This window comes from Loxodonta africana, chromosome 13 (assembly GCF_030014295.1).
Source record: "Loxodonta africana isolate mLoxAfr1 chromosome 13, mLoxAfr1.hap2, whole genome shotgun sequence".
NCBI classification, from domain to species: Eukaryota; Metazoa; Chordata; class Mammalia; order Proboscidea; family Elephantidae; genus Loxodonta; species Loxodonta africana.
In genome coordinates this window covers 12,514,196-13,090,911 of record NC_087354.1, presented here as the reverse complement: position 1 = coordinate 13,090,911, position 576,716 = coordinate 12,514,196, and the positions used below count along the sequence as shown (strand labels likewise).

Here is a 576,716-nt window from a genome sequence, read left to right as displayed (position 1 = left end):
GCCATCGAGTCAGTTCTGACTCACAGAGACCCTATAAGACAAAGTAGAACTGCCCCATAGGGTTTCCAAGGAGCAGCTGGTGGATTCAAACTGCTGACCTTCTGGTTAATAGCTCGGCTCTTAACCACAATACCACCAAGGCTCCAGACAAGGAAAAACAAAAACCCATTGCCATCGAGTTGATTCTGACTCATAGCGGCCCTATTGGACAGAGTAGAACTGCCCCATAGAGTTTCCAAGGAGCACCTGGTGGAATAGTACTTGCCAATGCCTTGAAGCAGGACAGAACTCGGATGCTCTACCCTGGAAGACCATGGCAGCTTGAGCACAGTGAAAGGGACGGGAGCAGATCACGTGGGGCCACAGAGGGCATAGTGGAGTGTGTGGATTTTATTCTTAGCTAAAGGGGAATCTACTACTGGGTTTTTTTTTCAAAGGGGAATCTGTGAGAAGGTCTGAAGCAGAGGACAGTGTGGTCCAATTTATGTTTGAAGAACACCACTCTTCTGTTGCTATTTGGAGAATGGACTAGAAGGAACAAGAGTGGGCACAGAGTTACCTATTAGGAGGCCTTTGGAACAATCCATGTGGAAAATGATGGACATTCAGATGAGAACGGTGATAGCAGAAATAAGAAGAAGTGGAGAGATTTGAGATACATTTGGAAGATATAAGTCAGTATAATTTCCTGGTGGGTATAGATACAGGGTAGGAAAGGAAGGGGATAATCAAAGATAACTCACACACTGCTGGTTGCAAAGGCGGTGCCAGTTGCTGAGATGGGGTGCGCTGATTGACAGTGAGAGGACAGATTAAGAGGGAACTCAGGAGTTCTGCGTTGACATACGAAGTCGTGGAACCACCAAATGAAAACGTGGAGTAATGTAAGAGCACTAGGATGTCAGCAAAGGGATCAGATCTGGACACAGAAAGGCGGAGCATCGATTCAGAGATGAACTCACCCAAGTGGAGAGGGGGGATAGACAGAAAAAGGAGGACCAGTGCCAAGCCGTGAATATTCCTCCCTCCAACTCAGAAACTGGGAGGAGGAAGACGAGCAAGCTAAGAAGATAGGAGGAGTGGCCAGAGGAGGAGGAAGAAACCAGGAGAGAAGTGTTTCAGATGAGGGGTCCACCATGACACACACTGCCAAGAGGCTGAGGACGAACGAGCACCACCCAGGGACTCAGCCATGTGGAGGTCATTGGTGACTCTGACAATTATGGTTGTGGAACAGAGGCAAATGAGAGTGAAGACTGAAAGAGAAGAGAGGAAGTGGAAACAGCAGGTGGGATAACATCTGTTAGTTTTCTGCCCACCTCAGACCTTTAGAACAGCCTCTGTTGGGGGAATTTCCCACCTTGAGAGTCCTGAGTCCCTGAGGTGGGGGTGAGAAAACTCCCTTCCCAGCCTTCTTTGCAGCCAAGACACAGGCGTGTGACCTGGGCTCCACCAATCAGATTCAACCTCAGGAGCCATCCACCCAGAAAGAGGCTCTAGCAGGCAGCAGTGATTGCAAGTGGAGCTCCAAGCCCCCAGGTGAGGCTGGCCCAGGCAGCAGTGCCAGTGGCAGTAAAGTCAAGCTCCAGGCAGCAGACACACTGTGGGGCAGCGGCAGTTACATGGTGGTATAGTTTGGGGAGCCAGTCCTTGGGGCTACTCCAGTCTTCCTCAAAATTCCTTTTGACAACTCCTGTTTTGTTTAATCATCTTGACTCAGCTTCTATTGATCAAACTAAGAGCCAAGCCTGATTTAGAAGGACAGCAACACAGCAGGAAAGGAAGAACCCAAGTCCTCATGCATGACTGGACTGTTCCGCCAGCCCTGGACTTCCTGTCGTCTGAGACAATAAATCCCTACCCGTTAACCAGGCGTTCTGTTGCTTGCAGCCAAATGCACTCTTGCTGAGCCAAAGTCCGGTATCTTTCATCATGTAAGTCGAGCTAACTAAACTCCCTGCACGTGAAATTGGAGGAACTGCAATTACCGTTACTGGCTACTACTGTGTCCCATAATCTCCATAGGGAAGCCAGGTCATGAAATACAGTGCAAAGGAGTTTAAAATCCTGTAGTGCTGCAGGAGTGGGCTGAGTGGAGGAGGAGGGGAGGACTTGAAGGCTGGAAGACTCAATAGTTCCAGGATGAAATGTGGGTAACCCCTGTTATATGTTGGCAACGCATTTGGCCAAATTGTCACCTGCCACAGGGTCACCTGCCATCCAAGGCTGTAGAGTTTGGGGAAATGTTAGGAGAAATCCAGAATGGGGCTGTTACTGGCTAGTTTTGTTACTGTCTTAAAAGCAAGGAATGAACTGGGACCAGAGACAGCCAGATATCAAGCAGGAAGAGAAGGGAATTTGACATTGCTGAGAGAAGCACCGGAAACCCTGGTGGCATAGTGGTTAAGTGCTACAGCTGCTAACCAGGAGGTCAGCAGTTCAAATCTGCCAGGTGCTCCTTGGAAACTCTATGGGGCAGTTCTACTTTGTCCTATAGGGTCACTATGAGTAGAAATCAACTTGAGGGCAGTGGGTTTGGTTTGGTTTTTTTTTGAGAGAAGCACCCTCTGCTGGTGGCCTACAATCTGAATGGACCAAATGTCCCATAATTTGGACCCTTGCAGGATTAAACACAGCTTCTTTACTCCAGACTGAAGCAACCAAATTCTTGCCTGCAAATGGCAGTCATAGCAGTAGATAAGGTTGAGGCCCCATGCTTTTCTCCAGAACCTTCTTTTAAGAATTCCATCTCTCAGAGGGACCCTCAGAAAAGAACAGATGAAGGGGGTGTCTCCCCAACAAGGCCTTTTTTTTTTAATAGATGAATTTTATTGCATCTTGAAAATATCACCTGTAAGTCTTAGGAATCATCCGGCCTTGTTTCTGTAGCTGGACAACTCTTAGCTCTTACTCATCAGCCTGTTGAATGATTCCATTTTCAGAGACATACATACCATCCAAAAATTTTTGGATATCCTTGTTTTTAACTGTCGTGGCTTGCTGAATTAATGCAGCTGAATTTGACACAAGTTCAATGTCTTTTCCTCCAAGAATTAACTCATCTTTCTGGGCTTGAGGTACTGAAAAAGCAACACCTGGCCTGCGGACGTATTTTTCACTCAAGACATCTCGGATTTCAACAAGCGATCCACCCTTCTGAATAATGACGTTGATGGGGAAGTGAGCATACACAGATCTCATCTTGTGACGGAAGCCCAGTGTAACACCCTTGATCGTGTTCGGTACGTGACTGCAGATAGTGTGAACTGTGGCCAATTCTTTTCTATTTCCCCACCATTTGTCACCGCAAAGCCTCTTCTTTTTCTTTCCAAGGAGACTGAGTTCTACATTGAGGTGATTGAATTTCCTCTGCAAGACTCCTCTGGGGTCCTTCACAATCACTGTATGTCCTTTCTGAGTGATGTCGGTATTTTCTGGGATGTCAACAGTCTGGTTGCAGAGAACGATCTTTGTTCTCGAAGTAGATGCAGCCAGGGGACAGCCTTATTTTGAAATGCCTCAGGGTAGTAACTATAAGCTTCATAAACATAAAGGACTAGGGCAAGGACAAAGCACAAAGGCCGGGGGTAAAAAATTAGAATTTTCATGTTTAAGGCTTAGTCTAGAGGAGGTCTTTTGCTATGGTTACTCACAAATTGAACTGACAAAAAAAGGGAGGAAGAAGAAAACCAGAAGCCAACCAAGTTTTTATGTAAAATGTATTACCTAAAATAATCAAGGTTCAGTGGGTGAACAGCCTGTGAGTATTTAATCCCCAAAGTAGCCCCCAGGATCCCAAGCTTCAACCAGCAAGAAGCTGTGTATCCCCAAGGATGGCATGTCCCCTGATACCCTCCCCACGGACAAGGAGGACCCCTGCAGAGGGGGTAACTGAGTCCATAGAGAATAATGGATGTGGCAGGCCCTCCAGAGAACAGCCCAGGGTACCAGGTGGTTCACCAAAGAGTAGGGTGTCCCCACTGAGTGGGACTTTAGTTATATGCCCCATTCTTCTTTTTTCTGAATGGAAGCTTTCATTCCAGCTTTCCTAGTTCTAACCAACCACTTACAGTAGGTTGGCAGCAGATAACTTGTCTTTTGGTTCAAAGGCTGCAGGACCACAGGGAGCCAGCCCCCTGGACCTAATGAAAGCCAGCCCTGGATGTAGCAAATGAGACTTTCGGCTCTCTGCCTTGGGAGAAAATGATGTCTCCTGTGTGTGAGAGGAAGGGCAAGGATAAGTGTTGGGGAGCAAAAGGGTGGACTGTGTCTGTTACTGCTAGCTGCCTGTCTAGTATCTGTCCTTCTTTTCTTGCCATTGACAGAAACCTGACTTGGGAGGGGATAAAAAAGTGTCTGTCTAGATGATGAGGAGTTCCCGTGTGGTGCAAATGTTAACACGCTTGGCCACTAACCGAAAAGTTGGTGGTTCAAGTTCACACAGAGACACCTCAGAAGAAAGGCTGGTGATCGACTTCTGAAAAGTCAGTCACTGAAAACCCTATGAGCACAGTTCTACTCTGACACAGGTGGGGCCTCCATGAGTTAGAATCGACTCAACAGCAACTGGGTTTCTAGATGATGAAAAAGTTCTGGAAATAGGTAGCAGTAATGGTTGCACAACATTGTGAGTGCACTTAATGCCACTGAATTATATACTTAAAAATATTTAAATGGTAAATTTTTACGTTATGCATATTTTACTATAATTAAAAAAAAAAACTGCCCTTGAAAATACTCATCTTCTCAGTTAGAGGTAGCCATGGAACCCAGATCTGGCCACTGAAATGCAAGAGAAAGGCAAAGAATCCTTTCTAAATAAAAAGTCAAAGATCTGCTACAAGAAAGACCACCTTTGTTCCCTTGCCCCCCTCCCCTCTTCCTGTGTGGAAAGGAGACGCAAAGCCAGCAATGGAGCAGCCATTTTGTGATGATGGGGTGTGAGGTGATATCATCAACCAGAGCGAGGGAGCCAGAAGGATGACGGAAGGCTGGGGGAGAGAGGAATGGCATGAAATGGTGGAGGACCGGGTAGAGCAGGCGTACAGGGACAGTCAGACATGCTCCGCCCTCAAGGAACCAGGGCCTGCACTGTGGGGGCTTAGAAGGAAGGAGGACAAGGAAGAGGGCAAACCAGTGAAATAAAGGTCTCACTAAGCTCTTGCAAATACCATCCATTATCCCCAACAGCAACCATGTTACTGGTGATATTCCTGGTACAGGGAGTCACACAATGTAGCTCTCCCAATCTACTTAAGTGAATTGTGGTATTAGGGAAGAATGTTGAATATACCATGGGCTGCCAGAAGACCAAACAAATCTGTCTTGAAGTACAGCCAGAGTGCTCCTTAGAACAAAAGACGGCAAGACTTGTCTCACGTACTTGGGACATGTTATCAGGAGGGGTCAGGCCCTGGAGGACATCATGCATGGTAAAATATAGGGTTAGCAAAAAAGAGGAAGACCCTAAACGAGATGGACTGACACAGTGGCTGCAACCATGGGCTCAAACGTAGTAACGATTGTGAGGATGACGCAGTGTTTCCCTCTGTTGTACATATGGTCGCTACGAGTCAGAATCGATTCAATGGCACCTAACAAGAACATTTAAGTGGAGTCAAAAGACAAAACTGAAATCTAAATATTTCACTGTTGCTTTGGCCAGTCAGGCTGACTTTCCTGTAGAGGGACGAGGTCTTGAAGGCGAGCCACTTCCTAGACGTCCTTTTTGGAATTCAGAGGTAACACTGGAGAGGAAACTGGTCCCTGCACTGGGGCACGTGCCTTGGCTTGCATGCTGGCTAGTCCCCAGGGACAGCTCAGGGGCAGAGGAGCTAAGGGCAGGAATCAGCAGCTCAGCCACAGGTCCCTGGGCAGGACAGCAAAGGCGGGGAAAGCCTCATTTTCTCCACACTTGCACAGCTCCTTCGAGGCCATGCACGGGCACTGGGTGTGCAGCACACGTCCACCTGATCTCCCAAGAGCCTCATGCGGCAGGGTGAATAGAACTGGCACCATTGCAGAGGCTGCCCCTACACCTAGGACAGTTAAGTGGTTTTCTGAGGACCACAGAGCAAGCTGGCCTTAAGCCAGGGCTCAGACCAGTGCTTGTGGCTCCTGGCTGGAATCTCTGGGCCCCACAGGTGAAAGGAAGAAGAGTGGGGAGGGGGCTCATGTCACCTGGATGTCCACCATGGCCAGGAAGGCCACGGTGCTGGGTGTGTCCTCACTTTGCCCTCACAGCCACCTTGTGAAGAGGGCATTACACCCCCATTTTACAGATGAGGTAACTGAAGCCAACAGAAATAGTTAACCAAAATCGTGGCAGTGCTGGGATTCAGTCCCAGGTCTGCCTGGCTTTAGAGCTCCTGCTCTGGCCCCAGCTCCAGCTGCTGGCACTTGCAAGTCTCATTAGGTGAGCAAAGGTGCCCTCATCATTCACCAGCTCCCACTACTGAGGGGCAGCATGGTTTAACTTCATCAACTCTGGATCCAGACTGTTTCAGTTTGATACCAAATTCCATACTCACTAGCTGTGAGATCTCGGGCAGGTTTCTTAACCTCTCTGAACTTCCATCTCCTCATCTGTAAAATGGGGATAAGAAGAGTAGCATCTACACACAGCTAGGAGTGTAATGCACTTAGAAAAGTGTCCAGCACACGATAAGTCCCATGTAAGCAAGTAAAACCTGCGAAAGCCGGAACCTGCGTAAGGTGTGAGCCTGTCAGAGACGGAAAGCTGAAATATTTTCCACTAATAGAGAGTGATAGAAAAATGGTAAGACTGAACCCTGTCAAAGGCAGAAAACTTTCGAGGCCTGGAAAAACAAGGCAGGCCCGTTAAGTTCCAGCTCTCACAGGTTTCACTGTATTAGCTCCAACACTGATCTGTCAGTTTGTCTTACTCCGGTGGTTTACATGTTGCTATGATGCTGGAAGCTATGCCACCAATATTTCAAATACCAGAAGGGTCACCAAAGCTTTAGTGCAGCTTTCAGACTAAGACAGACTAGGAAGAAAGGCCTGGTGATCTAATTCCAAAAATTAGTCCATGAAAACCCTGTGGATCACAACAGGATACTGTCTGATACAGTGCTGGATAATTTTTTTAATTATTTTTTATTACGAATGATTTTGGAAGGGGTGGAGGAGCCTGTGAAACTCCGTTGCTAAGGGAGGCAATACTGAGGGAAAGTGTCCTGAGCTCTGCCAGCTGTAGAAGCCCTGCCCCCCAGAGCCCAGCAGCGAGCCAGGCTCCAACACCCCAGGCCCACCCTGCCAGGAAGTGGTTGGGTTTTTGTCTGACGTTTGTTCTGAGGGATCAGACGCAGGTCCTTCCAGGCTCCTGTCTCCGCAGAGCCCCCTCCTGCTCCCCGAGGGAAAGTGAAATTCCCCATTCTCAGGTCCTAAATGGGCTCCTGCTGAGGTCGTGACCTCGACTTCCCTCTGGGGTAGCCAGAAGAGTGGACTTGGGTTCCAGCCAGACACCTGCAGAGGGGTCTGTGGTCCAGCCAGCATGAGGCCATGTGCCCCTCGCTGCTGAGCCATGGACCCTGTCTGTCCCTGGGAGGGCCCAGCTCCCAGTGTGAAAAGGTTCCAGGCTGGGGGTGCGGGTGGGGCATCCTGCACTGCTTGCCTGCCCTTTTGCAAAGGCAGCTGCCCCCAGACCCTGGTGCTGACGGAGGGCAGGTCTTTTCTGAGCAGGGCCCAACTCAGATTTAAGCCCCAGGGCTGGGTCACCCTGGCTGGGCCATTTCCCTGGGCTGAGACGCTGCCAGTGCCTGACCACAGTCACTCCTGCCTGCATCCCCCTGAGAGTCCAAGGGAAGGGCAATGGGTAAGCTTTCTGGACATGACTAGAAATCCCGATGGGTGCTTCACCCCTCCTCCTCACCTAAAGCAGGAGCTCCAGGAGGGCAGAGACTGGGTCTGACACAGGCAGAGCCCACAGTCCTGCCGTAGGTCCCCAGACTGAGTCTGTACAATAGGCACTTCAACAGGCCACGGCCACTCCCCAGATAAAGCCTTCCTACCTATTCCAGCCTGGCCCCACAAAAATAGAGCCACTGATTAGAACCTTCCAGAATCACTAAGGCCAGCACCCTCCTTACTAAAGAGGTATTCTGATGAGCTTTGGTACACTACTTTCTTTTTAAAAAATTATTTTGGGGTTTTGCAGATTGGCACAGCGTTTGTGAAAAGGAATTTGCCACTATCTTTAAAAGGCCATAAAAATACCCATCCCTCTTTTACCCAGCAATCCCATTTCTGAGAATGTAACTCAAAGATATAATTCAAAGGAAGAAAAAAACACTACACCCACTCCTCACTTAGCGACATGGTTAGGTTCCAAAGACCAGGTCACCATGTGAAAATTGGTGTTATTAAAAAATTAAGGATCACCACATCAGATCACAAAATGGAGGATAACTACATCATTGCATAACTGCCAAGTTACATCATTACATAACTGCCAAACCACTGAGAATCATGGCCCAGAGAAGTTGACACATAACCTTAACCATCACAGGCAGCATTACTCTCGCCTCACACCTTGGTGCTCGTTGCTGCCAGATGTTCGTCGTTAATGTGCAAAACAGATAGTAGATTTTTTATTATTGTCATAAACGCAAAATGTCAGATAATGAGAGAGGTGGTAAGTGAGGAGTAGGTGTGTGGTTAAGGGTGCCCACAGCGGTGCTTAACCAGAACGTCTAACCTCATTCTGGAAATAACCTCAGCCCAACATGGAGGAATGGCTATATTAGTGAAGGGGTCAGCTCAGTGGCAGTGGGTATGGCTGCTAAGAGAACCACAAAATGGCGGCTGCACCATGCTGTGCTGACTTGGAATGTGCCGCAGGTGAACAAGGAGGTAAAGTGTCAGGATGTGGGATTGCAGGCGACTTTTCCACCTCCTTCTTTCTCTTTTCCTTCTCCCTCTTAACTGGGGTGATCAGGTTTTCTGCGTGTCTTCAAGGGGCAGAGAGGAAAGTCCCCAAAGCAGTACCCGCTGGCCATGGAGAAGGGTAAGATGGGATCAAACAGGTCCCAGCTTTCTGCCTCGTCCCCAAGCCCTCACTCCTCCTCTCAGCCTCTGCCCACCCCATATGACAATCCAATGGCATTATCACCACCACTGTCCTTGTCATCAAAACCCACCTCTGCTTGAAAGGCCTTGGATGAGCCCACATTCCCTAAGCTCCGACCTGAGAGCCCTGCTCCAGAGAGACTCCCCTTCCACTCTTGCTGAAGAGTGGCAAACAGCAGACACGTTTGCCTTAGAAGTGTTCTCACCAGTAACCTCCAGGCACTTACTGTGGGTCTCCTTGTCCCCTTCAGGGAGCAGAGGAACTTGATTCTCAAAGGAAAAGGCATGCAGGCACCTTAAACAGAAAAATAAAACCCCAGGCCCAAAGGAGCAGGTAAGGAAGGTATGTGAGGGTGGTCTTCCCCAGGGTGGGCAGCTGAGCCACCTGAGGGAGGGTCCAGCACAGCCTCAGAGCCCAGAGCTCCTGGCAGGTGAAGGAAGGGCAGCGTCACCCGGGCTGTCCTCTGGGCTAGACCCAGAGCCAGTCCTTGGCCTTGAACAAGTTACTGGAACACCAGAACCAGTGTCTGCTCCCACGTAAAGCGAGGCGAGGGTTCTCAAGCACAACACTGAAAAACCACAGCCTGAAAGAAAAGAAGGGATTAAACTCCTAAACTTTTGTTCTCAAAAGACATCATACAGAAGGTAAAGACAAGTCACAAACTGACCATACTGGAAACAATTATAACCTACAAAGGATTAGTATTCAAAATATAGAAAGAACTTGTTCAACTAATATGAAAAGATAAACAATCCAATAGCACAATGAGCAAAAGACCACAAAGCAGCATTTACAAAAGAGGAAACACAAATGACAAAGAAACAAAAAGAAGCTTAACCTCAAATGCAAAAGAAAACCGAAGTAAGAACGTGGAGCGATGGGATGTTCTGCTGGCGGAAGTGCCACTTGGCACAGGCACTTTGGGAAACAGCTCAGTAGCATCTGATGATGGAGGAGGAGCCCTGTGGTTAAAGCGATCGACTGCTAACTGGAAGGTCAGTGGTTCGAAACCATCAGCGGCTCTGCGGGAGAAAGATATGGCGGTCAGCTTCCACAGAGATTTACAGCCTTGGAAGCCCTATTGGGTCGCTATGAATCGGAATCAACTCAACAACAGTGGGTTAATGATGGAGAATACACCCCTACCCTATGACCGAGCAAACCGCATGCACCTGACACGTCCCTGAGCGCCCACACGGTGAACCAGAGCACCCACACAGCGCACCTACACCACGCACCCAAGAACCGGCACCCAAGCACCTGCACCACACACCTGAGCACCCACACTCGTACCCATGCACCCACACCCAAGCACCTGCACCAAGCAGCTAGCACCCACACAGAGCACCCAAGTGCCCACACTAAGCACCCAAGTACCTGCACTCAGCACCCAGCACCTGCACTAAGTACCCAGCACCCTCACCATGCACCCATGTCCCCGCACCATGCACCCACACCAGGCACCTGTGCACCACTCTGTGCACCCCAGCACCCAAGCACCCACACCGAATGCACGTTCCCACTGCACAATCCAGCACTAACCCAGTGTAGGACTAGATCTCCCTGAACCCTCCCATGCTTCCTGAGGACAAATGCCATCCACATTCCCAAGTCCCAGGAAATTCCCCCCTCAGTCACGGTCAGGGTCACATAGTACCTAGAGGCTGATGCAGTCTGCACGTTTGGGAAGGGCCCAGGTCTTTGACCACTGAGACTGCCACCCTAGGCCAGTGGCAGTGATGAGGTTTCCAGCCAGGTACATCCAGTGAAAAGCAGTTAAACCGAATCCCTACTGATGGCAACCCCACAGGTGTCAGAGGAGAACTGTGCTCATGGGGCTTTCAGTGGCTGGTTTTTGGGAAATAGATCAAGAGCCCTTTCTTCTGATGTGACTCTGGGTGGACTTGAACCCCCAACTTTTTGGTTAGCAGCTAAGCAAGTTAACTATTTGCACCACCCAGGGACTCCCCAGGTATATCACCGCCCCCAACATGGGGGACTGGGTGTGGGTGGCACCACTGAGCAAGACCCTAACACCCGTCCCCTTCCCCTCTTTCTGGAGGGACAACTCCCCTACAGCCCCCACCCAAAACACTAGCCTCATCCTGCCCCCTCAGTGGTCAAGCCACTCTACACAAAGGCCAGTGGTTCTGTGGGATGGGTGGCCCCTTCAGACCCAGAGGCGGCTTCCCCTTCCTGGGCTGGGGGTGGAACCCTCTAGGGAGCATGCAGCTGCAAGAGAAAAAAGCGGCCCACTCCAAGCCTACAACAAGGAGCCCCACCAGGTCACACTTCTGTAATAGCTCACCTTTCTACACGCTTCCTCTGGAAGCCTCTGCGGAGTCCCTCCCTGAGTTCTTTGGCTGCCCCAAGGCGTGGGTGCAGGACATTTTCTCTGTCCACCCAGGGGCCTTGTGTGTGGGCCTGGGTGTGGAAGGGAGGTGCTGGGTGTTTCCCTGGTAAGGCCACGACAAACACAAGGACAATTTTTCTCTTAATGACTCACCCTGTTGCACAAGTTACAAACAGCAAGTGTACACTACAGAGGTTTGTAATGGGCAGGGAGGGCAGGTGGCTGGGAATCAGACACCTGGAAGGCCGTCCTCCACCCCCTGACTATTGGGAATCCCTAGAAAACGATCCCCTCCAGCCAGATGCATCTGAGCTGGGTCAGCATGAAAAGCAGAAAGGTGAATGGGTGGATGAACGGGGGCAGACGAAAGAATTGTGAAGCTGGTTTGCATTAGTCAGAACTTTTTCTGTTGTTAGTGACAGAAACCCAACTCAGACCAGCTTAGGCAAAAAAGGAACCTATTGGTTGATGTAACTGAAATGTTCAGGAGTGGGCCTGTTACAGGTATGGCTGAATCCAGTGACGCAAACGACGATCTCATTCTCTCACTCATCTTCTACGCTTCCCTTATCTTCACTCACCTTACATTTGTGTGTTGACCTTTCATTTCTTCCTGCAGTTGTGTTACGCTGTCAAGGGCAAGGCCACTAGTAGCCCAGGCTTATAACATCCCAGCCTGGTAAGCCAAGTAGAAAGGGACATTTCTCTAATAGCCACATAGAAGCCTGATGGGCTTGGACCAGCCCGCTCCTTGCCACCAGGGTGATGGGAGCGTTATGGTAGGACAGGCCTGGGCCATGTGCCCACCGAAGTGGCCAGGACCGGGAGGGACACCATGACCAACAGTGCCATCAGAACCATCAGTAGAGGAGGAGGAGGATGATCTTGGTGCAGACAAGCAGTCTGTCTGCTGCAGCGGTCAGGTTGTTGGAATGGTATGGACAAAATGTCAGAAGACAGGAACTCCCAGCAAAAGCAAAAATTCTGGCTGGAAGAAGCAGGAGATGAGATGAAAGATGTCCACGCAGGGCTCTGGACACCCCACAGAGGGCTCGTCCTTCAGCTCCAGCACTCTCTCACTTTGCCTTTGATCAAAATTCCCTGTGGGACAAGTGAAAGTCCAGATCCTTGGGTCCCACCACTCAAGGTTCTGATTCAACGGGCCCGTGATGGGACCCAGGATGGGCTGACCCTTCAGCACTTCTACAGACAAGTCTGGGGCACACACAGTTTGAGGTGCGCCACTTTAGGCAATGGGGAGCCATAGAAGGCGCTGGAGCAGGATAGTAGCAGGATGCAAGTGGAAGGTTATACAGGGGTGTGCAGAAGGCTAAAGAGCCATCCTGTCAGTGTGGCTGAGAGAACGGGGAGGAAGAAAGAGGAACAAATGATAAAGGGGACAGGGGACAGCAAAGGTTGAGCTCAAGGCCATTTCCAGGTAGCTGTCAGCCCCCTCCCCAAAACAGCGCCCTCGGCAGCATTCTTGGGACGTCTTTTCCTTCCAGCTTGCTCTCTCAGGATTGCCCTAACCTGGGGGCCTTGCACAGGGCCATCTGCAGACACAAAAAGAGCTGTTTTTTCTGCCGGAGGAAACCAGCCGGCGTCCCTGGGGCCTGGCCAGGGACGGAATCCAAGCTTCAGAGAGACCAGCAGGGACAAAGGCAACTGCCATGTCCCGCCAACCCCAGCCAGAAGGGAAACGAGAAACCCTCGTGGGGAACCGCGTGGCTCTGCTCCCAATCCTCTCACCGCAGATGACCGCTTATCATTTAAGAAGACAAAGTGGGCATCGAACAGCCGGGAAGGCCCTCCCCAGGCCGGCGTCTCATTTAAGCCATTTCCAGGGCCCCTGGGAGCAGCAAGGCCCCTCTCTTGTCCAGAGACATAGCAGCATCTGTGGGAGGAGGGCAGGCATGTGTCCAGGCTCCAGGGCCAAGTCTTGCGGGTGAGATAAAGAGATCCATTTCTCACAGTGGCCTCTCTCTGCTCTCTTAACACTTTCTAAGGCTCAGAACCAGCTCTACCCAGAATCATATGGAGGTGTGAGAACTCTCCAAGCCCAGAGACAGGCCCCTCTTCCTACCTTCAAGGTAAGTCCAGAGCCTGATCAGGGCCAAGTGATAGCTGGATTCAGCCAGAGAACGCTAAAAGGGGTTTGAGGGGACAAACCAGGTGGTGAAAGAAGAACCCTTGATGGTGCAGGGGCAGAAGTGTTTTTTTGTTTGTTTTTTAATTTTCATTGTGCTTTAAGTGGAAGTTTACAAATCAAGTCAGTCTCTTATAAAAATCTTAACATATACCTTGCTATATACTCCTAGTTTCTCTCCCTCTAATGAGACAGCATATTCCTTCCCTCCACTCTCCATTTTCGTGTCCATTCAGCCAGCTTCTGAACCCCTCTGCCCTCTCATCTGTTCTCCAGATAGGAGCTGCCCGCATAGTCTCATGTGTCTAATTGAGCCAAGAAGCTCACTCTTCACCAGTATCATTTTCTATCCCATAGTCCAGTCCAATCCCTGTCTGAAGAGTTGGTTTTGGAAACGGTTCCTGTCTTGGGCTAACAGAAGGTCTGGTGACCATGACCTCTCGGGTCCTTCCAATCTCAGTCATACCAACAAGTCTGATCTTTTTATGAGAATTTGAGGTCTGCATCCCACTGCTCTCCTGCTCCCTCAGGGGTTCTCTGTTGTGTTCCCTGTCAGGGCAGTCATCAGTTGTAGCCAGGCACCATCCAGTTCTGATCACAGGCTGATGTAGTCTCTAGTTTATGTGGCCCTTTCTGTCTCTTGGGCTCATAATTACCTTATGTCTTTGGTGTTCTTCATTCTCCTTTGTTCCAGGTGGGTTGTGACCAATTGATGCATCTTAGATGGCCACTTGCTAGCGTTTAAGACCCCAGACACCACTCTCCAAAGTGGGATGCAGAATGTTTTCGTAATAGATTTTATTATGCCAATTGACATAGATGTCCCCTGAAACCATGGTCCCCAAACTCCCACCCCTGCTATGCTGGACTTCGAAGCATTCAGTTTATTCAGGAAACTGACAGAAGTGTTTTTTTATAATTTTAGTTCTTAGCCCCGTCTGCCAACAAAATTATCACTTGGAAGACTGCCTTCAGAAGGTCAAGGTCTGTGCATGCAGTTCTGACCCGTGGCTTCCGATGTGTCCCCAAGACCTCTAGAAGGCCCCTGCACAGTACACTGCCAAGGCCTCTTTATGATTTATCTGCAGAGAGTGGCACGTTTCCCTTTCCACCCTGTCTTAGGCTGGGGTTTCAAAAGAAGTGAAACCAGTAAGGCATATAAATATATATATAAGGAGAAATTTATATCAAGGAAATTGCTCATGTGGTTGCAGAGGTTGGAACAACCCATGCCCACAGGTCAGGCTGGAGACTTCTCCTGATTCACATAGCCACATGGGCTGGTGAACCCAAGGTTGGCAAGTCAGGCAGCAGGGCTCTGGCTCACAGGCTGTGAAGATTGATGAATCCCCAAATCGGCAGGCAACAGGCAGGGCCAAGATGGCAGAGTACTCGGACCTTCTGGTGGTCCCTCTTACAATAAAGACCCAAAAAGAACAAGTGAATTGATTATAGGTGACAATCTAGGAGCCCTGAATATCAAAGGCAAAGCTGAGGAATTGAACTGAGTGGCAAGGGGAAGGAGAGACAGTTCAGAAGCAGCAAGGAGTTGCCAGACCTTACCCTCCAGGAACTGGCACCCGCAAGCTGGATCCACTGGCGAGGCACAAGCACAATGAGACAAGCAATGGCATTTGGGACACGTTACCCACATCAGGAGAGACCAAGCAGCTGAGAGTCTGCTCAACTCTCCAGAACCAACAAGAAGCAGCCTTCAATAGGCAAAAGATAAGTACACGTGTCTAAACCTACCAAGCGGATCAAAAAACACCCCGTTTGGGAAGAACCTCTCTCCCATTTACCTGTTTGCTCCCTGCTCTGGTCTGGTCCTGGGCCAGCTTCAGAGACTGACATGTACCCTGGGCCAGAACTAGGGCCTGTCATGTGTCCTGAGCTATTCTCCCGCCCTTAGAGAGGGAACAAATTAACAAACAGGAAAAAATAACTTTACATCTCCCCTAAGCCAGGAACTCAGGGCAGAAACAGTTCCTTTGCCTAGGCACAGGCATGAGGGGCCCACGGACTTTGAATGCCTTTCACCCCTACATAGACCTGTGTGGGCCCATTTCAACAGCACAATAGGGTATATATAAGGTGGAGTGGCAGGATTGTGACATTCGATACTGCTCTGCCCATTAAGCAGTGTCCTCACCTACCCACATCGGGGCCTGAGGACTGGTGGCTACACCCATGCCTCCTAGCCACCTGTGACAGGGGTCCAAGAATAAGTGATGCCTCCCAGTCCTTACAGCCAACAACACTGAGTGCCCACAGTCCATCTGCAAAACTCACCCACCTACACACTCTAGGCAACAGCGACACACTTTCCTCCCAGACACTCAGGGGCAACCGTCAGCCCCCTGCCTTCCTCAGTGTGTGACCCCCTACCGCAGCCAGCTACCTGTGCCTACACCAATCACCCCTGCCTGTCTAGGACTGTAGGTAACAGCCTGCATCACACACTTAAAGACCGACTATCTGGACACCTGAGCTGAATCCATACAAGAAATGTAAACAGACTCCTGGGCTCACACACCTAGTAACAAATCTAACCACCTGGTGCCAGGACTTAAGAGCTTCAAAGGGACCAATAATCAAACTAGCTCACATGACCAGCTAGGACACAGCAAGAAAACGTAAAACAAATAAATAGAATAACTTATTGATGGCTCAGAGACAACAGTCAATATCAAATCCAAGATGGCAGGAAAGCTGCTAGCTCAAGTCCCAAGAACCAGACATCAGACAAACAGCAGCCAGCTGCAGCATCCAGTGTGAGCAAAAGCCCACAAGCCTTGCCAGAAAGCCCACCTATATTGGATGCAGGCCACACCCCCAAGGAAACTCCCTTTCAACTGAGTGGCTACTCACAGCAGATCCCATCATGGAGGTGACCACATTATATCAAAACTCATCATGGAGGCGATTGCATCATTATTTGACTACCAAACTACATAATTGCAAAACCACTGAGAATCATGGCCCAGAGAAGTTGACACATAACCTTAATGATCACAGTCCACCCTTTGTCAACTTGGCACCTGTACACATCTCCTTAAACCATACATAATCTCTGAATAAAGACAATTATAAAGTCATACTTGAGCCTAGCATGATATAACAAACATACATACAATCGGAAAACACACTAGCCCTGTTGACATATATTTTATAAGTGAAGAAAACAAAAATATTTGATACACCCATACAAGGCAGAAATAATCATTTAACAATTATGGTCCTTATTTCTGTAACTGGTCACATGATCGTAAGTGGTATTTAAAACTACCTTCTTCCACCACCCGTGCCATATTTCCTTTACCCTCAGCAAGCACCTCAGCTGGTCATGTTTCTTTGCCTTGTGGGGTGATCCAAGCCTTCATTCCTGAAGGGTCTGGGCCATTAGTACTCATGTCGGAATTGGGTTACCATAGTTTTTCCATTGACTTTAATCACAGGGCATGGTAGTGCTAACAGACACTCTAAGCTATCTCCTGCATTTCAGATATACTCTTCTTTACCTCCATTATGTAATATCAATCCAATTTCCTCTTGGTAATCAGGATCAATCACACCAGATAATATGGTAACTTCCTTCTTTGCTTGTTGATCCAGAGGCATAAGGAGCCCAGAGTGGGCAAGTGGCATTCTTAATTTCCAGCTCAATGGAATCAGTGACGTGTCTCAAGGTGTGAGCATTCCTCCCTTTGGGACTAAGACCTATAGACCTGCAGAACATAGGGTCCCAGGGATAGGAAGCAAAAATTTTACAAGTGGGTCACTACAGGTAATACTGAGTGGCGCGACTCCCATTTCCCACCCCTTAATTCTTGGACCCATGAATCCTGGCTATGGGAGAAAGAGCAGCATATATTGGACACTGGTTTAAAGCAAGTACAGCCTCCTGGAGAATATTGTCCCAACCCGGCAAGGTATTCCCACCTAGCTGGCACCATAATTGTGTCTTTAGAAGGCTATTCCATCGTTCTATCAAGTCAGCTGCTTCAGGATGAGGGGGAACATGGTAAGACCAGTGAATTCCACGAGCATGGACCCCTCTGCCGTATTTCATTTGCTGTGAAGTGAGTCCCTTAATCCAAGGCAATGCAGAGTGGGATAACACGACAGTGGAGAAGGCATTCTGTAAGTCCATGGATGGTAGTTTGGCAGAAACACTGTGCACAGGGAAGGCAAATCTATATCCAGAGTGTCTATTCCAGTAAGAACAAAACGCTGCCCTTTCCATGATGGAGTTTGTCCAATGTAATCACCTTGCCACTAGGTTGCTGACTGATCACCTCAAGGAGTGGTGCCATAATGGGAACCCAATGTTGTCTCTGCCGCTGTCAGATTGGGCACTCAGCAGTGGCTGTACCAAGTTGGCCTTGGTGAGTGGAATTATGTTGCTGAGCCCATGCATAACCTCCATCCCTGCCACCATGGCCAATTTATTCATGAACCCATTGGGCAATGACAGGAGTGGCCAGGGGAAGAGGATGACTGGTTTCCACAGAACGTATCATCCTATCCACTTGATTGTTAAAATCCCCCTCTGCCAAGGTCACCCTCTGGTGAGCATTCACATGTGACACAAATATCTTCACTTCTTTGGCCCATTCAGAGAGGTCTATCCACATACCCCTTCCCCACACCTTCTTCTCTCCAATTTTCCAATCATGTTCCTTCCAAGTCCCTGACCATTCAGCCAAACCACTGGCCACAGCCCATGAAACAGTATACAGTCACACATCTGGCCATTTCTCCTTCCACGTAAAGTAAACAACCAGGTGCACTCCTTGGAGTCCTGCCCATTAGGAGGATTTCCCTTCACCACTGTCCTTTGGGGAGGTTCCAGAAAGGGGCTGTAGTGCTGCAGCTATGCACTTTTGAGTGGTGCCTACATATAGCACAGAATCATCTAGAAACCAGGCACGAATTTTCTCTTCCTCAGTCAACTGATCATAATGAGCTCCCCATGAGGCCATAGGTACAGACTGGGAGATGGAAAGTAATGTGACAGGAGTGGAGACCATGGGCATTTGGGCCTCTTCCTCATACAACTTACTTGTGCCTTCAGGTCCTGCTCAGGCCTGTTCTCATATATACCACTTCCATTTAATGATGGAATGCTGCTGTGCACATCCTACTTTATGATTCTGTGGCTAAGACAACACCCAGTACATGATGGGAAACTCAGAGCACGTGGTGACTTAGTGGCCCATGGTTAAGTTTCTACTAAGACCCAATAACAAGCCAAAAGTCTTTCTCAAAAGGTCAGAAGTTATCTGCAAAGGATGGCAAGGCTTTGCTCCAAAAATTCTAAGTGTCTGCACTGTGATTCTCCAATAGGAGCCTACCAAAGACTCCAAAGAGCATCTCTATCTGCCACTGACACTTCAAGCACCATTGGATTGGGCAGCTCATACGGCCGAAGCAGCAGAGCCGCTTGCACGGCAGCCTGAACCTGTTGCAAGGCCATCTCTTGGTCTGGGCCCCATTCAAAAGTAGCAACCTTTCGAGCCACTTGATAAATAGGCCAGAGTAGCAGGCCCAAATGAGGGATGTGTTGCCTCCAAAATCCAAAGAGGCCCACTAGGTGATATGCCTCCTTTTTAGTTGTGGGAGGGGCCAAATGCAATAACTTACTTATCCTTCACTTTAGAAGGAGTATTTGAGTATTTTGACATGCCCCACACCACTAAACCCCTAGAAATTTCACCGAGGTGGAAGGCGCCTGAATTTTGTGGGATTAATTTCCCACCCTCTAACATGCAAATGTCTTACCAATAAGTCCAGAGTCATTGGCACTTCTTCCTTACTAGGCCCAATTGGCATAATGTCATCAATCTAATGGACCAGTGCGACATCTTGTGGAAGGGAAAGGAGACCAAGATTCCTGTGGCCTAAATTAACACATAGGGCTGTGAGGTAGGACACTGAAGGTGTATTGTTGGCCTTGCCACCTGTCTTAATCATCCAGTACCGCTATAACAGAAATACCACAAGTGGATGGCTTCAACAAACAGAAGTTTATTCTCTCACTGTCAAGTAGGCTAGAAGTCCAAAATCAGGGCATCAGCTCCAGGGGAAGGCTTTCTCTCTCTCTCAGCTCTAGAGGAAGGTCCTTATCATCAATCTTCCCATGGACTAGTACCTTCTCAACGCAAGAATCTCAGGTCCAAAGGATGTGCTCTTTTACTTTCTTGGTGGTATGAGGTCCCCAGGTCTCTCTGCTTGCTTCTTTCTTTTATATCTCAAAAGAGATTGGCTCAAGACACAACTCAATCTTGTAGATTGAGTTCTGCCTCATTAACATAACTGCTGCTAATCCCATTTCATCAACATCATAGAGACAGGATTTATAACACATAGGAAAATCACATCAGATGACAAAATGGTGGACAATCACACAATACTGGGAATAATGTCCTAGCCAAATTGATACACATATTTTTGGGGACACAATTCAATCCATGACACCAACTGCTTCTGGTGGTCCTTTGAAACATGTGTGGAGAAAAAAGGCATTAGCCAGATCAACAGCTGCATACTAGGTACCAGGAGATGGATTACTTTGTTCACACAATGAAACTACGTCTTGAACAGCAGCTGCAATTGGAGTCACCACCTGGTGAAGTTTTCAATTATCCGCTGTCATTCTACAAGATCCATCTGATTTTTTTTGCACAGGCCAAATAAGTGAGTTGAATGGGGTTGTGGTGGGAATCACCACCCAATCTCTGCAGTCCCTCCGGGAATGTGGTATTGCTTTTGGTTTACTATTTTCCTAGGTAAGGGCAGTTCTAATGGTTTTTGCTTGGCTTTCCCTATCACAACAGCCCTTACTCCATTTGTCAGGGACCCAATGGGGGGGTTCTACCAGTTTCCGAGTATACCTATTCCAGTTATGCACTCTGGAACTGGGGAAACCACTACAGGAGGGTTTGGGGACCCACTGGACTCACTGTGAGACGGACATGAGCCAACACTCCATTAATAAACTGACCTCCACTGCCCCCAGTCTGTCTGGTGGGCCACAGTGATGTTTTGTGTCTCCTGAAAATAGTGTCAGTTCAGAGCCAGCATCCAGTAATCCCCCAAAATCTGATTATTTCTTTTCTCCCCAAAGAACAGTCACTCTAATAAAAGGCCTTAGATCCCTTGGGGGAAGACTGGAAGAAAGATCAACAGTATTAATTTTTGGCAGTGTAGTGCTGTCCTTCCTCAAAAGGACCCAGCCTCCCCTTCATTCAAGGGGTTATGGGTCTTCAAACTTGCTCAAGTCTGGGAATTGATTGAGGGACCCGACTATTCTGGTGATTTGAGTTAGACTGCTGTTCACTTGACCTAGAGTTCTGCTTAGACAGATCATGTAAGTATTTAGTAGATTTCCCATCTGTTTCACTCCTAGGAACATCATGACTAAGTGGTCAACACCATAAGTCCATATGAGTCAGATTATTCTGATTACTGCTTAGACTCCACTGTCCATTATGGTAACCACGCCCACCTTGTCTTTGTTGATTGTCGCCACTTGGCCCTTACCACCACGGGGTCCAATCAGCCTTGTTGTAGTTAGGTGTCTTAATTCAGTTAGGGCAGTTCTCACTGTCAAATCTGATTTACATAAAATAGCAATCATAGCAGTCTTCAAGGATGCTGGGGCTCCCTTCACAAATTTGTTCCTCACCATTGTGGTAAAAGGTGTGTCCTCTGGGCACTCGTGTGTCGGTCTATGGGTCTAACCTGATAAATCCACTCTAAAATCCCAAGTTCCCTAAGACTTCGAATAACTTTTTCAACAGTATACCAAGGCACGTCTCGTACTTCAACTTGATTTAGCGTAGGCTACTGTGTAATCCTGGAAACCTTGGTGGTGTAGTGGTTAAGTGCTATGGCTACTAACCAAAGGGTCAGCAGTTTGAATCCACCAGGTGCTCCTTGGAAACTCTATGGGGCAGTTCTACTCTGTCCTATAGGGTCACTATGAGTCAGAATTGACTCGATGGCACTGGGTTTGGTTTTGGTTTTGGTTTACTGTGTAATCCACGCTTCAGTGAACCAACCAAATAAACTATTAGATCCTTTCCTAACCTCTTGAGCTGAAAACTTGAAGAATCTGTGCTTAATGGGCCCATATCAATAAACAGAGACTGATCCATCTTTATGCTCCTTGCATCATTATTGCACAACCTTAATAGCCATCCCTACATGTATTCCCCAGGTTTCTGTTTGTACATATCAGAAAAGTCACACAATTCTTTTAAAGTGTATCTCCTCCTGGGTCACATTTTATACTTCACCTTTTGGGGCTTTCTGGGACTTAAGTCTAGTTATAGGTCTAGAAGCCAAAATGGGTGGTAGGGATGTGTTAGGAGAGCATTCGGCATTGTGTTATAAGGGATTTGCCTCAGGCTATGCCCCAGGTGATGACTCAGACAAAGTCTCTTTAGATCCACCTGGGTTAATCTCATCAGATGGGGGTGAAGTAGCTAATGGTTTTACTGGGGAGGGTGGCATAGCAGACAAAGATGGCGTGATCTCTTCAGATGGGAGTAAGAAGGTTGATTCTGTTGATAGGAGTGATTCAACAGAATTAAGGGGTTCAGTGTCACCAGCTTCCTGATTATCTGCCCGTATGTCCATCTCAAATTTCAGGATCACATTTCTTCCCAGTCAATGCCCTCACTTTAACTTCAGACACCACTTGAGGCTGGGAATTCAGTTGGCACTGTGATTCAGCTTCTCTTATGATAAGACTCTGGGTTTAGTTTCCAGCACTATCAGCTCTGTTATTATACGAAATAAAGCTTTCTTTCAAGGCACAAGTGGAAACTTCCAGGTCTTTTATGTGGTGCTTGAGCTTTGACTCAGAAGCCCTGAGCTCATCTTTTTTTTTCACCACACTGTCTAGCAAAAGTAGAACCAACCAACCAGCTTCCTTGTGCTTCTCACTGTGACAAAATTGTAGAAAGATATCAAACATCTGATCACCCAGAGTCTTGCCTTTCACCAATACCTGATCTCTTGGTGGTGATATTTTGTGTATTTCTATTGCCACCTCACACCATGGGTTAGCAGTGCCCTCTTTACTGCTGGAAGCAGAGTCATCAACATCTTTAAGACTAACCAGACTTGACAACCACTTCAGAAAACTCATCCTTACAATTGTGTTTCTCTAGAACCACTCCCAGTACCAAATGGCTTAGGCTGGGTTTTCTAGAAAAGCAAAAGCAGTAAAGCATGTAAATATATATAGAAAGAGATTTAAATTATTGCCCATAGCAATAGTTTGTTAGTTCTCATTGCTATATACCATTTCATTGTATAAATATATACATACCTCCATTTATTCATCCATTTTTATTGTTCATGGACCTTTGAGTTATTTCCAATCTCTGGCTATTGTGAACAGGCCTACTATGAACATTCTTTTCTATGAAAACTGATACATACACACGCACTTCTGTTGGGTGAATACTGAGGAGTGGAATCGCTAAATCATAGGGTATTTGTGTCATCAACTTAATTTGATAATGCGAAACTGGTATCCAACATGTTTATAACAATAAACATTCCCATCAGCAGCGTATGAATTCCCATTCCTCCACATCCTCGCCAACACTAGGGACTGTTAGACTTTAAAATATTTACCAGACTAGTGGCTTGTTATGATATCATATTGTGGTTTTAATTTGCATGCTCCTCATTACCAATGAAATTGAACATCTTTTTGTGTTTATAGATTTCTTTTTGTGTGGAATTCTTGTTCATATCTTTTGCCCATATCCTATGGGTGGTTTGTGTTGCTCTTATTTGTTTATAGGAGTGCTTTATATATTCTAACATGACCTTTGTCAGCTATATGTATTGCAAATATCTTCTCCCAGTCCATGGCTTGATTTTCATTCTCTTTATAATGTCTTCTGATGTAGATGAATTTATTAGTCTTTTCCTCACGGTTAGTGCATTTTTCTGGTTACAGCTAAGAAATCTTTCCTTACCCCAACCAAGGTCAAGAAGATACTCTCCCGTTATCTCCTCCACCACCCATCTGTCAACTTGTCACACTGGTGGTTTGCATGTTTCTATGATGATGGAAGTTATGCCACTGGTATTTCAAATACCAACAGGGTCGCCCAAGGTGGACAGGTTTCAGTGAAGCTCCCTCAGTGAAGCTCCCGGGTTAAGACAGACTAGGAAGAAAGGCCTGGAGATCTACTTCCAAAAATTAGCAAATGAAAACCCTAGGACCACAGAATATTGTCCAAGACATCAACTTGCCTACTTTGGACACATCATTAGGAGGAGCTGATGGCTGGAGAAGGACATCATATTTGGTAAAGTGGAGGAGTAGTGAAGGCAAGGGAAACTCTCAATGAGATGGCCTGATGCAATGGCCGTAAGTGTAATCAGGTGTAATGTGAGCTGTTGGGTTTTTTAGTATATACCCTTTAAGAGTTTTGAAGATGTTCCTTTCTATTCCTACTTTGCTAATATCATGAACTGGTGTTTTTTTGTCAAATGCTTTTTCTGCATATATGAAATTATGACAGGATTTTTCTAATTTATTCTATTAAGATGATAAATTCCATTGAACTGATTTTTGAATATTGTAATAACCTTACATCCCTAAGTCAACTACTACATGTTGCTGGGCTCAATTTGTTAATATTTTATAAAGAATTATTTTGTGTATATTCATAAGAGATATTGACCTGGAATTTTCTTTTCCTGTGATATCTTTGTCAGGTTTCTGTACTGGGGTTATGCTAGACTTAAAAACCGAATTGTTGAGTATCCTCTCCTCCTCTATTTTCTGACAGAATTTCTCTGAGATTGATATTATTTTTTCATTAAATATTTGATAGAATTTCTGACAGAATTTCTGTAAGATTGGTATTATTTCTTCATTAAATATTTGATAGACTTCACCAGTGAAGCCATCTGGGCCTGGAGTTTTTTTTTTTTTCTATAGTCACATTATTAATTACAAATTAAATTTCTTATTATATATAGAGTTATTCAGATTATTAATTTCTTCTTGCATCAGTTTTGTTGTGTTCTTTAAGGAATTTGTACATTCCCTCTAAGTTATTGACTTAATTCCTCTAAGTATTGGCATAAACTTAATTGTAATATTCCCATAGTATTCTTTCAATGGCTGTAGGATGGGTAGTCATAGCCTCTTTTTCATCCCCAATATTGGTAATTTATATTTTCTCCCTTTTTTCTTGATTGGTCTTTGCTTACCAATTTCTTTAATCTTTAAACAACAAGAAAAAAAAATTTTTTTTTTGCCATTTTCATTATGCCATTAAGCCCGTCCTGTGAATTCATTTCAGATATTGTACTTTTCAGAATATATTTCTCAGCTAAGATGCCCCATAACAAGTAGTCATTCACTATGATCATTTCCCTTATTTTTAAGTCTTTAAGTATGTTTCCATCAGGGCTTATATATTTACAATAGCTGTTTCAAAATCATTGCAAATTTGAACACCTGGGTCATCTCAAGGTCTGTTTCTATTGACTGATTTTTCTCTTAACTATAGGTCCAATTTCCCTGTTTCTTTACATGTGTAGTAGTCAGAAGTTACTATGCTTGTGTGGCAGTCCAGTCTGGTGTGGCTGCCAGCCAAACAGCAGACCTTGACAAGAAGCCCCCAGGTAAGTGTTAGAACTTACAGGGTTTCATGTTAAGAAGGTTCAGCATGAGGATGAAGAGTCATGATGAAAACTCTGCCCAAGGCTCTCAGAAAGGTTTGACTGACAGAGAAATTCTGGACGTTGTAGATGATCAGTTGTAGAGACTCTGGATTCTATTATCTTCCTCTGAAAAGTGTTGATTTTTGTTAAGTTCCTTGCGGATCACCTTGATTTTTGTGGAGACTTGGTTTTCGCACTTTGTTAGGGAAGGTCTGTTTTGGTTTTGCCTTTGGTCTTAGGATAAATTCTTAGTCCCGATACATAGTCTTTACTCCTAATGTGTACCCCGTTTGGGTTCAATGGAAAGTTCCAAGGTGTTTATAAAGCCCCTCTAACTTGGTGGAATTTTACCTCACAACTCTGACTCCTGTGCAATGGAAAGTAGCTGAAATCTTTGACTCACTTTTCAGTCTTCCAGCTATTGCTGTCAACTGGGATGTTTGGAGTTTTCATCATGCAAGTGCAGCTGAGGAGTCAATCGAGCCTGGGAAGGGAATTCATATGCAGATTTTGGGGTTACCCCCTCTGTATCCTTCTCCTTTCTGGGGTTCCCCTCCTCCACTTCCAGCTTCTCTGGCAACTCTGAACTCTATCCTCTGTTACCTCAAGCCAATATTACTAGAATTTTCTGCTTGAGTTCTAACCACCCGGTGTCCTGTGGCTTGGAGAGTACCCTCCGGGGAAAAGTGTATAAACAATATGCATTTCATCCAATGCCTTTCCCTTCTTTCAAGGGCCAACTCCCCTCCAGTTTCTGATTTTGGTTGGTACCTTCAAATAGGCTTTTTCTTTGTTGTGGGCTTTTTCCTTACTTTGCCCAGAGTATCTAATCTGTGGGGATGTTAGTCTGATACAAGCTACTCCATCACTACTGGAACTGGGACTCATCTGAATACTATGCATTTTGAAAAAATGCTTTTGCTGTTTCTATATTAAAATGTATATTTCTGGAATCTTAAAAAAACAACCTTTTAAAAAGCGGAGCAAGATTTAAAAGGTAACCTAGTTATGAAATCAATAGTTCTCCTGCAACTCTTAAAGCACCCTGTTCAAAAAACCCCATTCAAGGGGCTGACATTTCCTGGTAGTCTGTGGATGCTGTGAGTTGAGGCTCTTAAATATCCCCGACAAGGAGATGCACTGTATTTTTTTCCCCCAAGACAGAGACTTTGGAAAAGGCTCCTCTGGTGTGAATTTTGGATCTGCTGTTTTTTAGCTCTGTGACCTTGGGCATGTTACTTAAGCCCTCTGCGCTTCAATTTCTCATCTGTCAACTGGGGATGAGAACACTGATCCCACAGGGATTGAGGGAGCAGTAGAGGAAGTAACATATATAAAGTGCCTGGCACTTAGTAACGCTTCCATAAATATTAAGTTTATGATTCAAAAAGGAAGCATTCCAGGCCTGTGACTTATTCTTTGGGGTAAGGGAAGTAAGGTTCTCATTCTTAATGCTGGTATCTGTTTGTTTTCACCTAAAAACTGCATGTCCCAGGCTGTCTTTATAGAAATATTTAACCTGAGCCGTTATTTTTTTCTTGGCAAATAACCCAGCCTAGAGGCTACAGAAGTGACGGGAAGCTAACATTGGCTGCACACCAGGATCTACCAGGCCCTGGGTGGGCGGGTCACAGAGGTGAGCGAGCTTGGTCAAGTCGGCTGTGGTGGGTCAGCCAGGAAACCAGCAGACTGTGACAAGAGGCCCCCAGCTGGGACCCTGTAGGGCCAAATGGGAAGGGGCTTGGGAAGGGGTAGGGAGGCGTGACAAAATCTCTGCCTAAGGCACCCAGAAAGGCTTCATTGCCGCAGACTCTGCAAGTTTGCCAGAGAAGAGGGGGTGGGCATTCCAGGCAAAGGATGACACATGGGCCAGGACATGGCGTTTTGAGAAGGATTTCCTGGTTTCTTCTGCAACGGGGTTTGAGGGCTGTGTGATGGGGGCAGGGGGATTACTGAGCACAGATCAGTGTGGTTGGAAATCACGTGGGGGCTGGGTAAAGCAGAGCCTTCGGGCAGTCAGATCAAGAAGTCTGAGCTTGAGCTGTGCAGGGTCTAAGAAGGGAGTTAAGATTTGTTGTCTTAGAAAGAAGACTTTGATGGCTGAGGAGACCAGGGGAGTGGGAGATTCAGGACATGCCCCTGTAAATTCAGCTTGGTCAGGAGATGGTGGGGTGGGAGGAGGGGCCAGTTGGTGACACTACTCAGGAGGGACTGGTGGGGTTTGGTTACTCACCGGATGTGGGTCTGGAAGGAGTCTGTAGGTGGGTGACGGGGTAGGATTGACACCATAAAGGAAACGGAGTGGTGGGAGGAGAACCAGGTTCTGTCAGTGCTCCCGTCAGTCTGTGAAGTAACCTAACTGTCCCCATCTTGTGTCAGTCTGTGAAGTAACCTAACTGTCCCCATCTCACAGAGGCAGACACTGAGCTCTGGCACAGGTAACGTGTCCAGGGTCACACAGCTGCCAGCAGACTCCATGGGACCCACAGGATCGTCTGTGGGACGCTGTGCTTGTAAACCAAGCTCCAAAAAAAGGCCAAATTTGTAGCATTTGCCACTTTCTGTGGTGTAAATGCTCCCACGATGGCTAATTTCAAGTACCAATATGACATCACTGAATGTGGAGTTGGGAAGACAAGGCATGTACTAGCTGGCTCTAGTACACCCGATTCGAACCCAGCTCTGCTGGGGCCTGAAGTACATTCTCCTTCCATGGTGCCAAACCAAGCACTTCACGACTAACCCAGTTCGTTGTGTTTTTATCCATTGCCCGTCACCCAAACACGCATGGGTCTGTATTACCACGGAGTGATGTATAAATGGGACAAAGGGTAACATCTAACAGAAGGTAGAATACAAGGTAACACACTCAGCTGATAACCAAAAGGTGAGAGGTTCAAGTCCACTCAGAGGTGCCTTGGGAGAAAGGCCTTTCAATCTCCTTCAGAAAAGTCAGCCACTGAAAACCCTACAGAGCCGAGTTCTACCCTGACAGACATGTGGTTGCCATGTGTCGGAGCTGACTCAATGTTAACTGGCAGTGTAGAGCTGCTATCCTCCTCACCCCCACTCTTGGGCCCTGCTCTTTCGGGTCATTCTTCTGGAGCCAGAGTTCAAGTGGACTTTTTGCTGAGAGCACACAGAAAGACTCAAGCTCACCGCTGTCCCTCGTTTTAATACTCGCTGAAGGAGCTGCGGCTTGGCAACCCCACCCCCCCCATTAGCATTAACAGATACCTGCTCACCATTCAGAACCCAAACACAGCAATTTTTTCTCCCAAGTAGGAATTGCCTTTCTGATGTCACAATCTGCAAATGAATTCAATTTGCACAGCATCTGTCTTCAAATTTGGCAGCTCTTCACTCTCTCAGGCAATTCCGTTTTAAGGCACTGGGCAGCATTTTAGGCCCAAACCTACGAAAGCCCATATGCATCACATTTTCTCCTAAATCTTGTGGTTTGTAGATATTTTTTGTCTAACTCAGGACTGCTATGGAGGCAGAGGAAAGGCGCACACACGAATCCAGGAATCTGGCACGAGCAGTGTCTCCTCGGAGCACTTGTGTGGGTGAGGAAGGGACAGGGCATTTGGGAGGATAAACTCACTCCCAAAGGACAGGGCTGCTGGCCGTGGCAGTGACTCAGGAAAAAGGCTACGGAGCCTGGCCCACAACAGCGGGTCCAGGGGGCTGACTGGAGGGTCCCAGAATTGGGTGAGAGGTTCAGGCCAAGCATCCCCCTAGCTCCAGGTAGCCCCGACAGCAGAGACCCAGCTTCTGGGTAGACCTAGCTGTCAAGGCTGCCCGGCGACTCCCTGCAGACCCGTGGGAAGCCAGCCAGGGCTGGACAGGGCCTTCCTATGCAGCTGAGCTGGTGCAGGACAAATGTCACACCCTCCTGAGGCGGCAGCCCCCCCAGTGACTGCCCTGACCATCCACTTTATAGAAGCTGGGCCTTGGCAAGGGTTTGCTTAGCAGGCACAGAAGAAAGACCCATCCCAAATCTAACTGTAAAGAAGGCCCACAAACCATAGTCCAAACCACTCATTACCCAGTGATGGAGTTTGACCCGCCTCCGGCCATTAGCCTGCCCCAAGCCTTGGAAAACAGCCCTTAAGGTACCATGAAGCAGTGGGGGGGGGGGGGGGGGGGGAGGTCAGTGGTAGAGTTCCTGCTTTCCATGCAGGAGACCCTGGCTGGATTCCCAACCAGTGCATCCCAAGAACAGCCACCACCCATCTGTCAGTGGAGGCTGTGTGTTGCTATGATGCTGGACAGGTGCCAACAGAGTTTCCAGACCAAGACAGACTAGGAAGAAAGGCCTGCTGATCTTTTTTAATATCACATAGGTCACAACCATCCAATCGCCAGCTGATCATGGGGATGGCACAGGACTGGGTAGTATTTCCTTCTTTTGTGCATGGGGTCTTCATGAGTTGGGGGTTGGTTGATTTGACAGTAGCTAACTTTTTTTTTTAACAGTAACAACAAAAGTACAATTAAGTTGAGCTCTCTTTGAACCAAAGGCCCTCTCAGAAATTCACAGCTCAGTGATGAGACAGGTCTCCTATGGCCCTTTTTTTGCCTGAGCTTTACTCCCACAGAAGCCAAATACAATGAATAATAGTTAATATTTATATATGCTATAATGGTATGGTAAAATATTTATCTAATCTTGCCTAGAGCACAGGTAAGTGGCCAGTAATTTCATCTTTAAATACAGAAATTCATTCAAATCTGTTTTCAAATGTTCACTTTTCCCACCGATAACACAGAATGACTTCTGGCTCCACAGAGGGACCCCGTGCCCCAGTCACATCTGCACCTCTTCCAGTAGCCTGCCACCCTTGCCAAGTCTGGAAGGAGTGGCTCTTATCTCGGGCTGGCCACTTCCGCTCCTCACTCCTCCTTCTGGGCTCCCAGGATGGACCTCTGTGGCTTGGGAAGGAGGTGGACGTCATTCCCCAACAGACCTTCTGTCTGGAGCTTGCCTCTTGTCACTCCCTGAGTCACCAATAAATCTGCCTTGGTTCTCACTTCGAAGTGACTCAAGTTTTTCAGTAAAAGGGTTGAATTTCTGCAGTTGCCATTTTCACAGGCTGATGTAACCGAAATCCTGTGTGCAATATTCCCATAGCATTACTGGAAGGCCATTTAGTTAAGCTTTATTTTTAAAGGTTTTATTGGAATTGTTTGTAGGTACAAAACGTAGACCGAGTAAAATACCAGATGATTTAGTGCTATGGCAGAAATAGCTCAACACCAAAGTCCCTCAGCCCTATTAGCAGATGACCCACTTCTGGAAATCTACCTGATAATCCAAAGTACAAAAAGGGCTTCGTGCAAAAGATGCTCACTGTGACATTATTCCAGCTGGAACACGATGGCCACTGGAGAGGAGCTGTGTTAGAGGTGAGGGTAAACAATCAGTGTTTTGAGTGGAAGGAAAAACAAAGCAGGTGCCAAATGGCATGTACACCTTTACATTAAGCTCTAATAAGGTACTGGGGGTCTTTTCCTTTCCCCTTCTCTACTTTCCAATATGCATAATTTTGTATTATGGTTACATTGTTATTTGCAATGGAAAAAATAGAAATCTGTAAAATTCCCTGATGCTTCCTCCACAAATGTGGTCACTGGAGTGATTTTTAGACAGTCCGTTTCTAGCATCAGCCCTCACGGTATGCAGGTGTCTGGAGGGGCTGAGTGAGGCTCCCCTTCCAGTCACATAACTAGAAATAAGCTTTTGCCTAAAGAAAACTTAATTGAGAATTCAGGACTCTAAAGGCCACTTTGAGGTTTAGCTAGAAATGTTTTCTGTAACGGGACTGTCTATACAGCAGCAAGCTAGGTATTCATTCAGGCACCAGCCACTGGGTTTGGCAAGGAGGGTGATGAGCTCATCAGAGAGAGAAGGGGCAGCCCAGACACACCCTGACTTGATCGCCTGATGGACTGCTTCACGGCAAGAAACGCATTAAAGATCCATTAGCTCGGGTTTTAGCAGCCTCCAGAGCTTGGCTAACTGGCATTATTAAATGACTTGGTCACTGACTATATTTTCTTATTAAAAATCAGTCAGGCATAACCGACAACTCTTACCATTTTAAAGGAAGTGTAGCTGGAATGTTCTTTAAAGGACAAAATTTTTTTTTTGTTTTAGTAAGAAACGAAGACTTACATAACTGAAATATAATTCATTGTAAGTTAAATGCATTAAAAAAAAATCTGACAACAGGCAATGGAGCGACTTAATTGCACTGATAACAAGATAACCAAAAAAACCCAAACCCGTTGCCGTCCAGTCGGTTCTGACTCATAGCAACCCAAGAGGACAGAGTAGAACTGCCCCACAGGGTTTCCAAGGAGTGGCTGGTAGATTCGAACTGCTGACCTTTTGGTTAGCAGCCAATCTCTTAACCACTGCATCACCAGGGCTCCAATAAAAGATAGCCCTATGGATTTTGGCTGAAGGTCTTACAGCCCCACCACTACCACATCCTTGCAAAATAAAACAAAACCCTTTAGCTTAGCAAAAATAACATTTTTTTTTTTTCTTACTGCAAGCCATACAAAATGGGTTACTGTAACCTGACCCATGCACTTATAACAAACTAAACTAAGCAGATTTGGTCTGAGCAGCGTTTTCCTTGGAGCAGAAAAGAAGGGGGATGCCTTTCGAGGGGCTGCAGGCAAGGTGGCGGCCCGTGCAGCCACCTTAGCTGGGAGACCCCCCTGGAGCTGGCCTCCCCAATCACTGGCAGCACTAAGCTCCTTTGCAGCAGAGATTACAGCAGTAATGCAGCCTAATCCCCAGGACGGGCGTCGGTGCGGGTGCAGGAGGGCCAGGCTGCATGCTCTCGGTGACAGGAAAGCCACAAGAGGAGATGTTGGAAGAAGCCTGGGGCCTGGACAGAGTCCGCAGCTACGGCCAACAGTCCACAGGTGGCCAAGCAGCCCAGCTGATGCTTTTCTGATGCCTTTCTCTGAGGATGGGCCGCAAAGGCAAGAGCCCAGCACCTGGGAAACGCCTCTGAAACACAGCCTTTTCCTCATCCTAACCACTGTCCTCAAGAGACGAGTGCGGTGACTGTGCTGACACCTCAGTGAACAGAGTAATAAAAGGAGGTGGCTAAGGAGAATAGCCGAGCCGACAGGCCATCTGTCCAAGGGCAAAGGGCTGAGGCACGATGTGGCTGTTTAGCTCAGTGTCACTGGGGTGAGTAGCCCAGTACCCTAGCAAGTGGGCAAATGAGTGTTCAGAAGCTGTTAAGAAGTCTATCAGCAATGCCACCTGCATCTGCTGTCTGGGGACAAGAAGCCGCGTGTCAACGCCTGGCTGAGTCAGGGGGCTGGGCTTTGAGGGATCTATCGGATAGGTTGTGGCAAGAGGGCTGGACAGGAAGGAGGCTCAGACTGACCGTGGACCGAGCTCAAGAACTTGACCATATACACTCTAGCGAGGGAGGCGTTATCTGATCATATAATTACTAAAACGTGGTGCCTCCACAAGGAAGGGCACAGGATGCTGTTAGAGTGGACGGTGGTGTGGTGGGGGGGGGGGCGGGGCTGCCGTGTGTGGCCTGGCGGGGGAGGGAGGAGAACCTGGGGAAGAACAGGTCCCAGAAAGGGAAATGCCATCTGTTTCTAGCCCACCCTTCGGCTCTCAGCACTGAGCAAAAGGGAATGGTTGCCCTGGGTCCCGGGGCCTGCCTACTTTGCAGCTAAGAGGGACTGTCACAGACTTGCATTGCCTGACACAGGCCTCATCCCCAAACCCACTAGTCTTGGAACGACACAGCCCTGGATAAGAGTCCTGGAAAAACAGCTCTGAGTTCCGGAAGTGGGGTGCAGATTACTGCTGCCCACCTGTGTCCTCTGCCACAGAGACAGGCTCTCCTGATCCCACCCTCGGGGCAGGGCTCTGCATGTCTGCCCACCCGCCCTTCCTAATGCCACTCCACCAGGTCATCCCAGAGCAGCCAGTGCTGACACGCTGCACCCTAGTGAGGCCGGCACAGGTGCGCGAGGCTCTCCTGGCTCCCCGTGAAGGCCCAAGCCAGCACGGTGTTCCCACTTCTTATAAACAAACAAAGATATACAAGCTTGTCTTGTCTATTCACCTACCTCCCCCAGGATATCAAACACCTGAGAGCCTCTGTGGGAGAGCCCTGTGGGCTGAACCACTGAAGGGAGACCTTTCATTCCTTCGAGCATTGTAATCTCTCCCCTTTTCAACCATCTTCACACAGGACTCTTAACTCTTCCATCTTGTTAACATGGAGTATATCTGGTTTGTGGAGTTATGGGCCATTTCATTTTTCTTAATACTTTTCTGTATTTGAAGTAATGCATGTTAAGAAAAAGTAGCAAGTAACAAGTGAAACAAAAAAAGTTTTAACAACAAAAAAACTTGGTTGCTGTCAAGCCGATTCCAACGCATGGTGACCCCACACGTAGCACTGTGCTCCATAGCATTTTCAATGGCTGATTTTCCGTAAGTAGACTCCCAGACCTTTCTTCCAAGGTCCCTCTGGGTGGGTTTGAACCACCGACCTTTAGGTTAGTTGCTGAACCCTTAACCCTTCTCACCACCCAGGGACCAGTTTAAGGGAAAAGGGATTATTTTCAGGCCATGAGTGGAAGGCACAAGGGATCATGTCCAATAAATGAGGGGCTCGGGCCTTGGGTGGGTGTGGGGAAGGCGGGAAGGCATCCATCAGGGAGGGCGGTGGCCCGAGGCGCACAGGTGGGGAACCAAGCAGCGCAGCTCAGGGGGTATAGGTCCAGTTGCTTCACAGACACAACTGCCCAATACGCCGGGACACCACCAGGAACAAGGGAGCCAGTCCGGCCCTCAAGGGGCTCCCGTCTATAATCTAGTGACGGAGGCGTCACCCCATCACGTGATGACTACAACTGTGGTACCTCCTCGGGACGGGCACAGGTCGGTGTTAGAGTGGACGGCGGGTGGTGGGTGGGGGAGGGCTGCCATGGTCTGGGGGGCTGGGAAACAACCTTCCGGCTGTGGTCCTACAACGCGAGTCTGGTTAGCCATCCAAGCAGTACGGGAGGGAGTTCAAGGAACCACTTGCAGAGGCCCGAGGCCAGTGGGGGAACTGCCTCCTCCCTCCTCTATAAACCACAGCCCAGTGCGGCTGCAGGTTCCCTGAGGGGCGGGGAGGTGGCTGACAACGGCTGAGGCCAGGCTGCGGGGGGCCTGGGAGCCCAGTCTCAGGGCAGGGAAGCCCCTCGAGCTAGAAGTGGTCCTGGCAGCTGGATCACATCCCCCACACACACCCACCGTCCACTCGGATACCATCCTATATGCCCTTTCTTGTGGAGGTCCCACCCAAGATGGGCTGGAGGGAGAGAGGACCCTGGAGGCCACCAGGCACAGGAGGTCAGGGACTGAAGGGATCCCACAGCTACTGTGGAGCCGGAGCCTTGAAGAGGGGCCGGAGCGGCTTCCACAAACATGAGCTCGGTTATCAGGAGAGGAACAGACTTCCGCAGGAGCGGGGGCAGGGAAGGAAATGGTGAGCGTTAACTGTAACCAAGATGCTGGACAGACACCTCAGCTTGATGAAGCAATCACTCACGCTCTTCCCCAAATTCTGACTGCTATTACAATAAATAGGGGAGAATTTAAATCACTTTGTCATCGAGATGTATATTATGTCCTTCTTTACTGAAGAATAAAAATGTGCTCTTTCCCAAGGAAAACTAAACACTCCCCCAAAGTAAAGGGCAATTAGGCTGAATTACAGCAATTCTTACTGGGAGCACAATGTCATTATCCTGGGACCTAACTGCCATTACACTGTAAATACCTCTCCCAGGAGTTTAGTTCTCGTCCACGAAAGCTCACTACCCTGGCATCAAAGATCTGACTTTGACCATTAGGTTATATAGCAACTGTGTGCAGTTCACCGTGCAGCTAGACCCAAGCTAAGCCCTGTGAAGGTCAGTGCGTGCAGCACCCTGAGGGCACTGATTAAAATGCAGATTCTGACTGATCCAGTGGGTCTCACCGGGCCCTGGAAGGTGGCTGGTATCAAGTGTTCTGGAAGGTCTTTGGACCTAGCTGGAAAACTACTGCTCTAGAGAATTCGGAGCCAACAAGCCAAGGGGGAACGACCAAAGTCAACTTCGCACTAGGAAAAAAGAGGAAGAGGCACTTAGCTTCATCCCACCCCCAAACTGCGGGTCACATAAACATTTCCCTCAAGTCATGTGAGAAACTTTATGAATCAGCATTTAAGTTTTTTACTCCCCGAATGTGACACAATTCTTGAGCTAAAACAGGAATAATGAGACGAAATGTTTTGGAAAAGTACAATAGAAAAATACTGTTCACTGGTTTATTTTTCCAAAGGAGCAACAGGCTATTTACAAATAAGCAGATCTCCAATGGTGTATAGTAAAATGGCGATTCTATCACTGTTTGAAATCTAAATGAAAAAAAATTTATTAAGGCACATTTTATCTACGAGTTTAAAACAAAGTACTTGGGGGTCATGACAGATTCATTTTACTCTTGTCCCCCAAAACATGTGAGCACCAGAATTGTCAAAGAACACTTAATATTTAGTAAAACAGTAAGGAATGTAAAAATTAAGGGGGGGGGGGGCAATCATTTTCAAAAAGAAATCTTTGGAGATCAGTTTACTGCAAACCAAACATACTAAACAGTGAGTCACACTCCTGATACACATAAATACTAATAACTAACAGGTATTCGAAAATGGCAGAGCGCTACGCAATGGATATTAAATAAATTAAAGGTAGTTCAGAGAGAAAGGATAAAACAAAACAGTAATTAAAGAATGAAATAACCATCTCCACCAACATAACACAGACAGGATGAAGTGAACAAAATCAGATAACGTCTTCCCCCCAATGTTTTCATTAGGGTGCTTTGTTGTTTTTAAGTTTACATACATTAATTAGACTTATTACAATAATTCTGTGCCATTCTAAATATGAATATTTTACCCTTTAAAAAGAAGGGTCAGGAAGAGAGAAAAACACTAAATAAATCCTTCTGGAAATTGAATACCGGGTCCATTTAGGCCAAACAAATGACGCCGGGAACGGCCATCGACTGACCGCACAGCACCTTCCTCGCTCCCCTAGCTTTCCCAAGGACACGGCCACATTAAGCACAGTTTGGGGGAAATCATCAACTTTGCAAAGCCCTCCTGAAGGTGATGATACAACTATTACCTCATCGCCTTATTTTACGACTGGAACATCAAATGGCTTTTTTAAAAAATAAAAACCGTTGTAAAAAAGACAAAAGGTAGAATCTGTGCAGTGTTAACAGTCACGACAGAACATTTAGGAGAGTTACAGTGTTTTGTTACAATAATACTTTGCAGGAATGTTCACGTTTTCTGCCATAGAATCGTAGCAAAGGGGTTTGAGTGGGAATGTAAAAAAAAAGTTTGTTCATCGGGTACATTTCAAGTCGTAAGTAAGCAGGCCTGCTACGTAACGTTCAGCAAGAAGGTGTGTTCAAAGGCAAACACTGATCACATTTTTGTTCAAAAAGCTCAATCTTAAAGGAGTCCTTTGTAAGAAAACCACCTGTAAAATATATCCTTGTGTGGACTTCAAAAACGGGTCATACAAAAAATTTCTGAAAAATAAATTAGATAATTAAAAATGTCTTTTTCCAGCAGAGCTGGACGCTAGGCTGTCCTCACTGAGCCGTTATTATTGCTGCTTTTACTGTAACTTGGATCATTTTTCTCTAGCCACATTTCAGCCAGCTGCTGTGTGGACCCATATGTTGAGGCTTTGGACCCCAAGCACATTTTGTACTGCCTGGGGTCAAGATTGGGATCACAAAAGACAGGATGGTGGATGTGAACCACTCCTACTTCTTGGCTTCGAAACGTCTTCAAACCTGCCTGAACCACTTTGTTGAAAAGGTCCACATCCTCAAGCCCCCAGCCCTGGATGGAAACGTCAAAGCCGCCCACTCGGACAAGGTCGCCCTTATAAATACATGTAATGCCAAACCCATAGTTTCTCCAGAAGCCAGTTTTTTGAGTAAAGGCAAAATGGTTGTCACTGGGAACTTTCCCACTATAAACAATCTTTGGATCGTACTGGCTAAAGATGATTGGGAAGTATATTTGTTGGCCCAGAACTGTATTTGCTCGGCATCGTTGAAGGAATTCTGTGGTAAATACGAGGTCAACATCACAGAAGAAGAGCAAAGATTCATTATTAAACTGGGAAGATCCTACTTCAAGGGCTAGGGCTCTTGAAAATTCTCCAGACACAGGCAGGATCTGCATGTCAGCCTTGGGATACTTAACGCGATAATCTCTCATCAGTTCAACTTGTTTAGCCTTGTCAGGGTTGGAGTCTGAATTGAAAAGCAGAATAACAAGCTTGACATTCTGATTTGGAATGAGACATGTCTTTTCAAAGTTTCCCATGAATCTTGAAAACATATCAAAGCGTCCAGACAAAGGAATCAATATGTTTATCTTCTTCTCCTTGGGCTCTTTGTGCTCATTTCTCGATCCAGGGAGCTGAAATGGAACAAGCTTCTTCAGGGAATTTGACAGAAAGGATAAGGACCCAGATTCTTGGTTAATTTTGTTGGCCAGTTCCTTTGCGTCCAGCTCCTCGTGCTCCACAAACTGGATCTTGCTGAAAGTCTGCTGTAAATAGGCATGCCTCCTCACAGGGACTGTCATCTTCTTCCCTTTGTGCTTCTTATACAGAAGCAGCAGGTCTAGGATGTACTCGGCCCCGTACATGGGATTAACCCGGCGGTAGCCATACTGTATCTCCTTGAAGTCGATGATGCGTCCCCTGGTCTTGGCGTTGGCGTTGATCATTTCCATGACTTGCATGACGATGTCGTCCAAGGCTTCTCTCTGCGCAGAGTCCATTCCTCTTCGAGGGGGCTGACCATCCACAGCTGAATACAAGTATTTTCCAGTAAGAAACTCCCATTCCAAAATCTCCTCTCGCTGGTGAGGCTGAAACCTCATAAAAGAAGGAGGAATTCCTAGCTGGAGATCTTCTTTGTGAACCTCGGTGTTACTGTACTTGCTCATCAGGACAATTTCTCGGTGGAGCTGTATTGTGCGATGACGAAGCTCCGCTATTTTGCGACTGAGCATGTAGCTGTGAAGTCTGTACTGGTAGGGTGGGTTTTTGTTGGGGTGTAATGTGATGGCTCGGTGAATCTTACTGTTATGCAGATCTCTGATGTAGCCCTTTTTGTTTTGTTCATAATTCTCATAAAAAAGTTGCTGCATCTGTTAAGAAAACAAAAAGATTACCATTTTAGTATGATGTGACTGAATGTTCCTCTATTCTTATATTTCCTTATGTGCCTGCATATGTTAAAAATATAGAGAAATATTAGACATCTAAGGGATCCACAGCACACAGAAGGCCAGATAAAGCCAAATGACAGCAGTCCAATGAGGTTAGAAGATTTACAAACAGCCTAAGGGAACAAAGCAAAACGAACACTGCCGTCAAATCCATTCCGATTCACAGTGACCCTCTAGAGGCAGAGTACAACTGCCCAAAGGATTTCCAAGGAGCGGCTGGTGGATTCAAACTGTCAACCTTTTGGTTAACGGCCAAGCTCTTAACCACTGCACCACTAGGGCTCCTCAACGAATAGGACTTCATCAATAACCAGGGTTGACTACTACAAATCTGCAGGCAAAATGGAATTATGAAAAAGTTTTCCCATAAAGACAGACAGTAAACCTGAGACATTGCACCGAGCCTGTGAGAGAGGCCAAGTGTCATGGTTCCCTACTTGAAGACCGGCACCTTGCAGCTATCTGGAATAGCAGAGTCTGCAGGGCCCTTCGGTAGGAGTAAGCTGCATTCCCACGGAGCCAAAAGGAGAACTCCGGGATGAGGCCAGAGCACTGTCCTAGGGAGCTTCAGAGAAGGAAAACCAACCACAGGCACAGAGGCAAGGTAGTGGGGGCACGCACACTTTAAAAGCACTCTGGATGCCTGCTGGCTCTCCCTGGGCTCCGTGCACCACAGCAGATCCACTGTGCTGGGCAGTGTCTCTCCGGCAGCAGCACAGAGCTGGCGCAGGACTCAGGACTGCAGAGGCTCCTTATTTCCACTAGACTTGGCCGCTGCTCTTGGAACACACATTTTGGAGGTACATAAACTTGAGGTCCACCAGCCAAAATGCTCTCTTAACTTAGGAAGGGAATATACTAAATTCCTCAGAATATTTGAAAAATGAGGTTTACAAAGTGCACTGCAATGATGGATAAAATTTTGTGAAAAATATTTACTAAAAGTAACATTTGAGGTAGGTATCTGATAAATTGGTCCTGTTTCTGTCATTTGTGGGTCACATCTTTGTTAAATACCAACTTTGATAAGAGTGGCTGTGGCTTTGGACTGATTAGTTTATTTGCCTTTGGACAGCTGCATTTCTGAGCCATTTGCAATGGTCATACAAATAGAAAATACAGATTAGCATTTTTAAGTCCCATTTTCTTCTTCTATATAATACTATATGCTACCAATTAACAGAAACAGTAAGAGTAAAAAGGAGGCAAATACTGCCAAAGAATGGCTTGAAGGAAAAACGGGTGTGGCCTCTGATGCCTGCGAGGGTCTGTGCCGGGGCTGTACGCACCGTGGTGAGCTCAGGCATTCTCCTGGAACCATGGGTCTGACCTTCTGATAAACGTCAGCCAGCATCGGTCCCCCTCCGTTTGGACACCGGTGGGGTCTGTTCTTAGATTAGGAATGAGAATGGATTACAGCACCCTCAGAACTGGGAATACTGAAAACTACTCTCCATCCAGAATTCTGTTCTTGGCTGAACCAGTCACGGAGGAGGAAGAGAAGTGAGGAGAGGTGTTGTCAGATATTCAAGGACTCCAACTGATCTCGCATTCCTTCCTCCCCAGGAAGCTGTGGGATGATGTGCCCCTACCCCCTAAAATGAGGGAACACATCTGGAAGGAAGGTGACATAGGATCCTGGAAATGGGGGCTCCAACACAGAAGGAAGGAAAGGTGAGCCCCAGAAGACGAGCTCTGCCAGTGGGCTGAGGGGGCCGTTACTGCACATAACAAGGTGCGCAGCAGACAGCTGATGAGTTAAGAGAGTAGAGTCTTTAACCACAGAAAGTTATCAAGAAGTGGTTGAATGGCTTCACTGCAGAACAAAGCACTGGTAAGGGCTGGCCACAAGATACGTGGTACGTAACACAGGAACAAGCCTAGGTCCCTCTGACCAGGGTATATTTAAACATGAAAATCAGCAGGGCATTTTGAAGGAAAAGATAAACCCCTCCAGACAAACGATGTAGTTGTCATTTGCTTTTACTCCCTAGAAGCCCAAATACATGAGCACACACTTTCTTCTTGGCTATCAGAACCCCACACACTGCGGCGGGGGGGCCTCCAGTGGCAGCTCTGAGTGGATGGTGTTCTTTGCCTAACTAATTCCTTCTTCCGTACCTGCAAGGACGCCGTGTCCCCAAACATTTTCAGGAATACATTTATCAACATATTTTAGAGGCTGTCTCTAGCCATTCATTTCACACTGACTGAGGTCCAGGCAAGCTTTATCAGAAATGCAGAGCGTGCTCAAGGCATAAACATGAAGAAAAAATTACTGAGTAACACGCTTGCGGAAGCCTTAAAATCCGTGAACCATTACAGACTGAGAATTTTTGTTGTAGGTACCTTCTGGCTAAACTCCAAAAGTTTGACTGAAGGGAATGTTATGCTGTGCTCAATTTTTCTTTTTTTAAATAAAGAGGAAATCTGTTGCAAGGCCAAAGTCTGTGTGTGTATGTGCTGGGGTGGGGAGCCCTGGAGAAAGTGAACTTAAAGTCAAGCGTATGTCCAGTCTGGCTGGTAGCCCTAACAGACCGGACCTACTTAGTGCACTCACTAATACTGTTACGATACGGAAGGAACGGGTGTGAACTTATACAAAGAAGCCACTCACATGACAGACTGGTGGGCACACATACCTGTACTGATTTTTAAGAAAAATCTAAATAAGTATCAGTCAAACGGCTCCCGTTCTTAGTGAGGCGAGCGCTGGCTTCAGTGACAGGCGAGGAGACCGTCTGACATGGAGGACAGTGTACCTCCACGTTCAGGGCACTGATGGGGACACTGAGGCCCCACCCAAACCTGCTGCCAGCGGCACCTTGTAGTCAGTTAACACACTCCTCAACTTTTCTATCAACCCTTATTGAAAATGGCTTTGGTGTAGAAGCTGGGAACCATCTACTCTCAATGCGGTGCGGTGGGAGATGAAGAAGAAGAAATCAAATATACTCTTCAAATTTCAGGGAGAAACTTTTTGAGAGAAATGTGTTACAATTCCCTTTTGAAATTAAGAACAGAGAATATAAAGTATAATTCAAAGCAAAATTTCGGTCAGCTATTAAGGCCAGGTCTGGGGAAAATCTGGACAGCATGAAGGAAATGGAGGCAGAAGGAAAGTAACAAGAAGTGAAGGCTGGGCATCTGACCCTGGTCCTCAGACTCTGTCCTCACCCCATCGCCTGGCCTCCGGCGCCCAGCACCCCAAACCCCCAGGGCCAGCCCCCTAGATCTGACTAAGCAATCAGTAGCCCTCCTGAGTGCCTTCTACCCTTTCCGCTGTAATCCCACGTGAGCCATCTTTCCCACCAATCACATTAAGCCATCACAGGGCTTTTGGATCCAGTTTCGCCTCTGCAGCATTTCAGACATCCGGATTTGATTTTGGAGTCCCTTGTAAAGTTCTCCTCAAATCATCTTTTTTCTTTGTTTGTGTTTACCTTGACAAATTTCCAGTTTCTCTGCTGATATCTGGGTTATATTCCCTATTATCTTTCTTTAAAGATGTCTGGATGCATTTAAGAAGGCATGTGCAGGTGAAATGAAATTGAACCATTTTGTTCTTAAGCAATTCAGTGAGAAAGGCTGGAACATTAAGCTGAATACCTATACCTTCTATCCATTTCCCCCCTTCCTTCCTTTTATGGCTAATTCACTGCTTACCACATCGTACCCACGAAACAGGTAAGCTGCCCTCCTATCAACAAATTCATTCAATTTCCTGGAGTCAATGGAACTGAGGTCCTCAAATCCTTAAGAGGTATAATCACATGACTAAATCGTGTAGCAATTTCCTGGTAATAGAAATAAAACTACTATTCCTCTGGAAGAAAGTTTAGAGTACAACAATTTAAAGAATAAAGCCTAAGAAACGAGACTGTATGGACACATTTATTGCTTTTACACTACTGATGAGTTGTAAGACCTTGGACAAAACCCATAAACCAAATCCACGGCCATCGAGTCATTTCTGACTCACAGCCAACCTACAGGACAGGGCAGAACTGCCCCCATAGGGTTTCCAAGGAGCGCCTGGTAGATCTGAAGTGCCAGCCTTTTGGTTACAGCGGTAGCACTTAACCACCATGCCACCAGGGTTTCCGACCTTGGACAAGTCACTTAAATTCATTGGGTCTCGAGTTTTCTCTATGAAATGACTGTATTATACCGGAGGTTCTTTCAAGGTTGAAATATTCTACAATCTTATGTGACCACTTTAGAACCAGCCACAGGTACTCTAAAGTCATGAAGTGATGTTATTCTACCCACCCACTCCTGAGGTGGCTGGAGTTACAGCACTGGAGTGTTACCTGATCCTACCTTCACTGAGTACAACTGTATGGGGGCACCGAGGGATAGTAACACATCCTTATTAACTGTTTCCATCCTAGCAAAACAAGCCTCCAATTCTGCTATAAAATAAGAAGCGCTAGGAATATGAGGTTCCTGACAGCTCATTTTAGTAACTCCAGAGGTAACAAATGTGCATTGACTTTCTCATGAAGAAAAATATTTCAAATAGTACTAAGTTTAGATTTAAGAGGATTTTGTTTTTATCATGTAGTTTAATAATCTACAATTTGGCCCATTTATTTAGAAGAATATTATAAAATGGAGTGTTAAAAGGCACTGCAGAAGGGAACACAAGTAAATGCGTAGGACTATTTTACAGTCATAGGGCTAGTCTTTGCTAAACAGAAACTCGCTGCAGAAAAACTTGTTAAGAGGCCTACAGCAGTGTCTATCAAATTTAATTTCCAGTGTCTATCAAACAGCTCTTGCCCGTTGTTCTAAATGTACCCTCCATTATCTCTGACTCTGGACAAGCCTCTTCCCTTACCGTAAACTGTTTCAGGACTCTGAATCATACTATATTCAGTCTGAGAGGGGCTAATACCAAGGTCATGCTATTCCCAGGAACTTCTAAGCCCAGCTGGAAACAACCATCATCTTACCCCCATTTAATCTCCAGTTAACAAATACTGTATCCGGTCTTCATTAGCAACTGGGCATCCTGTCGCCTGCAGTGAAAGCCGACTCCTCATTAAATCACGGTTTTTCCCTTAATTGTTTACATCCCCTTCCTTCATTAAAGACACATTTCAGCCACATCAATAGACTATCACTGCTCTGGACTGACGGCTATTTCTAATTTTAATTTAGGAAGTGTTTCAATTCATTGCAGAGATTGGTTTTTATCCTTTTGTCCTGAAAACTGGTCAAAAGACAATATGGGGTGTCTAAATGTCAACAGGAATCCCTGGCTGGTGCAAACGATTAACGTGCTAGGCTGCTAACCAAAAGATCAGAGGTTTGAGTTCACCCAGAGGTACCTTGGAAGAAATGCCTGGTGATCTACTTCTGAAAAATCAGCCATTGGAAACCCTATGGAGCTCACCTCTACTCTGACACACATGGGGTCACCGTGAGTCACAGTCAACTCAACAGCACCTGTTTTTGTATTTTGAATTCAGGAGACCATAACTGATGATAGTTTCAACAGCCAGTCACAGGTCTTTAAATATTTAAATTAACACTGTCGTACGGATGAGGTTTCCAGCTAATTCACTGTCCAAGGTAAGACCTTGAAAGAGGGTCTGTTACTAATTAGGCCAAGATGACCGGCATAAACCGGGACTGTCTCAGGTTCTCAGCACCTATTGTTACCCATACGACAGTATTAAGGCTCTCCTGATTAGTTTTCATGCAATCTTCATGCCATTCAGTTCAAGGATTAGACACGTTGTATTGCAAAGACTCCATTCAAAAAAGAAAAATTTTCATGGGAATTAAACTGGAATTCTAGTGGTAAAAGGTGAGAACTGTATGACAGTCCCTTGACCAGTCAGTGTCAAATTCTGAAATCTAAACAGTTTTTGTATCCGTAAGTCAATTCTATTTCAAAAAAAACTGAGAGGTGGCACAGCCGATTATTGTAGTTGCTGTCAATAAGTTATACACCTCTAGAAAGTTGACTGGCAAAGTTGTGTGACAGATATATTTACAACAACAACAGTAACAAAGTGGCTGCCGAGGCTGCTTATGCACAGCTGAACACCTCATGGGGTTTGGTTCCTTGGTTTGGAGATTTAGGGTCATGCTTTCATGGGACATTCTAGTTAACTGGCCTAATGACGTGTTGAGTGCGCTTCTGTTCTACTGCCAAGTTAGCTGGGTAGTGCTTGGGGTCTTAAAAGCTTGCAAGCAGCCATCCAAGGCATAACAATTGGTTCTCATTCACCTGGAGCAACAAGAGAAAGGAGAGTCAGGAAAAGGAGGAGGAAATGGAAAATATGGCTAACTGCTTCCACGAACAACTGCCCTCTTTATGCCATGAGACCAGGAGAACTGCATGGAGCCCAGCTACCATTACTGAACATTCTGATCAAAGATTCATAGAAGAATTCTGATCAAAAGGGGACAATGCAGAACAGAACTTCAAATTCTCATGGACTCTAGACTTTCTGGAGCCATGGAGGGTAGATGAACCCCTGGAACTACTGCCCTGAGATAATCTTTAAACCTTAAACCAAAAATATCCCCTGAAGTCATCTTAAAACCAAACAATAATTTAGCTTAACCGGTAAAAAAAATTTTGCCTTGAACCTTATGCTCTTTTAAAAACTATATGGGACCAAGCTGACAACAACAACTTGAAAGACTGGATTGGAACCTTAGGAGGCAGTGAGTTTATATTAATGAGGGAGGAACAACTCATTAATTTTACACGTATAAAATGTTGGACTGCTTATGTTTTGCATAACTTTTTTGCAAACTTGGAAAAAATTTGAGAAATATGTTTGGCAAAGTAAAACAAAAAATGTTGGCAGAAATTTAAGACTTCTACGATGACAGTGAAGTGATAAGCTGAGAGCAACAGATTTTGCAAGTGGGCATTATTTGGTTTGAATAATCAACAACCACAATAGGAGGCAGAGAGCCCTCACCTGCGATCAAAGACCTGTATCTAAATTCCAATCTGTGCTCTTTACTAATGGCCAGACCTTGGAGGAGCTACTTAAGCTCTCCAGACCAAAAAAACCAAAACCTATTGCCGTGGAGTCGATTCTGACTCATAGCGACCCTACAGGACAGAGCAGAATTGTGCCATAGTTACCAAGGAGCGCCTGGGGGATTCAAACCTTTGGTTAGCAGCAATTGCCCTTCACCACTGTGCCACCAGGGTTTTCACATCATCTCTAGATACTTATAATACCTAACACAATGTAAATGCTACAATGCTTACACTTAACACTTAATGCTTCCTCAGTCTTTGCGAGCACTGTGTCAGGAACCAGAGGGACCATTTTGCTGCTGTAGGGGCAGTGCCAACACTTAAAGGAATTTCAGCATCTTTCGTGCAACTGCTTGATTCATTCTTAGCGCCCTTACGGCCCACTCTGACAACCGACATGCTGCTTTCCAAAAGAGCTAAGATTTTTATTTTCTCATCGAGAGAGAGCACTTTCTGCTTTTACCCTGTGAAGGATGCTTTTACTACTCCATTGCTTTTTAGGATATATTTTTTTTTTCCACAGGAACAAACGGCACACAAGACACAAGTGGAGAACAAGACACGAGGCTCTGTGAAATGGCGGGAGCTACAGCAGGGGGGCGTACACACCACTTTGTTTGCATGGATTCAGCGGAGTGCTTCATGGGCAGCAAATTCAACTTTTGCTTTTTGGAACCTTATTTTTCCCCTCGAATACTTTCGATCTGTGGTTGGTCAAACCCGTGGATACAGAGGGCCGACTGTATCTTCTTCAAAAAACAACTCCTAAAGACTCCAACAGTGTATAGAAGATGAGGGCCTAACTTGTATGAACAGCCCACTAGGCGGGTCCTACAGATGCGGTCTGCAGAAAGGACGTGTCCACGAGGACAAGGAGTAAGGGGACAGGCGCAGGCTCCAGCCCAACCACCACCCACCCAGGGCCTGTGAGGGCAGCAGCTACTTTAGACAGCCAACAGTACGTGCAGGTGGCTTCCTGCACTTAAAACCCGGGCTGCCAGCATTCTGTAAGGTACGCAGGGCTGAGTGTGTCTACAGAGAGGGGAAGGGTATAAGGTGCAGTTTTAGAAGTCCTGGGTTTTGAGCACTACCCCTGGGGGGTTAAGCGACGTATGTCTGTTATCTTCTCTGGTCAACGTAAGTATGAGGGGACCTTACTTCACAAAGACCACACAGAGGCATGAGTCTTAAATTTTTTTTTTCTTTCACAAACGATCGTAAGAAAAACTTTGCTGGGGAAGGGTATGGGGGGGAGAAAAGGGAGTGGTGTTTTGGGGGAAGGATTATTAACACTTTAAATTCTACACTCTCAGATTTCCAGAGAAGTCATGCCAATAAACCTTTTCGAAACATAGGCAATGTATAAGAAAGAAAATCTTCAAATTATTTGTGTTAAGTCATTCCTAGGAGAAAACTATTAGCTGATTCCTTTTCTCTCACTTGTGCTTTATAATCAATTCATTCATTCCTTCATTCATTCACCCCATCTACTTATTCTCTATCCTGTGCAAAACAAAAGCTCTAGAGGAATACATAAAATATACCAACTTTCAAATCCTCTGTGGAAAGAAGCAGGTGGAAATAAAATGTAAATAATTAACAATTCACAATGACAATTTTCTTTAAGACACAAAACTAGACTAAAAATCCTTATATAAAAAGGGGAAGGAAGAAGTATCTTTTGCTCATCTGACCGTTTTACTGTAAGACACCATGCTTCTCTCTCCACACACAGGCACACACACAATCATTTAACCCTCACAACTGTGAACTCTTTGAGGGCAAACCTGTTTTATTCTCAATGCCTAGCACAATTAATTGCCCAGTAAGTACCTGCTGGATAAATGAATAGATATTACTTCTCCCATTTTACAGATGAGGACAGTAAGTCAGGCTGATTATTGGTAATAAAGTGGTTCTCGTCAATACTTAAACAACACTTTTAAAGAAAAGCACTGCCCGCCCTGAGCAAACAGAAGAGCTGACACCCCGGAGGAGAGGGTGCAAACTCAGCACAGGACCTGAGCCCACCCATAAAGAACCTCCAGCTGCCACCTGAAATCCCAGTAGCCCGTGCAGACCGGCAAGCAGACCAGCCAAAGGCAAAAGAGACAAACCCTGTCAACAACTTCTGTCTCCCTCCCCGGCTCTAAGGGACCAGCAACAGAGCTCAGAGAAGAGGACTTTAGAACATAGGCAGCTGACATCCTCAGAGAGGTGCAGGAGGGAAGGCACCCTTCTAAGAGGATCCACGAGAGTTCTTGGAAGTTACACTAACCGTCCCTAGGAGCCATCCGCTTTCTCCTCTAGTCTCAGGTTTCTTGAAGGCAGATATCACGTATTATTTCTCTGGCCCCAATATGTAGCAGAGCCTGGCACGCATTAGATTCTCTTAATAAACATTTGCCCAAAGGATAAAATGTTAATAACTGAGACTTCCAGTGTACTAAACAGAAAATCATCCTATACTCCCCAAATAACCTACTTCCCACACACAACCATTCAACAGAACCCTTCCTTTAGCTAAATGTTAGGAAACCTGTTTAAACTGACACCTGGTCCTTTAATCCTACAGAGGCACCTGGTTTTTTTTTTTTGAGAAAATGCTTATTAACTACCACATCCCTAACTGAAGTTAAACAATGTATATGATTTTATAACATTAGCAAGTGTCACGATTGAATTATGTCCCCCCTCAAATGTGTGTATCAATTGGGTTGGGCCATGATTCCTGGTATTGTGATTTTCCTGTATGCTGTAAATCCTGCCTCTATGATGTTAATGAGGGAGGATGGGCGGCAGTTGGTTAGTGAGGCAGGACTCAGTCTACAAGACTGGACTGTGTCTTGAGGGAATCTCTTCAGATATAAAAGACAGAAGCCACAGAGAGACGGGAGGCCTCATACCACCAAGAAAGCAGCATCAGGAGCAGAGTGTGTCATTTCGACCTGGGGTCCCTGCGCCTGAGAAGCCCCTCAACCAGGGGAAGACTGATGACAAGGAACCTTCCTCCAGAGCCGACAGAGACAGAGAGCCGTCCCCTGGAACTGCCGCCCCGAATCTGTACTTCTAGCCTATTAGACTGTATTGTTAAAGCCATCCACTTGTGGCATTTCTGTTACGGCAGCACTAGATGACTAAGACAAGTAACATCTCTTGGAAGCTGTACTAAGCACTTACCACGTAGTAACTAATCAATCCTTTAGGTAGTTCTGTTGCCACTCACATTTTGTGCGCTAAGTTGCCGCACAGGTCACATTACCCCTGGCTGCGGGCACGCTCACCCTCAGCTCCACTTAGAAGTCTGGTTCTGTACAACCACAGCCGCTCACAACAGGCGCTGAGCTGGGTGCTGGGTACAGAGCAGAGCAGAGGACAGCGGCAGCCCCTGCCCTCCCAGAGCTCATATTCCCAGGGAAAGACAGGCAATGTACAAATAAACAGGTAACATGGCAGGCAGTGAGCAGGGCTCTGAAGAAGCATAAAGCAGGTGAGAGAGTACAGAGGGAAGTGGTTCCCTGGGTCGGACACCAGGGGCTCCACAGGGGAAAGTGGTGGCAGTCTCTTTCCCTGGAGACTTACGACCTTGGAAACCCTATGGGGTTGCTACCAGTCGGAATCAACTTGATGGCAGTGGGTTTGGGTTTGGTTTTTTTGGAGGGCCAGGAAGGCTTCTCCGGCTGGGTGAAATGTCAGTTGAGACCAGAGGGAAGTGAGGCAGTGAGGCAAGTGTTCCAGAGGGACAGGAGGTCGAAGGCTATGGAGTGTGCCGTCCTGCCTCTGGAACACTCACTTCTCCAGTGAACATGACCCCCGCACTCTGCGTGAGTGACGACCGGAGGGGCAAGGAGCGGGCACCATGTCTGGGCCCCTGTACCCGCCCATCCACCCTGGAGTACAGACCCCAGCTCCTTGCTCTGCAGTCAGCTGTAGTCCAACCTCCGACCTCTAGACTCTACGCAAGTCTTCCCACGGGCTCCTGGCCAGAGTCTCTCAGTGTATAGGGGGGCCAGTTCTAAGACTGGGTGGTACGGTGCCGTGCCATCAGGCAGTGTGTGTATTTTAAATGCATAATAAGTAAACAAGATTTAAAAGCTAAAAATCACTATTGAAAACGTTCTGAACAGATACATAAACTCCATGGAGCCACACATAGGTCAAATACAGCATAAGCACAACAAAATCACCACGTACTATACGGCAAACCCCTATCTGGAACACTCGCAACACAAACCTTCCCAGCACTAACGATCTTACTGATGGTATCCGTTCTCCACACGGCAGATAATGTGAACCTTAAAAAAAAAAAATCTGTTGCTGTCAAGTCGATTCCGACTCATAGCAACCCTATAGGACAGAGCAGAACTGCCCCACAGTTTCCAAGGAGCGCCCGGTGGATTCGAACTACTAATTTTTTGGTTAGCAGCTGTAGCCCTTAACCACTATGCCAGCGGCGTTTCCCGGGATCCTTCAGGAACCTTCATTTCCCAAGGATGTGCAGTCTCTTGGAACGGAGACTGCAATGAGATCATTTTCGCCTTGTGGGCAGGTGGGGGACTGACTCTCAGCAAAGAGGGTGCGAGCAAAGGAAGGGACATCAGAGTGAAACAGTGCCACTTGCGTTCAGCAAGGATTCCCCCTCCTCCCTTTCTACCGCTTCCTTCCTCACTGTGCTACCAGCAGCCGCCCACTTCTTGGCCCAGGCCCAGAACAAAGTGGGCCCAAATGCCAGCCTGTCTCCTGTTTAAAGAAGAAGTGACTCAAAAACAGTACCTTTCCCCGAAGCCCTCTGGATGGAGTTACTGAGTTTTCTGCAGCAGAAGCATTCCTAGTATTTGCTGCTGTCAGGTACTACCAAGCTGATTCCACAGAGTAGAACTGCCCCACAAGGTTTTCTAGGCTGTAATCTTTGCGGACGCAGACTGCCACATCTTTCTACCATGGAGCAGCTTGGTGGGTTTGAACTACCGACCTTTTGGTTAGCAGCCAAAAACACTTAACCACTGCACCAAAACTTAAGAGAAACAGTTCCTAAAAATAAAATGGGTAACTTCTGCTTTATAATTAACATTTACATATGTGCCACAAATACTATAAACTAAAAGGAAACAGAATGAAAAAGTTAATTCAAGGGAAGGCTATCTCAACCACTAACATTTGTTTGCTCCTCTACTTCTTTCTTATCTTTGTTCAATGTAAGCACACATTTTATATAGGTACTACAGCTGAGAAACAGTTAAGTAGCCCAGGCAACACTTTAAAGTATTTCAGAATAATATTTCACTACTGCACTTTAAATTCTAACTTCTAGGAAGAACATACCATACTCATGGATAGCAAGACTTAACTCTGTGAAAATGTCAATACTATTCAAAGTGGTCTATAGATATAATGCAATCCCGATCCAGATTCCATCAACATTCTTTAAAGAGATACAAAAACTAATCATCAACTTTATATGGAAAGGAAAGAGTCCCCGTATAAGCAAAGCACTACTGAAGAAGAACAAGGTAGGACGCCTCACACTTTCTGATCTCAGAACCTACTAGACAGCCACAGTAGTCAGAACAGCCTAGTACTGGTACAACAACAGACACACAGACAAATGGAACAGAACTGAGAACCCAGAAGTAAATACATCCACCTGTGCATAGGTAATCTTCAACAAAGGGCCGAAACCCAATAAAATGGGGATGAGATATTCTCTTTAACAAATCGTGCTGGCACAATCGGGTATCCATTTGCAGAAAAATGAAACAGGATCCGTACCTCACACCATATACAAAAACTAACTCAAGACGGATCAAACACATAAATGTAAAACCTAAAACTATAACGATCATGGAAGAAAAAACAGAGGCAAAGCTAGGGCCCCTAATTTATGACATAAATAGGCTATCAAACAACTAAAAATGCACGAAACAGTGGAAGATAAACTAGATGACTGCGACCTATTAAAAATTAAACATTTATGTACATCAAGAGACTTCTCCAAAAGAGTAAAAACAGAACCTACAGACTGGGAAAAAATTTTGGCAATGACGTATCTAACAAGGGACTAATCTCTAAAATTTATTAAAGAAAAAAAAAAACTTCAACACCTCAACAACAAAAAGACAATCCAATTAAAAAGAGGGCAAAGGACATGAACAGACACTTCACCAAAGACGACATTCAGGTGGCCAACAAATACATGAAGAGATACTTTTAATCATTAGCCATTAGAGAGATGCAAATCAAAACAACAATGAGATAGCACCTCACCTAGCCAATAATGGCAATGATCAAAAAAATAGAAAACAAATGCTGGTGAGGATGTGGAAAGACTGGAACTCTCATACACTGCTGGTAGGATTGTAAAATGGTACGACCACTGTGGAGAATGGTATGGCACTTCCCTGAAAAGTGAGAAATACAGACACCTTATGCTTCTTGGAAACTCTATGGGCAGTGCTACTCTGTCCTATAGGGTTGCTATGAGTCAGAATCGACTTGATGGCAATGGGTTTTATGATCCAGCAATCCCACTACCAGGAATATATCCTAACAAAATAAGAGGTATGACACAGATACATGTACACCCATAGCAAAAAGATGGGAACGACTTAAATGCCCATCAACGAAAGAATGGATAAATACTATAGTACACACACACAATGGAATACTACACATTAAATAATGGTGAGCCCACGAAACATCTCACAACATGGGTGAACCTGGAGGACACTGTGCTGAGTAAAATAAGTCAATCATAAAAGGACAAATATTGTATGAGACCACTATTATAAAAAACTAAGAAAAGGTTTACACACAGGAACATTCTTTGACGGTTACCAGGGAAGGGAAGGGGAGGGAGGGAAAATCACTAACTACATAGTAGATACATATTAACAATGAGAGGGATGTCAGCACAACATGACCAAGGCAAAGGAAGACACGGAAGAATGCAAGAGTAAAAGGAAACGACGGTAGATACTATTACACACAACCCTGCAGTAACATTAATAGCAATAATTTACAAATGGACACATAGGTAGATATGTAAACTGAACAAGTATGGGATGGCATGTGTGAGCACACTGATGAGCGTACAGGTTTGGCGGACAGTAATTCTACATACGTATTTGTATGTGCTGCAAATGTATCCATGTACATACAGTAGAGCGCTCAGGGGGCAAAGCTGAAAACTTCTCAACCATAACCAAACACCGTAAGGAACTGGGTCATTGGGCTTGAGGGCTCAGGACCATAGTCTCAGGTGACATCTAGGCCAGTCGGCATAATGTAGTCCATAAAGACAAGGTTCTACATCCTACTTTGATGAGTAGTGACTGCGGTCTTAAAAGTTTGCAAACACCCATCTAAGATACAACTATTGATCTTTTCCATTCCAGAGCAAAGAAGAGTAAAGAAAATCAAACACTTAAGGAAACAATGAGTCCAAAGGACTAGTGGACCACACAAACCACAGCCTCCACTAGCCTGAGACCAGAAGACTTGCCCGGTTACCACTACCAACCCCTCTGACAGGGACTGCAATACAAGGTTCTGGGACAGAGTAGGAGAAAAATGTAGAACAAACTTCGAATTCATAAAAAGACCAAGCTTACTGGTCTGATAGAGACTAGTGGAACCCCCAAAATGATGGCCCTTAGACACCCTTCAAACCTGGGAAAAAACTCATTCCCAGAGACCACCCTTCAGCCAAATAATAGACAGGCCTATGAAGTGAACCATAATACCAGTGAGAAAACTGCTCCTCAGAATAACCAACCACATGAGACCAAAAAGGCAGCATTTGCCCAAAAACAAAGTTCAGAAGGCAGAAAGGGACAGGAAAGATGGGGGAATAGAAACGGGAACCCAGGGAGAAAGTGGTTAGGTTGCTGTCACATTGAGAGGATTGCAACAATGTCGGGAAACAAAACACACATAGATTGTTGAATGGGAAACTAATTTGCTCTGTACACTTTCACCCAAACCACAATACAATGTTCCAAAAAACCCTGTAACTTCTAAATTAGCTTTACTCTGAATTAAGCGGCCAGTGTAACTATCTAGCCATCCATTTTGCCTTTATATTGTTTCCTATCTAGTAGTCCATGCATATTAGATTTAACTGTACAACAACCAAGTACTAGAAAGGAAGAGAGTGAGCGAACCGCTTCTGAACACCGAATGCACTGGTATTTAATCTATCACACCCAGAACTTTCTACCCCTGCTTGTAAAAGAACCACTGCACACACCTGCCCTGCAAATCCCCCCACAACTCCCATTTCTAATCTTGCCTCTATCTCTAGGTTAAATCACACCGTCTGACTGTGTGTGCACGCGCACACGGCTGAGAGAACAGGAAGTCAGTGAGAGCCATGTATGGGCTGGGGCAGGGAACGAATAGGGGCTCCTCAGAGTCCAAATTCTGCTCTCAGCAGTCCAGTGCTGGAAAGCACCCGGGAGGATGCTAAAAGGATGAGATGTCATCTGCTTCTCTGCCCAAAGTCTTGAAGAGATTCCACAAGGTGTGTCTTATAAGAAAGACTGGCTACAATGGAAAAAGGGAGATCTTGTGAATGGAGTCTGACATTTCATAAGCCTGCACCCATAAACCACGTAACTGTTAAAATTCCATCTGGTACAAATACATAAATCACTTATGATTTCTATCTGTTTTAAAACCTTTTTTGTTATTATAAAGCAATATACATTCGTTATAAGATAGTAAAAGGGGAAAATCACTTGTAATCCTCTGCTGGTATTTGAAAATTATCTGTTCACTATTTCTAATGCACATATACACATAGGAGGTGAGTAACAAAGCTAATTATACTATGGATACTATCCAGGGTACATATACTTCTAAGAGTGTCATGTCTGAGTAATAATTCCACTTCTGGCCATCTTATTCCCCTAAAATAGTTAACAGCACTAATGCAAAATAAAATCAAGCTATTCTACAATTTGTCAATCAGGACTTCAACGAAAGAAAAAGAGACACTAAAATTATAAGCTTCAAGAAAAACACAAATCTCACAGAAGTGAGAAAGATAAGCATTAAAGGCTAATGGTAATGGAGTAAGTCAAGTCCTGTGTCAACCAAAGGTTACAGGTATGAATTTTCCTCACCAGATAACTGGGGAGGAGGTTAATAGGAGGAAAGAATATCACGTAGGTCAAAATTCAAGTCAGGGATCATCATGACCCCTATAAAGGTACACACATATGTAAAGCAGGCACCCTGTAACTAAGCCATGTAAGACAAAGGCTCCATTAACATGAATTACACTAGAAGAAATGAGAGCCTCTTTTTTCGGAGCCTCTTTTTTTCTCGTGTCTCATTCTGATGTTAAGTCCAGCTACTGTCAGTACCTTATCTTTGCAAAAAGGGGAGTGGTGGATGGTTTAATACACAACCCATGCTCACTGGCAGAAACACGAAAACTCAGAGAAGTAAAAAGAAAATTTAACCATATTCTTACTACCCAGCGATAACTACTATTACCGCCTTGTTATTAGCTGCTGAGGGGCTGGCCCCCAACTCGTGGCGGCCCCATCACAACAGAATGAAACACTTCCTGGTCCTGTGCCATCCCCGTGACTGACTGCAGATGGGACCACAGTGCTTCACAGAGCTTTTACTGGCTAATTTTTGGAAGGAGACTGCCATGCCTTTCTTCCTAGCCCATCTCAGTCTGCATCATAGCAACATGCATGCACCCTCTGAGGATGCACTGACCGGGACCTGAACCTGGCTCTCCCACATGGAAGGTCAGCATTCTACCACTGAACCGTCACTAACTGAGGGTCCGATTAATGTCAAAATAAAAAAAGCCACAGCACCGTAATGTCTGTAAGTGGTACTGCACACCAAGGTCCATGACTAATGCTGTAATTAAACTCTAGAACAATTAGCCAGTGTGGGCAATGAAAGCCATAATTTAAATGTGAACATGCTGGTTTACCTTCAAATGTTTTCAGTTTAATGTGCAATATGTTACACTGGGCCTACGTGACCTTAGCAATTCACAGTGAACTATGGGCACGATCCTAGAATAAAAAGGAGCAGAGCAGGTTCAGTTTTATTAGTCTTGTTTTACCTTACTCCCAAGTATGTATCTATGCAAATACACAAGAATCAGAGACTTTTCTTTATTTCATCTCGAAGGTGGCGGTATCCAATTTGAGATTTTTCTCTCAAATTGCTGATAAATTTGCAAGCCCACTAATTATATTCTTTTTTAAAAGAGCACGTTAAGTTTTGATAACTTATAACAAGGTATTTACATACCCCCAAGATGCATATTTAATCACAGATGTTTGCCCAAGCTCTCTACAGGCACACCTCGGAAACACCGCAGGCTTGGTTCCAGGTCATCGCGATAAAGTGAATATCCCGACAGAGCAAGTCACATGGATGTTTTTTGGTGTCTCAGTGCACGAACGTTCCGTTTACACTACCCTTTAGTCTGTAAGTGTGCCAGGGCATTATGTCTACAAAAAACGTGTATATACCTTTCTCTGTTTAAAAAAATACTTTATTGCTAAAAACAGCCTTCAGCAAGTCAGAGCCTTTTTGCTGGTGGAAGGTCCTGCCTCAGTGTTGATGGCTGCTGACTGATCAGAGTGGTGGCTGCTGAAGTTGAGGGCGGCTGCGGCAATTTCTAAAAATAAGACAGCGATGAAGTTCGTCGCATCGACTGACTGTTCCTTTCAAGACAGATTTCTCTGTAGCAAGCAATGCTGTTTCCTGGCATTTTACTCATGGGAGAACTTCCAAAATTGGAGTTAACTCCCTCAAACGCTGCCACTGCTTTATCAACTAAGTTTATGTGATAGTCTCACCCTTGTGGTCATTTCAAGTGTTCACAGCATCTGCACTAGGAGTAGATTCCAGCTCAAGAAAGCACGTTCTTTGCTCAGCCATAAGAAGCAACTCCTCAGCCCTCGAAGTTTTATCATGAGATTGCGGTACTGGTACATTCCCAAGATTTCCAAAAATGACACACAGATGTCTTACACTTTACACCTGAGGAACAAAACACCCAACCCACAAAAGAGAGGAAAGATTGCTCAGGATTCACTGCAGGACTCCTTTCCGGAGTGTGGCACAGCCTGGTTGCCCACATCTGTCCTCACCTGGCACGGGCTGCCCAGCCTCTCGTCGCGCAGGTATGGCCACAAGCAGAGTCCTCCCCAGTGGATGGGTGGCGGTGATGTGCCCCCTCCGGAGGCTGCAGCCTGAACACTGTGGCCATGCAACCGAGGATGGTACCCCTGGATCCCAACGTGACCATGATGCACCTCACAGTCACCTGCCACCCTGGATGCCCCCACCCTGGACTGTTTACTTTGGGAAAAATGAACATCTGCATTTTTCAGGCATCTCTTATAGTGGTTTAGCCTTTTTGTAATTCACACACATTATAAATTTGACTTCTATAGTAAACACGTGAGCTAATAAACACAGTATGACTTAAACGCAACATTTCAGAATCACATCTCACAAGAAATGTGGCAGCAACTATGATTTTCTGAGCAGCATTTTACATATTTCATGTAATTTCATGCCAACCCTAGGTTTGTAGGTGTCATCCCCATCTTAGAGAGGAGAAAATTAGCTTTGAGGAACAGGATAACCTGACAAGGGAACAGCTAGTGGAGCAGAACCGAGGTCTAAAACAGTCATGCCTGTAGCTCTAGAGCACAGAAGGACAAACTACAGCCCACAGGTCAAAACTGGTCTGCTGCCTGGTATTGTAAATCAAGTTTCGCTGGCATACAGCTATGCTCAATTGTTTATGTTTGCCCATGGCTGCTTTCTGTACCACACTAGCGGAGTTGTGGAGCTGGCACAGACATCCTGTGGCCCACAAAGTCTAAAAGATTTGCTACCAGGCCCTTTATGGAAAGCTTGTTGATCTAGGAGCTCTCAATACCATTCCCTGCTTACTGGGTGCAAACCAGGCATGCACAGACTTTGCCTAAACAAAACACGCTCCCAAGTGTGGGTGCTCTTCCCCGTCCAGCTCGCTGTCCTGTCTGCAGTCTCCTGCTCACCCTCTCTGGTGCCCGGCCCACCATTCCTGACCAGTGGCAGGCTGTGAGTCCCCAACGCCAAAACATCTCATCAAGCCTGTGCACGTTACACCTCTGGCTTCCTACATTTTCAACTCTAACAGGACTCCTACAAAAAAAAGCAATTTTAAGATTAAGAATTTATCTAAGTTCTCTAAAAATATAATAATAAATAAGCACATGTGACTCAAGTTACAAAAAAAAAAGGTAAACACCTGACAGTAACAACAGGAGAGGCAGCAGAGACGACACATACACTGTGCGTGGTGTCATGTACCCTGCAATATACGTTTATTCCACTTCAGTTCTGTGCATAAAAGGCACAGAGAAACTAAAACAGACATGGCACTCCCTAAAACAGAACCCTCAAAGACCGCGAACAGAAGAACACGTCCATTTTACCCGTTTCCAACCAGCATCATAGCTGTTTCAGCAACTTCATCTAAGTGAGTCACAGAAGCTCCTGAAAGCATCATTCTGAATAAGGTGCTCTGAGAAATTCACAAAATTCATGCCACTCAACAGATATTTTGTGAGCACCATTGTATGTGTGGCACAGCCGTGCAGTTATCCCATGCTCTACGGCCCACTGTATGCCCGGCACAGCCGTGCAGTTATCCCATGCTCTACGGCCCACTGTATGCCCGGCACAGCCGTGCAGTTATCCCATGCTCTACGGCCCACCGTATGCCCGGCACAGCCGTGCAGTTATCCCATGCTCTACGGCCCACCGTATGCCCGGCACAGCCGTGCAGTTATCCCATGCTCTACGGCCCACCGTATGCCCGGCACAGCCGTGCAGTTATCCCATGCTCTACGGCCCACCGTATGCCCGGCACAGCCGTGCAGTTATCCCATGCTCTACGGCCCACCGTATGCCCGGCACAGCCGTGCAGTTATCCCATGCTCTACGGCCCACTGTATGCCCGGCACAGCTGTGAAGTTACCCAATGCTCTATAGCATGAAGCCAATGTTTTATTACCAATACTCATCATCATTCAGGCACTAGGATGGCAGTCTAGGCCAAATAAGACAGAACACTGCCACTGTATATGGTCCCTTCATGACCAGCTTACTTCTAGAATTATCCTTTTTATTTTATGAGTTTCAAGGTAAAAAAAAAGTAAGAGCCGTTTAGACACAAAAATGAACACCATAACAAAATTATTTGGGTTTGCTATACTCTAGCACTTAACAAGAGCCCGGGTGGTGCAGTGGTTAAGAACTGAGAAGCTGGAGCTGACCGGCTTCTCCCGGGCTGTTTGCCCTTGAGCAAGTCTCCTGACCAATTTGGCCTCAATTCCTTTAATAATGAAGTAAAAGGCTAAACACAAAATTCTCTTCCAGGGTTACAAATGTAGGGAAAACTACTAGGATGAACAAGATTAGGGGGACTGTTAGCAGACCCTCCTTCCTCAGGTACAATAAACACAGCCGGGGCAACACCTGAACCCGTCAGGGACCACACTCTCAGAAGAGCACAATCGTGGATGTCCCTGAGGCACGGACTCCTCTGCGCCTGCCAGCGAGATCTCAGCTCTGACCCTCACCGTTTCTCCCCTAGCTGCTGCAGAAATCCCCTCTCTGCCTCTCTACCTCCAGCTTTGTCTTCCTCTAAGCCTCTGCTCCCAAAAAGATGGCAACCAAGGAACTCTACGGGGCAGTTCTACTCTGTCGTATAGCGTTGCTGTGAGTCAGAACAGATTTGACGGCATACAACAACAAACCTCTGCTGGGGCGAGCACTCAGAAACAGAGCTCTGGTCACACTGCTTGCCTGCTGGAAATAATTCCATCCATCTGAACTGCTGGGCATGATCCCTGGGTCCCTCCCGGCCCAGCCACCTCTCCTCCCCCCACCAGGCCTGATTCTGTGCCAGCAGTTCTTCCTCATAATACGTGCCGAGCCTCCCGACTTGGGTGCCAGGGCTGAGCCAGGGTCTGTGGGCCCAACGGGCCTGCGCCCTTCCTGTCACACAGAACTGCACTGCCCATCACCCTGACAGGTCTCCAGGCGTGCCCGCGGTGGAGTGTGTGGACACATTTATAGGAGAATGCACTGCAAACGGAGTAGCTTTCGTTTTGGGGTGGGTGGAGGTATGAGGAGGGTCAGAAGAAAAATCCCCTTTGAATTCTCTTGATGATTCACCCCAAAGGGCACACTTCCTAAAAACGCAGACGCTTAGGATTCTGATGCATGTCCCTGGCAAACACCCACGTCACGGAGAATGGAATGAGGCTGGGGGCTGGATAAGGAACAGCAGGGCGAGCTGCCTATTCCTTCCCTCTCCGGCCTCCATGAATATCAGCATTAAGGCACTCTGGCAGGGAGAACCACCCCAAAGTCTATAAATGGGGGTACGAAGGGATAGAGACACATGAGTAGAACAGGAAGGGCTGTATTTGAAAAACGCCTGAGAAAGGGCAGGGGCTGGGCAGAGTAGGACTGCAGGTTCACAGACGCAGCCTGACTCCTAACGTCCTTTTGGAGCTAATCTCCTCCTCCATTAACAGTCAAAGAAGCAGGGCTCCTTTCCCACCATCCTGAGGGCTTTGGGAGCAGGAAACTGGGACCATGGGGAGGGCAGGCAGGAAGGCACTAAGACAAAGAAGCTAAATCTTAGCTGAGGGCTGCACTGTGAGTCACAGGTTGGGGAGATTACAAGAAGCTGGAAGTTCCCACAGCAGGCAAGACACACAGGCGGGTGCGCTTGGCAGTGTTGGTGGCCCTGTGCTAGCAGGGCCTGCAGTTCCCTTTCCATCCCAGCCAGCCTGTTCTTAGAGAGACTAGGCTAACCAGGCGGAATGGAAGACTACCACCTCCCACCTTGCCTGAACCAGAGGCTCCCTGCAGGCCCCGCCAGCAGGTGACAAAAAGGGGTTAAAAACAACCTCAAATCGCCAACAAGCCAGCAGAGAAGTGCACCCCTGGGCTGAGGGACACCCCAGACCTCTGGACACTTCCGCTTTCAGTCTGACCTCATGTAACGGGTCAGGCTACATTCCATGCGCTTGAGTAGCCACCGAGGCTGCTTGTGACCAGCATGCAGGGGTGGGGTGGGCACAGCAGGTCCTGAGAGTTAGGAGCCAAGTGGGGGTCTGAGGAAAGTTCTGACCACTGGCAGCACTCACTGGTATAGGAGGGGCAAGGTGACCTTAATTTAGGGATTTTTGTTTGGTTTTAAGTGGCCCTATTTAATGGGAATCAAGCAAGGGGGAAAAAAGTACTAGTAAGATAAACTGTTTTTGCATTTTAGAAAGCTTTTTTCTACCAGTATGAAACCACTATAATTTGGGGGGAAATGTCATGATCTTTGATCTTTCCATACTAGGATTTTTTTTTTTTTAATCCATTTTCCACTGCTACAGAAAGGCAACATGTTTCTAGAAAACACTGATAGTACTGGTTAACATGTAAAAATTTAAAAAAAATGACAGTATAATTCAGTAACAGCTTTTTCAAGCAAACAAAAGAAGAAAACTACTACAGATCAATTTTATTAACAACTGCACCTAAAACCAAGCTTTAAAGTAGAATGTGCTAGTGTTCCAGAAGCTAAGCCCCTGAGATATGGGGGTGAGACCGGGTAGTGTGTAAGTGTGTGGTGTATATGTGCGTAAGGGCAGAACAGGCACCCTGAGAGCACTGAGAGGGCTGCAGGCCCAGGCACCCCGGCCCACAATCCCAGCAGGCCACATAGCTTCTCCCTCTGGGCCACCAGTCCATAGGTCCAGGCTATCCATCCAACTTTACAGGATGACAAGAGAGGCACCATTTAATACAAAGGTTTCCCTCATCTATGTCACTCGAACTACTTCAAGAAAGCAAACAATTACTGAAAGCTCCTGTATAAAACTGCTAAATACAAAAATTACCATCTGATGAAGTTAAAAACATCACCATTTGACAAAATATCATGGTAACTGACTTGGGAAAGAATCATCAAGGGATGCTAAATTTAGTAGGTAAAGGTTAGAGGAGGAATAGGATGTCTCATGGCTTCAAAATCTCTCCCTATAAAATATTAATTAATTACAAAGAGGAAAACAGAAATTTTGCCTTGGAGAAACCTGGCAAGTGATCAAAATTAACACTGCCAGTGTCTTAGGCTGGGTTCTCTAGAGAAGCAGAACCAGTTAAGTACACACACACACACACACACACACACACAAATAGAGACAGATTTAATCCAAGCAAATGGCTCACGCAGTTGTGGAGGCTGGGGATTCTCAGTGCATGGGTCAGGCATCAGGCTGGAGGCTTCTCCTGACTCATATGGTTGCAGGGGTAGAGGAACCCAAGATCAGCAGGTCAGACAGCAGGCTGTTGGCTCAAGTCCAGAGATCCGGAGGTCAGATGATGACACGCCAGATGCAGGGTCCAGAGCAAGCAAGCAAGGTTTGCCAGAACATCCATACATATATATAAATATATATGAATAGATATATGCTGCAGGCCACACCACCAAGGAAACTCCCCTTACAACTGACTGGCTGATCACACCAGATCATATCATAGAGGTGATTATACTATATTACTTACGGGAGATCACAAAATGGAGGATAATTACATTAGATCACAAAATGGAGGATAATCATGTAATACTGAGAACCACGGCCTAGCCAGGGTGACTCATAATATCACAGACAGTAACGGACGCCACTGAGATCGCGTGCCTCCTGATGTGATGCACTGAGGAGGACACGGCATCACTTAATCCAGTAACACCAGGTAAACCCAAACCAAGCAACACTCTACAAAATAACTGGCCTATACTTTTTAACAATGTCGAAGTCATGAAGGGCACAGACTGAACAACTGTTCAAGGTTACAGGACACCAAGAGACTCAACGCTGCATGTCATCCTGAACTGGCCCCACTTCACCCGAAGTTGTTCTTTCATTTTGGTTTGTTTTTTGCTATAAAGGACATTATTGGGACAACTGGTGAAATATGAATAAGGTCTGTAAATCAGACAACAGTATTGTATCAACGTTAATTTGGTTACTGTACGATGTCAATGTAAGTGATGTCACTTGTTCTTAGGAAATACTAAGTATTTAGTGACAAAGACGCACCATGCATACAACTCACTACTCTCAGATGGTTCTGAAAAAACAGTATCAACATCGAGAAGAGACGATAAAGCTGACGTGGCAGGTGCAAACAATCGGGGTCTGGACGAAGGGTGTACAAGAGCTCTTTGTACTGTTCTTGAAAACTTTCTGTTAAGTCTAAAATTATACCAAAATAATTATAAGAAAAAAAAAAACCCTACCAAAACAAGTGTTAAAAATGACTGTGACCATTTCCTGCAATACTCCATACCTATCCACTAACAAACAAATCATGGAATTATGGTAAGAGACTAATTAATAGTTCTTAACTATCCAAAGAGACTTTCAGAAGTATACAACAAGAAACTTCTGCTCTATCATCTAGTTTATTAAGCCAAAAGTTTCAATATTTTGCATCCTAGGTCTTTTTTCCCTCCCTTTTCTTTTTTTAAAGTAATCGACATGGCAATACCTCATTATATGCTTTGAGGTTTCCTGGACAAAAACCTATTACTATTTCTGTCTCTAATTCATCCTTTTTGCTTGCTGTGCTGTGGGCATGACATCAATTTATAATAACCAATAATTTACCGTGCCTCCTAGTCGCTAAATTACCACCATACACACTGGTGATTCACAGGGTAAAAAAAAACATATGAACTGCTAGAACCAGAATACTCATCAGTTGTTTCAGGAAAACCCTGCTCCTTCTAAGTCCCCTTTAATATAATCAAACTAGCCATCTATCTACACAGCTTCCACAAAGCTTCCTGATAACTAGAGAAAATACTCAGCTCTAACAGATTTTTACAGCTACTTGTTGCAAGACACACATCTAAACCTAAAGGGTTTTGTGATAAACCTGGTGAACCTGACATTTCTACTCATCACTGTTAGTTCTAGCCATCTGACATTTACATACAAACCCACACACACTTACTCTGCTCAAAGTGAACAACTTTAATTTTGGAGATGGTTTAGTGATTTTCTCTACCTCCCAGGCTCTTAGTATGCTATGGTTTTCTATTTCTAGTATCTATATTTAATAATATGGTCCATCCTTAAAATAATCGTATTTAGGGGTATTTGATTTTGAAGTATGTTCTGTAACATTCGCATTACCGAATGAGAAGTTTAATTTCAAACCTCTGCCTGCCCTCCTTTCTCTCCCCCTGGGGCAGTCTCTGAGACAGAGGTAGGATCTAGGGAACAGAAAAAGAGGCCACCTAGGAACGGTTTAGATCAGACAATGGAAAACCTCACAGGTCTCAAATCAACAGGCACGCCAATTCCTAGATTTTTTATTTTTAAAGAGTCATATGGTCCATTGGGACAGGGGTAGAGGACAGGAGTTGGGTGGAGGGCACCTCAAAAAATTCCCATTTAGGGAGCAGCAGTCCCCTCATCAGCTGTTGTATCAATTAGCAGGACTCTGGAGATGGTGGCATGCTAAGTCATAGGATGGCAACTGAGGCTTGTTTCCCATGAAAAGGGTTATGAATGGAAGCATTTACGTGGCCTGACTTCATATAACATACTTCAGAAAACAAATTATTCACTTAAAGAATATGGGATTCTATTGAAAGTCAGTAAACTATGGAAGCCAGAAAAAACAGCCTTATCAATAAATTGGCTACAGAAAAGAAATGAATAAAAGAGGCTTCATAACCTGTGAGAAAACATATGTAGTTTTCTCTTTTTTTTCACTCAGCAGTACCCCTGCTGGCAGAGAACAGTCAATGAAAACCCCCCAAAGTTTTGTGGACAAAGCCTAAAGCAATTCTCCAATAAATACTAATTTCCACACTGCCAATCTTAAAAATTCATGCAAATTTGCATTATACTCCATGTTATCCATGTTTGTCTCTCGCTCCCCCAAACTTCAGGTCAAACTGATATTCTAGGAACTTACTCCATGTTTACCCCGGGGCTCCCCGCTGCCACCTGAGCGCATCAGCACACACTTCCCTGGATAAACTTTTGGACAAATAAGGTTCTAAAATTAAAATTTTGTTTAAGAGAAACAAGATTTAAAAAAAAAAAAAAAAAAAAGGCAAACAACTAAACAAAAAAACCCAGGAGGAGGGGAGGATCCTAAAAGCATATCTGAAACAAACTTGGTCCAGTATATTCCCCAGAAACAGTCCATTCCTGACGAATGTTTTTTGTATTAACATAGCATTGACAGTCAAAAAGAAAAGGAAACCACTCACTACCTAAAATGGAAATAAAAAGGCTTTTCTTCTATACCTCATTTCTGGAAACAAAAATCTTTGGCTGAAAGAAGAGGAAAGAGTTACACCCATACAAAACTTCACAATGGGAAGAATTAGTATCGCCAAGTGCTTCTCAACTTTGCCAAATAACAACAGTATTTTAAAAAGTCTTCATTCCAATTTTTAAAACACAACCCATGATGTTGGCTGTCTCTCAACAGAAACACTCTCTACGTACTTTGTATAACATTTTATTTCAACGTTAGCAGATCATTTTCCTCAAATCTCAAGATGTCTAACATATCCCCTATATAAGTGAATTTATCCAACATTTAAGTGTTTAACATTTAAGCCTCTAATGGGATACAGAAATGATTAAGAGAAGACCCAATTAACTAGGAAAAAGACAAAGTCCAACATTTGGCACAAAGAAACACCCAAAGAAAAGAGATCTTCCAGTAACATTCAAAATAGAAATATTCCATTTTGCCAAACTTAGCCACAGATTTAAAAAATACCCTCTTGAGGTGACGAAAAATTCAGGAACGGTTCCTGGTGATGTGGCTAAACGACATGGGGGACGCACTTAACGTCACTGAGCTGTACTGTGGTGGCTGCTTAAATGGCAACGTTTTGTTACCTAGCCTTCATTTTCAGATAAGTTTTTTGTTCATTTGTTTTTTAATTGTAATGAATATATATTCACAATTAGAAAAAAACACAATTCCTTTGAAAAATGAAGGCTATGTTGCAATTTGACAGTCAGTTATTATCTGGAATCAAGTAACTAAAAGGCCTATTTCAAGATGAATTTAAGCTTTCTGCCCCAACCTCTTAGCCTTTTTCCTGAAGCAAAAAGCCATTAGAGGGATCAAGGGTAGAGGGGCACAGCACCCAGTGAGGGGTGTCAGAGTCTGAACAAAGTGAGAAAGGCACCTATACAGGGGCTGAAGGTGGCCATGTGGGTGGCAGTGGCCTAGCATGGGCTGTCGAAGCCCAAATGGGATGAGGAAAGCATGGGGGTGTGGGGAGGAGAACTAGAAGCCTGTTTCAACAGAAATTGATCCATAAGTAAATGTATCTGAGGATACTAGGAGTTAGATTTCTGAATTCTCAAAGAAAAGAGTTACAAATATGAAAAAGGAGATCATGAAAATGAACCTGTTAGTGTTGAAGTGGAATTCTGGATATCAATTTAAATTCATGGATACACACACACACACACACTCACAAATGTATAAACACACACAAACACGCATACACCATCCCTAGTTCAATCCACTGAACAGGCCTGAGAACAGCAATACCCCTAGAGCAACGAGCATACCTAGAGTTTATTTAGATCTTGGCTTCTAAATATCTTCCACTAAAAGGAGCCACAGTGCCTTTGAGAAACGGTAGATTTCAGGGCTGGGAAGGCAAAGAGTAAGATGAGTTGAGAACATCTTGTGCCAGAAGGCAAGAAACTGCTCAAAGAATGACAGAGCATGTCAAAGACACAGAAGCCAGCATGAAGGGGCCATCAGTGGACAAATCTGGGATGATGTAAATATCAGAAAACTAACCCATTGAATAAATAGGAATACATGAGCGTATTTTTATTTATTTTTGATACAAACACCTAAATAAACAGGGAGAAGGGCGACCTCTTTCTTACTTCTAACTAATAAAAGTAGAAGGAATGATGAACTAGAAAACCACCACTGGCAACCATCACAGTAATAATTTATTCAGTCAAGAAGCATTAAGGGATGCTAAAGCCAGTGGGTATAAATCTGATGAGGAACAGGGTATTTACACACTCTCGAAGTACTCTCCACAATGAATCTTATTAATCATAAAAAGAGCGTAACTCCACATTGGAGACGCTACCTTAATCAATACCACCAATAAAGAACAAATCAAAACAACCCACTATCTGCTATAATATTCGATCATGAGGGAACAACGGACAAATCCAAACTGATGGGCATTCCACCCGCTTGCACTCTTCAAAAGCATCAACGTCATAAAAATCAACGAAAGACTAAGGACCTGTTTCAGACTGAACGTGACTAAAGAGACTCAGAGCATTTCATTCATCTTAACAAAACTTCAATTTACACACAGATTTATTTAAAAAATGGTTTAAAATATAGATATATAATATATATACACACACACCTGTATTTCATGAAGCTTCTTCTGTCTTAAGGGAAAGAGGTTAAGTAAAAACCTTCACCACTGGCACCTAAGAGACTGGAAATTGTTATTCAAATTCAACGTTCCATAGGAAAAAACTGCTAAACAAAAACAACAAGTACAAGATCAGTTGCTATGCAACATAATGGGACATATTTACATGAAGTCAACAAAGGCAAAGGCAAAAAAAATGAATCCTTCTATATTTTCTGTTACATTTCTGGGATAGGCTATAAATGCCCTCATTACCAACCAAAACACCACCCACCCTGTGCCTGTGACCCAGCAACTGCACTACTGGATATTTACTGAAAAGAAAAACACATGTACACACACACGCGTGCATCTGTACGAGAACGGTCACAATAGCTTCGTTCATAAGTAGAACTGGAGCCGGTCCAGGTGGAACACTACTCTGCAAGAGAAAGGAAAGAACTGCTGAAACAGAGCAGTACGGTAGAATCTCAAAAAGACTGTGCTGAGGCAAAGACGTTTCACACAAAAGGGTGCATATCTATGACTCATTTAAATGAAGTTCAAGAACACGGATACCTTTAAATGAAGTTCTAGACCAGACAAAACCTATCTGTGATGCAAAAAAAACCAAAGCAACCAAAACAGTAGTTCAGTAGCTGCTTGGAGTGGCGGATTCACTGACAGGGGCATGAAGGAACTCTCTGCGGTGATGGTAATATTATATATCTTAATGAGGGTTTGATGGAGCCCTGGTGGCACAATAGTTAAGAGCTGGGCTGCTAACCAACTGGTCAGCAGTTCAAATCTACCAGCTGCTCCTTGGAAACCCTATGGGGGAGTTCTACTTTCTCCTACAGAGTTGCTATGAGTTGGACTCCCAGCACATAACCACGACCATGAAGGTTTGGTTTACACAGGCGTATGCGCTTGTCAAACCTAGGTCAACATAAACTTGTAATTTGTACATTTCATTGTATATAAATATGATCTAAAAGAAAAACTAAATCAATATTAAACTCTAGTTAATAACAGGCATGGTAAAATAGTTGCACGAAAAAGTACCAATGTCTACCATTTAATTTGAAATACATCAAAAAATAAGATGGACAGATACATAATAAAGTAAGTCTAATAAAATGTTACTGATAGAATATAGGTGGTAGGTATACAGGTATCCACTGTACAATTATTTCAACATTACTTGAGATTTTTCATAATAAAACGTTTAAGAAAAAAAATGAAGATAAAATAAAGCTATTTTCTGACATATAAAAATGGAGAATTTGACAACAGGAGAACTTCATTAAAGGAAGTTTGAAAGGGAGATAGTTCTTCTACAAAGAGGGAAATAATTCCAGATGGAAGCACAGAGACAAAGTCAGGAATACAGAGCAAGAGAAAGACGACTGTGACTGTGAATTTACATGAGAATTAACTGCATGTAACAGTAACTACGTCTAGGACACACACACACACACACACACACACACACGCGAAAACTACAGCCCAAAGGTGAGAGAAGTTAAACAGAATTAAAGTATTCTAAAATCCTTGTATTTTCTAGAGTGATATTAACTTACAGTCTTTAATAAGTCAAAACTGCATTTCGTAATCCTAGGGTTCCCACTAGACAAATAGTAGAAGAGGGAAAAAATGGGATAATAAAAAATATCTAGTTCAAAAGAAGGAAAGACAGAAAAATAAATTTAGAAGAGGCAGGCCAATAAAAAACAAATAGCAAATATATTTAAACCCAAATGCTAGTTATTATATTAAATGTAAGCAGACTAAATAATCCAATTAAAACAACCATCAAGCTGAAAAAAGAAAAATATGTGGTACCTGACAAAATACTACTCAAAACAGATTAATCTTAGGTTTACCAAATGCATTCCACACAATGGCTCACATAAAGCCCTAAAATGAAAACTAACTCAGATGGTCTAAACGAAAACAAAGTATTAAAGCCACTCCGCTTCAACTGTTTCAAAACACTACGGCAGACAAAACGTCCCTCTTGTTGCTCAGACCCTGAAGTAAGGTGGAAAGGGACAGACGGTCGTAGCACAAAGAAAAGTGAACTCTCGTGCCAACAAATGTTTACTGAGTTCCTACTGTATGTCATTTCCAAGAGTGTGGTGTTTAAAGTACAGGTAGTCCCTGACTATGGCGGGGTTCCGCTGACTCAGTTTTAAGCGGTTCTGTTGTAAGTTGAATTTTTGAGTTTTCATTATTGCCTTTTATTAGCGGTATCTTTATAAATCCAGCAGCGTTTCGAACGGTAAATCACCAAGTTGAACATCTGCAAGTGAACTTCCGTGAGTAACATCAGTAAATTACATGCTGTGACACATTACTAACAATAAAACCGAAAAAACCAAGCCCACTGCCGTCGAGTAGATTCTGCCTCGTAGCGACCCTACAGGACACAGCAGAACTGCCCCATATGGTTTCCAAGGAGCACCTGGTAGATTCAAACTGCCAACCTTTGGCTAGCAGCCATAGCTCTTAACCAATAAGAGGTACCAAAAAAAAAAAAAAGATGGTAATAAGTGCTGTTCGGCCTAACTCAAACATGTCATACATCGGGACTTCCTGTATTACTTAAACATATCTGAAAAATTACGATGACTTTACTTTTCCTAATTTGGTTAACTAAGGCAAAATAACTCAGAGGAACGTGCCAATCCAGCCACAGTCTTGTTTTCTCTCCAATGAGAACTGATTCCTCCACCTTAAACAGACAGTCCAGGTTTCATTTATGCCAGTTCCAACTGACTGGGATCCATCATCTGTGGGGTTGCGGTGGAGGGGGAAATGTGGGTGGGACAAAACTGAAATGGCATCTGGCCTTAATGGAAGGAGTTCTCATTCCACAAGCTGTTTTCACACTGGATACAGGTGTACGTGTCTGTCTGTCTCAGGCCTCCTATCTGTCAACCTTGGACTAGTTTAGTGCTTGGTAAACGTGCAGCAGTAGAGGCATCTTCTCCATGTTACTGTCCACAGCCTATCTTATCCACCCCCCAACCCCGTTCCACCCACCACACTACTGAACACCTACCTACCAGGGCCTGTGTAAAATCACCATGGTATCATAAAATCATCTTAATTTTTATGTCTTATTAAAGGAGACACTGACTACAGCAAGGTCTGCATCAAGCCATCTGCCATCTTAAAACAGGATAACTGAATTTTCAATCAGGTACACCATCCTCTGTAATTTTAATAAATTTTTATTAAATTTATTAAATTTTGATATATGATGTACAAAGACATAAAAATATTGGATAAAGACAATTCACAGAGCCAATACTTTAAAAGGTTTTCTAGAGTATACTATAAACACAAGCCTACAATATCAGGTAGAGCAAACTTAATTTTAAAAGGCCATAAAAAATAAACAGGTTTAAGTATACAAAGTTTCATAGCTACTTGACCTCTCAAGGGCTAGCTCGAGGTGGCTGCCCTGGGGTTGAGGTAACAGGGTCTCTGGAACCTTGCATGGAATTGTTGTGGCACAGAATCTTACATAATTTTAAAATACAGAGACAGAGAAAAATAAATTCTTCCAAAGAATCCTTTAATCAAAATTATTACCAACTGTAAACAGATTTAGAACATTCTTATGCCAGTATTCTTACTACGGCTTCTAAGTCACTTCCATATGACCTTGGGCCTCGGTTTCCTTGTCTGTAAAAGGGATATAACAGCATCTACCTCCTAGGGTTAAGAGGATAAAGTCAGTTAGTACACGGAAAGTGCCGAGAAAAGGAGGAAGCACTTAAGTGTTAAATCTTAGCTACTATCATGACCATAACATAAGCAAACTTGCTTCTATCGAATTCACTACTTTAATTCTGCCTGAATGCCCTTCCCACATACTCTCTGCCTGCCTAACACCTTCAACCCTTAGCTCATTTACACTTGTCTGCCATCCACTCACTCATTCCTTCAATCACTGGACACCTATTCTGGACAGGGTCACTATGAGTTGGAATCGACTTCACAGCAATGACTTTGGTTTTTTTTTTTTTTTGGTTTTTATTATGTATCAGTCATGTGGAAACCCTGGTGGCGTAGTGGTTAAGTGCTATAGCTGCAAACCAAAGGGCTGGCAGTTCGAATCTGCCAGGCGCTCCCTGGAAAGTCTATGGGGCAGTTCTACTCTGTCCTATAGGGTCGCTATGAGTCAGAATCATCTCGACGGCACTGGGTTTGGTTGGGTTTTTGGATCAGTCATGCACCGAGTTTTGGGGTGTGGGAGACAAAACTCAGAGGAGTTCAGTCTATTCTAACTCCACAGTTCTTCATTCGCTGATATTCCTACAGGCTAGTAAGCAGTACTGAATTTCATTCATCCCAAGAGGCAGTTTTTACATCTTAACACATCTTTAAAATTACTATGTGTCTTTTTATTGATAAGAAAACACTGTGTCATAATTAATAAAAAAACCAAACCAGCTGCTACTGCGTCGACTCTGATTCACAGGGATCCCGTGTGTGTCGGAGTAGAGCTGTGCTCCAAGGCTTCTTCAGTGGGACCCCGTGCGTGTCGGAGTAGAGCTGTGCTCCAAGGCTTCTTCAGTGGGACCCCATGCGTGTCGGAGTAGAGCTGTGCTCCACCGCGTCTTCAATGGGACCCCGTGCGTGTCGGAGTAGAGCTGTGCTCCAAGGCGTCTTCAGTGGGACCCCATGCGTGTCGGAGTAGAGCTGTGCTCCACCGCGTCTTCAATGGGACCCCGTGCGTGTCGGAGGAGAGCTGTGCTCCACGGCGTCTTCAATGGGACCCCGTGCGTGTCGGAGTAGAGCTGTGCTCCACGGCGTCTTCAATGGGACCCCGTGCGTGTCGGAGTAGAGCTGTGCTCCACGGCGTCTTCAATGGGACCCCGTGCGTGTCGGAGTAGAGCTGTGCTCCACGGTGTCTTCAATGGGACCCCGTGCGTGTCGGAGTAGAGCTGTGCTCCACAGCGTCTTCAATGGCTGTGAACTTCCGGAATTACATCACCAGGACTGTCATCCCAGGCACCTCTGGGTAGATTCAAACCTCTAACCTTTAAGTTAACAGCTGAGCACTTAACCATGTGTGCCACCCAGGTACTCCTGTCACAGTTAATAGGTGGGAGCTTTTTCCTTCTCAGAGGCATATAACATTGTGAGTCTTACAACTGATGACATCTTAGGATCATGATATATAGACCGGAAGTCCCACTTGCAGCTGCCATCTGCTCAATCCACACACCCCGTCTGAGTCTGAATTCTTGTATTCTGCTGAACAAATCATCAATCTGCCTTTTTTTTTTTAAATATCTTTTCCAAGTTTCAAGCCCAGAGGGAAAAAAAATGTAATTCATCAGGTGGGGGTTTAAACAAGTTGGGTTTTAGGGTCCTTGAGCAGTAGTAGCTCAGTAAACGTCTTCAATAACGTTCCATGATGCAGCCTTTTAACTACACTAAAATACACTTTATTCTCATCAGCTTCTTCCACAGAGTTTCTATCTGTCAACATCATGAAGAATGTTTAGTCTTGATTTCCTGTCACATTATAGAATGATTTGATTTGCACAAGTTCCCCTGGGTCAATAAAGCAATATAAGCCACTGTAATGGGCACGTAAACCTCCCTTTAAATGAACTGTGGCAACCTTTAATCTCTTTGTTGCAACCACCTTATCTGTTACATGAAAGCTCAGCTTTTCCACACAAGGGCCAATCAGGTTCCTTGTTAGCTAATCAGGTTAAAATTTTTTTTTTTTTGCTAAAACATGAAGGCAGTCCATACATAGCAGGCGTGTGCACGTTGGATGCCCTCACCCCCTGAAATAAACTAGCCAGTTCATCTGAATCTCACTTCCCACCACTCCACTCATACTAAGCCACTGTCATTTCCACAAAGGGCAGGCTGTCTCACATCCCCTTTACTTCACACTTACTGTTCCCTCTGACCAGAAGGCCCCACCCTTGTCAGTCTGGTATAGTCTTCTTCCACAGCTTCTGGGTAAGTCACCACAAACACAGACTTCCTCCTGCTCCCCCACCCCCCAACTCCTCCAGTCCTCACAATCCGCCTCTGGTTTCCTATTAACACCCTATCTGTTAGGAGATAAAAGGTCTCATTATACACAATCTCTCTCCCACCACCACTAGATAACTGTAAATAGATTTACAGCATTCTTATGCCAGTATTCTTATTACAGGCTTCTAAGTCACTCCCAAGGAGCCTGGTGGCACAGTGGTTAAGTCCTTGGCTGTTAACCGAACGGTCGGTGGTCAGAACCCACCAGCTGCTCCGTGGGAGAAAGATGTGGTAGTTTGCTTGCATAAAGATTACAGCCTTGGAAACCTTATGGGGCAGTTCTGCTCTGTCCTACTGGGAAGCTATGAGTTGGAATCGACTCAACAGCAATGGTAAGTCACTTCAAGGTGACCCTGGGCCTCAGCTCCCTGAAGGAGGGTTCTCGTCTTAATCATCTTGACCCTCCCAACCAAAAACCAAACCCACTGCCATGGAGTTGATTCTAATTTACAGCAACCCTGCAAGGACAGAGTAGAACTGCCCTCAAAGGGTTTTTTTTTTTTTTTGCAAGGACAGAGTAGAACTGCCCTCAAAGGGTTTCTGTAAATCCTTACAGAAGCAGGCTGCCACATCTTTCTCCCTCGAAGCAGCTGGTGGGTTTGAACTGCTGGCCTTTCGGTTAGTGGCTGAGCGCTTTAAACACTGCGCCACCAGGGCTTTCTTGACCCTCACTGCCTGGCTAAAGGAAAGGGAATGTTTCTTACTCTATATTGGTCTATACTGTTTCTATTTGACAGCAAAAAATGTAGTTTAAAAAAAATGCATTATCTGCAGAAAGCAAGTTCAAGCGTCTGTTGCTGTGTGTACTGTTGATTGTGACTCACAGCGATCCTACAGGACAGAGCAGAACTGTCCCATAGGGTTTCCAAGGCTATAAATCTCCACAGGAGCAGATCGACAGGTCTTTCCCCCCTTACCTTTAAGTTAGCAGGTTAGCAGTCGAGTGCTTAACTGTTGTGTCCCCAGGGCTCCCTATTGTATTCACCTATGAAGGGGATGGGTCTGGGTGTAAAGACCTTGCTATGGGAAAAAACACAACTAAAGTGAATTGATATTTTCAGGTCCTGCAATCCAACTACCTTCACTGTGCCACCTTTTACTTGTTAACACTCCCTCCTTTCGCCCACCCCTCCTCCACCTGTACTTATTTAACTCTTTCTTATTCAACCTTTAGACAGCAGTTCCTGCCTCAGTTCCTCAGGGAGGTATTCCCTGACCCCCAGCCTAGATCAGGCCTGCCTGCTCTACATGCTCACAGCTCTCCAGGCTTTGTCTTCAGAGAAGCACCAAAGCTGTAATTAACAGAATGATTCCCTGGCAAGAGTCTAAGCTTCCAGAGGGCAGGGGCCCTGTCCTGCTGTTCACCCTGGCGTGGAGTAGGCACACAAGTATTTGTTGAGTATTGACTCGGCTGAATGAATGAGTCACAGAATCGTCTGTCTCTCCCATTAGGCTAAATACCACAACTGCAGGGATAGGTATGTTCATTCACCTTAGCACCCCTGCCATATAGCACCAGTATCGCACATTAAGGAGCACTGGTGGTACGGTGGTTAACAGCTACGGCTGCTAACCAAAAAGTCGCCAGTTCGAATCACTAGCTATTCCTTAGAAACCCTATGGGGCAGTTCTACTCTGTCCTATAAGGTTGCTATGAGTCGGAATCGACTCGACGGCAATCGGCTTGGTTTTTGGGGGTGGCGCAGTGGTTAAATACTCGGTTGCAAACCAAAGGGTCCATGGTTCGAACCCACCAGCTACTCTGTGGGAGAAAGATGTGGCAGGCTGCTTCTGTAAAGATTTATAGCCTTGGAAACATTATGAGGCAGCTCTACTCTGCCCTACAGGGTTGCTGTTTTAGTTATCTAGTGCTGCTATAACAGATATACCACAAGTGGGTGGCTTTAACAAAACGGAAATTTATTCTCTCACAGTTTAGAAGGCTGGAAGTCCAAATTCAGGGAGCCAGCTCCAGGAAGAAGCTTTCTCTCTCTGTTGGTTCTGGGGGAAGGTCTTTCTCATCAATCTTCCCCTGGTCTAGAAGCTTCTCAGTGCAGAGACCCTGGGTTCAAAGGATGTGCTCTGCTTCCAGCTCTTCTGTCTTGGTGGTATGAGGTCCCTCTCCTCTCTGCTGGCTTCTCTCTTTTATATCTCAAAAGAGACTGACACAAGATACAGCCTAATACTGTAACTGTGTCCTACCTCATTAACGTAACTGTCTCTAATCCTGCTTCATTAACCTCATAGAAGTTGAGATTTACAACACACAGGATAATTACATCAGATCACAAAATGGAGGACAATCACACAATACTGGGAATCATGGCCTAGCCAAGTTGACACTCTGGGGGATGCAATTCAATCTCTAACAGTCACTATTGAGTCAGAATTGACTCGACAAGAAAGGGTTTGGTTTTTTAGTATTACACATTAGGCATTTAATAATTACCAGCTGAATGAACAAATAAATGAACAATTCATGAATGTCTCTTCAAAATCTTTTCCAGTTAATACTCATCTAAGTAAGAAACATGGAATGTGATCTTCTGTAAGTTGTTCAGACTTGTCTTAAAAACTTTTGCCATTACCATTAGATTAAGTACCCTAATTAATATTCTAGATGCCTAAGGCACATGAACAATCATAAAACAGGGGTAAAAAAAAACCAACCTCACAGAAGACCAGTTCAATTTTCCATATTCTCATTACAGTCAAGTGCAAACATGTCCACACTTAATATTATTAATATCACTAAAATACAAAAATGGGAAGAGCCATTTGCCCAAATTATAAACTTAGAAACATAATACCCAATAAAAGCACAATTAGCATGGACTAAACCATAAATAGGCCATTAAACACTTCTTGCTGAAACAATGAGATACTGCTACATACCGATTAGAACAGCTAAAGTTAAAAAAAAAAAACTGACAATACCAACTGCTGGCGAGGATGTGGGCCACCAGGCACTCTTATTACTTGTTGGTGGGAACGCAAAATAAAACTGCCACCTTGGAAGACAGTCTGCAGTCCCTTACAATGTTCAACACGGTTTTACCGTATGATCCAGTAATCACACTCCTGGAGATGCCTATTTACCCAAATAACTCATGAAAACTCATGCCCACACAAAATCCTGCACATTAATGTCTACAGCAGCTTTATCGGTAATTGCCAAGCTCTGGAAACAGTCTAGATGCCCTTCAATAGGTGAATGGGTAAACAAGCTGCGGTATACCTACATAATGCAACCCATTGCTGGCCAGTCAACTCCGACTCACAGCGACCCTCTAGAAGAGCAGAACTGCCCCATACGGTTTCCAAGGCTGTTAATCTTTACATTTAGAAGCCAGCTTCCACATCTGTCTCCCACAGCACACCTGGTGGGTTCAAACTGCTGACCTTTTGAGTTAGCAGTCGAGTGTTTCAACCACTGCACCACCAGGGCTCCTGCACACCCATACAGTGGAATATTCAGCAATAAAAAGAAATGAGTTCTCAAGCCACAAAAAGACATGAATAAATCTTAAATGCACATTGCTGAGTGAAGGGTGTCAGTCTGAAAAAGCTACACACGGTATGATTCCGATTAGATGACATGCTGGAAAGGTACAACTACAGAGATGGTAAAAAGGTCAGTGGTTGCCAAGGGCCTGGGGAGTGGGGGAGGGGGGAAGGAAGGAGGGTCCTGAACAGGTGAAGCCCAGGGATCTTCCAGGGCAGCCAATGGTGGATACCTGACACTACGTAGCTGTCAAAACCCCCAGACCTTTGTAGCACAAAGAGAGAATCTTAATGTACACAAAATTTTAAAAAATCATTTTGGAGGTCAGGGGGTGGAATGCAGAACGTGACAAAACAATCTAACTGATGCAAATGTAGAAAAATCTCACCGAAGGAGGTGGGTGGAAGGGGCCGAGCTAAGTAACTGTGGAACTGAATGGAATCTGTAGAACTAAAGGCAAAGGGAGCTGTACATAAACACTGTACCGTATTTTTATGCAAATAACGCATGCATACTTTCCCCCCAAATGTGCTATGCCAGAACGTTTTACCACATCTCATCATTTTCATTCGCCGTACGTGTGGGCACAGTATTCATGTGGGTGCATTATTTACAAAAAGATACAGTCCTCTAGTTGAGAAAGTTGCTTCCCCTGGGGATAGTGACTGCTCATTCTGAAACCACTATTCACGCATACCAGAAATGTGCAATTAGGCAAACGGATGGTGGATGACGGGAGGCAGGATTCTCAGGACTGCTGTAATGGGACATGACAGACAAGCAAGTGGTGAAGGCTAGAATGGGCAGCGTGGTAATGGATGAGAGCTGGAGACGCTGGTGTGAACTCAAGTTCACCTTGATATAGGCAGCTACATGTACATGTGTACATAAACTGGTTATGCACACACACGCGCGCGTGCGCGCGCACACACTTCCTTGCTCTGCCATCTGAGGAGACCTAGAAGCAATGATACTGCAGTAGGAAGGTATACACCTAGCATCCAGGTCTTGATTTTTAATACCATTCTCCAATAAAAGGAACCTGGGCTCCTTAGAAAAATGGCTGATTTTAGGATTGTGGCAGAAAATATACAAGATGACCCCAGAACATATTGTGGTGAAAAAAGTAAGAAAATGCTTTAAAAAGCAAACAAAATCAATGCCATAATGACAGAAGTACTTCAAAGGGATACAAAATCAAAAAACCAAACCCATTGCCATCGAGTCAATTCCGACTCATAGTGACCCTACAGGATGGAGTAGAACTGCCCCATAAGGTTTCCAAGGAGTGCCTGGTGGATTCGAACCGCCGACCTCTTGGTTAGCAGCCGTAGGTCTTAAACACAATGCCACCAGGGTTTCCAAAGGGATACAGGAGCCAACTTAAAGAACCCCCAATGTTCAAAGCTGGAACAATCTAACGGTAGAGTAAATACAGTAATACATAATCTGAAATATAAATATTCATGGGTCTACACTGATATAAATAAATAAATACCGTATTTTTATACAAGTAACACCTACCTTCTATGTTTCTTTGCCAACTGTACCACCTCCCACCCCCAGAGATATGTGCACCTATAAAAATATCTTGGGGGGGGGGTCGGTTGGCAAACAAACATAGAAGACGTGTTATCTGTGTAAAAATACAGTAATAAACCAGAAAAGAAGCAAATTTCCTGTGCAAACTTCTAAATTAATTTATGTAGATACTCAGAGAGTGACTTCTTTCCATAGAGTTAAAAAAAAAAAAATTTTTTTTTTTTTTTTTTTTTACGGTATGAAAAAGGGGGAAAAGACAATTTTCCAGGGGAAAAGCCTGACAAACACTACTTCAGCCAGGTTATCAAAGTCAACGTCAACAGAGATAAGTCATGTTCATAATACATACCGTTGATATGATGTGATGAGAATGGTACTTTACCTCTGTGGTCTTCCAAACCCCCAAATCTCAGTCTAATCATGAGAAAAACATCAGACAAATGCCAAGAGATGGATATTCTACAAAATACCTGGCCAGTACTCCTTGAAACTATAAAGGTCATCGAAAACAAGAAAAATCTGAGAAATGGTCACAGCTAAGAAGAGCCTAAGGGGACATGACTATAGAAAAAGGACAGCAGGTAAAAACCTGAATAAATATATCAATATTGGTTCAATAATTGTAACAAATATACTATACGCATACAAGACGTTAAGTGGAAACTGGGGGTGGGGTATATGGGAATTCTCTGTACTATCTTCACATTAGAAACCCTGGTGGCGTAGTGGTTAAGTGCTATGGCTGCTAACCAAAGGTTGGCAGTTCAAATCCGCCAGGCGCTCCTTGGAAACTCTATGGGGCAGTTCTACTCTGTCCTATAGGGTCGCTATGAATCGGAATCGACTTGACGGCAACTTTTTTTTTTTTAATCTTCACAATTTTCCTGTAAATCTAAAACTGTTTTAAAATTAAAAGTTTATTTAAAAACAAAACAGCAAACAAAAATCCGTTTCTACTCTCCGTTCTGTAAACCACCAAACTTAGACCAGTGGTTTTCAAAGTGTTGTTCCTGGACCAGGAGAATCAGCCTAAGCTGGAAACTTGCTGAAATGCAAATTCTCAGGCCCCAACCCAGCCCTGCTGAATCAGAAACTCCGGGGTGGGGCTCAGCACTCCATTTTAACAAATCCCTTGGGTGACTCTGACGCATGCTGAAGTCTGAGCGCCACCGTGGCACTGACTTCAGATTCAGGAGGTAAATGGGGCTTAGGACCAGGTAAGGCTGAGGCTGCTGGTCTGGGGACCTATACTCTGAGAATGCTTGAGACAAACCAAGCGAGGACTATCACCAGGTGCTTACTATGTGCCAGGTCCGTAATACAACAAACCTGTGAGAAAGGTTGGACCATCACCACATCAGAGATGTTGAAGGCTTAGTGAGAAAGACAGCAGTTTTCCGAAGGCCCCATGGTTACATGAGGGAGCTGTGGAGTCTCTGTCCCTGCCCTCCGGAAGGGCCACGTCACACACTGTATTAGTTTCCTGAGACTGCTGTAACAGATACCACAAAGTATGTGGCTTGAAAACAACAGGTGTGGAGGCTAAAAAGCCAAAATCCAGCAAAGCCGAGTTCCCTCCAGGGGTCCTAGGGGTAAATCCATTCCTTGCCTCCTCCAGCTTGCTGTGGCTGCAGGCATTCCTGGGCCTGCAGTCCTGGCTGTCTCCTCCTCTGTCTGTGTTATCTTCCATAGTGTCTCTCTTATAAGGACAGCTGGGGTGGTACTAGGCACCAGCCAGATAACCCAGGGAAATCCAATTTTAAAACCCTTCAATTAGACATTCTGCAAAGACCATTTTTCCAAATACAGTAATGTTTGTAAATTCTAGGGATCAGGACTTGACACCTGTGGACAGCCATTACTCAACCTACCACACGTACCTTAGCAGCCCTGATGACGCAATGGTTAAGCGCTCAGATGCTAATGGAAAGGCTGGTGGTTCGAACCCACCCAGCTCCACAAGAGAGAAAACCTGTTGATCTGCTCTTGTAAAGATAAAAATCCAAAAACCCAAACTCAGAGCAACTACCCCACGGGGTTTCCAAGGCTGTCATCCTCATGGAAGCAGACTGCCACATGTTTCTCCCATGGAGTGTCCGGTGGGTTCAAACCACCTACCTTTCTATCAGCCAAGCATTTAACCACTGCACCACCAGAGCTCCTTCCCTTTAAAGATTACAGCCTAGAAAACCCTATGGGGGTTTCTACTCTGTCACAAGGGGTTGCTGTGAGTCGAAATCAACTCGACAGCACCTAACAACATACTGTAAATTGAACTGATGTCAATGGATTCCTCCTATGAAATTGTAACAAAGAATTAAGATTTCTGACCAAGGATCTTACAGTTTTTTTTTTTTCTTTCTTATAGGGATGGCCACAGGACACCATATAAAATCAACTATAAAGGCAGAATATTACTACCCTCCCAACTATCTAAAATTATACAGTTAATAAAGACCTTCACCAAAGCCAGAGAATTCAGAGGGCTTCTTGTGGAAGATCCTACCCAGCACCTTTAAAGAACTTTTGAGAACTTTTAGGACTAATGTGAAGATCCAGCCATGCTGGTCTGCTGCTCTTTAATACTGAAAAGTCCCAAAGAGTGTACGGTGACTGGAGACCAAACACCTCTTCGGGCTGTTTTGGGGTTAAAGTCCACTGCTTTAAACTAGCTATTCACAACAGCTTGGCAGGAGTCCAATGAAAAAATTAACAAAGCATTATGGGATCTAACTGCTATCAGTTGAAAATTATCTTAAATATTTGAGTATATTAAAAATATCCCACACCAAGCAAAGAAATCTAAGAATCATGAAAATTTTCTCTTTACCAAAAATTCTCGACAAGTGCACTTTACTGGTTCTTTATAAATGAATACTGCCAATACAGAATACAGTGCCATATTATGGGGAAAAAGAAAGCGTAATTATTAGAATTAAAATTGTAGGCTCTGCAGTCAGGCTGCCTGGATTCAAACTCAGATGCTATCACTTGATGAGCTGTGCGACCTTAGGCAACTTCAGTAACTGTTTTAAAGAAACTGAGGCTTAGGAGAACATAGTTTAAATGGGTTTTCTCCCCACACCAAAAACAATATCCTTTAAACCTTGCCTCCTTCCAAAAAAAAAAAAAAAATTGCTACAAAGGTTTAACTGAATGTTTAATTATAAACCATCTGTGGTCTACCATGTCAAGTACTGCCCCAAACACCACTTGTCAGGAGATAAATATGTTCCCATCATTATGCCAGCACACCTCCCACCCCTGTCTACGCATACCTTGGAGTTCACTTTGTAAGAAAGGTAATGTTCACATTTGATAAAAATCTCCCACGTTACCACTTTGAAGGCATCTGTAGCAAGTACCCAGATGGTGAGTGTTCAGAGAGAGCCCAACCAACTAGCTGCGTTAGTCAATTCACCACAACCCCAGGTGTGCAGAGCAAAACTGCTCCACTAGGTTTCCAAGGCTGTGGCCTCTGGAAAGCAGACCGCCAGGCCTGTCCTCCAAAGTACCTCCGGAGGGACTCAGACCTCCAGCCTCACAGTTAGTAACCCAGTGCTTAACTGTCTGCACCGCTCAGGGACTCCAGAGAATGCCTAGGCAACGGTAAACCCAAGACATGGTTTTCTTCCTATTTCACTGGATCCTCCTCCCTTCTGACCTCTAGGCCCTGGAAACCCTGACTCAGGCCTGGGACTTTCTCTTTTTCCCTGCTACCTCCCTAAGTGGTATGATGTGTTCTCTGGGCTTAAATACCATCTGTGTGCGGAGGGCTCTCCCCGGTTTTTCCCTTCATGCTAACTCTGTTCTTCCAACTGCTCTGGCAACGTCTCTCCCCACATCTAAGCCTGTCAGCTCAACCTTCAAAACACATCCACACAGCTGCTGAGGCTGCTTATACACAACCAAACACCTCATGGGTTTTGGTTCCTTGGTTTGGAGATTTAAGATCATGGTTTCATGGGACATCCCAGTTAAGTGGCCTACGATTGTGCTTAGGGCTTTTGGTCTATCTCCTAGTTTGCTGTGTGGTGCCTGGGGTCTTAAAAGCTTATAAGTGGCCGTTCAAGGCACACATGATCTCTATTCACCTGGAGAAACAGAGAAAGGAGAGTCAGGGATAAAACCAAACAAAACAAACCCGTTGCCATCAAGTAGATTCTGACTCATAGTGACTTTATAGGACAGAGTAGAACTGCCCGATAGGGTTTCCAAGGAGTGCCTGGTGGATGCAAACTGCCAATCTTCTCGTTAGCAGCCATAGCTCTTAACCACCATGCCACCAGGGTTTCCATGTCAGGAATAGGAGGAGAAAACAGGATGTGTGGCTAATTGCCTCCTTGACAACTGGCTCCCCTACCACGAGAGCAGAAGAACTGGACGGTGCCTGACTACCACTACTGAATGTTTTGATCAAAGGTTCTATAGAAGAATCCTGATCAAAACAGAGAAAATGCAGAACAAAATTTCTAAATACCATGGAATCCAGACTTTCTGGAGCCAGGGAGGCTGGATGAACCTCTGAAGCTACTGCCCTGAGATAATCTTTAAACTTTAAACCAAAAATATCTCCTGAAGTCTTCTTAAAACCAAACAATAGATGGCTTAACTAGTAAAGAATGTCTGCCTTGAGCACTGTGCTTTTTAAGAGCTATCTATATGAGATCAAATTGACAACAACTCAAGTGAATGGACAGGAAGCTTAGAGGGCACTAAGTTTACATTTTTAGTGGGGGAAAAATAATTCAGAAGAAGAGGGTGAGAATGGCTGCACAGTTTGAATATAATCAATATCACTGAACTGTACATGTAGAAATAGTTGAACTGGTGTATATTCTGCTGTATATATCCTAAACAACAAAAAATACGTTATAAAAACAAAAACCAAAACATGCCCCTACGGGCTGACACTGCACCACTCCCACTGCTCCACCTGGTCCGAGCCACCTTCTCCCCCAGCCCGCATGACCTGCAGCACCTCCTAACCAACCGCCCTGCTTCCACTCTGCTCCAGGTAGTTGCTTCGCCACGAGCCAACCTGAGGAATCACTGCACATCTCTGCCCCAAAGCCACACGTCTTCCCAGCTCCCTCTGCACAAAACCCAAGCCTGATCGTGGGCAAAGCCTTACAGGGTCTGGCCCTCCCTCAAGTGATTCAGTCACCGTGGACTCCTTGCTGCTTGAACACAGCACACACTCTGCCTTCGAGCCTTTGCACGCCCATTTCCCCAGCCTGAAATGGTCCTTCCTCGGAAAGAAGCAAGGTTCACTTTCTCGCTCTCATCTGGCGCCCTCCACCACCCCCTCCATCACTCTCCATCCCCTGATCAGGCTTGTATTTCTTCAGAGGGCTTAGTGCTGCCCGGCATTATTCACTTCCTTGCCTGACCTCCCCAGGGGAAGTAAGTGTGTACTGAGCGGAGGGGCTTTGTAAGCTCACTGCTGCACCCCCCGGGTGTCTAGAACACAGCCTGTCACACAGTAGCAACGCAAGTAGCTTTTTAATGAAATTTACCATTTAAAAAATTTAAGTTACATTTGTATTATCTGCGGTATTTCAACTTCCATATTCATCTTACCCTAATAAAACAACCAGAATTCTAAATCATTACAGAATCGATTTATAAACACCTAAAAGCTAAACCAGTTGTCGAGTTGACTCCAACTCATGGTCCCCGGGTGGCGCAAATGGTTAAAGCGCTCTGCTGCTGACTGGAAGACGGAAGGTTCGAGTCCACCCAGAGATGCCTCAGAAGAAAGGCCTGGGGTTCACTTCCAGAGCTCAGCCACTACCAACCTCACGGAGCACAGTTCTCTCTGACACACGGGGGGTGGCTGTGAGTTGGAATCAACTCACAGCAACCGGTTAAAAGGTAAACAGACATTCCTCAGGTGGTAAAAAAATAAATAAGACTGTACTCACTTTCTGCCTAAACAAACCACATCATTAAAAAGAAAAGTAAAACCAGTGTCCCCACCATGAAGAATGTGATCAGTGTCACCGAATTATACATGTGGAAATTGTTGAACTGGTCAATATTTTGTTGTGTATATTTTCACCACAATTAAAAAAAAAAAAAAACCCCAGTCAGTGTTCCCTAGGGAGGGAGAAAGCACCGGCATGTTACCATGCACAAAAGGAAAAGTAACACAGTATTTTCAAAGAGAGAGCTTTGAAGATAAATGCCAGGCATCAAAGAAAATAACTGTGTGCTGATTTCTTTATCCCCACAAGGGTTCACAGAGAAAACACACAGAAACAAAACGCTACAGGGTTAACCCGGTAACCCGGATGACGTCAGCGAATGCGTTAGCATTAAATTGCTGAGTGAATGCTGAGAGATTCTTTTTAGCCAGGGAAGAGTTTTGCTGTAACGGTCCCATTACAAATTTCTTACGGTAATAACACGGTACATTATAAGCTTGCTCAAATGATAAGCTCTTTATGAAGGTTAGAAGTCTGCAGTCCTCTCAAACAAAGACCTCTCTGTCTTAGAGTTCCTAGAAGTCAATAAGCTAAAAGTCACATTCTGCACAATATATCCACTCCCACGCACAGAAGATTGTCTCCTGTTGCTCTATCTAGCCAGTCTCCCCACGGCACGGAGCGGCCACTATGGACACCAGCAGACACCAGCACCACTTCTGTGTCAGATTAGAGCATCTCTGGGTCCTAACTACGTTTTTAAATAATTTCAGATTTACAGAAGAGTTGTAAAGACAGTCGAGAGTTCTCGTATCTTTACCCCACTTCCTCTAATGTTAACATCTTTCATCACTAGGGCACACATAGCAAAACCAAGATATTAACAGTGGTACAACACCATTAACTAGCTAGAGACTTTATTCAGATTCTCCCCGTTTTTCACTGAGATCCTTTTGCTCCTCTGGGATCCGATTCAGGGTCCCACGGTGCATTTAATGATCACGTCCCCTTGGTCTCCTGCAACCTGTGACCGTTTCTCGGTCTTTCCTTGTTTTTCATGACCTTGACACTTCTGAAGAATCTGGTCAGGTATTTTGCAGAATGTTGCTCAATTTGGGTTTGTCTGATGTTTTCCAATGATGAGACTAGAGTCATGGGTTTGAGGGAAGACCACCACAGAGGCACGGGGCCCTTTCATCTCACACATCAGGGAGTACATGGTATCATTAAGATGCATCACTGGTGAGGTCAACCTTGGTCACTTGGCTAACAAGGTGGTGTCCCTCTTCCCTATCTATTCAGGAGAAATGAGTCACTAAGTCCAGCCCACACTCAAGGAGAGGGAAATGAAGTCCTACCTCTCAGAGGGAAGAGTATCAAAAAATTTGGGGTTTTTTTTTTTTTTCTAACTACTTACTTTTATTACAACTTGTCTGATAAACAAGTTTGGCGTATGGTTCATGACAACTAACAAAAGCTGAAGTTTCAGATTCACAACCAGACCACAAAAACAGACATATGTGAAATCATCACTTGCAGAGATGAAAAGATCTTTTATCATCTAGTTTTAGCTTTCAAGTGTTCGTCAGTCTAATCTCTGGCCAAAAATTATTTTCGTCATCTCATGTAATATCGCTCTTCCTCTGCTGTCACTCAGATTTACTGCCGACCACCGCTCAGCCTTAACTGACTTTTATTTGGCTATGCAATTCTTCACAGCTAACATGACTCAGAGGAAGGAAGAAGGTTGGGGGGAAGCACTCGCCTACCACACTTACGATCAGGAGGACAACGGTCCTGACTTCAGCTTCCCCTACCAACCTGACTCGACGGCACGGGTTGGGGGGGTTTACCAACCTGACTATAAGCTACTTTCTGGAAAGACCAAACTCAACTCCGCACAGGACAGGGGCTAGATGGGATGACACCAAGTCAACAAAAACGTACGCAGGTTCTACACTGTCCCAAAACATCACTGGATCCTAAGAAAAGCTATAAGAGTACAAATCACAAGGCTGGCTCCTAGACATCAAGCGTGAGAATCACTGGAGAAGCCTGTGAACAGCGCAGAGTATCGGATTCTGCCCACAGGTCCTGGTTCTGGGCTCAGGGCCTGGAAATCTTTAACAAGCACCTCAAGTGATTCACTCACAGATGGTCTCCTTTTGGGAAACTCTAGCTTGGTATAAGATCCAAGAGCAATGCTAATACCTGAGGTCTGCATGCACACGCACACACACACTTTTTCTATTGAGAAAAGAAGATCTACCGTACAGTCGCTACGCATCAGAATCGGCTTGACGGCAACAGGTTTGATTTTGTGGTTTTGCGTATCATTCAAGTCTGAGAACATCTATATACAACGTGACTTCATCTCCAGTTTCGTTTTTTCCTGTCCTAAAACAGTGCCTTAGCCAACAGCTGCTGACTCTACCAGGTTCCCTGTCTTCCCTCATTTGTTAATTTTCAAATACCAGAAAGTCTTAGCAGTTCAATAAAGGTGATTAAATACTGCAACTAAAAACCTTAAAAAAAACTCTGCTGTTGCCATCCCTAGACCTCTTAAAATGAGAAAGGATACCATCTTGATTGTTAAGAACAGTCCAGAAACCCATCACCTTTAGAGAAGGGACTGACCCAGACTATCAAAGATTCCTCCCCGTCCCCCTAATTTATCCTACCCAGCTCTAATTGTTCCCCAGTCCTTCCATACTTTCCCGAGTAGCTTACACTGTTTGCCCCGGCTTACTGTTGATTACGTAATGAGGTATTTTTCATATGGGTTGATCCACTTTCACATACCAAGTTCTTAGAGCTAAGGAATCATCTCACTCTTATTACCTCAAAATGGCTTGTACAGTGTTTCAAATACTGATATATGCTTTAAGCCCTGGTGGCGCAGTGCTTGAAGCAATCGACCGCTAACCGAAAGGTCAGTGGTTTGAAACCACCAGTGGCTTTGCAGGATAAAGATGTGGCAGTCTGCTTCCATGGAGATTTACAGCCTTGGAAACTCTATGGGGTCACTGTGAGCCAGAATCGACTCGATGGCAATGAGTTTTGGTCTGGATGTGCTTGAAAAGGTAGATTATCAGCTCTGCTTCTGGAGTGGGAGTGATGACATCTGTGATCTCAATTATCTTTTCAACTATACAGGAATTATCTTTTCAACTATACTCAGCTTATCTTAAGAAGAACGATGTAACCACCTCATCTGCTTATGTGTTAAAGAGCATTTTTCCTGTCAACTAAACATAAGCAAAATACACCTAGTGATGATCTTCCAATAAGAAAGGTGACTAATATATAAAGCCTATAATATCTTTAGGAAACCCTGGTGGCGTAGTGGTTAAGTGCTACACTGCTAACCAAAGGGTCGGCAATTCTAATCCGCCAGGCGCTCCTTGGAAACTCTATGGGGCAGCTCTACTGTCCTATAGGGTCGTTATGAGTCAGAATCGACTCCACAGCACTGGGTTTGGTTTGGTTTTTTGGTATAGTATCTTTAACACCCACCCAAACTTAAATACAATGAAGGTATATGAATCTGCCTTTAAACCACCCTCTTCCTCACAACCAGGAGACCCCTTTATCCACATCTGAGAAACCAAATGGTATAACCATTTCAGAGATGTGTGTGTAGAATGTTTTGTTTTGCTAGTAAAATATTTACAGACTCAAAGCAACTAAACATTTCCACTTTAGGCAAACTTTGATTTGTTCTGTTAAGGTAGTCTTCTCTAAACTGTAAAAGTTAAAACACTGTTATTGTTAGATGCAGTCAAGTCACTTCTGACTAATAGTGACCCTCTGTACCACAGGACAAAACACTGCCCAGTCCTGCACCATGTTCACAATCGTTGTTATGCTTAAGCCCACTATTGCAGCCACTGTGTCAACCCATCTCGTTGACAGTCTTCCTCTTTTCTGCTGACCCTGTACTTTACCAAGTATGATGTCCTTCTCCAGGGACTGATCCCTCTTCACAACATGTCCAAAGTATATAAGACATAGCCTCACCATCCTTGCTTCTAAGGAACATTCTGGTTGTACTTCGTCCAAGACAGATCTGTTTGTTCTTTTGGCAGTCCATGGTACAGTCAATACTCTTCTCCAACACCACAGTTCAAAGGTCAATTCTTCGGTCTTCCTTATTCGTAGCTGTCCAGCTTTCACATGCATATGAGGCAATTGAAAATACCAGGCCCACCTTAGTCTTCAAGGTGACATCTTTGCTTTTCAACACTTGAAAGAGGTCTTTTGCAGCAGACTTGCCCAATGCAATGCGTCTTTTGATTTCCTGACTGCTGTTTCCGTGGGTGTTGATTGTGGATCCAAGTAAAATGAAATCCTTGACAACTTCAGTCTTTTCTCCATTTACCATGATGTTGCTCACTGCTCCAGTTGTAAGGATTTTTGTTTTATGTTGAGGTATAATCCATACTGAAGACTGTGTCTTTGACCTTCATCAGTTAGTGCTTCAAGTCCTCTTCACTTTCAGCAAACAACGTTGTATTATCTGCATAACACAAGTTGTTAACGAGTCTTCCTCCAATCCTGATGCTCTGTTCTTCTTCATACAGTCCAGCTTCTCGGATTATTTGCTCAGCATACAGATTGACTAAGTATGGTGAAAGGATACAACCCTGACACGCACCTTTCCTGACTTTAAACCAATCAGTATCCTTCGGTATTCTCTGCTTTCAGCCAGGATCCATGTGACATCAGCAATGATATCCCTGGTCCCATGTCCTCTTCTGAATCCAGCCCGAACTTCTGGCAGCTGTTCCCCAGTCGTCTTTTGAGTGCCTTCCAACTGGGGGTCTCATCTTCCGGCACTGTAACAATGTTCCACTGCTATACATAAGGCTTTCACTGGCTAATTCTTTTCAGAAGTACACTGCTGGGTTCTTCTTCCTAGTCTGTTCTAGTCTGGAAGCTAACCACGGGTGACCTTGCTGGTATCTGAATACCAGTAGCATAGCTTCCTGCATCACAGCAACACAAAAGCCCGCACAGTAGGACAAATTGACAGGCACGTGGAGGAAAAGTTAAAATAGGGATTCCTTTTCAGGCTGCAATGTCACTAAATCGTACTCAAGTAATTTGTTCATACAGATCAAAATATAGGCACAGTTCTTAGGGAATGAGTTCTGAATGGCTATGTTTTTCCAATACTTGAGGGTGCTCCCAAGCCCCCTTACCATTTCACTAGTGAAGCACTTTATACGCATCATCTCAATTAATCCTTGAAACAATCCTACAAGGCAGGCAATTTCTATCCTTATCTCATTTTTAAGGAAACAAAAGTTCAGAGTTAGGTAACTTGATGCCCAAGAACACACAGCTAATGAAGAGTGAAGATGAATGAAGAAATGAGGCTCAAGCCCAGGGTTTCTTGCACCCAAACGAATGCCCACCCCAATTCCTTGTTTCCCTTCAACATTTCTGTCACTTGGCCTCATCGTTCCCCACTCACCCTCTTGCTCACTGCACTCCAGTCACAGTGGTCACCTCGCTGTTCCTTAGCACAAACCCTACTTTACTGTCTATTTTTCTGCACCCCATCCAGCCCCATTAGAATATGAGAGCAGGGCGTTTGCTTTCTTTATTACTGTGTCCCCACCAAAAGAGCATCTGGCTAACAGCAGATGCTCAAAATTTATTTGAAAAATGAATGAATGAATATTGTAACCAATTTGTTGGCAGCCTTTCTAATTTTTAAGGTATAATAATACCTTCTTCTTAAACACAGTATAAAAGGGTATCCAGAGTAATTTATCTCATCATAAACAGAAAAATGTAAGCTGTGAAGCTAAGGCCCCATTATAGATCATCTTAGGTAAAATCAATGAAAACAGCAGAGTAGGGACTCAAAAATCTCTCCTCCCTAAGAGCAAGGTGAAAACACTGGCAAAAATTGCCAGAATCAACCTTTTCAGGACTCTGGATATTAGCCAAAGGCATTCAGCAATTCAGGAGCATTTATTCAAGAAAAACAGCAGAATTCTGGTAAGAACACTTTGTGGCATTCTAACTTACCCTATTTCCATTCCCTACTCTGCAGTTCTGAGGAATCTTGAAAACCAACAGCCCACAATGACAGTGAAAACCAGCAGCTTGGCAGCCACTGGAGGAGACAGAGTAGGGCTGGTGCTCCTTCAAAGACCCCTTCCCAGAGATGCGCCATTATCTGAACTGTGTGGTAGTTCCCTGGAAGACCCCACCCGCAAAGGCTGTCTTTATCTGACCTGACTAGGAGCTCGCCTAGTATGAACAGCCTCTCCACAAGCATTTGTAGAAAATAAGCAGAGGCAACTGTTGAACACTGCAGCAGTTGGTGGTAGAAAAAACAGTTGGGGCAAAAAATAGGCTAACCAAAAAGCTCAAAAGAAAAGCCTGGGAAGGAGACATCCATATGGGGCTTTAAAAACTTAACTACGTTCCTGGGAATGTAGGGCCATACACATGTGTAGGGCTGTGTGTGCACTCAGAAAAGATCTAAGATGGTCCTAAGCTCTCATCTCTGCCTTACTCTGAGGCTCTGTGCAAGCAGGAAGTGAAGGCTAAGACAGAGTTATCAACTGCCTGACTGAGTACTGACGTCCCAACATGCACACAGAGCTTCTCAGCAAAGACTAAGAGGCATCTCTAAAGAAATCTCTGTCCAATCATTAGCAAAAAAGAATGCAGACTTTACAGAATTAATTCGTAAGTCAGTAAATAAACAGCAACAACGAACTCTGGAGAAAGGGAAGGATATGATTTCCAGATTTGCCACATTTAAAATGTCCAGTTTCCAACAACAACAAAATATGATACATGCAAAGAAACAAGAAAGTGTGGCCTCCCAGACTCTCGGTTAGCCTGGAACTGAAACCATTCCTAAAACCAACTCTTCAGACAAAGATTAGACTGGACTATAAGACATAAAATGATACTCGTGAAGACAGTGCTTCTCAGCTCAAGTAGGCACATAAAACTAAATGGGCAGCTCCTGTCCAGAGGCGAGATTAGACGGAAAAAAGGGACAGGAGCTGGCTTAATGGACACAGGAAATCCGGGGTAGAAAGGAGGAGTATGCTGTCACATTTTAGGGAGAGCAACTAAGGTCACGTAACAATGTGTATATAAATTTTTGTATGAGAAACTAACTTGAACTGTAAACTTTCACTTAAAACACAATTTAAAGAAAGTATGGTTCACACACAGAGAAAAAAGCTATCAATAAAAGAGATGAAAATTATTTTAAAAATACAAATTCTGGAGTTGAAAAGTCTAGTATCTGAAATGAAAAACCCACAGCAGATGTGAACAGGCAGAAGAAAAAATCAGAGAGCCTGAAGAGAAATCCACTGAGACTATGCAGTTTGAGGAACAGAAAGAAAGAAGAAGATAAAATCAACAGAGCCTCAGAGTATACATATAATGGGAGTCCCAGAAGGAGAGGAGAGAAAGGGGCAGAAATAATATTTGAAGAAATAACTCGATGAAAAACAATCTACACATCTTCCCAAATTTGATGAAAAACAATGTACACATCCAAGAAGCTTAAAACACAAGTGGGATAAACTCAAAGACACCCACACCCAGACACATCATAATCGAACTGTGAAAAGACAAGAGAGAATCTTGAAAGCTGTGAGAGAAGCAACTTATCACACGCAAGAAAAAAGAGAGAAAGAGAGAGAGCTGGAATAGCTATACTAATATCAGATAAAATAGACTTTAAAACAGAAATTGGTATTACAGAAAAAGGGCATTTTATAATGATAAAAGGGACCATTTATCAAGAAGATATAAAAATTACAAACATATACGCACCTAACAAGAGAGCCCCAAAATACATGAAGTAAAAACTGATAAAAATGAAAGGAGAAACAGACAATTCAACAATTACAGCTGGAGACTTCAACACTCTGCTTTCAACAATGGACAGAACAACTAGACAGAAGATCAACAAGGAAACAGAAGACTGGATCAACATTATAAACCAACTAGACCTAACAGACATCTATAGAACACTCCACCTAACAAGAGCAGAACACTAATTCTTCTCAAGTACACATGGAACATTCACCAGCATAGATCATGTTAAGTCATTTAAAAAGTCTCAAACTTAAGAGAACTGAAATCATACAAAGTATGTTGTCCAACCATAATGGATAAAATTAGACTGCTGTAGTGTTCACGGACTCACTTTCACTAACTTTTTACTTTTCCTTACCCTCTTTCCACTCACGGCTGATACAGTCCTTACATAAACGCGTTATCTTCGAGTCGTTTCCGAGTTACAGTGACCATATGGGAGAGAGCAGAACTGCCCTACAGTGTTTCCAAGGAGCGGCTGGTGGATTCGAACTGCCAAGCTACTGGTCAGCAGCCAAGCTCTTAAACGCTTCACCACCAGGGCTCCACTGCTTATACAGTAGCCTCTTTTTGGGGGTGACTAATTCGCCATTTCAAATCTGTTGTTGTTGTTGTTGTTGTTGTTGTTGTTAGGTGCCATCCAGTTGTTTTTTATTTTGTAATTTTTATTGTGCTTTAAGTGAAAGTTTACAAATAAGTCAGTCTCTCATACAAAAATTTATGTACACCTTGCTATATACTCCTAGTTGCTCTCCTCCTAATGAGACAGCACACTCCTTCCCTCCACTCTCTTTTTGCGTCCATTCGGCCAGTTTCTGACCCCCTCTGCCCTCTCATCTCCCCACCACACAGGAGATGCCCACATAGTCTCATGTGTCTACTTGAGCCAAGAAGCTCACTCTTCACCAGTATCATTTTCTATCCCATAGTCTGGTCCAATCCCTGTCTGAGGAGCTGGGTTTGGGAATGGTTCCTGTCTTGGGCTAACAAAAGGTCTGGGGACCATGACCCCAGGGGTCCTTCTAGTCTGAGTCAGACCATTAAGTCCGGTATTTTTATGAGAATTTGGGGTCTGCATCCCACTGCTCTCCTGCTCCCTCAGGGGTTCTCTGTTGTGTTCCCTGGAAGGGCAGTCGTCAGTTGCAGCCGGGCACCATATAGTTCTTCTGGTCTCAGACTAATGCAGTCTCTGGTTTATGTGGCCCTTTCTGTCTCTTGGGCTCATAATTACCTTATGTCTTTGGTGTTCTTCATTCTCCTTTGCTCCAGGTAGGTTGAGACCAATTGATGCATCTTAGATGGCTGCTTGCTAGCATTGAAGACCCCAGACGCCTCTCTCCAAAGTGGGATGCAGAATGTTTTCTTAATAGATTTTATGATGCCAACTGACTTAGATGTCCCCTGATACCACAGTCCCCAAATCCCCACCCCTGCTATGCTGCCCTTCGAAGGGTTCAGTTTATTCAGGAAGCTTCTTTGCTTTTGGTTTAGTCCAGTTGTGCTGACCTCTCCTGTATTGTGTGTTGTCTTTCCCTTCACCTAAAATAGTTCTTTATCTACTATTCTAATTAGTGAAAACCCCTCTCACTCCCTCCCCAATCTCATAACCATCAAAGAATATTTTCTTCTCTGTTTAAACTATTTCTCAAGTTCTTATAATAGTGGTCTCATAAAATATCTGTCCTTTTGCAATTGACTAATTTCACTCAGCCTAATGCCTTCCATGTTATGAAATGTTTCACGGATTCATCATTACTCTTTATCAATGTGTAGTATTCCACTGTGTGAATGTACCAGAATTTATTCATCCATTCAGCCGTTGATGGGCACCTTGGTTGCTTCCAGCTTTTTGCTATTGAAAATGGTGCTGCAATGAACATGGGTGTGCATATATCTGTTTGTGTAAAGGCTCTTATTTCTCTAGGATATATTCCAAGGAGCGGGATGGCTAGATCCTATGGTAGTGCTATTTCTAGCTTAAAAAAAAAAAAAAAAATTTTTTTCTTTTTTTAGCTTTTTAAGGAAGCACCAAATCGATTTCCAAAGTGGTTACACCATTTTACATTCCCACCAGCAGTGTAGAAGTGTTCCAGTCTCTCCACAACCTCTCCAACATTTACTATTTTGTGTTTTTTGGATTAATGCCAGCCTTGTTGGAGTGAGATGGAATCTCATTGTAGTTTTGATTTGCATTTCTCTAATGGCTAACGATTGTGAGCATTTCCTCATAGATCTGTTAGCTACCTGAATGTCTTCTTTAGTGAAGTGTCTGTTCATACCCTTCGCCCATTTTTTAATTGGGTTATTTATCTTTTTGAAGTTGAGTTTTTGCAATATCCTATAGGTTTTAGAGATCAGACGCCGATAGGGAATGTCACAGCTTTTTACTCTTTTGGTGAACTCTTTGGATGAGCATAGGTATTTGATTTTTAGGAGCTCCCACTTATCTAGTTTCTCTTCTGATGTTTGTGCATTGTTAGTACTGTTTTGTACACTGTTTATGCCATGTATTAGGGCTCCTAGCGTTGTCCCTATTTTTTCTTCCATGATCTTTATCGTTTTAGATTTTATATTTAAGTGCCACTGAGCTGTTTCTGACTCATAGCAATCCTATGAATAACAGAACGAAACGTTACTTGGTACGATGTCATCCTCACAACAGTAAGTGCCGGAAACTGGGCCACTACATTTGCTGAATAGAAGAACAGCTCTGACTTGAAGTAACACACAGCATGAGCGCTCAATCTTTGGAACAACTGTTCTAGCCACTTAGGGGCCTGCCTAGCTCTCAGGTAGGTAAGGTTAATAGGCCGTCTAAAATGGTGAGTAAGGTACCACTATAAGAGAATAAAATGCTAACAATAGGTGAATTTGTTATTATTTTCTTTCTGTAACTTTTGAAATTACTTCCAAATAAAATTTTTTTTTTTAAAAAAGCCATTTATTAATAATCACCAATAATAAATCTGAATTTTTATTTTCACAGTTGCTCCTCACAAGTCATTTTAATTATATGAATATAATCGCAAGGCATTACTTCTAATTATAAAAAAAAAAATTACACCTTTGGCTAGGTTTATAATAGAGCTAAATAAGTACCTTCCAAGATTTAAAGATAAACATAATTGTCTTTAACGTAAAACCCCACCTCAATAATTCCTCATAATGTGAGACTTAATTGAGAAACTAGATTTACAGGAAGCTTAATAATAAGTTCCACATCCACATAAAAGATTAATCTCACCTTAATGGTGAACACAATGACAAATCCAAATAATGACGTAGGTCAGATGCACTTAAAAAACAATAAATAAATAAAAAGTCTAATAAAATGCTAAGAGTCCCAGTAGATATAATTCTTTAAATTAATGATGATGAAAAACTGAATGTGAAAGGCAAAACTTTAAATTTACAGAAAAATATAGGAGAAAATTTTTGTGACCCAAGAAAGGGAAGAATTTCCTTAACGAGACACAAAAGGCACAAATCATAAAGGAAAAAAACGATAATTAGACTACACTTCACAATTTTGTATAATAAAAAAATACCACAATTAAAGTGAAAAGACAAGTCACAGACTGGGAGAAGATATTCTGTATCCAGAACAAAGCACTCCAACAAAACTGTAAGACAGCACTCCAACAGAAAAATGGGCCAAGACTATGAACAGGCAACTCACAAAAGAGAAAGGCTCTAAGGGGCTGCTGGTGGGAGGATAAGTGATACAAGCAGCAAGGAGAGCAAACAGGAAAAGATCTAGTAAAGCTGTCACCAGACATTAAAGGAGTGAAAAGAAGCTTGGACTCACCAGAGGCAGACAGCCCCACTCCTAGGGAGACCCCCTCTGCCACAGAGTACTCACTGGTGAGCTCCCTAGTTGGGGAGATAGGGAGCTAAGCTACTCAAGAGGGAGTTTCCTTGCCAACCAGATCCCTTTAGCTAATAAGGTCATTTACCTAAAGCATCAAGTCTACAAGGAGCTTCAAGATTCTAACAGAATGATTCTAAACACCATTGCTTAGGACATGAGAAACCTATGGCGATTACCATGATAACAGGGTAGAACCAGCCAGAAAACACTCTTCCAAACCCTGCATCCCCAGGAAAATACTTTCTAACTACATTTTGGCATTGATGCCAGCTAAGTCAACGTTCTAGATAAAACTCAAGATACTGGCTCCGCTGGTGTCTCTCTCTAAACAGTATAAAAAAACAGTATATATAAGATATATTATGGCACTACAACAACACGAAAACACACTTTTAAAAGTTCTTCCCAAAAGTTCCTCTACTACATTGTGGCAGAAGGCTAGCTTCTCAAAATCAGGGGCAGAGTAACATGCTCCAAAATGCACAAAGCATTACATTATTTCTAAACACAATGAAATATGTTAAAGTTACAACCACTTAATTTAGGATGGTGAAAATGAAGTAATACTGACAGTTGTAGTCTGCTTTCAACTGCATAAAATCCCCAAACAGCTTTCCCTGCTGGCATTTTCACACTATTCAAAAAGAAAAATAAAATCTGTGACAAAAAAGATTCCCTGAACTGACGAAGCAATCGCCGGGTGGGGAAGAGAGGGCTCAAGGGGTGCACAAAGAAATGAAAGGCTTTGCTCAGATCACACTGCACGGAAGACTTAAATTTATCTTTGTGAATATATAATTAGAAATGACAGGAAGATCACTTGAAATACCTCTGAATGTGTCTACTTCCCCAAAAGTTCAAATGAAAGAAAGTGGTTAGAAGACAGTTAAAAGTGAGTCTGGAGGGAAAGCAAGTACAGGCAAGATCACTCTTCACTGAGCACTTAGCTGATTACATCAGAAGGCATATTTCTTTTTCTTAGGCAAAAAGGTCTAACAATTCCCTCTGCTCCTCACACTATCAGTAGTTCGACATAACACGACTTAATCTAAACACAACACAAACCTAAATAATTCTTTCCAGTCTGATGGGATTTCAGATGCTGCAACTTCAGGCAATAGGTGGCACAGCTACCAGTAAGAACACTGAAAAGTCAAAAGCGAGCTCATATTCTCTACAACTATTCAGAAGCAAACACCTACAAGTGGACTCCCTTTAAAACGTTTCATTCATTTATCAAAATAATCTGGAAGCTGCCTAAACCCATGCTAAAAGGGACAACTTACAGACACCATAAACCATTTATATTGTAAACTTACAGATTACAGTAACTGTCTGAAATGTCAAGGTTTAAAAGCAATGCAAAGCCAAGTCCTACTGGCTTTTACATCAATAATCATTTTATAAATTCAAAACATCTAAGTTTCTAATCTGTGGGTCAACATGACCAAATGAGAAGTCAGGCCACTGGAAGAACGGGGCAAAGTAACTTCACACTCTTGCAATCACGCCTGTGGGGAAAGCAGAAACCAGATGTGCTCTGGATAATTATAAAATGCGGCTGTGACCTTCAGAAGCCCCGTGTCTTTCCTTTGGCCCTCAAATGCCATTGTTTGCTAACTAAGGTATCTGCAGAGAGCTTAAAGAAAAAAGTATGGAGGGTGCATTCTAAAAGCCAAGAGAAAAGGTCATAAGGGGAATCCAAACAAAAAAACACCAAGGCTAGAAAAGAAATGTACATTAACTTAATACCAACTTTAAACCCCGGAAAGGATGTCATGACGAGTTTCCTAAGACTGCTTCACAATTTATGACAAAATGAACAGTTTTCCCACAGTAAAGAATTCGGCTCTTACCTCATAAGACCAGACACACTGTACCCCTGCAAACCTCCGGACACATCTTCCCACCTCCACGTCCTCATGGGTGGTATACATTTCTCGGAGGCATTTTCCAATGTGCGGCACCATTCTCCGGAGCACTTCCCGGCTCATGATGACCCCGGGCCCCCCCATGCAGAAGTTCTCACCAGGCTCAAGTGCCAGTTTTCCCATTTCTTCTGTGGTGCCCAGTCCTGTCTGCCCAAGAAAGAGGGGCTCGCTGCTATTCAAACTCCTCAGAAAGTTCTCCAGGCGATCTCCTTTGATGTAAACATCATCATCCGCTCTCATAAACCATTCGTACTTGTCCAAGTAGTGGTCATGCATGTACTTGAGCATCATAAAAGACTTCTTCTGGGGTGGGTAGGAGTCATCCACACCCTGTAGTGGCACTATTGGAATGGGTATAGATGTGTCTGAACCCTCACTAGAGAAGAATTCAACTTTCCCAGGAATTGTCTTGGACCACGTTCTAGAATCAAAATAAACATCAGTTAGAGAACAGTTTATTTCAAGCTTCATTTTCAAAAATCCACGTATCTGTTCATCTGAACCACTGTATGTCCAAAAGGATAATAAAAAGTTACATGATCTGCTTGCTACCTCTTAACATAAACTCAGGCTACCAAGGACCACACAGTTCAAATTCAATTTCAAAAGAATCTCAATAAAGAATGAAGTATTAAAATATTTCTAGTTTAATTAAGTTTTACTTACAGCTAAAAATCAAATTTCCAGGGCCCCAAGTCTAGGTGTTCAAGTTAATCCTCTGATAGACTGTCAACTCCCTACCCACAAACTCCTCAGCTCTACCAAACAACAAAAAAATAAATTGTTTATTCAACAACTTTTCTTTGAACATTCATCAGATGCCAGTTACTACTCTAGGCAAGGTGAATGCAGGGGGGGCAAAAATACAGGCCTGGGCTGACGGAGCTGACAGCAGGAGAGACGGGCATTTACACCAACAGTTACATCAACATACACAGTGTCATGAACTAAGATAAGCACTCTGAAGCAGAGAGGCCCAGTGCAAAGAGTGTAACGAAGGAAGCTAGCCAGACCAAGGGGAAAAGGGTGAAAGGCAGGGACACAGAAGTAGACCTGGCACAGAGAGCAGCAGACAGTCGGGCGCTGAGGCTTGCGTGTTGCTGTAAAGCTGAATAGGTTTAGGGGGAGATTCTAGACTAAGCTAAGCTTGGAAGAAAGGCCTGGTGATCTATTTCCAGAAATCAGTCAATGAAAACCCTACGAATCACAACAGTCCAATCCACAGCCAGTCGTGGGGATGGCGCACGGCTGGGTAGCATTTTGCTCCACTGTGCCTGGAGCTGCCACGAGTAGGGGCCACCTCTACAGCGGCTGTTAACAACAAGCAGCGGAGGCGAGGTTTGCAGGAAGGCCGACTGGATGCAGGAAGACGCGTTAGTGACTGCAGTGGCCGGAGAGCTTGAGAGGGAACTGTTCGTCAGTGGGTAATTAGAAGGAAACAAAGGAAAAAAATCCTCCTCCTGAACACTGCATCCGAGGCTATCCAGTTACGTTTGTCTCTTACATTTCATGCTCTGTATTAAGAGCTGAAGGAGTTTAGCTACAATGATTCCCTCACACAGACTACTTCTAGGAAAACCGTATCAAAGAGAATAACTGAAATAGTAAATTTAATCTTAGTAGGATCAAAAGAGAACCACAGTTCACAGATAATGTTCTCCTCTGTAAATTTTTATTGTACTCAACTGTCACAACTGTGCTTATTTACATGAAAGGCAACATGAAGGATCCATAAAGCCACAGGCATCTGGAGAGTTTCTGGAGAAAAGGATCCAAAAAAGCATATACCAAACCTCTGGGGAAGGGAATTAGGGAAATCAGGAGGAGCTGGGAGGAAGATAAAGATGGCTTACACATTTTATTCTATAATTCTCTATACTGGGGGAAAAAACATTTATAAGCATGGTATCACTTGTGTAATTTCAAAAACAATAAAGTACTTGGAAAACAAAATACTGGCTTTTATTTCTCTTCCTAACCCAAATATAAGGAATACGAAATAACTTGCAACGTACAGCACTCAAGCAGAGGAAAAATTCAGTGGGATTCCACATGCCTCTCAAAAGGTCCACGTCACCAAATCTGGGACGTCAACCGTAAGATGTTTTACGAACCAACAAGAAAAAAAAAAAAGGCTGCCAACCATCATCTGATGCCACAACTGTAAAATGCATGCTAATTTCAGAGACGTTAACGTGTGAGAGCAAACATACATCCTGTTAGGGACGGGACACGGCAGTTGCTCATGTTTTCCCTTGATGCCCGTGAATTTAAAGGGGGCCTGGTTATTCTCACACCACTGAAAGGGCCCATTAACAAAGCACCACGGCACTAAGGCAGCACAGAGGGAACCCTGTGATACTGCAGATACCGCGCACGTACGTTATGAACGGTGCTGCCCAAAACATGTGTTGAAATCCTAACCCCTGTACCTGTAAATGGAAACCCTGGCAGCACAGTGGCTAAAAGCTACGGTTGCTAACCAAAACGTCGACAGTTCAAACCCACCGAGCACTCCCTGGAAGCTCTATGAGGCAGTTCTCCTCTGTCCTATAGGGTTGCTATGAGTTGGAATCGACTCGATGGCAACAGGTTTTATGGGTACCTGTAAATATGGCCCTGTCTGGACATAGGGCTTTTCTTTTGTTACATTTATGAGGTCATACCAGAGTAGGGTGAATCCTAACCCTAATCCCTTCCGAGCTGTGTCATAAAGGGGAGGAGAGACACTCACAGTGGGGAGAGGAAGACAGATGACAGCGATGGATGCACCTACAAGCCCAGGAACACCAAGGATTGGTGGCAGTTGCTAGAGGTTGAAACACACAGGGAAGGCCCTCCCCTAGAGCCACGCCCTGAATATGGACTTCTAACCTCCTGAACTGTGAGACAATAAATTTCTGTTCTAGAAAGCCACCCACGTGTGGTATTTCCATTACAGCAGCGCAAGGTAAGAAAGACAAGGTGCCTCATTCATTTTCACAAAGGCTATGCTCCTGAGAGAGAGGATGCAGTGTAAACTCAGCAGGGACAGGAGCAATTCATTTAAAGAGAAACCAGCCCCTCCTGTAAATGGACAAGTCCTCAGAAATGTAAGCAGACCAGGGCACGCACAGACTAGGTGACGATCCAAACGTACTCTCCTGACGCTCTGGCGTGCAGAGCGGAGACAGCCGCCCAGCAGTCCTCCAATGCTGAGCCTCCAAGGTCCCTGACGAGGAACTGCGCTTAGACAGCCTCCACTCAAGTCGGGGAGCCCTAGATTCCTCTTTCTTCTCGTAGAAAATATTTTTTGTTTGACAGTCAAAAGAATTCTTTGAAAATCTAAGTAATTTCAGCGCTTGGCACGTAACACTACTACCAGTTGCCACTGACTTGACTCCGACTTAAGGCAACCCCATGTGTGTCAGAGTAGAACTGTGCCCTGTAATGTGGTTTTCAATTGCTGACCTTTTAGAAGTTGATTGCCAGGCCTTTCTTCTGAGGCACCTCCAGGTGGAACACCCAGGTACACAATACCTGTTGGAACACCCAGGTACACAATACCTGTTGCTGTCGAGTCAATTCCAACTCACAGTGACCCTATAGGACAGATCAGAACTGCCCCATAGGGTTTCCAAGGAGCTCCTGGTGGATTCAAACTGCCGAACTTTTGGCTAGCAGTCGTAGATCTTAAACACTGTACCACCAGGGTTTCCAGACACATAATAGAGGCCGGCAAATGGGTTAAATGAATACTGTTCACTCGTGACTTAAAGATGCTATGCGTATGCGAAAAGGCAGAAATCACTACTCTCTCTTCTAGAAATTTCTAAAGGGGCTTCTCATCACTTTCCATAAGCCATACTAATACTACTATTCACACATGTAAAAAGAAACTGACTTAATCAAACCAGAATAATAAAAAAATTATTAGAAGAGGTAAAACTCAAAGGGCACACTGGGGTTGAAATTTACGTGTCATTCATGGAACCTTGGAAATATAATTCAAAGCTAAATAATCTGTATTATCTTACAATTGATTTTAAAAGGGTAGCGAATAAAATCAAATTTAGCTTACATCAAATTGCTTCCAAACTAAAGTATGATTAATAAAATAGACCATGTTCAAAGTAGTATTAATGCAGCCAACCCCAGAAGCCACTGAAAATACTAAAACGCCAGTATATTACCTGAGGGATGGGGGTAGGTAAGACAACTCCTGCCTTCGAAGGAGCAATCTGTTAAAGAAACAGCACTCTGTGTAGTGGTTAAGAGCATGGGCTCTGGATTCGGGCTGTGGGGGTTCAAATCTTGACTTCACTTGGGTAACTTGCCTGATGCCTCAGTTTCCTTATCTGTAAACTAGGGATAACCACAGGACTGTTGTGAGGACTCAATGAGTGATTGTATGTACAGTGCTGAGGAGCCTGCCTGGAATGTAGTAAGCACTACACAAACGAACAAAAAAACCCACTGCCGTAGAGTCGATTCCAGCTCATAGCTTCCAACTCATAGCGGCCCTATGTAACTGTGACTTATTAGGAACAAAAGGATATGCAAATAACATAAGCTAGTAAAAGAAAAAGGGAGGGAGAGAGGGAGTGTGGGTTAAACCTGGAAAAGTTATCCTCAAGATGACACACTGGAAAAAAAACCCATTGCCATCGAGCTGATTCCAGCTCATAGCAACCCTACAGGACAGAGAAGAGCTGCCCCGCAGGGTTTCCAAGGAGCACTTGCTGGATCTGAACTGCCGACCTTTTGGTTAGTAGTCCTAGCTCTTAACTGCTACACCACGAGGGTTTCCTGACACACTGAAGTGAAGGTATTATGGAAAACGTGGCTTCTTACATTTCTGGCTAAAAACCCAACACTCTAGACAGATAGATACGTAGGTACACACAGATCTGTATCTACAGGGTCGCTATGAGTCTGAATCCACCGGACAGCAACAGGTTTGGGTTTTTTTGTTGTTGTTGTTTATCTATATAAAACCAAACCCAACCCAGTGCCATCAAGTCGATTCCAACTCATAGCAACCCCACAGGACAGAGCAGAACTGCCCCACAGAGTTTCCAAGGAGCGCCTGGCAGATTCCAACTGCAGCCCCTTTGGTTAGCACCGCAGCACTTAACCACCACACCACTAGGGTTTCCGTATCTATGTATACAGATGTACATACATATGTATTCATATATACACACATATACATACATTTTCCCCCCTATTTAATTAGCAATCTCAGGCAGTGTTAGGGTAGAAGCCTAAGAAGACTTCAAACTTTAACAGTGTTTTCACTTAAAACACCAGACTCCTTCACGTTAGACTGAGGATCAAAATTCCCTTCTGACTGCCCTGCTCCCTGTGGGCCCAAGTAGGCAAACACAGGGAAGGGGGGGCAACAGGGGGACAGTAATGCCTCAACTATGACTTGAAATGGTGTAATTTGTCCAAGAAGAGAAACCAATTAATTTTAAAAACAGACAATCTAACCTCAAACTGTCCTGAAAAGCCTCTCCTCAGTTTCATGGTAACTCCACCCAATTATTATCTGTTCCTTTTTAGGGAACCCAAGGAAAACCTCATGCTATCCTTTTCTGTTCTAAATGACTGGTGGTTTGAGGGAAATCTCCCAAAACGAAGTTTTTTTTTTTCTTTTTAATTGTGGTATAAATATACATAACCAAACATTCACCAATTCAACAGTTTCTGCACGCACACCTCAGTGACACTGATTGACTCTTCATGTTGCCAAACCTCTATCCTTATCTTTTTCCGGATTATTCTACCACCATTAACATTAACTCTGCGTCCCCCAAGCAAAAGCTCCTCCCCCCTCCCCGTAACCACTGATACGTGTTGGTTTCTATATACTTGCCTATTTCATGTAAGTGAGGCCACACAGTGTCAGTCCTTCTATAAGGACTTCTCTCACTCAGCACAATGTTTTCAAGGTTCGTCCATGTTGTGGCGTCCATCAGGACTTCATTTCTCTTTATGGCTGAGTAAAGGCTCCATCATATGAATGTACCACATTTTGTCTTCCCATTCATCCGTATGTAGGTTGCTTCTACCTTCTGGCCATTGTGGCCAATATGAAGTTTTTGTAAACTCTCCTACCCTTAGAAATTATCACCTTTTCAATGAGGATACTTTTAGCTTAAAAGCTCCACAACATTAAGGAGTTCTAGGACATAAATTCACCATCCTGGGGGAGGGGAGGCTGCATTAACAATTTTAAAGAAGTGAAGGAGATGCTGCTCCAGAAGCAAGCTTGTCCCCCTGCCACAGCAACAGGTCGTTTCATTTTCACAAGCAAATGCCAACTCTGCCATCAACACACTTGCTTCCTAGAGCACAAAGCTCTCACTTAATCAAAAAAGAACATTTGCAAAAGGTCCTTGCCAGAAAGCTCCTTTTTCAGTGGACTGATAACCAGCTCTTGCTAACGCACAGATAAGACAACTGAAATCTGAGAGTGCCAAGAGAATCTTCCATTCCTCTAGGCTTCCGAATGCTATCCTTACCCCAAGTTAAATCACAGTTAGGTAACACAGCTGGGTCATATTAACTCAGTTAAGGAATGCCTTTACTAGGTTAGGATTTAACATCAAAGCTTCAATTTCCATTCAGTGTCATTTTAAGAGGAAACCCTGCTGGCTCGGTGGTTAAGAGCCACAGCTGCTAACCAAAAGGTTGGCAGTCTGAATCTACCAGGCGCTCCTTGGCAACTCTACGGGGCAGTTCTACTCTGTTCTATAGGGTCGCTGTGAGTCAGAATTGACTTGACAGCAGTGGGTTTTTTTTTTTTTTTTTTGTGGTCATTTTAAGAAAAGGTGCATAAAATACATTTTTGTACAAAAGTGCATTTATACCAGGACTATTGTCCTGGGTATATATTCATAACATATGTATCTATTTTAAAAGGAGGCAATAAACAGTATGTATATGTGATGTGAATTACTAAAGAGACAAAAGTACACGTGATAAAAAGTAAATAATGGATACCTCTACCCCAAGTGTTTACTGTGGTTACTTTTAGATGGGGATTAGAAGGGATTTAATTTTCTTCCTTGTGTTTTCCACATTTTTTTAAATTTTCTGCCACTGCTAGGTATATTTACAATTAAAAAAAAATATCTGAGGAAAAAATTTTAAGCTAAAAAGCAATCAAAGAAATCAAAATATTTGACAACAGAAAATTATATTTTTGTAATAGAAACATTTCTTTTCTCTACCCAATGGACAAAAACAAAAGAAAAATGGAGTAAGATTATAAGTGTTTTCTTCTATATTTTCTAAACTGGCAACAGGTACACGAATTTTTATCATTAAAAAGGTGGGGGGATTTTGAGTACCCCAAAACCACTAGTACATATGCTGTCTGTTGGTTACACAGCAGTAAGTTAAAAGGACTCAAATCAGCTAAGAACTTAGAGTCAAGGAAGGAAGGAGAACAGCTTTTCTAAGTAACACAAATTAGATGTATATATTTATATTCTGCTCTGTCACAAAAAGAATTTAGGGACAACTTAACCAAAATGTATACAGGATGAAAAAATAAGCAAGAAGATGGGGCTGAGAAAATCAAGAATAGGAATGCTGGACGAGGAGTGAAGTCGTGCCAGTACCTAAGAAAAAAAACCCGTGGCCGTCAAGTCCATCTGACTCATAGCGACCCTATAGGACAAAGCAGAACTGCCCCATAGGATTTCCAAGGAACGGCTGGTGGATATGAACCACTGACCTTTTGGTTAGCAGCCAAGCTCTTAACCACTGCACCACCAGGGCTCTGCGTCAGTACCAGGAAGAGCAAAATCATGGTGGCTGCTACCTGCCCCTCTCTATGCTCACGGCAAACACAGAACCAGTCAGAGCACCCCATGGTTAACGTCAAATTCAACTGCAGTCAGCCACCACAGGATCTCCAAACCTCTTCGTCCACTAAACCAAAAAAAAAAAAAAACCAAACCCATCACTGTCGAGTCGATTCTGACTCATAGCAACCCTATAAAGGAGGGCTCAAAGTTAAGCTTCCCAGCAGACAACCACGTGAAGTACTGAGATCGTGGTCCACTGTTCAGGGTTCAGTATGACTACTCCAGACGCAAGATCTTAGGAAAACGTCTCGCATTGGTCCACTGTAGACCAAGAAGGCAAGAATAATGAGTCTCTGACCAGAGGCACAGTTTGATGGGTAGGAGTCTTAGCTCATGCTCTCCAAAAAGTACATGGGGTACAGGTATTCTATACTGCCAGGCAGAGCAGCCGAGGACTTCAACCTGACCAGCCTTGTGAACCCTCAGAGAGCCACCAAGGCTACCAAGTGATGACTAAGCGTTCTCCCGGAACCCAGGCCTGCCCTGGGCCAGGGATGCTCGGAGCACTCTAAGCCACTATCTCCACCTTCTGCCGGGTGCACCTCTCTCTGCAGTTCCGTGTGTTAGTTTCCCCTTCCGCATTTGCGGTTTCCGTGTATGTGGTTTCCCCTTTTAAAATCTTTAACTGCCTGACTGCGTATGTCCTCACAATCTCAAGGGACATAGACAATCTCAAAAGCTTTTTGGAAGTAGGTGGGAAAATACAACGGAAACTGCAAATGATGGGAAAACATTTTAAAATGAAGTATCAAATTACAGGCATTTTACTGTTAATCCAAAAAAACAGACATGAGGTGAAAGCAAGCACTAAAGGGCCTTTTCTCACTTAAGCCACTGGTGGGGGATTACAGCTTCCCACTTCAACAATGGCCTGGGCAATGGCCCAGGAGGCATGTCCAAGGTATTAGGCTAATAGGAACTTGCCCTTTGAGCCCAGGTTTATAACAAGTAAGGGAAATACTCATCCATACAGACCACAAAAACGCCCTTTTGGAAACCCAAGAATTAAAATTTGGAGTCTACATGACAGAAGGCAAATTCTGACCTCACGAAACATTTCAAAAACGTGAAGTGTTGGAGCGCTACTTTATATAATTTGTATTTTGCTCCTGTTATAAACTTAAAATCATAACTATGCAACTAACTCTTAATCATGTTTTCAAATCTAAGCCAAAAAAATCAGTGTTGTTTCATGCGAACAATAAAACCACCCTGAACTTACTTCCACAGACCCCTCTGCAAGCCCCAGTCTTCCCCCTCTGAGGCACTCTGTCACCTGGCACCAAGCCCACTTAGCAATAGCTACGCTTTACTGACAATTATCCAGTGGGAGGCACTGTGCCAACTGCATTGCTGACGCTCATTTCATCCTTACAGCAACCTTATGTATGTAGTATCATAATCCATGTTTTAGATAGGGAAGCTAAGGTGCAGGGTGGGTAAGTAACTTACCCAAGGTCATAAGAAACCAAACCCACAGCTGCTGAATCGATTCCAACTCATAGGGACCCTACAAGACAGGGCAGAAGTGTGCCATACAGTTTCCAAGGGTGTAATCTTTACTGAAGCAGACTGCTACATCTTTCTCTTGCAGAGCGACTGGTGGATTCGAACTGCCGACCTTTCCGTTAGCAGCCAAGCACTTAACCAGTGCACCACCAGGGCTCCTTCCCAAGGTCATAAAGCCAATAAATGTCAAAGCCAGAATGCAAGCAGGCTGATTCTGAAGGCTGTGCCCTGCCACTGCCTCCCTCTGCCAGCCTACTACTGGCTTTTTGTCCGTCCCACTCTTCCACAGGTTACCACCCACACTTCTCTTCCAGGCTCCTGCTGATAAGGCTGCGCAAACAGTCATCACAGATAAGGGAAAGCAGCCCTACACACACCTGACACACTCTTCAACCACTTCCACCCACTCTTTGCTTGTCTGGCTCGGCAACGCGAACACTCAGTCAAAATCTGCTGAAGGACACTTCTTCAGTGCTCAGGCTGGATATAATTTAAGGCCCAAGACTTTTTTTTCAAATGTTAACTTCTGAAGCCCTCGTTTTGTGTTTTGATCTGTTTGCTACTCAAAAACCTGCCCAATCATTTGAGAGCACTTGGTGGGAAACACAGCGAATAAAATTTAACACAAAAGCAGCCTTTGCACTTAAGATTCAACTTAGTATATGTCAGCTAACGGCATTAATATCTACGTTTTCAATAGTGCCCTTCACTATTCTGTGAGTCTCTTCATTCCAATGTACATACTCCAACCACATCATCCATTTTGGGGGTAAAGACGTAGACCACCAAAAAAAAAAACCCCTGTTGCCATCCAGTCGATTCCAACTCATAGTGACCCTACAGGGCAGAGCAGAACTGCCCCACAGAGTTCCCAAGGAGCGCCTGGCGCACGTGAACTGCCGACTTTTTGGTTAGCAGCCGTAGCACCTAACCACTCTGCCACCAGGGTTTCTGAAGTAGACCACAGCACGGATCAATCGGTTACGTCATCAGTGGCCCACGTTCCTAATGCGGGACACCTAAGATACTAGAAATTTCAACTTCACGTACACATCTTTGGAAATTCTTTAGGAAAATTTTCTAGAGGAATTACTAGACCTCAGGATGGACGCATTTAGAGCGCTTGGTAAGTACTGCCAAAGCGCCCTCCTAAACAGTACCAATTCACATCATGTCCCTCTCAGTCCACACATAAATTAGGGTCACCGCCAGACTGGTCTTCCTGCTTACACATCACCAAAAGCTCTGGGCAACTGTAACACAAAACCCAAATTCCTGAGCTTGGCACACGGACCCTGCCCTGGTTAGGCCCTCCCGACTCCCTGCCTACCAGTGTACCACTCACAGCCTGCACCCCAGTCCCAGGGAACTTTCTGTTTCCTCGTCTACCTCCGTTAGTTCACGTTTCAGGGAACCTGCTGTAGTCTCTGCCTCAAAATTTCTACTCATCCTTGAAGGCTCACGGGGCGGGGAGGAGCAGAGTGTCCGTGGGGCCTGTACACACTCATGCCATCAGCGCAGGTCTCTTTCTCCTGTACACCACAGTAATGCGGGGGGGAGCAGAGTGTCCGTGGGGCCTGTACACACTCATGCCATCAGCGCAGGTCTCTTTCTCCTGTACACCACAGTAATGCGGGGAGGAGCAGAGTGTCCGTGGGGCCTCTACACACTCATGCCATCAGCACAGGTCTCTTTCTCCTGTACACCACAGTAATGTGGGGAGGGGCAGAGTGTCCGTGGGGCCTGTACACACTCATGCCATCAGCGCAGGTCTCTTTCTCCTGTACACCACAGTAATGTGGGGGGGAGCAGAGTGTACATGGGGCCTGTACACACTCATGCCATCAGCGCAGGTCTCTTTCTCCTGTACACCACAGTAATGTGGGGGGGAGCAGAGTGTCCGTGGGGCCTGTACACACTCATGCCATCAGCGCAGGTCTCTTTCTCCTATACACCACAGTAATGCGGGGAGGGGCAGAGTGTCCGTGGGGCCTGTACACACTCATGCCATCAGCGCAGGTCTCTTTCTCCTGTACACCACAGTAATGTGGGGGGGAGCAGAGTGTCCGTGGGGCCTGTACACACTCATGCCATCAGCGCAGGTCTCTTTCTCCTGTACACCACAGTAATGCGGGGAGGGGCAGAGTGTCCGTGGGGCCTGTACACACTCATGCCATCAGCGCAGGTCTCTGTCTCCTGTACACCACGGTAATGAGTTCACAGACCCTCATGGCCTTTATCACCCTCAGCTGTCAGGAGCAGAGTGTACGTGGGACCTGTACACACTCATGCCATCAGCGCAGGTCTCTTTCTCCTGTACACCACAGTAATGAGTTCACAGACCCTCATGGCCTTTATCACCCTCAGCTGTCATTTCTTTCCTTCCTTTGACTGTAAACTCCACAGGGACAGGGCCCAGGATTATTAAGCTGGAGCCCCTGGGTGGGACGAACAGCTAATGAACCTGGTTGCTAACTAAAAGGTTGGAGGTTCTCATCCACCCAGAGGTGTCTCAGAGGAAAGGCCTGGCAATCTACTTCTGAAAGGTCACAGCCATGGAAAACCCTGTGGACCTCAGTTCGACTCTGACACACATGGGGTTGCCGTGAGTTGGCATCAGCTCAGCAGCACCTGGTTACTATTAATCTATTTTCAATAAATAGCAGTGTAACTAATGGACAAGGAAAAGTAAAACTGCCAGGGGATGAAAACACGGTCATGCACAAACCTCTACTGACAACCACAGCTATGAAACACAGAAGGTATCTGGAATATTTTAGCTGCTTGAGGGCATCAAGATCATGAACCATAATATGCAAAACTAAATTCACTTTCAGGACCACATTCTCGCTAATCTTTTTATACAGGTAATTCATAACTTGAAATGAGTTATGCTCCAAAAGTGCATTTTTGCACTTACGGGTTATTTGGATTAGAGAAGGCTTTCGGTAAATGTTTACCAAATTATATTCCATCTAAGAAAGCAAGTATTGCCCCTAATTGTTTCAAGATATGCCAGATCTACTCTGCTCAAGAAATAAGGAAATGAACTCTGAGATTTAGAAGGCAGAAGCTTGTTAGGTTGGTAAAAGAGAACAGCCTGCCTTCCTTTTAAGGCGTTAGGAAGAGAACACTAACTGATTCAACAGTATCTAAGGCTAGTGTTCCCACAGTTCCCCTACAGACTGATGCTAGTATTTAAGGTGACCTTTATCACTCCTGGGGCAAGGAGGGGAAATCATCCGCCTCTCTCCTTCTTAGACCTTAAAGAAAGAACAAAACCATTCCCTTTCTTCAGGCCAGGGGCAGTAAGAATCAAGATTAACTCACTGTTCTGGGCATAAATGTGGATTAAAAAAGTTAAGTATGTATGCTTTTTCTTTTTTATCAAATGATTAAAAAAATAAAACCTAGGTAGCATCAAACCTCTCTCAGCAAGAATAGGTAAGTGCAGCCAAGAAGCGTTTGAAACAGAAGATCAACAAAGGGGAACTTGTCTGCCGGATATTAAAATATTATTCAGCCTACAATAATTTCAATGGTTGGTACTGGCACAAGAACAAACAGAAAGATCCATGGAACAAAACAGGAAGTCCAAAAACACACCCGATGAAGATGGCAATTCAAATTGGTAGGGAAATGAGAGATTATTCAACAGATGGTACTGAGACAGTGTACTATTTGGGGAAAAAATGAAGCTGAGATGATTTTTTTATTCTTCTAGAATCAGGGTAAAAAAAAATGTTATCTTTAAAAATCTGTCTAGGGCAATAACTTTCCAAGCTTGGCGGGGGCGGGGGGGGGAGGCGGGGACCAAACAACTAAAATCAGAAAGGAAAAAAAATTGATTAGACTACATAAACATTTAACTTCTGTGTATCAAAACAGTATAACTAAGACAAAAAAAAAAAGATACAGAAAAAAACAGGAACTGCAGCTTGCTAAAGGGAGACACAAGGAACCCAGGGGGGCTCTGGCAATCTGTCACTAACTAGCATAATAAATTTCTCTGGACAAATCTTGGCACCATTTTAAACTGAAATTACCTAGCATACACATACTTCGTGAATGAGTCAAAACAAATTATTTTATGTTTATTTGTAGAGCCTCCTGCTATCAGAACCCTCAGGAAATTTTAGTTTAAGATAGCTTTAGAGCTCCGACACTGTAATTATTTCAGATGTAAACCTTCTAATTCATTTCTTTGCGTTCATTACCTTTGCAAGCTGATACATCCACCTGTATGTCTAAAGGCCACCTCCAACATTATATACGCAAAACCCCATCTCTGCTGCCTTACCTCCTTCCCACCCAAGTCTATCCCTCCTCCAGTCCTTCCCATCTCAGTAAAAGATAGAACCATACACCCTGTTGGTCAAGGCAAAATCCTCAAAGCCACTGGTGATGCCTCTTTCCCTTACCCTCACAAGCATTCCTTGGGCACCTCCTCTAGCTCTGAGTCCACGATACATCCCACAACCATTCACTTCCATTCCCACTGCTATCATGCTAGTCCAGCAGCATCTCCACCTCCACCTGGGTTACTTCCCACTAGTCTGCTTGCTTCCCTACAATCCAGCCTCCACATGGTAGGTAAAATTAACTTTTAAAAACATACGCCAACTGCTTCATTTACTTGCTTAACCCTCCAACGCCTTCCCAATTCATTTAGAATAAAATTCCACACCAGACGCTATCAAGCCCTTGTCCCCTTCCTTTTATTAGCCTTTTCAGACGCCTTTCCAAGCTGGTTCCTGCTTAGGACAACTTCCCTAGCCTTGCATTTCCATCACTGATATTCACACAGTCAGTTCCTCATTATCCAGATCTCAGCCCAAACACCATTCTCCGGGCACTTTCCCAACCACCTAATTCAGAGAGGACACCACCCCACCCTGCCCTCACCCTGTTCCATTTTCCCCACAGCGCTCATCACCAGCCAGACCCCCTTTTCAGTGTCTGCTCCACCCGATCCCGGAGTCGAAGGTCTGGAGAACAGCGACTTCACTGAGAGTCTGAGTCTAGGGGGCCACTCATGTATTTCCTGAACAAAGGCATCAGTCCTCAGCGTACCTAAACATTTTAATGACCCAAGCTCACTCCTATGAACTCAGCAGTTATGGCGTCTACTTGAGGCCTCTGAGTGCCCACACTTTGACCTTCATTTTGTCTGCTTTTTAAAATCCGTTTCTTGCCTTCAATCAGCTTTCACTGCACTGCCAGCGTGTCTTGGTGGGCCACCTCTCTGCTTCATGCACAGGATAGGTTTGGAAAATAAGAGTCGTGATAACGGGGCCGTTCCAGCGTTCACGTGCAGTCACTTCAGGCAGAGCCGGTTCAACAGGGCCTAACAACTTCAGGGCAGGCAGGACTGTCTTTAAATTTTCCAAAGTTTTTTGCCCCATTCTGAATCTCAAACAGTCACTAGAAAGAAGTTGCTAACAGCTGCCTTTTGTTACTAGTCCCTAGATAAAAATTCTTACATTTTTCAACATCCTGCCATAAAAGTACACCACGGTGCCTGCCATTTAACTACAAATTTGAGTCTCCTTCGTCCATAAGCTAAACAATGGTTTTTGTTCACACACACACTTACGTTTTGGGGGGGGGGGGCAGGGGCAGTTTTTTGCCTTTTTTTTTAAGGTAAGGAATTATTTGCCTTTTAGGAGAAATGTAAAACTGAACACACTCAGTTTCAAAGTAGAGTTTCACCTTGTGCCAGAAGTTTTAAGGCCTGGTTTGATACCAACCTGTGCATAAAATTTCCAATTTAAGAGCTGAGTGTGGACTTTTGGCCTGAGCTGCAAAGCACAGCCAAGCCACAATCATAAGTTATACCTGATAACCTTCATCCCATCCAGGCCTTCCTGAAAGCTCTTTAAGGCTAACGCAGTCCTGTGCCATCACCTGCAATCAGCCTTCTAAACACAGGGTTGGCAGGCTGAGAAGGAGAGGTCGGTAACTGCCGGGGTAGGTTCACTCCCAGATTCCAAGTACTGTGACTTCTTAGGATCAGAGAGATAAAAGAAAAGGTACTGCAGCAAGCTAACAGAGCCAACTGGACAGGATTGCTGTTTCCTGTAAGGTTTTCTTTCTCAGAAAGGCAAAGGTAGCAAAAAGACGGGAGAACCCTGCCACTTTCCCCTAACTGCGTTAGAGAAAATTAACAATGAGATAAAGCCCTAATACAAAAACGATGAGGTAACATGGCCAAAAGTAAGAGCATGAAACATGGGCTTTGGGAAAACACCACATCGGAGTGTGAAACAGTAGTTCCATGTTGCGTTACATTATCTGAGAATTGCTGGTGTAACAGGAACCCTACTGATTTCTATACACTGATCTTGTTTCTATTAAAATGTATTTGTTTGGGAAAAAGGGCTAAGGAGTCACATTAATCTACTGTTTGAACAAACAGGTAATTGTCCCCAAAGCTGTGGTTTCATATGGCCCGTCATCAAATTGCAGTCATGTAGATTTAATTTCAAAGTCGTGCTGTATAACAATTTATACGGCTCATCCTCAATTTCTGATAAGCACGTTTCTCTGGTCAAAAAGTACAACTCACATCAAGTCCCAGGTACACATGGTATAAAAAGTATATCTGGGCAAAAACCCTGATCTGCTGGTTCCCAAAACGCTGCACTAGTCTGTATTGACACTATCCACATTCTAAGCTTTTCAGCCACTCAGGACCCTGCCTGGCAGAATCCGGGCTCTGAACTCAAAGCGAGATCCTACAGGAAGCATGCAGCGATGGGTGTGAATGTACTGGAAGGGAGGTCATTCCCTACTGCTCTTCCACCTTCCTTCTCAGCCCTTTCTTCCGCCTTTAGGGGATCGTGGGGGGGACCATCTATGATTTTCCCCTCACAAACTCTAAAAAAAACAGCCTGATAATTCACACCAGGACTGGACTTAAAAGCTAAAGCTGTAGGTTATAAATCAAGAACATATAGCAACTCGCTTATCCTGCTCAGCCCTGAGGGCTCTCAAAATTCCTTCCCAGAGGACCGCCCTCCACTGGTTTGTTCTATGGCTGGACGAGTCCCAAATCTTAACCGTGCAGTGTTTCTGCACTTATCACATATAAGGTTTCCATCGATGCCTTTTATCGCATCTACACCCCTCTTCTGCTTCGAATTCATATAATGTGAATCTGGTCGTAACCACACCCGCTATTTCAAAACAGTCTGTCTCCTAAAGACTACTTTAGATAATCCTTTTGTTAATCTTGAATATGATTCCGGTCATTTTATGACTCATATGACCAACTAGCGCACAGTTACCGGATAACGTACAGACATCACTAAACTTAGCTACTAACAGGAATGCAGGCTTCCACTGAATCTCCCGTGTGCCAGGAACTACTTTTCTCCAAAGGTTCTCTTTCCATTTAATCAAGAGACTGGTGCGGTCGAGCCTGCAGTGGGCAACCCCTTTCATTTACATGAGTACCTCAAAAAGTGAAATCTAGAAGTATGACATGGAAGGGCCAGGTAAAACGACATCAGCTTTAGCTGTGCAAGAGCGACGGTAGGCATTTCAGAGAACCAAGTAGTAACTGTTACTGCCACCACCGATCGTAGCTACCGGGCTAGGAGTTTCCCAACAGCCTTGTAGGGAAGACGCGATCAGCCGGTCCCTTTAACAAAGTAGAGGTTCTGGACTTGGAAAGCTAAAGGGTCTCGCAGAAAGAGGATCAGGCTAAGGGCCACCTCTGGAAGTGCCACCCCGGTGCGTCTGACCCCAAAGCGCTGCGCCCACCACCCCGCCTCTGACCTCTGCTCCTCTGAGGGCACCCGACCCCACGGGGACCCTGGGAGCCACGGGTCTGAGCCGCGGACGAAGGCGCCCCCCACGGGACGCTGGACGCAGGAGGCGCTGCCCGGGCGCAGGGGCTCACCTGTAAGCGGCCACCGCGCGAGTCTGCAGGTACTTCTGGGCGGTCATGACTCCCACGAAGAGAAAGCTGCTGTCGCGCGCGCCGCCCTCCGGGGCCCGGCCGTGCGGCCAGAGCAGCGCCCCGCGAGCATCGCCGCGCGCTTCGCCTGCCTGGGAGGCCGCCGCCTGCCTGGGCCGGCAGCCCTCGGGGCCGGCGCGGCGCCGCGGGCCCGCTCGCTTCAGCTCCGAGGCGCGGGGCAGGACGAGCCGCGAGGCCAGCACGAAGCCCAGCACCAGCCCGAGCAGCACGCTGAGCCAGGCGCGCCGGCCGCGCACGGCCATGCCCGCGCCGCTCCGCCCGCCGGGCCGCCGCCTCCGCAGGCTCCGCGCCCACAGCGCCCCGCCGCCGCCCGCGGAGGCCAGCCCGCCCTAGCGCCGCGAAGCCCGGCCCGGGCAGCGCCGCGGCCGCCGCGGGCCCGCCGCGCCCATCGCGGCCCCCGAGCCGCCCGCAGGCCCCGCGCCGGCGCTTTGTTCCTCGCGCCCGCCCCCGCCGCCACGGCCTGCGCCTTTAAGAGGGGACCATGCCCGGCGCGCGCCGGCGACAGCTAGGGCGCCAGGCGGCGGCCGCTCCTCCCGCTGGCGCGCCGGCTTGCAGGGCCAGCGCGGCGGCGGCGGCGGCTGCACTCGGGTCGGGGCCCCTGGGCCGGCCTGCCCGCGTCTCCCGGCTGCCTGGGCTCCGCAAGCGCCGCGCCCGCCCCCGTCCTCTGCGTGGCCGGCGCCGGCGCTGCGGCTGCACATCCTCCGGCTTAGCTCGCCATTGCAACAGGAGCCCCTCACGTCACGCACGGCGCGTTATGAAGCGGGCCCGGCGGCGGCGGCGCGTGGCCCCGCTCGGGATCCGTCCGCGGCTCCTGATTGGCGGAGAAGTGAATGGAGGGCGGGCCACGAGGCTAAAGTTTGACCCAAAAAAAAAAAAAAAGGCTTCCCCGGCGCCCGCCCCGCCCGGCCCGGCCCGCCCCGCCCCGCCGACCGAGTGGCCGCGCGGCCGGCGGGGCGGAGGGGGCGTGGGCCGCGGCGGGAGCGGGGCGCGGGGCGCTGCGGGGCCTGCTCTTCCCTGACGGCGGAGGCTCGGGGGCGTTGCCCAGAGTGGCTTTCGGGCCGCTGAGACCCCCCAGACGCCCGGCGGCTGCTCGGAGCCTGTCCCCGGATAAACCCCGCCGCCCACGCCCTTCCGCAGCCGGCGGGCCCCGCCGCCCCTTCCCCGCTCTCCCCGGCTCACCCTGCAGCCCTGTCCCCGCCGTCGGGGAGCAGTCCGTCAACGGCGCAGGAGCCGCCGGGGACCTGCAGCTTGGAGCGGGCCGTGCCTTACGTACTTCGTTCCCTGCCCCTGGTTTCTAAGAAAAAAAAGAAAAACTGTGTCTAGTGTCCAGACCTCGTTCAACAGTGCTGGCATCTAACGGATGTCGAAGAAACGGTAGATGATGTAAACACTTAGGGTGGTAAACACCGCTGTGACTATTCTGTGTGGGCAAATAGCTAGTAGCCCCAACCTGAGTCTGTCAATATTAGCCTCGTCCCTTTATAAAATTGCTGTGGGCTTCTAAAGACAGAATTTGAGGACTGGCTCCTCCACCGTGGATTTAAAATACATATTTCCTCAACAGAAACACACCTAAGATACACCCAAAAGGCTTGAAAGCGGAGACAGATCCTTGCACCAATGTTCATTGCAGCACTCTTCGCAATTGCCGAAAAGGGGAAACAACCCAGTGTCCGTCAACAAATGAATGGATAAACAAAAAGCGGTATAGGCATAGAGCGGAATATCACTCAGCCATGAAGAGAAGTGAAGTCTTGATGCATGCTACAACATGGGTGGACCTTGGAAACATACTGAGTGAATGTCAGTCACAAAAAGGCCAACCCTGTATGATCTCACTTCCATGAAAGATCTAGAGTAGACAAATGCATAAAGATCAAAGTGGTTACCAGGGGCAGGAGGGGAGGGAGAAAGAGTTATTGCTTAAGGGGTACTGAGTTTCTGTTTGGGGTGATAACAAGTTTCAGAAAGAGTGGTGATGGTTTGCACAACATGTGAATGTAATTAATGTCACTGAAGTGCACACTTAGAAATGGTTAAAATGGAAAATTTTGTGTTATATGTATTTTACCACAATTGAAAATAAAACTCAGCTAAGGGCAACAAAAGCTAAGACGTTGCCTCCATCCAACAGATGTTGGTATAGAGTAAATATCAGTCTTGTTATTCAGTTGCCAACATATCAGGGTTTTCTGATAAAACTCCTGGAGAGCAAAGTAATTCTCCTGGGCCTGAAACCTTCCTTTCATTTAATCACATGAACCCAGGCATTTGGTACAGAAAGTAAACACGCTTGGAGGAATCCTTGGATCTTTCTTCATTGTTAATATGACCAAATAATTGAAATATTACCCATAATTTGGAATGCCAACTTGTGTGAGGTACGGACACAAACTCTACAACTGAATGGCGGTCACTTTTGTTTATTCTTTGGATATTACTACTTTCTTTGGCATTTGTGATTTATGTTAAAAAATAGTTCATTACCCACCTTCCCACCGACTCCCTCCCTCAGACGCAATCCGCATCTAAAAATAAAATCCTCATTATACAGTGAATACAGGATTCTAGCAGTGGTCTTTGGAAAAATACAGAACACACAACCATGAATTATAGGCTGGAAAACCATCGAACGGGGTTTCCAGTAAGACCAAAAGCCACAAATGCCAAGTAGTCACCAGATCCCCCAAATTCAGCGACAGCCCCATAATTCACAATGATTTATATGGAGCCCAATCTGGCGAGATAGAGATGTCCAACTCTGCAACACACTTAGTGATTTCAACACTTTCTCATCTGCTTTAGACTTCTCTGTATTTCCTTTTCTAGACCAAGATCCAATGAAAAGTATATAAACATGTGATGGGAATAATATTTTCAGGATTATTTCAATAATATTTTCAATTGCCAAATATTTTGTCCTTGGCAATTCCTGGATTCCCAGTGCCCCTCCACTCCTGGGTAACAGCCTCACCTGCAGACTCAGTGGTAGTGTTTCTTTCATAACAAAGAGAGGATGCCCTTCTCTCCATCCATAAAGGCTGAGCCTGGAGGCCCAGAGCCCTTGGAGGAAGGAGTATATGACATAGGTAAAGGCCTTCCAGGAGAAGTGAGGGAATGTCTGCCCTTCCAGGCCAGGAGAGTGTGGGAAGGAGAAGAGGGACACCGAGGCTCTGTAGAACCCTGTCAGGGACACAAGGAGCGTTTCCTGAGGAGGTGGAGGGGGCTCCAGCACAGCTGGGAGGGTAGCTGGATGGTGAAGCAGAGGCACTTTTCGTGAGGGCTCCAAAGGCACCACGGTCAGAGGCCTGACAGAGGCCTGGGTCAGGAGGTAGAGCTGTCCTACTCAGAGATTTCACAGCCAGAGGGCAGAGGCCTGGAACCAAAGACTTCAGTGGTAGCCAGAGGCCCAAAAGCTCGACAGGCCTGGTAACCCCTGTGTGGAGGCCCTTCCAGAGACCAGACCTACCAGCCATGGCACAGCAAATAGCAGCAAGGACCCAGGGAGGACAGGCCTGAGTCTGTGACACTCGTCCCCAATACACACAGTCTTCCCCGCAGCCACCTCAAGGCCAGGGCGGCTCCTCGTCTTAGATACACCACTCCTTACTGTATTTTTAAAGGTGTGCAGAAGTCGGGTCGATCATATTTTATAGGGACTTTACCTCAGTAAGCTGGCTCGTCGTCTGGCACCGTATCAGACGACATTCTGTTATGATCCATAGGGTTTGCTTTGGCCAATTTTCAGGCGTAGATCACCCGGGCTTCCTTCCTACTCTGTCCTATCTGAACGTTCCCCTGAAGCCTGTCCACCATGGATGACTCCACTAGAATTTGACGTTTCGGTGGCACAGCTTTCAGCATCATAGCAACACGCAAACCACCACAATAGGACATACTGACGGGCAGATGTGCTGTGAAGAAAACTCAACCACAGAATGTAATTCAATGATAAGGAGAGGTGGACACCTGCTGGGTCGGGGCCCGGTTGGCTCTAGTCTGGGTTCTGCACTGAGTCCCACCAGAACAAGTTCTGTCCCCTCTCAGTCTCCGTTTCTGCATCTCTACATGGGTCTTTCCACTATATCATGTTAACCTTTCCTCCTTAGTGATTTTTGGCTGATGTTTACAAAGTTGGCCAAAAAAAAAAAAAAAAAAAGCCAGATCATCTAATTTCTCTTCTTCTTTCATAGGCGTGATGCCTCTATGGCATGCCATTAAAATTCATCTCCACCTGTATGACTGAATGCTTCCTCACCAATTACAACTTTGTTCCCACACATCTTACCTTTTTTTCTGTTGCTAACATTTAACACATTGAAGGCCTGTTACAGGTGTAACATTTCATGTAATTTGCAGCAATTTCTTGGAAAAAAAAAAAAAAAACCCTGGGAAATGCATCAATTGTTTGCTGGCAGCACAACAGACCAAGCTGCCTGCCAGCGCTCCTTTAAAGACGCAGCCTCTGGATCCAAGGCTAAAACAGGGTGCCCTTTAAAAAGTGGAAATCATTTTTTAAAGCCTTTAGAAATATCTCATTTAAGAAACAGCAAATGCCAAGCAAAGAGTTATAATAATCTGTCATTTTGGAAAACTCTGTTGGTTGCCTGTGAAGAAGAAAATCTATAAGGACTGCTTTACCAATATTACCACTTAGCCTCTATTAGGAAACCCTGGTTGCATAGTGGTTAAGTTCTACGGGTGCTAACCAAGAGGTCGGCAGTTCGAATGCACCAGGCGCTCCTTGGAAACTCTACGGGGTGGTTCTACTCTGTCCTATAGGGTCACTATGAGTCAGAATCGACTCGATGGCAGCGGGTTTGGTTAGGGTTTTTGGAACCTCTGTTAACCCAATGAAAGCTGGCCTTATTATTAACGCTACTTTTAAACTGACAGGCAAATGTCCTTGTTAGCTAATTTTGCCCAATATTTCCTTCCATTTCCAGCCAGATGCAGGGAAGGGCGAGTGACTCTGGCTTCTGTCCTGGCTTCTAGATACCGCGGGATCAAACACTGGTTGCGCTAAAGACCTTCGGCGTCCCCCTGCTTTGTCGGTCTGCTCATGGACCCTGTCGCTGTGTTATGTCAGATGTCGATCAAGTCGGTATGTGTATGAGAGAGAGAGAGAGAAGGAATCTAACAGCAAACTCTGCACTCAGGGGACAGAATGTGATAGAACACGTCGGCCGCCACCAGTACAGGCACTCTTGGGCAATAGCCTGCGTGCTCTTTGGGAGATAACCTCACCACGAAGGCTGCAGGCAGCTTGCTTCTAGTCTAAGACTTAACCCTTGTGTGGCAGAGAAGTTTGCCCTTCCTACTGGTTGCCAAGAGGTACCATGCATCCTCACAGAGGTGCCAGAGTTCCCAAAGAAGGGAGTTTGCATGAAGACAGGCTTCCATTCCACAGGAGCCCCCATGCCCCATCAGAACCTAGGCGCTGCCCAGCCTGTCGGTGTCTCAACACCTGAGGGTTAAACAGTCGTGGCAGAATCCGCACACTGTGGAAATGCTCCAGACTCATCGCTCAAACTCTCTTTGTTTTACTCAAGGCCTAATGAAGCATGAAATTGCCTGGGAAGAAATTCAAGCTGCAGAAGAAGGTTGAAGCTACAAAGGGAGGCGGCAGAAGTTCAGATGTACAAACACATAAAGCGCAACACAGGAATAAGAAAACGTGAACACCCTACAATCCAGCGCTAAGTGACTCGAGTCCCTGGGTGGTGCAAATGATTAACACGCTTGGCTGCGAACCAAAAGGTTGGAGGTTTGAGTCCACCCAGAGGGGCCTCGGAAGAAAGGCCTGGTAGTCTACTTCCCAAAAACCAGCCATTGAAAGCCCTGCTGAGCACAGTTCTGCTCCGACACACACGGGGCTGCTGTGAGTCCGTGTTGGTTCAATGACGACTGATAAGTGACCCCACTGCAGGGCCAGGTCTGCTCTTTCACACACCCTGTGTGTGAAACCTCATGCCCACATGAGGTTCACAGATACTTCTATGATCCATCTGGTGGATGAGAAGGGTTTTTACCCAGATCTGGCAATTAAGGCCTCTGCATAATTCAAAATAATAAAGGTATCATCATGGGTGATGGTACATTTTGTTGCTGAAAAGAACAACTCTCATACCTGGGGGTGAGAGAGCAGAATCATACAACCCATTTTCAGGGTAACTTTGTAAAAATTACCAATCACAAATGTATTTACTTTTGACTCAGCAATCCCACTTCTGAGAATTTATCCTCCAGCCACAACAGTACAAAAAGACACCCACGAGGTTATTCTGCAACACTATGTCTGATGATAACAGATTAGATCCAAGTGTCCATTTATGGAGAGTGGATAAATAAACGAGGGTGCAGCCACACACACAGCAGGGCCAGGAGGCTGTCTGCACTTCAGTGGCGCAGAGCAGAAGGGAGAGCCAAAACGCATTTGTCTGTGTTGTCATAACAACACTGAAAGGCTACACAAGAAATAAAAGTGGTAGCCCACAAGCGGTGGGAGGACTAGGGAAAAGGAAGTGGCTGAAAGGAAGAATGTGAACAAGATTTCCCAGTGGATGCTTCTAAATACCATTTTGATTTTTGATTTATGTGATTGTATTATCTGTCTAGGCAGAAAAGAAAGTACCAATTAGCCGTGTAAGTTGGCCTGAAGCGGTATTAGCAGATTGTGTTGCACTGAGGTCATGGGTTCTTGGTGAGAGCTTATCTCGTCAATGGCTCTCATTTTGCAGAAGTAGTGGGTCCGGAGAGATGAAACCAGTTAGCCGCAAGCGAATGCTAGCACCAGCCGGTTAGCCAGAGAGCCAGCCCCGCAGCCCGCAGGCCTCAGGTTCTAAGTTGTTGTTAGTTGTTGTATAGTCATCTCTGAGTCAAGGCGACCTTCTGTATAACAGAACAAACGTTCCCCAGTCCCGTACCATCTTCATGATCATTGGTATGTTTGAGCCCATTGTTGGTGCTACTGTGTCAATCCATCCCGTGGAGGGTTTCCCTCGTTTTCACTGACCCTCTACTTTACCAAATACATATGATGTCCTTTTTTAGTGATTGGACTTGCGGAAGTAAGTGAGCCAAAGTTTTGCCATCCTCACTTCTAAGGAGCATTCTGGTTGTATTTCTTCTAAGACTGATTTGTTCATGCTTCCGATAGTCCACGGTATATTCAATATTCTTCACCAAAACTACAGTTCAAGTGCATCAACTCTTTTCCTTTTTCTTTGCCAGCTTTTGCATGCATATGAGGTGACGGAAAAGATTGGGTCAGACAGTAACCTTAGACGTCAAAGCGGTACCTTTGCTTTTTAAAACTTTAAAGAGGTCTTTTGCAGCGGATTTGCCCAATCAGGTTCTAAGCTGGAATCCCCCTAATGTTTTCTATCAAGTTTGTCTCTCACCCCCCTAGTCACTGGTTAAAATGAAAATTTCTGAGAAATTATTGAACATTATAATGTCATTGTAAGTGTCCCTCCAGAGCGGAAATATCTTTAAGAGCCTTCTCAAATTACCAAAAATGCCTACACTTCCTCCAGAATCTATTTCTCCACTTGTTTTATATTTGTTCCTCCTCATCCTTTAGTCTTGGACCTCCCATAATCTCGGGGCCTTGCATTGCCTTTTTTTTTTTAAACCCTTAAACATATAAAAGAGAGAATCAATCTTTCAAAATCATCTTAGAGTACTGTAATATTATTAAACACACCCAACAAGTTTCAAGGGCAGTGTTAAAACTTTGTGGCAATGGCGCCCTCTGGTGGTATATCCCTGTTAAAAGCAAGACAAAAATTGGAAGTCTGTAGTGACTGCTTACTCAGTGGTTAAGAGCTCCGCTACTAACCAGATGGTTGGCAGTTCAAATCCACCAGCCTGCCCTTGAAACCCTATGGGTCATTTCTACTCTGTTGTATAGAGTCACTATGAGTTGGAATCGCCTCGACAGCAACAGATTTGGATAGTGCCAGTAGGAACCCTGGTGTCACAGTGTTTAAGCACTCAGCTGTTAACCAAAAGGTTGGTGCTTCAAACCCACCAGCCACTCTGGGGGAGAAAAGACCTGGTGATCTGCTCCCATAAACATTACAGCCTATTAAACCCTACAGGGCAGTTCTACCCTGGCATACAGGGAATTGACTCAACGGCACACAGTAACAACAGTGACACTCAGCTGTGCACGCTCCACCAGCTGTCTGTCAGCTTGTCATACTGTGGTGGCTTACGTGTTGCCATGGTGCTAGAGGCTATGCCACCAATATTCCAAATACCAGCAGGGACACCCATGGTGGACAGGCTTCAGTGGAGCTTCTGGACTAGAAAGAAAGGCCTGGTTACCTACTTCTGAAAATTAGGCAATGAAAACGTTACGAATCACAACAGGGTATTGCCTGACATAGTCCTGGAAGATGAGCCCCCTAGGTTAGAAGGCACTCGAAATACACAGTGGCCAAACAATGGCCTCGAGCACACCAATGATCATGAAAAAGGCGCAGGACCAGGCAATGTTTCATTCTGTTGTACATGAGGCTGCCATGAGTTGGAACTGACTTGATGGAAGCTAACAAAAACAGCTGTGCACACTGCCCCTGAGACATATCAAACAAGCTCATGATTCAGAAGCTCACTGGGGTGCCTTCCCCAAGCCCAGGGAATCCTGGCATGGCGTGGTGGCTGGGTACTGAGGTGCAGCAGGAGGAGGGGCCGGTGTTGAAGGTCAGAGAGGTCGTCCATGTCATAAGGCTTTTCATCAGCTAGCCCTGACACCAGTGCCAAGGCAACGAGCCTGTCTTTCTCCCCTCTGAGGAGAAACGCCATTTTTAATCCTTTTGTACTCTTCTATAAACACTTCTTCCCACAGTATTTGCCTTGGTTGTGTCCCTTCAAGAAAGGCTCCAGACTCTGCCACCACCTGGGTGTGGCTCTGACAATGTGCCCTCCTGCCTAGAAAATGGAAGGGAAGTCTCCCAAGATAGCATGCGTTTGCTGTTAGACACTGGAGGGGACCTGTCTTAGTTATCTAATCTGCTATAACAGCAATACCACACGTGGGTGGCTTTAACAAACAGAAATCTATTTTCCCACCGTTTGGTAGACTAGAAGACCAAATTCAGGGCGCCAGTTCCCTGAGAAGGTTGTCTTTCGCTGTTGGCTCTGGCGAAGGCCCTTGTCTCGTTTCAGCTTCTGTTCCTTGGCTACTTGGTGACCTTCATGTGGCGTGGCATCTATCTTCCCCCATCTCTGCTTGCTTCTCTGTGCCTAATCCACTCATTTTATCTCTCAAAGGAGATTGGCTTAAAAAACACCCTACACTGAGATGGCCTCATTAACATAACAAGGATAACCTTCTTCCCAGATGGAATTACATCCACGAGTATAAGGATTACGATTTATAACACGTATTTCTGGGGGACACAATTCCATCCATAACATGGCCTTAAGATACAATCAGCCCCGGTATTCAACGGTTCCTGGAGAGAGTGGCCCAACACTGTTAAAACTAACAGGAAGAAATTATAATAAACTGGTATAATTTATTTTTTTCTTTACATTTTCTGTATTTCATGACATTTTTCCAATAAATCTTTTACTTTGTTAAAATCAGAAACTACCATTTATGCCATTGCAAAATATATTTTCTTCTCAAATCTTTTTTAGTAGTAATAAAGCCAACTGGTTCAGGTACAAGAGGGTGAACAGAAGAAGCAAGGATGAGAAGCTGTGTGATTCAGGTTGCACCCAGAAGCTACCCCTGACACTTGCCCAAGGGACCTCTGCGTCACTTCCGTGTCAAATTTTGTGATGTCAAGTGAGCAAAGCGGACAGAGACTCACAGATCCCACAAAGAACGCTAAAATCCTCCACCAGAACCACCTGGTCAGCAGAGTCCAGTCAGAGGACACAAAACTTGCCAGTTATTCGAAGAGAGAATTAAAAACATAAAAATAAAAACAAAATGGAGGTGTAATTAATATGCGACAAATGGCAGGCATTTGAACCATATAACCTGATAAGTTTTGCCATAATATACGCCTGTGACATCATCACCTTGCTCGAGATCAGGAATTTGTCTATCAGCCCCAAAAGATCTCATGCCCCTTGGAGATCCCCCCTCCCCGAGCCCCACTTTCATCCCCAGGCGACCACGGACTGCTTTCTGTCACCCTACAGCAGCGTGCAGTTTTATAGAAATGAAATCATTCAGCATGTAGTCTTTCTTGTCCAGCTTCTTTCCCACAGCATAATTATTTTGAAATCCACCGAGGTTGTTGCATGTGCCAATAATTCGTTCCATTTTACTGCTGAGTAGCATTCCATTGTATGAAAAAAAAAACCACATTGGTTTACCCATTCACCTCTTCATGGACATTTGTGTTGATCTCATTTTGGCTATTACAAAAAAAAACTGCTATGGGCATTCATGTGCAAGGTTTTGCATGGACATACGCAGTCAGTTCTTAGGCAAACGCCTGAGAGTGGAATGGCTGCAGCATACAGTAGGTGAAGTTTAACTTTTTAAGAAACTTCCAAACTGTTTTCTATTTTGCATTCCCTCGAGCAGCATGTGAGTTCCAGCTAAGCTCCAGTTCCTCCACATCCACTTGGAATAGTAAGTCCTTTTATGTTCAGCCTTTCTAATAAGTATGTGGGAGTCCCTGGGGGTGCAAACAGTGGGGTGGTTATGACTTAACATGAGTTTTGTTTTGTTTTTTTAATAAATAAGTGTGTAGTGGTATCTGAGAGCCTCTTGGTAGTGCAAACAATTAAAAAGCTTGGGGGCTAACAGAAACGCTGGCAATTTGAGTCAACCCAGATGCACCTTGGAAGAGAGGTGTGGTGAACTACTTCTGAAAAATCAGCCACTGAAAACCCTAGAGAGCACAGTTCTACTCTGACACCACGGGGCTGTCATGAGTCGGCATCCACTTAAAGCCAAGGGGTAGTACCGGTAGTGGTATTTCATAGTGGTTTTAATTTGCATTTCCCTAATGACTAATAATGTTGAACATCCTATGTGATTACTGGCCATCTGTATATCTTCTTTGGTGAAGCGTCTGTTCAATTCTTTTGAGTTGTTTGTTTTCTTATTCTCAAATTTTGAGAGTTCTTTATATTTTCTGAATAAAAGTTCTTTATTATATACATGATTTGCAAATATATGCTTTCAGTCTATGGTTTGCCTTTTTATCCCCTTAACAGTACCTTTCAAAGAGCAGTATATTTTAAGTCCGATGAAGTCCAAATTATCAACTCGTTCTCTTATAGATTATGCTTGTATTGTATCTAAGAAATTTTTTCCTAAGCCCAAGATTTTTCTAATGCTTTCTGACAGGAGTTTAACAGTCTTAGCTTTTAAATTTAGGTCTGTGAACTATTTTTAGTTAAATTTTGCCTGGGATTTGGAGCAAAGTTCATCTTTTCCCATATGGATATTCAATCGTTCTAGCACCACTCATGGGAAAGATCATTCTTTCTCCACTCAATTGCATTTTCAACTTCAACCAAAAATCAGTTTTCCATATACTGTGGGTCTATTTCTAGATTCTCTATTCTGTCATGTTGATCTGTTTGTCTAAGTTGATGCCAACGCCATACTCTTGGCTACTATTGCTTTAGGATCAGTCCTGAAATCAGGTAGTGTTAATACTCTCTCTCAGGTTTTTATTAAAGTTGTTTTGGCTATTCTAGTTCCTTTACATTTCTATATGAATTTTAGAATCAGCTTGTCAGTTTCTACAAAAAAAACCTAGACTGGTACTGTCTCCCATCTTTAGATCCATTTGGGGAGAATTGTCTTCTTAACAATATTGAGTCTTCTGACCCATGAACACAGTATCTCCCTCCATTTATTTAGGTCTTCAGTCTCCCTCAGCAATGTTTTATAGTTATCAACATGCAGGTCTTTTACATCTCTGGTCAGTTTTATCCTTAATTATTTCTAAATTATGGTGATAATGTAAATGTAATTTTAAATTCATTTTTATGTAATGTAAATATAATTTTTAATACAGTTTTAATTATATTCCTGTAAACAGAAATACAGTTGATATTTGCATATTAATCTCATGACCTGCAACCAGCTAACTCACTCAGTAGCTCTGATAATGGTTTGCAGAATCCATCAGATGGCCCACACAGGTGATCATGGGATCTGCTCATTATGGGTTCTACTTCTTCCTTTCCAACCTAGACGTTGTTTATTTCTTTTACTTGCTTTATCGCACGGCTAGAACATCCAATACAATGCTGAGTAGGAGTGGTGAAAATGGACATCCTTGCCTTATTCCTGATCTTAGAGGGGATGCAGTCTTTCATCATTAAGTACGATGTTAGCTTATGGTTTTTGGCAGATGTCCTTTGTCAAATTGAGGACGTTCTTTCTATTCCTAGTTTGCTCAGAGTTTTTGTTAGGCACTGATGTTGGGCTTTGTCAAGTGCTTTTTCTGTGTCTATTTAGATGATCATAGGGGTTTTAATTTTTAGTTTTTAATATGGTGAATTATTGCGATTGATTTCCAAATGTTAAATCAACTCTACTTGGCCATGACATCATGACTTCTCTGTTCCTTTAATTAATTATGAGATTTTATAAAATCCAATTAAAAATGTTTTAAAATTTATTCATTTTTGTTCATGGGGAATATTGGTCTGTAGTTTTTTTTGTTGTTTTTTTTTTTTCTCCTACGGCATTTGTATGTTTTCATATCAGGGTAATACTATCCTCATAGAATGATGTCCTAAAGTAACTATCTGTGCTCTGATTGATGAAAATTTAGATATTTATTGAAAGTAAAGAGACAGCTGGAGCTGAGGATAGACTAAACTCCATGCAGTGGAATCCAGTAATCCGATATGGTGACTCAGCAGTGACCTTTTATGGGGGGAAAAGGACTTGAAGTACAGCACCGCAGTGACGTTTTATGGAGGGGAAAAAGGACTTGAAGTACAATGTTTGATTGGTATTTACAAACTTAGATCACTGAACACATCACTTGATTGGTAATCACAGGCTTAGATCATTGAAAGACATTGCTTGATTGGTAGTAGATCATTTTAAGGTGGGACTTACTGTGGCAGAAGCTCATAAAGCGATTGGATTAAAAGGATATATATGTCTTAGACTGGTTACGATGTGGTAATCATAAAGGTATGTGATGGGATGGGGGTCGCAAGGTGGTTATGTCATTACTGGGTATTCCTCTTTCAGGGGAGTTGCAGTGTAGTTACATGGTTGCTTTACATTTCTTAGTTTCATGGTTATGTCTGTGTGGAAAATGGCTGTTGCTAGGGTGGAAACAGAACTAGCCACAGAGGAGTCGCACTCGAACCTCAAGTCAGCCACTTCAGATCTTCTCACGTACCTCAAATTTTAAAATTCCTTTACACAATGAGTTTGGAAATATTCCTTCTTCAATTTTCTTGAGGAGTTTGGGGTTATTTGCATTATTTCTTCCTTAGTATTTAATAGAATTCACCAGTGAAGCCATCCAGGCCTGGAGTTTTCTTTGAGATTTTACCCTCAAGTTCCGTTTCCTTGATAGATATAGGGCTATTCAGCTTATCTATTTCTTCTCGGGTGAGCTTTGTTAGTGCCTTTCAAGGAATTTGTCCATGTCCTCTAAGTCGTCGAGTTTATTGGCATGAAGTTGTTCACAGTATTTCCCTTTAATTCTTGTTAATATCTGGAGGACCCGCAGTCATGTCAGTTTCCCCATTCCTGATACTGATGGAATGCCTTCTCTCTTTTCCTTCTGATCAATCTGGTGAGAGGTTTATCGATTTTATCAACCATTTCAAAGAACTAGCTTTTGGTTTCATTAATTTTCCCTATTATTTTTTGAAAATTCTTCACTGATTTCTGCTGTTTTTAAATTCTTTTTTTTTTTTTCCTGTTTATTTTGGGTTTAGTCTGCTCTTAATTTTCTAGTTTCTTAAGATGGAAGCAAAAGTAATTGGTTTGAGACCACTCTTTTTTACTACAGAAGTTTAGTGCTATAAATTTCCCCACAATGTTACCTTAGTGGCATCTCACAAATTTTGAAGGTTACGTTTTAATTTTCATTCAGTTAAAAATACTAATTCCCTTTTAATTCATTTTTCACCCATAGATTATTTATCTGAGTTCATTTCCAAATACTTGGGAACGAATTTTTCGGAGATCTTTATATTGATTTCTAATTTAACTCCCCATGGTCAGAATCGACTAGATGGAGGTGAATTTGTTTTGTTTTGGTTTCGGTTTTGTGGTCAGAGAACAGGTCCCTGGGCAGTGCAAACTGTTTGCAGTCAGCTACTAACTGAAATGTTGGTGGTTTGAATCTACCCAACGACATCGTGGAAGAATGGCCTGGCAATCTACTTCTGTTAAGATGACAGCTATTGAAACCCCTATGGAGTACAGTTCTATTCTGACACACATGGGATCACTATGAGTCAGAACTGACTTGACAGCAATGGGTTTGGTTTGGTTTTTGGTCAGAGAACATATTTTATCTAACTTGAATCTCTAAAAAATGTTTGAGACTTATTTTATGGCTAAGAATGTGGTTTATCTTGGCAAGTGTTCTGTGTACACTTGAAAAAATGTGTATTCTGCTGAAGTTGGGTGGAGTGTCCTATAAGTATCAGTTAGGTCTATTTGGTTGATAGTGTTGTTTAAGTCTACTATATCCTTACTGACTTTTTTTTTTATGTACCATTGGTTTTGAAAAATTTGTTTATGATGTGCATGGTGTAGTTTTCTTCATATTTCTTGTGCTTGAGGTTCATTGAGCTTCTTGGATATGTGGCTTTATAGTTTTCAGTGAAATTTAGAAAATTTCAGCCATATTCCTTCAAACATTTTTTCTCTCCCCATCCCTGGGGACTTCAGTTACCCAGATATTAGACCAATTGAAGTTGTTCCCCAGCTCTGATGCTTTTTTAAAAAAATTCTTTTTTTTCTCCTTGAACAGTAACTATCTCCTAAAGTCACTGTGAACATTAAGGTTGTGTGTCAACTTGGCTGGGCCATGATTCTCAGTGATTTGGCAATTACGATGTAATTTGGCAGTTGTATGATGATGTGATCACCTCCATGATGGGATCTGCTATGAGTAGCCAATCAGTTGAAAGGGAGTGTCTTTGGGGGTGTAGCCTGCAACCAATATAGGTGGACTTTCTGGCAAGGCTCATAGGCTTTTGTTCACTCTGGATCCTGCAACTGGTTCCCGTTCATCTTACCTCCAGTTCTTTGAACTTGAGCTAACAGCTTACCCGCCATCTTGCCTACCAATCTTGGGATTCATTGAACTTCACACCCTGTGAGCCTGTGAGCAAGAGCCCAGCTGTCTGACCTGCCAATCTTGGGTTCACCAGCCCCTGTGGCTACGTGAATCAGAAGAAGCCTTTATCCCGACCCAAGGAATTAAGTCGTTTCCTTAATATAAATCTCTCTCTATATATATATGTTTATATGCTTTACTGGTTTTGCTTCTCTTGAGAACCCAGCCTTTTAACTAAATAGTTAGCTCCAAAAGTAAAGAATGTAACCCTTGAGTAGTAGACTCTTAAAAACTATGAGACCAAATGAACAACAGCTACCCTAAAGCATAGATGAGAAGATAAGTGGACAATGAGACAAAGTTAATGGGAATGGAACGACTAGAACGGAAATAATGAGAATGTTGACACAATGTGAAGAATGTAACCAATGTCACTGAACGTTATGTGTAGAAATTGTTGAATGGGAACTTGTTTTACTGTGTATACTTTCACCAAACATACTACATGTATGTGTATATATATATAATTTTTTTTTTTTTTTTTTTGCTGAATTTCATCTTGGATAGTTTCTATGGCTCTGCTTTCAAGTTTACTAATCTTTTCTTCTTCAATATTCTTCTAATATACTGTTAACTCCACCCAGTGAAATTTTTCATCTCAGACATTATAGTTCATCTCTTGAAGTTCTGTTTGAATCTTTTCCCATATCATCCACGTCTCCACTTAACTCTTTGAACATGTGGAATATATTTACAACTTTTTAAATTTTCTTCTCTGCTAATTCTGACATTTAAATCAGTTCTGGGTGCCCAAGAGACAGAAAGAGCCACAGAAACCAGAGACTACATCAGCCTGAGACCAGAAGAACTAGATGGTACTCAGCTACAACCAATGACTGCCCTGACAGAAACCACAACAGAGAACCCCTGAGGGAGCAAGAGAGCAGTGGGATGCAGACTCCAAATTCTCATAAAAAGACCCAGACTTAATGGTCTGAGTGAGACTAGAAGGACCCCGGTGGTCACGGCCCCCAGGCCTTCTGTTGGCCCAGAACAGGAACCATTCCCAAAGCCAACTCTTCAGACAGGGATTGGACTGGACAATGGGATAGAAGAAGATACTGGTGAAGAATGAGCTTCTTGGATCAAGTAAACATTTGAGACTGTGTTGGCATGTCCTACCTGTAGGGGAGATGAGAGGGCAGAGGGGGTCATAAGCTGGTAGAATGGACATGAAAAGGGAGAGTGGAGGGAAGGAGCAGGCCGTCTCATTACGGGGAGAGCAACTAGGAGTATACAACAAGGTGTATATAAATTTTTGTATGAGAGAACGACTTGATTTGTAAACTTTCACTTAAAGTACAATAATTTTTTTTTTTTTAATTTTAAAAAATCAGTCCTGAGTCAGTTTCAATTGATTCTTCCCGTTATTAATGAGTCAGGCTTTCCTACCTCTTTGTATGCCTGGTAATTTTATTATTGGAATTTAGATACTGTGAATTTTACATTGCTGGGTGCTGGACATATATATACTTGTAGAAATGCAAATTAAAATAGACATGAAGTTATCCCTACTATGGTATCACATCCACTAATTTACGCTTTCTTAGGTGAGAGAAGAAAGTGTATAGTTACAGCCACTCTGCCAGGAACTGTGGGTTACCCTAGTGTCATGGATTGAATCGTATCCCCCCAAAATATGTGTCAACTTGGTTAGGCCGGGATTCCCAGTATTCTGTGGTTGTCCTCCATTATGTGATTATAATTTTATGTTAAAGAAGATTAGTGTGGGATTGTACCGCCACGCTTACCCAGGTCACATCCCTGGTCCCGTGTAAAGGGAGTTTCCCTGGGGTGTGGCCTGCACCACCTTTTAGCTCTCAAGAGATAAAAGCAAAGAAAAGCAAGCAGAGAGTTGGGGACCTCACACCACCAAGGAAGCAGCTCCGGGAGCAGAGCGCATCCTTTGGACCCAGGGTCCCTGCACCTAAGAAGCTCCTCAACCAGGGGAAGATTGAGGACAAAGACCTTCCTCCAGAGCCAACAGAGAGAGAAAGACTTCCCCTGGAGCCAACACCCTGAATCTGGACTTTTAGCCTACTTTACTGTGAGGAAATAAAATTCTCTTCGTTAAAGCCATCCACTTGTGGTATTCCTGTTATAGCAGCACTAGATGACTAAGACACCTAGGAATAGTCGTGGGCGCAGGTTGCTCATGTGGGGGCAGAGGAAGACTGAAACTCTGGTATGAATGAGTAAGCTATCCATCCACTCTGCTAGGTATTGTAGATTCTTCTCTAGTATTGAATTGGATCACTGGACCATATCAGCTTAGCTCAGGACAGGCAGATTTCCTCTATTCATACTTCCACTCCCCATGCCCCGGCCAGGGTAGCATCTAATCCAGTCATAGTCCACTGATCCCAGGCAATTCTCAACTTACGCCTCCAGGCTACTACCTACCAATAAGGGAAGCCTATTGGGCATCCTGGGCCTGGCCCATCACACATATTGCATTCCCTGAATTGGGCATTAATGTTATAGTCTTAGCTTTTAATATTGGTCTTTATAAGGAAGACCAGCATTCCCGTTTTTTTTTTAAAATCACGTTTGAATTTGCCATAAAATTGTTCTTCAGGACATTTGTTACATGTTCTAGCATCTGTTTCTCTTCTGTCAAAGTTCTATGTCTGAAACTTGTCTTACACTTTAATACCAGGATAAACTTTCTCTCCCCAAAGAGTCTGACATGCTCTCTTTTTTCTAGTAATGACGAGGAATCAACTTGTGGTTCCCTTTTTGCCTTGGCTGCTCAGAAACGCAGAGGCAGATTCAAGGCTCAGTTACAGGAACTGCATTAGGCCTTGGGCTTGCGCAGCTGCTTTTCCTCCTTTCCTAATCCTTGTGTTTTATTACTCTACTAAACCTCACTGTGCATATATCTTTCATCATAAGCCACCTAAAAGCCCAAGCATATGCAGCACTTAGTACACGACTCCTCTTCTGGGCTCCTGCTGGGTCACCACTGGGTGGCTTGGGTGCCTCTATTGAAGGCTCCAGCTCTATTCTCACAGTTCTGGTAACTCCCTCCTCGCTTGCTTTCTCAGGCCTGGTGGAGGTAATGTCTCCCTTGTGTTGCTATCCCTGGGGTCTGCACCATCCCTTCTTCTTTTCCCTGAGCCCTGCCAACGCCTTTGTAAACAGCCCCTTTATTAAATTCTTCTCCATTACCCCCTGCATATGTGCCATCTGTTTCCACCCAGGACCCTGGCTGAACGAAGCTAGGATCTGCACCCTCGAAATAGGATTAGGGGATTGGATTGCTCAAGTATTTAAGGTGTGAGCAATTGGGCACTGGTGATCAGGGCACGCAGAGGCATCAAGCTTATTCAAAATCTCACTGGGAGCTAATCATGTGTCCAGCCCCAGTACAGGAGAGGGACGTGGACCGGAGAGCACAGCAATGGGAAATCAAATGTCTGTAACAGTCGCAATGGCAACAAAAGTGATTTTGAAGGTTGTGGGATTAGCTGGCTGCTTCTGATGGCCCTCCAGTGTGTACACAGGAGAAACGACAAAGAGCAGGTGGTTACTGTCAGGGCAGAAGACAGCGGAAGGTGAGAAATCCCTGATGGAATTCACCATCCCTGAGGTTGCAGGGGAGAAACAGAGAAGCCAAGACCTGGCCTGATTATAGGGTCGCGATCAGTGGAACTGCCAATTACATGTTCAACCCTGTCCCGTCTCTGATGCTGAGGGCTCTGGACAGGAAGAAGTGGGACCCTGAGGTACAGGCTGACACAGAGAAGGCTGAGAACTGTGACCCTCCAAATCCCTGGTCTCTGTCCCAGTCAGCCTCCCCCGCGTATATGCCTTTCAGTTCCTGCATTTAGTGCAGCTGTGCGCAAGCCAATGCTATTTCTCCACAGAACTCACCTCAACACTCCTCATTACCTCCAGGCCCTGAAGAGGAGTTTGAGTCCAACATAGCTTAAATGGAAAGTGCAAGGCCTGCTGGGAGAAGACACAGCTAACAAGAGTGGTAGGACCTCACCCATCCATAGTGGCAGGAGTCTGGGGAGAAAGCACAGTGGTGCATTCCAAGGGTGTCAGGAGGAGGAATTATAAGGCTTGCTTGAGCCAAACTTATTGAAATGGAAGAATTCAGCACCTGGAGCACCTGGGTGGTGTTCATCTCTGCTAGGCTGGCCACCTGAAGCCTGGAGGCAAGGCAGCCTAGAGCCAACAGCCCAAGAAGCTGACCTATATGGACTACCCACCTGAGCTCTCTGCAGCTTGGACAGGTCAGCCTCTTGGGGCACAGAACAGGGTAGAGTGGACAAGGAGGGGCAGACAGAAGAGCCCAAGCCCAGCTCATTACCACTCACCTGTCCTTAGGTCACTGTGGTGCTTTTCAGGAATGCTGGTGTCCTCTCACCAATGCCCTTTGTAATGCTTTGGTAAAGGAAGGTCTCCTGGGCTACCTCTGGAGGGAAGCTTTCAGCGTGAATGAGAAAGTTGTACATAGTACATGCATGCAATATTGTGTCTTCTGAGTCTTTGCACTGTACCCTCTAATGTCAGGGAAATGCTAGCTCAACCACATTGACTGTAGGCCACTTTGGGTCCAGGCTCCCGTAAACCAGCTCAGCAGATGTTAGTGCCACTCCCAGGTGCTGCGGCTTCCAGCTGGGTTCAGCCAGTGGGAGACATTGGCAGATGGTGGGTGGGAGGAGTGACGTCAGCGTATTTATTCTGGCGCCTACCTGCTGGGTCACTGTGAGTTGGCGTTCTCTCTACTGAAGGTCTGTCTCTGTCATACAGTTCCTCTCTACAGTGTCTGATACCTTCAGGCTTGTAGGGGGCGGCGGGGCAGGGGAAGCAGCATTGATGGTTCCCCAATGTTGCTAGCCCCCACTATCCCACTGTCCTTTGTTGGTTTCCCTCAACTCTGTCTGCCCCTTGGTAAATAGCCCAGTTAACCACTTGGAGTGTTCCATGTTGCCTGCTAAAACACTGACTGATACAGGTCAGTTCCTAAGGATCCTTTGGGGACAGGACATAGAGTATTTGTGGAACAGGATTCTTCCCGTGTGTGAGGCAATTCTCTTGATTGTAAATCTTGGGGCTGATCTTTGCAGATCAAGTGGCACAGCTTTGATCAGGATTGGAGATTCCATGGGCTGCACGAGCTTGCCTAACAAGACCCGTATCTACACCTTTGTGATGTGACTTTTTAGTTCCTCCCATTGAGAGGCAGAGTCTTCCTCCATTCTTTGACTCTGGGTGGCCTTGTATGTTTTGCTTTGGCCAATGGACAGCAGCAAAGTATGAAGCGAGCAGAGACTTGAAAAGTTTTGGTACGCTGTTTTGGAATTGAACCACCACGTCAATAAGCCCAGGCTAGCCTGCTGAAGGTTGAGAAACACATGGTCCAGCCAAATGCCAGACCCGAGTGAGGCCCTTTGGGTCCAGCCAGCCTCCAGCTAACTCATCAACAGACCACGGATGCATGAGTGAGGCAGCCAAGATCAAGCCGAGCCCAGCCCAACGGACTCCTGCAACAAACGCTTTTCTGAAGCTATGAAGTCCAGGGTGGTCTGGCACCCTGGAAAAGCTAGCAGAGCCATCTTCCAAATCACAGGTCACATCGGGCAAGCTCACTTTTCTTGTGCCTTCTGAAAACCATCCCTAATTTTACCGTGGGGTTTGTAAACTCCACAGCACACAATAGGTCATTATGATGGTGGGGAGAGGAGGCCTAAAATGAACAGAGAGGAGACTGGAGTGGATGTTGCAAAGTGAAAGGGCCTTATTCTGCACCAATGCTTGCAGAAATGTACTCCTAACCTGGACTTGTGGCATTGTATTACCTTCTCCCATGATGCTAAAAAGGTATCAAAGGGCCAGTAAAACTTCCTAAGGCACTTGCTAAAGCCTCCATTTCCACATTGCCACGTGGACTCTAAGGAGGAAGCCACTGAGGAGTCTGTACTAAAGCTGAATACTAGAAAGACTCTCCTTGTTTGTGAAGGTTATTTCATCTCTTATTTCCTAATGCTTCTAATAGTTGAGAACCATTTATCCCAAGTGTCCAGCTACAGAGAACGTTATCAAACTAAAGGAAGAATTACTAAGAAGTTTCTCATGTCCTACAAGGAAATCTCTAGGGGTTAACAACAAAGCTGGAGGAAAAAGTTTAATCCAATTCTAACTTTCTCAGTTGTCAATCTTCCATGTTGGGCGAGAGCCATCTAGTTACACTGGAAACTGGGAGAAGTATTCAAGGGCTTTCCTAAAGCTCCTAAGACTCACTCATGTTCTCACTGACCCCCCTTCTGCCTGGAAGCCCCAACTCCCTCCACAGACAAAATTTCTCCCTCACTCAAGGCTCAAAAAGTTAGTCTTTCCTGTTCCAACCTATATGTAATTACACGGCTGCTCAAGTGTCCTGCTTCTACTCCCCACAACTCTCTCCCACAGCCCCCCACAAAGGTTTAAAGCCTCATAAAATCAGATCCTATTTTTTCCTTTGTGTAGAATATTGCCAAAGGGGACAACCACAGATTCCACATATCAGATACACAATAAGTGCTGACTAATTTACATGAGACCATTTCAGACGCCTTTCCAGCTAATTAATCTGGAGGTTAACATCTGTCCCTTGATGAGTGGTGTCTGGGGTCCTAAAAGCTAGCAAGTGGCCATCTAAGTTGCATCAATTGGTCCCAACCTACCTGGAGCAAAGGGGAATGAAGAACACCAAAGACACAAGGAAAATATTAGCCCAAGAGACAGAAAGGGCCACATAACCCAGGGACCCCATCAGCCTGCGACCAGAACTAGTTGGTGCCTGGCTATCACCAGTGACTGCCCTGACAGGGAACACAACAGAGTCCCTGACAAAACAGGAGAAAAGTGGGGCGCAAAACTCAAATTCCAGTAAAAAGACCAGACTTAATGGTCTGCGACTGGAGGGACCCCAGAAGATGTGGCCTCTGGACTTCCTTTTAGCCCAAAACTAAAACCATTCCTGAAGCCAACTCTTCAGATGTAGACTGGACTATGACACAAAATGATACTTGCAAGTGTGTGTTTCTTAGCTCAAGTAGATACATGAGACTAAATGGGCAGTTTCTGTCCAGAGGTGAGATAAGAAGGCAGAAACGGACAGGAGCTGGTTGAATGCACATGGGAAATACAAGGTGGAAAGGAGGAGTGTGCTGTCACATTATAGGGAGAGCAACTACAGTCACATAACAACGTGAGTATAAATTTTTGTATGGGAAAATGACTTAAACTGTCAACTTTCCCTTATGACACAATTAAAAAAAAAAAAAAGTCCCTTCTGATCTCTACAGCAGAAGTCAGTAAACTACAGCCTACAGGCCAAATTCAGCCTGTAAGCTAACAATTTTTTTTTTAAAACAACCTTTAAAAAATATAAACACCTAAGAAGAATATGTGGCAGAGAGACTACAGGTGGCTTGCAAAGTCTAAAATGTTTATTATCCGGCCCTTTAAGGAAAAAGTCTGCCAGCCCCTGTGAGAGCCTCAACAAGAACATAACAAATGAATCCAGGCACAAAGGGGAAGGGAGGCCGGAGCTCTCAGGAACCTTGTCAGGGACCTACGAATCAGCTCTAGGCAAGGAGCTGTTTATTCATCCTATTAATTGAGCAAGTATCTGCAAGCATTTGATTTGCACCCTGACCTTGTGGGTGAGCCCCAAGGAGTCTGCCAACTTTCAAGATCATGGCAGCTGTCACTTGCCATTCTCATTTCTGGTGAGGAATAACAAGTAGAGAAATAAGTAATAACAGTTGGAAGTTGTGAATGATAAAAGCAGTTTAATGTTTGATAGACAAATTCAAGTTCAGAAAGAAATTTCCTCAAATTTCACAAAGATGCTAAAAATGTTATTATTTGTGATTTTTAAATATTTATAGTGTTTTTTTTTTTACAAAGTTCTGTACATAAAAATAAATATACAGAAACAAACCCCATCAACTGTCTATTATCAGTAATCCTCACTGGTGGGTTCACCATTTATAAGGAAGACATCATTCAACGCACCCTGTCACAGAGACTATTCCATCAGCAAGGATTTTTACTGTAGAAAATCACCACTCGGCCTCTCTTCTCAAGATTGTTCATCATCTGGAGGCCTTTACATACTAGCTAGCAATTCACCTGGAAATCGGCAGAGGCAGTCATCATCATTAAGTGGATTGTGACCACTGGCCTAACGCCCAGCGGCGCTGTCTACACCTTTTGCTGACTTAAACCCTTAAATCTGCAGACACAGGGAAGAACAGAAATAACCCCCAGCTCTCCAGGGCTAGTCACTGTGAAAAGCGTGCGTAAGGCAATTGACTCGCGGGTTCAGGCTCATCTTGCTAATGTCAGACGACACTAACAAGACTCTTAGCCTCATCCGCCAGACGACGGTCCTCGGCGCCCAGGCCTCCAGGAGCATGTGCCACCTCCTTCACCAGACAGAGGGTTGTAACCTGAGACGACAGAAAGAAAGCGTTTATCTGCAGTGAAAACCTGGGAATGTTTTATATCAAAAATAAACTTAGGACCTCGACATGCAAAGCACTACAAAGATATGGATTCTATGTTCGAGGAAGTTTTTACAAAACATTTAGTCACCATATGAAAAAAAAACTTGATATAGCGAGTGCAATCTAAATTGACATCAGTGGGAAGAAAACAAGCTGTTCAGCTTCTTGGTCCTAACTTCTCAAAATACACAAAAATATACACGGAAAAAATTTACCAAAAACCTTTGAAAATGGCCCAATTTAAGTACATGAGGGCTCCTACTGCAGCGCTTAATAGAGACATTTAAATAAGGGCAGTTCAAGCTACAAAATATTAAAAAAAAAAAAAACAGAATGTGACCTGCCACTTCCAGCAGGACCTAACTGGGCGATCTACCTTCTCCTCACCCCCGCCATAAGCTTCCCAAAGCGGTCAATGGGCATCTAGGGACTTGGACGAGTGCTCAAGCTCTTGTCAGCCAGACCTTAAATGAGGCCCAGGGTTGCTTCTGACTTGCTGTCGGAACTCTGGGCAGCAGCCCCCTGTGCCTCAGTTTCCTTATTTGTAAAACCAGGCGAGTCCCAGCCTGTCTCAAGACTGTGGGGAACACTGAAAGAGGCTGTGCCAATTCGCCTGGCAGGCGCTCCACTTTCCACGGTCTGCACTCCTCTCCTAGGTTTCACCACTGGCTGCTTTCAAAATAGACTTCCAGCAAGGGAAGGTTTTAGAACACAGCTTCTTTCAGACACCTCATTCTCCTACGGCAAGCCCGCCGTGCTTTCCGACACAAAGGGAATTACAGCTCCGCACTGAAGGCCAAGATTCCTTCAAATCATAAAGGATTATTTATTTCATTTGTGTGTGACCAATCTCTCCAAAGGGATTCACAAACCCTCCCTAATGGGATGAAGACAGCCTTGCTGGCGTATGACCTGAGAGGCCTAGGTGGGGCTGCACACAGACAAAGCTCAGAGGGAACATTTGCCCACGTGTCCTTGAGAAAGATGTCCGCAGAAAATAAAAAAGCCCGGACTGAAAAGACACAACACACTGTGTTCTGGCCTCTTGACACTCCGCTGCAAAATGGGCATACTGTCCTTATCCTACTGACTTCTCCACTCACTTGCCATTGTGGGATCAATTGAGAATAGGAAAGTACAACCCCAACCATCAAGGGATCGCCTGAGTGCCTCGCAGATGCTTTATGCCAGTTTCCTTTACTTCATCGCCACAGTTCTAAACGTAGGAATTAGTCTCGATTTACAGATGGTAAAACAATGAAACAGAACCTAGTTTTCTAAAGTATATCCCGTAACTGACTGTTCAGAATCCTTTCACATTAGGGGTCATTTGGCACGTACCGCCTCCCCGCAACGGCCTTCTGTCAGGTTTACGTTTCGGGAGAACTGATGAAGTAGAAGGCCCAGGGTTGTCTTCTTCCTGTGGGAACACACACAGGCTTAAGAATCTATTTAAAAACACTCTACTCAAAAAATCTTTATCTCCTTGAAAGCTGTCAAGCAGGACTGTGTCCACAGGCACCTGAGGCTTTCTGGCGTTTCCTCTGTAGCTTTTTCCTTCTTGCATGCTGTCCCACATTTCAATCTTCTGCCGTCTCTTCTCTTCCTCAAGCTGAGAAAGAATCGCACATGGTAAACAATGAATTCATATGCCTGTCATCCTCCTCAAAGAAAATGCTAATTTGGACAATTTAAATGTCCTTCAAAACAAACCTTTGCCTGCACCTTCCTCAGTTAATAACACTTGCCAACCAGTGGTGTGAGCTTAACCACAAACAGAACCTTTATTTTGTACACTCTTAACGGATGCAAAAAAGCATCATGGAAAGAACAGACTTGGTTTTTCTGAAAAGTCAGCCCAGGAGAGAGGCTAGGACTCTCCCCGTAGAGACATTTTTGGTAATATAGAACAACTCTGCCTTGAAACCAGTGGGCATGGCTATGGGGCCCCCTTGTGGATTCCTGGCTGTGCCACCTGGGGAGTTACTGAACACCCCTGCTGCTCAGGGCTGTGACAATCAGACAAGAACAGATCAGAAAGTGCTTTCAAAAGTCATGTTCTGTGGAAAATTAAAGGAAAAGTAATCTAACAGCAGAAAATCATGTCCAACCATGAGGTCTGGAGAAACCGTGTAATCACACACTGAAGAGATGGCCAAGAAGAAGGAAACACTGTTCACTGTCCTTTGCTTCTGCTCCTCCCTGCAACCAAACACCAATCACAGTTCACTTACGTTTCTGTCTCCAATGGAATTCAAACCCCAAATGCAGTTCATTCTGGGTCCAGTTAAACCACGGTGTCACAAGGATATGCGAGAAGATGCTTTAAAGAGCACACATCTAGAAAATCCCTCAATGGCTTTCAGGGTCCATCGCTGCCAAACCCAAATACCTGTCACCTCATGCCTCCACTGTCTTCCAGCAAGTGAGATCCAGGATGAACCATCTGGACATGAAGACTGTCCTACACTCTAGCTAACCATGAAGACCATCAGAACAGACCACAGCTGCCAAGTTCTGAGACCATAGACACGAGACCTGATTTCACCGTGAGTGAGGGAGACTCCAGTTAATCCGTTTATTATTACTATTTTTATAAGTACATGAGACAGAACCACACGCGCTGGACCATTTCTAATCTGAACAAAGGCTTTTCGTCCCTCTCCCGATTTTAGGAGGCTCACATAATCTTAAAAAGTGACGGCTTAAATTGATGTCAATAAACGGTACACCTGTAAAAAGCTGAACTGGCTGAAGCTGTGTGATAGACGTATTTACAACAATGGCCAAAAAAAGAGAGGAGCTGCTGAGGCTGCTTACGTGCAACCAAACACCTCATGGGATTTGGTTCCTTGGTTTGGAGGTTTAGGGTCGTGGTTTCATGGGACATCCCATCTAACTGGCCGAATCACGTGTTCAATGCTTCTGTTCTACCTCCTAGCTGGCTGCATAGTTAAGTGGCCTCCAAGGCACAAGAGTTGGCCTCTATCCGCCTGGAGCAACAGCGGAAAAAGGAGAGTCAGAAATAGAAGGAGGAAATGGGTGTGTGGCTAGTTGCCTCCATGAACAACTGCCCCCTCTGCCATGAGACCACAAGTGGGTGGTGCCCAGCTACCATTACTGATCATTTTGATCAAAGCTTCCATAGAAGAATCCTGATCAAAAGAAGGAAAATGTAGAACAGAATTCCAAATTCTCACGGACTCTGGATTTTCTGGGGCCATGGAGGCTGGAAAAACCCCTGACACTACTGCTCTGAGACAGTCTTTAAATCTTAAACCAAAAATATTCCAAGGTCATTTTAAAACCGAACAATAGTTTAACTATTAAAAACGTTCTGCCTTGAGCACTGCTCTTTTAAGAACTATCTATATGGGGTTAAATTGACAATAGCAACTGAAAAGACTAGATAGAAAACTTGGAGGGCAGTGAGTTTATGCTAACGAGGGAGGAACAACTCAGAAAAGGAAGGTGAGAACAGTTGCACAACTAGAAGAATGTAATCAGTGCCACTAAATTGTACGTGTAGAAACTGTTGAACTGATGTGTGTTTTGCTGTGTATATTCTCAACAACAAAATGAATAAAATTTGGGAAAAAAAGTGATTGTTTAAAAGATGTTTTCAGCTACATAATAAGCAAGCTGATTAATGATTACACTATTTTACTAATACAAAAAAAACTCAGACCCTGAAGTCACTCAACTCTGACACATGAAAGAAACTTAACTTACTATGACTTTAGAAATAAAACAATAATTAGGCATTGGAAATCAGCAAAGAGAAAAACAACAACAGAACGGCTCAGAAATGGCATATGATATGTATATTACGATGCCATTTGTACAAAAAGGGTATAAGCATGTTTATCTATGGATAAAATACATATGGAAAAAATACCTAAGAAACTTAATATGGGATGCTTGGAGTGGGGGTGGGGAGGAGGTGGACACAGATAATTTTCATGGTACAGAGTTTTATACCAAGTTTTTTTCTGTCATGTCCATTATTAAAAAGTTAAATAAACAATAGGAATGTGCTAGCAGATTTTAAATTAATGTTATTGTTAGCTAACAGTGAGTCAGCCCCGACTCAGCCACAAGGGAAGGAAATGATACCGGTTCTGAGCCATGACCAGCTGCAGATCAGACCCCTGTGAGCCATGTGGTTGTCATTGGCTGGTTTTCAGAAGCAGGTCACCAGGCTTTTCCTCCGGGTCCATCTTAGTCTGGAAGCTCTGCTGAAACCCGTTCAGCATCACTGCCATGACAGCAAGCCCCACGCCAGCTGGGCGGCGGCTGTACACGAGGTACGCCGTCCAGGAATTGAACCAGATGGGCGGTGGCTGTACACGAGGTACGCTGTCCAGGAATCGAACCAGGGTCTCCTGCATGCAAAGCGAGACTTCTACCACTGAACCACCACTATCCTCAGATTTTGGGTCAGTGGTTTCATTTCAGGGAAAGATGGGTGTTATGGATTGAACTGGTCCCTCCCCGCCTCCCCAAAATATGTGTTTCAATTCTACGCACCCCAATACCTGTTCCCTCTGGGAATAGAGTTCTTCCTTATGTTAATGGCACCTATCACTGGAAGGTGTGCCCTAAACCTACTCGCTTCAGAGTTTCAGAGTCCTAAGGGCAGCAGAGACAGGATGGGGTGGGGGTGGGGGGGGCAGGAATCAATGCCACGTGAAGATCACCAAGGAAATGAGGAAGCCTGGGCTACAGAAGCAGAAAGAGATAAGGACCTTCCCGCAGAGCTGACAGAGAGATCCTTCCCCTAGAGCTGGTGCCCTGAATTCAGACTTCGAGCCTCCTCAACTGTGAGGAAATAAATTTCTGTGCTTTAAAGCCATCCACTGTGGTATTTGTGCTACAGTGACTCTAGAAAACTAAGACAATGGGAAACCAATATTCACAAAAGCTGAGGAAGGCTGTTGGAACAGGGTGACCAAGGAGAGTCAGTGTGGTCTCACCGTGCCCTGTTTCCTGTGGGCTCTGGTCAAGCTGGGCGGACCGGCCTGGGAGGATGATGACACAGAAACCACCAAAGCGACTGGCAGAGAGACACTGCGTTGCCCAGGGAGCCCCAGAGGCTCACGCGAGACAAAGGTAGACCAGCTCCTCCTGCTGCCTCAGAGGGGGCAGAGGACGTCCTCAGGGGTGACGAAGAGGGGCCAGAGAGTGGGCGCAGAACTCAAATCCACATAGAAAGACCAGACTTAATGGTCTGAGACTTGAGGAACCCCAGAAGACATGGCCCCCAGACTGCTAAACCAAAACTAAAACCATTCCCAAGCCAACTCTTCAGACAAAGATTAGACTGGACTATAAAACATAAAACAATACTTGTGAAGAGTGTGCTTCTCAGTTCAAGCAGATACAGGAGACTAAATGGGCAGCTCCTGTCTGGCGGTGAGATGAGAAGGCAGGAAGGGACAGGAGCTGGCTGAATGGACACAGGAAATCCGGGGTGGAAAGGGGGAGTGTCCTGTCACATTAAAGGGATAGCAACTAGGGTTATGTAACAGTATGCATATAAACTCTTGTATGAGAAACTAACTTGAACTGTAAACTTCCACGTAAAGCACAAAAAAAAAAATAAAATAAAATAAAAAGGAGAGGGCAGACACACGTAGATTGAAACCTGAAAGCAGAGTCTACACTTGGCGGTTGTGGGTGACATAGATCAGGTCACAGTGGGTGAGTGAGCTGGCCCCAGTGAAGGGAGGCACATCTCTCAGGTCCACCTGAAAGGCAGCCTTGGCTCTTCCTCCCCTCCTCTATCCCCCTGCCCAGCCAAGCCACACGCCTTTTAAGAAAACTTTCCAAACTCCACCTGCTACTTTCCATTTCTATTTTTATAGTATACCCATCACCGCCCTCCACTCTCTCTTCCAATTCATAGCCCAGGTCTTGGTGAGACACAGAGCTTAAAATGGACAAAGGAGCAAGAAGCCAAATGTGTCTTCTGGGTGTCTAGTAGCAGGAGACCTAGACGCAAAATCCTGCTGAGTGAAATACAGCTCTGCACCTTTCATTGTGTTATACTCATACATCTATCCTTCCCTAAAGACAGCATATTTTTCTTTGTATCACCAATATTTTACACAGTAGGTACTGAAACACTTGTTGAATCTATGGGATAGGACCTTGTCCAAGTATCTTATAATTAACCAGGGGTGCACACACACACATATTCTGACCCACTAAGCTTTTATTTCTTAAGACCACTTCTCCAAACTAAAACCAGTGCATACCTGTCTTAGTTTTTCTTTATACTTTTCAGCTTGTGCATTTAATTCTTCTTGCATTTTCAAACGAGCAGCTGCTAAAGCTTCTTGTTGTTTAACAATAACATCAGGCTCTAAAATGTCAGAAAAAATTCCGATAAAGCACCTTGTATGATAATAAAAATTGTTGAGAGTCCTTTTTATTAGAAGCATGATGAAGATAAATAGATGATTCTGCTCGAACATTTCTACCCTCCTGCGGATGTTTCACTACTTAAAGGGGCAAAGGACTATCCCACGGCCATTGTTCTTAGCCCTAGCTAAGCATCTGCGTCACCAGAAACACCTTAGAAATGCAGGTTTCTGGGTCCCTCCCAAGCGAGTCCAACAGAAAATCTGCGATAAGGCTCCCGTGACTGAAATGTAAGTAGCCTAAAGGTCACACCGAGATTCCATCCCACAGCCCAGATACCTCATTAACACCCACAGACTCTAGGCTGACCAGAACTCCAGAAAACAACTTAGAACAATTGAAAGTTTTCTGGATAGTTGTCCATCACTCAGTCAGCCCACACCTATGTCAGAAAAAGGTAAGGACTCTTAGGTATTTTATCCATTTTTCTATAGAGAAGGAAGAAAAATCTTTCTAGCTGGGACTAAGAATAAAAATGAGTGCCCCAGATTCACCTATTCTTTTATCTAGTTTGTAAAACCAAGCAGAATTACTATAAATCCCTGTAAAGCTCTCCAGCTGTTCATCATTCTGACTGCCTTATTAAGGTCCACTGAGGGGCAACCGAGGAGCCCTGGCTGCACAGTGGTTAAAGCACTTGGCTGCTAACCGAAAGGTCCGTGGTTCAAACCCACCAGCCCCCTCCATGGGAGAAAGATGTGGCAGTCTGCTTCTGTAAAGATTTACAGTCTTGAAAACCCTATGGGGCAGTTCTACCCTGTCCTATAGGGTGACTCTGAGTCAGAATCAACTCAACAGCAGTGGGTTTGGTTTCGGAAGGGCAACTATACTGTGACTAATTTTTTAAACAAAAAAACAAACTAGAACTTGTATAATCACATCAGTAGATCGTCACTATTTGCAGACCAACTAGTACTGGAAAAAGGCCACTTAACTGCATCCACATAAAACAGGGGCCAAAATATCACAACCGAAGTAGCACATGCATGTATGTGTGTGGTGGTAGAGATGACTGGAATTTTATCTTTAAAAACAAAAGAAAATCACACAAATGAAAATTTTGTTAACATGTGTAACTACTGGGTCATTCTCAGAATAAAATCAACCAAGTATAGATTTTTCTTAACCTAATTTTTTGAACAAAATTGAACAAAAGTACAATTTACTTTTTGCAGCGCTTCCTACGTGTATTTTTTGCAATAGTCAAAGGCTTCATCGATTTTGAAAACCTCTCTGAATCAGTAGTTCTCTTTTGAAGCACCCACTCTATCATCATCACTGCAAAGTTCCTCTCCAGTTGGTAGGTTAGCTTATTCTGCCAGAACTTCATCTGGAGAGATGGTTGTAGCAGTTCTCCAACCCCACTGTCACCTGCTTCATAAAACCCTGCATTCTGTGCAAGACAGACTACTGTACTCTGCAGTCCGTTGTTGGATGGATGTACAGCCAACGAAGACTCACAGACAGGAGAGACCACGGGTCTCATGGGAGAGGAGACGGGCATATCTGAGTGAACAGATTTTCTAAGTCTTTCCATTAACGACTATGTTTGTGTTATGACGTTTGCTTTCCTACCCAACCTCAACAGCCACAGGGACTAAGATGAATGAAGACTTCTATTTAACTTCCTTCTGCAGCTTCTGTTTAGTGAAAAGGCCACCCTTTCAGAGAGAATGAGTTTTTCTGAAACAGCCAAACATAATTTAGAAATCAGGTCTGATGAGTAAGCAAAAATGAAAACGAGAAAGATACAGAGAACTAAGGCTGAGTGTCCTGTGACTCACACTGGTTCTAGAGAGAACTCAAGTTAGGCAGAACCACAGCACAGAAAGTGTGACGTTTTCATTTTAATCCCTCCTGTAAATGAAAAGGAGCCCTGGTGTACAGTGGTTAAGAGCTACAGCTGCTAATCAAGATGTCGACAGTGTGAATCCACCAGGTGCTCCTTGGAAACCTCACGGGGCAGTTCTACCCTGTCCTACAGCATTGCTGAGTTGACACCGACTTGACAGCAAGGGTTTTGGTTTATAAAAAAAAAAAAAACACTCAAGATATGCAGTGAGTGCTCTACACACCATCAGACAGGTTTTTTATCTCAAAATCTCTGAAATTAAAAAATAAAAATCAATTTCAGAAGCATAAAATGATGTGCTTCTCATTCTTAACAACAGACTAACTTTTAAATATTAAGAGAATTAGGTGTCGAGAACACTGCCTTCCCTTCTGCTCCCAGGCACTAACCCACAGCAGCCGCAGCTCGGTCCAGGTGCCTCTGCCTCAAGGCCCTCAGGCGGGCGGAAAGCTTCTGAATGACCACGAAGAGAAGGACACCACTGAGGACGAGGTACCAGCCATACGTGGCCAGCAGGGAGCCCACTGAAAAGAAGAAAACAGTTTTCAAAAGACTAAAAAAAGGATACCACCAGCGGACTCCGTAAAACTCAACAAGGATAAAACAAGCCTAGCTCCTGCCCTCAACCCATTCACACTGTCGCTGCGATGGCCTCCTAAGCGGACAGTCAACACACGAAGACGTGCAACAATTCGGCGGTCACTGGGAAGGGACCTGTCAACCCTTTGGGGATCCAGGGAGGAGGGTGCAGGGCACAGCAGCTTAGAGAATGAAGAGAAGTTTGACACAAGAAGGCAAAGGTGTTCCGATCTAGAGAACCACCTACAGAAAGCGCTGGGCGTGGGGGACCGATACGAGGCCTGGGCCGGGGGGCCTGGGGGCTGGATGGGTGGTGGGCGGGGGCTGGACGGCTGCTGGGCGGGGGACTGGACGGGTGGTGGGTGGGCGCTGGATGGCTGCTGGGCGGGGGCTGGATGGGGGCTGGGTGGGCGCTGGGCGGGGGCTGGGCGGGGGCTGTTGGCCGCGAGGCTCGGGAGCCGGACGCCAAGGGCCGGGCGACCCCTGTGACTGACACCAGGAAGGGTCTGTCCGGCACAAAGGATCCGCCCTGGAAGTGCGGCGCCAGGTGGCCCGCCGCCCGGGGCCTCCCTCCGGCGCCCACGCCCGGCCCAGCCGCCGCCAGGAGCTCCCGGAGGCCGGCCCGGCGCGCAGCGGGAGAACTACCCACCGAACATGGCGACGCGCCGGGAGAGCCGGCGGCGCGAGCCCCTTCCGCCGCGTCCGCGGCGACTCACCCGTGACGTGCAAGAAGCGCAGCCCCTCGGTCTCCAGGGCCGGCCGCGCGGACAGCTGCTCCGCGTCCGACTCCATGGCTGCGGCCGCCACCGCCCGGCCAGCGCGTCGCCTGAAGCCCCGCGCCTTCCGGCCCGCCCCGACGTACACGTGGCGCGCCCGGGCGAGGCGTTGTCTCGGCCAATCGCCGCTCGCCCCGGCTCTGGGCTCGGCCTATCGCAGGGGGGGTGTGGCAGGTGGGCGGGGAAGCCGGGAGGGGCGGGGAGAGGGGCGGTGCGAGAAGGCCGCGGAGAGGGGGCCGTGCCCTAGCAGGGTGCTGGGCTGGCGCGCTGGGTCTCCCCTAGGGTTCCCAGCTGGCCTGAGCCAGGTCCCAAGGACTGTCCTCTTGGTTACTAACTGGACCCTGAGGCCGAGGAGGTTGCGGCCACAGCCTGGCTCGTGCCCGCTGGAACAGGGCTCAGCTGGTTGGCGACTCCCAGGCATGAGGATTGCAGCCAACGTCGAGCCCCGGAATAGGACGAAAGATGAAATACAGGCAGCAGCCTCGTCCTGCTGCCAGTGTTACCTTTCAGAGAAGGTGCCCACCGAGCCTCAAAATTCTCCTCCCCCCCAAAATCAAAACCTCTTGGGAAAGAATAATCATAGTAATGGCTCCAGCATGTACTGAGCCTTACTGTAGAGTTGCCAGGAAACCCTGGTGGGGTAGTGGTTAAGTGCTACAGCTGCTAACCAAGAGGTTGGTGGTTTGAGTCCACCAGGTGCGACTTGTAAACTCTATGGGGCACTTCTACCCTGTCCTATAGGATCATTATGAGTTGGACTCGATGGCAGTGTGTTTGCTTTTTTTGTTTGTTTTTTGAATGTGTCACAAAATGTTGTCTGAGTTATTTATAACTCTTCTGGCTGTTTGCTCCACCTTCCTGCGTTCCTCTGTGAGGCTTACCTCAACCACCCGATTTGAAATGTTCAGTCCCCTGATCTTACTCTGTTTTCATCTCTCTTCTGTAGCATCGTCACCTTCTAATACACTGTTTACTCTGCTTGCTGTGCTTAGTGTTTACTGCCTGTCTCTCTTACCTGGAAAGCACCAGGAGGGAAAGGGGTGTTTGCTCATTGACGTAACCCAAGCTCCTGAGTAATGCCTGATGGGGAGTGAAGACTCAATAAATAATTGTTGAGTGAATAAAGGTAAAAATCAGAAGCGAACTTAATATGCAGCAACAATGATTTTTTTATATTGAGGCTTACATTTTTATTTGCTGTATTTTATTAAATATGTCATTTTATAAAGAAAGTAATTTTTTAATTAAGTTTTATTGAGGTTCAAGTGAACATTTACAAATCAAGTCAGTCTGTCACATATAAGTTCATATACACCTTACTCCATACTCCCACTTGCTCTCCCCCTAATGAGTCAGCCCTTCCAGTCTCTCCTTTCGTGACAATTATGCCAGCTTCCAACTCTCTCTATCCTCCCATCCCCCCTCCAGACAGGAGATGCCAACACAGTCTCAAGTGTCCACCTGACATAATTAGCTCACTCTTCATCAGCATCTCTCTCCTACCCACTGTCCAGTCCCTTTCATGTCTGATGAGTTGTCTTCGGGAATGGTTCCTGTCCTGGGCCAACAGAAGGTTTGGGGACCATGACCGCCAGGATTCTTCTAGTCTCAGTCAGACCATTAAGTATGGTTTTTTTGTGAGAATTTGGGGTCTGCATCCCACTGATCTCCTGCTCCCGCAGGGGTTCTCTATTGTGCTCCCTGTCCGGGCAGTCATCGGTTGTGGCCGGGCACCAACTAGTTCTTCTGGTCTCAGGATGATGTAGGTCTCTGGTTCATGTGGCCCTTTCTGTCTCTTGGGCTCTTAGTTATCGTGTGACCTTGGTGTTCTTCATTCTCCTTTGCTCCAGGTGGGTTCAGACCAATTCATGCATCTTAGATGGCTGCTTGTTAGCATTTAAGACCCCAGACGCCACATTTCAAAGTGGGATGCAGATTGTTTTCATAATAGAAATATTTTGCCAATTGACTTAGAAGTCCCCTTAAACCATGGTCCCCAAACCCCCGCCCTTGCTCCCCTAACCTTTGAAGCATTCAGTTTATCCCGGAAACTTCTTTGCTTTTGGTCCAGTCCAGTTGAGCTGACCTTCCATGTATTGAGTATTGTCTTTCCCTTCACCTAAAGCAGTTCTTATCTACTAATTAATCAGTAAAAAACCCTCTCCCACCCTCCCTCCCTCCCCTCCTCGTACCCACAAAAGTATGTGTTCTTCTCAGTTTATACTATTTCTCAAGATCTTATAATAGTGGTCTTATACAATATTTGTCCTTTTGCCTCTGACTAATTTCGCTCAGCATAATGCCTTCCAGGTTCCTCCATGTTATGAAATGTTTCACAGATTCATCACTCTTCTTTATCAATGCATAGTATTCCATTGTGTGAATATACCACAATTTATTTAGCCATTCATCCATTGATGGACACCTTGGTTGCTTCCAGCTTTTTGCTATTGTAAACAGAGCTGCAATAAACATGGGTGTGCATATATCTGTTTGTGTGAAGGCTCTTATTTCTCCAGGGTATATTCCGAGGAGTGGGATTTCTGGGTTGTATGGTAGTTCTATTTCTAACTGTTTAAGATAACGCCAGATAGATTTCCAAAGTGGTTGTACCATTTTACATTCCCACCAGCAGTGTATAAGAGTTTCAATCTCTCTGCAGCCTCTCCAACATTTATTATTTTGTGTTTTTTGGATTAATGCCAGCCTTGTTGGAGTGAGATGGAATCTCATCGTAGTTTTAATTTGCATTTCTCTAATGGCTAATGATCAAGAGTATTTTCTCATGTATCTGTTAGCTGCCTGAATATCTTCTTTAGTGAAGTGTGTGTTCATATCCTTTGCCCATTTCTTGATTGGGTTGTTTGTCTTTTTGTGGTTGAGTTTTGACAGAATCATATAGATTTTAGAGATCAGGCGCTGGTCGGAGATGTCATAGCTGAAAATTCTTTCCCAATCTGTAGGTGGTCTTTTTACTCTTTTGGTGAAGTCTTTAGATGAGCATAGGTGTTTGATTTTTAGGAGCTCCCAGTTATCTGGTTTCTCTTCGTCATTTTTGGTAATGTTTTGTATTCTGTTTATACCTTGTATTAGGGCTCCTAAGGTTGTCCCTATTTTTTCTTCCATGATCTTTATCGTTTTAGTCTTTATGTTTAGGTCTTTGATCCACTTGGAGTTAGTTTTTGTGCATGGTGTGAGGTATGGGTCCTGTTTGATTTTTTTGCAAATGGATATCCAGTTATGCCAGCACCATTTGTTAAAAAGACTATCTTTTCCCCAATTAACTGACACTGGGCCTTTGTCAAATATCAGCTGCTCATATGTGGATGGATTTATATCTGGGTTCTCAATTCTGTTCCACTGGTCTATGTGTCTTTTGTTGTACCAGTACCAGGCTGTTTCGACTACCGTGGCTGTATAATAGGTTCTGAAATCAGGTAGAGTGAGGCCTCCCACTTTCTTCTTCTTTTTCAGTAATGCTTTGCTTATCCGAGGCTTCTTTCCCTTCCATATGAAGTTGGTGATTTGTTTCTCTATCACCTTAAAAAATGACATTGGAATGTGGATCGGAAGTGCATTGTATGTATAGATGGCTTTTGGTAGAATAGACATTTTTACTATGTTAAGTCTTCCTACCCATGAGCAAGGTATGTTTTTCCACTTAAGTATGTCCTTTTCAATTTCTTGTAGTAGAGCTTTGCAGTTTTCTTTGTGTAGGTCTTTTACATACATTTTTTAAAAATTTGTAAATGATACAAATAGGAAGTGCAAGATAGCAACTCAGAGCGGGAGGGCTGGAAGGACTAGAAAGCTTCATGGGGAAAACCAGAAGCTTCAGCTGGACTGGAAGGGAGAGTGGGACATGTATGGTGGCAGAAAATGACATTTTCTGTCTGTCCCCAGATATGCACTGAGTGAGGCTGAACCCTCAGGACTCTCAAAGCAAAAATCTGTTGTCATTGAGTCAATTCCGACTCACAGCGACCCAGTAAGACGGAGAAGAACTGCCCCATAGGGTTTCCAAGGAGCAGCTGGTAGATTCGAACTGCTGGCCTTTTGGTTAGCAGCCAAATGCTTAACTATTGTGCCACCAGGGCTCCAACATACTTGAGACAGGACTGCTGCAGAAAAATCTGTGACAGTAATTGGAAAAACATACCCTCTTTCCCTGTAATTTATTTACAAATTAGGTTAATAGTTTACCTTGAGGTTTTTTGGGGGGGAAGCATTTGAAGTGAACAATTCTAGCTGTGTCTCAAAAGAAGAGTTGAGAATTAGGAATAACAAATTGAAAAAATAGTGAGCAATTACTGTCACTTAGGACTTTGCAATGTAAAATGGAAATCAGCACCAACATTCATGAAAACAATACACATTTTAAACATCGCAAATAACAAGGTACCTTTGTATAGCACTGGGAATTACAGTGTGTGTGTGTGTGTGTACATAGAGCCTAATGATGAATAGTATATTCGACTAAAATCTAATAGGTATTGAATGGACTGCATGATGATGGGTCTTTCAGTTCAGTTCATGGCATGTTGTTTGTAATGTTACAGGGAAACCCCAGGCTGCTCAGCATGACTCAAAGTGACCAATAAAAAAAAACCAAGGCAGGAGAGTAGGAAAGGCACCTTTATTTCGTTGCACAAGGAAAGGAGTCAGTCAGAGCTGCTGCCACCAAGACTGCTGTTTGAGGGCAAGGGGAAAAGTTATCTTTAAGGGGTTTACAAGTAGGGAGTTCATATAAGTTACATCAGCAGCATTCTTAATCACACTATGCAGCCGCACTGGGGTTTACATATACTTCCAAGCAAAGAAGGCTGTGAGGGAGGAAGCCAAGCAAAGGAAACAAGATTCTGATGCAAAGCTGCTTGAGACTCTGCCTTATTTCCTCCATTTCCTTGTGGACATTGGTCATTCAGGACCAGTGTCCATTGTGAAGTATAGCCCAGCTTGGAATTGTTTGGCATGTTTTTGCGGAGGGGCAAATATTGGACCTAAGCCTTTCATTGGGGCTAGTAACCTGTTGATTTACAACTATTTACTAAATATTAAAAGAAAAAGATAGGAGTGGGTTTTGTGCCCTGTTTATGTGAATGTTTCCCTGAAAGATGTTTTCAAAGATTTTCCTAGCTATTGTCTTTATACCTCAGGGCCTAGCTGATGTGTCTTTATGAGTCCTTGTAAGTCCAGCTCCAGCTGGGTCACATTTTTTATGCTCGAGGACAGGGAATAATGGCTCCAATATTATCTCTTTCTTTTGATTGGAGATTAGATAACATTCTACCTGGACTTAGTCCAGCCTCTAGATGGCAGCCATGGCAGGCTCTTTTAAACTCATGGTGCTGGTTTTCCACTGGATACTACCTGGTTCTTCACCAGGATCTTAAGAGCAACGTTCCCATCAATCGCATTGCTGAAGTAAGCAGACTCAAGGTACATCAACATTTAGCCCGAGGCCTTCTTAAGTGTATAAGAAAATAGAAAATAAGTTTTATTATGCCTAATACTATCAGGATGCAGACTAAGACTATTACTATTCCTTGCAATAGTGATTTAGCTCACGTATTTACTCTTGATGGTAACTAACCAAATAAACCTGGTGTTTGTAAGTGTGGTACAGTGTGTACCCAAGTAGCTCGTTGTCTAATTCTATGTATATCCTGTTTTACTCCTATGTTATTTATCTGTATAAAACAAGAGGTATTTGCTACAGTACAGATTACACTTTCTTGGGCTATAAAACAATCTAAGGCTATTTTGTTATTTCATGTCACCTTGGCTGTTGTACTTTTATCCCATTAGCAACTTTGTCTGTTGTTTGTCCCATAATGATTGATAAATTTCTTAGAGTTCTCCAATTTAACTATGCCGTAATAGGAATTAATACTAGAAAGATGTTTACCTGTGCTTTATTGACTATGCTAAGGCATTCAACTGTGTGGATCATAACAAATTATGGATAACATTGCGGAGAACAGGAATTTCAGAACACTTGTGCTCATGAGGCATCTGTACATGGATCAAGAGGCAGTCGTTCAAACAGAACAAGGGGATACTATGTGGTTTAAAGTCAGGAAGTTGTGCATCAGGGTTGTATCCTTTCGCCATACCTATTCAGTCTGTAGGCTGAGCAAATAATCCGAGAAGCTGGACTATATGAAGAAGAACACAGCATCAGGATTGGAGGAAGACTCATTAACAACCTGCCTTATGCAGGTTGACACAACTTTGCTTGCTGAAAGTGAAGAGGACTTGAAGCACTCACTGATGAAGATCAAAGACCACAGCTTTCAGTATGGATTATACCTCAACATAAAGAAAAACACTCACAAATGACCCAATAAGCAACATCATGATAAACGGAGAAAAGATTGAGGTCGTCAATGATTTCATTTTACTTGGATATCACAATCAATACCCATGGAAGCAGCAGTCAAGAAATCAAAAGATGCACTAAGCCAAACCCAAACCCGGTGTTGGCGAGTCGATTCCAACTCATAGCGACCCTATAGGACAGGGTAGAACTGCCCCCTAGAGTTTCCAAGGAGCACCTGGTGGATTCGAACTGCCAACCCTTTGGTTAGCAGCTGTAGCACTTGACCACTACACCACCAGGGTTTCCAAAGATGCACTACATTGGGTAAATCTGCTTCAAAAGACCTCTTCAAAGTGTTGAAAAGTAAAGATGTCACCTTGAGGTCTAAGATGTGCCTGACCCAAGCCATGGTGTTTTCAATCTCCTCATATGCATGGGAAAGCTGGACAATGAGTAAGGAAGACCGAAGAAGAACTCACACCTTTGCAGTGTTGGTGAAGAATATTGAATATACCATGGACTGCCAAAAGAATGAACAAATTTGTCTTGGAAGAAGTACAACCAGAATGCTCCTTAGAAACAGGGATGGCGAGACTACATCTCACATACTTCGGCCATGTTTTCAGGAAGAATCAGTCCCTGGAGAAGGACATCAATTCTTGGTAAAGTAGAGGGTCAGTGAAAAAGGGGAAGACCCTCAAAGAGACAGATTGACACGGTGGCTGCAACAATGGGCTCAAGCATAGCAACAATTGTGAGGATGGCACAGGACCAGGCAGTATTTCATTCTGCTGTGCATAGGGTCACTATGAGTCAGAACCAACTGGATGGCACCTAACAACAGTAGGAATTAAAGCTACCAACCCCACCCTGAGTATTGGACCAATGGGTTTCTTTTTTGGATCTTGTTTTACAATATGTAACAATTTAACATTACCTTTTAATATTTACTAGCATCAGTATTATAAATATCTAAAGGTAATCCTAAAATTCCCAAGTGCATTGCCCGTGTGTTCATCAGGAATCTAAACAAGAGATTGCCCACATAAACTCACTGTTGGTTGGAAAGGAATCATTTAAACTAGTATAGTTGGATCCACCACAGAAAAACATATGTCTGTAAAGAGCACACAAAATTTGTCTAGAGGAAACAGAAGGTATAGAAAAATTTACATGTGACAACCAAGTTTTCATTAAAGAATACATGATTAGCAAGATAATACAGGATGAATCTCTTCTGTTGGAGGTCTTCAGTTAATCTGTTTAAAACATACTAAGTGTTCTTCCTGAAGGCAAGCTGCCCCTCCCTGGTTTAAAATTTCATGAGATGTTAGTTTATGCTATTGTAGGGTAAACACATCCCAAGGTTTAGTAAAGCAAAAAGAAAGTTTTATTCAGCATATATTTTAAAAGGCAAAAGTGGGAAACCAGACAAGAATGCTGCTACAGCCATGGCTTCCCGAGTCCAAGGGACATTACAGAGTCATCAGTGTGTATTAGCGTTGCAACTGGGCAAAACCATTGAAAGCTGCAGCTTTTCACAGATTGGCTAGAAACTGCTAAATCTCTGTAATCCTACATTTTGAATTGCCTTTCTTAACAATCATTGGTACAGGTTTCAGTAAGACAGTCAGGAGGCTCTTATTACGTATTACTTTTACTTATCACTTCCAAGCAAAAAAGGATTTTAATGCCAAACTGTGGAGGAGAAAGCCAGGCAAAGGAAACAGGATTCTGATGCAAAGCTGTTTGAGGCTCTGCCTTATTCAGGTCTCATTGATAGAAATTATTTTGTTTTCCTTTGTCCCTTTAATCAGGGTGCTATCACCTCACCTCGCTTGTCCAGAACCATAAAGTTATTTCAGCAAACACTTTGCTCAATATAACTGCTCAGGTGTTATTTGCAAAAATAATACAAAGGTGGAGAGTAACCAGAACTGACTGTGGTAGATTAAGTAATCAGCCGGCTTCCTCACTCCTCCCTGCAACCACATCCTTGCCATGGCCTCACAGTGAGTGGAGTGTGTTTCCCCACCCTTGGACTTTGGACACGGGCAGACGACTTGCTTTGCTTTAATGGCAAGTGGGCAGAAGAAAGATTTAAGAAGGCTTTGCCTAGTTAACCAGCTTGTCCAAGGAGAATGAGACATATAAAGCTGAGCCTCCCTAGTGAATCCACAGACCTGCAGTGAAAAGCAGTGCCAACTGTGAATATAAACGGTGGTTTTGTTACCGAACACACTGGGCTCGCCGCTTATACTCTGGCTAAGAATAACTGGAGTCAAGTGGATTTTGAAGCAGACATAGTTTAATAGTCGCAGAGAGGAGGAGACAAGGAAATCATCCTCAAAGCACTGTCTCCCAGAACCAAGGGCTGGGAGGAGTTTTAAACTCCTGGGAAATAGCATGCATATTTAAAACAAGGGCTGGACTAAGACTTAGCATGGAAGTGGCTGTTGGACCTCTGGCTTCTAAATTAGGTCCGGCTTTTATCTGGTGACACATGTCCGGTGTCTTTAGTTTCTTGACACGAGTTTCTTGGTCCTTAGGAAGGACTGTTTATGGGATGGGGACATCCAGCACTCAACCAAATTGCTTCTGTACCTGTGTGGGATTCTGGTTTTAGTTGGTTTGCATAAAAGACAATCCTAAGAGAAACTCTTAAGGGAAATCTGGTTGCTTATCATTTAAAATTTAGCTTCAGGTTGAGATACTGGTTTCCTCATGTCCGGCCTATGCCACATCTTGTTTGCTTTGGAATTTTTACAACCTCTGTTCACAAGAGGGTTGATTTTACCTCAGGGACCTGTCTCAGTTGCTGCTTAAAACCCAAGTTTTGGGGGGGCTTGTTGCACAGCATTATTGTAGCTATAGCTAACTGGTAAACTGCCAAACCTCACCTTTTCACTTTCTTTTTTTTTTTTTTTTATATGCAACAAAACTGGGACTAAGGGTGTTAGTAGCTAAGAGAGATCACAGAGGCAGCAATCAAACATCGTTGTTGTGAAAAGCTGTTGTGGAGTCAGTTCCAACTCATAGCACTCTGCATACAACAAAACTAAAAGCTGCCCAGTCCTGTGCCATCGTCACAATTGTTGCTAAGTTTGAACTCATTGTTGTAGTCACTGTGTCAATCCATCTTGTTGAGGTTCTTCCTCTTTTTCAGTGACCCTCTACTCTGCCAACCATGATATCCTTCTCCAGGGACTGGTCTTTCCTGACGACATGTCCGAAGTGTGTGTGACAAATCCTTGCCATCCTCCCTTCTAAGGAGCACTCTGGCTGTACTTCCTCCAAGACAGATTTGTTCGTTCTTCTGGCAGTCTACGGTATATTCAATATTCTTTGTCAACACCATAATTCAAAGGCATCCGTTTTCTTCCATCTTCCCTATTTACTGTCCAACTCTTGCATGCATATAAAAAAAATGCATATGAGGCGACTGGAAATACCATGGCTTGGGTCAGGCTCACCTTAGTCCTCAAAGTGACATCTTTTTTAAAGAGGTCTCTTGCAGCAGATTTGCCCAGTGCAATACATCATTTTAATTTTTTATTGTCCTTTAAGTGAAAGTTTACAGTTCAGATTAGCTTCACATACAAAAATTTACACGCACATTGCTATGTAACCCTAGTTGCTCTCCTTATAATGTGACAGCACACTGCTCCTTTCCACCCTGTGTTTTCCGTGTCCATTCAACCAGCTCCTGTCCCTTTCTGCCTTCTCATCTTGCCTCCAGACAGGAGCTGCCCATTTAGTCTCATGTATCTATTTCACAAGTATCATTTTATGTCTTACAGTCCAGTCTAATCTTTGTCTGAAGAGTTGGCTTCGTGAATGGCTTTAGTTCTGGGCTAACAGAGAGTCTGGGGGCCATGTCTTCTGGGGTCCCTCCAGTCTCAGTCTGGTCTTTTTACTAGAATTTGAGTTCATTTGATTTCTTGACTGCTCCTTCCAAGGGCATTGATGGCACATCCAAGTAAAATGAATTCCTTGACAATTTCAACATTTTCTCCATTTATCATGATGTTGCTTATTGGTCCAGTTGTGAGGATTTTGTTTTCTGTATGTTCAAATGTAATCCATACTGAAGGCTGTAGTCTTTGATCTTCATCAGTTAGTGTTTCATGTCCTCTTCTCTTTCAGCATGCAAGGCTGTGTCATCTGCATAACGAAGGTTGTTAAACACAATCAGGTTGGTAAACACTATGGCAGGTTAAACACGATCAAACAATGGTGTTTATCAAGCTTGAATAATGTGCTAAAGAGAAAAATTAATAAGACATTTTACTTTGGTTTCATGGGAAAGAAAAAACCTTAAAATCTGAATTAAGGTAAGCGTGCATGGGACAAGGTTGTTCCACTGGTCATCTGAGGGGGGTTAAAGTCTCCCCTGAGGGGGGTTACAGTTCCCCCGGGGAGCTAGGCAAAGAAGAGGGTGGCAACAGCACAGTCCTAAGACCCGAATTCAAGGGTTGTAAAATGAGGGGAGTGGGGGTCATGGCCCCTGGGACCCATCCGCAGCCTAGCTGGGGTCCCTCACCCCATCTGAAACCAACGGTATCCGTTCACTCTGAGATCGGCTATGATCTTTGTCCAACTGTGATCACCCAAGGTTAATCAGTGGTTGATAGAGGGTATTTAAGTCCCTCAGAGGTTGCCCTGCCATTGCGACAATCTTTCTTTTGGAACACTCTTTTCCTCTTTCCCTTTCTCTCTATCCCTGCTCTCTGACAGCAGAAAATGGGTAATTTAATTTATGGTCATTGATTTTGGTTAAGTCCTAGTTTTGGTTTTGGTTTTTGGTTTAGGGGACATCCTTTTCACTTTGGTATTCTTTGTCTGTCTGGTAGGCACTCCTCTAGGTTGTGGGGGTTGTCCTTCTGTCTGAATGTGTTTAAAACTGGTGTTCTTTGTCTCTCTGTGTGTCTTCATGTGAGTGTGTAGGTGTAGGAATAGGGATAATCCTACAAACATTCCAAAGCATTCACCCTTAAGGTGTACTTCAGAGAACTGAGATAAATTCAGGTGTGATCCTGGGAAAAAGAGAAAGTGTCCACTGTGCCGCCACCAGGGTTAGTGATGAACAGCCCTTACAACTCCAGCAGAGTGTGCAGCTCCCTCCTGGACCTGTGCCAGGCGGGGGAAAAGGGTAGAAAATAAACCAGGGAAGACATTTCAAATGTCCTGGGAATTTTCCCTTGTTTTTATAGCCCCATACAAGGTGTGGGGCGGGGGGGGGGGGGGGGAGAACACCCTATGGAGGGACAAAAGTGGCCCTGGGTGCTGCAAAGCCAGAGCAGAGCCAACAAGGAGCATTAGTCCCCAGCCAGTATCCCCTCCACCAAACAACTCCAGTGGCAAATAGGGGCCCGTTCCGTTTAGTACAGCGGACCTGATTAGCTGGAAGAATAACACCTCAGGATGTCGAGAGAAACCAAGGAAATTGTATGAACTGTTTACTGCCATCTTTAACTCTTTTGATTCCACCTAGGCAGGCTGTCGATCTCTCTTAGGCACCTTCCTCCCCTCAGAGGAGAGGAAGATGGTCCTAGACAAGGCCAGAGAGGAAGTCCAGAGGCAACATGATGCTCGATGGAGCAGAGATGCAGTTGATGACATCTTCCCCCTTCAAGACCCCACTTGGACCACAATCACACAATGGAATACGGTAGGCTCACCTGGTATCAGGACTGTCTTTTAGTGAGCCTTAGATGTGGAATGCCTAAGCTCTTAGATTAGAACAAACTATATGAAATTAACCAATGTAAAGATGAAGACCCTGCAACCTTCCTTGAAAGAGTTATAGAGCCTTTAGACAATATACTGATCAAGATTCAAAGGACCCAACAAATGCTCACATGGTTAATAATATTTTTATAAGACAGTTTGCCCCAGATATTGGGAACAAACTTCACAAAATAGAGAGAAGAGTAACTACGAGTATCGAACACGTAGTCAAGTTGGCATTCAAGGCCTGTAACAACAGGGAAAAAGACAAAGACAGGAAGTGCCAGGTTGCCCTACTGGCAACAGCAACAACAGTACAGAAACGGCATAGGCCCCGTAGGAGGAAAAGACCCTCAGACCCTAGCAAGGCCTGATCCTGAACCCTGCTGGGGGAGAACCAATATGCATATTGTGAGCAAGAGGGCCACTGACAAAGAGGGTGTCCCAAGAGAGTGCAAGTACCAAATAACTCAATACCAGACCTCTCTAGTCGGTAATCCCAGCACATCGGTCCAATCTGTTGCCGCTCCAGATTCAGCCACCCCTCTTCCCACTCTGTCCCTGGGAAACTCCATCCATCATGACTGTGTCCGGACGGTGGGCCTAGTCAATGCCAGCTGTCCAGATCCACAAAATTAACCTCTAAGAGACGTCAGTTTAGAGATCTTCAGAGGTGGGAATAGCTTCCTTGAGGGTGGCCAAAGGAGTGGGCTATGCAGTTGTCAGCCACACTGAGGTCCTTGAGGCAAACGCTCTCCCAAACGGAACCTTAGCCTGAAAGCTGAGCTGGTTGCGGTGATTCAGGCCTTGCGGCTGGCCAAGTCCAAGTGAGTGACCATTTATATAGATTCGGAGTACCTTTATCAGTTTTACATGTATATGAAACTTTGTAGAAGCAAAGAGAGCTTTTAAATTGGGTCAGTAAAGAAATCAAACATGGCCAACAGATTTTACAACTCCTTGAGGCACTGTCACTCCCTGCTGCTCTGGCTGTGGTACACTACAAAGGACAGCAACAGGAAGATACAGTAGTGGCCCAAGCCCACCAAAGGGCCAACTTATCGGCCAAGCAAGCAGCGAGAACGGTGATCCCAATAGTAGTAACTGATTCCAGCTTGCCATAAGCTACAGAAGACCTTCATAGTTGCAAAAATAGGGGCCGGACAGAGAAGAAACATCTGATGAGACTTGGTGGAGTAAAAGGGTAGAGAGCAAGAAGAAGGAAGAGAAAACAAAAATGTGAGAAGGAAGTAGAAAGGTAGAGAAGAAAGGGAGGGATGGCTCCAGACTGGACTGTCCTGGGTTTCCAGGAAAAACCTAAATGTCAATATATTGACTTATTCTGCTACTGGATCAGGTTTTAGTCTTGTGAACAGCTGGCTCTGCACCACTTGTCACTCTGTATGGTCCCTCTCAGTATTAAAGACCACTACTTAAAAAAAAAGGAGACAACAAGATCTTCTTGGCAGCGTAAGAGGAGACTAAGTACTAGGAATATGTTCTGGCAAAAGATTACAAGAAAAAGGTAAACTGGACTATTGAAGCCCACCGGGCCAAGCCTTGCAAGAAGACCTAATTAGCATGGGCTAAGACCATTCCCTTGGCTCCGTTCAGGACTAGGGTTGCACCTCAGACCAAACTTAAGGTAAGCCTTTTTGAGTTTATGTATGGGCGTCCCCTCCTCTGTAACTTGTGGGAAGGCTTCATTACTCTGGGTCCTGAGGATACCTTAGAGGCTAGAGACACACAAAGCTAGCTTGCTATTAAACAGTATTTGTATTCTGTGGCAGGGATGCTTGACTCTCTTTACAGGTACACAACGTGACAGACTCTTCCACAACCTGAAGTCTCTCTCTCTGTGTCAAGACCTAGAGCACTACAGACAGGACAGGAGAACAAACCCCCGGCACTGCAATCAAGATCGCCCAAAAGGGAGAGTGGATACACAACTCTCGCATCCAGCCGGCTGCTACTCAACGATACCGGCCAACAAGCCCTGCAGAGCAGTAAGAATTGGCAAGACAGTGATAACTGAGAAAGTCAGACTTCAGAGGATTTAAAGTGATAGCTGTGCCAGTTGATTGTCATTCCCTAGTGATTGTGTAGGTTGTTATTCATGACTTTGTTCAAGTTTACCACCTATATATGGCCTTAGGTCCTGCTTGTTTATTCCCTGTATCTCTCTAGAAGAAAAACAGGGCCCCTAGAATGGCAGGATAATTATCTCATAAACACCTCAAACGCTCTCCACTTAAAAGACCACTGGGTCTGCTTCACCCCCCCTACCAGAACTAAAGACAATGTAGAGGCACTCCTGGTCCAGGTGCCCCCACCTACTAAAAACACCACTAGATTCCCCAAGCAGTGGGTCTCCCCAGGGCCCATCCTTCCTTAGTTACAACAGAGACTTTGTCCAACAGACTATCCAGGATCTCACTGACTCCACTGCTAAAACCCCAGACAATTAGAATGAGACAACTTATCTCCAGACTGATCTGACCAGCCAAGTCTGTTCCATGGGGATGCCTACTGAGAGAAGATATCCAAAAATTTCCCCAAAACTTATTTGCTCCTTGACTATTGCTTGCCCAACAACATGGGTCCTATACCCCTGGGCACACTCATTTACCTCTGAAACACATTTACAATGCCACAAGAAAAAAATACCAAAGCCCCGAGTGCCAAGCGTGCCAACCTGGGCTTTGTGGTCCTCTGGCCCCGAACTTGTGGAGTGGCACTTGGCTCGAACGAGCCGGTGCCACCCTCAGTGTCTGTGCCATCACTGAATCTTTGTGTGCCCCCGGTGGATGTGTCTGAGTGTGTCGGTCTGGCTCGTGCCTGGGTGACCGCAGCCCGGCCTGTCGTTGTCCTGGCTGTGACTGGACAGCTTCTTACATTGGCCCTGTCACAACCACCGGTCAACGTTCCCTAGGATTTTTGTTTCTCTCAGGCGCCAGTGTCAACACGTACTGGGCCTCCAGGCGAGCCTCAGGTCGTAGGCTAAAGGGGGCACTGGGTTTAATCCTAACTGGGGCAGGTGCAGTAATAGGGCTCCTGGCCACTTGTTGAGGGCTCGAGTCCCTGCATAATAAATGGCTGCACAAGCTTAACCAAAGCCCATAAGGTTTTCTTAGCTGTAATCTTTACAAATACAGTGAAGGCAACAATCCCGAACTTAGCATCATGCCTTCCCCTTCTGAGATCCGTGGCCATGGTCGTCCTGCTGCTTGTATTCAGGCCTTGTTTGTTTAACCTTTTAGTAAAGTTTGCGTCTTCCAGGCTTCAGAAGTTACACCTGCAAATGATGCTGTGATGGGGATATCACCCCATCTCCCCTGAGCAGGTTCCAGCTGGAGCCCAGTTCTACGCCAGCGCCCCAAGCCAGCAGGAAGAAGCTACAGATGAGACCTTCAGCCCTAAACCTCTTCTAAGATTAAAAGGAACCTGTTAGAGGGGGACTGATGCCTCTGCTGAGACGTCCCCCCCACTCCGCCGCGGTTCCCTGCCCCGCCTTGCAGCCCACCGAGCCACAGCTTCTAACCGCGGTTTGGCCCGACCACACCGTGGCTGTAACCGCAGTTTGAACTTGGTGCCAGAATCCTGCGCATGCGCTAACCAAGATTTTGGCGCACGCACAGGACCTGAAGAGCTGTGTCCTCAGTCTGTCCTTGGAGCTGAACATCACCGACATGATTCAACATCCAGACCTCCAAATGTGGACATGGGAGGGCTAAGGGTGGAGAGTTCTGGGCACCAAACTCAACCCCCAGATGCCATTGGAAATAAAAAGCTCCCCAAACCCCTCAGACAGCAAGCATGTGGCCTTATGGTCACTAGACCCTGCATTGCTCCTTGTTTGTGCAGCCAATAAATTTCCACTTTCTGTTTCCCCTGCAATTGGCGGCGTGGCATCTGTCTTATTTCGATCAGCCAATAGGACAGGACAAGAACCCTCATTTGGTTACATTAACGTCTTACGGTAGTTTTCACAGAAACAAGGTTCTTTCGAGTTGCATGACTGTTTCTGCTCTAACATGACAGAAGTGATTCGGAACCCTTATACACAGCAAAATTGCCCACTGAATAGACTGTGCTTCTGGGAAAAATCGAGTTAGGGCAAACCACTCGAAATCACAGAACCTTAGCGACCAGAACACAGGTTGTCCCCGACTTAAGATGTATTCGAGTTACCACGCACTCGTTACCTCCTTTTTTTTTGTCTGTTAACCACAAGGTCAGCAATTCAAATCCACCAGTCGCTCCTTGGAAACCGTATGGGGGCAGTTCTGCTCTGTCCCATATAACCTCTATGAGTTGAAATCAACTTGCCAGCAGCGGGTTTGTTTTTATCCTTGGTAATATGTTGCAGCTTGTAATTTGCTGATGTTATCATTCTCAGATGTCCAGTGTTATGATTTACTGTCAGACTTACAGATACTGAAATAAAAGGCAGTAATAACGAAAACTTAAAAAAAAAGTATGCAACTTAACGTCGGAACTGACGTACGATGGAGTTGTTGGAACGGAACACCTAAAATGGGGACTACCTGTATGGAAAAAAAATTAGTAATTGGAATCTCAATAGGCCAGGAAGGCAGAGGTAAGCCTGAAAGATGCCTCAGGGGACATTTAAAATGCAGAAACACAATGGAGCATAAAAGCTAATGTTGGGGCCCTGAGACCTACAGGTGGAGGGTGAGCTCTGAGCACAGGCGCCATCGCCTTTCTCCAAATCATTTGGGGACAATTCATAATGTAACGGGGCCCGTTTTGCTTTTTTCTCAACAGCCCTCAACTATGAAACTATCTGGTGCCAGAGAACCATGTTCAGTCTAGATCAACTCTGGAAATGGTGCCAAGTCTCCTGTCATGTGCTCAGGGCTGCAGTGCAGTCAAGGCCAAGGGCCAAAGCAAGCAGTTCCTTAGAGGTCAGAAGCTGGAGCTGAGAAGCCACCAGGACACCAACACTGCAGTCAGCCTGTTGTTGGGGATGCGGACGATAAACGATGTGGGCAGGGAGCCTCCCAAGTGTGATGGAGATAGCTTCCCTGGATCTTAACTGTAGAAAAGAAAAATGCAATCATTTTCTCCCATCAGACACAGATGGTTCCTGGGTGGTGCAGTTTGCTGTCAGCTACTAACTGAAAGATTGGTGGTTCAAATCCATCAAATGGCACTGCGCAAGAAAGGCCTGGTTTTTTATTTCCATAAGATTAAAAAAAAACCCACTGGCACTGACTCATGGTCACTGACCTCCGTGTTTTAGAGCTGCTCTGCTCTATAAGGTTTTCTTGGCTGTAATCTTTACAGAAGCAGACTGCCAGGCCTTTCTTCCATGGTGCCACTGGGAGGGTTCAAACAGCCAACCTTTAGATTAGTAGATGAGGGCAAACCATTTGTGCCACTCAGGGTCCGTAAGATTACAGCCACTGACAAGCCCAAGGAGTGCAGCTGTATGTACCTTGAAACATATGGGGTCTACACGGGTCAGAATCGACTCTATAGCAATGAGTTCGTTGAGCAGAAGCAACAGGTTAACCTTGCATTGACACAAGGGCTGTGTGGGGAGTAAGAACAGCAGCTTCACTAGCACATACCTTGAAAGATGTCCAGTGAACTAGGCTCTAGTCCAGTCCAGGAAGAAGCCAACTGGAAGGTGCCCCAAGTTCTTCTTTTCTGATCCTATGCACACTTAATGCTTTACTTCCAAAAGGCACCTCAGTGAGGGAAAGAGGACAGCTTGAACTCTAACTACTGAGTAATCTTCCTTTTGTAAGTTAATTGGCATGACTGGGTAAATTTATCTCCTGTAGAGTTGGTTTATTTCCTGAGAGGAGCCCTGGTGGCGCAGTGGTTAAGAGCACAGCTACTAACCCAAAGGCTGACAGTTCGAATCCACCAGCCCCTGCTAAGGAACCCATGAGGCACTTCTACTCTATGCTATCCTGTTGCTGTAAGTTTTAAAGTGAGGCCAAGACTTAGAGGAGAGCACCCACATGGTTAGGGCCGTGGGTAATGGTTGGCAGAGGAACTCTCTGTAAGGATAGTTGGAAGGGGTCAGGTGGAAGGTACGGAAGTGGTGAGGGAAGGCTAGAAATCCTTCCCACCGAGTGTTGTACCTTGAGCCACAGCACCTGGCAGCACCAGGTTCTTACCACAGGACCTGCATTTTTAACAAAATCCTCTGGAGTTCATAGGGCATTAGAGTTTGAAAAGCACTGGTTTAGGGTCAAATTGAGGAAATGTAAAGGCTAAGTTCTCCCAGGCCCAAGTTCCACCTGCTTTTCAAAGCTCTGCGTCATTCTTGTCTTTTGCCATTGCACTGAGGCTAGTGGGGAGTCCAAAGCACAAGTGTTTTTAAAACCCTTCCCATTAATTCTAATATTCGGTTGAGGTTAAGGAACCACTAATTAAGGTTCACTGACTCTGGGTGGAAAAACTGTAGAACAATGAATGCCAGGTGAGAAAAGGTGGACACAGAGATACAGTGTTTGCCCCTCCCCACCAGCACCCTGTTTTTTAGATTAGCGTTAACTGGCCACAACGTGTGAAGAATAAAATGTTTAGGAGCTATGAGGAAATCAGGCCTCGGTCTGTCCACCAGGGAGGCCATGATCCCCCTACCATGTCCTGAAAGTTGGAAAACGCTATTCCTCTGCTCATATTCCATCCCCTGACAAGCAGAAGTCACGTTTCCCCTCTATTTTTGCAAATGAGTAATTTATTAATTTGCATGATGTCTGTATGTAGGGTTAAAGGGAAAGGTCAAAGGACGTGACTCGTGGAAGACCTGCCGCCCGGCTGCCTTCAGTGGAGCTTACTGTTACTGTTACTCTGCAGAAAACATGCAGTAAAGAGACTGCTGCTTTTTATTAACAATCACGGGCAGCAAGACAGATAATCTTGAATTTTATTAAGAACTTTAAAATCTCAACAATTCAGAGAGGACTATGTAAGGCCACCGCCCCACCCTCCCCACTTAAAAACCACCACACAACTGCACTGCGAACACCCCACGGTGAGATGCAACTCAGCAGCACACGGACTGTCCTTCGCTTCACTGTTTGTAGAAAACGGACATTTAGATTTCAAAATTTACATTACAAAATGAACAGCAAGAGTTTTCAGCATTTCATCAACGTGTATGATTTCACTTTGCAGACATAAGATTACTCCACGTTCAAAAAGCAAGACTTATCCCCAATTGGCATCATTCCACGTCCTGCCCGTGCCCAGGCCACACGGCGCTCAAGATCCGTTAGTGACTGTGTCTTCTTCCATCTCCTCTTCACCGTCGTCACTGGGCCCTAAATAAAAGTCAGAAGTCAAATCAGTTTTACATCATTTGTTTGCTGGATGTGTGAGTGCTCGCTGTGTGAGGCTATGGTGTGCCAGGCCCTGGACTGGGTACAAACAGAGCCCCGGTGCTCCAGGAGTTTATAGTCTGGAGATGGCCTGTCTTTCAATTATCGGAAGGGATGGTCAATTTCTAAGGAAAGTGTTTTATGAATGTCTCAACTGCTGTCTCCCACTGTAACCCACTCCGGTGTGTAACTCATTTTTGTGAGGGTAAGAATTTACACTTTGTATTTTGTTGTTGTCAGTACCATAGACAAAGGAACTGGGAAATGCACTCAAAAAACATCTGGGCGCCTGCTGTATGCCAGATACTGAGAAAAGTCAATAATTTAATTGCCTCTGTAAATCAGGGAGATATGGCAACAACAACCAAAAGGTCTTTAAATTTGTTCAACAATTTACTGCACACATTTTAGTCAATGTACTCTGAAAAAGGAAGTCTGTTTTTGACCCTGCTAGTGTTTGGAAAAATTACTCATGTTTAAGCCTACTATTTTTATGGAGTTAGACCCAAACATACAAATTCTAGATACGACTAAGAAAGAGTGCCGCTAAGAAGTGCTACTTGGAAGACTATCAAATAGGCCACCAAGAACGACAGTCTATCTTCCCTTCCCTAACGAGCTTTCAGATTTAAAATGTCAAGAGGCTCCAAGGCTCAAACGAACTATTCCAGGGGAAGCAAATTAATTCAGGAATTCTGTCATTTACACTATGGAAACCCTGGTGGCGTGCTATGGCTGCTAACCAAAGGGTCGGCAGTTCGAATCCTCCAGGTGCCTTGGAAACTCTATGGGGCAGTTCTACTCTGTCCTACAGGGTCGCTACGAGTCGGAATTGACTGGACGGCACTGGGTTGGGTTTGGTTTTGTCATACTGTAGTCAGAATAAGCAAATCTGGTATTATACCTCCCTTCCTCCAACCTCTGGCAGCACAGAACCTTAAAAGCCTTCAGTAGATTTCTAAGGTTCTCAAGACTAAAGACCTCACGGAATCCTTCACACACCCTATTGCCCTGTGGGGCCTGACCGCGCTCCCTCTCTGTAGTCTCCACGTGCTTTCCCGCGTCACCTCCATCCATCCTGGCCCTCATCCACCTCTTCCTGTGGCTACAGGTTTGCTGTCCAGCTCCTTTTACCTGGAAGACTTCTTTGCCTTTGTCTATTTCGCTGTTCTCAGACTTTTTGGTCTCAGGATCCAATGACCTTTTGTTTATGTGGATTACATTTAGCTCTACAAATTTACTGTCAGAAACTAAATCTGAGAATTAAACAAACAAAAAACTAGCAGCTCATTAAAATGCCATCTATATTTTTTATAAAAATTAGCAATATATACTGAGAGGATTGGTATTATTTTATATTTCTGCATTATATCTCTCTGTAACGTCTGACCTTCAGTCAGCTGATTTCTCATATCGGCTTCAGTATTCCACCTGTTGTAATATAGTTTTGACTGAAGGATACGAAGAAATTCTGCCTCACAGAATACGAGGGCAGAAGAGGGAAGAGTATTTTAATAGCCTTTCCATCAATTGTGGGTATCCGTTTTTTGTTACTATGCCACAGCTTGAAACGTGGTAGTTCCTTAAAACTTAGCTTGCAGCATGGTGTCCGAAACCCTCTCAGCAAACTTTCTGTACTACCTCACTTGACAGTCCACTAATTTACCTTGTACTCTGAACAGGTCTTCCACCCATGCATGACATGACATGAAACCATACTCATCATATCACCACCCACCTCCTCAGGAGAAGAGCCTACGGACGGAGGGGGCGCTGCTAAGGCCCCAGTGCTGGATACGAGTGTCCAACTTATAATTTTTGTCTGAAATCTTGAATTTTCCCATTGGCATTCAGCACTGTCAGTTGTTTTCCTTGAAATGACAGGCTTACTTCATTCATGTTCAAGAAAATATCTGCTTCTCAATGAAATAACTGTACAGGTGCCTCCCACGCAGACAACCGTCCGTACACAGAAGCGCTGCTTCATGTAAAGCTCCCATCCGCCCCCAGGGAATCAAGAAGATGTGTGCTCAAGGGTGAGACTTGATAAAATTAATGATTTTTACGGCATCGTCAAGGGCGGTCTTAGGTCAGATAGGTGGTACACATTTTACTTGTGCTGCCCAGTGGAGTCCCCGGGTGCTGCAAATGGTTAGCGCGCTCAGCTGCCAACTGAAAGATGTGTGTTTACCCAGAGGCACCTTGGAAGAAAGGCCTGATGATGATCTTCCCCAAAGTCAGCCACTGAAGCCCTGTGGAGCACAGTTCTACTCTGACATATGTGGGGTCACGGTTGAGTCAGAGCGGACAAAGGCAACCGGCGGTGGTGGTGGACGGCGCCAGCAGTGTACCCACCACTGCTCTGCACCATTAGTACAAATGTCAATGCAATTTAAAAAGCAAATAATGCCTCTGTGGTATTACAAAAGGACAGGCAGCCTCTGACTTAGGACGTACCCCAGTTACGAGAACCACACTCACGACCGTCCTTTTTTTGCGTACATCTTATTGTTAGTAATATGTACTACATTGGCAGGAGCCCTGGTGGCACAGTGGTTAAAATGTCCGGCTACTAACTCAAAGGTTGGTGGTTTGAACCCACCAGCAGCTCTGCAGGAGAAGGATGTGGCAGTCTGCTTCCATAAAGATTTACAGCCTTGGAAACTCTATGGGGCAGTTTTACTCTGTCCTATAGGGTGGCTGGAAACCCTGATGGCGTAGCGGTTAAGTGCTACAGGTGCTAACCAAAAGGGCAGCAGTTTGAATCCACCAGACGCTCCTTGGAAACTCTATGGGGCAGTTCTACTGTGTCCTATAGGGTCGCTTTGAGTCAGAATTGACGCGACGGCAATGGGTTTGGTTTTTATAGGGTGGTTATGAGTCAGAATCGACTGGACAACAATGGGTTTGGTTTTTTCTGGTTTAATAATTCTCAGATGTTCACCTGCTGACAGACAAAGACTGAATTAAGATACTGATAATAAAAGGCAATAATAATAAGAACTTAAAAAAAGAAAAAAAGGTATTCAATTTACATCAGAACTGACTTATGATGTTGTAAGTCAGGGACTCCTGTAGTTCTTTCCAGGGGCACATGGACCACACTGTAAGAACCACTGGTCTAATTAATGTCTTACTCAATGTGGAGTGAACACTTTAACTTAAAGAGTGTCTAGCTTTTGTCCCTGCTTCCTGGGAGGTAAACTCTAAATCCCTTGGAATTTCCCCAGTGACTGGAGTCTTTGTTATTCATGGCGGGCTCTCAGGAGAGGATCAGGACAAGGGCTGGCCACACCAGAAAGACCTACCAAGTGATAACAGCTGGCCTTGCTGTACCGAAGGGAGGTGGGGAGCTGGAGACTGAGTTCAATTCCATGACTGAAGATTTAGTCAATCATGCCTATAGGATGAAATCCCAGGAAAAACTCTGGACACCAAAGTTCAGGTGAGCCTCCCAGATTCTCAGTGTGCCAGGATGGTGATGATCACTGGCTCCATGGGGAGAGGGCACAGAAATTTCACGTGTGGGACCACCCCAAGACCTCACCCTATACATCTCTTGTTCTGTACCCTTTCTGGTATCATGAGATTAAAATCCTAAGCATAGTGCTTTCCTGAGTTCTGGGAACTGTTCTAATAAATTACGGAGCCTGAGAGGGCAGTGGGAATACCCAACTTTGTAGTCAGTTAGTCAGAAGTGAGGGTGGCCCTGGGAACCCCTGAGCTTGCAGCTGGTGTCTGAAGTCTTGGGCAGATTGTCAGTCTGGAAGACTATGCCCTTAACCTGTGAATTCAGCCTAAATCTGCTTGGTTGGTGTCAGAGTCCTTTGCAGTCATTTTAAACTAGAAGATCATACCTTATTTCCCAGGGACACTCTCCCTGAGCTGCCAGTCTAGGCAGAGGTCTCCAGTTACATTCAAATAAAAAACCTATAATATGTATTTTTTACTATGGTGGGAACAACAAATTGACGAGGAACAGTGTTGCATTCATTGTCAAAAAGAGCATTTCGAGATCTATCCCGAAGTACGACGCTGTCAGTGACAGGATAGTATCCATAAGCCTACAAGGAAGACCAGTTATTTACTCAAATTTACACACCAACCACTAAGGCCAAAGATGAGTAAGCTGAAGATTTTTACCAACTTCTGCAGTCTGAAATTGATCAAACATCCAATCAAGACGCACTGACAATTACTGCTGACTGGATGTGAAACAGGAAAAAAGAAGGACTGGTGGTTGAAAAATATGGCTTGGTGACAGAAATGATGTTGGAGATTATGTGACAGAATTTTCTAAGACCAATGACTTACTCATTACAAATACCTTTTTTCAACAACATAAACGGCGACTATACACATGGACCTTGACAGCCGGAATACACAGGAATCAAATCGACTACCTCTGTGGAAAGAGATGACGGAAAAGCTCAATATCATCAGTCAGAACAATGCCAGGGGCCAACTGTAGAAAAGACCATCGACTGCTCATATTCAAGTTGAAGCTGAAGAAAATTAAAACATGTCCACGAGAGCCAAAGTATGACCTCAAGTATATCCCATCTGAATTGAGAGGCCATCTCAAGAGCAGATTTGATGCATTGTAACACTAATGACCGAAGGTCAGATGAGTTGTGTGAAAACATCAAGAAAAGGCCAAAACGAATATCAGAAGAGACTCTGAAACTTGCTCTTGAACATCGAGTAAATAAAGCAAATGGAAGAAATGATGAAGTAAAAGAGCTGAATGGAAGATTTCAAAGGATAGCTCGAGAAGACAAGTAAAATATCCTAATGACCTAGAGTTAGAAAACCAAAAGGGAAGAACATGCTCAGCATTTCTCAGGTTGAAAGAACTGAAGAAAAAATTCAAGCCTTGAGTTGCAACGTTGAAGGATTTTATGGGGAAAATATTTAACAATGCAGGAAGCATCAAAAAAAGATGGAAAAAACACACAGTCACTGTACCAAAAAGAATTGGTCGATGTTTAGCCACTTCAGGAAGTAACACACGATCAAGAGCTGATGGTACTGAAGGAAGAAGACCAAGCTGCACTGAAGCCAATGGTGAAAAACAAGGCTCCAAGAATTGATGGAATATCATCCGAGATGTTTCAACAAATGGATGCGGCACTGGAAGTCCTCACTCATCTACGCCAAGATATTTGGAAGACAGCCACTTGGCCAACTGACTTGAAGAGATTTGTATTTGTGCCCATTCCAAAGAATGGTGATGCAACAGAATGCAGAAATTATTGAATAATATCATCAATACGACACGCAAGTAAAATTTCTCTGAAGAAGTGGCTGCAACAGAGAACTACCAGAAATTCAAGCTAGATTCAGAGGAGGACATAGAATGAGGGATATCACTGCTGATGTCAGAGAGATCTTGCCAGAAAACAGAGAATACCAGAAAGGTGTTTACCTGTGTTTTATTGACCATGCAAAGGCATTCGACTGTGTGGATCATAACAAATTACGGATAACATTGCAAAGAATGGGAATTCCAGAACACTTAATTGTGCTCATGAGGAACCCGAATATGGACTAAATGGCAATCATTTGAAGAGAACAAGGGGATACCACAAGGTTTAAAATAAGGAAAGGTGCGTCAGGACTGTATCCTTTCCCCATACCTATTCAACCTGTATGCTGAGCGTATAATCTGAGAAGTTGGACTATATGAAGAAAAATTGGGCATTGGGATTGAAGGAAGACTCATTCATCTCTGATACGCAGATGACACAACCTTGCTTTCTAAAAGCAAAGAGGACTTCAAGCGCTTACTAATGAAGATGCAAGACTAGTCTTCAGAATGGATTACACCTCAACGTAAATAAAGAAAGCAAAAATCCTCACAACTGGACCAATAAGCAACATCATGATAAAGAGAGAAAACAATGATGCTGTCAAGGATTTCATTTTACATGGATTCACAATCAACGTCCACGGAAGCAGCAGTTAAGAAATCAAATGACGTATTGCATTGGGCAAATCTGCTGCCCACTGCTGTCCAGATGGTTCTGACTTATAGTGACTCTGTAAGACAGAGTAGAACTGCCCCATAGGACTTCCAAGGCTATAATCTTTACAGAAGCAGACTGCCACATCTTCTTCTGCGAAGCGGCTGGTGGGTTCAAACCACCGACCTTTTGGTTTGCAGTCAAGTGCTTAATCACTGTGCCACCAGGGCTCCTCTGCTACAAATGACCTCTTTAAAGTGTTAAAAAGCAAAGACGTCACTAAGGTGTGCCTGACCCGAGTTATGGTATTTTCAACTGCCTCATAAGCATGCAAAAGCTGGACAATGAATAAGGAAGACTGAAGAAGAATTGATGCCACTGAATTACGGTGCTGGCAAAGAATGCTGAACATACCATGGACTGCCAGAAGGAGGAATAAATCTGTCTTGGAACAAGTACAGCCAGGAAGCTCCTTAGAAGTGAGGATGGTGAGGCTTCTCACCTACTTTCAACACGTTATCAGGAGGGACCACAGGGTCAGTGGAAAAGAGGGAGACCTTCAATTAGAAGGACCAACTCAGTGGCTGCACAGATGGGCTCAAACATAGCAAAAATTGTGGGGATGGTACAGGACCAAGTGGTGCTTCCTTCTGTTGTACACAGGGCCGCTATGAGTGCGAACCAACTTGATGGCACCTCACAACTATTATCACCCCTGATTTAAAGATCAAGTGGCTTAGCAGGGTTAAGAAACTTGCCCAAGGACACAGCGAGTGAGGCTAAAATTAGGGCCCCAGGTTGTTTGACTTTAGAACCTATTTCTTAACGACTAAGCTATCGTATACACGGGTAAAACTCCACATGGTTACCTTTGGAGCTTAGTTTCATTCCATGACTACGAAATAATCATTGCTTCAACTTTTACACAAAAACCCCCACACTCTTATAACAAAAAAATTTATCAAATAATTTCTTCATCTTTGAAGAGCATTTAAAGGGCTTTTGAATATATTCGATTAGATGGAAATGAGGCACTATTCTGTCATTCTTGTGTTAGAGCCTCTGAAGTGTTCTGTAATCATCTTTGTAACATTAATTTGAACAAAGACAGATGACCATCTCCTGACCTGATCTGCGTTCTCTGCCGGGAATCTGGCCAGACTGCAGCAAGCCCTTCAGCCTCTCCACCTCGGCCAGAGTCGAAGCATTTGCTATAGCATTCTGGAGGACAGAAGATGATGGACATGGGCAATTAGTTTAAACGCCAACAAAAACGCACAGCAACTTTTCAAGTCAGAACGTCAAATAATGTGTGTTGGGAGAAGCATTTCATTGGTACATGGAAATCAACCCAAAAACAGTATTACAAATTTCCAATATTGGTAAAGAGATGGTGGCCCTCTCATAAAGAGAGCAAATAAGTAATCATTCCAAGTGGCTTAAAATTTCTAGCTAGTTTAAGTACTTATTTGGTACTGTATTACTTAATAATTTAGGAGACAATAATATAAAATTATGATTTTCCACTGATATCCTTGCACAGAGGCTCTGCCAGACACAGGAAATATCTGGAAGTAAGAAGAGAGGCAAACCACTGAGACAGCTTACCAAGTAACTAACTGTTCCAAGTGCCCCACAATAAATGCATCCTGGGAACATGTGAGAGACCAGAGCTGCCTTGCTAGGACTAGCCATAATCATCAATTCATGACAAAGTCTGGTTAAACAGTAACTTTTAGCTAGTTTTTCCTTAATGGAAGTATAGCTGGATTCTAAGAGCTGTGCGAACTGGAATCTACAACGTTCAGAACTTGTTTTTCCACGTCCTTGTGTCCCAATTCCATCTCCACTCTCTCCAGTCCAAGAGTCTTGACATATTACCTTGATTGCTTCTACATCCCCTGGAGACGGCCCACCTTTCTTTTTGTCAGTTGGCAAACCAGCACCTGGATTAAAACTTGAGAGGGGGAAGAACGTAACTGTTAAATCGAGGCCACAGAAATTGCTTCTCTTTTACTTTCAAAAGCTTTTGAAAGTAATTCAATCAGTGTAGTATCTTATCTTTGTTAACAAACTGATACAAGAATGCTCTCCTTCAGAAACACTACCCAGTTCATCTTCCTATAGAGAAAGCAGGACACATATATATCCCATCAAGACTGAACATGGAAATATCTGCTCTGCTGACCTGGGAATTTCACAGATGTATACAACATCGATGGTGTCATGGACCACCAGCACCCAAATTTAATACCACATGAGTCGTAGCTGTTCTGTTTAATTTTGTAGGAGGCAAACTGCCACACAGTGTTTCTGAAGGAGAAATGGAGTCAAGTTAGATCTGTATCTTACGTTTTGCTTCTCCTGGCAATATCCTTTGCAAGTTGTGCACCCCGTTTGCCCTTGAACATTTTCTCTGCTTCCTGACGCTCCTACAGCGACACCACACACAGAGTTAATGGAAACAGGAATACCACATGCATTTAGATGCATTCCTCAGAAAACACGGAAGAATACGCCCCTGAAATACTCTGGGCTGGTTAAAATACCAAAAGCCAATTATGAATTAAAAATAAACACATTGGCCTTGCTTTCTCTGCTGAAGCTCCCTGAAGAAGTCCCCTCTGCTGGTACCAAAGAGGGGCTCCTAAGGAACCAAGAAGGTGAAAACAAAAAAAACCTCCCCCAAAAGAGAAAAACATTCTAGCAATGAAAGCTGCTCAAAAATGTAGCATTATATTAAGATCCCCGTCGGAAAGACATCTCAGCCACCTGTTAACAGAGGTCACTGTGGCCCGTCGTTCTGCCACCTATGGAATGACTGACACCACGTAAAAGCGCTTTAACTCAAGGTCCCGCCATAGTTCTGCTGTGAAATGGCAACATTTTCTTTCCCACATTTTAATTACAAACTAATAGTAAAGTTTACTGAGTAGGCAATTAAAAAAATCAGGTACAAAAATACACAGGAAAACACACAACTCCATAATGACCCCCCAGTCAACACAATAATGCTAATACTTACTTTCAGTTTCACTTTCTGGAAATCCAGTACTCTGACTTGTGGAACTTTATAAATTACATACAGTCTGTAATGCTTCTTATTTGTTACAGGATTCCTTAGAATACTACAAGAAAAGGAACAACGTAATGCTAACCTCGCTCATAGCACATTATTCAAGGCCCATTTTAATAAAGTCTAACGAATCTGTAAATCAAAGAAAATCTCACTATTCTTCACACTTTTCAATGTCATTAATGACTTAAATAACACTAGGGAAACTTTTAACAGAACACAGGGGCCCAAAGCAATATTTTCAAAAGGTACTTTTTTAGTAACCGATTGTTTTAAAGGCAAGGCTAGGAAATCTGTCATTTTAAAGGACTTCATTAGTTTCGCCACCGCCACAAATAACTTACAAACCTTAGGTAAGTCAGCGACTTGAGAGCTGCCAAAGGGTCCAGATCACCCTGCAAAACAACCACCACAGGTAAGAGCACTCATACGTGCATTACTTTGATACTCTGAAACAGTAGGTGCCTTTGGAGCAAGGCCTCATCTTATCTTTTATTTATTTATTATACTGCTCCAGCACCTAGCAGATTCCAAACCAAAAAAGCAAACCCATTGCCGTCGAGTCAGTTCTGACTCAGCGACCCTATAGGACAGAGTAGAGCTGCCCTATAGGGTTTCCAAGGAGCAGCTGGTGGATTTGAACCACCGACCTATTTGGTTAGCAGTTGAGCTCTTACCCACTGAGCCACCAGGGCTCCCCTAGCACATTAGAGATACTGAGTAAACTGGTGAATAAACTTGAGTTTCTTAAAATTAAACTTTTTGGCATTAATAGCTACTGTTTCAACAGTAGAGAGACAGAAGAATTGATTTCCTGTAGCAATCTCCAAAGGACTAATGAGCTTAAAGCAACGACTTAGAAAAGAGAGCAATGCCAAAACCGACGTGACTTCGCAGTAAGCTATTCACACTGGGAACTCAAGCCATGAACCTGGTATAATCGTTCCTGAACACAGCCCTACCCTGGGGTGGAACTGCTAGAAACATCCAAATTGAGTAGGACGGGGGCAAAACAGGCAGTGAGTAAAAAAAAGTCCAGATAAAAAGGGAGGGGAACAGAGCCTAGAGTTCTCAGAAAGTATCAGTACCAATTGCAATCAAGTTAATTTCAACTCCACATTGTCTCAGAGTAAACTATGCTTCATAGAGTTTTCCATGGCTGATTTTCAAGACTGCCAGGCCTTTCTTCTGAGGTGCCTCTGGGTAGACTCGAAACACAAGTCTTTTGGTTAGCAGCAAGCAAACCTTTTGCACCACCCAGGGACTTCTCTCAGAAGAAAGTTAGGGGTACCAGCTTTTGCATATTTAACAAGGACCACCAGAGGGAGCTCTAGAGCGTATACTAACAGAGGTTAGCTAGTAGGGAACTGTTTAGGGTCCCTGCATTACCTAGGAGGGTAAAGTTACCAGTCAACTTTAGACTTTGATAAATCTGTACGTTTTAATTCTAGGGGGTGGATTATGAACAGAAATAGAGTAAATAATCTCTAACTAGAGGAAAAAATGGAATGACCAAAAAAGCAAAACAAAACAAAAAAGAAATGCAGAATGGGTGAGACAAACAGAAAGCCCCAGGAATGACAGAAGATAAACTCAAATGTACCAGTAAATACTACATTTAAAAGACAGACTTCAGATTGGATTAAAACAAATAAACAACAACAAACACCCACAACTATATGCTGTTTTTAAAAGATGTATCTAAAATATAAGGTACAGAAAAGTTGAAAGTAAATTTTGGATGAAAAATAATTTATCATGCAAATACCAACCAAAAGAAAGTTTGTTTTGGTCTCTGAGTACCCGATAAAACAGACAGCAAGGTAAACAAACGAGACCAGGGGTAGAGAGGGTTAGAACATAATAATAAAAGGCTCAGCTTGCCAGGAAAATAGTAACAATTTAAAATCTGTATGTATCAAGTAAGATAATCTCAAAATACATAAAACTCAGATTGACAGAACTCCGGGAGACAGTCAAACCCACCATCATAACGTGAGACTTTAAACCTGCCTCCTTCCCCTTTGCAAACAGCGTTAAGTCATTTCTCTAACAGCTCCTATCACAGGACACGTTCTGTAAGAACGGGGACTGAATACCTCAGACATTTTACTTTAAGGCAGTTTGTGTTTGGGATAGGGGTATGTTTTTCCCGCTTGACTAAACTAGATGACTGCTGGGCAGCTGAGTGTGCACCCTGAGACGTCTTCCTCACGACCTCACAAATTTTAGAAAGGAGATGGCCTCAGAGCAGGGTTTGCTTACTTTTGGAGGCAAGCTCCCTTTCAAGAATCTGAGGGAAGCTATGAACTTGGTCTACAGGAAAAGGAATATACAGTTCATTCTAATGAATCATGGTATTACGGAAAGGAGGTAAGGTCATAACCAAAGTCAAATTACACAAAACCCACTGATGTTCAAGTAAAAAAAAAAAAAAAGTTATAGAATACATAGCATGAGCTCAATTGTGTTAAAATTTACACATAATAGAGCAGAAACTTAAAAAGGATAAAAAGAAAATAGGTCAAAGTAATAATATATGCAGACAAAAAGAAACTTGCGCTTTATCTCACATAAAAATCAACTCCAGGTGGACTGCTGATCTAAACGTAAAGGGTAAAACAGTAAAGTTTCTAGAATAAAACTGTCCAACAGAAGTACAATGTGTGTCACATACATAATTTAAGATTTTTAGCAGCACATTAAGATAGAAAAAAGAAACAAATAAAACTAACTTTAAGGTTGTTAACGGAGAGCTGCCCCATCGAGCTTCCTAGGCTGTAACCTTCATAGGAGTGACCTCCAGGTCTTTCTTTTGAGGAGCCGCTGGGTGCCAACTTTTCAGTCAGTAGCTGAGCACTTAATCATTGTGCCACCAGGGCTACTTTACTAATTTATTAATATATATTTTATTTAATGCAATATGTAAAATACTATAATTTCAACATGTAATCCATAGAAACTACTATCGAGAGAGTTGACATTATTTTTGTACTGTTTTCAAAATGCAATGTGTATTTTACACTGCTAGAACATCTCAATTCAAACAAGTTCTGTGTGGCTACTGGCTACCATACTGGACACTGAAATCCTAGAAAGCAACATAGGAGGGTTTCTTAATGACCTGGGGGAGGAAAAGTTTACTTAAAAAGAAAATATCAAAAGCACCAACAGTAAGGGAAAAGCTTGATGATTTGGACTACACTTAAATTAGAAACTTGTCTATCAGATCCCTAAAAGGCAAGCCACAGAGTGGGAGAAGATATTTGCAATATATATATATAACCAGAAACACCCAGACCCTGAATTAACTGAGAAAAAGAATGATATAATTCAGTGTGAATTTTTCTGGATTTTCCAAATTTTCTATAAGGAGCATGTAGTACCTTTAACTCCTCCCCCCAAGATATTTTTCCCTGTTCAACTTACCAGTTCCACAAGACTGTTGTTGGTGAGAATGAGTTCTGTCAAACAGGGGAGAGACTGATCAAGTCCCTCACCTATACGGCTAAAATAAAAATAATGGCTCTTTTAATAAAAGTGAAAAGTCAGTAAGCTAATGATTGATCTAAGTCCTTATTCCCTCTGAGGGTTTCAGACTCCAGCCTTGGAAGGAGCCGTGGGGATCCTTCTTCCAACCTCGTATCTGATGGGGAAGTGAAGCACAGGGAGGAAATCATGCTCAGGCTCTGAGGGCAATGGCACACTGGGATGACTTAGAGCCCATGCCTCCTACAGCTGCCTAGGGCTCTTTCCATTTCTACAGCTCCCAGTGAAACCTAGGAAAACGAGAGAGTCCTGAGTAAAACATACTACCAAATAGTCCTCTTCGTAACTTTTCTGTGTGTGCACCACAGAAATACACGATTCTGCATTCATAGCTCAGCTACAAGGCATACAACTATATCATAAGTGAATGGTTAATTTATGAGAAATGTGCCTATCTGAAAAAGCCAAAACCACACCACACAGTACTTCCTAAAAACGTTATCTACAGACTTTCATTAACTTTTTCCTATATTTGCACAGAGCCGAAAGACAATCAAAAAAGATTTCAGTTTAAATAAATGAGTAATATTCTAGAAATCAGGTGTAGCTAAATACAGACAGAAGAGGACACGAAGTGAGAGAGATACTCAGCCAAATCAGACACTGACCATATTCTGTTATTGTTCACCAATAACGTTTTCAGTCTTCTCAACAGAGGAAAACCATCCAGTTTCCTGATTTCGTTGTCAGAAAAATCAATAGCATCAAACTGGTCTAAGGTAGCACCTAGATTTTCAATGACAGGAATTTTGTAACCTGTAAAAGGGAAGAAAAAGAGAGAAAGAAAAAACACAAAAGGTTATCACACTATCATAATTAAAATGCACCTTGTAACATTGGCAACGTTTCATGGTAATTTGACTCAAAGCTTTCATTCACTGATGAAGTGTTTACCTAGCACTTAGGATGTGCCAAACGTTGTACTAGGTATTGGAGTTAAGATGTTGAACAAGGGAGCCACAGGCCCCGGCTGCTATGAAGCTGACAACCTAGCAGTGGACATGGAGATGATTACGACAACGAAAATGAGGACTTACTAATAATACCAATAATTACCATTTGTAAGAATATTTACAAGGTGCTTCCCACTATTCAAGTAGCGTAAGTAGTTTTAGTCATTTTGACCCACAAGTTAAGTTTTAAGTTTTTCGTCCATTAAAAATGAGATGAAGAAATGGAGGCTCTATGATTTAATTAAGGTCCTAGAGCTAATTAAGTGAGGTAACAGGAATTTACACTTTGAGCTACCAACTATCAGTGTCCGACCCTTGTTCAAACATTGTGGACAACAGTTCTCAGCCTCTTTTGCATTAACACAGGCCAGTCCCCTAGAACTCATCATGACATCATGGTCCCTGCCCCTAACTGTAGTGATTCTGACAGGTGTGCAGTGATACTGCACTCCTGCTTTAATTTGTTTTTCTCTCATAACTAATGAAGTTGAACACCTTCTTATGTGTACTGTTCATTCCAACAACTTCTTTCACAAAGTGCACAGCTCCACTTCACAGTTGAGAGTCAGTTGTTTATACACAATGGTAAATCATACTGTGTAACAATTCGCTCAAATACTCACTGACTTGTGGGCATAATTACTGTGCTAGGTGCTAGAAGAAAAGAAATAAACCCAGCTAGAGATTTACGGCCTTGGAAACCCTATGGGGTCACTATGAGTTGGAATCAGCTTGATGGCAGTAGTTTTTTTTTTTTTTAGAGTTTAAGTACATAATTCAGAGCTGTAAGAATTACAACAGAGTAGATACTGCCGTGTATATTCTCAACGACAACAATAAAATGTATTATTATTTTTTAAAAAGGTACGTATTGCGCCAAAACAAGTATTCTCAACACTGGGAGAACTTCAGAAACAGAAGGTAGAGATCCACATGCACAAAGATAGTGGAGGTGGTGAGTTACCACTGAACTGAGACTTCGTCTAAAGAATGGGACTTTCAACAAAATGAAAGCACTGGAATTTCCCAAAAGTTCGGCAAAGAATCTAGGCAGAAAGGAGCTGAGAAAGAGCACTGATGCTCCCCCGAGGGTGTCCGGTGAGGGCAAATCTCAGACCAGGATTGGAGAATGGTGATCCCCAGAGAAGCTGCTCTTCACATCCCTTCTAAAGCCATCTCTTGAAATGCCAACTAGTTAACTCGAGCTCCCCACTTCTTGCGAAGCCTAACTAGGGGTGAAAGACCCGCAGGGATCGGAATAGGTCCACGGGCTTCTACCACGTACACCACGGGATTCAGTGAAGGGGCCAGGCCCTGCGGCGGTGGTTAGAGAGACCCCGGAGCAGGTCAAACAGTTCAACACTTTTTAAATGTTTTGACAGAAGGCAAATAAAGCTAACAAGAAGACTGGAGAAAGGGAACAGTGGCTTTCGTTCCCGAACCTTGCTTCCTTCCGCATAAACTAGGGATAACGAGCGCGCATGCGATCTATCCTAACGTATTTACTGACAAGCGATCCCGCTCGCCCTCCACCCGAGTCCGACTTGCCCGGCCCTCAGGGTCCCGACTGCCAGCCCCGCCGCACACGGCCTCACCGGGGCCCGCGGGGACGGCTCAGGACGCACCTGATTCAGCCGGGTACGTGCGAAGAAGCGGGGTCGACGGACACCTCGGGGGAGCCTACCGCGCGGTCTGCTGGGCGGCCGCCGGGCTGTCCCAGCGCCCAGCCCGGCCTGGAGCCCAGAACGGCGGCGCACGCGGCGGGGCGCGACCGCGAGGTCTCCGTGCCGCCTGCCCGGTCCCCGGACTCACCCCGGAGGTCCAGCTCGCGGTCCCGCACGGCGTTGGTGTACTGCGCCGCCTGCTCGATCAGCTCCGCCGTCAGCTTCACCATCCTGCCGCCACCCGCTTCCCGGCGCCCCGGCCCGCTGCTTCCCGCCGACGAGATCTCCCAGCGTGCCCCGCGCCCCGCCGCCAGGCAGCACCGATCGCAGCCGGCGCATGCGCGCGCAGCTCGTCGGCCAGGCCGAAGCAATCGAGAGGCCACGCCCGCGGCCCGTTCTTTCCGAAGGTGCTGACGGGCGTTGAGGCCGTATCCGGTTTGGGGTTACTTCCTGGGGCGTAGCTGTACCATGGAGGGCTCCTGGTTCCAGGCGTTTGTGCCCCATGATCATAAGCGGATGATCCAGCTCAGGTGCTCATACTGTGTCCCGGCCCGAAGCCCAGCACCAGGACAGGGACCTTAAGCCCTGGACCCTTCCCTGAATCCCGTGGGTCCTGTCCCTCCAGCTACAGCTGGCCTCACGATATACACACTGTTCTCATGTGTATAGTGTTCTTTCCAATTGCTTCTTTCCTGAAGTGTCTATTTCCGGTCTCTCTCTCTCTCTCTCTCTCTCTCTTTTTTTTGGCCCCCATTGGGTTGTCTGCCTTTTCATTATTGATTTGTGGGAATTCTTTATATATTCTGGATACGAGCACACTCTGTGGCGTGTCTTTTTCACTCTTAATGCTCTTTTTTGATGATGAGAAGTTTCTAACTTTTATGTAATCCAGTTTATACTGTCGTTTATGATTAGTGGGTTGTATGTGTTTTGCTTAAGAGATTTTCCTCACCCCCAACATATTTTCCTATAGCATCTACTAGAGGCTTACTTGATTTACGTTTCACATTTAGCTCTACAATCCACCTGGAATTGATTCTTTCAGAACTTTTTATTGAAGTGTGATGTACCTACAGAACAAACAGAGTACACCTAAACAGCTGACATCCAGATCAAGAAACAGGATATTACCACACCCTGGAAGCTCCCCTCTTGTCCTCTTCCAGTCACTAACTACTGTACTGGGTTGATACAGCCTCCCCCCACCATCCAGAACCTCAGAATGTCATCTCATTCAGAAGTAGGGACCTTGCAAATATAGCCAAGTTAAGATAAAGTCGTACTGGATTAGGGTTGGCCCTAAATCCAACACGACTGGAAGGAAATTTGGACACAGACACAAAAACACAGAATGCCGTGTGATGACAGAGGCCAAAATGGGAGTGATATCTATGAGCCAAGGATTGCTGGCAACTACACGGAGCTAAGAGGAGGCAAGGAAGGATCCTCCCTAGAGCCTTTAGAGAGACCATGGCCCTACTAACACCTTAATTTCAGAGTTCTAGCCTTCAAAACCATGAGAGAATGAATTTTTTTTTTTGGAGAAAAATGGGTTTAGCATTTTAAATAGACGTTATTTTTAGAGATGTTTTAGGTTTACAAACACAGGGTTCAGAAAATAATTTGAATTTACCCATCCCCTCCCCACATTGTTTCTCCTATTAATATCTTGCATTCCTGTGATATATTACAATTGGCGAACCAATACTGATACATCATTATTAACAAGTCCATAGTTCACATTAGGGGTCAGTCTTTGGGTGGCATGATCCCACAGGTTTTTAAAAATTGTGGTAAATATGCGTAACAAAATATTTGCCATTTTAACCATTTCAAAGTGTACAATTCAGTGATTTTAATTAAATCCACCATGTTGAGCAACCATCACCACTATTCATTTTCAAATGGTTTTCATCCCCCTTGTTGTTGTTGTTAGGTGCCGTCTAGTCGGTTCCGACTCACAGCGACCCTGTGCACCACAGAACGAAACACTGCCCGGTCCTGTGCCATCCTTACAATCGTTGTTATGCTTGAGCTCGTTGTTGCAGCCACTGTGTCAATCCACCTCGTTGAGGGTCTTCCTCTTTTCCGCTGACCCTGTACTCTGCCAAGCATGATGTCCTTCTCCAGGGACTGATCCCTCCTGACAACAGGTCCAAAGTATGTAAGATGCAGTCTCACCATCCTTGCCTCTAAGGAGCATTCTGGCCACACTTCTTTCCAAGACAGATTTGTTTGTTCTTTTGGCAGTCCATGCATATTCAATATTCTTCGCCAACACCACAATTCAAAGGGGTCAACTCTTCTTCGGTCTTCCTTATCCATTGTCCAGCTTTCACATGCATATGATATGATTGAAAATACCATGGCTTGGGTCAGGCGCACCTTAGTCTTCAAGGTGACATCTTTGCTCTTCAACACTTTGAAGAGGTCCTTTGCAGCAGATTTGCCCAATGCAATGCGTCTTTTGATTTCTTGACTGCTGTTTCCATGGCTGTTGACTGTGGATCCAAGTAAAATGAAATCCTTGACAACTTCAATCTTTTCTTCGTTTATCATGATGTTGTTCATTGGTCCAGTTGTGAGGATTTTTGTTTTCTTTATGTTGAGGTGTAATCCATACTGAAGGCTGTGGCCTTTGACCTTCAACAGTAAGTGCTTGAAGTCCTCTTCACTTTCAGCAAGCAAGGTTGTGTCATCTGCATAACGCAGGTTGTTAATGAGTCTTCCTCCAATCCTGATGTCCCGTTCTTCTTCCAATAGTCCAGCTTCTCGTATTATTTGTTCAGCATACAGATTAAATAGGTATGATGAAAGAATACAACCCTGCCGCACACCTTTCCTGACTTTAAACCAGTCAGTATCCCCTTGTTCTGTCCGAACAACTGCCTCTCGATCTATGTAAAGGTTCCTCATGAGCACAATTAAGTTTTCTGGAATTCCCATTCTTCGCAGTGTTATCCGTAGTTTGTTATGATCCACACAGTCGAATGCCTTTGCATAGTCAATAAGACACAGGTAAACATCCTTCTGGTATTCTCTGCTTTCAGCCAGGATCCATCTGACATCAGCAATGATATCCCTGGTTCCATGTCCTCTTCTGAAACCAGCCTGAATTTCTGGCAGTTCTCTGTCGATATACTGCTGCAGCTGTTTTTGAATGATCTTCAGCAAAATTTTGCTTGCATGTGATATTAATGATATTGTTCTATAATTTCCACATTCGGGTGGATCACCTTTCTTGGGAATAGGCATAAATATGGATCTCTTCCAGTCAGTTGGCCAGGAAGCTGTCTTCCATATTTCTTGGCATAGACAAGTGAGCACTTCCAGCGCTGCATCTGTTTGTTGAAACATCTCAATTGATATTCCATCAATTCCTGGAGCCTTGTTTTTCACCAGTGCCTTCAGAGCAGCTTGGACTTCTTCTTTTAGTACCATCGGTTCCTGATCATATGTGACCTCTTGAAATGTTTGAATATTGACTAATTCTTTTTGGTGTAATGACTCTGTGTATTCCTTCCATCCCCCTACCCATTTTCAAATGGTTTTCATCTCCCTAAGCAGAAACTGCAGCCCAAGTGGTGCAGTGGTTAAGTGTGTGGCTACTAACCAGAAGGTCCGTGGTTCAAACCTACTAGCTGCTTCTTTTGAGAAAGATGTGGCAGTCGGCTTCTGTAAAGATTTATAGCCTTGGAAACCCTATGAGGTAGTTCTACTCTGTCTTACATGCTTAGCATTTCTCAAGCTGAAAGAACTGAAGAAAAAATTCAAGTTGTGAGTTGCAATGTTGAAGGATTCTTTGGGGAAAATATTAAACAATGCAGGAAGCATCAAAAGAAAATGGAAGGAATACACAGTCACTGTACCAAAAATAATTGGTCGACGTTCCACCATTTCAGGAGGTAGCATATGATCAAGAACTAATGGTACTGAAGGAAGAGGTCCAAGCTGCCCTGAAGGCACTGGTGGAAAACAAAGCTCCAGGAACTGACAGAATACCAATTGAGATATTTCAACAAACAGATGCAGAGCTGGAGGTGTTCATTCATCTATGCCAAGGAGTTTGGAAGACAGCTACCTGGCCAAACAACTACAAGACTTGATCCATATTTGTGCTCATCCCAAACAAAGTTGATCCAACAGAATCCAGAAATTACCAAACAGTATCATTAATATCACACGCAAGTAAAATTTTGCTGAAGATCATTCAAAAGCAGTTGAACAGTACATCAGGAGGAAACTGCCAGAAATTCAAGCCAGGTTCAGAAGAGGACATGGAAGGAGGGATAGCACTGCTGATGTCACCTGGATCCTGGCTAAAAGCAGAGAACACCAGAAAAAAGATGTTTACCTGTGTTTTATTGACTATGCAAAGGCATTGTTGGACTGTGTGGATCGTAACAAATTATGGACAACATTTCAGAGAATGGGAATTCCAGAACACTTACTTGTGCTCATGAGGAACCTGTACTTAGACCAAGAGGTAGTCATTTAACAGGACAAGGGGATACTGCATGGTTTAAACTGAAGAAAGGTGTGCGTTAGGGTTTTATCCTTTCACAATATTTATTCGGTCTGTATGCTGAGCAGATAATCTGAGAATCTGGACTATCTGAAGAAAAATGTGGCGTCAGGATTGTAGGAAGACTCATTAACAACCTTCGATATGCAACTGATACAACCTGGCTTCCTGAACGTGAAGAGGACTTGAAGCACTTACTGATGAAGATCAAAGACCACAGCCTTCAGTATGGATACACCTCAACATAAAGAAAACAAAAATCCTCACAACTGGACAAACAAGCAACATCATGATAAACGGAGGAAAGATGGAAGTTGTCAAGGACTTCATTTTCCTTGGATTCACAATCAATGCTTATGGGAGCAGCAGTAAAGAAATCAAGTGACGTATTGCACTGGGCAAATCTGCTGCAAAAGATCTCTTTAAAGTGTTAGAAATCAAAGATGTCACTTCAAGGACTAAGGTGAACTTGACCCAAGCCATGGTGTTTTCACTTGCCTCATACACATGTGAAAGCTGGACAGTGAGTAAGGAAGACTAAAGAAGAATTGATGCCTTTGAATTATGGTGCTGGCAAGAATATTGACTATTGCATGGGCTGCCAAAAGAACAAACAAATCTGTCTTGGAAGAAGTACAGTTCAAATGCTCACTAGAAGCAAGGATGGCAAGACTTCTTCTCACATACTTTGCATTTTCTTTTTATTGTGCTTTAAGTGCGTCTCACATACTTTGGGCATGTTATCAAGAGGGTCCAGTCCCTGGAGAAGGACATCATGCTTGGTAAAGTAGAGGGTCAGCCAAAAAGAGAAAGACCCTCGCCAAGATAGATTGAAAAGGTGCCTGCAACAATAGGCTCAAGCATAACGAGGGTTGTGAGGATGGAGCAGGACTGGGCAGTGTTTCGTTCTGTTGTTCACAGGGTTACTATGAGTTGGAACTGACTTGGCAGCACCTCGAAACAGCAGCACTCTATCCCACAGTGTTGCTGTGAGTCAAAATCAGGTTTGAGGTTTTTTTTGTTTTTGGTTTTAAACAGAAAATTACTACCCCTTAAGTAATAACTCCCTATTTTCGCCTCCCACCTGCCACTGGTAATCACTAATGAACTTGGTCTCTATGTATTTGCCTATTTTAGATATTTCATCTAAGTGGGGTCATACCCTATTTGTCCTTTTGTGTCTGACGTATTTCACTTAGCATGTTTTCAGGGTTCATCTGTGTCATAGCATGTATCAGCACTTTGTTTCTCTTTATAGAGGAATAATGTTCTGTTGTATGAATGTACCACATTCGTTTATACATTCATCTGTTGATGGACTGTTGGATCGTTTCCACCTTTTGGCTATTGTCAATAGCGCTTCAGTGAACACTGATATACAAGTATCTGTTTGAGCCCCTGCTTTTGATTCTTTTCAGGAGGAGAGGAATTGCTGGGGTATACAATAAGTCTATGTTTAACTGTTTGAAAAATCTCTAAAGTGCTTTACATAGCTGCTGCACCATTTTACATTCCCACCAGCCATGGATGAGGGTTTCAGCTTCTCCGCATCCTCACCAACACTTGTTATTTCAGTTTTTCTGATATTAGCCATCTGAACCAAAAAAATCAAACTCGTTGGAGTCGATTACGACTCATAGCAACCCTATAGGACAGAGTAGGACTGCTCCACGGAATTTCCAAGGAGCACCGGGTGGATTCAAATTGCTGACTTTTTGGTTAGGAGAAGTAGCTCTTAAGCACCAGGCACCAGGGTTTCCATCTTAGGGGATGTGAAATGGTATCTCATTTCCATTTTGATTTGCATTTTCCTAATGATTAATGGAAAGAAAGCTCTAATGATCTACTTCCAAAACTGAACTAATGAAAACCCTGTGGATCACAACAGTTGAAGCTGAAACTGATCTTGGGGATGGCACAGGACAGGGCAGAGTTTCATTCCATCGTTCAGGGGGTCACGAGTTGGGGACCGGCTTGATGGCAGCTAACAACCACCACCACCATGATTAACGATGTTGAATATTTTTTCATGTGCATATTGCCGTTATTATATCTTCTTTGGAGAAATGTGTATTCAAGGCCTTTGCCCATTTTTAAATTGGGTTTTTTTTTTGTGGTTGAGTTATAGGAGTTCTTTATATATTTTAGATATTAAGCCCTTATCAGATGCATGGTTACAAAATATTTTCTCCTATTTTGTGGGTTGTCTCTCCACTTTCTTGATAAAGTCCATTGATGCACAGAAGTTTTTAATTTTGATGAAGTCAATTTATTTTATCCTTTGTTGCTTAAGCTTTTGGTGCCATATCTAAGAATCCACTGTCAAAACAAGGTCTTGAAGCATTACCCCTATGTTTTGTTTTGTTTTTTTCCTAAGAGTTTTATGGTTTTAGCTGTATATTTAGGTCAAATTTTAATTTTCAAATATGGTGTGAAGTATGAGTCCAACTTCATGTTTTTGCATGTGGAGATCCAGTTGTCCCAGCACTATGTATTGAAGAGACTCTTGGACAAAGAATCTTAGCACACTTGTCAAAAATCAGTTGAGCATAGATAGGGTTTATTTGTACACTCCCAATTCTATTCCATTGGTTTATATGTCTATCCTTATACCAGCACCAGACTTTTTTTGTTGTTGTTGAGAATATACACAGTGCAATACACACCAATTCAACTGTTTCTATATGTAGAATTCAGTGACATTGATTATATTCTTCGAATTGTGCATCCACCCTCACCCCCCTTTTCTGAGTTGCTCCTCCCCCATTAGCATAAACTCACTGTCCCCTAAACTTCCTGAGCTGCTGTTGTCATTTTGATCCCATATACAAAAAAATCAAACCTATTACCATCGAGTCGATTCCAAAAGTCTGCCTTGAGCGTTATGCTCTTTTAAGAACTATCTATATGAGTTGATAGTTCTTAAAAGAGCATAACGCTCAAGGCAGAGTTTTTTTTTACTAGTTGAGCTAGACTGTTGTTTGCTTTTATGAAGACTTCAGGGATATTTTTGGTCTAAGGTTTAAAGATTATCTCAGAGCAATAGTTTCAGGGGTTTGTCCACCTCCATGGCTCCAGGAAGTCTAGAGTCCATGAGAATTTAAAATTCTGTTCTGCATTTTTCCCCTTTTGATCAGGACTCTTCTATAGAATCTTTGATCAAAATGTTCAGAAATGGTAGCCAGGCACCACACAATGCTTCTGGTCTCATGGCAAAGGAGGCAATTAGCTACACATTCCATATCCTCCTTCTATTCCTGACTCCCCTTCTTCCTCTGTAGCTCCAGGTGAACAGAGACCTTGGTTGGCCACTTGCAAGCTTTCAAGACTCCAGGCACTATGCAATGAACTAGGCGGTAGACGAGAAGCACTAACTGGGACTTCCCATGAAACCAATGACCCTAAACCTTCAAACCAAGGAACCAAATCCCATGAGGATTTTGGTTGTACAGAAGTAGCCTCAGCTGCTACTTTTTTTTTTTTTTTGGTAGATATATCTATCACACAACTTTAGCCAATTCAATTTTTTATAGTTGTACAACCTGTTGACAGCTATTACAATAATTGGTTGTGCAACCCTACCCTGCATTAGTGCAATTTTTCCATCACTGTTAACCTTACCCCCTTCCACGTCCCTCCCACCCTCGTAACCACTGATAAATTTTGGTCTCTGTACATTTGCCTTTTATTTCTATGTAAGTGAGAGTACCAGGCTTTTTTTTTTTTTTTAATTGTAGCTTTATAGTATGTTTTCAAATCAGGGAGTTTGAGTCCTCCTACTTTGTTCTTTTTTAAAGATTGCTTTGGATATTCAGGCCTATTGCAATTCCATACGAATGTGAGAATTAGCTTTTCCATATGTGCAAAGAAAGCTGTTGGAATTTTGATAGAGATTGCATCGAATCTATGGATCTCTTTTGGGTAATATTAAGTCTTCCACTCCATGAACATGGAATGTCTTTCCACTTATTTGGGTCTCGTTTAATTTCTTTCAGCAATGTTTTATAGTTTTCAATGAACAAGTCTTTCACCTCCCTAGTTAAATTTATTCCTAGGTATTTTCTTTTCTTTTTCTTTTTATTGTGCTTTAAGTGAAAGTTTACAATTCAAGTCAGTTTCTCATACAGAAACTCTGGCTAGGACCTCCTGCACAATGTTGAATAAGAGTGGTGATAAAGGGCATCCTTGTCTGGTTCCCGTTCTCAAGGGGAATGCTTTCAGACTCTCTCCATTTAGGATGATGTTGGCTGTTGGCTTTGTATAAATGCCATTTATTATGTTGAGGAATTTTCCTTCTATTCCTATTTTGCCCAGAGTTTTTATCATGAATGGGTGTTGAACTTTGTCAAATGCCTTTTCTACATCAATTGATAAGATTATGTGGTTCTTGTCTTTTGTTTTCTTTATGTGATGGATCACACTGACTGTTTTTCTAGTGTTGAACCATCCCTGCACACCTGGTATGAATCCCACTTAGTCATGGTGAATTATTTGCTTGATATGTTGTTGAATTCTATTGGCTAAAATCTTGTTGAGAATTTTGCATGTAAGTTCATGAGGGATATTGGTGTGTAATTTTCTTTTTTTGGTGGAGTTTTTACCTGTTTTTGGTATCAGCGTCATGCTGGATTCATAGAATGAGTTGGGGAGTATTCCATCCTTTTCTGTGCTCTGAAACACCTTTAGTCGTAGTGGTGTTAACTGTTCTCTGACACTTTGGTAGAATTCTCCAGTGAAGCCATCAGGGCCAGGGCTTTTTTGTTGTTGTTGGCAGTTTTTTTAAAAAATTACCTTTTCAATTTCTTCTTTTGCTATAGGTTTATTTAGTTGTTCTACCTCTGCTTGTGTTAGTTTAGGCAGGTAATGTGTTTCTAGAAATCCATCCATTTCTTCTAGGTTTTTAAACTTGTTAGAGTACAATTTTTCGTAGTATCTGTTATGATTCTTTTAATTTCAGTTGGGTCTGTTGTGATATCGCCCATCTCGTTTCTTATTCAGGTTATTTGCTTCCTCTGCTGTTTTTCTTTTGTCAGTTTGGTTGGTGGTTTATTGATTTTGTTGATCTTTTCAAAGAGCTAGCTTTTGGTTTTGTTAACTCGTTTGTTTTTCTGTTCTCTATTTCATTTAATTCTGCTCTAATTTTTATAATTTGCTTTCTTCTGGGGCCCAAGGGCTTCTTTTGATGCTCTCTGTTTGAGTTGTAGGGATAATTCTTTGATTAGGGATGTGTACATTTATTGCTAAAAATTGACCTCTGAGCACTGTGTTAGTTGTGTCCCAAAGGTTCTGGTAGAAAGCATTTTCATTCTCATTTGAGTCTATGCATTTCTTTATTCTGTCCTTAATTTCTTCTATAACCCAGTAGTTTTTGAGCAAGGTGTTATTCAATTTCTATGTGTTTGATTTTTTTCCTTGCTTTTTCTGTTGATTTCTACTTTTACGGCTTTACAGGCAGAAAAGATGCTTTGTAACATTCCAATGTTTTGGATTCTGTTAAGGCTTGCTTTATGACCTAATATGTGGTCTATTCTGGAGAATGATCCATGTGCGCTGGCAAAGAAAGTATACTTGGCTGCTGTTGGGTGAAGTGTTCTGTGTATGTCTATGAGGTGAAGTTGGTTGTGGCATTTAGATATTCCACGTCTTTACTGAGCTTCTTCCTAGATGTTCTTCCTTCACCGAAAGTGGTGTGTTGAAGTCTCCTACTATTATTGTGGAGCTGTCTATCTCTCTTTTCAATGTTGTTAAAGTTTTCTGTATTTTGGAGCCCTGTCATTGGGTGCATAAATATTTACTATGGTTATAGGTTCCTGGTATACTGACCCTTTAATCATTATATAGTGTCCTTCCTTATCCTTTGTGGTAGATTTTAAAGTCTATTTTGTCAGAAATTAATATCGCAACTTCTGCTCTTTTTTGATTGTTGTTTGCTCGATATATTTTTTTCCATTCTTTGAGTTTTAGTTTGTGTCTTTAAGTCTAAGGTGTGTCTCTTGTAGGCAGCACATAGATGGATCTTTTTTTTTTTTTTTAATCCATCCTGCCACTCTCTCTTTATTTGTGCATTTAGTCCATTTACATTCAGCGTAATTGATAGGTATGTGTTTAGTTGTGTCATTTTGATGTCTATTTTTTTCTGTTGTCGACAGCTTCTTTTTTCCACTTAATTTTCTGTGCTGAATGGTTTTTCTTTATATATTTTGTCTTTTCCTCTTTTTCATTGTTCTTGCTGAGTCTTCATGTTTTTCATTTTTATGTGTAAGATTGTTAGTTTCCTTTGTGGTTACCTTAATATTTACCCCTATTTTTCTAAGTTTAAACCAAACTTTTATTTCTTTGTATTGCCTTGACTTCCTGTCCATATGAAAGATCTATGACTACATTATTTTTTAGTTCCTTTTTTAAAGTTTTTATTTAGTGTTGTCATCTTTTACATAATGATGTCTCTATTTCCCTGTTTTAAGCATTTTTAGCTTTGATTTATTTTTGTGATTTCCCTGTCTGGGTTGATATCTGGTTGCTGTGTTCTGTGTTCTAGTCTTGAGTTGTTATCTGATGTTACTGATTTTCTAACCGGAGGACTGCCTTTAGTATTTCTTGTAATTTTGGTTTGGGTTTTGCAAAGTCCCTGAACTTCTGTTTCTCTGGAAATTTCCTAATTTCACCTTCATATTTGAGAGACAGTTTTGCTGGATATATAACTCTTGGCTGGCAATTTCTCTCCTTCAAGGCTTTTTATATGTCATCCCTTGCCTTCTTGCCTGCATAGTTTCGCTGAGTAGTCCGAGCTTAGTCTTGTTGACTCTCCTTTGTAGGTGACTTTTTGTTCATCCCTAGCCACTCTTAAAATTCCCTCTTTATCTTTGGTTTTGGCAAGTTTGATTATGTCTTGGTGACTTTGTTTTGGGATCTACCCCGCATGGGGTTCAATGAGCACCTTGGATGGATTCCTCTCATCTTTCACGGTATCAGGGAAATTTTTTGCCAATAGATCTTCAACAATTCTCTCTGTATTTTCTGTTATCCCCCCCGTTCTGGTACTCTAATCACTCATAGGTGATTCCTTTTGATAAGAGTCCCACATAATTCTTAGGATTTAATTTTTTAAATTATTTTTCTGAGTTTTCCTCAAATATGTTGGTGTCAAGTGCTTTACCTTCAATCTCACTAATTCTGACTTCCATTGCCTCAGCTCTGCTCCTATGACTTTCTATTGAGTTGTCTAATTCTGAAATTTTATTGTTAATCTTCTGAATTTGTTTGCTCTCTTTGAATTCTTGCAGCCTACTAAATTTCTCATTATGTTCTTCTCTAATCTTCCTAAGTTCCTCTAATGCTATGTTTATGCAGTCCTTGGCTTGTTCTGCATTTTGCCTGATCTCCTGAAGAGTTCTGTATATTAATTGTTTGTATTTTACTTCCAGTAATTCCAGGAAGTTCTCTTCCTCCACAAGATTTCTTGGTTCTTTGTTTTGGGAGCTTGCTAAAGCCATCATGGTCTGCCTCTTTATGTGATTTATGTGCTTAATAGGCAGAGCAGTGACAAATGTCACGAACCTGCCTCTCCACCATATAGCTGAAACAGTTGAAGTTAGACTTCAGGTATATACTCTGTTGTACTGTGTTAACGAGGGCCTATGCTGTTGAAATGGGCCACACAGGTCTATGCAGAGGTGAAAGGCATTCAAAGTCCGTGGGTTGCTTATGGCTGTGCCTAGGCAAAGGAGTTGTTTCTGCCCTGAGTTCCCAGCTTAGGGGAGCTGGCAAATTACTTTTTCCCCATTTGTGAATTTGTTCCTTCTCCAAGGCTGAGAGGATGGCTCAGGGTGCGTGACAGGTCCTACTTAGAGCTGAGGGAAAGTGGCTATCCCTGAAGCTGGCTCGGGATCTGGTGTAGAGTGGGGAGGGGTTAGTTAAATGCGACAGTGTTTTTTCCCAAAGGGGTGTTTTTTGGTCCGTGCAGTAGATTAGACGCAAGTATGCATGCTGAGAGTGCTGCTCTTCGCTGATCCCGGAGGTGTGAATGAACTCTCTCCTGCTCCATCTCTCCTGATGTGGAAAACATGTCCTGAATTCCACTGCTTCTCTAACTGTGCTTGTGTTGTGCCAGTGAATCTGGCCTGCAGGGTGCCGGTTCCCTCCGGGTCAAGTCTGGCAACTCCTTGTTGCTTGTGAACCGTCTTTCCCTCCCCCTGCCACTCAGTCTGATTCCTCAACTTTGCCTTTGATGTTCAGAGCTCCTAGATTGTCATATACAATCGATTCACTTGTTTTTTCAGGTCTTTTTTTTCGTTGTTAGAAGAATGACTGGAAGCATCTGACTACTCCACCATCTTGGTCCTGCCTCCCCCTGACCAATTCTTTTTGGTGCAGTGGCCTCTGTGTATTCCTTCCACCTGTTTTTGATGCTTCTTGTGTCATTCAATGTTTTGCGCGTGGAATCTTTCACCATTGCAACTCAAGGCTTGAATTTTCTCTTCAGTTCTTTCAACTTGAGAAATGCCGAGGGTGTTCTTCCCTTTTGGTTTTCTAACTCCAGGTCTTTGCACATTTCATTATAACATTTGGCTTGTCTTTTTGAGCCGCCCTTTGAAATCTTCTGTTCAGCTCTTTTACTTCATCATTTCTTCTGTTCGCTTTAGCTACTCTACATTCAAAAGCAAGTTTCAGAGACTCTTCTGACATCCACTTTGGTCTTTTTTCTCCTGTGTTTTTAATGACCTTTTGCTTTCTTCATTTATGATGTCCTTGATGTCTTTCCACAACTTGCCACAGCTCGCCTGGTCTTTGGTGTTCAATGCATCAAATCTATTCTTTTTTTAAAAAATTTTATTGTGTGTGTGTTTTTATCGTGCTTTAAAAAAATTTTTTTTTTAGATGAAAGCTAACAAAGCAAATTAGTTTCTCACTTAACAATTAATGCACATATTGTTTTGACATTAGTTGCCAACCCTGCAATGTGTCAACATTCTCCCCTTCTTGATCTTGGGTTCCCCGTTCTCATTCATCCAGCTTTCCTGTCCCCTCCTGACTTCTCGTCCTTGCCCCTGGGCTGGTATGCCCCTTTAGTCCCAGATACATGGTTGAGTTACATGTATTATTGTTTGTACAATGGGCTTGTCTAATATTTGGCTTAAGGGGGGACCTCAGGAGTGACTTCAGTACTGAGCTAAAAGGGTGTCCAGGGTCCACACTCTCAGGGTTGCTTCAAATCTATTCTTGAGTTGGTCTCCAAATTCAGGTGGGATATACTCAAGTTTGTATTTTGGCTCTCGTGGACTTGTTTTAATTTTCTTCAGCTTCTACTTGAACTTGCATATAAACAATTGATGATCTGTTCCACGGTGGCCCCTAGCTTTGTTGTGACTATGATACTGAGCTTTTCCATCGTCTTTTTCCACAGACGTAGTTGACTTGACTCCTTTGTTTTCCATCTGGTGAGGTTCACGTGTAGAGTGGCTGTTTACATTGTTGAAAAAGGTATTTGCAATGAAGAAGTTGTTGGTCTTCCAAAATTCTATCATGTGATCTCTGGCATTATTTCTGTCACCAAGGCCATATTTTCCAACTACCAATCCTTCTTCTGTTTCCAACTTTCACATTCCAATCACCAGTAATTATCAGTGCATCTTGATTGCACATTTGATCAATTTCAGACTGCAGAAGTTGGCAAAAATCTTTCTGATTCAAAATGGCCAATACCAGTCCATTTCAGCTCATTAATGCCTAGGATATTGATGTATATGTGTTCCATTTTATTTTTGAAGCTTCCAATTTTCCTAGATTTATACTTCATACATTCACGTTCTGATTATTATTGGATGTTTGCAGCTGTTTTTTCTCATTTTGAGTCATGCCACATCAGCAAATGAAGGTCCCGAAAACTTGACTTTACCCACGTCATCAAGGTCAACTGCTTTGAGGAGGCAGCTTTTCCCCAGTCGTATTTTGAGTGCCTTCCAACCTGAGTGGATCATTTTCTGGCACTATATCAGACAATGTTTTGGTGCTATTCTTAAGGTTTTCATGGCCAATTTTTTCAGAAGTAGACTGCCAGGTCCTTCCTAGTCTATGTTAGTCTGGAAGCTCAGCTGAAACCTGTCCACCAAAGGTGACCTGCTGGCATTTGAAATACCAGTGGCAAAGCCTCCAGTATCAGAGCAACATGCAAGCCACAACAGTATGACAAACAGACCCGTGGTGGAATCAGAGGATTAGATGATATTAATAGATATTCATTTGCTGACTCTGACAGTTATATTGTGGTCCTGTAGGAGAATGTCCTTGTTTATAAGAAATGCTCACTAAAACATTTGGGCATCTTATCTGAGATTTTGGAGCCCTGGTGGTGCAGTGGTTAAAAACTCGGCTGCTAACCAAAAGGTCGGCAGTTCGAATCCACCAGCCGCTCCTTGGGAAACCCTATAGGGCAGTTCTACTCTGTCCTATAGGGTTGCTATGAGTTGGACTCAAGTTGACGGCAATTTTTTTTTTTCTGAGAATTATTCTAAAATTGTTCAGGAAAAACGTACTGTATTTGCAACTTCTCTGTAACTTTGGTTTGTAATTGTTTTAAAATTTAAAAAGTGAAACAAAACAAAAGGAAACCAACCAAACTTCATTTAATGCCAGACAGAACCACCAGGTGGAGACCTTAGACTGGAAAGCTCTTTTTTCCTGGGCCTTTCCTTTCCTGGGTTAAAAAATAGGGTTTTATTTCTTTACTTTAAAAGCGGGAAGTTGTATAGGGTTTCCCTTGCTCCAACACATGGACAGAAATAGGTATCTGTATGAAGTTGAAAACAGAATTTTCTTTTTTGATTCCATTTCTTTTTCCCAGGATTTCTCAGCCTCAGCACTACTGACATTTTGGTCTGGATACTTCTTTGTTGTGGGGGCTGTCCTATGCATTGTAGGATGTTGAGCAGCATCTCTGGCCTCTACCCACTAGATGCCAGTAGCACTGTCCCAGTTGTGACAACCCAAAATGCCTCCAGACATTGCCAAATGTCCCCTGGGGGACAAAATCCTCCCTGGTTGAGAACCAGTGTTTTTGGCAAAGAGATGTTCTCTGGGCACTTTGGTCTCTACTGGCTCGGCAGAGAACCTAGGAAGTGTCTGATCTTCCTTCAGGGAGGCTGCTAGATAGTGGAGCGGGGGGTGGGGTGGGGGTGGGGGGAGCTTTAGGTGGTAGAAACTGAACTCCAAGACCTGAGGTGGGTGTTCAGTACTGTACCACCTGTGGGTGCTGTTCTGGGCATAGACAAGCCACAGAGCCCATGGTGTCAGGAAAGGCCTCAGACAACCAGCCAGGAAAGGTCAGACCTGGGGTTCCCGGAAAGGAAGCAGTAGAAGAGGCTGGGGTGGGGATGCAAACTCCTTTTCCAGGACAGCCAGTGCCTGGTTGCCTCCCAGCTGGTTGGGCAGAGCCTTAGAATGCTAGAGAATGACTTGGGTTTACTACTCTCCTTCACCCTCCTTGTTCTTGTAAAACTTCCTTCTGCTGCACTCCACTTCCCTATCCCCTTCCCCTTCCATGCCCTCTGATCTAAACCTCCGAAACCCTCACCAGCTCCCAGGAGCCCCAGCTTACGGCAGCTTTCAGGTTTAAGGCCTTCTCCAGCCATACCATCAACAATGTAAATACAGCAGATGGCCGTCTCCCCAGGCTCAAGGATGCCCCACGCCTGGACACATTTAGATTGTGTTGCCCTTGTATTTCCTTAAAGCTCTTTTGATACCCTGTTAAATATTAAATAAAAATTAAGGGCTGTTTGTGCCAGGTGCAAAACCTTTCCCAGAACAATAAATCAAAACGGCCGTTTATGCCAGGTATAAACCTTGACAGAACAATAGGGAGTTTTCACAGTGCTCTAATTGTAGACACTTCACAAGTGAAACAACTTGACATTAAAAAATGTTTCTGACTCATCATACCAGACACCACCAATCCTCAGTAGACAAGTATACCTATGAAACCAATGACAGAAAGACCCCCCACTTTGTAAAACCCTCCCTTCAATTAAGGACATTCCTGAGACCCAGTTATTGTAACTTCCTTACTAGAAATCCCCTGCCTTTAAAAGCTCTGTGCTCACGCTGCTTGAGTAAGCTTCTCTGTTGGACACTCCTCACATGTGAACAGTTTCTCACTCAATAAACCCTGTTAACTCTCATTGACCCGTTAATCAATTTTTTGCTTTTGACACCTCTTTCTCATTGTAGGTGTGTCTTCTCTAAAAAGTGCAATTTTCCCCAGCCCTTAGAAGAGTTGTAGTTGTTAGGTGCTGTCAGTCGGTTCTGACTCATAGTGATCCTATATACAAAAGAATGAAACACTGCCCAGTCCTGTGCCACCCTCACAATCGTTGCTATGCTTGAACCCACTGTTGTATCCACTGTGTCAATCCATCTTGTTGAGGGCCTTCCTCTTTTTCGCTGACTCTTTACTTTACCAAGTATTATGTCCTTCTCCAAAGACTGGTCCTTCCTAGTAACACGTCCAAAGTACATGAGACAAAGTCTCATCATCCTTGCTTTCAAGGAGCATTCTGGCTGTACATCTTCCAAGACAGATTTGTTTGTTCTTCTGGCAGTCCATGGTATATTTAATATTCTTTGCCAACGCCATAATTCAAAGGCATACTTTTTTGGTCTTCCTTATTCATTGTCCAGCTTTCACACACATATGAGATTGAAAATACCATGGCTTGGGTCAGGTGCACCTTAGTTTTTGCCTAATGCAATACGTCATTTGATTTCTTGACTGCTGCTTCCATGGGCGTTGATTGTGGATCCAAGTAAAATGAAATTCTTGACAACTTCAATATTTTCTCCGTTTAACATGATGTTGTATATTGGTCCAGTTGTGAGGATGTTTGTTTTCTTTATGTTGAGGTGTAATCCATCCTGAGGGCTGTAGCCTTTGATCTTCATTAGTAAGTGCTTCAAGTCCTCTTTGAAGAGTTACAAGGTCCAAAGTCAGCACTGGCTGGGGGAGGATGGGGACCTACCTATGGGGACCACTGTGAGGGGGTCAAGAATTTGGGGATAAGGTCAAGAAAATGTCACCCTCTGGAAATAAAACAAATGCATTATGGCTGCATTTGGCAAGCTATAGAAGTGACCACCCCTCCTGCAGAGAGCCAGCACCCTCCCTGCCACAGCAATGGGAGCCATGTGGCTAGTGTGTAGCCTGAGGCAAGTCACTTCAGTTCTCTGGGCCTCAGTGTCCCTGTTCTGAAATGACACATTTAGAGGAGGTGGTCCATGAGTCTATCACTTAACACAAAACCCATAAACATGCTTCTCCAACTGAGCCAGATGATCTTAACCTTAAGGTTGGGCCATCTGTGAGCAGGCACTTTATATGGTCAGTGCCTTGTAACAAGGGGGTGTTTAATCATTCAGACGTTGTGAAAAGCTTGTCCACTCCCTAGCCCATGTGTCACCCGAGGACTGGCTTCACCAAGGCAAGGGGGCCAGCCTAGCTGCTGCCGGGAGGGTACATGCTCCCTGAGGCTGCCTGGTTGCCTTCTTGTGGGTTGGTGACTCTAGGACATAAAACAAGTCTGTCCCTGATTCATCTTCAAACTTATTAGACTGTAAGCTCTTACTGGGCAAAGAGCTTGTGTTTATCAACATCTGAGCTCCAGGGACGAAAACGGTGCCTTCCACCAGAGGTACTGGACAAGTTGTGGTTTTAACTCAAGGTCAGTCTTATGCCCGAGGTTGAATCCTGTCCTGGCTACTGTATCCTGAACTCACTGGCATTTACAGCTCTTGTCAGTCCATGCTTATGGTGGACTGTGTGGCCTCCCCGCTGCTTCCTGAGAGCTGTGCGTTGCTGACCTCTTCTCTGGCTATGTGGTCACCAGAAGAGCTCCCTGCAGCTGGGTCAGGACTCTGGTTGGCCTGCCTGGTATCAGTGCTCACCCCAGTCCAATTTGCTGCTGTTCTAAGAGGGTCCAGCTGACATTTAGTGCTGGCTCTGGGGCTCCTGAGGCCCAGCCGCACCCTCCTCTGAAATTCTGAGCCTACCCTGGATTCCCAACACAATGCCTGCACCCACTTTTTTTTCCCCCTAAAGTCCATTCCAGTTGGTGCATTTCCTTTATGTGCAGCCAAAGGGTTCTAGCAAATATAAGGTTCTGCCTTCCCAGAGGAGCCATGAGGCAAAGTCCATGCAGTATGTAACCTGGGTTGGGGCCGTTAACCACTTGCACCACCCAGGGACTGCTAACCGTGGGAAGGTTTCCCTATATCTGGGGCTGATGTAGCCCCTCCACCCAAGCTTTTGTGGCCTGATGAAAGTTTCTTTGTCTAGGATATCCTGGGGTTGGAAGTCTGGGATTTCCCCCATAACTTCATTACATCAACATTCGCTAAAGTTCAAAGAAGACCTTCTGAGTAATGACATCAAACAGACCCTGAAACCACAAATAAAACACTCCGTTTCATGCAGTGGTCAGCACCCACGCTTAATTTTTGCACCTTGGAAAGAAACGCAGGCTCCCCTGGCATGGGATGCTAACGCCTTTATTAACTTAGTGTTAACACTGCATTGGCTCGGTTGCTTTCTTTTTCGGAGCTGTTGATTCCATGAACAGCAGTTCGGTTCTCTACGGCTCACAGGCCACGAGGCGAGTGCATCACAGTCAAGAGGGGGTAGGATGAGATGGAGGGAAACGAGATTAAGAAAATTTAAGGCAAATGTTATTCCCGTAGTAAAGGGAACTCATCAAGCAGATCTGTGCATTTCAATGAAAATATATGAAATATTTGTCAAAATAATTAACATCAGTAAAAATCAGAACATGTAGTGTATAAAATGTCTACACAGGTTTGGCAGAAATAAACCCATCTGTGTTGCGCAGGCTCTTGATGGACACAGAAACATCTGCCATGAGAACAAGTCTCCCACAAAGCAGAGGCCGAGCGTATTTTAATAGCTATTCCATAAGATGGGGCGTGATTAACAGGTCACAGGCTAGTTTGCTCTTTGTTAAGCCCGGAGGAACTGCGTGGTCCTGCAGGGCCCCTTGGGCTGGCCGCTGGAGTGCCTCCTTTGGGCCCCCCAAGAAGGCTCAGCATCAGGACACGTGGTGGGTCAAGGCCACGAGACTCCCAGAGACACAGAAGGAACACGGTGATGTGGCAACGCGGGGAGCTGGGATCCCAAGGAGAGAGCTGCACAGAAAGGAAGCACCTTCCCGTCTGGGCTCCGGATGTGACTTTCTAAGCCACTGCTGCCGTTTCAGAAGTGGCTGACTATGGAGGAACAGACACTCCATCCCCAGTGGTCATACATTTTATGCCCCCAAATCTGTTTTATTTACAGTCCGGCCAAGCCGCCTGGCAGACGGCTCTGTGGCAGGCGGAGGAGCAGGTGAGGGGCCCGCACTTCATCACCATCAGGTGGACGCTTGGGCCCTGCATGTGGCCCTGGGGAGGATGACTACGGCACTGCACAGAAGCTTGGGAAAGTGACAGGGATGCCAAATGTCTCTCCTTTCTGCTTTGGTCTTGGAGATTCAGTAAACGTATGGTCCCAGATGCCGCTTTGAAGCTGGAGCTGTGGGTTCCAGAATTCATTTTGTTCATTCATTTTGAGTTTGCCAGAAGACTGTAGCCAGCAAGCAGAGTTTGAAAGAGTATCACCATGTTAAGAATGCCTCCTTGAAAGGCCACCATCCTCCTGGCTCTGGGAGAACAGAGCTGCTGCGGGCCCTGGTCCAGTGAGATAAAGCTGTCAAATGCACGGTTCCTGCCCCGTTTTCTAGGCACAGGCTCTGTCTGCAGGTCTGGTGAGGGTGGGCAGGCGAGAGGGGCTGGTGCCCTCTAGCCAGCCAGGAGGCACGTCCGGCAGCAGAACTGAATGAAGAGCTTCCGCTCACAGAGCCGGTTGGACTTCACCATCTCACAGAATGTCTCATCAGCTGGTGCCCCCGGCCGGGAAAGAAAAAGGAGGGATTTATCAGACTTTATGGAGTTCCTGGATGGCAAAAACTGTTAAGAACTTGACTACTTGTCTAGAGATTGACAGTTCAAACCCACCCGGAGGTGCCTTGGAAGATAAGACTGGCGATCTCCTTCTGAAAGGGCACAGCCTTGAAAACCCTACGGATTAGTTCTACTCTGCATACATGGCGTCACCAGGAGTTGAAACTGATTCGATGACAACAACAACAGTCAGCCTTTGAGGCCTGTTTAAGATTGTTGCATTCGTTCTACATTTGCTGGGAGCTGCTGGGCTTCTGGGCGTGGTGTGGGGGGACGCAGGTATGAGGGACACAGGGCGATACAAGTGTGGGGGACACAGGTGTGGGGACACAGATGTGTGGAAAACAGGTGCGGGGGACACAGGTGGGGGGATACAGGTGTGGGGGAAACAGGTGTGGGGGACACAAGGCGAGGTGGGACTGCCAGGCAGCCTGGCAGCCTTCACAGTCCCCTCCTATGACGGGGCTTAGCTGCCGCCAGCCCAGGTGGCAGCTAGGTGTGAGGGGCTTGCACTGAGTGTGAGGGACAAGAGGGCCTCACATGGTGGACTAGAAGGGCCTCTCGAGGTGGGAGGGGTCTGAGGAGACCGGGCAGAGGGTCCTGGGTGCACTGAATGGACGTGTCTTTTGGGCGACTGTGTGGTGGTGGTGGTGGGGGTGCAAGGCAGAGGGGTCTAGAGTGTGGCTGCTGCCGTGGTCTGGGAGCACCTCCCATGGGGAGAGGTGGTGATGGAGTGGAGAGAGTTGTCCAGGAAGATGGTCGAGACGTGGTGATGGAAAAGGTGACGTGGAGATGTTGGGGCGGGAGAAGCACGGATGGAGGATGGCCACTGGATATGAGGACACCTGGCCGTTCACGGACCCTGGGAGACCCTCCTGTGACAACCTTGCTCTTGGACTGGATGTGTGACCCAAGCAGGTGACCTCCTAAAGAGGGAGCTTTCTGGCCTTGGAAGGGATACAATTAGGTGAACCAGCAAAATCACCAAAGAGCACAGCATGGAGCCACTTGCCGTGGTTTGTGAGGCATCCCTGGGGCTCCTGCTGCTGGCCCCAGGTCTGCAGACGGGGCCAGTGCTGCTCCCTGCCCTCCTTCCTGCCTGGACATGGTGCCCAGAGCTGCCCCTCCCTGCAGCACACCTAGCCACTGTACCCTCCTTCCTGCCACAGCATGTCCTACAATGGCTCCCATCAAGCACCGGCCAAAGGTTCCTACTGAGCCTGCCTCTTGCCTGGAATCCCCACGTTGGGCAGCGCCTTTGGTCCTCTTCTGGGTTTCTGTTTTAAACTTATCCATCCTTGTCCCTCAGCCCACCTGGAGACCTGGGCCCTCCCACAGCACAAGAGCCGGCCTCTGGTCCCAGCCCAGGTGTGGATCCTCCCTGTGGATAGTTCTGTGTGCCTGGTGGGGTTCCTGCTGTTGAGCCTACCCTCTGGCTGGCCTGCCAGCTCACAGGGGCTCTCTGCCTGAGCATAGGCCTCACTGTGGGGCTCTCTCAGTCCTGAGGTGGACACCCTCCGGGTCTCCTGGCTTTGACCTCTGAGTGAGGCATCTCCTATGATCTATGGCATGAGAGTGGGAATGGTACAAGAAGAAAATAATTTTTAAGTCAACCGACGAAACAACCAGCAGTAGCTGGGCTGTTCGCTGGGATGCCTCAGATCAATGTGAGAGGCCTAAAGGCAGAGATGGGAGAGGGCAGTCATGGTCCAAACTGACTAGAGAAGCCAAGCTACCGGCCAGCATGCCTGCTCGGTGGGCTGCTGCTCTGTGACCCGCTGTCTGGGGGCAGCCCTGCCCGGCTGTGCTCACCGTTGCTGCACGTGTGGTTGGTGATGCATGACGTCCCCAGCTGCGTGAAGCCCGGCTTACACTTGCTGCAGTTCCTGCTGGAGCCCTCACAGCTCAGGCAGTTCTCGTCGCACCTGAGGGAAGACACAGGCTGCTGCAGTCTGGGGAGCAGGCCCACCCACGGCCAGAGCTCTGCTCCCCTCCCACACACCCTATCCCAGCCCAGGTCCTCTGCAGAGAGGCGGCAACTGTGCCCCAGCGGCCTCCTCCTGTCTGACCTCACACAGTCATGGCCATTTAGCAGAAGTGAGACTGAGGCTCCAGCTTGCCCGGGACGGAGGAATAAGCTCAGGCCTCCGAGACTTCCCATGGCTCATCTCCACCCCTCCTGGGCACTGACACCACCAGACCCACAGAACCCAGAGCAGCATCAGCACAGGCTTCCTCTGGCAGCTGCCCCCTTCGATGGTTGTAGACTTGGGGCTGGCCAGACTCCACTCCAGGTGCCTGATGAACCTCATCCTGAGCTGTCCTTGAGACTGCTGCCACCAGCAGACTGGGCTTCCTTTCAGGCCACGCCTGCCTCACCCAGGGGCAAGTATCCTCCCAACCTCCCTCTCCCCCCACCCTCAATGGTCATGGCCAAGCCTAGCCCAGAGAGGGCCATGGGGCTGTTTCTGATGCAGAGTAAACGTGACCTAAGGGAAGGACTGGCACACTCTGGCCCTTGGGCCACACCTGGCCCACCACCTGATTTTGTAAATAAAGTTTTATTGGAGCACAGCCACACTCATCATTGACGCACTGTCTACAGCACATGTGCTACAATGGCAGAGCTGAGGAGCTGTGACAGTGACTATACAGCCCAAGAGCCTCAAATATTTACTCTCTGGCCCTTTGCAGGAAAGGTTTGCTGACCTGGCCACAGGGCTTGAACTCGCATGTTCCCCACTTTGGGCCCAAGGGTGACATGCTGGGCACATTCTCTGAGTCTAGCACTGTGGCCCACCACTCCCAGTTCAGGGCTGGACAGGCCCCAGAGGCAGCATCTGAGGGGATGCAGGGTGGCATGCAGGGCAGGAGGGCCCTGCCTGTGTTCACAGTTCTTGGCTGCAGACAGATGCCATCTTCTTGGAGGTGAGGCCTGCAGTGACTGGACACCAATGACAAGGCTCTTCATCAGACTTGTTCCAAAGCAGCCCTGATGGAGGCAGATTCCACCACTGAGCCTCCACCCTCAGCTGCAGGATGTGCAAACCAACATCTAGGAGTCCCTTGGCCTCTCCCTCCTGCAACGAGGACTGGCCCTTCCCGCCCACCCTGAGGACTTGCCGCGGGCTCTGTACAGGACCTTGTTTCTCATTCACTTTTGAAACCCCTTGTGCCTGGGCTCCCAGAACCTCCCCCTGTAACCTTGGGGACCCAGCCACAGGCCTCTGAGGCCACAGCAGAGGGGACAATTCCCTAGGAATGCTGCTGGCATCTCTTCCAGACCACGTCCATGAGCAAGACCAGGCCATTTAAACTTGTAGCTGAGGGTTGCTTCAGCCACAGCCAGTGTGCTGACTGGGCTTTGGTGGAGTATTGGCAGACCCAGCTTACTGTTTCTCCAACCTCTACCTTCACCAGGCCCTACGGGACCTCCTTGCCTGCCCCGGCAGGACTACAAGGCATTCACTTCCTCCTGGCACATAACACATCACCACACACGTGGTGGCTTCAAACAGCACGCACTGTAGATCCCAGTTCTGCAGGTGGAAGTCAGGCAGGCTCAGCTGGGCTCCCTGCTTGGGGTGTCACAGGCCCAGGACAAGGTGTTGGAAGGCTGGGCTCCTGTGTGAGGCTCAGGGGAGGAATCCAGCCCCTGCTGCTCCCTGGGAGGCTGATGCTGCCCAGTGGGCCCTGGCTCTCCTGCAGCTCCCGTTTCTGTGGTAGACGCTCTCAGCTTTCTGTTGGAGCTTCCTTGCACGTGGTTCTCTAGGGCAGGGGCCAGTGTTCAGTTATTATCTGTAGCACCAACTTCACCCCCAAAACACCATGGCGATTCTATCCTGCCAAATCCTGGGAGGACAGGCACGTCCACTGTGCCCCTCTCTGCACCTCTTTCTGTTGGGCTGTTCCAGGTAAGAGTCAGGCACCTGAATCCAAGGACACAGGCCACCTTGCCCCAGGAGCTCTACATCACACTTCCTGGGCCATAGCGTAAAGTGGCCTCGGAGCGCCTGCCATCCTGGACCCAGTTGAGGCGGGTGCAGGGAGGGCTACGGGGAGGGCAACTACCCCACAGAGTGGCTGTCCTCCAAAGAGGGCCTCGCTCTCTCTTGCTGGGTCTCTCACTAAGTCTGGGGGCAGGGGTCCAGTGCCTCTTTTGAGACACTTACCATGGATTTTCCTCAGCTTAGACCTGAACACCACAGGAACACACCGTAGCATTCTGGTGCCCTCCCCTCCTGTCATGGATTAAAGTGTGTAGGCCATGGTTCCCAGTATTGTGTGATTGTCCACCATTTTGTCATCTGATGTGATTTTCCCATGTGTTGTAAATCCTACCTCTATGATGTTAATGAGGTGGGTTTAGCAACAGTTATGTTAATGAGGCAGGACTCAATCTACAAGGTTGGATTGTGTCTTAAGCCAGTCTCTTTCGAGATATAAAAGAGAGAAGCGAGCAGAGAGATATTGAGACCTCATACTACCAAGAAAGCAGCGCCAGGGGCAGAGCGCATCTTTTGGATCCAGGGTCCCTGAAAAACTCCTTGACCAGGGGAAGATTGATGACAAGGACCTTCCTCCAGAACTGACAGAGAAAGCCTTCCCCTGAAGCTGATGCCCTGAATTTGGACTTGTAGCCTACTAGACTGTGAGAGAATAAATTTGTTTGTTAAAACCATCCACCTGTATTTCTGTCATGGCAGCACTAGATAACCAAGACACCTCCCTACCTCCCAAGCCACCCCGCCCCGCCTCATCTGCCCCTTATTCCCAGGGAGCTACCTGGGCCCGTGAGCAGGAACAGCACAGTGCAAACCAGCACTGCTGGGTCGGGGAGGCTATGTTTTTTGAAAGCTGCTGCCGCCAGGCTGGGATAGCCCTGCAGACAGAATCAGGCAGCTCAAGCCTGTTTCCTTTGGCAGGAATTTACACTGATGGGTCGTCCGAGAGAAGGGGACGCTTGCAAGGATGGACACTTTCTGAAAAGCTGCAGTTCATCTCCTCTGTGGCTCTGTGCAGGGTCTTCCTCTGGGGTATTCTCTCTGACACATGACACGTCAGCCCAGCAATGAACTCCACTCTAAGGCTGGATACCTCCTCAAGATGGAAGTGAGGACCAGGCATGCCCTAAGGGGCCTTGACAGGGAGGTCCGCCCCTTGCCTCCTGCTGCCCCCGGGGCATCTGGTTGCCATGCTTGCTGGGATATCCAGCATCCTCTGGGATCCAGGCACTTGACAATGAATGTGATGATCCCTGTTTAACCAAGTTCTCTCTGGGTGACTGTACTTGGGTAATTACCCTTGAACCATCTGGCTGGGTGAAACGAAAGGTTTGCTTCCGAGAACGGTGCAGATGGCTCTGAGCAAGACTTGGCAGGGCTAGGCGAAGGAAGCAAGTTTCTGATCTTAAACTCAATCAAAGAGGGGCTGCCCTTTCACAGTTACTTGACCCTCTCTCCTGGACCCCTCTTTTTTTAAGTCACAAGAGAGCAAGGACTTGATAGCCTCTTGTTGGCTCACTGTAGGGTTGTTTTTTTGTTTTAAGGGAATAAGTTACAACCCAGAGCAGTTCTCCAAATACAGCCTCAGGAGGCGGACCCTGTCGTGGGAGCGAGATCTACCAGTGCTATTAAGTCCCCAGTCGTGAGCTGGAAGATGGGCCTGCTCTCTTCACCCCTCTCTCACATGAGCCTCAGAGGGGTTCCTTGTTTTGAGTCTATTTCAGATGGAAGGTTCTCTCCCTCCCCTCCCTCATAGCCCATCCCCATCATCACTATCATCACCTTCACACTCCTCTCTGTTGCCCTCATCCTGAACAAGACAGCTGTCCCGCAGTTGTTTCTGGAACCTAGAAGGCCACATTCAGCAAGACAAGAGAGGACCAAAGCATATGGTTTCTTCCTTAACTGCCAAGTCCAGCAACAAAAGGGAACACTGCCCAGCCCAAAGCCACCCAACAAGCATGGCGGGCTGTGTTGGCACGTGGATAAAAGAAACAGGAGCAAGACAGGGTTAAATGTATGCTCACCTGCTGGATAGGAAATGGCTGCGGAATGAGGACATTGTCAGGACCTCATTCTTTTCTCTAAAATATCTAATTAAAAAAATTAAAAAACCATCAAAAGCATGGCTTCCTAATTACCAACAAAGTGAATACATCCCTAGGGTGGCACAGGTGGGCCCTCCAGTCCAGCTAGCCCTGGGAGGCAAGCATACAGAGGCAACCCTTTGCTATTCTTCTTCCTGCCCCAGCTCCAGTACCCAGTACAGAATAGACACTCAACAATGCTCACTAAATGAACAAAGGAATGAAAGTCACAAACTCACGTGTGACCTTGGCCAAATCATTAACTGCAGGTGATCCCATTCTCTGTAGGTGGGCTCCTGTCCTCCCTACTTCACCCCTGCCCAAGGGAGATGCTGCTCCTTGGCCGGACACTACAACTGCCCTGCCCTGTTACCTCGGCTGAGCCAGGGGACGATTTAAAAGGAGCTGTACCTTCGACACACTTTGTGGGGCAGGCCTGGCATCTGCTCTGGGTAGAACCCCTCACCGCAGGTTGGCACACACTTCCAGTCGTGAAAGTGGAAGGGTTTTGCACAGTGAATGCATTCTTCTCTGCTGGGCCCTGTGGGGACAGGAAAAGAAGTGGATGTCAAGGACTGCCCCACCCGTCACCAGGTCTCAGACCTACTGCAGTGCCTGATGAGTTCGAGAGCACTGTCCAGGTGCCCACAGCCAGCACCTTTGCTAGTGTTTCCCAAGTGGCCACCAAGAGCTTGTACCAGCCCCATCCTCACGTGGCTCCTGGGAGGTGGGTATCACTGTTCCCATTTCACAGATGGAGAGATGGGAGGAGCTGTACCCTCAGAGGCATGAGACCACTGCAATGCATCTCCACACTGCCTGGACCACGTTGGTTCCAAACATTTCCTTTCCCAACAGGCACAGGCCCTGCTTCTTTTAGAGCTATACCATCCAGTACCAGAGCCACTGGCTAGCACACATGGATGTTGGGCACTTGAAACATGGATGTGCCGTGAATTACATGCACACACCAAATTTCAGAGACTTAGAATATTCCAACACAGGATGTGATACAACTCATGGCTCTTTTATGCTGATTACATGTTGAAATGCTAATATTTCAGGCACATTGCATTCATCATCAAAAAGAACATTTCAAGATCTATCCTGAAGTACAACGCTGTCAGTGATAGCATAATATCCATAAACCTAAAAGGAAGACAGTTAATACAACTATTACTCAAATTTATGCACCAAGCACTAAGGCCAAAGAGGAAGAAATTGAAGATTTTTACCAACTTCTGCAGTCTGAAGTTGATCAAACATGCAATCAGGATGCATTGATAATTACTGGTGATTGGAATGGGGAAGTTGGAAACAAAGAAGGAGGATTGGTAGTTGGAAAATAGGCCTTTGTGATAGAAATGATGCCAGAGATCACACGATAGAATTTTGCAAGATCAACAAGTTCTTCATTGAGAACATCTTTTCAACAACATAAACGGCGACTATACACGTGGACCTCACTGGATGGAATACACAGGAATCAAATCAACGACATCTATGGAAAAGCTCAAGATCATTAGTCAGAACAAAGCCAGGGGTTGCCTGTGGAACAGACCATCAATTGTTAATATGCAAGTTCAAGCTGAAGCTGAAGAAAATTAGAACAAGTCCAAGAGAGCCAAAGCAGGACCTTCAGAATATCTCACCATTTCAAGAATAGATCTGATGCAATGAACGCTATGACCGAAAACCAGACTAGCTGCGGAATGACATCAAGGACATCATACATGAAGAAAGCAAGGGGTCATTAAAAAGACAGGAGAGGAAGAAAAGACCAAAATGGATGTCAGAAGAGACTCTGAAACTTGCGCTTGAACATCGAGTAGCAAAAGCAAATGGAAATGATGAAGTAAAAGAGCTGATCAGAAAATTTCAAAGGGTGGCTTGAGAAGACAAAGTAAAGTATTACAATGATATGTGCAAAGATCTGGAGTTAGAAAACCAAAAGGGAAGAACGCTCTTGGCATTTTTCAAGCTGAAAGGCCTGAGTTGCAATAGTGATGAATTCTATGGGGAAGATACTGAAAGACGAAGGAAGCACCAAAAGAAGATGGAAGGAATACACAGAATCACTGTACCAAAAAGAATTGGTCAATGTTTAATCATTTCAGGAGGCAGCATATGACCAAGAACCGATGGTACTGAAGGAAGAAGTCCAAGCTGCATTGAAGACATCGGCGAAAAACAAGGCTCCAAGAATTAACGGAATACCAACTGAGATGTTCAACAAATGGATGCAGAGCTGGAGGTGCTCACTCGTCTATGCCAAGGAATTCGGAAGACAGCTACCTGGACAACTGACTGGAAGAGATCCATATTTATGCCTATTCCCAAGAAAAGTGATCCAATCGAATGCAGAAATTATCAAACAAAATCACTAATATCACATGCAAGTAAAATGTTGCTAAAAATCATTCAAAAGCAGTTACAACAGTACATAGGCAGGGAAACGCCAGAAATTCAAGTCAGATTCAGACGAGGACGTGGAACCAGGAATATCATTGCTGATGTCAGCTGGATCCTGGCTGAAAGCAGAGAATACCAGAAAGATGTTTATCTGTGTTTTATTGACTATCCACACATTCGACTGTGTGGATCATAACAAATTATGGATAATATTGTGAAGAATGGGAATTCCATAACACTTAATTGTGCTCATGAGGAACCCGTACATAGATCAAGAGGGAGTCATTTGAACAGAAGGGGATACTGCAGTGGTTTAAAGTCAGGAAAGGTGTGTGTCAGGGTTCTATCCTTTGACCATACATAATCAATCTGTATGCTGAGCAAATAATCCAAGAAGCTGGACTATATGAAGAAGAACGGGGCATCAGGATTGGAGGAAGACTCATTAACAACCTGCGTTATGCAGATGACACAACCTTGCTTGCTGAAAGTGAAGAGGACTTGAAGCACTTACTGATGAAGATCAAAGACCACAGCCTTCAGTATGGATTACACCTCAACATAAAGAAAACAAAACTCCTCACAGCTGGACCAATAAGCAACATCATGATAAATGGAGACAAGATTGAAGTTGTCAAGGATTTCATTTTACTTGAACCCACAATCCATGCCCATGGAAGCAGCAGCCAAGAAATCAAATGATGCATTGCATTGGGCAAATCTGCAAAAGACCTCTTAAAGTGTTGAAAAGCAAAGATGCCACTTTAAGGACTAAGGTGCGCCTGATCCGAGCCATGGTGTTTTCAGTCGCCTCAAATGTATGTGAAAGCTGGGCAATGAATAAGGAGGACAGAAGAATAATTGATGCCTTTGAATTACGGTGTTGACAAAGAATATTGAATATACAGTGGAGTGCCAAAACAATGAACAAATCTCTTTTGGAAGGAGTGCAGCTAAAATGTTCCTTAGAAGCGAGGATGGGGAGATTTTACCTCACATACTTTGGACGTGTTATCAGGAGGGATCAGTCCCTGGAGAAGGACATCATGCTTGGTAAAGTAGAGGGTCGGTGAAAAAGAGGACCCTCAATGAGACAGATTGACACAGTGGCTGCAACAATGGGCTCAAGCATAGCAATGATCATGAGGTTGGTGCAGGACCGGGCAGTATTTCCTTCTGCTGTACACAGGGTTGCTATGAGTCGTGACTGGACGGCACCTAACGACAACAGTAAAAAAAGGTCTGCCTTGAGCATTATGCTCTTTTAAGAACTACCTATTTGGGATCAAATTGACAACAGCAACTTGAAAGATTAGATGGGAAACAGCGGGCAGTGAGTTTATGTAATGGGGGAAGAACCACTTAGAAAAGGAGGGTGAGAATTGTTGCACAACTTGAAGAATGTAATCAATGTCACTAAATGGTACATGTAGAAACTGTTGAATTGGTGTATGTTTTGCTGTGTATGTTCTCAATGACAACAAAGTAAATAACATTAAAAAGAAAAAAGTTACGAAGGAAAACGTGTAGCTAAGCCAAGCATCAGAGGAAGATGAATTACTCTCGGTCAGACATTGTATTAGAATATAGAAACCACACTGTCCATCGGTTCACGTGTCCATCTCCCTTGCCATCCATTTCCCCATCCATCCAGCAACCATCTCTCCATTCATCTCCCCATCCATTCATCCCTTTGTACAAGTCCATGCTGGGCATCCAGTCTGACAAATGTCCCCAAAGAACACCTGGTGAGGATATAAGGAGCAGCAGGGCAGCTGCTGGCTGACAGCAGAGGTTGGAACATGGGTAAGAAGTCATCTCAGACGCTGTATGATAACCACGGTGCCTGGGTAAACCTTTTTCCTCTTTGATTTGATTGCAGTCTTAGACTGAGGCCTGACAGCTAATACAATGAGATTTGGTCCTCTTCCTGAAGTAACTTCTGACTAAGGTGGACCTCCCTGCTGTGTCAAGGGTAGGCTCTTTGCAGACGTTCTGCAGCCCTGTGGGTCCCAGGACAGTTACCAGCTGCAGGCTCTCTGCTCTGGTAGCTAGTTACATAACTTAGGACCATAGCTTTAAGCCCTCGCAGGGAATGTTGAGCTCATCCAGCTAAACACCTCATTGGATTGTCAGGAAAAGTGATGCCCAGAAGGCCACAGGACTGTGAGTGAGAGGCTGTGGTGGGGCGAGGACGGGCTGGTCAGGAGCCCCAAGGGTGGGCGTCGTCACGCAGACTGCCCTCCTGGAGGGGGTCTGGACAGCTGCCCACTGGCTCTAGTCTCCACTTGTGGGGCCTCCCTGTGGCTGGCTGGGGAGCTGCCCTCAGGGACGAGGGTAGGCCGTTCTGTCCTCCTAGCTCGAAAGCTGCTCTCTTCATGCAGCAACCTTTCCTCTTGTACTTTGGCCACTCCCTCCCCACCCCTCATTTATCTCCAGGGAACTCTGGAGGCCAAAACTGGGGTCAAGGGCATTCAGCTGGGCCTCACTCAAGGCTGTGAGCCTATTGGCTGGACTCTCACTCCCCTTCCTGCCTTACCTGCTAAAACCCTCTCACCCTTACGGTCTTTCCCCAGAGGGGAACACCAATGCCCCAAGGGCTCCTGTGGTGGGCAAGGACCCTCATTCTTGTTTGTTCTTTGTCTGGTGCTCAATTTGTGAAACTTAAGAACTTGATTAAACACAAATTTTTTAAACACACTATTTTCACAACTAATAAAAACTACAAATTTTGTAATTTGGTCGAAGTCCCTTAGGGATTCCATGAAGTCCCACGTCCGTACAGGCTCTGGATGCTGTGAACGCATCTGCCGAGGCAGCACGAGCAGCAGAGTGGACGACTCTCACACAGGACCTGCTCCGCAGGATCTGCAGGCCCAGGATGAAATAAAAGTGCGCAACTCCTTGCTCAAAAAGCAAGAAAAATACACAAAGGTACTAAAATGTAAAATGTTTTCCTCTCTTCCATAATCTCCCTCTTGACTTATCATGGTTATTTGCCATCAATGCTAATTATTACAATATAATAATTACCATAATTATTATTAATGCTAATTAATTCCCTAAAGCCCCCTCGGGCATGGGGATACTCATAGGGTAGTGCAGACCCTCACAGGTGCCTGGGGGCACCGCTCTGAGGCTTGCCATGTGCGTTGCCTGTGTGCGTGTGGCCCACTGCTGGCGGGTCCCCTCACTCCCTCCTGGGGGCAGATGAGTCCAGCCAGGCATCTCCCCCTCCCACATGGCTGCCACAGTAACCCAGGGCAGATGGGAGACCCCCAAGGGGTTACGTCTCCATGCCAGGACATGCCAGGGACCTGGATCGTGCTGTGGCACTGTCAGACTAGAGTGGGGATGGCTACCACCCCCCTACCCCACCCCACCCTGAGGTACCATCAGGCATGTGCACCTCACCCTGACCCTCCCCACATCCAGGCTCCCACAGGGCTGGGCAGCAGTGGTCACCGAGCGGGAGCAGGGAGCACTCTACAGGGTGAGGGGACATGCAGCCCTCTGAGCCTCAGTGTCCTGGTGTACACAGTGAGGATGGGGGTAGTGTGGGCACTCAGGTGGTGATACGGGGACAGCACCTGGGGAGGGCTCCACCTGCGCCAGTCCCACACTCTGGGATGAGGGTCTGCCCCCCAGAAAACTGGGCAATGGGCTCTGTGGGGCAGCCTGAACTTGGCCCTGACTGCCCTGAGGGTAGCTACTCTGCAGTGGGGAGAAGCTGAGAAGACTTCGCTGCTCTGATGGGTGGGACCCTTCTGTGAATGCCTGCCCAGGAGGGAGACTGCTGGAGGAGGGACAGCGGGCAGATGGGAAGGCAAGCCGAGCAGTGCCCCAGCTGCTCCAGACACCATCTCCCACGGGAGAACTTGGAGCCCCAGAACAGCCTGTGGTGGCAGGTCTCTCACCTGCGGGAATTAAGGCTCTAAATTGGAGAAGGCGGGAGAGCGTGGAGCATGTGTCTGAGGCCTGGGACCCTGCCAGTCTCCCAGTGATGGTGCTGCTTAGTAAGCTGGCAAGGTGGACAGGTGGGCAGTGTCTGCCAGAGCTGGGCCTCGCCTGTCTCCCTTGCTGACCCTCACCTGAATTCAGCAGCCGGGAGAACGCCTTTGCTTGAAGAAGTAACACAGAGGCTAACTCTTGGCTTTTAGCTCTAAGTTGCAGGGGTCTCCTGTAGGAGAGGAGATTGGAAAGGTGGTGTGAACAGGCAGCATGTCCTCTCCATCTTCCCCCAAGTCTAGAGGAAGAGCTCTGAGCTTGAGTTTGGGCAAGTTTAAGAGCGGAGAGAGAGGCAGGAGCTGTGTCTGTCCCTGGGTGGGTGGAGGCCACCCTGGATGATTTTCTACATGGTGGCTGGGGCCCTGCTGCGTGTTCTGAAATGTCTGGACCGTGTGGCGCTCACAGGGGCAACTCTGCCCCAGGAGTGTGGCCCAGCAGGAGAGCAGGCAACCTGTGTGGGGGAGGCTGACTGGGGGGTTCTGGAGCTCCTGGGGGCCCTGAGGGTGAATTGCTGAGCGTGCCATTCGGGTGAGCTAGGGATGTGCCTGGGGGAAGGCATGGAACAGCTGACGTGGGAGCAAGAAGCCTCTAGGGGGAAGATGACTTAGGCTGAGAAGGGGGACCCCTCTTCCCAGTTGCTGCCCAAGGGTGGATGCCCGTGTGCCTAGGAGCACAGTACAAACCCTGAAGGAGACAGGTGTGGGGAGGGGGCCCCCCTAGAGAGCAGTTTACCTGAAAATGGCTGAATTCTAAAGGGCCTGATGGGGCAAACACATCCCTGGGCTGAGCTGAGAAAACCTAGAAGTGACTCTAAAGCTGGTTGCCATCAGGCAGCCCAGGGACTTGGAGAAAGAAAACTAAACTGAATCACTGAACTCAAAGCTGCACCCCTGAATTGTATGGATTCAAGAAGCTATGACGTTTAAACAAGCTACGTCAGCAATGCTCCTTAATCAACCACGGACAAACAAAGAGTCAAACAAGGAATAAAAATGATAGACAAAAAGGCAGCCAGGTCATGGATTGAATGTGCCTTCCCAAAGACATGTTGAAGTCCTAATTTCTAAGACCCTGTTTAGAAATATGGTCTTTGAAGATGTTATCACTTAGGTTAATAGGTCATACTGGAGTAGGGTGGGTCCTAATCCTGTATGAGCACTGTCCTTTAATGAGAGAAGAGACATAGAAATAGAGGCAAGATGGCCATGTGACCACAGAGGCAGAGACCGGCTGCCACAAGCCAAGAACACCTGGGGCTAGCAGAAGCTGGAAGAGGCCAGAATCTTCCCCCAGAGCCTTCAGGGCGAGCAAGGCTTTGCTGTCATGTTGATTTGAATTTCTAGCCTCCAGAACTGTGTGACAATACATTCCTGTTGATTAAAGTCACTCAGACTGTGTCTTGGATACTTGGATACGGCAGGCCCAGGAGAAGAATACAAGGGTAAACTGCAAGGAAACCCACAGAGCTGCCAGTGGGAAGCGCCCTTCCCACCTGCTAAGCATTGGTTCCTTTGGGGGCTGTCCCAGGAGGGCATCAAGGTCAGGCTTCCCACAGGCTGCAGGACACCCGCCTTGGCTCCAGCCCCAGTTGGGCTGGGACGCCCCAGTTCTCTGGCACGTCCACTCTTGGAGGCACAGCTGATAGTGCCCAGGGCTCACCAGGCCACACCAAGGAGGGTTAGGCACTTCTGAAGAACTGTGGCAACTATGATTCGGCAGAGACCTAATTTTTAAATTGTGACTGCAGCAACACTCATCTCATGTGGGCTCCTTAGGACAGGGACCAAAGCAGGGATGGGCAGGAAGGAGGGTCAAGAGGAGTAGACATAACGAGGAATGTTTCAGAGCCCAGAGACTCACATTGCGCTTCAACTTTCTTGTGCAAATAACTGCAGAATGGAACCTAATAAAAGGAACGGCTTCTCCACTACTCTGCATAAAAAGGGTGCCTGGGAGCCGAGGGGCGAGGGCCTCTGTGGGAAAGCATACTGTACATGAAACTGTTTGTTGGTGTCTTTTCCTCTGATTAATGCGTTCAAAACAAGCGAAGACAGGTAAAAAGAACTAAGGGTATGTTTTAAAAACTAAGTCTTTTAATCAGTCATAAAAGGACAAATACTATATGATCTCACATGAAATAAGCAAATACATAGAAACTGAAAATTATTATTTTTACTAGGGGTGGTAAGGGGGAGTTTCCGCTTAGGGGGTATTGAGTTTATATCAATGATGGAATAATTCAGAAAAGGATAGTGAGAATGGTCACACAACTTGAAGAATATAATCACTGCACTGAATCATACGTGTAGAAATTGTTGAATTGGCATATGTTTTGTTGTGTATATTTTCACCATAATAAAAAGAAAAAAAAAAAAAAAAAACAGGCCGAAGGCTTTGTCCCTCCCACACCTCACCCACCTCTGTCTGCCTGTGTGCACAGTCTCACCCACTCTGTCGCAAGAGCTGAGCTCCCGGCAAGGCAGTGGAGGCCGTTAGCATTCCCTCACAGACGGAAACCGCCACCACTCGGTGGGTTTCTCAGACTTGGAAACCCCTGCATGATTGTTCGAAGGGGCCCTTTGGGTTTTAATGCTGCAACAAACGTGCAAGGCCACGATGTCCAGGACCACCTTGGTTTCAGAATTATTGTCCGGCAGACCCCGGCTGCCTAGGGTATGACTGTTTGGTGTAGGGGTCAAGGCCCTGGCAGGTGGCCGACTCACCAACACAGGTCTGGCAGGTGGGGTGGCACTTCCCGCATTGGATCAGCTCCGAGTCAAAGTAGGTGCCTGGCTCACAGTCTGGAATGCAGCTGCCCCTCGCAAGGCTGTTGGAAAGAAAACAAGGTAAGTTCCCAAATCCGTCTCAAAGTCCGAAGCAAGTTATGGTTGCCATTGAAAGCCTTTCACGAGAAGACAAGAAGCTCCTGAAGCATAGCTACTTGTGTCACTTAAGAACTAATGAAAGCAGAGAAGCTGTACTGCAGTCAGCTGGAGGCATACTGCAGTGGGGATCTGGGGACCAGGGCCACCACCAGTAGGCCGTTGGCCTGAGGCTTCCCTCAAGGCCCCATGGTTCTTTTCTAGGTTTAAGAGCCCGTGTACTCAGCTTCTCTCCTGGTTTGTGATGGCTTCTCTTCCCTGATGTTTCCCAAACTCAAGAGGGGGAACTTCAGCATATATGGGTGACCCCTGGGGCACACTGGCCCAGTGTGATGGTTAATTTTATGTATCAACTTGACTACTCTATGATTCTCAGTGGTTTGGCCGACACTGGACTGGTTGCTGTTCTGTAACGTGATGTCATGCAATGACCTTCCATAATTGTGGTCTGATGTGACCAACCAATCATTTCAAAGAGGAATTTTCCTGGGGGTGTGGTCTGCCTCCAGTATATAAATGGATTTCCTAGAAAAGCTCACTCTCACCCTTGCTCTCGACCCTGCACACTTTGCGTCATCTGACCTCTGGTTCCTGGGACATATTCTGCAGAAGTCTCTGGTCTGCTGCCTGACCTGTACATGTTCGATTCACTAGCCCCCACAACTCCATGTGTCAGCAAAAGTCTCCAGCCTACTGCCTGACCTATGGATTGGGGTCTTGCCAGCCCCCACATTGTGTGACCCATTTCCTCGAAGTAAATCTCCCTCTGGTTTTGCTCCTTCAGAGAACCCAGCTAAGACACCCGGGCTCCCCCTGGGCTGAGGCCACCTCCGGGAGGGTTTACCGTTTACAGTTGTGTAACACAGAATTTAACTTTGCCTCAGAAGATGTCTGGTCTTTGTCCGGCTAACAATATGATTTAAGGTGGGGGATGGCCACACCTTAGGGTGGGGACTGGCCTTGCCAGAAAGACCAACAATGTGATTTAGGATGGGGGTCTGGGTCATGCCTGGAGACTGACCTGGGTCTGGGGACTGAGATCAGCCACGTGGATAATCAATCCTGCCGACATGATAAAGTCCCAATAAAGACTCTGAACACTGAGGCTGGAGGAGCTTCCTTGGTTGGCAATGCTCTGTGCACATTGTCACACATCGATCCCAGGAAAATAACACAGCCTGGCTCCATGGGGAGAAGTTGCATGTGGTCCTTCCCCTGACTCTGCTCCACGCACTGCTTCCCTTGGCTGATTTTAATCTGTATCCTTTGCCTATAATATACCATAACTGTGAGTATAACAGTCTTCAGTGAATTCTGTGAGTACTTTTGGCAAATCGCTAAACCTGAGGGTGGTTTTGGGAACCCCCTGAACTTGTGGTTGGTGTCAGCAGTGAACAGGTCTTGAGTGGACATGTCTTCCTCTAACTTTGTAGCTGGTCAAACCCCTCACAATACCATATGTGGGGTGGGGGTGGCAAGGCTGATCCTGAAACACATGTCCGCTCCTGCCATGCCTTGGCTCAAAACCTTCTGTGGCTTCACAAGGGACTTCAAATTTAATCCATTACTAGAACCTACTAGGCCCTGTTTTCTTCTTTAACCTCATTGGGTGCCTGCCCTCACCTCATTCCAGCGAGACAGCATGTGATGGTCATTTTATGTGTCAACTTGCCTAGGCTATGGTTCCCAGTTGTTTGGCCAATCACTAGTCTTGTTGCTCCATAATGTAATCTAATGTAATGTGATTAGCTTACATGTAATGTAATGACCTCCATAATGTAAACTTATGTAATATAATAGACCAATCAGTTGAAAATGGAGTTTCTCTAAGGCGACTTCTTCCTCTAGGCTATAAATAGGTATTTTGGCAGAACTTCATGCCGTACTCTTCCTGTTGCCTGACCTACAGATCTTAGACTTGCCAGACCCCTACAATCGCATGAGTCAATTCCTTGAAGTAAATCTCTCTCTCTCTATTATCACTGGCTCTGTTTCTCTAGAGAACTCTAAGACACAACCTACGAGCAGCTCATGAGCTTGGACTCTGGAGCTGGGCAGCCCAAGCTGGGGCCTAGGCTCTGCCACTTCCTAGCTGTGAGACCCTGGGCAAGCCACTTAGCCTCTCTGGGCCTCCATTTCCTCACCTGTTCACGGGTTCAATGGTTCCTACATCACTTGGAGTTTTGAGGACCAAATGAGCTAACTCATGTAAAGCACTGGAGCAGCATCTGACAGATGGCAAGTGTAAATATTATTTCTTTACTTCCTCAGATTATGCCGCATTTGATGCAAACATCCTAAATGGCTTTGTCACTGAACCTATTGACCAAGCTCTCTTGGTGTATCTGCTGGACCCAGACTCCTGCATTAAGGGGAAGGATGTCTGTGCTGCAGGCTGGGGGTCCACAAGCCCCTCTGCGTGGAGGCGAACACACACCCAGGGCTCTTCCTCACCACACATCAGGGCTGCTGCACGTGCAGTTAAATCACGTCTCTAATAACTGCTGCCCTAGTCCCCCACTAAATCTTCCTATATTTCTTCCCCTAAAGAGAAGGATGGCCAGGAGGCAGTAGCACAGCTGATCTCTAACTGCTTTAGCATGATAGTGATAATTTAAAGTCATAGCAGCACTGGGATGGAGGGAGTCTGAGGCAGGGAAGGAGGTGGCCTGAGGTCCTTTAGTGCCTCCCTACGCCAAGGGTGCTGCTGGACCAACAGCAGATGCATCCCCTGGGAGCCTCAGAAATGCAGAGTCTCAGGGCCCACCAGACCTGCTGGATCAGAATCTGCATTTTCATAAGAGCCCTGGTGATCCCTGCACACAATGTGGGTGAGGAGCACTGCTTTAGCTGACCTTCCCCCTTTTCGCCTAAAATGCAGGCCTGGCTTCCTTTCCAGGGTGGGATTGTTTGAAGCACAATTTCTAATAAAGTGGTTTCTACATAGTAACTTGGAGGAACAAATGCTGTACACTTGATGACATTCAATAGGCTAAACAAGCATTTAAACATACTCCAATAGAAACCATTATCCCAGGAAAATGTTTTTAAAGGAAAGCTGTGCTGAGGTTCACCAGGCTGAGCTGGGTGGCACAGGGGAAACCAGGGATCTAAAGAGCTTCCTCAGGGAGCAAGCTCCCCAACTGGAGAAAGAGACCAGAAACTGGGGAAAAAAGAGGCATGGGAGAGCAGGGAGGGTGGGCGCTGCACCACAGTCCACCCCTTGCTGGGTCTGGGAGGGAAAGTGAAGGAGGTGGGGTTACTGGCGCCTAAAAGAGGGGAGACTTGTGCTTCCCTTAAGAGCTGCTCACCCTCCCAGCAGTAAGCTCTACTTTATAATACCATAAACTGTTGCCTTTACCAGTTTTCCAAATGTATAAAATCTAGAAATTTTATCCATCCTCTAACTTTCCATCCGAAACACCAATAATCTATAAGTGGAAATATGATTTAACAGGTTTGGAATCCTTGCCCTGAAAAGCTTTGGGCCTCTGAAATTTTAGCTTTTAGAAAAAGATGCAAAACTTCATAAATTAATTACACAATCCCCAAGAATGTAAACCCTTTGGCACTCTTCAGGCTTGAAGTGAAGGCCTTACCTGAATCCTTCTTTACAGATGGTACATTTCTCTGGCTCATCAATGCACTTTTTACAGCTTGGGTGGCATTTAAGACAGTTTTTCTGGCCTGGAGAAAAACATCATCGTGAGGAAACGGGGAGGGGGAGAACTGCAGGAAATGGATCTGGGCAAATAAGGCTGTAGCTTTGCCAAGTGGGCTGCAGGAACAGCTCTCTTTACCAGGGCGTCTCCAGAAGGAAAAGAACTCATGAGACAGGCAGAGGCCACGGCAGGAACAGCGTGCCCAGCTGTGGGGTCACGGAACCTCTCCTCTCCTTCCTAAGGTAAACGAAAGTTCTCCAGCAACCGAGAGGCTTCAGAGGTGGCCCCTTTCCAGGGGAGACCTGCCCTGGTTCTCCTTGTTTCAAAAGGGACTGATGCTATCACTGGGCAGGTGAGCCAAGAGATTAATCAGGTGCAAATCTTGATCAAAGTGACGGGGGCCTGGGTTGTCTCTCAGCTCAGTGCTTTCACAGGGTGTCTCTACTGAACCCATGACAGCCCACCATCCCTCACGGGAAACTCCGGGCAATCACAGCTGCCACCTGCGTTTGCGTAAGTTATGATCTAGATCGCTCACTGTCGCACCTCATCAAATACCACCTTCATGATGCCTGAATGGTAGGGGCACACTGGGCCTCATCTCCCTGAGAGACTGTTCCAGTCCTGGAAGGTCAGGGCTGCGTCCTCCCTAGGCTCCACCTGTGGCATCACCGCCACGTGGCAGTACCCAGTGAGGACGGTGAGTGAAGGAGTGTGGCTGGTGCTGCCCAGGGAGGGGCTGGGATGATGAAGTCCCACTGCAAACGGCTCTGTTTGGCAGCCCAGGGCAGGGGTCACAAAGCTATGAAACAGGTCTTGTATGACTATTTGTTTTCCCTCAAAGAGACTCAGGTTACTTGATAGCTTTATGTGCCCTTCTGCAAAGGAGTAAGGGCAACGCCATGACAGGCAGTCAAGGATGCCTCCTGTTCACAAGGGCCCAGAGCGGGAAGGCCTGCTGCCTGCAAAATTGCAGACATCAAAATGCTCAGTTCTCCATAACTTGTTTAAGAACTACCTTCGTCAACCCAACCAAAATGCTCCACTGAGCCTCTTTCAGGACGAGGTGAGTTGGTGAAATACTGGCATGAAGTCTCAAGCCCGAGCCCCTGCCCATTCCACCCACCTTCCCATGACTGGCACTGCAGGCCCACCTGGCAAGTGGCAGAAAGGCAGGACAGCTGGCGCCCCTGCTCTGAGTTCAATTCCATCTCTGCTGTTACTAGTTTGGGGCCTTTTAGCCTCTCTCAGCTTCACTCCCCATCTGTAGGACTTGGAGCACATCACCCTGCCCCTCAGGAGTGTGGTCAGGTTACATGAGACGGTATCCATGAAGTGCCTGGCAAAAATTAACCATCCCTTATCCCGAGTCACTGGGTGGTGCAAACAGTTAACGTGCTCAGCTGCTAACTAAAAGGTTAGAGGTCTGAGTTCACCCAGAGGTGTCTCTGAAGAAAGGCCTGGCTATCTACTTACAAAAAATCAGCCGTTGAACACCCTGTGGAGCACAGTTCTACTCTGACACACATGCAGTCACCACGAATCTGTGTCAACTTGATGGCAACGGGTTAACTGGTCTCCCGAGCCCAGCCGGCACTAGGCTGGAGGCTCATCTTCACTTACGGGGGACGGTAAACCTGCCTGTACTTAAGTCCCAATTTCATCTCAGCAGTTCTTCCCAGGAGGGCTCTCCTCCTTTCAAACACGGACTCCATAGCTTGTGCTCAATCTCCTGGCTCTGCCCCAAGCACTCACCCTGTGCTACAGAGATGCAGGCAGCACAGTCTTCCTGGGTGGGAAACTGTAGGACCGCAGGGCACCCTTAGTGCCCCCTCTTTGGATGTCTGAAGGCAGACTGAGCTGGAGCTGGCTGGCCCCTCTGCCTCCCCACCCTTCATCAGTGACAGGCGTTGACCTGCTGAGATGTGCAACTCCCCACACCACCCCAGGTCCTGGCCAGGTTTGTACATGACCTGCCACCAACTCACAGGGCTGACCGCTTTGCTTTCCTCTTCCTCCCCTCCCTGCCCCCTGCTGAAGGTCCTCCCTCAGAACACCAGATACAGGAAGCAGAGGTCAGCAGAGGGAGGACCAGCATAAGCGGGAGCGGGCTCTTTTCTCCTACCCGCGGACACGCACTTACTTTCATCAGCGTAAAATCCCACTGGACACAGCGTCACACAGGCACTCATCTCCTGGTGGTGGTAGAATCCGCGGCGGCAAGACAGGCACTGGGTGGGGGCCCTGCCCAAGCAGGACTCACAGCCCTTGTGACACCGGCGGCAGCGCCTTGCTGCTGTGTCCCCGAAGTAGCCCAAGGGGCATGTGCTCACGCACTTCCTGTGGGGAGCAGAGCTATGAGGCCTGTCCAACTCAGCCCAGACCACCTTGCTGTCCGCCTGCCCTGCCAGCCATCCCGGGGCCAGGCCAAGGCAGGGCAGTGGGTTTCAAAGGATCTCCCCAAGCCTTAGGGGCCCAGCCAGAGTCAGCAAAGCTATGAAGGAACAAAGACCCCAGGTGTCCATTTTGGACCATCAAAGCCTGGGTCTTGGTGCAGGTGGGAGGTTTGTAAGAACATAGGTGGAGGCTCTGAGGACTCTGATGGGACCCTTAAGCTGTGTTTGGTGTCCGGAAGGCACCAGGATGACGGTATTGACTTCTGGAGCACTTCCTCGGGGCCTGCTGGCCAGTCTTATGGCTCAGTAGGCTGAGTAAAGGTGTGTTTGGGAACTCCCCGGTGCCCACACCCAGCTCCACTGTGCACTGGCCACGCCTCTGCCATGAACACTTGTGGATGTATTTCCATTGTTCAGGACAAAGCAGCCAGATTGGGGTGTTCGGGGCAGTAGGTAAGCTGTCACCGAGCAGTGATCCCACTCAAAAAACCACTGGATCATCCAGGGAGAATTAGGCAGGAATGGTGGGGCAGAGAATCTCCTCCGTGGGGCGTGGGAATGAGGCTGGATCTCCCTTTGTGCAGGATCACCCAAGTGTGGCTGATACTGGCAGGCGTAGGGTATGAGAGAGCAGGTGTGTCAGATCTGGGCTGGGGTGGGAGCAGGTTTGGGGTTGGATCTGTCTGCCCAGGTCTGCCGGAGGGCCAGGCAGCATCTCGTCATCTACGCCCTCCAGGCTGGCACGGTGTGGCAGGTGTTCAAGAGAGTGTAAAATGAGCCTGGCCCCGGGAGACCTGGATGGAGGAGGAAGGGGGTGGTACAGAGCTGGAGGAGGGCTCCTGGAACAGAGTTCAGCACCTGGTGGCAAGGACACACAGGAGGGCAGACTCGCCGGAACGGCCAACCTGGTCCTGGGCAGTTAACCACATCCTGGGGCCTGTAGGTCAGAGCCCCCAAAGGCCCACCCCTCTGGGGGGGGCAAGGCTTACCGGCTCTCCAGGGAGCTCCCAGGACAGCATGTGTGACACTGACACCCAGCTTGTGACAAACGACTGGGAAACGACCAAAGAGGCTCAGGCCATGTGAGTCCATGCTACCCTAGTTGGCAGTGAGGAGACTGGGTGGCTGAGAAAAACACAGGCCCTAAAACCATCTTTGTATACATTTACCAGTGGCCACCTCGGCACGCTCAGCGTGACTGGTTATGGACTGAACTGTGTCCCCCCCAAAAGATGTGCTGAAGTCCTTGCCCTTGCATCGATGAGTATGTCATTGTTTGGAGAAACAGGACTTTTCTTTGTAAATGTTATCAGTTAATGAGGTCAGACTGGAGTAGGGTGGGTTCTAGACCTAATCCCTTCTGAGGAGGGACAGATTATCCAGCACTTACCTTGCCTATCAGATCATCTGTAGGAACAATTTCACTACAGGTTAGTAAGTAAGAGCAAGTCAGCCCATGCTTACTTTGCTTACTGGGTCATCTGTCCCCGTCAGGGATTGTAAATTTGAAAGGGACTTTGATTCTCTGGAAAGGTGCTGTGGGGGTGGGTGAGAGACTGATCCTGGCCATACCTGGAAACAGAATCTCTGATATGAAAAAATGTGAAACTGTTCACTACAGATGGTCTGGTAAGCAAGGTAAGCACTGTGCTTACCTTGCCTACTGGGTCATCTGCCCCTGCTTCTGAGTGGTGTTTATAAAAGAGGACAGACATGGAGACAGGCACACACTCAGGGGGAAGAACCCACGTGAAGACGTGTTCACAAGCAGCAAAGGAAGGCCAAGGATTGCCGCTGGCAGCTACCAGGAGCTAGGAGGGAGGCACGGAACCCCCAGAAAAAACTGACACAGCTGATACCCTGATCTGGACTTCCAGCCTCCAGACTGTGAGGCAATAAATATCTGGTCTTAGGTCGTGGGTACTGTAAATGCTGCATGTGTACTCATATAAAACCGGGCATATGGGGGCACAGTTACAGAAACTACTTAGACATCAGGGCTGAACTACTGGACATGAAGGTTAAGGACCATAGTCTTGTGGCACATCTAGGTCAACTGACGAAACACAGTTCATAAAGACAATGTTCTACATCCTAGCCTGGCGAGCAGAATCTGGGGTCTTACAAGCTTGTGGGTGGCCATCTACGAAGCAACTATTGGTCTCTTCCCACCTGGGGCAAAGGAGAGCGAAGAATACCAAAGGCTCAAGGAAGCAATTAATCCAAAGAACTAATAGCCTTCATGAACCACAGCTTCCTGTAACCTGAAACCAGAAGAAGTGGATGATACCCCGCTGCCACTACCCACTTCTCTGGCTGGGATCACGACAGAAGGTTCTGGTTAGAACAGGTAAAAAACACAGAACAAAATTCAAATTAAAAAAAAAAAAAAAAATCAGACTTACTGGTCTGAAAGAGACTAGAGGAACCCCCAAAACTACTGCCCTAAGACAACCTTCCAACATGAAGCTATAGATACTCACTCCAGGAGGCTGCCTTTCAGTCAAATAATAGACAAGACTATAAAATAAACAGTAACACCCGGGAAGAATGTGCTGCTTAGAACAATCGACTATACAAGACCAGAAGGGCAACATTTGCCTAAATCCAAAGATGAGAAGACAGGGAGGGACAGAAAAACCGACTAATGGAAACGGGGAGCCTAGGGAGGAAATGGGAAGAGTGCTGACACACTGTGGGGATTGCAACCAAGGTCATGAAACAATTTGTGTTAAGAATTACTGATTGGAAAATTAATTTGATATGTAAACTTTCACCTAAAGCACAATAAAATGTTAAAAAAAATTTGTGTTCTTATAAGTCACTCACTTTGTGGTCCTTCTGTTACGGAAGCTCTAGGAGACTAAGAAAATCTCATTTTTGTTTAACAAAGATGGATAGAAAAAGATTTATAAATACAGACATCAAAATGCTACAGCTCCTAATTTCTCTGTGATGGACATATATGCCTTTTGTGATGACAACAAAAAGTTACTAGAAAAATTTTAAGCCCAAAGCCTCAACAAGATTTCCTGTCTAGGGTGCTACATGTATTCTGAATTGGTGCATCAGGTTGTGGGGGGCTAAGGTCACAGCTGGGTGGGGCCCAGGGGCATGCAGTGGAAGCCCTGCCTGTCCCTCCCCCATTACCTGCCAGTCTTGGTGCTCCCCAGGCTGAAGTGCACACAGTTCAAGCACTGGTCTGCGTTGCGGCCATCGCAGCCTTTGTCACCACACTCTGGATGGCACGCACCTTAAAGAGACAAGGATTTCCTTTTATCCCTAAAGATGCACTCTTACCCAGAAGTGAGCTCTCCATGGGGACAGTGCATCTGACCCAGCGAGCTAGAAGGCAGAGCCTTGCACAGGAGCCCTCCCCACAGGACCTGATGGCAGGTGCAGGCTGGGCCCAGTGCGGGATCTCTGTTGGCGTCGGAACACTGCACGCAGGGATTCCATGAGAGCAAGTCAAATAGCCAAGGGGGAGGGGGTGGGTAGGGACCAAGGTCAGTGAAGATACAGAATCGTGAGAGCTCAAAGACAAGGTTGTGATGACAAGGCAGAGCCAGTCACTGTGCTGGGATGGTCAGGTCCTCTGATGTACTTCTGTGCAGGATAAAGCAGCCAGGATGGGGTGTTCAGGGAGTTAGGTAGCTGCTCCCAAGCACTGATCATCTGACATGAATGAGGCAGAGAAGGCCCTGCCTGGGTGGTGGGGGTGAGTGTGAATGTTCCTGTGTTCAGGACGCCCTGGCTGTGCTGCCCCCTGGCTGTGCTGAGCACGTGTGGGGTTGCTTCGTGCCTGGACAGGGGCAGCTGCCTGGGCTGTCTGCTTTTGAGCAGACCTCCTTTTTAGCTTCCTTCACCTCTAGCCCTCAGTGGTGGGCCCTGGAGCCCCCTCTGGTCCCCAAATCCTAACTCTGGGGCCTGTGTTGTGGAGGAAGTGATGGAGAGAAACACAGAAAGGCTCAGTGGACTCTACAAACCTTGCCCCTCTAGGTTCTTCCATCTAGTATGCCACAGGGAGGAGCCCTGTTTTAAACTTCTCACCCCCTTGAGGTGGCTGGGGCACTGTTTGTAGCCAGGCTCAGGGTTCTGAAGAACACAGACTCCTGCTTGGACCATGACCTACCAAAGCTGGTGTTGAGGTAGGGTCCTCCTGCCTGACTTGGCCACCTGGCCCTCCTAAACCAGGTAAGCGGGTCAGGAAAACCTTATCACCTCACTGAATGGATAGCTCCACTTGATAGGTATAAACCAAAACCAAACCAAACCCAGTGCCGTCAAGTCGATTCTGACTCATAGCGACCCTATAGGACAGAGTACAATTGCCCCATAGAGTTTCCAAGGAGTGCCTGGTGGATTCAAACTGCCGACCCTTTGGTTCGCAGCTGTAGCACTTAACTACTATGCCACCGGGGTTTCCTCGATAGGTATTAAAAAAAAAAAATTTTTTTTTTTTTTTTGGAGAAAAGGTATAGGGAGGGCTTAAATGTACATTGTCAAGGCTTTTGAGCCTTTGGAAGAAAAATAACGTACAAAAGTTTTAGTTGTTGGAGCGGGTGGGACATGAGTTCAGAAGCAAAGAGTAGGCAATTGCTGGCCACCAGGATTTCACGGGGGATGTGAGGGAAAGAAAAAGCCCCCACTCTCTGCTGCCCATAATGGGCCTCTTTGCTGAGCTGCACGATGCCTCCTTCGTTCATTTTTAAGAGCCTATAGACCTTGCTGACGTTATAGCCACTGTGTTTTGCTCCCCTCCCAGAAGGTTCACCGTTGTTGATGTTTCCAGAGTGTTCTTTCTGTGTCCTCCTGTCCTGCCCCCCACTGCAAACGCCTCTCAGTGCTCTAGACCCATCTCCCTGGCCTTGGGTTGGCAGGGGCAATGGAGTCCACGCTCAAGTTCTATGTTCTACTACACATTTTCACCATTTCCAAACTTGTCATTGAGCCAACCTTCCCTGCTTCCGAGCACCCTCTGCAACTTTTTGGCTCCATTCTGTTTCAGATAAGAATTGGCTAACTCTCATCTCCACTCATTTCAGCAGATTTGGTTCTTGCTTGACTTCATGCCAGACCATCTATGGAGGTATCCACGGAAATGCCTTGCGGCACTGCACTTTGGTGTTTAATTACCCATTGAGCCGAAAACACACATACTTGGGCACTGAGCTCTGGCCCTGCAGTGACCTCGATGACACAGGTGACCAACAACCCTCCAGCCTTCCCCCCACCGTACTTGCTCCATAGGGCTCCATCTGTTTGATAACAGTGAATGGTTTTGGGGGCACAGGGAGGAGAGACCAATGTCCTCAATCCTTACAGGCACAGCAGGTTTTGTCCAGTTTGCTCACTGCTGTAGCCAGCTCCTAGAATCACGTGAGCATCTGCCAAATGATGGAAGGATGAGTGAATGGATGAAAGGAGAGGGGACAGAAAGAAGGAACCATCTGCACACAGAATGCTTTCTCCCCAGGACTGGATGGCCTGGGAGGGGTCTGGGGCAGGCTTCCAGCTAGTGGCCCACGATCTGTCAGGAGTGTTTTTACAGGCTCCCCTCCCTCCGTGTGTGTGAGGACCTCATCCTCAGTCCATTCTCTTCCCCTGTCTCTGGGGTCTGCGGAAGAGAATTTTGTCAATAATGATGAGTGGATGCCTTCTACAAGGCTGGGGCCACACAACAGCAAGAGCAGAAGGTGACCCAGCACCATGCTGCAAAGACTGGGTTAAACATGGCCATCCTGGAACTAAGATAGTAGCTTAGTCACACGCACCATAATGTCTCATTGTACCAAAACCCGAAAAACCAAGTGAGACAGAAGCACATAACAATCTGGGAACCTTGTACATCAAAAAAGGAGATTTAAGAACTGACTGGAACAACGACTGGAAGGAAAAAATGAGTGAATGCAGCGAACGAAGAGTAACATGGAACAGAGTTGCTCAGCCATCTTAGGACAAAGCTGGTAGAGACCCCTGGTGAAGAAAATAGCAAGGCAACTTCATGACTTTTCCAAAAGGGACAGAGAAACTCTGTAGACACACACGGAAAGAAGCAGAGCCAGGGAAGGAGCCAGGAGCCAGAAGCAGAGATACTCAGGAGTGGTGGCCCCTGACCTGAGGGGTGAGTGGTGCACATGAGGTGGTGGACCCGCGGAGTGTCGGCAGGAGGTCTCCCACCCAACTGGTCCCTGGGCAGACCTCCCCCAAACTCGAGAGGGGACAGGTCCCACTCGCTGGCTGCAGTGGACACAAGGTGCTCCAGCACCCGTGTATACTAGCCGGTGGGGGGGGGGGTGGGTTCACTCTTCCTCACCCTATCCTCCTGATTGGAGATGGCAGAGGATCCCATACCCCAACCACCTTGCCTGACCGGGGGACCACAACACAAGCCTCTCCGCTTTTCCCCTACTCTACCCAGTGCCATCCACTACCCACCCTTGCCCACCCAACGAGTGAGACTAGGCAAACCCTGTGTGCACACCTGCCTGCCGCCTATACCTCCCCAAGGGCCTGGTGGTGGTCAGTGGGAAGACAGTGAGAGAGTCGGCCTGCTGCTCTGCTGAGGGGCAGAGGAGATGCGACTGCATGTTCATCCACCTGCAGCCCCTTCCTTCCTCCCCGTCTGGTGCTACCGTGTATGCATCGGCACAGCACGACTGGCGCTACCGTGTATGCATCTGCGCAGCATGACTCCCTCCCTTGACCTGCCCAGTGATGTGTGGAGGAGCTGTGACTGAACGTGCACCCCCTCGAGGCCCTTTCCTTTCTCCTCCTGCCCAGTGTGAAGTGAAAGCAGAGCAAGTGTGTATATATCTGGACCCTACGCCTTCCTCCCTCTCCCTGCCCACTGACAGGCAGATGCAGTGTGACTGAGCACGCACCTGCCTTTTCTCTTTCCTCCCTTTCCCTGCCCAGGAGGAGGTGGAGGTATTGGGACTGCACATGAGTCCATCTGCTGCACTCCTTTAGCACCCACACCTCTCCCTCCAACCGGCGAGAGATGACAACCACGCCCCTACTCGCCTGCTACACCTACCACACTGGCCCCTCTACCTGCAAGAAAAGCACTACTACCTGCTCCTGTACCACTGATCCTAAGACAGACGAAGGCTAAAGCCCCACCAACCCACCCTCAAATGGCCTGCAAGACCAGTAAGTAGAGACCTGAGCTTCCACACCTACCTACTGTCCCACTCGCAGTGGCAGGTTGGGAGCACTCCAGCATGGCCAGTTCAGCAACCAGAGCATCATGCTAGCCACGCCTTCCAGGAATCATCAAAACAAAACAAAAAACAGGACCCAGCAAACAATTATACAATTAAAAAACAAATACAGTAACTCCTTAATGTCCCAGAGATGACAGACAATAGCAAACCACCTAAAGAAGCAGGGCAAGATGACCCTGGCAAGTGACCAAAATAAAGAACCAGAAAACCTCCCTGAGGAAAATATAATGAAGCTCCCTGATAAGGAATTCAAAAGACTTATGTATAGGGTCCTCAAAGGAATCAAGGACAACACAGATAAAATCATGGAAAACAGATGAAACTATGGAAACAACATACAAAAACAAGGAAAACACAGACAAAATATTAGAAGAATTCAGGAAAACAATACAAGAACAAAACGGCAAAATAAACAGACAATTGAAAAGCATACAAAAACAGCAAGTAGAAGTCCAGAAGCTTAACAATAAAATTTCAGAAATAGACAACTCAGTAGAAAGTCATGGGAATAGATTTGAAACATTGGAAGACAGGATCAGCAGGATAGAAGACAAATCCCTCGACAATAATCTGTTCAAGGAACACCAACAAAAAAAAAAGAAAGAAGAAAAATGAAGAAAGACTAACAGTTATGTGGGACACTATCAAGAGGAATAACTTAAGCATGATTGGAATCCCAGAAGGGAAGGAAACAACAAAAAGCATAGAGAGAATTGAAGATTTGCTGACAGAAAACTTCCCTAATATCATGAAAGATGAGGAGATAACCATCCCAGAAGCACAACAAACCCCATACAGGATAGATTCCAAAAGAACACCAAGACATATCATAACCAAACTTTCCAAAACCAAAGACAGAATCCTAAAAGCAGCTCAGGAAAAATGAAAAGTCACCTACAAACGGGCATCAGTAAGACTAAACTCTGATTACTTGGCACAAACCAGGCAGAGAAGAAGGCAATGAGATGACATACAGAAAAAAAAAAAAATCACCAAACAAGAATTTTATATCCAGCAAAATTGTCCCTGAAATGTGATGGTAAATTAGGACATTTCCAGATAAACAGAAATCAAGGAAACTTGTAAAAACCAGACCAACTTTTTAAGAATTGTTACAAGAAGTCCTTCAGACAGAAAACTAACAACACCAGACAACAACTTGAGATTAAAATACATGACAATATCAACCAGGTATCAAAACAGATAAAGAACTCTCAAAAATAAAGCTAGGGAACCAGAGATGTTGATCTTAATTGACAACAACTTCAAAACATAAGGGGTGCACAAATGGTATAGGTTTAGAACTTCCAAAGGAAGAGGAAGTCAAGGCAACATCAAGAAATAAATGACTGCTTTAAACTTAGGAAGATAAAGGTAAATTTCACAGCAACCACTAAGAAAGTTAACAAACCTACCCATCAAAATAAAAGAAGAAAATCATAAAGACTCAGTATACACAAAACCAACAACAATGAAGGAAATGAAAAGAAAAGCCACAATCAAAAAGTACTTAGCACAGAACATTAAGTGGAATGAAGAAACAGTCAACACCATAAAAAACAAACAAAAAAACAAAATGACAGTAATAAATTCATACCTATCGATAATCATATGGAATGTCAATGGCCTAAACGCAACAGTAAAGAGATGGAGAGTGAGAGAATGGATTAAAAAAATATGACCCATTGTTATGCCATCTGTAAGTGACACACCTTAGACACAAAGATGTAAGTAAACTAAAACTTAAAGGATGGAGAAGGATATATCAAGTAAACAATAACCAAAAAAGAGCAGGTGTGACAATATTAATCTCTGATAAAATACACTATAAGGCAAAATCTATCATAAAAGACAAGGAAGGACATTATATGATTAAAAGGGTCAATTCACCAAGAGGACATAAACATATTAGATATATACACACCCAACGACAGAGCTCCAAAATACATAAAACAAACTCTAACGGCACTGAAAAGAGAAACAGACACTTCCACAATACTAGAAGACTTTAACACATCACTCTTGGGGAAGGACAGACCAACTAGAAAGAAGCTCAAAAAAGACAGAGAAGAGCTAACTACCAAAATCAACCAACCTGACCTTATAGACACATACAGAACACTTCACTCAACAGCGGCAAAATACACATTCTTCTCTAATACTCATGGGTCATTCTTCAGAAGAGACCACATTTTAGGCCACAAAGCAAGCCTCAACAAATTCAAAAACATCAAAATAATAGAAAGCATCTCCTCTGATTACAACACTAGAAAAATAGAAATCAATAACAGGAAGAGCAAGTAAAAAAATCTAATAGATGAAAACTGAATAACGTCCTTCTTAAAAACTACTGAATAATAGAAGAAATCAAAGATGAAATTAACAAATACCTAGAATTAAATGAGAATGAAAACACAACATACCAAAATCTTTGGAGGCACAGCAAAAACAGTGCTCAGAGGTCAATTTATAGCAACAAATGCACACATCAAAAAAGAAGTGCAAAAATCATAATGTTAACCTTACAACTTGAACAATTAGAAAGAGAGCAGCAAAAGAAGCCCATAGTCGCCAGAAGAAATGAAATAATAAAAATTAGAGAAGAAATAAATGAAACAGAAAAGAAAAACAATAGAATCAACTGAAATAAAAAGGGTACTATGAACATTAGGAAAACTGTACTCCGAGAAATTTGAAAACCTAGAGGAAATGGACAAATTTCTGGAAACACACTACCCACCTAAAATAACACAAACTGAGGTCAAAAATTTTAACAGACTCATAACGAAAGAAGAAACTGAAGTGGTCATAAAAAAACTCTCCCCCCAAAACAAAAAAAGCCCCAGCCCGGATGGCTTCCTGGATAGTTCTACCAAACATCCAGAGAAGAGTTGACACCAGTTATACTCAAACTACTCCAAATACTAGAAAAGGAAGGAATACTTTCAAATTCATTTTAGGAAGCCATATAACCCTGATACCAAAACCAGGCAAACACCTCACTATAAAAGAATTGCCAATAGAATTCAACAGCGTATCAAAAAATATTATATCACGACCAAGTGGGATTCACACTAGGCATGCTGATGATGGTTCAACATTAGAAAATCAACCAACGTAATCCACCACACAAGTAAAACATCTCAATCAACACAGAAAAAGCATCTGATAAAATCCAACACCGATTCCTGATGATAACCTCTCATCAAAACAGGAATAGAAGGCAATTCCTCCATGTAATGAAGGAAATTTAAATAAAACCAACAGCCAATAGAGAGAGTCTGAAAACATTTCCCTTGATAATGGCAACCAGACAAGGATGCCCTTTATCACCACTCTCATTCAACACTGTGCTAGAGGTCCTACTGAGAGCAATAAGGCGAGAAAAGGAAATAAAGAACATTCAAATTGGCAAGGAAGGAGTAAAACTATCCTTATTCACAGATGGCATTATCCTATGCGTAGAAAATCCCAAACACTCCACAAGAAAGCTACTGGAACTAATAGAAGGATTCAGCAAAATGGCAGGATACAAGGTCCACATAGAAAAATCAGTTGGATTCTTCTACATCAACAAAGAGAACTTTGAAAAGGAACAAAAGATAAAATACTTAGGAATAAATCTACCCAGGGGTGTAAAAGACTTATACAAAGAAAACTACAAAACACTACTGCAAGAAACCAAAAGAGACCTACATAAATGAAAAAAAAACATACCATGTGCTTCGATGACATTGTTGTTGCTAGGTGCCATCGAGTTGGTTCTCATAGCGACCCTGTGTACAACAGAATGAAACACTGCCCAGTCCTGCACCATCCTCACAATCGTTGTTATGCTTCAGCCCATTGTTGCAGCCACTGTGTCAGTCCATTGCTCAGGGTCTTCCTGTATTTCACTCGTCCTCCACTTTACCAAGCATGATGTCCTTCTCCTTCCTGAAAACATGTCCGAAGTTTATGAGATGTAATCTCGCCATTCTTGCTTCTAAGGAGCACGCTGATTGTACTTCTTCCGAGACAAATTTGTTTCTCTTTTGACATTGCAAGGCATATTTGATATTCATCTCCGAAACCACAATTCAAAGGTGTCAATTCTTCTTCAGTCCTCCTTATTCATCGTACAGCTTTCAACTGCATATGAGGCAATCGAAAACACCACGGCTTGGGTCAGGTGCACCTTAATCCTCAGGGTGACATCTTCACTTTTCAATACTTTAAAGAGGTCTTTTGCAGCAGATTTGCCCAATGCAATGCGTCTTTTGATTTCCTGACTGCTGCTTCCATGGGTGCTGATTGTGAATCCAAGTAAAATGAAATCCTTGACAACTTCAATCTTTTCTCCATTTATCATGATGTTGCTTATTGGTCCAGTTGTGATGATTTTCGTTTTCTTTATGTTGAGGTGTAATCCATACCGAAGGCTGTGGTCTTTGATCTTCATCAGTAAGTGCTCGAAGTCCTCTTCACTTTCAGCAAACAAGGCTGTGTCATCTGCATAAGGCAGGTTGTTAATGAGTCTTCTTCCAATCCTGATGCCTCATTCTTCTTCATATAGTCCAGTTTCTGGGATTATCTGCTCAGCATACAGATTGAGTAAGTATGGTGAAAGGGTACAACCCTGACACATATCTTTCCTGACTTTAAATCACGAAGTATCCCCTTGTTCTTGATCTATGTACAGGTTCCTCATAAGCAAAATAAAGTGTTTTGGATTTCCCATTCTTTGCATGTTATCCATAATTTATTGTGATCCACACAGTTGAATGCCTTTGCATAGTCCATAAAACACAGGTAAACATCCTTCTGGTATTCTCTGCTTTCAGCCAGGGTCCATCTGACATGAGCACTGTTATCCCTGGTTCCACGTTCTCTTCTGAAACCAGCCTGAATTTCTGGCAGTCCCCTGTCAATATACTACTGCAGCCGCTTTTGAATGATCTTCAGCAAAATTTTACTTGTGTGTGATATTAATGCTATTGTTGGATAATTTCCACATTCGGTTGGATCACCTTTGTTGGAACAGGAATGAATATGGATCTTTTCCAGTCAGCTGGCCAGAAAGCTGTCCTCCAAATTTCCCAGCACAGACGAGTGAACACTTCCAGTGCTGCATCTATTTGTTGAAATATCTCAACTGCTATTCTGACAATTCCTGGAGTCTTGTTTTTTTTTTTTTTTGCCAATGCCTTTTGTGCAGCTTGGACTTCTTCCTACAGTACCATCAGTTCCTGATCATATGCTACCTTCTGAAATGTCTGAACATCGACCATTTCTTTTTGGTCCAGTGACTCTCTATTCCTTCCTTCTTCTTTGGATGCTTCCTGCGTAGTTTAATATTTTCCATGTAGAGTCCTTCAATATTGCAACTCGAGGCTTGAAGTTTTTCTTCAGTTCTTTCAGCTTGAGAAATGCCAAGCTTGTTCTCCTCTTTTAGTTTTCTACCTCCAGGTCTTTGCACATGTCATTATGATACTTTATCTTCTCGAGCCACCCTTTGAAATCTTCTGTTTGCATTAGCTACTCAACATTCAAGAGCAAGTTTCAGAGTCTCTTCTAACACCCATTTTGGTCTTTTCTTTCTTTCTTGTCTTATTAGTGACCTCTTGCTTTCTTTGTGTATGATGTCCTTGATGTCGCTGCACAACTGGTCTGGTCTTCGGTCATTAGTGTTCAGTGCATCAGATCTATTCTTGAGGAGGTCTCTAAATTCAGGAGGGATATACCCACGGTTGTACTTTCGCTCTCTTGGATTTGTTCTAATTTTCTTCAGTTTCAACTTGAACTTGCATATGATTAATTGATGGTTTGTTCCACAGTTGGCCCCTGCCCTTGTTCTGACTGATGATATTGAGCTTTTCCATCATCTCTTCCCACAGATGTAGCTGATTTGATTTCTGTGTATTCCATCTGGTGAGGTCCACATGTATAGTCGCCGTTTACGTTGTTGAAAAAAGGTATTTTCAATGAAGAAGTCATTGGTCTTGCAAAATTCTATCATGTGATTTCCAGCATCATTTCTATCAACGAGGCCATATTTTCCAACTACTGATCCTTCTTTATCTCCAACTTTCGAATTCTAATCACCACTAATTATCGATGAATCCTGATTTTATGCTTGGTCAATGTCAGACTGCAGAATTGGTAAAAAGCTTCAATTTCTTCTTTTGGCCTTAGTGGTTTCTGTGTAAATTTGAATAATGGTCATATTAACTGGTCTTCCTTGTACGCATGTGGATATTATCCTATCGCTGACAGTGTTGTTTTTCAGGATAGAGCTTGAGATGTTCTTTTTGTTGATGAATGCCACGTCATTTCTCCTTGTCATTCCTGTCATAGTAGACCATATGATTGTCCAATTCAAGATGGCCAATATCAGTCCATTTCAGCTCACTAATGCCTACGATATTGACGTTTACCTGTTCCATTTCATTTTTCTTTTTGTATGTGTGCATTTACTGATATAAATTGACCTCTGAGCACTGCTTTTGCTGTGTCCCAGAGGTTTTGATAGGAAGTGTTTTCATTCTCGTTGCATTCTATGAATTTCTTTATTCCCGCCTTAATGTCTTCTATAACCCAGTCTTTTTTCAGCAGGGTATTGTTCAGTTTCCAAGTATTTGATTTATTTTCCCTAATTTTTCTGTTATTGATTTCCACTTTTACGGCCTTGTGGTCTGAGAAGATGCTTTTTAATATTTCGATGTTTTGGATTCTGCAAAGGTTTGTTTTATGACCTAATATGTGGTCTCTTCTAGAGAATGTTCCATGTGTGCCAGAAAAAAAAGTATACTTTGCAGCAGTTGGGTGGAGTGTTCTGTACAAGTCTATGAGGTCAAGTTGGTTGACTGTAGCAATTAGGTCTTCCGTGTCTGTATTGAGCTTCTTACTGGAAGTCCTGTCCTTCTCCAAAAGTGGTGTGTTGAAGTCTCCTACTTCCGTGTCTGTATTGAGCTTCTTACTGGAAGTCCTGTCCTTCTCCAAAAGTGGTGCGTTGAAGTCTCCTACTATAATTGTGGAGGTGTCTATCTCACTTTTCAGTTCTGTTAAAGTTTGTTTTATGTATCTTGCAGCCCTGTCATTGGGTGCATAAATATTTAATATGGTTATATCTTCCTGATCAATTGTGCTTTAATCATTATGTAGTGTCCTTCTTTATCCTTTGTGGTGGATTTAACTTTAAAGTCTATTTTGTCAGAAATTAATATTGCTACTCCTGCTCTTTTTTGCTTGTTGTTTGCTTGATATATTTTTTCCATCCTTTGAGTTTTAGTTTGTTTGTGTCTCTAAGTCTAAGGTGTGTCTCTTGTAGGCAGCATATAGACGGATCGTGTTTCTTTATCCAGTCTGAGACTCTCTGTCTCTTTGTTGGTGCATTTAGTCCATTTACATTCAGCGTAATTATAGATAAGTATGTGTTTAGTGCTGTCATTTTGATGCCTTTTTATGTGTGTTGTTGACAATTTCATTTTTCCACTTACTTTTTTGTGCTGAGATGTTTTTCTTTGTAAATTGTGCGTTCCTCATTTTCATAGTATTTGACTCTATATTTGCTGAGTTGTCATGTTTTTCTTGGTTTTTATTTTGAGTTACGGAGTTGTTGTATTTCTTTGTGGTTACCTTAATATTTACCCCTATTTTTCTAAGTAAAAACCTAACTCGTATCGTCCTATATCACCTTGTTTCCCTCTCCATATGGCAGTTCTATGCCACCTGTATTTAGTCCCTCTTTTTGATTATTGTGATCTTTTACACGTTGACTTCAATGATTCCCTGTTTTGAGCGTTTTTTTCTTTTTAAAATTAATCTTAATTTGTTTTTGTGATTTCCCTATTTGAATTGATATCAGGATGTTCTGTTCTATGACTTTGTGTTGTGCTGGTATCTGATATTATTGGTTTTCTGACCAATTGCCTTTAGTATTTCTTGTAGCTTTGGTTTGGTTTTTGCAAATTCTCTAAGCTTGTATTTATCTGTAAGTGTTTTAATTTCGCCTTCATATTTTAGAGAGTTTTGCTGGATATATGATCCTTGGCTGGCAGTTTTTCTCCTTCAGTGCTCTATATATCTCATCCCATTGCCTTCTTGACTGCATGGTTTCTGCTGAGTAGTCTGAACTTATTCTTATTGATTCTCCTTTGTAGGAGACCTTTCTTTTATCCCTGGCTGCTTTTAAAATTTTCTCTTTATCTTTGGTTTTGGCAAGTTTGATGATAATATGTCTTGGTGATTTTCTTTTTGGATCAGTCTTAAATGGGGTTCGACGAGCATCTTGGATAGATATCCTTTCATCTTTCATGATGTCAGGGAAGTTTTCTGCCAACAGATCTTCAACTATTCTCTCTGTATTTTCTGTCATCCCTTCCTGTTCTGGGACTCCAATCATACGCAAGTTATTCTTCTTGATAGAGTCCCACATGATTCTTAGGGTTTCTTCATTTTTTAAAATTCTTTTATCTGATTTTTTTTCAGCTATATTGGTGTCAATTCCCTTGTCCTCCAGATCCCCCACCCTGCCTCCCAATCGCTCGAGTCTGCTCCTCTGACTTCCTATTGAGCTGTCTAATTCTGTAATTTTACGGTTAATCTTTTGGATTTCTGAATGCTGTCTCTCTATGAATTCTTGCAGCTTATTAATTTTTCCACTATGTTCTTGAATGATCTTTTTGAGTTCTTCAACTGCTTTATCAGTGTGTTCCTTGGCTTTTTCTGTAGATTGCCTTAGTTCATTTCTGAGGTCACCCCTGATGTCTTGAAGCATTCTGTAAATTAGTTTTTTATATTCTGCATCTGGCAATTCCAGGATAACATCTTCATTTGGGAAAGATTTTGATTCTTTAGTTTGGGGAGTTGTAGAAGCAATCATGGTGTGCTTCTTTATGTGGTTTGATATTGACTGGTATCTCTGAGCCATCTCTAAGATATTGTAGTGATTTATTCTATATTTGCTCACTGAATCTTATCTTGTTTTGTTTTCTTTCAATATACTTAGATGGGCTACTAGATTGCACTGTCTTGATTATTGTAGCCCTTGACTCACTTATGTCCTATTACCAGCTGGTTTGGCCTGTTACCAGATATATAAGCCTAAGAGTCCATTTGCTATTCTTGAGTAGAATCTGATTTTGGGTCATCAAGTGTGTGGTGCAGACTGTCACCCATCCACCTAGAGAAGTAGCAGTGATAGTTGTGTGCACCAGATTCTAGTAGCAGCAGGGTTTCACACTCCAGGCGGGGGCAGGATGCTGACAGTCTTCCCCCAAGTGCCAGTGAGGTAGGTGTGTCTCTATTCCTAAAGCACTTTGGTGGGTGGGCTCTGCAGCTGTACCTTAGGCCCCCAGTGCAAGAACCTCTACAGATTGGTAGGTGTCACCCTCCTTAGACCCCTAAGGCAGGAGGCCAGGTGGTCTGGGGGTAGCTTCAGCCCTCAGTTCCCTGTTGTGGGTCAGTGAGGGCTCTGTTGAACATGCAGAGATATCAGATCTGGGAAACTTGTCTTTCCAGTAATCCGCTAAAACAATTACAGTCAGATCCCTATCAGAATTGCCTTTGCATTATAATAGCCACCTTGTTCCCTGTAGGGATGAAAGCCCAAGACTTTGGATCACATATGTTTGGCTGGAGCTAGTTCTGTGTTTTTAGTCCAATTAGGGAAGGATTTTTGGTCCCTGGGTTTTTTGTAGCTGCTTCTCTCAGGCCAGGAGAATGGGTTAGGAAAAGACAAAAAAAAAAAAAAAAAGAAAGTAAAACCGCAGCACACTTCACTCTCTGGCTCAGGAAATTCCAATGTTAATGAAGCCGCCTGGGAAGGGGAGGGGAGGGTTCAGATAAATAGGAGAGAGTAGCACCCCAGAATATAGACAAAGTTACTTATCTTTCTTGGGATGACTGTTTTATCTGAGATTCCCCAGGGGCGTGTTGACTGTGTGCGCTGGCTGGGTAGAGATTGCCCCCGAGGGTCGGGCCTGCGTCCTGTGCTTGTGCTGTCTCAGAAGCCGTGGTCAGTTCCTCTGCTCCCACTCCAATGCCCAGCGCCAAGGTTCCCCAGCTGGGACGCCGCACTCCAGGCTCCAAAACCAGTTGCTGCCTCCTGGTGACTTCTCCTCCTGTCAGCCGCATTGCTGCGCTGCCTGCGTGCACTGGCTGGGCTTCCTCCGAGGTCACTTCTGGGGGCTAGGGCTGCATCCCGTGTTTGCGCCATCTCAGGATGCCGTGCTCAGCTCCCCTGCGCCCAGTCCAAAGCCTGGCGCCAAGGTTTCCTGACTGGGACGCTGGCTCCAGGCTCTGAAAACAGTCGCTGCTTCCCCACGGTTGTTTGTTCTCAGTCTCTGTCACTCAGGTCAACTCTTTAGATCTGTGTTTGATGGTCAGGGTTCGTAGATTGTCATGTACGTGATCGATTCACTTGTTTTTCCGAGTCTTTGTTGCAAAAGGGATCCGAGGTAGCTTCTACCTAGTCAGCCATCTTGGCCCCGCCCTCTGTTCCATTTCATTTTTGACGACTTCCAATTTTCCCAGATTTATACTCTTGGATGGGAAGCCCTAATACTATGAAAATGACAATACTACCCAAAGCAATATATAGATATAATGCAATCCTGATCCAAATCCCAATAGCATTCTTCAATAAGATGGAAAAACTAATCACTAACTTTATATGAAAGGGAAAGAAGCCTTGAATAAGTAAAGCATTATTAAAGAAGAACAAAGTAGGTGGCCTTACATCACTTGATCTCAAACCTACAGTATTCAAAACAGCCTGGTACTGGTACAACAACAGACATGTAGACCAGTAGAATAGAACTGAGGACCCAGACATAAATCTATCCACTTATGGATAGCTGATCTTCGACAACGGACCATTAACTCGGGAAAAGACAGTTTCTTCAACAAATGGCAAAACTGGATAGCTATCTGTAGAAAAATGAAACATGATCCATACCTCACACCACACATAAAAACTAACTCAAAAATGGATCAAAGACCTAAATATAAAACCTAAAATCATAAAGATCATGGAGGAGAAAACGGGGACAATGCCAGGGGCCCTAATATATGGCATAAATAGAATGCCAAACGTAACTAAAAATGCACACACAGAAGATGAAGTAGATAAATGGTGCTTCCTAAAAATGAAACACTCACGCTCAACAAAAGACTTTTGCAAAAGAGTAAAAAGAGAATCTACAGATTGGGAAAAAATTTTTGGTTATGACATAAATTCTATAAAATTTATAGAAAACTTCAGCACTTCAACAACAACAGGAAGACAATCCAATTAAAAAATGGGTAACAGATATAAACAGACACTTCACCAAAGAAGGCACTCAGGCTGCTGAGAAACATATGAAGAAATGCTCATGATATTAGCAATTAGAGAGATGCAAATCAAAACTAAAAAAACAGAAAATAATAAATGTTGGCAAGGTTGTGGGGAGATTGGAACTCTTATACACTGCTGGTGCAAATGTAAAATGCTATGACCACTATGGAAAATGGTACGGTGCTTCCTCAAAAAGCTAGAAGCAGAAATACCTTAAAAAAAAAAAAAATTTTTTTACGATCCAGCAATCCCACTCCTAGGTGTATACCCTAAAGACATAGGAGCCTTGACATGAATAGACATATGCATACCCATGTTCCCTGTAGTATTATTTACAATAGCAAAAAGACAGAAACAGCCCAAGTCCCTATCAACAGATGAATGGATTAACAAACTGGTATATCACACAATAGAATACTACGCAATGGAAAGAATAATGACGAATCCGTGAAACACCTCACGACATGAATGAATTTGGAGGAATTATATACAGTGGAACAGTCAATAACAAAAGGACAAATATTACATGAGAGTGCAACTATAAAGTAACAACGAAAGAATTATACACAGAAAAACAAACAAACCAACCATTATTTGATGGTTATCAGGGATTGGAGGGGGAGGTAAGGAACATTACCAAATAGATAGTAGACACGTGCTAATATTGGTGAAGGGAAAGGCAATACACAACATGGGAGAAGTCAGCACAACATGACCAAGGCAAGAGAGGACACTGAGAGGAACTCAAGGATAAAGAGCAACTACAGTAACTACTATAGCATTGACAATCCTTCAACAGCAGTATTAACAATTTACCAATGGATACATAGGTAGGTAGCTATGCCAAGTGATGTGGGAGGGTGTAAGGAAGCACAGCCACTGGCAGATATAGGATTGGGGGTAAATATTTCTACATACATGATTGTAGGTACTCCTCGTATATTAACATAAGTCAACAGAGCGCACAAGGGCAGTCAGGGAAACCTCTTAGACATTACCAAACACCTTGGCGGATGAAGTTTCTACGCTCGAAGACAAATGACCATAGACTAGGGGGACATCTTTGTCAATTGGCACAACATAGCTCATAAAGACAATGTTCTGCCTCCTTCTTTGGTGAGTAGCTTCTGGGGTCTCAAAAGGTTGCAAGCAGCCATCTAAGGTACAACTACTGGTCTCTTCCCACCTGGAGCAAAGGAGAGTGAAAAAAAATCTAAGACTCAAGGGAGCAATTAGTTCTACGGAGTAATGGACCACATGAACTGGAGCCTACATGACCCCGAGACCATAAGAACTAGATGGTGCTCAGCTACCACTACTGACCACTCTGACTGGGATCACAACACAGGGTCCTGGACAGTGTGGGAGAAAAATGTAGAAGAAAAAATCAAATTCACAAAAAAGACCAGATTTACCAGTCTGACAGAGCCTGGAGGAACCCCTAAGACTATGGCCTTAAGATACCCTTCTGACCTGGAACTGAAGCCATTCCCGGAGACCACCTTCCAGCCAAACGATAGACAAGTCCATAAAATAAACAACATCAGAGAAGATGTGTTCCTTAGAACAATCAGTTATACGAGATCAAAAGGGTAATATTTGCCCAAAAGCAAAAATGAGAAGGCAGGAAGGGGTAGAAAATCTGGATGAAAGGAGACGGGGAACCCAGGGCGGAAGTGCGGAGAGTGCTGACACCTTGTGGGACATGAAGCCAAGGCCATGAAACACTTTACGTGCTAACTATTGAGTGGGAATCTAATTTGGTCTGTGAACTTTCACCTAATGCACAATGAAAAGATTTTTCATGTTGAAATAATATATTGGGTTAAATAAAATACATTACTTAAAAAAAAAATGTGCCCATCCCGGGGCCGCAGGTACGCAGGGGGAACTCTGTGGGCAAACTCCCCAGATGCCTCTCTACTTGGATTCTTCTGAGAAGCCAAGTATCAGGAGTCATGTCTCCCAGGAAGCGTGCTTGAATTCAACCCCTGGCTGTCCTACCCAGCCACCCTGTTACTCCTAAGCACGTGTGTGTGTTGTTTCTTGTGTAGCTGCAACTCACTCTCTGGGGGGCACATGTGATCTGTCTTCTGATTGTATCTACATCTGCTTTTCCTCTTGCCTCGATGAATTCGAAGTTCCTTCAAGACCCACGGCCTTCCTGTGTAGCGTCCCATCACTCCTGACAGGAGGCTGTGCATACAAGGGGAGCTCAATTACTGCAGCAAATGGACCAGCTAAGAGCCTTGGTACACTGTGTTATATTGACACAGGGTTATCTGAAAATGCCACTGTGAATCCTTTGTGGAGCAAATCCAGGATTAAAAAAAAATTCATAAACAAACAGCAAAAGTTAGAAAGCAAGTAGGAAATGGCTGGGGGATGGGCTTTGCAGTTATGCTTCAGGCCAACTTCTGAAGGCACAGAAGGATTTGCTGTTTAATAGGGTCTTTTTCACCATTTGCCCATCTGAGGACAGTGCACAGGAATCTCACCATAACATACAGGGGTAGGGTTGGCTGACTGCAGAGAACAGGGGGCGAAGAAGAGTGACAGAGAGCACCCACTCCACTGTGGTCCCCATGACAGCTCAGTGCCTGGGCAGGTCCTGTCTCATCTGTGAGGTGAGCTCTGGCAGGGGAGTTGTAAGCCGTGTCAGCCCGATGCAGTCCTGCTCTGCATGGCCCACTAAAACTCCCGAGTGGGACTAAAGCTCTGGAAAGTTGTTCGCAGTCATTGCTGTACTTCAGAATCGTCCTCTCTTTCTCCCTCCCTGGGCCTCTGCACCCAGTTTCTCCTCTGCTCCCTCCTCCCTGACCTGCCCTGGGATCTAATGAGGCTGCTTCCTCCTCCTTAAAGTCCTCTCCCTTTGCTGTTCACAGGGGAGTACCCTCTTGTCCTATGCTCTCTGCTGTGCTCTGTTGCCTGCCCCTTGCTACTTGGCCACCTGTCCCACCTGCACCGAGACTGCAGGGACATGCTCCCTATCTTTGCTCCACCATGCTCAGTAAAGACGGGGAGAATGGAACCTTGGAGTAATATTATAGTGAAGTTTCAGTGCACAAGGTAAAGCCAAGAGCAGATTTTCAAGAAAATAAAAATTAGTCCTTTATTAATAATTACTGAATCTTGCCACCATTTATAATTCACAGGGGGAAACGGAGCAGATTAGTCCATACATAATTCAGTGCTCAGCTTTAAAGGAGAAATTTAAAATTGAATCAACCGTAATTTATGCTTGATCTGTGTTGGTGTAATTCTCCATTCTGTTATTTTTTTCCAGAAGTGGTTACATGACTCAGCATCAATCTTCTGAGCTATCACCCATCATTTATCATGCAGCTGTAATATTCAGCTAAGGAAAATGTGCCAAGCTAGAAATACTGCAGTCTCACAAATCTGGGCAGGATGGCTCAGAGGGAAGGGAGCAGCTTTCTATCTAACGTGCTAATAAAAACTGTGCTGGCCCAGTGGCTGGAGACGCGGAAGCCCCCTGCTGGCTGCTGTGGCACTTTGTGGCCCCGGCAAGGTACACTGGGACCAGCCCAGGTGCTACCTATGCCACCTGGCAATGGTATGGCTGAAGACAGGGTTTGCAGAGGTGTCTTTACTGCCTGTGAGATTCCTGAGAGCTTTCTTGTGCAGCACTGGTGTCTACTGACTGAATGTCCTGAGTTGTCCTTGGTCTCTATCACAGTTCTCGGAGTCTTGCCCTGGATGGCTAACTGCAGCTCCTTTCCTGGCTCTGCAGAATAACCCAAGTGGCCTGGGCCCCTGTTAGTAATGTCCAAGGACAAAATGTGGGTAGGTGGGTGGGGGGGAAGGGAGACAGGGGCCTCTGAGGAAAAGAGGGTGCCTCAAGAGGAAGCTAATTGACTAGGGGGCAGGTCCTTCCTCTGGCTGGGTGTACAGGGCCTCAATTTCCCAGACTGGGAAGGCTAGAGAACACTTCCTGGTCTGAAGCATAGTTACTCCTCTGTAAATATAAGGAGAGCCTTGTGTGGAAGGAGCTGTGTGAGTGCAAACTACCACCATTATTACAACTTCCAGGAACGAGAAGGCACACAATCTTCACCCCCACCTCTTGCTGGGAGCAGCCCCACATTTTAAGAGCTACCGTGGAAAAGCAAAAATCACTGAGGCTACCCAGCTCCCCCTGCTTCATATCCACTACCTGTGTAATCTTCCTCCTCCTCAGGGACCTCAGGCTGGGCCGGGAACATGGCAGCCTTGGACGGCTCCAGCTCCGGGTTGGAGAGCTCCAGCATCCGTGAACGGGACTGGTGGGAGCTGAAGGTGTTGTATGGGTGCTCAGCTGTGCCGTACAAGATCAGGCTCCATTCCTTCAGTTTCCCTGCAAAGCAAGAGAGTGTGGTGTGAACCCCTCGATGGACCATGGCTCAGGCCTCTGAGCTCTCCCTCCACTGCAGGATCTTCATCAGTCACTTCACTCCCTGGAACCTGCTGGGCACCTCTTGGCCTCCCTAAATCCCAATGCGGGGCTCCTGCTTACCTGTGGGCTGGCATCACTGCAGGCCTGGGTGGGTGGGTGAGAGACAGCCAGAGCCAGAAGTGGCCCAGCTGTGCACCAGGCCAAACCCTGGTGTTGTTTCATGGTGTTCTGATTCTGATTCGGTGACACAATGTGGCCTAGGGAAGCACTGTTTCGTTTTAGCCAACACCCTCGCCAACCAGAGTATCAGCCCCTACACCTGCAGCGTCCCAGCTGCCCCAGGCCAGGCCCTGTGTCTTCCGAGCCTCTCCCAAGACACCCAGGATTAGCAGATATAGACGAGGTTCTTTAATTCATTAAACATTCCTGAGCTGGTCTTTCCCAGTGCACGGTCTTCCAAAGGGCCAGGCTCTTTTAGACACACCATGGCTTGTTCCTGTGACACCTTCCCCATCACAGGCGACACACTTGACGATGGCAAAATAAGAAGCATTTGATACAGTTGCAGGTGCAGAAAACACAGCCACTGTTAGGAATCCCCATCCCTTCTCAACTCCTTAGGATCAAATGACAGCTTTATTTCAAAACCACAAAGGAATCTGGACATTCAACTACTGAGTGGTGAACTGTGATTAAGGTGGGAGTGGAATGACCATATGACAGAGACCACGGGCCCTCTAAGCAGTAATTTGGGTGGAAACGTATGTGTGGGTGTTTTTGGAGACACCGGGTAGGGTATTGCCACTCTATATGATGTCTCCAGAAACATCCACAGAAGGCCTGGTTACTAAAATTAGATTCTTATTTTCAGATCTAGTTTTGGTAGGACAGACAAAGAGGCTGCTCTGTGCCTGGGATCAGTGGGCACCACAGTGGAGGGAGGGAGTGGAAGGAATTCACAAGGAACCAGGAACAGGGGCCTGCTTGGGAGGAGGGACTGGGAGGTCAGGGTCCAGGAATGGGAGAGGAACTGTATTTCTATTATATTCCTTTGGGGATCTTTTTTTTTTTTAAAACCCTCAAGCATATATAACCTGTTTACATACGTAAATTAAAAAAAAAAATTTAAGTTAAACTAAAAAAACAAACAATGAACAGAGTACTTGTAGGTCAGAGAAATATCATTAAAAAGCAATGGTTCTCGGGGCTTTTTGTTTGTTTTTTGAGTAAGTAATATACATGGATGGCTCAAAATCCCAAAGTATAAATGGAGCCCAGTGACATATCCCTCCTACTCTACCACTGGCCACCGCTTTCCTCCCCATGGGTGCCTGTGGTTATTTAAATCTTGTGCTTCCTTCCAGAGGTACTATATATTTATCCAAGCAAGTATGAACATATATTCTGACCCATCCCCTTTACTGACACAAATGGTGGCACCTTCTGCACCATGCCAAATTATGCTACAAAAGTATCATAATACTTAAACAATCGCCTATTGATGGACACTGAGGTTGCTTCCAAACTTTTGCAAATTACAAACAGTACTGTAACCTGGTCACATGAGCAGGGACTCAGTGGTGTGGAAAGAGCAAGGGATCTGAGTTTGAGTCCTAGCTCCACCACCTACTAGCTGTGTGATTCTTGGGCAAATTACTTAATATCTCTGTTCCTCAGTTTTCTCATATATAAGATGTGGACAATAATAATACCTACCTTACAGAGTTGTTTGAGGGATTAAATATTTCATGGTTGTAAAGCACTTAGAGCAGCGTTTGACATATTGCTAGCTGCCATGAGCTCGGACTCATGGTGACCCTATGTATAACAGAATGAAATGTCGCCTGGTCCTGTACCATCACAATTGTTGGAATGTTTGAGTCCATTCTGTTGTGGATCCATAGGGTTTTCACTGGTTAATTTTCAGAAGGAAATCACCAGGCCCTTCTTCCTCATCTGTCTTAGTCTGGCTCCGCTGAAGCCTATCCACCATGGGTGACTCTGCTGGTATTTGAAATACCAGTGGCATAGATTCCAACATCACAGCAACACTCAAGCCAACACGGTATGGCAACTGGCAGATGGATGGTGGGGCTGAATTTTATGTGTGTAAGTGTAATTTTTCAAGATCTACCCTGAAGTACAACACTGACAGTGATAGGATAAAATCCATACATCTACAAGGAAGACCAGTCAATACTACTATTCATATTTACGTACCAACCACTAAAAGCAAAGACAAAGAAATCGAAGATTTCTACCAACTTCTGAAGTTTGAAATTGATCAAACATGCAATTAAAATGCATTGATAATTACTGGTGACTGGAATGCGAAAGTTGGAGACAAAGACAAAGGATCAGTAGTTGGAAAATATGGCCTTGGTGACTGAAACAACACCAGACATCCTGTGACAGAATTTTGCAAGACCAATGACTTCTTCATTGCAAATACCTTTTTTCAACAACATAAACAGTGACTATACACGTGGACCTCAACAGATGGAATACATAGGAATCAAATCAACTACATCTGTGGAAAGAGATATTGGAAAAGCTCAGCATCAGTCAGAACAAGGCCAGGGGCCGACTGTGGAACAGACCATCAATTGCTCATACGCAAGTTGAAGTTGAAGAAAATTAGAAAAAGTCCACGACAGCCAAAGTATGATCTTGAATACATTCCACCTGAATTTAGAGACCATCTCAAGAATAGACTTGACACACTGAACATTAATGACTGAAGACCAGATGAACTGCGGAATGACAGCAAGGATATCATACATGAAGAAAGCAAGAGGTCATTAAAAAGACAAAGAAAAGACCAAAATGGATGTCGGAAGAGACTCTGAAAGTTGCTCTTGAACGTCGAGTAGCTAAAGCAAACGTCAGAAATGAGGATGTACAAGAGCTGAACAGAAGATTTCAAAGGGCAGCTCGAGAAGACAAAGTATTATAATGAAATGTGCAAAGGCCTAGAGTTAGAAAACCAAAAGGGAAGAACATGCTCGGCATTTCTCAGGCTGAAAGAAATAAAGAAAAAAAATCAAGCCTCGAGTTGCGATGTTGAAGGATTCGACAGGGAAAATATTAAATGATTCAGGAAGCATCAAAAGAAGATGGAAGGAATACACGGAGTCACTGTACCAAAAAGAAATGGTCGACGTTCAACCATCTCAGAGGTAGCATATGGTACTGACGGAAGAGGTCCAAGCTGCACTGAAGGCACTGGCGGAAAACAAGGCTGTGGAATTGATGGAATACCAACTGAGATGTTTCAAAACAACAGATGGAGTGCTGGGGGCGTTCACTCTTCTATGCCAAAGAATTTGGAGGTAGTCGTTCGAACAGAACAAGGTATATTGCATGGTTTAAAGTCAGGAAAGGTGCGAGTCAGGGTTGTTTCTTTTCACCATATTTATTCAAACTGTATGCTGAGCAAATAATCTGAAAAGCTGGACTTTATGAAGAGGAATGGGGCATCAGGATTGGAGAAGAGTCATTAATGACCTGTAATATGCAGATGACACAACCTTGTTTGCTGAAAGTGAAGAGGACTTGAAGCACTTAGTGATGAAGATCAAAGACCACAGCCTTCAGTATGGATTACACCTTAACATAAAGAAAACAAAAACCCTCACAACTGGACCAATAAGCAACATCATGACAAACGGAGAAAAGATTGAAGTTGTCAAAGATTTCCTCTTACTTGGATCCACAATCAACGCCCACGGAAGCAGCAGTCAAGAAATCAAACAACGCGTTGCATTGGGCAAATGTGCTGCAAAATGATCTCTTCAAAGTGTTGAAAAGCAAAGTTGCCACTTTAAGGACTAAGGTGCGCCTGACCAAGCCATGGTGTTTTTAATCGCCTCATGTGCATGGGAAAGCTGGACAATGAATAAAGAAGACTGAAAAAGAACTGGTATCTTTGAATTACGGTGTTGGCGAAAAATATTGAATATATCACGGTCTGCAGAAGAGTGAACAAATCTGACTTGGAAGAAGCACAGCCAGAACGCTCCTTAGAAGCCAGGATGCATGTTATCACTAGTACTAGCACTAGTCGCTGCAAGCACTAGTGGTTCGAGAAAATCCTTTTGCTCATGCCTGGTTTACATTTTTGTTCCTTTTCTCTATCTGCATTTCATGCAACGGATAATCACGAGAGTCTGCTGTGGGCCAGGCACTGTGCTAAGGGCTACAGAGCTGAGGGTCAGGAGGTGAGAAGGAACACCCAGAGACAGGTGAGGGTGATCGAAGGAACCCCTTCCTATGTGAGCTCCAAGAAAGATTTCCTCTTTCCTAACAGGTGCCATTTGGAAAACTTGACCTGTGGTTAAGGGCTAGACACTAGCAACGTTGGGTCCATTTCCTCTTCTTCTTTTGGTAGCTAAAGGTGTGCATGCTCTTTTTACCTCCTCTACCAAGGGAATCGCTTAGTTTTTTGCCTGCATAAAAACATGAAAATAAATATTCCATTGTATGGTATAAATTTGAAGTATGATTCTTTTTTAAGCTATTTTTTCTAATTATAAAAAGAAGAAAAATTAACAAGCATGTTGTATTATTGTAACTTTAAATTAATAAACAAAGACAAGCAGAAAGAAAGATTTATCTCTTGAACACAATTGCGGCTCTATTAACATATTTTGACCTTATACCAATATAAAAGATTTAAAAGAATAAGTGCAGAAAAAGCACTCAAAAATATCTAACCCATTCCTGATTGAAAACATACTCTTAAATCACAGAAGTTATTGCAATATTCTCTAGAACATTACAATATTGTTGTTGTTGGCTGCTGTCAAGTTGATTCTGACTCATGGCAACCCCAAGTGTGCAGAATAGAACTGGTCCATAGGGTTTTCAAGGCTGTGACCTTCTGGAAACAGATTACTTCTGAAGCACCTCTGGGTGGGTTTGAAGCGCCAACCTTTTGGTTAGTAGTGGAGTGCTTAAGGATTTGTGCCATCCAGGGACTCCAAACATTACAATAATACCTTATGATGAAATGCAAATGACCTGATCCACTATCCAAAGAGGTAATGGGAAAATGTCTCATCAATAAATAAATATTGATATTTAAAATGAAGAAGAAAAATTATTAAATACTGAAACTTAGAAAGAAAAAATGAAAATCATCTATAATTCCTTTGGTATATTTTCTACCAGGCTTTCGTCTACGCATGTGTGTTTTCTGTGTAGTTGAAATCACACAGTATACTGTTTTCTCCCCACTTACCATATATTACTTTCAGAAATTGTCTTATTTATTTACTTGTTTATTGTTTCTCTTTTTCATCAGATTAGGAATGTTCTGTGGCTTTCTTATTTTCTTATTTGGTTCATTTAGCTTCAGTGTGTAGCAAGTTTCCTGCATGCAGTAGATGCTTGATAAATGTTTGCTGAATTAATGAATTACTAACTTTAGGTACAATTTTTTACACCAGCAAAATATTCCATTGATGTAACCATTGATTTAACCAATCTTTTAAGATAGGTTATGATAGGACATTTGTTCCAGTTTCCTTTTTTTAAAAAAATTTGCTTTCATATATAAGTTTCTCAGAAATATCATTTTCTACAATCTGGATTACTTTCACCAGATGGATTCTCCAAAGTGGAAACAGTGGCCCAGAGAAGAAGACACTGTTAAGGCTCTTGAAGAAAGGCCTGATGATATACCTCCAAAAATTAGACAATGATCACAAGAGAATATTGCATGATATAGTGATGGAGGATGAGCCCCCCAGGTTGGAAGTCACTCAAAATACAACTGGGAAAGAGCTGCCTTCTCAAAGTAGAATTGATCTTAATGACAAAGATGGAATAAAGCCTTCAGGACTTCATTTGCTGATGTGGCATGACTCAAAAGGAGAAGTAACAGCAGCAAACATCCATTAATAATTGGAACATGGAATGTACGAAGTCAACGATGGACTCAAACATACCAACAATCATGAGATCACAGGGCAACGTTTGTTCTGTTATACATAAAGTCACTATGAGTTAGAGTTGACTTGATGGCAACCAACAACAAGAAGACTCTTAACACAAAAAATGCCGATGATTCTCAGCACGGTGCTTGGTGTCTCATGAGGCATGATTAAAAACGAACCAGGCAGATGACTACCAGCCATGTGGGAGAATCTGTTCTCTTGTAAGAATCACACCCTGTATACAGTCTCTTCCCCAACCCCCAGCCCCAGCTTACCTGAGTTAGCAGGATCACATACCTGTGACTTAGTGTAACAGATTAAAGCAGAAACACACAGGAGCAAGTCCTTCTAGCCTTTTCTGTATTGGGGTTCATGTGCCAGTGACTGGAGATACAGAATGGACCCCTGGTCTTCAGGGGATGACTCCTCTTGCCATCACCCGGAGCACTGACCCCCCCTACACCCAAGACAAGGCTCCCTCCATACTCAGCTACACCCCAGAGCTGCCCTCTTTTTGGGGAGATGAGACACATAGGTAAACCAAGCAATCAGAAGAAAGCAGAACAATCCTAGTGAAGTGAGTAGTGTCTGGGGTCTTAAAAGCTTGCACGCTGCCGTCTGAGATACGATTATCGGTCTCTACTAGTCAGAAGCAAACAAGTAAGTAGGTAACCAAATCTCAGAGAAGAAACAAGTCTATAAGGCTGACAGCCTACATGAGCCACGGCCTCATTTACAGGGAGACCAGAAGAACTAGATGGTGCCCGGCTACCACCAATGACCTTTCTGACTGGGGTTACAATAGATGGTTCTGGATAGAATGGGAGAAAAATGTAGAACAAAACTCAAATTCTTAAAAGAGGCCAGACTAACTGGACCCGTTGAGACCAGAGAACTCCCTCAGACCATCGCCCTGAGATACTCTTTAAACCCTGAACCGAAACTATCCCTTGAGGTCACTTTTAGTGAAATACAGAGTGGCACTCAAAATAAAGGATATTACCAGTAAGAATGGTGCTCTACTAAAAAACCTTCTGCACGAGACCAAAAGGTCAGCATTTACTCTAAAGCAAAGATGAGAAGATGAGGGGGCAGGGAAACTAGGGTCCTGGAGATGGAACAACCAGAACACAGTTAAAGAGAACGCTGCCGACACATCGGGAAGATATGTAACTACTGTCACTGAAAGATCTGTGCGGACATTGTCGAATGAGAACCTGACTTGCTGTGTAAACTTTAACCAAAAACACAATAAAATATTAAAAAAGAAGCCAGAACAGATCCGGGTCACACCTGGCCAGAGACCGAGCCCACCCACAACGGGACAGCCATCCAGAGTCAGCAGGACTTTAGAATGTTGTCCCCGCTTTTGACAAAGCATTTAACAGGAATGTGTCATTTACTATGCAAGATAGTGGGCAAGTCTGTTCAAGTTTTCAGTTAAAAAACAAAAACAACACAAAACTAGTGCCATCAATTCCTTAATTTCTAGAAGGGGTCTTAAAAGATGCCTTTGCTTCTTCATCAGATTCTTGAGGCTGTAGAAGGAAGAACCACAGATGTACCCGTGTAAGCACTTCACGCCCACCGTGACAGGCAGAGCCCAGGCAGTTGGAACGTTTCCTCCATGAATTAGAATCATCAGGAACAAACAAGACTATTCCTATCATTCAAAGAAAGATCAGGATTAAGGAAAGACCAAGGCTGAATCTGTCAACGGGAAGCTCCCGGCAGTAATGAAGCTCTCCTCTCCCTGGCATTTTGTATCAGGCATTAAATGTCCCTGAGAAGGGATTTTAAAATTGGAGACAAAGCAGGTAGGGGTGAGGGAAAGGGTTTGTTAGATTAGTGCTCTGAGCTAATACTCTTGGATTCCTGAGTTTTCGTGGCCACAAGAGAAGTTATTAAATGATAAAGAATTTATTAATTCTCCCTGCACTCCCTTCCCCATATTTAAAACACGCAGGAAGAAATTCTTTAGTTGAAACACAGTAAAGAAAAAGAGGCCTACACAATCAAGTTGGTTTGTTTCTCTCTAACACTCTGGTGGAACGTTCTTCATTCTGAGGACCAGTGAGGCAGTCACCTGAGGGCCACGTTCAGGTTACAAAGTTGAACACAGAGGTTTGGGTGGAAGGAATAAAAAAAGGCTCACCTTAATTATTTATAAAAATACACAGAACACTTTAAGGGGGCTGAAATTGATGGTATGTGAATTGTATCTCAACAAAGCTGTACACACACATGCACACATACCCATCCACACCCACCCACCCACACACACATGAAATACCAAGCTTTATTCAACACATTTAACACATATTTAATAAATGTGCTTTATCCATATTACCGCAAGCGAGAATAAAGATAAAGGGAATTTAGGAAACAACCTGGCAAGTAGGCTAAGAAGAGTGAGTGTAAATGCGTGTGGTCTCCTCCCCGTCACACATACGTATACACATGTACATGTGCACACACACGTGTCCTCAGAGCCAGGTGTTAGAAATGAGAGCTACAACGGTCTGTCCTTCTAGCTACAAGAACCTCTAAAGATGGTATCGTAAGTGTCAGAAACGGGGTCTGAGACTCCCAAGCTCCAATTTTTTTTGGGTGAAGTGTGGAAACAAATACACATTTGGTAAAGGACAATCACTTGTACTGCACAACAATGCACAAAATGGCAGTCTTCTTAATGGAGTCCATAAGGTTAGATGAACCAAAACCAAACCATTGATTCTGACTCATAGCGACCCTAAAGGACAGAGGAGAACTGCCTCATAAGGTTTCCAAGGAGCGGCTGGCGCATTCAAACTACTGACCTCTTGGTTAGCAGCCGAGCTCTTAACCACTGCGCCACCAGGGCTCCAAGGCAAGACAGGGGACCCTGAAATACTATCTTTAAAATTTTTATTTTTAGGTTTTTCAAAGTAATAAATTAATAGTTTGAAAAGTCAAATACTACTACGAAGTTTATAACAAAAACAGCAGTTCTTTCATTCAGTGCTCCCCTGCCCCCAGATGCAGCCTCGTTTAACACTTTGACAGACTCTCCTGGCACTGCCACCATGTTCCTAGGTAACCTGTGGGCATGCCACGTCTAGTTTCTCTGCTGTAGACATCAGCCAACAACTTCCTAGGTAAGGAAGCTGAGAATTCAGTTCTCTTACATACCCCCTCACATACCACTTCCCTTGTCTTTCCGATATTCTTATAACTCGTATTTTTTAGTGTCTCCTCCTCCACCCCCATTTTGTTTTCTGGGAGATTCCTCAAGTTTCTTTTCTAATCTAGCTACTGAATTTTTTATATTTGCCTATATCTTTATTTTTCAAGGCCTTTATCTAGTTCTGCCAATGTTATTTTTAAAAATATAGCATCCTGTGTAAAACGGTTTGGCAGTTCTTCAAAAAGTTAAAAGTAGAGTTATCATATAACCCAGCAATCCCACTCTTAGGTATACACCCAAGAGACTGACAGCAGCAATGCTAACAGACACACGTACGCCAACGTTCACTGTAGCACTAGTCACAATAGCCAAAAGGTGGAAACAACCCAAATGCCTATCAGCAGGTGAAAGGACAAAAAATGTGGTGCACTACATTCATACAATGGAACATTGAACAAACAAAACCAAACCCACTGTCAGTGACTTGATTCCTACTCATAGCGACCCTAGAGAACAGGGTAGAACTGCCCTATAGGGTTTCCAAGCAGTGGATGGTGGATTTGAACTGCTGATCTTTTGGTTAGCAGTCAAGCTCTTAACCACTGCCTACCAGGACTTCAACAGAATATTACTCAGCCATAAAAAGGAATGAAATATTGACACATGCTACAACTTGGATGAACCTTGAAAACATTATGCTGAGCAAAATAAGTCAATCACAAAAAGACAAATATTATACGATCTCACTAACATGAAACACTCAGAATACATGAACAGAGATCAAAGTTTAACAGTAGTTACCGGGGCAGGAGGGAAGGGGAAAGGGGGTACTCTTGGTTTAGCTAGCACTGAATTTGTTTATGGGGGTGGAAAACATGGCAATAGATGTTGGCGATGGTTGTACAACAGGATTGAGATAACTGGTTTCACTGAATCGTACAACTGAAAAATGCTGAATTGGCAAATGCTGTGTTACCTATGTTTTTACAACAATTTAAAAAATACAGCATCCTGCTCCTGTTTCATAGACGAAATATTTTCTCTTATCTTCCCTGAGAATATCAATTGTAGTTTTTTGTTTTAAGTTTTCTTTTGCTGCTTGAATTGCCTCTTTCCCCTCCAAGAGTCTTTTCTCTTGGAGTTTATTTCTGCCTTTAAAAAAGTTGGATAATTTCTTCAAATTTGTGGTGATCCTTGGTGGTCCATTTATATTTAGTAGTGAGGCACTAAAAAGCTAACTGAAAGTTCTGTACATGTTACTGAAATACGGACATTTACTTTTTTATGTTTATTCATTTTGTATACAACAAACTTGCCAGCTTGTATAATATGAGAAAGGAAATGTTATCATAGTATACCATGTGGCTCAGATGTAAATAATCTTTATATAGTAAAAGTAAACACTTCTCATCAGAAACAGTAGAAGTCAGAAGAAAATCTAGTATCTGAAATTTAAAAAAAAAAAAAACTGCAACCCAGAATTCTACAACCAGTGAAAATACCATTCGAAGATGGGCTGGCTTAAAGACATTTCCAACTAAATCAAAGCTGAGAAAATTCATTGCCAGCTTGAGGAGTATGACAAAAAACATTAAAGGGTGTTCTTCAGGCTGAAGGAAAATGATGCCATGAAAATTTGGATCCATCAGAAGAAGAGCACCAAAATACGTGGGTAAACGTAACTTTTCTGCTTTAAAAGAAAACATTTGTTTAAAACCAAAAAACCAAACCCGTTGCCGTGGAGTTGACTCCGACACATAGCAACCCTATAGGACCGAGTAGAACTGCCCCGTATGGTTTCCAAGGAGCGCCTGGTGGATTCGAACTGTCGATCTTACGGTTAGCAGCCGTATCCCTTAACTGCTATGCCACCCTCTCACCATTACTGGAGCTACATTCCATTTGTTTTGATATGGAGCATTTTTGTTATCATTCAGTTCTAAATATTTTCTACTTAAAATTACGACTTTTTTCTCTGGGACACGAGTTACGTAGAAGTGTTTTTCAGTTTCCAAAAGTATTGGCTTTTCACAGTTACCTTTTTTTACTTTAATTCTGATTTCTAACTGAAGTCAGAGAACATGATTTACATGCTACTATCCCTGGAAAAAATGTTGACGTTAGCCAGCAGCCCACAATGTGGTCAGTCTTCATAAATATTCCATTTGTGCTTGAAAAGACGGTTTATCCTTCAGCTTTTGGGTTCAGTGTTCCATATACACCCATTAGACCTGCAATTTTGATGGTGATGTTTGAATCCTCTAGATTCTTACTGATTTTTGCTGTTTTAAGTTAGAGTTGACTTGATAGCAGCTGCTTTTTTTTTTAGCTATCAAATATATTTGAGGTATACTAATTTCTTACTTTGTGTATGGGTTTCTCTTTTCTGCTTTAACAATTTTTTGCTTTATATATTTTAAGGCTATGTTATGAGATGCATAAAAGCTTAGAAGTAGAACATTTACAATTGAACCAAACTTTTTATCAATATGTTGTGATATTTAGCAATACTTTTTTTTTCTTGTTATAAAAATAAGACTTGTTTACTAAACAAAAATTAGTAAATATAGATTAGCAGAAAAAAAATTAAAATTGCCCATTATCTCACCATTCATAACTACTGATAATATCTGCAGTAGTCTCCAGAAGTTCTTGGGTGGTGTGTAAATAAACATGCTTTTTGTTTAAAAAAAATGGGACCTTATTGCAACATGGCTTTGTGACCTAATTTTTAAAAACTTAATATATAGGGAATGCTTTCGCACGCCATCTACACTGTCATTTTTAGTGGGTGGAGAGTATTCCAGTATATAACCCATTGCTGTTGAGTTGGTTCCAACTCCCAGTGACCCTACAGGACAGAGTAGAGCTGTCCCATAGCGTTTACCAGGAGCAGCTGGTGGATTTGAACTGCTGACCTTTTTTGTTAGCAGCCCTATAATGGAGTCCCTGGGTGTCACAGATGGTTAACAGCTGGACTGTTGGCTGAAAACCGCTGCCATTGAGTCGATTGCGACTCATAACCCACCCTATATAGGACAGAGTAGAAATTCCTCATAGGCTTTCCAAGGAGCACCTGGTGGATTTGAACTGCCAACCTTTAGGTTAGCAGCATGGTGTCATTATGAATCAGAATCCACTTCACGGCAACTAACAACAGCAACCGTCATGAATCGGAATCCAGTCCATGACAACTAACAACGACAACCGTCATGAATCGGAATCCAGTCCATGACAACTAACAACGACAACCCTCATGAATTGGAATCCAGTCTACGACAACTAACAACGACAACCGTCATGAATTGGAATCCAGTCCACGACAACTAACAACGACAACCGTCATGAATTGGAATCCAGTCTACGAAAACTAACAACGACAACCAACAACGACAACCCTCATGAATTGGAATCCAGTCTACGACAACTAACAACAGCAACAGCACGAGTTATACAACCAATCCCCTCTTGCTGGAAACACAGTTGGCTTCTCATATTTTTGCTATTATTTTAAAAAACAAAACAATAAAAGGGTGTTGACACTACCTCCTTATACAATCATTAACTGTTCCTCAGGATAAATTCCCGGTATCGAAAGTGCTGAGTTTTTCAAAGCTTTCAACGTACATTTCCAGACCATCCTCCCATTTCCACTTCTACCACGAGCCCCTGAAAGTGCCACCTCACAATATCAGCATTCCTTTCCCTTACAATTTTACAACTTTTCAAAACATTTGAAATTTTATATGTGAAAGACACTATTGTGAAAGACAGCTGAACATTGTCTGATTTTTTCCAGGTGCTTATTAGTCAATATTTCTTCTTTATCCCACCGCTCAGCCAGTGCTTCAGCTTTTCCTTCCAGACTTGAAAAGCTCTGGTACGTGTTTAGAAAACAAGCCCCTTTCTGCCACGTGTTGCAAACACCCTTGATATAGGAAGGTTTTTTATTTTAAGTGCCTAATCTATCAGTCATTTCCAATAATTTTCTAGCACTGCTTTTTGGTATGACATTTCTGTCTGATATTAATATACCTACACCAGGTTCTTCGGTTCGTATTTGCCTGGTATAGCTTTCCTTGTCCACTTAATTTTTAACTTTTCTGTTTTCTTATATTTTAGATATCCTTCTTGTATATAGCTGTGCCAGTCAGTCTGAGCAGGAAGCAGATAGCATAATTATACTAAGAAAAGCCAAGACGGCTTTAATAAAGAGGCAATATAAAAAGGTGTGAGCAGACCGCAACAAACCCAGAGCTGTTGCAGTTCCTTGAGGCCAGTAATAGAAGGCTGTTGAGCCTTTATTATTGCTGTTAGCTGCCCCCAACTCACGAGTAGGCCCCCAACTCATGGAGACCCCACGCACAACAGAACGGAGTGCTACCCAGTTGGTTGCAGGTCGAACCCTTGACCCATAGGATTTTCATCGGCTGATTTTTGAGAAGTAGATTGCCAGGCCTTTCTTCCTAGTTCATCTTAGTCTGGAAGCGCCACTGAAATCTGTTCAGCATCATAGCAACACACAAGCCTCCGATGACAGGTAGGGGCTGTGCGTGAGGTGCATTGGCCAGGAATTGAACCCAGGTCTCCCGCGTGGAAGGCGGGAATTCTACCACTCAACCACCATACCTCTGTTTAGCCCCTAACCAAAACCAAACCTGTTGCCCTCGAGTCGATTCTGACCCATAGTGACCCTACGGGGGTCAGCAGCCAAGCTCTTACCACTTTGCCACCAGGGCTGTAGGTGTCCACTGTGGAGGGACAGGAAGGGTGGAGCTGTGACCTTGAGGGGCGCTGGCTGCTCAGGGAGTGGAGGAATAGAGAGCTCACTCCCCTCCCTGCAGGCTTCTGTCCAGTTTCCCCTCGGCTGAACTCAGCATGAGCCGGAAGCAGGGAGTCTGTGGACAGGCCAGTCTCCAAGGCAGAGAGCAGGGTGGGAAAGAGCTAAGGGTGAATCTGGCAGGTAAACGAAATGGACCTGGCATAACAGCAATTTGTGTTTTGATCTAATATAACAATCTGTGGCTTTTAAGTGGAGCAATTAGTCTACTTACGGAAACTGCTGATAGAGTTGGACTTGATTTTAACAACCTGTTTGGTGTGTTTCTGTGTGCTTTGCTCTCCTTGATGCCTCGGGTCCCAGCTCTATGCAGGTCTCCTGTAGACTCCCACCTCAGGTGGGCTCCGCAGACGCAGTAAATGCCTGACATCATTCCATCCACCTCTCTGGGTGGTGGCACTTTAACCAGCATGTACAATTCCCTCCTGTGCGAGGGTGGTTTCATTAGAACACCTGGTCTTTCATATTGCCGGAAATCGGAGTCCACAGCATCTTTTAACATTTAAATTTTGTCTTTGTTTGGGGCAACTTGCTAGCAATTTAGGGAAAAAATAAATTTGGATTATCCTACACTAAAATAAACTCCAAACAGATCATGAAGAAGAGCAAACCATAAACAAAATGGGAGAAGAAAAAAAAAGAAAGAAATGATTATCAAAACTCTGGAAGGGGAAATTGAAGACTTTCTTTTGAATAAAATGTGTTTCTGAAAATAATAAAGTCCAATGTCCAAAGTTATATGCACTTATATATTCTAGGAGAAGTCCCTGGGTGGTGCAAACAGCTAACATGCTTGGCTACTAACTAAAAGACTGGTGGTTCAAGTCCACAAAGAGGAGACTTGGAAGAAAGGCCTGGCTATCTGCTTCCAAAACATCAGCCACTGAAAACCCTGTGGAGCACAGCTCTACTCTGACACACGTGGGGTCACCATAAGTCCGCGTCAACTTGACGACAGCTGGTTTATTCTGGGAAGAACGCAGTTGCTAGAACGGACAACGCAGGCAGCAGGAGCATGGAGGGCACCTTGGCACCTAAACGTTGGCAGCCGGATGAATGTAAGAACTGCATTTAAGGGGAGCTCTTTCTCTCTCGCATATCTTCTTTTTTTCACTTCCATCAACATTTAGTGTTTTATTTGCAAAAGTTAAATATGCAGGTAGAGAAGCCTCATCTTTTCGTTATGTCTGTCGTCAGGAGATGCAGGCTTCCTGCACAATATACCATGACCACAAAGGCAGCAGGGTCAGACAGAGCGATCACCTATGGAAGTGAGCTAATATGTTTCTTTTCTCCTTGAATCAAGAGATTTCTAGGGGAGGTCTCACTGTTAATGGTCACCCGAAAGAGCAGAAGTGAGGCAAAGAGACTGAAGCACTGAGTAACATCAATGCAAACATGGGGTTAAAATGCAACTTTCTGACACCATCGCTTTGATGGTGGCTGTTTGGAAGTTTCACCACGTTCTTCATTTCTGTTTCCCAAGGAGAGCGGCTTTATAATTGCATGTTCCAGAAATGAGAGTTTAGTGGCAAACTTTAAAACCAGCACAGAAGGCAAGTGCTTTAAATCTGACTTCCTTTCTAGCAGTGAACACAAGATAGATTGAGTCATAGAACACAGATTGCAAAATTTCAGCTCTTATCTTGGAAACGAAGATTAGCTCAAAACAGATGCCAATAAAGCAGAGGTCAATAAAACTCACCATAAAACGAGAACAGTTATGCTCTTAGGAAAGAAGAAATGTGTAAGACAGCCACAGGAGTGAAATCAGGAAACCACGGAACTTTCTATGATACAAAAGGGAAAAAACAGTCATGCGGGAGAGACTAATTTCTTCTCCTTTTAACCGATTATTAAACATTTTACTGACTATACACAGCTGAAAACAGAGTTGATTAAAGTGATCTGAACTTTTGGTTTAAACAAGAGGCACGCACATTCATTGATCCCATCATTCAACTGCTGCTTATCAGCCACGTTCTAAGTGCCGAGAGAGATGAAAGACCCCGTACTGGCCTTCCACAGGCGAACGTTGCCTGCCCGCGGCAGAATCACATCAGACTGGCTCTAAACATCATTCCTTTGATTAGCTATCGCCCTCCAATATTTATAGAGATTACTGGAGATGTTTTTCAATCTGCCACCTGAACATGTGTGCTTCAGCCACGGCTCCACGGGAGACAAGGGTCTGAGAAATACATGGTCTGAAGCTTACTGGGAGGTACGATCCCAGGGCACAAGCGTGAGGGGAAAAGAGGGTGAGGCAGGGTGGGGGAACAAATACAAGGGGCTTGTTCCAAGCTGGAGACCCTCGGTGGTGCAAACAGCTGACATGCTCAGTTGTTAACCCAAAGGGTAAAGGTTGGAGTCCACCCAGAGGCTCCTTAGAAGAAAGGCCTGGTGACCTACTTCTGAAAAATTAGCCACTGAAAACCCTGTGTAGCCCAGTTCTACTCTGACACACCTGGGGTCGCCATGAGTCAGTCACCTTGATGGCAGCTGGAACTGTTGTTCCAAGCTGGCCGCAATGTCACAACAAAACGACGCAGGCTGTTCGGTGATGGGACTCTTCCCAGCAGGCCTGAGGAACCACAGTGCCTCAGAACTGTCTGACAGAGAGCAGGGTGAGAGGGAGCGAGTGGGACTCATCTCCTGTCTCTCAGGGGCTAAGTGTGCCCCCACAGGTGTCATTTTCCTTCTGCACGCCCAGGTTGTTACCTGGCCTTTCAGCAGCTCGGTGCTGGACAGCCAGGCGCCACGCCTGGTGGGAAGTGAGGTCCTACAGGTTCTGACCTGAGCCCTGGAGCCACTGCAGCTCTACCTGGTAGGGGCAATGGCAGCCGTGCCTGAGCCCTGACTTCTCTGCAGGGAGCTGAGGAGCAGTGAGGCCCGGGGAGGCTAGGGCTGTGCTCTGGGCAAGAGCGGTCTCGAGAGCGCAGGGCCGAGCCAGTCTTGGGAGGCACGTAAGGGGCCCAACACGACATTTATGTAGTGAAGTGCAATCAGTACCCGTGCTTCGAGGTATAAGGCATGAACTAGCATCGGTAACGTGCGGAAAGGGACGACGTCCCAGGACTGCTTTAGTCTCCCATTCAAGCAAGCGGAGGGCCTTCGTGAGTCAACATTGCCCAACAGTCTAAGGCAGAATCTGGTGTGTAACTGACAAGGGTAAGCAGTTCCAAGGAAGCTTAATCAAGAATACTTACTGGCACCTTTGATGCTGCAGGCACTGTGGACTAACACAGAGGACAGTCCTGAAACCATTGTAAATCCTCGTGAAGGATTCATTCATCTGGAACTTTCTCACATTTGAGCCTCATTCAGGCCCAATGAAGTAGACGCAATTTTTTCCTACCACACACGTGCAGAAACCAAACCAAACCCGTTGCCGTCAAGTCGATTCTGACCCATAGTGACCCCACAGGACAGAGTAGAACTGCCCCATAGGGTTTCCTAGGAGCGCCTGGTGGATTCGAACTGCCAACCTTTTGGTTAGCAGCCGGAGCTTTTAACCACCATGCCACTGGGGTTTCCACATGTGCAGAAACAAGACCAAAAGAAGTGTGGGACTAGGCCAGCAAGGGGGCCAGTGGGAGCAGAGCCCCACATCTGCCAGCCACTCTGCTCAGCTCACCTAAATCACAGCCCCGGCCAAGACAGAACCTGTACACAGAGGTGCCTTAGACTGCCTCAGCCCACGGCAGCCTGGTCCTCCCCTGGCCCCACCTCCTCCCGGACACCTCTTCTCAGTCACGCTCACTTGAATGTGGTTCAGTTTTTTCTTTTGTTTTTATCGTGGCAAATAAATATGTAACAGAATATTGGATACTTCAACCATCTTCCCATGTACAGCTCAGTGACATTAATTGTCACCATGTTGCCCAACCATCACCCTTATCCATTCCCAAATTATACCTTCATCCTTAATAGAAGCTCAGTGTCCCCTCCCACCTGCCCCTGGTAACCACTAATAAACTTTGGTCTGTACGTACTTGCCTGTTCTAGACATTTCCTGTAAGTGGGATCATACACTATCTGTCCTTTTTTGACTGCCTCATTTCACAAAAGTGGTTCGGTTTTGATCTTCTTAACATCCCTGCACCCCCGCGGCTGACACGGCAAGTGTTGGCAAAAGCACTGAATGTTTGTGGGCCCCTTTGATCTCGTCCTGGCTTCCACTTTCAGGTTTGTGGGAAGGAGAGGACCAAAGAAGTGGGCCGGTGGTGTCAGGTGCACTGGCTGCACTCTGAAGAAAGCCGAGATGTGTGGGAACTCTGGAATGAACGGGACCCTGGGAAACCTGCCTGCATGCACACCAAAGCCACAGGGCATTCGGGGCTCCTTTTCTCCTCCCAATAGTTTCAAAACCCAGCTGTGGGCTAGCAGGTTTTTGTTTGTTTTGCTTGGAAAAAATGTCATTTAAAAAGCGGAAGAGAGGAACAGAAAGGCATTTGCTGAGTTCAGGACATGAAAGAGTTTTCCGTTTCAGCCAGTTCATTGGATGGCAATCCAGTGTGCCTTCAGTGAAGTAAACTTGAACTCTTGTTGTTTCCAAATTCCTGGGTTCTCCATAAGTCACAGCCAGTCTAATCCAGGGCTTCTAAACTGCTTGTTCTGGTTTGGTTCAAACTCCTGCTGAGAATTTGTACCTCCACCCCAGATATACTGAATCAGAATCGACATTTTAACATGATCCCAAGAGGATTCTTATATATACCTTCCTGGGAACTTGTTAGAAATACAAATTATCAGCAGGGGTTCGAGCCAGAAGGAACTAGTTCAAAGCCTTGGTTTAATCTTCCTCAAAGGTGCTGGGGCAGGTCTCTACCAGTTACCTCGGGGTGACTTTTCCCAGAGGGCAGATGGACCAGTTCCCAAAGGCTGTGGCATAACTTGTGCCTGGAGGGGTGGCTCAGGGCAGGCGGGTGGGGCAAGGAAAGAAAAGGACCTGCAATTTCATGACACTCTACTGTGCCCAGCACTGTGCTAGATGTGTTCATACCATCATGTGCTCATAACAGCCCTGGGCAGCAGTTAACTCACAAGGTTTCCCAGCCAGCCACTGAGACCCAGGTCTTTCTATCTGTACATGCACGGTCTTTATACCAAATCACACTGTGGCCCCAAGTGCAAAATGCCATACACGTTCTGGTAGTTGTCTTGTAATTCCTGGCACTTCTGCTTGTTGGCCTGCTATCATGATAGTCACTTCCCTATGGTTTAACTTATGTTTTCTCTGATGAGTACAAGGATGGAATATCTTTTTGTTCGGTGGTTATTTGTATTTTTCTTTATGAATTGCCTTTCCAGGATCTTTACCCATTCTCCTAGTGAAGTGCTTTGCACACTTCTTAGTGATTTGTAAGCACTTTTTATATATTAAGGCTGTAACATGGTATAAAGCTCTGTGATCATCTAACCTTGTGGGTTGAGTCGTTAGAAATAAAGTGTCTGCCCGTGTATTGGAATTTTTTATACCGAATATTTTTATAATTTCTCCCCCTTGAAAAAAATTTTAGCACATTGAGAATCAAATGGTGACTATTTACTGATTAGCAAGATTTAGTCAGAAAATTAGTTTGGTTGACTAAATATGCAGTTACATCAATGGCAACTGGATCTTCACTCCTCTTCGTGGGCCTTGGAAGAAGTAAACTAATGAAATAGCCCTTGATTGTGATCTGTCCCTACCTCCTGGGGGAGGGACAAGCAGGCGCTGGCTCTACTCGGACAAAGAGGAGTCGTGGAGTGGGGGATAGAGCACTTGGTCTGAGTCTTGGCCATACGTAGGATACATCTCCTTTAAAGTGTATTGTCGTTGTTACAGTTGCCATCCAGTCGGTTTTGACTCATGGGAACCTTATGTATAACAGAACAAAACATTGCCCAGTCCTGCACCATCCTCAAGATCATTGGTATGTTTGAGCCCATTAAAGTATAAAACAAAAAAACAAACAAAAAAACCCAAACCTGTTGCCATTGAGTTAATCCCGACTCATAGCGACCCTATAGGACAGAGTAGAACTGCCCTATATGGTTCTCAAGGAGTGGCTGGTGGATTTGAACTGCCGACCTTTTGGTTAACAGCCAAACGCTTAACCACTGTGCCAACAGGGCCCCCCATTAAAGTATATTCATCCCAAAGAAAAGTCTGCTATCTACATGATTTCTAGTGGTGTGCTTGGACTGGCCTGCAGTGACTTACAAGGCTGAGTGTCAAATTTTCAGGAACTTTGTGAGCTAGTTGTTAAATCCTTTACTAAAAATTAAATGATATGACCTTACAATCAGATAAGTTTAAAGCAAAGGTAACAAATACTCAAAAATTATCTCTTCCCAATTATTTCACACATTCTGCCATGACCTACGATTTGGGGGTTATTTACGTCTATTCTGTCCACACAACGGAAATGCTATCTAATGGTGCGCTCCTGTGCCGCTCCTGACTCCACATTCAGTGACGGCACCTTGGTAGCTTCAAACTGGCCATGGTGGGTGCGTTAACACCATAGAAATTGACAAATACTACAAATCAGGGCTTGATTCATTGTTAATTTTCTGGACTCAAGAAAGTAATTAAGAAAATGTTAATAACGCAGATTAAACTTAAAAGTGTGTTGTCTGTAGCCATTACATAAAAAATTTGAGGACATATGCTTCCATTATTTGCAAATTATTACCCAGACCAGCAAAGAAGTTGCTCACATCACGGACGAGATAATGAAGTTCTGACATGTGTATGTTGTCGTTAACCAATATCTATGTTGGAAGAAGACTCAACCGATCGCAACTGTTGGGTGGCTACAGATACAAGAGTTTGGCAAAAATCAACAGAAGCATTCTCTGAAAATCCAGTGGCTATGTGGAATTTACAATAAATATTGGGCATTTTATTAAAAACTCACGAATGAGCACATACGCAGCATCTCTACCCAGAGTGTTGGCTGTTAAACGTTCACCGGCACACCACTGACAATCCGGGCCCGGGGTGGGAAAAATGGGGACAGGGTGGGGTGTCTTAAATGACACCCAAATAAACAGGCCTCTTAATTACCAACTAACGGAGCACTTAATCCAACTGCGACATGTCAATGAGACAGAGCAGGGCAGCAGACCTAGCCCGTTTGTAAAGGCTTGTGGGAACGCAGCCCAGTCCACTTGTTTACGTACCGTGGCTGCTTTCGCATTGCAGTGGCAAAGCTGAGCAGCTGGGACAGATACCACATGGCTCACAAAGCCTAAAATAATTACTACCTGGACCTTTACAGAAATAGTTTGCCAACCCCTGGGCTAAAGAGATCATCTGTGAATTACTCAAGTTTGTCCAAAATATTTTATAAATGTTTCTGTAGTATTAATTTTAATTGAATAGTGTTTTTTGCCAAACAGAAGTTTCTAATTTTAGGTACATAAATCTGTCAAGATCATTATTTTCTTTCCAAATGGTTAACCAATTGCCAGTAGCTTTCATTCAACACTTCATTCTTTCTCCATCAATTTGAAATGGTATACTTATTTTATCTGTATGGATTTATTTATGGACTGTCCTGGTCACTTGATTAACCTATTTTAACATCAGTGCCACACCTTTTTAGTCATTATAGTTTGGCAATATGTTAAATATATAAAAATACTTGCTCTTTTTCAGAATTTCTCTAGCTATTCCCTTATGGCCCCTATTCCAAAATAAGCTTTACAATCATCTGGCCAAGTTCCCCTGTTTCCCCTTAATTTTATTGTGATATTGTTTGGGATTATGTTAAGATGACAGATTTGTGAAGAAAAGATAACTCAATGTGTTTCCCATTCAGAAACACATTATATAGGAAAAACCCTTAAACACCAATAAACACACAACTAGATGGTGCCACCTACCACCACCGACTGCTCTGACTGGGATCACAATAGAGGGTCCCAGACAGAGATGGTGAAAAACGTAGAACAAAATTCTAGCTCACAAAAAGAAGACCAGGCTTACTGGCCTGACAGACTGGAGAAACTCTGAGAGTATGGCCTCTGGACACCTTTTTAGCTCTGTAATGAATTCACTCCTGAGGTTCACCCTTCACCCATAGATTAGACAGGCCCATAAAACAAAATGAGAACAAAGGGGCACAGCAGTCCAGGGGCAAGGACTAGAAGGCAGGAGGGGACAGAAAAGGAGTAATGGGGAACCCATGGTTGAGAAGGGAGACTGTTGACATGTCGTGAAGTTGTTAACCAATGTCATAAAATGATATATGTACTAACTGTTTAATGAGAAGCTAGTTTGTTCTGTAAACCTTCATCTAAAGTACAATAAAACAAAAACAGAAACAATGGAATAATAATAAAAAACCCAATAAAGATCTATTTTAAGTATCCACTATGCGTTAACTGCCCAGGTGAATTAAAAAAATAAAGGAGTACACCCTCACCTATTGATCAAAGCAAGTTCTCAGAAGTCTTTCTGCTCTCTCTGACTCCTATCCAGGTGAAAGCCTGTGTCTCAGGCACAGCACTGCCCAGTAGTCCTGACCTTAGGACGGAGCTGGTGCTCCAGCTCGTCAAAGGCATCTGTTAGATTTTAATATTCCACTTTGATTTTATTTTCTAATCACGAAATTTTAAGTTGAAAATCTAACCAAAAATATCCTACAGCCAGACACATGAAAATTACCGGCCACGAGACTAAAGAGAATAACTCAACTGAGGGCTCCTTGCGGCTGGTGGGGATGCGCTGAGACGGGCTGGAGTAAGCCTGGGCCTGGGGTCAGAGGAGACACGCCCTGAATGAAGGCTCAGCCCCTTACCAGCTCGTGAGCTCGGTCAGGCTGGAACGTAGGTGTGGTTGTGCAATCAGCTTCCTCTTCCACAAAAGGAGAATAAAACTACACACAACAAGATCACTGGGAGGAATCATGGTAACAATAGCACTAAGCACTTCACAGGAGTGATTGCCTTTAATCCTCCCTGCAACCCTCTGCAGAGGAGGAATAGGAGCCTCAGAGTAGAAATGACCTGACCAGGGCCACTGCTGGCAAGTGGCAGAATAAGAATGTGACCTGCAGGCTGGTTCCGGAGCTCAACCACTCTGCTACACTTATTTAAAACACACACACATGCATAAACATGCGTGAACACAACTACTCACATACATATAGGATATACATATACATTTAAGACTGACTGGGAGTAAGGAAGTGTAAATACTAAGAAAAGAGACTAGTTTTCCACGCCACAGTGAGCACTTCTTCTCACAGATACATAGAGAATTGGGGCGTATTTGTTCTAAAAAAAAACTACTAAATCTTTATATCATTTTAATTTACTTCTGTAATCTAAATCTGTGTTAGTCTTTCATTCTGACTGCTTTGGAAATTTTCAAATAAACACGAAGTAGAGAAGACAGCACATTGAGTTCCCACGTCCCCAATACACAGGCCCACCAGGCCTCCACGCTTTGGCCCTCTGGCTTCATCTATCCCCTCTCCGTGCTCCAGCCATGCCCAGCCCACTCCTGGGGTGCTTCAAAGCAAACCCCAGACACCCATCATCCTTCACTTGTAAGCCCTATGGCAGGTATCACTAGCAACAACAAGACTTAGTTTTTTCCCATAAACCCAGACTCATTATCATATTGTCTCAGCCTTCGCTCCCTGTTGTTGTTGTTAGGTGCCGTCCAGTCGGTTCCGACTCATAGCGACCCTATGTACCACAGAACGAAGCACTGCCCGGTCCTGCGCCATCCTTACAATCGTTGTTATGCTTGAGCTCATTGTTGCAGCCGCTGTGTCAATCCAACCTGTTGAGGGTCTTCCTCTTTTCCACTGACCCTATACTTTACCAAGCATGATGTCCTTCTCCAGAGATTGATCCCTCCTGACAACATGTCCAAAGTATGTAAGGCACAGTCTCGCCTTCCTTGCTTCTAAGAAGCATTCTGGTTGTACTTCTTCCAAGACAGATTTGTTTGTCCTTTTGGCAGTCCATGGTATATTCAATATTCTTTGCCAGCACCACAATTCAAAGGTGTCAGTTCTTCTTCCTTCTTCATTGTCCAGCTTTCAGATGCATACGATGCGATTGAAAATACCATGCCTTGGGTCAGGTGCACTGTCTTAGTCATCTAGTGCTGCCATAACAGAAATACCACAAGTGGATGGTTTGAACAAAGAGAAATTTATTTTCTCACAGTCTAGTAGGTTACAAGTCCAAATTCAGGGAGTCGGCTCCAGGGGAAGGCTTTCTTTCTCTATCGGCTCTGGAGGAAGGTCCCTGTCCTCAAGCTTCCCCTGATGGAGGAGCTCCTTAGGCGCAGGGACCCCATGTCCAAAGGATGCGCTCTGCACCTGGTGCTGCTTTCTTGGTAATATGAGGTCCCCAACTCTCTGCTTGCTTCCCTTTCCTTTTATCTCTTGAGAGAAAAAATGTGGTGCAGGCCACACCCCAGGGAAACTTCCTTTACCTTGGATCAGGGAGGTGACCTGAGTGAGGGTGGTGTTACAATCCCACCCTAATCCTCTCAACATAAAATTACAGTCACAAAATGGAGGACAACCACACAATACTGGGAATCATGGCCTAACAAGCTGACACATATTTTTGGGGGACACAATTCGATTCATGACACGTGCCTTAGTCTTTAAGGCGACGTCTTTGCTTTTCAACACTTAAAGAGGTCTTTTGCAGCAGATTTGCCCAATGCAACGCGTCTTTTGATTTCTTGACTGCTGCTTCCATGGGTATTGATTGTGGATCCAAGCAAAATGAAATCTTTGACGACTTCAATCTTTTCTCCGTTTATCATGATGTTGCTCATTGGTCCAGTTGTGAGGATTTTTGTCTTCTTTATGTTGAGGTGTAATCTATGCTGAAGGCTGTGGTCTTTGATCTTTATTAGTAAGTGCTTCAAGTCCTCTTCGCTTTCAGCAAGTAAGGTTGTGTCATCTGCATAATGCAGGTTGTTAATGAGTCTTTTCCAATCCTGATGCCCCATTCCTCTTCATATAGTCCAGCTTCTCAGATTATTTGCTTGGCATACAGATTGAATAGATATGGTGAAAGGATACAACCCTGATGTACACCTTTCCTGACTTTAAACCACCAAGTATCCCCTTGTTCTGTCTGAACAACCGCCTCTTGATCTATGTACAGGTTCCTCATGAGCACAATCACGTGTTCTGGAATTCTCATTCTCCTCAATGTTATCCACAATTTGTTATGATCCACACAGTTGAATGTCTCTGCATAGTCAATAAAATAGAGGTAAACATCCTTCTGGTGTTCTCTACTTTTAGCCAGGATACCTGATGTCAACGATGATATCCCTGGTTCCACGTTCCCTTCTGAACCCAGCCTGAATTTCTGGCAGTTCCCTGTTGATGTACTGCTTCAGCTGCTTTTGAATGATCTTCAGCAAAATTTTGCTTGTGTGTGATATTGTTTGATAATTTCCACATTCAGTTAGATCACCTTTCTTGGGAATAGGCATAAATATGGATCTCTTCCAGTCAGTTGGCCAGGAAGCTGTCTTCCAAATTTCTTGGCATAGATGAGTGAGCACTTCCAGTGCTGCATCCGTTTGTTGAAACATCTCAATGGATATTCCATCAATTCCCAGAGCCTTGTTTTTCGCCAATGCCTTCAGTGCAGCTTGGGCTTCTTCCTTCAGTACCATCGGTTCCTGGTCATATGTTACCTCTTGAAATGGCTGAACATTGATTAATTCTTTTTGCTATAATGACTGTGTGTATTCCTTCAACTTCCTTTTTGATGCTTCCTACATTGTTTAACATTTTCCCCATAGAATCTGTCACTGTTGCAACTCAAGGCTTGAACTTTTTCTTCAGTTTTCAGCTTGAGAAACGCCGAACGTGTTCTTCCTTTTTGGTTTTCTAACTTCAGGTTTTTGAACATTTCATTATAATACTTATCATCTCAAGCTGCCCTTTGAAGTCTTCTGTTCAGTTTACTTCATCAGTTCTTCTTTCACTTTAGCTGTTCAACGTTCGAGAGCAAGTTTCAGAGCCTCCTCTGACATCCATCTTTTCTTTTTTTCCTGTCTGTTCAATGACCTCTTGCTTTCTTCATGTACGATGTCCTTGATGTCAATCCACAATTCGTCTGATCTGTGGTCATTAGTGTTCAAGGCGTCAAATCCATTCTTATTCCAGACTAAGACAGACTAGGAAGAAGAACCTGGCAGTCTACTTCTGAAAAGAATTAGCCAGTCATAACCTTATGAATAGCAGCACAACATTGTCTGATATAGTGCCAGAAGATGAGCCCCCCAGGTTGAAAGGCACTCAAAAGACAACTGGGTACCTTCATTTGCTGATGCGGCATGACTCAAAATTAGAATGAATAGCTGCAAACATCCATTAATAATTGGAATCTGGGATGTATGAAGTATTAATCTAGGAAAACTGGAAATCATCAAAAATGAAATGGAACGCATGAAGATTGATATCCCAGGCATTAGTGAGCTGAAATGGACTGGTACTGGCCAATCTGAATTGGACAAACATATAGTCTACTATGCCGAGAATGACAACTTGAAGAGGGATGGTGTTGCATTCATTGTCAAAAAGAACATTTCAAGATCTATCCTGAAGTACAATGCTGTCAGTGATAGGATAATATCCATACGCCTACAAGGAAGACAGTTAATACAACTATTATTCAAATTTATGCACCAAACACTAAGGCCAAGGATGAAGAAATTGAAGATTTTTATCAGCTTCTGCCGTCTGAAATCGAACATGCAATCAGGATGCACTGATAATTACTGGTGACTGGAATGCGAAAGCTGAAAACAAAGAAGAAGGATTGGTAGTTGGAAAACACGGCCTTGGTGATCGAAACAATGCTGGAGATCAAATGACAGAATTTTGCAAGACCAACGACTTCTTCATTACAAATACCTTTTTTCACCAACATAAATGGTGACTATACACATGGACCTCGCCAGATGGAATACACATGAATCAAATTGACTACATCTGTGGAAAGAGATAATGGAAAAATTCAATATCATTAGTCAGAATAAGGCCAGGGGCTGACTGTGGAACAGACCATCAACTGCTCATATGCAAGTTCAAGCTGAAACTGAAGAAAATTAGAGCAAGTCCATGAGAGCCAAAATATGACCTTGAATATATTTCACCTGAATTTAGAGACCACTTCAAGAAAAGATTTGACGCCTTGAATACTTTGCTCCCTAGAGAAGCAAAACCAATACAGCAAATATATATGTATATATATACGTATATATATATGTATATATATATATATATATACGTATATATATATATAAAAAAAATTATATCACACAAATGGCTCACATGGTTGTAGAGGCTGGAACATCCCAAGTCCAGGGTCAGTGGGTCAGGATAGAGGCTTCTCCTGAGTCACGTGGCTTCAGGGGCTGGTGAACCCAAGACTGGCAGGTCACAGAGCAGGCCCTTGCTCACAGGCTAACGAATCCGAAGGCAAGACTGCAGATAAGTTGCTAGGTCAAATACCAAGAACTGGAGGTCAGGTGAACAAGAACCAGCTGCAGGATTCAGGGCAAGCAAAAGCCCAGGAGCCTTGCCACAATGTTCACTTATATTTGATGTCTACCGCATGCCCAAGGAAACTCCCTTTCAACTGATTGGCTACTCATAGTGGATCCCATCATGGAGGTGATCATTTTATATCAAATCTCATCATGGAGGTGATCACACCATCCTAGGAGTGCTGAACTATATCATAACTGTCAAACTACTGACATTCATGGCCCTGACAAGGTGATACTCAACCCTAACGATTACACATACCTATCAAAACATTAATTCCTCATGATCATCTATTTTTCTGTTTAAGACTCTTCGATTCTATACTGATTTTTACAATGAGATAACAAAATAACACCCAGTGCCTGATGGAGACTATATAAGCACTAATTATCATCCTGAAGTCCTTGGGTGGAGCAAATGGTTAACACATTCAGATGCTAACTAGAAGGTTAGAGGTTTGAGTCCACTTAAAGGTACCTCAGAAGAAAGGCCTGGCAATCTACTTCTGAAAACCAGCCACTGAAAACCCTATGGAGCATAGCTGTCCTCTGACGTAGGCAGGGGTTGCCGTGAGTCAGAGCTAGCTCGATGACAACTGGTTTTTAAATTACTGACTCAACAACAACTGGTTTTTAAATTATTTTACTTCTCCTATAGATCTGTGGGAATCTGGAAATACTGTTGTTGAAACCAAGAAAATCACGGCACATGTGGGTTGCTGCTCTTCTAGAAACAAAGGAGAGATCAGAGGATAAAGAGAAATCTTATCCAGGAAGAACAAGTGCCTTCAGAGAGTTCAAGAAAATGACATAGAATTTTTGAAAAATGCCATCAGTTGTCGTAGACACCCTTCTTACTACCGTGTGTCTTAGTCATCTCGTGCTGCTATAACAGAAACACCACAAGCGGATGCCTTTAGCGAACAGAAATCTATTCTCTCACATTTTAGGAGGCTAGAAGTCTGAATTCAGGGCGCCAGCTTTAGGGGAAGGCTTTTTCTCTGTCTGCTCTGAGGGAAGGTCCTTGTCTCCTTTCAACATCTGTGGGCCTGGTGTTCCTTGAAGATCTCCATGTGTCATGGCATCAATCTTCCTCTGGGTCTAGGCCGTTCACAGCACAGGGACCCCAGGTCCAAAGGGCACATTCTGCTCCTGGCTCTTCTTTCTTGGTGGTACTGAGGTCCCTCTCTCTCTGCTTGTTTCTCTCCTTTTATTTAAGATAAAAGGTGATACAGGCCACACCCCAGAGAAACTCCCCTTACATCAGATCAAGGCTGTGACCTGAGTAAGGGTGTGGGATCCCCCCCATCCCTGCAATCCTGCCTCTTTAATGTAACAAATATAACCTAACCTTCTTTAACATTAAAAGAAAAAAAAAAAATTTTTTTTTTTTTTAATCCTGCCTCATTAGCCACAGGCAGAGATCAGGATTTACAACACATAGGACTATTACATCAGATCAGAAAATGGACGACAACCATACAATACTGGGAATCATGGCCTAGCCAAATTGACATGTATTTTTGGGAGACACAATTCAATCCATGACACTACGTGAATACCAAGCATGGGAAAAAAAAACCTGCTGAAGCCATGAAGTAAGATACACCCCGTGGATTATACAGAGAGGGTTGGAAAGCATGCTGGTTCTTTCTTCTGTTTAAAGGTGATGCCTCATAGTCCCTCCTCCTCACCAGGGAAGAAGTGGGAAGCACCTTAGCAGTAAAGCTTGAGTCCTGCAGACAGAAGTGGTAGCCCTGGCTGAGTCCTTGCTCAGGGCACAGAGCTGGGCCCTCAGGGTGGAGGGGAGCATGAGGCCAAGAAAGAGGAAGCTCCTGGGACCTGCATGCCTACCCAGCACACCTGGCAGGTAGCAGGTATGCAGTAAAGGTAGGCAGTCTCTGAATAAATGAGAGAAGAACCCAGGAAAGCCCTCCCTGGTGCTGTACCATGCTGTACCCTGACCAGCTCATGCTGGCCAGTGAGGACCCTGTCCATCGGGGGGGCTCATGATGGCCAGTGAGGACCCTGTCCATCAGGGGGGCTCACAGGAGAGAGCCCACAGTGCTGGGAGGGGTGTGGCCTAAGCAGGGACACTGGTATAACTGGTGCAAGCGCAAGGGCTTTGCCTGGTGCCCAGACATGACTGCTGACACCAGTCTTGGCAGGGGCAGTGCTGGAGACCCCCTGGACCAGGCCCCTCCTGCTCTGTGCTGAGGAGGGCAGGAGAGAGCTCTTATCCTCATTTACCCTACCTGGGCCATCACCTTCTGCACAAGCTTCCAAGGGAGGTATGTGCATTGCCATCTGACAGGAGAGGAGACCCAGCCCTGGTGCTGGAGATTCAGGAAGAGCAGAGGCAGGGAGGTCTGACCGCAGGCCTGCCTGCTGCTGGGTGATGGAGCATGTGTGATTCCCAGATGGCTGAAGCTGTCTGCAATCAGGATCCAAACTTAATATTCTGAGCATTCTAGATGGGAACTTTTCTAAGACGCATCCATATTTCTGCAGACTGGGACCCTTATGGTCAGCTCTGACATGACCATCCCCAGTTTCACTGTCCATGGCGGCCTTGAGGCTCTCAGGGCCCCTCCTGGGCATCCCTCAGCCTCCACACTCCCTGCCTGAGACCACTCCCAACACCTGCACAGGCAGGCCTGCTTCCCCAGTGTGGGGTAAGGCTGTAGGGTTAGGGCTGTCCTGCTGTCCCCAGGACCTGGCACTAATTAGGTTTCAGTAATGGCATGCTTAAGGAGCCCTTGGGTGGTACAAACAGCTAAGCGCTCGACTACTAGCCAAAAGATTAGAGATTTGAACCTCCCTAGAGGTGCCTTGGAAGACAGGTCTGGCGATCTGCTTCCAAAATGCCACAGCCATTGAAAACCCTACAGACTACAGTTCTACTCTGACACATGGGGTCACCATGAATCAGAATTGACTCGATGGTAACTAACAACAAGAAGAAAGGCACGCTGGAATCAGCAATCAACGTCCATGGAAGCAGCTGTCAAGAAATCAAAGGATGTACTGTATTGGGCAAATGTGCTGCAAAAGACCTCTTTGAGGTTCGAAAAGCAAAGATGTTACTTTGATGACTAAGGTGCCTCTCAACCAGACAATGGTCTTTTCAACTGCCTCATACGCATGTGAAAGCAGGACAATGAAAAATGAAGACAGAAGAATTGATACGTTTGAATTGTGGTGTTGGTGAAGAATACTGAATATTCCATGGACTGCCAGAAGAACGAACAAAGTCTTAGAAGAAATACAACCAGAATGCTCCTTAGATGTAAATTTGGTGAAACTTAGGCATGCTTACTACTTTGAACACATCATCAGCAAAGACCAGACTCTGGAAAAGAACACTGTGGTTGGGAAATCCCGAATAGGATGGACTGACACAAGAGCCGCAACAATGGGCTCAAACATACCAATGACGGTAAGGACAGCACGAGACCTGGCAACGTTCGGTTCTGTCATATACGAGTTGGAGCTGACCAAGCCCAAGCCAAGCCCAGTGCTGTCAAGCCGATTCCGACTCATAGCGACCCTATAGGACAGAGGAGAACTGCCCCATGGAGTTTCCAAGGAGCACCTGGCGGACTTGAACTGCCGACCCTCTGGTTAGCAGCCGGAGCACTTGACCACTACGCCAGACCAGACACCAACAAACAACAGCAGCCGCGACGTGCTGCAGGCACGCATGGACACAGCCTGGCTGTGAGGCAGCCTTGGACTCAGCCCTATCCCCTGTCTCTGGAGCAGTGTAACTGGAGAGGAACGCACACCCTTTCCTTGGTCTAGGAACTGAAGAGGAAAATGGATGACTAATACGCTACGCAATTTTTAAAAACTGGTTTCAGAACTGATTACATAAACCAAGCTCAGTGTGACAGACGACTGAGTATTATTTGAGCCAGATCACTTGATTACTTAATAAACCCGGGTCTTATCTGAGATTTTAAGGTATTTTTATACAATACACGATTAGAAGCGAGCTTCTTTTTCTTTCTTTTTTTTTTTTTAAAGGAATTAAGCTGTAGAAATTTGAGGGAGATTGAAATGAACCAGGAATGAGGCACCTTGCCCAAGGACAGGTTCTTGGAAGCACTGTGAAAAAATGACAACGACCTTGTGTTTCCGGGGACTGTGCCTGGCAGGGCCACACGATCCCTGGCATCGAGGAGGGTGGTGACCTGGTGATCAGAGGCTACCCTGACCAGACAACCAGACAGAAACAGCACACGCATTCATGAAGCATCACATCACATCCTTGTTACCCACAATGCCAGCACGACAGCCACAGGCCTGTGTTTCTCCTGGGCTCTGGGGTCACCTTCCCAGGCTGAGTATCCCTGACAGACACCATCATATCAGCCTGCTTTGCGAGGCAGACTGTGTGGGTATGCGATACTTCTCTCTCCCTTTCTCTCTCTTTTCCCCTTCTCTTTCTCTCTCTTCCACCTTCCCTTTCTCTTCCTTTTCGTCTCCTCTCTTTTCCCTTTCTTCCTCACTGGCAACTATATCACATATCCAAAACAGTGCAATAACGTCCATGTAGGGTTTAGCTGGAGTTCCTGGGTGGCACAAATAGTTAAGTGCTCGACAACTAACTGAAAGGTTGGCAGTTCAAACCCACCCAGAGGTGCCTCGGAAGACAGGCCTGGAGATCTGGTTCTGAAAGGTCCCAGCCTTGAAAACCCTATGGAGCAGTTCTACTCCACACATACTGGGTCACTATGAGTCAGAATCGACTAGATGGCAACTGGTTTTGTTTTGTTTTTTTATGAGTTTAGTCACCTCTGCACCCACAAACTTATATGTAAGTGGGCCCCAGTGTGTTCTTTCACTGGCCGCCCCGTGCACATTTTGGATGTACTCCTGGTGGCTTGGTTTCTGCATGAGCACGGCCTCTCTGGGACCCAGGTCTCTCTGCACGAGGTGACCACTGCCCGAGTGAGCTTTCAGGGGAGACACCACAGGGCTTTGTTCTCAGGACAGCCCTCATCCCAGACCATCCTTTAGCCTCTCCTGCTGGGTGATGTTTTCTGGCATTACAAGTGTTTCTATGGTTCTTCTCGGGTACCCCTCCAATTTCTCCAAGTCCCACGTCTCCTGAAGCCCCAGCTGATGTAAAGACCTCTGCAGGACGAGGCCATCTCACCTTCAGCCTGGCCAGGTGGTCCCGCCTCTGCTCTGCATGTGAGGGGGTCCCTGGAGGAGGAGCACTGGGACAGGCCGTCACCATGGAGCCTCACCCTGGACAGGCCCCAGATCAGATCACAGAGGCCCCATGGCTTCACGGGCAACCCTGTGCAGTTACCTGCCCCCCTGCCCCGCCACTGCCAGGTGAGCATGGCCAGCTCCAGGCACCTGGGCACAGGAGGCACTCAGAGGACTCCTCCCCCAGATAGCATGCCAGAGCAGGGTGGGTAACTGGCAGGCACTGCTTAACCCTTCACTTTGGGGAAGCTAAAGGGAGAGCAATACCCTTTGGCCGGTCTCCATCCCTTGGTGTCCTGTAATTTCAGTCCAAATAAGGAAAATAGCCAACTCACACAGGGGAGGTTCCAAATTTGGTAGGCCTTAAAACAAACCCTTCCTTAAACCCCTTCCCTGTCCCTCCCGGCTCTGAGTTCTGGGTACTCCTGTGGGTCTTTTGTAGCCCATGGCCATGTGTGTGGCACCACAGGTTCCTGAAAACTAGAACATTCCCAACTAGCCTGGCAGCTCCTCAAAGGCCAGGACTTGTCTTCAGGCTGTCTTCGGCACAGGCACCTCCACTGTGTCTGGCCGTGGCATAACTTCTACAAACATTCATAAGATAAATGGCTGTTGGGACAGGTAGATCCCTTCTATTTTGACACCCCAGGGACATCTGGGTGGGGGCACTTCATATGGAGGCTGAAGAGGGCTTACCCAGGAGCAGCCTCCCAAGCACCAGGCCAACCGGCCAGTCAGGGAAAGGTCCTCTCCGCCTCTGTCCTAGTGCCCTCCCCCCATTGGATTCCATGGGGTCCCCACAGATGCCTGCATGCTCACTAGCCACCAGGCCCCCTGGTGGACGCTGGCTGCCAACTCATCAATAAAGCCCAGAGCCTGACCTTGAACCATGTGGGAAGTGCAGGCCGTGTGTGTTGAGGAGACTCGATCTCAGCTGCAGTGTCCAAGGGAGGCCATGACGGGTTTCCATGTGGGGCAGAGTGGATGGGGCTGATGGTGAGCTACTGCACAGGCCTCCAGGGAGGGAGCGCCATGCTGCTGTCTGAGCAGGCTGCAGAGAGGGCCGTCCTCACCACGCAGAGCAAGTGAGCTGATGCTACAATACACTTGTCATGTCCGGCAAAGCACATGTTCAGGTGTAGAACTCTGCATGGATTAAAGCCCGAGGGAACGAGCCAACCCCAAAAGCACCCCAGGATTGTGTAGACCCTGTGGCCACACGGAAGATGCATCCCCAGACCCCAAATTCTACGTCACAGAATTTCAGAGCTAGAAGGTGCCATAAGATGTGTATTCTGCTCCTGTCTCAGCCATCTAAGCACAAAGACCCTCATTCTAGCCATGCCCGTGGATGGAGATGGGCCTGTTTTAGGACTTAATTCAGGGCCACCCTCAGGAGGCATCCCTTGTCTCCACTAGGTCTTTTCCTCTGTAGCACACAGAATGCCTGGTCACTTGGTGATGACAAAAGTCTCCACCAGTACTCATTAATTCATCAAATACCTACTGTGCATGTGGCATGAACCGGGGGAGCTGGCAGAGCCAGGCGACAAGATTCCAGAGAGCAAACATGCCAGTGTTGAAGAAGGTGAGGACAGAGCTGAGGCCTGCACGGGCAGGCAGCAGGGAACTGACATGACAGGGAGTGGCTGGGCAGGACGGGGTGTGTGGGGCACGGGCGTGCAGGTACGCAGGCCATTTCATTCTGTGTTGTACCCACTGCAACCCCAAAGCTCACCAACTACCTACAGGCAGCAGTCTCTATGCATTTGTCAAATCACTGTTACACAGTTTCCCAGCATTGCCCACACACTGGGGGGCTCCAGGGCCCTATCCTTGGAACCCTCCCTTTTCTATCTCTACTCGTCCCCTGGGTGCTGTTGTCCACATTCATGGCTGACAGCGCATAAGTGTGCAGTTCCAGCCCTACCACCTCCCTGAGCTCCAAGTACACATTTCTGCCCAGATTTGTAACAGACATCTTCAACTTAAACCCCCAAACTGAGCTCCTGGTCTTCTCTCTGGCCTGTGCTTCTTGGTGGTCTTCCCAGTCTCAGGAAACCGCGACTTCATTCTTCCGCTGCTCAGGACACAAACCTGGAGGCGTCGATGCCCCCGTCTTCTCTCATAGCCCACATCTGATCCTTTTGCATAAATACTCTGGACTCGACTTTCAAATTACACTCAGAATCTGACTACTTTGCAGGCCTCCACTGCCACTACCCTGGGCAGTGTCACCACTGCCATCTTGTCTGAATTACTGCAACCGCTTCAGTGGTCTCCCTGCCTCCCTGCACCCTACTCTAGTCTAACTGAGCTGCTGAAATGAGCTAGTAACATGGACGTTCAGACCCTGCCTCTCCTCTGCTTAGAACCTCGCAATGGCTTCCCACCAAGCTTTTGATGGCCTACAAAGCCAGCATGACCTATGACCCCATCTCCTCCTACTCTCCCTGCTCCCTGCCCCAACTCCTTCCAGCCATGTGGGCCTCTACTATGCCTTGAACATACCAGGCATGCTCCTGCCCCAGGGCCTTTGCACATGCTGAACCCTTTTCCTGGAATGCCCTTCCCCAGATGTCTCCATAGATCACAACCTGACCTCTTTCAGAAGTCAAATGCCACTTCTGTGAGGCCTTCCGTGGCCACCTGATACTCTCTACCACCCCTCCCGGCTTTATTTTTCTCCTCAGAGCTTTTCATCATCTAACATACTATAACTTCCTACATAGTAATCTTGTTTAATGGCTGACTCCACCCACTAGAAGGTAAGCACACGTCTGTTTTGTTCACCACTGTCTCCCCACCGCTCAGAGCCTAGAGGTGCTCAATAAATTCTTGTTGCATGAATGCTGCATTCTTGGAGGGGAGCGTTATTCTTTTAATACACTCCACTTCCCATGTTTTTTAAGACTTTGTGTTAAGATTTTTGTATTTCTATTTAAATGTGCCTATAGCTCTTTTCTTTTTTGGCATATTGATCAATTTTTATTTACTCTTATTTTCCTCTAGTGATCTGGAAGTTCTACATCTTGTTCTGAATCTTGGTTATATCTGCATTATAAAAAAGATATTTGGGTTTTATGCCTCTATCAGTGTTAAGAATAAAATACCATCTGCATGCCCCCAACGTAAAATGGGAATCTTAACAAACTTTTCTCCCTCCCTGTTCTCATGCCCGGCCTCACTGTTTTTGCAGAAATAACCTGGGATAGAGGGCAGGTAGGACATCTATCCCAGATCCTCAGCTAAGACCTCCCCAGGAGGTGATGCTTGAGCTAAAACCTGTATAATGAGAAGGAGCACCCACAGGCAGTCTGGGGTACAGCGTTCCTGGTGGAGGGCAGAGCAGATACAAAGGCCCTGGGGCAGGTAAGATTGGGGCACGATTGAGGAACTGAAGGGAGGTATGCATGACTGGGGCAGTGGAACACAGACAAGTGGACAGATGGAGATCTGTTCTGAAGGCAGATGTGAGGGAGCAGAGAGGGAAGAGCTGAAGGGTGACTCTTGGGCTGTGGCCAATCACCTGAGGAGAATGGGGCTATTTACAAAATGGGGAACACTGGAGAGTGGCCGTTTGGGAGTTCTGTCTGAGATGCATGAGGCATGAGAAGCCTGTTAAGCTCCATGTGCAGAAGCTGAGGAGGTGGCTGGCGAGCAGTTCAGCGTGCACGAGAGGCAGGTAGAGGTGGGGTTTGGGCACCACCAGCAGGTACAAGGTAGTCAGTGTCCTGGCTGGACAAGAGCACCAGGTGGGAACCAAGACAGAGGCCTGCCAAGATTAGGAGTGTAAGCAAAGGGTCGGTGAAGGAGACCTGGGAGGAGCAGCTGGTAAGGTGGGAGAGGCCCATCGCATGGGCATGCTGCAGCAGAGTGCGGAGGGTGCTTCTAGAAGGGGTGCTGTCAAGCATTGTGTGAGCTGGGACCACTCTCAGCACCCTGCCTGCATGAACTGATTCCATCCCGAAACGACCCTGCAATTCGGGCACCGTGATCACTCCATTTTCTAGACAAGGTCCAGAGAGAGGCTAAGTGACTCGCCCAAGGTCACAGGTGTCGGTAAGAGTAGGAGCAGCATCCACCCCAGGTTGTCCAGCCCCAGAGCCCACAGTCTTAACTATAGTACCATGTGGCCCCTGGAGAGAGTCCTCAGCCCTTCAGAGCCACAGACTCTGGCTTTAACAACCTGGCAAGAGTTCCTCAAAAAATTAAACACAGAATTACCATATGACCGAGTAGTCCACTTCTAGGTATACACCCAAGAAAACTGGGAACATATGTCCATACAAAACTTGTACCTGGATGTTCACAACAGCATTAGTCTTAACAGCCAAAAAGTGGAAACAATCCAAATGTCTGTCAGCTGATGAACAGGTAAACAGAATGTGGTATATCCATATCATGGAATATCATTTGGCAGTAAAAAGAATGAAATGCTGATACGTGCTATAACATGGATGAATCTTGAAAACATTATGCTAAGTGAAAAAAGCCAGACACAAAAAGCCACACGTAATTCTATTTATATGAAACATCAAGAACAGGCAAATCCATAGAGACAGAAAGTAGATTAGTGGGTGCCAGGGACTGGAGGAAGGAAGAATGAGGAATGACTACTAATAAGCACAGGGTTTCCCTTTGAGAGTGATGAAAATGTTCTAGAATTAGATAGCAGCAATGGTTGCTAGGCACTCTGAATGTACTAAAAGTCACTGGATTGTACAGTATAAAATGATTAAAATACTGAATTTTATGGTAGGTGAATTTTACCACCATTAAAAAAAAAACGCCAAAATTTTTATTTAACTACTGTGTTTCTGTGTACTTTTGTGGAAAGAAATGATGGAGAAGCTCAATATCATCAGTCAGAACAAGGCCAGGGACTGACTGCAGAACAGACTATCACGTGCTCATACGCAAGTTCAAGTTGAAGCTGAAGAAAATTAAAACAAGTCCATGAGAGCCAACGTACAACCTTGAGTATATCCCACCTGAATTTAGAGACCATCTCAAGAACAGATTTGATGCATTGAATGCTAATGGCCGAAGACCAGATGACTTATGGGATAACACCAAGGACGTCATATATGAAGAAAGCAAAAGGTCACTAAAAAGACAGGAAAGAAAGAAAAGATCGAAATGGATGCCAGAAGACTCTGAAAGTTGCTCTTGAATACACAGCAGCTAAAGCAAATGGAAAAAATGATGAAGTAAGAGTTGAACAGAAGATTCTAAAGGGCAGCTCCAGATGACAAAGTAAAGTATTTCAGTGACATAAGCAAAGACCTGGAATTAGAAAACCAAAAAGAAGAACACGCTTGGCATTTCTCAAGCTGAAAGAACTGAAGAAAAAAAATCAAGCCTCGAACTGCAATATTGAAGGATTCTATGGGCAAAATATTAAATGATACAGGAGGCATCTAAAGAAGATGGAAGGAATACGCAGTCCTGTACCAAAAAAAAAAAAATTAGTTGATGTTCAACCACTTCAAACCAAAAAACCAAACTCATTGCCATAGAGTCAATTCCGACTCATAGCGACCCCATATGACAGAGGAGAACTGCCCCACAGGGTTTCCAAGGCTGTAATCTTTACAGTCAGTGAAAAAGAAGAAGACCCTCAATGAGATGGATTGACACAATGGTTGCCTCAGTGGGCTTAAGTATAACAACAATTGTGAGGATGGCACAGGACCGGGCAGTGTTTCATTCTGTTGTATGTGGGGTCGCTATGAGTTGGAACTGACTCAATGGCACCTAACAACAACAATCTTTACGAACGAAGATTGCCACATCTTTCTCCTGCAGAGTGGCTGGTGCGTTTGAATTGCCGACCTTTTGGTTCACAGCCGAGCGCTTAGCCACTGTGTCACCAGGGCTCCTCTGCATTGGGAATATCTGCTGCATAAGATCTCTCTAAAGTATTAAAAAGCAAAGATGTCATTTTGACAACTAAGGTGCTTCTGACCCAAGCCATGGTATTTTCAGTTGCCTCATAAGCATGCAAAAGCTGGGCAATAAATAAGGAAGACCAAAGAAGAATTAACGCCTTTGAATTATGGGGTAGGCAAAGAATACTGAATATACCACGGACTGCCAGAAGAATGAACAAGTCTGTCTTGGAAGAAGTATAGCCAGAGTGCTCCTTGGAAGCGATGATGGTAAGACTTCTTCTCACAAACTTCGGACATGTTATCAGGAGGGACCAGTCACTGGAGAAGGACATCATGCTTAGTAAGGCAGAGGGTCAGCAAAAAAGAGGAAGACCCTCGATGACATGGATTGACACAGTGGCTGCAATGATGCACTCCAATATAGCAACAATTATGAGGATGGTGCAGGACTGGGCAGTGTTTCACTCTGTTGTACACAGGGCCATTACGAGTTGAAACTAACCCAATGGCACCTAACAACAACAACAACTGTGTCTGGTAAATTTTTGTCACGAGATTCCTGAGAGTCACTGACCTTGCTTCTCCGGGTTGCGGACCTGGGATGGTATGTCTTGGATTTCCAGGGTCCATTCCCCTTCAGCCTTTTCTCCCCAGCAGTGGACGGTCATGAATTCCCAGTTTGTAAACCCTTCATTGGAATGATCCAGCAATCTGGAATTAGAGATGTGGCAACAGAAAATGAGGGCCTGAAATGGGAGGCGGGTGGGGGCTGCCTGGGGTGGTGCTCTTCTGCATTCAAATTTTCCCCTAGGTGACTGTACCAATGGGCAAGGCGTACTGCAAGGGTGGCAGCGGGAGAGAGCAGGGGAGGAAGGTACCTGGCCCTTAGCTGATATGAGCGAGAAAATGTTGTTTAAACGCTGATTGTTTCAAACTCTTGTTTTCTACCATGGATCACAACAGCCTGATACACCAGAGCTTCACCTCTGTTATCTCCTGGAATCTCCCAAACATCCCAAGAGGATGGCAGGCATGACACACACCCAGTGTGACATAGACCAAAAACCAAACCCAGCGCTGTTGAGTCAACTCCGACTCATGGCGACCCTATAAGACAGGGTAGAACTGCCCCATAGAGTTTCCAAGGAGCACCTGGTGGATTCGAACGGCCAACCCTTTGGTTAGCAGCTGTAGGGATTAACCACTATGCCACCAGGGTTTCCGTGTAACATAGGGACTTGGTAAACGATGGTCTTTGCCCTCCCTTCCTAATTTATAGATTCTAAGTTGAGTGGCTTGCTGCAGGCCCAAAGGCCAGTAGCCAGCTGAGATGGAACTCACTTGGGGACATTCTGACTCCTTGTCCTGTGCTCTTTCCATCACCAGCAGGTGTCTATGAGGTCCCAGATGAATCCTTTCCCTCCTGCCCCAATTTTACAGGGGTGTTTGGTCCCTTCCTACCTCAGGAACGACGCTATAGGCTCACAGCCCCAGCGCCTGGATGCACAGAAGCAGATAGAGGCAGCTGGACGGCCCTTCCATTTAAACCCAATGGCCTTTACAAAGGAAGTCTTTAAAATGCTTGTTTGTGGACTGACTGTAACTTTCACATTTGTCTTAGAGCCGGCTCTTGTGCAGTGTTCTCCGTGAGGTACACATATGGAAAAATGAACAACTACTCAAACTTGTGGGAAGTTTTGTCCCCTGTTCTTTAGGGATGAATAGGCTTTGACAGTGGAGCTCAGGAAGAAGCCAGCTGATAACAGACTCAGTTGTTTTTCAGTGCCTTTGGGAGGCTCGCCCAGCTTTCAGGAGACACCTTGGGTGCAGTGCTTTGGGGGAGGAGGAGAAGGAGCTTCCCTCCCTTCCCAGCAAAACCCCCCTTGCAGGTTCCAATGAAGTTCCCTTTGTCTTTCCAGACTGGAAGGTCTTTCCTGACCCTACCCACAAGTCCCTGGGGCGTCAGCATCGTCATTTTTCTGTGTTTGGTTAGTAGGAGAAACAGGAAGTAACTAATGACACCCTCGGTCTTCCAACACTCAGCCCCCTTCTCGGTCCTCTCTCCTTAGAAGAAACTATTCCAGCTTCTTCTCTTACTCTTTCTTCATAGTCTAATTTTCCAACTATTTCGGAATAGAAATTTTAAAATGGAGGAAGGGGCTTTTTATTGTTCAACAGAAATTCAAATACATAAGCTTTATGTGGTACAACAAATCAAATTTCTGGCTTGGGAGTTTGCTGAGTATCTGCCGTTTAAACATGTTTATCAAATGAGCATTCTTTGTATGGACAATATCGGGGGAGCTGTACTCTCTTCTAAGAAACTGCAAAGCTCAAGGCTGGTTTTCACGCATAACACCAAACTGAAGCCAAACACCGGGGAAAGAACAAGAACAAACTGTCTTTTAAGCGCTGAGATGCTTAAGGAACGTCAGGCTGTTCTTATTGAAAATATCTGGCAACCTGTGAAATAAAGTGGAAAGCAATAGATACTAAAACACAAACCCATGATATTATCACAAAATCAGACCTGGAAACAAATTCCCAAGGCTTGGGTGACTGCCATGTGGCCTCAGGGCATGTTTTCAGCCCTTGGGAGCACAGGTATAGCACCACCTAGCACATGGTTGTTCCAAATGAACCCAGCACAGCCTGCTCTCAGCCTTCACCAGGGCTCAAACACTGGGCTGGGATAGAAAGGCAGAAGTTAGAAGGGAAGGAAGCCGAGGAGAACTGGGGAGAGGACGGGAGTAGGGTGGGATGGTGTGGCTCCAGGAAGTTCTTGCTGACCAGGTGGACAAGTGTAAGCAGGACAGGAAGGGCAGCCAGCTGCCCATGCCAGGGCCAGTGCCAAGCATTTTCATCTTTATCACCACATTTAGCTCTTACAACATTTCTAATTTTTATAGATGAATAATAAGACCGTCCCAGCTGAGAAGTGAGGGAGTAGGGGTGTGGGCTCAAGTCTTGGGCCCCAAAGCCAATGTCCTCTGGGCACCACCGACCCCAGCCTTGCAGCCTCTCTTGGGGCTCTTGCCAGGCCACCATGTGGTGCCTGCTGCCAGCTCTGGCCTCTGAACCAGGTCACAGATGCGGATGGCTCCAGGTGTGTGCCCAGTCTGGGGTAAACTGGCAACTTCAGCGCGGTGACAAACAGACCCTGTCTCCACCTTGGTACTGGTGGAGGATGGGCAGCAGGCGTGGAGCGCACTGGAGCTGATGCCCCTCTGCTCAGCTCCAGCCTTGCACTCATACAGAAAATGAGGGCCCAGCACTGCAAGAACTTCTAATTTTTCAATTCACACTAGAAATTTAGACTTTTGTATGAAATCTCTAAAAATTCCAATCGAAAAAAAAAAGAAAGAAACTGGGAGCAAAATAGTCTAACTCTGCAGCTGGTCACCTCTGCTTCAAGCCCTTGCACTGGTCTCCGCTGGCCAGATGACCTTCAGGAGGGTGGTGCCCCGTGCCGTGTGCCCTCCCAGAGGGGAGCCTCTGGGGCTGAGCTGGGCAGCCAGGCCCTGAGTCTCAGGAAACCACATCTCAGGGTCAATTCACAGGGGCAGCAAGGATAAGCCTGTAGCTGGGGCCACTGCCTGCTGACCCTTCTGGCTGAAAAGAAGATGGGCTGTGGGACCTGGGAGGCTGGGTGGGTATGTGGCACAGCACAGCTCCCACTCCTTGGGACAAAGGCCCACGTCTACCCTTCCACTGCTGCCAGTCAACCCCTCTGTTCGATGCAAAGTGGGGGGAGGGGTAAGAAAAGGGGCAACCCTCCTGGCCTATTCTGGCAGCTTTTACTCGCCCCCACTGTGTGGGCTGCCTCAGCTCCCTACAGTCCAGAGAAGGCTCGCAGCGCCAGGCAGGTGCCCGAAGAGAGGTAAACTGGTCCAAGGTGGGCAAACGGGGTGGTGGGACACAGCCTGTGGACAGGGCAGGCCTGGTCCCCTCTGCTCAGATGACTCCTGACCATGGGGGCAGAGGGATATGGGCTCAAGGCTGCCAGTTTTTTTCGTTTTTCAGGAGGAGCTGGAAATGCTGATTTGTCTGCAAAACCTTCCTTTTTCTCTGTGCCTGTCAGCTGGAAGGAGAAGACAGAGGGGCCCCAGCTCTCCCTCCACGCTCCCTGCTAACCCCACTCCCCTCCAAGCTCAGGCAAAGACCATGGTGATTATCTGCAAGTTCTAATAAAGCTAACCCCACTCCCCTCCAAGCTCAGGCAAAGACCATGGTGATTATCTGCAAGTTCTAATAAACGTATCAAAGCATTTCCTCTTGTTCCTAAGTTTGCTGGAGAAGTGATTCCATGGCCTTCCACACATCGTGTGGGAAGGTGCAGAATCCCGGGTTTCTGAGGGCTTCACCTAAACGTGGGGACAGTTCAAGGATTTGGGCCAGAACTGCCTCTGAGCTGCCTTTTCCTCCTCCCACCCCAGACAGACGTCCTCCACAGGACCGAGCCTCTCACCCATTTCAGCGTCTACAGTGCAATCAACTACTGGGCAGCAGAAACTCCAAGAGATAAAGTACATAAAATAACGCTTATGGCAGAGGGGCTCACTTAAAATTTCAAATGAATATGACTAAAAATTACCTTAAATGCACATCTAAAAGCAATTACATCATACCCAGAAATCCACATATCTCTCTGCTTAACAACAAAACCCTTTCCTCAGTTCTGCCTGAACACTAAAGTTTTCCAGAGGACAAATGGACCCGACTGTTCTGAAGGTGAGGTTTCAGGGTGCTATTTTCCAGGTGTGTGGGGTCCACCAGTGAGTGTCTCCACCGAGAAGCTGCTGCTGGCAGAAGCAGCGAGACCCTCGGGTCCCCAAGAGCCCAGCTCCACCCTCCCGGCCCAGTCTGCCTTACCTCTTTGCCAAAAGTTGGGACTTGGTTCCTGCGGGGGAGATGAGGTGGATCTGAAGGTCCCCTCGGCGCGGGTGTGACAGGGAGATCTGGGCCACCACGTGCTCCAGGTAGACCACACGCTTGTCCGAGTGGTCTGCACAGGCGCTGGTCAGTGCAGTGGCCCGCAGCGTCTGCACCACCGGGATGCTCCTGGGGAGAGGAGGAGAGCTCACACCCTGGAACCCGAGTGACTGTGTCATGCAGCAGGTGGTGACGGCTTTGGCGGCCTGCCCCATCCCTCCCTAGATGTGCCTCTGGTTCCCGCGGGCCTAATAAGCAGCAGCAGCCCCTTAATTCTCACTCAAGGAAGATCCAATTTGAGTTCCATCACCCGCCCAGAAGTTGCTTACCAAAACCAGCCCAGACATGGTGAGTCAGCCCTGACTCATGGCAAGCCCATGTGTGCAGAGTAGCACTGTGCTCCACAGGGTTTTCATGGCTGTGGCCTTTTAGAATCAGATCACCAGGCCTATCTTCTGAGGTTTAAACCCCCAACCTTTTGGTTAGTAGCCCTGCGCTGAACTGTCTGGACCACCCAGGACTCCCAGAAGCTGATTATCGTTGCGTACTTGTTTCTAGAGATTTAAGGAATAGGTCCTTGTGCAGTGTGGGCTGTGGCTCCCAGGGATTGGGTGCCTCACAGGCCTGCCATGTGTGTCGTCCTAAGAGCCCTCTGGTGCTCTGAGAGCCCCAAGAGGCCACCTTTTTTCACAGAACACTGAGCCAGGACATCTCCTCAATTATCCATGGTTGGCAAAGCCTTAAAATCCCGCAACTTTGTTTCACCCCACTTGTCTGTCACTTTGTTGTACTGTGGCGGCTTGCATGTTGCTGTGATGCTGGAAGCTATGCCATTAGTATTTCAAATACCAGCAGGGTCACCCATGGTGGACACGTTTCAGCTGAGCTTCCAGACTAAGACAGACCACGAAAAACGGTCTGGCAGTCTATTTCTGAAAAAACTGGCCAGTGAAAACCTTATGAATAGCAGTGGAACACTGTCTGGTATAGTGCCAGAAGATGAACCCCCCCCCCGCCCAGGTTGGAAGGCACTCAAAACACAACTCAAGAACAGACCATCTCAGGAATAGATTTGATGCATTGAACACTAATGACAGAAGACCAGAAGAGTTGTGGAATGACATCAAAGACGTCATACATGAAGAAAGCAAAAGGCTATTAAAAAAACAGGAAAGAAAGAAAAAAACAAAATGGATGTCAGAGACTCTGAAACTTGTTCTTGAACGTAGAGTAGCTAAAGTGAAGGGAAGAAATGGTGAAGTAAAAGAGCTGAACAGAAGAATTCAAAGAGTGGCTCAAGAACACAAAGTAGAGTATTATAATGAAATGTGCAAAAACCTGGAGTTAGAAAGCCAAGAGGGAAGAAAGCACTCAGCATTTCTCAAGCTGAAAAAACTGAAGAAAAAATTCAAGCCCTGAGTTGCTATATTGAGGGATTCTATGGGGAAAATATTGAACGATGCAGTAAGCATCAAAAGATGATGGAAAGAATACACAGAGTCACTGTACCAAAAAGAATTGGTCGAAGTTCAACCATTTCAGGAGGTACCACATGATCAAGAACTGATGGTACTGAAGGAAGAAGCCCAAGCTGCACTGACGGCACTGGCAAAAAACAAGCCTTCAGGAATTGATGGAACACCAATTGAGATGCTTCAACAAATGGATGCAGCACTTTGGAGGTGCTCGCTCTTCTACGTCAAGAATTTTAGAACCCCAACAGTATGGCCCCCAGACATCCTTTTAACTTAGTACTGAAGTCACTCCTGCGGTTATCCTTCAGCCAAAGATTAGACAGACCCATAAAACAAACAATAATACATGTAGCTCAACCATGTGTATGAGACTTAATGGGCACATCAGCCCAGGCGCAAGGACGAGAGGGCAGGAGGGGACAGAAAAGCTGGATGAATGGAAATGGGGAACCCAAGGTTGAGAAGGGGAGAGCGTTGACACATCGCAGGGTTGACAACCAATGACACCAAATAATATGGGTATTAATTGTTTAATGAGAAACTAATTTGCTCTGTAAACTTTCATCTAAAGCACAATAAAAAAAAAAAAGAAAGAAATTTGGAAGACAGCTTCCTGGCCAAGCGACTGGAAGAGATCCATACTTGTGCTTATTCCAAACAAAGGTGATACAACAGAACGAGGAAATTATCAAACAGTATCACTAACATCACACACAAGTAAAGTTTTGCTGAAGATCATTCAAAAGTGGTTGCAGCATGACATTGACAGGGAGCTGCCAGAAGCTCAAGCCAATTCAGACAGGGACATGGATCAAGGGACACCACTGCTGGTATCAGATGGACCTGGGCTGAAAGCAGAGAACACCAGCAAGACGTTTACTTGTGTTTTATGGACTGTGCAAAGGCATTCATCCGTGCAGAACATACAAAATTATGGATAACATTGCAAAGAATGGGAATTTCGGAAAAATTAATTGCTTATGGGGAACATGTACATAGACCAAGAGGGTAATATGTGATTTAAAACCAGGAATAGTGTGCATCAGGGTTGTATCCTTTCATTATTCTTATTCAATCTGTATGTTGAACAAATAATCTGAGAGGCTGGACTATATAAAGAACTTTGCTTCAAAATTGGAGGAAGACTCATCAACAACCTGCGATATGTAGATGACACACCTTGCTCTCTGAAAGTGAAGAGGACTTGAAGGATTTACTGATGAAGATCAAAGACCACAGCCTTCAGTATGGATTACACCTCAACACAAAGAAAACGAAAATCCTCACAACTGGACCAATAAGCAACATCATGATAAACAGAGGAAAGACTAAAGTTATCAAGGATTTCATTTTACTTGGATCCACAATAAACACCCAGGGAAGCAGCAGTCAAGAAATCAGACAACGCACTGCCTTGGGCAAAAGTGTCGAAAAGCAAGAATGCCACTTTGAGGACTAAGGTGCGCCTGACTCAAGCCATAGTATTTTCAATTGCCTCATATGCATGGGAAAGCTGGACAGTGAATAAGGAAGACTAAAGAAGAATTGATGCCTTTGAATTATGGTGTTGGTGAAGAGTATTGGATACACCATGGACTGCCACAAGAATGAACAAATCTGTCTTGGAAGAAGTACAGCCATATGCTCCTTAAAAGCAGAGATGGTGAGACTTTGTCTAACGTGCTTTGGACGCGTTATCAGGAGGAATGAGTCCCTGGACAAGGACATCATGATTGGTAAAGTGCAAGGTGAGTGAAAAAGATGAAGATCCTCATCGAGGTGTACTGACACAGTGGCTGCAACAATGGGCTCGAGCACAGCAACGGTTGTGAGGATGGCGCAGGACCAGGCAGCATTTCATTCTGTTGTACACAGCGTTGCTGTGAGTTGGAACCGACTCTATGGCACCTAACTTTGCTTCAAGCACTGGCCTTGAAAATATAAGTCACATTGCTGAGTAATAACAACAGCAAACATTTCCCGAGCTACTACAGGCAAGGCACTGGCTTAAGAGTTTACGGATTAACCCATTTGATGCTGAAAGAGCTTAAGTACTGTGCTCAAGGTCACGCAGCTGATAAACGGCAGAGGGGGTTTGAAGACAGGCACGGTGGCTTCAGGGTCCATGCCTTCAACCTCTACAGCACACTGCCTCTCAAGAACACTCATAATCCAGGTGCTGTCCAGTCAATTCCAGCTCATGGTACCCTACGTGTGTAGAGCAAAACTGTGCTCCATAGGGTTTTCAATGGTTGCTTTTTCAAGGTGCCTCTGAGTGAACTTGAACCTCCAAACTTCTGGTTAGCAGGCGAGCATGTGAATCGTTTGTGCCATCCAGGGATTCCCGAGACCATTTACACAGACTTGCATTTCCATTCAAGATGCAGGAAGGGAGGAACAGACAAGGAGCATGGGGCCAGAGTGCGCCCTCTTGTGCTCTACGCACCGCTCATCGCTGATTGCTAGAACAGAATCACTGGAGAATCAGTGGGGGCTGGTCCTTTTCTGATTTTCCTAGATAAGGACTCCTGGTCCTTCCCTCTCCTGCCCTGTGATAGGAACTGATGATAGTTCTTTTTACAAACTCAGTGCAGTTTTTACCAAATGGACTGGAATCTGAGGACAAGCACAAAACCCCAATCATTCGAGTCATTTCCATTAGAATTTTCGAATGGGCTCCCCAGACAAACAGACACAAAATCTGTACGAGATGCTACTCCTGCACCTGCGTTGGGCCACCCAGCTATTCTGGGCTCCACGCTCACATGTTGGGGAGCCCTGATTCTCACTACAATGACCTGCAAGCTGGAAGACACCACATTCTCTGGTGCAAACAACCACCACCAAGCAGCCCATTAATAATTCCCCGCCACGTGGTCAGTGGTCAGCGCTCGGCTTATTGTGGGAGCGCTTTCCCAATTACGCCCGGCTCCCCTCTCGGGAGTTATGCTGCTTGGCTTTACTGGGCCTGAGTCATAAAAAACAATCAAACAGCTATAAACAGTGATGTAATGCCGGCGGAGACTTTGTAAATATTTGAAAACATGATTTGCATGTACTGTAAACGGATTTAGAGAGGCTGCCTTCGCTCATCGCCTTCTCCTGAGGTTCGCTGTCTGTGTTTACCAGTCAGCGGCCCGCCCAGAGGGGGAACAGAATAGAAAGCTCTAGAGAGTCTTAGCTGCTGCAGGGGGCCACCCACATCTCCAGGTAAATCTTCCCTACCCCCAGTACAGAGGAGGAGACGTGTGTGTGTGCGTGCATGTGTGTGTGCTGGGGGTCGGGGCAGGTCAGTCAGGCTCAGAGTGAAGATGGGGCAACAAAAAAGCCAATAGGCTCCACTAACGCTTCCCTGAGGGTTGCAAATAGGGCCCCCCAGAAAGACCCAGACTCAGGAAAGACCCTACACACTCACATCTTAACACTTTCCAAGGGCTGAGCAGCAAGATCAAGCTGAAACAGAAAGAAGTCGTAATAGTAAAAAAATCTGCCCCTCACTCCCACAGCCATTTGCTGATCAGGAGGGGGCAATCACTCTGTTCCAGGACTAGACCCTGAATCCTGGGGAGGAAACCTGGATCACACTGCTGATGTGTGGGACTGAAGAGGACAGGAGCAGGTTAAATATAACAAAGCCCACCCTTCACCTGCTCACCTCTCTGTGTCCAGCCCATAGTGTCAGCACCTAAACAAAGCAATCTGGCCACTGGGGAGGGTCAGAGGATTAACGTCTATTGCTTTTCATGTTTTACTCCTGCTGAAGGGACTCCGGAGTCCCTGGGTGGTACAAGCAGTTAACACGCTGGACTTGTCTCTAGAGGTATGTCTGAAGAAAGGCCTGGCGATCTCCTTCTGAAAAATCAGCTATCGAAAATCCTGTGGAGCGTGGTTCCACTCTGATACACACGTGGGGCTGCCATGAGTCAGAGCTGATTCGAAGACAACTGCTTTTTTTCCGGTTTGAGGAACTTTAGACCCCTCCTCCCCCACTGTAGGAGGTTGAGTTAGGTCTCCCAGGAAGGTGGCTGGCTGGGTGTGGGTGGCACACAGTGCTCCTTTCAGGAGTTAAGAGCTTGGCTGGTTTTCAAAGCCAAGACATTACCCACACCTGGGGGCTCAGAGCTGGAAGCGTGTCGGGAACAAGGCTAACTGTAACAAGATGTTTTTATATGAAATCTCTAACTGTGGAATTTTACGATTAAAGGCAACCAGGTCTCCCCATTTCTGGAAGTTCTAGGGAAGAGTGGGAAGTCCTGGGCAGCTAGGGCAGTGAGTTGCTAGTTGTAACACTTCTTATACGCAGTTCACCCACCACATGTTATTTCTGGTGTTCCTGCTGAAACAAGCAACCTACCACTCCAAATCAGGGAACTTTTAATTTCCTTTAAAAAAAAAAAAAAGAGGAGGCTTCAGAGTGTTTCACGAGAGCTGAGCCAAAATCTTTATTTCAGAAAGAAACTCCAAGTAAAACTGGTGATGCCAGACACCAAAAGCCATCACTTTTTAAGGATTAACTTAGCTCTAAGACAAAAGTGAACCCATCAATGAAAAAACGGAAGTGATTCCCCACGCTCTAGTACTTCAAATGTAACAGAGAAAATGCAAGTCAACTGCAAAGTAACTAATTTTTCAGGTTAAACAATGTGCAGGAATTATTTTTGTCATAAGAATATAGCTAAGTTGTATTTTAATCGTGAAAATTAATTTAGAAAGATTTTTTAAAGCTCCCAAGATAACTGGGAAGCCTGGTGGTGTAGTGGTTAAGTGCAATAGCTGCTAACCAAGAGGTCGGCAGTTCAAATCTGCCAGGCGCTCCTTGGAAACTCTCTGCGGCAGTTCTACTCTGTCCTGTAGGGTCGCTGTGAGTCGGAATCACCTCGACGGCAGTAGGTTTGGGTTTGGGTTTTTGGAAGATAACTGAAAATGTTCTTTTGCTATTAGAGTTTAAAACTGTGTCTGTGTACATAAAATGGTCTTCCTAGGATCCTAAAACAACCCAAAAAGTTAAACGATGCCAACAAGACCAGATGGAACAATGTCTAAGCTACTGAGACTGCCCTACTTTGGAAAGATCTGATGACAGAGTTGTCACTTCCTGTTGAGCTGCATTTCAGACTTAATTACTCTGATACTTGCAATGTTCCCATTTCATCCCCCACTCCTTTGAACGGCTCCTTTCTCCTGAGGTGGTAGAAGCTTACCAACCAGCAGCCTTCATAACAACTTCCTAGTATCTCAAGACCACTAATACACTGGCCTTCTATTTTTCTCCAATGCACAAATACCATCTAATATTACGTAAAGAGGAAGCAGAAACAAATTCCCAATTTGCTAAATTCAAGCCACTCACATAATTGCAACACTTAGAATTTTTGGTATCAGAACAACATTCAGAGCCAAAGATAAATATCTGCAAGTAAACCAAGCAGCTGGGAATAGTAAGGGAAGTTGGCCAAGGGCTGCATGCAACCTTCCATCTCTGGGAGCCTCCAGCTCACCACTTGTCTTTCTGCTCTAGGTAGGAAGCTACTACAAGTAAGTATTTCTCACTCTGACCTTGATCTTTCTCCAGCTCGTCTTTCAAGGACAGACCTCTGCCCTTGTACAAGGCATTTCCAGGGCACAGTTGTCCTATCGAGCTGCAGGGCTGGGGCCAAGAGTCCTGTGGGTCCCAGGTCCTCATTAGACAATTCTAAGATCAGGTTGAGGGGGGAGCTCACAGGAGATACACCAGAACCAGAAGGCAGCTGCGTCCTTCCCCTTTTTGCATCTGGCATTTGTCTGGAGGAGATAAGGCCCATGAAGACTTGAGAACCGTAACAACGGAAGGTCACCCAGAAGGTTGATGAGGAAGAGCAAACTGAAGATTGGCCAGGAAGCTCTTTCGCCGACCATCCGAAGGACTGAGAGTGGAATGGAGAGGCATTTACTGGGGCAGGATTGTTATACGAAACTGTAAGAAATCAACTCCATCTGTTTGAGGGCAGAGAGCAATCTTTTAAGGAAAACTGCCTATAAGGAGCCACAGCCTGTGTATGGCAATACCGTAACAACAAGCTTCTGAGCCGCTTCCTAGGTTCCAGGATGAAAACCTTGGACAAGATGATTATGTGTGTCTGAAGTAGACAGATTACTTCATTAAATCTGTATACTTTCTTACTCATATTAGTTCAAATTCAGAATTTTCCTTAGAAGAAACAGCTTTTGATTAACAAACCATAGTGTATCATTTAGGCTGAAAATTAAAAAAAAAAAAATTTTGTTTTAAATTAAAAAAGAGGCTAATCTAGTAAATTAATTTAGACAGTGCTGTCCAGGATTCACTGGGCTATAAGGTGTTATACAATATTTAAATTTATAGCATATATTTTTCTTCTGTGTGAAATGAAGGGGCTGAATTAGCTGGCTTTAAACATGCCTTCCAATTATAACATGCTAAGATTCAATCTGATGGGAAGTAAAAAAAAAAAAAAAAACACAGTAAAATGTATTATTCAAATTCAAACGCTAATTTTGGAAGTAGCCTTTACAACTTGAGGAAAACAGGTTTACACCAAAAAGTGTAAGTTAGAAGCAAAAAAAAAAAAAAAAAAGGCAGCTACTATCTAGTGGTGCAGTGGTTAAGAGCTCAGGCTGCTAACCAAAAGGTTGGCAGTTCGAATCTACCAGCTGCTACTTGGAAACCCTATGGGGCAGTTCTACCACTATGAGTCTGAATCAACTCCTTGTCCCCCCCAGGGCAGGGCTGCATATCACCCTACAGGTTCTCTTAGGACACCCAGCCTTGCCCTCCCTACACTATAATGGCAGGACAGAAGAAGTCAGAAGCCTGTGGTATTCAGGTACGCAGAGGTTAGATCCCCTGCAGGAAGGTGCTGGGTGGGGTGGGAACCTACAAAGTAGAGACAGCACTCAGAGGAAAGAGAGGTTTTTAGCCTCCTACAAAGATGTCAAATCAGGCTGTGTGCTTGGCCACAGCAGGCTGCGGGGTCTTACAGAGTTGGGTCCTGTTATGGATTGAATTGCATGCCCTCAAAGTGTACGTCAACTTGGTTAGGCCATGGTTCCCAGTATTGTGTGACGGTCCACCATTTTGTCACCTGATGTGATTTCCCTAGGTGTTGTAACACCTACCTCTATGATGTTAATCCCCCATGTGTCTGTCAGTTTGTCATATTGTGGGGGCTCATGAGTTGCTGTGATGCTGGAAGCTATGCCACCGGTATTCAGATACTAGCAGGGTCACCCAAGAGGACAGGTTTCAGCTGAGCTTCCAGACTAAGACAGACTAGGAAAAAGGACCTGGCAGTCTACTTCTGAAAAATATTAGCCAGTGAAAACCTTATGAATAGCAGAAGAACATTGTTTGATATAGTACTGGAAGATGAGCCCCCCAGGTTGGAAGGCACTCAAAAGATGACTGGGGAAGAGCTGCCTCCTCAAAGTAGAGTCGACCTTAATGACATGGATGGAATAAAGCTTTCGGGACCTTCATTTGCTGATGTGGCATGACTCAAAATGAGAAGAAACTGCTGCAAACGTCCATTAATAATCGGAACCTGGAATGTACGAAGTATGAATCCAGGAAAATTGGAAATCATCAAAAATGAAATGGAGCTCATAAACATCGATATCCTAGGCATTAGCGAGCTGAAATGGACTGGTATTGGCCACTTTGAATCGGACAATCATATAGTCTACTATGCTGGGAATGACAACTCGAAGAGGAATGGTGTTGCATTCATCGTCAAAAAGAACGTTTCAAGATCTATCCTGAAGTACAACACTGTCAGTGATAGGATGATATCCATACGCCTACAAGGAAGACAATTAATACGACTATTATTCAAATTTATGCACCAACCACTAGGGCCAAAGATGAAGAAATAGAAGATTTTTATCAGCTCCTGCAGTCTGAAATTGATTGAACATGCAATCAAGATGCATTGATAATTACTGGTGATTGGAACGCAAAAGTTGGAAACAAAGAAGAAGGATCAGTAGTTGGAAAATATGGCCTTGGCGATAGAAACAATGCCAGAGATGGAATGATAGAATTTTGCAAGACCAATGATTTCTTCATTGCAAATACCTTCTTTCACCAATATAAACGGCGACTATACACATGGACCTCGCCCGATGGAACACACAGAAATCAAATTGACTACATCTGTGGAAAGAGACGATGGAAAAGCTCAATATCATCAGTCAGAAGAAGGCCAGGGGCCGACTGTGGAACAGACCATCAATTGCTCATATGCAAGTTCACGATGAAACTGAAGAAAATCAGAGCAAGTCCACGAGAGCCAAAATATGACCTTGACTATATCCCACCTGGATTTAGAGACCATCTCAAGAATAGATTTGACGCATTGAACACTAGTGACAGAAGACCAGATGAGTTGTGGAATGACATCAAGGACGTCATCCATGAAGAAAGCAAGAGGTCACTGAAAAGACAGGAAAGAAAGAAAAGACCAAGATGGATGTCAGAGGAGACTCTGAAACTTGCTCTTGAGTGTCGAGCAGCTAAAGCAAAAGGAAGAATTGATGAAGTAAAAGAACTGAACAGAAGATTTCAAAGGGCCTCTTGAGAAGACAAAGTAAAGTATTATAATGACACGTGCAAAGACCTGGAGATGGAAAACCAAAAGGGAGGAACACGCTCGGCATTTCTCAAGCTGAAAGAACTGAAGAAAAAATTCAAGCCTCGAGTTGCAATAGTGAAGGATTCAATGGGTAAAATATTAAACGACGGAGGAAGCATCAAAAGAAGATGGGAGGAATACACAGAGTCATTATACCAAAAAGAATTAGTCGATATTCAACCATTTCAAGAGGTGGCATATGATCAGGAATTGATGGTACTGAAGGAAGAAGTCCAAGCTGCTCTGAAGGCACTGGCGAAAAACAAGGCTCCAGGAATTGATGGAATATCAATTGAGATGTTTCAACATACAGATGCAGCGCTGGCGGTGCTCACTCGTCTATGCCAAGAAATATGGAAGACAGCTTCGTGGCCAACTGACTGGAAGAGATCCATATTTATGCCTATTCCCAAGAAAGGTGATCCAACTGAATGTGGAAATTACAGAACAATATCATTAATATCACACACAAGCAAAATTTTCCTGAAGGTCATTCAAAAACAGCTGCAGCAGTATATCGACAGAGAACTGCCAGGAATTCAGGCCGGTTTCAGAAGAGGACGTGGAACCAGGGATATCAGATGGATCCTGGCGGACAGCAGAGAATACCAGAAGGATGTTTACCTGTGTTTTATTGACTATGCAAAGGCATTCGACTGTGTGGATCATAACAAACTATGGATAACACTGCGAAGAATGGGAATTCCAGAACACTTAATTGTGCTCATGAGGAACCTTTACATAGATCAAGAGGCAGTTGTTCGGACAGAACAAGGGGATACTGATTGGTTTAAAGTCAGGAAAGGTGTGCGTCAGGGTTGTATTCTTTCACCATACCTATTCAATTGTATGCTGAACAAATAATACGAGAAGCTGGACTATATGAAGAAGGACGGGGCATCAAGATTGGAGGAAGACTCATTGACAACTTGCGTTATACAGATGACACAACCTTGCTTGCTGAAAGTGAAGAGGACTTGAAGCGCTTACTAATGAAGATCAAAGACCACAGCCTTCAGCATGGATTACACCTCCACATAAAGAAAATAAAAATCCTCACAACTGGACCAATGAGCAACATCATGATAAACGGAGAAAAGACTGAAGTTGTCAAGGATTTCATTTTACTTGGATCCACAATCAACAGCCACGGAAGCAGCAGTCAAGAAATCAAAAGACACACTGCATTGGGTAAATCTGCTGCAAAGGACCTCTTCAAAGTGTTGAAGAGCAAAGATGTCACCTTGAAGACTAAGGTGCGCCTGGCCCAAGCCATGGTATCTTCAACTGCATCATATGCACGTGAAGGCTGGACAACGAATAAGGAAGACCGAAGAAGAATTGACACCTTTGAGTTGTGGTGTTGATGAAGAATATTGAATACACCGTGGACTGCGAAAAGAACGAACAAATCTGTCTTGGAAGAAGTGCTGCCAGAATGCTCCTTAGAAGCAAGGATGGCAAGACTGCGTCTTACATACTTTGGACATGTTGTCAGGAGGGATCAGTCCCTGGAGGACATCATGCTTCGCAGAGTACAGGGTCAGCAGAAAAGAGGAAGACCCTCAGCAAGGTGGATTGACACAGTGGCTGCAACAATGAGCTCAAGCATAACAACGATTGTAAGGATGGTGCGGGACCAGGCAGTGTTTCGTGCTGTTGCGCATAGGGTCGCTGTGAGTCGGAACCGACTCGATGGCACCTAACAACAACAGCAACAGCAACAACAACATGATGTTAACGAGGCAGGACTCAGTCTACAAGATTAGGTTGTATTTTGAGTCAATCTCTTCTGAGATATAAAAGAGAGAAAAGAGTAGAGAGACAGGGGGACCTCATACCACCAAGAATGAAGAACCAGGAGAGGAGTTCATCCGTTGGACCTGGGTTCCCTGAGCTAAGAAGCTCCTAGACAAGAGGAAGATTGATGACAAGGACCTTCCCCCAAAGCTGAGAAAGAGAGGAAGCCTTCCCCTTGAGCTGGCACCCTGTATTTGGACTTCTAGCCTTCTAGTCTGTGACAGAATAAATCTCTTTGCTAAAGCCATCCACTTGTGGTACTTCTGTTATAGCAACACTAGATAACTAAGACCTGTCCCTTCCACACAGGTACCCCATCAGGATGCTGTGGACACGTGGCCCTGCCTGCTCACTAGCATTGCTGCAGACAAGACAAAACAGACTGGCCAAGGGTGGAGAAACCACCAGGTAGCTGGGGCCAAGGGCAATGTGCCCACCTAACCCGGAACGTGAAGGGAACAGAGGAAGATATTCTGGGGGCACCTGGAGTTCTCTCTACTTGGTTCAGCACTGCCTGCATTCCTAAGATGTGTCCTTCCCAGAGGGCAAGGTGGGCTCTGGAGACAGATAGTCTGGAGCAAAGCTCAGCTCTACCTCATCCTAGTGGTGTGATTGGGCTAGCTTCTTAACTTCATTATGCCTCAGTTTCTTTATCTACAAAAAGGGGATTAAAAATAGTACCCATATCTCATACCCTTGTTGTGGGTCCTGAAGGAATCATTTTACATAAAGTGCACACAGCGTCTTATAAGCATTATTTATTATCTTTGATAACTTGGCCACATGTATTTATAATTAGAGCCAAAAAACCAAACCATTGCCAATGAGTTGATTTCGACTCAGGGTGATCCCATGTGTTACAAAGTAGAACTACTCCATAGTTTTCTTGGCTATAATCTTTATGAAAGCAGATCTTTCTTCCTTGGAGCCACTGGGTGGGTTCAAACCTCTAACCTTTAGGTTAATGTTGTGTCGTCGTTAGGTGCTGTTGAGTCAGTTCCGACCCATAGCAATCCTATGTACAACAAAACAAAACACTGCCTGGTCCTGTGCCATCCTGACAATTGTTGTTATGCTTGAGCTCATTGTTTCAACCACTGTGTCAATCCATCTCATTGAGGGTCTTCCTCTTTTTCGTGACCCTCTACTTTACCACGCATGATGTCCTTCTCCAGGGATTGGTCCCTCCTGGTAATACGTCCAAAGTATATGAGACGAAGTCCTGCCATCCTCGCTTCTAAGGAGTGTTCTGGCTGTTATGTCTTCGAAGACAGATTTATTTGTTCTTCTGGCAGTCCCTAGTATGTGTGATACTCTTCACCAACAGCATAATTCAAAGGCATCAATTCTTCTTTGGTCTTCCTTATTCGCTGCCCAGTTTTCCCTTGCATATGAGGTGACTGGAAACACTACGGCTTGAGCCAGGTACACCTTAGTCCTTAAAGTGACATCCTTGCTTTTTAGGTTAACAGTCAAGCGCGATAGAACTGATGACCATCACAGATGGCCTCGTTTAACGAAATCCCAGAAGAGTAAGTAGGATGTGGTTAACCCAGTAAATTCCTGACCATCTATGAATAGACTGTCTTTAGATAACCATTAGTGTCCAAAGCAACACACGTGGTGGTGTTTGTTTGTTTAGGACTGAAGTATCATTCTTTTGTGAGCACTTTAAATAAAAGACAGGCCAAACTGAACTGTCAACTCTGATCCAAACCAGCTAAGACTAAAGACACATGTGAAACACACAGTTTTAATCGCTTTTTGTTGGCTTCTAAGATTCTCTTGTCGTGGTTGTCTTTCCAGCGTTGAACAGGGAGTCACGGATGCCATCAATGGTTTCACAGCCACCTGGATTTTTAAAGAAGTTCTGGGTAGAAAAATCCTAGTGGTCACACAAGCTATCTGGCCCTTTTTCATTTACGGGAATTATACTATGCTCGATTTTTTTCTCACTTGAAGAAAATCTACAAAAGTATCAACTGTATCCTTCTCTGTGTAATACACAGATTCTTAAATAATTTTGCGCAGGCAGATGTCACTGGCGATGATCTCACTTACCCTCCTTTATCTGAAGAAAAGTTCTAAATAGATTAAAACCATTTGTGCCCAAGAGTCGGTAAGAGTTTATCTGATATTCTACATGTATGTATTTGAACATTACAACAGAGGCCTGGATTCAGCTCATATTTTCATCCAGTGAAATCCTGAAGGATGCTAACAAGTCACTCTCTTTCACAAAAGAACCTGTCGTTAAGTTCAGGTGAGTTTCCCCTCTGCCCTTGTGTTTAGGTTTAGCACTTAAGGAAAACGGCCCATGAGAAGCCGCATCCTGTGTGGGGTCCTAGGGAGAGGGATGGGGGCTCAGTCTGCTTTGGGGTGGGGTGAGGGAGGCTATAAGGAAAGTGCTCAGCAGCCCCTTGGAGGAGGGAAGGCCTGGTCCCTCATCTTCACTCCTATAGCCTTCCCTCTTCTGGTGGGCTCCCTGACCTCGATTTTACCCTGAGAACGCACCCTTTTTTTCAGTTGCCATCAAGTTGATTCCGACTCATGGCGACCCCATGTATGTCAGAGTAGAACTGTGTCCCATGGGGTTTTCAATGGCTGATTTTTGGGAAGTGGATCACCAGGCTTTTCTTCCAAGATGCCTCTGGGTGAACTTGAACTTTCTGGTTAGCAGCTGAGTGTGTTAACTGTTTACACCACCCAGGGAGTCCAGGAATGTTCCTAGGGACTTCTTATCATCCATCAGGAGGGTACCCCAACAGAGACAGGAAAAATTCCCAAATTCCTACAGTCTTGAGATCTCCAGTGTCCAGATCAGTAATGCTCACATAGCACTTGGGGTCCCCTTTTGGCTGCTCCTCTGAATCACACTATGTATGGCCTTCTTCAAGCTACAGAACACGAGCAGCTCCTCCCAATGGGACTGTTTCTGGAGCATCTGTAATCCGGCCCTCATCGGACTACCACCAGCCTGTCTGCTCCTTTCAACCTGACAGTGCCTCAGGCAGGCCGGGCCAATGTGTCTGCTAGGGCAGCATGGGACACACTAGTCCAACAGGTGGACACTGTGTTGGACTCAACTGTGCCTCCCCCTCCCCAATTATGTTGAAGTCCTGATCACTGTACCTATAAATATGACCCTATTTGGAAACAGAGTTAATGAGTCCATTAACATACTACAGTAGGGTAGGCCCTAAACCTAATCACTTCTAAATTATAAAAAGAGCAGAACAGATACAGAGACACACATGGGGGAAGGCAGATGCTATGTGAAGACTGCCTACAAGCAAAGGGACATCAGTGACTGCTGCCAGTAACCAGAAGCTAGGAGAGAGGCCTACAGAGGGAATCGACATGGCCAAGACCCTGAATTGGACCTTTAGCTTCCAAAACTGTGAGAAAAGAAATTTCTGTTCTTTAAAGCCACCCACTTGCGGTGCTCTTTTGTTACAGCAGCGCTAGGAGACTAAGACACCAGTGGAAGAATGGAGGCTGAAGCTGTGTGGTTGCTCTGGCACACTGGTTGGGCGTGGTGCTAGATTCTGAGTACAGGTCAGTCTCGGGATTCACACAAAGGATGACCCATGTGCCAGCGAGGCCCCATCTCCCTGAACTATGACCACATCCCAGAAGGGAAGGAGTTCCGGGCAGAGGGGTGGGAGAAGACAGAGAGATGTCCCTGCTCTTCATTCCTGCCCCTGCCCATGACCCGTGGGCAAACACCTCAACACCCATGCCCCCCAATTCAGAACCCGTGGGAGATTCTGGAGAAGTGGGACACAGACACCACAAAGTTCTCTAACCCTCCAGGCACGTCACTTTCCTTCTATTCAAGAGGAAAGGCAGGTAAACATACCACAGGTGGTGCACACAGGCACACATGGGACAGGAATGTAACAAAGCTCTCTCTTCTGCTCTCCACCAGGGAAAGCCAAGGCCAGGTTGGGGATGCTCAAGAAGTCCTAGGATTCCGCCATGAGAGGGAGACCTAGCGTGAGGCTGTGAGAGTGGACAGTTCTCTCTGGACGTCTAGACGAAGAAATGTACTTGCATGGGGAGCAGCTAGAAGGCGGGAGAACAGGCACGGGGGAGACGCTTCCTTTTCATTTTTAAGCTCTGTGAGCCCACCAGCTTGGGCAAGAACCCTGATAAGGGAAGTTGTCTTCAACCATCAGGGATGGTGCAATACCATCCTCTTTTTGACCTAGTTTTGAGGACCTGTCAGGAGGCTGGTCTGTTCTGCTTCCTGAGCAGCTGATTAAATCCACTCTCCAGCCACGCCCCTTAAAGGGTTCTTACACTCCTTGGCTGCTATGCACCCAGCCTAATCTCCTGGGGCCAGGTACCCAACAGCTATGGACAGCCCTTATGCCCCCTGGCCCTGCAGAATCATTCAAATGCCCAATCCTCTGGAAGCCAGCAAAACCTTGCTAACCCATCCTGCTTCCCATACGTCAGCCCTTCCCTACAGTCCCAGCTCGTTAGCTTCTCCCTGGATTCCACCCGTGTAGGCCTGCATCACCGCATGCTGTGCCTCCCTGCTTCTGGCAGCTGGGAGTGTAGCAGACCTAGCTACTATTCATGGCCTCCCTGGCTCCTCTTTCCATGTTGCACCTGACCTGCCATCCCGTAAACCTGTCACAGCAGTGGGCTCGGTGGGCCTGGTTTGAACGAGCCAGCCAGGCAGGGAGGGCGCTGTCACAGTGGACTGGAGCCACACTACAGGAGACAGCCTGGGTGTCGACGCCGCACCCGCCTGCCTTCCACGCTGGCTCCTCTCCCTCTGGACTCCTATGGCCCTGGGAACGGTTGTGCCGTGGAGTTCAGCAAGTGGTTTGGGACAGTGAGTTGGCTGAAAATTCCAGAAGGAGTCTGAAACTGCTGAATGTAGAGATGATTTTTTATGCCCCACAGGAGTCTGCTTCTTGCTCTCCTTGGAATGTGTGGAGCACTTACTTTCCTCAAAGGACAGGAACAAAGTCACACTGTGTGACGCCAGCTCTTGCAACTGTGCTGTCTAGACTCCACGTGCTTCCACTTAACAAACAAAATAAAATAAAAACAAAAACAACCCTTCGCCACAGAGGCACCACTCTGCCATCTTAAAACTATTTCTGGCAGGGGAAGAACGCCTCATTCAGGAGCCCCTGACGGGAGAGCGGTATAGGGAAGAGCCACCTGGGGTGGCCGCACAGCGGGCACAGGGGGCAGGCGCCCGGGTGGGAGCCAGCTCCGGGCCCAGCACACTGCAGCTTCCCCTCACCTGGTGTCTCCTTCTCTATGTCCTGGCATTTCCCAACAAGCAAAGAAGAGGAAAGGAAAAGGCCTCGTGATCTCAAAGAAGCAACCCTTTCTTTAGAATCTGACAGTCCAAGGCTCCCCAGGGAAAATGCAGCTTCAAAATGTCAAGACTGACACTGGCCGGCCGGCCAGCGTGCTGGGCCTTGGAGAGATCGCCCAGCAGTCAGTGCTGATGATCAACTGCAGGATGGAAATGCAACTTTTCACCCAGCTCCTTCTGTGGTTTTCCACTCAGCAATTCAGTCCATTTCTGAAGGCCTATTGTACGCAAGGAGTCCTGCTGGGGCAGTGGTTAAAGAGCTCAGCTGCTAACCAAAGGCTGGCAGTTCAAATCCACTAGCTGCTCCTTGGAAACGTCACAGGGCAGTTCTACTCTGTCCTATAGGGTCGCTATGAGTTGGACTCGTCTCTACAGCAATGGGTTTATTATACGCAAGGTATCTGCTAGAAACACTTTTCTCATAATTTTATTACAGAAGAGCCTGTTATGAGGTGGATTCATTCAAGGAAGTGGTGGTCCTGACGACAGACATCATCACTTTTAATCATCTCATCACTTCTTTTTCAAATACCCGTTGTCCAAGAGTCACAGCCAGAAAGGTATTTCCTTTTTCGTCAAGAGCTGCCATTCTCCTTCTTACACGGCCCAGGTGCAAGGGCAGGTCAGAGGGCACAATCATCTCACGTCTACTCCTGATGGAGCAGGGCTCTAGTTATTTACTCCAGTTTTTGAAATAAACATTTCAGTGAACAAGTATAACTAATTTAGAAAAGCTTACTACACGGAGCCAGGCTGGGGGTATCCTAAGGCATGCTACCGACGCTCCTTCAAAGCCTCCAGAAGGGGGTCAGGGGCAGGGAACAGAAGGAGCACAGGGCATTTTTAGGGCAGTGGAACTAGTGTGTGATACTGTAATGGTGGACACAGACGTTTTGCACCTGTCATACCCAAAGGGCTGTACAACACACAGAGTGAGCCCTGATGTAAAGGATGGGCTTTAATGACTAAAACGTATCAATATCGGTTCATCAGTTGTAACAAATGTACCACAGGAATGCAAGATGTTAATGACGGGAAACTGTGGGCCGAGGGAGAGGGGGCGTACGAGAAGCCTGTATCATCTGCATGCTTTTTCTATGACCCTAAAACTGCACTAAAAAATAAAGTCTATTAAAGTAAATCCCAGATGCTTAAAGGTGAAGAAGGTTGTATGAGGGAAAGCTGGTCGGGCGGATGTTGTGTTGTATGTATTTTTGCAACAATGAGAAAACAAAGAAGAGGATGCATGAGGGCAGATGAAAGCGACACAGCGGCTCAGCCCTTGGGAGCAGCCCCTGCAGCCAGCAGGGCAGACGCGGCCCCAGATTCCACTGCTGGGTCAGCCCAGGCAGACTGGCTAGGCCACACCCCATCCCTGTGGGTGATGGCAGAGAAAACCCTGATGGCTGCTCCTCACTCCCACTGGGCAGGCAGATTCCTGGTCGGATGGCTATGCTCATGACTATGGATGAGAATTCAAATACAAGGCCAGGAGATGGGGCTAAGTGACCGACATCCCTACTATGGAGCAATCTACAACATATTGGGAAGAGGCCTCAAGACAGCCCTGGAGTAAGAAGCTATTCCTTTCCCAGCTGAATAATCCCTAAGAGAACATGCAGACGTGCAAATGCAGAGCTACACGTATGCACACACGTGGTCCTGTGTACGCGTACAGGAATCTGTATGTAATACCTCCTCGGATCTTCCAGGAGAGTTAAGTCCACACTAGTCCGTCTGCAAGTTCCCTGGGAGCTGAAGCCAAGCCTTACCTGGGCACCTTGTCCGTGGCGGCGACACACGTGTGCTGGGACGGGACAGCTTTCCATTTCTTTGCTTCTACCACAAGAGCTTCTGCATCCACCAAGCCAAAGCCATACAGATGGCTAACTGGAAAGACAGGGACTTCAGAACTAGAGTTCCCCCTATTCTCTCCTGGAGGCGGGCAAGGCTGGGCGCCTGCACTCTGCTTTGCTCCCGCCTGGGGCACCTGATCCAGGAAGCAGTGGGCACCATGTCATACTAACAGTATCACCCCTTTTGGATGGAATGGCTCTGAGTGCTCTCCCAAGATTGCCCCCTTGGCAGGACCGGCATTCTGAGGGCTGCTTCTCTGAGTTAGACTCCTTCTCTGCAGGACTGAGGGACAGGAGGTGTGTTTTATTTTACGTAGCATAGGAGAAGTGTTGAGGGGGCCCATTGTTGTTGCCGTCAGTGGCTACTGAGTTGACCCCTTACTCATGGTGACTCCATGCACAACAGAATGAAATGTTCCCGGTCCTGCTCCATCCCCCTGATTGGCTGCAACTGGGCCATTGTGATCCATAGGGTTTTTGGAAGTAGAGCGCCAGGCCTTTCTTCCTAGTCTATCTTAGTCTAGAAGCCACGCCGAAACCAGCGCAGCACCATGGCAACACGCAAACCTCCACTGATAGATGTGTGATGGCTGTATATGAGGTGCACCTGCTGGGAACAGCACTCAGGTCTCCTGCATGAAAGGTGAAAACTCTACCACTGACCCGCCACTGACTCCTGAGAGGGCCTAGCACTATCTTTTTCCAGATGAGGACAGCTTTCCTTACATTAAAGGGAGTGGTTAGCACTTAGGATTCCAGAATATTAAACCAGAAGAAAGGAACAAAACCTGAGCCCTCTCAGTCCATGGGCTCCGAGTGACACACACAACCAAACAAGTTCGTGCCCATCTCCTTTCCCGCTGAATTCCCAGGAGCCAAGGAAAGCAGCATCGCGTAGTACACAGACTGTGAGTGCGTGTGAGCTGGCTGAGCCCATGTTTAATTTGGCTACAGCAGGAGAGTTTCAAAGTTTAATTAAGCGGTAAGGTCAAGAACTAGATACGATCTATTTTCCTGTTTAATTAGGCCAAGATTGAAATGTAGGTCAGCCCTTGTTACAGCACACTGCCACCACCAACATTCCTGCCACATAAAAGCGTGTTAGGCCCAGTCAATGGCCTCTTTATGAAAAGGAATGTTCCTTGGAATTTATTGTAACAATACTTGACCTATAATCTACAGATACAAGTATAAGGCTTGGTGTTAAAATAGTCGGACCTGAGCTTCAGAAGGGAAAAAAGTTCTCCCTAATATACCAGAGCTGAATGTAAATCTCTTTCAAGTATCTGATAAGAAGCCAGACAAACAAAGCTAGTGGCAAAGGCCTATAATCACCTGCCACCTCTTTCTCCCAGCTCCAAGGACTCTAAATACCTAGGCTACGAGACCTGGCTGAGGGTTGATTTCATGGTACAGGGGTCTGTATCAAGCTGGCCTAGGGTGGGGGCCCTGCTGCCAGGATCATATACAGATACAGTGGTCCTTTGAGTTACTCTGACAGAGTTCTATAGTCAGAAAGCGCCTTACACAGCTACCTCAACATCCTCATTGCACAGATGAGGAAGCTGAGGGCTAGTTTCAAAATCACGGAGCTTACTCAGGACTAAGAATGCAAGGTGCCCTTAGGTGGCACACAAACAAACACTGCTTTTAACAGTCATGCATCTGTTTTAACGTGCATTTGAAAAAAAATATAACTACACATCAAACCCATGATTAAATAGGCAGAATAAAATTTCCTTTTAAAATACATTTCTTTATGTGAAAAAGGTGTGAGTCAACCTAAAGAGAAACAGTCAGTGGCAAAAGTCACGGAGTTGAGGAAACCTGGACTCCAGTGACTTCAGGCTTTTTCCTCAATGCCCAAGCGGAGCTCCAGGGTGCTTTTCTCAAATCGTTACATACTTATTCCTAATTCTGGTGATAGACAACTAATGTGATTTTGGGGATGCTTTTGGGAAGTTCATTATCACCCCTTAATATGGATTCTAGGAGGCCCCCCCCCGAGGGCTGGCCAGGGCATGGTGACATGCTTGTCCCTTCCAGGCCACTGAACACTGCACCTTTGTAACCTGCGCCGTTGACTTTCCAGTCGTTTGCCTTCAGGTGAGCCGGCCTGGACGTCTTCACCAGCAGATGCTGGATGTCCCTCCAGGTTAACTGGTTGCTACAATGACAGAACGACAGACAGGTCAGACGGTGATGGCCACACGGGCCCATCAGAGGTGGTACATGGGTGCCCACCCTCAAGTCTGGACTTGAGTGAGTCCCTTAGGCCCCCGGCTGCATTCCTTAGCAATGGCTTATTTCACAACCTCTTTGTACTGGATCTTTCCAGCAATTAAATCCTGAGATAAAGAGCACAACGGATGACCGGAAATCCACAAGCATTAAAAAACCATCCTTGCTGCCAAGCTCTGCTTTCGTTTGCACAAGGAAGTTTGGAAGTATAAAGAAGGAAAATTTTAACATCCTTGTAAATGTTTATTAAATATCTGGGGAGCTATTTTTCAACACAGGAGCCCTGGTGGTGCAATGTTTAAGTGCTCAGCTGCTAACTGAAAGGTCGGTGGCTAAAACTTACCAGCTGCTCTTCAGAAGAAAAGGCCTGGCGATCTACTCCCATAAAGATTACTGCTTAGGAAACCCTATGGGGCATTTCTACTCTGCCCTATAGCAATCGACCCAATGGCACAACAACTTCTCTCACCATAATGAAGGAGTACCATGGCGCACAGTTGTACACTTGGACCACAGTCTGCCCAGACCCACACACTCGCTGTCTACCCACCTCCTTTCATGCAGCCAACTCCCAGGCCTTTGCCTGGTACAGGTAGACTACTGTCCTCCCCTTATCTACCACCCTTTCTGTGAGCCTCCAGGCCAACCTAATCTTTAGAGGAGGATTCTGGTGTCCTCAGTAGCTAAAGGTCTTGCACTGTGGTCAAGGGCACGGAAATGTTTTTCGATGAAGAAGGGACTGATAAGTCCCAAGACTGCCCCAAACGGTGGGACCGCCTTTGCACAATTCTTGCACATGAGGGTCTTTCTTCATTCCTGACATATACTATCTGCAGACCCTCCCTGCACCCCCTGGGAGCTTCTCCACCCAGGACGACCCGGCTCTGCTGTTTCCTTCCACAGCTCAGGGGCAGATCTAGAACACGATCCTGCACAATCCAGCAGCCAGCGATGTGCTGAGATGCCTCAGCAGCTCCAGTCTCCCAAACCGGGCATTTTGGCTCCCTGGATGTCATCTTTTCTTTTCTTGACCAATCCTGTAAGTTTAAAATGCTATAGGTTGACTTTGTTTCAAATGAGCTTTGCCACCTGTGAGCTCCTGAGAATGAGCTAGAATGGTGAGGAAGATGACTATCAGAGCTCACCTGCGCCTACAAGGCCAAGGCTAACTGGGCAATCTGGTGGAAAGCAGGGTTTGTTTTCTACTTAATTTTAAATAACAGAATTCCTTGCATATTTCCCATCAAGAAGGGAAGACAAAAAACAAAAACACAACAGTCAATTCTTAAATATGTGAATGGAACTTTCCACACAAGTAACTGATTATTTAGAATTTTTAGAAGAGCCTCAGGATACAGAAGCCAAGGTTTTGTCCTGCAAACTGAAACTAATTGAGCTGTTCCTTCATTAAAGCGGCAGCACTTCAGCGTTGAGCTCTTTGCCTCCTGCAGATCGGCACGCAAACATACATAATGACACGTATGTGAGCTTCTTAAATATTCTTTTTGAATCACTTGAAATCTCACCTATGACAAATGGCTATGGCAAATGGCCAGTGGTTCTGGGTAGTTCTGATGTCTAAACTAGAGTTTGCTTTGGACCTCACGATTGATGTGCAGTTAGCTCTTCTTTCTCTCTAATCCCGTCCACATACTAAGAACTTTAGAGGCTTCATTTGGCTTTGACAGACAAAACATCACCATTTTATTGGCAATTTATGAACTAAAGTTCACGAAGCGAAGCCGTGGCAGCCTTCTGTAGGACTTGGTGTGCAGCGCAGAATGGGGAGTAGGCTGGGGTTCTGGGGCCCTACAAAGTGCAGGGGACTGTGGGCTTTAAACACTAAAAGAAGGGAAGTGGGACTTACTTTGCTTCTAAAGCCAAGGCGATGATGCCTGCCACCATGGGGGCTGAGACCGAGGTCCCCGTGTGGCCGTCGGTGCAGCGCTGACGCAGGTCCGTGGTGACCTGGGTGAGAGGGTGGTGGGAGAGAGGCTAGCTTAGCTCTTAGAAGAAGTCAGAGGTTACGCAAGATGCTGCTCACTGGTGGGTGTGATCCCGGCTCCCAGGAGCAGGACCGGCATTACACCAACACTCCTTAGCAACCAAGGCTTCAGGAATACCTGTCCTCTCCGCTAAATCGCTTTGCTCTAAGCAAGACGAGAACCCACCAGCTGGCAGGGATGTGATTACTGGGGGGTGGAAACAAGGAGACAAGGCAGAGGGAAGACCTGCACCTGGAAGCCACATGCTGGGCGTGAGCTCTGAGAATGGGTAACCTCATTTCATTGAGATTGTCAAAGTGCACGCCCAGGAATGAAGGCAAAGCAAGACAACACAAAGCAGGGCTCTCCACACCATTCTCCTGGGTCTCCTGGCATGTGCCTCACTCTGCTGCCCTGAGAGCCACCATGGGCATGACCATCTGCCACAGCCTTCAGCTGTGACCCCACGTGTCACCCCCACGACCTCAGAGCAGCTAGAAATGGACCATGTGTGCAGGTGACCCCAAAGAGCATTTCTGCCCTTGGCTGGAGGGTCACAGATCAGGTTCTCCAACGGAAAGGGTGGTTTGAAGCTGCAAGTTTGAGGTAGTTTCTTACTGCAGCAATAGGGAACTAATACACTCACTTGTTATTGACAGAATTGTGCACCCCAAAATACGTGCTGTAATCCCTAACCTAGGGTTATAATCCCATTTGGGAATGGGTTGTCTTTGTGTAGGGTGTGTCTTGAGTCAACCTCTTCTGAGGTATAAAAGAGATTAAACAACAAGGGAGCTAGCAGAGATGGGGGAAGAGAGATTCCAAGCCACATGAAGATGACCCAGGGGCAGAAGCTCAGATCTTCCCCCAGAGCTGACAGAGGGAGGAAAGCCTTCCCCTTGAGCTGGCACCCTGAATTCAGACTTCTAGCCTCTTAAGCTGTGAGAAAATAAATTTTTGTCTGTTAAAGCCACCTGCTTGTGGTATTTCTGTTACGGTGGCGCTAAATAACTAAGACTCTCACCAACCGCCAGGCTCCAGTAGCCAATTTGCAAAAACCTTTAGAATAAATTTCCCAGTGTTAACAATCCAGATCTACTTCCAAACGGAGCATCTCCTCTGTCTCACTCTCTCGTGCACACGCACACACACACACACACACACACACACACACACACTGGGGTGAAGCCATAAGCTCCACTCCTAGGTTGAGAAAGCCCGTCCTCCCCGCACCCTGCCCACAGTACAAAGAGTACAACAATGCAAGCTCTGACTTGCCCCCATTCACCAGCAGGCCTCTGTCAAGTTTTGGCACGAGCATCTGTTTTATGAGACTCCAGCAAGTCCATGCTCAGGTGAGCAAGATTTCGAAATGAACAGACACCATTCAGAATCTCAGCTGCCCGTCTTGGGGCGTGTGCTCCAACAGAAAAAGAGAACAACAGTCGGAATTAATCCCTGGGCAAACCGGCCCCAGCTATTGCCTGGCTGGCGCAGGGTGCTCAAAGCTGACTTTCCAGCCGGAGCAGGGCAAAGCAGAGACCAGGAAGCCTGTAGGCTCCACGGAAACACATAAAAAATCCCTGTGCAAATAATTTCTAAAGATGTGGCCACCAGACAGGAGAAATGAAAAGATGCTAGTGAGCTTAAAAATTAAGCCGTGTCTGTCCAGCTCCATGGCCTCATTGTCAAAATGTCTACAACCCAACTTAATGACTGTGCATTTGAATTTGGAATTATTTTGGACTTGAAACCATCCCCCTCTTTTTTAAACAGAAAAGTACATAGGGAAGGAAGAAACACAAACCCCACCCATATACTAAAACAGTTGCTTTTTAAAAGATAACTTTAAAGTTAATTTAAGTGAGCCGAGATCTTGGGTGGTGCAAACGGTCAACATACTCGGCTGCTAACTGAAGCTTGGAGGTTGGAGTCTACCCTGAAGTGACTCAGAAGAAAGGCCTAGCAATCCACGTCCAAACCCAGCCACAGAAAACCCCGTGGAGCACAACTCTACTCTGACACACGGGCATGAGCTGGGGTTGGCTCCAAGGGAACCGATTCTTTTACCAGGCGGAAACCACTGCTTGACTTAAAGCAACGAGGAAAAGTCATTTCCGAGGAAGGGAACGCCTAGAGGAACACTTGATTTCTCCCAGGTTTCAGTGTAAAGCTGGACTTTCTCCTACTCACACACTGAAAATGAACCGGTCAACAGAATCCCAGTTGACATGACCACAGAATTTAAGAACGCTAAAAGGAAGACATCGTGATGAGCGTGGACGAGCATGAACTCCATTCCTACATGATATTTTTAGGGCTCTAAAGCCATGTTGTCTTTGTTATGCACCGTCAAGCTGATCCCGACTCACAGCGACCCTGCAGAACAGAGCACAGCTGCCCTACAGGGTTTCCAGGGCTGGACTCTTCACGGGAGCACGCTGCCACATCTTTCCCCCAAGGAGCAGCTGGTAGGTTTGAACCACCAACTCTTCGGTCAGCAGCCAAGCACTTAACCACTGTGCCACCAGGGTTCTTGTCTAAAGCCATAACAACCAAAAAAGAAAGAAACAAAAACCAAATCTGTTGCCGTTGAGTCAGTTCCGACTCATAGTGACCCTGTAGGACAGAGTAGAACTGCCCCTTAGGGTTTCCACGGAGCAGCTGGTGGATCTGAACTGCTGACCTCTTGGTTAGCAGCTGTACCACTTAACCACTGTGCCAGCAGGGCTCCTCTAAAGCCATAATAATAATAGTAATAAAACCAAACCTGTTGCTACTGAGTTGATTCTGACTCACAGCGACCCTATAGGGTCTAAAGCCATAAAAAAAAAAAAAAGCCATAGAGGGTTTTAATTGGTACTCTCATACAAAGAAGAGAAAGGCAGGGTCTGAGGAGAGTGTCAAGGAACTGGGGTTCCCTTGGAGCTTACTAGTTCAGCGATGGATGAAGCTAGAATTGGGGTTCAGGCATATGCCCTCGACCTCATTCATTTTTTCTTAAAGGGAAAAGAAGCGCATACCTAAACAGTTGGGATGTGTGCCATGCACTCTTGATATGGATTGAACGGTGTCCCCCCAAAATGTGTGTCACCTTGGCTAGGCCATGATTCCCAGTGTTGTGTGATTGTCTACCATTTTGTCATCTGATGTGATTTTCCTCCGTGATGTAAATCCTACCTCTATGATGTTAATGAGGCAGATTAGAGGTGGTTACGTTAACAAGGCAGGGCTCTATAAGATTAGGTTGTATTTTGTGTCAATCTCTTTTGAGATATAAAAAAGAGAAATGAGCAGAGAGACAGAGGGACCTCCTACCACAAGCAAGAAGAGACAGAAGCGTGAGTGTCCTTTGGATCTGGGGTCCCTGTGCAGGGAAGCTCCCAGATTGATGACAAGGACCTTTACCCACAGCCAACAGAGAAAGCCTTCCCTTGGAGCTGGCACCCTGAATTTGGACTTTTAGCTTTCTAAACTGTGAGAGAATAAATTTCTCTTTGTGAAAGCCATCCATCTGTGGTATTTCTGTTATAGCGGCACTAGCTAGCTAAGACAACTCTCCACCTCACAAAACAAAACAAAAAACAGCTGCTATGGAGTCGGCTTCAACTCCTGGTGACCCCATGTGTGTCAGAATAGAACTGTGCCCCATAGGGTTTTCAAAGGCTCGTTTTTCAGAAACGGATCACCAGGCCTTTCTTCCAAGGTGCCTCTGGGTGGACATGAACCCCCGACCTTTCAGTTAGCAGCCAAGCATGTTAACCATTTGCACCACCCAGAGACTCCAACTCGCCAACCAAACTCACTATTTTCCGCTCATAAAAGGCGCCGCTGCTGTAGGTGGTGGCCAGCGTCGAGGCACACTCCTCCAGGTACCAGGGCTTGTACCCGTTCTCGGTGGTGCTGCTTACGGAGATGGTGTAGATGCTGTTGGTGTAGCCATCACAGGAGCAGTAGTCGCCCTCTCGCCCGCCGTTCCCAGACGCCCAGACGAAAATGGAGCCCAGGCCCTGCCGGCCCTGGTGGGGGAGAAGTGCAATGTCAGGCGGGGCAGCAGACTCCAGCAGGGCCGTGTGGGGCTGGGGGGTACACCGGCCTGGAGTCCCCGCCATAAAGTTCCTGCACAGGGGAAGGAGTGAGCTTCAAGACAGCACAACGCTGCGCGCAGGACCTGCTCTAGGGGAGCTCGGTTGATGCTAATGAAGTGCGTTTACCCGTGGCAACAGCCTTACACTACAAAATCACAGGATGGTAGTGTGGGAAAGCCCTCAAAAGACCCCTCTATTCGTCACAGGCATGTCGAAGGAACTAATACAAGCAGTACTGTTTCCAAAAAATGCCTATATAATTTCCATTATCATGACCCATAATGAAAAAGACCAAGCAGTGTCACAAGCAAGTCTGCGGTGGCACATGATGGCTGAATTTATCACTTCAATTTTTCCAGACTGAAAGAGCTGGTCTTGTGGGGAGAGAAGGAATGTGATGGAAACCGCGGCTGAAGATGTGCCCTTTTTTAAAGAGCAAGCTAACTTTGCAGAGAGTGGGGAGAGAAGGAATTCTGGGTGATGCACGAACAGGCAAGAAGGGCCATGGTGCAGACTGCCCGTGGCTGCTCGGGATGTCCCATCAGAGCTCCTGGAGTCTCCACCACAGGTGAGCATTGGAGAGGTCAGGTCAGGCCACCGCCAGTGGGTCCACCTATGAGTAGGTTTTGTTTTGTAAGAATGGACACAGGAAAGCAAGTCTTTGAAAGACAGTGGTGGACCCGGGTGAGTCCCTGGGCCTCTATTCTACTCCACGCCGGCAGGACCAACGACTTCTGACAAAGCCCAGTGGTCACTGTGGTCACAGACTCAGTTAACTGTGAACAGATTAGACTGACCTGACTGGTTCAGTCCAAATGGCTGGACTAGTTGGCCGAGTACAGCCCCAGCCCCTGGGAAACAGTGCCAACACCATCCCCACGTAGAACTGGGCTTAGTGGACAGTGACAGTGGCATCCTTACCGAGGACTCTCTTTCCAAGCCACATGGGAGAAAATTGGTGCTTATGCCCAACATTTGGCCAATTTCAAGATAACCTGCAACACAACTCTGTATTTCCTGTGGAGCCCAACTGAGTCCGTACTGCTGCCTGGAAGCATTATAATCACCCTTAGAACATTCCAGACCCAGGTTCGCTGTGCAGGCATGCCTGCTCCATAAGCCCTCGCTGCTCTAGCACAGAGACCAAGGGGACTTATGGTTCTCTGGCCTCTTTGTGCCTGTTTTGCCATAACTCTTTCTAACATGTCCTCCTGAGGGCTCAAGAGAGCCCACAGGAAGGTGCCTGGTGTTCACTCAGCTCTGCAGCTTAAGGACACCACATTTACGGCTGCTTTCTACATCTCAAAGGTACAGTTGATGGGCCAGGGCCAAAAACTTAACCTTCTGGAAAAAAGGTGCAGAGTACTAAGGAAATGGGTGTGTTCATGCATCTAACCAGCTGTAGGAAATGATGAATCAGAAGCTCGTTGAAAACCACTAACATCCAAATGGGAAGGCGTTCAGCCCATCACCTGAGCAGCTGCCACTGAGCCGACTCTGACTCACGGCTGCATGTGTGTCAGGGCACAACTGTGCTCTACAGGGTTTTCAGCGGCTGGTTTTCGGAAGCAGATCACCAGGCTTTTCTTCAAGGCTTCTCTGAGTGAACTTGAACCACCAACCCTTCCACTAGCAGCCAATGTGTTAACCATCTACACCGCTGAGGGGCTCCTAATCCATCACAGCCAAGCCTTATTCCATGTGAGAATTATCTCTAAGACACGGTCACCCCTGACTGCCTATCCCACTCAGAATTACTTAGAAAAGGTTGTCATTGTGCAAAGTACAACACACCCCTGATTGCTCCAGGAGTATTGAGAAGGCGTGAAACTGCACTTCTCAAACTCTGATGTGCTCACGAATCCCCTGGGGATCAGCAGGCCTGGGGTGGCCCCGAGATTCTGCATTTCTAACAGCTACAGGTGGTGCCAGTGGGGCTGGGCTGGGGCCCCACGTAGAGCAACAAGGCCTGATGGGCCGGCAGTCTGAGTCTTTCCACCCTACACTAGGCATCCGCTACAAGACCAAGGAGTTCTCCCAGGCGGCAGGGCGCCCACAGCTCCTTCTGTTTGTACACCAGCTTTCTGGAAAGAGGACACGGACACCAGCGGCAGGAAACAGCAGGGCCAAGGTGTCAGGGGATGTTTTGAGCTGTCTCTGAGGACTGCGTGTTCACCTCCACATCTTCCACACAGAGGGGAGCCACAGGGCAGAGCTATAGGACATGTCAGTCCCAACAGTGAGCTTGCACTTCTGCTCAGCCAAGTCACACTGAGCCCATCCAAACGCATTTCGGGGTCTTGCCTGGGAGGAAGAGCGTGTATCTGTGAGCTCAGTGCCTGCCACCTTGACAAGGCCAGTGTTTTTAGCCATGCGACAATCTCCCCTCGGAGCGATGAGCACGTGAGGAAGAGGGCTTCGTAAGGACCAACGTGGAACAGATCTTTTATGCCAAACCATGGCTTGTTTTTAACATGAAATCTGCCATTTAAACTATTCTACAGTGTACAATCCTGTCCCGTTAATCCAACTCACAATACTTTGCAACCATCACCACTATGTTTCCAAAACTTTTTTATACTCCAAACAGAAACTCTGTATCCATTAAGCAGCCACCTCGCCTTCCTCCCCCTCCAGCCCTTGGTAACGTCTATTGTCTTTCTCTCTGCATTTGCCTATTTAGGTATTTCATATAAGTGGCATCATTCAGAGTCCCTGGGGTGGCACAAAGGCTCTGCAATTGGCTATTAACCTAAAGGCTGGAGGTTCGAACCCACTCAGCGGGACTGCAGAAGGAAGGCCTGGCAATCTGCTTCTATAAAGATTACAGCCAAGAAAACCCTATGGAGCAGTTCTACTCAGTAACATGTGGGCTCGCCATGAGTCAGAATCAACTCGATGGCAGTGGGTTTGGTTTTGTTTTGGGGATAAGGAAAGCATATAATATTTGTCCTCTTGTGTCTGGCGTATTTCACTTGGTGCTACTGCGGCTTTTAAAGTCTCCTACCACCCCAACCGGAAACCCTGGTGGTGTAGTGGTTAAGTACTACGGCTGCTAACCAAGAGGTCGGCAGTTCAAATCTACCAGGCGCTCCTTGGAAACTCTAAGGGGGGCAGTTCTACTCTGTCCTATATGGTTGCTATGAGTTGGAATCGACTTGATGGCACTGGGTTTGGTTGGTTTTGGTACCACCCCAACCACCATCATCCACTGAAGACTGAAGTTAGATTTTACAGAAAAAGAGCTCGGGTGACAAATGGGGCCCGGGGAGGAGAAACAGATGGGGATGAGGTTTGGTTTGAGACCATCAAATCTGTAGGAGGATGTTCACTGACAGGTTTAGACAGCTGCAATTTAAGTCTCCCTGTATGACATATTTTACTTCAGAACGACAAAAAAAGAAAGAAATGACCTCAGTATTTCAAGAAACCGTGACAAGAATGACGGGGGAACCACATGGTTCCGCCTGAAACTTCCCCACTCTCTGACAGCTCCATGAAGCAGGCTCTGCTGACAATCTGGGATGCAGATTCTCACGGGTTCAGCTGGCACAGGCCTGAGTGAGGCAGAGAACCAAAACAACCATTTGACTGCTGCAAAGAAGACCCCCAACAAAACAAAGCCATCAGGTCTCCCCTCCTGTCAACAGGGCGCCCTGTCCTAGCATCATATCTTTAGAAACAGCAGAGGTTCAGGAAGACAGCCATTCAAAGCAGTATCTTCCACAGAGAAAATGCAGCTGTAACTTAGCTACCCTCTCTGAGCTTAAATTAAGTTTCATTCTTATTGTTTGCTCCCATCGAGTCAGCCCCCGACTCGAGGTGACCCCACGCACAATGCGAGGAGACGCTGCCTAGTCCTGCGCCATCCCTATGACAGGCTGCAGATCAGGTCATTGTGATGCACAGAGTTTTCGCTGCCTAATTTTCAAAGTAGGTCGCCAGGCCTTTCTTCCTAGTCTGTCTTAGTCTGGAAGCTGACTGAAACGTGTTCAGCATCATAGCAACACACAAGCGTCCACTGACAGATGGGTGGTAGCTGTGCTGGAGGTGCACTGGCCAGGAATTGAGCGTGGGTCTTCAGCATGGAAGGAGAGAATCCTACACTGCCTGCCTCATAAGTTTCATTGTAAGGATGCAAGGATATTTACAGCTGTTATCACAAGCGAGATCCACATGGTTCGGTGGGTGGCCGAGTTCTGGAGAGACCTGATTTGTTTTGTGGGGAGGCTCCCAGAGGGCAGCTGCAGGCTCTGCACTGCGCATCTTGGTAATCAATAATCCTGACTGGAGCAAAGTTTTCATGCAGTCACAGAGATAAAGGGAAGCTGTCACGTGTCCCAAGCACGAGCAAGAGTTCAAATGCTACAGATACATGTGTGTCTGTGTCTTCCCTCTTCTTTTACTTTTATTCTCACAAAACTGCAAGTTCCCAGAGACTCTGGGAGATCACTAAGCTCTACGGGACAGCCACACGGACACCCCACTTTTGGCCAGTAGGAGGTTCTCAGGCATCCAAGGCAGGGGAGGATGGCTGAGAAGGAAGCAGCTTACCTCCACTTCACACCTGGGGAGCAGCCCCTCGTCCATGTCCAGAGAAGTGCAAACCAGCCTCCCCTGGGCAGGGGGTGGAGGCCTGGGTCTGAGACCCCAGGCCTGAGAAGTATTCAGGAAATGGGAGAAAGCTCCAGAGGGCATTCGGGGATGGAGCAGAGAGCACTGGGGGCATTTTAGGAGACAAATAGTCAGCCCCCATGACAGGAAATGAATAGACAATGACCAAACCCAATATATCTAGAAAAAGCAAAGAAATCGTGCTATTGAGAAAAAGGGAATCGTGAAAAAGCGTTGCTCCCCTGTGGAACCTGAGCTGGGACAAAGAAAAACTTTTTTTAAATGCAAGCCTCCTGATACTATCTGCTCTTAAAAACCACATTAAAAAAAAATTCTATTTATTTTGTTATTGTTGAGAATATGCACAACAAAACATACAGCACTTCAGCAGTTTCTCCATGCACCATTTAGTGACACAGATCACATTCTTTGAGTTGTGTAACCATCCTCACCCTCCTTTTCTGAGTTGTTCTTCCCTCATTAACATAAACTCACTGCACCCTATGGTTTCTATCTAATCTTTCGAATTGCTGTTATCAGTTTGGTCCCATATGGATAATTCTTTAAAGAGCATAATACTGAAGGCAGATATGTTTTACTAGTAAAACTAAACCAGTGTTCGGTTTTAAGGAGACTTCAGAGGATATTTTTGGTGTAAGGTTTAAAAATCACCTCAGGGCAATAGTTTCAGGCGTTCATCCAAGCTTCATGGCTCCAGGAAGTCTAGAGTCCATGAAAATTTGAAATTCTGTTCTGCATTTTCCCCTTTTTGATCGGATTCTTCTATGGAATCTTGGCTCAAAATAACCAGTAATGGTAGCCGAGCACCATCCAGTTCTGGTCTCACCGCAACGGAGGCAGCTGTTCACGGTGGCAATTAGCCACACATTCCACAGACTCCTTCTATTCCTGACTCTACTTCTTCCTCTATTGTTCTAGGTAAATGGAGACCAATTGTTGTGCCTTGGATGGCCACTGCAAGTTTTTCAGACCTCAGGCACTATGCAATGAACTAGAAGGTAGAAAAGAAGCACTGAACATGTTACTAGACCAATTAACTGAGATGTCCGATGAAACCATGACCCTAAACCTCCAAACTAAGAAATCAAATCCCATGAGGTTTTTGGTTGTACATACGCAGCCTCAGCAGCTACTCTTTTCTGTTGTTGTGGTTGTAAATGCATCTATCACACAACTTTTGACAAACCACGTTTTAATCAATGTGCGTGGGTTACAGTAAGATAAGAACTTAAAAAAATGTTTTAAATATGTAAATACTACAGTGGGCTCGACTCTCTCCATCCCCACTCTCCCATCCTGCTCAGAGAAGCCAGAAGTATGAACGCTAGCCCCTGGCTTCCTGCAGGACCTGCCAGCAATCTCCAGCCACGCCTTGGGCTCTAGGCGGGGTCTTGTTGGACCACCCAGGTCCACCAAAGACTTGGACCACAGCTCTTTTTGTCTCCTCCACGGAGCCGTCCTCGCTGGGAAATCTGCCTTACATCCCACTTTTAAGAACAGATGCATCTCCTGGCCTCCTTCCCATTCCCTAGGGTCCAGAATTGATGGTGACAAGTGGCTGGAAGGGAAAGTGGATCCCCCACCCCCACAGGTTGTCTGTGGAGAACCAGCTGCTTAGAAGCTCATTCTCTTTAGTGTGGTGAGGCTCTACCCAAGAAACTATACACGTTGGGTCCCATGCTGGAAGTTGTCTGAGGCCACTCTTGCAACCCCTGTGTATTTTGAGTGCCTTCCAACTTAGCGGGCCTCAACTTCCAGCACTATATCAGACAGCATCCTGTTGTGATCCACAAGGTTTTCACTGGATAATTTTTGGATGTAGATTGCCAGGTCTTTCTTCCTAGTCTGTCTTAGTGTGGCAGCTCTGCTGAAACCTGCCCACCATAGGTGACCCTGCTGGTATTTGAAATACTGGTGGCATAGCTTCCATCACCCCAGCAACATGTATCTCCCACAACATGACAGGCTGACAAATGGGGGTGGCATTAAACCTTGATGACCTGCTATGGTGGGGTGCTGGGTTAACTCATTGCTCATAAGGGAACTGGAAACTTTCACAGGTATTTCTGTGGGCAGGTGGACTGAGGCCCAAGACGTCCTTTCCGTCAGCACTGGACAAATAACAGGTCAGGGCATCTGACTGAGACCCTTACCACTCCCCCGATGCAGCCCTCACCCAGGCAGGCAGACTCCCAGGCAGAGTCCTGGGGCTGACCTGATGACAGCAGGCGCTCGCTGGGGCAGCAACACCAGAATGAGTGGAAACACTTACGCTCCAGAAGGCAAACAGCCCCGCCCTGAGCCCCCACACGTGCCCTCCCTCACGCTGCTCCCGACTGCAGGGCCTGCCCGTCCTGTGTCAGAGCTCTGGCCGTCACCGGCTGTCACTACGGTCACCGTCGCACCCCTGCCCCGGTGCCCCCACCGCCTGGCTCCGCAAACCTTTTTAATGCCGTACTCGAAGGCCTGCTTGGCCAGCCGGCCAGGCCCATCCACCGTCTTCCCGTCATCGTCCGGCCCCCAGCTCGCACTGTAGATGTCGATGTAGTTGGGCCGGATGCCGAGCGACTTCGCTTCCACCACGTCGGTCACGTCGCCGTCCAACATGCGGATGCCTGGAAGCACAGGGGAGGCGCGGCGTGAACGGGCCACGTGGACTGTGCGCAAGCGCTGCCGGGAAAGGCCCGCGTCGGCCAACGGTGGCGCTGTGCGGCCAACGGTGGCGCTGTGTGCACGCCACCTGGGGCAGGAAGGCGTCTTTCCGAAGTTACTCTGGAAGTCCTTCTCCCGTTCTGTGCTGGCTGATGGGAAAGCATGAAAATGACACCCCAGGCCGCTGTGTGAAGCGTTCCTAACGCATGAAAGCAATCAAAGAAACAAAGCGTCTTCAAAACATGGGGGTTAATCAATTTCCCCCGGTACCGTGGTGTTATTTTAAAAACTAACGTTCCTATAGCAGAGCTCCAGAATCTTTTTCAGTCTTCCTAGCAGTTAACAGTTGATACTTATTTCTCTCCCTTTTATTATTCCACCTCTGATTTATAATAGGGTCATTATGAATCAGAATCTACACGACAGCAGCGGGTTTCATTTTTTTTTTTTTTTTTTTGGTTATGAACCAAACAATGGGCTTTTAATCGGGAAGAGAGCAGCCGACCCCCTGGCCTATCACAGAGAGAGAAGCAGGTCTTGGATTCACTCGTCATCTCACCTGTCTATTTAAGTTCCTTGTGTTCTGGAGGGTGCTTAGGATCTAAGTTGAGGGAGTGAAGGTTTCTCAAGGGCACCCCAGTGGCGAGAGGGTGAGTGGGGTGCGTGTACCTTCCTTATTGGGCAATCCATCCCTGCACCCAGCAGCATCACAATGTATGTTCTTCTCTAGTGCACATGGATCATTTTCCAGGATAGACCATATCTTAGGTACAAACCAAGTCTCAATAAATTTAAAGAGATTGAAATCATGCAAAGTATCTTTTCCACTCAATGGAATGAAGCTAGAAATTAACAAGGAGAAAGAAAACCAGAAAATACACAAATACGTGGAAAATAAATAACACACTATTAAGCAGCCAATAGGTCAAAGGAGGAATCAAGAGACAAATTAAAAAAAGAGTACTTAGAGTTGAATGAGAGTGAAAACACAACATACCTAAACCTATGGGATACAGCGAAGGCAGTACTCAGAGGAAAATTTATAGCAATAAATGCCTACATTAAAAAAGAAGGATCACAAATCAATGGCTTAACTCTACACCTTGAGGAATTAGAAAAGGAAGAGCTAACTAAGCCCAGAGTTACCAATAAATAAATAAATAAATAAATAAGATCAAAAAGAAATAAGTCAAAGAGTAAAAAAACTATAAAGAAAATCAATGAAACCAGGAGTTGTTTTTCTAAAAAAGATCGCTAAAATTAACAAACCTTTGGTTAGACTGACAAAGAAAAAGAGACAAGATGTAAATATCTAAAACTAGAAAAGAAATTGAGGACATTACAACCAACCCTACAGAAATAAAAAGGTTTGTAAGTTAGTACTATGAACAGCTGTATGCCAGCAAGTTAGATAACTTAGAGAAAATGGACAAAGTCCTTGAAACACAAACTTCCTACACTGACTCAAGAAGAAATAGTGGATCTCAGCTGACCTTTAATGATTGATGAGATTGAATCAGTAATCAAAAGCCTCCAAAAAAGAAAAGTGCTGGACCAGATGGCTTCACTGAGGAATTCTACCAAATATTTATAGAGGAAGTGACTCAAATCCTATTTAAACATTTCCAAAAAATAGAAGAGGAAAGAACATTACCTAACTCATTCTATGAGGTGAATATTACCCTGACACCAAAGCCAAAGACACCACAAGAAAACTAAAGACCAATATTCCTAATGAATATAAATGCAAAAATATTAAAAAAAAAATACTAGCGAACCAAATCCAAAAATATAATAAAAGGATTATATACCATGACCAAGTGGAATTTATCTCAGGAATGCAAGAGTGGTTCAACATTAGATCAATCAATGTAATATGTCACATTAACAAAACAGGAAAAGAATCACCTGTTCATCTCCATAGATGTAGAAAAAGCATTTCACAACATTCAACACCCTTTCATGATAAAAACACTCAACAAGATAAGAAGACAAGGGAAGTTTCGCAAAATAATAAAGGGCATCTATGAAAAACCTACAGCCAACAGAATATTCAATAAAGACTTAGAACTTTCTCACTAAGATCAGGAATGAGACAGAGACGCCTACTCTCATCACTGCTACCTGACATCATTGTGGAAGTCCTAGCCAGAGCAACCAGGCTTAGGAAAAAAAAAAAAAAAAAAAGATATCCAAATTGGGAAGAAGGAAGTAAAACTATTCCTTTCTGCAGATGACATGAGCCTATACATACCCCTTGCCGTCAAGTCGATTCCGACTCATAGCAACCCTATGGGACAAAGTAGAACTGCCCCACAGAGTTTCCAAGGAGTGCCTGGTGGATTCAAACAGCCGAGCTTTTGCTTAGCAGCCAAAGCACTTAGCCACTACGCCTATACATAGAAAAACCCAATTAATCCACAAGAAAGCTATTACAGCTAATCAATGAATTTGGCAAAGGTCAATACACGAAAATCAGCTGGGTTTCTATACATTAGCAATGAGCATGTGGAAAAGAAAATTAAGGAAACAGTACCATTTACAATAGCATCTAAAAGAATAAAAGTACCAAGAAATAAATTTAGCCAGGAAGGTGAAAGACATGTACACAGAAAACTATAAAACATTACGAGAAGAAATTACAGATCTAAATAAACGGAAGGACATTCTGTGTTCATAGACTGGAAGGCTTAATATAGTTAAGATATCAATACTACCCAAAGCAATCCATAACTTCATTGAAATCCCCATCAAAATTCCAACAGCCTTCTTTGCAGAGATAGAAAAGCCATTCCTCAAAGTTATATGGAGGGGCAAGGGACCCCAATTGCTAAAGCAATCTTGAAGAAAAGGGGTGAGAGGGAGGGGGAAAAATGGGGAGTTTTTGCTTTGGTGGCAGTGAGCTTATGATAGTGGCGGTAGAATAATTTGGAAAACGATAGCAAGAATGGCTATACAACTTAAAGAATGTAATCAACGTCACTGAATTGTCCATACAGAAATTGTTGAGATGATATATGTTTTATTATGTATATTTTCAAAACAATTAAAAAAAAAAAAAAGAATCAGAAAAGGGGTTCTGGGAACTGAACTGTGTTCCCTGAAAAAGGTATGTTGAAATTCTAACTCCTGGTACCTGTGGATGTGACCCTGCTTGAAATAGGGTCTTGAATATGTTATCATTTAACATGAAGTCATACTGGAGTAGGGTGGGTCCTAATCCTACATGAGTGGTCTCTTTATAAGAGAGAAGAGACAGAGAGACAAACAGAGGGAAGATGGCCACGTGAAGACACGTGTACAAGCTGAGGAAAGCCTGGCACTGTCAGAAGCTGTGACAGACAAGAAAGGATATTCCCCTAGAGTCTTTGGAGAAAACATGGCCCTCCGGACACCCTGATTTTAGACTCCCAGCCTCCTGAACTGTGAGACAATAAATTTCTGTCTTTATAAGCCACCCACTCTGTGGTACTTTATTACGGTAGCCCTAGGACACTAAGACAGAGGACTTTTTTTTTTTTTCTGTTTATAAGAATAGTATACAGGTAGTCCCTGGCTTATGACATATTCGAGTTACATCAAATCATGCTTATGACCATCAGTGTATCTGGAAACTGCATCTTCCTGGGAGGAAGTTATGGGAAAACGCATGCAGGGGATTTGAAAAAACTTGCTGAGTTATGTGAACTTAGACCAATTTTAAATGAATTGGGAATCTCTACTCCAGAGGAGCTCGGTCTTGGCAAAGTGTGAACTCCCATGGATGGCTTCCCAAGGATGTATTGGTGTTGCTACTTGATTGTAAACAGTTACCTGGAAATAATGGGAATAAAATATTACCTTATTTGAATAAGTTTTCATTTACTGAGTATCAGACCATGTAATGGAACTTGTACCTTAACAAAGGGAAACAAATTTGAACTGAACTAACCAACTAACCAACCAACTAACCTAATTAAAAGAGATGGTATAGGGCCTCCAGCAAGAAGACCCACAGCAAGGACATCCTGGGAGGTAAGATCCTCCTTTCTGGTTGCTCAGGGACAAAGGTTTTACGTGTATTAAATCTATTGTCCATCAATTTAAACTGTCATCGTTGGAGATGCCTTGAGGTCACTTTTGATTGAAAATTGGTGGGCAGAGATCCCTAACACAGTTCAAGAGGACATCCAAGCAGCCAACAAATACACGAAAAGATGTTCATGATCGTTAGCCATTAGTGAGATGTTAATCAAAACTACAATGGGGTACCATCTTATCCTGGCTAAAATGGCACTGATTAAAAACAAAAACAGATAACGAATGTTGGCAAGGATGTGGGGAACCCTTGTCCATTGCTGATGGGACTGTGAAATGGTAATACCACTATGGAAAATGGTATGGTGCTTCCTCAAAAAACTAGACCTAGAACTACCCTGTGATCTAGCAATCCCACTCCTAGGTATATACCCTATAGAAATAAGAGCCATGACACGAATAGGCATATGCACACCCATGTTCATTGCAACTTTATTCAGAATAGCAAAAAAAAAAAAAAAATGGAAACAACTGAAGTGCCCACCGGTGGAGAAATGGATAATCAAAATGTGGTATAGAATACAATGGGATACTATGCAACCATAACGAGCAAAGATGAGTCTGCAAAATGTGTAACATGGATGGACCTGGCAGACATAATACTAAGGGAAATAAATCAAGCACATAGGACAAATATTGTATTTCTGTTAATGATGGGAAAAGTGGTGCCAAATGTGGGTATAGTGAGTATAGCATGACTAAAGTAAATGATGTCACTGAGAAGCACTTAAGAGACATATATAAGATGGTAACAACTCCAACAAAGACCAAAAAATGAGCGTAAGATCACATGTGGATGGGTATAGGAATATAGGTATATGGGTAGGTACTGATATATACCTATGTGAAAATAGACAGAAGTATCTATACCAAACCCAAAACCAAACCCGCTGCCGTCGAGTTAGTTCTGACTCACAGCGACCCTATAGGACAGAGTACGACTGCCCCAGAGAGTTTCCAGAGAGTGCCTGGTGGATTTGAACTGCTGGCCTTTTGGTTAGCAGCCATAGCTCTTAACCACTACACCACCAGGGTTTCCAGAAGTATCTATATGTATGTGTAAATACAGATATGTGGGTGCAGGCACATATATTCACTAAAGACACAACTACAGATACTCCTCAGAGATAACCAAACACCTTCCGGGATTGGTTTTCTGGGTTTGAAGGCTTAGGACCATAGTCTCACAGGACAACTCAGTCAGTTGGCATAATATAGTTCATAAAGTTCATGTTCTATATTTCAGTGAAGTGAGTGGTGCCTGAGATCTTAAAAAGCTTGCAAGCGGCCATCTAAGATACAACTATTGGTCTCTTCTTATCAGGAGCAAAAGAGTAACAAGGTAACGGAAATCTCAGGGAAGAAACAAATCTATAGGGCTGATAGCCTACTCAAGGCATGGCCTCATCGGCCCTGAAACCAGAACTAGATGGTGCCTGGTTACCACCAGTGACCATTCTGAACTGGGTCACAATAGATGGTCCTGGATAGAATGAGAGAAGAATGTAGAGCAAAACTCACATTCTTAAAAAATGCCAGAGTAGCTGAAGTAGTTGAGACCAGAGGACTCCCTGAGACTATTGCCCTGAGACACTCTGTAAACCTTGAACTGAAACTATCCCCTGAAATCATCTTTTAGCAAAATAGCATAGCAGCATACAAAATAAAGGATATTACCTGTAAGAATGGTGCTCTACTAAAAAACTACCTGCAGGAGACCAAAAGGTCAGCATTTACTCTAAAGCAAAGATGAGAAGATAAGGGGGCAGGGAAACTAGGGTCCTGGAAATGAAACAATCAGAACACAATTAAAGAGAATGTTGACACGTGTGAAAAATGTAACTAATGTCACCGAACAAGTTGTGTGGAAATTGTCAAATGGGGGCCTAATTTGCTGCGTAAACTTTCACCAAAAACACATTAAAATACTATTAAAAAAAAATGGTAAAGTGACTGGTACATAGTAAGCACTTGACCCATGCGTATGTCGACACTACTGAGCCTCAGTTTATCCATCTGTAAAAGTGGAGGCAATAGTACCTACTGCAATGGTTGTTAATAACTAATTAATTTTTCCCTTTAAAATATACTATTTAACATATAAAATGAAACCGGCTGTTATCAAGTCACCCCTGACTCATGGCAAGCCCACGTGTCAAGAGCAGAACTGGCTCCGCAGGGTTTCCTTGGCTGATTTTCGTGAGTAGATCACCATGAGGCACCTCTAGGTGGACTGGAGTCTCCAACCTTTTGATTAGTGGCCCAGCACATAACTAAGGGACTTCATGTAACACGTGCTAGTATTTAACAGACTGGACGGCAACAGGTTTGGCTTTTTTATTATCTACCTGTATTTGATGGGTTCTCTGATCCACACGCAGAATCACGTCACGTGTTAATTCAAAAGCCTAACGAAATAATGGGCTCCAGGAACGCTCCACCTAACACAAGAGCAGGAACGTGACCCGCTGTGGCTGCTACCCACGTGCCCTCCCTGTTACCTGCAGCCTCTTTCACAGAGAAACTGCTCAGGGTTTTGGATTATTCATTTGATCGCCTTTTGAAAAGCTATGTTTTATTACAGTTGTATGTATGTGTAAAGAATGTTCGGTTTTGCTTGCACTGGAATTAATCCTTTGTTGGTTTCGCATGTCATAAATATCTTCTCCCCGCTTACAGCTTGTCTTCTCATTTTGTTTATGGTGTCTTTTGACGAGCAGAGGTTCTTCATCTTCGCAGAGTAAGAGCTCACTTCCCACTGAAGCTCAAGGGAGTCCTGGGAGCCAAATCTTTTCCAGTTTGCTCGAATCTCTCATGGGACGCATTTCTCCCTTTCATGGCGGCTGAGCCGCCTCCAACCACAGCTCCTATGGGCTATTCCATCAGCTCTTTGGGATTTCTCCTTTCTGAGTTCTGAGTGGAGAGGAGGAGCGGGGAGACCTGGAGACGCTGCCCTTCCCCAGTGTCTGGTCTTTGGGCCCAGGGTTCCCTTTCCACATGCCCGACTTTCCCAGCCCTGATCCTCTAAGGGCCATGTCCACAATGGGAAGGTCATGGCGTGGGGTCAGACAGACCAGGGCTGGACCCTTGGCTCTGGATGACCTCAGGCCAGGATCTTGTTGTTGTTAGCTGCTATCGAGTCAGCCCTGGCTCATGGCAACCCCATGCACAACTCGACAAAACGCTGCCCAGTCCTGTGCCATCCCCAGGATCAGTTGCAGATCAGACCACTGTGATCCATAGGGGTTTCATTGGCTGATTTTTGGAAATAGATCACCAGGCCTTTCTTCCGAGTCTGCCTTAGATTGCAAGCTCTGCTGAAACCTGTTCAGCATCATAGCAACATGCAAGCCTCCACTGACAGATGGGTGACGACTGCAGATGAGGTGCACGGGCTGGGAATTGAACCTGGGTCTGTGGCACAGAAGGAAAGAGTTCTTAACCTCTCAGTTCCTATTTCCTACAATATTTACCTGACCTGGTAGTTGAGTGGACTGATGAAAATATAGGTTGAGGCCTGGCACCTAGGGCTGTTTGATAAACGGCGGCTGCATCCTGTCTGCCCATGCATCAGGCAATGGGCGCTCCAGGACAGGGGATGCCACAGGCCACACAGAGAGTCAACACTGAACCTGATTTTCTAGTGGTGATGCTCAACCTGCTATTCTGTGACTTCTCTGTGCAAATTTTCTGTGGCGAAATGCCTGTTTTTGAACAAGAAGAGCGAGATGCCAGGGACTGCTAAAAATGTATAAAAACGTAGGCCCCAAGTGATTTCCCAGCCCCTCTGATGATGCTCTTCATCCTGGAGAATGAGTGATGTGTGGGAAAGCAAAATTTATTCACATTTTAATGAAGCCTCTATTTTCCCAAACACTGACAAGTTGCCAACAAATAAACGGTAAATATTTTCAGTAGAAACCTGCTGTTCCAATATTAGCTTTAAATGTGAATGGCTCTCTGGAAATGCCACATAGAAGAAAAACAGTAATCATTTCTCTAATGAAAACAGACAGACCCATTTACTATAAATTGTCAGGTACAAGAATAATTTGGACAAATCATTTTGATGGCAAATTAACTCCTATTGTTAGCTTACTAACAGATTGCTTTTAAACACGTTGGGTTCAGAGCTCACAGTGGTGTGATAAACGTGCTGGACTGGTCACTCTCAGGATGAATCTGTGGGCACAAAGGTAGGAGGAAGGTGGTGTCTGGAGGACCTGATGGCCTTGTGTTTGGATGGACAGCTCAGGGTGCCATCAGGGCTCAAGTCCCCAGTGGACAACTCTGGTTACACACAGAAGCCCCATCCAGGGAAGAAGAGTACAGGACTATCAAAGAAGAACATGACATCAGGATTGGAGGAAGACTCATTAACAACCTGACATATGCAGATGACACAACCTTGCTTGCTGAAAGTGAAGAGGACTTGAAGTACTTATAGAGAAAGATCAAAGACCACAGCCTTCAGGATGGATTATACCTCAACATAAAGAAAACAAAAATCCTCACAACTGGACCAATAAGCAACATCAGGATAAACAGAAAATACTGAAGTTGTCTAGTATTTCATTTTTCTTGGATACACAACACCCATGGAAGCAGCAGTCAAGAAATCAAATAAGGCATTGCATTGGGCAAATCTGCTGCAAAAGATCTCTTTAAAGTGTTAAAAAGCAAAGATGTCATTTTGAGGGCTAAGGTGCACCTGACCCAAGCCATGGTGTTTTCAATTGCCTTATATACATCCAAAAGCAGGACAATGAATAAGGAAGACCAAAGAAGAACTGATGTCTTTGAATCGTGGGGTTGGCGAAGAACACCGAATATGGACTGCCAGAAGAATGAACAAATCAGTCCTGGGAGAAGTACAGCCAGAATGCTCCTTAGAAGCAAGGACAGTGAAACTTCTTCTCACATACTTTGGACATGCTATCAGGAGAGACCAGTCCCTGGAGAAAAACATCATACTTAGTAGAGGGTCAGCGAAAAAGAGGAACACCCCAAATGAGATGGATTAATACAGTGGCTGTGACAATGGGCTCAAACATTGCAATGATTGTGAGGATGACGCAGGCCCGGGCAGTAGTTCATTCTGTTGTACATAGGGTTGCTATGAATTGGAACCAACTCACAGCACTTAACAACAACTCCACTTTCAAAAATATATTCATTCCTATCAAATGGCCTAAACCCAATAATATTTTAAATGTCTGGAGAGAACTTGCTGAGATAAGTGATTTTATAAGTCTCTTGGTAAAGTTAAAAAAACAACACTTTTCACAGGATAACCGGCCCTTCTTCCCTTCCCCAGCTTCTAATTTAGGTTGTGACTTTTCAAACAATGAGCTGGTATAAGGCGGGGCACGCCTATTAAGATGCAGTTGGCCCTATAAAGGACACAAGACGTAGCATTTCCTGGAAAACTTTCTGAGGAAGCTCAATGTTAAAAGACAATGGGAACCAGACAGACACGCACATGTGCACACACGCAGGGCACATGCACACCCACACACACACGTGCACACCACCGTGTGTGGACACACACCACACACGTGCACACACACCACACACACAGGGATAGAAGCCAGCCAGCCTGCCCAGGCTGCTAACGTCTGGGGGAAGACAGGGAGGAGGACCCACTGGGCCCACTTTTGTTTATTGAGAAGTAATGTATTTTGCCTTCAGCAAATGAACGGCAATGCAAGAGCAATGAACAGCAGCAAGTAAAATTAGATTGCAGTTTCCCGAGTGTGACAAATAGGCCTCTTGAACAAGTTTTGCTCATTAATCCTGAGTTTATTTTAGTAAATCCACAGAGAATTGCTTTTTTTTTTCCTGTAAAACTATAGTACATTCCGTCCTACGAGCAGCCACTTCGGGGAAATGAGGCTTCAACAGTTACTGAGAAATGCGACCAACCTAAGATGTTGCTGTCAACTCTCATCATCGCCTAGGACAACGGCAGGGCCCTCACATGTCTGCATGTGCTCACATGTGACGCCTTGTTCTACAAACTGTGGGCCTGCCGATGTAGATTGTAGCCACTTGTGGGGCCTGGGAGACCAGCAGTCAACCCCAAAGCCAAGTCTCTCTTGGCGCTTTACTCCTCACCTGATCTCCACAAAGGCTATTCCATGCCCTTCTGGAGTGGAAATGCAGCTGTGGCCAGTGGTACACCAGGGAACTCATGGGCGCCCTGCTAAGAGGTCCTGGTTAGTGGGGTGTGGCCCAGCCCAGGGTTTTCTCTCATAATTGGGTCCTACTGATTCTTCAAAGAATGGTAAAAGTGGAAGGGCCTTTGCAATTGTCTAGAGATTTGAAATCCAGATGGACTTTCTTAGTCCCAGCCAGGGAAGAGGGCCAGAGAACAGAAGTGCCTTGCCCTGGGGGCACATGGGTATTGGTGAGAGCTGGCAGTGTGACTCTGGAAGAGCACCAAGTTTCCTGGCCAGATGGAGTGTTCCTAAGCACATGCCATGAGTGAGGACAGCGGAGGAGCCTGAGCTGGCATGTGCACATGACCTGGACTGGCCTCTAAAGGAGACGCCCCCACCAAAAAAAAAAAAAAAAATGCTAGCTGCCATCAAGTCAGTTCTAACTCATGGTGATCCCATGTGTGTCATGTGCTCCACAGGGTTTTCAATGGTTGAGTGTTTGGAAGTATATCTCTAGGCCTTTCTTCCGAGATACCTCTGGGTGGACTTGAACATCCAACCTTTCAGTTAGCAGCTAAGCACATTAACCATTTACACCACCCGGGGATTCCTCTAAAGAAGACCAAAACCCGTTGCCATAGAGTCAATTCCGGCTCATAGTGACCCTATAGGACAGAGTAGAATTGCACCATAGGATTTCCACTGAACAGTTGGTTGATTCGAACTGTCAACCAGGTTAGCAGCTGAGCTCTTAATCACTGTGCCACCAGGGCTCCCTAAAGAAGACACAGCCCCCAAAAATGAGACATTGATACCTGTCATGAACAAAGGCCACCAAGGGTTTGTCCCTGACACTGTCTCTTTGCCTCTGTCTGTCCGGCCGTCTTTCTCATATATACCCAGGAATAAAACTGCTTTTCTTTCAGTGCTTGCGAGGACAATCTCGGGAACCTAGATCCATAAAGCTCACGGCATCTGAGAGCCAGCCTCACCTGCTCTGGGGTAGCTGCAGTGGGGCGGCTGGGGAGGGCTGATTCTCACCCACCTCCTCCTTTCCTTGGCCTCTGCTTAACCCTGGAAGCAGGGGCCTTTGATGAGAATATGGCAGGTGGGGGGGGGGCGGCGAGGACAGGGGGAGGTGGGGACTCCTACTCCCTGATACCTGCTGCTCCTGGGTAATCCTAAATCCCCAGAACCTCCCAGTGCATTTTAAACCCTCCTGCAGTTGAATATGCTCTTGGCATCTTTGAAGATCAACCTGAAGCTTAAACGGTTTTCTTAAAATGCTCCCAAGTCTAAAGCGCTTAATGGAAACACTAATGAGACTGCGTTCCGTGACTCAGAATTAACATAATTAACCAATTTACGGGCACGGATTAATTTAGCTGTTATGTATTTAACATTTTCACGTTTATGAAAAGGAAAAACTTGATTCAGTTCCCCAGTCAAACTATGGAGCAAAAACACCGACAGAAAGTTGGCTGTTGCTGTTTGCCTGTCCTTCCCACCAAGAGAGCAAGCACAGTCTGAAAAGACGTTTGGATTTTATGAGGCTGAGCAGGGGAGCCCCCATTTCTGTTTCAAAGCATTGGTCAGGTCTGGAAGGGGGTCCTGGGCCAGCATGCCCCAGCCAGAGCCAAGTCAGCTGTTCCTGACCCACCTGGGGGATGCTTGTCCCCAGGCAGCTATGCTTCTCTGCAGCCAGAAGCAGGTACCAGCAACACTTGTCCTCACTGACACCTCTTCTGCCCATGAAGATGCCTGAATTTTGTTAAGCACCAGCCCTGGTGAAGAACTTGTCCAAGGCTAAAAAAAACTAAGTGGCCATCAAGTCAACTCACAGTGACACCAAGTATGTCAGTGTAGAACCAACCGTGCCCCATAGGAGTTTCAATGGCTGATTTTTCGGAAGTGGATTGCCAGGCTTTTCTTCGAGGTGCCTTGGGTGGATTCCAACCTTCGGCCTTTTGATTAGCAGCTGAGTGCGTTAACTGCTTGTACCACCTAGGGACTCCAAGGGCCTACTAAAGTGAAAGAGGTGGGGGGCTTCACTTACTGCCCCTGCCTCATAAAAGATCCAAGGGAAAATGATTGACAAGATGTGAGTTTCCCTGACAACATGCCCAGCCCCAGCCGAGGAGGCACACCTGGCTCCCCAGCACACCTGGCTCCCCTGTGCACCTGTCTCAGAGGATGCTGGGTGGGGCATTGAAGCCAGGAGCCCCCCATTCAGTGGACAGAGCTGTGCACTGGGGCCGTTGCACCTCTGTGGCACAGGCAGGAAGCTCACACCTGGTAGGTGAGCTGATGGCTGGGGGATGCAGGCCAGTCTGAGAGCTGCCTGTGACCAGTGCAAACCAGATGCAGATGGGGAAGGTGGGAGGAGCTTTACAGGGAGAGAGAAGGAGGGTAGCTACATGCAGGGCTGAGATAAAAAAAAGAAAAATAATAATAACAAAAAAAAGTTCGCAGAGCAAAGGAGCAAAGAGGTGCAGAGAGGCAAAGATGACCGCTGCTATTCATGCTCACGATCACTGCCTTCCTGTGCTGTTTCACTCATCAGAGGAAGGTTGAAAAGTACAACTCGCCAGTTTTTAGTCCAGGAGAAAGAAGCAAGGCCAAATTATGTTTGGAAGGAATACAAATTCAGTCGAGATGAGAACTGCACACCATGAAGACTGCCCTTCTGGGTCTGCTCCTGACCACCAGGCTGTCGTCCTCCACTACCGCTATGTCCTGACATCTGAGAGCTACGACTGCAAAGGGGAAGCCAGGCAGGAGGAGCCAGCCTTCCGGTCCACAGGCCTCTTGGCTCTGCCTCCTAGCAGCTGTGTCCACCTGGATGGGGTAGAGACCTCTCTGAGCCTTAGTTTCCCCTGGTATATAATGGCTGTAGGAAAACCCAACTCATGGAATTGTTCTGAGGCTAAATGCAAAGATGGATACAAGCGCTTGGTGCAGGACCCAGCATTCAGCAGCCTCTCAGTGACAGTGATTACTATCATCACAATGAAAATACTAAGGAAATTGGACCAAGGAGGAAAACTGAGCACACAGCTCACCTCTCCTCAGAGCCCAAATCTCTAGAAACAGCATCAAAAAGATGAGAAAAAGAACAATCTGTAAGAACTGTAGAAAACACAATCAGCAGACAAGATGTTGTGAGGACTTCTGGAAAGTCAAAGAGCAGATGGGATCAGACCAAAGGAGGAAATAGCATCTATGGAAGAAGCTTTTGGCACAGGTGGGAGCAGTTCCAGAAGTGTTCAAAACTCCAAGAGCCAGTACGCAAGGACTGGGGGGCCTGCATCCGGCATCGGGCAGGTCGCTGCCTCTTCCCCAGGGCTAACGGTGAGCAGCAGTAAATTTACCCAGAGGCTAAAACAGCGAGAGGGTGCTGGGGCCACAAAGGCAGGCAGAGCCCTGGGAAGAGACAGCGCACCCACCACCCTGCCCAGAAGAAACGTCATCCAGCAGCAGGCCGTTCCCCCTCCCACGCTCACAGAGACCCCTGCCGTGAGACCTGACAGCCACCCACAGACAAATAGGAATCTTGGAGCACAAAAATGAGTAGAAAACCAAGAATCAGCAAATATCTGAGGAAAACCACCTCCCTCCAGCCGTAACAAAGGGTCCTTCCCTATCTCCCCCAGAATAATATCAGGGGAAGCTAGTGGCCCCAAGGCGACCCCCACTGCAGTGTCTGTAGAGACCATGTGGGAAGTCTGACCTTCCACCCCTGCTCAGCATTAACGGGGAGCCCTCCCACCCTCGGGGGTCAACAGATGACAAGTGGGGAGCCTGGACTTACCCTGGCAAAAATGAGGCAGTCACCCCTCCCCCCTTTGCCTTTCATAGCAAAGTCAGAGGAAGCCAACTCAAATAGAAGGTTTATATAAGATCCAGAGTCTCATAATATAATACAGAAGGGTCTAGGTTTCAACTGAAAAGCACTCATTGTATCAAGAGCTAGAAAGATCTCAAATGGAACAGGGATGTCGGAATTATCTAACCAGGACTTGATTTATTTATTTTATATTTTATATTCATCGCTGCCTCTACTGAATAACATTTTGTATTCTCTGTTTAAACACCGTTGTAATTGGTTCTTTAAGACATTGTTGTCTTTTTCTGTGCAATCGGTAAAAGTTCACAGAGCAAATTAATTTCCCATTCAATAACTTATACACAAAGTGTTCTGTGACATTGTTTGCAATCCCTGCAATGTGTCACCACTCTCCCTGAGTTCCCCATTTCTTTTCGTTTGGTTTTCCTGCGCATTCCTGCTTTCTTATCTTTGTTTTGGGGCAAATGTTGCCCTTTTGGTCTTGTATGGTTGATTGTTCTAAGCAGCACTTCCCTCATGGGTGTTACGGTTTATTTTATAGGCCTGTCTACTATTTGGCTGAAAGGTGATTTCCGGGAATGACTTCAGATCCAAATTAGAAGGGTGACTAAAGGCCATAGTCTTGGGGGTTCCTTCAGTCTCTTTCAGACCATTAAGTCTGGTCTTTTTTTTTAATTTGGATGTTGTCTATATTTTTTTCTCACTCTGTCCAGGCCCTCTATTGTGATCCCAGTTAGAGCTGTTGGTAGTGCTAGCTGGGCACCATCTAGTTCTTCCAGTCTCAGGCTGGTAGAGGTTGTGGTTCCTGTGGGCCACTAATCCTTTGGACTAATTGCTTCCTTGAGTCTTTGGTTTTCTTCACTCTCCTTTGCTATGGACAGAAAGAGACCAGTAACTGTATCTTAGATGGCTACTCACAAGCTTTTAAGACCCCAGATGCTACTCACCAAAGTAGGATGTAGAACATTGACTTTATGAGCTATGTTATGCCAACTGACCTACATGTTCCCCGAGACTATGGTCCTCAGCCCTCAAGCCTGGTAACTCAGTTCCATTAAGTGGTTATGTCTAAGAAGTTTCCCTGACTGTGCTCCCTGTGTATTCCATTGTACGTATGACTATCCATGCAGCACAGACAAGCAGCATGTATGTAGACATATCTGCAACTTTATATATGCACATGGATGTACTCATACACCCTCCCACACCTATTCAGCATACCTATCTGCCTATGTATTCACTTATAAATTGTTTGTCATTAGTGTTGTTGCAGGGTTGTATATATTGTAGTATTTAGCATAGTTGCCTTTTATTCTTGCATATCTCTCAGTGTCTTTCTTTGCCTTGGTCATGTTCTGCTGACTTCCCCCATATTGTGTATTGCCTTTCCTTCCACCAAAGTTAACATGTGTCTACCATCTAGTTCTCCCACGCATCTGTCATTCTGCCTTACTGTGGGGGCTTGTGTGTTGCTGGAAGTTATAACACTGGTATTCAAATACCAGCAGAGTCACTCAGGACGGACAGGTTTTAGCTGAGCTTCCAGACTAAGACAGACTAGGAAGAAGGACCCGGCAGTCTATTTTTGCAAAGAATTAGCCAGTGAAAACCTTATGAATAGCAGTGGAACACTGTCTGATATACTCTGGAAGATGAGCCCCTCGGGTTGGAAGGTACTCAAAATGTCACTGGGGAAGAGCTGTCTCCTCAAAGTAGAGTTGACCTTAATGATGTGAATGGAGTCAAACTTTCTGGGCCTTCATTTGCTGACGTGGCATGACTCAAAATGAGAAGAAACAGCTGCAAACATCCATTAATAATTAGAACATGGAATGCACAAAGTATGAATCTAGGAAAATTGGAAATTGTAAAAAATGACATCGGATGCGTAAACATCAATATCCTAGGCATTAGTGAGCTGAAATGGACTGGTATTGGTCATTCTGAATCAAGCAATCATATGTACTATGCCAGGAACGACAAATTGAAGAGGAATGGTGTTGCATTCATAGTCAAAAAGAACATTTCAAGATCTATCCTGAAGTACAACGCTGTCAGTGACAGGATAATACCATACACCTACAACAAAGACCAGTTAATATGACTACTATTCAAATTTATGCACCAACCACTGAGGCCAAAGATGAAGAAATTGAAGATTTTTATCAATTCTGCAGTCTGAAATTGATCAAACACGCAATCAGGATGCACTGATAATTACTTGTGATTGGAATGGGAATAATGGAAACAAGAAGGAATGGTAGTTGGAAAATATGGCCTTGGTGATAGAAACGATGCTGGAGATCACATGATTGAATTTTGCAAGATCAACAACTTCTTCATTGCAAATATCTTTTTTCACCAACATAAATGGCAACTATACACATGGACCTCATCAGATGGAATACACAGGAATCAAATCCACTATATTTGTGGAAAGAGACGATGGCAAAGGTCAATATTATCAGTCAGATCAAGGCCAAGGGCTAACCGGGGATCACACCATCAATTACCCATACGCAAGTTCAAGCTGAAACTGAAGAAAATTAGAACAAGTCCACGAGAGCCAAAACACGACCTTGACTATATTCCACCTGAATTTAGAGACCATCTAAAGAATACATTTGACATGTTGAACACTAATGACCAAAGACCAGACGAGTTGTGGAATGATATTAAGGATATCATACATAAAGAAAGCAAGAGGTCATTGAAAAGACAGGAAAGAAAGAAAAGATCTAAATGGATGTCAGAAGAGACTCTGAGACTTACTCTTGAACATTGAGTAGCTAAAGCAAAAGGAAAAAATGAGGAAGTAAAAGAGCTGACCAGAAGATTTCAAAGGGCAGCTCCAGAAGACAAAGTAAAGTATTATTATGACATGTGAAAAGACCTGGAGACAGAAAACCAAAAGGGAGGAACATACTCAGCATTTCTCAAGCTGAAAGAACTGAACAAAAAACTCAAGACTCGAGCTGCAATAGTGAAGGATTCTATGGGGAAAATATTAAATGATACAGGAAGCATCAAAAGAAGATGGAAGGAATACACAGAGTCACTATGCCAAAAATAATTGGTCGATGGTCAACGTTTTTTGGTTTGGGTTCAACCATTTCAAGAGGTAACATATGATCAGGAATCCACGGGAGAAGTCCATGCTGCACTGAAGGCATTGGTGAAAAAAAGGCTCTGGGAATTGACAGAATACCAATTGAGATGTTTTAACAATCAGAAGCAGCGCTGGAAGTGTTCACTAGTCTATGACAAGAAATTTGGAAGACAGCTACCTGGCCAACCAACTGGAAGAGATCCATATTTATGCCCATTCCCAAGAAAGGTAATCCAACCAAATGTAGAAAATATTGAACAATATCATTAATATCACATGCAAGCAAAATTTTGCTGAAGATCATTCAAAAGCAGCTGCAGCAGTATATCAACAGGGCGAAGAATATCAAATATACATACCATGGACTGCCAAAAGAAGGAGCAACTCTGTCTTGGAAGAAGTGCAACCTGAATGCTCCTTAGAAGCAAGGATGGCGAGACCACTCCTCACATACTTTAGATATGTTATCAGGAGGGATCAGTCACTGAAGAAGGACATCATGCTTGGTAAAGTAGAGGGTCAACAAAAAAGAGGAAGACCCTCAATGAGATGGACTGACACAGTGGCTGCAACAATGAGCTCAAGCATAGCACGAATTGTGGGGATGAAGCAGGACCAGGCATTGTTTCGTTCTGTTGTGCATAGGATCGCTATGAGTCAGAATTGACTTGATGGCACCTAACAGCAACAACACTATCTAGTTGGTGGTTTTTCCCCCTTCCACCTCTCATCCCTGATAACCATCAAGGAATGTTACTTTCTGTTGAGGAACTGTTTTAAACTTTTTATAATAGTGGTCTCATCCAATATTTGTTCTTTTGTGATTGACTTATTTCACTCAGAATAACGCCCTCCAGATTCATCTATGATGTGAGATGTTTCACAAATTCATCATTATTCTTTACCATTGCATAGTTTTCCATTGTGTATACATACCACAGTTTTTTTAAATCCATTCATCCATTGACGGGCATTTAGGTTGTTTCCATTTTTTGCTATTGTGAATAATGCTGCAATGAACATAGGTGTGTATATGTCTATCCTTGTCATGGCTCTTTCGGATATATACCTAGGAGTGGGATTGCTGGATCATATGGTATTTCTATTTCTAGCTTCTTAAGGAAGCACTCTATCATTTTCTATAGTCGTTGTGCCATTTTACTTTCCCACTAGCAGTGTATATGAGTTCCAATCTTCCCACAACCTCACCAGCATTTGTTGTTTTCTGATTTTTGGATCAGTGCCATTCTTACCAGGGTGAGATGGTTCTCATCGTAGTTTTGATTTGCATCTCTCTAATGGAATCCTGGTGGCTCGGTGGTTACAAGCTTGGCTGCTAACCACAAGGCTGCAGTTGGAATTCAACAGCCACTCCTTGGAAACCCTATGACAGAGTTCTACTCTGTCCTATAGTGTCATTATGAGTTGGAACAGACTTGACGGCAATGGGTTTTATGGGTTTAATGGATAATGGGAGCCCTGGTGGCACAATGGCTTAGAGCTCAGCTGCTATGCAAAAAGTCAGCAGTTGAAATCCACCAGCTGCTCCTTGGAAACCCTGTGGGGCAGTTCTACTCTGTCCTATAGGGTTGCTATGATTCACAATTGACTCGATGGCAACAGGTTTTTTGGAATAGCTAATGATTGCTAGCATCTCTTCATGTGTTTGTTGGCTGCCTAAAAGTTTTTGGTGAAGTGTCTGTTCATGTCCTTTGCCCATTTTTTAATTGGATTGTTTGCCTTTTTTCATTGATATGTTGACGTTTCCTACAAACTTTAGAGATTAGACCCTTTTTGGATATATCATAAACAAATTTTTTTTCTCAGCCTGTAGGTTCTCTTTTTACTCCTTTGGAGACGTCTTTTGATGACCATACATGTTTAATTTTTAGGAGGTTCTAGTTATCTAGTTTATCTTCTGCTTTTTGTGCATTTTTAGTTATGTTTGGTATTCTATTTATGCTGTATATTAGGGCCCCTAGTATTGCCCCTGTTTTTTCTTCCATGATCTTTCTAGTTTTAGGTTTTATATTTAGCTCCTTGATCCATTTTAAGTTAGCTTTTGTGTCCTATCAAAGACTTTAAAAAGCAGCCATGATAAAAATACTTTAATGACAATTATAAATATGCTTGAAACAGACAAAATAGAAACAAATAAACAGAAAGTTTCAGCAAAGAAATATAATATTTAGAGAAGAATCAAGTAAAGTTTTAGAATTGAAAACACAGTAATCAAAATAAAAAGATCAGTGAATGGGTTCAATAGCAGAACTGAAGGGGCAAAGGAAAGAAACTGTGAACTGAAGACAGAATAGAAATTAACCAATCCGAAAAAAACAGAGACAAAACAGACTAAAGAAAAAACAAACAAACAGAGCCTAGGGCCTTGTGGGAAAACAAAAGAACTCATGTTACTATCACTGCAGGAGTCCCAGAAAGAGAAAAGAATGAGGGTAGAGCTGAAAAATTACTCAAGGAAATAATGGCTGAGCAAAAAGTTATCACACTGTATAGTGTGGTTTTAAACATATGTATGTAGAGAAATATTTAAGGCAATTATATTATGAACAGGGAGGATCATGATATCTACAGGGAGGTAAGGTTTCTATACCTCACTTGAGCTGGTAAAATGACAACACCTGGAGACTCCAATAAGTTATGTACATATAATGTACAACAGCAACCACTAAAACAAACTATACAAGGAGACATACTAAAAAACACTACAGATAAATCAAAATGAAATTCTAAAAAGTGTTCACATAATCTAGAGGAAGACAGGAAAAAGAAAATTGAGAAACTAATAACAGAGGGAACAAATAGGAAACAAAAGACGAAATTACAAAATTTAGTCCTAATGTATCAAGGATTACATTAAATGTAAATGGTCTAAATACACCAATTAAAAGGCAGAGATTGGCAGGGTGGATTAAGAAAACACGACCCAAATATATGATGTCTACAAGAAACTCACTTCAAATATAACAATATAACGAGGCTGAGAGTAAAAGGATGGAAAAGATGTACAATGCAAACATTAATCAAAGGAAAGCAGGAGTAGCTATATTAATATTAGATAAAGCAGGCTTCAGGGCAAAGAAAATTTCCAGAGACAAAAAGGGACATTATATAAAAATAAAAGGGTCAATACACCAAAAATACATAGCAAACTTAAATGTATAAGCAGCAAATATATTGTTGGCAAAATGTCAACAAAAACTGATAGAAGTGAAAGAAGCAGACTAATCCACAATTATAGTTGGAGACTTCAAACCCCTTTCTCAACAATAGACAGAAAATCATCAAGGACATAGAAGAATTCAAGAAGACCATCAACCAACAGGTTCTAATCAACATTTATAGGAGACTCCACCTAAAAATAGCAGAATACACATTTTCTTTTAAACTGCCCATATACATATACTAGATTCTGGGACATAAAACAAACCTCAACAAATTTAAAAGAACTGAACTCATACTGAGTTGTTCTCCAAACACATCAGGATAAAACTACTAATCAATCACAGAAAGATAACAGAAAATCTACAAACACTTGGAAACTAAACAACACACTTTTTAATAATCCATGGGTCAAAGAGACTTGACGTCAAAAAAAAAAAATGAACTGAACAAAAATGAAAATAAACTATATCAGAATTTGTGAGACCTGGCTAAAGTATTGTTGAGGTGAAAACTTAGAACACTATATTTTTACATTAAAAAGAGGAAAAGTCTCAAATTAATAACCTAAACACCCAATTCAAGGTCCTAGAAGAAGAAAAGCAAAATAGACCCAAAGTAAGAAAGAAGGAAATAATAAAGATAAGGGCATAAAACAATGAAATTGAAACCAGACAAGCAATAGGGAACATAAATATAACAAAGAGCTGGTTCTGTGAAACGATCAATAAAATTGATAAATTGACAAAGAAAAAGAGAGAAGACACAAATTTCCAATATCAGAAATAAAACAGAGGATATCACCACAGACTATGCAAACATCAAAAGCATAATAAGGTAGTACTAAAATAACTCTACACACAAAAATTGAACAAATTAGACAAAATAGACTACGTCTTCAAAAAATACAAACTACCACAACTCAACCAATATTAAGTGGATTGTTTGAATATTCCTAAAAATATTAAAGAAGTTGAATTCATAAGAATAATTAAAAAAGCCCAAAAAATAAATCTTCAGGTTTGTCATGTATTGAATTATGTCCCCCAAGGTTCATACGGTTTCACTGGAGAATTCTACCAAAAGTTTATGAAAGAATTAATACCAATTCTACACAATCACTTCCAAAATACAGAAGAGGAGGAAATACTTTTCGTTTTATTTAATGAAGCTGCTATTACCCTGACACCAAAACCAGACAAATACAGTACAAAAGAAAACTAGAGACCAATAACTCTCATGAATATAGTTGCAAAATTCCGTAACACAATTCAGAATTTTGTTAACAAAATACAAACAGAATTCAGTAATATATACATATTTTTTTAAATTATGCACATGACCAGTGGAATTTATTCCAGGGATGCAAGCCTGGTTAAATATTTGAAAATCGATCAGTATAATCCACCCATTAACAGATTAAAGGAGAAAAATCTCATGATCATATCAATCAATGAAGGAAAACCATTGGCAAAATTCAACACCCATTCATGTTAAAAACTCTCAGAAAAATAGGACTGGAGATAAAGATCCTCAACTTGATAAAGAACATCTAGAAAAGATCTACAGGTAACAGTATTCTTAATGGTGATAGTCTGAATGCTGTCTGCTTAAGATTAGGCACAAGGCAAGGATCTCTGCTCTCACCATTGTTATTCAACATAGGTTGGAAATTCTAGCCAATGAAATTGGACAAGAAAAGGAAATAGAAGATACAGATCAGAAAGGAGGAAATAAAACTGCCCCTAAATGCAGATGACATGATTATCTAAGGAGAAAATCTCAAGGAATCTACAAAAACTCCTAGAACAAATAAATTAGTCCAGCAAGGGTAAAGGATACAAGATTATCATATAAAAAAAAAAAAAAAAAGTACTTCTATATGCTAACAACGAACACATGGACACTGTAATTAAAAATACATACGGTTTACTATCACTAAAAGAACTAAACGGACAAAGTTAAACGAAAAAATCCGTCTTGCAAGAAGTACAGCCAGAACACTCCTTAGACATGAGGATGGTGAGGCTCTGTCTAAAGTACTTTGGACGTGTTATCAGAATGAACCAGTTCCTGGAGAAGGACGTCATGCTCGAAAAAGTAAAAGGTCAGTGAAAAAGAGGAAGACCCTCAATGAGATAGACTGACGCAGTGGCTGCAACTATGGGCTCAAGCATAGCAATGATTGTGAGGATGGCATATGATCAGGCAGTGTTTCGTTCTGTTGTACCTAGGGTCTCAATGAGTCAGAACCGGCTTGATGACACTTAGCAACAACAACAACGATCACTAAAAGAAATGAATGTGTATAAATCTAACAAAACACATATAGGATTTATATGCTGAAAACTACACAATACTGATGAAAGAAATTTAAAAAACCAAAAACCAAAAATTAAAGAAGATTTAAATAAATGGAGATACATACCATGTTCATGGACTGGATGACTCAACAGAGTAAAGATGTAAATTCTCTCCAAATTGGTATATAAATTTGACACAATTTTTATCCTATCTGTCTAATAAGAGTTCCAGAAGAATGGAATGAAGGAAAATAAAGCAAATGAAATAAAATAAATAACAGAAGAATTTCCTAAAACCAAGCTCACGAGTCATCAGCTTAAAAAAACCCACTGAGGGATGCAGGCCCCAAATTCTTATAAGACCAGACTTAATGGTCTGACTGAGACCAGAAGGACCCCAGTGGTCATGGTCCCCAGACCTTCTGTTGGCCCAGGACAGGAATCACTCCCAAAGCCAACTCTTCAGACATGGATTGGACTGGACAATGGGTTGGAGAGGGATACTGGTGAGGAGTGAGCTTCTTGGATCAGGTGGACACTTGAGACTATGTTGGCATCTCCTGCCTCGAGGGGAGATGGGAGGGTGGACGGGGTTAGAAGCTGGTGAGATGGACATGAAAAGAGAGAGTGGGGGGAGAGACTGGGCTGTCTCATTAGGGGGAGAGTAATTGGGAGTGCGTAGGAAGGTGTATACGGGTTTTTGTGTGAGAGACTGACTTGATTTGTAAACTTTCACTTAAAGCACAATAAAAATCACATATAAAAAAAAAAGCCCACTGACAGTCAGAGAAGATTAATGAAAACAGACTCATCTAGACACACAGAAATTGAGTCCTAGAACACCAAAGAAGGAGGAAAAAGTCCTAAACCTTCCCAAGATGAAACAAGTTAACTACGAAGCAACAAAAATTAATATTGGCGTCAGACCTCTCATCAGCAACATTGGGTGCCAAAAGACCATGGGGCAATATTATTTAAAACTCTGAGTGAAAATTATTCTGAACTTAAAATCTAAACCAGCCAAATTTGTAGGAGAAAAATACATTTTTAGACTTTGAGGACTCAGAAAGTTTATTTTCTATATAACCATCCACATATGCAGCAACCACTAAAAAATGTTCTTTGAAAGAATGAATGATTTAGTAGAGGAGAAAAATCTAGTAAAAGAAAAAATATATATAAAAGAAAGATATAAGATGCAAGAAAAAATGATGGCCTAAGAAAATGGCCTGCTTTTATAATTACGCTTATGTAATCGTTGATGCCTAATATACAAATGTGAATAACGATGTGGATTTAAAATCCTGGATGATCCCGATTTTGGGAGGTGATCAGGGAGAGGAGAAAACAGCGGAGGGAGGTGGAGCTATAGTAAGGCTCTTGCTTTGCTCAGGAGAAGCGGATTGGAATGAGTTAATGTATGTAGTGTAGAAAATATAAATTCAAATATTGTGTTAAAAGCTTCAGGGTAAGACATAAAAACAGAATAATTAGTATGTGAAACCTTCAAGCCAATAGAAGAAAAAAAAAAAAAAAGGAGAGAAGAAAAATACATCTATCCAGCAAAAGGCAGGGAAGCAAAAGAAAGAAAAACAGTTATTAAAAAAAATAGGAGTATGGTAAAGAGAAAACAAAATACAATGACAGGAATAAATCCAAAACTATCTGAAAGCAGGACATGGGTGAATATATCAAATTTCCTCTTTAAAGAGACATCTAGATTATGTTTAAAAAATTCAAAACATTCTGCTTACAAAACTGAGGTTAACAATAAACCAAAAACTCACTGATGAACAGTTGATTCTGACTCACAACGACCCTATGGGACAGGGTAGAATTGCCCCATAGGGTTTCCAAGGAGCGGCTGGTGGATGCAAACTGCTGACCTTTTTGGTTGGCAGCCAAGATCTTAACCACTATGCCACCAGGGCTTCAAGGTTAATAATAAGGGAATGAAAAATACATGATAAAAGTGAAGATAAAGTAACTCAGTGGGTGTGGCAATATTAGTATCAGCCAAAGTACGATTAAAGGAAAGAATGAAAGGAAAAAAAAAAAAAAAGACAAAGACAAGATTTTATATTAATGAAAGATTCCGTGTGCCAAGAAGAAATAACCATCTTTTGTGCACCTTATAATATCGTTATGAAATATAAACCAAACCAAACCAAACCCACTGCTGTCGAGTTGATTCCAACTCATAGCGACCCTATAGGACAGAGTAGAACTGCCCGATAGAGTTTCCAAGTAGCGCCTGGCGGATTCAAACTGCTGACCTCTTGGTTAGCAGCCGTAGCCCTTAACCCCTATGCCACCAGGGTTTCCGTTATGAAATACGTACGGGCAAAAACTGAAAGAAACTGACAAATCTATAATCATCATGGGGACCAACATCCCTTCTGTGAAATAGATCAGGCAGAAAAAATACAAAAGTCTTCAGAACTTCTGAAGGGGACAGGTGACACATGACAAACTCAGACACCTACAGGCACCAGGCAGGCAGAGTAAAATGGGTAAAATGTCCAGGTCTATTAAATTGGGGGTGGTGCTGGCCCTTTGAAAGGGGCAGCTTGTGCTGCTTCAGCCAATCACTGCCATGAAGAAATGAGGGCCTAGCATCACCAGATGTTCTGAGTTTTCAAGAGAAACCCCAAATCCTTATTTTTACGTAAAAGTTCTTGATTTGTAAATGTTTGCTCAAGTTTTTAAAAAACACCATGTGGGTCAAACAAAACACACTTGCCGGCCAGAGGCTGCTTGTGGGGCACCAGTTAAAACCTTTGATAGAATATATATAGATTATTGCACTCAATAAGCATAGAATAAAAATACTCTTCAAATACCCATGGGAATATTTACCAAAATGGAGCAGGTAATAGACGTCAAAGAAAATCTCAACAAATTTCAAAAAACAGAATTATACAGAACACAGTCTCTGAGCCCAAGGCAATAAAGTTAAAAATTAGTAACAAAAAGAGTGCCAAAAAAAATTATCCAGTTGTTTCTAAACAACTCTTGGGTAAAAGAGAAAAACCAAAGTTGAAATTAAAAATGATCAGAAATGATTAACAATAAGAGCACTGCATAATTAGGCCAGTGACATGTAATGACAGGCAGATGCATAGAGCCTTAGGTATTTATCAGAACATGTAAAAGGCTGAAAATAAAGAACTAGGCATTCCATTTAAGTAGCTAGGAGGAAAAAAAAACAATAAAAATGAAAAATCTGGAGGAATTAGTAACAAAGAAAAGCAGAAATTTATGAAATAGAAAATATCTCAAACAAAAAAATCAAGAGCTAGTTCTCTGAAAAAGTCCATTAAAAAAAAGTAATTTTTTTCATTAGTTTGATCAAGAGAAAAAAAAAGATGATACAAATTAATTAGGAACAATTCAAACTATCAATATAAAGAACATTTTAAAAAATTATGAAAATACGATCGAAAATCTGCAGAAAGGATGATTTTCTAGGAAAACTTCACCAAAATTTTCTCAAGGAGAAATAGCAAATGAATAGACAAAAAGTTACCATGTCCAATCAGATTTATTAATCAACTCTACCAACATTTCAAAAAAACAATGTCTATAATATATGAAACTGTTTCAGGGCACAGAAAAAGACAGAAAGCTTCCTAATTCATTCTATAAGGCCGGCTTAGCTGTGATACCCCACTGGAGAGAGAGATCACAAAAGACAGCTGAATCTATCTTATAAATAAAGATGCAAAAATCATACGTTAAATATTGACAAAATGAATTCAGCAGTGTATTAAAAGAACAATACTCATGATCAAATAGGATTTACTCCAAGAATGGAAAAATAAAATTCCCAGTGCTAAGAAATCAATTAATGTAATTTACTAAACAAAATAGATCAAATAAGCAGTAAAGTGGAAAAATTCATTAGAGGCTTAAAAAAAAAAGCATGTAATAAAATTCAATATTCATTCCTTATCAAAGATCTTCGGAAACTAGGAATATAATAAAATTTCTTTAATTTGATAAAGAGTAACTACAGGAAACCTACTGAAGATATCTACAAATTATATAAAATCAGAGAAATTCCTGTGTAAGTCAGAAGTAAAACAACAAACCTATAAACCACTACTATTCGATAATCATTAGGAGACCCTATACACTGAAATAAGCCAAGAAAAAAAAAAGGGAGTTATTAACATTGAAAACACCACCATTTTTTATAAATAGCTATTATTTACATCTATTTATAAAAGCCAAGAGAATTAAGGAAAAAAACAATTTCACTAATAAGAGTTCAATAAGGCAGCAGCCAGATTAAAAAAAAAAAGTTAATACACAAAAACCAACAGCTTTTCTATATACGGTCTAATAATGACCCATTAGAAATATAATTTTTAAAAAACACAAAACTAGATATAAACTAACCAGAAATGTGTAAGATTGATATGAAGAAAGTCATAAAACTTTTAAAAAGGATGTAAAAGAACACCTGAATAGGTAAAAACATGCCATGTTCCTGGATGGGAAAACTCAATATTATAAAGATGTCAATTCTCCCCAAATTAATCTATAATTTCCATGCATTCCTAATCAAGACCCCAACAGGATTTTTTTTACGGAACCTGACAAGCAGATGCTTAAATTCATCTGAAAGAGAAAATGTGCAATAGCCAAGAAACTTTTGCAAAAGAAGCTTAAAGAGAAATTTGTCCTATCAGCTATGAAAGATAAAAACAAACAAAACTCCTGAACTATAACAGTGAAAACAGTGTGGCATTGTTCAGGAATTAAAAAGAAACAGATTAATGAACCATAATGGAGAACCGAATGTATGCATGGGAATAAGGGTGATAAGGGTAGGTAGCATGTAGAGATCTCAGAACATTAATCTTGGGGAAAAAAAAGATGTTTCTTTTACACCATTCACAGAAATAAATTCTGTAGGAATTAAAAGGCTAAAAAGCTAAAATGGAAAGAAAAAAGCTACTCAGTGATGAAATCCAGTGAATTAAAAGACGAATCAGGAAGGAAAAGTGCTGAAAATGATGGTGGTGAACATGTTTACTTCACTTAAATATAGAACAAAGTCTAAATAACTGGGCATCAATAACTGAAGTAAATGTTGATGTTGAACCTGACAATGTTTAAAAACACCGCTAAAATTGGGGCATGGGGGAGAAGAAGTGAGAAGAAACTGAAGTGCTAATTACCTAATATTGGAAACATGTAATTAAAACCAAATCAGTAACTCTGGCCTCTTAATGGTTTTCATACATTTTTTAATAACCTCAGAGGGATATTTGAGAAAATATTTCATGGTAGTGAAATATAAGCTGAAGTTTATTCTTCATTTCAACTTAGTTTCTGTCATGGATTGAATTATGTCCCCTCAAAAATGTATCAACTTGGTTAGGCCATGTGTGGTTGTCCTCCATTTTGTAATTGTAATTTTATGTTAAGAGGATTAGGGTGGGATTGTAATACCACCCTTACTCAGGTCACCTCATTGATCCAAGGTAAAGGGACTTTCCTTGGGGTGTGGCCTATACCACCTTTTATCTCAAGAGATAGAAGGAAAGGCAAGCAAGCAGAGTTGGAGACCTCATACCACCAAGAAAGCAGCACCAGGAGCAGAATGTGCCCTTTGGACATGGGGTCCCTGCATCTGAGAAGCTCCTCGACCAGGGTAAGATTGAGGACAAGGACCTTGCTCCAGAGCTGAAAGAGAGAAACAGTCTTCCCCTGGAGCCAATGCCCTGAATTTAGACTTGGAACCTACTCGACTGTGAAAAGATAAATTTCTCTTTGTTAAAGCCATCCACCTGTGGTATTTCTGTTATGGCAGGATGACTAAGACAGTTTCTTTTTCTTCTGTTAGGTCCACACAACAGTAAATATAAATTCAATAAATGAAGCATAAAATTCAACACTAAACAAAATAAAAACTGGTAGAAAATTAAATTTGCAGTTCAGAAGTTTTTAAGCTTCATCTGAATTTCTTCCTCCTGTCAAGTTCACATAAAATTAAACTTAATACTTGTTACTAAAAACAGGTATGCTCCCACGTTAATGAAGGAACATCCCATGTTAATGAAAGAATATCCATCCATTTATTTAACCATCTGTCCATATCGTTGTTGCTGTTAGTTGCTGTTGAGTCGATTCCGACTCACGGCAACCCCAAGTGTGCAGAGCAGAACTGCTCCATAGAGTTTTCAAGGTTGTCACCTTTCAGAAGCAGACAGTCAGGCCTTACGTCAGAAGTACCTCTGGGTGGGTGCGAACCGCCAATCTTTGTCAGAAGCACCTCCGGGTGGGTGCGAACCGCCAATCTTTCAGTTAGCATTCCGGTGCTTACCCATTTGTGCCACCCAGGGACTACTCCCTACATACGGTTTAAAAATATCAGTTAAACAGTAGAGGTTAAGAGCTGGGGTCTGCAGTAGCCTTGATTTGATCTTGGGCAAATTACTTAAACTTTTTGTCCCTCTTCTGTAAAATGGGGATAATAACAGGCCTACGTCATAGTATTTTGTGAAGATTATGTAAGATAGTACCTATAGAGATAGTACCTTAGATTAGTGCCTACTACATGAAGCCTGTGAAAGCCAGAACTAGATGGAGCTGCCTTGTTTTTCCGGGTTTCAAGAGTTTTCTGCCTTTGACAGGGTATAGTCTTACCACTTTTCTATCATTCTGTATTAGTGGAAAATGTCTTAGTTTTCCTTCTCTGACAGGTTTCCACCTTATACAGGTTTTGGCTTTCACAGTTTTACTGTACACAGCAGGCACTCAGGAAGTGCTGGCTATTTCTATTTTCACTGGGATCTAGATGGTATTTTTACTTTCTTCTTCGTACTATTCTGTACTGCAGTAAAACATTACATATAGTTTGGAGTTATCTTGACTGATCAGTAATGTTCTAGCAAGAATGTTATTTTAAAGATATAATTTGGAGAGTTTCACTACTTCTTTCATCTGATTAAATTATTTTTATGTGATAAAACTTTGAGGAACACGTGACATTTTACCATGAAAGTTGGCAGACAATTTTATTCCAATTATGTAAATATGCAGTTCAATTTTCATTAGCCAATCTATGATGATTTTAAACTGTGTCCACAAATTTTGTGACACTCTTTCCTTCAAAAAGTGCAGTCTGGTTTCTCCCCCCTTGAGTGTGTGATAGACTTAATGACCCGCACCTAACGAATGACGAAAGTGATAGCGTGCAACTTCTACTATTAGGTCATAAAAGACGTTGCTGTTTCTTCCTTGTTCTCTCTCTTGAATCACTTGCAATAGGGAAAGCTACCGTGTTGTGGGGACATTCAAACAACTCTTTGGAGAGGTCTGTGTGGTGAGGAATAGAGGCTTCCTGCCAATACAGTGGTTCGCATGGGATGAGGACTCCAGCCAATGGCCACGTGAATGAGCCATATTGGAAGTGGATCATCCAGCCCAAGTCAAGCTTTCAGACTGAAGCCATGGCCAATAGCTTGACTGCAATCTCACAAGTGACCCTGAGGGTGACTAGGATCAGGGTCATCAACCTCACAAGTGACCCTTACAAATGACCCTCACAAGTGACCCTGTGTTAGATAACAAATGTTTGTTTTTTAAGCCACTACATTTTGGAGTAACCGTCATGCAGCAATAGATAACTGATACCCCATTTATTTGGTAAAGAAATATACACCACAAGTTTTAGTTTTAGTGAAGGGAGAGTAGCTTATATCAGGCTAACTCTTCTCAAGATAATAATTATAAACTCTGAACAAAATATATATTTTTTAAAAACAGCTTTTTAAGGGCATTAAATAGCAATCAGAAGAAGGCAGAGGCATATACGGGATTGGATTCTTCAAAGAAGAGAACCATACTAGCTATGATCCACATACACATAATTTCTTCTCTGAGGGCACTCCCCACGTCTCCTGGGGCAAAGAAGCTAGACCACATGCTTCTGCCCTCACTGACTGCTTGCCCTACCACTCCTTGGGGCTTCCTGATTGCCTCTCTCATTTCAGTACTTGGTTCTGTACTCCTTCTCTCACTTCAGTACTTGGTCCTTTTTCTTCATCAGGCAGACCGCTCCATAGGGTTGTTTGAAGCAACATGGTAGCTTCCCCTATTGCAAGCAATCATGAGAAAAGGAAACAGCAATGTCATTTACGACCTCATTTTAGAAGTTGTATGCTATCACTTTTGCCGTGCCTTCGATGTGGATCATTAAGTCATTCACCCAAAGACTAAGCTCCTAGAAGCCCAGAACTGTGTCTGTCATCCCTTTATTCACCTGCTCAGTGACTAGCACAGTGTTAGACACGTGACACATGCACTAATTTGAAATATTCCCGTTCCCAAGCCCTGGAAGTGGAGGTGCTCTCTCCAGAATCTGGGAGACAGGTATACAATTGCAACGAGCATACAGCTACCTAATGATACCAACCTGCTATTTATTGTACACCTCTTTTCCTCTGGGAGGTTCTCTATGGGGGTGACTTTCACTGATTCATCATGACCCGTAAGGTAGGTATTACCTACCCGCAGGACTCCAGAAAGCCTTCTAAGCAAGCACTTCTCAAATGGTTATTTGTGGACGAACCCTCTGCCGGTTCTGATTCAGTACATCTGGGGTGGGGCTAGGATTCTGCATTTATCACAGCTCCAGGTGATGTCCATGCCCCTAGTCCAGAGGCTGACTTTGAGGAGCAAGGTTTAAAAAGCCCAAAAGTAGGGTATACCCCCTTGCTCAAAGCAACAGCGTTTTATTTTCCCTCTGAGTGTTTCAGAAAGAGGGACGAGATGCTCAGCAGCTCCCTACAGACTCAGCCCAGAGCCAAGCCAGATGCTGTCACATGTGGTATCTCGCTTCATGTCCCAACAAACGTGGGAAGGCAGCCACATCACTGATTGTCCCTCCACAGGTGAGGAAATCTTGCTGTCCAAGGACACACGGACAGTGGGTAGTGGAAACGGGAGCGGTGTCTGGCCAGTAGGATTTGACAGCTCCTGGGGAGACTTTTCAGTCTTCCCTCACCACAAGAGGCTCCAGGGAGAACTTTCACATCTCAGCGTAAAAGAACTGTCCAGCCACAGAGGAATGAGGCCAGTTGACAGAGCTTCCTGGTTTGTTCTGAAGAACATACTCCCATGGATTGAATTGTGACCCTCCAAAATGTTTTAAAGTCCTGACTCCTATACCGAATCCTATTTGGAAATAGGGTTTTCTTTGTTATGCTAATGAGGCCACACCAGTGCAGGGAGTGTCCTAAACCTAGTCACTTCTGAGTGGTTTAAAGAGCAGCACAGAGACAGACAAGCAGACACAACTGTGGGAAGATAGATGCCACATAGCGATTGCCAAGGACCTGAGGAATGCTGGGCTTTCCCCTAGAGCCGGCATCCTGCATTCAAATTTCTAGCCTCCTAAACTGGAAACTCTATGGGGCAGTTCTACTCTGTCCTATAGGGTCGCTATGAGTTGGAATCGACTCAATGGCAGTGGGTTTGGTTTTGGTTTTAAACTGTGAGATAATACATTTCTATTCTTTAAAGCTACCCATTTGTGGTATTTCTGTTACAGCAGCACTAGCTAACTGAGACCCCACTCTTGGGGGTTAATTTTGTCATAGAATGACAAATCTGAACCACTGCACAGATTTCCAGGGGGAAAGGCAGAGTTCTAATTAAGTAAAAGCTGGGAACCTTTTTTAAAAACTCAAGAAACTTCCCAAGGGCTGAGTGATCCAGGGAAGCCCTGGCCACCCTCACCACCTTGTGCAGCTCATAGGTGGGGCCGGGGGTGGGGGGGCTGCAGCTGCCCCTGCAAAGGTCAAGCAGAGGGCCAGGCAGTGCCCAGGGGAGGCAGCTTTCCTGCGAGGCCACCTGTGTGAGCATGAGTGCCTTCAAGGTGAGAGACAAACTGAGAGTCAGGTGGAGTGGCAGTCCTCTGAGGCTGCTCACAGGTTCAGCTGTGGCTCAGTGATATGCACCTGCCGGCACTTGGCACTTGGGAGACTTGCTGATGGCCTGAACCCCCGCACCTCTAACCTCAGGTGTGAGCAGATGATGACGTCACAGGTGCTCTCTGTACAAAGCCCAACCCATCAAGAGAAGCGTGACTTACAAATGTGAAAAGCTAAATAACAAAGCAGAGACACCCAGGGCAGGCAGGACAATGACCCAATGACATGCCTGGGAGAGCTCTGACTTCCTTGGCGAACAAGAAGCGGAGCGGTCTGGATCCGGGGAGTGCTTCACAGAGTAGAGGGGCGTGAGCTGGCCACACATCATGGGAGGGCTGAGCCAATGGAGGGGAAGGGAGGGGGCCCTGGGGCAGAGTGTTGCAAGCCTGGGCATGGATAGGGATGACCAGGTGTGTCTGGGGGACACTATGGCACTATGGCTAAAGCTCAGGGTCAGGTGCTGAAGTGGGTGATCAGGCTCGAGTGGGGCTGGATCCTGGGAAAGGCCTGTCATCCCAGGTAAAAGTAAACCCTGTCTTGGAAGTGAGAGGGGCCACTGCAGGCCTGTGGGCAGAGGACAGCACCCGGGCATTGTGGAGTGGCCCAACGGGCAGCAGCATGGAAGCCTGCAGGACTAGAAACCAGAAGGCAGAAAGAGGAGGCCCTGACCTCTCTTTGCCCTGGTGGCCTGGGCCGTAGGATGGGGCAGCTGCTACTTCAGGCCTGGGGTCTGAAACTGCCAAGCAAAAAGAGGAGGATGCTGCCAAGAAGCCCTGCAGGCAGGGATGCTTTCTGGCCCCTCCCAGCCCCTCAGCTCCTCCCAGCCCCTCGGCTCCCGAGCTGAGCACCTGGGACCTTACCTCCTATCTTTGCGTTGTACGCGATGCCCACGATGCAGTAGGAGTTATTGGCTGAGGCGGCAACTTCTCCTGCACACCGAGTACCGTGTCTGAAGCAAAGGAGGAAATACAGTTACGAGTTCAGTGTGTTGCTTAGTTCTCACATGACGAGATGGATTTTCCTAAGTCCAGGACAGACAGCAAAGTCCCCTTTTTGCTCTCTCATCAGCACCGCCTCTGACAGCTGCTATGAAAGGAGCTCAGCCAGGCCTTGCACACCCTGGACCTGCCACATTGCTCAGACCCACAGGCCTTCCCAACAGTCCTCAAATGGTGGGCGTCGGCTCTGGGATTGTCTCTTCCAGGAAGCCTTCCCTGACCCCCAAGTCTGAGCTAGCAGCTCCTGCTCCAAGGGCCCAGGGCCAGTCTCCTGGCATCCACAGCACCTGTTGTTGGTGTGCTGGACTAGGGTTTAGGGGAGGGCAGGGGCCACTAGGCCTCCATGCTGTGTCTCCTGTGACTAACACAGTGCTTGACACACACAGGCACGTCATAAAGGTTTCACGGACAGCATGAAAGAACGAGCAAACGGTACTTTATGTCTCATCCATCCACTCTCACCTCAGGACAGTCTTCCATCCTTCCCACTTAAGTAGGAGCCGGAGAAGAAAGCTCTAAATTGAATATACAACAGCATCTGGGGGACTGTGAAGAAATTACCCCCAAATAAACTGCTTTTCTCAGCAATGACCCCATTTTTGAATATGCTGCTCATGTCAGTTCTTCCGGCAGAGGCCAAAGTACGGGTGACTTTAAACAGCATGCCTTTGAGAGGACTCCACTGGGGATTAGAATCATTGATTCAAATTTAAAATCGCCTTTAAAAACACTCCTGGTTTGTGCACTCAGCCTTTGGAAGAGAGTCACCCATATCCTCCGGAGCTTGCACGGCAGTGACCGGCGCTGCTAACAGTCACGTGGCCCAGTGTCTCACACAGTAGTCAGTTCTGCCCTTCAGGGGTCAGTGCATGGATCTAGATCATTCCCTTCTGCCCCCTGGACATGTGCCCGGAACACAGAGCCCCTTCGCCCCGGGTGCTGTTGGCACCACTGAGTGGGAAAGGCATCCTGGGATGTGAGCAGGAGAGCCAGGGCCTCCGGGGCTGCTTTGTTCAACACGTGAGCCCAGCCCAGCCTCCCCGCACAGCACAGTCCGGGCACCAGCATTTCAGCCACAGATGTGAATCCACTGAAAATTGGAACAGTATGAAGGGAGTATGACTGGGGTAGGGCTGGCTTCTCAAAGTAGAGTCCACCTTGTGAGGATAGCACAGGACCGGGTAGTGTTTCATTCTGTTGTACACGGGGTCACTATGAGTCGGAACCGTGGAGAGAGGTAGCACCTTGTCATGTCAACAGTGGGTACAGAGACAGGGCTCTTGTTGTTTTCCTCTGAATACTTGTGAAAGAATGGTAAGAGCTCAGGGTGTGGGGTGCACTGACACAGAAGGGACAGGTCAGGCACGGCAAATTCGCTCATGGCTTTAGGACTTGGGAGCCTGGGCTCCAACCCTAGGGCGGTTGTCACGGACGCTGCATGAGTCTCCTCATCACCGCGGCCCCACTGCCTGCACGTGCTCAGGGATGGTAGTTACCACTGCCATTTACTGAGCTCCCACTGAGAGCCCCACACCCTACGAGGTGCTCACACATCTCATCTCATGCCTCACAACTCTGGGAGGTGAGCAGGGTGACCCCCACAGAAAAATCTCTGAGATCGGGACACAGATTCAGCAAAGGTAAGCAACTTGCACAAAGTCACACAGCCCATAAGTAGTGAGCTGGGATTTGGACCCAGTAGTACCCAACCTCACGCCTTTGCTCTCTCCACACGCATATCAGATTGTAGGTGGAGTCAGAGGAGCTGTGTGCTCCACTGGGGCCCTTCCGGCTCATAACAGCCCTATAGGAGAGAGGAGAACTGCACCATAGGGCTTCCAAGGCTGTAATCTTTATGGCAGCAGACTGCCACATCTTTCTCCCATAGAACAGCTGGTGGGTTCCAACCGCCAGCCTTTTGGCTAGCAGCCCAGCGCTTAACCACTGCACTACCAAGGATCCTTCTGTGGAGGGCAAATGGCATTTTAAAACAGCAGGTCCTGGGGCCCACTGGATTATTTAAGGGTAATTTTTTTTTTCCACAAATTGTCCAACAAGGTTGGAAACAGGAGCAATGTTTGTAATATTTTTCTTCAGCTGAGCAACAGAGGTGACGACCCCTAAGGAAGAGGCGAGGTCCACAGAAGCTGCCTTGTGCCTGGAGGACTACGCAGGTGAGGCTTCCGACCCCTGGAAGAGCCCCGGACGGGCAGGGAAGTGCCTACCTCCTGAACCCCTGCTAGATCATTTCTGTGTGAAAACTCCTCAGTGATTCTGCAGGGAGAGAAGGAAGGAGACAGGAAAGGAGCAGACGAGATGACGTACTTATTTTCGTTGCTGGCATCGTAACGTGGAGATGGGTCATAATCATTTCCATTGACGTCATAGCTTGCATAGGAATCCTAAGAGTGAAGAAAATGACACAGCACATTGAAGCCCTATTTTTTTTTCTGTATGTGTTATTTCTTTTTTTTTTCAACTGTGCTTTACGCAAAAGTTTACAAGTCAAGTCAGTGTCTCATACAAAAATTTATATATGTATACTCCTAATTGCTCTCCCCGTAATGAGACAGCACACTCCTTCTCTCCACCCTATATTCCCCATGTCCATTCAGCTAGCTTCTGTCCCCATCTGCCTTCTCATCTCCTCTCCATACAGGAGCCACCCCCATAGTCTCATGTGTCTACTTGAGCCACGAAGTAAAGCCCTATTTTAAACGATTATTACCTCTACTGGAAAACAGAGGAATTCTATTTTTAATATGTTATGTTTTTGTTTACATACTTGTCATCGTAGTATTCATATAATTTTGTCTCCTTTGAAATATCATAAAAGCTTTGACATGGTCTTCAAAATGGTCATTTTTAATGACGGCATAATTGTCTACCAAACAGACATAGTATGATTTATGTAACCATTGTTAGGCACCCAGGTGCCTTAGAATATTTAACATGTTTATCATATTTACTATATGCCAGGCTCTGCTCCTCACATTTATTAACTCATTAAATCTGACAATATCCGTACGAGATAGCAGTCCCACCATGAACCCCATTTTATAGACGATGACACTGAGCACAGGTAAGTTAAGCAACTTGGCCAAGGCCACAGAGCTAAGAAGTAGCAGAGCCAGGATAGGAATCCAGGCAGCCTAAGCCCAGAGTCCAAGCTTCTAACCCAGTCACTTTTTGTGTCGTTAATATTCATATGATGGTCATTCCCATGTGTGGCCTGTCTTGGTTCTTGCCAGTCTTCAAACATGGACAGATTCCTCTGTAAGGTCCGTCTCCCTGGCAGCAGCAGGAAGGGGTTTGGTTTCATCAATCCTCCCCAGCGCTGCTTGCTTTATTGCCTGATTGGTCTTCAATCTATACCATTTAGTTACCAGCACGGTTGTCTATCCTTGTATGTGCGTTCCCAGGCCTGACTTACATAGTTTGGGGCCAGGTCGGGGTGATTCCTCTCTATGCCATCGTCAAGGATGGTGACCACCACGTTTTTCCCAGTGTAGCCCCTCTTCCACGCAGCCTGCACGTTCATCTCCGATCGGCAGCGACTGTTCTTGTCACCGCAATGCTGTACGCAAAGAAGAAACACAGACCCCCGTTAGGGACTGGATTGTGTGCCCCAAAAAGATGCGTTAAAGTCCTAACTGGTACCTGTGAAGCGACCTTGCTTGGAAAATGTTATCAGTTAAGGTAACCTGAGGTCATTCATACCAGGGCAGGGTGGGTCCTAATCCCATCTTAAAAAAGAGAAGAGACCCAGAAGCCATGTGAAGATGTATCTGTAAGCCCAGGAATGCCTGGGGCTAAAAGGATTTAGGAGAGATAAGAAAGGATCTTAGAGACTTCAGAGGAAGCATGGCCCTGCTGACATGCTGGTTTGGACTTCAGCCGCCAGAACTGTGCAATAACAAATTTCTGTCCTTATAAGCCACCCAGTTTGTGGTATTTTGCTAAGGAGACTAGGACAGTTCCAGCATGGACAGGGTGGTGTGATCCTGATGCAGAAGGCACAGACCATGCCGAGCCGGGGAGTGGCACCTCATGCTTGTAGAAGTATCTAAGAGGCACTTGCCCTGCCTTCTGTACCAGAAAGCCTCTTTTCCACCCAGATCCAGAAGGAGTGCTCCATCTGCTGTTCCTGCACCTACCAATTTGTGCACATTTTCCTAGGAATCCTCCCTCCTTAGGGGCTCTGTCCACAGGGTCGTCTCCAGAATTTAGTTAGTCCTACCAGTTAATCCTACCAATAAACTGTCGTTGAGCTGACTCTGACTCTTGTCGGCCCCGCGTGTGTCAGGGTAGAACTGTGTTCCATTGGGTTTTCAATGCCTGATTTTTTTTCAGAAGTAAATTGCCAGGCCTTTCTTCCAAGGCACCTCTGGGTGGATTTGAATTTCCAACCTATTAGTTAGTAGCCAAACGTGTTATGTGTTGGCGCCACCCAGGGACAATTAGTCCTAGAGCCTGCATCAAATCATTTCCCCACTCAAAGATCCCCTCCTCAGACTTTCACATAATCTCAGAAAAAATTCCTAAGAAAGCTTGGGTTGTACAGCTTTTTGAAGGTCAGGTATTACATCTGGACAAGTGTGCTTGCTTTCCTTTAGTTTGTTGGGGGGATTAAATATTCTCTTCCTGCAGACCCATCTGAGAGCCCTGGTGCTGCAGATGCCCCGTGGTGAAAGGCCCTGCCCTGGACTTACCATGTACCACATGCTGGACCAAATGGGGTCATTGAAATAAAGGGCCTTCGGGTCACTCCGCACCTGTCTCTTCACCCTGCGTTTAACTTCCTGCTGTTGGAGCCATTTCACCTAACAGGAAGAAAGGCAGTTAATATTTTTTTAAAACCATCTCCTGATTGTAGGTACCATAGGTTTTCTTTTCACGAATACCTGTGCCATTATAAGAGGTCACTGTGGGTGGTGACTTCCCAGGGGACATTTTCATTTTTTAAAGTAGCGATCACATTTGAAAAAGGGGAACTTGTTTGTGTAGGTGGAAGAGGAAATGACACCTGAAGTCATTCTACTAAAAAAAAACCAATGACCTTGCAAAGTTGCCAGTGAATGGTCTGGTGACCCCTGTCCTGAGGGAAAAAGAAGTACACACACGGGAGAGGCATGAGTGAAGAGAGGTAAGAAATTCTTTGGTCAAAATGGTTATCACCAGTTGGAGGCAAGATGTCTCACAGTTTACAGGGAAGAAATCAAAAGGTGAATTATGGTGATCCATGTGCTGGGGTTGTGGGCAGCCACCAGAAACATGGTAACAAAACATGTACAGAGAAAAATCTAGAAAGGGATATAGTGAAATGTTAATAGCAGCAATCTCTTGGCGGTGATATTATTGGTAATTTAAAGTTTGTAAATTTTTTTTTAGTATTTCATAAATTTCCTTCAATAGGCATGATTTGCATTCACAATCAAGAAAAAAAATATTTGAGAGAAAATATACCCAAAGGCACAAAAAAAGTTAAGAGAGGCACTATAAAATAATATTTAACAGCAGGCAGCTGGCTGCCTGGGTTCAAATCCTGACCCCATCACTTACTAGCTGTTTGACTTTGAGCAGTCAACTAACCTCCTGGGCCTTAGTTTGTTCATCTGTACAATGGGGTCATCATGGGGTTGTCATGCGGATTAATACACAGACTGGTGAAATACATAAGCTTCATAGTCAGTGCCTGGCACCCAGTTGTTATTACCCTTGTGGATGTGTGTTTCAAGCCAGTAGAGTTTTCCCATTTTAAGAGATCATGGGGAAAAGTAATCCAGCCCTGAGCCAGATCTTTCGGTGTTGCTGCAGCAGTCCCATCTGATTCAGTGACACCCTCCACTCATCAAATACTCGAGGCCTGTGTTGGGTGCCAAGATGGGCAGGATGAGGACTGGCACTGGGCCCTACTCTCAAAGAGTTTGTGCTCCACTTGGGGCCCCTCTGGAAGCAGACTAAAGAGCATGGTGTGAACTCTGAGGAGGTATAGGAACAGGACAGGCTGAGTGGAAAAGGCGGCACTGGGTGGGCTGAGGACCCATAGTCAGGAGGGACCCTGACTCATGCGAGGGCCTCTCTCACTTTCCTCTGCTGGGAGCCCTAGGATGCAGGAGGAGAGGCAGAGGAAGTAGGGGAGGAGCCCTGCTAGTGGGGTCCCACGGTGGGGTGTGGAGGCCAGGGTGACCTGGAGGCCAGGCTAAGGCTGCAGACCCCTGGCTGGACCCCGAGGCCAGAACGGCCTGAGGCCCAGTGAAATCCCTCCTCAGACTTCTCTCAGCCTCGACTTCCTCACGTTGTCAGGAGGGAGGACAGCAGAACAGCTCTAGGCGTAGCCTCACATTTGCGGTGGGGGCAGATTTTAAAGACATCCTTGGTTGACAACACAAAACGCTCAGAAAGAAGTGTCACAGCCATCCCACTGCCAATGTGATTTGTTTGTAAAGCACCAGCAGACCTGGCTTCCTTAAGAATGCTGCACAGAGCTCAAAATCAATTTGGGGTTAGACACTAAGAAAAGCCTCTGCACCACGGCACAGGTAATTTATAATTGCCACTGATAGATTTTTCTGTGGAAAATAACACTGTAAAATGAGATATTTTGTTTATAACACCCTCTGATGACATTTCGCAACTTCACCGTATACTACTGCTTGAACTAGAAAGCTGTTACTTGATATAAAATATCTAAGACAGTATTTCACAATCTGTTAAACATTCTGTTATACAATACGGTGGCGCGTATACCACTAAAGGCTCCAAGCTCCTGGGATGTCCCTATCCATCCCCCCAGGCTGAGCCCTGGACCACTACCCATCTTAATCACATCTGTAGCCTTCCAACAGCTCTGCCTACCTGGTTGCACCTCCAGTCACAGAGGAAGGGGCAAACCTTCCTTTTCCAAGCCCAGGTGACTCCTGCCCTCCCAACCCCCAAATTGGGTAGGTGGTGTGTGAGCCATGTTGCCAGAAGTCAATGGAACTGAAGATAATAAACAGCATGCCAGGCATGGGGCTTCCGCGCCCAGACCCTACAGAGATGCCACCACAGGCGCCTGCCCCGTCATGAAGGCTGACTCTGCCAGTGGTCCCTGGTCTGTGTGTCCCTGCTTGTCTCCTCATTTCATCTCCCCATACTCCAGTCACTGCCTTGTCTCTCACCCATCCCTAGGAAGGTATCTTGGACCCCAACTTCCTGCCCACTGCAGAGATGAAGCCATCCTCCAGTTCCACTTTCCCTGATTTCTCTGCACAGCAGGACTCCTGTGGTCATTTATTCAGTTGCTTGCTCAAAAAGAGGTGTTAATTCTTACTGTGTGCCTGGTGCTCCGCTCTGGGAGCCTGTCCAGGACCCAGGTGCCCTCTTCACCTCAGCTCAATGCAGAGCTCTGCCTCACAATGACATTCAGGTAGGAACCAGGGGCCACCTGGACTCTCTGGGAAGGTCAGAGGTGTGCTGATGACTCAGAACCAAGTGATGAAACTTTAGCTCTCCTATCAAAGAATCACACCTGTCCATGCTAATGGGGCACCTCAGAGGCACAGTAGAGAGTTTCCATTGCGTAAACAGTAATGATAGTTACGGTAAAGCAGCAGATAGTTTAGGATCTCTAAGGTATGTCATGTCCTTCACGGAACTGACTCCTCTGTAGAACTTGCAAACAACCAGAGTGAGGGTGTTGATGGGGAGGGTCAAGGGTTAGAGGAAGACTTAGCTTCTGTGCTTGTTGAATATTTTACCTCACACAGGTTGCCTCTGAGGCGACTCCGGCTCATGGCGACGCCATGTGTATAAGAGTAGAACTGTGCTTCACTGGCTGATTTTTTGGAAGTAGGTCACCAGGCGTTTCTTCTAAGGCACCTCTGGGTGGACTTTAAAGCCAACCTTTTGGTTAGTGGATGAATGTGTTAACCATTTGCACCACCCACAGACTCTTATTTTACTTTATGTATGTAGTTATCGTTTTGAGAAAGAGCAATGAAAGGTTCTTTGTAGGGTTAAAAGAGTTCTTCCTCTCCCAAGACGGCTGGTGCACAGGGGAAGTCGTGATGTTTCTCTGGAAGTTTGTTTGGTTATCACTTTACAGTGAAGCTTCAATCATGATCTATTCGCCAGGTCCCTCAGCACTTTTCTTTGAGATGTGCGTACTTTCTCTTGATGAGAAGTGCATTGGAAGAGGGAGTAGAACCATTTATCCACCTTTGAGCTTCAAGGCCAGAGATGTATAACTTGAAAATAAATCCTAAACCAATGTAAGCTGTGAATGAGTGAGCCCAGGGGAAAGTTCAACTCAATGCCAATCAATAGGGCAAAGTAAAAAGTAAAAAGGTTGGGAAGAGTTGAACTCTTACGGAGAATCCCCAACCTTTTAATGGAAAGAATTCTTCACCTCCCCAAAGCCTTGAGACCACTGGGTTGAGGGACAGGGAAATACTGTGACAAGGAAGTTCCTGCTCATTCTAGTTTATCCTCCTCAGGTTTTGTAGTAGGTTGAATGGTGGTCCTCCAAAAGATATGTCCACCTGGAACTTTAGAATGTGACTTTATTTGGAAACAGGGTCCTTTCAGGTGTAATAAGATAAGGATCTTGAGATGAGCTCATCCTGGGTTACCCAGGTGGGTCCCAAATTCAACGACAAGGTCTGTATAAGAGAAAGACAGAGGGAGATTTGAGACACAGAGAGAAGATAACCATGTGAAGACAAAGGCAGAGACTGGAGGGATTCTGCAAGAAGCCAAGGAATATCTGGAGCCACCAGAGCCTGGAGGAGGCAAGGATGAATCCTTCCCTAGAGCCTTTGAAGGGAGTGTGGCACTGCTTACACCTTGATTTCAGACTTCTAACCCTCCAGAAAGAACTGTGAGAGACTAAATTTCTGTTGTTACAAGCCACCCAGTTTGTGGTAATTTGTTACAGCAGCACTAGGAAACTAATACAGCACTCGTCTGTTGGTTTGTCATACTGTGGAGGCTTTTGTGTTGCTATGATACTGGAAACTATACCAGTGGTATTTCAAATACCAGCAAGGTCACCCATCATGGACAGGTTTCAGCAGAGCTTCCAGACTAAGACAGACTAGGAAGAAGGTACTGGCAATCTACTTCTGAAAAAACTGGCCAGTGAAAACCTTGTGAATACCAGAAAAACATTATCTGATACAGTGCTAGAAGATGATTCCCTCCAGTTGGAAGGCACTCAAAATATGACTGGCAAAGAGATGCCTCCTCAAAGTAGAGTCGACCTGAATGACATAGATGGAGTAAAGTTTTCGGGACCTGAATTTACTGATGTGACACAATTCAAAACAGGAAGAAACAGCTGCAAACATCCATTAATAATTAGAATGTGAATTACGCAAAGTGTGACTCTAGGAAAATTGGAAGTCGTCAAAAATGAAATGGACAACAGAGCCATGATGGCGGATTAGTCAGATGGACTAAGCCTTCGCTGTGCAACAATGACCCAAACAACTATGTAAAACAAGTACAGTTGTCAATCCTGGAACCCTGAACCTTAAATTAAGGGATAAAGCATTATAACATAAGCCTCTGAGAAGAAACTGATAGAAAATGGCAAACAAGTAGAGTTACAGGATGGAGGTTCCCAGCCAAGTGGCAGGACATAGTGTGGCCATCTTGGAATAAAGCCAACAACTCCACACCAAGAACACAGAAAGGCAACTTCACAGAATTCCCAAGAGGAGATAGAGGTACGGCACAGACCCACTCAGTGCTAAGTAAAACCACATCTGCTGGCTGCAGCTCAAGGAAGTGTCCAGATGCTCTCGTGTGATAATCATAGGAGCACAGTCCTAAAACTCCCACCCCTGTCATGAATAGGAGCAAAAACTGTCCCATCCTGGCAGCTCTGACTGCCGAGGACCACAGTATGAATCTACCTTATTGCCCTCCTCCATCTAGCTACATCCAGCCTTCCCTCTGCCCCCTCTCCTGTGTCTCTCCTCTGCCCCACTGAGCACCACACCCCCAAGAGAAACTAGCCCGGCCTCCAGCCCCTGCCCCGTCAGCCCCAGTTCACCAGCCCCAGTCTGTGCTGCAAACAAATGACCCCTCCCCCCCATTGGACCTGCCCTGCTGCACCATAGCTGAGCAACTGACCCTGCCCACCTGAACAAGATGGTGAGAACTACTGTTCCCAGAGATGAGCAAGCAACAAAACACACCTGTTCACCCTCCTGGACATAATCAAACAAAACAAAAAAAAGCAGGACAAAACAAACAAACCTACAATCACTAAACAAAGAAAATAATACTGGAATATCTCAGAGACTGCAGATAATATCAAAACATTTAAAAAATAGGACAGGGTGGCTCCAGTAAGCAACCAAAATAAAGCCCTGGATGTTCTTCTGGTAGAAGACAAGGCACTGGAACTGCTTGATAGGGAATTCAAAAGTCTAATATTCAGGGCTTCCCAAGAGATTGGGAAAGAGATCAAGGGAAACACAGACAAAAGTAAAGAAAAAATAGAAAAATTCTTGGAAAATGCAAACAAAACCAACCAAAACACAGCCAAAATCAAGGAAAACACAGACAAAGTAACAGAAGAATTCAGGAAAATAATACAAGAACAAAATGTCAAAATAAACAAACAGAAATTATACAAAAACAGCAATTAGAAATCCAAAAGATAAACAACAAAATTTTGGAAATGGACAACCCAATAGAAGGCTTTAGGAGCAAATATGAAACAATGGAAGACAGAATCAGTGAAATTGATGACAAATTCACAGACGCCACTTTGAAGAAAATCAGAGAAAAGAATGAAGAAAACCTAAGAACTATCTGAGACATGATCAAGAGCAAAAAATTTGTGTGTGATTGGAGTTCCAGAACAGGGGGAGAAAATGGAATACACGGAGAAGCTCATTGAAGATTTGCTGACAGAAAACTTCCCTAATGTCATGAAAGATGAAAGCTGATCATCCAAAAAACACAACGAACCCCATAGAGGATAGACCCAAAAAGAAATTCACCAAGACATATCATAACCACACTCACCAAAACCAAAGACAAAGACAGAGTCCCGAGAGCAGCTTGAGAAAAATGAAGTCACATACAAAGAGAAAACAATAAGAATAAGTTCTGATCACTCAGCAGAAACCATGCAGGCAAGAAGGCAATAGGATGATATATATAAAACCTTGAAAGAAAAAAAATTGCCAACCAAGAATAATATACCCTGCAAAACTCTTGCTCAAATGAGATGGTAAAGACGCAGAAGATCTAAATTAGGCCATTTCCAGATAAACAGAAATTAAGGGAATATGTAAAAACCAAACCAAACTTACAAAAATTATTAAAGGGGGTCTTTTGGTTAGAGAACCAACAACATCAGACAACAACCTGAATCTAGGACACAGGTCAGTATTAGCCAAATACAGACCTAGGTAATGAGCATTCAAGGATAAAATGAAACTAAAAGATTTACAACAGGGAATCAGAGAGGTTAATCTGTAAATGACAACAATGTCAAAAGAATAAAAAGGGGAATAAACAGTGTAGGTGTAGATTTTCAAAGGGAGAGGAAGTCAAGGCAAATCAAGTAATAAAAGACTGGTTCAAACTTAGGAAGATAAGAGTAAATTTCAAGGTAACCACAAAGAAAGTTAACAAATCTACTCATCAAAATAAAGAAGAAAAATATAAGTTCTCAGTAAACACAAACTCTACAAAAATGAAAGATATGAAAAAAAAATCCACAAACAAAAGAAATTCAACACAGGAGAGCAAGAGGAACAAAGAAAACATCAGCACCACACAAATAAAAACACTACAAAATGACAGCAGTAAACTCATACCTATTGATAACCACACTAAACGTAAATGGCCTAAATGCACCTGTAAAGAGACAGAGAGGGACAGAATGGATAAAAAACAGGACCCATCAATATGCTGTCAACAAGAGACACAATTTAGACACAAAGGCATAAACATATTAAAAATCAAAGGATGGAAAAAATATGTCAACCAAACTGCAACCAAAAAAGCAGGAATGGCAATACTAATCTCAGATAATACAGACTTTAAGGCAAAATCCACCATAAAAGACAAGGAAGGACATTATATAATGACTAACAGGACAATCCACCATGATGACATAACCATAATAAATACCTATGAATCCAATGACAAGGCTCCAAAATACATAAAACAAACTTTAATAGCACTGAAAAGAGACATTGATATTTCCACAATAATAGTTAGGAGACAACAACATGCCACTCTCGGTAAAGGGCAGAACATCTAGGAAAAAACTCAACAAAGATGCAGAAGATCTAAAGGCCACAATCAACCAACTTGACCTCACAGACATATACGGAACACTCCACCCAACGGTAGCAAATTACACATTCTTTTCCAACACACATGGAATGTTCTCCAGAATAGACCACATCTTAGGCCACAAAGCAACCCTCAACAAAATCCAAAACACTGAGATTGTACAAAGCATCTTCTCTGATCATAACCCCATAGAAGTAGAAATTAATAACAGGAAGAGCAAGGAAAAAAAAAAAACATGGAAATTGTATAACACCTTGCTTAAAAACCACTGGGTAAAAGAAGAAATCAAAGAGGGAATAAAAAAAAATTCGTAGAATCAAATGAGAATGAAAACACATCATACCAAAACCTTTGGGACACAGCAAAGGCAGTGCTCAGAGGTCAATTTACAGCAAAAGACACATACATCAAAAAAGAAGAAAGGAAAAAATTAAAGCATTAGCTTTACAACTCAAACAAATAGGAAAAGAATAGCAAAAGAAGGCACAGCCACCAGAATAAAGGAATAAAGATCACAGCAGAAATAAATGAAATAAAGAATAGAAAAACAATAGAAAGAATCAACAAAACCAAAAGTTGGTTCTTTGAAAGGATCAACGAAATCAACAAAGCATTGGCCAAATTGACAAAAGTAAAACAGGAGAGGAAGCAAATAAACTAAATAATAAATGAAATGGGAGACATTACAACTGACCCCACTGGAATAAAAAGGATTATAACAAACTTCTGTGAAAAACCGTACTCCAACAAATTTGAAAAACCTAGAAAAAACGGACAAATATCTAGAAACACACTACTTACCTAAACTAACACAAACTGAGGTAGAAAATTTGAATAGAACCATAACAAGAAGAAATTGAAAAGATCATAAAAAAAACTTACAGCAACCAAAAAAAATCCTGGCCCAGATGGCTTCACTGGAGAATTCTACCAAACATTCAGAGAAAAGCTCAGAACAGTACTATGCAAACTATTTCAGAACATGGAAAAGGAAGGAATATTTTCAAATTCATTGTATGTAGCCAGCATAACCCTAATAACAAAGCCAGACAAAGACACCACAAAAAAAAAAAGAAAATTACAGACCAATATTTCTCATGAATATAGGTGTAAAAATTCTCAATAAAATTTTAGCCAATAGAATTCGGCATCATAAAAAACAACAATGACAAAAAAACAAAAACAAAACTATACCACAACCCAATGGAATGCATACCAGGTATGGAAGCATAGTTCAACATTAGAAAATCAATCAATGTAATCCACTACATAAATAAAACAAAAGAATCATATGATCATCTCAATTGATGCACCAAAGTCCAACACCCACTCCTGACAAAAACTCTCAATACAATAAGAACAGAAGGAATATTCTTCAACATAATAAAAGGCATCTATACAAAACTTACAGCCAACATCATTCTCAATGGAGAGAGGCTGAAAACATTTCCCCTGAGAACAGGAAGACAAGGATGCCCTCTACCAGCACTTCTATTTAATATTGTGCTAGAAATGAGTAATAGGTAAGAAAAAGAAATAAAGAGCATTCAAGTTGGTAAGGAAGAAGTAAAACTACCTCTATTTACAAATGATATGATACTACACATAAAGATAACCCTAAAGACTCCACAAGAAAACCACTGAAACTAATAAAAAGATTCAGTAGAGTTGCAGGATACAAGATAAACACAAAAATCAGTTCAATTCCTATATACCAATAAATAGAACGAAGACAGGAAAGCAATACCATTTATAATACCCCCTAAAAAAATAAAAAATGTAGGCATAAATCTGATCATGGACTTTAAAGACCTGTACAAAGAAAACTAAAAAACAGCACTGCAAGAAATCAAAAAAGTGCTTCATAAATGGAAAAACTTACCATGCTCATGGATAGGTAGACTCAACATTGTGAAAACGTTAATTCTGCCCAAAGCAATCTACAAATACATTGCAATCTTGATCAAAACACCAATAGCATTCTTTTCTTTTTTCCTTTTTTTGTTGTTTAATTGTTCTTTAGATGAAGGTTTACAGAGCAAATTTGTTTCTCATTAAACAATTAATACACATACTGTTTTGTGACATTGGTTGCCAACCCCACGACATGTAAACACTCTCCCCTTCTCGACCCTCGCGGTTCTCCTGTTTCCATTCGTCCAGCTTTCGTGTCCCCTCCTGCCTTCTCGACCTTGTCCCTGGGCTAGCATGCCCCCTTAGTCTCATAAAAATGGTTGAGCTACATGTGTTATTGTTTGTTTTCTGGGCTTGTCTAATCTTTGGCTGAAGGGTGAACCTCGGGAGTGACTTCAGTACTAAGTTAAAAGGATGTCCGGTTGCCATACTTTCAGGGTTTCTCCAGTCTGTGACACCAGTAAGTTTGGTCTTTTTTTTTTTTTTTGAGTTTGAATTTTGTTCTACATTATTCTCCAGCTCTGTCAGGGACCCTCCAACGTGATCCCTGCCATAGCAGTTGGTGGTGGCAACCGGGCACCATCTAGTTGTCCTGGACTCAGTTTGGTAAGGGGTTGGTAGTTGTGGTCTGTTCCTTTTTTTTTTTTTTTTTTTAATTAATTTTTATTGTGCTTTAAGTGAAAGTTTACAAATCAAGTGTCAGTCTCTCATACAAAAATTTATATATACCTTGCTATACATTCCTAATTGCTCTCCCCCTCATGAGACAGCACACTCCTTTCCTCCACTTTCTCTCCTCATGTCCATTCAGGCAGCTTCTGGCCCCCTCTGCCCTCTCTTCTCCCCTCCAGACAGGAGAAGCCAACATAGTCTCATGTGTCTACTTGATCCAAGAAACTCATTCTTCACCAGTATCATTTTCCATCCCATATTCCAGTCCAATCCCTGTCTAAAGAGTTGGCTTCGAGAATGGTTCCTGTCTTGGGCTAACAGAAGGTCTGGGGACCATGGCCTCTGGGGTTCTTCTAGTCCCGTTATGACCATTAAGTCTGGTCTTTTCAACAGCATTCTTTAATGAGATAGAGAAACTAATCATTAACTTTATACAGAAAGGAAAGAGGCCCCAGATAAGTAAAGCCCTATTGAAGAAGAACAAAGTAGAAGGCCTCACACCACCAGACCACAGAACCTATTATACAGCAACTATAGTCAAAACAGCCTGATACTGGTACAACGACAGACTCATTGACCAATGGAACAGAATCGAGAACCCAGATGTAAATCCACTTATGGTCACCTGATCTTTGACAAAGACCCAAAGTCCATTAAATGGGGAAAGCACAGTCTTTTTAACAAATGGTGCTGGCAAACTGGATGTCCACCTGTAAAAAAATGAAAGAGAACTCATATGTCACACCATACCCCAAAACTAATTCAAAATGGATCAAAGACCTAAATACAAAACCAAAACTATAAAGATCATGGAAGAAAAAATAAGGTCAATGCTAGAGGCCCTAATATACAGCATAAATAGGCTATAAACCATAACTAACAATACACAAACTCCAGAAGATAAACTAGATAGCTGGGATCTTCTAAAAATTAAACCCTTAGGCTCATCAAAATATTTCAGCAAAAGAGTAAAACAAGAACCTACAGATTGGGAAGAAAATTTTGGCTATGACATATATGACAAAGGTCTAATCTCTAAAATCTATAAGAAAATTCAACATGTTTACAACAAAAAGACAAATAATCCAATTTAAAAAATGGGCAAAGGATACAAACAGACACTTCATCAAAGAAGACATTCAGGTGGCTAACAGACACATGAGGAAATGTTGGTGATCACTAGCCCTTAGAGAAATTCAAATCAAAACTACAATGAGATACCATCTCACTACAATATTACTGGCACTAATCAAAAAGCCAGAAAATAATGAATGTTGGAGAGGCTTTGGGGAGACTGAAACTCTTATGCACTGCTTGTGGTAAAGTAAAATGGTTCAACCAGTTTGGAAAATGATATAACATTTCCTTAAAAAGCTAGAAATAAAAACACCATATGATCCAGTAATTCCACTCCTAGGAATATATCCTAGAGAAATAACAGCCATCATGCAAATAGACATATGCACACCCATGTTCATTCCAGCATTACTCACAACAGCAGAATGTGTAAATAATCCAAGTGCTCATCAGCAGACGAATGGATACACAAACTGGTACATACAATGCAATACCACGCAGGAATAAAGAACAATGATGAATCTGCGAAACATCTCACAACATGGATGGATGTGGAGGGCATTATGCTGAGTGAAGTAAGTCAATCACAAAAGGACAAATACTGTATGAAACCACTATTATAAAAACTCAAGACAAGGTTTACACACAGAAACAATCACTGATGGTATTAGGAAGGGGCTGGTGGGGAGGGAAAAACACTAGATAGTAGATAAGCGGTAACTTTGGTGAAGGGTAAGTCAGTACAGAATACTGGGGAAGCCAGCACAACTTGACCAAGGCAAGATCACAGAAGCTTCATAGACACATCCAAACTCCCAGAGGATCCGAGTTACTAGGCTGAGTGCTGGGAACCATGGTCTCAGCAGACATCTAGCTCAATTGGCATAACATAGTTTGTAAAGAAAATGTTCCACATCTGACTATGGTGAGTAGCATCTGGAGTCCTAAAAGCCTGCAGGCAGCCATCTAAATACATCTATTGGTCCCACTCCACCTAGAGCAAAGGAGAAAGAAGAAACCCAAAGACACAAGGGAAAGATTAGTCCAAAGGAGTAATGGATCACAATTACCACTGCCTCTATCAGACTGAGCCCAGAACAACTAGATGATGCCCTGCTACCACCACCAACTGCTCTAACAGGGATCAGAATAGAGGGCCCTGGATAGAGCAGGAGAAAAATGTAGAACAAAATTCAAACTCTCTCTCTCTCTCAAACACACACACACACACACACACGAAAGACCAGACTTGCTGGTCTGACAGAGAGTATAGAAACCCAGAGATTATGGCCCCTGGACACCCTTTTAACTCAGTACTGAAGGCACCCCTGAAGTTCAGCCTTCGGCCAAAGATTAGACAGGTCTATAAAAGAAACAATAACACATGTGAGGAGCATGCTTCATAGTTCAACCATGTATACAAGACTACCCCTGAAGCAAAGACGAGAAGGAAAAAGGGACTGGAGAACTGGACCAATGGAAATTGGGAGCCCAGAGTGGAGAGGGGAAGAGTGTTAACACATTGCGAGGTTGGGAACCAATGTCACAAATCAATTTGTGTAGTAATTGTTTAACAAGAAACTAATTTGCTCTATAAACTTTCACCTAGAGCACAATTAAAAAAACAAAATGAAACAGAAAGCATAAAGATTGATTTCCTGGACATCGAGCTGAAATGGACTAGTATTGGCCTTTTTTATATGGACAATCATATGGTTTACTGTCCAGGGAACTACAAATTGAAGAGGAATGGCGTCACATTTGTGATCAAAAAGAACATTTCAAGATCTATTGTGAAGTACAATGCTGTCAGTGCTGGGATAATATCCATATGCCTGCAAGGAAGACCAGTTAATAAGACTATTATTCAAATTTATGCACCAACTACTAATGCCAAAGATGAAGAAACTGAAGATTTTTATCAACTCCTGCAGTCTGACATTGATCAAATATGCAATCAAGAGGCGTTGAAAATTACTGGTGATTAGAAGGTGAAACAAAAAAAGAAGGATCAGTAGTCGAAAAATATGGCCTTGGTGATAGAAATTACCCTGGAGATCGCATGATAGAATTTTGCAAAACAATGACTCATTCTTTGCAAATAACTTTTTTTCAACAACATAAATGGCAACTAAACATGTGGACCTCACCGGACAGAATATCCAGGAATCAAATCAACTACATCTGCGGAAAGATATGATAGAAAAGCTCAATATCATCAGTCAGAACAAGGCCTGGGGCAGACTGCAAAACAGACCATTAATTGCTCATATCCAAATTTAAGTTGAAGCTGAAGAAAATTAAAACAAGTCCATGAGAGCCAAAATATGACCTCGAGTATATTCCGCCTGAATTTAGAGAACATCTCAAGAACAGATTTGATGTATTGAACACTGATGACCAAAGACCAGATGACTTGTGAAACGACATCAAGGACATCATACACGAGAAAGTAGGAGGTCATTACAAAGACAGGGAAAAAAAAAGACCAAAATAGATGTCAGAAGAGACTCTAAAACTTGCCCTTAAACATGGAGTAGCTAAAGTGAACAGAAGAAATGATGAAGTGAAAGAGCTGAACACACGATTTCAAAGGGCAGTTCGAGAAGACAAAGCCAAATATTATAATGACATGTCTAAAGACCTGGAGTTCGAAAACCAAAAGGGAAGAACACGTTTGGCATTTCTCAAGTTGAAAGAACTGAAGAAAAAATTCAAGCCTCAAATTGCAATTTGAAGGATTCTAATGAGGAAAATTTTGAATGACACAGGAAGCATCAAAAGAAGATGGAAGGAATACACAAGAGTCACTGTACCAAAAAGAACTGGTCGACATTCAACCATTTGAGGAGGTAGCATATTATTAAGAACCGATGGTACTGAAGACAGAAGTCCAAGCTGCACTGAAGGCACTGGCAGTGGGAATACCAACGGAGATGTTCCAACACATGGATGCAGCACTGGAGGTATTCACTCATCTAAGCCAACAAATTTGGAAGACAGCTACCTGGCCAACTGACTGAAAGAGATCGGTACTTGTGCCCATTCCAAAGAAAGGTGATCCAACAGAAAGCAGAAATTATCAAACAATATCATTAATATCACACACAAGTAAAATTTTTCTGAAGGTAATTGAAAAACTGTTGCAGCAGTACCTCAACAGGGAACTGCCAGAAAGTCACAAGCCAGATTCAGAAGAGGATGTGGAATGAAAGATATCATTGCTGATGTCAGATGGATCTTGGCTGAAAGCAGAGAAACTAGAAGGATGTTTACCTGTGTTTTATTGACTATGCAAAGGCATTCGACTGTGTGGATCATAACAAATTATGGATAATATTGCAAAGAATGGCAATTACAGAACCCTTAATTATGCTCATATGGAACCTGTACATAGACCAAGAGGCAGTCTTTTGTATAGAACGAGAGGACGCTGTATCGTTTAAAATCAGGAAAGGTGTGCATCAAGGTTGTATCCTTTCACCATGCTTGTTTAATTTGTATGCTGAGTAAATACTGAGAGAAGCTGTGAACTATACGAAGAAGAACGGGCCCCAGATTGGCGGAAGACTTATCAGCAACCTGTGACATGCAGATGACACAACCTTGCTTGCTGAAAGTGAAGAGGACTTGAAGCACTTACTGATGAAGATGAAAGACTACAGCCTTCAATATGGATTACACCTCAACATTAGAAAACATAAATCCTTACATAAAACTTAAATCCTGGACCCATAAGCAACATCATGATAAAGGAAGAAAATATTGATGTTGTCAATGATTTTGTTTTATTTGCATCCACAATCAACGCCCATGGAAATCAAATTACGTATTACATTGGGCAAATCTGCTGCAAAAGACCTCTTTAAAGTATTGAAAGCGAAGTTGTCACTTGAGGGCTAAGGCACACCTGATCAAGCCTTGCTATTTTCAATTGCCTCATATGCATGTGAAAGCTGGACAGTGAATCAGGAAGACCAAGGAAGAATTGATGCCTTTGAATTACGGTATTGGGGAAGAATATTGAATATACCATAGACTGCCAGAAGAAGGAACATCACTGTCTTGGAAGATGTACAGCTGGAGTGCTCCTTAGAAGAGAGGAAGGCAAGACTTTTTCTCACATACTTTGGACATGTTATCAGGAGGGACCAGTCCCCAGAGAAAGACATCATGGTTGGTAAAGTAGAGGGTCAGTGGAAAAGAGGAAGACCCTCAAGGAGATGGATTGACATAGTAGCTTCGATGATGGGCTCAAACATAGCAACGATTGTAAGAACGGTGCAGAGTTTTGTTCTGTTGTGCATAGGGTTGCTACGAGTTAGAAATGACTGGACGGCACCTAACAAAAACAACAACAACCTTTACAGAATCTTACTCACATTTTTCTCTCTCTCGGAGTGGCTGGTGGGTTCGAACCTCCAACCTTTCAGTTAGCAGCCAAATGCTTTAAGCACTGCAATACGAGAGCTCCTTTTCTATCTGATTTACTAAAAGCAAAAAACAAAAAACCCATACCCGTTGCTGTCAAGTCGATTCCAACTCATAGTAACCCTGTAGGACAGAGTAGAACCGCCCCATAGAATTTCCAAGGAACAGTTGGTGGATTCGAACTCCCGACCTTTCTGTTAGCAGCTAAGCTCCTAACCACTATCTAATTTAGTGTCACTGAAATCCACCTGTTTTCTAAGTCAGAGCGTCGAGAGAGTCCTCTTTCTCGCGAGTGTCTCACAATCAGTCTTCTAAAGATGTTTCCTCTGGTTATCACCATGGCCACTCTTAGCTCAGCCACATCCCCTTTTATTTGACCCCTCACTCACTGGCCACAGGGCCCCCCATGGTGCCCAAGTTTTCTCCAGTTCAGTCTTCTACCTCCATGCCCAACTCCTAGCAGGCCAAGTGATTTGTACCCTGGGCCTTCTGACTGACATGCCCTTCCCCCTTCGTTGGGCTGACTTGTAGTCACCTTATAACACTCGACACCTGGAATCCGTCTCTGACGCCCCCATGCTGGACAGGATGGGGCCTCCATCTGGGTTCCCATGCACCCTGCATGCATCTTACCACTTACCCCCTTACCACCTGTGTGGGTATTATCTCTCTAGTGGCTCCACCTGCCCCTTAGAGGAAGAGGTCATGGAGGGAACGGTGTGTCCCAACCACCCTTGTTTCTCCAGCTCTTAGCAAAGCACCTACCCTGTAACAGGTACTTACTTGCTCAGCAAAGGCCTGCTGGGCTAAAGTGTTACCCTCTTTCTTTAATGAAAAGCAAACTAGGAAACTGATGCTCAGTGAATATAAAGTCAGGGGTGTCTCCACGAGAGGTCAAGGGCTTGTCTTGGGCCTGCTATTCCAGCACAGTCTACACAGGCCACAGTCTGTGATTGGGGTCTATTTGGGGATCAGTTTGATTAACCTCTGCCTCAACACTAGCCTGTGTACCCCACGTGGACAGGGCCTGCATTGTGTTCACCATGGTATCTCAGCGTCCAGGCAACGCAGGGCAGAGAGTAGATGTCCACTCAACGTTTCTTAAATGAGTGAATGAGGTTACACGAATAGGTTTCAGATGGTAAGTATGTTTTAACCACAAATAGGTTTTTTAAGAAACATACTTCAGAGTAGAACATGTAATTGGGTCTTAGTGACTGCTAGATGACATTTACTGGCTTTTAGTGGGAGGTCAACTATAAGTGATTTGGCGTTAGAGCAAAGTTTGTCAAATGCCACTACTAGTCCCAGCACAAATCACGTATCTTAGCAAACCTACACGAAGTGTCTTAATTTCTCTGAAGTCCTGTTTTGAAGGTGCTCCTTCACTCTGTCATTCTCCCTTCTATCCATTGGCTGTTTGTATGTTTTCTGCTAAGCATCCAGCACACACATTTTAGAAAGTTATCTGCTTGGGGAAAAGAATTCTAGTCATGAGGAAGGCTTCGTGATCTGCTCAAAACTGCAGGAAACGGTGGCACTTTCTCTCTTGTTTAGTACCTGCTCCTCTCCAGGTTTCTTCTTGAGAACTCTTATTCAATTAAAATTAAGCATCTGTTGAATGTCATTTTGTAAGGGGTAGATTTTGATGAGGTAAAACATGCATGCATGTAAAGAGTTAACATAAACAATCAGAGACCCAGGAGAAGTCTTGTCCCCATAAGTGTCCTGAGGATGTCACTGGTGGTTTCTGTTTAAGCTAAAATATTGTTTGATTTTAAGAAGACTTCAGAAGATATTTTTGGTTTAAAGTTTAAAGGTTATCTCAGGGCAATAGTTTCAGGGGTTTATCCAGCCTTCATGGCTCCAGGAAGTCTGGAGTCCATGGGAATCTGAAATTCTATTATGCATTTTTGCCTTTTGATCAGGATTCTTCTGTAGATTCTCTGATCAAAATGTGCAGTAATCATAGCCAGGTACCATTCAGTTCTTCTGGTCTCACGGCAAAGGAGGCAGGTGTTCACGGAGGCAATTAGCCACATGTTCCATATCTCCCTCCTATTCCTGATGCTCCCTTCTCTGTCGTTCCAGGCAAATAGAGACCAATTATTGGATGGTCGCTTACAAGCTTTTAAGACCCCAGGCACTACACAATGAACTAGGAGGTAGCAAGAAACACTAAAAATGTCATTAGGCCAATTAACTGGGATAGCTCATGAAACCAGGACCCTAAACCAAGAAACCAAAGTTGTGTTATTACACAGCTTTTGCCAATTCAACTTTTTACAAGTGCACAACCTATTGACAGCAATTATAATAATTGGCTGTACAACCCTACTGTTAATCACTGTAATACTGCCATCAAAGTTAACCCCCCTTTTTTCCCTCCCTCTGGCCCCTAGTAACCACTAACAAAGTTTGTTCTCTATACATTTTCCTTTTCTTGTCTTTTTATGTAAGTGAGGTCACACAATATTCATCCTTTTGTGATTGACTTATTTTACTCAGTGTAATGTCTTCCAGCTCCATCCACATTGTAGCACGTATGAAGACGTCATTTCTTCTACTAGCTGAGTAGTATTCCATTGCATGCATGTACCACATTTTGTTTATTCATTCATCCATTAGTGTGCATTTAGGTTGTTTCCACCTTTTCGCTATTGTGAATTGTGTTGCAATGGGTATCGGTGTACAAGTCTTTGTTTGAGTCTCTGCTCTCAATTCTTCTGGGTATATACCTAGGAGTGGAATTGCTGGGTCATATGGTAGCTGTATTTGTTATAGGTTGAATTATGTTCCCCCAAAGATGAGTGTTATCAACTTGGTTAGGCCATGATTCCCAGTAGTTTGTGGTTGTCCTCCATTTTGTGATTGTAATTTTATGTTAAGAGGATTAGGGCGGGATTGTAACACCACCCTTACTCAGGTCACCTCCATGATCCAGTGTAAAAGGAGTTTCCCCGGGATGTGGCCTGTACCATCTTTTATCTCAAGAAATAGAAGGAAAGGGAAGCAAGCAGAGAGCTGGGGACCTCATACCACCAAGAATGCGGCACTGGGAGTAGAGCGTGTCCTATGGACCCAGGGTCCCTGTGTCTGAGAAGCTCCTTGACCATGGGATGACTGAGGACAAGGACTTCCTCCAGAGCCGACAGGGAATGCCTTCCCCTGGAGCCGACGCCCTGAATTTGGACTTTTAGCCTACTTTACTGTGAGGAAATAAACTTCTCTTTGTTAAAACCCATCCACTTGTGGTACTTCTGATAAAGCAGCACTAGATAACTAAGACACTACTTTTAGTTTTTTGAGGAACTGCCACACGATTTTCTGCAACGGCTGTACCATTTGGCATTCCTACCAGCAATGGATAAGGGTTCCAGTTTCCCCACATCCTTGCCAACATTTGTTATTTTCAGGTTTTTTTTTTTTTCATCTTAGCCATCCTAATGGGAGTGAAATGATACCTCATTGTGGTTTCAATTTCCATCTCTCTGATGGCTAGTGATGCTGAGTATCTTTTCATGTGTTTCCTGGCCATTCGAATGCCTTGGTGAATTGTCTTTGATGAAATGTCTATTCAAGTCCTTTGCCCATTTTACGATAGGATTATTTGTCTTTTTGTTGTTAAGTTGTCAGAATTTTATATACAGTTTATTAGAGTCTTGTCGGATATATGGTTTCTGAAGATATTCTCCCAGTCGATAGCTTGTCTTCTCAGCTTTTTTGGGTAAAGTCTTTTGAGAAACAAGTTTTTAATTTTTATGAGGTCCCATTTCTTTATTTTGTCTTTTGCTGTGTGTGTGTGTGTGTGTGTTTATTAGATAATCCATTGTTATAAGCTAGGCCTGACAGCACTGCCCTTGCTTTTTCTTCCAAGAATTTTATGGTTTTAGTTTGAACATTTAAGTCCTTAATCCATTTTCCATTTGTTTTTGTGTATCATGTGAGGCATGGATCTTGTTTCATTTGTCTGCATGTGGGAATCCAATTTTCCCGTGTCATTGGTTGTTCATGTCACTGAGTAGTAAAAATTCTCCAAGTGTGGTTTCAGCTGGTGGTCTTCTACCTTGTGGGCCTTGGGGACACTGCCAAATGGCAGGGCCTGACATATTGGTCCTGGAAACAATAGGGGATGAAGAGAATTGTTTGGAAACTTCCTCCCATGTGCCATGTCACCAAAAAGAGCATGAAACCCCGCCCCCTGTACTTGCCTAAAGCTACTGCCTTACAGTCCTGGACTCCACTCAGGGGACTCCTCTATGGCTCAGGGAGCCCTGCTGTGAGGTTCATGGTGGAGGTATAGAGTGCTGAAGAGTCCTAGAACAGGGGCTCCAGGGTCTGCTCTGAGTTGCTGCTAAGTCAAGAAAGGGCACTTCCAGAGATCTTCATGCCCACTCCCTCCCAGAGTCCCTCAAGGGGGAAAGTCTGCACTTGATTCAAATCGCTCAACTTCCTTACTGCCCACTGGCCTGTGTGTGGACAGTTAATTCTGTAGAGGGCTCCGACTGGCATGTACCATTGCATCAGAGCATGGAAGCCAGCTCTGGCCAGCTCTCTCCATTCTCCTCTTCCTTTGGCTTCATCGAAGTCGAGGACACTTGATCCTGTGACTTAGGAGGACAAGGGGATGTCCTCCTGCTGTTGTTTACCACCTGTCCGTCTGTTTGTCGTACTGTGGTGGCTTGTGTGTTGCTGTGATGCTGGAAGCTATGCCATCAGTATTTGACATACAAGCAGAGTCACTCATGGTGGACAGGTTCCAGTGGATCTTCCAGACTAATATAGATTAGGAAGAAAGGCTTGAAGATCTACTTCCAAAAATTAGCTGGTGAAAGCCTTATGGATCACAACAGAACATTGTTCAACTTGTTTACTTTGGACATGCCATGAGGGGGGATCAACTGCTAGAAGAGGACCTTGTGTCTGGTGAAATAGAGGGTCAGCAAAGGCGAGGAGACCCTCAGTGAGATGAATTAGCACAGTATTTACAACAATGGACTCAAACATGTTGGCAATGTAAGTATGACAAAGGACTAGGCAACATTTCATTCTGTTGTACATGGGGTTGCCATGAATCGGGGTCTGACTTGACAGCAGCTGACTGCCCACCAGGGAAGATCCACGGAAGAGGTCAGAGGCCAGACCCCCAAACTTCCAGGTGCCACCAAACCCTCAAGCCTGCCCCAGGAAAGACCCATCACACGAGGAGTATGGTAGCAAGTAGACTTCTTTCACCCTTTCTCTGTGGGAGGCTGCCTCAGCCTTGGCCTCCAACCTGTAAAGCGACGGGGGTGGCTCGGCCATCTCTAATAATCTTACTTTCACTAATCTGTAATGCTTAGATCTCTATTCCCATCCACACATTCAACAAGCTGGAAAGCTAAGAGGTAAGAAGGTAAGAAGGCTGAGTGGTCAATTTGCAGGAAGAAAAGCAATACTCCCCGATGAGTGTTTGTCACCTCACAGTTTTCAAGGTGGTCCTTTCTCATTTACCTCAGTGGTTTGTGGGCTTATCTAAAGAATGGCTGGGAACTCAGTGGGAGACTTCTTGTCCCAGGGCCCATGGGCCCTTAAGGACAGGCTTAAGCCTGCACAATGGTGTCGGCATACGCCATGGTTCATTTTTTCCTCTGAAGAGAGACAGTCCACAACTTTCATCAGTTTTTCAAAGGGGCCTGTGATGCCAAAATGGTTAAGAACCATTGGAGTAAGCTGGGCTCACAGAGGTAGAAAGTTTACCACTATTATCTCCCTGGAGTCCCTGAGTGGTACAAATGCGTAAATACTTGGCCGCTAGCAAAAAAGTTGGAGGTTCGAGTCCACCCAGAGGCCCCTCAGAGGAAAAGCCCAGTGATTCACTTCCAAAAAATCAGCAATTGAAAATCCTACAGACCGCGGTTCTACTCTGATACCCATGGGGCCTCCATGAGTTGGAGCTGACTCCATAGCAACCGGTTCTTACTATCTTCCTGGGGTAGCGGGGTGATGGGACCATAAGCAAGTGGTTTAACAGCTTCATTAGATCCTCAGTGAGACACCCCAGAACACCTGCGACACTGCACTGAATCACCTTGGAGGTGGGACATGCTGCCTGCCACGGCAACCACACAACTGGAAACCCAGAGCATCAGGCCCACAGAAGGAAGGAGAAGCTAGAACCAACCAAAAAATAAAACATATTCTAATTCAGCCTAGAGACCTACTATCCTCCTCCTCCCATGTCACCAAAGCCGCTGGTGACCCAGTCCCCTCCCTACATTCACACCTGTGAGGCAGATAGCCTCAGATCCCAACTCCTTTAAGAGACACCTGGTCTGGCTTATTCTACACAGAGCAGAATAAGCTGCACATTCTTCTAAAATTGTCCTTGACAAGATAACCACAGAGCAGGCCATAGACGGCCTCAATCAGTTTTAGCAGGTTTTCTATGCCATCTTAACACTTCGAGTGACCTATCAGTTCATTAGGTGAAAAATACATATAAGCACCCAGCTTCTGGGTGGAGACTTAACATGTTAGTGAAGGAAAACCTGACCTCTTCCTCCATCCTGGGAGATCGAACCTTTGTCTGGAAAAAATGCATAGTCATCCCCAAGCTCTGAGCACCTGCATGAAAGTCATCCAGAATATTCATGATGCTTTTGCATTTCCTTGTCTGCTCTCTGTAAAAGCCCACCTCCCCAGGCTGCCTGTGAGCAGTCTTGGAGGCAACAGCCCCGACTGTTCCTTTTCTTGTACAATGAAATAAAGGCGTCTTTCTGATCACTCTGAGCAGAGCCTGGGGTTTCCACCTGGCAACACCTGCAGCCACAATTGAAGCCATGTATGGACCATTTCCTGAATTATTCCAGTCCGAGCTCAACTGCCTGTGCCAAAGTCCCCTGCTTAATGTTCACTTGAGGTGAGGTACTTATTCTGCCAAATTCAGACATGGAACAGTGTGTGTGAAAGTACTTTGAGAAATTAAAGCTCTTCATCCATGTATAAGGTAGTTCTGATTTTGCTGAAAGGATACAGGAGGTACTTCTCTCCCCACTTCACCTCACTGCCTCCACTCATAGATAGTGGGACAGATCATGGCCTCAATGTCACCTATGAGGCCAGACACTGGTCAGCATGACCCAGGTCCAGCCATTGTCAGCACTTCTATAATTTCAGGCCTTAGCAACATTGTTGTTGTTGTTAGGTGCCAACTCATAGTGACCCTATACACAACAGAACAAAACATTGTCGGGTCCTGCGCCATCCTTACAATCGTAGTTATGCTTGAGCCCATCGTTGCATCCACTGTGTCAATCTACCTCTTTGAGGATCGTCCTCTTTTCTGCCTACCGTGTACTTTGCCAAGCATGATGTCCTTCTCCAGGGACTGATCCCTCCTGACAACATATCCAAAGTATGTAAGACGCAGTCTCACCATCCTTGCTTCTAAGAGCATTCTGGTTGTACTTCTTCCAAGACAGATTTGTTTGTTCTCTTGGCAGTCCATGGCATATTCAATATTCTTCACCAACACCACAATTCAAACGCATCAATTCTTCTTCAGTCTTCCTTATTCGTTGTCCAGCTTTCACATGCATATGATACGATTGAAAATACCATGGCTTGGGTCAGGCGCACCTTAGTCTTCAAGGTGACATCTTTGCTTTTCAATACTTTAAACAGATCCTTTTTCAGCAGATTTACCCAATGCAATGCGTCTTTTGATTTCTTGACTGCTGCTTCCATGGCTGTTGATTGTGGATCCAAGTAAAATGAAATCCTTGGACAACTTCAATCTTTTCTCCATATATCATAATGTTGCTTATTGGTCCAGTTGTGAGGATTTTGTTTTCTTTATGTTGAGGTGCAATCCATACTGAAGGCTGTGGTCTTTGATCCTCATTAGTAAGTACTTCCAGTCCTCTTCACTTTCAGCAAGCTAGTTTGTGTCATCTGCGTAATGCAGGTTGTTAACAAGTCTTCCTCCAGTCCTGATGCCCCGTTCTTCTTCATATAGTCCAGCTTCTCAGATTATCTGCTCAGCATACGGATTGATTAAGTATGGTGAAAGGATACAACCCTGATGCACACCTTTCCTGACTTTAAACCACTCAGTATCCCCTTGTTCTGTCTGAACAACTGCCTCTTGATCTATGTACAGGTTCCTTATGAGCACAATTAAATGTTCTGGAATTTCCATTCTTCGTAATGTTACCCATAATTTGTTATGATCCACACAGTATCCAACATAGCATACTATATTTTATTAATTCAGGCCCTCTTTAGGGTTTTTGTCCTAATTCAACCCAGGTGGACCACAATATATACTTCTAAATCATTCCATAGAAAGAGGTTGACAAGCAAATAATACAGATACAACTTCTATATGTAAATTTACTCTGAATATCAAGGTATGCTTCAGTAAATATTTACATCCATCCTGGTGGCATAGTGGTTAAGAGGTATGGCTGCTAAACAAAAGGCTGGCAGTTCAAATCCACCAGGCGCTCCTTGGAAACCCTATGGGGCAGTTGTACTCTGTCCTATAGGGCTGCTATGAGTTGGAATCAACTCGATGGCAATGGGTTACTATTTATTTATCAGATAGTCTGTTGCATTCTAAGGGACTGAAAAACAAATGAGATGTGGCCTCAGTCCTCAAGAGCTTTATAATCTGTTGGCAAGAGCTTGGCTTGCATGCTTCTAGTTATAATCTCCTCTCCCCAGTGCCGTCTAAGGACCAGGTTAGATTTGTCCTTCCCATCGTCTCTGGTTTGCTTTGGAAAACTGAGAACTCTTCTTAGCCTGATGTCCAGGGCTCCCGTGAGCCATTTACAGTGCCAGTACTGTCTCTGTCACTTACCAGATACCAAACAAACTAGTCATGTTCCCACTCCCAGGCCTTCAGTCTTAGCACTATTTCCAAAATGTCCAGGAAATAGATGTTATAAGAAAAAAGAAAAAAAAAATGGGGTGGGGGCTCTATGGTTAAACAAGTTTGACAGTTGCAGAATTAAAGCTTTCCTTACTGCTTTCACGTGTATGTCAATCCCTAAGGGGGGCTAGAGTACAATTCTTTGTAAAGTTTATTTGGTCCCTAAGCCACTTTCTTATGGCACATGTCCTAGGACTAGTGGTCAGCTGGGATTGAGGGATGGACATGGACCCAATGGCTGGCTCGGCTTCTAGCTCTGCCACTTCTGTATGTGAGTCCTGCATTTGTGCTGGGGCAAGAGCAGTGAGCAAAGAGCACAATCCTCTTCTCCTGGAGTCCACTGGGGGAAGACAGATACTAAAGGAACAGCCTCACAAAGCTAGAATTATAAACACAGAACTGCTAGGAAGAAAAACCCAAGCCTGAGGAAACCAAGTGGGCTTCCTGGTGTCAAGGACATCTGAGCCGAGAGGGAGGGTGACGAGGAGACCAACAGTGGGGAAGCGGGCAACAGTAATTGCAAAGGCTGGCCAGTGGCAAGAGAAAAGGTCATTTGGGGTAATTTGGGGCAGTGGGGCTGGGGCCAATGGAGCCACCGGGGGCCAGACCAAGGCGGGTCTGGAAGGTGGTTGGATTTTTTATAGTCAGCAGTGGTGTCCGGATCACATGTGTATTTCATCGGATTCCTGGGTAGTGTGGAGAGCAGACTGATGGAAGGCAAGGCTACCCACAGGAGGTCAGTTAGGGAAGGCGTGCAGTGGGCAAGGGAAGCAAAGAGGGGAACCCGGCCTGGGGCAGGGGTGGAGATAGAGACACAGAGAAATGGGCAGCGGAGAGTTGTGGAGATGGAGACACAGAGAAATGGGCAGCGGAGAGTTGTGGAGGAGGCAGATGGACACAACCAGTAACCAGCTGTCATCAGGCTGATTCTGGCTGATCTTCAGTGGCGATTTTTTGGGAGTAGATCATCAGGCCTTTCTTCCAAGACACCCCTGGGTGGCCTTGAACTGTCAAACTTTTGTTTAGCAGCCAAGTGTGCTAATCATTTGCACCAGCAAGTGACTCTAGGTGGGCCCAGCCTAATGAAATTATTGAGAGTGGGGATGCACTAAACGAGGGGCACAAATCCCATCTTCATTGCTAACTGTGTGGTAAGGATCAGCATGGATCCAATACCCAAAGCGTGGAAATGAACCCTGTCCTCACCTCCCCGCTTCTCCATCCTCATCACAAGCTGCTCACACAGCACACTCTCTTTCTGACCCTAGCCACCCAGAACTGGGCCAGAGCTCACAAGTTAGATGGACACCATCTTTCAGACTAGCTGTCCATGCAGTATTTCCCTGGCTTTATCATCCGGGGCTGAGTCAGAGCTCATATTTAGAAGGACACCTTTTTTCAGACTGCCAAATAGGCAGATACCTGCCCCTGCTGGTTTTCACACCCCAGTGGGTTCATTAATTCTCTGGAAAAATTCACAGAATCTCACAGAGTATAGCATACAGGGACAGATTACCCAATGAGCAGGATATGCGCAGGCTTAATTGTGTTTACTTACTCATCTGTGTCATCTAGTGCTGCTACAACAGAAATACCTCAAGTGGATGGCTTTATCAAACAGAAATTTATTCTCTCACAGACTAGGAGGCTAGAAGTCCAAATTCAGGGTGCCAGCTCCAGGAGAGGGCTTTTTCTCTCTGTCAGCTCTAGGGGAAGGTCCTTGTCACCAATCTTTCCCAGTCGAGGAGCTTCTCAGTGCAGGGACCCTGGCTCTTGTTTCTTGTTGGTATGAGATGTCCCTGTCTCTCTGCTCACTTCTCCCTTTTATATCTCAAAAGAGATTGACTTACAACTCAATACAATCTTGTAGATTGAGTCCTGCCTCATTAACATAACTGCCACTAATCTTCCCTCATTAACATTAGAGAGGCAGGATTTACAATACAGGAAAATCACATCAGATGATAAAATGGGAAGACAATTACACAATATTAAGAATTGTGGCCTAGCCAAGTTGATACACATTTTTGGGGGACACATTCAATCCATAACACCATGTGAAATTGTGTACTATGGATGAGTAAATAAGCACAATTAAGCCCATGTGTACCTTGCTTACTGGGGTAATCTTCCCCGAGCATACTTACGACTACAGCTTTATTATAACCAAAAAGTATACAAACAGAGAGATGCATAAGATGAGGCCTGGGGTGGGGGTCACAGAACATAGCTTCCATGTCCCAGAGGACACACTACTCTCCCCAGTGCACGATCACCAACCAGGAACCTCCTCTGAGCCTTAGGGCTCAGGGCTCTTCTCAGCTTCCCCACATGGCCATGATAGATTACATCATGCCTCCTGAGGCTTAGTCAGCATCGGCCCCCAGGTGGTCCCTATTGGTCTGGTCAGCCCTCATTCATTAGCCTCAGGTGTTGGTATGGCTCAAAAAAAGTGAAAATAAAGGTCATATTGCTTTTTTCAAGATTATTGCACACCTCGAAGCAGGTGAGGGCGGACTGGAGATGAGGGCTTCTCACAAAGACAGGGAATGTCGGAGTAAGTCCAGCTGCGGTGTCAAAGATCATGAGTTTGCTTTGGGACATGTTGAGCTAGGGCTGCCTTTGAGACCTGAAGCTGAAGTGTTAAGCATGCAGTGAAATAATAAAACACTGTCTTTTAAGTACATTTTAAGATGAAAACTTTTTACTAATTAATCATACCATTCCACTGCTCAATCAGAACCAGTGGGTGTCGCTGGAATGTGAAAAGACAACTTGCCACTGTTTTCTGAGTTGCTGAGAGTGGGAGCAATGGTTTTCTATACCATGGTAGAGGATGGCTGGAGATGGCTCCTTTCCCCATGTGGGCATGTTCCCCAGGCCCTGGGCAGCCCTCCACACCTCCCACTTGCTACACAGTTCATCAACCCCTGAGACCAATCTGGTCACTTACTGTCTATGTGCTTTTATTTGCCAGGAACTTTTTGTTTGTTTGTACTTCTAATGGCTCTGGCACACAAAGCTGTCAGATAAAATTCCATCTGTGGTTAATGGAAAGATCTGCTTCAACGTTGCATCACTGCTGGAAGGAAACCTGAGCTTTGATTAAACTCTGGGGGCAGAGTCCCACTTTACACAACAGAATGCCCACTGTGAGGCTTATAACCACTTTCCAGTTTCTGACCTTCAAGGCTCTCGAGTGAAGCATCAAACCGAAGCCTCCCACTGCCCCAGAAGGAGCCACTAGCACCTCCCAAATCACTTCTTTATCCTTCCACTTCCATCATCAAGTTGGCTGAGAATTGAAGGGAAGGCAAGGGCTGAACCGGAATCATCATGCTAAAATGTAAGGTTTGGATGACAGAGGCAGCAACAGCTAACTACAAGCCAGCTTGGAACATAATCAGAACAAGTAATTTAAAAAAAATTTGTAAGCCCTTTCAGCTATTGGCCGATGCTTCAGTAACATCCACCCTTCCCCCGACTTTTGGCAAAAGAACAAGTTAAAAACAAATGCTTTCAGTTTGCTTAAATGACGGCCCTTGGAGAAACCAGTGACTGATACTACACGTTGAGAACACTTGGGCTGTGCTCCCAAGGATAGGGCTGGTCGGCAAAGCAACTTGAGCAAAACTGCTTTTTTCAAAGATGATGAAAAACATCAAGTGAGGGTAATTAAGATTGTAAGGGAAACAACTGCGCAATTCTGGTCGTGGCTCTAGGCAAAAAGATGCTTAATATGTGTGTGTGCACGTGTGTTTGTGGGCATATGATGAGTATGTGATATGTATGTGTGCATGTGTGTTCATGGGTGCGTGATATGTGTTTGCGTGACATATGTGTGCATGTGTGTTCATGGGTGCATGATATATGTACGTGATGCGTATGTGGGCATGTGTGTTTGTGGATGTATGATGTGATGTGTGCATGTGTGTTTGTGGGTATGTGATATGTATGTGTTATGTGTATGTGTTCTGTGTGTGTGCACGTGTATTTGTATAATGTGTGTCTGAGACTAAAGAAGAAAGTTCTGTTATTATCTCTCCCCCCCCTTGTATTTTGTTGTGTGTGTGTGTGTTTTTAAAACAAATGTACACTTGATCAGCTTTTATGTGATGTAGGGGTGGAGTGTAAATTCCATCACCTAAGGAAGCCCTTTTATACAATAGGGACTGAGGCTAATTAAACACCATCTGCATTCAATTGAACTTTATCGTAAGTCCTATAACATTCATTTCCAGTTTGGTCATTCAAACGCAATGGTGATTTTGCATTCCGATGTCTACGAATAGTATTAAATCATTTTCCCTTTTATTAATAACATCAATTATACAACTCCTCCAATGCAAAGGTGTCACATAAGTGCTTTGTTAATGTAGGAAAACGTTCTGACGGACTGCAATAAAAGATAAGGCTAAATACTTATATAAAACAGCTAATTTGGCCAAATATTTCATTGGAATGGCTGGGCAAAGTAAATCTTAGTCAGACTGACAGCTAATTGATTTGGCTTGCATTAAAACTGGACTAATTTAAACAGAGGTATTTCAGTTGTGATTCTGAATTCATAATTGGTTCAGATGTCTATATGCTTTCCCTGGGGCTAAAAATTTAATTAGAACAGTAAGAAGGCCTCAGCCAATCACGTGGCGGCTACAGTCGGGGCTGGAATGCGCGGCTGTTTACCTTCTCTCTCTTTCTTCTTTATTGGCAGGATGCTTTGATAGTGGCCCTGCCAGGAGCTTATTAAGAAGCTTGTGTAAAAAGGATTTTTACTTGAAAAAATTTAACTGCCACAGCCTTTGTCTAGGAAGCCCACCCTTCCTTCTGTTCCCTTCAAGGGATCAGCTGGCCACTGGGAATATCTGGCCCTCAGGCCCAGACTCCGTCAAGTATATACTACATTAAGCACACAGAAAATGAGCAAGCTAAGCAGCTCCAGTGCTGACCGGGGAGGTGGGTGTGTGGATCCTCCTCTGGCCTGGCCGTGGGCTCTCGCACAGCTCTATGGTGGGCTCACCCTGGCAGCCCCTGGGCTGGGCCTGTCTGCATTCTCCAGGCCTCAGGGCTTTGCACTTACCAGGTACACAACTAAAATTTTTGGAAGGAAGGGAAGAATACTTAGTTGATTACTGTCAAAAATGTTTAAAGCTTAAAAAAGAGGATGCTAGGCATAACACGGATGACATCTCATATTCCAATTCTACCTTAGTTCTAAATTTAGAAACAGCTGAATTCCTGAAAGCCACCGTGGAAAAGGAGCCACGAAAGCCACTGTCCCAGTGTCTGTTCTCAGAGCTTGCCCAGAGGAGGGCTTCCCTGGTGTAGACAGCTTGCTCCTAACTATCTGGGTGGTAATAATTTAATAACTCAAAAAGGCATCAGATGAAGAACAAGCATGCTGTCTTCACGGGACAGATGAATTGCTTGCCAAAAGTGTGGAGGAGAACCAAAGCAACTTCCTTCCTGGCTTAGAATCTTCTCCAAACGTTGACAGATGATGGGCCGCTGAGTTCATCTCTTGCTCTGCAGCCCCATAGAACTCACACATCCTCTGTGAGCAGTGTCCTGTACCCCCTCGCCAAGCCCCCTCTTGACTCTGGTTTTTGCTGTCACATGCAATTGACTTGGCTTACCCTCCTCCAAGAGCCCCATTTGTGGAAATAAGCAACTGACATACTGGTTTTGCCTCCTAGAGGAAAAGATAGACTGCGCCTTTGGAAAAACACATTCTTTCAAGTTCCATGGTGTGAACAAAAGCAGATATGATCACAGCACCATATGATCAGGTGAGCTAACGTATGTTAAAGTGCCCAACCTCACAGTAATCCTTAATAAGGATGAAGCTTTATATTTTATCTTTATCTTAAATATAAAGGTATATTTCTATCTATCCATATGCATTCACACACACATATCCATCCATTCAACCAACCATCCATCCATCCATTCATCCATACACACATCCATCCATCCATCCATCCATCCATCCATCCATCCATCCATCCATCCATCCATCCATCCATCCATCCACCCACCCACCCACACATCCATCCATCTATCTCTAGAAATGAGTTCAGAAATGTATACAAAATACGACTGTCTTGTCACATGGTGCACTTAGACAAATGAGCTCCATACTCCATGGGGATTGCTTCCTCATGTGCTTCCAATTAGAATACCTAGACTCATGCCCTAGAGAAGGGTATTCTAGTACAGTCAAAACCGAAACAAAACCCACTGCCGTCGAGTTGATTCCGATTCACAGTGACCCTACAGGAGAGAGTAGAACTGCCCCATAGAGTTTCCAAGGAGCGCCTGGCAGATTTAAACTCTCGACCCCTTGGTTACCTGCCGCAGCACTTAACCGCTAAGCCACCAGGGTTTCCTTCTAGTACAGTACCCAGTAATAAACCATCCCTCCCATCCTCTCCTGCTCAGTCAATACAAAAGAAGCTACGACTGTCAGTGGGGTGGCTTTGGGCAACACCAAGACCCATGTTCTCAAGAAAACCTTATTATAAATCCTTTCTGGGAGTAGCTGAAATAGTATTATGTGCCAGTTTGGGGATTCAAACTAACATTTAGCACTTTACTTATAAGAGAAGATGGTTTCCATGTTCTATAACTATAATTTACCAAGGACCACATTTCTTTGTTGCAGCTGCTACTGCTTTTCATGTGAATTACATTTCCCTCTGGAGCCCTAGTGGTGAAGTGGTCAAGAGTTCAGGCTGTTAAGCAAAGGTCAGCAGTTTGAATCCAGCAGCCACTCCTTAGAAGCCCTATGGGGCAGTTCTACTCTGTCCTACAGGGTTTCTGTTCCTATAGGGTTCCAATCTCCTCGATGGCAACGAGTTTGGTTTTTGGTTTCATTGCTCTAGTCACCCTGCGATATACTATATTTTTTTTCTATTTACTGTTTCATTTTCTGTCCCCCATGCTGCCTGTTCTATTGGAAGGGAAGCTCCCTGAGAGCAGTCACTGCTGCGAACAGAGCCTGATGCAGAGCAGGCATTCCAAAAACACTTGTGGAGTGAGCGAACTGATCAGAGGCTCTCTTGGTTGTTTTAAATTTTTAATCTTACCAAATATCTATTGACTGATACTTGTCAAATATTAATCTCAAAGCTATGCAGAAAGGAAGCATAATTAACTACCCAGTAACTTTTTAAAATATGAACTGGAGTCCCTGGGTGCTGCAAACAGTTAATGTGCTCAGCTGCAAACCGAAAGGTTGGAGGCTCAAGTCCACACAAAGGCACCTTGGAAGACTGGCCAGGCAACCTACTTCCAAAATATCAGCCATTGAGAAACCTTATGGAGCACAGTTCTACCCTGACACACATGGGGGCTCCAGGAGCCAGCATCAACTCACAGCAATTGGTTTTAAATATGAATTATATTAAAACTTAAAATGTTAGCCTCTATTCAAATTATATTTGTTTTCATCTCAATGTTCATATGAATTTTTAAGGGGAAAAAAACTTTTATTTACTGCCCAAGTTTTTAAATTCATGGTAACTGTTAAGGTACATGTTATGACAACCACAAAAACATCTGTCTGCCCAATCTCTACTTTCATTATTAAAAAACTCACTTGAATTGCCTACGGGTAATATTCACATACTTCTGCTCTTGACGTTATTGTTTTGTTAATTTTTAAAAAATATTTAAAATGTATCAGTAGCTCTGTACTTACTTGACGGTTGCTTTAAATGAAGTCAAGAATTTAAATTCTCAAGTCTGACAAGACACCCAAATATTTGGAGCATTTAGATGGCCTGATACAGAGCCTCCCATCTGTCTTGTTTTATTAAAGTTGATTTGGAGCACCAAAGGCTCTACAGAGTCATACTGAAATACAGACTCAGCCATTTTTAGAAGCACAGACTCAAAAAAGCAAACCACACTTTAGCCCTTGGTGAAGCCCCGTCCAGGGGCAGGGATCTGTACCTGTGGGTCCATCCTGAGGAAGTTATGGGGGCCTCTGCTGCTCAAGATCGATCTTTTAAATGTTTTGCTGTGATAAAAATGGTAGTAATTTTCCAGGTTGCCAATCTGCAAAATAAGAAGCAGGATATCACCGATTAATACATTCCAACAAACAGCTTCCATCACCCACCCGTCAGTTTGTCACACTATGGTGGCTTGCATGTGGCTGTGATGCTGGATACTATGCCACCAGTATTTCAAATACCAGCAGGGTCACCCACGGTGGGCAGATTTCGGCAGAGCTTCCGGATAAGACAGACTAGGAAGAAAGGCCTGGTGATCTCTTCCAAAAATTAGCCAATGATAACCCTACGGATCACAACAGAATATTGTCGAATACAGTGCTTGAAGATGAGCCCCCTATGTTGGAAGGCACTCAAAACACACAGTGGCCACAACAATGGATTCGTTCTGTTGTATATGGGGTTGCCATGAGTTGGAGCTGACTTGACAGCAACTAACGACACAAACAGTTTCAAAAATCTTCCATCCCACCAAAATCTTGCCCTGATCTGAGATGTGCACTCTGCTCCCAGAAGGCACACCTTTCATCACGCTTCCTCATGCGTATCTCTGGCACATATCCTGTGTTCATGAACATGAAGGTGGATTTAGAGGTGCCCTCTTAAATAAACAACACTAAGCCATATTTCATATGAAGCACAAATGCCACCACATCTCATGGTAAGCTAATACCATTTAAAGTTTTTTTTTTTTTTTACTATCTTAGCCACGTTTTTTAGACGTGAATTAATATTGGTTTAGTGTCAAGCATCCTTGAAGTTGTTCAGTTAGTGTCAAGTCAGGTCTACACCAAAATATTCCTTTGTAAACAAACTGTCCCTCCACCCTGTGGGTAAACTGAAATATCTAAGAATGTACACTAGTTCTCAAATGCAACAAGAGAGCCAGAGAAAACAGTCCAGGCCATCTGCTTGGGGATTGTGAAAAGGTCAGATGAGAACACCAGACCCCACCTCCCCCCCGGGTGTCCCAATTTCCCGCCAGGGGCGGTTTGTCAGGACAGATTGCAGCCTGAAGCCTGGACGGGAACCTAGAGGAACGCAATGCCCAACCCCTGGCCTGCAGGATGGCTGGCCCTCTGTGGCCTTCCCTGCAGCCCAGGCCTCCCCGGTGACCTGCCCCCATTGTGTGGTGACCCTCCAACATCAGGACATCCTTCTCAGAAGACCTGCTTCTTGTGCTAACCTTCACTGGCTGTTGAGAATAGCTAGTTGGTTGCCATCCTGAAAAGCTGAGCTTTCCAAATAACTAAAGATGGACTGAATGTTACATAGGCTCTCAAGCTGCCCTTCTCAGCCTACATCACCCAATTTTCTTCTCTAGCTTCTGATTAAAGGGTAAATTTAAGACTAATCGTCCTCTAGAGAGTTATATATATTATGACTATGAGCATGAGCTTTCAGTCAAACAAACTTAGTTCAACCCCTCCCCAGTCCCATCACCACCATTAGCTGTGTGACGTTTTGCAAGGATATCCAACCCCTGTGAAGCTTGATGCCTTATGTGTGAAGTGGGCATAACACAACTCTTCCCTTGAAGTTGTTTTAGTGGGACTAAAGTCTACCCAACTCACAGCAAGCCCCTGGCCATCCCCAGCCCATCACAGGCATTTTGTCTGCTATGACCTGACCCCAGAAGAGTTGACTGGCCCAGACAGAGACCTGGGGGGACTTGGATGCTGTGAATGGCTTCTTCTCCCTGCAGTGTGGTCAGCACAGCACACCTTCTACAAGATGATTAAGCAGGCGTGCAAGAGAGCCCTCCCGGCCTCTCAATTATCCTTCAGCCCCTGCTTTCAGAAATCCCGGATAGCTGCCTCCGTTCTTGGGTTTCAGGAGACATTCCCCCGTCCTTGAAATAGAGAACCTCCTTTTTCACTTAAGCCTGCCCCGGTGGGTTACTGTTACTTGCAACCACAGAACATCGAATACTGTGACAGTCACGAGGATTAAAATGCTTATCATCTGCTTAGGGCCTAGTTAGTGTGTAGAACCCGCTTGATAAATGCAGGCTGGTGTGATGGGGAGATGAGGTTCTTTCTCTGGTTCCTCTCCAAGGCTCCTCCATTCCTCTCTCTAGGTCTAGAATACTGTAGAATTTGTCCCAATCTGGGTTTGCATTCTAACTCAACCCGCTTCCTGCTGGGTAACCTGGAGCTTAACCTCTCTAGATCTTAGTTTCCTTATAAGAATAATAACTACTACCTTGAAGAGTTGCTCTGGGGCTTAAAGAGATAAATATGTGACAGCATTAGCAGAGCAGCCGTCAGATAATAAGTGGTCAATGTATGGTTTACTGCGATTCTGACTCTCAGTACATTTTCTATCTCAAGACATTTTTTCTGCCCCCACAAACATATTTTGCACCTATTGTGCCCTATTTTGCACAAAACACTTTTGTTTCTCTTCCTACAGAGAAGTCACCTTCATCGTTTCTTCAATAAAGCTAATTGCTATATACGTCACAAGGCTCCTCCTAAACCATGCTTTAAAAAAAAAAAAAAAAACCCAAACGCATCACCATTGAGTGGATTCCAACTCATAGCAACCCTGTAGGACAGAGTAGAACTGCCCCATAGAGTTTCCAAGGAGTGGCTGGTGGATTTGAACTGCCAACCTTTTGGTTAGTAGCTGAGCTCTTAACCATTGCACCGCCAAGGCTCCAAAGGCCGTTATTTATTGGCGGAGGTAATAATGAAGTCTTATCTTACTGACGCCCTTGAGTTATGGTATTGACAAAGAATGTTGACTATACCATGGACTGCCAAAAGAACAAACAAATCTGTCTTGGAGGAAGTACAGCCAGAATGCTCCTTAGAAGCAAGGATGGCAAGATTCATCTCACATACTTGGGACATGTTATCAGGAGGGACCAGTCCCTGGAGAAGGACATCATGCTTGGTAGAGGGTCAGCGAAAAAAGGAAGACCCTCAATGAGATGGTCTGACACAGTGGCTGCAATGATGGGCTCAAGCATAACAATGATTGTGAGGTTGGGGCAGGATAGGGCAGTGTTTCATTCTGTTGTACATAGGGTCGCTATAAGTCGGAACTGACTCAACAGTGCCTATCAACTTACAGCAGTGTTTAAGCAACACGTTTGCTCATAAGCTGCTACCATCCCTGGGAGATGTTACACAACTTTTGGTCTTTTAACTCTAGGCATTCAAATCAATTCCCATTCAGGTTGTAGAGAAAGAACTAAGACTTGAGTCAAATTTTCTGGCCAAGGGGTGGATTTAGTGCAGAGCTGCTGACCCTTGTAAGGTCCACGTCATGCTGCCCTGGAAGTCATTTGGGTCAGCACCTGGCCTTCAGGCAGCAAAGCCAGCCAGAGGTGTCACATTCAGTCTCACCAATGGCCACCTCTCCCATCACAGGTTGGTCACAAGGGCATTCAGCCCTGTACCTTGGGGTCGCCATGACCATCCTTAACAATGGCCCAAAGGGTCTGCACTAATGGAGCTGCTTTTCTCCTCGAGATGGTCCCTACAGTGCTGTCCAGGCAAACTGCCTCTGGTGGCAGCAGTGGCCAGAGTTACATCTGTTTGGAAACTTGTGTCCAGCTCAGCATGGGGGCTGAGGGGCTGGAGAGGGCCACTCCCATTGCAGGGGAGAAGGGGACATCAGCCAAGGCCACCCTCCTGCCCTTGCAGAGCCAGCTGCAGAAGCTGGAATCTGTTTCAGAAAAGAGGGGAAGGGAAGGTCACTGACTGGCCACAAATCTGAAAGAGATCCCAAGGGTCCCTCTGAGATTCTGTGTGCTGCCATTACCCTCTGGTTCCTTACTGAGAGGGTGGGACTGAGGGGGTGGGAGCTGCCACATTCCCACCTCATGACCACAGATTTGAGAGTCAGGCCAACCACAGGTCCCTGAGTTTGAGTGAAGGTTGCTTCATATTGAAATTTCAGAGGCGGTAAGAGAAGGTGTTGGCACAGTGGTTAAAGCACTAGGCCACTAACCCAAAGTTGGTGGCTTGAACCTACTGAGGGAGAAAGATATGGCAGTCTGCTTCTGTAAACATTGCAGCCTTGGAAATTGTATGTGGCAGTTCTACTCAGTCCTACAGAGTCTACTCCATCCTACAGGATACCTATGAATCGACTCGATGGCAGTGGGTTTCCCCACATAGAGTGACCACTATCATCCTGATGACTGTGGTTAATAAAATACTAATTCATTGAGAATAGGGCTTGGCAAACTATGGCCCGAGGGCCAGATCTGGGTCCACCATCAACTTTTATAAGTTTCCTTGGAACACAGCCACACCTATTTACTTACCTACTGCCCAAGACAGCTGAGTAGTTGCAACACAGATCATAGGTCCCACGGAACCAAAAACATTTACCATCTGGGCCTCACAGAAAACATCTGTCCACCTGTGACTTAGAGCATTAGCTGCTGGAAATATTCTGGGTTCCACCAAAGACTCTGATGTTAAATGTGGGTTCTCTAAAGGTCGGCAGCGGCCAGTCCATATGCTGAGGGACTGTTTTATATATAACAGTCCTAGGTCACAGCCGCTCCTGGCATCCTTGAGGTCTCCTTCAGTCACTAGGCGGTCTTTTCTCTGTGACCTGTTGCTGTCAGTGCCCCGGGAAGTCACTTTCTTCCCTGCCTTTGGCTCCCATTGCATCAGGCACAGGGCAGGAATGTGAGGTTTTCACCATGGGTAGAGGTCAGAAAGGATCAAGGGGTGGGGGAGCAGGAGCAGGAGTGCCCCAAACAGGCAGGCGACCACACGTGGGATATGTACATTGAAGAAGTCATTTTGGCCTTGAAGATGTAGCATTTATGATGTAATTTCATGCTCCTCGCTCCTTCCCCCCTCCCCACCCCGGCTAATGCTTCTCAGGTTTTCACTAGACCTACCACAGCAGTGTCAACCCAGGTAGACCTTTCCCCTACTTGGGAAGTTGCTCCTTAAGCCCTCCTGATGTCTTCATGAGGAGGACAGGATGACAGGCTGGGAGGTTGCAGCCTTGGCCAGAGTCACTCGTGGGGACATGGCCACTGGCCTGGTTAAATGCGAGGGCTGGCAGACCACCCTCTGGCCCTGACTCGCAGGTTAGGGTGCGGGATGGAACTACAGAGGTGCTGCTGCAAGCTCTCTCATTTTACTGATGGGGAAACTGAGGCCTGGGGAGACTAAGCCCAAATTCATATTCTGGGGCTCCTGATTCCTGAACTAACATCTCCCCATTCTGCCTACAGACAGGTGACAGCATTTGATACCAAATGACATGCAGATAGACAAAACAGGGTTTAGGATTATTGCTACACTTTTTATACACCTTCAAGGTCCTATCAAGGAGCTGAAATCATCAGAATAAACACAAAAGTGGGGGCCGGGTGGTATAAAGACTTGAAATCCTGGTGATGGAGTGATTTGGAAAAGGGTAGTGGGAATGGTTACAACTTGAAGAATGTAGTCACTGACACTGAATTGTATGCGTAGAAACTGTTGAGTTGGCATATGTTTTGTGATGTATATTTTCACCAAAAAAAAAAGTCTTCAAATCCAAGGCAATCTTCTAAGTAAAAAACTATTCGTGTTTATATTTGACAGTTGCATTGTATGAAAGTCGGTGCCATCCCAGGTGCTGTCTCTCGGCTCTGTCTCCAAGGTCACCTCCCGCATGGGCTCTGGGCCACCTCCCCAGCCCATGCAGACAGGAGAGCCGTGGCTACCAAGGAGCACTGGTCTACCTCCTCTCCGTTCCCTTGAGAACTGAAGAGAAACTCCCTCTGCCTGGCCGCAGGCTGCCTGATAGTCCTCTCAGCTCTGAGCTCTTTCAGAAGCTCGGCTCTCTTCATCAGCAAATGTGACCTCTGCTCTGTAAGTTGGGTTTTTTTTTTTTCTTCAGTCACAACATAAAATTTCAATATGTTCATTTTCCTTTTCTTGCCCACAATGTTTTCAAAATGCATTAATTGAAGCAAGTAGCTCAGTTCACCATCCAAGAAAACAATTTGCTGAATATGTAATGCTCACATCTCTTTACTCAACATTGATATGTCATTATGTACATTAGTTGATAAGATTGGTAACGTTAAAACATCATTAAAAACCTTACTAAATGTTCTCGGTCAGAACATTGGAAGAAATGAGTTCGAAGAACACATAGGAGGGAGTGAAATCTCATTTAATTCTTTAAACAGGATGTTCTACTGGACATTTTAAAATCTAGATATTATATATGCACACGGTACAAAATGTAGAGGGTATGAAAGGGCACACAGTAGGGACCGTCGACTCCTCCTTCCCCTGAGCTCCCCAACCTCACTGGGTGCTCGCTGCTCCTAATAAGAGCAGCCGACGCCTGCTGAGCGTACCCCATCCCAGGCTGAGCGTGTGGACAAATCCACTGGTTTGGTTCTCACAACACCGCTATGAGGCAGATGCTATTATTATCCTCGTTGAGCAGACAGGAAACTGAGGCACAGCAAGGTTAAGTAACTGGTTCAAACCTACACATTTAGTAAGGAGCAGAGCCAGGGCTTGAACTCAGAGTCCCTATCTTAGCCATCACACCTTTCTCCTGCTGATACGTTTAAGGCCACTGGTTGCCATGGGGAATTCAAATCATCTTGGTCCTTGTCCTCAGCAGCACGTTCTTCACATGCAGCAAAACAAGCCTTGACTTCCCTTCATTCCAGTGAAGAAATGAACATAGGTACACACACATACACACGTATGGGATGTTACATAGGCACATGCATGTATGTTCCACTGTGTGTGTAGGTGTGTGTGGTGTGTGTATACATGTACACATGTGCGTGTACCAAAAAAAACCCTGTTGCTGTCAAGTTGATTCCAAATCATAGCCGCCCTATAGGACAGAGTAGAACTGCCCCACAGGGTTTCCAAGGAGTGGCTGGTGGATTTGAACTGCTGACCTTTTGGTTAGCAGCCATAGCTCTTAACCACTGTGTCACCAGGGCTCCATGTATATGTACACATGCATGAATTTGTGTGTGTATCATACTATTTGTGTATGTGTCTAAATGTGCCTGTGTGTATATGTATGTGTGTATATGTGTATACATGTATTCGTGTATATATATGTATACATGTGTGTGGTTCAGTGGTTGAATTCTCGTCTTCCATTTGGCAGACCCAGGTTCCATTTCTGACCGATGTACCTCATACCGCCACCACCCGTCTGTCAGTGGAGGCTTGTGGGTTGCTATGATGGTGAACATGTTTTAGTGGAGCTTCCAACTAAGACAGGCTACTTCTGAAAATCAGCCAATGAAAACCAATGGATCACAATGGTCCTATCCACAACTTATCATGGGGATGGTGTAGGACTAGGCAGCGTTTTGTTCCGTTATGCATAGGGTTGCCATGAGTCAGGGGCCAACTTGACAGTGGCAGCTAATGACATATATGTATGTATGTATGTGTTTGTGTCTGTGTACATTTATATATACATGTATGCATATATAGGAACCCTGGTGGCACAACAGTTGAGAGTTATGGCTACTAACCAAAAGGTCAGCAGTTTGAATCTACCAGCTGCTCCTTGGAAACTATATGGGACAATTCTACTCTGCCCTATAGGATTGATAGAAGTTGAAATCTACTCAACAGCAACGGCTTTGGTTTTTTTTGGTTTATACATATATATGTGTGTGTTTACAAGTTTCATAAAGAAATAGTTCTGAACACACCAGGCAGGTCCTTGATTTCCCACTGCCCTCTCACTTGAGTGGACTTCCAGGGCATTGCGGCTACCATAGTTCAGAACCCCTAGATCGTGGCTCACAGCCTTGTGCCCATCAGAATCCCTGAGCAGCCTGGCCTACCCACAGACAGAGGCTCTGGTTCCATCAGTCCGGGCTGTGATGAGCACATGGGTTGTGAAGCCGGGCTCTATCCAGAGACCATGTCAAACACCAAGAGGACAGGGCCTTTCCCCTCCCTCTTCTGCCCAGCATCTTTTTCAACCCTCACCTCAGCTGCCAGTGCCTACAGGGAGCCCTCCCTTACCTCCCAGGCCTGGGCCTGCCCACACGCTGCTATTGCACACCTCTCCCCGCCCCCACTCTGAGCCCTTCGAGGGCAGGCACTATGTTATCTGTAAAATCCCAGCAGCCTCTGCTACACACCAATCTGAAAAAAAACCCAGACCCATTGCTGTCAAGTCAGTTCTGATTCATGGTGACCCCATACGTCACAGAGTAGAAAACTCCATAGGGTTTTCTTGGCTGCAATTTTTATGGAAGCAGACTGCCAAGGCTTTCTTCCATGGAGCCACCAGATGGGTTCGAACTGTCAACCTTTAGGTTAGCAGCCAGTTACAAACAGTTTACACAACCCAGGGACCTGGTGCACAGCCCAAACTCAAAACAATGAAAGGTGAAATGAAGGGACTTCAGCTTCAAATGGCATGGCAAGGACACGTGCACCTTCTGTATTCCACCCACATACTGTCATCCAGTGAGGACCCAGTCCACCCACATACTGTCATCCAGCGAGGACCGAGTCCACCCACATACAGTCATCCAGCGAGGACTGAGTCCACCCATATACCGTCATCCAGCAAGGACCGAGTCCACCCACATACAGCCGTCCAGCGAGGACCGAGTCCATCCACATACAGTTGTCCAGCGAGAACCGAGTCCATTCACATACAGTCATTCAGCGAGGAGGTGGCGCAGACTGAGATCCTGTTGCCTCCTGGCCCAGGCATCTCTGTCCAGCCCTTGGACATTGTCTCAAGGCCCTTCCCAGGACAGTGTTGAGGCCGGGTGCTGGCTGTGGAGTCAGGCTTGCTGCCCACCGCTGGGTGACCTGGGTGGGTCCTGCTAACCACTCCAGCCCTCCCCTTCCAGGGATGTGGGACAAGCGAGGCAGGCTGTGCATGGTTCAAGCAGCATCTGGCCAGCACCGTTCATTGATGGCAAGAGCATCAGCTGGAGAGGAAGGCAGTCAGGGACCACAGGTGGGGATGAGCATAAACATCCCACAAAGCCAAACGAAGGAAGAGGAGTGGTCAAATGTGATGAGCAGAGGCCTGGGCTGGGTGTGTCTAAAGGAGAGCCTCTCTTGGCATCTGTTTTATTCTCTAAATGCAAGTACAGCCAGCTTCAAATGACCGCCTGTTTAGATCAGGCCAAGTCCCTGGATGGTGCAAACAGTTAACATGCTCTCAGCTGCTAACCGTAAGGTTGGATGTTCGAGTCAACCCAGAGGCACCTCAGAGGAAAGGCCTGATGATCTACTGAGAAATCAGCCACCGAAAACCCTACGGAGCACAGTTCTACTCTAACACAGATGGGGCTGCCATGAGTCACAACCGACTCAAAGGCAACTGGCTTACTGTTCAGATCAGGCAGGTTTGAGGTCTGGCAGATCATAGTGGGTGCTACCAGCTTGGGTTCACGTGCTTTTGAAGATCCCTAGGAATGACAGAGGAGAGCCCCATGTAATTTGTCATGTTTGATTTGCAGCAAAGTCACCAGTGAGAATGCCAAATTGACCCCAAATGACATCAGATTGTTCCAAAGGTCCCCACCCCACTCGGCTCTGTAGTGGGTGTGACTTCAGACACAGGTGCAGTTCCGAAAGCCCTGGCGTCAGCAAGTTGGCTTTGGGTGGTGGCTAAGTGCATCCCCACCTCACCCCGCCAGGCAGCTGAACCCTGCCTCACAAAACAGCTGATAAAGCAGCCACACACTGTCACAATTCAAGGTCTCAGATATGAGTGGGCTGCAGATGAGGCCTCTGATTCTGCAAAAAAAACTATTCCCTTTATGACTCTCAGCCTGCCCTTAGCTGGACACAGATGTCCCAGACCGGTCCATGCCGCAGCTGCAGCGGGCCAGCTTCCGGTGCTGCTCAGCTTCAAGGCCGGCATCTCCCGAGGGCCTTGGCCTTTGGGGAAGAGTCAGTGCCTAAAAGGCCTGGGCGTCTGAGTGTAGTTATATAATGCCAGTGATCCCAGTGGTCTGCTTAAGAAAAACATAACTAATTGGGGCCCATAAAAACCTACACACTGAATTAAGTCTGTCTTACTCTGGTGACTTCCACCTAAAGAAACTTATGAATATAGGTGGCCACTGAGCCTATATTTAGCAAGAACTGGGATACTTGGTATTTACAATTCAGGAAGTCCAGAGTAAGAGAACAGACATTTTGTTGTCAATTTTTAAAGTGTTAAAAATATGCTTCCCAAGGTCAGCTCAACTGGACTGGACCAAAAGCAAAGAAGTTTCCGGGATAAACTGAATGCTTCAAAGGTCAGTGGAGCAAGGGCGGGGGTTTGGGGACTATGGCTTAAGGGGACTTCTAAGTCAATTGGCAAAATTAATGCCATTGTGAAAACATTCTGCGTCCCACTTTGAACTGTGGCGTCTGGGGTCTTAAATGCTAACAAGCGACCATCTAAGATGCATCAATTGGTCTCAACCCAACTGGATCAAAGGAGAATGAAGAACACCAAGGTCACATGATAACTATAAGCCCAAGAGACAGAAACGGCCACATGAACTAGAGACTTACATCATCCTGAGACCAGAAGAACTAGATGGTGCCCGGCCACAACCGATGACTGCCCTGACAGGGAGCACAACAGAGAACCCCTGAGGGAGCAGGAGAACAGTGGGATGCAGACTCCAAATTCTCATAAAAAGACCAGACTTAATGGTCTGACTGAGACTAGAAGAATCCCGGCGGTCATGGTCCCCAAATCTTCTGTTGGCCCAGGACAGGAACCATTCCCAAAGACTACTCATCAGACATGGAAGGGACTGGACAATGGGTTGGAGAGAGATGCTGATGAAGAGTGAGCTACTTGTATTGGGTGGACACTTGAGACTGTGTTGGCGTCTCCTGTCTGGAGGGGAGATGGGAAGGTAGAGAGGGTTAGAAACCGGCAAAACGGTCACAAAAGGAGAGACTGGAGGGAGGGAGCGGGCTGACTCATTAGGGGGAGAGTAAATGGGAGTATGTAGTAAGGTGTATATAGGCTTATGTGTGACAGACTGACTTGATTTGTAAACTTTCACTTAAAGCACAATAAAAATTATTAAAAAAAAATATGCTTCCCATTTCAGTCACATATACACATAGCAACATTCTGTTATTGCAATAATTGAAATTCTGACCTAAGATTCTTGTACAATTTCCCAGTCCCCTAAAATTGCTTTCTTCAACACATATCAACACATATCCACCCAAACTAAGCAATTAAGCTGTTTAGCATCCTACAAATTCCTGAAAAATCATTCATTTTTACTTAATGGACTGCATTTTCTCTTCTCTTAAGTCATCAAGCCAAAGAGTGTGGCCTCCAATGAGGACATCTGACTTATATATCTGCCCTCAGTCTAGTCCTTTAATGTCCACAAAGAACAACCTGAAAATTCTACAATCTTTACTTTGAAGATCTTCCTTTTAAATCACTTACAGGTTAAAGGTTTCTTTACGGCTATCTGCAATTATTTTTTTTGTTGTTTTACTGCATCCGTAAATGCAACTGCCCTTTAGTATTCATTTTAGTTTTGCTTTGATTTAAAAATAACGCATAAAACTCTTCCTCTTCCTGAAACATTCAGTTCTAAAGCCATGATGTGGAGCAGATCATTTCTGGTGTGTGTGTGGGCAAGGGGGTGGCGAAGAGGGGAGCCGGGGTGGCTCAGAGCAAGGCATCCCTGGAGCCCAACAGGTGAGGGGAGGTCAGAACCTGATGGGGGGTCCGTGGATCAGGGCAGCCTGCTATGCGATCAGAGAGAGCCCAAGCAGGGTAAAGGGGGTGTCACACAGGGGAGTGGCAACACAGGACGTGGGAGATGTCCCATATTGGTGGGGGGGGTGCTGATCAAATATGTTAATAATCAGGACAATGGGGGCCAGGTTTTCACTGTCGGGGATAAAGGTGTACATGAATGGGGGAAAACTAGAGTAGGCCTGTGGTGTTAGACTGGAACTGAAATCTCTTTGAATTTACAGCTTTCATATAGAAACGTAGATGGGTAGGGAGACAGAATTCACAGCTTTCACTACACATAGGCAGGTAGATGATAGATGGATCACAGATAAATAGACTAAAAAAAATGCAGGTATGTGTACATGTGTATATGCAGACATATATTCCTCATCTCTCCCCTCTGACCAAGCCTGAGGGCAGCAGCACCCCAAAAGCAATGAGCCCAAGTAGAGCCCAGATCTTGGCTTCTGAACACCATTTTCTACTCAAAGAACCCAGGGATTCTTGGAGAAATGGATGACTGAGGGCTGGGTCAGGGAAACTACAACATGAACCTGTAACATCATGTTTACAGAGGAAACAAGAAACTGCTCAAAGATTGCTAGAGGCACATTAAAAATGTCAAATTAGGAAGAATTTTAGTGTCAAAATAAGTAATCACTCTGTTATTGTTAGATGCTGTCGAGTCAGTTCCAACTCACAGTGACCCTATGTAATTGGACGCAGGCCATACCCCCGAGGAAACTCCCCTTACAATTAATTGGGTGATCACATCACATCATGGAGAATGACTACATCATTACATAACTGCCAAATTACATCATTGCATAATTGCCAAACCAAGAAGAATGATGGCATAGCCAAGTGGACACACAACGTTAACCATGAGTCCTTCCCTTGTCAAGTTGGCACCTGTACGCATCTCCTTAAACCATACACAATATACAAATAAAGACAATTACAAAGTCGCACTTGTGCCTAATATGATACAACATGCCTACAACCAAAAATGCACTAGCCCTGTTTAAATCTTATATTTTATAAGAGAAGAAAACAAAAATATTTGATGCATACATACAAGGAAGAAATACTCGTAACAATTACAGTCCTTGTTTCTGCAACTGGTCATGTGGTCATAACTGGTATTTAGAACTACCTTCTTCCGCCACACATTCTGTATTCCCCTTGCCCTCGGCAAGCATCTCAGCTGGTCATGATTCTCTTTACCTGGTGGGGTGACCCAAACCTTCATTCCTGAAGGGTCTGGGTCTTTAGTAATCATGTAGGAATTGGGTTGGTGTAGTTTTCCATTGATTTTAATCATAGGGCATGGTAATACTAAGAGATGCCTTAAGGGACCTCCTGTATTCCAAACATACCTTTTTTTTTACCTCCACTATCAACAACAGGCGTAGTGGTTAAGACCTACGGCTGCTAACCAAAAGGTCGGCAGTTCGAATCCACCAGGTGCTCCTTGGAAACCCTATGGAGCAGTTCTACTCTGTCTTATAGGGTCACTATGAGTCGGAATTGACTCAATATGGCAACAGGTTTGTTTTTTTTAATGCAACATCAATCTGCTTTCCTTTGGTAGACAGGGTCTATCATACCAGCCAGTATGGTAACTTCCTTCTTTACCTGTTCATTCAGAGGCAGAAGGAGCCCAAAGTGGCTGGATGGCATTCTTAACCCCCAGTTCAATGGAATTTGTGTTATGTCTCCAGCTGGGAGGATTCCTCTCTTTGGAACAAAGACCTCTAGACCCACAGAGCATAGGGTTGCAGGGAGAGGAAGCAAAAATTTTGTGAGTGGGTCAGTAGGGGTAATAGTGAGTGATGCCACTCCCATCTCCACCCTTTGATTGTAGAACCGTGAACCCTGGCTATGGGAGAGACAACATCATATGCTGGACACTGGTTTAGAGCACATACAGCCTCTGGAGAACATAGGCCCAATCCTGCAAATTGTTACCACTTAGCTGGCGCCATAATGGTATCTTTAGGAGGGCCATTCCATCATTCTATCAAGCCAGCTGCTTCAGGATGATGGGGAACATGGTAAGACCAGTGAATTCCATAAGCATGGGCCCACGGCTGTACTTCATTTCCTGTGAAGTGAGTCCCTTGATCCGAGGCGATGCTGTGTGGAATACTATGATGATGAATAAGGGATTCCATGAGTCCATGGATGGTACTTTTCGCAGAGGCACCGTGTGCAGGGAAGGCAAAGCCATCCCCAGAGTAAGCGTCTATCCCAATAAAAATAAAACGCTGCCCTCTCCATGATGGAAGCTGTCCAATGTAACCAACCTACCACCAGATTGCTGGCTGATTGCCTCACAGAATGGTGCCATATCGGGGACTCAGTATTGGTCTCTGCTACTAGCAGACTGGACATCCAGCAGTGGCTGTAGCCAAGCTGGCCTTGGTGAGCAGAAGTCCATGTTGCTGAGCCCATGCATAACCTCCATCCCTGTCACCATGACCACTTTGGTCATAAGCCAATATAACAGGAGTGGCTGGGGAAAGAGGATAACTGGTTTCCAAAGAACGCATCATCTTATCCCCTTGATTGTTAAAATCCTTCTCTGCTGAGGTCACCCTTGAGTAAGCATTCACATGAGACATGAATATCTTTACTTCTTTGGCCCATTCAGAGAGATTTACCCACACACCCCTTCCCCATACCTCCTTGTCTCCAATTGTGTTCCTTCCAAATCCCTGACCATAGAGCCAAACCATTGGCCACAGCCAATGAATCAGTATATGATCGCATATCTGGCCACTACCCCTCCCAAGCAAAGCGAACAGCCAGGTATACTGCTTGAAGTTCTGCCCACTGGGAGGATCTTCCTACACCACAGTCCTTCAGGGAGGGCCCAGAAAGGGGCTGCAGTGCCGTCGTTTTCCACTTTCAAGTGGTGCCTGGGTATCGCGCAGAACCATCTGTAAACCAGGCACGAATTTTCTCTTCCTCAGGCAACTGATCATAAGGAGCTTGCCATGAGGCATAGGTGCAGGCTGGGCAATGGAAGGTAATGTGACAGGAGTGGAGACCATGGGGATTTGGGTCACTTTCTCATTCAACTTACTTGTGCCTTCAGGTTCTGCTCAAGCCTGATCTCATATATATCACTTCCATTTAATGATGGAGTGCTGCTGTGCACGTCTGACTTTAAGACTCTGTGGGTCAGACAACACTCGATTCTTGATGGGCAGCTCAGGCTGCATGGTGACTTGGTGGCCCCTGGTTAAGCATTCAGTCTCTCCTAAGGCCTCATAACAAGCCAAAAGCTGTTTCTCAAGAAAGTAGCTATCTGCAGAGGATGGCAGATACTCCCAAATCCTAAGTGTCGGAGTGTGATTCACCAACAGGGGCCTGCCAGAGACTCCAAACAGTTTCTCTATCTGCCACTGACACATCAAGCATAGCTGGGTCATATGCCCAAGTGGCAGAGCAGCTTGCAAGGCAGGCTGGACCTGTTGCAGAGCCTTCCCTTGTTCTGGGCCCCACTCAAAACTAGCAGCTTCTTGAGTCACTTGATAAACAGGCTGGAGTAGCACACCCAAGTGAGAGATATGTTGCCTCCAAAATCCAAAGAGGCCCACCAGGCACTGTGCCCCCTTTTCAGTGGTAGGAGGGGCCAGATATAACAACTTATCCTTCCTTTAGAAGGAGTATCTCGACATGCCCCATGACACTGGACTCCTAGAAATTTCACTGAGGTGGAAGGCGCCTGAATTTTCGTGGGATTAATTTCCCACTGTCTAACATGCAAATGGAGACCCTGGTGGCACAGTGATTAAGTGTTTACCTGAGATTGGCAGTTTAAATCCACCAGCCACTCCTTGGAAATGCTACGGGATAGTACTACTCTGTCCTGTAGGGTTGCTATGAGTTGGAATCAACTCATTGGCAACAGATTTTTGGTTTAGAACACAAATGCTTTACCAATAAGTCCAGTCATTAACACGTCTTCCTTACTAGGTTCAATCAGCATAATGTCACCAATGTAATGGTCCAGTGTGATGTCTTGTGGAAGGGAAAGGTGATCAAGGTCCCTGCAGACTAAATTATGACACAGGGCTGAAGAGTTGATATACCCTTGAGGTAGGCCAGGAAGGTGTATTGCCAGCCTTGCCAGCTGAAGGCAAACTGCTTCTGGTGTTCCTCTGAGAATAGAACCGAGAAAAAGGCATTTGTCAGCTCACTAGCTGCATACCAACTAGCAAAAGATGTATTAATTTGCTCAAAAAATGAACATCTGGAACTGCGGCTGCAATTGGAGTTATCACCTGGTTAACTTTAAGATAATCCACGGTCATTCTCCAAGATCCATTTTTTTTGCACAGGCCAAATAAGCGAGTTGAATGAGAATGTAGTGGGAATCACCAGCCCTGTATCCTTCAAGTCCTTGATGGTGATAGTAATCTCTGCAATCCCTCCAGGAATACAACATTGCCTTTGGTTTACTATTTTCCTAGTTATGGGTAGTTCTCGTGGCTTCCACTCAGCTTTTCTTACCATAATAGCCCTTACTCCACTTGTCAGGGTTCCAGTATGGGGGTTCTGTTAGTTGCTGAATGTATCTCTTCCAACTGTGCATTACAGGATGAGTTCAGGGATTCACTGTGAGATGAACCTGAGCTAAGACTCCGTTAATAACCTGACACCCCCTCCAACTGATTGAGGGGCCACGACTGTCTAGTCTGGTGATTTGAGTTAGACTGCCATTCACATGATCTAAATGTCTTCCTCTTGTTCAGATCAAGTAAATATTTAGTAGATTTCCCATCTGTTTCACTCCTAGGGACACCATGACTTAGTAGCCAATGCTATAAGTCCATATGAGTCAGACTATTCTGATTATTGCTTTGACCTGCTGTCTGTCACAGTAACCACAACCACCTTGTGTTTGTTGGCTGAGTTCTGCTGCTTGGCCCCTACTACCACAGGGTCCAATCAGCCCCACTGCAGTTAGGTGTCTTACTTCAGTTAGGCCAGTTCCCACTGTCAAATCTAACTTACATAAAATAGCAATCACAGCAGTCTTCAAGGATGCTGGGGCTCCCTTCACAAATTTGTTCCTCACTGTTGTGTTAAAAGGTGTGTCCTCTGGGCACTCCATGTATGGGTCTGTGACTCTAATTTGATAAATCCATCTAAAATGCCAATTTCCCTAAACCTTTGGATAACTTCTACAGTACATAAGAACAGTACTTCAACTTGATTTAGTGTAGGCCACCATGTAATCCATGCTTCAGTGAACCAACCAAACAAAATATTAAATCCTTTCCTAACCTCTTGAGTTGAAAAACTGAATGAAGAATCTATGCTTAGCGGGCCCACATCAATAAACTCAGACTGATTCAACTTTATGTTCCTTGCACCATTATCCCACACCCTTAATAGCCATTCCCACGCATATTCCCCAGGTTTCCATTTGTACATATTAGAAAAGTCAAGCAGTTCTTTTGGAGTGTAGTGTACCTCCTCCTGGGTCACATTCCGTACTTCACCTTTTGGGGCTCTCTGAGACTTAAGTCTAGCTATAGGTCTAGAAGCAAAAATGGGGGGTGGGTCCTGGGAACATTCAGCAATGTCTTGTAAGGCAGTTACATCAGATAATGCCCCGGGCAATGACTCAGGTGACTTTCCAGGTGATATATCAGATGAAGACTTCAGACACAGCTGGGTTAATCTCTTCAGATAGGGGTGGAAGGGACAGTGGCTTAGGAAGGGTAGCTTAGCAGACGAAGATGGAGTGATCTCTTCAGATGGGAGTAAGAGGGCTGGTTCTGTTGGCAGGATTGATTCAACAGGATTTAGGGGCTCAGTGTCCCCAGCTTCCTGATTGTCTTCCCATACGTCCCCATCTCAAGATTCAGGATCCCATTTCTTCTCAATCAATGCCCTCACATTAACTTCAGACAGGATTCAAGGCTGGGAATTCAACTGATGTTGTAACTCAGCCACTCTTATGATAAGACTCTGTGCTCTGTGTTTGATTTTGGCAATATCAACTCTTTTACTACAAGGAATAAGACTTTCTTTCAGAGCAAAAGTGTCAACTTTGAGGTCTTTTATGTGGCACTTGAGCTGTGACTATGAAGCCTTGAGCTCATCTTTTTCTTTCACCACTTTGTCTAGCGAAAGTAAGACCAATAAACCAGCTTCTCTATACTTCTCATTCTGACAAAATCATAGAAAAGTATCATACAATGATCACCCAGAGACTTGTTTCTCACCAGTACTTGATTTATTGGTGGTGATATTTTGCATATTAATATTGCCCCCTCAAGCCATGGATTAGCCGCACCCTTTTTAGTACTGGAGGCAGAGTCATCAGTGCCTTTAAGACTAGTCGGACTTGAGAACCAATTTGCAAAACTCATCTTTATGATTTTGTTTCTCTAGAACCACTCTCAGTACCAAATGTTTTAGGCTGGGTTCTCTAGAAAAGCAAAGCAAGTGAAGTATATACATACATACACACACACACACACATACATATATGCATATATGCAGAGAGAGAGAGAGATTTATCTCAAGGAAATTGCTCAAACATTCATAAAGGCTGTTAAGTCCCAAGTCTGTAGGACAGGCGTAAAGCTGGAGGTATTTCCTGACTCACGTAGCTGCAGGGACTGATGAATCCAAGATCAGCAGGTCAGATGGCAGACCGCTGGGTCACGGGTTGTGGAGGCTGACGAATCCAAGATTGACAGGTAAGACAACAGACTGCTGGCTCACAGGCTGTGGAGGCCAGTGAATCCCGAGATTGGCAGGCAATACGGCAACCAGCTGGCTGAACTCCGAAGACCAGAGGTCAGATGATGATGAGCTGGATGCATGACCCAGAGCAAAGAATTGAGCTTTGCCAGAACGTCCATACTATATATTGGATGCAGTCCATACCCCCAAGGAAACTCCCCTTAGAACTGATTGGCTGATCACATCAGACCACACCATGGAGGATGACTACAGCATTACATAACTGCCAAACTACATCATTACATAACTGCCAAACCACTGAGAATCATGGCCCAGCAAAGCTGACACACAACATTAACCATCACACAAGGTAATCAGACCCTCCTTCTCAAATAAAGCTTAAGTAATTTATGGTCTAGAATTGAAAACAAAACTTGAACTGCTTCAATTCCTGTAACTCTTCTTCTAGAAGGTCTTCCTCTAACTCCATGTTGCAAATGGCAGATTGGTTATTAGAATCATGGCACTATTCCTTTCTCTTACCAAAGCTGAAACTCTCAGGCCCATAAACTATTTTGTAAAAGAGACAGAAAAAAATGGGGTTTCTCTCAAGGGCAGGTGACCTCTGGGGTAGGGCAAATACTTGAAGCCTGGCTCTGGCTCCTGAAGCTGCCCTCCTCCCCTGATTGCCTAAGCTCCTCAGACCTGCCCACCGCCCCAAGGCTGCCCGAATGCACTGATCTGACAGTGGGGATGGGGTTGCGTGGCATGTCCCTGCCACCCTCTAAATGCCCTGTGACATGCTTGGTCTCTCCAGTTGGTAGAGGTCCCCCAACAACTACAGGGCCTAGCCCAGGATCCCATGACAACTGGGGACTGTGGGGACTTGAGGAACCCAGTATTGCCAGACCTTCTGAACTCTTCAAGAGAAGCCAACACACAGATTCTACCTGAGCTCTCCCATTGTTTTTTTTTTTTTTTTTTTTAATTAAAGTGCTTTTATTTGCTTCCATTGATTTCCTTTTTTGGGATAATGGATTTATTTATTTATTTATATTTTTGTGAAAATATACACAACAAAACACGCTCCAATTTCAGTTACTGGACATAATGATCAGTGACATTTGCTATATTATTCACATTGTGTCAACATTCTCATTATTTCTGTTACAGTGTTTCACTTCTATTTCCTTAATCTCCCTGCCCCCAACCTTTTCGTGTATGCTTTAAAATAGCTGTTGACCCTGTGGTTTCATATAATTTTTTTTATAGTAGCACAGTTCTCAAGGGTGACAATCTTTACTTTTTGGGCTAAACTGTTGCTTAGTTTAAAGATGACTTCCGGGGATAATCTCAATTTAAGGTTTGAAGAGAACCTGGGCCATAGTCTTAGGACTCCTCCAGCCTCCATAAGTCCAGTAGGTCTTGATTCTTTGAGAATTTGAAGTTCCGTCCACATTTTTCTCGCTTTTCATCAGGATTAATTATTGTGTTCCTGATCAGAACACTCAGTAGTGGTAGGCAGGCACCATCTAGTTCTTCTGATCTCAAGGTGGAAGAGGCAGTGGTTCGTGTTCACAGTCAGTCCTACAGTCCAGTCTCTTCTCTGATTCTTGGGTTGGGGTGAATAAAGACCAATAGTTGTATCTTAGATGGCTGCTCATAAGCTTTTAAGATTTTGGACACTACTCACCATACTGGGAGGTAGAACATAAACTTTAAGAACTATATTATGTGAATTGACTGGATTGTCCCACCCTAAGCCCCCAAACAAAGAGAACTAATCCCATGAGATGATTGGTTATGTCTAATTAGTATTAGCATCTGTAGCCACCCCCCCTTTTTGGTTGTTCTTATTGTTGCAAAACTATACACAACCTAGCATTTGCCCATTCATCCTTTTCACTATGTACAGCTTATTAACAACAATTACACCAGTCATGCTGTGCAAAATTCACTCCATTCATGCCACCTTTCCCATTTCTATAAACAAAAAATGGCTACACCTATTCCTCACTTAGCAATATGGTTAGGTTCCAAAGATCAGATCACTATGTGAAAATCGGTGTTATGTGAAAATGGAGATGACCACATCGGATCACAATATGGAGGATGACTACATCATCACATAACTGCCAAATTACATCATTACATAATTGCCAAACCACTGAGAATCATGGCCCAGCCAAGCTGACAGATAACCTTAACCATTACAGCCAATGTTAACTCTCACCTCATCCCTTGGTATTCGTTACCACCAGATGTAGATTGTCAATGTGCAAATTAGTCTGAGAGTAAATTTTTCACTATTGTAGTGAATGCAAAATGTAGGATAATGAGAGAGCTGATAAGTGAGGAATAGGTGTACTATTTAGGGAGTACTTCTCCCTCTTCCTACTCCCCTCCTATCCCACCCCTGCTAACCTCTAATGAACAGTAATTTCTGTATATTCTTCACGTTATTACATAGGGGCCCTGGTGGCACAGTGGTTAAGCCTTTAGCTGCTAACCGAAAGGTCAGCAGTTCAAATCCATCAGTCACCCCTTGGGAATCCTATACTCTGTGCTATAGGGTTGCTATGAGCTGGAATCAACTCAATGGCAAAGGGTTTGGGTTTTTTTTTTTTTTTATCATTACGTAAAAGTGAGATCATACAATATATTTTTTCGATTGACTTATTTTACTCAACACAATGTCCTTCAGGTTCATTTACATTGTAAGGTGTTTCAGAACTTATCTTTCTTCATCGCTGAGTAGTAATCCACTGTACGGCATGTACCACAAATTACTTATTTATTCATCCATTGATGGGCACTTAGGTTGTTTCCATTTTTTTGCTATCGTGTATAGTGCTGCAATGAACGTGGTGTGCATATGCCTGTTCTTGTCACTTCTATTAGATCTCTAGGGTATACACCCAGGAGTGGAATTGGTGGGCATTATGGCTGCTCTACCTCTACTTTTTGAGGAACCACCAGACTGTTTTCCTCAATAGCTGTACCATTTTGCGTTCCCACCAGCAATGGATGAGGGTTCTAGTTTCTCCACAACCTCTCCAACACTTGTTCTTTTCCTTTTTTAAAAAAATCTTAGTCATCCTAGGGGGAGTGAAATGGTATCTCACTGTGGTTTTGATTTGCATTTTTCTGATGTTTAATGACACTGAGCATCTCTATATGAATCTGTTGGTCATTTGACTATCCTCTTTGGTGAAATGTTTGTTCATGTCCTTTGCCCAGTTTTTGACTGGGTTATTTGTCTTTTTGTAGAAGTTTTCTATATATTTTACATATTAGAGTCTTATCGGTTATATCATTTCCAAAGTTCTTTTTCCAAGTCTGTAGGTTGTCTCTTTACTCTTTTGATAAAGTCTTTTGATGAACATAGTGTCGCTATAAGTTGGAATCAGCTTGACAGTAATGGGTTTGGGTGTGTTTTCGTTTTGAAGAACATAAGTATTTAAGTTTTATGAGGTCCCAGGTATCTATTTTGTTTTCTGTTGCTCACGTATTTGTTGTTGTGTTTGATAATCTATCACTGAAAAAAATTAGGTCCTGAAGCTTTGCTCCTTATTTTCTTTCAAGAACTTTATGGTTTTAGATTTAACATTTAGGTTCCTGATCCATTTTGAATTAGCTTTTGTGTACAGCGTGATGTTTGGATCTTGTCTCATTTTTCTGAATGTGGAAATCCAGTTTTGCTAGCATCATTTGTTAAGGAGATTGTTCCTTCCCCGTTGAATAGATTTGGCTCCCTTGTTCAAAACCAATTGACCACAGATGTTTGGATTTATTTCTGGGTTTTCAATTCTATTCCATTGGTCTATGTGTCTATCATTAAACCAGTACCTGGCTGTTTTGATTACTGTAGCTGTGTGATATGTTTTGAAGTCAGGAAGTCTTAGGCCTTTTGCTTTGTTCTTATTCAAAATTGCTTTGGCTATTTGGGGGTCTCTTGTCTTCCCATGGAAACCCTAGTGGCATAGCGGTTAAGTGCTGTGGCTGAAGAGGTCTGCAGTTCAAATCTACCAGGCGCTCCTTGGAAACTCTATGGGGCAGTTCTCCTCTGTCCTAAAGGGTCGCTTTGAGTCAGAATCGACTCTATGGCAACGGGTTTGTCTTTCCATGTAAAAATGAGGGCTAGTTTTTCCATCTCTGTAAAGAACGTTGTTAGAATTTTGATCAGAATTGCATTGTATCTATAGATCACTTTGGGTAGTACTGACATCTTGGTTATATTATGTCTTCCAATCCATGAGCATAGAACAACTTCCCATCTATTAGGTCCTCTTTAGTTCTCTCCATGTTTTAATATCAACAACTCATTAAAAAACTGTCACACCACTGTGCAGCCTTCCTAAGACTTGCCTGCAGGCCAGTAGCCTGTGTTCTTTGCAACTGGAATCTAGACTTTGTTTCAGATTTTCCTAACTCTAGGTGAAGTCCCTGGGTGGTACAGATGGTTAAACGCTTGACTACTTAGTCAGGTCAAGCTGGTGGTCTGAATCCACCAGGGGGTCTCAGAAGACAGACCTAGAGAACTGCTTCGGAAAGGTCACAGCCTTGAAAACCCTATGGGGCAGTTCTACTCTGCAAACATGGGGTTGCCATGAGTTGGAATTGATTTGACAGCAACTAACAACAACAAGGTTGTACAAATGGTTAATGTACTCAGCCGCTAACCAAAAGGTTGGAGTTCCAGTCCACCCAAAGGTGCCTGGTGACCTAGTTCTGAAAAATCAGCCATTGGAAACCCAGTGGAGCACAGCTTTACTGACACTCATGCGGGTGCCATGAGTTGGGGTCGACTTGATGGTAACTGGCTTTTTTTGTTGTTGTTTTCCTAGCAGGCCCACTCTTTACTTTTTTCCTCCTGAGTACTGGAAAGAAGTAGGGGGACAGCCTTATCCTCATGAAAGGCTCATTCTGAAGCTGTGCCAGGGAAGAGATGCTGTGGCACAAGCCCCTACCTGCTCCCGGGAAGGAGCACCTGTGAGCTCATCCTCTTTAGCATCGATGGCTGGACATGACACACCCTGGGCAGGCGAGTCACGCTGCTGATCTGAGAACACAGCCACCCTGAGCACCCACGAAAACAGGATGGGGCCTATGTGGCTCCTGCCAGCTCCTCCTGGGCTCCCCAGAAAGAAGGACCAGCTCCGGGCTGTGGGTTCAGGCCTAACCAACTGAGGAAGGCCATGTCAGAGCAGGCTGTGAGGTTTAGCAGAGGGTTCTTGTCCTTACGAAAGAAACATTTGAAGTTTATATATCAATATCTAAAATATACTCACTTGATGGTAGTTATCCCAAGGAAAATTAAAAGGTATTCTAGGGAAATTCATCTTTAAAACATTCCTTTAAAAGTAAATATCTTCTCTACTTTCTGTCCCCACTGTTCCTATAGTTGATGCCTCTCCTGTGTCACTCAGGATGCTGAGGGCCTGGCTGGGGAAGCTGAGGTACGTACGTGGAGACCTGAGGAGAAGGAGCGGCCAGCCCCAAGGGGCGAGGAGGGAAGTGAGCACAATCCTGCCCTCTGCTGTGATGACTCACTACCATCGGCTGAGGCCGCTCAGCCCTTCCTGGGTCCCACTCTAATATGCAGATCCCCTTAAAGGGAGAAGAAAAGAGCAGCAGAAGGAGCTGGCCATGCTCTTGGAGATGGCCAAGTTCCCCTGAGCTCATCTTAATTCACAGCCCCTGGCTGACAGTAACAGCAAAACACAGTTGAGAGCTCAGCTTCCTTTAGTCCTGTCGCCCACCCCAAGTGTTGGCCTTGAAGGTCTGCTGACCAGATAGTCCAGTGATCCAGCTCCCTAGGCTGACCTCATGGTGCTTGTCCTGCTGAGACAGGCAGCTCGCAGTTCATGAAGATACAGAAAACTTTAATCCAACTCCGTGAATCCCCAAGATCAAAACACCAATTAAAAACGGACGCAGAGAAACAAGCGCTGTCATTCTGCTTCTGTGAGTCAACCCCAAGCCAGTAATTAAAAATGAAGACGTTACTGATGAGGTAGCTGTCGTGATTTCATCAAAATACAACTTCAGGGACACGCTTTCCTGGTTGCAAAGCACATCTGGGTTTGCAAACAAAAAATAGAGCTGTGTGCAATTATTTTCCTGTTAGCCCTCTTAGTATGGCCTTAGTATGGGGACTTTTTGTGCAAGCTTGTGTGCTAAGGAGTCAGGGGACGCAGGTCCCAGGCTGTCTCTGTCCCTCACAGCCTGTCTCTACTCTCCCCCTTTTACTCTAACTAACATCCATAGTGTAACAGGATATTTATTAATAAGCCATTTCAGCAGAACTTTCATATTCAGAGTAAAACTTCAGAAGCACTAGCTTGCAGATGAGAAATTCTTGTTTGAAAGGTGAGTAGGAGGAAGTAGTACCTCCCAGTCTGTCTCCTGCCCCATTGCTTCCATCCATGATTAGCAGAGACAACACATAGAACGGAGTCCTGCAAACAAGAGCAGATACCAGACAGAGGCCCCACGATTTCAAAGTTCACCCATGGTCACTTTCTGTTTACTTACTAGCGGGACACCCACCTGAACCCCTAGGTAACACTAGGTACTCCTGCCTCTTCCATCTTAGATCCATGTTCGGTTTTTCTCAATTCTCCCAGGTCTCGGTAGGCTTTGTTCATTCACCCATTAATTCACTCAACAAGTATTTGAGCAGCCCCTCTGATCCACACACTATCCTAGACACCAAGGGTCCAGCAGGGCCCCACAGGCCCAGGGCCTGCCTCCAGGGGAGAAGCCATAAGAGTGGTCACCACAGAGTCAAATGAAGGTGCCCCTCGGCTGCCAGAGGAGTCCCTGGATGGTGCAAATGTAATGGTTAAACACTTGGCTGCTAACTGAAAGGTCAGAGGTTCGAGTCTACCGAGGGTGCCTTGAAAGAAAGGCCCAGTGATCTACTTCTGAAAAATCAACCACTGAAAACCCTTTGAAGTAGATTTCTATGCTGACACACGTTGGGTCACTATGAGTTGGAGTCACTTGACGGCAACTGGTTTTTGGCTGCCAGCGGAGATGCAAAAGAAGCCATCCCACCCGGCTACTGCTCAGGTGGTGTAGCACGAACAAGCTGCCAAAACGCATCCTAAGGAGCAGAGAGAAAAACAGGGAGCTCCATTTTCAGAGCCTGGGGTCAAGGTGATGGAAAGAATATCTTTTCTACTGGGGCTTTCAAGAAAAGATGGGACCAGATTGAGAGGGGGAAACACCCTCAGTGAGGAGGGAAGGCTGGACAAGGAGTGGGAAATGTGGGGAGCCCAGTTATCGCCTTCCACGGACAGTGGGGGTCACTCCCATGGGACACGGCGGCTCAGATCTGGGCCTTGGAACCAGGCTGTGAGAATCTGAATCTGAGCTCCACCATTCAGTTGGAAAGAGACTCTGGGCAAGATCCTTGTTATGGGCTGAATTGTGTCCTGAAAAAGATATGCTGAAGTCCTAATCCCTGTGCTTGTTAATGTGACCTTGTTTGGAGATAGGGTCTTTGAAGATGTTATTATTTAGGTTACCAGGAGGTCATACAGCAGTCGGGTAGGACCTAATCCCATCTGAGTGGTGTCCTTATAAAACAGAAGAGACTCAGAGACAGGGAGACAGAGGCAGGACACCATGTGACCCTGCAGCTAACAAGCCAAGAAATGCCTAAAACTACCAGAAGCTGGGAGAGAGGCATGGACAGATTCTCTCTCACAGCCCTGAGAAGGAATTGACATGACTTATATGCTTGATTTGGACCTCTAGCTCCCAGAACTGTGAGACAATAAATCTCTGTTCTCACAAACCACTCCCTTTGTAGGATTTTGTTACGGCCGCACTAGGAAAGAAGACGGGTCTTCATTTCTCTGACTGCCACTTCCTTTCCAGACAATGGGGTGGCAGTGTCACTTTCTCCCAGGCCTGCCGTGAGGATAAATGAGGTACACTGTGGGAGAAGTGCTTGGGAGGGCCTGGCGCACAGCACACAGTCAGTCAGAGGTAGCTTTATTTGTATTACTTCTTAAGAAAGGAATGTGAGCGCATCTCACTTTATGGAGAAAGAGGATTGCAACGAAGTTGGCTGCAAATGCAATTTCCACCTAACAAATCCCATTTGGCCCTTTGATTTCAATTAAAACAAAAATAGTGTACTTCTTTATCAGTCTCCCTGTGGGGAAAATAATTCCATCTATACAGACCCAAAAAGGCCAATATAAAAAATACAGGCCTGTTGGCCAGGCCTGTAAGTTTGTGGGCATGTGGGAGCTGAGGTGCTTGTGTTCCCGGTAGCACACCCAACAGCTGCTCTTGCCCCACATCATGGTGGGGGATGGTCTCCCGTGTCTGCCCATCCACTGGAATTTTCAGTTCTGAAATAGCTTCTTTCTCGTCCTTTTTATTTTTACAAGTTTTCATAAAATGAGGTGCAATATCTGACCAACTGCATTTTATGCTGAAACATTTTACAGTCCTAGACCTCTGATCCTGTAAAATGAATTCCTGCCTCCTGCCATCATTTGTGTTCACAAGTCTGTAAAAACAAATTGACTCCAAGTGAGAGAGATGCTCATTAAGTTCTGTGTAATGCTCCGATTACTGTTCCCCTCTTACCAGAGCTGAGAACTGGTACTTCCAATACCCTCGCCCACAGATGCTCCTGTGACAAAAACATCCCCTTGTTAGGTGGGACAGGGTCAAGCAATTTGTTAGGTGACGCACCACACATGGCCACTGACTCTGACTCAGAGGTCTTAGGGGCTGTCATGCATTGAATTGTGTCCTCCCAAAATATGTGTAAGAATCCTATTCCTGTGGACAAGGAGCCCTGGTGTTGCAGTGGTTAAGCACTTGGCTGCTAACTGAAAGATCAGCAGCTTGAACCCACCAGCTTCTCCACAGAAGAAAGATGTGGCAGTCTGCTTCCGTAAAGACTGCTGTTGTTGCTAAGTGCCATTGACTTGGTTGCAACACATAGTGGCCCTATGTACAACAGAACAAAACACTGCCTGGGTCCTATAGCATCCTCACAATCATTGCCATGTTAGGAACCCTATGGGTTTAGTTTTGTTTGGAATATGATGTAATGTAACGTAATTCAATGACTTTACATTCAGTTTAACAAAGTAATGTCATGTAATATAATTTAATATCATATAATCACTTCCACAATGTAATCTATACAATGTAATCACCTTCCATAATGCAATCTAATGGAATGAAAGAACTGAAGAAAAAATTCAAGCCTCAAGTTGCAACAGTGAAGGATTCCATGGGGAAAATATTAAACGACGCAGGAAGCATCAAAAGAAGATGGAAGGAATACACAGAGTCATTATACCAAAAAGAATTAGTCGATGTTCAACCATTTCGAGAGGTAGAATATGATCAGGAACCGATGGTACTGAAGGAAGAAGTCCAAGCTGCTCTGAAGGCATTGGCGAAAAACAAGGCTCCAGGAATTGATGTAATATCAATTGAGATGTTTCAACAAACAGATGTAGCGCTGGAGGTGCTCACTCGTCTATGCCAAGAAACATGGAAGACAGCTTCCTGGCCAACTGACTGGAAGAGATCCGTATTTATCCCTATTCCCAAGAAAGGTGATCCAACCAAATGTGGAAATTATAGAATTAATGTCATTAATATGACAAGCAAGCAAAATTTTGCTGAAGATCATTCAAAAATGGCTGCAGCAGTATACTGACAGGGAACTGCCAGGAATTCAGGCCGGTTTCAGAAGAGGACGTGGAACCAGGGATATCATTGCTGATGTCAGATGTGTCCTGGCTGAAAGCAGAGAATACCAGAAGGATGTTTATCTGTGTTTTATTGACTATACAAAGGCATTCAACTGTGTGGATCATAACAAACTATGGATAACGCTGCGAAGAATGGGAATTCCAGAACACTTAATTGTGCTCATGAGGAACCTTTACATAGAACAAAGAGGCAGTTGTTCAGACAGAACAAGAGGATACTGATTGGTTTAAAGTCAGGAAAGGTGTGTGTCACGGTTGTATTCTTTCACCATACCTATTCAATCTGTATGCTGAGCAAATAATCCGAGAAGCTGGACTATATGAAGAATAGGGCATCAGGATTGGAGGAAGACTCATTAACAACCTGCGTTATGCAGATGACACAACCTTGCTTGCTGAAAGTGAAGAGGACTTGAAGGATTTATTAATGAAGATCAAAGACCACAGCCTTCAGTTTGGATTGCACCTCAGCATAAAGAAAACAAAAATCCTCACAACTGGACCAATGAGTAACATCACGATAAACGGAGAAAAAAGTGAAATTGTCAAGGATTTCATTTTACTTGGATCCACAATCAACAGCCACGGAAGCAGCGGTCAAGAAATCAAAAGACACATTGCATTGGGTAAATCTGCTGCAAAGGACCTCTTCAAAGTGTTGAAGAGCTAAGACGTCACCTTGAAGACTAAGGTGCGCCTGACCCATGCCATGGTATTTTCGATTGCATAATATGCATGTGAAAGCTGGACAACGAATAAGGAAGACCGAAGAAGAATTGACACCTTTGAATTGTGGTGTTGGTGAAGAATATTGACTATACCATGGACTGCCAAAAGAACGAACAAATCTGCCTTGGAAGAAGTGCGGCCAGAATGCTCCTTAGAAGTAAGGATGGCGAGACTGCGTCTTACATACTTTGGACATGTTGCCAGGAGGGATCAGCCCCTGGAGAAGGACATCACGCTTGGCAGAGTACAGGGTCAGCGGAAAAGAGGAAGACCCTCAGAGAGGTGGATTGACACAGTGGCTGCAACAATGAGCTCAAGCATAACAACGATTGCAAGGATGGCTCAGGACCGGGCAGTGTTTCGTTCTGCTGTGCATAGGGTCGCTGTGAATCGGAACTGACTCTATGGCACTTAACAACAACAACAACAATGGAACACAATCAACCAATCAGTTGAGGTCATACCAGTGTGCACTGGATCCTAAACTTAATCACTTCTGAGTTATAAAAATAGCAGCACAGACATAGGGTCACTATGAGTCGGAATAGACTCAACGGCAATTTGGACTCTTTTTTGTTTCCAGTACAGAGACACATGTACACACACAGGGAAGACTGACACCACATGAAGATCGTGTATAAGCCAAGGAACACCAAGGAATGTCTGGGGCTACTGACAAGTAAGGAAATGACAGGTTGAGACCCTGATTTGGACTTACAGCCTCCGGAACCTTGAAAGAATAAGTGTCCGTTCTTTAAAGCTGTCCACTCTGTGGTATTTAGTGCCGGCAGCACTAGGGGACTGAGACAGGAGCTGTTCCTCAGCCACTGGGTTGTCCAGCACCCCCAGTGTGGACCTGATATGGCTGCTATCTGCTTCTCCAGAGAATGAACCAAAAAATTCACCTTTCCCCACTGTCATGGATTGAATTGTATCCCCTGAAAACAGGTGTTGTAAATCCTAACCCATATACCTGTGAATGTAATCCCATTTTGGAATAGGGATTTCTTTGTTGTGTTAATGAGGCCACATCAGTGTAGGGTGTGTCTTAACTAGTCACTTTTGAAAAATATAAGGAGCAGATGGGGCAAAGAAGCAAGGATGCACAGATGGGGGAAGACGGATGCCACGTGAAGATCACCAAGGAACAGAGGAACAAGAGCTGAAAAGAGCCAACGACTTCCCCCAGAACCAACAGAGAAAGCCTTACCCTAGAGCTGGGGTCCTGAATTAGGACTTCTAGCTTCCTAAACTGTGAGAAAATAAATTTCTGTTCTTTAAAGCCATTCATTTGTTGTACTTCTGTTATAGCAACACTAAGAAACTAAGACACCTGCCTCACTCAGTCCTCTTTCTATCAAATGTCACTGGTTGGGTGGGTACAGGTCGTCGGATGGGAACACCTGCTCAGCGGTTCTGTCTCCCTGCTGTGGGTCTGTCTCTCTGCAGCTGGCAGTCAACATGTTAAAAGGGTTTTCTACATGGCTCCAAGCTGGTGTCACCAACCCACACGCCTTTAAGAAGCCAGCCAGGTGACATCCATGGGCAAAGTGGTCAGGGAATGATGGGAAGGGAACACAGGGTGTGGCTGCCTGTGTAGAAGGGGTGGTTGTGCCTTTACTCTGCCTGTGGCCATGTGGGAAAGTGGCCAGTTCTTCCTGTTTTTCAAGATAAACTGGAAATGTAGATTTCTATCAGAGATCTCCCAATGTTTAAATACGGATAATAATGCCAGTTTGCTAAAAGCATTCTCATCAAAATAAAATATGCCCAGGGACTACACACAGTTGCAGGGTCACCCTGTGCCCTGGTGTCCCTGGAGGCCAGAAGCCTTGGAGGTATCCCTACCACGGGACCATCTTCTCTCTCCAGGGACCGCCCCAGGTCTGCTCTCTGTGATGTGGATGCTCACTCCGGGAACAGACACAGCAACCCAGGGTACAACTCCCAGCGCCAAAGGCTCCGGAGTTCTCAGTAGACGGGCTCCCTTCAAAGACCTCCATTCCGTTATATTTCTCCCCAGTGACAACAAGACATGAACCTTGTCGGCTGATCACTCAGAGTCTCAGGCTGGGTCTAATTACTTACCACACCACCTCTTCAGTCTCTCTTTCCCAAACCCAGGCTAAGTTTAGCAGCTTTTGGTACATCTCTGTCAGCTTCTACAAAAGTCCTCCACATCTGCCTCACTTAAAAAAAAAATAAATTGCCCTCCATTTCACTTAATTACCCGTACATGCTCGTCTCATCTATCCCCAAGAATTCTTTCATGCGCCTGGGTGTTTACTGCCGACAGTTGTACAGCTGTGGTTCTGCATGTCACAGATCCAAACAGTTGTGCCTGAAGCTTCTCTCAGCCAAGGGAGAAAGGCGTTTGGATAGAAGAAAGGATCAGAAAAAGAAACTGAGACATAATCTGCCTGACAGGCTGTCTTACTCATAAGCTTAAGAAGCTATCATCACCTTGCTCTTGGCAGTTAGAGATCCCAGAGTTTGGACTGGCCTGACAGTCCTTCAAGTCCCCAGGTGGAGCACATGGTTAAGTGCTCAGCTGCTAACCAAAAGGTTGTAGGTTCAAGTCCACTCAGAGGCACCTTGGAAGAAAGGCCTGGAGATCTACTTCCGTAAAGATAGCAGCCGAGAAAACCCCACGGAGTAGGTTACTTTGTGACAGGTGGGGTTGCCGTAAGCAGGAATTGACTCAACAGCAATGGGTTTGGTTTTGGTTTGGCAGTCCTTCCAACATGGCAGGGAGGACCTCATCTCCGCCGTCCCTTGGATGTATCATACTTAACCCACTCCACCCCTAACCCCCACCCCCGCCCCAGGCCACCTCTCCTGCCGGACTCTCCTCACCCTGCCCCGCTACTGGCCCCTCCACCGAACCCTCGGGAATCCCTACAGTAAAAGTCCAAGCAAACAAATATGAAAAACTCCTCTACCCCTTTGGTGTTCCCATACACATTCTCGTCCTATAGGTGAAAGTGGCACTTGTCCGATACCTCTTCCCTGAAACGTTGTGGAGGCTGCGGGCTCAGTCCTGGGGCCCCGGTGTAAACATCCACGGCCCCCCTAAAGCTCTTAGAAGTATCCTGGTTTGGACAACAAGTTATGTGGCTGTGGTCATCCAACCAGTGAAGGAGGCTCCAGGTCAACCCTCTCTTGGGCTCACCTGCCTCTCTGTGAAGTCCTCACGGCCTGCCCCTCACTCCCTTCCCCCCACCGCCTGTAGGCTCATGGTCCTTTTCTGTCATGGGACTTCAACACCCAGGTAAACGACCCTCCCAACACCCTGGCCCCACAACTCCTGGACTCCTCTCTCTCTCATCCTGACTCCTCCATTCCAGTAACCATGAGTACCAACCACGGCCCTGCCCCCTTGTTCTCTGACCCATCTTGGTGCTTTGGAACTGTCCTTTCCATCATGTTCTCCTTGGACCCTTCACTGCCTGTCCCTACCCCTTCTGATGTCTCTACATTTTCAACCCCCAAGCCTGGCTGAGGAAAACTTTACCACATGTTCATACTGTCACTCTTCAGACCCTCACCACAGCTTGTCCCCTGGGTACCATCACAAGGAGCCCCTTCTCAGTGTCCAGGGCAGACCCCACAGCACAGGCCAGCTCCATCCTGCTGAGCTTCCTCAGACAGGATTCTCCTCCCTCTCTTCTAAAAAGGAGCCTTTCCCAGGGCATCTGGTCCTGTCCAGTCCTCCCCTTCTCTCTGGCACTTTTTCCAGATGTCATCACCTCTGCAGGGCCTTCCTCCCACCTCCAGCAGGTGCAGTCCTCCTCATCCCCCAGGGCCAGCCCAAATCCTGCTCCTCCTGAATGAGTCCTTGGATTCTAGAGCCCACAGCACAGGAATGCCCCTCCACAACAGAGGGCTACACAGACAGCAAGTCAGGGGGTGTAGAGAGGATTGGAGGAGCTCTACAAAGAAGTGTACATCATGCTTGGTGTCATGGATTGAATTGTGTCCCCCTAAAATATGTGTCAATTTGTTAGGCCATGATTCCCAGTATTGCGTGGTTGTCCTCCATTTTCTGATTGTAATTTTATGCTAAAGAGGATTAGGGAGGGATTGTAATACCAGCCTTACTCAGGTCACCTCCCTGATCCAAGGTAAAAGGAGTTTCCCTGAGGTGTGGCCTGCACCACCTTTTATCTCTCAAGAGATAAAAGGAAAGGGAAGCAAGGAGAGTTGCGGACCTCATAAAGCAGCACCAGGGGCAGAGTGTGTCCTTTGGGCACAGGGTCCCTGTGCCTGTGAAGCTCCTCGACCAGGGGAAGGTTGAGGACAGGGACCTTCCTCCAGAGCCAACAGGGAAAGAAAGCCTTCCCCTGGAGCCAACACCCTGAATTTGGACTTGTCACCTACTAGACTGTGAGAAAATTAATTTGTCTTTGTGAAAGCCATCCGCTTCTGGCATTTCTGTTAAAGCAGCACGAGATGACTAAGACACTGGGTAAAGCAGAGAGTCAGTGAAAATGAGGGAAACTCTCAATGCGATGGACTGACATAACAGCCGCAACATGGATACAAATATACCAACAATCGTGAGGATGGTGCGGGACCAGGCAACGTCTCGACAGGAGCCTGGGTGGTACAGGTGGTTTGTGATCGGCTGCCAACCTAAAGGTTGGTGGTTTGAACCCACCCAGCAGCTCCGCAGAAGAAAGGCCTGGCAAACTGCTCCTGGAAAGATTAAACTGAAATCAAACCCACTGCCATCAGATCGATTCCAACCCATAGCAACCCCACAAGGTTTCCAAGGCTATGAATTTCTACGGAACAGACTGCCGTGTCTTTCTACCTCGGAGTCACTGGTGGTTTTGAGACGCTGACTTTTCAGGTAGCAGTCGGTCCCTTTAACCACGGCGCCACCAGGAAAAACCCTACGGAGCAGTTCTACTCTGGAACACACGGGGTCACCGTGAGTCAGAGGCCTGCTCTGTGGCAGCTATCAACGACATACGCACGACCACGAGGCGGAGTGGACTCGATGGCACCTAGCTAACAACAACAACAGGAAGAAGCGTGCCCTAACAGCCCTACGGAGACCCCTGAGCCCAGCATCAGAGGACTCGCGGAGTGTTTTAACAAACCGACCCAGTACCAGGATTTAAAGCAAGTCCCCAAAATGTCCAAGAACTGATTTCCGCAATGCAATTCAATTAGAAATCAATAACATCAAGAAAGATCTTTAAATCACACACATTTGGAAGTTCACAAACATGTTTGTATGACTCGTGGGTCCAAGAAATACTCAGAGCTGAATGAAAAATGAAAACGCTACTTAAGAGAACTCATGAGCGTTGGTGAATACTGGAAGGGAAATGTAAAATCTTTAAAAAGTTCCTATTAGAAATAGAAATGCTGAAAATTCATGAGATTGTGTCCAATTTAATTTTTTTAAAAAAATAATCCAGAGAGAAAAGGAGATAATAAGATTAGGATCAGAACCCTGTAAGATAGAAAACACATTTCTAATAATTGAGAGAATAAACAAACCAAAAGTGGCTCTTTGAGAAATCTAACAAGATAAATCTATGGCAACACTGACAAAGAAAAAAATGTGAAAAGGCAGAAATAAATAATATTACAAATCAGAAGAGGGATATGGCCACAGATAAAGCAGAGATTTAAAAGATAATAAGGAAACACCATCAATGGTACTTAGAAATTTGAAAACTTAGACAACATGAACAAATTCCTAGAAAATTCTAAGTTATGAAAACTAAAGAAGAAATATTTGTAGCAGTAGTTGGACTTCCCAGTAATGAAACTAAAGCAGCAGCTAAACGTCCGTCCGTCTGTCTCTCCCACACAGAACAGGCCTGGACAGTTTCACAGGCCCAAACCAAAACCCAGCCCGTTGCCACTGAGTTTGCATTTCAATCAGTTTTGGACTCTGTAACCTCAAAACCACAGTTCGGAAGGGTCCTGGTGGGGAAGAAGTGGGCCCAGCAGACCTGGGCAGGCACTAGCTGTCGGGGACAACTCTGACCTCCCTGGTCTGAAGAGGCAGCCCCTTCCCTCCAGGTGGACAGCCCCCTGCTGCAGAGAAGCCTTCCAAAGACTGCTCCTGGGGTTGCAGCCTCACAAGCTGGTCAGGCGCTGGCTCTGAACTCACACTGATCCCAGAACCTGAAATGCCACTGTGGCCACTGATCCTAACTCTGGTGTAAGCCCTACCCTTATTCTGCTCCTAGAATCAGGTCCATCACGTGGTGGGTCTAGTGGGGCCTGCGGCTCCTCCCAGTGCCATTGCCACAGCTCCAGACCATGCAGTGGGAGCAGGTGTGCCATGGAAGGAGTCAGTCCCCACAGTGGTTCCCACCCGATGGGACAAAACCATTACAGAAAAGGGCCAAGGTGCCATCTGCTGCCTGCTGGGACCCTGACTGAGACTTGGGAGAGCTTTCTGGTCTTGGGGTAAGGAAGGATTTCATAAACAAGAACAGAGGAAACACTACCCATAGAAGAAAAAGATCGATGTCACGAGGGATAGGAAGGAGAAACTGGGAACATTCACTACGCAGGCTGCACTACACATGACACAGTAGTGCTGTTTGAAAGTGGGCTTAGATTACTTAAAAATGCATACTGTAAACTCTAAGGAAACCATTAAGGGCTTTTTTTTTTTTTAAGTATAATTGATGTGGAGTCCCTGGTAGGCTGCTAACTGAAAGGTCAGAGGTTCAAGTCGACCCAGAAATACCTTGGAAGAAAGGCCTGGTGATCTACTTCTGAAAAATCGACCATTAAAAGCCCTCTGGAGCACAGTTCTACTCAGACACACATGGGGTCGTAGTGAGTTGGAGTCCACTCGACAGCAACTGATTTTATTAATAACTGATACACTAAGAGAGATCAAATGGCATCATCTAAAAGGGTCCATTAAAACCAGAGAGGGCAGAACAGGGTGGGGGAGGACAAAGGACAAACGAAACAGAAAACAGTTACAAAGATGGTAGATACCAATCCAATCACACCAACAATCACTTACATGTGAATGGTCTAAATACACCATTAAAAGAATGCTAGATTGCATTAAAAAAAAAATTGTTTTGTGTGCTACAAAGGACACCATAAAGAAAGTGAAAAGATAACCCACAGAATGGGAGAAAATATTTGCAAATCATATATCTGACAAGGGATTTGTATCTAGAATACATAATAATAAAAAGACAAATAACCCGTTTCAAAAATGCGAAATGGAGACATTTCTTCAAAGAAGATATACAAATGGCCAATAAGCACATGAAACAATGTTCAACATCATCAGCCATCAGGGAAATAAAAATCAGAAGCAGAATGAGATACCACTTCACACCCACTAGGATGCGTACAATCAAAAAGACAGGCCATGTCAAGTGCTAGCAAGGATATGGAGAAATTAGAGCCCTCAGACACTGATGGGGGGAATCTAAAATGATGCGGCCACTTTGGAAAACAGTCTGGCAGTTCCTGAAAAGGGTAGACACAGAATTACCATATGACCCAAAATTACTGTTCGTAGCAGCATTACTTATAATAGGCAAAAATTGGAAACAACCCAAACGTCCGTCAACTGATGAAGACATAAATAAAATGTGGTATATTCATACAATGGCATATTATTTGGCAGTAAAAAGAATGACATTCTAATACATGCTACAACATTACACCAAGTGAAAGACGCCAGTCACAACACAACCACATATTGTATGATTTCTGTCATATGAAATCTAGAATAAGCAAATCTGTAGTGACAGAAAATAGATGAATGTTTGCTAAGGGCTGGTGTTGGGATGGGGTGTGATGGGGAGTGGCTGCCAACAGGCATGGGTTTCTTTCTGGAACGAAAATGTTCTAGTTTATTGTGGTGATAGCTGCAAAACTGGAAATCCTAAACTACAGTGAACTAGATACTTTCAACAGGCGAATTGTATGGTATGTGAATGATACCTCAATAAAGCTTTTATAACAAAAACAGACAAGACTGATAAATACAACTGTGTAAAAATCCACTCCCCAGTTTAATCAGAAGACGCTATATAGGGGGAAAAAAATCACAAACCGGGAAACAATATCTCTCACCATTGTAACTGACAATTTGTAGCCAATAAATATAAACCCAGTTATTCTACTTCTAGGGACATGTTGTTGTTGTTAGCTGCTGTCAAGTTGGCCCCTAACTCATGGCAACAACGGGATGAAATGTTGCCTGGTCCTGTGCCTTCCCCATGATCGGTCATGGCTCCAGCTACTGTGATCCACAGGATTTTACTGGCTGATTTTTGAAAGCAGATTGCCAGGCCTTTTTTCCTTGTCCATCTTAGTCTGGAATCTCTGCTGAAATCTGTTCGGTATCACAGCACATGCAAGCCTCCACTTTCAGATGGGTGCTAGCGGCACATGGGGGGCACTGGTCAGGAATCAAACCCCGGTCTCCCACATGGAAGGTGAAAATCCTACCCCTGAACCACCACACAGCCGCCTGAGGTCATGCACAAGGCTCTTCATAGCAGCAGTGTTCTTCACGAAAGCCACAAACACCCAGGGCCGAAGAATGGACAGGTCCGTTGGAATTTGTTCACCAGATGAATATTGCGGTGAAAATAAACGAACTGCTAAGCTGGGGCTGCAGCTACAATGCAGCTGAGCCTGAGAAACATGATGTTGAGTGAAAAAAAGCAAGCCCAGAAGACCACACAGTGTCATGGATTGAACTGTGTCCCCCCAAAATACTGTTGTAAATCCTAACCTCTACGCCTGTGGTTACAATCCCATTTGGGAATGGGTTGTCTTTGCTTTGTTAATGAGACAGGATTAGTGTAGGCAATATCTTGAGTCAATCTTTTTTGAGATACAAAAGAGATTAAACAAGCAAGCTAGAAGCCAGAGAAGCTAGAAGCCACAAGAAGGTTGCCCAGGAGCAGAAGCTCAGAAGAGACAAGGGCCTTGCTCCAGAGCCAACAGAGACAGAAAGCCTTCCCCTAGAGCTGGTACCCTGAATTCAGACTTCTAGGCTCCTAAGCTGTGAGAAAATAAATTTGTTTGTTAAAGCCATCCACTTGCAGTATTTCTGTTGTAGCAGCATTAGATAGCTAAGACACACAGTGTACCATTCTTATAGCTCTCAAAAACAAAACTGAGCAGTATATCATTTAAACATATCTAGACCTATGATACACACACCATTTGTACGGGGGTTATCTGTGAGGGCTACAGGTGTGGTAGCTGGGTAGAAGTGAGGAGAGGAATGTGTAGGCAATACTGGTAACAGCCTAGTTTTCAGACCAGGTAGTGGCTTCCCAGGTTCTATTATTGTGCTTTTTATAAGTAACATGGGCGGTGCTAACCGAAAGGTTGGTGGTTCAAGCCCACCCACAGACCCTTCAGAAGAAAGGCCTGGCAATCTACTTCCAAAAAACCAGCCATTGAAAACCTGTACAGTTCTACTTTGACACACACACATAGTGTGGTCATGAGTCAGACAGACTCAGGGGCAACTGGTTTTATGTTATGGAAGATCTTTTACATGTATGACACGATACGTTCTTTTAAAGATAAATGAGTGTAGTATTAGCTCCGGCTGTGCTATCTCTAATCTGGATAAATTACTTGATCTCTCTGTGCCTTGGTTTCTCCAGCTGTTACGTGGAGGCAGGGGGTGGCTCTGAGGAACAAATGAGATCAAGCACCTAGAGCAGTACTGACCCCTGTAAGAGCTAATCATCCTTATCACAGCCATTGTTAGAGTCACCGTCATCATCATTTTCGTTGCCACCAGCCTCATCTTCCTCGTCTTATCATCATCCTACTTACCATCCTCACCATCACTATTTTCCCTTGTTGGAAGTGACCCCCACTGTACTGCCCAGTCCTCCAGTATCACTTGCAGCCCCCCTCAGATGACCTATCCATTCTACTGGCATTGCAGCTATTAGTGCAGGCACCTCCCTCACTAGAGCAAGTCCTTGATACCAGCTAGCCTGCCTTGGTCACCTTTGTGTTCCCCAGGGCACCTCAATCAGAGCCTGCCCCTCACTGAGCTGCTGCTTAAGCTGAGATTAAGATAAGACTCTTCCCTCCCTCCCTCCCTCCTACCCTCCCTCCCTCCTACCCTCCCTCCTTCCCTTCCTTCTCATCCTATAATAAGACAGTGGAAGTAGACTACAGGCCATCGTGATGTATGGAAGACAGTCTCTTCTACAGAGGTTGTAGAATCTAACATCTTTCCCAGACACCCTTGTGCTAGCATGGTCAGGCAACATACTTCTGTCCGAGGAGAGGTAGGCATGAGTCCCTGGGGAGGGTGACCCTTCTGAATGAATGAAAAGGAAGAGGCCTTCACTCTTCCACCTTTTTCCTTTTCCCCTGCCTCCCGCCTAGGATGTGAACCTAAGGCCTGAAGGCACATCAGCCACCACAGGGTGGTAAGGACACCAGCCTCCATGCCGAGGGTAAAGAGTCCATGGAGGGGACAGGAACACGTACTGTGCCCATCCTGTACAGCTCATCTCTGACTTGCTGCATAAAGAAAATGACACCGCTTTCTTTAAACCACCATTTTCTAGGTTTTGCTTCTTAGGAATGTACTCATTCTATTCGACAACGCTCTGAAACTGGAGGCGCACGGCGCATTGCTCCCCAGCAGAAGGCCAGCTCTTCGCTCTCAGAGGAGGAGTGTTTGGATCACTGACTGAATTAAACCACAGCAATTTGATCATTTCAAATTTTGGTTCATGTCAAAAGGTGGCTGTGATTCCAGGGCTCCACAAACACCCGGTGCTACGGCTCCTCCCAAAATCCAGTACGGAACCAAATGGGGCAAAATGTGGGGTGGGGGTTGCGGCAGATACTAGTAAAACGGGCTACATCCTCCTGGGCCCTGGTTTGGCTGATGACCTCCTGGCCTGCTGCAAGGTGTCCACCCAGGAGGACGCACTGGCCCTGGTCTGCATGCACTGTGTCGTCCGTCAAGGAGGCCATCTTCACATCTGATTAATGATGATGGTCCCTGCCACTTACACAGTTTACATTTAGGCTGTGATCCTCACAACAGCCAAATGCAGAACTTTATCTTGGCTGTCATTATTACAATTATAGGAGCCCTGGTGCCACACTGGAGCCCTGGTGTTGCAGTGGTTGAGAGTTCAGCTGCTAACCAAAGGGTCAGCAGTTCAAATCCACCAGCTGCTCCTTGGAAACCTTATGGGGCAGTTCTACTCTGTCCTATAGGGTCGCTACGAGTCGGAATCGACTTGACGACAACGGGTTTGTTTGTTTTGGGTGGTGGTGCAGTGGTTAAGGCCTTGTCTGCTAATCAAACGGTTGGCTGTTCAAACCCACCAGCTGCTCCGTGGGAAAAGATGTGGCAGTCTGCTTCCATAAAGATTACAGCCTTGGAAACCCTATGTGGCAGTTCCACTCTGTTCCCATAGGGTCACTAGGAGCCGGAATCAACTCAGTGGCGATGGCTTTTGTTTTTTTTTTTCTTACTATTACATTCTACGGGTGAATAATCAGACAATCACAGATGTTAAATGGCTCAACTACTGTTGTTCAGTTTGTAAGTATTGGGATTACAATCTAGTTTTTCTGATTGTAAAACCCATGTTTTTGCCACTGGCTCTGTTTGCAAGAGCTACCAGATCAAAACAGCCGCCCTCTAAAACGAGAAAACATGTATCTTTATGCATTTTAGGGAAATTTGACTATTGTGGGGGAGGAGAAAAAGAAAAAGCACCTTTTGTTTTAATATTTTTTGTTATTGTTACTGTTGTTGAGAATATACACAGCAGAACCTACACCAATTCAACAATTTCTACCTATTAATTCAGTGACATTGATTACATTCTTTGGCTTGTGCAGCCATTCTCACCCTCCTTTTCCAAGTTGTTCCTCCTCCATTAACATAAACTCACTGCCCCCTAAGGTTCCTATCTAATCTTTGGAGTCACTGTTGTCAATTTGATCCCATATGGATAAATCTTAAAAGAGCACAATGCTCAAGGTAGACATTCTTTACTAGTTAATCTAAGCTACTGTTTGGTTTTAAAGCTATTGGTTAAGGTTTAAAGTTTGAAGATTATCTCAGTGCCATAGATTCAGGGGTTCATCCAACCTCCATGGCTATGGAAAATCTGGATTCCAGGAAAACTGGAAATTCTGTTCTGCATTTTCCCCATTTAGATCAGGATTCTTCTATAGAATCTTTGATCAAAATGTTCAGTCATGGTAGCCAGGCACCATCTAATTCTTCTGGTCTCATGGCAAAGGAGGCAGTTGTTTATGGAGGCAATTAGCCACACATTCCATTTCCTCCTCCTATTCCTGACTCTTCTTCCTCTGTTGCTCCAGGCAAATAGAGACCAATTGTTGTACCTTGGATGGCTGCTTGCAAGCTTTGAAGACCCTATGCACTACGCAATGAACTAGGACGTGAAACAGAAACACTAAACACGTTATTAGTTATTAACTGGATGTCCCATGAAACTGTGACCCTAAACCTCCAAACCAAGGAACCAAATCTCATGAGGCGTTTGGTTATACATAAGCAGCCTCAACAGTTACTCTCTTTTTTGTCATTGCTGTAAGTATATCTATCATTCAACTTTTGCCGATTCTACTTTTTACAGGTGTACAACTTATTGACGGCAACTACATCAATCAGCTGTGCAACCCTACCCTTAATCAATGAGATTTTTCCATCACCATAAATCAAAAGTCAGCACTCCATAAGCAATAACCCCCTTTCCCCCCTCCCTCCCACCTTTAGTCTCTATACATTTGCCTTTTCTTGTCTTTTTATATAAGTGAGGTCATACAATATTTGTCCTTTTGGGATTGACTTATGTCACTCAGCATAATGCCTTCAAGCTCCATCCATACTGTAGCATGCATCAAGACTCCATGTCTCTTACTGGCTGAGTAGCATTCCACTGTGTGTATGTACCATATTTTGTTTATCCATTCATCCATTGATGGGCATTTAGGTTGTTTCCACTTTTGGGCTATTATGAATAGTGTTGCAATGAACACTGGTGTGCAAGTATCTGTTTCAGTCTATACTTTCAAGTCTTTTGGGTATATACCTAGGAGTAGAATTGCTGGGTCCTATGGTAGTTCTATTTTTAGTTTTTTTTTTTTTTTGAGGAACTGTCACACTTTTTTTTTTCCACAACTGTATCACTTTGCATTCCCACCAGCAGTGGGTAACGGTTCTAATTCACCCACGTCCTCACCAATATTTATTTTTTTTACCTTAGCCATCCTAGTGGGAGTCAAATGGTAGCTCATTATGGTTTTGATTTGCATCTCTCTGATGGCTAACCACACTGACATCTTCTCATGTGTTTGGTGGCCATTTGAATATCCTCTTTGGTGAAATGTCTATTCAAGTCCTTTGTCCATTTTATGATTGGGTTATTTGTTAAGTTTATTGTTAAGTTATCAAAGTTTTACATACATTTTTTGGTTATTATATTCTTATCAGATATATGGTTTCCAAAGATATTCTCCCAGTCGGTAGCTTGATTTTTCACTTTTTTGATAAAGTCTTTTGATGAACAAAATTCTTAATTTTTATGAGGTCCTATTTATGTCTTTTGCTATTTGTGCTTTTATTATTATATTAAATAATCCATTTTTAAAAGCTGGGCCTGACAGCACTGCCTCTGTGTTTTTTTCTAAGAATTTTACAGTTTCGTTTTCACATTTAAGTTTTTAATCAATTTTGAATTTGTTTTTGTGTATGGTGTGAGGCTTGGATCCTGTTTCATTTCAGAAAAAGGCACTTTGCCTTCCCTCTCCTACAGTCCCCTTAAACTGCTGCTCATTTAATTAACAGGGTCAGTGTTCTGTGCAAACTGCCCTGACACCTAGAGCAAGAAAAGTTTGAAAAGGACGAAAATCCAGCATCTCCCCACATGCCATTCTTTTTTGGGAATGAAAAAGTTGACATTTTTTGGTTGTAATTAATAGAAAAATCCACATTTATACAGGGCTGCTAACATATCCTATTTAAGGAGACCTGGTGGTGCAGTGGTTAAGCACTCTAGTAGCACAGGGGCTAACTGAAAGTTTGGTGGTTTGAACCTACCATCCACTACGTGGGAGAAAAATGTGGCAGTTTGTTTCTATAAAGACTATACCCTTCAAAACCCTGTGGGGCTGTTCTTCTCTGTCCTACAGGATCGCTATGAGTCAGAATCAACTTGACGGCAACGGGTTGCATTTCCCATTCAGCTGTGTTTAGTTAGGCAATAGGCTAATTCTTCATAAGGTTCTGTGTTGGCTCATGGATGCCAATACAGAGTAACTGACTGAACCCTCAGCTTGCCATCTTAATCCAAAGTTCTATTTTCTTTTACCCTTAAGAGGCAATCCTTAATGAATTAATTTCAAGCATGACAGCCCTCCTTTGCTTCAGTGATAGTGGGCACAAATGCCAGGCAGGCCAAGAGGCTAAAGCAACTAATAACCCACTTCATATGAGTCTTCACTGGGGCTCTGGGTCATGCTCTGCAGCTGGAGTACATCCTCATGGCTTAAGTCACAGCTCCTCAGTTACTTCCCTTGTCCAGCTTAACTTCTGTCTTTCTCATCCTACTCTTTTCAAATCAGCTCATCTTTTACCAGGAGTCCCCGGGGAGTGCAAATGGCTAAGCAGTCAACTATTAATCTGAAAGGTTTACAGTTCGTACCCACCCAGAAGCACTTTGGCAGAAAGCCGTGGCAATCTGCTTCTGAAAAATCAGCCACTGAAAACTCCGTGGAGAAGATTTACTCTGACACACACGGGGTTGCCATGAGTTGGAATCCAGTCAATGACAACTATTTTTGTTTTAATCTTTTACCAAAAATATAAGAACGGTTAAAAAGCTGGAAATAGAACTACCATACGACCCAGCAATCCCATTCCTTGGAATATATCCTAGAGAAATAAGAGCCTTTACACGAACAGATACATGCACACCCATGTTCATTGCAGCATTGTTTACAATAGCAAAAAGATGGAAGCAACCAAGGTGCCCATCAACGGATCAATGGATAAATAAATTATGGTAGATTCACACAATGGAATGCTATGCATCGATAAAGAACAGTGATGAATCTGTGAAACATTTCATAACATGGAGGAATCTGGAAGGCATTATGCTGAGTGAAATTAGTCAGCTGCAAAAGGACAAATATTGTATAAGACCACTGTTATAAGAAATTGAGAAACAGTTTAAACAGAGAAGAAAATATTCTTTGGTGGTTAGGAGAGTTGGGATGGAGGAAGGCAAGGAAAAGGGTTTCACTAATTAGATAGTAGACAAGAACTATTGTAGGTGAAGGGAAAGACAACACACAATATAGGAGAGGTCAGCACAACTGGACTAAACCAAAAGCAAAGAAGTTTCCTGAACAAACTGAATGCTTCGAAGGCCAGTATAGCAGGGGAGGGGGTTTGGGGACCATGGTTTCAGGGGACATCTAGGTTATTTGGCATAATAAAATCTATTAAGAAAACATTCAGCATCCCACTTTGGAGAGTGGCATCTGGGGTCTTAAACACTAGCAAGTGGCCATCTAAGATACATCAATTGGTCTCAACCCACCTGGAGCAAAGGAGAATGAAAAACACCAAAGACACAAGGTAATTATGAGCCCAAGAGATAGGAAGGGCCACATAAACCAGAGAATACCTCAACCTGAGACCAGAAGAACTAGATGGTGCCCGGCTATAACCGATGACTACCCTAACAGGGAACACGACAGAGAACCCCTGAGGGAGTAGGAGAGCAGTGGGATGCAGACCTCAAATTCTTGTAAAAAGACCAGACTTAACGATCTGACTGAGACTAGAAGGACCCTGGAGGTCATGGTCCCCAGACCTTCTGTTAGCCCAAGACAGGAACCATTCCCAAAGCCAACTCTTCAGAAAGGGATTGGACTGGACAATGGGATAGAAAATGATACTGGTGACGAGTGAGCTTCTTGGATCAAGCAGACACATGAGACTGTGTGGCCAGCTCCTGTCTGGAGGGGAGATGAGAGGGTAGAGGGGGTCAGAGGCTGGCCAAATGGACACCATAATAGAGAGTAGAGACAAGGAGTGTGCTGTCTCATTAGGGGGAGAGCAACGAGGAGTATATAGCAAGGTGTATATAAATTTTTGTATGAGAGACTGACTTGATTTGTAAACTTTCATTTAAAGCGCAATAAAAAAGAAAATAAGAAAGGAAAAAGAAACAGCATATCATAAATTTTCTCCCCGACATATTTAGCTGCCATGGAGTTGGCCCCCAACCCATGACAACCCCAGGCATAAGAGAGAATCAAACTGCCTGGTCCTGCGTCATCCCCATGATCAGTTGCAGGTTGGACCACTGTGATCCATAGGGTTTCCACCTGCTGATTTCAGGAGCAAATCACCAGGCCTTTCTTCCTAGTCTGCCTTAGTCTGGAAGCTCTGCTGAAACCTGTTCAGCATCATAGCAACACACAAGCCTCCACTGACAGACAGGTAGTGGCTGCACATGAAGTGGGTTGGCTGGGAATTGAACCTGGGTCTCCTGCAAGGAAGGTGAGGGTTCTACAAGCTTTGAATTCCTACTGAATTGAAATGTGCAAAGACCTGGAGTTAGGAAACAAAAAGGGAAGAACACGCTTGGCATCTCTCAGGCTGAAAGAACCGAAAAAAAAAAAAAAAATTCAAGCCTCCAGTTGCAATTCTGAAGGACTCTATGGGCAAAATATCCATAGACCTACAAATAAGACCAGTTAATATGACTATTGTTCAGATTTATGCACCAAACACTAAGGCTACAGATGAAGAAATTGAAGGTTTTTACCAACTTTTGCAGTCTAAAATTGATTGAACATGAAATCATGATGCATTGATAATTACTGGTAATTGGAATGTGAGAGCTGGAAACAAAGAGGATCAGTAGTTGGAAAATAAGGCCTTGATGACAGAAACAATTCCGGAGATCGCATGATAGAATATTGCAAGGCCAATGACTTCTTCATTGCAAATATCTTTTTTTCAACAACACAAATGATGACTATACACGTAGACCTCACCAGATGGAATACGCGAGAATCAAATTGATTACATCTTTGGGAATATATGATAGAAAAGCTCAATATTATCAATCAGAACAAGGCCAGGGGCCGACTGCAGAACAGACCATCAATTGCTCATATGCAAGTTCAAGTTGAAGCTGAAGAAAATTAGAACAAGTCCACGAGAGCCAAAGTACAACCTTGAGTATACTCCACCCGAATTTAGAGACCATCTCAAGAATAGATTTGACACATTGAACACTAACAACTGAAGACCAGGTAAGTTGTGGAATGACATCAAGGACATCATACATGAACAAGGCAAGAGGTCATCAAAAAGACAGGAAAGAAAGAAAAGCCCAAAATGGATGTTAGGAAAGACTCTGCAATTTGCCTTTGAATGTCGAGTAGCTAAAGCAAACAGAAGAAATGATGAAATAAAAGAACTGAACAGAAGATTCCAAAGGTCAGCTAGAGAAGACAAAGTAAAGGATTGTAATGACATGTGCAAAGACCTGGAGTTAGAAAACCAAAAGGCAAGAACATGCTCGGCATTTCTCAAGCTGAAAGAACTGAAAAAAAATCCAAGGCATGAGCTGTAATAGTGAAGGATTCTATGGGCAAAATATAGAAAGAGGCAGGAAGCATCAAAAGATGGAAGCAATAATACACAGAATCACTGAACCAAAAAGAACTGGTCAACATTCAATTATTTCAGGAAGTAGCATATGATCAAGAGCTGATGGTATTGAAGGAAGAAGTCCAAGCTGCACTGAAGACACTGATGAAAAACAAGGCTCCAGGAATTGACAGAATAGGAATTGAGATGTTTCAACACACCGATCCAGGGCTAGAAGTATCCACTTGTCTATGTCAAGAAATTTGGAAGACAGTGACCTGGCCAACTGACTGGAAGAGATCCATCCATACTTATGCCTATTACAAAGAAAGGTGATCCAACTGAATGTGGAAATTATCGAACAATATCACTAATATCACAGGCAAGTAAAATTTTGCTGAAGATAATTAAAAAATGGTTGCTGCAGTATAACGGGCAGCTGCCAGAAAGTCAAGCCAAATTCAGAAAAGGACATGGAACCAGGGATATCATTGCTGATATCAGAGGGATACGGGCTGAAAGCATTTCACTGTGTTGTCCTGCACTGGGCAAATCTGCTGCAAAAGACCTCTTTGAAGTGTTAAAAAGCAAAAATGTCACTTTAAAGATTAACGTGTGCCTGACCCAAGGCATGGTATTTTCAATCGCCTCATATGCATGCGCAAGCTCGGCAATGAATAAGGAAGACTGAAGAAGAATTGATGCCTTTGAGTTATGGTGTTGGTGAAGAATATTGAATATAGCATGGACTGCCAAAAGAATGAACAAATCTGTCTTGGAAGAAGTACAGCCAGAATGCTCCTTAGAAGCGAGGATGGGGAGACTTCGTCTCACATATTTTGGACATGTTTTCAGGAGGGATCTGTCCCTGGAGAAAGACATAATGCTTGGTAAAGTAGAAAAAAAAACCCCAAAAAAGTAGAGGGGCAGCAAAAAAGAGGAAGACCCTCAATAAGATGGATTGACACGGTGGCTACAACAATGGGCTAAAGCATAACAATGACCAGGAGGATGGTACAGGACTGGGCAGTGTTTCATTCTATTGTACATAGGGTCGCTACGAGTTGGAATTGGCTTAATGGCACCTATACAACAACAACAACGTGGGTAAAATATTGAATGGCTCAGGAAGCATCAAAAGAAAATGGAAGGAATATACAGAGTCACCAAAAAATATTGGTCGACACTCAACCATTTTAGGAGGCAGCATATGATCAAGAACCCATGGTATTGAAGGAAGAAAATTCCAAGATGCACCGAAGGCACTGGTAAAAAACAAAGCTCCAGGAATTGACGGAATGCCAATTGAGATGTTTCAACAAATGGATGCAGCGCTGGAGGTGCTCATTCGTCTATTTTCAAGAAATTTGAAAGACAACTACCTGGCCAACTGACCAGAAGGGATACATATTTGTGTCTATTCCAAAGAAAGGTGATCCGACAGAATGTGGAACTTATTGAACTATATCATTAATATCATAGGCAAGTAAAATTTTGCTGAGTATAATTAAAAAATGTTTGCAGCAGTATATCCACAGGGAACTGTCAGTCAAGCTGGATTCAGAAGAGGACGTGAAACAAGGGATATCATTGCTGACGTCAGGTGGATCTTGGCTAAAAGCACAGAATACCAAAAAGATGTTTATCTGTGTTTCATTAACTACACAAAGGCATCTGACTGTGTGGAATATAACAAATTATGAATCACATGGCAAGGAATGGGAATTCCAGAACACATAAATGTATTCATGTGGAACCTGTACATAGACTAAGAGGCAGTCGTTTAAACAGAACAAGAGGATATTGTGTGGTTTAAAATCAGGAAAGGTGTGCCTCGGGGTTGTATCCTTTCACCTTACTTATCGAATCTGTATGCTGAGAAAATAATCCAAGAAGCTGGACTATATGAAGAAGAATGGGGCATCAGGATTGGTGGAACTCATTAATAACCTGTGATATGCAGATGACATAACCTTGCTTGCTGCAAGTGAAGAGGACTTGAAGCGCTTATTGACGACGATCAAAGACTACAGCCTTCAGTATGGATTACACCTCAACATAAAGAAAAAAAAAAAAATCCTCACAACTGGACCAAAAAGCAACACATGATAAATGGAGAAAGTATTGAAGTTGTCAAAGATTCTACTTTACTTGGATCCACAATCAATGCCCATGGAAGCGGCAATCAAGGAATCAAATGACATATTGCATTGGACAGATCTGTTGCAAAAGACCTTTTTAAAGTGTTGAAAAGCAAAGATGTTACTTTGAGGACTAAGGTGCACCTAACCAAGCCATGCTATTTTCAATCATCTCATATGCATGCAAAAGCTGGACAATGGAAAAGGAAGACCGAAGAAGAATTGACGCCTTTCAATCAAGGCGTCGACAAAGAATATTGAATTTACCATGGACTGCCAGAAGAACAAACAAATCTTACTTAGAAGAAGAACAGCCAGAACGCTGCTTGGATATGAGGATGGCAAGACTTCGTTTTATGCACTTTGGCCATGTTATCAGGAAGGACCAGTCGCTGGAGAAGGACATCATGCTTGGCAAGGTAGAGGGTCAGCAAAAAAGAGGAAGACTCTCAATGAGAGGGATTGACACAGTGGCTGCAACAATGGGCTCAAACATAGCCATGACTGTAGGATGAGCAGAACCGAGCAGTTTTTCTTTCTCTGTGTGTAAGGTCGCTATGTGTCGGTGCCATTGAGTCGACTCCTAATAATAACAACGAATTCCTACTTTGAAAACAGGCAGAGATTTTCTAGCTTGAGTCCAATGCCTGATGTTGAAAGGATGCTTTATCTCCCTCTCTTTTGGTGTTAATAGTAACCATCCTGATAGTAATAATGAAGTTATTAGTGATAACAGGCACTGCATGCTAACTACGGGCCTGGCACTAGTCCAAGCTTTTGCTTGTTGGAGGTGCTACTAACTTCCACTTTCCAGAAGAGCGGAGGCAAGGAGAGGTTAAGTGACTGGTAGAAAAGACATGCACCTTCTTCTGTGCCTTAATTCTTTAGATTTTAATCTCTGGAAGTAATTCTGTTTCTTTTCCCCTTTGTGTTTTCTTAAGTTCCTCACTTTAAAGAATCCTCCTTCATTCATCAATTCATGTGCTGAACAAGCATTCAGTTGATTCCAACTTTTCCAAAATAAGTGGCTATTTATTTTGTATCTTGTCCCATAAATGTGCTATATCCTTGCAATCAAAAGTCTCTCATTTTATATGCAGGAGGTAAGGCACTGTTCTGGATGCCAGAACAAGCAAGGCATATTATGGCTATTTACATATTTTATCATATTTAACACATTCTATTTTGCCGACCCCTCTTTAGCACATTAAGCATTTAATTAGTTTCCTTCCCTTTTACAACATTGACATTTTATTTGTCTTTATAATGTAATTAGTGTAATCTCCGCATTTGTTTTCCCCTTGAGTCAGCTTAACACGTTCTCTTTTTCATTATGAAATATTTTATGTTTCTGTCCAAGTTTTCCCCTAACCAAGTCCTTGTTTTAATGCACTTTCGGGTTTGGTTTTGGTTTTCCCTGTACAATGCACCCTAAGATGCTTTTATTTCAGAAAACCGTCACATCTTCCTCTCGGTACTAAGAGTCTCTTGTCCTTTTACCGTCGTTCTTAGTTTAACGTTCTTTAATTTCTATTATGTGTTACGTGTTCCAAGTTTTATATCCCCCAGGGATTCATTTTAACACAATTAGGAGAATCTATAAATAAAAGCAGCTCCTCAGAATAATGCTTTCATTCTCTGTTCTCCCCACCCTCACTTCTCTCACATGCCCCAAATTCACCAGCGGACCAGGCACCTCCTCTCCCCAGGCAGAGCTTCTCCCACAAGGAGCCTGACCATGCGTCTTTGCTGCGTCTGCTCTGGGACAGGCCCTGGGTAACAACTGAGGACGTCGTCCACTGGGGCTTGGCATAGCATGGCTGCTGGCCCCGCCCTTCCATTCAACAGCTCAAGAGGGACTGAAAATTCTACAGAAAGTCAACAATCCAAATCCTGGGGCTAGGAAAACACTGCAGGGCAAGACGGAGATAATTAGCAGGCAAGCAACCCAGTCAGTTGTTCCCTGTCAGGGTATCTGCTGCAGGCTTATCTCCCCTCTGCAGAAAGGTCCATAAGCAGGTGGGTCTCTACCCATTTACATTTATGGATGCTACACCCCAATGCTGAAATTTTCTGCTAGTGGAAAACTAACAAGTTAGGGGCCCAGGGAGTCACAGGAGTCCTTTCAGACGCCAGTGTAACCCCAGAACACACCTACCAGAAGCATATGCCCCAAACCCAGATTCTACAGGGATTTCTTTGATGCCATCATTTGTCCTCTTAAATCTCTTGTTGTTGTCCTTGTTGTTAGCTGCCATAGAGTTGGCCCCGACTCCTGACGACCCCACGCACAATAGAACGAAAAGGTGCCCGGTCCTCTGCCATCTCCACGGTCGGTTGAGGACTGGAATGTTGTGATCGACAGGGTTTTCACTGGCTGATTTTCAAAAGTAGATCACCCTGCCTTTCTTCCTAGTCCGTCTTAGTCTGGAAATGCCACTGAAACCTGTTTGGCACCATAGCAACACACAAGCCTCCAGTGACAAACAGGTGGTAGCTGCGCATGACAGGCATTGACCAGGACTCGAACCTTGGTCTCCCGTATGGAAGGCGAGAATTCTACCACTGAACCACCGCTGTTTCTTCTTAAACTCCTAACCAAAAAAACCGAACCCGTCGCCGTCAAGTTGAGCCCATTTCGACTCACAGCCACCTAAAGGACAGAGTAGAACTACCCCATAGAGTTCCTAAGGAACACCTGGTGGATTCAAGCTGCTGACCTTTTGGTTAGCAGCCGTAGCTCTTAACCACGACACCACCAGGGTTTCCACTAGAAGGCTTCTAATCTTCATCTCTAAACACAAATGTATGAGTATGTCTCCAAGGACAGCAGGTCATTTCTCTCAAATCCACCTCTTCTCTGCCATGACCCTAAGAATTTTACTTTCAATATTTATTATGAAAAATTTCAAAAATCAGCAAAGTTGAAATAATTGCACAGCAAACACCTGTGTACCCACCACCTAGATTCTACCATTAAATGTATTTAATAAAACTGCTCCATCACACTTCCTTTCTTCCATGCACCCATCCGTCCATCTATTATTCATCCACCCATCTATCCAGTCACTCATCCATCCAGTCACCCATCCATCCACCCACCCTCCCACCCACCCACCCATCCATCCATCCGTCCACCCACCCACCCACCCATCTGTCCATCCACCCATCCGTCCACCCGTCCACCCGTCCATCCATCCACCCACCCACCCACCCACCCACCCATCCATCCATCCATCCATCCATCCATCCACCCACCCATCCCTCGCTCCCTCCCTCATCTCTCCCTCCTGCTCTCCCTCCCTCCATCTGTCTCATGTTTGGCGCATTTCAAGTAAATTGCAGTCATCAGTATACCTCCCCCAAATGCTTCAACATGCACATCATTATCCAGGGTTCAATGCTTGTTATAAATGTGTTTTTCTTTTTAGGTAGAATAATGGAGTGATGAAATCTTAATTGAACATTTGTTGAGTTTTGATAAACATATCCACTTGCGTAATCCAAACACCTAACAAGATATAGAACATAGCCACCCCCCAAAAGTCCCCCATGCTCTTCCCCAGTCAGTGCCCACCCTCAGAGAGTCATCTTCATTCCACCACTGATTGTGCCTGTTCTAGAACTTCACACCAAGGGAGCCACATCACGTATGCGCTTGTGTGGAAGGAGTCTTTCACTCTGTATGATGAGTGTGAGATTCATCCATGCTGTTGTGCATATCGGCTGCCAGTTTCCTTTACTGCTGAATGAAGAGTGCTCACTGTATGATCATATCACATTTGTTTATCCAGGCTCCCTTTGATGGATCTAAGAAACTTCTTAAATTGTGATAAACAAGCTAAGCAGCCCACGATCCTCTGATATAAAACAGAGGCAGCACACAGATTACTGAGCAGCCAGAGGGGAGACAGGCCGCCTCGTCCCACGCCCTGACCGCAGGAACCACGTGCTGGTATCAGACACGCCTCCCTTTCTGTTGCTAAAACCCACAAGCAGTCCCACACAAAAACCAAACCCACTGCCGTCGAGTCAGGGGGCCACAAAACCCATTCCCGCTGTCCATGTGAGGCCTGGTCACATCAGTCCGCAACATCCCCTTTCAAAAAGGCGGACACTGAAATCAAACTGGACTCAACACCAACACACATCGCCAAAAAAACCTCATGGCAAAAGCATGTCAGTGGAAATGAACTGGGCAGGCTTGACGAGATGACGGCTCCCTCGTGGCTGCGTCTCTGCTCCTAACGATGTGTGGAGGAGCACCAGCTGCATGCCCACGGTGTGTGCAGACACAGCCTGCCCCGAGACTTGCAACCTAATCCATGCAGCCTGACACACCATTCAAATAGCACACAGACACCACAGGGAGAAAGTCGGCAGCAAGCGCAAAAACAGGTTTCCTCAGTCTTTGAAAAAAAAGAAAAAAGACCTCTCAATGGCAGTGCCTGGCCACTGAAAGGCCTCACTGCTGGTGGAGGTCAGTGTCAGGGAGGCCAGGAAGGAGGCGTGGTGGCCACCTGGCGTGCCAGTCGGCACAGACAAGTGCACAGGACCACCAGTGACAACTTCAGGAAAGGAGCCCATTGCTGGAAAGAGGAGCAAACTTTTAGTAAGAAACATATCCTGGCTTTAAGATAGGATTTCCTGTAGCTCTATGCAGCCATTCAACTCCTGACAGAAGAAAGCAAAAAACACATTCAGGACGCTTGGAGAGCAAGACTCAAAATGGAAAAGTGGAAAGATTTCCCTGGTTGGGTTACGGAAATGCACTTACTGAGCTGGAATAGGAATGCCAGGGTTTGTTAGTCCTGTCTCCCGACCTGGAAACCCTGGTAGCGTAGTGGTTCTGGTAGCGTAGTGGTTAAGAGCTATGGCTGCTAACCAAAAAGTCAGCAGTTCAAATCTACCAGGCACTCCTTGGAAACCCTGTGGGGCAGTTCTACCCTGTCCTATAGGGTCGCTATAAGTCAGAATTGACTCAGTGGCAATGTGTGTGTGGGTGTGTGGGTGTGCCTCCCAACTTGAGCCTCAGAAACATGGTTTTCTAGAGTCACTTGTGTATCCACAGCTACCTCTGAGGTCTGGTCTGAATTTTAGGATTAGCAGCATGCAGAAGCAATTTGGTTTTACAATATTCCTAGTGTGACCAGATATCAGAGGAAGGTAAAGCCACGTTCCTCGAAAAGCAAACCAAAGAAGCTGGAAAGTGACTAACAAGTTCATTCTGTACAAAGACATGGAATGCTCTGGGAAGGGAGACTGTCCATTTCCACACATGGACTTCGGCATCTGGTGCTAAAGGAAAGGGTCTCAGTTGGCAAAGTCGTGGAACATGGGCTGGTTTAAGCCACCGAAACGAATCCAGCTTCTTGTTCGTGGCTCACAGTGTTATATTCCTGCAAATGAGAAACGAAGAGACATGCACATAGAGACTGTTAATGAGCTTAGGGCTGAGTGCTTCCTTTGATAAAAAAAAAAAAAAAAAAAAAAAAATTTTTTTTTTGATAGCAGGCCAGAAATAAGGTTTCTTTTCCTTTTACAGAAATTAGGCTTTATCAAGAGGAACACCAATAGGGATATTTGTTTGTTTGAGCTTTATAAACACAGCAGAAGATGAAGACATGTGTTAGACTGAGTGTAATAGTCACCACAAATGGTCTTACTTTCCCGTGTTAAAAGCTGTCCTCACATAGACACACCTAAATAAACGCCGGCTGGGACGACAGGGCACAGATCCAGGTACATGGGGTCTGACAGACGCAAAACCACACACCTCTGCTCGAACCTGGGAGAGGACACATGGAAAAGGAAAACTGACGCCAAGCCACAGGGCACAGGGTGCAGGCCCTGCCTGCCGCATCTGTACGCCTCAGTACCTCGCACAGTGCCAGGCTTTGGGCCACACTCAATGCACATTTGCTGAATAAAAGCAGCAGCGAATGGCTCCCCTTCTCTAGCAGTAATGGAAGTTCCTGGGTGGGACTCACCAGAAGCACATTTAACGTCCATATTTGCAGCAACATTCTGTTGCTGCTGACGTATGTATACTCTAAGATGATAAAGACTTTGTCTATAGCTCTCCTCACTTCCTTCTGAGCCCTCACCAGAATTACCTTTGACATCTATAATTTTACCAACAGTCTCTTCAAGGAAATCTAGGCTTTTACTATTAGGTGCCTTAAAACTCTTTCAGCCTCTACCCTTCATCCAATTCCAAAACCACTTCTACATTTTAAGTATTTGTTAGAGAAGCACCTCACTCCTGGTACCAAATTTCTGTCTTAGATATCAGTGCTGCTATAGCAGGAATACCCCAAATGGATGGTTCTAACAAACAGAAATTGATTTTCTCACAGTTTAGGAGGGTAGAAGTTTGAATTCAGAGTGCCAGCTCAAGGGGAAGGCTTTTTCTTTCTGTTGGCTCTGGGGGAAGGTCCTTGTCTCTTCAGCTTCTGCTTCCTGGTTCCTTTGAGATTTCCATTTATCTTGGCATGTGCCTTTCCCCTCTCTGCTCTGCTCACTTGTCTAATCTCTTTGTATCTCAAAAGAAATAGATTCAGGATACATCCTACACTAATGCTGCCTCATTAACATAACAAAGACAACCCATTCCCAGATGGGATTATAACCACAGGCACAGAGGTCAGGATCTACAACACATATTTTTGGAGATCATAATTAAATCAAAAACACCCTGTAATGACATCAGGAGACTGCACCCTCTATGGGCCCCTCCTACAAAGCTCTGCTAATACCATTTCTCCCACTGTCTCTCCAGCCCGGGAGGGGTAACAGCTCCCCACCATTGCTAGTTCCCAGGTGCCTCAACACCCTTTGGTGGCTCCCTTAACCCCATTCACACTTCTGCAAGTAGTCCCTTCCTGAGAGTCACTTTACCTGCGCCACGAAGGTGAGCTGTTTCCTGATGGGATGCTGCTGACGCGCTCACTCCTGATCCATCCACAGACACAGCACTCCCTCTCTGTTTCCTCGGTCTGTAGGAATCCCGTGTTATTGAACGCTACTGATCACAAAGCTTTCCCTGAATTCCCCAGGTGAAAATTAGCCCTGCTCTGCTGTGTTATCCTAAAGCTTTTGGATGCCGTCTCTGTATTGCTTTCACTATTCCTCTTGCAATTGTTATTAAGGTCTTGTACCACAACTTGTTCATCTCTGAACTATACCAACTGACTATCCAAAGTCTTGTAAACACACACTACTGCAGTTTACTTCAAAAAAAAAAAAAAAACAAAAAAACAAGCGAACCAACCAACCCTTTGAGTGGAGGTCAGAGAAAAGGTGCAGGCAGGAGAAGTGTGTCTGTAATATATTTAAAAACAGGGGATTAATATCCAGAATAGAGAGTGAGCACTTACAAATTATTAATGTGAAAGAAAGACAAACGACCCAACTGAAGTGGGCAAAGAATATGAAGAAACAATTTAGAGGAGAATTAAAATGGCTAATAAATATATGAAAAGACAGAGTTAACTTTTCCAGCAAACAGAAAGAGGGCAGTGGTGGATCAGTGGTAGGGTTCTTGTGTTCTATCATGGACACCCACGTTTGATTCCCAGCCGATGGGCCTCACACGCAGCCACCACCGTTGTCACTGGAGGCTCGTGTGTTGCTATGATGCTGAACAGGTTACGGTGAAGATTCCGGACTAAGACGGACTAGGAAGTAAAGCTTGGCGATCTACTTCTGAAAATCAGGCAGTGGAAAACCCTACAAACCACAATGACGACTCCGTGGCGGCTAACAGTATTCAGAAAAGGCAAATTCAAACAGCACTCAGACCTCGTTTTCGCCTGTAAGAAATAGTAAATACCATAATCTTGGATAATCTCCACCCCAGCTTGGTGAGGGTCCTCAGGACACTTCCGAGGCAGGGTCAATTGGTACTACCTCTCTAGAAGGCCATCTGCAATGCCTAACACAGTGTAAAAGGTGTAAATACTTTGACTTAGCAGCTCTTCAATCTCTGGAGTCAGACTGTTCAAGTCTTAGCTCTAGCACTTACAAAGCTGTATAACCATGGACAAGTTACTTAACCTCTCTGTACCTTAGTTTCCTCATCTGTAAAATGGGAACAATAATAGCACCTACCTCATAGAGTTTTCCAGAAGATTTAATGAGTTCATGCATGGAAGGAACTTGGAAATTAGCTGGCACACAGTAAGGACCAGATAGGTGTGTGTGATTGTTACTTATTATTTTAACTACCATATTTTTATGCAAATAACACGCTTCTTCTAAGTTTATTTGTTTGCCAGTGGTGCCCTCTCCCCTTGACATATTTTCATAAGCGTATGCTGCTGTAAAAAAAATTAGCATAGCACACTTACTAAAATACCTGGGGGGGAGTGGGCAAGTTGGCAAACAAATGTAGAAGGCACAGATTATTTGCATAAAAATACAGTATTATGTATTTTAGTGATTATGTATCCTAAAGATATTCTCATACATACACACGGAGAGCCAGGAATAAGGATGATCATTGTAACATTGTGCATAATGGAAAAAACTGGAGGCAAATCAAATATCATTAATAGGTAAACAGTGAAACAAAATATGTCATATCCATATTGCAGAAGGCCATACATACAACTATTTTAAAAGAATGAGGTAGATCTGTACGTACCAAAACCAGTTGCCACTGAGCCCATTCCCACTCATGGAGAGTCCACGTGTGTCAGAGTAGAACTGTGCCCCATAGAGTTTTCAACGGCTGATTTTTCAGAAATAGATCGCCCAACCTTTCTTCAGAGGCACCTCTGGGTGGACCTGAACCTCCAACCTTTCAGTCAGCAGCTGAGTGCATTAACTATCTGTACCACCCAGGGACTCCAAATCTATATGTACTGGCGTGGAAAGATTTCCAAGCTGTATTGTTAGGCTGAGGAGCCCTGGTGGCAGAGTGGTTAAGTGCTTGGCTGCTAACTGAAGGCTTGATGGTTCGAACCCACCAGCCGCTCCACGGGGAGAAGATGTGACAGCCTGCTTCTGTAAAAATTATAGCCTTGGAAACCCTATAGGGCAGTTCTGATCTGTCCTATAGGGTCGCTATGAGTCAAAATTGGCTCCACGGCAGCGGGTTATTGTTAGACTAAGGAAAGCTAGGTGCAGAGAAATAGGTATAGCATGATCCCATTTATGTAAAATATCAACCCCCCCAAAACTCTATATGTAAATACGTACTTACATATGTTCGATAAGGAACAGAAAAAGTACCACACACATGTTCTAAAGTTGAACAAGGGTGACATCTGGGGAAAGACGTAATTTGGGAGTGGGATGAGGGGAAGGAGATTTTGGATTTTTTTCTTTACACTTCTGTACTATCTGAATTGTGAACTCTGAACTGTCTAAAGTTATTCAGATAATACAAGCATAATTTTCTAAAATAAGAAAAAATGCTCAATAAAATCTTCGAGTTGACACAAACAAATGTTACCAAGTCCTGGATCCCCTGTAAGGCCAGTAATGTGGGATGGGGACAGAAGTGGAGTCTGGGGCCCAGGTGTGCCACAGGAAGCTGGAACAGGTAGGCAGGCAGCAGTGGGAGGTCACACAGCAGTGAGACCCCACTCGACCTTCCAGCATGGTCCTCACATCCCAGGCCAGCTACTCCAACACCCCTCCCCAAGAAGTCAGAAAGAATCCAGCAACCGGAATGTCTAAGAACAGGGGAAAGATTAAGTAATTTCTGGGCCAACCACACATGTGCATGTGGAATGTGATTGGCTTGGGGGGTACATACCGCAACACTGAACAATCCTATTTATGTACGACATTTATGTGTGTGTGTGTGTGTGTGCACGTACATACACATGCACACACACATACATGCAGACACACGCACACACAGTAAAAAAACACAGGGACGTGGTCCAAAGTGTTAACAGCGGTTATCTTTGAGTGGTGAGATTAGAGATGATTTTTATAGTTTTGTTTGTTTTTTCCCATGGTTTCTAAAATTCCTACATACAGGGATGACTTCTGTATCAGACTTAGAAAAATCAGTTCTGTAGCTCTCTTCTAGCGCTGTGCCCCTTCGGTGCTCTCTGCACCAGCCCTCCTGCTCCAACACTGGCTTCTCCAGTGCCCTCTCTCCTCCTGGGAGGCCCAGAAACACGCAGGGCTCTGCTGGGTGAGGGTGTCCAAGGATAATTCCCTGCTCTTGAGACTCTAACACTCCAACTTGAAGAATGCTGATTATGGCCATCATCATTCCTGCATAGATAAGCCTTTGAAGTGAAGCCCCAGGCCGGGGACCTGATAAGAAGGGAGGCCTCCTAAGCCACCCTCACTCTAGCCGGGACTGCCGGTATCTTTCCAGGACCACCCCTGTCCCACCCTTCATCTGCCTGCAGTGCACTCGGTTACAAAACCCCAACTCAAGCATCACCCCCAGGCTTTGCTGCCCCTGCTCTGCAGCTTTCCCTACTGTGGATGTGGGCTGTCCATGTGTAAGACCTGCAGGCAGAGTTGTCTGGGCGGAAACTCTTGCTCTGCTCCTTACTGAGCTGTAGGAAGTTACTGACCACTCTGTGCCTCAGTTTGCTCACACGTGTAATGGGGTTATGTTAGGACTCCTGGGGGATTACCAGAATAGCGCTTGGTACAGGAGCTGCTGCTGCTGGTGGTAGCTTTGGTACTGGAATCCACTTTGGGCTGACCCAGTTATACATTCTATACACATACACACACACACACACACACTCACACTCACACACACACGTACAGTGGGTGTAAGGGATGGAGAGGCTGTGCACAGGGAAGACCCGGGCTAACTAGGCTTCTTCCCAGAAATTAGACCTTTTACCAGGGAGGACTCCCCCTAAGGCCTTGGGGCCCCATACCTCCTCTTCCTCTGCTTTTCTTCCTATGCCGGCCTCTCCACATCCTCCCCTTACTCCCTTCCTCCCACTCCTCTGGCATCCCCAGTTCTTTCCTACGCTTTCTTCCTTCCTGTCTTCTGCCCACTTTACTTCTGAGGACACTAGTCTAGGACCCTGGGTTCAGCCACGTCTGCCAGTTTCAGTGCTGAGCAGCCACATGGCACCCCCAGCCAGAAGTGACCAAGGACAGCACTGAGTCCCTTGTGGGACCCTCGGAGCACTCCGCTCCTGGGGGGGTATGGGCCCAAAGGCAGGGAACCAATAGGTGGCATAAGGGGAACTCAAGTGACATCTGATCCCAAAGAAACATGGTAAATATACACCACTCACAAGTCTAGAGTTAAGCAGAAGTGAAGGTAATTAAGCCAGCAGGTCCTGGTATAGAAATGTCCTAACAGGTTCCCATTCACTAACCTTCTGAGTGCCGGAACTGTGCTAGGGTCGAGGAAACCACAATGAGTGAGGCAAAGATGCCGACCACCAGGTGCAGTGGGGCAAGTGGCGAGGGCGGGGGACTAGCAGATGGCTGAGGAAAGAACAGTTCCCTTAATTTCTGACCAAGAACAGAATTCTCCAGGTAGACCACAGGGGACTGGACACCCAAGTTAAAACAACAACAGCAGGTGCAAAAGGAAGAAAAAGCATAGGGACAGTTTCCAGAGTCCAGAGGTCTGGGAGTGCTGGGGCCAAAGGTAAAAGTGAGAGGCTCTGAGCCGAGGACAGGCAGCAGGGAGTGACTGTTCACCAGGGGCCGAATGTATCTGCTTTGCTCTGCAGGAGCCTTTGATGGTTTGAAAGCCGGGAGCAATGCATGAGAGCCATGGTTCTGCAGAGCTATTCCCTGGTCGGCAGTGTGGGAAATGGCAGGGATGGGCAGAGGGAGCTTTGAGGCAGCAATGCAGGCATGGGCAGGGGGAGGTCTGTGGGGTGGGGGGATACAGGGGAAACGATAGGTAGGGGGAAGGAGCAGGGCCATGGCTGAGGCCTGATGAGAGGAGGAATCCAGGGTGGTGTCCTGGTTCCTGGCTTGGAGGATGGACGGGAGCGGCGGCGCTATTAACTGGGAAAGGGCCAGCAAAGTTTTGGAGTGTCTAGACGTCCTCATGGGGGAAATGCAGGCCTATGCCTCAGGAAAGGGGGCCCTTAGCTAACCCACCTCCCCTCCACCACCTCCCTGGCCCTAACCCTGGCCCTGGAGAGTCTGGCAGACCATCCAGGTGGGACTTGGGCCTTATGTGGGCAAGAAGAAGGGTCTTCTCTGAAAGTGGCCAACACGACAAAAGGGAGAAAGCTTGAAAATCAAGGTCCCTTTCAAAAATACAACTGCTGTTGTGAGATACCAACTCACTCCTCACCACAGCGTGCCCCACGGAGAGTGGAGTCTGGCTGCCATTTCTCCCCCTGAAGAACTGATTTGCGTGACAAGGACTCTGGTAGCAAACTAAGCTAGCCGGTCGCAGGACCTCAGGAGGCCCCAAGGAGGGTGAGAAAACGGAAATCGATGGCCTCTTTCTGGCCAAGCTCAGCAAGCGGGTACATGTACAACTGGCAGAGCGTCCCCATTGGGGCTGGAACCGTCGAACCCTGCAGGGCATGGCTTGTTTGTGCCCAGGCAGCCCAGGGAGAGACAATGAGATGGTTTCTTCCTTTCTGCGGTGCCATCGCTGACACTGAGGGCATTGACGGGCTGGTTACCATGGGAACCTGAGGCTGCCAATCCCATCCCACCAAGCATGAGGCTCCCGACAGCTGCTGGGCTATTCATCGCTGTTCTTACGAGGCAGGACAGAGGGCCTTGTGCTGGCCCTGGGTCTTCAGACTCCACAAGCAGCGGAGGCACAAGGACACAAGGAAGACAGATGGTTTGACAGAATGACAGGCCCCACTGGGTCTAAAGCATCCACGGTGAGCTCCAGGGTAACTGCTGAGCCGTGCTGGTGGCATGTCCAGCTGCTGACCTGACCTGGAAGCAAACTGGAGTGTGTCCTGGGAGGGAGCATCCCCACGAGCACACACACATAGACTGGAGTGTGTCACAGTGAAGGGCATCCCCCCCACGCACACACAAAAACTGGTGTGTGTCACGACAAAGGGCCTCCCGGCACACAAACAAAGGTGTGAGGGGTAAGCCTGCTGAGTGACTCCAAAAAGCAATGGATTAAGATTTTTAAAAGCAGCGGGTGGAGATGGTTCTGCCCACTGACGCTAAATGCATGGGCCTAACTGTGCTTGTTGACAAATCCATACGCTTCCCCCTCCATAAAATGCTCTTTGAGGCTGGGGCCACATGTTACTCACTCCTGAGGGCCCGCACCAGCAAGAGCCTGTGACACTGTGGACACACAATACATGCTTGCTGAGAAAATGAACAGAGCTCCGCTGCTGAAGGTGGCCCTTCTGTGACTTCTCAGCCCTCAGGGAGGTGTGGAGTGGGACTTGGAGAGACCTTAGAGAGTGGCCAGAGGATTGACCCTGGACTGCTAGTGCCCTGAGGCAGAAAGAGACAAGTCCACAGGCAATGTCACCATGCCGGGGGCTCAGCTGCCCAGAAGAAGACAGGTCAGGGAGGTGAGGCGCAGGGCAGGCCACTGAGGGAGACAGCAGTGCTGAGACTTGAAGGAAGAGGGCTAACCAGGTGGAAGGGGAAAGTCATTCTAGGCAGATAGGGCAGTCAGTATCAGAAAGCCTAAATGTCAGCACCAGCACTGAGAAAGTGCCCAGCGCAGCTGCAGCTGGAGCAGGGTGGGGGAAGGGAGGTGACAGAGAAGCGGGGGGGGGGCAGGTCACAAAGGGCCTTGGAAGGCATTTTCAGAGCTTGGGCTTTCCTGGCAAAGCAGTGGGAAGTCATTAAGGGGTTTGAGGCAGGAGAGTGGCAGGGCTGGAAGGGGCCAGTACAGAGAGGTGAGAGGTGAGGGTGGGCACCACCTGGGCCTGTGAGGGGCAGTATGCAGGGGACAAGCAGGGAACCTAAAAGCCTTGCAGGAGGAAGAGATGGGTGTTCCGTAGGCTGGGCACAAGGCACAGGGGTGGCTGACTCCTGGGTCTCTAGCTGAGGCCCCTGGGTAGAAGATGGTCCCTTTCCAGAGACGGGGAGCACACAGAGAAGAGGGGTCTGCAGTAAGGGATGATCAGTTCAGTTGATAACCGCAGAGTTTGAGCAACTGCATGTGATAGCCTAGGAGGACCAGAAGAGGCTGCGTGTTCTCCCGTCCAATATGGAGAGCTGTGAGTGAGTTTCAGAACTGACGAGAAGGCCAGCTCAGACTCTTTCAGACAGAAAAGCGCTAACAGGCTGCTCTGGGTCCCCAGGAAGAGTTGTGTCTGTGCTGTGTGTATGTGTGGTGGGATGTGTGTGTCTGTGTATCTGTGTCTGTGTGTCATGTGTCTGTGGTGTTTGTGTGTGTGTATGTGTGGTATATCTGTGTGTTGTGTTGTGTGTGGTGTCTCGTGTCTGTGTGTGGGGGTGTGTATGGTATATGTGGTTTGTACGTCTGTGTGTATCGGGTATTGTGATGTCTGTATGTGGTGTGTCTGTGTGTGGGGTGTGTGTGTGTGTTTGTGTATGCACACGTCAGAGGCAAGTAGAGGGGAAGGAGAAGCAGAGGCTGATGGGTGCACGCGGGCTTAGGTGTCAGCGGCAGCCGGAGCTGAAAGGCTGTCTCATCTGATGGCCTACTCTTTTTCTGTGAAGCAGAAATGAGATCATTTGCCAAAGGTGACAGTGTAAGAAGGCGAGTGCGGGAGGAGGGGGTTTAGGCGCTGGCTGTCAGTCAGCGATGTGATCAGCAACAAGTCAGACGTTAGCCGGGCCTGAGGCTTCATCTCAGTACAACAGGGCTGGTGACACTTCTGAACGATTGTTGCAAAACCCCATGAGCTAGCACATGCCCATGAGAAACCTGCCGGGGCTTCTGGTTAACTGACTTCTGGAGCTTTCTGGGCTGTACACACAGCGCACAGCTCAGCTTCCGTCACCCCTCTGCACCCCAGTCTAATGATTCGAGAGGTCAGTCTACTCAAATAAGGGCCCTGTCCACTTAAATCTGTGAGCATCTGAAAAACCTGTCAAATGGGAGGAGGGTATGATAGGATGAGCCTGTCTGTGTCTCCCCGTTCACACCCAGGCCAGTCCTGAGCAAGGCTCTAGGCTCAAAGCATACAAACAAGAGAGTATCACACTGAATATCAATATCAGTGAATCATGTCACAGGTGACTACATTCTGGGCTCCCCCTTGCCCCTCCTGAGCCCCAACCCTCAGGTTGGAACAAGTTCTGGCCCATTCTTTAATCTCCTGGTTAAGGTTTCATTCCATTTTCCTTCAGAAGAGCAGGCTGTCTGCAGCATGGCCACTTCCTCTGCTGACCCACCTGAAATTCTGAGCCAGGTACAGCCTGCGCCCCAGCTATTCTACGTAGAACTATTTAAGGCAGATCCAGAATCATTTAAGGCTCTTAGATCTGTTAGGGCCCTGGAAACGAGCCTGCCTTTCTATGTTCAGACTCAGAACCAACAAATTAGCTCAACACCCCAGGCAAAGCAAAAATGCAGGGCAAGTACGGCGTGTGAGTGCCACCCTCTAGGTAAACATCACTTTCAGGAGCTGCAGATGCTGAGGGGCTGTGATCCAGCTTGTGAAGAGCATTTTGCTGCCACAGTCTTCACATTAACAAATTGTCTTTTCTAGGACTGGCCTGTGTCACATGTAACAACAGGTCAGAGGCAGGGAGGGCCCACATCTGCAAGAGATGGTCGGCAGGAGAGAGGAGCATGTGGAGGGAAGAGCAGCTGGCCAGGAGCTGGGATTCCTGGCTCCCAGTCCTGTTCTGCCTCCAATTAGCTGCGTGATCTGCAGCCAGGCATTCTGTCCTCTGCGTCGCCGTTGCCTTTGACAAGTGTACAGGCCCAGCCGGGGTGTCTAAAGCAGGGGCTTCTTAACCTGGGGCCCACAGGCATCTGTATGCCCACAGATGTGCTTCAGGTATCCAGGAACAACAGGTGTGCGCGTGAGATGCATTTTTCTCTTCTTTTTCTCTCCCTTTAACATTTTATTATATGTGTATATATGTGTATAAATGCACGTATGTAAAACCAGTTCCCATAGAGTTGATTCCAACTCATGGCGACTCCACGTGTGTCACAGTAGAACTGTGCTCAACAGGTTTTTCAAGAGCTGGTTTTTTGGAAGTAGATCATGAGGGGTTTCTTCCAAGGTGCCTCTAGGTGGTCTTGAACCACCAACCTTTCAGCTAGTAGTCAAGCTCTTAGCCATTTGCGCCACCTATGCTTAATGTAAGCATTCATAAATAATATAATATTGCTTTGTGCATTTTTTAAAGTTTACATAAATACTGCAACTTGCCTTTGTTGAATCAACATTATTTTTGATGAGTCCTTAGGTAGCACAGTTAAGAGCCTGTCTACTAATCAAAAGGTTGGCAGTTGGAACCTACCCAGAGGCACCTCATAAGAAAGGCCTGGTGATCTGCTTACAAAAAACCGGCCACTGAAAGCCCTGTGGAGCACAGCTCTACTCTGACACACGCAGGTGCCACGAGCCAGAACTGACTGGATGGCAACTGGATTGATTTTTTCCCCTTCATTTAACCAATGCCTCTGTGGGCGTTCACACACAGATCTCCTCGTGCACACGTGCAAGGGTTCTTCTCACATGTAAACCTTGATGTGGGCTTGCTGGGGCAATTCAACCTCACCTGCAAATGATTAACAAGGAGCCCTGGTGGTACAGTGGGTAAAGCGCTCGGCTGCCAACCAAAAGGTCCGTACTTTGAACCCACCAGCCTCCATGGAGAAAGATGTGGCAGTCTGCTTCTGTAAAGCTTACAGCCTTGGAAACCCTATGGGGCAGCTCTACTCTGTCCTGTAGGGTTGCTATGAGTCAGAATCAACTCAATGACAATAGGTTTGGTTTTGGTTTGCAAATGGTTACCATATTCAGCTGCTAACAGAAGAAAGGTCTGTTGTCTTAGGTATCTAGGGCTGCTATAACAGAAGTACCGGAACTGGATGGCTTTAATAAACATACATTTATTCTCTCACAGCCTAGGAGGGCTCGCAGTTTGAATTCAGGTTGCCTGCTCCAGGGGAAGACCTTCTCTCTCTGCTGGCTCTGGGGAAAGGTCCCTGTCTTCAATCTTCCCTGGTTGAGGAGCTTCCCAGCGCAGGGACCTCCGGTCCAAAGGACACGCTATTCTCCTGGCACTAGTTTCTTGTTGGTATGCGGTCCCCCTGTCTCTCTGCTCACTCCCCTCTTTTATATCTCAAAAGAGATTAATTTAACACACAACCTAATTTTGTAGATTGAGTCCTGCCTCATTAACATAACTGCCTCTAATCCTGCCTCATTAACGTCATAGAGATACCAAAAAAAACCCAAACCCAGCGCCATCAAGTAGATTCCGACTCATAGTGACCCTATAGGACAGAGTAGAACTGCCCCATAGAGTTTCCAAGGAGCGCCTGGCGGATTCAAACTGCTGACCCTTTGGTTAGCAGCCGTAGCACTTAACCACTACGCCACCAGGGTTTCCACCATAGAGATAGGATTTACAAAACATGGGAAAATCACATCAGATGACAAAATGATGGGCAATCACATGATAGTGGGAATCACGGCCTAGCCAAGTTGACAGATATTTCTGGGGACACAATTCAATCCACGACACCTGGTGATCTACTTCCGAGAAGTCAGCCACTGAAAACCCTATAGTAGAGCACAGTTCTACTCTGACAGAGCTGGGGTCACCATCAGTCAGAACTTACTTGAGGACAACTGATTTATGCATTACTAAATTGCTCTCCAAAGCATTATACCAATTTCACCTTCCAACTGCAGCATGTTGCAGTTCCGGTTGCCAACGCTTAGTGTTAACATTTTTCCATGACTGCCAATCTGATGGGTGTGAAGTAGTATCTCACTGTTGCCTTAGGTTGTGCTCCTTGCCCTGATAATTCTGAGTGAGGTGAGCACTTTTTCTTACATTTATTGGCCATTTGAATTTCTACTTCATTAAATTCCCTGCTCATACACTTTCCCATCTTTCTACCTCGTGTTTACATTTTTTATTAACAGTTTTTTTAAGTGATCTGGATGCTAATTTGTTGCTTGTTATATGCATTACAAATACCTTTCCTATTCTATTAATTGCTTTTTAACTTTGTTATAATTGCTGTATATAGTTTTTATTCTAATTTAACAAGTTTTCTTTTTATAATTTCTTCTTTTTGTGCCTTGTTGAAGAAGTCCTTTCCTTCCCCACTGTCATAAAGACATTCTACTGTATTTATGTCTAAAGGTTTTGTACCCATTCAGGTCTTTAATCCTATCTGGAATTTATTGCTGCATACAGTGTAAATCGAGGATTGTCTTAGTTATCTAGCGCTGCTGTAACAGAAATATCACAAATAAATGGCTTTCACAAACAGAAATTTATTCTTTCACAGTCTAGAAGTCTAGAAGTCCAAATTCAGGGCATCGGTTCCAGGGAAGGCTTTCCTCTCTGTATGCTCTAGAGGAAGGTCCTTGTCTTCAGTCTTCCCCTAGTCTAGTAGTATCTCAGCACAGAGACCCAGAGTCCAAAGAATGCGCTCTGCTCCTGGCACTACTTTCTTGGTGGTATGATGTCCCTCTGTCTTTCTGCTTGTTTCTCACTTTTATATCTCAAAAGAGATTGGCCCAAGATACAACCTAATCTTGTAGATTGAGTCCTGCCTTGTTAAGATAACTGCCTCTAATAAAGCCTCATTAACATCATAGAGGTAGGATTTACAAAACATGGGAAAATCACATCAGATCACAAAATGGTGGACAACCACACAATACTGGCAATCATGGCCTAGCCAAGTTCACACACATCTTGGGGTGACACAATTCAATCCATAACATTCCATCCTTTGGCCCCCAAAAATTCATGTCCTTGCCAGATGTAAAACACATTCACCCCATCATATCATAGCAAAAGTCTTAAATCAGCTCCAAGTCCAAAATCCAAAAATTCCTCTTCGTCTGTGAAATCTAGAATACAAATTATCTGCTTCCAAAGTACAATGGTGTAATAGGAACAAGCTAGACATTTCCATTACAAATGAGAGACACTGGAGGGAAATAAGGTATAATAGGTACCAAGCAAGTCAGCAGAACACACTACAAACTATTTTTCCATGTAGGGTCAATCCTCCCAGCACCATTTATTAAACAACCTATCTTGTCCTCATCTACTTGTAACTCTTCTGCTTGTATAGACAAGTTCTCATATATGCTTGTGTTTGACTCTATTCCATTGATGGATTAGACCACCACTGGGCCAATGCCAAACTGCTGTGATGACTTCGGCTTTATGGTAACTCTTACTCCCCTCCTCATTCTTCTTTCTTAAAACTATCTTAGGTATTCTTGGATCTTACTTTTCCATCTGAATTCTAGAATCAGTATAGGTGATTTTGTATTCCACGTAAAATCCTGTCAGGGCTTAAACTAGATGATATTGCATTTACAGATTAATTTGGGGGGAACTGTGACATCAAGTCCTCTCATACGTGAACATACTTATCACTTATTGCCAGAGAGTCGATTCTGACTCATAGCAACCCTATAGGACAGGGTAAAACTGCCCCACAGGGTTTCCAAGGAGAGCTGGTGGATTCGAACTGTCGACCTTTTTGGTTAGCAGCTGAGCACTTAACCACTGTGCCACCAGGGCTCCTACAAGAACATAGTGTATCATTTATTCTGACATTTTTATTTCTTAATATGATTTAATATATCATTTACTCAGACCTTCTTTTTCCAATCTTCCTTTTAAATAATTTGGAATTTTCTCCATAGAAGTCTCGCTTTGTTTTTTTTAGATTTATTCTTAAGTATCTTATAGCTTTTATGGTAGAGAGACTTATACTTTCTTTTGTCTACTCAGACGTTGCTGCTGTATGTGTAAAAAAAAAAATGTGTAGCTCTTATTAATCAAGCAATCTGCTCAGCTCTCTCATGAGTTCCAATAGTCTGTAGCTTCTCTTGGATTATCAATATCAGTAGTTATGTCACTTGTCAATAACGAAAGTTTTGACTCTTCCAAATCTTTATTCCTTTTTCTTTTTAAAATTTCGTTGCATTAGCTGGGATCTCCAGTACAATACCAAAAAGCCAGCCAAACCACGGTCGCTGAGTCCCTTCTAACTCACAGTGACCCCGTGTGTGTCAGAGCAGGACTGTGCTCCCTAGCTCCAACCCTGGAAACATATCGCCAGGCCCTTCTTCTGATGTGCCTCTGAATGGGTTCAAACCACCAACCTTTCAGTTAGGAGTCGAGCACTTTATTATTTGCGCCACCCAGGGACTCCTACAATGCTGGGTACCCAAGAAAAGCCATTCTGTCAAGTCGATTCCAACTCATAGCGACCCTATAGGACAGAGTAGAAGTGCCCCGTGAAGTTTCCAAGGAGTGGCTGGTGGATTCAAACTGCAGACCTCTTGGTTAGCAGCCGAGCTCTTAACCACTACGCCACCAGGCTCAACAATGCTGCGCAGAGGGGCAAAAAGAGGCAAGTCTGGTTTGTTCCCGACAGTGGCTCTGGAGAGAATCCCGAGCCTTCGTCAGACTCTGAAAGGGATCCCTAATTCAAGAAAGGTGAACAACCACTACTCTAAACTACCTTTGGACCGTGTAAAACAAACGTAATCAGTCATATGAAAGAAAGTAAAACAATCAAGCAAGAGCTGAGCACACAGCACAGATCCCTGTGAGTCAGCTCAGGTACAGAGCTACCACTAATTGCCCGTTAAGGGTCTGGGCAGAGAGTCACACCCAGGAGATCTTAGACCAGGGAATATGGCTGGAGACACAGAGCAGGGAGCAGAACAGACAGACGTGACACACGTTTCTGCGTGGACACAAACAGCTCCCTTCTCTTGCTTCATTCAGTTTACTCATCTATAAATCAAAGCTAATTATTTCTACCACTTATTTATGAGTCACAAATTCTCCTGGCTGAAGAAAGGCAAATTAGGTTTTTAAAGCATTCTTATTGAGTGGGTAGAGGCTGGACTGCTCCAGGCCTTTTCCACATTAGCAGTGCACTTTGAGGAGGAAGAAATAAGCTGGTTGGGGAGTAAAGAGAAATAGGCCCTCCTTGTAATCACACACAGGAGCCCCTCTCTGGCTTTGGGACAGCTTGTGTTCCCAACAAACTACTTCCTTGGTAGCGAATGTCTCCGCAGCATCGCCACCAAGTCCTGTGCCTACCACACCAGGCTGTGGACTGTACCCTGACTGCACTCTGAGCAGCTGGGGTACCCTGAAAGACTCCCCGAAACGTCCCAGGATAGAGGGGCTGCATATGGGGAGAAACCTCGTTTCCCATAGGCAAGATGGGGATAGCACGCCTTGTGCATCAAGCACTCAATGAGTCTGACGTAAGCTCTTTCCAAGGCCAGGCTGGGTCAGGGGTCAGGCATTTTTGAAGCCCAGGGACAGGAACTGCAGGAGGAGGTAAATGGGTTTCCATCTCTCTTGCAGAAACTCACAGCTCAACTTCAGCTGGCTCTTATAGGAACCAGAAACCCAAGCTCCTTGTAAATTACTGGGCAGTTCAAGAGTCCCTTTTAGCTGGAGACAAATTGCAGGGGCCACCTGGGCAGGGCAGCCAAGTGTGGCAGGAGCCAGGGCCCTAAGCAAACAAGAGGGGTCATGACCAGGGTGGAACCCTGAGGAGCACCATCTCAACTCTGGACAACCGGTCAGGAGACTTAGGAGCTAGAGAGGCACAAGTCAGTGCTACCTAACCGCAGACTCTTAAATCACAGGATGTCTGAAGAGATCTGAGCAGCCAAAACACATAAAAAAAGATCCTCAAGAGCAGTGATTGCATCCTTTCAGGTAAACTCTGACCCGCCTCGTGAAGTGTGGTTCAAACGGCAGAATCTGCTCTTCCAGAAGGCGACACACCTCCCATTAGCTGCATCATCATGGAATTTCAGATGCAGAAGAAATGTCATTTATCTCGGCTGGCAGCACACTTTGCTGGCTTCTGTCAGGGATAATGATGAAACTAATTTAACAGTGCCTGGCATTAGGGTCTGAGTTATGGGGCGGCGCGTCCCTGTCACTTCGCTAGATCCTCTGACTGTGTAGTTTGCCAGATTTGTTAACTGCACGGGGAGTCCCCGGCGGCACCGCACGCTTCAGGCTGCTGGGGACCCTCCTCCGGCCATGAACCCGCATCAAACCTCCGCCCGGAGCGCTCCGCGGGACTGGAGCGGGAAAACGGCCCCGCCTTGGCGGTCCCTTCTGAGTCTTGGCGGCTTCCTGCCAGGGCAGAGGGCGCGGGCGGACTCTGGCCACTGTAACCCGCCTGCAGTGGGCCAAGCCCCTACCGGCGCTCTCTGACCAGACCTCATCAGATCGTCCCAACGACTGCATGGGGCAGGCACTGTCCCAGTCCGTCCCTACAGAGGAGCAAGGCGGGCAGCTCAGACAGGGAAGTGACTTGCCTAGGTCACAAGGCTAGTATGTGGAGGTGCCATTCGAACAGCGCAGGACTCCAGAAACAAAGCAACAAAGCAACTTCCCTGCCTGCCTCCAGAGGTTTCTAAGGCAGGACCCCCACCTCCGGCCCTCGGGCCCCGGCATTTGGTCATCCTCCCGCGGTGCCGCGGACGCCGAGGAGCCTGGGTTCCCGACACTCGAGCCAAGCGCCTGTCACCGAGGGAGCTTCCTGGCGCCCGCACAGGGTCCGGAGCCCCAAGCTGTCTGTCGAGGGCACCAGGGCTGAGGTGGCAGGGCCGGGGCTCAAGGGGCCACAGAGAGGGTGGTGGGCACCGAGAACTGCGCCAACGGGCAGAGAGCCGTCCCCAAGAAGGCTCTCTCCCGCCCGGCTGGGCAGGTGTCCCCAACGGGCTCGGCTCAGAGGGTGCACTTCCAAGCGCTAAAGCCTGGAGACACCGCCCGGGGACCTCCCCGGGGCGCCGGGCCTGCGTGGGCGCCCTTGCGAGCCACCCTGACCTCCCCGCCACTTGTCCCGCGCGCCGCGCTCCCGGAGAGACTCCCCGCCGGGCGTCTCCGCCACCCCCAGTCCCCCGGGGCCGCGCAGCCCGGACCCTCCCCACGCGGGGTCGCGGGCCTGGCAGGCGACAGAGGCGCCCCCTCTCGCCTTGCCGCGCCCGCCCGGCCGGGAAAGTTTTGGGCGCGAAGGGTCCGGTCGCACTCACCTGGCCCAAGTTGAGGTAGCCGTGCTCCGCGGCCACGCGGTCCGCCGCGGCAGGGCCGCCCAGCACTTGCACTGCCCAGTGGTTGGTGTAGACGGGGCGCGGCGGCGGGAGCGCGGAGCAGGCGGCCGGTAGCGCCAGCAGGAGAAGCCAGCGCCAGGCGCGCGGCGCGAGCGGCCGGATCCCGGCCCCATCGGGGCCTCGCGCGGCCCCAGCGCCCTCCGCACCCGCGGCGGCGGCGGCGGCGGCGGCGGCCCGGGGCGGCGGCCGGGGCCCGGGCGCAGGCGGCGCGCGCGGAGGCATGGCAGCGGCAGGCTCGCGCGGCGCCCGAGCGGCGAGTGCGCCGGGGGGGTGGGGTGCCGCCTTTTAAAGCCGCTCCGCGCCGGGGGAGCGCCGCCGCCACCGCTGCCGCCGCCGCCGCCGCCGCGGGCGGGAGCCGAGAGGGAGGAGGCGGCCACGGCGCGTTCCCGCCCGCGCTGCCGGGCGTCCGCCCCTCGGCCCGCGCGCCTCGCGGCCGGCAGCCCGGGTCCCGCCACCAGCCGGGGGGTGGGCGGCCGCAGGGGTGGCCCGAACGGGCCCTCCCGGACGGGAACTTGTCAGCGGACTTTGGGGCGCTCGGGACTCAGGACGGCTGGGCCCCGGCCCCGCGTGTTCTAGTAGGCGCGGGGAGGGCTCTGTGGGGAGCGTCTCAGGTGAGCCGGGTTCCCCAGGCTAGTGTGCTCAGGCCGGCGCCCTCCTCTCGGGTCGGGCGCCCTGGGTGGCCGCATTCAACGAGGTCTGGTTTGAGAGGCCGGGTAGCCTTCCTCACCTCAGGGCGAGACAGTGGGCTTGCAAGGGTCCTGAGTTCTAGGGAAAAAAAGCTGCACCGAAAGCACAGGGTCACGGCCCTCTCCCAGAACCAGGCGTGAATGAACGGGCAGGTTAAATGCGGGTCAAAGGCGTTTGGCAGATTAACTGGGTTACATGAGTTGACGGGAGAAACCTAAGAGTACAGCCCGGAGGAGACAACGCACCTCCGGGTCAGGCGGTGCAGGTGAACCCCCAGGGCGTCCACTCAGTATTTGTGTGATCTCGGTGAAGTTGTATCCCTGTTGTGCGGCAGCTGCTCCACCAGGGAAGTGGGAATAACAATATTATCTGCCCCATAGGCTGTTCTGGTGATTCCATGAGCTCTCAATAAACGTTTGTTTTTATGAGCCTGGAGCCTGCCAAGCGCTGAGCGGTCTCTAGGTTGTGAATACTCTCAGAAGCACCGCCCACTGGGCTGGGCTAGCTGGTGGGACAGAGTTGCATCATTCTTGCCCCCTGCCGCTGGAAGCAGCCTGGAATCCAGTAGGTAAGTGTCTGGAGCACCCTGGAGAGCTGTGGACATGTTCACACCATGATCAAATGCGGAGAGGCAAGGACCGCTGCAGGATCTCCCAGCCCTCCTAGGACCCGTTGGTCTCAACTGGCCTGTGCAGAAAGCAAGCCTTCAGCCGAAAAGACTTCGGGAGTGAAAAAAGGCCAAGAAGGCCTTGAGGTGGGAAGGAAGGGCTCAGCTTCTCTGATGCTCATTTTCCAGGAGCAGTCAGACCTGCTGGAGTGCCTGGCAGAACTCACTTTCTTGAGTCTGTGGCTTGGCAGATGGAGGTGGGGGTGAGGGGCAGAAGGAAGTGGGGACAGGGCAGGATCCGTGGAGACAGCTTCCCGAGATCCTTTCCAGCCTTCCTCTCAGGAGCCCTTTGGTTTCATAACCCATATGATTCATCATTTCTGCAAACGTGAGTCACTCCCGAATGGAGGTGGGAGAATGGGAGGCGTGGTGGGAGGCCTGTCCTGTACATGCCAAATCCACCTTCACAAGGTCCCCTCTTGGCACCTGGGAATTGAATTCCCAGCACACTTCCCATTTCATCAGTAGATTCCACTTCCCCTTGCCCTCCCCAGTCAAGTGGGGCAGCTCCCTGGGCAGGCAGTCAGGCACCCTAGGCCCGCCCCATGCTGCAGAGTGCGGGCGTTTCATCTTCCTCCTACAGGGGGCCTGAATGCTTGCCTCCCCTGCCCACAGCTGCCCTACTTGAGGGACACTGGCCCTCTGCAGATGGGACAGCCCCAGACAGATGTGCTGGGGAGAAAGAGCCCCAAACCCTCGGTTGTCTCAACCTGACTGGCTGCCCATCCAGCTGGCCCACAGAGGAGGGACCCTGGGTGGATCAGCAGGCTGGTTAGAGGCCTTACTCTGCCATTTACAGCAAGACCTCTGAGCAGCACGTGTCCCTTCTCTGGCCCCTGTTGGCCCGACTATTTCTTGGACCCCTCCCAGCTCCTGTGTTTTATTTGTCTTCAAGAATGTGGCCCTCTTCAAGATCTTGCCTCATTGCACATAACCTCAGTTACAATGAAGCAGCCCATGCCTCCAAAGGGTGCCCCCAAGACAGCTGTGATTTTGACAGGCAGAAGATAAGGGTTTTTTTCCTTAATAATTTGACAGATTAAGGGATTCAACTCACTGAACTGAGACGACACTAAAATGCATCTGAATTTTTATTTGGAGGGATCTGAGTTTATTTTATTAACAAATCTGGTCATTTCAGGCTAAATTTCCCATTTGTCATGAAAGTACCCAGGCAATATCTTGGCTCCAATTTTATAGGAATACCAGCTTCCCAAAATGAACATCCTAAATCAAACCTCCTCTTGTGGGTTCCTATTGATTTACATGGTGACAGGATTAGCTCAATCACAGAAGTACCAGCCCTTTGCATGGTGAGAGGGTCTGCAATAAAACTTGGCTCATCTTCCTGCAGGAAGGGGATTTACCACTCACTCAGGGCATGGCTCTCCAGCCTGCTCTTGGGGGCTGCACAGCTCTGAGGTGGTGCCTGCTGCTTCCCAAGATTGAGGTCAGCAGACCAAGGGACAGGCAGGACATGGACCAGAAAGGTGATTGGAACCTGGTCATAAAGCAGATGTTTTTGTTGTTGTTAGGTGCCATCGAGTTGGTTCCAACTCATAGCGACCCTATGTACCACTGAAGGAAACACTGCCCGGTCCTGCTCCATCCTCACCTGTGTTATGCTTAAGCCCATTGTTGCAGCCACTGTGTCAATCCATCTCATTGGGGGTCTCTTTTTCGCTGACCCTCTACTTTACCATACATGATGTCCTTCTCCGGATACTGATCCCTCCTGATAACATGTCCAAAGTATGTGAGATGTAGTCTCGCCATTCTTGCTTCTAAGGAGCATTCAGGTTGTACTTCTTCCAAGACAAATTTGTTTGTTCTTCTGGCAGTCCGTGGTATATCAATATTCTTTGCCAACACCGCAATTCAAAGGCGTCAGTTCGTCTTCTGTCTTCTTTATTCATCGGCCAGCTTTCACATGCATAGGAGACGATTGAAAATACCATGGCTTGGGTCAGGCACTGTCAGGGATTGATTATGTCCCCCCAAAAATGTGTGTATCAACTTGGTTAGGCCGTGATTCCAAGTATTGTGTGGTTGTCCTCCATTTTGTGATTGTAATTTTATGTTGAGAGGATTAGGGTGTGATTGTAACACCACCCTTACTCAGGTCACCTCCTTGATCCAAGGTAAAGGGAGTTTCCCTCAGGTGTGGCCTGCACCACCTTTTATCTCTTAAGGGATAAAAGGAAAGGGAAACAAGCAGAGTTGGGGACCTCACACCACCAAGAAAGGAGCGCCAGGAGCAGAGCGCATCCTTTGGACCCTCGGTCTCTGTGCCTGAGAAGCTTGTCAACTGTGGGAAGATTGAGGACAAGGACCTTCTTCCGGAGCCAACAGAGAGGGAAAAACTTGCCCTGGAGCTGACGCCTTGAATTTGAACTTTTAGCCTACTTTACCATGAGGAAATAAATTTCTCTTTGTTAAGGCCCATCCATGTGTGGTACTTCTGTTATGGCAGCATTAGATGACTAAGACAGGCACGTAAGTCTTCAAGGTGGTATCTTTGCTTTTCAATACTTTAAAGAGGTCTTTTGCAGCTGATTCGCCCAATGCAATGTGTCTGGTTTCCTGACTGCTGCTTCCCTGGGTGTTGATTGTGGATCCAAGTAAAATGAAATCCTTGACAACTTCAGTCTTTTCCCCATTTATCAAGATGTTGCTTATTGCTCCAGTTGTGAGGATTTTTGTTTTCTTTATGTTGAGGTGTAACCCATACTGAAGGCTGTGGTCTCTGATCTTCATCAGTAAGTGCTTTAAGTCCCCTTCACTTTCAGCAAGCAAGCTTGTGTCATCTGCATAACGCAGGTTGTTAATGAGTCTTCCTCCAATCCCGATGCCCCGTTCTTCTTCATATAGTCCAGTTTCTCGGATTATTTGCTCAGCATACAGATTGAATAGGTATGGTGAAATGATACAACCCTGACGCACACCTTTCCTGACTTTAAGCCTTGCAGTATCCCCTTGTTCTGTCCAAACAACTGCCTCTTCATCTATGTACAGGTTCCTCATGAACACAATTAAGTGTTCTGGAATTCCCATTCTTCACAATGGTATCCATAATTTGTTATGATCCACACAGTCAAATGCCTTTGCATAGTCAATAAAACATAACTGCCTCCAATCCTGCCTCATTAACATCATAGAGGTAGGATTTACAACACACAGGAAAATCACATCAGATCACAAAATGGCAGACAACCACACAATACTGGGAATCATGGCCTAGCCAGATCGACACACATTTTGGGGGAATACGTTTAACCCATAACCTTCCATGCTTTGGCCTCCCAAAATTCATGTCCTTGCCACATGTAAAACACATTCACCCCATCATATCATAGCAAAAGTCTTAATTCAACTCTAAGTCCCAAATCCAAAAATTCTTCCTCATCTGTGAAATCTAGGGTACATATTATCTGCTTCCAAAGTACAATGGTGGAATAGGCACAAGCTAGACATTTCCATTACAAATGAGAGGAACTGGAAGGAAATAAAGGATAACAGGCACCAAGCAAGTCAACAGAACACATTATCTCTCAGGCTTGAAAATAATCCTCACTTCTCTGAGTCCATTTAGGCAATGGCCCTGTCCTACAGACTCTGGGTATAGGCCACACTCTTTGGATTCTGGGTAGAGACCCCTGCCCTGGGCTTCAGCTCTGCCTTCCAGGACCACTGGGACAGCAACTCTTCTCCCTCACATTTGGGAGGCCCTATTTATTCTCCTTAGTTCATCTGAGTGGCAACCCTACTTCCTTGGCCCCAAAAGACCCCGTTCTTCTGCCTCTTGGGCATGGAAGTTCTGCCCCCATCCCACTGGCATCCATGAAAGCCCCCCACCCCACTCCAGAACTGAGTTGATGAAGATCTGACTTTTTGAAACCTAGGAGGTCATGGCCCCACCCCTTGAGACCCCAGAGGTCATGGCCCTACCCTTTGAGACTGAGGCAGCTCTGCTTCCTGTGCTCCTTCTCTCTTCATCTTCTGCTTCCAGGTTCCTTGGCCTCTCAGCCCCTTGGGTCAGCCTGTGTCTGCCCTGCTGGGGCAAGCATTTCAAAGCTTTATAGCTCTACTGATAAGTCCCTGGAGGCACCTCACTCCGCCAGTCAACTTCAGCCAGAAGGCACTCAGCTCTTTTGATCCATGGGTGAGCAAGGCTAGCTCTACCAATAAGAGCCCAGAGGCACCCTACTCCACCAGGGAGCCTCTACAAAAAGGCGCTCCGCTCTCTTGCTCCATGGATTGGATCCAGCACTGTCTCACACTAGTCTTCTGGCTCTCTGCTGCTGCCGTTTCTCTGCTGGTGCTTCTTGCCTTCTGTGACATCTCCAGTGTAACAGCTCTCCTCACTTCCTTCTGAGTCCTCACCAGAATTGTCTTTGATGTCCATAATTCCACCAACAGTCTCTTCAAGGAAATCCAGGCTTTTACTATTAGGCACTTTAAAACTCTCCCAACCTCTATCCATTAACAATTTCAAAACTGCTTCCACATTTTAGGTATCCGTTAGGATAGTATCCCACTCCCAGTATGAAATTCTGTCTTAGTTATCTATTGCTACTGTCAGAGAATACCACAAGTGGATAGCTTTAACAAAGAAAAATTTATTCTCTTACAGCCTAGGAGGCTAGAAGTCCAAATTCAGGGTGCCAACTCCAGGGGAAGGCTTTCTCTCTCTGTCGGTTCTGGGGGAAGGTCTTTGTCATCAGTCTTCCCCTGGTCTAGGAGCTTCTCAGCGCAGGGACCCTGGATCCAAAGGATGTGCTCAGCTCCCAGCTCTGCTTTCTTGGTGGTAGGAGGTCGCCCTGTCTCTCTGCTTGCTTCTCTCTTTTATATCTCCAAAGACATTGACACAAGATACAACCTAATCTTGTAGATTGAGTCCTGCCTCATTAACATAACTGCCTCTAATCCTGCCTCATTAACATCATAGAGGTAGGATTTACAACACACAGGAAAATCATATCCGATGACAAAATGGTGGACAGCCACACAATACTGGGAATCATGGCCTAGCCAAGTTGACACACATTTTTGGGGGACACAAATTCAATCCACAGCATGGCTGCATCACTCCAATTTCTGCCTCCGTCTTCACATGGCATTCTCCTCTGTGTCAGTGCCTTCTCTTCTATGTCTTATAAGGGCACTTGTCATTGGATTTAAGGCCTACCAGGGCAATCTGGAGTCCCTGGGAGGCACAAAAGGCTAAGTGCTCACCTACTAACTGAAAGGCTGGCAGTTTGAACCCACCCAGAGGTAACTCAGAAGAAAGACCTGGCAATCTGCTTCTGAAAGGTCACAGCCTCGAAAACCCTAAGGAGCAGTTCTACCCTGCACACATGGGGGCACCGTGAGTGAGAATCAACTCCATGGCAACTAGTTTTGTCTTTTTTTTTTTCCTAGGTAGTCCAGGATAATCTTAACTCAAGATTTGTAACTTAATTTCATCTGCAAAGACCTTTTTGCCAAATAAGGTCACATTCACAGGCTCCAGGGACGGGACCTGGATGTATCTTTTGGGGGCGACCATTCAACCCATTACAACATGCTGCAAAAAGAACTACACTAGGGAGAATGCCATGTTTTTAACGAAAATCTGTGGTGAGTCCTTTGCCAAAGCATAGGCTTTTCCTAAAGTACCAGCTTGGTTAGTTTGAATTTTCAAATACTTCATTGCTGTGAGGAGAGCACTCACACACTTCAACTACATGCCCTCAGCAATAAGATGTCTGATGGTGCTTACAGAGGCGTTCCGCAGAGCTGATGGCCCTCCACTGGGCCTGAATTAGCACTCATGGTCCTGGCCCGGGGAGAGGAAGTACTGATACAGATGTCACATGTGGCACAGCAAGTTGGGCTGAGCCCTGAGATGCAAAGACAAGTGAAGGCCCAGGGGAGAGTGGACCTCCAGCCTCTCCACCGCTGTCCCAGAGAAAACATCAACCAGGCCCAGTCTTCTACACACCAACGATTCTTGCCTGCCCAGCTTCTTCTGCCCCTGACACTTCTCTTTTACACAGCCCAAATCCCCTCATAGCCCCTTCAGCAGTGGAGGCCAAGGGCCTGTGCCCTGCCCTGCAGCTCAGGCGTCTCCCACTTCGTCCATGCTCTGCCTTGCACTCTGTGTCATCACCTTTTCATCTCTTCAGTGTCTGCTGTCATTCACACTAAGCATGACTCCCTGCTGCGAGCATTGTGACCATCTGGGAAAGGGTAGGCACAGAGGAGCTGGAATGCCTACCCACCCCCATTTCCACTCCATTCTGCCTCTCTGGTTAGGCTCTCACCTTATGTCTAGACCCTAGTTGTTTTAAGATCCTGGTGAAAACTGCTTCTACTGAAAAGCCCTCATCCCGGATCTGGCAACTATGTGTCTCAGTGTCCCTGCTGTAAACTCCCACCTGGCAATTTAGTGCCAAACAGGGAGTTTAGAGGCAAAACCTGTGGCTCCCTGAGAAGCTCTTTCTGGCTAAGAATGAAGAATGAGAGCTTTGCAAATTCATCTGATTTCCCGTTCTGCCTTGGTCACCAGGAGACTTAGAGTCACGTGTGATTAAAAAAAAAAATCACTAATATTTATTTCCTCCTGACTAAAGCAGTTAGGAAGGTTTTGGCTACAAATAGTAGAATATTCAAACAATAAGGACAGTTTATTATTTCACAGAACAGGAAGGTGGTAGGTAGACCTGGAGTTGCTGATTCAGCAGCTCAGGGATATCAGGCTTGGGGGAGCTTTTCCATGCTTTGCTTGGCTTCCACTCCTCCTCGATGACTTCCATGGTTTGGACTGTCATATCTCTCAAGATGGCCTCTAAGGAAGAAAGGGCAGGAGCCACCTTCCATCTCTCAAGTGCTGCCCTCCTTAGGGAGGAGGCACCCAAACTCCCACTTGTTTCCACACAGACCCTACTAACCCAAACTAGGTCACAGGCCCACCTCACATTCCCAATGGGAATGGGGCTACCATGGCGGGTTTAGAACAGTCTTGGCTTTTCTCCTGGGGGAGCAATCCCAGAGCACATCATGCCCCAAATTAAGCAAAACCAGGGCTCTGTTAGCTAGAGGTGGCACTGGGAAGGCTACCTTGTGGGCCAGCAAGTTCTGCCTCCTATTTCTCTCTGCCTCTGCGTGTCACTTTCACGTACAGTCTGCTAGGCTCACTGCAGACTCCCAAGAAATAGTTACTGAAAGAATGAAAGAGAGAGAGAAGAGGGAGGGAAGGAGGAGGGAGAAGGGGAAGAGGGGAAGGAAGGGTCAAATAGCTTTTAGAATGAGTACATTTGTAAAATAACAACACAAACCAGCCTTAAGCAACTGCTGGCTGACTCTGATCCCACGTCCCCCATCCCTCAGGATTGCATTGTAATATATACTGTATATTGCCTAAGTCCGGCAACAGAATATGCCTCTTCTTCCTGTGTGAAGACTTCCCCTTAATTCCAGGAGTGTTTAGGGTCCATTGCCTAAGTACTCTTCCCAAATGAGAATGAACAAATGGAGCAAGGTGGAAGATGGGGATGGGGACTGGAGTCACAATCAAGAGCGAAGAGCCCGAAAATGATTCTTTTCTGGAAAGGAATAGTTTTGGGAATAGTATCAATAGATAATGGGAAAAGTACATCGCAGGTCTCTTGGGAGATGCAGTGTGAATGGAGGGGCCTGGCCGGGGAAGGGATTCTCTGGGACGTTCCTACAGATCCTATGCCCTAGAGTTGTCTCACTTCCTCCAGGGACACGAAGGCCAGAAGGCAGGGTCATGGATTGAATTATGTACCCCCGAAAATGTATGTATCAACTTGGTTAGGCCATGATTCCCAGTATTGTGTGGTTGTCCTCCATTTTGTGATTGTAATTTCATGTTGAGAGGATTAGGGTGTAATTGTAACACCACCCTCACTCAGGTCACCTCCCTGATCCAAGGTAAAGGCAGTTTCCTTGGGGTGTGGCTTGCACCACCTTTTATCTCTCAAGAGATAAAAAGAAAGGGAAGCAAGCAGAGATTTGGGGACCTCATACCACCAAGAAAGAAGCACCAGGAGCAGAGCGTGTCCTTTGGACACAGGGTCCCTGCACCTGAGAAGCTCCTCGACCAGGCGAAGATTGAGGACAAAGACCTCTCTCCAGAGCTGACAGAGAGAGAAAGCCTTCCCCTGGAGTTGATGCCCTGAATTTGGACTTGCAACATACTAGGCTTGGAGAAAATAAATTTCTCTTTGTTAAAGCTATCTACTTGTGGTATTTCTGTTACAACAGCACTAGATGACTAAGATAGGCAGGGACACCATTACCTCTCTGTCCTGCTGCGCCTGGGGAAAGGGGGTGCCCTGTCGCTTTTCAAAGCTTCCTTCCCTCCATGTTGCCCCCCTACAGAATCCCATCAGCTGTAGGACTTTGCTCTGGCAGTTACTCACACTCCTGACCCTTTAATATTTGCCTTTTCCCAGCTCTTTCCCTTCAGCTATGCATTTCCTGGGGCTTCCTCATCCTAAAAAGGCCTTCTACACCCTACTTCCCCTTCACACACCTCTGCCTCTCTCCTTCTGCCTTCATGACCAAGGTTCTGGAAAAGGTCCCATCACTTCGCACTTGAGCATAGCTCCTGTACCAGCTCTTGGTCCACTCAACAAGAGCACCCTGACGTCTCACTTGGCCTTCTTCCTTTCACACCTCTGGCAGTCATACTGTATTCCCACTCTTCTGAATGACATTCAACCCTTCTTCTCTCTCCCACGCCAATGTTGCTGTTATTGTTAGTTGCGATTCAGTCTGCAATGGTGGCTTTATGCCCAACAGAATGAAGTGTTGCCTGGTCCTATGCCTCCTCTATGATCATTGGTATATTTAAGTTCATTGTTGCAGCTATTGTGCCCAATATCCCCTGCTACAGATTGAATTGTGTTTCCCCAAAATATTTGTTGGAATCCTAGCCCCTATACCTGTGTATGTAATCCTGTTTGGAAATACAGTTTTCTTTGTTATGTTAATTAGATCATATCTGACTAGGGTGGTGTCTTATTTTCCGAGTGCTGCTATAGCAGAAATTTCACAAGCAGGTGGCTTTAATGCACAGAAATTTATTGTCTCACAGTTTAGGAGACTGGAGGTCCGAATTCAGGGCACCAGCTCTAGGCAAAGACGTTCTCTCTCTGTCAGCTCTACGGGAAAGTCTTTGTCTGTTTTCACCTTGTTTCTCTGTTTCTTGGCGATCTTCATGTGGTGTGGCATCTCTCTTCCCCCCGATCTGTGCTTGCTTTTCTCTGTACCTAATCTGCTCCTTATATATCTCAAAAGTGATTGGTTTAAGACACACTCTATACTGATATGGCCTCATTAACATAACAGAAGAAGTCCTATTCCCAAATGAGGTTACATCCACAAGTATACCCCCCAAAACAAACAAAAAAAACCTTGTTGATTCTGACTCATGGCGACCCTGTAGGACAGAGTAGAAATGCCCCATAGGGTTTCCAAGGTGCAGCTGGTGGATTCGAACTGTCAGCATTTGGATTAGCAGCTGTAGCTCTTAACCACCTGCACCACCAGGGCTCCTTCACAGGTATAGGGGTTAGGATTTGCAACAGATATCTTCGGAGGACACAATTCATTTCATAACAGATAGGCTCTAAATCTGCCCTGCATTCAGCCGCTGGCCTTGTTCTGACAGATGATACTGAGCTTTTCCATCAACTCTTTCCACAGGTGTAGTTGATATGAGTCCCGTGTATTCCATCCGGTGAGGTTCACATGTACATAGTCGCCGTTTATGTTGCTGAAAAAAGGAATTTGCAATGAAGAAGTCGTTGGTCTTGCAAAATTCTATCATGTGATCTCCAGCATCATTTCTATCACCAAGGCCATATTTTCCAACTTCCAATCCTTCTTCATTTCCAACTTTCGCTTTCCAATCACGAGTAATTATCAATGCATCTTTATTGCACGTATGATCAATTTCAGACTGCAGAACTTGGTAAAAATCTTCAATTCCTTCGTCTTGGCCTTAGTGTTTGCTGTGTACATTTGAAAAATAGTTGTATTAACTGATCTCCCTTGTAGGCATATGCATATTTTCCTATCACTGATGGCATTGTACATCAGGATAGATCTTGAAATGTTCTTTTTGACGATGAATGCAACATCATTCTTCTTCAATTTGTCATTCTCAGCATAGTAGACCATATGATTATCTGATTCAAAATAGTCAATATCAGTTCATTAATGCCTGGAATATCAATGTCACACATTCCATTTCATTTTTGATGATATCCAATGTTCCTAGATTTGTACTTCGTACATTCCATGTTCCTATTGTTAACAAACCCTGGTGGTGTAGTGGTTAAGTGCTACGGGTGCTAAACAAAAGATCAGCAGTTCGAATCCACCATGCACTCCTTGGAAACTCTGTGGGGCAGTTCTACTCTGTCCTATAGGATTGCTATGAGTCAGAATTGACTTGATGTCAACATGTTTGGTTTTTAATTTTTATTGTTAATGGATGTTTGCAGCTGTTTCTTCTCATTTTGAGTCATGCTATATGAGCAACTGAAGGTCCTGAAAGCTTGACTCCATCCATGTCATTAAGGTCAACTCTACTTTGAAGGGGTTGCTCTTCCTCAGTCATATTTTGAAAGCCTTCCAACCTGAGGGGCTCACCTTCCCACACTATGTCAGGCAATGTTCCACTGTTATTCATAAGGTTTTCACTGGCTAATTTTTTTTTTAGCAGTAAACCTCCAAGTCCTTCTTCCTAGCCTGTCTTAGTCTGTAAACTCAGCTGAAACCTGTCCACCATGGATGACCCTGTTGGTATTTGAAATACTGGTGACATAGCTTCTAGCATCACAACAACACACAAACTACCACAGATGACAAACTGACAAAGATGTCACTTTAAGGACTAAGGTGCCCCTGACCCAAGCCATGGTGTTTTCAGTCACCTCATATGCATGTGAAAACTGGACAATGAATAAGGAAGATCAAAGAAGAATTGATGCATTTGAATTATGATATTGGCAAAGAATATTGAATATACGATGGACTGCCAGAAGAATGAACAAATCTGTCATGGAAGAAGTACATACAGAATGCTCCTTAGGAGCAAGGGTGGGAGACTCCGTCTCACATACTTTGGACATGTTATCAGGAGGGACCAGTCCCTGGAGAAGGACATCATGGTTGGTAAAGTGGAGGGTAAGTGAAAAAGAGGAAGACCCTCAGCAAGATGGATTGACAGACACAATGGGTTCAACAATAGGCTCAAGTATAACAATGATTATGAGGATGGCGCAGGACCGGGCAGTGTTTTGTTTTGTTGTACGTAGGGTTGCTATGAGTCAGAACCTACTCAATGGCACCTAACAAAAACAATGACACGTTCTAAATCTAATCAATTCTGAGTCACAAAAAAGAACAGACATAGAGATACACACAGAGAGAAAATAGACAACAGAGACAGATGCATCTACAAGGATTGCAACAGGTTTAGTTTGGTTTCACTAGAGGCTAAAAAGTTTTTTTTTTTTTTAAATGGACAAGGAAGGGCCTCCTGCCATGGCCATGCCCTGAATTCATACCTCCAGCCTCCTGAACTGTGGAAAAAATAAAGTTTTGTTCTTTAAAGCCACCCACTTGTGGACTTTGTGTCCGTTTTTACTGAGAAGGTAGAGGGTATCGGAAGAGACCTGCTCATCCTGGCTCTCTGCCTCTGGCCTTCTCCCCATCAATCTATCCTCCATGCCCATCATTCCAGAGTCATTGACGTCAAACCTACCACCACTTAACGAGACGCTGGGAAGGAGAAGTCTTCCCAGCCACCATGGAGATGTCCAGACTGTGGAGCCTGGCTCTCAAGGCCCTTTGCAAGCCAGTACTCTTTCTTGCTTTTTCCCACTGTTGTCCCCAGATAGACTTGCCGCCCCAGCCCCCCACACCTGAGCTTTCCTTTGCCATTCCCTCTCTGGAGATGCCTTCCTCTGCTCTCCTTCTGCACACTCAGGTTTTGCCTGAGTTACCAGCCCCAGGTCACCTCCTCTGTGAAGCCTCCCTTACCCGAAGTCCCTGAGCCACATCCATCTCACCCCCTCTCTCTTTCTCTCCCTAGGCAGAATCGTTCACCGTGACCACATGGCCTTATATTTTCAGCAAACCATGCCGAGTGGTCATGGGGTCTCTGTCACCCAGCTCAGGACCCGACTCATAGCTGGGTCCCAGCAGATGCTCTCCATCTTCCCCAAGCACTCTGCATCCTCAGTACTAAAATCAGGCCTCAAACTCCACAATCTCACAACACCTTCATTTAAATAGGGCAACACCTCAGATCTAAAATTTTCCTACCCCATTCTCTTCTGGAGGCTCGGAGGAGGGATGGGCTAGTGGGACGTAAGTTGGCAGGCATGTGAAGGAAATCCAATAGGTTTAAAAAATCCATTAAAGCCTTGGACTTTCTATAACTGTGACAGCCAGCTGTAATCCTGAACATCACTCTGTCCAGGTTACCTTTCCCTCAGTATTAGGTCACAACAATTTTCTTGAAAGGCTCAAGAACAAAAGATCTGTTTGGGGGCCAATGGTAAGAAGAGTCCAGCCCAGGTCTCAGTGTTTTCTGAAAATTCTTGTAAGCAGAGTGGGAGTCAGGCTTACTGAGCTGGGGCTACAGAAATATAAAGGGGGTTTAGAGTGAGTTTCTTAGCCTGGGTACTCTAGAGAAGCTAAACCAGTAAAGTGTATAAGTATATAGAGAGAGATTTATATCAAGGAAACCGCTCACATGAATATAGAGGCCAGAATGTACCAGGCCCATGGATCAGTGTAGAGACCTCTCTCAATTCATGAAGCCACAGAAGCTGGTGAACCCAAGATCAGTAGGTTGGAGAGTGGGCCTCTTGCTCACAGGCTGTGAAGTTTGAGGAATCCCAAGTTTGGCAGGCAAGGTTGCAAGATTTCTCCTGATTCATGCAGCTGCAGGGGCTGATGAACACAAGATCAGCAGGACAGGGGGTAGGACTCTTGCTCACAGGCTGTGAAGATCAACAAATCCCAAGATCGACAGGTAAGCTGCTAGCTCAGGCCCCAAGAGCCAGAGGTCAGACGACACGAGACAGGTTCTGGATCCAGAACAAGCCAGAAAAATTTGGCAAGGCCAGCAAGAAGGAAGTAGGTGGTGGAGGGCAGAGAGATGAAGGCTAAGGGGGTGGTGAGCTGCCATAGGCCCCACCCCCACTGTACCACTCAGCAAATTCCATCATGGGGGTGATCACATATCAAATTTCAACAGGGAAGTGATCACAACATTATAAAACTGCCAAAACACTGATAATCATGGCCCAGTCAAGTTGACACATAATCTTAACCATCACAGCCCACCCCTTGCAAACTTGGCATCTGTACGCATCTCCCCAAACCATACATAATCTCTAAATAAAGATAATTATGAAGTCATACTTGTGCCTAACATGATACGACTAACACACGTACAACAAAGAACACACTAGCCCTGTTTACATCTTGTATTTTATAAGTGAAGAAAAAATAAATCTGATGCACACATACAAAGCAGAAATACTCATAACAATTACAGCCCTCATTTCTGCAACTGGTCAAGTGGCTGTAATTGGTATGTAGAACTACCTTTTTCTACCACTTAGTCATCTACTGCTGCTATAACAGAAATACAAGTAGATGGCTTTAACAAAGAGAAGTTTATTCTCTCATAGTCCAGGAGGCTAGAAGTCTGAATTCAGGGCACCGGCTCCAGAGGAAGGTTTTCTTTCTCTGTTGGCTCTGGAGGAAGGTCCTTGTCATCAGTCTTCCCTTGGTCTGGGAGCATCTCAGCGCAGGCACCTCAGGACTAAAGGATGCGCTCTGCTCTTAGCACTGCTTTCTTGGTTGTTTGAGGTCCCCAACTCCCTGCTTGCTTCATTTTCCTTTTATCTGTTAAGAGATAAAAGGTGGTGTAGGCCACACCCCAGGAAAACTCCCTTTACATTGGGTCAGAGATGTGACCTGGTAAGGGTATTACAATCCCACCCTAATTCTCTTTAACATAAAATTACTATCACAAAATGGAGGGCGACCACAGAATACTTGGAATCATGGCCTAACCCAGCTGATGCACACATTTTGGGGGGGACGTAATTCAATCCATGATATACCACCCTTTCTGTATTCCCTTTGCCCTCAGCAAGCACCTCAGCTGGTCATGTTTCTTTGCCTGGTGAGGTGATCCAAACCTTCACTCTTGAAGGGTACCGGCCATTAATAATCGTGTTGTTGTAGTTTACCATTGACTTTAATCACAGGACATGGTAGTACTGAGAGATGCCCTAGGGATCTCCTGCATTCCAGACACTCTTCTTTACTTCCGTTACCTAATATCAATCAGATTTCTTCTTGGTAATAAGGATCAGTCACACCAGCCAGTACGGTAACTCTCTTCTTCGACTGTTGATCCAGAGGCATAAGGAGCCCAGAGTGGCATTTTCAGTTTCTGGTTCAATGGAATCAGTGATGTGCCTCCAGGTGGGAGTGTTCCTCCCTTTGGAACTAAGACCTCTATAGCTGCAAAGCATAACATCATGGGGACAGGAAGCAAAAATCTTGCGAGTGGATCACTAAGGGTAATAGTGAGTGGTGCCACTCCCATTTTCACTCCTTGATTCCTGGGCCCATGAATCCTGGCTATGGGAGAAACAGCTCCATATATTGGATGCTGGTTCAGAGCATATACAGCCTCTTGGAGAACACTGCCCCAACCCTGCTAGGTATTGCCACCTAGCTGGCACTGTAATTGTGTCTTTAGGAGGCCATTCCATCAGTCTATCAAGCCAGCTGCTTCAGGATGATGGGGAACATGGTAAGACCAGTGATCTCCACAAGCATGGGCCCACTGCTTCACTTCATTTGCTGTGAAGTGAGTCCTTTGATCAGAGGCAATGGTGTGTGGGATACCATCATGGTGGATAAAGCATTTTGTAAGTCCACAGATGGTGGTTTTGGCAGAAGCATGGTGTGCAGTGAAGGCAAATCCATATCCAGAGTAAGTGTCTATTCCAGTAAGGACAAAATGCTGCCCTTTCCATGATGGAAGTGGTCCAACTTGCCACCAGGTTGCGGGCTGATCACCTCGAGGGATGGTGTCAGCATTGGGGACTCAATGTTGGTCTCTGTTGCTGACAGATTGGGCAGTAAGCAGTGGCTGTAGCCAAGTCAGCCTTGGTGAGTGGAAGTCCATGCAACACCTCCATCCTGCCACCGTGACCACTTTGCTCATGAGCCCATTTAGCAATGGCGGGAGTAGCTGGGGAAAGAGGATGACTGGTTTCCACAGAACGTGTCATCCTATCCACTTGATTGTTAAAATCATCCTCCACTGAGGTCACCTTTTGGTGAGCATTCACATGAGACACAAATATCTTCACTTCTTGGTCCATTCAGAGAGGTCTATCCACATACTTTTCCCCATAAATCCTTGTCTCCAATTTTCCAATCGTGTTCCTTCTAAGTCCCTGGCCATCCAGCCAAACCATTGCCTACAGCCCATAAATCGGTATACGATCACACATCTGGCTATTTCTCCTTCCAAGCAAAGTGAACAACCAGTTGCACTGCTCAAAGTTCTGCCCATTGGAAGGATTTCCCTTCACCACTGTCCTTCAGGGAGGTCCCAGAAAGGGGCTATAGTGCTGCCCCTCTCCACTTTTGAGTGGTGCCTGCATATCATGCAGAACCATCTGTAAACCAGGCACAGCTTTTCTGTTCTTTAGTCAACTCATCATAAGAAACTCCCCATGAGGCCATACATACAGACTGGGAGATGGGAAGTAACGTAACAGGAATGGAGACCATGGGCATTTGGATCACTTCCTCGAGCAACTTGTGCCTTCAGGTCCTGCTTGGGCCCGATCTCATATATACCACTTCCATTTAATGATGAAGCGCTGCTGTGCACGTCCTACTTTATGATTCTGTGGGTCAGACAACACCCAGTTCATGATGAGCAGCTCAGGCTGCATGGTGACTTGGTGTCCCATGGTTAAGTGTTCAGTCTCTACTATAGCCCAGTAACAAGCCAAAAGCTGTTTCTCAAAAGGAGAGTTATTATTGGCAGAAGATGGAAGGGCTTTGCTTCAAAATCCTAAGGGTATACACTGTGACTCACCTATAAGAACCTGCCAAAGACTCCAAACAGCATCTTTATTTGCCATGGACACCTCAAGCACCATTTGATCAGCTGGATCATATGGCCCAAGTGGCAGAGTGGCTTGCACGGCAGGCTGAACCTGTTGCAGAGCCTTCTCTTGTTCTGAGCTCCACTCAAAACTAGCAGCTTTTTGAGTCACTTGATAAATAGGCTGGAGTAGCACAATCAAATGAGGAATATGTTGCATCCAAAATCCAAACAGGTACACTAGGCACTGTGCCTTCTTTTAAGCTGTGGGAGCAGCCGGATGCAATAGCTTATCCTTCACTTCAGAAGGAATATCTTGACATACCCCACACCACTGGACCCCTAGAAATTTCACTGAGGTGGAACATGCCTGAATTTTTGTGGAATTAGTTTCCCACCCTCTACCATGCAAATGTTTTACCAACAAATTCAGGGTCATTGACACTTCTTCCTTACTAGGTCCAATCAGAATAATGTCATCAATATAATGGACCAGTGTGACATCTTGTGGAAGGGAAAGGCGATCAAGGTCCCTGAGGACTAAATTATGACACAGGGCTGGCAGAGTGGAGGTAGCTCAAGGTAGGCAAGTGAAGGTGTATTGCTGGCCTTGCCAGCTGAAGGCAAACTGCTTCTGGTGGTCTTTTGAAACAGATATGGAGAAAAAGGCATTAGCCAGATCAATAGTTGCATACCAGGTACCAGGAGATATATTAATTTGCTCAAGTAATGAAACTGCATCTGGAACGGCAGCTGCAATCGGAGTCACCACCTGGTTAAATTCTCGACAGTCTACTGTCATTCTCCAAGATCCATCTGCTTTTTGCACAGGTCAAATAGGAAAGATGAATAGGAATGTGGTGGGAATCACCACCCCTGCATCCTTCAAGTCCTTGATGGTGGCACTAATCTCTGCAATCCCTCCAGGAATGTGGTATTGCTTTTTGTTTACTCTTTCCTAGGTAGGGGCAGTTCTAATGGCTTCCACTTGGCTTTTCCTATCATAATAGCCCTTACTCCATTTGTCAGGGATCCAGTGTGGGGGTTCTGCCAGTTGCTGAGTATGTCTATTCCAATTATGCATTCTGGAACTGGGGAAATCACTACAGGATGGGTTCGGGGACCCACTGGACCTACTGTGAGACGGACATGAACCAAGATTCCATATAAACTAACCTCCATTACACCTCCACTCTAACTGGCGGGCCACAGTGACATTTTGGCTCTCCTGAAATTAGTGTCAGTTCAGAACCAGTATCCAGTAATCTCCAAAAAGTCTGATTATTTCCTTTTCTCCAATGAGAACAGTCACTCTGGTAAAAGGCATAGATCCCCTTGGGGAAGGCTGGGAGACAGACTAACACTGTTAACTTTGGGCAGTGTGTTGGGGTCCTTCTTCAAGGGGGATCTTTAAACTTGCTCAGTGAGTGAGGAACCATGACTCTCTGTTCTGGTGATTCAAGTTAGACTGCTGTTCACCTGACCTAGAATTCATCTGTTTGTACAGATCAAGTAAATATTAGTAGATTTTATAGGGTCGCTATGAGTCGTAATCGACTCGACGGCATTCACTCCTAGGGACACCATGACTAAGTAGCCAATGCCCTAAGTCCATATGAGCCAGACTATTCTGATTACTGCTTTGGCTCCACTGTCTGTTACTATAACCATGCCTACCTTGTCTTTGTCAATTGAGTGCAGCCACTTGGCTCCTGCTACCACTACCATGGGTCCAATCAGCCCCATTGTATTTAGGTGTCTTAGTTCAGTTAGGCCAGTTCCCACTGTCAAATCTGACTTACATAAAATAGCAATCACAGCAGTCTTCAAGGACGCTGGAGCTCCCTGTCACAAATTTTTTCCTCACAGTTGTGATAAAAGGTGCATCCTCTGGGCATTCGATGTGTAGGTCTGTGGGCCTAACCCAATAAATCCACTCTAGCATGCCAATTTCTCTAAGCCTTTGGATACTTTCTTCTACAGTATACCAAGGCAAGTCTGGCACTTCGACTTGATTTCGCATAGGCCACCTTGTAATCCATGCTTCAGCAACCAAACCAAACAAACAATAAGATCCTTTCCTAACTTCTAGATCTGAAACATTGAAGAATCTGTGCTTAGTGGACCCATATCAATAAATTCAGACTGATCCATCTTTATGCTCCTTGTACCATTATCCCATACCCTTAATAGCCATTCCCACACATATTCTCTAGATTTCTCTTTGTACATGGTAGAAAAGACAAGTAGTTCTTTTGGAGTGTAGGGTACCTCCTCCTGAGTAATGCTTTGTACTTTACCTTTTGGGGCTCACTGGGACTTAAGTCTAGTTATAGGTCTAGAAGCCAGAATCAGTAGTGTGGAATTGTTTTGAGAACATTCAGCAATGTCTTATAATTGCCTGGGGCATCTGCCTCAGGAGATGCCCCAGGCAATGACTCAGGCAAGGGCTCTTTAGTGACAGCTTGACTAAGGCTAGTATCATTAGATAGGAGTGGAGGAGCTAATGGTTTTTCTGGGCTGGGTGGTTTAGCAGACAAGCATGAAGTAATCTCTTTAGATGGGAGTGGTTCTGCTGGCAGCAGTGATTCAATGAAATTTAGGGGCTCAGTGTCCCCAGCTTCCTGATTATCTGCCCACATGTCTCCATCCCAACTTTCAGGATCACATTTCTTCCCAATCAACGCCCTTACTTTAACTTCATATACCTCTAGACGTTGGCAGTTGAGCTGGTGTTGTAATTCAGCCATTCTTACAATAAGAGTCTGGGTTTGGTTTTCGGCAATATCAGCTCTGTTACTACAAGAAATAAGATTTTCTTTCAAAGCACAGGTGGAAGATTTGAGGACATTTAGGCGGCTCTTGAGCTTTGACTCTGAAGCCCTGAGTGCATCTCTTTCTTTCACCAGTTTGACTAGTGAAAGTAGGACCAACCAACCAGATTCCTTATACTTCTCATTATGACAGAATTGTAGAAAGGTATCATGTATGCCATCACTCAGAGCCTCACCTTTCACCAATACATGATGTATTGGTGGTGATAATTTGCATATTTGAATTGCCACATCAAACCATGGATTAGCGGTGGCCTCTTTACTACTGGAAGCAGTCATCCACATCTTTAAGACTAAACAAACTTGAGAACCAGTTTAGGAAACTCTTCCTTACAATTTTGTTTCTCTGGAACCAATCTTGGTACCAAATGTCTTAGGCTGGGTTCTCTAGAGAAGGAAAACCAGTAAAGTGTATAAATATGTATATAGAGATTTATACCAAGGAAACAGCTCATGTGATTGTAGAGACTGGAAGGTCCCAAGTCTGTGGATCAGGATAGAGGCCTCTCCCAATTCATGCAGCCACAGAAGCTGGTGAACCCAAGATCAGTAGGGGTTCCTGATCACAGGCTGTGAAGGTCGACAAGTCCCAAGATTGGCAGACAAGACCTCAAGATTTCTCCTGATTCGCGTAGCTGCAGGGGCTGCGAACCCAGGATCAGCAGGACTCTTGATTGCAGGCTATGAAGATCGATGAATCCCAAGATTGATAGGTGCTTTGCTCTAGCTCAAGTCCCAAGAACCCGAGGTCAGATGACATGAGACAGGTGCTGGATCCAGAACAAGCCAAAAAACTTTAGCAAGGCCTCCAGGAAGGAAGTAGGTAGAGAGATGAAGGGTGGAGTGATGAAGGCTGAGGGGGTGGTGAGCCACCACAGGCCCCATCCCCGCCAGTACCACTCAGCAGATTCTATCATGGGGATGGCCACATATCAAATTTCAAGTAGGAAGTGATCACAACATTATACAACCTACAAAACACTGAGAATCATGGCCCAGCCAGTTGACACACAATCTTAACTATCACAGTGAGTATCTTAGTTCCCTAGTGCTGCCAGCAAAAATAAAGAACAGAAATTTACTGTCTCATAGTTCTGAAGGGTAGGCATCCAAATGAGGGTGTCTGCTGGGTTGATTCCTTCTGTGGGCTCTGAGGGAGGAGCCATTCCGTGCCTCTCTGTTAGCTTCTAGTGGCTGCTTGCAATCCTTGCCATTCCAATGCTGCATGTAAATGCATCTGCCTCTGGCTTCACATGAAGTTGTCTGTGTGTGACTGTCTCTGTCCACCCCGTTTATAAGACTCAACTCGGACGGGATTGGGACTAGGACCCACCCTACTCTGGTGTGACTTAGCTGATAATATCTCCAAAGAACGAACCTATTTCCCCAAACAAGGTCACATTCACAGGTAGGGATTAGGGCTCCAACGTATCTTTTTGGAGGACACAGTTCAATCCATACCAGTGAGTGAGTACGTTAAATGAAATAAAGGTGTGTAGATGACAAAAAGGGGGCAGTGCTAGTTGAGTGGTAAAATTCTCACTTTCCGTGCAGGAGACCGAGGTTCGATTCCTGGCTAATGCACCACATGTGCAAATATCACCCATCTGTCAGTGGAGGCTTGCATATTGCTATGATGCCAAACAGGTTTCAATGGAGCTTTCAGACTAAGATGGACTAGAAAGAAAGGCCTGGCAATCTACTTCTGAAAAATCAGCCAGTGAAAACCCTATGAATCACAACAGCCCTACCCACAACCTATCATGTGGATGGTACCAGAACAGGCAGCATTTTGTTCCGTTGTGCATGGGTTCTCCATAAGTCGGGGGCCAACTCAGTGGCAGCTAATAACAATAACAAGATGAGAGAAGGCTGATGACCACAAGGCCCCAGGAAGAAAGAAACAAAGGCACACACATCCTTTCATATGCTGTGGTGGTTATCAGCTGAGGGGGGTGGGCAGCAGTTAGGAGTGTGGGCTCCAGGGTGAGTGGAATCCAGCCCACCACTTGAGGGCTGTGTGCCCTTGGACAGGTCACTTAATCTCCTGTGCCTCAGTTTCCTAAGCTGTAAAAGAGACCCACAGCAGTACCTCCCTGTGGTGAGTGAATGACATAGCATTAGAGCAGTCTCTGGAGGCCAATGTCAACTATCATTTCACCAAGATGTGTGTCCTAGGTTTGGCAGACACTGGCAGGGGCTTGGTGACAACAGAAATGTGAGCCAGAGACAACTAGATGGGTGGCAGTGTTATGCTGAGTTACATGTAAACCTGTTGCTGTCAAGTGAACACCAACTCATGGTGGCCTCATGTGTGTCAGAATAGAACTGTGCTCCACAGGGTTTTCAATGGCTGACTTTCCAGTCCTTTCTTGTGATGCGTCTTTGGGTGGACTGGAACCTCCAACCTTTTAGTTAGCAGCTGATGGTGTTAACCATTTGCACCACCCAGGGCCCCAGGTCACCTGCAGCGGTGCCTAATTCCTTCCCTTGTAGGAGATCCACGATGTTATGATTCCTGCCGTCCAATATCGTCATTTTTAAAAGGTTGGAAATTTGATAACGACATTCTTGTGGCTCAAATGATTTTGTATCGGGTTCTCTTCATCTGAATTAAGGCCAATCCCCTTACTCTTTTTCTCTGTCCTTCTGAGCCCTTTCTCCCTCATCCTGTAAAAGTGATCCTAACTTAGAAACCAGCAAAGTGCAACAGTGTGCTCCCTGCTACCTATTGCTGTCAAGTTGATTCCGACTCATAACAACCCTGCAGGACAGAGTAGAACTGCCCTATAGGGTTTACAAGAAGTGGCTGGTGGATTCAAACCCCAACCTTTTGGTTAGCAGCCAAATGCTTAACCACTGGTGCCACCAGGGCTCCCTGATCCCTATTAGCACAGTGCAGTCACAGTCACAGGTGACCACCGCTGTAGGAAGAAAGACCAGGAAGCCTGCACCTTTGGTGGACGGGAGACTGGAAGCATCTCACTCACTGTCTAGGTGCTATACCTTTCAGGTCAAAGCTCATGGGGGCTTTGCCACAGCACACAGCAGAGCCACAGGATGGCATGGCTGGGAGGGATGTGCTATCCCACGGGAAGTGCAGGGAATGGACTAAGTGAAACAGGATTGCCTAACAGTGGTAAGAGAGGCAGTGTCCCACCATGGTTACAGCAGCGATTCTAGAGCTGGCCATCTGGGTTTCTCATCCCAGCTTTGCCACTTCCTAGCTGTGTGGCCATAAGCAAGTTAATTAACCCCTCTGGGCCTCAGAGTTCCAAACTGAGCATGAAATGGGCATAATAGTATCTATTTCAAATGAGTTAATACAGATAAAATGTCCAAATTTTGCCTGGCACTTAGATGACATTAGGTAGGAGCTAGCTGATATGGTTATCATAAGGCCAGTATCTGACTGCTACTTGTAAACCTAGATGGTACTAGAGGTGTCTGTGTGTGTGCAAAGCTGCATTAGCACAGATGTACCCTGGGCCAGCCGGCCCACAAAGACCAGTCTTGCATCTCCCCCAAGAGAGACCCTGTGATGGTTAAGATTGTGGGTCAACTTGGCTGGGCCATGAGTCTCAGTGTTCTATAATGTTGTGATCACTTCTCTGTTGAAATTTGATATGTGATCATCCTCATGATGGAATCTGCTGAGTGGTCCCAGTGGGGGCGGGGCCTGTGACGGGTCACCACCCCCTCAGCCTTCATCTCTCCACTCTCCGCCACCTACTTCCTTCTTGCTCGTCTTGCCAAGCTTTATGGCTTGTTCTGGATCCAGCATTTGCCTCCAGTCTGACCTCCAGTTCTTGGAACTTGAGCTAGCAGCTTACCTGTCATTCTGAGATTCATGGATCTTCACACCCTGTGAGCAAGAACATTGCTGCCCAACCTGCGGATCTTGGGTTCACCCATCCCTGAAGCTGCATGAATCAGGAGAAACCTTGTGGTCTAGCCTGCCAACCTGGGGATTCCTCGGCCTTCACAGCCTATTAGTGGGAGCCCTGCTCACTGACCTGCAGATCTTGGGTTCACCAGCTTCTGCGGCTCTGTGACTTGGGAGAGGCCTCTGTCCTGATCCACAGACTTGGGACATTCCAGCCTCTACAAATGCACTAGCTGTTTCCTTGATGTAACTCTCTCTATGTATATATATTTATACACTTTACTGGTTTTGCTTCTCCGGAGAACCCAGCCTAAGACAGACCCTCAGGCCAGCCTCTCTTTCCTCTGAATCCCAGCTCTAAAGGGACCACCACAGCACAGTGGGCCTCAGCCCCTTCCTGATATGGGCCTGACAAAAAGGAGGGAAAAAGGAGGTGAAGGAAGAAAGGAGGGAAGAGTGGCCAAGAGAGATGCAGACACATACTTTCTGAGCCCTCTGCTCAGCTTTTGGGTGTGTTTATGTCTCTATATTTTTTAATTTTTATTGTGATGAAATGCATATAACCAAAACATGCTATTTCAATCACTTCATTTGTTTTTAAAACCTCTCTGTGCAGTGACTATCAGTTCTCCTGCTTCACAGACAAGAAAAATGAGGTTGAGAGAGGGATGGACCCTGGCCTAAGGCCTTCAGCCTCCATGGGGTCATGTGGGTGAGTTAGGGATCTGATAATGAGAGGTACAGCGTGAGCAGTGGAGGCAGAGGGACACAAGGCAGGGGGAAGCCAAAAAATCCCCAGCGGTCACTTCTCTTCTTGCCAGGCAGCAGAGGGCCCTTTGTTGAGGGGATAGAACACTACACTGGTCTCTCCACAGGTCTGGAGAAACAGGGGTCTGGGGGAGTCCCTGGTGGGCAGTGGCCATTTGCGCATCAGCAGCCCTGCAGGGTGCTTCAGAGGCTCCCCAGCCAGGGACAGAACTGCTCCTTGGTGATGCGAGAAGGCTGCATGGTCACCCACTAAAGGAGGTACAGAAGGAAGGAGCAGGGGCCTGACCTCAACCAGCCCAGTGACCAGGTAGGTGAGGGCTTCCAAACTGGAAATGACCTGAGTGGGAGACCCAGGAGCTGCCTTCATTCCCATCTGTCACCACCCACTCCCCACCACCGTCAGCAACACGTTGGGGAGTAAGTGCCCTGAGTGGAGGGGAAACCGGCCCTTTGGGATAAAAAGGTTATGGAGGCACAACCCCCTGTCACCGCCTTCTGGTCTGACAGGAAACCTTCTTACCAAGGTCCTGTTCCTAAAGCAGACACATGGCCACATCAGAGGACGGGCATTCTTGAGATGCTATTTTAATCTTCGTGAGACCTCTTTGTTGAAGGACAAGCTGCTCTGTCTCTCAAGAGTCTAGAAACATCTTTTCTAAACATCCATTTAGAAGTCAAGACTACCCTTGGCAATGGCACCAGAGAGTTGAATTACACCTTCTTTAAACACAAAAAGATCTTCTCTTAGAGCAGCACGGAGATGCCCATGAGCTCCGCCATCAAATATGAATATTCTCTTAAAAATAAAAATTGTGGTGTACTTAAAGAGGAGCATGTTATGTCAGTGCTGGCGATAAGACAATTTATTGCTGTCTACTAAAAGAAGGTTTTAACGACTTGGTGGGAGCTGGCTCAGCGGGCTGTAAATTATGAGCCATTCTCTCACTGGTGGAAATAAATCCTCTTGTCATTCACTGTGTTCTGCCCGTGACAGGGTGGCAGGCTGCTGGGGGTGGGGGACGAGTGGAATCAGGAATGACACGTCCATTACCTGAGGAGGCGGCCCGACTCTGCTCCAGGCGCACCCCACATGCTCACCCACACTCACTTATAAGACATCTCCCACCACACCCTTTCGACCCATGTCCTTTTGACATGAAAAAATAGCAGCTGTCTGTGGGCTTCTAATAGGCGAGAAAGGACAGCAGGGTTCAGTGGAAGAGGAGCTGAATTAGAGATCAGAAGGCCCGGTCAGAACTCTCTGGGCTGATTTGAAGGAAACTTCCTTCTCTGAACTGCATTTTCTTCACCTTAAAAATGGAGTTGAGATAAAGGGGTAAACCAACACCACCAGTCTGTCAGTTTGTCCTACTGTGGTGACTTGCAAGTTGCTATGATGCTGGAAGTTATGACACCCGTGTTGCAAATACCAACAGGGCCACCCCATGATGGACAGATTTCAGCAGATTGTCTAGACCAAGACAGACTAGGAAGAAAGGCCTGGTAATCTACTTCAGAAAATTAGCCAATGAAAACCCTATGGATCACAACAGAATATTGTCCAACATGGTGCTGGAAGATGAGCCTCCTAGGTTGGGAAGCATTCAAAATACACAGTGGCTGCAACATGGGCTCAAGCATACCAACGATCATGAAGATGGTGCAAGACTGGGCAACGGTTCTGTCATTGTACATTGGCTCACCAAGAATCAGTTGACAACTAACAGTAACAACAGAGAGGTAGAGCTGTTCCTGTATGCGGTGTGTTGATGTACTTCCCACCTGGAAGGCGTTAAAAAAGTCTGGGCCCCTGGTATGGATGTTGAGGAGAGGTTTCCTCATCTTCAGAGAAGCTGAACTCAATGGACTACCTCCGGGCCAGCTATACAATTCCACTATCAGTGAAACCCCAGACAAATGTGAAAAGTGCACCAAATCCCATTCCCACTGACCACAAGCCCAGCCTCCGGCAAAGCTGGAAGGTCCTCACATTTTGCCTCCACTGAATTCCACCTTGAAATGCACCCTGTGCAATCACCCCCTCCTGTGAGTGGCAACATTCTCAGCCCTGTGCCGAAGGGGAGCTTCCTTTGGAGCTCGCAGTCTGAGACATACCTGGATACATCCGAGCAGAGATGTGCACGCCATGAACAAACAATGTGGATAATTAAAAAAAAAAAAAAAATTTTTTTTTTTAAATATGATTAAATATGTCTATTGTATTTTTTTTTCTTTATTGTATACGAGCCTGGGGCTAAAGTGTTCATAGAACAGTTGAGGGATTAGGTGGTAGGGTTGACAGAGACAATACTAGCTATCCAGTCAAATTTGAATTTCAGGTAGCCAGAAATGATTTTTTTAGTATAAGTATGTCCCGTGCAGTATTTGGGACATACTTATACCAAAATTATATGTTACAGTATTTATCTGAAATTAAAACTTACCTGGGTGTCCCATATTTTTATTTGCTTTAAGTTTTGGAGTCAAAGGTGGGGGTCAAATGCTTAAGCTGGAATAAGCTGGAATAGGGTAGGAAAATGTATTACTGATATTTTTAAAATGAGCAACAGACCAAGGTCACCAGATTTTGGGTTAAAAATACAGAACATTTTTTTGATATGGCCTGGAATCATGGCAACTCAAACAATTGTGTCAGCTGAGCTGAGGTACAGCCCATTAGGCATCCTGACAGAATAAAACAAAACAAAACAAAAATGAATAAAAACAAAGAAACAGACAGAGGGGAAGAGAGATCAAGACAAAAATGCACTATCTGAGACAATCGTAACCCTTGGGCAGTGTTATTCACAGGAGAAAGGATGCTTCCAACATGGCTTACATTAGGGAAGTTTCTTCAAGCTGGTATTTCAGGAAGGGTTTGCGTGACCTGGCGAAAAACCCTTTTGCTTACCTCATCCTCCTCTCATTCTGGCCTCAGTGGGTTCCATGGTGGGGAATAGCAGAGGCGAGGGGGCCTGCTCCCCAGAACCTGGGAGGGCCCAGGCCAGGAGAGTCATACCATCCCCACCATTTCTTATGTTCCATCCTTGCCCTCCTCTCAGCCTCCTTCTCTGCTCCCATCACCAACCCCAGACACCTAGGCAAAATGAAACACCATCAAGTCAGAGGCACCCCTTCCAAATGAGACTTATTTCTTCTATTTCATCATTTTGTTTAACATCTCATTTATCCTCTTTTTCTATTTCATCTTCTCTCCATTTTCTTGTTGTTCATTCCCCCCTTCCTTTGGCAATTTTTTTTTTTTTTTTTTCCTGATGGTCAGCAAGACAGTTGTCAGCTAAGAGGGAACTTCTGTCCTGGGAAGGGACAATTAGGTCCCTGTATAAAACCAATATGAGATCCCAGTTTATCTCTCTTTCTACCCTATTAGACCAGGTACCCATGAACTTTTCTAGCTTTGTATGGATTGAGCAGGTAAGAATAGGATGGCATTTGGTGCTCTGCAGAGCCCATGTTGAGGTATACTTAGTATGTAAGGAATGAATTGTGGGGCAGCTCAACACCAGGTAGGATGCGACATGGACACACACAGCTCTCTGCAATGAGGAGTCTAGCGTAGTGAAGGAAATGTCAACAACACTGTCTTCTAGTTCCAAATTTTGGCTGTTGAGTTAATGTTGGAAATGGCTGGGCTAAGGGTTTCCAAAGCTGGTTTATCCAACATTCTATTAACTGTCATTCTATGATACCAACTTATGAGGATCTGTATAATGACAATATTCCGACCAAAAATGTCGAGGTTGTAAGGAGTACCAGGGCTGTCTGAGTCAAGGGTTGCACCGTATCCAAGACAAAGTATTTTTATTGTACTCCTTTCTAATTACTTGAAAATTGGTCATCCAGTTATGCCATACATGGGAATCTTGTGCTAACCAGAAGCTTTTACTAATCAACACTTTGCCAGGTTAACAGAGAGCTGGCTGAAGTCTGTGGATCCAGAGTTATTTCTGTTCTGTATTAATTTGTACTTGTGTGCAGGGAGAAATGATGGATCAAGGCAGAGAAGCAGGTAATGGACTATCCCAAAACAAGTATATTAAACAGCAAAGAGGTATTGAAATGCCACAGCCTTTTGCTACTAGCCCATCGTTTGAACACTTTCCCAGCCCAGCACATCAGCGGTGATGTTCTCCTCCCCCCAGTTCCATCATGTAAGAGGACGCTCCCTGCCAGCAGATGTTAGGGACACAGGCCAAACTGACAGGGCAGATTGTTCTTTGTATCTGAGGGCTAGTTAGGATGTGTCATGTCAATGGATTCCTTTTAGGCCAAGCATTAATAGTCCATCTTGGCCCCAATAATTTTTTCACACAGCCGTGATTATTCTCTCTTATCTTTCCCATATGCTTTGAATAAAGTCAGTGTGACTTCTCATTTTAAATAGTGTAATAACATACATTAACCACCACGTAAATACACTTCTCTCTGAGCTTCTCTTGCAGGGAAAGGGACTAACCCATAGCCAGGGAAAGGGACTAACCCATGGCCCCAAAGGGAAGAATAACCAAAAGATCAATAAAACTAAGAAAAATGCAATCATTGCTAAAGTGTCTTAGTGGAAAAGATAATGACACTGAAAATAGCCTGATAGAAAGGTAAAATGGGCTGTATTTTTAGCCACATGGAAATTCTTTCCTATATGAGACATTTAAGTGATCAAGAGAATTCTGCCATCACCCTGAAATACCAGAGTTGATATAAATGTTAGAACTTTCACTGATGCTGAAATCCGGTCGCCCCCAGGCTGCCCACATGATCTGAATGCAGCATGGCTATCAGGGTGATAGGTATGGGCCTGTAGAGAGTAAGATCACCCCTGGATGTTAATATCCACACGCCTGCTCTTTCAAAGTCCATGGTGCACTGTGCCTAGAAGCTGGGCTGCTTAACATGGTCCAGGGAAGGTTTTGCTTGGACTATAAGAAGCAATGCCAAATTGGAGCTTCTCCGCGCAGCTGTAACGAGAACGTTCAGATGACCAAATCAACAGTGGGACCCAAGGTGGCTGAGCAGCTGTGTAAATGAGAAGCAAAAAGGATCTCCAAGTCTCTTGAACTAAGTCAGGCTGCCTCACAGGATCCCCTCATGAGCGCAACACACAGAAGGCCACTGTAGAATTCTGTCAGAATCCAGCGTCCCCGCTGATAGCTGTCGCTATCACTAGAGGTCATAATAATGGAATTTCATGTGCACTTAGCTTTTTTTTTTTTTTAAGGTTTTATGAATCACATTATACCAAACAAGCAGGAAACTGATACATAACTCAGGCACCTTACTTTTTCTGTAATCTCCCTGTGAGCTCCTTCTTAACTTTAGGGCTGGACATACTGGGGACTGCTCTCGCCTCTGGGAAGGCCTCTGTCTTAGTCATCTAGTGTTGCAATAACAGAAATACCAGAAGTGGGTGGCTTTAACAAAGAGAAAATTTTTTTCTCGGGCTAGTAGGCTAAAAGTCCAGGTTCAGGGCATCGGCTCCAGGGGAAGACATCTCCCTCTGTCGGCCCTGGAGGAAGGTTCTCATCCTCAACGTTCCCCTGGTGAAGGAGCTTCTCAGGCACAGAGACCCCAGATCCAAAGGACGTGCTCTGCTCCCGGTGCTTCTTTCTTGGTGGTATGAGGTTCCCAACTCTCTGCTTGCTTCCCTGTTCTTTTATCTCTTGAGAGAGAAAAGGTGGTTCAGGCCACACCCAAGGAAACTCCTTTTACATTGCATCAGGGAGGTGACCTGAGTGAGGGTGGTGTTACAATCCCACCCTAATCCTCTCAACATAAAATTATAATCACAAAATGGAGGACAACCACACATGGCCTAACCAAGTTGATACACATATTTTTTTTTAATAATTTTTATCGTGCTTTAAGTGAAAGTTTACAAATCAAGTCAGTCTCTCACACAAAAACCCATATACACCTTGTTACACACTCCCAATTACTCTCCCCCTAATGAGACAGCCTGCTCTCTCCCTCCACTCTCTCTTTTCGTGTCCTTTTTACCAGCTTCTAACCCCCTCCACCCTCTCCTCTTCCCTCCAGGCAGGAGATACCAACATAGTCTCAAGTGTCCACCTAATCCAAGAAGCTCACTCCTCACCAGCATCCCTCTCCAACTCATTGTCCAGTCCAATCCATGTCTGAAGAGTTGGCTTTGGGAGTGATTCCTGTCCTGGCCCAACAGAAGGTCTGGGGGCCATGACCACCAGGGTCCTTCTGGTCTCAGTCAGACCATTAAGTCTGATCTTATGAGAATTTGGGGTCTGCATCTCACTGCTCTCCTGCTCCCTCAGGGGTCCTCTGTTGTGTTCCCTGTCAGGGCAGTCATTGGTTATAGCCGGCCACCATCTAGTTCTACTGGTCTCAGGATGATGTAGTCACTGGTTCATGTGGCCCTTTCTGTCTCTTGGGCTCATAATCACCTTGTGTCCTTGGTGTTCTTCATTCTCCTTTGCTTCAGGTGGGTTGAGACCAATTGATGCATCTTAGATGGCCGCTTGCTAGCGTTTAAGACCCCAGATGTTACTCTTCAAAGTGGGATGCAGAATGTTTTGTTAATAGATTTTATTATGCCAATTGACTTAGATGTCCCCTGAAACCATGGTCCCCAGACCCCTGCCCCTGCTACACTGGCCTTCGAAGCATTCAGTTTATTCAGGAAACTTCTTTGCTTTTGGTTTAGTCCAGTTGTGCTGACCTCCCCTGTATTGTGTGTTGTCTTTCCCTTCACCTAAAGTAGTTCTTATCTACCAACTGACTAGTGAATACCCCCTCCGACCCTCCCTCTCTCCCTCCTCTTGTAACCACAAAAGAATGTTTTCTTCTCAGTTTAAACTATTTCTCAAGTTCTTGTAATAGTGGTCTTATACAATATTTGTCCTTTTGCAACTGACTAATTTCACTCAGCATAATGCCTTCCAGGGTCCTCCATGTTATGAAATGTTTTACAGATTCCTCACTGTTCTTCATCAATGCGTAGTATTCCATTGTGTGAATATACCATAATTTATCCATTCATCTGTTCATGGGCACCTTGGTTGCTTCCATTTTTTTGCTATTGTAAACAGTGCTGCAATAAACATGGGTGTGCATATATCTGTTCATGTAAAGGCTCTTATTTCTCTAGGATATATTCCAAGGAGTGGGATTGCTGGATTGTATGGTAGTTCTATTTCTAGCTTTTTAAGGAAGTGCCAAATCTATTTCCAAAGTGGTTGTACCATTTTACATTCCCACCAGCAGTATATAAGTGTTCCAGTCTCTCCACAGCCTCTCCAACATTTATTATTTTGTGTTTTTTGGATTAATGCCAGCCTTGTTGGAGTGAGATGAAATCTCATTGTAGTTTTGATCTGCATTTCTCTAATGGCTAATGATCGTGAACGTTTCTTCATGTATCTCTTAGCTACCTGAATGTCTTCTTTAGTGAAGTGTCTATTCATATCTTTTGCCCATTTTTTTAATTGGGTTATTTGACTTTTTGCAGTTGAGTTTTTGCAGTATCATGTAGATTTTAGAGATCAGGTGCTGATCAGAAATGTCATAGCTAAAAACTTTTTCCCAGTCTGTAGGTAGTCTTTTTACTCTTTCGGTGAAGTCTTTGGATGAGCATAGGTGTTTGATTTTTAGGAGCTCCCAGTTACCTAGTTTTTCTTCTATGTTCTTTATAAGGTTTTCTATACTGTTTATGCCATGTATTAGGGCTCCTAATATTGTCCCTATTTTTTCTTCCATGTTTTAGATTTTATATTTAGGTCTTTGATCCCTTTTGAGTTAGTTTTTGTGCATGGAGTGAGGTATGGGTCTTCTTTCATTTTTTTTTTTTTGCAGATAGATATCCAGTTATGCCAGCACCATTTGTTAAAAAGACTGTCTTTTCCCCCATTTAACTGTTTTGGAGCCTTTGTCAAATATCAGCTGCTCATATGTGGATGGATTTATGTCTGGACTCTCAATTCTGTTCCATTGGTCCATGTATCTGTTGTTGTACTAGTACCAGGCTGTTTGACTACTGTGGTGGTATAATAGGTTCTAAGATCAGGTAAAGTAAGGCCTCCTACTTTGTTCTTTTTCAGTAATGCCTTATTTAGCCAGGGCCTCTTTCCCTTCCATATGAAATTGGTGATTTGTTTCTCCATCTCATTAAAGAATGCCCTTGGGATTTGGATTGGAATTGCATTATATGTATAGATCGCTTTTGGTAGAATAGACATTTTTATAATGTTAAGTCTTCCTATCCACGAGCAAGGTATGTTCTTCCACTTATGTAAGTCTCTTTTGGTTTCATGCAGAAGTGTCCTGTAGTTTTCTTTGTATAGGTCTTTTACATCTCTGGTAAGATTTATTCCTAAGTATTTTATCTTCTTGGGGGCTACTGTAAATGGCATTGATTTGGTGATTTCCTCTTCAATGTTCTTTTTGTTGGTGTAGAGGAATCCAACTGATTTTTGTATGTTTATCTTGTATCCCGATACACTGCTTAACTCTGCTATTAGTTTCAGTAGTTTTCTGGAGGATTCCTTAGGGTTTTCTGTGTATAAGATCATGTCATCTGCAAATAGAGATACTTTGACTTTTTCCTTGCCAATCTGGATGCCCTTTATTTCTTTATCTAGCCTAATTGCTCTGGTTAGGACTTCCAGCACAATGTTGAATAAAAGTGGTGATAAAGGGCATCCTTGTCTGGTTCCCGATCTCAATGGGAATGTTTTCAGGCTCTCTCCTTTTAGGGTGATGTTGGCTGTTGGCTTTGTATAAACGCCCTTTGTTATGTTGAGGAATTTTCCTTCTATTCCTATTTTGCTAAGAGTTTTTATCATGAATGAGTGTTCAACTTTGTCAAATGCCTTTTCTGCATCAATTGATGAAATCATGTGGTTCTTGTCTTTTGTTTTATTTATGTGGTGGATTACATTGTTTTTCTAATGTTGAACCATCTCTGCATACCTGGTATGAATCCCGCTTGGTCATGGTGAATTATTTTTTTGATATGTTGTTGAATTCTATTGGCTAGAATTTTGTTGAGGATTTTTGCATCTACATTCATGAGGGATATCGGTCTATAATTTTCTTTTCTTGTGGTGTCTTTACCTGGTTTTGGTATCAGGGATATGGTGGTTTCATAGAATGAATTTGGTATATTCCATCCTTTTCTATGCTCTGAAATCCCTTTAGTAGTAGTGGTGTTAACTCTTCTCTGAAAGTCTGGTAGAACTCTGCGGTGAAGCCGTCTGGACCAGGGCTTTTTTTTTTCCTTGGGAGTTTTTTGATTACCTTTTCAATCTCTTCATTTGTTATGGGTTTATTTAGTTGTTCTACCTCTGTTTGTGTTAGTTTAGGTAGGTATTGTGTTCCTAGGAATCCATCCATTTCTTCTAGGTTTTCAAATTTGTTTGAGTGTAGTTTTTCATAGTAATCTGATATGATTCTTCTAATTTCAGTTGGGTCTGTTGTAATGTCGCCCGTCTCATTTCTTGTTCGGGATATTTGCTTCGTCTCCTGTTTTTCTTTTGTCAGTTTGGCCAGTGGTTTATCAATTTTGTTGATTTTTTCAAAAAACCAGCTTTTGGTCTTGTTAATTCTTTCAATTGTTTTTCTGTTTTCTATTTCATTTAGTTCAGCTCTAATTTTTATTATTTGTTTTCTTCTGGTGCCTGTGGGTTTCTTTTGTTGACCTCTTTCCATTTGTTCAAGTTGTAGGGATAGTTCTTTGATTTTGGCCCTTTCTTCTTTTTGGATGTGTGCATTTATTGATATAAATTGGCCTCTGAGCACTGCTTTTGCTGCGTCCCAAAGGTTCTGATAGGAAGTGTTTTCATTCTCATCGGATTCTATGAATTTCTTTATTCCATCCTTAATGTCTTCTATAATCCAGTCTTTTTTGAGCAGGGTATTGTTCAGTTTCTAAGTGTTTGATTTCTTTTCCCTGTTATTGATTTTCACTTTTGTGGCCTTAAGGTCAGAGAAGATGCTTTGTAATATTTCAATGTTTTGGATTCTGCTAAGGCTTCCTTTATGGCCTAATATGTGACCTATACTAGAGAATGTTCCATGTGCACTAGAAAAGAAAGTATAGTTGGTTGCTGTTGGGTGGAGTGTTCTGTATATGTCTACGAGGTCAATTTGGTTGACTGTGGCATTTAGATCTTCTGTGTCTTTAATGAGCTTCTTTCTGGATGTCCTGTCCTTCACCAAAAGTGGTGTGTTCAAGTCTCCTACTATTATTGTGGAGCTGTCCATCTCGCTTTTCAATGCTGATAGAGTTTGTTTTATGTATCTTGCAACTGTGTCATTGGTTGCATCAATATTTAATATGGTTATATCATCTTAGGTATTGTCCATTTAATCATTGTATACTGTTCTTCCTTATCCTTTCTGATGGATTTAACTTTGAAGTCTACTTTGTCAGAAATTAATATTGCCACTCCTGCTTTTTTGATTGTTGTTTGCTTGATATATTTTTTTCCATCCTTCGAGTTTTAGTTTGTTTGTGTCTCTAAGTCTAAGGTGTGTCTCTTGTAGGCAGCATATATAGACGGATCTTGTTTTTTAATCCATTCTGCCACTCTCTGTATCTTTATTGGTGCATTTAGTCCATTTACATTCAGGGTAATTATGGATAGGTATGAATTTAGGGCTATCATTTTGATGTCTTTTTTTGTGTGTTGACAGCTTCTTTTTCCCACTTGATTTTATGTGCTGAGTAGATTTTCTTTATATATTGCCCTTTCCTCATATTTGTTGTTGTTGATTTTGTTTCTGCTGAGTCTGTATTTTTCCCTTGTATTTTATTTTGATGAGTAGGATCGTTTGTCTCCTTTGTGGCTACCTTATTATTTTATCCCCTGTTTTTCTAAATTTATAACTAACTTTTATTTCTTTGTATCGCCATATCTTCCTCGCCATACGGAAGGTGTATGATTACATTTCTCAGTCCCTCTTTATTATTTTAGTGTTGTCTTCTTTTATATAACAACATCATCTTACCCTGTGTTGGGCTTTTTTTTTTTTTTTTTTTTTTTTGATTTCCTTGTCTGGGTTGACTTTGGTTGCTCTGTCCAGTGTTCTAGTCTTGGGCTGATACCTGATATTACTGATTTTCTAACCAAAGAACTCCCTTTAGTATTTCTCATAGTTTTGGTTTGGTTTTTACAAATTCCCTCAACTTGTGTTTATCTGGAAATGTCTTAATTTCACCTTCATGTTTAAGAGACAGTTTTGACGGATATATGATTCTTGGCAGGCAATTTTTTTCCTTCAATTTTTTAAATATGTCATCCCATTGCCTTCTTGCCTGAATGGTTTCTGCTGAGTAGTCCGAGCTTATTCTTATTGGCTCTCCCTTGTAGGTGACTTTCCTTTTATCCCTCGCTGTTCTTGTAATTGTCTCCTTATGTTTGGTTTTGGCAAGCTTGATTATAATATGTCTGGTTGACTTTCTTTTAAGATCTACCTTATGTGGAGTTCGATGAGTATCTTGGATAGATATCTTCTCATCTTTCACAGTATCAGGGAAGTTTTCTGCCAACAAATCCCGAACAATTTCCTCTGTATTTTCTGTTATCCCTCCCTGTTCTGGTACTCCAATCACTCGTAGGCTATTTCTCTTGATAGAGTCCCACATGATTCTTAAGGTTTCTTCATTTTTTTAAATTCTTTTATCTGATTTTTCTTCAAATATAGTAGTGCCAAGTGATTTATCTTTGAGTTCAGAAATTCTAGCTTCTACTTGCTCAGTTCTGCTCCTCTGGCTTTCTATTGAGTTATCTAATTCTGTAATTTTATTGTTAATCTTCTGAATTTCTGATTGCTGTCTGTCTATGGATTTTTCCAGCTTATTAAACTTTTCATTATGATCCTGAATAATCTTTCTGAGTTCTTCAGTTGTTTTATCTGTGTGTTCCTTGGCTTGTTCTGCGTATTGCCTCATTTCCTTCCTGATGTCTTGAAGGGTTCTGTATATTAAACTTTTGTATTCTGCATCTGGTAATTCCAGGAATGCACTTTCATCTAGAAGATCCCTGGATTCTTTGTTCTGAGAGCCTGTTGAGGTGATCATGGCCTGTTTCTTTATGTGACTTGATATTGACTGTTGTCTCCGAGCCATCTATAAGTTATTGTATTAGTTTATGCTTGCTTACTGTTTTGTAGCTGCTTGCTTTGTTTTGTTTTGGTATACCCCTATGGGTTGCTTGAGTGAGCTAGCTTGATTATTTTCACCTTTGGACTTCTGGTGTCCTGTTCCCAGCTAGCTAGAGCTGTTATCAGGTATATCAGTCTAGGAGTCCATTCAGTTTTCTTGTATGAATTCAGCTCAGGTTTCCAGGTAGCTGATACCAAGTGTGTGGTACAGGCTCTGTCCTACAGTCTTAGAGGGGCAGGGGTGATTGGCGTATATACCCGTATCTGATTGTAGCACGCTCTGAACAAGGCAAGAGGCTGAGAACCGACCCCCAAGTGTCTCTGAGGAAAACACGTCTCTGTTCCCTAGAGCGTGCTGGTGGTTGGGCTCTGCAGAGGGACCATGGGCACCCAAAGATTTTTTTGTAAGGACTGGGAGGTACCAGCTATCCCTGGACCCCTGTCGCGGGTGGCTAGGTGACCTAGGTGCAGCCACCGGTCCTTAGGTCCCTGTTGTGGGTAGGTGAGGACCTTGTTTAATGGGCAAAGGAATGTCAAACTTCAAACACCTGCCTCTCCACCACACTGCTGAAATGGTTGGAGTTTGCCAACAAGGGCCTATTCTCCCAAAATAGGCCCACACAGGTCCATGCAGGAGGGAAAGGTGCTCAAGGTCCACAGACAGTTTATGCCTGGACAGGAGCCGCTTCTGCCCTGAGCTCTCCCAGTTAATGGAGCTAGGAAATTATCTGTTCCCCCCAGCTACAAATTTTTTCCTTCCCTAAGGCTCCAGGTGCTCACCAGGGTCTATCTCAGGCCCAGGGATTCAGCCGCTGAAGCTGGGTTGGGGGTTGGGGGGGGCGCGGTAAAATATACGCAAGTACTTAGCTTTTGCCGAGAGCGCCCTTCTGCTCAGGTTCTGGAAGTGTGAGTGGACTGTGCAGCTGGGTGCTTCTCCCTGAGGAAACTGCGGCCAAACGCTAGGACCAGCCCGTGGTGCTGCCACCGCTGCTCCGGGAATGGTGCCTGAGGGCTCCCCGCGATTCAGGTCAGGTAACTCCTCTCTGCTTCTGAATGGTCTCTTCCTTCCCCTGCCCCTCAGTTCGTTGTCTAAGCTTGCCTTTGATGCTCAGGGCTCCCAGCTTGTCACAAATATACTCGTTTCACTTGTTTCTTTGGGTCTTTGTTGTAAAGAGGGTTCGAAGGAAGCGTCTGTCTCTTTCACCATCTTGGCTCCGCCTCAGTCCATCAATACAGATATTTTTGGGGGGACATAATTCAATCCATGACAGCCACCATCCTGGAGCCCGATGACAAACGGGATGACACATGCTGAATACCCTTGTGTCCTGATTATGTAAGAAATTGCTGTTCACTAGCAACATGTTTTCATATCCAGTTTTCAGAATGTATTCACCATTCACCTTTTTATTCTATTCATGTAAAACATTTCAAAGCATTTTACATTTTGTGTGGGGTAGAAAAGGATGTAAAACGAAATGCAAAATTCACTCACTCCATTCCCTTTTCTCACCCATGGTCCCTTTAACCATTTCTACACTTGTTTTTGTTTTTATCTTTGTTTTTTGGTGGTTAGCACAGTTAACTGTTAACCAAAGGGTTGGTGGTTTGAACCCACCTAGAGGCTCTGTAGGAGAAAGACCTGTTGATCTGCTCCAGTAAAGATCACTGCCTAGAAAACCCTATGAGGCAGTTCTACTCTGTCACATGGGGTCATTATGAGTCGAAACTGACTCGTCAGTATCTAACAACAACCACAACAGCAAGCACCCTAATTTGAACTATCTTGATGTTCAATTTAGGCACTAAATATTGACTCCTGGCTTTGGAACACAAGGCTTTAGCTGACTTACACTCCCTCCTCTCCTAGTTTTTTTAAACCATTACCACTATTTATTCCTAAAACTTTTTCATCACCCCAAACAGAAACTCTGAATCCACTAAGCAATAACTCCCCATTCCTCCCTAACCCCAGACCCTGGTAACCACTACCTGCTTTCTGTCTCTATGCATTTGCCTCTGCTAGATATTTCATATAAGTAGGATCACACAAAATTTTGTCCTTTTGTGTCTGGCTTGACTCGACGGCACTGGGTAGGTTTATTTCACTCAGCATAATGTTTTCAGGGCTCATCCATGTCAGAGCATGCATTAGAGCTTAATTCCTTTTTAAGGCTGAACAATATATTATTATATGCATATACCACATTTTGTTTATCCACTCTTCTGTTGATGGGCATTTAGGTTGTTTCCACATTGTGACTATTGTGAATATGCTGCAATCACCTAACTTTTGATAGTTATATTATTTTTTTTTATTATTATGCTTTAGAGGAAAATTTACAGAGCAAATTAGTTTCTCATTAAACAGTTAATACACAAATTGTTTTGTGACATTGGTTGCCAATCCAGTGACATGTCAATACTCTCCCCTTCACCACTGAGGGTTGCCTGTATCTGTTTGTCCAGTTTTCCTTTCCCTTTCTGCCTTCTAGTATTTGCTTTGGGGCTGGTGTGCCGATTAGTTTCATATACATGATTGAACTACAAAGCATGTTCCTCATGTGTGTTAATTGTTTGCCCTATAAAATCCATTGCCGTCAAGTCAATTTTGGCTTACTGATAGTCACATTATTATTTTTAGTTTTCTTGTCGGCTACCTCAGTTGCACATCTAAATCTCATTTCTTACTCTATAACTTTCAGACAATATGTCATGACCACCTCCACAATGACCTGGCACTTTTGGATGACTTTTTATCTAAATTTATTTCAGCTGTATCTTAACTTTTATATCATCACAGTTAAAAATTTTACATACTGTTTTGTAAACATAATTCTTTCATATTTTGTCCACAGGTTGATTATAAAAATCTAAAAACCAACAAACAGGGTTTACATTATTATGACTCTGTAAATATTATTTCTGCAAAGTCAAGCAGCGTGTTAGGATTTAATTTCCTTCTCTGAGGGTCTAGTGTCACTGGCTATGAGCCACACGATGAATCAATCAAATTCTTGTCACATTTTTGTTTCTTACTGAGTTTCTTATATTGCTTTTTGTTTTTCTTGGTATTCTTAATTGCCTCACATTTTCCTAGTTAGTAAAAGAAACATGCCTTTGCTAGATCCTCCTGATTATCAAACCTCATGATCAGATTCTTTCTTGAAGCCATTTGTTGGGCTATGTCCTACAGTAACAGAAAAAGTACTTAGGAGGTAAATTATCTGAGTTAAAAACCTAAAACTGTCTTTGTTTTGTCCTCCCTTTCAACAATTTTCTGAGTACGGAATTTTTGGCTTAAAATTATATTTCTCAGAATTTTGTCTTCTAGTATTCAGTGTCCTTAATGAAATGTCTAAGGCCAGTATGATTTTTGTTCTTCAGCAGATGACTTTTTCTTTTTTCCTGGGAGCTTTTAGGAACTTCTCTTTATGTTTGATGTTCTGAAATATCTTGAATCTATATCAAGGCCTGTGTCCTTTATCCTTTATCTTGCTTGGAACTTGGAAGGTCTTTTAGTCTTTTGTCAGTTCTAGGAAGCTTGCTTCTAACATATCTTTATTCTGTTCATTTTACTAAAAGTTGTACATTTACATAGTTTTAAAAATTGAATGGTTCTACAAGTCTCATAATAAAGTTAGCAGTTCCATCACACTCCTGAGAAGCCACTACTATCAACACTTCTCATCTTCTGGTATTAGCCTCCATATTCCTGCATCAAAAACCAAACCAAACCCAGTGCCGTCAAGTCAATTCCGACTCATAGCGACCCTATAGGACAGAGTAGAACTGCCCCATAGAGTTTTCAAGGAGCGCCTGGTGGATTCAAACTGCCGACGCTTTGGTTAGCAGCTGTAGCACTTAACCACTATGCCACCAGGGTTTCCTATTTCTGCATAGTACGATTAAATTCCTATTTATTTATTTTTAACTATATTTACTTCAGGCAATAAACAATAAAGGTTTAGGTCTCCCAATCCACTCCCATACCATTAAACACATTTCTTCTCCCTCTTATCCTTCTAATAAAAAAAAACAAAAACCTGTTGCTATCAAGTCGATTCCAACTCATAGCGACCCTATAGGACAGAGTAGAGCTGCCCCATAGAGTATCCAAGGAGCACCTGGCGGATATGAACTACCAACTTTTTGGTTAGCAGCCATAACACTTAACCACCACACCACCAGGGTTTCCATTGTTCTAATAGAATATCATAATTCTTTTTACAAATTGATAATTAGCATTACATTATTATGCCTATATAAATATTATTTGAGGCTGTAGCCACGTAATACATTATGATTCCTTTCTTATAGGAATTTTTGTTTTCATTGGAGTCAATGTTTTTTCCCATTTTAGTTTTCTATGTTGTCGTTGTTAGGCGCTGTCCAGTCGATTCTGACTCATAGTGACCCTATAGGACAGAGTAGAAGGGCCCCATAGAGTTTCCTAGGCTGTAATCTTTACAGGAGTAGATTTCCAGATCTTTCCTTCCATGGGGGGCTGGTGGGTTCAAATTGCCGACATTTCAGTTAGCAGCAGATCACTTAACCATTGAGCTACCAGGACTCCTTTGTTTTAGCAAGTATATGTATCATATTTTACTTTACTATCTCCTGTTGCCAGACATTTACATAATTTCCAGTTGTACCTGGAATAAATAATACTGCAGCGAACATCTCCAAGCATGTAACTTTTTCCCCCCCTTTTGAAATATTTTCCTATGATGAACTGCTTGTTGTTACTTGCCACTGAGTCGATTCCAGCTCATGGCAACCCCATGTGTTACAGAGTAGAACCATTCCATAGGGTTTTCTTGGCTGTAATCTTAACAGAAGCAGACCACCGGGGCTTTTCTTCTGTGGAGATGCTAAGTGGGCTCAAACCACTGACGTTTCAGTTACCAGCTGGGTGCTTAACCATTGTGCCGACAGGGCTCCTTGATTTTCTACATGCCTGTTACAGATTGAATTGTCTCCCCCCAAAATATGTTATAATCCCATTTGGGAATCGGTTGTCTTCGTTATGTTAATGAGGCAGGATTAGTGTAGGATGTGTCTTGAATCAATCTCTTACAAAATATAAAAAGAACAGATTAGGACAAGCAAGCAAGCAAAGCTGGGGTAAGATAGATGCCAAGACACTTGGAGCTTTCCAAGGAACCAGGAAGCAGAAGTCGAAGAGACGAGAACCTTCCTCCAAAGCCGACAGAGAGAGAAAGCCTTTCCCTACAGCCGGCGCTATGAATTTGGGCTTCTAGCCTTCTAAACTGTGAGAAAATAAATTTCTGTTTGTTGAAGCCATCCACTTGTGGTATTTCTGTTATAGCCGCACTAGATAACCAAGACAGTACCTATCACAAATTCATCCCCAACTCTTCAACAGAAGAGATCTCCTGTTTCCTGAGAAAGAAAACGTGGGCAGTAAAGAAAAAAAAAAAAAATTGAGGACATCGCATGTCTGAAAATGTGCAATAACATGCCCTAATAGCATGTTGATAGTTTGGCTGAGAATATAGAATTATAAGTTGGAAACCACTTTCAATAAGAATTCTGAAGGCTCTATTATCATCTAGTTTTTAGCATTGCTGCTGAGAAATCTAATGCCAAACTAATTCTGGACTTTTCATATGTGACTTCTTTTTCTCTGGGATCTTTTAACACCTTCCCTTTTTCCTGAGTGTTATGAAAATTCTCATAGGTGTGTTCTCTGTGGCTTTGTTTTCTTTCATTGTGCTATCTAGAAATTCATATTCTTTATTTCCAGGAAATTTTCTTGAATTGTTTCTTTGATAATTTTCTCTGGTCCATTTTGTGTTTTTTCTATTTTTTTTTTTTAATTGTGCTTTAGATGAAGATTTACAGAGCAAATCAGGTTCTCATTAAACAATTAATACATGTATTGTTTTGTGACATTGGTTGTCAACCTGGAGATGTGTTAACACTTTCCCCTTCTAAAGATTGGATTTTCCATTTCCATTCATCCAGCTTTCCTGTCCCATCCTGACTTCTCATCCTGGACCCTGGGCTGCTGTTTCCATTTAGTCTCGCATACATGGTTGAGCTACATGTATTATTGTTTGTTTTAAGGGCCTGTCTAATCTTTGGCTGAAGGGTGAACCTCAGGAGTGACTTCAGTACTGAGTTAAAACGGGTTCCCCAGTCTCCCTCAGACCCTTAAGTCTGGTCTTTTTTTTGAGCTAGAATTTTGTTCTGCATTTTTCTCCAGCTCTGTCTGGGAACCTCTATTTTGATCCTTGTCAGAGCAGTTGGTGATGGTAGCCAGCACCACCTAGCTGTGCTGGACTCAGTCTGGTGGAGGCTGAGGTAGTTGTGGTTCATTAGTTCTTTGGAATAATCTTTGCCTTGTGTCTTTGGTTTTCTTCATTTTCCCTTGCTCCAGACTGGGTGGGACCAGTGGCCTATCTTAGATGGCTGCTCACAAGCTTTTTTTTTTTTTTTTAAATCTCTACTTTAGATGTAGGTTTACAGAACAAACTAGCTTCTCATTAAAAAGTTAGTATACGTATTGTTTTATGGCATTGGTTAATAACCCTACAACATGTCAGCACTCTCCCTTCTCGACCTTGGGTTCTCTATTACCAGCTTTCCTGTTCCCTCCTACCTTCTAGTCCCTGCCCCTGGGCTGGCGTGCCCCGTTAGTCTCATTTTGTTTTACGGGCCTGTCTAATCTTTGGCTGAAGTGTGAACCTCGGGCGTGACTTCATTACTGAGCTAAAAGGGTGTCCGGGAGCCATACTCTCAGGGTTTCTTCTGCCTGTGTCAGGCCAGTAAGCCTGGTCTTTTTTCGTGAGCTAGAATTTTGTTCTGCATTTTTCTCCAGCTCTGTCTTGGACCCTCTATTGTGATCCTTGTCAGAGCAGTTGGTGGTGATAGCTGGGCACCATCTAATTGTACTGGACTTGGTCTGGTGGAGGCCATGGTAGTTGTGGTTCATTAGTCCTTTGGACTAACCTTTCCCTTGTATCTTTAGTTTTCTTCATTCTCCCTTGCTCCTGAAGGGGTGAGACCAGTGGAGTATCTCAGATGGCCACTCACAGGTCTTTAAGACCCCAGATGCTACTCACCAAAGTAGAATGTAGAACATCTTCTTTGTAAACTATGTTATGCCAGTTGAGCTAGATGTTCCTGAGATCATGGTCCCCAGCCCTCAGCCCAGTACTTCAGTCCCTCAGGGGGTTTGGATGTGTCTGTGGAGCTTCCATAACCTTGCCCTGTACAAGTTGTGTTGGCTTCCCCAGTTCTGTGTACTGTTTTACCCTTCACCAAAGTTACCACTTATCTATTGTCTATTTAGTATTTTTCCATTTTTTTCCCACTGCTTCCCTCCCTCATAACCACCAAAGATTGTTTCTTTTTGTGTGTAAACCTTTTCAAGAGTTTTTATGGTAGTGACTCCCTACAATATTTTTTTGTGTGATTGAGTTGTTTCACTCAGCATAATGCCCTCCATGTTCATTCATGTAGTGAGATGTATAATAGATTGATCATTTTTCTTTACTGTTGAGTAGCTTTCCATTGTGTGTGTCAGTTTATACATTCATCTGTTGATGGCCACTTAGGCTGTTTCTATCTTTTTGCTAATCTGAATAATGCTGTAATGAACATGGGTGTGCATATTCCTAGGAGTGGGATTGCTGGATCATATGGTATTTCTATTTCTAGCTTTTTAAGGAAGCACCGCAATGTTTTCCAAAATCGTTGTACCATTTTGCACTTCCACCAGTAGCTCATAACAATTCCAGTCTCCCTGCAGCCTCTCCAACATTTGCCATTTTCTGTGTTTTTGATTTGTGCCTGTAATGTTGTAGTTTTGATTTGCTTTTCTCTAACGACTAGTGATCACAAGCATTTCCTCATGTGTCTGTTAGCCACCTAAATGCCTTCTTTGGTAAAGTGCCTGTTCATATCCATTGCGCATTTTTTAATTGAACTATTTGTCTTTTTGTTGTAGAGATGTTGAAATTTCCTACAGATTTTAAAGATCAGAACTTTGTTGGGTTTGTAATAGCCAAAAACTTTTTCCCAGTCTGTAGGTTCTCTTTTTACTCTTTTGTTGAAGTCTTTTGATGAGCATAAGTGTTTAATTTTAAAATGTCCCAGGTATCTAGTTTATCTTCTGGTGTTTATGTATTGTTACTTGTGGTTTGTGTCCTATTTATGCCATCTATTAAGTCCTCTAGCCTTAACCCTATCTTTTCTTCTATGATCTTTATAGTTTTTGGTTTTATATTTAAGTATTTGATTCATTTTGAATTAGTTTTTCTGTATGGTGTGATGTATGGGTCCTGTTTCATTTTTTTTGCAGATGGACAACAAGTTTTGCCAGCACCATTTGTTAAAAAGACTGTCTTTTCACCATTTGTCAAAGATCAGGTGACAATAGGTGGATGGATTTACACCTGGGTTCTTAATTTTGTTCCATTGGTCAATGTGTCTGTTGTTTTATCAGTACCAGGCTGTTTTGACTATCATAGCAGTATAGTAGGTTCTGAGGTCAGATAGAGCTAGGCCTCCTACTTTATTCTTCTTCAATAATGCTTTAATAATCCGGGGTCTCTTTCCTTTCCGTATAAAGTTAATGATTACTTTTCCATCTCATTAAAGAATGCTGTTGGTATTTGGATTGGGATTGCACTGTATTTGTAGATTGCTTTGGGTAGAATTGACATTTTCACAATGTGTCTACCTATCCATGAGCATGGTTTGTTTTTCCATTTATGTAGGTCTCTTTTGGTTTCTTGCAATAGTGTTTTGTATTTTTTTTTGTATAAGTCTTTCATGTGCCTGCTTAGATTTATTCCTATTTTATTTTTTTAGGGCCTTTTATAAATGGTATTGCTTTCCTGATTTTCTTTTCATAGTTGTCTTTATTAATGTATAGAAATCCAAATGATTTTTTATGTTTATCTTGTATCCTGCTACTGTGCTGAATCTTTCAATTAGTTCCAGTAGTTTTCTTGTGGAGTCCTTTGTATAGTATCATATACTATGTATAGTATCATATCCCACAAATAGGGATAGTTTTATTTTTTCCTTACCAATTTGGATGCCTTTATTTCTTTTTCTTGCCTTATTGCTCTAAAAACAAAACAACAACAAAAAACAGTGCTATCAAGTCGATTCTGACTCTTAGCTACCCTATGCAATTGCTCTAGCTAATGTTAAATAGGTGTGATAATCCTTGTCCTGTTCTTAGGGGGCATGTTTTCAACCTTTCTCTATTGAGAATAATGTTGGCTGTTGGTTTTGTACAGATCCTTTATTATGTTAACGAACTTCTCCTCTATTCCCATTTACTGAGATTTTTATCAGGAATGGGTGTTGGGCTTTATCAAATGTCTTTTCTGTGTCAATTGAGATGATCATGTGATTCTTTTGTTTTGTTTATGTGGTACGTTACGTGGACTGATTTTCTAATGTTGAACAATCCTTGCATACCTGGTATGGATCCCACTTGGTTGAGTGTATTCTTTTTTTTGTGATGCTGAATCCTATCGACTAGAATTTTGTAGAGAATTTTTGCATCTATATTCATGAGAGGTACTGGTCTGTAAATTTCTTTTTTTTTTTTTTTTTTGTGGCATCTTTAACTGGTTTTGGTATCACGGTTATGCTGGCTTCATAGAATGAACTTGGAAGTATCCATTCCTTTTCTATGTTCTGAAATAATTTGAATAGTACCGGTGTGAGCTTTTCTCTGAATGTTTGGTAGAATTCTCCAGTGAAGCCATCTGAGCCCAGACTTTTTGTTGTTGTTGTTGGGAGTTTTTTTTTTAAATTACCTTTCTAATCTCTTCTCTTGTTTTGAGCCTGTTCAGATTTTCTGCCTCAGTCTGTGCTAGTTTAGATAGGTAGTGTGTTTCTAGAAATTTGTCTATTTTCTCTAGGTTTTCAAATTTGTTGGAGTATACTTTTTCATAGTACTCTGCCATGATCCTTTTTATTTCAGTTAGGTCTGTTGTTATGTCCCCCATTTCATTCTTATTTGGGTTATTTGCTTCCTGTCCTGTTTTTCTTTTGTCCATTTGGCCAATGGTTTGTCAATTTTTTTTTTGGTCCTTTCAAAGAACTAACTTTTGGTTTTGTTGATTCTTTCTATTGTTTTTCTGTTCTTTAAGTCATTTATTTCTGCTCTGATATTTATTATTTCCTTTCTTCTGGTATCCGTGGGCTTCTTTTGCTGTTCTGTTTCTATTTGTTTGAGTTGTACAGCTAATGTTTTGATTTCGCTGTTCTTTTTTGATGTGTGAATCTATAGCTACATATTACCCAGTGGTTTTTAAACAAGGTGTTAATTCAGTTTCCATGTATTTAATTTTTTCCACTTGTTCTTCTTGTTATTAATTTCTACTTTTATTGCTTTGTGATCACAGAAGACGCTTTATATTATCTCAGTATTTTGGATTCTGTTGATGGTTGCTTTGTGGCCTAAGATTCTGTGTTGGAAAAGAATGTATACTTTGCTGCTATTGGATGGAGTATTATATACATGTCTATTATGATGTCAGGGTGGTTGACTGTGGCCTTTAGATCTTCCATGTTTTTGCTGAGTTTCTTTCTAGATGTTCTGTACTTTACCGAGAGTGGTATGTTGAAGTCTCCTACTATTACTACGGAACTGTCAAATTCTCTTTTCAGTACTGTTAGTTTTTTTTTTTTTTTTTTTATGTATTTTGGAGCCCTGTCATTGGGTGCATAGATATTTATTATGGTTATGTCCTCATGGTGGATCGTCCCTTTACTCATTATATAATGTCCTTTCTTGTCTTTTATGGTGGATTTTGTTTTAACATCTATTTTATCTGAGATTAGTATTGCCACTCCTGCCCTTTTTCAGCTGCTGTTTGCTTGATATATTTTTTTCCATCCTTTGAGTTTTAATATATTTATGCCTTTGTTTCTAAGATATGTCTCTTGTAGGCAGCATATGGATGACTCCTTTTTTTTTTTTTTAATCCATTCTGTCACTGTGCCTCTTTATGGGTACATTTAAGCCATTTACATTCAGTGCGATTATGAGTAGGTATGGATTTATTGTTGATATTTTGTAATACTTTTTTTTTTTTGGTGCTGATGTTTTCTTTGTTCATCTTACTCTCCTGTGAATTCCTTTTATTTGTGGATTTTTTTTTTCATTTCTTTTGTTTTTGTAGATTTTGTGTTTACTGAGACTTTGTTTTTCTTCATTTTGATGAGTAGGTTTGTTAACTTTCTTCATGGTTTCCTTGAAATTTACTCCTACCTTCCTAAGTTTAAACCAGTCTTTTATTACTTTGTATTGCCTTGACTTCCTCACCATTTGAAAGTTCTATACCCACATCATTTTCTTCCCTCTTTTTTTGTTCTGATGTTGTTGTCATTTATAGACTGATGTCTCTGGTGTCCTATTTTAAGTCTTTTCATTTTGTTTTATCCTTGAGAGTTCGTTTCCTAGGCTGATGTCTGGCTGATGCTGTCCTGTGTCCTAGATTCAGGTTGTTGTCTGATGTTGCTGGTTCTCTAACCAAAGGATTTCCTTTAATAATTCCTGTAAGTTTGGTTTGGTTTTTACATATTCCTTTAATTTCTGTTTATCTGGAAGTTTCCTAATCTCACCATCATATTTGAGCAAGAGTTTTGAAGGATATATTATTCTTGGTTGGCAATTGTTTTCTTTCATGGTTTTATATATGTCATCCCATTGCCTTCTTCCCTGTATGGTTTTTGCTGAGTAATCAGAGCTCAGTCTTATCATTTCCCCTTTGTATGTGACTTTCATTTTTCTCAAGCAGCTCTCAGAGTTCTTTCTTTGTCTTTGGTTTTGGTGAATGTGATTATGATACACCTTGATGACTTTCTTTCGGGCGCCTATCTATATGGAGTTTGTTGAGCTTCTTGGATGGCCAACTTTTCTTCTTTCATGATATTAGGGAAGTCTTCTGTTAACAGATCTCAATGATCCTCTCTCCGTTTTCTGGTTTTTCTCCCTGTTGTGGAACTCCAGTTATGCACAAAATTTGCTCTTGATTGTACTCCATATCATTCTCAGGTTTCTTCATTTTTCCTTGTTTTTTTCCTCTAACAAAATGGTATTCAAGGATTTGTCTTCAATTTCACTGATCCTGTCTTCTATTTTCTCAGATTTGCTCCTAAAACCTTCTTCTATTGCACTGTCCATTTATGAAATCTTGTTCATCTTTTCAACTTCCAATTGGTGTTTTTGTATGATTTCTAGTTGTTTGTTTGTTTTGACATTTTGTTCCTGTATTATTTTCCTGAATTCTTCCATTGCTGTATATGTGTTTTCTATGATTTTGTATGCATTTTTGATGATTTTTTTTCCTATTTTTCCCTTATTTTTGTCTGTGTTTTCTTTCTTTTCTTTCCTAATCTCTTGGAGAGCCCTGAATATTAGACTTTTTAATACCCTATCAGGTGGTTCCAGTGCCTTTTCTTCTACCATAAGGTCATCTGGTGTTTTATTTTGGAAGCCTACTGGAGCCATCCTGCCCTTTTTTAAATATGTTTTGATATTGTCTGCTGTCTCTGGGACATTCAGGAATAACTCTCTTTGTTCATTGATTGTAGATTTGTTATTTCATCCTGCTTTTTTGTTTTATTTGGTTATTTCTGGACAGGTGGGCTGGACACGTTTTGTTGCTTGCCTGTGGGCATGATGCTTCTCACCACCTTGTCCAGGTGGGCAGGCTGGTCGCTCAGGTATGGTGCAGCAGTGCAGGTCAAGTCAGGGGAAGGGGAGTGGATAGGTCCTTTGGGGCAAAAACTGGGGGGCAATGTGAGGCGGGGCTCGGGGCTCTGCACTGATATCACTTGGGGGCACAGTGGTCAGTGTGTAATGCAGATTAGCAGAAGGGAAGGGAGAGAATGTGATGTGCAGATCTAAGTGGGTGATAGAAAGAAGAAAGAGAAACAGAAACAAAAAGAAAATCACAAAAAAGAAAAAATGTAGGGGAAAAAAGTAAACAAAATGATGGCATGGTGGGATTGGGTGGTTGTTGGTGGGACAGACCCAGGGAGGCCATGTGACAGTGGCTCTCTAGCAAAGCAGTGTGGGTTGGCCTGTCAAGAAGGGGCATGAGCTGCACATGGGGCTAGGTGGGTGAGAGAAAGGAAAGGAAAGAAGGGAAAGAGAGAGAAGAATAAAAAAACAAAACAGGTGGGGCCAAGATGGCAGAGTAGTCAGACATTTCTGGTGGTCCCTCTTACAACAAAGACCCCCCCCAAAAAAAACTGAATCAATTATATATATGACAAGCTAAGAGCCCTGAAAATCAAAAGCAAATTTAAGAAATCAGACTGAGCAGAAGGGGAAGGGAGAGATGGTTCAGAAGCAGCGAGGCATTGCCAGACCTGACTCAGCGGAAGCTGGAGCCCCATAGGCCCAATTCCCTGGCCTGACCACAGTGGGGCAGGTGGTAGCACTCAGGACAAGTTTTCCACGGTGGGTGAGAGCAAGCAGCACAGAGTCGACTCATGCTTCCGGAATCACTGAAGAACAGCGCTTTTGGCAAAAGATAAGTACTTGTGTCTAATTTACTGCATGGACCAAAATGCACCCCTTTTGAAAGAACTCTCTCCCATTTATCTGATCCCTCCTCCCTCTGCTCCAGCCCCCAAGCTGGCTTCAGTGGTGGTTGCCTTTCCTAGACCTGAGATAGGTCCTGCCATGCACCCTGAGCCATTCCCCTGGCCTAGGAGAAGGAACAGATTAAAAAATGTGGGAAAAAAATCTGCCAGCTCCCCTAAGCTGGGAACTCAGAGCAGAAGTGGCTCCTTTGTCTGGGCACAGGCACAAGTGGTCCATGGACTTTGAGTGCTTTTCACCCTTGCATGGACCTGTGTGGGACCATTTCAGCAGCTTAGGCCTTCCTTGGCACAGTGCAATGGTGTACGTGGCTGAGGTTGGACTTCAACTGTTTCAGCTGTGTGGTGGTGAGGTGGGGTTTTGATGTTTTACACTTCACTGCCTTTAAGCAGGGTCCTAACCTACCCACATGAGGGGCCTGAGGACTGGTGACTCCAACCATGCCACCTAGCCACCTGTGACAGGGGTCTGAGGATAAGTGGTGCCTCCCAGTCCTTAGACCCAAAAGAACTGAGTGCCTATGGTCTGGCTGCAGAGCCCACCAACCTGTGCACTATAAAGAACAGGAATGTGCTATCCTCACAGGCACTTGGGAGACGATATCAGCCCCCTGCCTTGCTCAGAATGTGACCCCCAGGTACAGCTAGATACCTGTGCCTGCACCAACCACCCCTGCTCCTCTAAGACTGTAGGTGAGAGCATGAATCATACATTTGGTGACTGACTACCTGGACACCTGAGCTGAATCCATAAAGGAAAAGTGAATGGACTCCTGGCTTCCTATACCTGGTAACAGCTCTAGCTATCTGGTGACAGGATGTTAGAACTTCAAAGGCACCAATAATCAAGCTAATTCACTCTAGCGGTCTATTTGGGCATATTAACACAAAACAAAGCAAGAAGCTAGGACACAGTAAGCAAACATAGACTAAAGTAATACAATAACATATAGATGGCTCAGAGACAACAGTAGATATCAAATCACATAAAGAAACAGATCATGATTGCTTCAATAAACTCCCAAAACAAAGATTTAAGGAATCTTCTAGAAGATGTTTTCCTGGAATTACCAGATGTAGAGTACAAAAAATTTTTTTTAGAGTACAAAAGATTAATATACAGAAGTTCAAGAGATTAGGAAGGAGATCAGGCAAAATGCAGAACAAGCCAAGGAAAACGTAGATAAAGCAATGGAGGAAATTAAGAAGGCTATTTAAGAAGGAAATTAAGAAGCATAATGACAAATTTAATAGGTTGCAAAAATTCATAGAGAGACAGCAAACAGAAATTCAGAAGATTAACAATAAAATTTCAGAATTAGACAATTCAATAGAAAGCCAGAGAAGCAGAATTGAGAATATGGAAGTCAGAATTACTGAGATTAAAGATGAAATACTTGGCACCAATATATTTGAAGAAAAATCAGATAAAAGAATTTTAAAATATGAAAAAACCTAACAGTCATATGGGATTCTATCAAGAGAAACAACCTACGAGTGATTGGAGTACCAGAACAAGCAAGGGTAAAAGAAAATACAGAGAATTGTTGAAGATATGTTGGTAGAAAACTTTCCTGATATTGTGAAAGATGAGATGATATCTATCCAAGAAGCTCATCGAACTCCACACAAGGTAGATCGCAAAAGAAAGTCACCAAGGCATATTATAACCAAACTTGCCAAAACCAAAGATAAGAGAGCATTTTAAGAGTAGCCAGGGATAAACAAAAAGTCACCTACAAAGGAGAGTCTATAAGAATAAGCTCGAACTACCCAGCAGAAAGTATGCAGGCAAGAAGGCAATGGGATGGCACATATAAAGCCTTGAAGGAAAAAATTGCCAGCCAAGAATCATATATCCAGTAAAACTGTCTCTCAAATATGAAGGCAAAATTAAGACATTTCCAGACAAACAGAAGTTTAGGGAATTTGCAAAAACCAAGTCAAAACTACAAGAAATACTAAAGAAAGTCCTCTGCTTAAAATATCAATAACATCAGATATCAACCCAGGACTAGGGCATAGGACAGAGCAACCAGATATCGACCCAGATAGGGAAATCACAAAAATAAATCCAGATAAAAAACGCTAAAAACAGGGAAACGCAGATGTCATTATATGAAAGATGACAACATTAAAACAATAAAAAGGGACTAAAAAATGTAGTCATAGATCCTTCATATGGAGAGGAAGTCAAGGTGATATAAAGAGATAAGAGTTTCGTTTGAACTTGGAAAAATGGGGTAAGTATTAAGGTAACCACAAAGGAGACTAACAATCCTACACATCGAAATAAAACACAACAAAAACATAAAGACTCAGCAAAAACAAAATCAACAACAATGAAAAAGAGGAAAAGGCAATATATAAAGAAAAACTACTCAGCACAAAAAATTATGTAGAAAAAAGAAACTGTCAGCAACACACACACACAAAATATGACAGCACTAAACTCATACCTATCAATAATTGTGCTGAATGCAAATGGACTAAATGCACAAATAAAGAGACAGAGAGTGGCAGAATGGATAAAAAAAAAATACTATTTGTCTATATGCTGCCTACAAGAGACACACCTTAGACTTAAATACGCAAACTAAAACACAAAGAATGGAAAAAATATACCAAGTAAAAAACAATAAAAAAAAAAGAGCAGGAGTGGCAATATTAATTTCTGACAAAATAGACTTTAAAGTTAAATCCACCACAAAGGATAAGGAAGTACATTATATAATGATAAAAGGATCCATACACCAGGAAGACATAACCAAAATAAATTTTTACACACCCAACGACAGGGCTCCAAAACACATAAAACAAACTCTAACAGCATTGAAAAAAGAGATAGACAGCTCCACAATAATAGTAGGAGACTTCAACACACCACTTTCAGTGTAGGACAGAACATCCAGAAAGAAGCTCAGTAGAGACATGGGAGATCTAAATGCCACAATCAACCAACTTGACCTCATACACTTATACAGAATGATCCACCTAACAGCAGCCGAGTATACTTTCTTTTCCAACGCATATGGAACATTCTCTAGAACAGACCATATTTTAGGTCATAAAGCAAGCCTTAAAAGAATCCAAAATATCAAAATATTACAAAGCATCTTCTCTGACCATAAAGCCATACAAGTAGAAATCAATGACAGAAAAAGTAGGGAAAAGGAATCAAACACTTGAAAACTGAACAACGCCTTGCTCAAAAACTACTGAGTTATAGAACAAATTAAGGACGGAATAAAGAATTTCATAGAATCCAATGAGAATGAAAACACTTCCTACCAGAACCTTTGGGGCACAGCTAAATTAATGCTCAGAGATCAATTTATATCAATAAATGCACACATCCAAAAAGAAGAAAGGAACAAAATCAAAGAATTATCCCTACAACTTGAACAAATAGAGACCAACAAAAGAAACCGTCGGGCACCAGAAGAAAGCAAATAATAAAAATTAGAGCAGAATTAAATGAAATAGAGAATAGAAAAACAATTGAAAGAGTTAACAAGACCAAAACTAATTCCTTGAAAAGATCAACAAAATAAATAAACCATTGGCCGAACTGAAAAAAGAAAAACAGGAGAGAAAGCAAAAAACCCAAAGAAGAAATGAAATGGGCGATATCACAACAGAACCAACTGAAATTAAAAGAATCATGTCAGATTACTATGAAAAATTGTACTCTATCGAATTTGAAAGCCTAGAGAAAACGGACAAATTTCTAGAAACACACTACCTATTTAAACTAACACAGAGATGGAACAACTAATAAACGCATAACAAAACAAGAGATTGAAAAGGTAATTTACAAAACTCCCAACAAAAAAAAAGCCCTGCCTCTGACAGGTTCACTGGATGATTCTATCAAACTTTCAGAGAAGAGCTAACACTACTACTACTGAATGTATTTCAGAGCATAGAAAAGGACAGAATACTCCCAACCCCATTCTATGAAGTGAGGATATCCCTGATACCAAAACCAGGTAAAAATACCACAAAAAAAGAAAATTACAGACCTATATGCCTCATCAACTTAGATGCAAAAATCCTCAACAAAATTCTAGCCAATAGAATTCAAGAACATATATATAAAAAAAAAATTCACCATGACCAAGTGGAATTAATCAGAAAAAAATGAATGTCATATGAATAAAACAAAACACAAGAACCATATGATCTTATCAATTGATGCAGAAAAGGCATTTGACAAAGTCCAACAGCCATTCATGATAAAAACTCTCAGCAAAATAGGAATAGAAGAAAAATTGCTCAACATAATAAAGGGCATTTATAAAAGGCAACAGCCAGCATCGCCCTAAGCATTCCACTTGAGAATGGGAACCAGACAAGGATGCCCTTTATCACCACTCTTATTCAACATTGTGCTGGAGGTCCTAGCCAGAGCAGTTAGGCTAGATAAGAAATAAAGGGGACCCAAGATGGTAAGGAAGAAGTAAAAGTATCTTTATTTGCAGATGACACGATCTTATACACAGAATACCCTAAAGAATCCAGAAGAAAACTACTGAAGTAATAGAAGAGTTCAGCAGAGGATCTGGATACAAGATAAACATACAAAAATCAGTTGGAGTCCTCTAATCAACAAAGAGAACTTCAAAGAGGAAATCACCAAATCAATACCATTTACAGTAGTCACCAAGAAGATGAAATACTTAGGAATAAATCTAACCAGAGACATGAAAGACCTATACAAAGTAAACTACAAGACACTATTGCAAGAAACCAAAAGAGACCTACATAAGTGGAAAAACATACCTTGCTCATGGTTAGGAAGATTAAACATTGTGAAAATGTCTATTCTACCCAAAGCGATCTACAGCTACAATGCAATCCTGGTGGAAATTCCAATGACTTTTTTTAATGAGATGGAGAAACAAATCACCAACTTCGTATGGAAGGGGAAGAGGCCCTGGGTAACTATTACTGAAAAAGAAGAACAAAGCAGGAGGCCTTGCATTACCTGATTTTAGAACCTATTATACTGCCACAGTAGTCAAAACAGCCTCGTACTGGTACAACAAGAGATACATAGACCAATGGAACAGAATTGAGAATTCAGATGTAAATTCATCCACTTATGAGCAGCTGATATCTGACAAAGGCCCAAAGTCAGTTAAATGGGGAAAAGACAGTCTCTTTAACAAATGGTGCTGGCATAACTGGATATCCATCTGCAAAAAAATGAAACAAGACCTATACCTCACACCATCCACAAAAACGAACTCAAAATGGATTGAAGACCTCAATATAAAATCTAAGATGATAAAGATCATAGAAGGAAAAACAGGGACAATGCTAGGAACCCTAAAACATGGCCTAAACAGTATAGAAAACATTACTAACAATGCACAAACACCAGAAGAAAAACTAGATAACTGGGAGCTCCTAAAAATCAAACACTTATGCCCATCCATAGACTTCACCAAAAGTGCAAAAAGAGAACCTAAGATTGGGAAAAAGTTTTTGGCCATGATAAATCCTTTCAGGGTCTGATCTATAAAATCTACATGATACTTCAAAAACTCAACAACGAAAAGACAAATAACCCAATTAAAAACGGGCAAATGATATGAATAGGCACTTCACCAAAGGAGACATTCAGGTCACTAACAGATACATGAGAAATTCCTCAGAATCATTAGCCATCAGAGAAATACAAGTCAAAACTACAATGAGATTCCTTCTCATCCCATCAAGACTGGCATTAATCCAAAATACAACAAATATTAGAGAGGTTGTGGAGAGACTGGGACAGTTATACCCTGCTGGTGGGAATGTAAAATGGTACAACTTTGGAAATTGATTTGGTGCTTCCTTAAAAAGCTAGAAATAGAACTACCATAGGATCCAGCAATCCTACCCCTTGGATTATATCCTAGAGAAAGAAGAGCCTCTATGTGAACAAATATACATACACCCATGTTCATTGCAGCACTGTTTACAATAGCAAAAAGATGGAAGCAAACAAGGTGCCCATCAATGGATGAATGGATAAATAAATTATGGTATATTCATATAATGGAATACTATGTAACGATTAAGAACAATGAAGAATCCTTGAAACATCTCATAACATGGAGGAATCTGGAAGACATTTTGCTGAGTGCAATTAGTCAGTGGCAAAAGGACAAATAATGTATGAGATCACTATTATAAGAACTCAATAAAAGGTTTAAACACAGAAGAAAATATTCTTCGATGGTTACAAGGGTAGGGAGGGAGGGAGAAGGGTATTCACTAGTTAGATAAAAAAAAAAATTTTTTTTTTTTTTAGTAGACAAGAAATATTTTAGGTGAAGGGAAAGATAACATACAATACAGGGGAGGTCAGCACAACTGGACCAAGCCAAAAGCTAAAAAGTTTTCTGAATTCAACCAAACACTTCGAAGGCCAGAGCAGCAGGGACAAGGATGTGGGGACCATGGTTTCAGGGGACATCTAGGCCAATTGGCATAACCAAATATATTAAGAAAACATTCTGCATCCCACTTTGGTGAGTGGAGTCTGGGGTCTTAAATGCTAGCAAGTGGCCATCTAAGATGCATCAATTGGTCTCAACCCACCCGGAGCAAAGGGGAATGAAGAACACCAAAGACAGAAGGTAAATATGAACCCAAGAGACAGAAAGGGACACATAAGCCAGAGACTCCATCGACCGGAGACTGGAAGAGCTAGATTGTGCCCAGCTACTCGCAATGACTGCCCTGACAGGGAACACAACAGAGAATCCCTGATGGAGCAGGAGAACAGTGGGATGCAGATCTCAAATTCTTTTAAAAAGACCAGACTTAACGTTCTGACTGAGACTGGAGTGACCCCAGAGGTCATGGCTCCTGGACCCTCTGTTAGCCCAAGACTGGAACCATTCCTGAATCCAACTTTTCAGACAGGGATTGGACTGGAATATAAGACATAAAATGTTACCAGTGAGGTGTGAGCTCCTTGGCTCAAGTAGATACATGAGACTATGTGGGCAGTTCCTGTGGAGGCGAGATGAGAAGGCAGAGGGGTCAGGAGCTGGTTGAACGGACACTGGGAATGCAGACTGGAGAGGAGGAGCGTGCTGTCACATTAGGAGGAGAGTAGCTAGGGTTACATAGCAAGGAGTATACACGTTTTTGTAAGAGAGTCCGACTTGAATTGTAAACTTTCACTTAAAACACAACAAATAAAAGATAAGAACAAAAAACTCGGTGCTGAAGGATCCGGCTGTTGGGATTGGGTAGAATCAAAGGGGTGATCTTGTGTCTCTCTCACCGGGCTGTGGAGCACAGCCTCTTAGGAAGAGGCAGAGGCAGCATAGGGCCTAGGTAGGAGGGAGAAGGAGAAGAGAGAAGGGGAAAGATAAAGAAAAAATGAAGAATATTGTACTGAGGAAGCTGGCCTGTGGGAGCGGTGCAGACCCAAGGAGGCTGTGTGCCAGTGGCTCTCTAGCTGAGCAATGCAGCATGGACTTTTTAGAAGGGGCGCAGTGGTGCACAGGCTAGGTGGGAGGGAGAAAGGAAAGGAAGGAAGGGAGAGAGAAGAAACAACAGCAACCAAAAAATAGCACTGAGGATGCCAGCTGGTGATGACAGAGAAGACCTGGGGAGGCTGGGTGCCAGTGGCTTTCTAGCTAAGCAGTGCAGCATGGCCTTTTTGGAAGGGGTGGAGTGGTGCATGGGCTAGGTGGGAGGGAGAAAGGAATGGAATGATGGGAGAGAGAGAGAGAAGAAACAAAAAAAAGAAAAAGAAAAAAGAACAAAGCAAACAAAGTAAAAAAAAAGTCACTGAAGGAGCTGGCAGGTGGGGACAGTGTAGACCTGGAGACGCCACATGCCAATGACTACCTAGCTGAGCAGTGCACCACCGCCTTTCAAGAAGGGGTGGGGGTGGTGCATGGGCCCAGGTGGGTAGATAGGAAAAGGATGAAGGGAGAGAGAATAAACAAAGAAACAAAATAAAACAAAAAAATATGCTACTGAGAGAGCCTGCCAGTATGTGTGGCACAGACCTGGGGAGGCCCTGTGCCAGTGCTTTTCTAGCCAAGCCATGCAGCACTGCCCATTGAGAGGGGGCAGAGACAGCAGACAGGGCTAGGTGGGAGGGAGAAAGGAAATAATATGGTGCAGAAGGAGCCACCCAGTGGGGGCAGCATGGACCCACGGAGGCCACGTGCCAGCATCTCTCTAGCTGAGAGGTGCAACACAGTCTGTCAAGAAGGGGTGGGGGCGACACATGGGGCTAGGTGAGTGGGAGAAAGGAAAAGAAGGAAGGGAGAGGGAGCAATGAAATAACAAACAAAAATAATAAAAATAAAATAATATGGCACTTAAGGACCTGGCTTGAGCGGGGTGGCATGGACCCTGGGAGGTCATGTGCCAGCGGCTCTCTAGCCAAGAAATGCAGCACAAACATCATCCTAAATGGAGAGAGTCTGAAAGGATTCCCCTTGAGATCAGGAACCAGACAAGGATGCCCTTTATCACCACTCTTATTCAACACTGTGCTGGAGGGTGTAGCCAGAGCAATTAGGCTAGATAAAGAGATAAAGGGCATCCAGATTGGCAAGGAAGAAGTCAAAGTATCTCTATTTGCAGATGACATGATTTCATACACAGAAAACCCTAAAGAATCCTCAAGAAAACAACTGAAACTAAGAGAAGAGTTCAGCAGGGTATCAGGATACAAGATAAACATACAAAAATCAGTTGGATTCCTCTACACCAAAAAAAAGAGCATGGAAGAGGAAATCATCAAATCAATACTATTTACAGTAGCCCCCAAGAAGACAAAATACTTAGGAATAAATCTTACCAGAGATGTAAAAGGCCTATACAAAGAAAACGAGAAGACATTACTGCAAGAAACCAAAAGAGACCTACATAAATGGAAAAACATACCTTGCTCACGGATAGGAAGACTTAACATTGTAAAAATGTCTACTTTACCAAAAGCCATCTATAGATACAATGCAATTCCGATCCAAATTCCAATGACATTTTTTAATGAGATGGAGAAACAAATCACCAACTTTATATGGAAGGGAAAGAGGCCCCAAATAAGTAAAGCTTTACTGAAAAAGAAGAACAAAGTGGGAGGTCTCACTCTACCTAATTTTAGAGCCTATTATACTGCCAGGATAGCCAAAACAGGCTGGTACTTGTACAACAACAGATACATAGACCAATGGAACAGAATTGAGAATCCAAACATAAATCCATCCACATATGAGTAGCTGATATTTGAGAAAGGCCCAAAGTCAGTTAAATGGGGAAAAGACAGTCTCTTTAACAAACGGTGCTGGCATAACTGGATATCCATCTGCCAAAAAATAAAACAAGACCCATACCTCACACCATGCACAAAAACGAACTCAAAATGGATCAAAGACCCAAATATAAAATCTAAAATGATAAAGATCATACAAGAAAAAATAGGAACAATGCTAGGAGCCCTAATACATGGCATAAACAGTATACAAAACATTACTAACAACACAGAAGAGAAAGTAGATAATTGGGAGCTCTTAAAATCAAACACCTATGCTCATCCAAAGACTTCACCAAAAGAGTAAAAAGATTACCTACAGACTTTTTTTTTTACAGACTGGCAAAAAGTTCTTAGCTATGACATTTCCGATTAGTGCCTGATCTCTATAATGTACGTGACACTGCAAAAACCCAACAACAAAAAGACAAATAACCCAATTAAAAAATGGGCAAAAGATATGAACAGGCATTTCACTAAAGAAGACATTCAGGTGGTGAACAGATACATGAGGAAATGCTCAAGATCAATAGCCATTAGAGAAATGCAAGTCAAAACTACAATGAGATCTCATCTCACTCCAACAAGGCTGCCATTAATCCAAAAAACACAAAATAATAAATGTTGGAGAGGCTGTGGAGAGACTGGAACACTTCTACACTGCTGGTGGGAATGTCAAATGGTACAACCATTTTGGAAATCAATTTGGCACTTCCTTAAAAAGCTAGAAATAGAACTACCATACGATCCAGCAATCCCACTCCTTGGAATATATCCTAGAGAAATAAGAGCCTTTACATGAACAGATATATGCGCACCCATGTTCACTGCAGCACTGTTTACAATAGCAAAAAGATGGAAGCAACCAAGGTGCCCATCAACTGATGAGTGGATAAAGAAATTATGGTATATTCACACAGTGGAATACTATGCATCAATGAAGAACAGTGATGAATCCATGAAACATTTCATAACATGGAGGAATCTGGAAGACATTATGCTGAGTGAAATTAGTCATTTGCAAAAGGACAAATATTATATAAGACCACTATTATAAGAACTCGAGAAATAGTTTAAACAGAGAAGAAAATATTCTTTGATGGTTATGAGAGGGGGAGGAAGGGAGGGATAGAGAGAGGTTTTCACTAATTAGATAGTAGATAAGAACTATTTTAGGTGAAGGGAAAGACAACATACAGTACAGGAGAGGTCAGCACAACTGGACTAAACCAAAAGCAAAGAACTTTCCTGAATAAACCAAATGCTTCGAAGGCCAGCATAGCAGGGGCAGGGGCTTGGGGAACATGGTTTCGGGGGACAACTAGGTCAATTATCGTAATAAAATCTATTAAATCACTCTGCAATCCAGTGGTGTCTGAGGGCTTAAACGCTAGCAAGCGGCCATCTAAGATGCATCAATTGGTCTCAACCCACCTGGAGCAAAGGAGAATGAAGAACACCAAAGACACAAGGTAATTATGAGCACAAGAGACAGGAAGAGCCACATAACCCAAAGACTACATCAGCCCGAAACCAGAAGAACTCGATGGTGCCCGGCTATAACCAATGACTGCCCTGACAGGGAACACAACAGAGAACTCCTGAGGGAGCAGGAGAGCAGTGAGATGCAGACCCCAAATTCTCATAAGACCAGACTTAATGGTCTGACCGAGACTAGAAGGACCCAGAGGGTCATGGTCCCCAGGCCTTCTGTTAGCCCAAAGCCAACTCTTCCGACAGGGATTGGACAGGACAATGGGATAGAAAATGATACTGGTGAAGAGGGAGCTTCTTGGATCAAGTCGACACATGAGACTATGTTGACATTTCCTGTCTGGAGGGGAGACAGGAGGGTGGAGGGGTCCGAAGCTGGCGGAAAGGACATAAAAAGAGAGAGTGGAGGCAAGGAGTGTGCTGTCTCATTAGGGGGAGAGCAATTAGGAGTATATAGAAGGTGTGTAGAAATTTTTGTATGAGAGGCTGACTTGATTTGTAAACTTTCACTTAATGCAGAATAAAAATTAAAAAAGAAAAGAAAGAAATGTGGCATAGCCCATTGAGATGGTGTGGGATTGGTGTACGGGGCTAACTGTGGAGGAGAAAGGAAAGGAAGGAAGGGAGAGAGAGAAGAAATAGAGAAAAAAATTGCACTGAAGGAGCCTGCTGGTGGGGGTGGCGTGGAACCAGGGAGGCTGTGCCCTTGGCTTTCTAGCCTAGCAGTGCTGCACAGCCAGTTGAGAAGGAGCAAGGGTGGTGTCTGGGGCTATCTGGGCAGGAGAATAGAAAGGAAGAAAAGGAGAGAGAGAGAAGGGTAAAAGAAGGCAAAAAAAAAAACAGTAACCAAAAAATTAAAAAATGGTGGCAGGAGAACAAGACATTGGGGGTGGGGTGGACCCAGGGGGCAGTGAGCTGTTGTCTCTCTGGTCGAGCAACCGTGCATGGCCCTGTGGAAATGATGGAGGCCTCATACAGGGAAGAAGGGTGGGCAGTGGTAAAATGTGTATCCCTGGTTACTGGGTGCTCTGTCTCCTATTGGGAGCTCTGTGAAGTTGCCTTCCCATACTTCCTGTCCAAGGTCCTTGGTGACTGAGGTCCAAGATGGTAAATCTGTGCCACTTTAGCTGGTAGGGGACCTCCACTCCATAGCTCTCCTTGTTCTCTGTCAGTTTCATATTCCATTTGGTGCTTTGATCAAGTTCTTCATCCTTTCATTTGACACTTAGGGTTCCAGGATTGATATTTATATCTGTTTACTTAGTTTTTTGGGTCTTTGCTGCAGAAGGATGGCCTGGTGCTTCTGTCTACAGTGCCACGTTGGCTATGCTTCCTCTTTTCTATTTCTGAAAGCCTTATTATTTAAGCTGTTGTACCTCTTAACCAGTTAACCTCTTAACTAGTCCTCTAATTTTCTTACTTTCTAGCTTCTATTCCCCACTTCACTGGTGTCATTGTTCTAATTATTAGAATTCCTCAACTTTAACTTTCGATGCTTCTACTAAATTTTTTATTTCTACTTTTGAAGTTTTAAAATCCAAAACCAATTTTGTTTTTTAAATGTTCCTTTCTGTAACAATATTTTTTTCAGCCTTATTGAATTATAATTAATATATAATTTTATGTGTTTAAAGTGTACAATTTGACAAGTTTTGACATAGGTAATATCTGTGAAGCCATCACCATGATCAATATAATAAGCAGTTATATTTATGCATATATATTTTTATATCCATAACTTGACATTTTTTTCCTGCTTTTTTGTAATCCTTCCCATCTTCTCCTCCTTGGAACCTCACACCCCACCCCTTTCCTGGATGACCACTGGTCTGCTTTCTGTCGCTGAAGATTAGTTTGCATGTTCTAGAATTTTTTTATAAATGGGATCATACAATATGTTTTTTTTTTTGCTTTTTTCTCTCAGCATAATTACTTTGAAATTCATCCATGTAGTTCCATGTATCAACAGTTCATTTTTTTTTACTGCTGAATAGTACTCCACTATATATTGTTTTGTTTTGTTTTGTTTTTTATATATTGTATATGCCACAATTTGTTTATCCATTTGCCATTGATGGAGATTTGTATTGTTTTCAGTTTGGGGCTATTAAAAATATTAAAAAGTTTTGGGCATGAACATTCATGTACAAGACTGTGTGTGGATACATGCTTTCATTTCTTTTGACTACCTAGGAGTAGAATGACTATGTAACATGGTAGATGTGTGTCTAACATTTTAAGAAACTGCCTGTGTTACTTATCTATTGCTGCATAACCAATTACCACAAAACTTAGTGGCTTAAAACAACCCACATTTATTATTTCAGAGTTTCTCTGGGTCAGGAATCCAGACATGGTTTAGATGCATACAATCAAGGTGTTGGCCAGTGCTAATGTCTCATCTGAAGACTCAACTGGGAAAGGATCTATTTCCAAACTCACTCATATAGTTGTTGGCAGGACTCACTTCTTTGAGAGCTGTTGGACTGAGGACCTTATCTTTGCTGTCTACTGGCTGAGACCTCCTTCAGTTCTTTGCCACATGGACCTCTCCAGTATGGCAACTTGCCTCATCAAAGCCAATGAGAAAGAGCGAACCTGCTAAGAAGTCTGAAGTCACAATTTTTTGTAACCTAATCATAAAAGTGACATCCTTTTGATGTTGTAACTCATTGGTTAGAAGCAGTTTGTTCAAGAAAAGAGGGTTACATAAGGCCATGAATACCAGAAGGCAGAGATAATCTAGGGCCATGTCAGAAGATGCCTATCACACTGCCAGACAGTGTCCAAAGTGGTTGCATCATTTTACATTCCAACCAGAAGATTATGAGCATTTCAGTTCTATTTTCGCCAACATTTTTTCATTAGACTAATTTTAGCCATTTTAGTGAGTGTGCAGTGGTATCTAATAGAAGTTTCAATTTGCGTTCCCTTAATCACTAAGGATATTGAAGATTTTTTTTGTGCTTATTTTCTATCTATATATGCCTTTTTGTGAAGTGTCTGTATAAATATTTTGTCCATTTTTTTCTTAAATGCATTGCTTGTTTATTATCACATTTTGAGACTTCATGTATTCTGGATACAAGCCTTAATCAGACATGTGATTTGCAGTTATCTTTTCAAGTCTGTAGCTTGTCCATTTATTTTCATAACAGCATCTTTCAAAGAAGTGATGTTTTTAATTTTGATGCAGTACAAATGATCTGCTTTTTCTTATATGGGTTGTTCTTTTGATGAAATATCTAAGAAATCTTTACCTGACTCAAGTTCAGAAAATTTCTCCTGTTTTCTTTATCTAGAAGATTTGTAGTTTTAGGTTTTACGTTTAGGTCCATGATTCAATGTGAACCAATAATCAAGGTTCATTTTTTTCCATATATGTATATCCAATTGTTCCAGTGCCATTTGTTGACAAGGCTATTCTTTACCCTTTGAATTGCCTTGGCGTCTTTGTCCAAAACCAATTGACTATCTATATATGTGTCTATGTCTGGACTCTACTTCCTTCCATTGATCTTCTTGGTTATTTTTACATCAGTGCCACTACTTGATTACTGTAGCTTTTTAAAAAATCTTAAAGTCAGGCAGTGACAGTTTTCCAACTATGTTCTTTTTTGTGTGTGTGTGTGACTATTCTAGGTCTTTTATAAGGATCCCTGGTAGTGCAGTAGTTAAGCCCTTTGCTGTTAACCAAAAGGTTGGTGGTTGGCACCCACCTAGTTGGTCACAGGAGAAAAGACCTAGTGACCTCCTCTCATAAAAACCACAGCCTAGTAAACTATGGAGCAGTTATACTCTGAAACATGGAGTTGCTATGAGTTGTAACTGAGTCAATGGCACCTAACAACAACAACAGGTCCTTTATTAAAAAAAAAAAAAAAAAAAAGGTCCTTTATACTTCCATATAAATTTCAATTTCTACAAAACAGCCTGATGGATTTTTTTTTTTTTGTACTTTAGATCAAGGTTTACAGAACAAACTAGTTTCTCATCAAACAGTTAGCACACACATTGTTGTATGACGTTGGTTAACAGCCCCACTACATGTCAACACTCTCTCTTCTCAGCCCTGGATTCCCTATTACCAGGTTTTCTGTTCCCTCCTGCCTTCCAGTCCCTGCCCCAGGGCTTGTGTGCCCCTTTAGTCTTGTTTTGTTCCATGGGTCTGTTCAATCTTTGACTGAAGGGTGAACCTCAGGAGTGACCTCATTACTGAGCTGAAAGGGTGTCCAGGGGCCATACTCTCAGGGCTTCTCCACTCTGTCAGGCCAGCAAGGCTGATCTTTCTTTCTGAGTTAGAATTTTGTTCTACATTTTTCTCCAGCTCTGTCTGGGACCCTCTATTGTGATCCCTGTCAGAGCAGCCTGCTGGAATTTTTATTGCAATTGTGTTAAATCAATTTGGAGAAAATCGACTTAATGAAATTGAGTCTTCTGATCCATGAGCATGACATATCACTCTTTTTGTTTAGGTCTTAATATCTCTCAGCTTTTTTTTTTTTTTTGCTTGTAGTCTTCAGTGTAAAGGTCTTCAGTGTAAATTTTGTCAAATTTACCAGGTATTTTATATTTTTGATGCCATTGTAAATGGTATTACTTTTGAAATTTTAATTTCTAATTATTCTTTACTGTTGTTGTTGTTAGGTGGCATTGAGCTGGTTCCAACTCATAGAGACCCTATGTACAACAGAAAGAAACACTGCCCAATGCTGCACCATTCTCACAGTGGCTTCTGTTTGAGTCCGTTGTTGCAGGCATTGTGTCAATTCATCTTGTTGAGGGTCTTCCTCTTTTTCACTGATCCTCTACTTTACCAAGCATGATGTCCTTCTCCAGGGACTGGTCCCTCCTGATGACACATCCAAAGTATGTGGGATGAAGTCTCTCCATCCTTACTTCTAAGGAGCGTTCTGGTGGTACTTCTTCCAAGACAGATTTGTTTGTTGTTCTGGCAGTCCGTGGTGTATCCAATATTCTTTGCTAACACCACAATTCAATGAATAAGGAAGACCGAAGAAGATGCCTTTTTAACACCACAATTCAAAGGCATCTTCTTCAGTCTTCCTTATTCATCGTCCAGCTTTTGCATGCATAGGAGGCAACTGAAAATACCACGGCTTAAGTCAAGCGTGCCTTAGTTCTCAAAGTGACATTTTTGCTTTTTAACACTTTAAAGAGGTCTTTTGCAGTAGATTTGCCCAATGCAATATGTTGTTTGATTTCTTGACTGCTGCTTCCGTGGACGTTGATTATGGATCCAAGTAAAATAAAATCCTTGACAATTTCAATTACTTTCTCTGTTTATCATGATGTTGCTTACTGGTCCAGTTGTGAGGATTTTTGTTTTCTTTATATTGAGGCATAATGCACACTGAAGGCTGCAGTCTTTGATCTTCATCATTATGGGCTTCAAGTCCTCTTTGTTTTTAGCAAGTAAGATTGTGTCATCTGCATATCACAGGTTGTTAATGAGTCTTCCTCCAATCCTGATGCTGTGTTCTTCTTCATATAGTCCAGCTTCTCGGATTATTTGCCCAGCATACAGATTGAATAAGTATAGTGAGAGGATACAACCCTGATGCACAACTTTTCTTATTTTAAACAATGCAATGTTCCCTTGTTGTGTTCAAATGACTATCTCTTGGTCTATGTACAGGTTCTGTGTGAGCATAATTAAGTGTTCTGGAATTCCTATTCTTCTTAATGTTTTCCATAATTTGTTATGATCCACAAAATGGAATGTCTTTGTATAGTCAATAAAACACAGGTAAACATCTTTCTGGTATTCTCTGCTTTCAGCCAAGATCCATTTGACATCAGCATAATAGCCCTCGTCCCATGTCCTCTTCTGAATCTGGCTTGAATTTCTAGTAATTTCTTGTCTATGTACTGTTGCAACTGTTTTTGAAGGCTCTTCAGTAAAATTTTACTTGTGTGTGATGTTAATGATATTGTTCAAAAATTTTCACATTCTATTGAATCACCTTTCTTTGGAATGGGCACAAGCATGGATCTCTTCCAGTCGGTTGGCCAGGTAGCAGTCTTCCAAATTTTTTGGCATAGGTGAGTGTCTTAGTTATCTAGTGCTGCTACAACAGAAATACCACAAATGGATGGTTTTAACAAACAGCCATTTATTCCCTCACAGTCTAGGAGGCTAGAGTCCAAATTCAGAGTGCCAGCTCCAGGGGACGGCTTTTTCAATCTGTTGGCTCTGGGGGAGGTCCTTGTTGTCATTCTTCCCCTGGTCTAAGAGCCTGTCAGTCCAGGGACCCTGGGTCCAAAGGACACGCTCTGCTCCTGGAACTACTTTCTTGGTGGTGTGCGGTCCTCTATCTCTTTGTTCATTTCTCCCTTTTATATCTCAAAAGAGATTGACTCAAGATACAGCCGAATTTTGTGGATTGAGTCCTGCCTCATTAATATAACTGCCTCTAATCCTGCCTCATTAACCTTACAGAAGTAGGATTTATAACACATATGAAAATCACATCAGATGACAAAATGGTGGACAATCACACATCATGGCCTAGCCCAGTTGGCACACATTTTTAGGGGGACAAAATTCAACCCGTAACAATGAGTGAGCGCTACCAGCTTTGCAACCATTTGTTGAAACATCTCAATTGTTATTCCATTAATTCCTGGAGCCTTGTTTTTCACCAACGCCTTCAGTGCAGCTTGGACTTCTTCCTTCAATACTTGATCATATGCTACCTCCTGAATTGGTTGACCGATTCTTTTTGATATAGTGACTCTGTGTATTCCTTCCATCTTCTTTTGATGTTTTCTGTGTCATTCAGTATTTTGCTCATAGCATCTTTCAATATTGCAACCCAAGGCTTGAATTTTTTCTTCAATTCTTTCAGCTTGAAAAGTGCCAAGTTTGGTTTTCTAACTCCAGGTCTTTGCAACTTTCATTATAATGGTTTGTCTTCTTGATCTTCTCTTTGAAAATCTTCTGTTCAGTTCTTTTACATGATCATTCCTCTGTTTGCTTTAGCTATTCTACATTGAAGAGCAAGTTTCAGAGTCTCTTTTGACATCCATTTTGGTCTTTTCTTTCTTTCCTGTATGTTTAATGACCTTTTGCTTTCTATATGCCATCCCACAACTTGTCTGGTCATTAGTGTTCAATATGTCAAATCTATTCTTGAGATGGTTTCTAAATTCAGGTGGGATATACTCAAGGTCATATTTTAGCTCTCCAGGACTTGTTTTCATTTTCTTCAGCTTCAACTTGAACTTGCATAAGAGCAATTGATGGTCTGTTTCACAGTTGGCACCTGGCCCTATTTTGACTGATGATATTGTCTGCATCATCTCATTTTACAGATATAATCAATTTGATTCCTGCGTATTCCATCCGGTTAGGTCCACACATATAAAAAAAAATAATTGAGATGGTTTCTAAATTCAGGTGGGATATACTCAAGGTCATATTTTAGCTCTCCAGGACTTGTTTTCATTTTCTTCAGCTTCAACTTGAACTTGCATAAGAGCAATTGATGGTCTGTTTCACAGTTGGCACCTGGCCCTATTTTGACTGATGATATTGTCTGCATCATCTCATTTTACAGATATAATCAATTTGATTCCTGCGTATTCCATCCGGTTAGGTCCACACATATAGTCACCCTTTAATTTGTTGAAAAAAGTTATTTGCAATGAATAAATAATTGGTTTTGCAAAACTGTATCTTGGGATCTCCTGTGCTGTTTCTATCACCAAGGCCATATTTTCCAACTAGTCATCCTTCTTCTTTCCAACTTCTGAATTCCAATCACCAGTAATTATCAATGCATCTTGATTACATGCTCAATCAATTTCAGACTGCAGTAGTTGGTAAAAATGTTCAGTTTTTTCATCTTTGGCATTAGTGGTTGGTGCATAAATTTGAATAATAGTCGTATTAACTGGTCTTCCTTGTAGGTGTATGGTTATTATCCTATCACTGACAGTGCTGTACTTCAGCATAAATCTTGAAATGTTCTTAAATATTCATTGCTAGTATATATAAATACATTTGATTTTTTTGTAATTTGGTGTTACATTCTATAACCTTGCTATACGTACTTCTTAGTTGCAGTAGCTTTTTTTGTGGATTCTGTAAGAATTTTCTGCATAGACTATCATGTCTGCAAATGAAGACAGTTTTTCTTCTTTTTTCCCTACCTGAATGCCTTTTATCTTTGTCTTGCCTTCTTGAATGGCCTGGCAAGTCTAAGACAAGTTAAATAGAAGTTAAAAAGCAGATGTCCTAGCTTGCTCCTAACCTTAGAGGGAAAGCACAGTCTTTTACCATTACATTTGATGTTAATTGTAAGCTTTTCCTTTTTGTTAGCTGCTATTGAGGAGGCCCTGACTCATGGCAATCCCATGTGTTACAGAGTAAAACTGCTCCATAGGGTTTTTGGTTGTAACCTTTACGGAAGCAGTTCTCCAGGTCTTTTGTTCTGCAGAGCTGTTGAGTGGGTTCGAACCACCAACCTTTGGGGTAGCAGCAGATAGCCAACCATTGTGTAATCTTTATCAGGTTGAGGAAGTTCTCTTCTATTTCTAGTTTTCTGAGAATTTTTAATCAGGAATGGGTATTGGATTTTGTTAAAATGTTTTCTGCATGTATCGAGATGGACATAAGGTTTTTATTTTTTAGTTTGTTGATATGATTAATTACTTTGATTTTCAAATGTTAAACCCATCTTGCATTCTTATGATAAACTCCACTTGGTCATGATGTAGAATTGTTTTTATTTACGGTTAGGTTCAGTTTGCTAAATTTCATTAAGAATTTTTGCATCTTTGTTCATGAGAGATAATTGTCTGCAGTTTTATTTTCTTATAATGTCTTTGTCTGGTTTTGGTATCAGGACAATGCTGCCTTCATAGAATGAGTTGGAAAGCATTTCCTTCTCTTTAATTTTCTGGAAGACTTTGTGTAGAATTTGTATTATTATTTCTTCCTTAAGCATTTTGTAGAATTAAGCCATCTGAGTCTGAAGTTTTCCTTTTGGGAAGGTTTTTATTTATAAATTCAATTTTTTAAATAGATATAAGGGCAGTCCAATTATCTATCTCTCTTTTGAGTGAGGCTTGGTAGCTTGTGTCATTCGCGGAATTTGTCTATTTCACCTAAATTGTTGAATTTATTCATGTACAGTTATTCCTAATATTTTCTAATATTTCCTTTAATATCTGTAGAATTTGTAACGACATCCCCTCTCTCATTCCTGATAGTAATAGTTTGCATCTGCTTCCCACTTCCCAACCTGGTCTTTTTGTCAAGAACCTAATCAATATTATTGATTTTATCAGAGAACAATCTTTTTTTTTTGTACTTTAGATGAAGGTTTACAGAACAGACTAGTTTCTCATTAAACAGTTAGTACACATATTGTTTTATGACATTGATTAAAAACCCCATGACATGTCAACACTCTCCCTTCTGGACCTTGGATTCCCTATTACCAGCTTTCCTGTCCCCTCCTGCTTTCTAGTCCTTGCCCCTGGGCTGTTGTGCCCCTTTAGTCTTGTTTTGTTTTATGGGCCTGTCTAATCTTTGGCTGAAGGGTGAACCTCAGAGAACAAACTTTTTGTTTCATTGATTTTTTTCTACTATTTATCTGTTTTCTATTTCATTTGTTTCTACTCTCATCTTTATTATTTCCCTTTTCTGTTTCCTTTGGGTTTAATTTGTTGTTTGTTTGTTTTTTTTTCTTCCTTATGGTAAGACATGAAGTAATTTATTTGAGACTTTTCTTTTTCCTAATATAAGTATTTGGTACTATAAATTTCCCTCGAAGTGTGGCTTTATCTGCAGTCCACAAATTTGGATAGTTTGTATTTTCATTTTTATTTATGATCTTTTGATTTCTTTGACCCATGCATCATTTAGAAATGTGTTATTTAATTTCCATATATTTGGAGATATTCCAGCTATCTTTGTTATTAATTTTTAATTTAATTCCATTGTGACCAGAGAACATGCTTTGTATGGCTTAAATCTTTCTACATTTATTGAGTTTTTTCATGTTGCTAAATATGGCCTTTCTTGGTGAATGTTCCATACACACTGCAAAAGAATGTGTATTCTGCTGTTGTTAGGTGAAATGTTCTATAAGTATCAATTATATAAAGTTGGTTGATTATGTTGTATAAGCCTTTTACATTACCACTAATTTTCTGTTTGTTGTAGAAATCATTGAAACTGGGATGCTGAAATCATTAACTATAATTTTGGATTTTTCCATTTCTCCTTACAGTTCTATCCACTTTTATTTCACAGATTTTGAAATTTTGTTATGATGGACATAAATGTTTAGGTCTGTTTTGTATATGCTTGGTAAATTGCCTCCATTATCATTATGTAATAACACTTATTAATCATTATTCACTCTGAAATCTAATTTTTATGATATTAAAATAGTCACTTTTGCTTTCTTTGGACTGGTGTTAGAATGGTATATATTTTCTTCATCTGTTTTTCAACTTTTATGTCTTTAAAATTTACTTTTAACCTACTTGTGTCTTTATATTTTAGCAAGCTTTTTGTAGGCAGCATATAGTTGGGTCTCAATTTTTTATCCAATCTGATAATACCCAAAAAACCAAAACCCACTGCCTTCGAGTCAATTCCGACTCATAGCGACCCTATAGGACAGAGTAGAACTGCCCCATAGAGTTTCCGAGGAGCACCTGGTGGATTTGAACTGCCGACGTCTTGGTTAGCAGCCATAGCACTTAACCACTATGCCATCAGGGTTTCCACTAATCTGACAATACCAGTGTTTCATATGTATATAATTTATATTTAATGTTACTATTTTTATGTTGGTATGTTTGGGTTTAAATATACATCTTGTTATTTGTTTCCTATTTGTTCCATCTTTTCTTTGTTCCCATTCCTCTTTTATCTTCTTTGGGTTAATTGAGTATTTTTATGATTTCTTTTTATCTCCTTTGTTGACTTATTAGCAGTAAGCCTGTGATTTATATATAAAATATATAAAACTGGATATTGATTTCTCATTCACCCAATGTATTGGGAAGATTCCTGTCATTTTAACACAAAGTGTACTTTGAAAACATGTAAAACTCTATTGACTTCATGTACTTGAATGGGAGAAACTGTACATCATTTTCTAATTGAGAGAATGTAATGGGAACAGTCCCATGCTTGTAACAAAGTGTTATTAGATAACAAGTAAAACTATTTGACTAAATCTACTTGAATGAGAGAAACTGTATGTTGGATGTCATTCAGGCAATGTACTGGGAACTTTTCCGTAATTGCAACACAAAGTGTACTTTGAAAATGAAAAACACTGTTGACTTAATGTAGTTGAATGGGAGAAACTGTACATTGTTTTCTCTGCCACAGAATGTAATGAGAAATTTCCTATCTCTCTAACACATAGTGTAATTTTAAAACATGTAAAACATTTTTAAATTCATATACTTGAATGTATTTTTTTTATACTTGAATGGGAGAAACTGTGCATTGTTTTCTCATTTTCAGAATGTGTTGGGAACATTCCTGTGCTTGTAACACAATGTGTGTTTTGATAACAGGTAAAACTTTTTTGACTTCATCTTCATGAATGAGAGAAACTATATAAGGATTTCTCATTTGCAGAATGTATTGGAAATATTCCTGTGCTTGTAACACAAAGTGTTTTTTAATAACAGGTAAAACTCTTTTGACTACATCTACTTGAATGAGAGAAACTGTGCATTGTTTCTAATTCACACAGTGGATTGGGAACTTTCTCATTCTTGCAACACAAAGTGTACTTTGAAAACATGTAAAACACTGTTGAGTTCAGACTTGAATGGGAGAAACTGTACACTGTTTTCTCATTCACAGAATGCATCGGGAACTTTCATGTCCTTGTAATACAGAGTGTACTTTGAAAACATGTAAAACTCTTCTGACTTCATGTGTTCAAATGTGAGAAACTGTACATTGTTTTCTCATTCACAGAATGTACTGGGAACATTCTTGTGCTTGTAACACAAAGTGTTTTTTTGATAACAGTAAAAAACTCTTGGCTTCATCAATTGGAATGAGAGAAACTGTATATGGTTTCTCATTCACATAATGTGTTGGGAAATTTCCCCACCTCGTAATACAATGTGTACTTTGAAAACATGTAAAACTCTGTTTATTTCATGTATTTGAGTGTGAGAAAGTGTACACTGTTTTCTTTCACAGAAGGTATCTGGAACATTCCTGTGCTAGAAAACAAAGTTTTTTTTTTTTTTTTTTTACACTTTTGAATGTGCTTTAAGTGAAAGTTTACAAATCAAGTCAGTCTCTCACACAAAAACTTATATACACCTTGCTACATACTCCCAATTGCTCTCCCTCTAATGAGACAGCCCGCTTTCTCTCTCCACTCTCTCTTTTCGTGTCTATTTCGCCAGCTTCTAACCCCCTCTGCCCTCTCATCTCCCCTCCAGGCAGGAGATGCCAACATAGTCTCAAGTGTCCATCTGATCCAAGAAGCTCACTGCTCACCAGCATCCCTCTCCAACCCATTGGCCAGTCCAATCCATGTCTGACGAGCTGGCTTCAGGACTGGTTCCTGTCCTGGGCCAACAGAAGGTCTGGGAGCCATGACCACTGGGGTCCTTCTGGTCTCAGTCAGACCATCAAGTCTGGACTTTTTAAGAGAATTTGGGGTCTGCATCCCACTGCTCTCCTGCTCCCTCAGGGGTTCTCTGTTGTGTTCCCTGTCAGGGCAGTCATAGGTTGTAGCCAGGCACCATCTAGTTCTTCTGGTCTCAGGATGATGTAGTCTCTGGTTCATGTGGCCCTTTCTGTTTCTTGGGCTTGTAATTGCCTTGTGTCCTTGGTGTTCTTCATTCTCCTTTGATCCAGGTGGGTTGAGACCAACCGATGCATCCCAGATGGGTGCTTGCTAGCGTCCAAGAACCCAGATGCCACTCTTCAAAGTGGGATGCAGTATGTTTTCTTAATAGATTTTATTATGCCAATTGACTTAGATGTCCCCTGAAACCATGGTCTCCAAACCCCTGTCCCTGCTACACTTTCCTTTGAAGCATTTGGTTTATTCAGGAGACTTCTTAGCTTTTGGTTTAGTCCAGTTGTGCTGACCTCCCCTGTATTGTGTGTTGTCTTTCCCTTCACCTAAAATAGTTCTTATCTACTATCTAATTAGTGAATACCCCTCTCCCACCCTCCCTCCCCCCCTCATAACCACAAAAGAATGTTTTCTTCTCAGTTTAAACTATTTCTCAAGTTCTTATAATAGTTGTCTTATACAGTATTTGTCCTTTTGCAACCGGCTAAATTTTTTTTTAATTTCACTTAGCATAATGCCTTCCAGATTCCTCCATGTTATGAAATATCTCACAGATTCCTCACTTTTCTTTATCGATGCATAGTATTCCATTGTGTGAATATACCATAATTTATTTATCCATTCATCTGTTGATGGGCACCTTGGTTGCCTCCATCTTTTTGCTATTGTAAACAGTGCTGCAATAAACATGGGTGTGCATATATCTGTTCATGTAAAGGCTCTTATTTCTACAGGATATATTCTCTAGGATATATTCCGAGGAGTGGGATTGCTTTTTAAGGAAGTGCCAAATCGATTTCCAAAGTGGTTGTACCATTTTACATTCCCACCAGCAGTGTGTAAGTGTTCCAGTCTCTCCACAGCCTCTCCAACATTTATTTTTTTGTGTTTTTTGGATTAATGGCAGCCTTGTTGGAGTGAGATGAACTCTCTTTGTAGTTTTGATCTGCATTTCTCTAATGGCTAATGATTGTGAACACTTCCTCATGTATCTTTTAGCTACCTGAATGTCTTCTTTAGTGCAGTGTCTATGCATATCTTTTGCCCATTTTTTAATTGGGTTATTTGTCTTTTTGCAGTTGAGTTTTTGCAGTATCATGTAGATTTTAGAGATCAGGTGCTGATCAGAAATGTCATAGCTAAAACTTTTTCCCAGTCTGTAGGTAGTCTTTTTACTCTTTTGATCAAGTCTTTGGATGAGCATAGGTGTCTGATTTTTAGGAGCTCCCAGTTACCTAGTTTTTATTCTGCATTCTTAATAATGTTTTGTATACTGTTTATGCCATGTATTAGGGCTCCTAATGTTGTCCCTATTTTTTCTTCCATGATCTTTATCGTTTTAGATTTTATATTTAGGTCTTTGATCCATTTGAACTCGTTTTTGTGCACGGAGTGAGGTATGGGTCTTGACTCATTTTTTTGCAGATGGATATCCAGTTATGCCAGCACCATTTGTTAAAAAGACTGTCTTTTCCCCATTTAGCTGTTTTGGGGCCTCTGTCAAATATCAACTGCTCATATGTGGATGGGTTTATATCTGGATTCTCAATTCTGTTCCATTGGTCTATGTATCTCTTGTTGTACCAGTACCAGGCTGTTTTGACTACTGTGGAGGTATAATAGGTTCTAAAATCAGGTAGAGTAAGGCCTCCCACTTTGTTCTTCTTTTTCAGTAATGCCTTATTTATCCAGGGCCTCTTTTGCTTCCATATGAAGTTGCTGATTTGTTTCTCGAAATAATTAAAGAATGACGTTGAGATTTGGATTGGAACTGCATTAAATGTATAGATCACTTTTTGTAGAATAGACATTTTTATAATATTAAGTCTTCCTATCCATGAGCAAGGTATGTTTTTCCTCTTACGTAAGTCTCTTTTGGTTTCTTGCAGAAGTGTCCTGTAGTTTTCTTTGTATAGGTCTTTTACATCTCTGGTAAGATTTATTCCTAAGTATTTTATCTTCTTGGGGGCTACTGTAAATGGCATTGATTTGGTGATTTCCTCTTCCATGTTCTTTTTGTTGGCGTAGAGGAGTCCAAGTGATTTTTATATGTTTATCTTGTATCCTGACACTCTGCTGAACTCTGCTATTAGTTTCAGTAGTTTTCTAGAGGACTTTTTAGGGTTTTCTGTGTATAAGATCATGTCATCTGCAAATAGAGATACTTTGACTTCTTCCTCGCAAATCTGGATGCCCTTTATTTCTTTATCTAGCCTAACTGCTCTGGCTAGGACCTCCAACACAATGTAGAATAAGAGCGGTGATAAATGGCCTCCTTGTCTGGTTCCCTATCTCAGCGGAAATGCTTTCAGGCTCTCTCCATTTAGAGTGATGTTGGCTGTTGGCTTTGTATAAATGCCCTTTATTATGTTGAGGAATTTTCCTTCTATTCCTATTCTGCTGAGAGTTTTTATCATGAATGGGTATTAAACTTTGTCAAATGCCTTTTCTGCATCAATTGATTAAATCATGTGATTCCTGTCTTTTGTTTTATTTATGTGGTGGATTACTTTGTTTTTCTAATGTTGAACCGTCCTTGCATACTTGGTGTGAATCTCACTTAGTCATGGTGAATTATTTTTTTGATATGTTGTTGAATTCTATTGGCTGGAATTTTGTTGAGGATTTTTGCATCTACATTCATGAGGGATATAGGTATATAATTCTCTTTTCTTGTGGTGTCTTTACCTGGTTTTGGTATCAGGGATATGGTGGCTTCATAGAATGAGTTTGGGAGTATTCTGTCCTTTTCTATGCTCTGAAATCCCTTTAGTAGTAGTGGTGTTAACTCTTCTCTGAAAGTTTGGTAGAACTCTGTAGTGAAGCCGCCCACATCAGGGATTTTTTTTTTTTGTTGGGAGTTGTTTGATTACCTTTTCAATCTCTTCTTTGTTATGGGTCTATTTAGTTGTTCTTCCTCTGTGTTAGTTTAGGTAGGTATTGTGTTTCTAGGAATTCATCCATTTCTTCTAGGTTTTCAAATTTGTTCGAGTATAATTTTTCATAGTAGTCTGATATGATTCTTTTAATTTCAGTTGGGTCTGTTGTAATATCGGCTGTCTCATTTCTTATTCGGGATATTTGCTTCCTCTCCCGTTTTTCTTTTGTGAGTTTGGCCAGTGGTTTATCAATTTTGTTGATTTTTTTCAAAAAACCAGCTTTTGGTCTTGTTAATTCTTTTGATTGTTTTTCTGTTTTCTATTTCATCTTGTTCTGCTCTAATTTTTATTATTTGTTTTCTTCTGGTGCCTGTGGGTTCCTTTCGTTGACCTCTTTCTATTTGTTCAAGCTGCAGGGATAATTCTTTCATTTTGGCCCTTTCTTCTTTTTGGATGTGTGCATTTATTGATATAAATTGCCCTCTGAGCACCACTTTTGCTGTGTCCCAAAGGTTCTGATAGGAAGTGTTTTCATTCTCATTGGATTCTATGAATTTCTTTATTCCATCCTTAATGTCTTCTATAATCCAGTCTCTTTGAGCAGGGTATTGTTCAGTTTCCAAGTGTTTGATTTCTTTTCCCTGCTTTTCCTGTTATTGATTTCCACTTTTATGGCCTTATGGTCAGAGAAGATGCTTTGTAATATTTCAATGTTTTGGATTCTGCTAAGGCTTGCTTTACGACCTAATATGTGGTCTATTCTAGAGAATGTTCCATGTGCACTAGAACAGAAAGTATACTTGGTTGCTGTTGGATGGAGTGTTCTGTATACATCTATGAGGTCAAGTATGTTGACTGTGTCATTCAGGTCTTCTGTGTCTTTATTGAGCTTCTTTCTGGATGTTCTGTCCTTCACCAAAAGTGGTATGTTGAAGTCTCCTACTATTATTGTGGAGCTGTCTATCTCGCTTTTCAATGCTGATAGAGTTTGTTTTACGTATCTTGCAACTGTGTCATTGGTTGCATCAATATTTAATATGGTTATATCATCTTGGCATATTGTCCATTTAATCATTATATAGTGTTCTTCCTTATCCTTTCTGATGGATTTAACTTTAAAGTCTACTTTGTCAGAAATTAATATTGCCTCTCCTGCTCTTTTTCGATTGTTGTTTGCTTGATATATTTTTTTCCATCCTTCGAGTTTTAGTTTGTTTGTGTCTCTAAGTCTAAGGTGTGTCTCTTGTAAGCAGCATATATAGACGGATCTTGTTTTTTAATCCATTCTGCCACTCTCTGTATCTTTATTGGTGCATTTAGTCCATTTACATTCAGGGTAATTATGGATAAGTATGAATTTAGTGCTATCATTTTGATGTCTTTTTTTGTGTGTTGTTGACAGTTTCTTTTTCCCTCTTAATTTTATGTGCTGAGTAGGTTTTCTTTATATATTGTCCTTTCCTCATATTTGTTGTTGTTGATTTTGTTTCTGCTGAGTCTGTATTTTTCCCTTGTATTTTATTTTGATGAGTAGGATCGTTTGTCTCCTTTGTGGTTACCTTATTATTTACCCCTATGTTTCTAAATTTTAATACAACTTTCATTTCTTTGTATTGGTGTATCTTCCTCTCCGTATGGAAGGTGAATGATTACATTTCTTAGTCCCTGTTTATTATTTTAATGTTGTCTTCTTTTACATAATAACATCGCTGTTACCCTGTTTTGATCTTTTTATATATATATATATATTTTTTTTTTTTGCTTTGTTTTTTGGATCTCCCTGTCTCGGTTGACTTCTGGTTGCTCTGCCCGGTATTCTAGTCCTGGGTTGTTACTTGATATTATTGATTTTCTAACCAAAGAACTCCCTTTAGTATTTCTTGTAGTTTTGGTTTGGTTTTTATGAATTCCCTAAACTTGTGTTTATCTGGAAATGTCTTAATTTCACCTTCATATTTAAGAGACAGTTTTGGTGGATATATGATTCTTATTTTTTCCTCCAATTTTTTAAATATGTCATCCCATTGCTTTCTTGCCTGCATGGTTTCTGCTGAGTAGTCGGAGTTTATTCTTATTGGCTGTCCTTTGTAGCTGACTTTTTGTTTATCCCTTGCTGGTCTCATAATTCTCTCTTTATCTTTGGTTTTGGCAAGTTTGATTATAATATGTCTTCGTGACTTTCTTTTAAGATCTACTTTATGTGGAGTTTGATGAGCATCTTGGATAGATATCTTCTCATCTTTCACGATATCAGGGAAGTTTTCTGCCAGCAAATCTTCAACAATTCTGTCTGTATTTTCTGTTATCCCTCCGTGTTCTGGTACTCTAATAGCTCATAGGTTATTTCTCTTGATAGAGTCCCACATGATTCTTAAGGTTTCTTCACTTTTTTCTTTAAATATATTAGTGCCAAGTGATTTATCTTCAAGTTCGGAAATTCTAGCTTCTACTTGCTCAATTCTGCTCCTCTTTCTATTGAGTTGTCTACTTCTGTAATTGTATTGTTAATCTTCTGAATTTCTGATTGCTGTCTGTCTATGGATTTTTCCAGCTTATTAAGATTTTCATTTTGTTACTGAATAATCTTCCTAATGTCTTCAATTGCTTTATCTGTGTGTTCCTTGGCTTGTTCTGCATATTAACTCATTTCTTCCCTGGTCTCTTGAAGGACTCTGTTTATTAATCTTTTGTATTCTGGCTCTGGTAATTTCAGGAATGCCCTTTCATCTAGAAGATCCCTGGATTCTTTGTTTTGAGAGCTTGTTGAGGTGACCATGGTCTGTTTCTTTATGTGACTTGATATTGACTGTTTTGTCTGAGCCATCTAGACATTATTTTATTAGTTTATGCTTGCTTACTGTTTTGTAGCTGCTTGCTTTGTTTTGTTTTATTATACCCCTATGGGTTGCTTGATTGAGCTAGCTTGATTATTTTTGCCTTAGGAGCTCTGGTGTCCTGTTCCCAGCTGGCTAGAGCTGTTGTCAGGTATATCAGTCTAGGAGTCTATTCCGTTTTCTTGTATGAATTCAGCTCAGGTTTCCAGGTAGCTGATCATCAAGTGTGTGGTACAAGCTCTGTCCTACAGTCTTAGAGGGGCAGGGGTGATTGGCATATATACCGGTATCTGATTGCAGTAGGGGGTCACACTCTGATGAAGGCAGGGGCTGAGAACCGACCCCTGAGTGTCTCTGAGGAAAGCGCGTCCCTGTTCCCTAGAGTGTGCAGGTGGGTGCGTTCTGCAGACGGACTATGGGCACCCAGAGTTTTTGGTTGTAAGGACTGAGAGGTACCAGTTATCTTTGGACCCCTGTTGCGGGTGGCTGGGTGACCTGAGTGGAGCTACCAGTCCTTAGGTCCCTGATGTGGGTAGGTGAGGACCTTGTTTAACAGGCAAAGCAATGTCAAACTTCAAACACCCACCTCTCCACAACACAGCTGAAACAGTTGGAGCCTGCCAACAAGGGCCTATTCTCCCGAAATAGGCCCAAAGAGGTCCATGGAGAAGGGAAATGTGCTCAAAGTCCATGGACGGTTTATGTGTGGACAGGAGCCACTTCTGTCCTGAGCTCCCCCGGTTAATGGGGCTAGCAAATTATCTTTTCCCCAGTTGCAAATTTTTTCCTTCCCCAAGGGTGGGAGGATGGCTTTAGCTGCTCAACAGTGGCTATCTCAGGCCCAAGGAATTCAGCCGCTGAAGCTGGCTTGGGTGTTTGGGGTGGGGGTGGTAAAATATATGCAAGTACTTAGCTTTTGCCCAGAACGCCGTTGTTCTCTGGTTCCAGAGGTGTGAGTAGGCTGTGTGGCTGGCTGCTTCTCCCTGAGGAAACTGCAGCTGAACGCTAGTACCAGCCCAACACCGCTGCTCTGGGAATCATGCCTGAGGGTTCCCCCGATTCAGGTCTGGTAATTCCTCTTTGCTTCTGAACGGTCTCTTCCTTTCCCTGCCCTTCAGTTCGTTTTCTAAGCTTGCCTTTGAAGCTCAGGGCTCTCAGCTTGTCACAAATATACTCATTTCACTTGTTTTTTCGGGTCTTTGTTGTAAAGTGGGCTCGCCGGAAGCATCTGTCTATTCCACCATCTTGGCTACACCTCCCAGCTGTCACAGAGTGTTTTTTGATAACAGGTAAAATTCTTTTGACTTCTAGTTGAATGAGAGAAACTTTATATTATTTTCTTATTTACACAATGTATTGGGAACTTTCCCGCCCTTGTTACACAAAGCGTACTTAGAAAACATGTAAAACTCATGTCCTTGAATGGGAGATACTATACACTATTTTCTCATTCACAGAATGTAATGGGAACTTTCCTTTCCTTCTCACACAAAATGTACTTTGAAAACATGTAAAATTTTTGACTTCACATACTTTAATGAGAGAAACTGGACATTGTTTTCACATTCAGAGAATGTATTAGGGATATTCCCATGCTTGTAACACAAAGTGTTGTTTGATAACAGCAAAAACTCTTTTGCCTTCATGTCCTTGAAATGGCAAAGCTGTATATTGTCTTCTCATTCACACAATGAATTAGGAATTTGCACGGCCTTGTAATACAAAGTGTACTTTGAAGACTTGTAAAACTCTTTTGATTTCATCTGGTTTAATGCGAGAAACTGTATATTGTTTTCTCATTCATGGAATACGTTGGGAACTTTCCCTTCCTTCTAACACAAAATGTACTTTGAAAACATGGAAAACCTTTTTGACTTCATACACTTGAGTAGCAGAAACTGTACATATTTTCTCATTCACAGAATGTATTGGGAACATTCCAGTGCTATTAACACAATGTGTTTTGATAACAGGTAAAATTCTTTTGCCTTCATCTACTTGAATGAAGGAAACTGTATATTGGTTTCTCACTCACACAATGTATTGGGGAGTATTTAGTCCTTGGAACACAGAGTGTACTTTGAAAATGTAAAACTCTGTGGGCTTCATGTACTTGATTGTGAGAAACTGTACATTGTCTTCTCATTCCCAAAATGTACTCGGAACCTTTCCTTGCTTTCAACACAAACTGATTTTGATAACTGGTAAAAAAAATCTTTTGAACTCTCAGCAAAATAGGAATTGAAGGAAAATTCCTCAACATAATACAGGGCATCTATACAAAAAAAAAAAAAAAATACTTTTTTTTTTTTTAATACAAAGCCAACAGCCAACATCACCCTAAATGGAGAGAGCCTGAAAGCATTTCCCTTGAAAACGGGAACCAGACAAGGATGCCCTTTATCACTGCTCTTATTCTACATTGTGCTAGAGGTCCTAGCCAGAGCAATCAGGCTGGACAAAGAAATAAAGGGCATCTGGATTGGCAAGAAGAAATAAAATTATCTCTATTTGCAGATGACATGATCTTATACACAGAAAACCCTAAGGAATCCTCCAGAAAACTACTGAAACTAATAGAAGAGTTTGGCAGAGTCTCAGGTTATAAGATAAACATACAAAAATCACTTGGCTTCCTCTACATCAACAAAAAGAACATCAAAGAGGAAACCACCAAATCAATACCATTCACAGTAACCCCCAAGAAGATAAAATACCTAGGAATAAATCTTACCAAAGATGTAGACCTATACAAAGAAAACTACAAAGTACTAGTGCAAGAAACTAAAAAGGACCTACATAAGTGGAAAAACTTACCTTGCTCATGGATAGGAAGACTTAACATAATAAAAATGTCTATTCTACCAAAAGCCATCTACACATACAATGCACTTCCGATCCAAATTCCAATGACATTTTTTGATGTGATGGAGAAACAAATCACCAACTTCATATGGAAGGGAAAGAAGCCCCGGATAAGTAAATCATTACTGAAAAAGAAGAAGAAAGTGGGAGGCCTCACTCTACCTGATTCTAGAACATATTATACAGCCACAGTAGTCAAAACAGCCTGGTATTGGTACAACAACAGGCACGTAGACCAATGGAACAGAATTAAGAACCCAGACATAAATCCATCCACATATGAGCAGTTGATATTTGACAAAGGACTAGTGTCAGTTAATTGGGGAAAAGATAGTCTTTTTAACAAATGGTGCTGGCATAACTGGATATCCATTTGCAAAAAAATCAAACAGGACCCATACCTCACACCATGCACAAAAACTAACTCCAAGTGGATCAAAGACCTAAACATAAAGACTGAAACGATAAAGATCATGGAAGAAAAAATAGGGACAACCTTAGGAGCCCTAATACAAGGCATAAACAGAATACAAAACATTACCAAAAATGACGAAGAGAAACCAGATAACTGGGAGCTCCTCAAAATCAAACACCTATGCTCAGCTGAAGACTTCACCAAAAGAGTAAAAAGACCACCTACAGATTGGGAAAGAATTTTCAGCTATGACATCTCCGACCAGCACCTGATCTCTAAAATCTACATGATTCTGTCAAAACTCAACCACAAAAAGACAAACAACCCAATCGAAAAGTGGGCAAAGGATATGAACATGAGCTTCACTAAAGAAGATATTCAGGCAGCTAACAGATACATGAGAAAATGCTCTTGATCATTAGCCATTAGAGAAATGCAAATTAAAACTACAATGAGATTCCATCTCACTCCAACAAGGCTGGCATTAATCCAAAAAAAACACAAAATAATAAATGTTGGAGAGGCTGCGGAGAGATTGGAACTCTTATACACTGTTGGTGGGAATGTAAAATGGTACAACCACTTTGGAAATCTATCTGGCATTTTCTTAAAAAGTTAGAAATAGAACTACCATACAACCCAGAAATCCCACTCCTCGGAATATACCCTAGGGAAATAAGAGCCTTTACACAAACAGATATATGCACACCCATGTTTATTGCAGCTCTGTTTACAATAGCAAAAAGCTGGAAGCAACCAAGGTGTCCATCAATGGACGAATGGTTAAATAAATTATGGTATATTCACACAATGGAATACTGCGCATCGATAAAGAACAGTGACAAATCTGTGAAACATTTCATAACATGGAGGAACCTGGAAGGCATTATGCTGAGTGAAATTAGCAGAGGCAAAAGGACAAATATTGTATAAGACCACTAGTATAAGATCTTGAGAAATAGTATAAACTGAGAAGAACACACACTTTTGTGGTTACGAGGTGGGGAGGGAGGGAGGGTGGGAGAGGGTTATTTACTGATTAGTTAGTAGATAAGAACTACTTTAGGTGAAGGGAAGGATAATACTCAATACAGGGAAGGTCAGCTCAACTGGACTGGACCAAAAGCAAAGAAGTTTCCGGGATAAACTGAATGCTTCAAAGGTCAGCGGAGCAAGGGCAAGGGTTTGGGGACTATGGCTTAAGGGGACTTCTAAGTCAATTGGCAAAATAATTCTATTATGAAAACTTTCTGCATTCCACTTTGAAGTGTGGTGTCTGGGGTCTTGAATGCTAAAAAGCGGCCATCTAAGATGCATCAATTGGTCTCAACCCACCTGGATCAAAGGAGAATGAAGAACACCAAGGTCACACGATAACTATGAGCCCAAGAGACAGAAACGGCCACATGAACTAGAGACTTACATCATCCTGAGACCAGAAGAACTAGATGGTGCCCGGCCACAACCGATGACTGCCCTGATAGGGAGCACAACAGAGAATCCCTGAGCGAGCAGAAGAACAGTGGGATGCAGACTCCAAATTCTCATAAAAAGACCAGACTTAATGATCTGACTGAGACTAGAAGAATCCCGGCGGTCATGGTCCCCCAACCTTCTGTTGGCCCAGGACAGGAACCATTCCTGAAGACAACTCATCAGACATGGAAGGGACTGGACAATGGGTTGGAGAGAGATGCTGATGAAGAGTGAGCTACTTGAATCAGGTGGACACTTGAGACTGTGTTGGCATCTCCTGTCTGGGGGGGGGGGGAGATGGGAGGGTAGAGAGGGTTAGAAACTGGCAAAATCATCAGGAAAGGAGAGACTGGAAGGAGGGGGCAGGCTGACTCATTAGAGGGAGAGTAAGTGGGAGTATGTAGTGAGGTGTATATAAGCTTATATGTGACAGACTGACTTGATTTGTGAACTTTCACTTAAAGCACAATAAAAATTATTTAAAAAAAAAACTTTTGACTTCATTGACTTGAATGAGAGAAACATAATGATTTCTCTTTCATGCAATATATTGGGAAATTTCCCATTCTTGCAATGCAAGCTGTACTTTCAAAACAAAAATATCTTTTGACTTCGTGGACCTTAATGGGAGAATCTGTATATTGTTTTCTCATTCACAGATTGTACTGGGAACTTACCATCCTTCTATCACAAAGTGTTCTTTGAAAACATATACAACTTCTTTGATATCATATATTAGAAATGCAGAAACTAGACATTGATTTCTCATTCACTGCACGTACTGGGAACATTCTTGTTCTTTTAACACAATGTGTTTTTGATAACAGGTAAAATTATTTTGACTTCATCTACTTGAATGAGAGAAACTGTATATTGGTTTCTCATTTATACAATGTTTTGGAAACTTCTCTGTCCTTGTTACACAAAGAGTACTTTGTAACATGTAAAACAGTGTTGACTGCATGGACTGGAAGGAGAGAAGCTTTGCATTGCTTTCTCTTTCACAGAATGTATTGTTAACACTCTCAATACAAAGTGTTTTTTGATAACAGGTAAATATCTTTTGACTTCATGTACTTGAAAGGGAGAAATTGTACATTGTTTTCTCATCCACAGGGTGGTTTGGGAACATACTTTTGCTTGTAAAACTAAGTTTTTTTTTTTTTTAGCTTACGTTTAACAGGTAAAACTTTTTTGACTCCATCTCCTCGAAAGGGAGAAACTTTATATTGTTTTTTCATTCACGCCATGAGTTGGGAACTTTCGTATCCTTGCAATATAAAGTGTACTTTCAAAACATGCAAAACTTTTTTGACTTCATGTACTTGATTGGGAGGAACTGTACATTGTTTTCGCATTCAGAGGATGTATGTGGAACATTCGTGTGCTGTAACACAAAGTGTTTTTTGATAAAAGGTAAAACCCTTTGGCTTCACCTACTTGAAAGGGAGACACTGTATATTGGTTTCTCATTCACACAGTGTACTGGGAAATATCTAGCCCTTGGAACACAAAGTGTACTATGAAAACTGTGGAATTCATTTACTTGAATGTGAGAAACTGTAAATTGTTTAGTTACACCCAAAATGTACGGGGAGCATCCCTGTACTTTTAACACAAAGTATGTTATGTTATGTCAATGTTACGCCAATTGAGCTAGGTATTACCAAAGTGGTTTTTTTAGTAACAGGTAAAACTCCTTTGACTTCATCAACCTGAATGAGAGAAACTGTATATTGGTTTCTCACTCACAAAATGTATTGGGGAATTTCCTGTCCTTGTATCACAAATGCATACTTGAAAAACATGTAACACTCATGTTTATTTCATGTGCTTGAACGGGAGAAATTGTACGTTTTATCATTCCCAAAATGTGCTGGGAACATTCCCATGCTTTTAACACAAACTGGTATTTGGTAACTGGTAAAAATATTTTGACTTCATCAACTTGAATGAGAGAAATTGTATGTTGGTTTGTCATTCATACAATGTAATGGGAAATCTCCGGTACTTGCAACACAATGCATATTTTGAATACATGTAAAACTCTGCTTATTTTATGTACTTGAGAGGGAGAAACTGTACCTTGTTTTCTCATTCACAGAGTGTGTTGGGAACACTCCCCTGCTTGTAGCCCAAATTGTTTTTTGATAAAAAGTTAAACTGTTTTGATTTCATCTTCTTGAAAGGGAAATGGCACATTGTTTTATCATCAGCAGAATGTATTGGGAACTTTCACTCCTTTTAGTACAAATTGTATTTCCAAAACCTCTAAAAATATTTTGACTTTGTATACTTGAATGGGAGAAACTTTATATTGTTTTTTCATTCCCAGAATATATTGGGAACATTCTGGTGCTTGTGACACAAGGTATTTTTTGATACCAGGCAACACTCTTTCAACTTCATCTATTTAAATGAGAGAAACTGTATATTGTTTCCTAAGTCATAAAATGTATTGGCAACTTACCTACTCTTGCAATGCAAAGTGTACTTTGAAAATGTGTAACTCTTTGTCTTCATGTATTTGAATTGAAGAAACTGTACTTTGTTTTCTGATTTACATAATGTAAATCTTGTTAACACAAAGTGTATTTTGAAAACTCGTAAAACTTTTTTGACTTCATATTCTTGAATACAAGAAAATTTACATTGTTTTCTCATTCACAGAATGCATTGGGAACATTCCTGTGCTTGTAACACAAAGTGTTTTTTTAATAGTATGTAAAACTCTTTGACTTCACCTACTGTCTGTTGTAGTCGTCAATTCTGACTCACAGCAACCCTATAGGATAGAGTAGAACTGCTCTATAGAGCAGCTGGTGGATTTGAACTGCTGACCTTTTGATTAACAGCCCAGCTGTTAATCACCGTGCCACCAGGGCTCTAGAGAGGGAGAAACTGCACTTTTTTTTTTTTTTCATTCACTGAATGTATTGGGAACTTCCACATCCTTGTAATACAAAGTGTACTTGGGAAACATGTTAAACTCTTTTGACAATGTACTTGTATGGGAGAAACCGTACACTGTTTTCTCATTCACAGAATGTGTTGGGAACATTCCTGCACTTCTAACACAACATGTTGTTTGTTAATAGGTAAAGATCTTTTGACTTCATCTACTAAAATGAGAGAAACTCTGTATTGGTTTCTCATGCACACAATGGAGTGTGAACTTTCCCATTATTGCAACACAACGTGTACTTTGAAAACATTTATAATTGTGTTGGCTTAATGTACTTGATGGGAGAAACTGTACATTGTTTTCTCATTTGCAAAATGTATTTGGAACATTCTTTTGTTTGTAACACAATATTTCCCAGTACAACAAAAGCAGGGAAAAATTCACAGAACATTCTGTGAATGAGAAAACAATGTGTAGTTTCTCCCATTTGAGTACATAAAATCAAAAGAGTTTTATGTTTTCAAAACATACATTGTGTTGCAAGAACAGGAAAGCTCCCAATTCACTGTGTGAATGAGAAAACAATGTACAGTTTCTCCCATTCAAGTATCTGAAGTCAACAGAGTCTTTCATATTTTCAAAGTACACTTCGTGTTACAAGGATGGGAAACTTCCAAATATATTGTTTAAATGAGAAACTAATATACAGTTTCTCTCATTCATGACGATGAGTTACAAAGAGTTTTACCTGTTTTCAAAACACACATTGTGTTATAAGCAGGAGAATGTTTCCAATACATTGTGTGTTTGAGAAACCAATACACAATTTCTGTCATTCAAGTGGATGAAGTCAATAGATTCTCACCTGTTATTAAACACACATATTGTGTTGTAAGCACAGGATCTTCCCAAAGCATTCTGTAAAGGAGAAAAGAAAGTACAGTTTCTCCTATTCAAGTATAAAATATATGAAGTCAAAAATTTTTTTACATGTTTTCTAAGTACAGTATGTTTTAAAACGACTAGAAATCTCCCAATACATTCTGTGAATAAGAAAAATGGTGTGCAGTTATTCCCATCAAGTACATTAAGTCAATACTATTTTGCATGTCATTTTCAGCATAGTAGACCATATGATTGTCCAATTCAAAATGACCAAACCAGTCCTTTTTAGCTCACTAATACCTAGGGTATCAATGTTTATGCATTCCATTCATTTCTGACAATTTCCAATTGACCGTCAAAGAACCTTTCAAGATCTACCCTAAAGTAGAATGCTGTCAGTGATAGGATAATATCCATATGCCTACAAGGAAGTCCAGTTAATATGACCATTATTCAAATTTACACACCAACCACTAAGGCCAAAGATGAAGAAATTGAACATTTTTACAACTTCCGCATTCTGACATTGATCAAACATGCAATCAGGATGCACTGATAATTACTTGTGATTGGAATGTGAAAACTGGAAACAAAGAAGAAGGATTGGTAACTGGAAAATATGGCCTTGGTGATAGAAATGATGCCAGAGATCGCATGACAGAATTTTGCGAGACCAATGACTTCTTTGCAAATACCTTTTTTCAACAACATATGTGGCCACTATACTCTTGGACCTCACCGGATGGAATACACAGGGATCAAACCAACTGCATCCGTGGAAAGAGACTATAGGAAAGCTCAACGTCATCAGTCAGAGTAAGGCCGGAGGCTGACCGTGGAACAGACCATCAATTGCTCCTATGCAAGTTCAAGTTGAAGCTGAAGAACCTTAGAACAAATCCATGAGAACCAAAGTACAACCATTAACCCTGACACTAACCATAACCATAAAGCTAGTCCTAGTCCTAGCCTTAAACCTAACCCTAGTTTGACCCCAAACCTAAACATTATTCTAAACCTATACTTAACCATACTCATAACTGTAACAGTAACCGTAATCTTAATCTTAGTCCTAGCCCTATTTCCACACCCAAACCTAACTATAACCCTAGATCTAATCCTGGAGCCATGGTGGTGTGGTGGCTAGGAACTCAGAGGCTAACTGGCTGCTGACCAAAAGGTCAGCAGTTCAAATCCATCAACCTATCCTTGGAAACTGCATGGGGCAGTTCTACTCTGTCCTATAGGGTTGCTGTGAGTCGGAACCAATTTGATGGCACCTAACAACAGCACAACAACAGATCTAATCCTAACACTAATCCTGAACCAAATGTAAAGCTAATCCTAAACCTAACACTAACCTTGACCCTAACGCTAGCACTAACCATAGCACTAACTCTAAACCTACCCCTAACGTTAACTTTAATCCTAGCCCTAGCCCTGGCCCTTACCTACCCAAACCCCTAAGACCAAACCTATGCCAAACCTTGACCTAACCCTAGCCAAAACCCTAACCTTAAGCCTAACTCTAACTTTAGCTTTAGCCTAGTCTTAACGGTAGACCTTACCTACCCAAACCCCTAAGACCAAACCTATGCCAAACCTTGACCTAACCCTAGCCAAAACCCTAACCTTAAGCCTAACTATAACTTTAGCTTTAGCCTAGTCTTAACGGTAGACCTAATTCTACCTCTAAATCTAACCCTAAGCCTAGCTCTAAATCTATCCCAACATTAATCTAGCCATAACCATGGCAATAATTTTACCCCTAAACTGAACCTTGACCCTCATCTTAGACCTAAACCTAACCCAAGCCCTAACCATAATCCTACCCCAAATATTAGCACTAACCCTAACACTAACCTAGCCCAAGTCCTATTTTGCCCCTAAACCTAACTCTAACCATAGATTTAACATAAACCCTAGCTTTAACCTAACCCTAGACCTACTCCTAACACTAACCGAAAACCTAGCCCTACATCTAACCCTTACAATAAACCTAGTCATAGGCGTAAGCCTAATTTTAACCCTAAAAACTATCCTGACCCTAACCTTAACACTAAATCTAACTCTAAAGCTAGCCCTAGTCCTAGCCTTAATTCTATCCATAATTCTACTCCAAAACCTAGTCATTGCCCTAAGCCTAGACCTAAACATAACCTTGATGATAAAATTACCTGCAACCATAACACTAATCATAATCCTAGCCCTAGTTTTACCCCAAAACATAGCCTTCGGCCTAGGTCTAATCCTAACCCTAACTTTAAACTTAATCCTAAACCTAACCCTAGCCCTAAGCCTAACAATAAACCTAGCCCTAGACCTAACTTTAAACCTAATCTTAACACTAACTTTAATCCTAATAGTAAGCCTAGGCCAAGTTCTAGTTGTAACTTTAGTCCACAACTAACCCGAAACCTAACCAGTGCTTTAGCCCTAAATATAGCCTTAACAGTAGCCCTAATTCTATCCCTAAACCTATACGTAATCCTAAACCAAAACCCTCCTCTATCCAAACCTTAAACCTAACCCTAATTCTAACCCTAACTATAACCCTAGCATTAGCCCTATTTTACCCCAAACCTAAACCTAACCATTAACCTATACCTAATCAAAATCTAACCTTAACCCTAATTCCTAACCAAAACTAAACCATATAACAAATCCTAACCCTAGCCCTAGATGTAACTATCCCTAAACCAAACCCTAACCCTAGCTGTATCCCAAGATATATAACTGGCCCTAGCCCTAACCCTAACATTCATCCTCACCCTAAACATAACCTTAACATTAACCATAATTTTAACCCTAACTTTAGCACTAGCCCTAGTTGTAAACCTATCCCTAACCCTAAAACTATTGTTAGCCTTAGTTCTAGGCCTAGCCTCAGGTGTAGCCCTAGTTTTAACCCTAACCCTAATACTAAACTTAATCCTAAAATTAACTCTAGCCCTAACCTTAACTCTACCAGTAATTCTATCCGTAAACCTAACTATTATTGTAATCCTAGATTTGATCCTAACACTAACAGTAAAACTAATTGTAACTCTAAATCTAACACTAGCCTTAATTTTGCCCCTAACTCTAACCTTAACTCTAGACCTAAGCCTAACTCTAACCCTAATCGTAACCGTCAATCAAATCCTAAACCTAACACTAGCCCCACCCATAACTTTAAACATAACTCTAACTGTAAACCCAAGCCTAACTGTCTTAGCCTGGGTTCTCTAGAGAAGCAAAACCAGTAAAGCATATATGTATGTAACCCACTGCTGTCAAATTGATTCTGACTCATAGTGACCCTATGGGACAGAGCAGAAGTGCTCCCATAGAGTTTCCAAGGAGCACCTGGTGGATTTGAACTGTCAACCTCTTGGTTACCAGACATAGCTCTTAACCATTAGACCAACAGGCTTTCCATATGTATATATATAAAAAAAAACCAAACCTGTTGCTGTCAATTTGATTCTGACTCATAGCGACCCTATAGGACAGAACTGCCCCATAGAGTTTCCTAGGAGTGCCTGGTGGATTCGAACTGCTGACCTTTTGGTTTGCAGCTGTAGCTCTTAACCACTAAGCCACCAGAGTTTCCATGTCCATATGCGTATAGAGAGAGATTTATATCAAGGAAATGGCTCAAGAGGTTGTAGAGGTTGGAACATCCCAAGTCCATGGGTCAGGATAGAGGTTTCTCCTGATTCACGTAGCCACAGGGGCTGGTGAACCCAAGATTGGCAGATCAGAGAGCAGGGCTCTTGCTCACAGGCTGCAAAGATCAATGAATCCCAAGATCAACAGGCAAGACTGTAGGTAAGCTGCTAGCTCAAGTCCCAAGAACCAGAGGTCAGACAAACAGGAGCCAGCTGCAGTATCCAGAAGGAGCAAAATTCCATGAGCCTTGCCAGAAAGCCCACTCATTTTCTATGCAGGCCATGTGCCCAAGGAAACTCCCCTTCAACTGATTGGCTACTCACAGCAGATCCCATCATGGGGGTGATCACATTATACAAAATCTCATCATGAAAGTGATCACCATATCATATGACTGCCAAACCACTGAGAATCATGGCCCAGCCAAGTTGACAGACAACCTTAACCATCATAATCCACCCCTTGTCAACTGGGCACCTATACACATCTCCTTAAAGCATACATAGTCTCTGAATAAAGACAATTATAAAGTCATACTTGTACCTAACATGATATAATAGACACGCATACAACCAAAAATGCACTAAAAAAAAAAAAAAGCACTAGTCCTGTTTATACCTTATATTTTATAAGGGAAGAAAACAAAAATATTTGATAAACACATACAAGGAAGAAATACTCATAACAATTGTAGTCCTTGCTTCTGCAACTGGTTATGTGGTCATAACTGGTATTTAGAACTACCTTCTTCCACCACCCATTCCATATTCCCTTTACCCTCAGCAAGTACCTCAGCTGGTCATGGTTCTTTGCCTGGTGGGGTGACCCAAAACTTCCTTCCTGAAAGATCTGGGTTGTTAGTAATCATGTTGAAATTGGGTTGCTGTAGTTTTCCATTGACTTTAATCATACAGCAAAGTAGTACTAAGAGATGCCCTAAGGGATCTCCTGTATTCCAGACATATCCTTCTTTACCTCTGTCATATCAATCTGATTTCCTCTTGGTAATAAGATCAGTCACATCAGCCAGTATGGTAACTCCCTTCTTTGCCTGTTGATCCAGAGATATAAGGAGCCCAAAGTGACCAGGTGGCATTTTTAGCTTCCAGTTCAATGGAATCTCTGATGTGTCTCCAGGTGGGAGCATTCCTCCCTTTGGAACTAAGACCTCTAGGCCCACAGAGCATAAGTTCACAGGGACAGGAAGCAAAAATTTTGCAAGTGGGCCAGTAGGGATAATAGTGAGTGGTGCTACTCCCATCTCCACCCCTTGATTCCTGGGCCCATGAATTCTGGCTATAGAAGAAACAGCATTGTATATTGGACACTGGTTTACAGCATATACAGCCTGCTGGAGAACATTGCCCCAACCATGCAAGGTATTGCCACCTACCTGGTACTGTAAGCGTGTCTTTAGAAGACCATTCCATTGTTCTATCAAGCCAGATGCTTCAGGATGATGGAGAACATGGTAAGACCAGCGAATTCCATGAGCATGGGCCCATTGCTGCACTTAATTTGCTGTGAAGTGAGTCCCTTTGCTTGGTAGGATGCCATGACTGTGGTTAAGGTATTCTGTAACTCTATGGATCGTAGTTTTGGTAACAGCATTGCGTGCAGTGAGGCAAATCCATATCCAGAGTAAGTATCTATCCCAGTAAGAACAAAATGCTGCCCTTTCCTTGATGGCAGGGGTCCAGTGTAAACAACTTGCCACCAGGTTGCTGGCTGATGGTGCCATATTGGGGACTCAGTGTTGTTCTCTGCTGTGGGCAGATTGGGCACTCAGCAGTGGCCGTAACCAAGTTGTCCTTGGTGAGCGGAAGTTCATGTTGCTGAGCCCATGCATAATCTTCATCCCTGCCACCATGGCCACTATGTTCATGAGCCCATTAAGCAATGATAGGAGTAGCTGGGGAAAGAGGATGACTGGCTTCCACAGAACGTGTCATCCTATCCACTTGATTGTAAAAATCCTCACCTGCCAAGGTCACCTTTTGGTGAGCATTCACATGAGACACAAATATCTTCACTTCTTGGTCCATTCAGAGAGGTCTATCCACATACCTCTTCCCCCCTACTCCCATGTCTTCAATTTTCCAATCATGTTCCTTCAAAGTCCCTAAGCATCCAGCTAAATCATTGGCCACAGCCCATGAATCAGTACACAATCATACATATGGCCATTTCTTCTTCCAAGCAAAGTGAACGACCAGGTGCACTGCTTGAAGTTCCATCCACTGAGTCAGACAACGGCCAGTTCATGACGGGCACCTCAGGCAGCATGCTGATTTTAAACTTGCTCAACTCTGGGAATCGATTGAAGGACCATGTCTTTCTATTCTGGCAATTCGAGTTAGATTGCTGTTCACTTGACCTAGAATTCATCCACTTGTACAGATCAAGTAAATATTCAGTAGATTTCCTAACTATTTCACTCCTAGGGTCACCATGACTAAGTAGCCAACACCGTAAGTCCCTAAGAGTCAGACTATGGGCGGTGACTTCAAAGCAGCCATCAAAATAGCAGAACAGCCGTCTAACTCAAAAAAGATATAAGGCTTTCTTTCAAAGCACGAGTGGAAAATTTGAGAAATTTGAGGTCATTTATGTGGCACTTGAGCTTTGATTCTGAAGACCTGAGCTCATCTTTTTCTTTCACTAGTTTTTCTAGTGAAAGTAGGACTAACCAACCATCTTCTTTATACTTCTCGTTATGAAAAAAAAAAAAAAACTGTAGGAAGCTATCACACGTGCAAACACCCAGATCCTTGACTTTCACCAATACCTGATCTATTGGTGGTGGTATTTTGCATATTTCTATTGCCACCTCATGCCATGGATTAGCATTGCTCTCTTTACTACCAGAAGCAGAGTCATCAGCATCTTTAAGACTAACCAGACTTGAGAACCAATTTAGAAAACTCATCCTTACAATTTTGTTTCTCTAGACTCACTCTTGCTACCAAATGTTTTAGGTTGGGTTCTCTAGAGAAGCAAAACTGCTAAAGTGTGTAAGTATATATAAGCTTGAGATCAAAACCATTGCTGTTGAGTCAACTCCGACTCACAGTGTATCTAGAGAGAGATTTATATGACAGAAATGGTTCATGAGGTTGTAGGGGCTGAAATGCCCCAAGTCCGTGGGTCAGGATAAAGACTTCTCCTGATTCACGTAGTCACAAGAGCTGGCGAACCCAAGATTGGCAGATCAGAGAGCACCCTGCAAAGATTGATGAATCCCAAGATAGACATGCAAGACCATAGGTAAGCTGCTAGCTCAAGTTCCAAGAATTGGAGGTCAACGAACAGGAGTCAGCTATAGGATCCAGAGTGAGCAAAGGCCCATGAGCCTGACCAGAATGTCCACTCATATTCAGTGCAGGCCACACGCCCAAGGAAACTCCCCTTCAACTGATTGGCCTACTCACAGCAGATCCCATAATGGAGGTGACCACGTTATACAAAATCTCATAATGAAAGTGATCGCAACATTATATAACTGCAAAATCACTGAGAATTATGGCCCAGCCAAGTTGACACACAACCTTAAACATCACACTAACCATAACCCTAGGCATATCCTTAACTTTAATCCCAAACCTAACTCTTACCTTAACCCTTGCCCTACTCTTATTCTAACCCTAACCTTAACCCTAACAAACTGAAATTTAAACCTAACCTTAACCCTACACGTAGCACTAGCCATTGCCTAGATCTAGCCATAGCCCTGCATAACCCTAGCACTAAACCAAAACCTAGCCCTAATTTTACTGTAACACTACCCTTAGGCATACAATTAGCTGTTAACTTTAACCCTTAACTTCCACATCAAGTATAAGTTTCACTTTACAAATGTTGCCTTGGTCAAATTGTATCAAGAATGAGAGATTTATGTTAGACTAGAATTTGATGCTAACGAAGTTTGTAATTTAATCACCCCTTGTAAATTTTCCTTCCTTTCCTTGAAACTGCTTTGATGTGAACTTGTTTGCATCTGTTTACTCTGCCTGTTAGATATCTCATTGTTCTGCCTGCAAAGCAGAACACACAAAGCAGCCCTTTTGAACTTCACATAATTTCTCCATTCTATGGAGTAAAACTATTTCTTCAATAAAATTTTTGTTTTAATCAGACTATCAGTCTAGTGTTTACACTAAGACGGCCTGTTATGGATTAAATTGTGTCCTCCCAAAATACGTGTCAACTTGGCTAGTCCATGATTTCTGTTACTGTGTGATTGTCGGCCATTCTGTCATCTGATGTGATTTTCATATGTGTTGTAAATCTTACCTCTATGATGTTTATGAGCTGGGATTAGAAGAAGTTATGTTAATGAGGCAGCACTCAATCTACAAGATTAGGTTTTGTGTTAAGTCAATATCCTTTGAGATGTAAAAAAGAGAAGTGATAAGAGAGGCAGGGGGACCTCATAGAACCAAGAAACAAGGGCCAGGAGAATAGCATGTCCTTTGGACCCAGGGTCACTGTGCTGAAAAGCTCCTTGACAAGGGGAAGATTGATGACAAGGACTTTCCTCCACGGCCGACAGAGAAAGAAAGACTTTCCCTGGAGCTGGCACCTTGTAAATGGATGTCCAGCCTCCTAGACTGTGAGAGAATATTTCTGTTTGTTAAAGCCATCCACTTATGGTATTTCTATTATAGCAGCATTAGATTTCTGTTTGTTAAAGCCATCCACTTATGGTATTTCTATTATAGCAGCACTAGGTAACTAAGACACAGCCCTAACCCTAGCCCTAGCCCTAAACCTAAAACTAATTCTACAGCTAAACCTAACCATACATAATTATAGCCCTAACACTAGACCTATATGTAGCCCTAACACTAACCTTTGTATGATAAAGAACTAATGGTACTGAAGGAAGAGGTCCAAGCTGCACTGAAGGCACTGGCAAAAAAAAAGCCTCCAGGAATTCACAGAATACCATTTCAGATCTGTCAACAAAGGGATGCAGCTCTGGAGGCACTCACTTGTCTATGCCAAGAAATCTGGAAGACAGTTACCTGATCAACTGACTGGAAGAGATCTATATTTGCTCCCATTCCAAAGAAAGGTGATCCAAGACAATGTGGAAATTATAGAACAGTATCATTAATATCACACAAGAGTAAATTTGGCGGAAGATCATTCAAAAGCAGTTGCAGCAGTACATTGACAGGCAACTGCCAGAAGTTCAAGCTGTATTCAGAGAGAATGGGGAACAAGGGATATCATTGCTGATGTCAGATGGATCTTTGCTGAAAACAGAGAATACCAGAAAGATGTTTACCTGTGTTTCATTGACTATACAAAGGCATTTAACTGTGTGGATCATAATAAATTATGGATAATATTGCAAAGAATGGGAATTCCAGAGCACTTAATAGTGCTCATGAGAAACCTGTACATAGACCAAGAGGCTGCTATTCGAACAGGAGAAGGAGATACTGCGTGGTTTAAAGCCAAGAAAGTTGTGAGTTAGTGTTGTAGCCTTTCAACATACTTATTCAATCTGTATGCTGAACAAATAATCTGAGAAACTGGACTATGTGAAGAAGAATGCTGCATCGGGATTGGAGAAAGACTTATTAACAACCTGCAAAATGGAACATGCTTGATGAAAGTGAAGAATACTTACTGATGAACACCAGAGACCACAGCCTCCAGTTTGGATTATGCCTCAATATTAAAAATAAATAAATAAATCCTCACAACATTGAGATAAACAAAGAAAAGACTGAAGTTGTCTAGGATTTCATTTTACTTGGATCCACAATCAACTCCCATGGAAGCAGCAGTCAAGAAATCAAAGCATTGCATTCAGTAAATACGCTACAAAAGACCTCTTTAAAGTGTTAAAAAGCAACGATGTCACATTGAGGACTACAGTGCAGGTGACCCAAGCCATGGTGTTTTCAATCACCTTGTATGCATTTGAAAGCTGGACAATGAATAAGGAAGACCAAAGAAGAATTGAGGCCTTCGAATTGTGGTGTTGGCAGACTATTGAATACACCATGGACTGCCAGAAGAACGAACAAACCTGTCTTGGAAGAAGTACAGTCAGAATACTCATGAGAGGTGGGCAAAGATGGTGGAGTAGTCAGATGCTTCCAGTGAACACTTCTACAATAAGGAGCTGAAAAAAAAAAATGAAACTATTATATATATGACAAGGTAGGAGCGCTGAACATCAAATGTAAAGTTAGGAAATCAAGCTGAGCGGCAGGGGGAGGGAGAGAGGGTTCAGAAGTGGCGAGGAGTTGCCAGACCTGACTTGGTGGAAACTGGTGCCCCTCAGGCATGATCCCCTGGAGCAACTGCAGCAGGGTTGATAGTAGAGTTTGGGATGTGGTTTCCTCAGGGAGAGGCAGTGAGCTGCACAGTCTACTCACACCTCCTGAACCAGAGAACAGTGCTCTTAGCAAAAGCTAAGTGCTTGTGTTTATTTTACTGCACCCCCAGCCCCCAAGTCAGCTTCAGTGTCTGTTGATTTCCCTAGGCTTGAGATAGGTCCTACTGTGCATGCTGAGCCATTCTCCCATCATTGGAGAAGGAATAAATTAACAGCTGGGGGAAAGGATAATCTGCCAGCTCTACTAAGCTGGGGAGCTCGAGACAGAAGTGGCTGCTGCCCAGGCACAAATGGTCTGCAGACTTTGGATACATTTCACCCCTGCTTGGACCTGTGTTGACAGACTGCAACAGTATATGTGCTTGAGATCTGATTTCAACTGTTTCAGCTGTGCAGTGGAGAGGTGGGTTTTTGATGTTTCACACTGCTTTGCATATTAAACAGGGTTCTCACCTACTCGCATCAGGGGCCTGAGGACCAGTGGTTCCACCTACATCACCTAGCTACCCACAACAGCAGTCCAAGGATAAGTTGTACCTCCCAGTCCTTACAACCAAAAGCATTGGGTGCCCATGATCCAGCTGCAGAACCCACCCACATGTGTGCTCTAGGAAACAGGGACATGCTTTCCTCACAGACACTGAGGAGACAGTTATTAGCCCCCTGCCTCGTTCAGAGTGTGGCTCCCAGCAGCAACCAGATACCTGTGTCTGCATCAATCACCCCTGACCCTGAACCTGTATCACACAGTTGATGACCAAATACCTGTATACCTGAGCTGAATCCATACAAGGAAAGTGAATGGACTCATAGGCTCATATACCTGGTAAGATCTCTAGCAATCTGGTGACAGAACATTAGAGCTTCAAAGGCACAAATAATCAAGCTAGCTCACTCAAGCAGCCTATTTGGGCTTATCAAAACAAAACAAAGCAAGAAGTTAGGCTACAGTAAGCAAACTTAAAATAAATTAATACAATCACTTATAGATGGCTCAGAGATGACAGTCACTATCAAATCACATAAAGAAGCAGACCACAGTCGCTTCAACAAGCTCTCAGAACAAGCAATCAAGGAATCTTCCAGATGATCTCTTCCTGCAATTACCAGATACAGAATACAAAAGATTAATATACAGAACTCTTCAATAGATCAGGAAGGAGATCAGACAAAACACAGCACAAGCCAAGGAGCACACATATAAAGCAGATGAAGAAATTCAAAAGGTTATCCAAGAACATAATGAAAAATTTAATAGGCTGCAAGAATCCACAGAGAGACAGCAATCAGAAATTCAGAAGATTAACAATAAAATCACAGAATTAGACAACTCAATAGAAAGTCACTGGAGCAGAATTGAGAAACTGGAAGGCAGAATTAGTGAGAGTGAAGATAAAAAACTTGGCACCAATATATTTGAAGAAAAGCCAGATAAAAGAATTAAAAAAAAAAAAAAAAAGAAGAAGAAGAAACCCTAAGAATCATGTGGGACTCTATCAAGAGAAAAAACCTACAAGTGATTGGAGTGCCAGAACAGGGAGGGATAACAGAAAATACAGAGAGAATTGTTGAAGATTTGTTGGTAGAAAACTTCCATGATACTGTGAAAAATATGTATCCAAGATGCCCATTGAACCCCATGTAAGGCAGATCTCAAACGACATCACCAGACATATAACCAAACTTGCCAAAACCAAAGACAAAGAAAGAATTTTAGGAGTGGCTATAGGGGTAAAATGAAAAGTCACCTACAAAGAAGAGTCGATAAGAACATGCTTGGACTACTTGGCAGAAACCATGCAGGGAAGAAGGCAAAGGGATGACTTATATAAAGCATGGAAGGAAAAAAATCACCAGCCAAGAATCATATATCCAGCAAAACTCTCTCTTGAATATGAAGGTGAAATTAGGACATTTCCAGATAAACAAAAGTTTAGGGAATTTATAAAAACCAAACCAAAACTACAAGAAAGGGAGTTCTTTGGTTAGAAAATCAATAATATCGGATATCAACCCAACACTAGAACACAGGACACAGCAACCAGATATCAATCCAGATAAGGAAATCACAAAAATAAATCGAGACAAAAAAATGCTCAAAACAGGGAAACAGTGATGTCATTATGTAAAAGATGACAACATTAGAACAATAAAGAGGGACTAAAAAATGCAGTCATAGATCTTTCATGTGTAGAGGACGTCAAGTTGATATAAAGAAATAAAAGTTTGGTTTAAACTTAGAAAACTAGGGGTAAATATTAAGGTAACCACAAAGGAGACTAACAATCCTACACATCAAAATAAAATATAAGAAAAACATAAAGACTCAGCAAAAACAAAATGAGTGACAATAAATAAGAGGAAAAGAATATATAAACTACTCAGCACAAAAAATTAAGTGGAAAAAAGAAACTGTCAATAACACATGAAAAAGACATCAAAATGATAGCACTAAACTCATACCTATCCATAATTACACTGAATGTAAATGGTCTAAATGCACCAATAAAGAGACAGAGAGCGGCAGAATGGATTAAAAAAAAAAAAAAGATCCATCAATATGCTGCCTAGAAGAGACACACCTTAGACTTAAAGACACAACCAAATTAAAACTCACAGGATGGAAAAAAATATATCAAGCAAACAACAATCAAAAAAGAGCAGATGTGGCAATATTAATTTCTGACAAAATAGACTTTAAAGTTAAATCCACCATAAAGGATAAAGAAGGACACTATATAATGATTAAAGGGACAATATACCAGGAGTATATAACCATATTAAATATTTATACATCCAATGACAGGGCTCCAAGATACATAAAACAAACTCTATCAGCATTGAAAAGTGAGATAGACAGCTAAACAATAATAGTAGGAGACTTCAACACACCCCTTTTGGTGAAGGACAGAACATCCAGAAAGAAGCTCAATAAAGACATGGAAGATCTAAATGCCACAATCAACAAAACCTGACCTCATGGATGTTTACAGAACACTCCACCCAGCATCAGCCAAAAATACTTCCTTTTCCAACACACATGAAACATTCTCTAGAATAAACCACATATTAGGTCATAAAGCAAGCCTTAACAGAATCCAAAACATTGAAATATTAAAAAGCATCTTCTCTGACCATAAAGCCATAAAAGTAGAAATCAATAACAGAAAAAGCAGGGGAAAGAAATCAAACACTTAGAAACTGAACAATACCCTGCTCAAAAAAGACTGGGTTATAGAAGAAATTAAGGGTGGAATAAAGAAATTCATAGAATCCAATGAGAATGAAAACACTTCCTATCAGAAACTTTGGGACGCAGCTAAATGAGTGCTCAGAGGTCAATTTATAGCAATAAAAGCACACGTCCAAAAAGAAGAAAGGGCCAAAATCAAAGAATTATCCCTACAACTTGAACAGATAGAAAGAGAGCAACAAAAGAAACCCTTGGGCACCAGAAGAAAGCAAAAAATAAAAATTAGAGCAGAATTAAATGAAATACAGAACAGAAAAACACTTGAAAGAATTAACAAGACCAAAATCTGGTTCTTTGAAAAAATTAACAAAATTGATAAACCATTGGCCAAACTGACAAAAGAAAAACAGAAGAGGAAACAATAACCCAAATAAGAGATGAGATGGGCGATATCACAACAGATCTATCTGAAATCATATCAGATTACCATGAAAAATTGTACTCTAACAAATTTGGAAACCTAGAAAAAAATGGATGAATGTCTAGAAACACGCTACTTACCTACAGTAACACAAACAGAGGCAGAAAACTAAATAAAATAAAAGATGACAACATTAAAAAAAGAAGAGATTGAAAGGTTATCAAAAAATCCCAACAAAAAAAGCCCTGGCCTTGATGGTTTCCCTGGAGAATTCTACCAAAGTTTCAGAGAAGAGTTAACACGACCACTACTAAAGGTATTTCAGAGCATAGAAAAGGATGGAATACTCCCAAACTCATTCTATGAAGCCATCATATCCCTGATACCAAAACCAGGGAAAGACAGCACAAAAAAAAGAAAATTACAGACCTATATCTCTCATGAACTTAGATGCAAAAATCCTCAACAAAATTTTAGCCAATAGAATTCAACAACATATCAAAAAAAAAAAAATTCACCATGATCACGTGGGATTCATACCAGGTACGCAGAGATGGTTCAACATTAGAAAAACAATCACTGTAATCCATCATGTAAATAAAACAAAATGATCTTATAAATTGATGCAGAAAAGGCATTTGACGAAATTCAACACCCATTCATGATAAAAACTCTCAGCAAAATAGGAATAGGAGGAAAATTCCTCAACATAAAAAAAAAAAAAATAGAGGGCATTTATACAAAGCCAACAGCCAACAACATCCTAAATGGAAAGAGTCTGAAAGCAGTCCTCTTGAGAATGAGAACCAGACAAGGATGCCCATTATCACCACTCTTATTCAACATTGTGCTGGACGTCCTAGCCAGAGCAATTAGGCTAGATAAAGAAATAAGGGCATACAGATTGGTAAGGAAGAAGTAACAGTATCTCTATTTGCAGATGACATGATCTTATACACAGAAAACCCTAAAGAATCCTCAAGAAAATGACTGAAACTAATAGAAGAGTTCAGCAGAGTATCGGGATACAAGATAAACATACAAAAATCACTTAGATTCCTCTACACCAACAAAGAGAATGTCGAAGAGAAAATCACCAAATCAATATCATTTACAGTAGCCCCCAAGAAGATAAAATACTTAGGAGTAAATCTAACCAGAGATGTAAAAGACCTATACAAAGAAAACTACAAGACAGTATTGCAAGAAATCAAAAGAGACCTACATAAATGGAAAAACATACCTTGCTCATGGAAAGGAAGAGTCAACATTGTAAAAATGTCTATTCTACCAAAAGTGATCTTTAGATACAATGCAATTCTGATCCAAATTTCAACATTTTTTAATGAGATGTAGGAAAAAATCACCAACTTCATATGGAAGGGAAAGAGGACCCAAATAAGTAAAGCATTACTGAAAAAGAAGAACAAAGTGGGAGGCCTTGCTCTACCTAATTTTAGAACATATTATACCTCCACAGTAGTCAAAACAGCCTGGTACTAGTACAAAAACAGATACATAGATCAATGGAACAGAATTGAGAATCCAGACATAAATCCACCCACATATGAGCAGTTGATATTTAACAAAGGCCCAAAGTCTGTTAAATGGGGAAAGACAGTCCCTTTAACACATGGTGCTGGTATAACAGGATAATCATCTGCAAAAAAATGAAACAAGACTCATAGCTCACTCCATGCACAGAAACTAACTAAAAATGGAGCAAAGACCTAAATATAAAATCTAAAATGATAAAGATCATGGAAGAAAAAATTGGGACAATGCTAGGAGCCCTAATACATGGCATAAACAGCATACGAAATATTACTAACGATGCACAAACACCAGAAGAGAAACTAGGTAATTGGGAACGCCTAAAAATCAAACACCTGTCTCATCCAAAGACTTCACCAAAAGAGTAAAAAGACTACCTACAGACTGGGAAAAGGTTTTTAGCTATGACATTTCCTATCAGCGTCTGATTTCTAAAATCTACATGATACTGCAAAAACTCAAAAACAAGAAGACAAATAACCCAATTAAAAAATGAGCAAAGGATATGAACAGACATTTCACTAAAGAAGACATTCAGGTAGCTAACAGATACATGAGGAAATGGTTACAATCATTAGCCATTAGAGAAATGCAAATCAAAACTACAATGAGATTCCATCTCACCCCAACAAGGCTGGCATTAATCCAAAAAACACAAAATAATAAATGTTGGAGAGGCTGTGGAGAGACTGGAACACTTCTACACTGCTGGTGGGAATGTCAAATGGTACAACCACTTCGGAAATCGATTTGGTGCTTCCTTAAAAAACTAGAAATAGAACTACCATACGATCCAGCAATCCCACTCCTTGGAATATATCCTAGAGAAATAAGAGCCTTTACATGAACAGATATATGCACACCCGTGTTCATTGCAGCACTGTTTATAATAGCAAAAAGATGGAAGCAACCAAGGTGCCCATCAACGGATAAATGGATAAATAAATTATGGTATGTTCACACAATGGAATACTACGCATTGATAAAGAACAACGATGAGTCCATGAAACATTTCATAACATGGAGGAATCTGGTAGGCATTATGCAGAGTGAAGTTATTCAGTTGCAAAAGGACAAATATTGTATAAGACCACTGTTATAAGAACTCAAGAAACAGTTTAAACACAGAAGAAAATATCTTTGATGGTTAGGAGAGAGGGGAGGCAGGGAGGGAGGTGGTATTCACTAGATAGTAGACAAGAACTTTTTTAGGTGAAGGGAAAGACAACACTCAATACAGGAGAGGTCAGAACAACTGGACTAAACCAAAAGCAGTTTCCCAAATAAACCGAATGCTTCAAAAGCCACAGTAGCAGGGGTCTGAGGATCATGGTTTCAGGGGACATCTAGGTCAACTGGGATAATAAAATTTATTAAGAAAACATTCTGCATCCCACTTTGGAGAGTGGCATCTGGGGTCTTAAACGCTAGCAAGTGGCCATAGAAGATGCACGAAGTGTTCTCAACCCATCCAGAGCAAAGGGGAATGAAGAATGCCAAAGACACAAGGTAATTATGAGCCCAAGAGACACATAAATCAGAGACTACATCAGCCTGAGACCAGAAGAACTAGATGGTCCCTGGCTACAACTGATGACTACCCTGAGAGGGAACACAACAGAGAATCTCTGATGGAGCGGGAGAGCAATGGGATGCAGACCTCAAATTCTCATTAAAAGACCAGATTTAATGGTCTGACCGAGACTAGAAGGACCCCGGAGGTCATGGGGCCCAGACCTTCTGTTAGCCTAAGACTGGAACCATTCCCAATGCCAACCCTTCAGACAGAGATTGGACTGGAGTATAAGATAGAAAATGATACCGGTGAGGAGTGAGTTTCTTGGCTCAAGTGGACACATTAGACTACGTGGGCAGTTCCTGTCTGGAGGGGAGAAGAGAAGGCAGAGGGTCGCAGAAGCTGGCTGAACGGACACGGAGAATACAGGGTGGAGGAATGTGCTGTTTCATTAAGTGGAGAGCAACTAGGAGCACATAGCAAGGTGTATATAAATTTGTGTATGAGAGACTTAATTTATAAACTTTCACTTAAAGAAAAAAAAAATACTCATTAGAAGCAAGGATGGGGACTGTTCATCTCAATTACTTTGGACAATTATCAGGAGGGCCCAGCCCCTAGAGAAGGACACCATGCTTTGCAATGTAGAGGATCAGTGAAAAAAAACAAAGACCTTCAATGCGATAACTGGATTGACACCAAAACCAAACCAAACCCACTGTCATCAAGTCGATTCCGACTCATAGCGAGGGTATAGAGATTCCAAGGAGTGCCTGGTGGATTCAAACTGCTGACCTCTCGGTTAGCAGCCATAGCACTTAACCACTACACCACCAGGGTTTATTGGATTGACACAGTGGCCACAAAAATGTCTAAACTACAGCAACGATTGTGAGGTGGCACCAAACCGGCAGTGTTTCCTTCTGTTATACATAGGGTTGCTATGAGTCTGAACTGACTCGACTACACCTAACAACAACACTGTCAACCTCAGCTAATCGTAACCCTAACTCTAACCTCAATCCTAATCCTAAATTTAACCCTAACTTTACCACTTACCCTAGATCTAACCCTAACCCTAACACAATACTTAGCACTAGCCCTAGGCCTAGCCCTACCCTAGCTTTAAATTTAACCCCAAGATTTTTTTTTTTATAAATCTAGCATTAAAACTCACCCTGGCCCTAGGCTTAATCCTAGCCCTAATTCTACCCCTAAACCTGATTATTCTTCTAACCCTAGACCTAATGCTAACCCTAACTGTAACACTAATTGTAACTTTAATCCTAACTCTATCCCTAGCACTAATTCTATCCCTAAATCTAACCTTATCCCTAGACCTAACCCTAAAAAAAAAAACCCTAACCCTACCCATAATCTGGTTAGGTTTGACCTAGAGTTAGGGATAGGTTAGACCTAGCATTAACCTTAGAGTTAGGTTAAGAATTAAGGTTAAGATTTTATCTAGAATTAGTTTTAGGGTTAGGGATTAGGGTTAGGATCAAAGTTCAGGTGAAGGCTAGATATTGGGTTAGGTTTAGGATTAGATCTAGAGTTAAGGTTTGGGTTTGGGTAGGGGATGGTGTTAGAGTGTGGTTTAGGGTTAGATTTTAATTTTAGTTTACAATTAAGGCTAGGGTTTGGTTTACATCTAGGGTTTGGGTTAGGTTTAGGGTTAGATCTAGGATTAGGGTTGTATTATGGTTAGGAGTAGATCTAGGGTTAGGCTTAGGTTTAAGGTTACAGATTTTTTAGTGGTAGGGTTAGGATTTGTGTTAGCATTAGAACTAGGTTGTTATTGTTGTTAGGTGCCGTCGAGTCGGTTCCGACTCATAGTGACCCTGTGCACAACAGAACGAAACACTCCCGGTTTGCGCCATCCTTACAATTGTTGTTATGCTTGAGCTCATTGTTGCAGCCACT

General features: G+C 44.2%; 5 protein-coding genes across 5 annotated transcripts; all 5 read right to left on the bottom strand.

Annotated features, from left to right (window-relative positions):
* Positions 1–2,191: 2,191 nt before the first annotated feature.
* On the bottom strand, positions 2,192–10,525 carry LOC111751610 (large ribosomal subunit protein uL6-like). The gene is made up of 3 exons (XM_064296182.1): positions 10,515–10,525; positions 9,318–9,385; positions 2,192–3,503 (listed from the first exon to the last, which is right to left on the bottom strand). Exons 1-3 carry the CDS (start codon positions 10,523–10,525, stop codon positions 2,908–2,910), a joined length of 675 nt encoding a protein of 224 aa, XP_064152252.1. The 3' UTR covers positions 2,192–2,907.
* A 13,994-nt stretch (positions 10,526–24,519) lies between these two features.
* On the bottom strand, positions 24,520–115,527 carry CHSY1 (chondroitin sulfate synthase 1). Its single transcript, XM_003413911.4, has 3 exons — positions 115,193–115,527; positions 97,841–98,336; positions 24,520–38,588 (listed from the first exon to the last, which is right to left on the bottom strand). Exons 1-3 carry the CDS (start codon positions 115,510–115,512, stop codon positions 36,996–36,998), a joined length of 2,409 nt encoding a protein of 802 aa, XP_003413959.1. The 5' UTR covers positions 115,513–115,527; the 3' UTR covers positions 24,520–36,995.
* Positions 115,528–138,360: 22,833 nt separating this feature from the next.
* On the bottom strand, positions 138,361–148,780 carry SELENOS (selenoprotein S). Its single transcript, XM_064296240.1, has 6 exons — positions 148,674–148,780; positions 147,768–147,902; positions 145,361–145,467; positions 140,623–140,712; positions 140,442–140,520; positions 138,361–139,043 (listed from the first exon to the last, which is right to left on the bottom strand). Exons 1-6 carry the CDS (start codon positions 148,747–148,749, stop codon positions 138,964–138,966), a joined length of 567 nt encoding a protein of 188 aa, XP_064152310.1. The 5' UTR covers positions 148,750–148,780; the 3' UTR covers positions 138,361–138,963.
* An 18,897-nt stretch (positions 148,781–167,677) lies between these two features.
* On the bottom strand, positions 167,678–183,636 carry SNRPA1 (small nuclear ribonucleoprotein polypeptide A'). Its single transcript, XM_064296239.1, has 9 exons — positions 183,506–183,636; positions 181,349–181,496; positions 180,621–180,699; positions 177,540–177,586; positions 177,141–177,243; positions 176,468–176,547; positions 175,997–176,072; positions 175,243–175,336; positions 167,678–168,092 (listed from the first exon to the last, which is right to left on the bottom strand). Exons 1-9 carry the CDS (start codon positions 183,585–183,587, stop codon positions 168,034–168,036), a joined length of 768 nt encoding a protein of 255 aa, XP_064152309.1. The 5' UTR covers positions 183,588–183,636; the 3' UTR covers positions 167,678–168,033.
* Positions 183,637–202,387: 18,751 nt separating this feature from the next.
* Positions 202,388–469,670, bottom strand: PCSK6 (proprotein convertase subtilisin/kexin type 6). Its single transcript, XM_064296238.1, has 21 exons — positions 469,371–469,670; positions 397,449–397,553; positions 364,885–364,995; positions 363,606–363,749; positions 362,498–362,574; positions 360,035–360,123; positions 326,338–326,510; positions 318,979–319,191; positions 315,055–315,155; positions 313,010–313,113; positions 310,863–310,980; positions 291,761–291,949; positions 287,463–287,599; positions 248,062–248,241; positions 228,486–228,588; positions 225,083–225,279; positions 222,877–222,964; positions 219,119–219,222; positions 210,387–210,516; positions 205,697–205,809; positions 202,388–203,820 (listed from the first exon to the last, which is right to left on the bottom strand). Exons 1-21 carry the CDS (start codon positions 469,668–469,670, stop codon positions 203,723–203,725), a joined length of 2,874 nt encoding a protein of 957 aa, XP_064152308.1. The 3' UTR covers positions 202,388–203,722.
* Positions 469,671–576,716: the final 107,046 nt, after the last annotated feature.

What these genes read in the sequence shown, in the direction of transcription:
- LOC111751610 (XM_064296182.1), bottom strand. An exon ending in AGGGGACAAGGAGACCCACA is followed by an intron (nt 3,504 to 9,317) that starts GTAAGTGCCTGG and finishes TTTCAAAATAAG; the next exon opens with GCTGTCCCCTGGCTGCATCT.
- CHSY1 (XM_003413911.4), bottom strand. Translation starts at nt 115,512, where the DNA reads ATGGCCGTGCGCGGCCGGCGCGCCTGGCTCAGCGTGCTGCTCGGGCTG. An exon ending in CGCGCGGTGGCCGCTTACAG is followed by an intron (nt 98,337 to 115,192) that starts GTGAGCCCCTGC and finishes TTTTGATTCTAG; the next exon opens with AACGTGGTCCAAGACAATTC. An exon ending in AGTGTGTCTGGTCTTATGAG is followed by an intron (nt 38,589 to 97,840) that starts GTAAGAGCCGAA and finishes TTTTCTTAACAG; the next exon opens with ATGCAGCAACTTTTTTATGA.
- SELENOS (XM_064296240.1), bottom strand. Translation starts at nt 148,749, where the DNA reads ATGGAGTCGGACGCGGAGCAGCTGTCCGCGCGGCCGGCCCTGGAGACC. An exon ending in CCGAGCTGCGGCTGCTGTGG is followed by an intron (nt 145,468 to 147,767) that starts GTTAGTGCCTGG and finishes CTGACATTTTAG; the next exon opens with AGCCTGATGTTATTGTTAAA. An exon ending in ATAAAGAAAAACTAAGACAG is followed by an intron (nt 140,713 to 145,360) that starts GTATGCACTGGT and finishes ATTCTTTCTCAG; the next exon opens with CTTGAGGAAGAGAAGAGACG.
- SNRPA1 (XM_064296239.1), bottom strand. Translation starts at nt 183,587, where the DNA reads ATGGTGAAGCTGACGGCGGAGCTGATCGAGCAGGCGGCGCAGTACACC. An exon ending in AAGTCGCTGACTTACCTAAG is followed by an intron (nt 177,244 to 177,539) that starts GTTTGTAAGTTA and finishes CTTTTCTTGTAG; the next exon opens with TATTCTAAGGAATCCTGTAA. An exon ending in GGGATGTAGAAGCAATCAAG is followed by an intron (nt 175,337 to 175,996) that starts GTAATATGTCAA and finishes TCTGTCCTCCAG; the next exon opens with AATGCTATAGCAAATGCTTC.
- PCSK6 (XM_064296238.1), bottom strand. Translation starts at nt 469,670, where the DNA reads ATGCCTCCGCGCGCGCCGCCTGCGCCCGGGCCCCGGCCGCCGCCCCGG. An exon ending in CCTTTTATGAGCGGAAAATA is followed by an intron (nt 315,156 to 318,978) that starts GTGAGTTTGGTT and finishes CCTCTCACCCAG; the next exon opens with GTCACCACGGACCTGCGTCA. An exon ending in CCCCACAAAGTGTGTCGAAG is followed by an intron (nt 205,810 to 210,386) that starts GTACAGCTCCTT and finishes GTCTTCCCTCAG; the next exon opens with GTGCGACGAGAACTGCCTGA.